We start from the raw sequence: 558,897 nt of genomic DNA on the forward strand, positions 1-558,897 counted from the left end.
TAATAATTCAAAATGTGAAAAAGTCTCTTTTTTTCACTGTGGCATCAAACGTATTATTTGAAATTGATTTTGACGTTTATTTTTTCCTTCAACAAATGCGAAGAAAAAAAAGAAATAACATTGATGGAGACAATTTGAATATTAAAATATTCTCATTGTTACAAACCAGTAATTTATTTCCTTTTTCTTTATTCGCAACTACAAAATATAAAAATACTTTGTTGCAGTATTTTTTTTTCATTTAGACTAATTTTTTTTTTGTATGAAATATCAATTATCTTATGTTTTATTCTTGGGGAAAATATTAGAAGACAAGAATTTACATAATAGTGGTAAATTAAAGGTTTTTAAATATTCAACAAGTCTTGCGCAGAATGATAAAATATTTTCTTCTAAAAATAATTCGCAGAAGATACTTAGAAATATGGTTATATGAACATAATTCACATTGTCTATGGTGTTCGTGTGTTTTGGTTTAATCTTCATTGGCAAAATTTTTTACTAGTTTTTTTTTTAAATTTTATATTTTTTTTTAACAAGGTTTTTCTTACCAATTTATTTATACCTATCAACTTTGTTTTTACAATTTTTTGCAACAACGTTTTTCACAATTTTTTTGTAACAATATTTGTTATTCTGGTTTATTGATATTTTTTTTATATAGAAATTGATATTTTTTATATTGAAAACTTTTGATTGTATAATTATTAATAAAAATATGATGCTAATAATAATAATTATGAATTGGTTCAATTTTACGAAGAGATGAATTCATACACGTAAGTTTTATTTTCTTTTTCTATCTAAATCTTCGTTTTTTTATTTTTTTTTTATTTTTTATTAACAAAATTTTTTACATTTTACTTCAATTACTTAATTTTTACTTTTTACCTAATCTCTCTCTCTCTCTCTTGTGTAATAAATTTTCCTAAAAATTACAGGTGAATTTTTTTTAAATTTACAGAATTGGTGCAAATCTAAATAAACAATTTGGAAATTCGATTTTTATGCAACTTTTCGCCTCAACGATAGATCTTTGTATCTTGTTATTTACAATTTATCAAAAATGAGTTTAACCTAATTATCACAGTTGGTTATTAATTTATCTTTATTTACTGTTATTTCGGACAACAAATCTCCAAAAAGGTATTTTAAATTATTTTTTAATTTTCCTATTTCATGTTTCAATTAACATTTAATGAATGAATGAATTATTTATTAAATTTTATTTTTATTTTCAAAATCAACAAATATTTTGTTTCTGCAAGTAAATATTTACTTACTGCAAATAAAAATTATTTGCTTCAAAGTAAATATTTATTTCATGCTCGGAGTAATTGTTATCTTTTATGTTTTATAATAATTCAAGAGAAATGAGTGTTAAAATCATTATTTTATATTTTAAGAATATTGTTTCTGCAACTTGTTAAAAATTATTTTCATATTCCATTATTATCTAAAATTTGAACTAAAATTCATTTTCAAATTAATTTTTATTAGAAAATTCTACGAGAATTCGCAATTATTTAAATACAGAAGTAAATAAATAAATAAATAAATAAATTAATAAATAAATTAATAAATAAACAAATTTATTGAATAATTGAATGTTTATTAAAATTTAATTTTTATAAAGAATTTTATTACCAAATTTTTAAATAAATTTGTCTTTTGACGAATTTTAAGAACATTTTTTTTTAAAAATTCGATTGAAATTGTGTTAATAAAAATAATTAAAATTCTACGATGAGTTTTATTATTTCTAAAAATAATTGAATTATTGAAAAGAAACTTATAAAAAATTTGTAAATATTTTAATTCCTGTGTAATTTTTATTATTTATGAAAATAATTAAATGTTTGCGTACAATTTTATTATAGAATTGTTTTTAAATAATTTAAAAATAATAATTTAAAATAAATAATTTAAAATAATAATTTTTTTGTAAATCCATTATTTTTTATAATTAATTAAATATTTATTGACAAATTTAACTGATTTTAGACGATTTTGAATAATTAACAATTTTCATAAAAAATCTAAGTTCATTAAAATATCTAATTAAATTCATTCAATATTGAAATTTTCAAAAATTTCAAATTTAAATCATTTGAAGTTCATTTATTTATGTAAATTGTAAACGCAACTTTTTTAAAATTGAATTAATTTTGAAACATTTAAGAAAAATTATTCATTAAATAATTTATTTATTTTATGATAGTTATTCAAGATTTATGTTATTTAAAAATAAATGTTTGTCAGAAATTGAAAAAATTGAATGTTTTGTATTAGAATTCGGTTGGGGTAAGTACAGTTTTTTTAAAACAAATTTTCTAATTTTTTATTTTCTAAAATTTTTTTTTCTAATAAAGGTGAATTTCTAAAAAAACTTTTTTCTAATGAAAATGATTTTCTAATTTTCTTCCTTCTCATAAAGGTCATTTTCTAAAATATTCTTTTCTAATAAAGGTAATTTTCAAAAAAATTTTTTCTAACAATATTCAATTTTTGAAATAACGAATGATTAAAAAATAAAATTTACGAAAATTTTTTAATTCTTTAAAAACAGTACTTGATATTTCTTTAAAAAATTATAATAAAAAATAGAAAATCTTAATTAATAAATAGAAATTATAGGTATTTTTTTCCTAAAGATATTTAAAATTTTCTAAAAAAAAATGTTTTACAAAATAAATTAATTTTGGAAATTTTGATAGAAAAATGATGGAATTTTTTATTTTTTTTCAAAGAAGAACGGAATTTTGTTAACAAATTGTGATAAGAAATAGTAATTTTATAAAATTTTTTCTACTTTTTGAAACAGAAACTTATAAATTTGTAAACAAAATTGTGATTGAGAAACAGAAAATATGCAAAATAGTTTCTATTTCTTAATCTTAATTTTTTTTAACAATTTTCTAACTTTTATCAAAATTATGGAATTTTACAAATTTTAAGAAAATAAATATTAGAAATCATAACTTTTTAGAAAAACTTTTTTTGAAATAAAAACTTGTTAGAAAAACCTTTTTTAGAAAACAGATTTCATTAGAAATTGCTTTTTTTAGACAAAACGGATTAGAAATTGTTTTTTAGAAAAAGTTATCACCTACCTTAGAATTCATGTCAATTTTATAGTTTATGAGTCAAACAAAAAAGACAGAAAAATTGAGAATTTTCTTATGAATTCTAAAAATTTAATTTTTTTCAGAACTTTTAATAATAATTCCTGACTTTTCACTGAATTCTCTATGAAGGAATATATGATAATTATAATACAAAAAATAAATTAAAAAAAATAAATAAATAAATAAAAAAAAATATAAAAAAAATAATTAAAAAAAAAATAAATAAATAAATAAAGTATTGTCTTTTAATAAATGCAACCTGTAAATTATAAAAGTAAAAGAAAAAAAATTATTTTGCAATTATCAAGATGACGAAACTTTGATGAGGTTCAATATCTTGGATATACCCACAAAAATTAATTTTCAAAAAAAAAAACGAATTTTAATTGTAAAAAATTATGAAATTGTGTATAAGATCTAATTAATTAAAATATAATTGACTTAATTACACATTTTAGTGCGTCAATGTCAATAAAAAAAAAAAAAATGGGAAAATCTAAAAAAATAGTGAAAAAAAGGAAATGATGGTAAAATAACGAAATTTGATTTTGAGAGTTTTCTCAAGGAGCTTTTTCACCGATCTCTGCACTCGATCCTCAATATATTTGTGTCTGTAAGCGATCAGCTATTTCACGTTTGTCTGTGTATGTATATATATGTATAGTCTCAGGTCTCAGCAATAAAAGATATAGCCATCAGGGCAGAATTAGTTTTCCTTATTTTATCGCTACGCTCTTATTCGAGAGCAACTTCGCCGCAGCCTCATTCCCGTTTCTTTTCATACCAATTTCATTTGAATAAGAAGAACATTTTAGAGAGATTAAGATAACGTCGAGAGTGGGTGTCGACAAGTCCAACTTGCCGGATTTACCTTCAACTTAACAGTTTTCTGAAACGATTTTCTATATATATATATATATATATATATATATATATATAAATATATTTCACGACCTTTAACACAATATTTTTTATACCTATATAAATTAAGAAGAATTAAAAAAAATTAAAACAAACAGAATTTTTTCGTGAAAAAATATTAAAAGAAATAATTTGACTAAATAAATAATAAAATTAAACAGGAAAAAAAAGTCTGACTCCGTTTACACCTTAAATATTAGCCTTAAAAATAGGCTGAAAGTAAGACTTTTTTTTTAAGTTTGTAAGAAATATTTTCTTAAGAAAAAAAATGAAATTTTTATATAAACAAAAGAAATTTAAAGGATGATGGGGCAAAATTGACTTCCATTATAGTTTCATCTCTGGTCACCAAGTATTAATCAGAAGAGAAATGGAATATATATACAAGAACCCTAGGCAGGGGCATCTACGCAATTTCCTTCATTAGCATCAAATTTCCGCAACTCTAACCCCTAAACCTGTAATCTTATTATTTAGTATCATATTGCTTATTTACTTCATTTTTTAACATCATAATGGTGTACCACTTGAATATAAATCAATAAGGCACTTTTCATCGATTATTTATTCATTTAGTTTTAAATTAAACTGCAACTTGCAAACTTTTGTATAATATCTATACGGTGAAAAAAATTTTTATTTGATATTCAAATAACACCGAGTTATTATCAATAATTAAAAATCTGTCTTATATTATCAAATCAGTATTTACTTGAATTTATTTTTATGTAAATAAATATTTTTGTATAAAAAAATACCATCTCATAATGTGATGAAAAAGTAATAATTATAATAAATAATAGACGTAAAATTGATCGTTACTTTGAATTAAATAAATTTTTTCGCAGCCTGACAAAAAATTGATTCTTCTACTTAAAATACAAATTTTCTGTTTATTGACACATTTTTTTTTTAATTTGACACTGAAAAAGATTTGAACATTTTTTTTTAACCTTAAAATTAGATTTGTCAAACAGTTAGCCCTTGTTCTTAAAAAAACAAAAAATGTCTGACTAATCTGGATTTTTCTACTTACAATCAAAATTTTAAATCTTTATAAAACGTCATTTTACTTAAAAATAATTGTGCGACTAACTAAAAATGTTATTTCTAATTAAAAATCAAATTGGCCTGACTATAAATAATTATTCTACTTAAAAATCAAATTTGTCTGACTAAAAATTTATTTATTCAATTTAAAATTGATTATTCTACTTGAAAGTAAAATTTGTCTGACTAAAAATTGATTATTCTACTTAAAAATGAAAACTGTCTAACTTAAAATTGATTATTCTACTTAAAAATAAAAATTTGTTGACTAACAATTCATTATTCTAATTTAAAAAAAATTGTTTGTTTATATACATTTATTCCACTTAAAAATACAATTTGTCTGACTTAAAATTGATTATTCTACTTAAAAATAAAATTTGTCTGACTTAAAATTGATTATTCTACTTAAAAATAAAATGTCTGACTTAAAATTGATTATTCTACTTAAAATACAGATTTTTGAATTTCATTAATTTAATTTTTTTTTAATTAAAAATTGAATATTCTACTTACAAATAAAATTTGCCTGACTAAAACTGGATTAATCTACTTACAAATAAAATTTTCCTGACTAAAAATGGATTAATCTACTTAAAAATATAATTTGTTTGACTTAAAATTGATTATTCTACTTAAAAATAAAAATTGTCTGACTTAAAATTTATTATTCTACTTAAAATAAATATTTTTCAATTTCATTAATTTAATTTTTTTATTAATTTAAAATTGAATATTCTACTTACAAATAAAATTTGCTTGACTAAAAATTGATTATTCTACTTAAAAATAAAAATTGTCTGACTAAAAATTGATTATTCTACTTAAAAATAAAATTTGTCTGACTTAAAATTAATTATTCTACTTAAAAATAAAAATTGTCTGACTTAAAATTGATTATTCTACTTAAAAATAAAAATTGTCTGACTTAAAATTGATTATTCTACTTAAAATAAATATTTTTTAATTTCATTAATTTAATTTTTTTTTAATTAAAAATTGAATATTCTACTTACAAATAAAATTTGCCTGACTAAAAATGGATTAATCTACTTACAAATAAAATTTTCCTGACTAAAAATGGATTAATCTACTTAAAAATAAAATTTGTCTGACTTAAAATTGATTATTCTACTTAAAAATAAAAATTGTCTGACTTAAAATTTATTATTCTACTTAAAATAAATATTTTTCAATTTCATTAATTTAATTTTTTTATTAATTTAAAATTGAATATTCTACTTACAAATAAAATTTGCTTGACTAAAAATTGATTATTCTACTTAAAAATAAAAATTGTCTGACTAAAAATTGATTATTCTACTTAAAAATAAAATTTGTCTGACTTAAAATTAATTATTCTACTTAAAAATAAAAATTGTCTGACTTAAAATTGATTATTCTACTTAAAAATAAAAATTGTCTGACTTAAAATTGATTATTCTACTTAAAATAAATATTTTTTAATTTCATTAATTTAATTTTTTTTTAATTAAAAATTGAATATTCTACTTACAAATAAAATTTGCCTGACTAAAAATGGATTAATCTACTTACAAATAAAATTTTCCTGACTAAAAATGGATTAATCTACTTAAAAATAAAATTTGTCTGACTTAAAATTGATTATTCTACTTAAAAATAAAAATTGTCTGACTTAAAATTTATTATTCTACTTAAAATAAATATTTTTCAATTTCATTAATTTAATTTTTTTATTAATTTAAAATTGAATATTTTACTTACAAATAAAATTTGCCTGACTAAAAATAGATTATTCTACTTAAAAATAAAATTTGTTGGACTAAAAATTGATTATTCTACTTAAACACAACATTTTTTGACCTCAAAAGTTTATTCTGTTTATATAATTATGATTGGAAAAAATGCTTATTTTACCTGTCAACAAATTTTTTTAACCTAAGAATCAAATTTGTGTAACAAGTACTATACTTAGAAATATATAATATGTCTGAGTAATATCAATTTTTCTACTTAAAATTCAAAATTTCAATTTTTATTAACTTTTGTTCTTTATTTTTAATTTGAATTTTTAATTTAAAAATATTTCTGCCTAACTGGAATTTTGATATTTCTACTTAAAAATATCAAATAGGTCCAACTATAAACGCATTTATTATACTTAGGAATAAAATTCGTCTGACCAAAAATTGATTTCTCTACTTAAAATTTTCAATTTAAAAAAGTTTATCTTTTATTTAGAAAATTTTTATGGGGTTAACTTAAAATTGATATTTCTAGTTAAAAATTAAAATAATTAGTCCAACAATGAACTATAATTCTACTTATTTAGGAAAATTTGTCTGACCGAAAATTTGATTGCTCCACTTCTTCCCGTGTGTAAAATTCCATTTATCTTAAAAATAGTTGTGTTACGAAAAAAAACCATTCTTTAAAACTATTTTACCTAAAAAATCAAATTTGTTTAAAAATCAACCCTTGTTATATCTAAAAATAAAATGTCTAAATTTTCTTATAAAATAAAGTTTTGTTCTACTTAAAAGTAAACTCAAAAATAATAATTGTGTCTATAATTAAAATTGAAAATTCTACTTAAAAATGAAAGATGTCCGATAATAAATCTTTATTCTACCTAAGAATAATAAAATCTGTCTGACCAAAAATTATCTCCTCCACTTAATATTTCAATTTGCGTCAATGATAACTTTTGTTTCACTTAAAAATCATATTTTAAGATATAAATTACACATATATAGTGTATGTATATATATATATATATTGAAAATCTGTCAATAACCAATATGGAAATAATAAACAAATACGCGATAGATTATAAATGAAGAGCCAAATTGGAAGTGAAGGTTTTATATATCCAAATGGGGACGTTTAGCGACTAGAGGGATGAAAATACAACATATATAGTCGTCGATAAAAATGCAAATTACTGATCTCGGCCGAGAATGAGAAATATGGAATGTTTGCAATGTGACCCCTATATAGTAATACAAGAGTGAGTGTCAAATCTGTGTTAGTGTGTTAGTGTGTGTGTGTGTGTGTGCGTAAATTCAGGACTATAACTCGATCCCCGAAATATTTGCGAGAAAGCCCGAGTTGATTGATACGCCAGAGGGGGTCTATACTGCATCAGTTCATCTGTTTTCCTCTCCTCCTCCTCTTCCCCCTCCATCCTTCACTCGTCCTTTCCTCTCATCACCCAACTAAATTGCTAATTAATATCCTGGTAACTGAAACCTTTCGCATCAACCAGCGTCAAATACGGCTGTGAACTGTTAACGAGCATTTCTCCACGTTTTTTTTTTTTTTGTTTCTCAGTTGCACGATATATGTATGGATATGTAGAAAATTCAAAACGTTAAATTCACATTCGCTCTATGTACTATAATATATAATTGATTTCTCAACTGTAATTAATTTTGTTTGACATGTTAATAATTAATAGACACTTGAGAAGAAATTTATTTCGGGCCCTCACTTTATAGAATCTTATTTTAAATGGTAAAATATAATAATAAAGTTCTTTTAGATTCAATATGATTTTTTTCAATATGATTTTCCATGGGATCTTATTTTAGTATCAGGTAGTACTAAATTTTTATAATTTTTTTTTTTTTAAATATTTAGTTTAGTACAATTAACACTTGTACTACTTAAAAAATATAGTATGTCTGACTAAAATCGATTTTTCTACTTAAAATAAAAATTGCCCTTGTACTATGTAAAAAATAAAATATGTCTGACTAAAATCGATTTTTCTACTTCTAATAAAAAATGCTCTTTTACTGCTTAAAAAATATAGTATGTCTGACTAAAATCGATTTTTCTACTTCTAATAAAAAATGCTCTTTAACTGCTTAAAAAATATAGTATGTCTGACTAAAACCGATTTTCCACTTAAAACGAAAATTTTCTATTTAAAAAAGCTTCTCTTCTATTTGATAATTTTAAGGGCTAACAAAAATCGATATTTCTAGTTCTACTTTAAAATTAAATTACTCCTACTATGAACTATCATTCTACTAATTTGTCTGACCAAAAAACGAATCTTCTACTGAAAATTAATACTTTGTAATTATATGTAAAATTTTATTTTTCTTAAAAAATGTTTTAGGAAGAAAGATTCATTTATCAAAACTTTTTACATAAGAATTAATTTTCTTTGAAAATCAACTCTTGTTACACTTAAAAATAAAATAAATAAATAAAATTCTTCTCCAATATTCAATTATTTTCAAAAATTTTAATAAAATTCTTGGCAAAATTTTAATTATTCTAAAAAATTGTCCTCAATTTAATGATTTTTAATATCTAGTACCTATTTTAGTGGAATTTCGTACAGGAATTCAATTATTTACACATTTTTTATAAATTTCTTCGCAATAATTTAATTATTTACATAAATAATAAACATTTTTTACAGGGATTCAATTTTTTTCGTAAATAATTAATTTCTTTTAGGAATTTAATTATTTTCAGAAATAATAAAACTCATCGCAGAATTTCAATTATTTTTAATGCAATTTTAATAGAATTCCTCGAAAAATGAAATTATTCTTAAAACTTTTATTAAAATTTGTCTAAAATGAAATTAATTATTTAAAAATTTGTTGAACAAATTTTTTATGAGAATTTAATTATTAATTCTAAGAAACATTTAAATTAATAAATTACTTATTTTTGTATTTAAATAATTGAATTCTCGTAGAATTTACTAATAAAAATCGATTTAAAAATAAAATAAAATTCATGGCAAAATTTAAATTATATTCAATAATTATCCTGAATTCAATGATTTTAAGTATCTTCTAATTTAATAAAACTTTCCATACAATTCAATTATTAAAAAAAAATATGAATAAAATTCTACGAAAACATTCAATTATTTTCATAATTAGTAAAAATTTTTAAAGGAATTCAATTATTTATAAATTTTTTTTTAAATTTCTTCGCAATAATTCCATTGTTTACAAAAACAATAAAAAATTGTACAAGGATTCAATTATTTGAAAAATTGAATTCTAAACAAATGAATTTGAAGATTCTCAAAGAACTTTCTTCAAAAATTATTAAAAATATTGGATTTATAGAAGAGTTTTATTTATTAGCAATAGAAAAAAAATTAATTTTTCAGAAGTTACAAATTCTTGCAGAAATTCAATTATTTTCAAGACTAATAAAATTTTCACAGAAAGTCAATTATATGTTCAAAAATTAAATTAGAAAATTTTAATTATTTTTAAAATAATTAAATTCTTCTTCGAAATTCAATTATTTTTAAAAAATTTTAATAAATTCTTCTTCGAAATTCAATTATTTTTAAAAAATTTTAATAAATTCTAGTCAAAATTTCAATTATTTTCAAAAATTTCTCACAATCAATGATTTTTAATATTTACTATTATAATAAAATTGTCCAAAAGAATTCAATGATTTAAAAAAAAATTAATTAAAATTCTACGCAAACCTTTAATTAATTTACTAAAATAATAAAAATTTTGACAGGAATTTAATTATTTACCATTTTTTTATAAATTTCTTCGCAATCATTCAATTACTTTCATAAATAATAAAAAAAGTTTTAAGGAATTTAATTATTTTCGTAAATAAAAAAATTCTTTTTAGAAATTCAATTATTTTCATAAATAATAAAAATGATTTGAGAATTTCAATTATTTTTAATACAATTTTAATCGAACTCCTCAAAAAATGTAATTATTCTTAAAAATTTTATTACAATTCATCAAAGAATTCAATTATTTAAAAATTTATCGATAAAATTCTTTATGAGAATTCAATTTTACAAATATGCAATTATTCAATAAATTTTTTTTTAATAATTGAATTCTAGTAGAATTTTCTAATAAAAATTAATTTTCATTTCATAAAAATGAATTTTAGTTATAATTTTAGATTATAATTGAATATTAAAAGCATTATAGCGTGAATTTTTAGAAATAATTAAATTTTGAAAAGGTTTCAAATTAAAATCTTTGAAAATCTTTATTTCTCATATTTTTAACTAACAATTCTGTGAAATTAATTTTTTTGAGAAATTTTAATTGCGGAATTAAAAAATAATGCATTTGTAGAAGAATTTTAGTTAAAAACACGAAAAAAAAATTTAATTTTGTAAAAGTTACAATAAATTATAGTAGAAATTCAAATTATTTTCAAGAGTAATAATATTCTTCGCAAAAATTAATTATTGTTTAAAAATAATAAAATTCTTCTTAGGGTTTCAATTATTTTCAAAAATAATAAAACATGAGTATAAATATTTTTAAAAATTTTATTAAAATTTGTCGAAAGAATTTAATTTATTAAAAAATTTGTTTGATTAAATTCTTTATCGGAATTGAATTTTAAGAAACATTCAATTATTCAACAAATTATTTATTTTTGTATTTAAATATTTGAATTCTAGTTTGGATTTTTTTAATAAAAATTGATTTAAAAATTAATTTTAGTTCAAATTTTACATCAATCCTTATTTTACTTAAAAATTAATTAATTGAATAATTAACTAATTCAAATAATAACTAATAATAATCTTAATAACTAACATGATATGAAAACCAAAAATCTGGGTTTGAATAAAAAAAAAAATACTAATTCAAAAAAAGGAAAATAAATTTTCTATTTTGGAATATATTCCTGCTGTATCAATCTTTTTCCCCCGCTTTCGAAAGAATCAGAAATCAAATACATCTTCTTTTATTAAATAATTTTGACACGACTTCTATTTTCCTAAAAGAATGACAACGCTAAAAATGCGAAATGATTGATAAGGTACAAAACTTTTAGTAAATTGAATAGAATGTGATTTTTCAAACTTTAGTTTTTGGGTTATTTACTTTAAAAAAAAAAAAGAAAAGTTTTTACATATCTACTTTTAAAAAATATTGAAAAATATTTCTCCCACATTCTTTTTTTGTAAAATTCAATATTTCTATTTTCAAATATTTCTCACTAAGGTGTCAATAATATAATATCAGAAAAAAATTCATTTTTCCAAGAAAGAAAATAATAATAGCCAGCTTGGAATTTATAAGCTCTGTGCGTATAATTTCACATTTCGCGAATATAATTTCCTAAAATGATAATTCTTGAAGTCGGAAATGAAGGTGTCCACCAAGCTGTGTATATTTAAGGAGCGTTGCAACTCAGAAAGTATAGAAAACTAGGTCGAGTCTTTAGGGTCTCTCCCTGGAAGTATTCTCCATATATATATACGATATATAGATATATATTCACCATCTCTGGATTTACTGGAGAGATGAAAGTCAAATTAAGACAAAATTTCTATAAATTGTGTCAATTAATTCTGCTTGGAAAATTTTAATTGCTTTATTTGCATACTTGATCTTTCGAGGATTCAGAAAAGAAGTTGATTTAAAATACTAATATTAGATTTTTTTTTTCATTTTTATATTTAAAAATCACGAATCGTAATTTTTTAAATTATATTCAGTTGGCGGAAATATGCAATCTTTTGTAATAAGATATTTGAAGAATATCCTGTCTGACTGAATTTGTCTTTTACTACTTTAACCCAATTTTATGTTCTTTTTAATTTCTCTAATCGAATTTCACCAATTAGTCATCTAATTTACGAAATGAATTAGTAAAACTGTTTTATCGACTTTTAATAAAAACAGGTTGTTTAAAAAAAACAGTAGAATGTTAGTAAAATTCTGCCAAGAATTAGTAAAGTTTCACTAATTAATAATTATTAGTAAAATTATTACTAAACAATTTTATTTTACATAAAGATTTTTATTTTAAGTAGAAAAATCGTTATTAGTCAGACATTTTATTTTTCGTTATAAACAATGGTTGGTTTTAAAATAAATTTGATTTTTAGGTATAGAAAAAATGAATGAAAAAATGAAAAAATGAATCTTTTTTCCTAACACAAGTATTTTTAGGAAAAATGGAATTTTACACACAGCAAGTATTGGTTTTAAGTAGAAGAGTCTCAATGTTAGGTCAGACAAATTTTTCTAATAAGATAAGTGTAACTTTTCCAAAATTAAATTTTTTTTCCTTTTTTTTAACTAAAATTCTTCTATAAATGCATTATTTTTAATAATTTTTTGAAAAAGTTCTTTGAGAATTTTCAAATTTATTTGTAAACAATACAATTTTACAAAAATTCAATTATTCGTAAATTCTTCAATTAAATATATATTAGAAAATAAAAATTTGAAATAATTTCAAAAAAAAGAAAATTCCGCAATTAAACATTCTCAAAATATTCAATTATAATCTAAAATTTCAAGTAAAATCCATTTTTAAATTAATTTTTATTAGAAAATTCTACAAGAATTCAAATATTAAAAAAAAAAATTTATTGAATAATTACATATTTCTAAAATTGAATTCTCACAAAGAATTTCATTGACAAATTTTGAAATAATTGAATTCTTTTGATGAATTGTAATAAAATTTTTAAAAATAATTACATTTTTTGAGGCGTTTGATTAAAATTGTATTAAAAATAATTGAAATTCTGAAATCATTTTTATTATTTATGAAAATAATTGAATTCCTGTAAAAATTTTATTATTTATGAAAATAATTGAATGATTGCGAAGAAAATTATAAAAAAAAAATTTAAATAATTGAATTCCTGTGAAATTTTTATTATTTTAAGAAATTAATTAAATAAGGTTTGCGTAGAATCATAAATAAATTTTTTTTAAATAATTGAATTCTGTTAAACAATTTAATGATAATAGTAAATATTGAAAATCATTGATTCAGGGAAATTTTTGAAAATAATTGAAATTTTGCCAAGAATTTTATTAAAATTTTTAAAAGTAATTGAATTTTGAAGAAGAATTTAATTATTTTGAAGATAATTAAAATTTTGACGAGAATTTAAAAAATTTTTGAACACAATTGACTTTCTGTGAAAATTTTATTACTCTTAAAAATAATTGGATTTCTGCAATAATTTGTAATTTCTCCAAAATTAAATTTTTTTCTATTGTTTTTAACTAAAATTCTTCTATAAGTCCAAGAATTTTAATAATTTTTAAAGAAAGTTCTTTAAGAATTTTCAAATTCATTTGTTTCAAATTCAATTTTTCAAAATTTCAATTATTGTGAAATTCTTCAATTAAAAATATATTTAATTTTTATAAATATATATATATATATTTAATATTAACTCAAATTCGTTAATAAAACAATGTTTATTAGTAAATTCTACGAGAATTCAATTATTTAAATACAAAAATAAGTAATTTATTTATGTTTCTTAAAATTAATAATTAAATTCTCATAAAAAGTTTGTTTAACAAATTTTTAAATCATTAATTTCTTTTTTGACGAATTTTAATAAAATTTTTAAGAATAATTTCATTTTTCAAGAAATTCTATTAAAACTGCATTAAAAATAATTGAAATTATGCAATGATTTTCATTATTTTTGAAAATTATTGAATTCCTAAAAGAAATTAATTATTTACGAAAATAATTGAATCCCTGTAAAAATTTTTATTATTTATGAAAATAATTGAATTATTGCGATGAAATTTATAAAAAATTTATAAATAATTGAATTCCTGTAAACATTTTTACTAATTATGAAAATAATTGAATGTTTGCGTAGAATTTTATTCTTATTTTTTTTTAATAATTGAATTGTATGGAAAGTTTTATTAAATTAAAAGATACTTAAATTATTGAATTCAGGATAATTATTGAATATAATTTAAATTTTGCCATGAATTTTATTAAAATATTTGAAAATAATTGAATTTCAGAGAAGAAATACAAAGATAATTGAAAATTTGACGAGCATTATTTTAAATCTTTTACATATAATTGAATATTTGCGATAAATTTTATTATTTATAAAAATAATTGAATTCCTAAATAGTATTTTATTATTAATGAAAGTAATAATTGAATTATTGCGAAAATATTTATAAAAAATGTGTAAATAATTGAATTCCTGTATGAAATTCCACTAAATTACTAGATATTAAAAATTATTAAGTTGAGGACATTTTTTGAAAATAATTAAAATTTTGCCAAAAATTTTATTAAGATTTTTGAAAATTATTGAATTTCGGAGAAGAATTTTTATTTATTTATTTTATTTTTAAGTGTAACAAGGGTTGATTTTTAAACAAAGTTAGTTCCTAGGTAAAACAGTTTTGATAAATGAATCTTTCTTTCTAACACATTTTTTAAGAAAAATAAAATTTTACATATAATTACGAAGTATTGATTTTCAGTAGAAGATTCGTTTTTTGGTCAGACAAATTAGTAGAATGATAGTTCATAGTAGGAGTAATTTAATTTTAAAGTAGAACTAGAAATACCAATTTTTGTTAGCCCTTAAAATTATCAAATAGAAGAGAAGCTTTTTTAAATAGAAAATTTTCGTTTTAAGTGGAAAATCGGTTTTAGTTAGACATACTATATTTTTTAAGTAGTAAAAGAGGATTTTTTTATTAGAAGTAGAAAAATTGATTTTAGTCAGACATATTTTATTTTTTACATAGTACAAGGGCAATTTTTATTTTAAGTAGAAAAATCGATTTTAGTCAGATGTTTTTTTTTACATAGTACAGGGGTTTTTATAGACAGAAAATTTTGATTTTAAGTATAGAAAAATCAATTTTTCGTCAGACAAATTTTATTCTTATTTTATTGTCGGACCAATTTTTATTTTTAATTAGATATTTAGTTAGTCATAATTGTTTTTTAGTCTGGCTTAAAATGTTCATTACTACTTACATAGTAAAATAGAGAACAGTAAAAAAATTATTCGTATGGTCTGACTTAAATTTACCTCTACTACTTATTTTATTGTTATTTAAAAATTAAGACTGGCTAAAAATGTCTTTTACTACTTGTTAAAAAAAAATTGTCCTCTTTTTGTGTAAAAATAGATTTTAAAATAAAAATTAAAAACAAAAAAAATGATTATTTGGACGTAATATCAGAGAATTTTTTTCTTTTTCACGAAGTAAAGAAACCCTTATCGAGAAAATTTCTTTTGAATATAGCCGCACGTGCTTGATAGTCTCTTTGGAATATATATAGTAAGAGCTCAAATGGTGAGACTCTAGTTAATTTTCCACAGTAGAAAATCCCTAGTTATTGTCAGCCAACATAAAAATGATTCTAGAAAAATATTTTCCAAGAGAAAATTCCTTTCGAAGAAAACTAGATAATTTATAATTTATAATAAAAACTGAATGCTATTTTTTCAATTTTAAATGTCTAAAAAATATTTTCTAACAACTATTATAAATTTTTATTATTAAGTTGATTATTTATTATTATTCTTTTTGGTTATTCATTAATTGCTTGATATTACTTATTTTTTATTATTTTTTATTTATTTATTGCTTTTTCTTTATTATTTACAGTTTTTAAGGAAAAACTGTGTTATTATTAATATTATTATTTGTTTATTTGTTTATTTGTTTATTTACCATTTTTTCCAAAAACTTTTGTGAAATGCAGAGAGAAAGAGAGTATATTTTAGGAGATAATTATTTGTCAAGGTAAAGTAGGTTTAATTCAAAAAAGCTCTGGCTCGAAAAGAATCCTCCCCTAAAATACGCTCCAGAGATTTTCCTGACGAGGTTCTGATTCTGACAACCCTTGTCCCTACCAAGAAGAATGTACTTTTTTGTTGGCAAGCAAAAGGAGACTAACAAAGAACTCAAGTATGGCAAAATGCTATCGATCACATCATCATTTTATCGCACGACTAATATTATCCCATAAACTCTGTTATTTACGCTCTTTTCAAAAGAAAAAAAAATCCCCCTAACAATTTTACATATATTGAATATTTCAAAAAAATATATTTTAAAATTTTTTAAATATAAAAATATTTTTCCATTTTTGAAAATATAAAAATATTTTTATACTTACATCATTTACCTAAAATCTATTTATAAATTTGTAATAAATTCTCACAATTTATCGAGAATTTTACATTTCTTACAATTTACGATTTACGATTTACAATTTACAAAATACAAATACAAAATATTTTATACAAAAATTTTTATTTTTTATACAAAATAATATTTTTATTTACGTTAATTTATTTTGATATAGTTTTTATAATTATCACATCCTCTTAAAATAGTTTTTCTATAAGGATATGAAATTGAGACAAAAAACTGTAAGTTAGTATTTAAACAGAAATAACAGTAAAATATCAATTTCAGTAATTTGTATAAATATATAATTAAAATAAGGATTTTTTTATTTTTATATTATTTTTTCCAAAAGCATTGAAAGCGATTCTCATTATGAAAAATAAATTCTCCGTTTGCTTTTACTTAAGTTTTTATATATAAGGGTATGTTGTATGTATATATAGACGTCAACAGCTGAAATCAAAGAAGAAATGAGCGTTTTTTTCCGTGAACGTATTTTCATATGCAAACAAGCAGAAAACGAGACTTACGCTTCTTAAGGTTTCAAGCTATAAGGCTTATTTTTTTCCGCTTGGATGATGAAAATTTATTTTTAAAAAATTGCTCCTTTAATTCAAAGTGGAACATATATACTTATTTCTTTTGAATATAATGAACATAAAGAAAAAAATTATTTCTCCATTTATATATATGTACGTTGATTTAGAAATTTAAATATTTCTACTTCAATTTTAACATATAAATAAAAACTGCAGAAAATAAAAACACTTTTTTTTTAAAATCGAATTCGTTATTTTGAATAAAAAAATGGAAAATAATATAAAACAACAAAAAATATTTATTAAATTATTTAACAAAATTTATTCAAATATTTTTTTTTACCACTTTTGTAATTTTTTTTTTTAATGTTGATAATAAAACTTTTGAGGCATATAAATAAAACTCTTTAAAAAATATTGTTTCGCAAATCTAAAATATGCAGGTATGTTTTCCTGATTTATAAAAAAATAATATTAGAAATTAGAAAATTAAAAAAAAATTATGATTAACAAATAAAAAATATACCCAATTTTGTTTTGTTATATTTTTTCTATAACAAATTTCGTTTGACTAATTTAAATTATTATGCAAATTATTCTCCTTTTTATTTATAAAAAATACTAGAAAATTAATTGTTAAAAAATTTTGATTATGAAGTAGGAAATATACCCATTTTATGCATAATTTTTATTTCTTAATAACAATATTGTTTACAAACTCATTTTTTTCTTTTGTGAAGAAAAACATTAGGTATTCCCGTTTCTTAATATTTTTCTAAAAAATTCTCAAACATAAGAAAATAATTTGCATCAATTCTATTTCTTAATTTCAATTGTTTTAAGAAAATTCAAAGTTTTTTTTAAAAATAAAGGAAAAAAATGTTTATAAATTATATTTGTCAATTGGAAAATTTAATTGAAAGTGAAACTGAAAATTTTTGAATTTTTAGAAAAGAAAGGAAAAAATTTTATTGAAAGAAATGTTCTGTTAAATTTATTTACGAATATCTTTAATTGTAAAATTATTCAAAAACAATAATTTCTTTTTTAAATATTTAAAATATTTAATTATTATTATTTTTCCATAGGAATTAAAATTCTTCAAAACATTCAAATTCAAATCTTTTTGAAATTAATCAACTTTAAAAATATTTTTATAAAACATAAAAATAACGATCGATTTTTTTATGTTTTATAATAATTATAAAGAGCATCGAGTTTTAAATTCATTATTTTGTATTATAAAAATATTGTTAATGTAAATTCTTAAAAATTATTTTCATATTCAATTGTCTAAAATTTTTTCTAAAATTCATTTCTAAATCAATTTTTATTAGAAAATTTTACGAGAATTCAATTATTTAAATACAAAAGTAAATTATTTATTGAATAATTGAATATTTGCGTAGAATTTTCTTAAATTTTTTTTTAAATAATTGAATGCTTTTGAAAAATTGCATTAAAGTAGTAAATTTTTTAAATTTTTCTGAAAATAATTGAAATTTTGCCAAGAATCTTATTAAAAATTTTGAAAATAATTAAATTTCGGTGAATAATTTTACTATTTATGAAGATAATTGAAATTTTGACGAGAATTTCTGCCAAGATTTTTATTGCTTTTAAAAGTAATTGAATTCTCGTAATGAATGTTATTATTTATGAAAATAATTGAATTTTGTAAAGAATTTTATTAAAATTCCTGAAAATAATTTTAATTTCTATGAAAATAATTGAATTATTTTTGGAAATTTCGTTAAAATATAGTAAATTTTTGAATTTTTATGAAAATAATTGAAATTTCTCCAATAATTGTATTGAAATTTTTTGAAAATAATTTAATTTGTTTTGGAAGAATTTGAATTAAATGTTTCTTAAGAATGAATTCTTATAAAGAATTTTACTAACAAATTTTTTAATAATTGAATTCTTTCGACGAATGTTAATAAAATTTTTAAGAATAGATACATTTTTCAAGGAATTCGATTAAAATTTTATTGTATTAAAAATAATTGAAATTCTGCAATTATTTGTATTACTTATGAAAATAATTGAATTCCTAAAAAGAATTTTATTATTTACAAAAATTATTGAATCCCTGTAAAAATTTTATTATTTTTGAAAATAATTCAATGACTGGGAAGAAATTTACAATAAAAAATTTGTAAATATTTGAATTCTTGTGAAATTTTTATTATTTATGAAAATAATGAAATGTTTGCGTACAATTTTATTAAAATTGTTTCTAAATAATTGAATTCTTTTGGGTAATTTTATTAAAATAGTAGATTTTATTAAAATTTAAAATCTTTGAAATAAGGAAAATAATTGAAATTTTGACAAGAATTACATGAAAGAATTTAATTATTTTCAAAAATTTCCATATAATGCAATTTCAACAAGAATTTTAAATTCTCTAAAAAATAATTCAATTATTCTCAAAATATTTTTAAAAAATTCTATATAAAAATTAAATTACTTTCAATGCAATTTTTAAATATATTCGTCACAAAAATTGAAAGAATTCAATTATTTTCATAAAAGTAATAAAATTCTTGTGATGAATTCAATGATTTTGAATATACATAATTTTAATAAAATTCTTTAAAGAAATTCCATTATTTTCGAAACAACTTTAACTGAATTTCTCAAAAAAATTCCATTATTTAAAAATATTTCTATAAAATTCTTCATAACAATTTAATTATTTCTTAAAATTTTTAAAAATTCTCGCGAAACATTTTAATTATTTTTTATAAATAGTAAAATCTTTTTAAACAATATTTAATTATTTTTTTCAATAGTAAAATCTTTACAAAAATCCAATACTTTTTAAAACAATTTTAATTGAATTCCTCGGATGAATTTAAATATTTTTAAATATTTCCATAAATTTCAATTATGTCCAAAAATTTTAATAAATTCTTCGAAACAAGAATTCAATTATTTTCAATTCACTTTTAATAAAATTCTTGTTCATAAAATTCAAATGCTTTTAAAATTTTCAATTAAAATTATTAAAGAAACTCCATTAGTTTAAAAAAAAATTCAAAGAAATTCTTCAAAAGAATTTAATTAGGATTTTAAAAAATTTTAATAAAATTCTTTGTGAGAATTCAGTTATTTTCCTTAAATAATAAAATTTTTTGAAGGAATTCTGAGTAACGGTTAAATTGGTCTGACGTGTTTCAACCTGCTGTCGTTATTTTCGTGATTTGTGTTAGTATATCCCTTCGGTAAAATCCCAGCTTTGGTCTGAATTGAGAAAAGGATGCTGTAATTCCTTTCGTGATACCTTCTATACGCTGTGTTAGTGTTTTTATTAATTATTTTCCTTATTTTTGTATAACACGTGGAAAGTGACTATAGCTTATTGATATATGCACTAGTGTTTTATACACGGTGAGTGGTGTTTTTGTTATATTTTATCGTGACATACTCTTCACTACGCGTGTATTTTTACAACTCGAGCATTTCATAAAGTTGTTTAAACAGTCTTTTAACAATCTGAGATCAGTGTAAGTGTCTATTGGCATCCAAATTATTACGAGTGTTTTTGTGCTGCGTTCACGCCTGAGTGCCTTCTCACTTTGTGTTCATCATGAATCAAAGTGAGACGAACAGTTTAAAGGTTCTCATACCGGATGATAAATCAGCTGATGTAAACATTGTATGCCCACTATGCAAATTTCGTGTAGTAAAGGAAAAATTTTATTGCCCTGGTTGCAAGGTCGCTTACCACCCTAAATGTGCTGAAAAGACTGTTTTAATACCGAATGTCGGTTATAAAAAATGTTGTGGTCCCCCGTCGCCTTCAATTACAAATGCATCTGCATCCTCCACTACTGATCAATCGACTCTCACCTTAGATAATATTCGTCATTTAATGCGAGATGAATTTTCATCTATGCGTAAGTGTATGTCAAATGACCTATCGAAGCTTGAGAAATCTATTGGTGCGTTGTCAAAGGACCTTAAAGAACACACAACCAGACTCGACATTTGTGAAACAAATATTCAAAATGCGTTTCAACGTATTGATGATATTGAAGTTATGGCCAGGGAAAATACCGAAGGTAAAACCTCTGAATCTAATATTATTTCTGCATGTATGTCCGAATTGAATGACCGATCTCATCGAGCCAGTAATATTATTATCTTTGGACTGCGGGAAGACATCTCCACTGAAACCAGTGTCGATCTGAAAAATATTCTTCCTATTCTTAACTTTCTCTCAAAAAAAACAATTTTGCCTGAACAAATCACGTTAACACGTATTGGTAAAAAATTGCAGGATGGAACCAAGCAAAGACCGCTGAAAGTAAAATTACCACATCCCGATATGCCAATGATCATTGTGGGAACCTTTGTCCGTCTCAAAACGTCAAAGCAACTACCCATGAACTGGCCTTCTATCAGCATTGCGCCAGACAGAACGGCGTTTCAGCAAAGACAATTCTTTCAAGTGAAAAAGGAGTTGGGCGAACGTCAGGCGAAGGGAGAGAAGGGGTTGTACATACGTCATCGGCACGGAACTCCCACCATTATAACGTCTCCCACCATCATAGTGTCTCGGGATCCGTCAGCGAGCACCAGCGAACATCAAAACAATTCTTAAATGTAATCCCTTCTGGCAGCCAAGCAGTTACCCACACAAGTAAACCTTCTCGCACTATTAGTACTGTTGACATTTCAATATATTATCAAAATGTGAGAGGTTTACGTACAAAATTATCTCTTTTGCGCGAATCTTTTATTTTTCCTTCTTATAAAATAATTATTTTCTCAGAAACTTGGCTTACACCTGCCTTCTGTTCTCCTGAATTGGGATTCTGTAACTATGAAGTTTTTAGATTCGATAGAAATGCTCTTACTAGTGAATTTTTGCGTGGCGGAGGTGTGTTAATTGCTTGTGATCTTTCACTACATGCCTTGCGATTACCAAGTACTGTTCTGACTGTTGAACATGTTTTTGTTAAATTTACTGTCAATTCACTCATATATATTGTAGGAACTTTTTATATCCCTCCAAATTCAAATTTAAATATTTACACAAGAGTGTGCTCAATACTTGAGGACTTATATATTACGTATCCTAACGCTGTTTTTTGTATTATGGGCGATTTCAATTTAACTAATGTTTCATGGAAAGCTGACCTCTCTGATGAACCATCATGTGTTCCTAATTTAAATTCTACGCGACTCTGTAAAGAAATTGCTACCTCTTTGTCCAATTGTTTAGATTATATGGGTCTTGCTCAAATAAATGATTTTGCCAATACTTGCGGAACTATTTTGGACTTGGTATTGTATGGCTTGCCGAATTACACCTTGACTACTTGCGATGACCCTATCTTACCTGTGGATAATTATCATCCACCGCTGATTCTTACTATTCACAATATTATTGATAATAAGGAAAATTTAATTATAAATCAACATTTATTTAAATATAATTTTGCGTGTATGAATGTCACCGAAATTTGTAACCTGCTTAATGATTGTGACTGGAATCTTATTCTTGATACACCAAGCTTGGATGATGCAGTTTCTATTTTTTATAACAAATTATATTTAGCTATAAACCTTTTTGTACCTTTAAAAAGAATCAAGAGTGATAATTATCCACCATGGTTTACTCACCAACTTAAACGCCTTACGCATTTGAAAAAAATAGCACATAGAAATTTTAAAGTGTCTAATAAACAAGAAGATTATCAAGAATTTTCTAGATTGCGAACGGATTGTAAAATGTTGTCAAGGTTGACTTTTAAAAACTATATATCTAAGGTTGAAAACAGCGTAATAACTGATCCGAAACAATTCTGGAACTATGTTAATTCTCTTAAACGTGAAACTCGTATTCCTGGTGAAGTTTTTTACAATAATGTACCTGCGAATACTCCTGTAGATGTAGTTAATTCTTTTGCTCGTCATTTCAGCTCTGTTCATACTTTACCATCAAGCGATGTTCCTGTTTTTTGCAACAATTCTGTCAATAACTTAGGAATTAATGCTAGTATAATAACGGGGGGAATGATAGCAGTAAAGTTAAAGAATTTAAAGGCTAATAAAGGTGCTGGTCCTGATCAGATTCCTCCTGCTCTCCTTAAGTCATGCAGTTCTGCACTTATTGGGCCGTTACTTATTTTATTTAATCGTTCATTAAGATGTGGTATTTTTCCACATGTATGGAAAAGAGGTATTATAGTACCGGTTTACAAAGATAATGATAAAAAGAATGTTAATAATTACCGACCTATAACACTTCTAAGTTCTTTAGCAAAAATTTTTGAGAGTCTAGTATTTGACATAATTTATAATCAAGTAGAACATTTTATTATCAATGAGCAGCATGGCTTTATGAGACGCAGGTCGGTGTTGACCAATTTAGTTTTGTTTACTGATTTTGTGTCATCTAATCTTGAAAAGGGCTTTCAAGTTGATACAATCTATACTGATTTTGCTAAAGCCTTCGACAAAGTTGATCATGTCATTCTGGTGGCAAAGTTGGAAGCCTTGGGTTTTTCTAGTGAATTAATTTTATGGATAAAAAGTTATCTTAATAATCGATATTCATCTGTTCGCGTACAACAAGACTTTTCTGATCCTTTTTTGATAACCTCTGGTGTGCCCCAGGGTTCGAATCTTGGACCTCTCTTTTTTTTACTATTCATAAATGACATAACTACAGTAATAAAGCACAGTTCATTTCTTTTATTTGCTGATGACCTTAAAATTTTTAAAAGAATATCATGCGTTCAGGACCTTTATAATCTACAATCTGATCTTAATCGTCTTGTTGAATGGTCTTTTAAAAATAAGCTTTTCTTTAACAACAAAAAATGTTTTATTATTTCATTTAAAAGAAGTTCTAGCACACTTAACTATGACTACACTATTGGTAACCAAATTATTACTAAAGTTTCCACGATTCGGGACCTGGGAGTTTTATTTGACGCATCTCTGGAGTTTAAATCTCATATTTTATTAACAATTAATAAAGCAACCAGAACTTTGGGCTTTGTCACCAGGAGCATGACTCATTTCAGGAATGTATTGGCAATGAAGGTTTTGTATTTTTCGTTAGTTAGACCAATTATTGAGTTCGCCTCACTTATTTGGTCACCTTATCAAGACTATCTACTAATTGAACTGGAGAGAATTCAAAATAAATTCATGCGTTTTGTTGCGTGGCGAGCGGGAATATCGTTTGACAAATATAGTCATGACTATTCTGAGTTGAGACGGATTTTGGGTATCCCACTCTTAAGTAATAGATTTCTATTTTCTGACTTACTTTTTTTGTTCAAAATAATTAATGGTATTATAAACTGCCCACCTTTATTATCATTATTAAATTTCACTGTTCCTTTTAAATCTCCCAGAAATCCGACTCTACTCAAGCAGTCAATACACAGAACTAATTTTATGTTAAATTCGGTGGTTCCTAGATTGTCCAGAGAGGCTAATGACTTTCATAATACTATTGACTTCTACGGTGTACTTTTAACTACTTTCATTAATCAATTAAGAAATAGAATTTTCAATCTTGTATGAACTATAGAACATTATTATTATAAGTACTTTTGTACGAAAGGGAAATTCCCGTGTAAGATAATAAATAAATAAATAAATAAATAAATTCTATTATCATCAAATTTTTTGATAAAATTCTTTGCAACAATTCGATGATTTTCAATATATTAATTTTAAAATTGAAAATATTTGAAAAGAAAAATTATAAAAAAGTTAATAATAATGCAATTAATTTATTTTGCATTATTTTTGTTTATGAATCACAATTTTTTTAAAAAAATTATTATTTTGTTTTAAAAACAGAAGAAAAATATTTGCAAAATTCTTTTTTTTTTTAATCTTATTTTTGGAACATGATTTTCCACAGGAATGTTAATTCATAAATTTCAAATTCAATAACCTTTTTTAAATTAAACAACTTATAAAAGTATTTGTTATAAAATATGAAGATATCGATTGCTCCGAGTCGAAGACTCGGAGTGATCGATTTCTTCATTTTTTATAATAATTAAAGATGACCAAGTAATAAAATCATTATCTTATATTATTATAAGAATATTGTTACTGTAACTTTATCAAAATTATTTTCATCATTTTAATTCAATTATTATTTTCTACAATTTTAAATTATTTTTTATGAAAATAATTGAATTCCTTAAAAAATGTATTATTTATAAAAATAATAATTTAATTCCTGTGAAATTTTTATTATTTATGAAAATAATTAAATGTTTGCATACAATTTTATTAAAATTTTTTGTAAATAATTGAATTTTTTTTGGGAATTTTTATTAAAATAGTAGATATTGAAAATCATTGAAATTAGAAAGATGCATTTTATTTTTGAAAATAATTGATATTAGGACAAGAATTCTTTTGACATTTAGGAAAATAATTAAACTTTGGAGAAGAATTTTGTTACTTATAAAGATAATTGGGATTTTTACATAATTTTCTTTCAAATTTTGTACATAGTTGAATTTTATAAGAAGAATTTTAGTTATTTATTGTTTTTAAATAGTTGAATTTCTGCAATTATTTGCAATTTCTACAAAATTGAATATTTTTTTAGTGTTTTCAACAAAAATTTGAATTAGAAAGTTTTAAAATTCTATTATTTTTAAAATTGCTAATTTTATTTAAAAAAAAGGCAGTAAGAAGTTAGCCGTGCGCTTTAGCGCGCCAATTGTTGCTAGTAGAAATATAAAGTAATAAAAAAAATAGTAATGATAATAACAACTAAGAAATAATAAAAATAACTGTTTGTTATTGCTCCTTTATGGCAACAATTAATAAAAATGATCTTTTAATTAATAAAATGACTTTTTTTATTACACCCTTTAATTTGGCTGAATCTTTTGCACATTTTAGTGCAGTTTGATTGTCTTTATTTCGAAGTAATGTTCTGTGCGACGATAGTCCCTTTCCTTTTTCTTCTTTCCACGAATATATATGTATACTTTCGTTCTCTTTTACACTATTAATGCGGCGACAGTAAAAACTTCGGACGACAGCCAGCTGCCACCAAAGAAATTGGCTGACACGTTATTCGCTCGCTTGCCTCCGAACAATCTACACCATAAATGAAAAGCAGTTAATTCTTTCTCAGAAAAGCTTTTCAAACAATATTTTAATCACCAATGTTTATAACTACTTTTATCGTCGTCGGGGAACTGAAAAAAAATTATTTATTCTTACAAATTATGAATATAAATTTTCCTTGAAAATTTTTTTATTATAATGTGTCTATAACGATTAATAAATTTTTTTTTACGTTGATAATAAAATTATCATTTTTACTATTTCAATCAAATATGATTTACTTGATTTAAATATAAATAAATAAATAAATAAATAAATATCAGTATAAAAAAATTTTAAATCCATAAGGAAATAAATATCAATGAATAAATTTTGAAAATATTTAGTACAAATAGGAATTATCAGCATTTGAATTAAAATAAAAATAGATTATTATAAAAATAAAAGATTAAATAATAAAAAACAGTTTTAGTTTTTTAGAGAGATTTTATTATGTAATATAAACTTATATTATACATCACTACACATTACTTATTTCTAAACTCCTATCCGATATCTTAAAATCTAAAATGCACAGTGCATCGTCATTTTCGAAATTATCAATAAAAAAAAATTTCCCAAAAACTTCTCTTTCTTCTAATCAACAAGAAATTCGAATTAACAATTTTAATAAATTTAAAAACATTTGTTTCTACGCTTTCAAAATTTTTTTTTTTTTTTTTGAAAAAATAAATTAGAATATTTTTCGAGTATTATATAATAATTTAAAATTAAATATAAATGGATTATCTAGTCGAAACTGTAAACCCGAAAAAACAACAATGTGTTATTTAAAAAAAATCTTTCCTTATCTAAATATTCTTTTGTTGAACATTCTCATCTTATGAACAGGACAACATTTTTTCGTGTGAATATTATCTAATTAAAATTCTATTGCAGCTCGAGAATGTTCGACGCTAATTTTTCTATAATAAAAGGAGAAAAGGAAAGGAAAAAAAAAAGAATTTTTAATATCGATTAAATTTTTAGGGCAAGTTTTTTTTTTTAAATGAATAACGAATGAACCAAATTTCTGGCCCCTTTTTTTTTGTTAGCGTCGATTATACAAGGTTTTCTTTTCTGTTTTCTTTTTTTTTTGGTTTTTTTTTCTATTCCAAGTAACGAATTACCAATATAAGCGTTAATCATTAATTTAATATTATTATTATCGTTAAAATTAATCCTAAGATATAATACCTAGTACATACCTGATGATATTTTTTTGTAAAAACCTCCAATACACTTCTTTATGAGAAAGACATGTTTTTCTCGTTTTTATATAACTTTTACAATGAGACAAGAAAACGACATTAACTTGAGAAAAGTGAATTGTTGAGAATTTTTATTGCAAAGTTTATTTCTTATTTCTTTTCTTTTTCTTTTTTTTTTAAGTAAGAGGAAAAATTGTATCAAACAGCGTACGCGCATTTTTCAAGAGAATTTTTTTTTTTTAAAGAAAAACTTTCTTAGGATATAAATATCTATGTTTATATAAATTGTAAAAGTAAATTATTTAGTTGGAAAAAGAGATTTTTTTTTATTAAAACTTTAAAAGAAAAAAATAAAAATCCTAGTTTGATTTTTGAATTTAAGCAAAAGAAATTAGTTTTAGTCGGAAAAATTTGTGTAGAAAGAAAATTTTTAAAGAAGTCAATTAATTTTTTCAAGCAGAATAAAATTTTTTTGACAAACAAATTTTTTTTTTTAATTAAAACGAAATTTCTTAAAGAAGATAATTATATTTTTAAGTAGAATAAATATTTTTAGTCAGACAAATTTAATTTATAAGTAAAGCGAAAATTTTTAAACAGCATGCATTAATTTTTAAGTAGAATAAGCATTTTTAGTCAGACAAATTTTATTTTTTAATAAAATGAAAATTTTAAAAACAGTCTGATTTAATTTTTAAGTAGAACAAACATTTTTAGTCAGAAAAATTTCAATTTTAAGTAAAATGGAAATTTTTAAACAGTATGCATTAATTTTTAAGTAGAATAAGCATTTTTAATCAGACAAATTTTATTTTTTAATAAAATAAAAATTTTAAAAACAGTCTGATTTAATTTTTAAGTAGAATAAATATTTTTTGCCAGACAAATTTAATTTTTATGTAAAACAAAAAATTTTAAACAGCGTCTATTAATTTTTAAGTAGGATAAGCATTTTAGGTCAGACAAATTTTATTTTTATATAAAATGAAAATTTTTAAACAGCCCTATTTAATTTTTAAGTAGAATAAGCATTTTTAGAAAGTCAAATTTTATTTTTCGGTGGAAAAAAAAAGTTTTAGGTTCGAGAAGATTAAAAATCTTTTTTCTACTTAAAAATAATATTTACTACATGAAAACATTTTTTTTTCTAATAAATACATTTATTCTGACTTAAAACGCGTTTTATACTTAAAATCGCTTTTTCCATTATAATTTTTTCTTTGTAATTGAAACTAAAAATTGTCTGACTAAAACTCTATTTTTCTACTTAAAAATAATTTCTTTCACAAGGATAGTTTTTTTCTGTTTAAAAATAATTTGTGTCTGACTAAAAACGCGTTTTCTACTTAAAAACTATTTTTCCCACAAATAAATTTTTTTTCTGCTTATAAATAAATTTTGGCTGACTAAAAACGCGTTTTCTACTGAAAAATTATGTTTTCAGCACAGAAAATTTTTTTCTGCTAATTAATAAATTTTTGTCTGACTAAAAAAGCGTTTTTTACTTTAAAATATTATTTTGGGACCAGAAACTTTTCTTCTGCTTAGAAATAATTTTTGTCTGACTAAAAATTCGTTTTCTACTTAAAAATAATTTTTTCCTTTAAGAAACTTTCTTTTTCTTTACAAATAATTTTTGTCTGACTAAAAATTTGTTTTCTACTTAAGAAAATTATTTTCAGCACAGAAATTTTTTTTCTGCTAATTAATAAATTTTAGTCTGACTAAAAACGCATTTTCCACTTTAAAATATTTTTTTGTGTCAAGAAACTTTTCTTATGCTTAGAAACAATTTTTGTCTGACTAAAAATTTCTTTTCTACTTAAGAATAATTTTTTCCATAAAGAAACTTTCTTTCTGCTTAGAAACAATTTTTGTCTGACTAAAAATTCTTTTTCTATTTGAAAATAATTTTTTCAGCACAGAAATATTTTCTTTACTAATTAAAAATTTTTGTCTGACTAAAAACGCATTTTCTGCTTAAAAATAATATTTTCAGCACAAAAATGATTTTTCTACTAATTAAAAATTTTTGTCTCACTAAAAATGCGTTTACTACTTAAAAATATTATTTTCTGCATATAGAGAGAAACGTCCGACCAAGAATATTCTTGCGACTTAAGAATTGAATTTGTCTAGCGGAATTTTCACGAGGACAAAAAAAACTGTTATTTTGCTTAAAAATCCAAATTCTCTTGCTAAAAATATTCTTTCTACTTAAAAATTAAATACGTCTGGCTAAAAATCAGTGTTCTATTAAAATTTAAAATACAAAAAATTTCAGATTAAAAGTTTCAAACAAAAGTTCCTTGTTAAAAATAAAATTCACTCCATTAAAATTCACAGCTCAAGCTTTAAATCAAATTTTTCCCTTCTAAAAATATTTTACACTCGACTGAAAAATTTCTTTACTATTAAATTTTCTCCTAGAATAAACAAAATATTAAATTACTCAACAATTTACTTTTCCTCACAATTCCTATTTAAATATAGGTAGAAAACACTGTTTATTGAAACATAGATTAATGTCGTTCTTAAAGATTGTCCAGTGAGTATTGAAACCTCGAGGGATTTTTTTTTTTTTTTGATAATATTTTCCTCTTCCCTCGTTATTTTTTTTCATTAGCTCAAAAAAATATCCCCTTTATGTTTATATTTATATATTTATATAAAGAATCGTCATATCTCACAAGAGGAGAATTTTTTTTTCGCAAAAACAATAATAATCATTGTTTTTTCTTTCCCCTAAAAAAAAGAAGATGTGGAAAATATTAGAAATCTTTTCTTTCTGCTCTTTCGGAGTTAGAATAAAAGAAATATTTGGTTGTATAATTAAATTAAATTTTTTGGTTTTTATTTGGTTTTTCGAACGCTATAATGATACAGTTTTTCCAAGAATATCAAAATTGAGACAAAAAATGAATCAAAATGTTGCGTTTGCAACATTTTGATTCGTTTTTTGTCTCAATTTTGTCTCAATTTGTCTCAATTTTTTGGTCTCAAATTTGACTCAATTTTTGTTTCAATTTTTTGTCTAAATTTATGTCTGAATTTTTTTGTCTCAATTTTGTCTCAATTTTTTTGTCTCAATTTTTGGCTCAATTTTTTTATCTTAATTTTTGTCTCTATTTTTTTTGTCTCAATTTTTTTGTCTCAATTTTTGTCTCAATTTTTGTCTCAATTTTTTTGTCTCAATTTTGTCTCAATTTTTTTGTCTTAATTTCTGTCTCAATTTTTATGTCTCTATTTTTGTCTCAATTTTGTCTCAATTTTTGTCTTAATTTTTGTCTCAATTTTGTCTCAATTTTTGTCTCAATTTTTGTCTTAATTTTTTTTGTCTCAATTTATGTCTGAATTTTGTCTCAATTTTTTTGTCTCAATTTTTGACTGAATTTTTTTATCTTAATTTTCGTCTCAATTTTGTCTCAATTTTTTTGTCTCAATTTTTGTCTCAATTTTTTTGTCTCAATTTTGTCTCAATTTTTTTGTCTTAATTTTTGTCTCAATTTTTTTGTCTCAATTTTGTCTCAATTTTTTTGTCTTAATTTTTGTTTCAATTTTTCTGTCTCTATTTTTGTCTCAATTTTGTCTCAATTTTTGTCTCAATTTTGTCTTAATTTTTGTCTTAATTTTTTTGTCTCAATTTTTTTGTCTCAATTTTGTCTCAATTTTTTTGTCTTAATTTTTGTCTCAATTTTTTTGTCTCAATTTTGTCTCAATTTTTTTGTCTTAATTTTTGTTTCAATTTTTCTGTCTCTATTTTTGTCTCAATTTTGTCTCAATTTTGTCTTAATTTTTGTCTTAATTTTTTTGTCTCAATTTTTTTGTCTCAATTTTGTCTCAATTTTTTTGTCTCAATTTTTGTCTCAATTTTTTTGTCTCAATTTTTGTCTCCATTTTTTATGTCTCAATTTTTGTCTCAATTTTTTTGTCACAATTTTGTCTCAATTTTCGTCTTAATTTTTTTGTCTCAATTTTGTCTTTATTTTTGTCTTAATTTTTTTGTCTCAATTTTGTCCCAATTTTGATATTTTTGGAAAAACTGTGATAAATAGATGATTTTCTATAAATCTTAATTTCTCTTTGGCATATTTTGTGATGACTATTTTTTGCTTTTTCGAAAAGATGTCGAGTGTTTTTTTATTATCTATTTTTAAGTCTTTGGCTTTAAGGAATAAATTTTGAAAAAAAATTTGTGAAAAATCTTTTTTTTCATTTTCCAATTTTGAATTTTGGGAAAAGTTTTAGTACAATTTGCAATTTAAAGAATTCTTTCGCAAATTCTTTTCTAAAGTCAAACATTGGATTCTTTTTCGAAACAAACTTCTTTTTTTGTTCCTAAAATAATTTTTTCTTGTTCCTTTTCTTTAAGGAAAGAAACATATTTGTTTTTTCGGGAATTTTTCCCTTTAAAAGGTTTGAAAAAAAAAAATTTATTTTTTTTCGAGACTTGTTTTGAATATATTTTCTTCTTTTGATTTTTTATTGAAAAAAATTAATAGTTTGAGGGGGGTGGGGGAGGGAGGGAGGGAAAATACTACCATCGATGAGTATCGGCGAAAGATTGGCTACTCTCGTGACATGGATTTATTCCACTGCACCATTTGGTTTCTTTAAGCGGCGGACAACGAATTCCACCTCGGCGCGGTTTTATGACAACTTTTCTTGTCCTTTGGGTTTCGCCAACACCACAAGTTCGACTGCAAGCGCTCCAGGGACCCCATTCGCTGACCTTGCAGTCCCTCGGCAATCCTAAAACATACACGATCTCTTTTAGTCTCTTCGTCGTCTTCAACTTTTTTTTTTCCTTCTCCTTCTCCTTCTTCTTTTTCTTTTACTTTTTTATTTTTCATTCGCCAGAATCCACTAATCTTTTTATGACCAGACGCAAGTTCATTCACTTTCTCTCCTATACACACTGGGAGAGAAAAAACCGCAAAAAAGTTTTTTGTTTGCAAGTTTCATTCATTTTTTATTGTGTCGGGGGACAGGAACAGGAAACGAAAATGAAGAGAGGTGAAAAATAAATAAGAGAGCTGCTTAAATAAATTAAATTATACCCTGGACTTTGTAAGAAAAGTTTCCATATTGTATGAGAAGCGACTTGAATTTTAATGAAAAGAGCATTTGTTTGTCTGTTTTTCCTGTGCGGAGCGCGATTTTTTATTTCTTCTCTATTATTTTTGCATTTTTTTTCTTTCCTTTACTTTTTTTTTTATTATTTATATGGTCATATATATAAAGACATGGAAATCTACTTTATACCCTTATACATTTTATAACATTAAGTTTTCTTCTCTTTATCTTTGTCTCTGGTATTTATTATAAATACGAGAAAATAAATAATTAATGAGGGATAGAAGAAACTTTTTTTTATTCGTAACTTTTTTTTATTCGAAAAAATTGATAAGGTTTTTTCGATGGAAATCAGGAAAATATTTTTTACTCTACGTTTAACTATTTATAATAAAATATTCACAAATATATTTATTATTTATTACAATTCCGAGAAAGTCAATAAAAAAAAGAGAGATAGAATACATTTTTACGTAGATATTTCAGAAAATTGATTCAGTTTTTTTTTAAATCGAATTTTTCGAAAATTCACGAACGTTATAAATAAATAACAATATTTATCACAAGAATTCAATTATTTTCAAAATTAATAAAATTATTATTCGAAGAAATTCAATTATTTTCAAAAAATTAAAAAAAAAAAATTGGCAACATTTCAATTTCAGTAGTAAAATTCTTTGACAAAATTCAATTATTTTCAGGAATTTTAAACAAAAATTGAATGCAAAATTCAATTATTTTCATAAACATTTAGTATTTATCACAAGAATTCAATTATTTTCAAAAATTTTAATAAAATTCATGACAAAATTTTTATTATTTTCAAAAATATTTCTTAATTTAATGACTTTTAATATTCTACTATTTTTATAAAATTCCCCAAAAGAATTCAATTATTAAACAAAAATTTTGATAAAATCCTTCACAAGCATTCAATTATTTTTCAAAAAAAAAAAAAGAAATTTCACAGGAATTCAATTATTTAAAAACAATTTTAGCAAAGTTCTACACAAATATTCAAATATTTACTAAAATAATGAAAATTTCAAAGAAATTCAATTATTAAAATAGAATTTGCAAAAAATTTTTCTGAAAAAAATCAATTATTTTAAGAATTAATAAAATTCTTCGAAAAAATTCAATTATTTTCAAAAAATCTAAAAAAATTGTCAACATTTCAATTTCAGTATCTACATTCTTAGAAAAAATTCAATTCATTTCAGGAATTTTAATAGAATTCATTGCAAAATTCAATTATTTTCAAAAATAATAATATTCATGACAAGAATTTAATTATTTTCCAAAATTTTAATAAAATTGCCATTATTGCGATCGAATTTCTTTTGTAATTTTTTTTACATTATAAGGTTTCTTTTGTTAAGGACATTTTTATCCGTCCAAATTTAAATAAATAAATAAAATTCATGACAAAATTTTAATTATTATCAAAAATATTTCTTAATTTAATGATTTTTAATATTTCACTATTTTAATAAAATTCCCCAAAAGAATTCAATTTTTAAACCAAAATTTTGATATAATTCTACACCAACATTCAATTATTTTTTTAAAATAATGAAAATTTCACAGAAATTAAATTATCAAAAATAGAATTTACAAAAAAAATTTTCGAAGAAAATCAATTATTTTCAAAATTAATAAAATTCTTCGAAGAAATTCAATTATTTTCAAAAAATCAAAATAAAATTGTCAACATTTCAATTTCAGTAGCAAAATTCGTCGACAAAATTCAATTCTTTTTAGAAATTTTTAATAAAATTCATTGCAAAATTCAATTATTTTCAAAAATTTTAATAAAATTCATCACAAAATTTCAATTATTTTCAAAAATATTTCTTAATTTAATGACTTTCAATATTTTACTATTTTAATGAAAGTTCCCAAAAGAATTCAATTAATAAACAACAATTTTGATAAAATTCTACACAAACATTCAATTATTTTGCAAAAAAATAAATAATTTTGCCAGGAATTCATTTATTTAAAAACAATTTTTGCAAAATTGTACACGAATATTCAATTATTTTCTAAAATAATGAAAATTCCACAGGAATCCAATTATTAATATTTTATTATAGAATTTTTCGCAATAATTCAATTATTTTTATAAACAATAAAAACTCATTGCAGAATTTTTATTATTTTTAATACATTTTTAATCGAATTCCTCGAAAAATAGAATTATTTTTTATTTATATATTTTTAAATATAATTTTAAATATTTTAATATTTGTAAAATTAATAAAAATATTTTGAATAGAAATATTCTTCCGTTCTTCAATATTTCGAAAAATTAATTGACTGAAATGAAAAATATTGTACATTTATTTAATTAAAAATTATTTTTTACTCATAAAAAACAATAGTTTGTAATTGAAATTCAAATTTTTACGTAAATATTCAGAGAAATTTTTTTTTTTTACTCTAAAAGTTGTTACTATTAATATTATCGTATTGACAATTATTGGAGATAATTATGGTAAAAAAAACATAAGAATTTGAAGAGGAAAAATTTCTTCTTGAAGAAAAATATGGGGGAATTAAATTAAAGAGAAAGTATTGGCACAAAAGGACTCTTTGATCGAGCACACGAAAAAAACATGTTCAATGAACAGTCATGACGGAAAGCTCTCATTTAAATAAACCAATTGAAATTCATTTACAATTGAATTGAAAGCAAAAGTTCAAAGAGAAAAAAAGAGGGGAAAAATATGAAATATAAGAGGCAATGTTTTGACTTTTATATAAATATTCTGTTTACGCTCTTATTAAAATACAATTTTTTTTGTAAGTTTCCGAAATAAGCAAAATAAGCAGTTTTTTACAAATTTCAAATTTTTTTTTTATTTATAAAATACGAAATTATAATATTGGAGAAACTTTTACTTCAACTGTCAGATTATTCCTTAACAAAATATAAAATTCGATTGATTCGCAAGGTGAAACAATTTAAAAAATTAAAATTTGTTTTTTTTGCAGTAAAAAGTAAGTTTTTTAAATTTTAATTTGAATTTTAGTTTAAAGCAGCTGAGTCTTTGGTAAAATATTTATTGTTTTATTCAAATGAAAAGTGAATTTATTAAAATAGGGTTTAAAAGTAACTCGAGTCGTGTTATTTTTAGTAAAAGTTTTGTGAATGGCTCTATTTTCAGTATAAATAGTATAAATAAATAATAGTATAAATGTAAATAAATAGTGTTAATAAATAGTAATAAATAATAATAAATAAATAAGTAAATAGTAATAATAAATAAATAAATAAATAGTAATAATAAATAGTAGTAAATAATAATAATAATAATAATAAATAGTCATAAATAGTAAATAAAAACGTATTTTCTGACAGTTTCTATTTTTGTACAAACAGTGAAAAAAAATCGCTTTCGTAAGCGAATATATTTTTCAGTAGTACAAGTCAATGTCAGAAAAGTAGAAATCCTTCTCTCAAATTAAAGAGAAAATTCCCCACTTTTATAAAAATATCCTCATTAAAAAAATAATGTGAAATATATAACTTTGAGAGCTGAAATATCTTTTTAAATTTTTTTGAAAAATTTCTCTTCTTTCTTCTTTGCAATGGAATGACTTTTTTTAATATTGTTTTTTTCTCGTTACGTAAATGAAAAGAAAAAAGGCAAAAAAAAAAAAAAAAAAAAAAAAACACAGAGAGAAATGAAAAGTAAGAAACTGGTACTATTTGAGCTGCTGTTCGAACTGTCTTACGTAATTGACGAATGTTGGTTGGATTTAGAGATAAAATTCACTTCCACCGACTAAACTTTCTCGTTATTTCAAGAGAGACTTACAGTTCTTAAGATATTCCGGAATAATGTATTACCGGCTAAAGAGAACTCGGGAGTACGCTTCTCTAACTACTTTCAATTAAAGTCAGATTTCATCCTTCATTAATAAATTAGTAATAATATTTTATCTATTTAAATTTTAAATCTTCAGCTCTCTCTCTCTTTTTCTCTCACAAAGAATAATGTGGGATCAAAGTTTAGTATATAGTATAGTTGGAATATACCACGTTATTATATTACTACCGTTATTCTATTATTAGTATTTTAACATTATTATTATTATTAATTAAATTAATCTTCATATTTTTTCGTTCATTCTAATGCGTTTGTTTTTTTTTTCTTTAAAAAATTATTATTATTATTATTATTATTATTTTTAACTATATTATTCTTTATATCTTCAATTTTCATATCTTCAAATCAAATTCGTTACTTTGAATAAATAAATGGAAAATAATATAAAACAATAAATAATATTTATTAAATTATTAACTATATTAATCTGCGTATTCTTTCATTTTGTTTTTTATATGCTTTTTTCTATAACAAATTTCGTTTGACTGATTTAAATTATTATGTAAATTATTCTTCTTTTTATTTATAAAAAATACAAGAAAATTGTTTATTGTCAGAAAAATTTTGATTAAGAAGTAGGAAATATACCGATTTTATGCATAATTTTTATTTCTCAATAACAATATTGTTTACAAACTCATTTTTTTCTTTTGGGAAGAAAAACATAAGATATTCCCGTTTCTTAATATTTTTCTAGAAAATTCTCAATTTTCAATAAGGAAATAATTTGCATCAATTCTATTTCTTAATTTCAATTGTTTTAATAAAATTCAATGTTTTTTTTAAAAAAAGAAAAAAAAATGTTTAGAAATTATAATTATTTGTCAATTAGAAAATTTAATTGAAAATGAAACTGAAAATTTTTGAATTTTTAGAAAATAAAGGGAAATATTTTATTGAAAAAAAATGTTCTGTTAAATTTATTTACGAATATCTTTAATTGTGAAATTATTCGAAAACAATAATTTCTTTTTTAAATATTTTAAATATTTAATTATTATTATTTTTCCGTAGGAATTAACCCTAGAAGGAGTACGTTAGTTTACTCACCCTCTAAGGAGTAACTGGGGTGTCCCGACACCCCACGCTTTAAACTTGTTTTATAAGGATTATATTTGACGTAAAAAAAATTTATTATAATGAATTGATTGGTTTTTTAGTAAGGAATTCAGTAATATTATTCATATTTTGATAAATTAAAAAAATTTTGAAGAAAAACCATAAAAACCCAAAAAAAACACCAAAAAATTGCAAAATTGACTTTTTTCACAAAAACGTTGTAGTTTCTTAAAAATTTGACTAATTTTAAAACTATTTTAGGTTTTTAAAGTTAAATAAATACACTTTTAGGGGAAAAAATTAGTTTTTGTATTACTTCCAAAAAACATAATTATTTGAACATCTGAAGTGAATGAAATTAAAGACAATTGACGAATAGTGAAAATCATAAAAATGAACTATAAAATGGACTTAAACAATTAATATTTACTAAAAATGGTATTATAAATTTAAAATTTTACAAACTTAATATATCTGAATATATTAACATTAAAATTAATAACTTATGAAATGATTTTGTAAATTAATATTTAATCAAAGTTTTAATTAACAATTCTTAATACCTCTAATATATGTTAAAATATTATTAACAATATAGAATTTATAATTTAAATTTGACTGTCATTTACTACATTTTTCTGTATTAGAATTTAATTTCTGACTGTAGAGAGAGCACAGAAATTTTTAATAATAATCTTAACTCAAATTTCATAAGTTGTTACAAATGCAGAATGTCTATTTTTCATAAAAATAGAATTTTTGTATAAAAATGTTTCTTTTTTATAAAATACAACTTTTTCATGCATAACCTATCAATTTATACTTTATCAGATGATTTTAACTGATTTAAAACGATTTTTTAAAAAAATTTGAATTTACTTATCTTGCCAATTTTTCTAACGTTAGGGAGTAACTGGGGTGTCCAGACACCCCAGACGTATTTTAACAGGAGATAGAGCTCTTCCTAGAGCAAAACTTTTGGCGGCACAAATAGGTGTCAAAAGATAGTGGTTCAAACTAAATTATCAACAAGTTTTGAGCGTAAAAAAATTATTGGTTAAGCCATGGGAATACTTTGAATTTTGCTTGGGGTGTCCAGACACCCCAGTTACTCCTTCTAGGGTTAAAATTCTTCAAAACATTCAAATTCAAACCTTTTTGAAATTAAACAATTTTAAAAATATTTTTTATAGTAATTAAAGATGTTCGAGAGATAAAATAATTATTTTATATTATAAGAATATTGTTACTGTAACTTCTTAAAAATTATTTTCTTATTCAATTATTACTTAAAATTTTAACTAAAATTCATTTTTAAATCGATTTTTATTAGAAAATTTTACGAGAATTGAACTAATATTTAAATACAAAAGTAAATTATTTATTGACTAATTAAATTTTTTGTTTTAAATTTAATTCTCATAAAGAATTTTATAAACAAATTTTTAAATAATTGAATTCTTTTGACGAATTTTAATAAATTTTTCAAGAATAGTCACATTTTTCAAGGAATTCGATTAAAATTGTATTAAAAATAATTGAAATTCTGTGATGAGTTTTTATTATTTATGGAAATAATTGAATTTCTTCGAAGAATTTTATTAATTTTGAAAATAATTTATTTTTTTCGAAAATTGTTTTTGCAAATTTTATTTTTAATAATTGAATTTCTGTGAAATTTTCATTATTTTAAAAAATAATTGAACATTCGTGTAGAACTTTGCTAAAATTGTTTTTAAATAATTGAATTCCTGTGGAATTTTTATTTCTTCTTTAAAAATAATTGAATGTTGGTGTAGAATTTTATAAAAATTTTAGTTTAATAATTGAATTCTTTTGGGAAATTTTATTAAAATAGTGGAATATTGAAAATCATTAAATTAAGAAAAATTAAAAAATATTTTTTAAAATAATTGAAATTTTGTCATGAATTTTATTATTAAAATATGTAAAAATAATTGAATTTCTTCGAAGAATTTTACTAATTCTGAAAATAATTGATTTTATATACATATAATAATTGGGATTTTGAATTAATAAAATTTTTCAAAAATTGAAGTTCTTTAAAATTTCTAATTAAATTCATTCAAAATTGAAATTTTCGTTAATTTCAAATTGAAACCGTTTGAAGTTAATTTATTTATAAAAATTGTAAACGCAACTCTTTTAAAATTAAATTATTTTTCAAATATTTGAGTAAAATTATTCATTTAATAATTTATAAGTAATTATTTTATAATAGTTCTTCAAAAATTAAGTTCTTTAAAAAGAAATAATTATTGTCGGAAATTGAAAAAATTGAAGGTTTTGTATTAAAATTTGTGGTAATTTCATAGTTTATAAAGCAAACAAAAAATGACACAAAGATTTAGAATTTTCTTATGAATTCTAAAAATTTAATTTTTTTATAGTAATTTTAATAAAAATCCCTGAATTTTCTTTGAATTCCCTGTGTCAGAATATACGATTATTATAGTTATAATAATATTAAAACTATATTCCAATTCATGTTTTATTTTTATGAAAATAAATTTGAATTAAAAATTTTTACGTTGTATTATTTTTAAAAATGCTAATTTCATTAAAAATTTTATTTAAAAATTTTTTTTAATTTTATTTAACTAATATTATTTCTAATTTCTAAACTAGTTTTTGCTAGTCTAATTGTTGCTAGTTTCATATTATTGATACTAATTTTTATTGAATTATAAAATAATAAAATAATATCAAAAAGAAAAGAAAATTATAGAAAATGTATTCCTCTTCTTTTTTTATCATTTTCGTTTTCGGCTATTTTTTTTTAATGATAACAAAAACTCAAAAAATATGAAAGTTATCCCCCCTGATAATTTATTTTTCGAGTTTTTATTTACTATATTTCATTAAAACTTCTATTTACAGTCGCACCGAGTAAATTTCTCTCTCTGTTTCTAAACTTAAATTACTTGAAAGAAATCTGTTAAATAAATAAAATAAAATAAATAAATTAAATTACTGTCAAATAAATTTTAAGGAAAAATGAAAACTCACGTGTTCGAATCCATTTTCCCTTCGTGTATTTGTGATGCTTTGGCCTAAATCTATGCTGATGGTCTTTGATATTGGTTGAATTTCGCCAGGGATGATTGGTGGCTGGAACGCTTGTGACGTTGCTGGTGATTTTCCTTTGAATATCCTCAAATATTTGCGCCTTCTGCGCGTCTGAGGAACTGTGATATGGTCGATAATATGACCAGTTTCCGATATCATCGAGCTTTTTCGTTTCTTTCGTTTTCACCGGCGATAGCGTCGATGTCGCTGTAAACCTCGGTCGTTGTAAAGCATACGATGAGGCAATACTGTTCATGATAGCCGCCTTCTTGTCGCTGGGTTCACTCGTTAAAAATTTCTCTTTTGAATTCTCCGATGGCCAGTAACTGAAATTTGCAAAGAAAAATAATGATTAATAATAATAAGAAAAAAATAATATTAATAATAATTTCTAATAATAAAATAATTTTTTTATTATTATTATTATTTTTATTTAATTTTTATTTTTATTATTATGGATAATTATAATAAAATGGTTAATTTTACTCAATAATTGAATGTATAACTATTGTTGGTTTGATTAAGAAAAAATATGTGGTTTTCCGAGAATTATCAAAATTGAGACAAAAAACGAATCAAAATGTTGCTTCGCAACATTTTTGCTTCGTTTTTTTTCTCAATTTTGATAATTCTGATTTTTAAAATAAAAAAAAAAAATATTTTCGATAAAATAAATTTGATTTGCATGTGTTTGATAAAGTTTCTTGTTCTATTTAAAAACAGTGAATGACAATTAACTAGAACAAAGTGTTTTTGTCAGTTACATTTCCGTTCTAATAAGGAGAAACATTTTGATTTTAATTTTTAATCAGAAAAAGTATTTTAGTTCAATATATTCTGCTTTTAAAAATAGAAACTCTTGTATTATTCATAAAAAATTTATTTTTGAGTAGAATAAAAATTTATAGTCAGACAAATATTTGTTATAATTTGAGAAAAATATTTTTCTTTTAAATCTTTTATTTAAACAAATCAAATATTTATGATAAAAAAAATTTCTTATTCTGATTACAAAAAATCGGCTGAATAAACCTTGTTTTTTCTACTTAAAAATTAAATTTTGACTTGCGGCTAAAAATATTTGTTCTATTCTTGAAAATATAATTTGGTTTTACTGAGAAACTTTTTCTATTTTCAAATTAAATTTTGTTAAAATACAATAAAATTAAAATTAAATTAAAATTAAATTAAAATTAAAATTAAAATTAAAATTAAATTAAAATTAAATTAAAATTAAATTAAAATTAAATTAAAATTAAATTAAAATTAAATTAAAATTTATTAAAAAAAATTAAATTTACCGAAAATTTACTGAAAATTTAATTCAGAAATGGAAAAATATATTTGACTCGAATACATTTGATTTTTAAATTAATAAAAACTTTTATTCATATTTACAAATCAGTACCTTCCGCTAATATCAATTTATCTAATTATTTTCTAATTTTTCACTAGAAACTAAAATGTACACAATCTGACATGAAATTGATTAAGTTTTTTTTTCTCTCTCTCTGTCTCTCTTTGGCTTTTTCTTGGATAACTCCCGCGTATGTCTACAAAAACTTTTTCCGTGATATATTTACTGCGCAATGCTTGAAAGTTCGATATACTGACAGCTTGGTAGATACGATTGAAATTTCCTATTCTCGACACACAACTTTGACAAAAATCGGGATTAAAATATCATTCTTTCTCTGTATGTGTCATTCAAAAAAATTTCTATTTTTCGTCTATTTTTTGTACAATAAAACTTGAAGCAGACATAATTAATTTTTTTTGCCGTTCCATATTTTTGCCGCTCACAAAAATAGAGCTGAAAAATCGACTTTTAATTAAAAATTTAATTTATTTAACTTTATTTTTTAGTTTTATTTAATTCTTTACTATTTAATTAAATATAATTGAATTTTATTAGGTACCTACATTTATTTTTATTCAACCTATATTTTAATTTATTTCTTTAATTAAAATTGAAAACATTAATTTTCTTACATAGAGGTAAATTAATTAACATGGAATCAATTAATTAAAATTAACAAATTGGTTTTCTTTCCTATAGGGGTAAATTAATTCATTTTAAAATTAGTTAAAATTAATTAACTCCTCCTAATGAATAAATAAATATTTTAAAAAATTTCTATATATTTGTTTTGCTATTGTTTGTATTATTAATTTATTAATGATGATAATTGATATTATTTGAAATAAATGAGGTACAATTTTTTTTTTTTTAATTGAAAACAATGAAGACAAGTAATATTTATACAATGATACATTGTATACATGTATGAAAGTGCTTGTAGTTTTGAAATATTAATTAAAGAACATTGGTTTGCAAGAGAAGTTCCAGCAATTTCTCGTCATTTTCTGCGTGGGAAATTCCCAGATGTATGAAACCGATTAATCCTTGTAACTACAAACTTCAGCTTGTCGTGGAATAGAGATGAGGGAAAAAAAAAATTTCAATGACAGTTATGATTTACCTGCTTCTTTGTTTCCTATCTAGAGGTGAATTAATTCATTCAAATTAATCAACTCTTTTCTGATCGAAATTTAAAATTTTTTTATCTTTGTTTCTTTATCCCGAGATAATTTTTTATTTTATCTTTATTGTACTTCAGTGAATATTAATATTTTACTATTACTTCCGTATTTTACTATATTTATCATATTTTACTATATTTACTATATTTTACTGTATTTACTATCACAGTAAATCGTGAGGTTTTAAAAAGTGTTGCAGATAAAATTAACACCAAAAAAGATTAAAATAATCAATTTTGGTGTTATTTTTTTTTTTTTTTTTTTTTTCTTCTTCAAAAATATTTTTATTATTTCAATTCAATTATTATTTTCAAAAATTTTTAACTACAATTTTACTTTATATCAATTATTTTTAATAATTTTCGAAAAAGTTCTTTGGCAATTTTCAAAACTACTTGTTTACAATATTCAATTTCACGAAATTTCAATTATTCCTAAATTCTTTAATTTACTGCATATTAGAAAATAAAAACTTGAAATAATATAAAAGAAAATTCAATTAAACTTTTTCAAAAAAATTAATTTCAAAATTCAATTGTTTCTAAAAATTCAAGCTATATTGCTTTTAATATTCAATTATAATCTAAAATTTTAACTGCAATTCATTTTTATGAAATGAAAATTAATTTTTATTAGAAAATTCTACAAGAATTTAATTATTTAAATGCAAAAGTAAATAATTTATTGAATAATTGAATGTTTCTCAAAATTCAATTCTCATAAAGAATTTTAGTAAAAAAAATTGTAAGTAATTGAATTCTTTTTGTCGAATTTTATTAAAAGTTGCATGAACATAATTACTTTTTTTCAAGGAATTCAATTATAATTGTATGAAAAATAATTGAAACGCTGCGATCAGTTTTTGTTCGAAATATGTTTTCAAATAATCACGATTTACGCGCGACTACTAAATTTGCTATCTTCCGCTTTGTCAATAAGCGCCCTCTTTAATACAACGATACTAATATATTTACTCTTCCGGTTTCATCTAGACTAACGCAGTACATTGAGAGTTCTACTTTGTAAATCACACTCGTTATTTTCTTGTATTTAATAAAAGTTTTAAAGTCATCACGTTGCCTTGTTTCCTTTATAATTGTAGCTTCTACCCGCTTGATAGTATTAAATTCAACAGGTTATGGGCCCAGGCTTTTTGTCGAGGGTTAAAGGAAATTAGAGACAATCGCGAGTGACTCGGTAGAAAGAAAGCGTGTGTGTATCAAAAAGTATAAAAATGGCGTCCTCGACCGTAAGAATCGAGACGCTAAACAAAGAAAATTTCGACACCTGGAAAATCCAGATGGAAGCTTTGTTAATAAAAAATGACGCGTGGTGCTATGTTAGTGGGGAAAAAACAAAACCTGCAAACGCAGAAGGAAATGAGGAAGAGGTTAAAAGATGGGAAATAAGTGATCGAAAAGCGCGATCGGACATAATCCTTTCTATAAACCCAAGTGAGTTGAAACAAATTAAAGGCTGCGACACATCGAAAGAGGTTTGGGAAAAACTATCGTCGATCTATGAATCGAAAGGGCCCGCGAGAAAAGCCAGTCTTTTAAAATTATTAATGTTGCATCGAATGGACGACAGTGACGACGTGCGCGAGCATATGCGAAAGTTTTTTGACACAGTGGACAAATTAAGCGATATGGACGTGGACATAAACAAAGATTTGCTGTGTGTCATGCTTTTATATAGTCTTGCTCCGCGATTCGAAAATTTCAGGTGCGCGATTGAGTCGCGTGATGAATTACCGTCGCCAGAAATGTTACGCATAAAAATCGTCGAAGAGAGCGACGCTAGGAAAAGTGATGTGCGAAACATAGGTCAGGGTGCAATGGTCGCAAGACATTTCGATAAACGCGTAAACACTAGTGAGAAAAAGAGTAACACAGTAAGTGCGAAGAAATCTTCGATAAAATGTCACCGCTGTGGCAAACCCGGGCACAAAGCAGCCGAATGCTATTCGCGTATTGGTCCGAATCGAAATTATCAAAAAAACTCTGAAAACGGGAAAATGGCAGACGCCGACGACGTTTGCGTGCTCGCCTACACACATTCGGTTCAACAAGGATTGCAAGCGCTCGAGACAACACGTAGTGAAGGATGGTGCTTAGATAGTGGGTGCACCTCACATCTATGCAATGAAACAAATAAGTTCTCGAATCTTACAGAAGTGTCATCGGAAAAATTAAATCTCGCTAGCAACACGTCCACTCCGATAACGGGAAAAGGTGCCATTCACTTAAACGCGGAAGTAAATGGACAAAATCGAAATTTAAATCTGGAAAATGTGTTACATGTGCCCGACTTGCGCACAAACTTATTATCTGTCAGTAAAATAACAAATAAAGGTTATAAAGTGATTTTCGACGAAAAGAGTGCTAAAGTGATCGACAACGACGGCAAAATACAACTCGTTGCTCCTCGCGTGAACGGATTATATTACATTCGCGAAAGTGAACAAGACTGCAATTCCGCGACTACAATTGCATCGGAAAAAGTTCCTCAAATGTCACAAACTGAAATATGGCACCGTCGGATGGGCCATTTAAATCTAAAGGACCTTTCTTCGAGCAATCGAAACGGAACAGTGCGTGGAATGGACATCAAATCTTCGGAATGTGATTTTAATTGTGACGTTTGTATTCTCGGAAAAATGGTGAAATCTCCTTTTCCGAAAAAGTCGGAAAGACAAAAAACTCTTTTAGAATTGGTTCATAGTGATGTGTGTGGACCAATGAGAATCGAATCATTGGGAAAATCGAGATTTTTCGTGACTTTCATTGACGATTATTCGCGATGGTGCGTTGTTTACATGATAAAATCGAAAAGTGAAGTGTTCAGTGCATTCAAAGAATTCAAGGCCCACGCCGAAAATCAAACTGGCCGTAAGATAAAATGTCTTCAGTCAGACAACGGCACCGAATATACAAGTCGCGAATTCGAAAATTACCTCAAGGAAAGTGGAATCGAGCGAAGACTGTCAGTGACACACACCCCGCAACAGAACGGCGTGTCGGAGAGGATGAACCGCACTCTCGTTGACATGGCGAGATGCCTCCTCATCCAATCCAATTTACCATCATGTTTTTGGGGAGAATCTGTGAAAACCTCCAATTACATACGAAACCGATGTCCAACCAGTGCCCTTGAAGGAAAAACTCCGTACGAAAAGTGGACCGGGAATGTGCCAAATGTTAAATATTTTCGCGAGTTCGGTTGCCCAGTGTATTCTTTGATCAGAGAGCCGAACAAGGGAAAATTCCAATGTCGATCGAAGAAGGGAATTTTTATCGGATACGCTGAATCTTCGAAGGCGTACAGAATATGGATCCCCGAAGAACGAAAAATTGATATAGCCAGAGACGTAGAGTTCGTAAAAGTTCGTGAATCACCAAAACAAATCCAAGATGATTTTGGCCCGATAAGTGAGGAAATAATTCGAAAAGAAATCGAGATCGATTTTCCAGTAATCGACAACGCAAATGGCGAGAAACTCACACAAAACGACGAATCAGATGCCACATCCACCGACCAGGACGACGAAGAAGAAGAAATCGAAGACGAGGAAATTGAAAATCAGGAGAGCGATGAAGGAAAAAACGAACCTGAACCTCCGAAAAGAGGGCCTGGAAGGCCTCGAAAAATACTTACCGGACGCAGAGGAAGACCTACGAAACAATACCACATGGCTAATTTCATGATCGAGCAAATCGAATTCGCCGGAACCGCAGAAATACCAATCAACAAAGCCATGAAAGGTCCGAATGCAGAAGAATGGCGAGACGCAATGGCACTTGAAATGGAAGCTATCATCATCAACAAAACGTGGATTTTAGTCGACCGTCCAAAAAATCAAGATGTCATTGGAAGCCGAATAGTGTTACGAGATAAACAAAATCAAGACGGAACGATCGAGCGAAGAAAAGCGCGCATAGTGGCGCGTGGATTTTCCCAAACTCCTGGTGTTGATTTTCGCGAAACATTCGCTCCTGTGGCTCGACTAAATTCGATTCGAGTCATAATCGCTTTAGCGGCAGAGCACAAAATGGAAATCCGGCAACTTGACGTTACGTCCGCCTATTTGAATGGCGAACTCGAGGAACAAATCTTTATGGAAGCACCGAAATTCATGGATCAAGCTTTGGAGGAACTCATCACTTCCAAAAAGAAGGGGAAGATTGTCGACCAAGCAAAGGAAATGCTCACACAACTAAAAAGTGGAGATAAAGTGTGCTTATTAAAAAAGGCTCTTTATGGTCTCCGCCAAGCAGGCCGTCAGTGGCACGTGAAATTTTCTCATGAACTTAAACGTCTTGGTTTCCAACAATCAACAGCTGATCCGTGCATATACTACAAAGGAAAAGGGGAAGATTTACTTCTCATCGCAGTGTACGTTGACGACATCCTGGCGGCCTCACGGAAACTGTCAATGATCACGGAATTAACAACACAATTGTCTAAGACTTTCAAAATTAAGGACCTCGGCAAAGTCAAGTTTTGCCTCGGTATCGAATTTAACCAGAATAAAAATGGAATCAAAATGTCTCAAGAAAAATACGTCAACGAGATTCTCGAAAAATTCGGGATGAGCGATTCAAAACCCGTGACAACCCCGATTGACTGCAGCGTCAAATTGCAGAAAGGAAAAGGCGACTCCGATCAACACCTGCCATATCGAGAACTAATTGGTTCTCTCATGTATTTGGCTGTCTGTACCAGGCCAGATATCGCATTCGCCACAAGTTATCTCAGTCAATTCTGCAGCTGCTACGACATCACACATTGGACAGCAGCGAAGCGTGTACTACGGTACCTAAAAGGGACGTCAAACATTGGAATATTCTTCAAGAGCAGCGGGGAATGCCTCACCGGATATGCTGACGCGGATTGGGCCAATTGCCTAGATGACAGGAGGTCATACACTGGATATACATTTATCCTCAACGGTGGCCCGGTATCCTGGGAAGCTCGGAAACAGAGAACTACTGCTCTCTCTTCAACTGAGGCCGAGTACATGGCCATCTCGGATGCAGCAAAGGAGGCAGTCCACCTTCGAAAGTTAATCGGCGATCTGGGATTCAATCTACCAGCGAAATTGAAAATTTTTAACGACAACAACGGAGCTCGTAAACTGGCGGAGAATCCAGTTTACCATTCTAGAACCAAACACATAGACGTCCGTCATCACTATGTGCGAGAAGTTTTGGATAGTGGAATTTTATCAATTGAATACGCACCAACGGAACTCATGCCAGCCGATGTTCTCACCAAGGGTCTTCCGAGAGTGAAACACGAAAAGTGTCTTGAACTTTTAAATTTAAAATCTAAATGAGTTTTTGATTATTTAATAAATTCGCGTGTTAATCGAGGGGAAGTGTTCGAAATATGTTTTCAAATAATCACGATTTACGCGCGACTACTAAATTTGCTATCTTCCGCTTTGTCAATAAGCGCCCTCTTTAATACAACGATACTAATATATTTACTCTTCCGGTTTCATCTAGACTAACGCAGTACATTGAGAGTTCTACTTTGTAAATCACACTCGTTATTTTCTTGTATTTAATAAAAGTTTTAAAGTCATCACGTTGCCTTGTTTCCTTTATAATTGTAGCTTCTACCCGCTTGATAGTATTAAATTCAACAGTTTTATTATTAGTAAAAATAATTGAATCCTTAAGAATGAATTTTATTACTCTTGGAAATAATTGAATTTCTGCAATAATTTGTAATTTCTCTAAAATTAAATTTTTTTCTAGTGTTTTTAACTAAAATTCTTCAATAAATCCATTATTTTTAATAATTTTTAAAAAAGTTCTTTAAGAATTTTCAAATTAATTCGTTTACAATTCAATTTTACAAAATTTCAATTAGTCGGAAATTCTACAATTAAATAAATATTGAAAAATAAAAACTTGAAATAATTTCATTAAAAATTCTATTAGATTTAAAAAAAAAATTAATTCTACAGAATTTTTTGTCAAAACTATGAAAAATTAAGAATTTCAATGATTTTAGTTTGAAACTTTTTCCAAAATTTAATTATTTCTAAAAATCCACGTTATAATGCTTTTAATATTTAATTATAATCTCAAATTTTAACTAAAATTCATTTTTAAAACCATTTTTATTAGTAAATTCTACGAGAATTCAATTATTTAAATACAAAAATAAATAATTTATTAATTTCATGTTTCTTGAAATTAAATTCTCATAAAAAAATGTTATTAACAAATTTTTTAAATCATTAAATTCTTTGGACGAATTTTAATAAAATTTTTAAGAATAATTACATTTTTCGAGGTATTCGATTAAAATTGCATTAAAAATAATTGAAATTCTGCAATGAGTTTTATTATTTCAGAAAATAATTGAATTCCTAAAAAGAATTTTATTATTTATAAAAATAATTGAATCCCTGCAAAAATTTTATTATTTATGAAAATAATTGAATTATTGCGAAGAAATTTATGAAAAAAATTTGTAAATAATTGAATTCTGGTAAAAAATTTTATTATTTATGAAAATAATTGAATGTTTGCGTAGAATTTTATTTAAATTTTTTTTAATAATGGAATTCTGTTGGAAAATTTTAGAAATAGTAGATATTGAAAATCATTGAATTTTTGGATTTTTTCTCCTTAAAATCATTCATTCTATTTAAATATCATTCAATCAGAAAAACATTCATTCTTCTGCTTAAAATACTTTCTCTCATTAAAAAATAAATTTGTCTGACTAAACTTTTTTGTTCCACTTGAAAATTAAATTTTTTCGAAAATATTATTTTTACATTGTAATAGTATTAGACAAATAAAAAAAAAAGTTGTTCTACTTAAAAAACATGTGTTTGATTACTATAATTTTTTTTTATTTAAAAAAAGAGTATGTCTGACTAAAACCAGTGTTTTCTACTTAAAAATATATTTGTTCTGATTAAATGCCTATATTCTATTTAAAAATAATCCAATAAAGAAAAAAAAACATTTATTATACAGATAACATACTTCCTCTCCTGAAAAAAACAAATTCGTCTGACTTAATTTTTTTTGTTCTACTTAAAAATTAATTTTCTTTTTACTAAAATACTTTTCCTACTTACAAATAAAATTAGTCAGACCAAGGAAAGTTGGAAAACATAGAAAAAAAGTAGTTGAAAAACATGTGTCTGATTACTATTAACTGTTTTATGTAAAAAAAAAATCTATGTCTGACTAAAACAACTGTGTTCTACTTAAAAAATTTTTTTCCGATTAAATTCCTTTATTCTATTTAAAAATAATTCAATAAAACAACACTCATTCTTCGGTTAAAATACTTTCTGACCTAAAAAAACACATTTGTCTGACTAAATATTTTTTTATTCCACTTAAAAATTAAATTCTTTTTTTTACTAAAATACTTTTTCCACTTAGTAATCAAATTAGTCAGACCAAAGGAATTTGACCTACTTGAAAATCAAATTCGACCTCATTTTTGCCAATATTTTAAAATTAATACAGGATATTAAAGTTTTCGAAAAAGTTAACTCACCTCATAATTAAATATTCATACATCGTTTAATCATATAGTTTCAGGATTTTCTCCATAGAATGTTTTAGAAATATTATATTTACACAATTTTTTCAAGTATTTTACATATATTTCTCATTTAAGTAAATGTAAAAATATACATCCAGTGAAAAGTTCTCAACTTATGTAAAAGACTCTTTTTCTATTCAAAAGTCTATTTCTTAAAGGTTTCGTCAAAAAAATTGAGAGATAGCATTCTCGTTTTTTACCGAAAGCTTTTTATATGTTATATGCTCTATTCGATTGACAGGAATATGTATATATATGTATATAAATCAAGATTTGCAAATGTTTCATAAATATGAAAGGAAACTAATATTTGACTACACTTTTATAAATAATTTAATGATCCGCTTTTTTTTCAAAAAATTATAATAAACGATTTGTTAAAAATAATTTTTATTAATTATTTGAAAGATAATAGTTTTCTATCGATTGTTTTCTTTTCGCTTGAATGTTTGGTTTATCGAACTCGATATAGTAATTTGGAAGTAAAATTCCAAAAAAGTGAAAATTGGAGAAAATAATAATCAACTTTTCAAGCAACTTTTTAATTTTTCTTTTTTTAAATTATTTCCTAAATTGAAAACTAAATTTCGTTTCAAATTTCATATTCTAGAGAATTACGTCTTTTTCGAATCATATCTTTTTCTCATTTGATTTATTTTCCATTATTTTTTTTTCCATTCTGGTTAAAAAGAAAGGGATTTAATCACGAGTCTATAATGAACATGTGTTCAATTTTCCCACTCTCTTGCTCTCTAGGCGTTTTCCTCTGGATTTTTGTTCACCCCTTTTTTTGTTCTTATTTTGTATCTAGGAAAATCTTAAGAAACACGTCTTTGCTTTACTCGGCTCTCTTCAAAAAATACCGAGTTTTAAAGTTATCGACGTGTATATAGAGTGTGTATACGGTGAATCGCGAAAACAATTTCAAGACTTGATTTACGGTTGCCATGTCTACCGTGTGTGTGTGTAGTATATAGAAAAAGCATGGACATAGGAGAAGAGAGAAAGAGAGAAAGAAAGAGAGACAAGCAATGGGTGGAGTATAAAGGCCAGGACTTATTTATCGTTCGATCCAACGGAATTTTCTATTCCATCAGAGGTCGATCTTCGCACGTTTACCTGCTATACCGCTTTTCGATCCACAAACTCTCCTTCCATTCGGAAGTGGATCTCTCAAATCGAGCCGATTTCTACGGAAATTGAGTCGGTATTTTCCAGTACGTTGCTATCGTATACGTACATCGCTTTTCCTTCAACGATATTATTTTCGAGAGAACTAAGCGAATTCTAATTTCATTATTATAGAAAACATATAATAATATATGCGAGCAAAAGAGTTTGAACGAACGAAATGAAAATAGTCTGATTCTGATGCAGCTTGTGTACGAAATGAAAATTTTATATTTTTTTTATAATTTTTTCAATTTTTTCAATTTTTTCAATTTTTACAATTTTTACAATTTTTTTTTATTAATTAATGTCAAATTTATAAAATATATCATTTATTAATAATTTTTTAACATAGTTTTTCCAAAGGTTATTAAATTGAGACAAAATATAGATCAAAATTTTTGCGAGGCAACAATTTTTTATTAATGTCAAATTTATAAATAATATAATTTACTAATAGTTTTTCTACATAGTTTTTCTAAGGATAAAACATTGAGACCAAAAATTTATCAAAATTGTTACCTTGCAACAATTTTTATACATTCTTTGTCTCAATTTGATATCCGTAGAAAAACTTCGATCTTATATTCCTGATCGTGAAAAATTATTTATTATTTTTTTTGTGACAATTTAACTGTATAATCTCCTATATTAATATAATTAAGATATTCGTCGTCGTTTTGTCGTCTGTCCTTCGTGTAACTCCGTATTTCATTGTTCGGTCGTTCGACTTTTATCATTTATTCTGACAATGCTACGCATTCATACTTCGGTATCTATGTTAATTTTTATTAAAATCTGTTTTTATGTTTTTTTCCATAAATTCAGAACAAGAAAAAACAACTTTTCCTTTAGACACTTTTCTGTAAAACAAAAATTTAAAAAGTTATCATTTTTTTTCAAAAAGTACCAAAAAAATCAGAATTTGTTAACATTGAAATTTTCAAACTTTGGTATCTTTGTTGATATTTATTAAAATCTGTTTTTCTGTTTTTTTCCTTAAATTTTGTATAAAACCAAACAACTTTTCTTTTAAACACTTTTCTGTAAAATTAAAATTTAAAAAGTTATCACCTTTTTCCAAAAAAGCTCAAAAAAATCTGAATTTATTAACATTGAAAAATTTAAACTTTGGTATCTTTGTTAATTTTTATTGAAATCTGTTTTTCTGTTTTTTTTTCTTAAATTTTGTACAAAACCAAACAACTTTTCCTTTAACATTTTTTTGTAAAACCAAAATTTAAAAAGTTATCACCTTTTTTCAAAAAAATACCAAAAAAATCAGAATTTATTAACATTGAAATTTTGAAACTTTGGTATCGTTGCTAATTTTTATTAAAATCTGTTTTTCTGTTTCTTTCCTTAAATTTTGTACAAAACCAAACAACTTTTCCTTTAAACACTTTTCTATAAAACCATAATTTAAAAAGTTATCGCCTTTTTCCAAAAAAGCTCAAAAAAATCTGAATTTATTAACATTGAAAAATTTAAACTTTGGTATCTTTGTTAATATTTATTAAAATCTGTTTTTCTGTTTTTTTCCTTAAATTTTGTATAAAACCAAACAACTTTTTCTTTAAACACTTTTCTGTAAAATTAAAATTTAAAAAGTTATCACCTTTTTCCAAAAAAGATCAAAAAAATCTGAATTTATTAACATTGAAAAATTTAAACTTTAGTATCTTTGTTAATATTTATTAAAATCTGTTTTTCTGTTTTTTTCCTTAAATTTTGTATAAAACCAAACAACTTTTCCTTTAAACACTTTTCTGTAAAATTAAAATTTAAAAAGTTATCACCTTTTTCCAAAAAGCTCAAAAAATCAGAATTTATTAACATTGAAATTTTGAAACTTTGGTATCGTTGCTAATTTTTATTAAAATCTGTTTTTCTGTTTCTTTCCTTAAATGTTGTACAAAACCAAACAACTTTTCCTTTAAACACTTTTCTATAAAACCAAAATTTAAAAAGTTATCGCCTTTTTCCAAAAAAGCTCAAAAAAATCTGAATTTATTAACATTGAAAAATTTAAACTTTGGTATCTTTGTTAATATTTATTAAAATCTGTTTTTCTGTTTTTTTCCTTAAATTTTGTATAAAACCAAACAACTTTTTCTTTAAACACTTTTCTGTAAAATTAAAATTTAAAAAGTTATCACCTTTTTCCAAAAAGCTCAAAAAATCAGAATTTTTTAAGATTTAAATTTTTAAACTTTGGTATCGTTGCTAATTTTTATTAAAATCTATTTTTCCGTTTATTGCGTTAAATTTTGTACAAAACCAAACATTTTTACCTTTAAGCACTTTTCTGTAAAACCAAAATTAAAAAAGTTATCTTCTTTTTCTAAAAAAGCTCAAAAAAAACAGAATTTATTAACATTGGAATTTTCAAACTTTGGTATCTTTGTTAATTTTTATTAAAATCTGTTTTTCCGTTCTTTGGGTTAAATTTTGTACAAAACCAAACAACTTTTTTTTAAAGACTTTTCTGTAAAACCAAAATGTAAAAAGTTATCGCCTTTTTCCAAAAAATACCAAAAAAATCAGAATTTCTAACATTGAAATTTTCAAACTTTGGTATCTTTGTTCATTTTTATTGAAATCTGTTTTTCTGTTTTTTTCTTTAAATTTTGTATAAAACCAAACAACTTTTCCTTTAAGCACTTTTCTGTAAAACAAAAATTAAAAAAGTTATCACCTTTTTCCAAAAAAGCTCAAAAAAATCTGAATTTCTTAACATTGAAATTTTCAAACTTTGGTATCTTTGTTAATTTTTATTAAAATCTGTTTTTCCGTTTTTTTCCTTAAATTTTGAACAAAATCCAAAAACCGTAATATTTGTATATTTTAATTAAAAAAATTGTAAGTAATAGTGGATGAGAATATTAATTAAGGTAAAAATGATAGTGAAAATTAATTTAGGTGAAAGTGGAAGTAAAATTATATACTCGACCCTTAGATGAATTTAAATTTTTATATAGATTAAAGATTTTTTTGTCAGAAAAAAATAATTTGTAAGTAGAATAATTAAGTAATTATTCATAAATAATTAATTACTTCTTCTAGAATTTAACTCTGTCTGACTAAAACCGATTATACTACTTAAAAATCAAATTTATCTCTTAAAGAATAAAATAAAAATTTGGTGTTCTTCTAAAAAATGTGTGCAGAGCGGAAATTTTGCAAATTTACCACCTCTAATCTAAAATGTCAATAAATTATTCCACTTCCGGTAGTTTCTGTCCGCTTTTTTTGTTCCCACTACAGAATAGCCCTCTCACAAAATTTAATTAAGCCACGGTACATACGGGTTTTCCTTGATACCCCATCGTCCTTTTTTATTAAGCCCCATTTAGTTTGACTAAGAACTTTTGCTGAGGCGGAAGTCGTCGAAAAAAAAAAAACGAATGACTTACCTGTATCTTTGGGTATCCATTTCCCCTCGTTCTTCAGCAATGACCTCATTCAGGTCTCTGTTCGGATCGATTCCTCTTGGGGTCGGGTTATTCGACAGTAGATTCTCGTTGCTCACAAATTCCATCTCGACTTCGTCCTCGTGATACGTTTCCGTCAATGTGTACTCTCTCAACTGAAACGCAAGAACGGACAATTTTTTTTTTTTTTTTATATATTTTTTTAGTAATTCCATATTATATATATGAAATAAAGAATCATGCCTCTTCTCCATCCAATCATATCGATCACAATGCTATTTTTCATTCACAAAATCCAATGATTCCAATTTTTTTCTCTCTTTCATCTCCGATATTTCATCAAAGAAATGAGAGAAATATTCTATCAAACAGAAAAAAAGGATAATTATCCTTTTTTTTAAAAAAGAACAATTTTTTCCCCAATATATAAAGAAAAAAATTAAATTAACTGCTTTTTTTCAACGACACAAAAAAAGGTTGTGAGATCATATATCAAAATATTTGTCCATAAAAATTGATAAAGGAGTAAAAGTTTTTTGAAAAATTGATACGAAAAAAAAAAAATATTTTTCAAGAAATGGAAAAAGTTTTTTCTACGCATTTTCTGTAGGTGGAAAAAAATTAATAAAAGTGATATAAATATACGTTGTTTGGGAGGGGGAAGTGAAAAAGCAAGATTTTTTCTGTAATAATTTAAAAAAATGATTATAACGTATATCAGAGCTTAATTGAGGAATTAAGAATGAAATGTATATAAGGATTTCATCTCGTGTCGGGTGAGAAAGGAAAGATTGAAACAAATTCGCAATTCTGTCGACGTTGCTAATCCAATTCTCGGTGGACACAACGAGGGTCGAGACCTTTCGTAGGTTGGTTTTTCTTGCCACCCTTAAATAGTGGATCGTGTGTCTTTGCCGAATGACTATTCCTAACAAAGCAGCGGTTCGCAATAACCAAAAAACATTGTCCCTGGGGACAAGTAATATTTATAAGTTTTGTTTTATTTTATTGCACGTATATGAATATATCTTTATCGATGTATTTTATAATAAATCGACAAATTTTAAGATTTTTGATATTTTTTTCTGGAAATTTCAGCATATAACTAAAAATGTATATTATTTTGCAATATAATATTATTTATAACTTATATAAGTGATTTTCCACATATTTTTGAATTATTATTTTTTCAATTTTTCAAAATTTTGTCACCACGGAAAATTGAGGAATATTATTCTAACAGCAAAAATGGATTTAAAAATATAATAAAAAATGTTTTAAAAATTATTTCTTTTTTTATTTAGACATATTTTTGGTTGGAGTTTTTCTAAAACGTATTTTTTAATTTTTTATTTTCTAAAAAAGTTTTTTTTCTAATGTAAGGTGAATTTTTTAAAAAAAACTTTTTTCTAATGAAGGTGATTTTCTAATTTTATTTCTTCTAATAAAGGTAATTTTCTAAAAATTTATTTTTCTAATAAAGGTGATTTTCAAAAATTTTTAATTCTTGAAAAAAAATAATTGCGATTTCGTTAAAAAATTATAATAAAAATAGAAATTACGAAAATTTTTTAACAAAATAAAAATTAAAAATTGTTATTAACGAATAGAAATTTAAAATTTTAAATAGAAATTAAAAATTAAAAATTTATATTTAAAATTTAAAATATATATTTAAAATTTTCTAAAAAAGCGTTTAATAAATAAATTAATTTTGGAAACTTTAGTGTAAAAATGATGCAAATTATTATATTTTTTTCAAAGTAGAACAGAATTTTCTCAACAAATTGTGATTAAAAAATAGTAATTTTATTAAATTTTTTCTTGTTTCCCAAAAAGAAAATTATAATTTTGTAAACAGAATTGTGATTGAGAAACAGAAAATATGCAAAATAGTTTTTAATTCCTAATTTCAGTTTTTTTCAACAATTTTTTAACTTTTATCAAAATTATGGAGTTTTAAAAATTTTACAAAACCTTTTTCTCGAAATCCTTTTTAAAAAACCTTTTTTTTAAACCTTTTTAGAAAAATTTTTTTTAGAAATCGAAAATTGTTACAAAATTTTTTTTTTGGAAAACAGATTTTATTAGAAATTGTTTTTTTTTTTAGACAAAAAGAAATAGAAAATATTTTTTCAGAAAAAGTGACCACCTACCCACATTTTTTTGCATGGAAAAAATAAATCGAAAAATGATTTTTTTTAATCACCATTAACATATTGTTAAAAAAATATTATTTTTTAATGTTATAAACAAATTAAGCTAACAGCTGAGTTATTCATAGTCGAAACAGCATCTTTTTTCTAATAGTTTACTAAATTTTTTTAAAAATTTCTCAATTTAAAAGATTACCTACAATTATTTTTAAATTAATTTTTTGAAAATCATTAAATTCTTGCAAAAAATTTTATGGAGTGGAAAAATTTGAAAATAAATGAATTTCTTCGTAGAATTTTATTATTTATGAAAATAGTTGAATTCTTGAAAAGAATTATTTTTTAATTTTTGAAAATCATAATTCATATTCTTTAGAAGAATTTCTTTGAATTTTCTTTCGAATATAATGGAGTTTCTTTAATAATTTTAATTAAAAATTTTAAAAGTAATTAAATTTCATGAATAACTTCTTTAAAGTTTTTAAAATAATCGTTTTTGTTAATATTTATAATTAAAATTTGATTTTTATTGAATTTTTTACAAATTATGTTTCAAATAATTAGATTTTCGAAAAGATTTTTATTATTTTACAATTTACTTGAATCAAATAGTTTTTATTTAAATTAATTCAATGGTATTTTAATCAAATACTAAAATTATTGACTGAATTATAATTTATTTGATTTAAATAAAAATTATTCGGTTCAAGTAAATATATATATTCAGCTAATAGACAAATAATCTTTTAGTTGATTCAAATAAATTTTTTTTCTTTGTAGAAAAGATTGAAAAATACAATTTGATTTATCAAATTACTTTCACAAATACATAATATAATTATTCAAAGGAATTCAATTATTTTCAAAATTTTTGTTGAGATTCTTCGCACGAATTCAATTATTTTTTTAAATAATAAAATTATTCGCAAAAATTCAATTATTTTTATAAATAAAATAATTTTACGCAGGAATTCAATTATTTTTAAAAAGTTTAATAAAATTCATTGAAGGAATTCAATTATTTAAAAAAAATTTAATAAAATTCTTCCCAAGAATTCAATTGTTTTCATAAATAATATAATTGTAGTAGTAAAGTATGGTTGTGAACGTTTAATTTTAAAGTAATTATTGCGCATGAGTGACAATGTATAAAGGGGGGTCATCACCAGTAATAAGACGGGGGGACAGTCTGTAACTTACCGCGAATAAATTAAGACGTTGCTCTACGACTAATAAATTATATCTGTATATTAATAACTAATCTGTTTTATTTTATCATTTCCTGACAAAAACATTACTACAGTTTTCAGAAGTGGGATAAGAAAACCTAATAAATCGGAATTCGGACTTTTTATTGAAATTCTCGGTAGTTTGGAAGCGCGTCGTAGAGCACGTGGTGACGCCATTAATGAGTTTATAGTTATTCTTAAATTAGCGGTAATAATCTTGAGTAGACCGAGACAGACTCAAAGTTTTTAAGTAGAGAAATTGACTATCAGATTCTGAGTGTAAAATTTGTCGAATTCGTATGAGTATAACGAAATTTGCGAGTGCTGACTTAACCGGAAATGGACTTGAGACGCTGAGTGTGATCGCCATGATTAGTGTTCCTCAATTGAGTGTTGTGGAAAAGAAGTTAATCGATGATTAAAATTGGAGTTCGTGAGTTGAAATTAAACTGAGTGCAATTTGGGAATATGCTGAGTGCATAAGTGGAAATTGTGTGTGTCGATCGAAATAAAGCCGAAAGTTTTACGGTGGTAAACCGGATGTGATCAGTTCTGGAATTTTCCAAAAGTGTAGAAGACGATAGAGTGGTGCCATCTGAGTGAACAGGGCATAAGTTACTCAGAATTGTGAATAAAGTGTAAATTCGAGTAATCGGCAACATGGTGAAAAACCCAGGTGATTTCTTGCTCGTTCAACTCAGGGAAATGTTGAAGAGAAGGGGGCTATCAACGAGTGGGAACAAAACGGAACTCATACATCGATTACAGGAGTATGACCCCTCCGACGCCTGGATGAATGATGATTTGGAGACTGAACCCCCTCTTGTCGACCCTTCGTTGGGAGGTACTACAGGAGGTAACCAAATTGATGATGGTGGTGGGGATCCTCAGTTAAACGACGCGGAGTACCTTAGAAGAGAGATGGAACTTATTAGGAGAGAGAGGGAATTGCTTAATAGAGAGAGGGAGTTCACACAACGAACACGACCAGCAACGACTCTTTCTGGAGACAGCCGAACAAATTCTCAAACTAATTTGAGCATCAAAGCAATAAGCGATTTGTTGGGCGAGTTTGATGGCAGTAACAGGGATTTCCAAGAGTGGCAAAAACAATTGCTGCTTTTGATTTCCACATTTAATCTCGAGGTTAACATGTCAAGAATACTTTTGACTTCTAAGTTGAGAGGAACAGCACTGCAGTGGTTTCACTCACGGGCGAATCATATAGAGATGGAAATAAATGAGTTGCTATCAGAGATGCGAAAAATGTTTGATCATCGACCTAAGAAACTGGAACGACGACGTCTTCTCGAAAATAGACAATGGCAAAAAATGAATCCTTTAGTGATTACTATCATTCTAAATTAATCCTTGCCAACCAGGTGCCAGTCGAGGAGGATGAAATAATTGAGTATGTCATCGATGGCATTCCTGATGTGCAGTTGAGGAATCAGGCCAGGATTCGAGGATTCAGTACTCCATCGAGCTTGTTGGAGGTTTTCTCAAAAATAACTCTCACGCATGAAACAGCTGGAAGACAAACGAAAAGTGATTCGAGGGTGACTGAAACAAAAACCACGACGAGAACAGAAAGCGAGTCACAGAAGAAGGTGAAATGCTATAAATGTCGGAAACCAGGACACATGGCGAATCAATGTCGACAACCAACAAAACAAACCTGTTATCACTGTGGTGAAGAGGGACACATAGCTCGAGATTGCAGTAAGAAGAAGACAACAACAACAACAATCAACTTTGTGGATCAATCAACAGGAGACGAGGGATTTTTTAAGAAGGTTGTAGTTGCAGCTAACGGTAAGAAAGTCGAATTAAATTGTACTTTGGATTCAGGAAGTCCAATCAGTTTTGTACGTATGAATAGTATAAGTGAATGGTCGATAGATAAAACAAATAATAGTAACTTTTCATATGCAGGGATTAATAATTCGGATTTAATTATTCTGGGGTCAGTAAATGTAAGCATTGTTCTTGATGGAATCGTGAAAAACAATATCAATTTAAAAGTAGTTCCAAATAATACAATGAGAAGTTCACTTGTTTTAGGAAGAGATGTTTTAAAATTGTTCGGTTTGACATTTGCGAAATCAGGTGAAGGTAATTGTAAAGATTTGAATGACGTGACGAATGAGTTAATGAATATTGATATTTGTTTTGTAGATAATAAATACGAGTCAGATTTGAATATTAATCCTGAGATTTCTTATCAAGACAAGACGAGATTGCTTAATGAATTTAAGGTTAATTATTTGGAGCCTGAGAGGCCTGAGTTCCCAGATGTAAAGGTCGAATTAAAATTGATTTTGACTGACTTGACACCGTTTTATTTTCCAGCTAGGCGTCTCTCGTACGACGAGAAAATTAAGTTACAAAAAATTTTAGACGAATTGATAAAAAGAAAAATAATAAAACCGAGTAACTCTGAATTCGCTTCCCCAATTGTATTGATAAAGAAAAAAAATGGGGACTGGAGATTATGTATAGACTATCGTTTTTTGAATAAAAAAATTTTGAGAGATAATTTTCCCCTCCCCTTAATTGAGGATTTAATAAATGGTTTAGCGGGAAAAAAATATTTTACACTTTTAGATTTAAGAGACGCTTTTCACCACATTAGTGTGTCCCCAGAATCGACTAAATATACATCATTCATTACCCCTTTGGGTCAATATGAGTATAATTTTACACCTTTCGGACTAAAGACGGCACCGTCTGCTTTTCAAAGATTTGTGAACTTAGTGTTTTCAGAGTTGCTCCGTTCTGGAGAGATAATGACGTATTTAGACGATTTTATGATTGCGACAAAGACGGTGGATGAACAAATCGAGATTTTAAGAAAAGTTTTTAAGATTTTAGTGAGAAATAAAATGGAGCTTAGATTAGACAAATGTCTTTTTATGTATACTGAGGTAGAATATTTGGGATATCGCATATCGGAGGAGGGAGTGCGACCGTCAAAACGAGGACTTGAAGCAATTGAAGGATTCCAAGTTCCGACTAGCGTGCGTCACGTTCAGCGATTTTTGGGATTGTGCCAATATTTTAGAAAATTTATTGAAGGGTTTGCTTTTCATGCAAAGCCTCTTTACGATCTCCTGAAGGCCGACGCGAAATTTCGTTTTGGGGAAAGAGAGTTCCTTGCATTTGAGAAATTAAGGAAGAAGTTAATAGAAGAGCCTTTGTTGGGAATTTACAGTCCTCTTGACCAAACCGAACTGCATTGCGATGCAAGCAGTGTAGGGTTCGGAGCGGTCCTCATGCAGAAAAAGGAGGACGGTAAATTTCACCCAATATTCTTTTTTTCGAAGAGAACAAGTCCCGCGGAAAGTAAGCTTCACAGTTTTGAACTGGAAATGCTCTCAATTGTTTATGCTTTGAGAAGGTTTCGCGTCTACCTCCAGGGGATGAAGTTTAAAATAGTCACTGATTGCAATTCACTTAAATTGGCATTGGACAAAAAAGAGATAAATTTAAGAATTTCGAAATGGGTTTTGGAAATGCAGGGTTTTGAATATGAGACTGAACACCGTCCCGGAAGTCGCATGCAACATGTTGACGCCTTGAGTAGAGCGCATGACGTACTGATAGTTGAGGATAACTCGTTGGAATGGAACCTTTCAATTTGCCAAAGTCAAGACACGAAAATCGATGAACTACGAAAGTTGTTAGAAAAAAAAGAAGATAAGCATTATGAAATGAGAAATGGTATCGTGTACAGGAGAGGGGGAGATGACCTTCTATTTTATGTTCCATCTAACATGGAATCTCATGTGCTTTTTAAATATCATAATGAAATGGGGCATCTTGGATTGGCCAAAACGAAAGAGGTCATTTCAAGGACGTATTGGTTCCCACAAATGGATAAAAAAATAGAGTCACATGTTAGAAACTGTTTGAAGTGCATCTTCTTTTCTCCTAAATCGGGTAAAGCTGAAGGTTATGTAAAAATCGTCCCGAAAGGAAATGTACCATTCGCGACCGTCCACATTGATCATTTTGGTCCGGTGGAAAAGATAGTGAGCGCAAAAAAATTTGTATTCTTAGTGATAGACGCGTTTACCAAATTCGTCAAACTGTATGCAACAAAGAGCACAGCAAGTTCGGAGGCAATCGGTTGTTTGTTACAGTATTTTAATGATTACAGTAAGCCGAATGCCATAATTTCTGATCGTGGAACTGCATTTACATCCGGGGAGTTTACTGAATTTCTAAGTGACAATCATGTCAAGCATACATTGATTGCTACAGGTTCGCCTCAAGCTAACGGGCAAGTGGAACGAATTAATCGAGTGATGGCCCCGATGTTGGCTAAGTTAAAAGATGACAAATCAGGTAAATTGTGGCATAAAGCTTTGAAAAGTGTTGAGTATTCATTGAATAATTCGGTAAATAGATCCACGAAAATGACTCCGAGTGCTCTGCTCTTTGGTATTAATCAGCGAGGTGATACCGTCGACGATGTGAGAAATTTTATAGAGAATCATGTACAAACCGACGATCGTGACCTTGAAGCTATTCGAAAAGTAGCAGCTGAGAATGTAGAAAAATCACAAAACTATAACAAAAGTTATGTAGATAAAAGGCGCAAAGATCCTCATGTATATTCTGAAGATGACCTTGTAATGATTAGAAATTTTGATAATACCGCAGGAGTTTCGAAAAAACTCATACCTCAATTTAAAGGACCTTATCGCGTGTTAAAGAAACTACGAAACGACAGATATATTGTCTCGGATGTTGAAGGCTTCCAAAATTCACAGAAACCATATCAAGGTGTTTGGGAACCTTGCAATATGCGCCCTTGGATTGAAGAATTGTAAATTTTAGTGTATTGCTTGGTTGTGTAATCGTGATTATGATGGTGTAAATCACCCCACTGACACGAGCAGTTGAAAAGTAAGCTAAACGTGACTGACGACCACTAGGGGCGCTAGTAGAAAATGAGGCCTGGTACATGAATGTGATTGGTTATATAAGTTGTCCATAATCATAGAAATTTTAAACAACCAATCACATTCATGTACCTAGGCCTCATTTTCTACTAGCGCCCCTAGTGGTCCCAGTCACCTCTCACCATACTTTTTGTATTGGAATTACATTACCGTGTCAGAGGGGTGGTGTAAATCCGAGACGGATTGATGTCAGGACTGACCGAGTTGTAGTAGTAAAGTATGGTTGTGAACGTTTAATTTTAAAGTAATTATTGCGCATGAGTGACAATGTATAAAGGGGGGTCATCACCAGTAATAAGACGGGGGGACAGTCTGTAACTTACCGCGAATAAATTAAGACGTTGCTCTACGACTAATAAATTATATCTGTATATTAATAACTAATCTGTTTTATTTTATCATTTCCTGACAAAAACATTACTACATAATTTTCCGCAGGAATTCAATTATTTTTAAAAAGTTTAATAAAATTGATCGAAGAAATTCAATTATTTAAAAAATTTCGAATAATATTCTTCCCAAGAATTTAATTTTTTTTTTTGTAAATAATAAAATTCTTCTTAAGAATTCAATTATTTTTATAAATAGTGAAATTATTTGCAGGAATTCAATTACTTTCACAAATGTGATAATTCTTCGCAGAAATTCAATTATTTCTAAAAAGTTTTATAAAGTTCATTTAAAGAATTCGATTGTTTTAAAATTTTTTAATAAAATTCTTGTCGAGAATTCAATTATATTCATAAATAATAAAATTCTTCTAAAGAATTATGTAACTCATGAGAGTAATTCAATTCTTCAGAATAATTTTATTAAAGTTTTTGAAAATAATTGTATTTTTTCAACGAATATATTATAAAATTTGTAAAAATAAAAAACAAAATTTTTTTAATAATTAAAATTTTAGTTGACTCTAATTTTTATTCAGATTCAAATATAATAATAATTTGAATTCACAATAATTTAAATCTTAGTTGACTCTGAATTTTGTTCAGATTCAAATAAAATAATAATTTTAATTTAAAATTTTAAATAGGCAAAATCTTCGTTGACTCTGAATTTTATTCAGTTTTAAATAAAATAATAATTTTAATTTAAAATTTAAAATAATTAAAATATTAGTTGACTCTGAATTTTATTCAGTTTCAAATAAAATAATTCACGCAATTCTGAAGAAAAATGTTCCTTATCATTGTAATAATTGCGCGTAACAATAGTCGACAGTTATCTTTTATATTTAAAATTCTTTTTATCGTGAGGAAGAAAAATTCGTTTTGTCAGTTTAAAATCTTTTTTTTTCCGCATGTATGCGACGAAGGCAAAAGATATCTCTTTTTAGGTACAAAAGGGAACTGGAAGGTTATCCATTTTTCCGTTGCTTCATCCGGCTTGACGTCGACATTGGAAAGTGACTCCTATAGTCGAACCGTCATGTGGAAATGGAATAAAGAACGATAATATAAAAGGAACGAGAAAATAGACAGAGAGAGAGAGAGAAAAAAAATGGTAGAAAAAAAAGTGAAATGGTCGCCGGGAGAAGAAAGTCTCTTGGCTCAAATGACCATAAACTTTCATCGCTTTTAATTCTCTTGTACCTATAACCGTCTCTGGTGGAGAGAAAAAGAAAAGGAAAGAGAGAGAAAGAAAGAGAGAAGGAGAGAAAGTGGTATATGCACCACTGTCGTTAACTAATCGCGTAAGAAAAATGTCCAGGGTTCTTGGTAATTGTCCTCGACATTTTCTCTCCTCTTGTGTCTACCTCTCATTTCGCCATTTTCACAAAGTAGAGGTAACGCAACTCTTTTTTTTTTTTTGCCCCATTGTTATTTTCACTGTAGAGCGAGCTGTGGAGAACATTTTAATGAAGAAATAAAAAAAAGAGAGTGGAAAATTTCACTTTGAAGGATTTGTCAGCGTTAAATAACAATTATCCTCATTTTGCTATGCAATAGTAAAATTTTATGGCTTTTCAATAATTCTTGTGACTATTTTTGTTTTTTAGGCGTGATTCCTGAAAAAGTAGTTTTATTACTTCAAATATATTGTTTGGATGGTAAAATTCTCCAATTACTGCGTCTAAATAAAAAAATAAAATAAAAAAATAAATTAAAAGCTTTCGAAGTAAAAGTGAAAATGAAAGTCAAAGTAGAAAGAAAAATATATAATCGATCTTCAAAAATTATTTTTCAATAAAATATAAGATTTAGTGATGTGACCAAAAAACGTATCAAAATTGTTTCGATGCAACAATTTTGATATGTTTTTTGCTCTCAATTTGATATCCTTAAAAAAAATGTGTTTGAAAGTAGAAGAAATTTTTTTAGTCAGACACATTTTTTATTTAAATACAGAAAAAACATTTTCAGTCAGACATATTCAATTTTTAAGTAAAGGTAGTCATACAAATACATTTGTTCTGAACTGAAAATTTGTCTAATCAAAATTCTTCGCTTCACTTAAAAATCAAATTCGTATCGTTAAAATATTTTCTGTTACCAAAAATCATAATTTGTCTGACTACAAATTGTTTGTTCCACTTAAAAATTAAATTCTTTCGAAAATATTATTTCTATGATGTCAGACCAAAAAAAGTTGTTCTACTTAAAAAATATGTGTCTAATTTGTATTGTTTTATTTTAAAAAAGAGTATGTCTGACTAAAACAACTGTGTTCTACTTAAAAATATATTTTTCTAATTAAATTCCTATATTCTGTTTAAAAATCATACAATCAAAAAAATATTCAATCTATTGATTAAAATATTTTCTCTCCTTAAAAGACAAATTTGTCTGACTAAACATTTTCTGTTCCACTTAAAAATTAATTTTTTTTTACTAAAATACATTTCCTACTTCGAAATAAAATTAGTCAGACCAAGAAAAGTTGGAAAACATAGAAAAAAAGTAGTTGAAAAACATGTGTATGATTACTATTAACTGTTTTATGCAAAAAAAAAAAATCTATGTCTGACTAAAACAACTGTGTTCTACTTTAAGATATTTTTTTTCTGATTAAATTCCTTTATTCTATTTAAAAATAATTCAATAAAAAAACACACACTCTTCGGTTAAAATTAAAATACTTTCTGACCTAAAAAACACATTTGTCTGACTAAATATTTTTTATTCCACTTAAAAATTAAATTCTTTCTTAACTAAAATACTTTCTTTACTTAAAAATAAAATTAGTCTGACCAAAAAAATTTGTTCTTATAAAACGTGTGTTTAATGACTATAAATGGTTTTATTTGAAAATCGAGTATGTCTGACTTAAAAAACTGTGTTCTACTTAAAAATAAATATATTTTCTGATAAAAAATCTTTATTTTATTTAAAAATTTAATTCATCTAACTTAAATACTTTCTGCCCTCAAAAAACAAATTTGTCTGGCAAAACATTTTTTGTTCCACTTAAAAATTAAATTCGTGTCTTTAATATATTTTCTGTTACCAGAAATCATAATTTGTCTCTCTATACACTTGTTTGTTTCACTTGAAAATTAAGATTTTTCGAAAATATTATTTCTACGATAAAATTGTATTTGTCTGTCTAAACATTTTTTGTTCTACTTAAAAATTAATTTTTTTTTACTAAAATACTTTTCTTACTTAGAAATGAAATTAGTTATACCGAAGAAAGTTGTTATACTCGAAAAACATGTGTCTGATTACTATTAATTTTGTAATAAAAAAGTATGTCTGACTAAAACTACTTTGTTCTACTTAAAAATACATTTTTTCTTATTTAATTCCTTGCAGCAGTAGTAAAAAGTAGCTTAGGTCAGACTTTGATTATTTACTATTTAAATGTGAGTAAATAATAAATAAATAAAATTAAAAATGTATTTTGTGCACTGAAAAAAAAATATTTGATTCAAATAGTACCATTTAATTGATTTAAATAAAAATATAGGTATTTGAACCAAGTACAATATTTTTTCTCCTCTGTATAATATAAATAATATAATTTTTTTTAAATAATTTTAATTTCTTTATTATAATTCCCGAACGTTAGGTGAAAAATAGACAAGACTGTTCCTGTTCATTATTAGGACAAGATTAATTATCTCATGGACAAAATTAAACGTCAAAACTGATCTCCTGTTTTCGGAAATACTTTGACAGTTTTGACATTTACCTCATCCATATTTAATTTACTTGTGAAAAATATCTCAGCGAAAAAGTTTACCTAGTCCTTAATTGTTGTAATAAAAAACAAAAATTAATATTTTTTTTACAATTACTTGGAAAAAGAAATAATAAAATTCTTAAAAATTAATATTTTTTTTACAATTACTTGGAAAAAAAAATAAAATTCTTAAAAATTAATATTTTTTTTACAATTACTTGGAAAAAAAATAATAAAATTCTTAGAAATTAATAAAAAAAAATTATCTCACAAGTTCAGGCTCTCGAATTCATTTTATGTTCTAAGTGACCTCAAAGTAAATAAAATTTTTTATTACTTTCAATACTTGACCTCTTGACTTTTTACCACTTTTGATTCCCTTCTTGAGGTCACTATCCTCACTCTCGATAACTGTACAGTTACATAATTTTTTTTATTTATTCAAACAAAATTCAACCACATTTTTTATTATTGAAAAAATAAAAATTGATTCTTATACTCTCTAAATTTTAATTCATAAAGAGATTCCGTGGAAATTCTGCAAGTTTTATATTTTAATATTATTCTAACATTTCTATTATGATTAGAATCTAATAATAAGCTTTGTTGCAATTCTTTTGCAAAACTTGAATGAAATACGCATTTTGCAAAAAAATTCCAACAAAGCTTATTATTAGATTCTAAAAATGATTAGACACTCAAAAAACTGTTCTATTACATTTAATAACGAATTTTTTTTAATTGTACAATTATTCCAAAACACCGAAAAATTCTGTTTTAAATAAATATTTAATTGTTATTATTCCATAGGAATTAAGGATTTCATAAAATTTCAAATTCAAACCTTTATGAAATTCAACAAATTTATAAGAATATCATTACAAAACATAAAGATATCAATCACTCCGAGTCGAAGACTCGGAGTTATTGTTGTCTTCATGTTTTGTAATAATTTCAATCTGAATAAAATTTTTCAAAAATATATTAAACTATTTACAAAAATTTTAATAAAATCCTTCCTAAAAATTCAATTATTTTTACAAGTAATACAATTTTTCCCATGAATTCAATTATTTTCATAAATAATTAAAATTTTTCATAGGATTTCAATTATTAATACAATTTTAAATAAATTCCTAAAAAAATTTAATTATTATCAAAAATTTTTTACAAGAATTCAATTACATTTCACAAATAATGAAATTCTTCGCTGAAATTCAAATATTTTCAAAATCTACTATTTTAATAAAATTTCTTAAATAAATTCAATTATTTAAAAAAAAATGTAATAAAATGCATTGCAAGAATTCAATTAATTACATAAATAACACAATTCTTGACAAGATTTCAATTATTTAAAAAAAAATTTAATAAAAATTCGTTGCAATAATTGAACTATTTTCATAAATAATAAAATTCTTCACAAGACTTTAATTATTTAATGAAAATGTAATCAAAATTCTTCACACGAATTCAATTATTTTCCTAAATTATAAAATTCTTCATAGGATTTCAATTATTTTTAAATTCTTCGAAAAATGTAATTATTTTCAAAAATATTCAAAATTCAATTATTTTTTTTAATTCATGCTATTATGCTTTTAATATTCAATTATTAGGTAAAATTTTAACTGAAATTCATTTTTAAATTAATTTTTATTAGAAAATTCGACGAGAATTTAATTATTTGAATAAAAATAAAATGCAAATAAACAATTTATTGAAGAAATGAGTGTTTTTTGAAAATTGAATCCTCATAAATAATTTTATCAACAAATTTTTAAATAATTTAATTTATCGACGAATTTTAATAAAATCTTCAAGAATAATTACATTTTTCAGTGGAATTCGATTAAAATTGTATTAAAAATAATTGAAATTCTATATGATAAGTTTTATTATTCATGAAAATAATTGAATCTCAGTAAAAAATTTTATTATTTTTAAAAATATTGTAATGTTTGCTTTAAATTTTATCAACAATTTTTTTTTTTTAAATAATTGAAATCTTTTAAAAACTTTTATTATAAAATAGTAGATATTGAAAATGATTGAATTGAGGAAAATTTTTGAAAATAATTGAAATTTTGCCAAGAATTTTATTAAAATTTTGTGAAAATTCAATTTTTTTCTTGTACTTTAATAAAAATCCCTGACTTTTTCCTGATTCTCCTAACCTATGACAAATCTGGAAATGTTAAAATATTTTTAAAATAAAAAACTTGCAGAATTTCCAGGGGGTATTTCCAAGAAATTTTTCGACGTTGGTAGTAAGATTTATTAGTTCAATAACAAAAAGTGAGTAAAAATTATGAAAAAATATTTATTAATTTGAATTAGTGACTGACTTTTTGCTTTTCAATTGGTAAATTTTACTAAAAAATTAGTAGAAATTACTATTTATTGGTAAAAATTACTAATAAATTTAAAAAAAAATGTTTATTACTTTGAATTATAGTGACTGTTCCCAAAATCTTTTTAGGATTTAATTAATTATAAACAGTGACTGGATTTTTGTTTTTGAATTAGTAAATTTTTCTTAATAAATTAGTGAATTATTATTATTATCACTAATTATTATTATAATTAGTGAATTATTATTGTCACTAATTATTATTATAATTAGTGAATTATTATTGTCACTAATTATTATTATAATTAGTGAATTATTTATTAGTAAAATTTACTAATTCAAAAGCAAAAAGTCAGTTAACAATTCAAATGAGTAAATATTTTTACTAACTCAAATTTAGAGAGTTAATAAAAATGGTAATTTTTTTTCGAGTTTGAGAAGGGGGGGGGGGAGAGAGAGAAAATGTCGTTTCACTTGTTTTTCATTATATTAGAGGGTAAAATTATATATTGGTCTGTAATTTTTCACGACGCTAATTAAAATATGGTAACTCTTTGCTCTCTCTTCATCTCAGCGTGTCGCTGAAATATCGAAATTCCATCACCATTGATCATACTTTCCGCACGGTCGAAACGCCAAATCGGGTAGAGAGCGAGAGAGTGAGAGAGAGAGAGAGAGAGCTGGTGAGAAACTTCTACCCAGAAATTGCTGAGAGACATTAGATGGAGTTTAATTAATTATGATTTACGACTATAGCACTCTTGCCGAGCTTCATTTTGATGAAAGCATTTTACTCAGCAAACAACAAGAAGAAAAAAAAAGGAATCCCCCAAGGAGAAGTAAATCAACTTTCATATAACAGTTAATAGTTAATGAAGAGTGCCCGCTTATTTCAATATTATATTGAATTTCCAGAAAATGGCACTTTTGCAAAAAACAAAAAAAAAAAATTATATGTTTCTTTTAAATTAGTGAAAATTTCTTTTCACTCGGAATTGTTCTTATTAGAATCAAGATTGTAATCGAGTTTTTCAATTTAATTTGGATTAAGATTTTGGATCTTGAGGACTTTTTCTTTAATGTCAAGTTCTTGGACTCGAGGGATTATTTTACTACTTTTTGACACTTTTTTTTTTTAATTTCTTGTATTTATTACTTTATTATTTTGACAGAACGGTGAAAAAGTTCGGAACATTTTCAATAAAAAAAAAATTAATTTTACTGTTTATTATTTAGTGAAGGAAATTTTTATTTGCAAAAAAATTTTGTTATCAAATTACTTAAATATTTTTTCATTTATTTTATTTTGTTATTTTTTTTACATTTTCTTATTAATTATTTAGTTAAGGAAATTTAAAAAATTTTTTTTATTTGCAAAATGTTTTTTTATTAAATTACTTTATTATTTTTTTATTATAATTACTTTATTATTTTCTTATTACATTTTATTATTTAGGTATTATTTAATTTTAAGGAAATTTTGTATTTGCAAAAAATTTAATTTTTGTAATAAAAATCATATTTAGCCCTCAAAGAAACTAAGTGTAAATTTAATGAAAGTAAATTATGTAAATTATTAATATTCGAATGTAAATTGGAAAAAAGATAGGAAAAAAAATATTCTGCAATTTTTAAGTAAGTAGTAAAAGTACGTTTTGTTCAGACGTCGGTTACTTTTGCAACTTTTTTAAAAATCAGTAGTACAAGTCGAGTTTAGTCGGACATTAATATATTCTTGTCTTTTACAGTCCGTATAAGAATATAATAGTAAAAAATTAGCCAAATAATTTTTTTCATCATTTTTAAAAATTTATGATTCAATTTCGAGTTTCTGCTTTTCTGAAAACATCAGAAAAATATAAAAATTAGCAAAAAAATTTGGTGTTTGACTCAGTAGTGAAACCTAAGTTCTATAAGTAATAATAATAAATAATTTAAAATTTTTAAAAATTAAATTTTTAAATAATAATTTTAAAAAATAATTTAAAAAAATGATTTTATTATTCGGTCATTTTTAATTATTATAAAACATGAAGAAGTCGATCACTCTGAGTCTTCGACTCGGAGCAATCGATATCTTCATGTTTTATAACAAATACTTTTAAAAGTTGTTTAAATTTCAAAAAGGTTTTAATTAGAAATTTTTGAATTTCTTAATTGCTGTGTAAAAATAATAATAAAATATTTATTTAAAAAAGAAATTTTTAAAGTTTTCGAATAATTTTACAATTATTATTTTCAATTTCTTAATCAATAATTTTTTAACAATTAACAATTTTATTTAAAATTTTTAGAAATAAAAAGGAGAAAATTTTTTTAAATTTAAATCAGTCTAACGAAATTTGTTATAGAAAAAAGCATAAAATAAACAAAATTTATTTCGTTAATAAAATTTTTTTTTTTAATTTATTAATTTTCTAATTTTAAATATTATTTTATTATAAATCATGAAAAAATACCTGTGTATTTTCGATTTGTCAAACAATATTTTAAAGGAAAAAAAAACAAAAACATACAAAAAACTAACTTCAAACTGTGGACAGATAGAATTATTAATGAAAGAATAAAATACGAAGATTATACTTAAAAATTATTTTCAAAATTTTTAATAAAATTCTTGGCAAAGTTCAATTTTTTAAAAATTTTTAATAAAATTCTTGGCAAAATTCAATTTTTTAAATTTTTTTAATAAAATTCTTGGCAAAATTCAATTTTTTAAAAATTTTTAATAAAATTCTCGGCAAAATTCAATTTTTTAAAAATTTGTAATAAAATTTTTTTTCAAACTTTTAATTAATTTCCAAAAATTATCCTCAATTTCGTATGAATTCTATTATTTACAAATCTTTTCATAAATTTCTTCGCAATAATTTAACTATTATCAATAAATAATAAAACTTTTTACGCAGGGATTCAATTATTTTCATAAATAATAAAATTCTTCACAGGAATTCAATTAAAAATCGTCAAAAGAAATCAAATTATTGAAAAATGTTTTGATAAAATTTTTTATGAGAATTCAATTTTAAAAAATATTTAATTATTCAGTAAATAATTTATTTTTGCATATTAAATAATTGAATTCTCCTAGAATTTTCTAATAAAACTTGATTTTTATTTCATAAAAATGAATTTCAGTTAAAATTTTAGATTTGAATTTTTATTATTCAAATTTTTCAAATATTTAAATAATATTTTAATATTAAAAGCATTATAGAATGAATTTTTAGGAAATAATTGCATTCTGAAAAGGTTTCAAATTAAATTCTTTTAAAATATTAATTTTTCATACTTATAACAAAGAATTAAAATTTTTTTCAATTTGAAAAAAAATTTTTTTTTTTTGAAAAAAAGAAATAACAAAGAATGTTTTGATAAAATTCTTTATGAGAATTTAATTTTAAGAAATATTTAATTACTCAATAAATTATTTACTTTTGCATTTAAATAATTGAATTCTCCTAGAATTTTCTAATAAAAATTGATTTTCATTTCATAAAAATGAATTTCAGTTAAAATTTTAGATTTAAATATTTATTATTCAAATTTTTTAAATATTTAAATACTATTTGAATATTAAAAGCACTAAAGCATGAATTTTAAGAAATAATTGAATTTTAAAAAAGTTTCAAATTAAATTATTCTAAAAATATTAATGGGGCGCATGATTATTCCCCAAATGTCATTTTTCCGAAATGTCATTTTACCGAACTGCACTTTTGCGAATACTCATTTTTGCGAAAAGCCAATTTTGCGAAATGTCACTTTTGCGAATTGTCATTTTTTCGAAAAGCTATTTTTGCGAATTGTCATTTTTGCGAATCGCCATTTTTACGAATTGTCAATTTTCCGAAAAGTCATTTTTGCGAATCGACATTTTTACGAATTGTCAATTTTCCGAAAAGTCATTCTTGCGAATTGTCATTTTTACGAAAAGACATTTTTGTGAAATGTCATTTTTACGAATTGTCACTTTTGCGAATCGCTATTTTTACGAATCGCCATTTTTACGAATTGTCATTTTTGCGAATAGTCATTTTTGCGAATAGTCATTTTTGCGAATAGTCATTTTTGCGAAAAGTTATTTTTACGAATTGCCATTTTTGCGAATCGCCATTTTTACGAATTGTCAATTTTCCGAAAAGTCATTTTTGCGAATCGCCATTTTTACGAATTGTCAATTTTTCGAAAAGTCATTTTAGCGAATTGTCATTTTTGCGAAAAATACAATAGTGAATTTATAGACCTACAAGTTTTCTATTGTATTTTTCGCAAAAATGACAATTCGCAAAAATGACTTTTCGGAAATTTGACAATTCGTAAAAATGGCGATTCGCAAAAATGGCAATTCGTAAAAATGACTTTTCGCAAAAATGGCTTTTCGCAAAAATGACATTTCACAAAAATGTCTTTTCGTAAAAATGACAATACGCAAAAATGAGTTTTCGAAAAATTGACAAATCGTAAAAATGGCGATTCGCAAAAATGACTTTTCGGAAAATTGACAATTCGTAAAAATGGCCATTCGAAAAAATGACAATTCGCAAAAATATCTTTTCGCAAAAATGACAATTCACAAAAGTGACATTTCGCAAAATTGGCTTTTCGCAAAAATGACTATTCGCAAAAGTGCAGTTCGGTAAAATGACATTTCGGAAAAATGACATTTGGGGAATAATCATGCGTCCCATATTAATTTTTCATATACTTACAACATAAAGAATTCTGTAGAATTAATTATGTTGAAAAAGTTTAATTGAATTGTTTTCTGAAATTATTTAAAGTATTTAATTTTTTAATGCGTATTCAATTTAAGAATTTCTGAATAATCGAAATTTCGTGTAAAATTGAAATGTAAACAAATGGATTTGAAAATTCTCAAAGAACATTTTCAAAAATTATTAATTTTATTATTAATATAATAAAGATAATTGATTTAAAGAAGAATTTTATTTCAATTTCCTAGAAAATAATAATTGAATTAAAATGATGAGAATAATTTTTGAAAAAATGACAGTAAAAATATTTCTATTATAAAAAATACTGATCTTATCACTCGGTTCTCTTTATTTTATATTACAAAAAAGAAAGAAACCGATCACTCCAAGTCGAAGATTAATGTAAACTGTCGTTTACTGCCATAAAAATTAATTTGACAAGAAATAAAATATTTCGCCTTTTTGAATCGACCTTTTTTCTACTGGAAAATCAAGTATCCGACTTTGATAAGTAGTGCGAATCCGTTTTGGTCAGACATCGATATACAAACTCTTTTTCTAGTCATTAGTAAAAAAAAAAAAACAGTAGTAGAGGATTAGTTTAGTCAGACAATATAATATTAATTTTTTCGTCTAAATATTTTTTAACAAAAAAATTTAGTTACTTCCGAAATAATGTCAAGTCAGTGAAAAATATAATAAATAGTTAATTAAAGAATAATAAAAATAAAAAAATAGAAAATAAATTTCAAAGTATAGGTATAGTAAACAATAATTAATATTACGAAACTTTTTATTATGGAATATTAAAATAAACTTTCTTGAAAGTGGCCGTTACAAACTGAAATTAATTTGGCTCTTAAAAATGTTTCCCTCCCGATAATTGAAGGTTCTTTGTGCCTCTCACTACTTTTCGGGAGCTTTGATGTTTTTGTTTTGAATAGAGAATGTTAATTTTCTCTTTATTCTATATATAGAGCGAGAGAAGGGAGGAGAAAGAGGAAGAGAGAGAGAGAGGGGGGGGGGGGCAAGTTTAATGTACAATATATTGAGGGCTGTATGCTTTTGTTTTAGAATGGTTTATAGCCTGCTCTTGGCAGTAGTTTTAATAGCAATATTTTCGCATGAGAGTTTAATTTCACTTTCAAGGAATGAATAACGGGAAAACTTGTTGGGCTGATCAAAACCCTCTTTATTACCCCATTAGAGCGAGTCGTCCGGAAACAGCGGGTAACAAATGCTTTTACATGGGGTCAGCGGTGAGTTTCAGGACTTTAGCGAAGTGAAGGTCTACAAAGTACGACACGAGTGAATGTGTGTTGGTGCGGGCCACGCTTCAGCGGCCAAACGTCGGACCCGTCTCTCTATACACTAATCCCATCTCTCACTCTTTCTTTCTTTCTCTCTCTCTCCTTTTACTTTGTGGCTGGCTGATCCAAAAACTGATCACCCAAAATTTATGTGACTTGTTATACAATGCCCTCAAGGAAAATTCATTTCTCTCTCTCTCTCTCTTTCTATATATGTGAGGAAAAAATATCCTAAAATTGCTAAAATTAAATTATAAAAAGCAAGTTCGACTTTTTTCCATACTTCTCGAATGGAAATGTCTGACATAAATTCACCTCTACTACTACTACTACTGCTGCTGAAGGATCTTTTTGATATTTTCTTTTATTCAATTACATTAAAAAGATTAAATTAAATTAAAGTGAAGTAAATTAAATTCTTTTTTAAATTTCCAGTATATATTTATTGACAAAAATTATTTTTGCTGAATGATTTTACTGAAATAGTAATTAAATTAGGAATATTGTATTGTCTGACTGAAATTATTTTACACTACTTATTTAGTAATAATTTTACTATTCACTGATATTCTATAATACTATTCATACTGATAGTCTATTGTTTAATTCTTATTATTCTATTTTTTTCATTTCGAAATTTGGTTATATTTCGAAATTTTTAATTAAAATAAGATAACCTACTGATGGTAAGAAATTAATCCGAATAAAAATTAGTTTGTACTACGCTGAATTTTGTACACTAATAAAATAAATTGATAGCTCTTCAGACATTTTTAATTTATTTTTACTATACTGAAATGTAAATTAAATTAGAATATTTTAGTGTGATAAAAATTTTTTTTTCTACTCAAATAAAAATAAAGAGGCTGTTTCTATTTCAATTCATGCAGGGTGAATAGGTTGAAAATTCTAAATCAAGTTTAATGTGATTTTTCTTGTTTTTTAGGACAAATAAAGAGATACGTATTTTTTGGTCACTTGATTTTAGTAGTGTTTTTGATACTCTTTCTTTACAAACTTGAAAATTTGAAAAATTTTGAAAATTAACAAAATGGCGGCCGTTTTTAAAAAAATATAAGATCTCAATTTTCTCCAAAACATTATTTTTTAATTTTTCTGAAAATTTTTTTGTGGTTTCTAGATAAAAAAAATAACCCTTTCAAAAAAGGTGACTTTTTCTTAGTAAAGTTGAAAAATTTCAAAAATTAACTAAATGGCGGCCGTTTTTCAAAATTTTCAAAAATAACTGTTTATTGTAATATTTATTAATATAAATAAAATATTAAAGATTAACTTTACTAAGAAAAAGTCACCTTTTTGAAAGGGTTATTTTTTTTATCTAGAAACCACAAAAAAATTTTCAGAAAAATAAAAAATAATGTTTTGGAGAAAATTGAGATCTTATATTTTTTGAAAAACGGCCGCCATTTTGTTAATTTTCAAAAATTTTTCAAATTTTCAAGTTTGTAAAGAAAGAGTATCAAAAACACTACTAAAATCAAGTAACAGAATTGAAAAATATTGATTTTTGTAAAAACTAGAAAGATTTAAAAATAATTTTTCAGCTGTTTAGCTCTAAAATCACTATGTGCCTTAAAATTTTCAAATACTCATAACTCTGCGAAAAAATTTTTTTTCGCCTAACCAAAAAATATGTATCTCTTTATTTGTCCTAAAAAACAAGAAAAATCAAATTAAACTTGATTTAGAATTTTCAACCTATTCGCCCTGCATGAATTGAAATAGAAACAGCCAAGAGCTTTTAAAAAATATTTTGAATGTAAAAATGAATCTAATTTCTCACATAGTAAAAAAAAAAAATAGTAAACCTCTGCTTAGTAGCAGAGCTCTGTTTTAGTCAGACAAAATTTTCAAAGATTCTTATTTTTTTCAGTAGAAAAAATACATAATTCAGTACAATACAGTACAGAAATATGGTAGTACAGAATTTAGTAGTAAAAGAAAAATGAGGAATTTTAAGAATTTTCTATTTTTTGTACAAAATGGTAAGAGTAGTTTTTTTTACCAAATCTTAGACCCTAATAAATAGGTAAAGTATTTTTGAAGAGCCCAAAAATCATAAAGAAATTTATCTTTAATCTTTAAATTAAAGAAAAATGTTGAATTTTGAGAATTTTCGATTTTTGGTGCATTAATTAGTGGTGAGGGTAGTTTTTTTTTTATAGTTTTTGGAGGGAGGGGGAGGGGGTTCATAAAAAATTCACGATTGTCCAGTGTTCACGATGGGGGGGAGGGGGACTAAAGAAAATGTTTTCCAAAAATTCACCTTTTTTGACTCATTTTTAAAAATTACGACTCTCTCGACTTTTCTAAAAAATATTGCCAAAAATACCACATTGGTAGTATAAAATGCTACTTATTTCAATTTTTATAGTGTTAAAAATAACTATAAACAAATCTTTAAAATTATATTTTTAAATAATTTTTTTACGATAATTAAATTTTAAAAATATATATAATTTATTAATTAAAAAATATATAATTAAAAAATTGCAAAATAATTAAAATTTTGTAAAATGTAATTGAAAATAATTTTCTTTAAAATTTTATTACTAATTTTGATAATTAACTATTGAAAAATTTTAATTGGAAATTTTAAAAATTACTGAATTCAATTTTAATTTTTTAAAATTCAATTATTTTCGCAATATTTTCAATGACACATTTCCGAAAATTTAAATTCCTACATAGAATAAATAATAACATTAAAAATTTTTCAAAATCATTTTTAACAATTTGGAGAAAACAATCATGTTTCAAATTTTTAATTAAAATTTTTCGAAAAATTTATTATTTTCTTTCATATTTTATTATTTTTCAATTTTTCAAAAATTCAATCATTTGTAACAGATTTTACCAAATTTTAATTGTTTGGAAACTTTTTAATTGTAATATAAATGAAAAACTATTATTTTTCAAAAATTATTTTAAAATAATTTAAACAAATATTTTTAAAAACTTAATTTTAAGAATTTCTTTATTATAATTTTTTAAAAATATTATACCTTTTAATAACTTAAAGAAAGGACAGTTACAGTTGCAATTAATATAAAAAATTGAATTTTTGTATTTGAATAATTAAATTTTCGAAGGACTTTCGGAAAATTATTTCAAAAAAGGAGATTTAGAGATGAAGTTTAATTAAAAATTGTAGAAAATAATTGAATTTTAGAAAAGGGTTATGTTGTAATTTTCAAAAATTATTAAATTTTTAAGAAGGTTTTAAATTGAAATTCTGTTAATGGAAAAGCAAATAAGAATTATTTAAAATTATTTAACAAAATTATTCATGTTCTAAATAATTGAATTAAAAAATCATTAAAAGATCTGGAAAATAAAAAAAAAAAATTTTTTTTGTAACAACACTGAATAAAATAAACGAAATTTTCGACTTTTTATTGTTATTCGACTAAAGATACTTTTTTTGTGCCTTAAAGTCGATTCGAGGCCTGTGAGTATAAAACTAAGATATTTTGAAAAATCGTTAACATTTTTTTTTTATTGAATATCAATTTATTTACCATCATAAAATAAAAAACCTTTTTTATAGTTATAAGTTTTTATATTCTACACAAAAATATTAATTTCTCATAAAAAAATGTCCACGTGGAAAGTTAGGGGGAGGGTGGGGGGGGGTCAAAAATTGACAAAAAATTGTCCACGTTGTATATGAATGGCTCCTTAGCTTCATTTAAAAAAATTCATTTTCTATTGTTCAAAAATTTATGTCTGAGATAAATTGATTTGTACTTCTACTGAAACAGAAATTAAATACTGTACTATAATTAAATACTAATCATTAAAAGTAAGAAAAATATTTCAGTAAAAATACTGAAAAGAAATAAAAAGAATGTCTGACAAAAAAAAGGTTTTACTACTGAAATATTAATTTAATTTTTATATTTTGTCTGACTGAAATTAAAATAAAACACAGTTCAGACATTTTTTCTACTTCTCTAATGCAAAAGTCTGATATAAATTATTTTCCTCTACTGCCAAAGAATTTTTAATAATCTTCTGTCTCCTGAATTTCAATTAAATCAAAAATTAAATAATTTGAGTATTTATTTATTTCTCAATTTATCCGACAAAAACTATTTTTTTTCTCATACTAGTTTTCAAAAATTGTTTGTGAAAAATTTCCCGAATGAATTAATTTTTCACTATACTAAAACTAAAACGGAAATTAAAAAAGTTTGTTGCATTTTGTTTGAGTGAATTTTTTTTTTATTACAATAAGGAGAATGAGAAGAATTTAAATTATTTTGTCTAGAGAGAGAACAAAGAGGTTTACTGCTTATTTTACAAACAGAATGTCTAATGTAAATTATCGTTTACCGCGTTGAAAATAAATTTGTCGAGAAATAAAATATTTGGTCTGACTATATTGGATCTTTTCTACTGAAATTGTCGTTTACTAAAAATTAATTTGACAAAATAAGTAGTAAAAAGCTCCGTCTGACTGAAATTGATCTATTCTACTGAAAAAATGTATTTAAAATCCTATGTCTGACTAAAATGACCTTCTACTACTGAAAACAATTGTTACAAGTATTTAAAAATATTCTGTATAGTTAAAAAAAAGTCTTTTACTCCTAATTAAAAAAAAAAAATTCTGAAATGAAAACGAAGATTTAAAATTAAACTTCAAAAATAAAAATCAAATTACAGAATTTTGATTAATTTTAATTAATTTTAGATTATGAAAAAAAATCAGTTGTTTTTGAAAAAAAGTTTTTGCACGTGATAAATTTTAATGCGTTTAAACTTGTATTTACAATATAGGATTACAAGCTTAGAGGAGGTAAATAGTTGGAATGAAAAATTGATTAAACTCTTTAATGGGACTAGACTCCTTTTTTCTCTCTCATTTTTTTTTTTTTTTTTGCTTTTCTATTTAATCCATATGCACTAGATGTCCTCGTGTGGAATATTAAATCAAGTTTTCATATGAATATTTAATATCGTTAAGGATTCAGATGCTATTACGCGGCCCTCAGAGTGCTTTTACTTCTGTAGATTATCCGGGACTCAGACATGGTAGTCGTGCGAGTGAAATTTTCGTGCAGAGGAATAAATTTTCAATATAGATTCTCTAGTGTTTTAAGTGATGACTAAAATAGCCTCATTTTCAGCCTCTTGTATTCAATTACGAGAAACATTTATGAAACACACACGCAAATACATTCATTTCTGTAGCGATATAGAAATGATGGGTTCTTTTGCGACTCTGCTTTTTGTTTTTTAATTATTTATAAGCAACATACAATGTAATAATAATAATAATAATAATAATAATAATAATAATAATAATAATAATAATAATAATAATAATAATAATAATAATAATAATAATAATAATAATAATAATAATAATAATAATAATAATAATAATAATAATAATAATAATAATAATAATAATAATAATAATAATAATAATAATAATAGTAATAATTTTTACTCATGTTTTATTTTCACTGTAAATTATTAGGTATTAACAGACGTTGAAGCTTAAATTTACACAGAGAAAATATTAAAATAATTTATTTTTGGATTAATTTTTTTCACGATGAAAATTTGTCACAAAATCAAATTTTATTTGTAAGGATTTTGAAAAAGTAATTTTTCGATGAATTATTTTTATCCTGTAGCGCTGCAGATTATTTTATTTGTTAAAATATTCATTCACAGTTTTTTTGTGTTTAAATTTAAATTATCGTATAAATAGTTTTGCTTAATTTTTTAACGTTCAAGTGAGCGAAATATTGTTTTGGCCTTTAATATATTTTTTAAAAATTACTAGACTAAAATATTTTTAACAGTGAAAATTTTTTTTTTTTCACTGATTTAAAACAGTTACAGATTTACACATATAGAAAAAACTTTTTGTTAATTTAAAAAAATCAGTTTCTTAGAATCAGTGCGTTTCATTTAAAATAATTTCTTTTTACAAGAAAAAAATGTTTTTTATTGAAAAAAAATTTCTTTGATTGAAATAAATTTTCCATGAGTTGAAGAAATTTTTCTTTATATCAAAGAAGTTTTATATCATCTCTTCAAATTTGAATTAGTGAATTTTACAAAAAAATAATAATTTCTACTAATTTTTGCTTTTAAATTATAGCAAATTTTACTAATAAATTAGTAAAAATTTACTATTTGTTAGTGAAGTTTACTAAATTATTCTAAATAATTTCTAAATTTTTAGAAATTATTATTTATCAGTAAAATTTGCTGAAATATTCTAAATAATTCTGAATTAGTAGAAATTACTATTTATTAGTAAAATGTAATAATTTAATTGTTAAATTATTAAATTATTAAATTATTAATTATTAATTATTAATATATTAATAAAAGTAATTTAATTATAATTAAATTATTAGATTATTAATTGAATTACTATTAGTTTAATTCCTATTTACTATATTATTGGAAATTACTATTCATTAATAAATTTTACTAATTAATAGTAATTTCTACTACTTTTTAAAATAAACAGAAATTATTATTTAATGAAAATTTACTAATAAATTGGAATTTAAATAGTAAAAGAATGTAAAATTTGCTAAATTATTGTAAATAATTCTAAACTAATAGAAATTGCTATTTATTAGTAAAATTTACCAATTCAGAAGCAAAAATTCAGTCACTAATTCAAATTAGTAAACATTTTTACAAATTCAAAATCGTTTTTATTTAAAAAGGAACGAGAAATCAATTATTTAAATACAAAAATTAATAATACTGAATGTTTCTTTAAATTTAATTTCTACGAAGAATTGTATTAACAACTTTTGAAAATATTTAATTTCTTTTAAGGAATTTAATTAAAATTTTAATGAAATTTATTATTATTAAAGAATTTTATAACAATTTTGGGAAATAGTTAAAAACTTTTTGAAGAATTTTATTAAATTTTTTAAAAATAATTGAATTCCTGAGAAGAATTTAAAAAATAATGTTTGAAAACAATTGAATTTATGAGAAGAATTTTATTAAAATTTTCGAAAATATTTGACTTTTTGAGAAGAATTTTTTAAAAAATTTTGACAATAATTCTTCAGAAGAATTTCCCTATTTATTTATAAAGATAATTTAATTCTTGACAAGAATTTTCAAAAAAATTTTGAAAATAATTTAATTTCTGCAAAGTATTTTATTATTTTTCAAAAGAATTGAATTCTTCCGATGAATTTTGATATTTATCAAAGTAATTGAATTTTGGAAAAGAATTTTATTAAAATTCCTTAGAATAATTGATTTTATGAAAAGAATTTATATGCGATTTTGTTGTTTATCAAGCTAATTGAATTCTTTTGCAGAATTACTTAAAAAATATTAAAAACAATTGATTTCCTGCGACGAAAAAAATAGGGGAAATTTAGGCGAAATTTTCAAAATAGGGTACGTTTAGGGGCCAAAATTAAAAAAGGGGACTTTTAGGGAAATAGGGGACAGACTGTGAAGCTCGCGTATATATTTATATCCGAAAGTATTTTTTTCTTTAAATACAAATTAGTTTTTTTTTTTTTTAAATTTGCTGAATCAGACATTCAGTCAAGTTTTGTATTAACACGCAGAAGAAACTTGGTGTAATTTCTGTTGCGTGTGGAATTAACCCACGCTAAACTAATAAAAATACAAGTCAACTAAAAATAGCCGAAAATTAACACCAAATTCGTTGAAATAGAATGAAAAGAAAGAAGTATGTTATTACTTTTCTTTTTCTTAACTAACTCCCAGATTAAGAAAATTGGAATTATAGAAGTATAAAAAAAAAAAAAAAAAAAAAAAAAAACTTGAAAAATTTAATTTCGCCAAAAAGAAAAAGGGAACACTTATAATTGACAATCCCAAGAAAAGAAATTGGCAGACAGGTCTAAATAATTATGAGAAAAAGTTAAATCTGTAAAAATACGAGTATTCATTAACAAAGTTAGAAAAAAAGGGAATTTCTGAATTTTCCAAATAAAGAAGGATAAAACTAACTTTCTTGAGAGAGAGAGAGAAAAAAAAGGGCGCAGGAGTAGAAGGAGGGTTAAATTTAAACTTTCATCTTTCTGCATTTGCCTCCTTTTCATATTTTCTCTTTTAATTCAAACAGAAAGCATTTGAAGATTTAAGAAAAGAAAAGAAAAGAAAGGAAAAAAACTGAGGGAAGGAAATTCATGAAGCGGGCGAAGGGGGAAAACAAACCCCGCTTGCTTCACAAATATCGCCTTCAATATTCTGGCTACGTAGAGACACAATATTGTATATAGTAATTTTGTTGGTCGTCCAATGTCACGTTGCAAGTGGCTAGGTGTGTTTTGGCTGGTAATATTATTCTCCATCCTTAGCCTTTATTCTTCCTTTTCACCCCTTTTTCATCCCTTTCTCACCTTTTTTACCCATTTCACCCTTTTCACCCTTTTCACCCTTTTCCCCTTTCTGCTCTTTCATATTCTTTCACCTTTTTTTTTACCCTTTTTTACCCCTCTCACCCCTTTCATATCCTTTTACCCCATTTACCCCTCTTTTTCCTTTCTCACTTTCTCTCTTTTTCTCCTTTTCTCTCTCTTTCTCCTCTGCATAACCTTATGCTCGACACGATATCTCTCAATGGGAGCTGACTTTTGTTTCTTTCAACGTCAAAAAATACTCGCAAACCTCCCTTTGTAACCGCACCGCCAAATCCCTTCCCGACTATGGTATGGGGTAATATGGTCTAGGGGATTTTGTTTCGAGCTCATAAAAAACCCTATTCACCCTCGTCGACGCCACTACCATCAAGGGGGAAGGGGGAGAAAAGGGGGAAGCTTGTGGCAAAACCAACTGCGACGAAAAAGCCAAACGGAAAACTGACTGTGAAGTAAACCTTAAGGAAAGAGAGAGAGAGAGAGAGTGGAAATGGTATCACTGAGGGAGTGGTTTAGTTATGCGGAGGAGAAGAGGACTTTCGTCCGATTACGCCGCTGTGCATCCCTTGCAATTTGAAAACCGTCGTTTCGATAAACTTGGAAAACTCTCTCGAATCGATTGGGCGGGAAAGGGGATGTTTCGAATATCCACCCATTTGTTTCAATATGTACTTGCAAAAGTTTCTGGCAACTTGGCAAGTGTGCGCTTGAATAAGAAAAATGGCATTCTTTTTTCATTATCGAAAAAAAAAACATTTTTCAAATACAAAAAGTCGTCTGAGAAATTGTTTTTTGATGAAATTAATTTTTATACTGAAATATTAAGTAGGTAAATTTAATTTTTTTTGTCTGACTGAAATTATTTTCTACTACTGAAAAAAAAATTGAAGAGCTTTTAAAATATTTTCTCTGACTTCCACAATCCACTACTACTTTATATAAATGTAAAAAATATTCACTGTTTTGGCTGACTATAAACTGGATTCTACTACTGAAACATTCTACTTAATACACTACATGAAGAAAAGTCACTATTTCCACTAAATTTTATCAATATAATGTCTGGTAAAAATTTAATTCTAATATTAAAACTATTTTTGGAAAAATAAAATGTTTTATCTGACTAAAATTGATTTATACTACTGAAACTAGTGTTATAAGCAATTTAAGTTACAATTTGAAATTTACCAAATACAAGATTATATAAAACTGTCCGACTAAAAACGTTTTTCATCCCTAATTATTAAAACAGAAGCTTTCAAAAGTGACGTGACATGAACCGTCATCTACTTCTGAAATCCAAGTTAATGTCATGATAATTAAATTGAAAAATTTAAATTAAATACAATGATATATTAATTTTATAAAAATTTGCATTAAGTACAATGACATATTAATTTTATAAAAATTTGAATTAATGACAATGACATATTAATATTATAAAAATTTGCATTAATTACAATGATATATTAACAGCATGTGACTGTTACTGAAATCAATGTTAATTCTTTCGACCACTTTTCTCTTAAAATATTAAATAAATTAAGCTAGTTTTTTGTGAATAACTCTAAAATATAATAAAGAAGAGCAGTGATGTGCAAAAGTTTTAATAATTCTAAAATAAATTATAAAGAAATACTTTGAAATCGGAAAAGACGAGAAATTGATTAAAAGTGATTTTGAGAACTGATAATTTTAAAGTTATTTTTTAATAAATAATTTTAAAAATATTAAAACTTTTTCACATCACTGCTCTTCTTTATGATATTTTAGAGTTATTCACAAAAAACTAGCTTAATTTATTTAATATTTTAAGAGAAAAGTGGTCGAAAAAATTAACATTGAATTCTGTAACAATCACATGCTGTTAATTTTATAAAAATTTGAATTAATTACAATGATATACTAATTAAAGAAAAATTTGAATTAAAGACAACGACGTCACAGTAAAACATGAGGTGTTAAAATAACACCAGAATGGATTAAAATAATCTGCAACAGTTTAATCCCTCTAGGATTAAATTAACACTAGAAAGGATTAAAATAATCTATTATTACTTTACTATTTCAATAAAATTTTCCAAAAGAATTCCATTATTAAAAAAAATTTGAATAAGATTCTACGCAAACACTCAATTATTTTCATAAATAATAAAATTTTTTTACAGGAATTCAATTATTTACAAATTTTTTTTATAAATTTCTTCGCAATAATATAATTATTTTTATAAATAATAACATTTTTACAGGGATTCAATTATTTTTATAAATAATGAAATTCTTTTAGGAATTCAATTATTTTCATAAATAATAAAACACATTGCAGAATTTCAATTATTTTTAATGCAATTCTAATCGAATTCCTCGAAAAATGTAATTATTCTTAAAAATTTTATTAAAATTCGTCCAAAGAATTTAATGATTTAAAAAATTTGTTGATAACATTTTTAATGAGAATTTTATTTCAAGAAACGTGAAATTAATAAATTATTTATTTTTGTATTTTAAATTATTGAATTCTCGTATAGAATTTACAAATAAAAATGGTTTTAAAAATAAATTTCAGTTTAAATTTTAGATTATAATTATAAATATTAAAAGCATTATAATGTGGATTTTTAGAAATAATTAAATTTTGAAAAAGTTTCAAATTCAAATCATTGAAATTCTTAATGTTTTATATGTTTGATAAAAGAAATCTGTAGAATTAATTCTTTTTAAAAGTTTAATAGGATTTTTATTGAAATTATTTCAAGTTTTTATTTTTCAATATATATTTAATTGCAGAATTTTCGAATAATTGAAATTTTGTAAAATTCAATTGTAAACGAATGAATTTCAAAATTCTCAAAGAACTATTTTAAAAATTATTAAAAATAATGGATTTACTGAAGAATTTTAGTTAAAAACACTAGAAAAAAAATTTAATTTTAGAGAAGTTAGAAATTATTGCAGAAATTCAATTATTTTCAAGAGTAATAAAATTCTTCTTAAGGATTCAATTATTTTTACTAATAATAAAACTTATCGCAGCGTTTCAATTATTTTTCATACAATTATAATTGAATTCCTTGAAAAAAGTAATTATGTTCATGCAACTTTTAATAAAATTTAACAAAAGAATTCAATTATTTAAAAATTTGTTACTAAAATTGTTTAGGAGAATTGAATTTTGAGAAACATTCAATTATTCAATAAATTATTTACTTTTGCATTTAAATAATTAAATTCTTGTAGAATTTTCTAATAAACATTAATTTTCATTTCATAAAAATGAATTTCAGTTAAAATTTTAGATTATAATTGAATATTAAAAGTAATAATAGCGTGAATTTTTAGAAATAATTGAATTTTGAAAAAGTTTCAAATTAAAATTTGAAGAATTTTAGTTAAAAACAGTAGAAAAAAATTTAATTTTAGAGAAGTTACAAATTATTGCAGAAATTCAATTATTTTCAAGAGTAATAAAATTCTCCTTAAGGATTCAATTATTTTTACTAATAATAAAACTCATCGTAGAGTTTCAATTAGTTTCCATACAATTATAATTAAATTCCTTGAAAAAAGTAATTATGTTCATGCAAGTTTTAATAAAATTCGACAAAAAGAATTCAATTATTTAAAAATTTTTTAAATAAAATTCCTTATGAGAATTGAATTTTGAGAAACATTCAATTATTCAATAAATTATTTACTTTTGTATTTAAATAATTAAATTCTTGTAGAATTTTCTAATAAAAATTGATTTTCATTTCATAAAAAAGAATTTCAGTTGAAATTTTAGATTAAAATTGAATATTAAAAGCAATATAGCGTGAATTTTTAGAAATAATTGAATTTTGAAATTAATTTTTTTAAAAATGTTTAATTGAATTTTCTTTTATATTATTTGAAGTTTTTATTTTCTAATATGCATTTAATTAAAGAATTTAGGAATAATTGAAATTTCCTGAAATTGAATATTGTAAACAAATGGATTTGAAAATTGCCAAAGAACTTTTTCGAAAATTATTAAAAATAATTGATATAAAGTAAAATTGTAGTTAAAAATTTTTGAAAATAATAATGGAATTGAATTAATGAAAATAATTTTGAAGAAGTATTCTTATAATATAAAATAATGATTTTATTACTTGGTCATCTTTAATTATTATAAAATATGAAGAACTCGATGACTCCGAGTCGAAGACTCGAAGTTATCGATATCTTCATGTTTTATAGTTATAAAAAATGTAATAAACTAAAATTTAATTCATTATAAAAAATAATACCAAAATTGATTATTTTAATCTTTTTTGGTATTAATTTAATCTGCAACACGTTTTTATACCTCACGATTTACTGTGTAAAAATTTGAATTAATTACAATGATACACTAATTAAAGAAAAATTAAATTAAAGACAACGACGGTCTATTAAATAATAATTTAAAGTACAGACGAAATATTTTTACGTATAAAATAAAATTGTTTCTCATCAAATAAATATTTAAAATACAATATTCGTCAACCTCATAAAATGAAAAATTTATATGAATAAATTTCTAAAATTAGTCTCAAGTGTACGTTTTAAAGAAGAGAAAGCTGGAAAAAACAAAGAGAGAGCTCTTTTTATATGAAGAATAAGTACACCAAGGAGAGAAACATCAAAAAGCTACTTGAGAATTTCGGCTAAATTTCTTCTTCATCTTCTCTACGTGCTCTCTTTCTCTTCTTCTTCTTCTTTTTTTTTATTCCTCCGCAGTGACCCAAGTTTCACAAGTTCTTGACATGAATCCAAACATAGAATTTTTGAATAATATAATAGAAATTTCACCCATTTCTACACTCGCTTGTATATTAGGAAAATGCGCAAAAAGCTTTTAGTCACTGTGCGGTACGTATATATATAAGTAAAAAGGAAAGGAACAAGCCAGCTTTTGCTCCCCGAACACAGTGTTCTAGATTTGTGATATGCATTGTTCTAAGGGGAAACTTTTACTTTTAGTGACTCAAACGACAATGAAACGAGTTTCAAGCTATTCCTGAAGGAGAGTGAGGAGAGGGAGGGGGGAGGTGGGTGGAGGTGCAATGCCACAAAACCGCTCCTATATCAACTCGCGGTTACGAATATAGCGCAGTGCTTGGCCAAAGTAAAGGGGGTGACTTCGGTTGCCGTCCAGTAAACCACTCGAGGAATATATTATCCATTTGGTATTCGGTGGTTAAAGACGAGAACGGAACCTGGGAACTTAATCTAAACACTTTGCAAATATATTTCAAACTGTATTTTCTAATGTTAAACTTGAATTTTCGGAAATTTTCATTCAATTTTATCGAAATTGGTTCAAAAAAATATGAGTTTGAAAAAAAAGTTTATTTGAAATTAATATTTTAATCAAAATTTTAGTTGCATTAGCTAAATATGTATTGCTGTACAGTAAACTACAAGTTTGTTTAGTTCTACAGAATTGAATATATTTGAATATATTTTTATTTGAATCTTGAAATTTCTTGAAAAAATCTTAAAAAATCTGAAAATTTTAAAATGTTTCAAAAATTTGAATCACAATGAATAATTGTGAATTAAAAATAAGAATAAATTATAAATAAAATTATAAATAATTATAAAGAAGAAAAATGCTTCGATTTTTCCTTATTCCAGTAAATAATTAAATTTCTTTAAAATAATTAATTTCTAGAATAATTTTCTTAAAGTTTATTAATTCAGGGTTATTACAGATCTGGAAAATGTCAAGAAAAGTGAAATTGGTCAGGAAAATTAGAGAAAAGTCATAAAGTTTTCCCAAAAGTGCGGGAAAAAGATTTAGTTTTTAGAATTTTGAAAAAATTCCGAATTTTGGTAGCAAAATAAAATATAGGTAAATATATAAAAATAGCAACCTTTGAAAATATTAAAAGGACTTAATTCTTCTGCTTGACCAATAAACTTATTGAAATCGTCACGAATTTTAATATAAAACGTTAAATTTTTTTTATATCTGAAAAATAATTGAATTTGCCAGAAAATTTAATTTAATTTATTTTAAATTATTTAATTCTTGAAAAACTGTATTACATAAAATTTTTGTTTATAAATTATTTAATTAATAATTTTACTCAAAAGGTTCAAAAATAAATAAATTTTATAAGAGTTGTCTTTAAATTTTTTATAATTTATCAAATTTCAAAACTTATCAATTTAAAATTTTAGAAAATTTAGATTTCTGAATCTATTTAATTAAAAATTTAAAAGAAACTGAGTTTTTTTGAAAAATTTTATTTCAAATTTTTTTGAAATTTGTTAAATATATTAATATATATTTAACAATTAATTATTTATTCAACTAAAAGTAATTGATTTAGACAAGAATTTTAAATAAAAGCTCTACAAATTATTTTACTAAAAAATTTCAAAAATAATTAGATTTTATAAGAGTTGTCTTTAAAATTTTCAAAAAATTATTGAATTTCCGAAGTTTTCAATTTTAAATTTTAGAAAATTAAAATTTCTGAATATATTTAATTAGAAATTTAATTTTTTTGAAAAATTTTAATTCAAATTCTTTTGAAATTTGTTAAATTTTTTAATATTTTAACTAACTATATTAAATATTTAATTACTAAAAGTAATTGATTTGGAGAAGAATTTTAGTTAAAATCTCTAAAAAATAATTTTACTTAAAAAATTCATAAAATAATTGCATTTTTACAAATTTATTTATAAGAATATTATATAATTATCAATTATAATAATAAGTATAAAATGAATTATATATTGACAATCTGTATATAAATAATTTAATTTCAAACTGAAAATTGAAATTTTTGAAAAATTGAATTTTAAATAGTTTTAATTAAGAATGATGAAAAAGTTAGTTTATGGAAAATTTTTATGTAAATTTTTTTTAAATTAGTTAAACTTTTTAATTAATATTTAACAATTAATTATTTAATGATTAAAAGTAATTGATTTAATGAAGTATATTTTCAGTATTAAAAATAATTGTCTTAGAGAAAAATGTTAGTTAAAAGCTCTAAAAAATAAAAAAAATTAAATTTTTACAAATTTATTTATAAGAATATTATATAATTATTAATTATAAATAAAATAAATAAATCACATATTGACAATCTGTATAAATAATTTTATTTCAAATTGAAAATTGAAATTTTCGAAAATTTGAATTTTAAACAGTTTTATTTAAAAATGATGAAAAAATTTAGATGAAAAATTTTTATTTAAATTTTCTTGAGATTAGTTGAAGAATTTTCAAATAATCGAAGTGAATTTCAGAATTATTTTAAAAATGAAGTTAAAATTTCATTTTTCTTTTTGAATAGTTAAATTCTAAAAGAAGTTTTTTAAAAATTCTATAAAATAATTTAATTGAAATGATGAAAACAATTTTAGAAAAGTTATAGTAGCGATTTTTCCTAACTATTGAGTTTTAAAAGGGTTTGTTGGTGTAAAAATCAGAACAAAAAGGTTTAAATTGAATTTAAAATAATTTATTTTCAAAAGAGTTTTAATTATAAATTTTTACTAATTATTTTTCAAAAAGGTTTAAATTTACAATTTTCTTAAAAGATTGAATTTTTCATAAGTTTTATTTCTTAAAACTGTAAAAAATTAGGTTTTGTAAAATTGTAAAGCTAATTCTGCTTTTTTTAATTCTAATCGAATTTTCATAAATAAATACCAAATAGAATATAAAAAAAAAATTGTAATTTCCTAAAATTCTTCCTAAAATACTATTGCATTTTGTTAGAATTTTATAATTTTTTCCATTTTTTTTTTGTTTCTGAATAAATTAAAAATTTCTATAAATAAGTAAAAAAAAATGTTTAAATATAAATTTAATTTATTCTAATTTCTAACAAGAAAAACGATTTGGAAAACGAAAAAAATTAGTTTTGAAATAATTCTCCTCTCAATTCTATTTACATAATTTGTAAACGAAGAGCTTGTCTAAAAGAGGTTTGTTTTTGAGTGACTGGCAGAGGAAGTAGATAAGGAAGTGTTAGGTCAGGCATTGAAGACATGTCCGATTCTAATCGTCGGTACGTGCAGTTGGAAATTAGTTTAACTAGAAACCTCCAAATTTAATTGAACTCTCACTGTTATCAGCTCCCTCGTTTATCAAACTCGAATATAATGTAATGAATAATATAATTGTATATTTGTATATATCTGTCAATTAGAAAATTTAATCATTATTATTTTTTCAAAAATTAGGAGTTTTAAAAATTACAAATTCAAACCTTTTTGAAATTAATCAACTTTAATAATATTTGTTATAAAACATAAAGAAATCGATAAGTTCAATTCTTCGACTCGGATTGATAAAATCATTATTTTATTTTTAAAAATAAAATAAAAATAAAATTTTTTTTAATTAAAATTTATTTATGAAAATTGTAAACGCAACTCTTTCAAAAATTGCTAATTTTACTTTAAAAAAAAAGTGAGTGAGGAGTTTAGTTTGAAATAAACGATAATTTTTTTTTGCAATATTTAAAAAAAAAATACTGAATAAAACTAAAAATGACTGAACTCATTGTCAGTAACGCTTTCGGGCCAATTCGATACTTATACATATATTGCTTCACGAATTCAATAAACTCCCTGCAACTGCTTCAAGTTACGAACTGCAAATAATTCCTTCCATAATGCACCAAGAGAATTCGCCTTGAGGGCAAGAATTTTTAATAGATCCATTCTTTGCACATCGATCGAGACTGGCAACTGAATGTGATTTTGCGAATATTTCCTTATCGTTGTTAAAAAAAAGAAAAAAAAAAGAAAAGGGATATGGCACTATGCAACATTCTTTAAGTCCTCATTCTCTCTCTATTTACAATCGAACTTTCGTGCTTGGAATTGAGGACATATTATAAAACATTCAAAAGAAACCAAAGTCTCGTTAAGAAAATGAAAAAAAAAGAGAAACAAATTTCATTTGCAACTCTCAACTATACCTCGTGACGGATTTTCTTGTACGGAGTAAGAATACTTTACACTTCCATTGTAATTCACTCAACATCAAAGACAAGTAGCGTGCCTTAATTACATTTCATTTTAACTCTTTTCTTTTTTTTTTTTCTTGCTGGGATGAAAATTTTTTACCATCGTCCACAGAATATTAAAAAGGAAACATTGATTTCAAAAAACAGAAAATATTTATATTTTTTCGTATTTTTTATTGTAATAAAAATTTTTTTATTGTAATAAAAAATAAAATTAAAAAACAGATGAAATTAAATGGTTTGTCTGACTTTTCATTGAGCGATTTTTTAATTTGAACTTGGACTTTCGATTCGATTTTGAATTTAACTTTAACTTTTTGACTCAAGTTAGGTTTTAATTTCGATTTCGACTGTTACTTTGATTTTGACTTTCATTTTGAGTGTCAAAATCGATTCAAAAGTCAAAGTCAACAAGTCATTTTCGAATTAAAAATCGAATCGAAAGCCAACGACAAAACCAAAGTCAAAATGTCAATTTTTAATCAAAATCGAATAAAAAGCTAAAATCTAAGTCAAAAAGTCGGTTTCAAAATAAAAATCGTCCCTAAAGTCCAAATCAAAGTCAAAAAATTTATTTTCAAAATAAAAATCGAAAGTCAAAGTCAAAGTCAAAGTCAAAGTCAAAGTCAAAGTCAAAGTCAAAGTCAAAGTCAAAGTCAAAGTCAAAGTCAAAGTCAAAGTCAAAGTCAAAGTCAAAGTCAAAGTCAAAATGACAATTTCAAAGTGAAAATCGAATCGAAAGTCCAAGTCAAAGTCAAAAAGTAAATTTCAAAGTCAAAATCGATTCGAAAGTGAAAGTGAAAGTCATAAAGTAAATTTCAAAGTCAAAATCGAGTCGAAAATCGAAGTCAAAGTGAAAAAAAAAATTCTACGTCAAATTCAATATTGAAACGAAGTTCAAAGTCAAATTACAAAATTTCGCACCTGAAACTAATGCTCCAAGTAATTTAAAGTATAAAAGCAGTAAAATTAAAATTTCCAACTCTAACTAACGATAATTATATGTTTTACTACACTAATTAAAATGTAAGAAGCTTTCAAAATTATATCGCCTGACACAAAATTGACTTTTACTACTGAAACGAATGTTCCAAGTTGTTTAAAACAGTTTCTCTCACTGAAATGGTCTATTAATTGATAGTAAAAGAAAATGTGTTGACTGACAAAAATTTGTCCTTCCATTATACCTAAATATACATTTTGAATAGAATTTTGAAACCCTTTGTCTGACCAACAGTGTCTTTGACTACTAATTATAAAGTTGGAAGTTTTCCGGAAATTTATTGTAGGTCACAAATAGTATATTTTGCTGGCGAAACTAACTTTATAATATACAGAAATTTAAAGCGTTTAGCCTGACTAAAAAGGCTGTCACTACTTATTTAAATTAAACGTGCGTCTGACAAAGAAGTGACCTTCTCTACTGAAAATTGCATTACAAGGATTTTCAACAAGGGTTTTTTTTCAAGAATTTTTTACTAGAATTTTTTACAAGAATTTTTCACAGGAATTTTTTTCGGAAACTTTTTAGAAGAATTTTTTACAAGCTTTCTTTACAAGATTTTTTACTAGATTTTTTACTAGATTTTTACTAGATTTTTTACAAGAACTTTTTGCAAGAATTTTTTTTCAAATTAAAATTGACTTTAAGTAAAAGTGAAGAGTCTAATTTGTAATATTATTTTATTATAAATAATGAAAAATACTTGCATGTTTTTAATTTGTCAAACAATATTTTGTAATCGAAAAAAAACAAAAGCATACACAAAAACTATTTTCAAACTACAGACAGAATGAATGAATAAATAAATACGAATATTAATATAGTTAATTAATTAATATATTAATTTATATAATAATTTATTTATATTATAAAGATTAAGTACCTATAATTTTTCCGAAAATAATTGATCAGTTTAAACTATAATTACGTTAATTATCACCAGGTTGGTTAAGTCAGTCACTATAATTGAAATTATGAAACATTTTTGCTAATTAAAATTTATAGAGAGGGAGAGGGAGTAAAAAGACATTTCGAAAATCGATGAGCTTGAAATTCCTGTTGCGTACTCGCTTTAACATTATTCGAAACAACCCTACACACTTGAGGCTAATCCAGTTAATCCGCTTGCCGTTGATTCGGCTTACCAGCTCACTCCCTTTATCTATTGGCTGATAGTGACAAACCGTTTTGACGGTAACCAGCCCTTCGAGGCTGTATTATACTATAGTGCCAGAGAATGCGGCATGCAATTCCCTCTAAGGGACATCACGTCAAATATCAAACAGCAAGGGCCGACTCTCTATAAATAGATGTAACGCAGCATATGCGGGAAAAAGTCTTTCTAGGGCAACACATTGTTGCAAAATTACAAAATTCTTCATCAAGTTAATCTCTCGTTATATAAATTCCACTATGTGTATGGCTATATAATAAAACCGATAATCAATGAGGCTTTATTGAATTTTCCATAGAAACCGGAAATAGCGATGGAGTTCTGTTTTTAGAAGTTGGGATTCTTTTCCGAAATTCGATTCATACAGTGAAATCTTTCGGAATGCAATACGAATTTTTAGAAAATTTTATTACAGTAAACAATCCTTAAAAATTTGTTTTAGAATTTAATTTTACGCACAGTAGGTAAATCGTGAGGTATTAAAAATAAGTGTTGCACAATTAATACCAAAAAAGATTAAAATAATCAATTTTGGTGTTATTTTTTACAATCAATCAAATTTTAGTTCATTAAATTTTCTTATAACTATAAAACATGAAGATATCGATAACTTCGAGTCTTCGACTCGGAGTCATCGATTTCTTCATATTTTATAATAATTAAAGATGACCAAGTAATAAAATCATTATTTTATATTATAAGAATACTTCTTCAAAATTATTTTCATTATTTCAATTCAATTATTATTTTCAAAAATTTTTAACTACAATTTTACTTTATATCTATTATTTTTAATAATTTTCGAAAAAGTTCTTTGGCAATTTTCAAATCCATTTGTTTACAATATAAAAATTAATTTTTATAAGAAAATTCTATAATAATTTAATTATTTAAATTCAAAAGTAAATAATTTATTGAATAATTGAATGTTTCTCAAAATTTAATTTTCATAAAGAATTTTTATTAACAAATTTTTAAATAATTGAATTCTTTTTGTCGAATTTTATTAAAACTTGCATGAACATAATAATTTTTTTCAAGGAATTCAATTATAATTGTATGAAAAATAATTGAAACGCTGCGATGAGTTTTATGAGAATTTTCAAATTCATTCGTTTACAATTCAATTTTACAAAATTTAAATTATTCAAAAATTCTGCAATTAAATATAATATTGAAAAATAAAAACTTGAAATAATTTCAATAAAAATCCTATTAAACTTTTATAAAGAATTAATTCTACAGATTTTTTTTTAACAAAAATATGAAGACATTAAGAATTTCAATGATTTTAGTTTGAAACTTTTTCAAAATTCAATTATTTCTAAAAATTCACGTCTTATTGCTTTTAATATTAAATTATAATGTGAAATTTTAACTGAAATTCATTTTCATGAAATTAAAATCAATTTTTATTAGAAAATTCAACAAGAATTTAATTATTTAAATGCAAAGTAAATAATTTATTGAATAATTGAATATTTCTCAAAATTCAATTCTCATAAAGAATTTTATTAACAAATTTTTAAATAAGTGAATTGTTTTGTCGAATTTTATTAAAACTTGCATGAACATAATTACTTTTTTCAAGGAATTCAATTATAATTGTATGAAAAATAATTGAAACGCTTCGATGAGTTTTATTATTAGTAAAAATAATTGAATCCTTAAGGGGATGTCAAAGTCGATAAGATTTTTGCATTGAGCTTCAATGGGAAAATCGCATCGACTTTGACATCCCCTTAAGAAGAATTTTATTACTCTTGAAAATAATTGAATTTCTGCAATAATTTGTAACTTCTCTAAGATTAAATTTTTTTCTAGTGTTTTTAACTAAAATTCTTCAATAAATCCATTATTTTTAATAATTTTTAAAAAAGTTTTTTGAGAATTTGCAAATTCATTCGTTTACAATTCAATTTTACAAAATTTCAATGACTCGGAAATTCTGCAATTAAATATATATTAAAAAATAAAAATTTGAAATAATTTCAATAAAAATCCTATTAAGCTTTTAAAAAGAATTAATTCTACAGAATTTTTTATCAAAAATATAAAAAATGAAGAATTTCAATGATTTTAGTTTGAAACTTTTTCCAAAATTTAATTATTTCTAAAAATCCACGTAATAATGCTTTTAATATTTAATTATAATCTAAAATTTTAACTAAAATTAATTTTTAAAAACCATTTTTATTAGTGAATTCTACGAGAATTCAATTATTAAACCCGTTTATGTTCAAAATAAATAAATAAATAAAATTATTTAAATACAAAAATAAATAATTTATTAATTTCATGTTTCTTGAAATTAAATTCTCATAAAAAATGTTATCAATAAATTTTTTAAATCATTAAATTCTGCAATTAAATATTATATTAAAGAATAAAAATTTGAAATAGTTTCAATAAAAATCCTCTTAAACTTTTAAAAAGAATTAATTTTACAGAATTGTTTGTCAAAAATATAAAAAATTACGAATTTCAATGTTATTAATTTGAAACTTTTTCAAAATTGAATTATTTCTAAAAATCCACGTTATAATGCTTTTAATATTTAATTATAATCTAAAATTTTAACTGAAATTCATTTTTAAAAGCATTTTTATTAGTAAATTCTACAAGAATTTAATTATTTAAAATTCAAAAATAAACAATTTATTAATTTCATGTTTCTTGAAATTAAATTCTCATAAAAAATGTTATCAACAAATTTTTTAAATAATTAATTTCTTTTTAGACGAATTTTAATAAAATTTTTAAGAATAATTACATTTTTCGAGGAATTCGATTAAAATTGCATTAAAAATAATTGAAATTCTGCAATGAGTTTTATTATTTATGAAAATAATTGAATTCCTAAAAGGATTTTATTATTTATAAAAATAATTGAATCCCTGTAAAAATGTTATTATTTATGAAAATAATTGAATTATTGCGAAGAAATTTATAAAAAAAATTTGTAATTTATTGAATTCCTGTAAAAATTTTTATTATTTATGAAAATAATTGAATGTTTGCGTAGAATTTTATTCAAATTTTTTTTTAATAATGAAATTCTTTTTAAAAGTTTGTGAACACAATTGAATTTAGTGGCTATAGTGATTTTTCATTAATATTATTTCTGTGGGGAATTTTCTTTTTTTTCTCATTAATTTTACAGTCATTTTAGTAATTAAATAATTTTTAATTTTAAAATTTTAGGATAATTTGATCTAAAATAATTGGTGTGGCTTTTAATTTCAAAGTATTTTTCAAAGTAGTTTTTGCACTAATTTTTAGATTATGACGATCATAAAATCCCGGTTTAATCTGTTCGGTATTACGAGCAAAGTTTTTTTTTTAAATTAACACAATCACAAGGGGATTATAATCCAGTTTCGAAAAATATATTCTGCTAATTATAAATTTCAGCCTTCGTACTCATCTACTAAGACATATTTACTACATTTTTACGACTTGATATTATTTGGATATTTTTTTTTTTTAGATTTGTGCTACTAAGCGCTACACTTTAATAGAATAATTTTTTTAAAATAGAATTTACACTATTTTAATTTTTAAATCCGTTAATAATAATCGAAATAGAGAAATTATTCTCAAAAATGTTAATAAAAATTGTTAGCAACATTTGCAAAAATTTTAATAAAATTCTTTGATAGGATTCAATAATTATTTTAAAAGATTAAATTAAATTTTTCAGTAATTGAAGATTTTTGTCAATTTCAATTTTTAAATATTCTTGTCTGACTCAAATAGGGTTTTACTACTGAAAATAGAATTTTTCTAATATATTAATATATAACTGATTTTGTCTGACTTATATAATAGAAATATAATAATAGATTTGTATATTTTGAAATATAACTATTGTGTCTGACTAAAAATAAGTTTTACTACTGAAAATGCAATTATTGTTTATTTATTTTTATTTTTAAGTTTTAACTATTGCTTGTCTGACTTAAATAGAGTTTTACTACTAAAAATACAACTAATTTTTATCATTATTATATATAACTGTTTTTGTCTGACTATAAATAATGTTTACTACTGAAACTACAATTATTTCCTATCAATTTGGATTTTTACTATTTTTGTCTGACTAAAAATAATGTTTACTACTGAAACGACAATTATTTTTTATCTCCTCAAATTTTTATAGTTTTTGTTTGACTTACTACTCAAAATAAGTTCCACTACTATAAAAATAATTTTATGAAAGATTTAAATCATTTCATTGTTATATATAGTTAAAAATGTAGTCAACAGTAATTATCGAGTGCGAAGCCTAAAATTTTATAAGACTTTAATTTGTAAATTACTTTTTTATTTCTATCTCTTGAATAGTAATTTATATTTTGATGTTTTCATCCCGAGGCTGTTATTTAAAGTTTGACTAATGGAAGTGAAAAGTAGTTTTGAATTTAACAAAAGTTTGTCAAGAGAAACTTCTTATTAGGAGAGGGTATATATATATATATTTGAATTTGAAACAATCTGGATCGAGCTCTTGAATAAATGCATTTGCTTAGTTTCGCAATTGGGAGTATGTTACACTTTAGTGACACGTCGATATTTATTTACCCGGGATCAAGAGAGTGAGAGAGTGAGAGAGAGAGAGAGTAAGGGAGAGAGAGTGGCTTCTTGCTCAGAGCGCCTATCAAAAGCAACTGCACCTTCCAGTGGCACAGTATAACTAGATTCGAAATCCAGCCGGCCGTGTTAACTTGCTAATTATCTCATGCCGCTTTCTCGCCCTCAGCGATTCTCATCCCTGTAAACTCCATTTTCCCCCATTCCTGCACTCTCTCTCTCTCTCTCTCTCTCTTGCTTCGCTCCCCCCGAGAGACACTATCCGTCCATTCCGACCAACCAACCGCCATGCCACCCTTCGCCAATTCACCAGGGCGCAGTGATCGGCCAACCAACCGAACATTTCACTCACCACGAGATTACCTGCAAAGTTTTCTCGCCATTCGATCTCGGTTCATTTGACGAGTCATTTCTATCCGCTCGTAATTTCATTTTACCTCTGTGCGCGCTGAGCCAGATGGCCCATTACCTAAAAGTATATAAAAAAAGAAACCCCCCTCTCCTCTCTCTCTCTCTCATTCTCTTATCGCAATATCTCAAAAAGAAGGAAGAGAGAAAAATGTTCTTAAATCTTCAATATGTCCCCTGGAGTGAGGATCTAAAAAGCCACTCAGAGGCAACGAAATTTCCATCAAGACACCCTCCCTCCCTCCCTCCTCCCCTCTGGCTGTAAAATTACACTCGAGGTTAAAATCATTTTCGATTTTTCTTTTACATTTAAACGCACATTTTTTCGTCTACTTTTATATGAATTTTTTTAGTGTCGACGTAGTTTTATATTCATGGCGACAATGAAAATTCCAGTGGCAAGAATATGATTCACAATATATTGCACGCGGAAAAAAATTTGTTTAAAATAACCAAATTTTGATTTAAGTCAAATAAATGAATTGCTATACAATTTTAACAGCAAACATTTGTTTGGTTTAACTAAAACTAACTTTAGCTGATCAAATTTTTTCTTCGAACGTTTTTAAATAAATAATAAATATTAACTATATTATTAATCTTCGTATTTTTTCATACACAGTAAAACGTAAGGTGTTAAAATAGCACCAGAATTAGATTAAAATAATCTGCATCAGTTTAATCCCTCTGGGATTGAATTAACACCAGAAGGGATTAAAATAATCTATTTTGGTGTTATTTTTAACTATGAATGAAATTTTACTTTAAATAAAACACTAAAGTCAACGATTTAATTGTGTTCAAAAATTAAAAAAAATTCTCGTCAAAATTTCTATTCTCTTTATAAATAATAAAATTCTTCTCTGATATTCAATTATTTTGCAAAATTTTAATCAAATTCTTGTCAAGATTTCAATTATTTTCAAAAGTTTTATAAAATTCAATGATTTTCAAAAATCTACTATTTCAATAAAATTTTCCAAAAGAATTTCATTATTAAAAAAAATTTGAATAAAATTCTTTGCAAACATTCTATTATTTTCATAAGTAATAACAATTTTTACAGGAATTCAATTAATTACAAAATTTTTTTTATAAATTTTTTCGCAATAATTCAATTATTTTCATAAATAATAAAATTTGTCACAGAAATTCAATTTAGTTCACAAATTTTGCAAAATTCTCGTCAAAATTTCAATTATCTTTAAAAACAATAAAATTCTTCTCCAAAATTTAATTTTTTTAAAAATATTCGAAAATTTTCGTCTAAATATCAATTATCTTTATAAATAATAAAATTTTTCTCCCCAATTCAATTATTTACAAAATTTGAAATATACTTCTTGTCAAAATTTCAATTATTTATAAAAATATCTACAATTTTGATAAAGTTTTATAAACGAATTCAATTATTAAAAAAAAAAAATTAATAGAATTCTACGCAAACATTCAATTATTTATAATTTTTTTTTTATAAATTTCTTCGCAATAATTCAATTATAAAAATTATAAAATTCTTTTAGGAATTCAATTATTTTCATAAATAATAAAACTCATTGCAGAATTTCAATTATTTTTAATGCAATTTTAATCGAATTCCTCGAAAAAATTCATAAAAATTTTATTAAAATTCGTCAAAAGAATTTAATGATTTAAACAATTTGTTGATATCATTTTTTATGAGAATTTAATTTCAAGAAACATGAAATTAATAAATTTCTTATTTTTGTATTTAAATAATTGAATTCGCGTAGAATTTACTAATAAAAATGATTTTAAAAATAAATTTCAGTTAAAATTCTAGATTATAATTAAATATTAAAAGCATTATAACGTGGATTTTTAGAAATAATTAAATTTTGGAAAAAGTTTCAAATTAAAATCATTGAAATTCTTAATTTTTCATATTTTAGATAAAAAATTCTGTAGAATTAATTCTTTTTAAAAGTTTAATAGGATTTTTATTGAAATTATTTCAAGTTTTTATTTTTCAATATATATATTTAATTGCAGAATTTTCGAATAATTGAAATTTTGTAAAATTTAATTGTAAACAAATGTATTTGAAAATTGTCAAAGAACTTTTTTAAAAATTATTAAAAATAATGGATTTATTGAAGAATTTTAGTTAAAAACAGTAGAAAAAAATTTAATTTTAGAGAAGTTACAAATTATTGCAGAAATTCAATTATTTTCAAGAGTAATAAAATTCTCCTTAAGGATTCAATTATTTTTACTAATAATAAAACTCATCGTAGAGTTTCAATTAGTTTCCATACAATTATAATTAAATTCCTTGAAAAAAGTAATTATGTTCATGCAAGTTTTAATAAAATTCGACAAAAAGAATTCAATTATTTAAAAATTTTTTAAATAAAATTCCTTATGAGAATTGAATTTTGAGAAACATTCAATTATTCAATAAATTATTTACTTTTGTATTTAAATAATTAAATTCTTGTAGAATTTTCTAATAAAAATTGATTTTCATTTCATAAAAAAGAATTTCAGTTGAAATTTTAGATTAAAATTGAATATTAAAAGCAATATAGCGTGAATTTTTAGAAATAATTGAATTTTGAAATTAATTTTTTTAAAAATGTTTAATTGAATTTTCTTTTATATTATTTGAAGTTTTTATTTTCTAATATGCATTTAATTAAAGAATTTAGGAATAATTGAAATTTCCTGAAATTGAATATTGTAAACAAATGGATTTGAAAATTGCCAAAGAACTTTTTCGAAAATTATTAAAAATAATTGATATAAAGTAAAATTGTAGTTAAAAATTTTTGAAAATAATAATGGAATTGAAATACTGAAAATAATTTTGAAGAAGTATTCTTATAATATAAGATAATGATTTTATTACTTGGTCATCTTTAATTATTATAAAATATGAAGAAATCGATGACTCCGAGTCGAAGACTCGGAGTTATCGATATCTTCATGTTTTATAGTTATAAAAAAATTTAATAAACTAAAATTTCATTCATTTCATTCATTGTAAAAAATAACACCAAAATTGATTATTTTAACCTTTTTGGTGTTAATTTAATTTTACGAGTTTTTCGTAAAAATAAGGGGAAAATGGGAGAAAATTTATGATTTTATACATTTTAGGGTATTTTATTAAAATTTAAGGAGATACAAAAGTAGAAATAGTCGAGCGAGTCGAAATAATTAGAAAGAAAACACCCTAATAGTCATTATATATACAGAATAGAACGTTAGTATCCTTAGGGAATGAGATTTTAACAACAATTTTGGATTAATTTCGAGATATATATATAATCCCAAAAAGGGAGATGGAGCAGAAATCAGAGGTGGGTAATTCGACCTAGAAACTAGATTGTCTTAAGCTCAAGACGTTTTGAAATAGACAGAAGTGTAATGCACTTTAAGGAAAATCCAGAGAAAGCTTAAGACGACACTGCGCTGCTTTACTGAATAGAGTGCAACAAGCACATAGTATTCATCTATAAAATAAATTCAAATACACTCAAAATGGATAAAATTCAAATAGGAAACATTCAACTGAATGAAGGGAAATTCAATTCTTCCGAATCATGTAGTTTAAATACAGAAATTTAGTGTGTGCGTAATTCGATTGTATTTATATAAATATAAATGTCTTTGTGTTTATATAATTGTTGGTGTTTTTCTGTTTTTATAAATGTAATTATTTTTGTGTTTTATAAATATAAATAAAATTTTATTTAAATACATGAAAAAAGGGGAAAAACTCGTTTTAAAAGAAAGGGAGTTAAGAAATAGAATCAATATTAATAAAATAATAAACTAAAAATTGTAATTTTCTACTTTATATGAATTTTTCATAAGATTTTATTTAGAGTTGCTATTAATTTTTGAGATAGGCAATGAAGGAACTGGTCCATTAAATTTGAAGGGTGAAATATTTAGTGAGAGTAGTTTTCGTGTGGATAAATAAAAATATAGACTTGATAGATGTTTTTAAGTGGCGAGCTTACCTTGGTGAATGTAAGTGTGGCAATTGGAGGCAGACGTGGTAAATTCGGATAGAAAAAGCTTCCTGCAGGATGTGCAGGATATCTCGACGTGATCCTGTAGGCGATCCCTTGGGGTTGAGTCGGCCAATTGGCAGCCGTGAAAGTAAAGCCATTATCAGTCCCGCCATCCAAGGGGTCAAGCTGTAAAAAAGCAAAATTCCAACATTTTTCCTGTAATTTTTTCCAAAAATAAAAAAAGAAAATTTCTTTTCCAAAAAATATAATTATTTTCTTGTATTATATCCAAAATTTAACACTTTTAGATTTTAAATTTAAATTTTATTTAAAATTTAATTTTCAATTTTCCCTTCACTATTTTTCTATAAGGATATAAAAAAAAACGAATAAAAACGTTGCTACGTTTTGATTCTCAATTTTTTTGTCTTAATTTGATTCTGTGATGTAATGAGAACTTTTCCGAATTTTCCTTCTAATTTACATTACAGAGAAAGTGGAGAATAAGAGACGAATGTAGGATTCATTAAATTAGATCAATTTTTTTTTAGACGCAATTAAATTTTCTCATTGATAAGCCATTTACAGATTTATTATCAAATTTCTTTTCAAAGCGAACTCCTTAAGTTTTAAATCGAGTATATAAAGTTCTGTGAAGAGATCACAAGTTTTCCTCGCGTTTATTGAAACCCGAGCGAAAGTTGAAAAGTAATTTTCTTTAGCAGTGAAACATCGCTGACTTACAAAAATAAGAGGGAAAAAAAAACATTTCAACATTTCCTCTGCAAGTGATTTTTTAATAAAAAAAAAGAAAGAGGAAGAAGAAAATAAAAAAAAATAGTTTTCAAACTCTTTTTTTGAAAAAAGTAACATTTCAGTTATTGATATTTTCTAGCCAATAAACTAGAACGAATAAAGTCAACCATAATCTCCTATATGAAACAATTTCATATTCGAAATTCAAAATTCGTAATTTACACTTTCACAGTAAAACGTAAAGGTGTTAAAATAACACCAGAATGGATTAAAATAATCTGCAACAGTTTAATTCCTCTAGGATTAAATTAACACCAGAAAGGATTAAAATAATCTATTTTGGTGTTATTTTTAACTATGAATGAAATTTTACTTTAAATAAAACACCAAAGTCAACGATTTGGAAAAATTCAACGAATTTAGCTTTTCCAGGGAGAATAGTAAGTTAGTAAGTTAGTTACTAACTTACTAACTAACTTAGTAACACAGTTACTAAATTCAATTGTGTTCAAAAATTTAAAAAAATTCTCGTCAAAATTTCAATCCTCTTTATAAATAATAAAATTCTTCTCTGATATTCAATTATTTTGCAAAATTTGAATAAAATTCTTGTCAAAATTTTAAATATTTTCAAAAGTTTTCTAAAATTCAATGATTTTCAATATCTACTATTTCAATAAAATTTTCCAAAAGAATTCCATTATTAAAAAAATTTGAATAAAATTCTACACAAACATTCAATTATTTTCATTAATAATAAAAATTTTTACAGGAATTCAATTAATTACAAATTTTTTTATAAATTTCTTCGCAATAATTCAATTATTTTCATAAATAATAACATTTTTACAAGGATTCAATTATTTTTATAAATAATAAAATTCTTTTAGGAATTCAATTATTTTATGAAATAATAAAACTCATTGCAGAATTTCAATTATTTTTAATGCAATTTTAATCGAATTCCTCGAAAAATGTAATTATTCTTAAAAAATTTATTAAAATTCGTTCAAAAAATTTAATGATTTAAAAAATTTGTTGATAACATTTTTTATGAGAAATTAATTTCAAGAAACATGAAATTAATAAATTATTTATTTTTGTATTTTAAATAATTGAATTCTCGTAGAATTCACTAATAAAAATGGTTTTAAAAATTAATTTCAGTTCAAATTTTAGATTATAATTAAATATTATAAGTATTATAACGTGGATTTTTAGAAATAACTGAATTTTGAAAAAGTTTCAAACTAAAATCATTGAAATTCTTAATTTTTCATATTTTTGACAAAAAACTTCTGTAGAATTAATTCTTTTTAAAAATTTAATAGGATTTTTATTGAAATTATTTCAAGCTTTTATTTTTCAATATAATATTTAATTGCAGAATTTCCGAATAATTGAAATTTTGTAAAATTGAATTGTAAACAAATGTATTTGAAAATTGTCAAAGAACTATTTTAAAAATTATTAAAAATAATGGATTTACTGAAGAATTTTAGTTAAAAACACTAGAAAAAAATTTAATTTTAGAGAAGTTACAAATTATTGCAGAAATTCAATTATTTTCAAGATTAATAAAATTCTTCTTAAGGATTCAATTGTTTTTACTAATAATAAAACTCATAGTAGAGTTTTTTCAATTATAATTGAATTCCTTGAAAAAAAGTAAGTAGAATTTTCTAATAAACATTTATTTTCACTTCATAAAAATGAATTTCAGTTAAAAATTTAGATTATAATTGAATATCAAAAGTAATATAGCGTGAATTTTTAAAAATAATTAAATTTTGAAAAAGTTTCAAATTAAAATTTGAAGATTTTTAGTTAAAAACACTAGAAAAAAAAATTAATTTTAGAGAAGTTACAAATTATTGCAGAAATTCAATTATTTTTACTAATAATAAAACTGATCGCAGCGTTTCAATTATTTTTCATACAATTATAATTGAATTCCTTGAAAAAAAGTAATTATGTTCATGCAAGTTTTAATAAAATTCGACAAAAGAATTCATTTATTTAAAAATTTGTTAATAAAATTCCTTATGAGAATTGAATTTTGAGAAACATTCAGTTATTCAATAAATTATTTACTTTTACATTTAAATAATTAAATTCTTCCGGAATTTTCTAATAAAAATTGATTTTCATTTCATAAAAATGAATTTCTGTTAAAATTTTAGATTATAATTGAATATTAAAAGCAATATAGCGTGAATTTTTAGAAATAATTGAATTTTGAAATTAAATTTTTTGAAAAAGTTTAATTGAATTTTCTTTTATATTATTTTGAAGTTTTTATTTTCTAACATCCATTTAATTAAAAAATTTAGGAATAATTGAAATTTCGTGAAATTGAATATTGTAAAGAAATGGATTTGAAAATTGCCAAAGAACTTTTTCGAAAATTATTAAAAATAATAGATATATGAAGTAAAATTGTAGTTAAAAATTTTTGAAAATAATAATTGAATTGAATTAATGAAAATAATTTTGAAGAAGTATTCTTATAATATAAAATAATGATTTTATTACTTGGTCATCTTTAATTATTATAAAATATGAAGAAATCGATGACTCCGAGTCGAAGACTTGGAGTTATCGATTTCTTCATGTTTTATAGTTATAAAAAAATTTAATAAACTAAAATTTCATTCATTGTAAAAAATAACACCAAAATTGATTATTTTAATCTTTTTTGGTGTTATTTTAATCTGCAACACTTTTTAATACCTCACGATTTGCTGTGTTCATAAATGCAAAATAAAATAAAATTTTATTCTTCCAGAATTGTATTTTTAAATAAATAAAATTCTTATTGAAAACTTTTTTTTTTTATTTAAAATGTTTAAATAGAAATTTTGCGTTATACATCTTTGGAATTTCGAACAAGTTGGAAGAACAGAAGGAAACTGAGAAATTTGTTAGTCTCGACTACTCTCTCGTTTCCTTATCGTAGAAATAAGGTAAAGGCGGTGGGGTAGTCTTTAATGGAACCTTTACAATGGTAGAACAATAAACTTATTTTCTAAGACTTTACCAATGAAAACCCATAAAGTAAGAAACTTACTAATTTGTAAATTTAGAAATTAAATAATTCAGAGAACGATTCAGTTATCTAATAGTTATTATGCGGAGAGAACTCGGCAGTGAAATTGGTTTAAGTTTTTAAAAGAAATTGTAAGCAATTAAGTAGATAGGAAACTGTACGTTGAACACTGAAGAACATGTCCAACTCTAATCGTCCAAACTTTGAGAATATACTTGGAAATTAGTTTACACTGAGAAATTTCAAATTCAATTCAATTTCCTGTACAATAACCGCATTATTAATTACGACCATTCAATTTTGTCTGAAGTAAATATAATGTACTATTTAAACTATATATAATAATAATAAAAATTATAATAATAATAATACATTTTGTTTTAGTCTTAAAGCCACTTTTTTCTATATTACTGTTTCTAAAAATTAATCAAGTCTGTTTTAAACGATTTAGAATTAATTAATTATTAAATATTAATTAATTAATTTAACAATTTATCAATTCATAAAAATAAAAAATTTTATTTAAAATAAAAAATTTTTTAATAATAAAAATTAAAAAATATTTTAACATGAAATGACTCGTCTGACTAAAATTGATCTTTTCTACTGAAAATTCCCAAGCGTCTAAATTCTTTTGTCTGACTAAAATGGTCTTTTGCTACTTAGAGGAGTGTTTAAAAATTTATAACATACATTATAACGATTGGAATTGATAATTTTTAATTTTTAATGAGTAAAATTTCGCATATTCAGATTTAGAGAGCAGGTGTTATAATCCGTGTGGACCGATTGAATCACAATATTCATTTATTTACCTTCAATCGTGTTGAAACAAAAAATATTTGAATAAAAGTAAAAAATATTTTATGCAAACAGACAAATATATATATATATATGTAATACACGAAAAAGCTTGGAAATGAAAATAGAAAAAAAATAAAAACGCAATTTTTCTCTCTATATTTGAATAAAACTCGGATAAACTATTATTAAATAGAAAAATAAATAAAAAGATAAATAGAAAGATAAATAAAAAGATAACCAAAAAATAAATAAGAAAATACCTACAAAAATAATAAATAAATAACAAAAATATGAAAATAATTGCAAAGAAAAATAAAATACAAAGATAAATAAAAAAAGGGAATTAAAAAAGAAATAGAAAAATAAAAAATACATTAAAAAAAAAAGTAAAAACTATAAAAATTATTAAATATTAAAAAAAAATTTTCTACACATTTATTTACGAATTTCTTCAAAAGTAAAATTATTCGAAAACATCAATAACTTGCTTTTTAAATATCTTTGAGAAATATTTAATTATTATTTTTCCTTAGGAATTAGATTTTTAAAAATTTTTACTAGAAAATTCTATGAGAATTCAAATATTTAAATACAAAAATAAATAATTTATTGAATGCTTCTAAAAATTTAATTCTCATAAAAAATTTTAACCACAAATTTTTAAATAGTTAAATTCTTTTAATGAATTCTAATAAAGTTTTTAAGAACAAATAATATTTTTCGAGAAATTCGATTAAAATTGTTTCTGAGATGAATTTTATTAATTATGAAAATAATTGCGAATTTCTAAGAAGAATTTTATTATTTATGAAAACAATTAAATTATTGCGAAAATATTTATAAAAAATTTGTAAATAATTCAGTTCCTTTTAAATTTTTTATTACTTATGAAAATAATTAATTCTTTACGTAGAATTTTATTAAATTTTTTTTTAAATTATTGAATTGTTTGGAAAGTTTTATTAAAATTGAAAATATTTAAAATCATTGAATTAAGGATAATTATTATTGAAAATAATTTAAATTTTACCAAGAATTTTATTTAAATATTTGAAAATAATTGAATTTCGGAGATAAAATGCAAAGATAATTGAAAATTTCACGAGCATTATTTTAAATTGTTTAACGTAATTGAATTTTTGCCATGAAATTTTATTATTTATGAAAATAATTGAATTTCTAAGAAGCATTTTATTATTTATAAAAATAATTGAATTATTGCGAAGATATTTATAAAAAATGTGTAAATAATTGAATTCCTGTGAAATTACACTAAAACAGTAGATATTAAAGAAAATCATTAAATTAGGGATAATTTTATGGAAATAATTAAATGTTTGCGTAGAATTTTATTAAAATTTTTGAAAATAAATGAATTTTGAAGAAGAATATTTATTTATAATGATAATTGAAAATTTGACGAGCATTTATTGAATGTTTTTGAACATAATTGAATTTCTGCGAAAAAATTTATTATTTATGAAAATAATTGAATTATTACAAAGAAATTTAGAGAAAATTTGTAAATAATTGAATTCCTGTAAAATTTTTATTATTTATAAAAATAATTTAATTTTTGCGTAGAATTTTATTAAATTTTCTTTTTAAGTAATTGAATTTTTTTGGAAAATTTTATTAAAATAGTAGATATTGAAAATCATTGAATAAAGGGAATTTTGAAATTTTGAAAAGAATTTTATTTAAATTTTTGAAAATAATTGAATTTCAGAGAAGAATTTTATTGTTTAAAAATATAATTGAAATTTTGACAAAAATTTTTTCAACATACTTGAATTTCTGCAATCATTTGTAACTTCTTCAAAATTCAATTTTTTTTAGTGTTGTTAACTAAAATTCTTCTATAAATCCATTATTTTTAATAATTATTTAAATTTTAAATATATGTTGACAAATTTAACTAATTTTAGAAGATTTTGAATTATTAAAATTTTTCAAAGATTTAAGTTCATTAAAATTTCCAATTGAATTAATTTTGAAATATTTATGTAAAATTATTTATTAAATAATTTATTTATTTTATGATAGTTGTTTAACATTTAATTTATTTAAAAAGAAATTATTGTTAGAAATGGAAAAAATTGAAGGTTTTTTTTATCAGAATTCGTGGTAATTTCATAGTTTATAAGGCAAACAAAAAAGACTCCAAAATTAAAAGTATAAAAAAACAGATTTCATAAATTTAAATTTGAAACCTTTTCAAAATTCAATTATTTCTTAAAATTCACGCTATAATGCTTTTAATATTCAATTATTATCTAAAATTTTAACTGAAATTCATTTTTAAATCAATTTTTTAAAGAAAATTTTACGAAAATTCAATTCTTTAAATACAAAAGTAAATAACTTATTGAAAAATTAAATATTTTTTTGAATTGAATTTTCATAAAAAATTTTATCAACAAATTTTTTAAATAATTGAATTTTTTCGACGAATTCAAAAAATTTTTTAAGAATAATTACATTTTTCGAGGAATTTGATTAAAATTATATTAAACCTAATTGAAATTCTGCGATGAGTATTATATTATTTCTGAAAATAATTGAATTGAAACTATTCAAAAAATTTTTTAAGAATAATTACATTTTTCGAGGAATTTGATTAAAATTATATTAAACCTAATTGAAATTCTGCGATGAGTATTATATTATTTCTGAAAATAATTGAATCCCACTAAACAATTTTATTATTTATGAAAATAATGGAATTATTGCTAAGAAATTTATAAAAAATTTGTAAATAATTGAATTCTTTTAAAATTTTTTACTATAATTGTAGATTTTTGAAAATAATTGAAATAATTAATTCGTTAAAATATTTTTGGAAAATAATTGTAATTGTAATTTGTAACTTCTCCAAAATTCAATTTTTTTTAGTGTTTTTAACTAAAATTCTTCTATAAATCCAGTATTTTCAATAATTAGTTAAATATATGTATTAAAAAAATTAACTAATTTCAGAAGAATTTGGATACTTTTAAAATTTTTTCAAAAATCTAAGTTCTTTAAAATTTCTAATTAAATTAATTCATAAATTGAAATTTTCTAAAATTTCAAATTGAAACCTTTTGAAGTTCATCTATTTATGAAAATTTGAACGCAACTCTTTTAAAATTCAATTTATTTTTAAATATTTATTCTGAGTAATTTTTTTATGATAGTTTTTTAAAGAATTATGTTATTTAAAAATAAATTCTTGTCTGAAATTGAAGGTTTTCTATTAGAATTCGTGGTAATTTCATAGTTTTTGAGGCAAACAAAAAAGACACAAAAATTCAAAATTTTTTTATGAATTCTGAAAATTAAATTTTTTTCTAGTACTTTTAAAAAAATCTGACTTTTCCCTGATCAATTTTACTTTTCCTGACTTCTCTGACCTGTGCCTTATAAATAAAAAAAAAAAATAAAAAACCAAACTGAAAAATAAATAGAGATAAAAATAAAAAACTAGGAAAATAAATAAATAAAGTAAAAATAGAGGAAAGCTAAAAAATTTGTAACGTTTGGCTAGTAAATAAGGAGGAACAAGTTTCCAATATCCTGTTAATTACTAGCGCCTGTGAGCGAAGTTCAACACCTGACTCGAGTTTTTGATATCTTTAGAGATTTCTTTTTTTTTTTTTTTTTTTTTTTCTGAAAGATACAGTGTGGAGTGAAAGAAAAACAAAAGAAAGAAAAAAAAAAAGAAGAAAAAATTCTCGACTTACCTCAACAGTAACTGTATCCACCCAGTTGCCTTCGACGCAGAGTTGGAAAGAATCCACCCCAATGAACCAATCAGGACTTGGATTAATACGAGCCACTACGCTGATGAGAGAATGATTGCCATCAAGAAATGCTCTCGCAATACTTGTCCCTTCGCCCTGTGGCACTGAAGGGCCAATGAACGATTGTAAGATGTTTGGAAATTCGCCCCCTGTATCAAGACCATCCGTTCTTCCTGTCTCAACGTATTGCCTCACTCCAGAGGAGAGCCTCTCGCCGAGACGGTAAAGGGTGTAGGTGGCGTCGTGAGTTCGACCTGAAAGTTGTAATTAATTGGATCAAATCTAATTACCTTCCATCTTAAATCCAGCAAATTTCCAACCAAAACCTTGTAATCCGATAATTTCAGATAGAGATGAGGAATAATTTTCTCTGATTTCATTTTCTTCCGAAAAGCAAATTACGTACATCTCTCTCTCTCTCTCTCTCTCTCTTTCTATATTTATACGATTCTGAATTTTCATAAATAATTTCCCAAGGAAGAGAAAAATTTAAAACTAAAAATATTCCTTTCTACTGAATTATTTATTTTCGTAAGAGGTTGAAGTATATGCACTCATTATTATTCTTTGAAATAAAATGGAAAATCTTTTACTTCAAATTCATTTTTTCACGAGTATTATTAAATACTTCCTCTATGAGGAATATTTCATAATAATAATATTTAATAATATTTATCAGTTTAGAATTTGAATTAGAATTAAAATCAATAATTATTAAATAATACTAGCAACTTCTTACTTCATATTTTAAATAAAATTACCAATTTTAATAATAATAGAATTTAAAATTTTTTGTTGAAAACACTAAAAAAGTTCAATTTTGGAGAAATTACAAAAATTGGATAAATTCAATTAGTTTAAAAAAAAAATTAATAAATAAATAAAATTCTTCTTATAAAATTCAACCATGTACAAAATTTCAAAAAGAAAATTCTCGTAAAAATCTCAATTATCTTTATAACTAACAAAATTCTTCTCTAAAGTTCAATTATTTTCCAAAATGTCAAAAAAAATTTTTTCCTAATTTCAATTATTTAAAAAAATTTTCCTCCATTCAATGATTTTCAATATCTATTATTTTAATCAAATTTTCCAAAAGAATTCAATTATTTTCAAAAATTTTAATAAAATTCTACGCAAACATTTAATTATTTTCATAAAAAATAAAATTCTTTTTAAAAATTCAATTATATTGAAAAATACCTAATCGTAGAATTTCAATTATACTTTTTAGTACCATTTTAATTAAATTAGTCAAAATAATTAAATTATTCCTTAAAATTTTCCATAAAATTCTTGAAAGAAATTCAAATATTTACAAAAATTGTATTAAAATTCCTCGCAAGAATTCAATTATTTTCCTAAATAATAAAATTCTTCGTGAGAATTCAATATTTACAAAAATTGTAAATTTTTTTTTTTACAAAAATTCAATTATTTTCATAAATAATAAAATTTTTCCCAGGAATTCAATTATTTGAAAAAAATGTGATATAAAATTCTTTACAAGAATTCAATTATTTTCAAAACTTTTTAAAAAAATTCTTGGCAAAATTTTCAATTGTTTTTAAAAATTATCCTCAATTTATAGATTTTTAATATTTACTTTTTTAATAAAATTTTTCAAAAGAATTCAATTATTTTCAAAAATTTTCAATATAATTCTACGCAAACATTTAATTATTTTCATGAATAATAAAATTCTTTTTAAGAATTCAATTACATTCAATTATCATTTATTTAGAAGTATATAAAGAACAAAAATCTGCAAAATTTCAATTTGACAAAACATAATATTTAACAAAATTTTAGTCTTTTAATGAAAAGAAGTGAAAAAAATGCTGATGATTTCTATTTGTCATTTCAATTTTGAATTAATTTTAAAATAAAAATAATTATAACAATAATAATAAAATATACAATCTATTTAAAGTTAACAAAAAACAAAAGTATAAACAAAAGTCAACTTCAGAGTGTGAGGGACAGAAAAAGTGAATAAATGAAAGAATGAAAGAAAATTCAAATTATTATGAAGTTAATTTTTTTTCAATTTATATTTATAATAAATAATTATAATAAATATAATAAATAATATAAAATAAGGCAAATAAATAAAATAAGGAGAAAACATTCGGACAATGAATAAAAATATTTATTTACTCCAACGTTTCAAAATCTAAATGATTTCCTCTTCAGTAAGTCTATCCAAAAAATATACACAAAATTAAAATAATAATAAAAAATAATTTAACAATAAATAAATAAAATAAAAATTAATGAATAATTATCTTACCAGAAATCAATAATTAAAATAAACGAAGACTTAAACTTTATGCCCTGATTTATTCGTTTATTTTAATTATTGATTTTTGGTAAGATAATTATTCATCAATTTTTATTTTAATTATTGTTAAATTATTTTTTATTATTATTTTAGTTTTGTGTATATTTTTTGGATAAACTCCCTGAAGAGGAAATCATTTAGATTTCGAAACTTTGGAGTAAATAAATTATTCGTTGTCCCAATGTTTTCGTTTTATTTGCCTTCATTTACAAAATATCTCGGACGTTAAAGATTTAAAAATTAAATTAAATATTAAAAAAATAATTAAATTTATAAATTACAATAAGTAATAAAAATATCGTCGTTCATTTAAACTTTCAAAACTTTAGGATCATCATCTTCTTCTATATTAATAATCATTGTATTCCAGTAATCTTTTCGCAGTTTGAAATTAGTTGTTGTTTGCTGTTTTGTTTCCTAACTTTTTTTTAATAATTTTTCTTTTAAAATATTTTCAACTTTAAAATGAATGTGTTGAAAATCATCGAAATTGTTGCAAAGAATTTTATCAAAAAATTTATTTTGAATTTATAAAATTTATATTTATATTTATATAAATTTATATTTGAATTTTTTTTTAAATAATAGAGTTTCTTTAATAATTTTAATTAATAATTTTGAAAATAATTCAATTTTCGGAACAATTTCTATCAAGGTTTTAAAATAATTGTGTTTTGTTAATAATTGAAATAGAACATTCAATTATTGAATTTATTGAATTTTATTAAAATTTTAGAAACAATTGAATTCTTTTTAAAAATTCTTATAAGGAATAAAAAAAATTGAATTTTTTCGTGAAATTTTTTTGAAAATAATTGAATTTTTGCAAAGAATTTTACTATTTATAAATATAATTGAATTGTTTCGAAGGACTTGTAAAAATTTTTTAAAATAATTGAATTTTTTCAAAAAATATTATTAAACATTTTTTAAAATTGAATTCTTTAGAGAAATTTTATTGATATTATATTAAAAATAATTGAATTTTGGCAAAGAATTTTACTATTTAAAAATATAATTGAATTTCTTTAAAGAATTTATTAAAATTTTAGATAATAATTGAATTCTTTTGACAAATTTTATTAAAATTGCATTAAAAATAATTGAATTTTTGCAAAGAATTTTACTATTTACAAATATAATTGAATTTCTTGGAAAAATTTATTAAATTTGAGAAAATAATTGAATTCTTTTGAAATTCTATTAAAATTGTATTAAAAATAATTGAATATTTGCAAAGAATTTTACTTATAAATTTTATTTTATAATTTTTATTTATAAATAAAAATGAATTGTTTCGAAGGATTTATTAAAATTTTGAAAAATAATTGAATTCTTTTGAAATATTTTATATCGAATTAAGAAAAAAATAGAATTCTTTTGTGAAATTTTTTTGAAAGAAATTGAATTTTTGCCAAGATTTTATAACGAATTAAGAAAAAAATTCAATTCTTTCGTGAGACATTTTTTTTTTGAAAATAATTGAATTTTTGTAAAAAATTTACTATTTAAAAAAATATTTGAATTCTTTCGAAGGAGTTATTAAAATTTTAGAAAATAATTGTATTCGTTCGTGAAATTTTATAAAAATTTTGTTTAAAAATAATTGAATTTTTGAAAAAAAATCTACTATCTGTAAAAATAATTGAATTCTCACCAAGAATGTTATTATTTATGAAAATAATTGAATTCTTGCGCGAAGAATTTTATTAAAATTTTCAAAGTTAATAAACAAGAATAATTAATTAGTAAAAATTAGTTAATAATTGAATTTTTTTAAAGTTCGAATTTGAAATTATTCAAAAATTCATATTTGAAAATAGAAAATTTTGTAATTTGCATAATAATAATAAATTGAATATCACGTTCCGCAACATTTGCTAGTTTATAATAAAAGTAAATAACATAAAATAAAATAAATTATTTATTACCAATAAAAACGGTACTTTAAATAATATAAAATTCAAGATTATATTTGCATTTGAATAAATATGTGAAAATAATTTGATTGAAAGTAAAATAAAAAATCGAAACTAATTGTTCTTATATATTAAACATTTTTTTTACTTTATTGAATTATTAAAAATATCTGAGCTCTGAAGATTAAATTTAATGATTAAATTATTAAGTTGGAATTCAGTTTCCTGTTCATGAAAAATAGAAATTTTATGAATAGTTTATAGTTTATGTTTTTTTCGTGTAGTTTCTAGGTTAATTTTTCATTTATTATTCTATAAAATATTAAAAAGATATAAAGAAAGGGGAATGCATGAAAAAGAAGTAAATAAATAATTACAAACGACTTTTAATTCGAAATCACAATTGTCTGACAAACGCTTTTAATTGAGAATATTTTAATAAAATATTTGCTCTATTTTATTAAATAGAGAAACAAGTAAAAGTGCTTACAAACTTTGTTTATAAATATCAAAATATAAAGAAAAATTAATTATTTAAATATTAAATATCAAAATATAAAGGAAAATTAATTATTTTTTTTTTTTTTTTTTTTTTTTATTGTTTATACTCCTGCCCTATTGGCCTTACGCACTTCGACAAGAGTCCCCGAGAAATACTTTTTTTGGATTAAGCATAACCATTCTACTTTAGAAATTTTCTATATATTAACCTAATTTGCGTCTACAGCCGACTTTATTAGGAGTACTCGCATTACGCCTGGACCACCCGTCAATGGGTTTTCTCGCCAGAGAAGAGGGAAACTGTAGAAAACCTCTCTGAGTACAACCGGTTTATCGACAGTCGAGTTCTAATGGTGTGTACCGGACAATAATCGACGGTGCACATCATTATACCTCGACGTCAAACCTCCCGCTCAGATTGTCTCACGTGCCGGAAAAATACCAAGCCAAGTGGGCGCGAACCAAGGGTACTTATACCCTTGGTCCTTAAACGACCACCAACGCCAGGCATCTATCCGACTGAGCCAATCTGTCGGTTAAGGAAAATTAATTATTTAAATATTAAATATCAAAATATGGAGGAGAATTATTTATTTAAATATTAAATATCAAAATATAAAGGAAAATTATTTATTTTAATATTAAATATTCAAATATATAAAATAAAACTTAGTAACAAAATATAAAAATACAAAAAATTAAATTAAATAGCAAAGTATTAAAATATGGAAAACTAAAATAAATACCACAAAATATTTTAAATAAAAAAATTCCCCCTCTAAGAGACGATAAAAAATATTTTTTTCAAAGAAAAATTGAATTCCACACTTAGAAACGCATTATCCACAAAAAGTGTCCCTTTAATTACCGTTACACAATTTTCTTCGCTTTAATTACATTCAAGAAAAGAGGTTTGAAAAAAAAATCGCAGATACAGAATAAAAGACAATGGCTCTCCTTTTGTTTTTTCCAAGTCAAAAGAGAGAATCCCTTTATTCTCGATTGTTTGTAAGAAAAAAATAAATATATTTATTTTAACTGAGACTTTCAAATACAATTGCAATTCAGATTCTCACAAACTAATATATATAGTATATAGAAAAGCGCGCGCGGGGGTATGGAAGAATAAAAAAAAAAATGAAAAGAATGGAGATAGGATCGTCCGCTTAATGGCGTGATCGTTAGTCTCATACCCCTCTTTTTTTTCTTCTCTTTTTTTAGCCCTATATACCCCCATGAAAAGGGGAAATGTGAAAAATAGCCGAGGGGAAAATAGTCGATAAAACTGAATTTATGATCAATTAATGTACTTGACAAGTATTTTTGCGAATTATGCAAAATAAATATTTGTTGGAAAAATGAAAAATTTCTCAAAAAAAAAAAAAAGATACGATATGGTCTCGTGGGTTTGGTTTCTTTCGTCACATGATTCTTCATGTTATACATAATAGTCCCACAAGAATGTTGTCATGTTCTTAATTTCCCTCGTGGTGTTTCTTCAAATTATAATTTCGGAAAAAAAATTTTAAATTAGAGAATTGTTCTCTAAATGTTAATTTTTAGATATTTTTTTTTTGCACTCTGGGAAAAATGTTTGAATCAAATTTTCTATTTTTTGAAGTAGAATTAAGTTTTAGCAGACAAAGTTTCACAGTAAAACGTGAAGTGTTAAAATAACACCCGAATGGATTAAAAATTTAAAATAATCTGCAACAGTTTAATCTCTCTAGGATTAAATTAACACGAGAAAGGATTAAAATAATCTATTTTGGTGTTATTTTTAACTATGAATGAAATTTTACTTTAAATAAAACACCGAAGTCAACGATTTAATTGTGTTCAAAAATTTAAAAAAATTCTCGTCAAAATTTCTATTCTCTTTATAAATAATAAAATTCTTCTGTGATATTAAATTATTTTACAAAATTTTAATCAAATTCTTGTCAAAGTTTTAAATATTTTCAAAAGTTTTCTAAAATTCAATGATTTTCAATATCTACTATTTCAATAAAATTTTCCAAAAGAATTCCATTATAAAAAAAAATTTGAATGAAATTCTACGCAAAAATTCAATTATTTTCATAAATAATAAAAATTTTTACAGGAATTCAATTATTTACAAATTTTTTTTATAAATTTCTTCGCAATAATTCAATTATTTTCATAAATAATAAAAATTTAACGGGAATTCAATTAATTTAAAATATCATATTCGAAAAAACAATTATTTAACATAATTTTTATACAATTCTTCACAATAATTCAATTACTTTCACTAATAATAACATTTTTCATGGAAATTCAAGTGTTTAAAAAAATATTTGATAACACTCTATACAAGAATTTAATTATTTTCATAAATAATAAAACTCCTTAAAGAAATTCAATTATTTTCAAAAGCAATAAAATTCGTCACAGAAATTCAATTTAGTTCACAAATTTTCCAAAATTCTCGTCAAAATTTCAATTATAATTTCAATTATAAAAATTATAAAATTCTTTTAGGAATTCAATTATTTTCATAAATAATAAAACTCATTGCAGAATTTTAATTATTTTTAATGCAATTTTAATCGAATTCCTCGAAAAATGTAATTATTCTTAAAAATTTTATTAACAAGTTGTTCATTTCATGACCATTAAGCTTCCTCAATATATATTATTATATATAATTTTAAAAGTTAAATAATTATAATAGCTTATTAAATATAATTAATAAATCTTCTTTTTAATAAATCAAAAAAAAAATTAATGTTTTAAAGTATTAAGATAAAATTTCAAAAAATACAAAATTTCAATTTTTTTATGAAAATCTAAAATATTTATTAATTCTATAAATATTGATAAAATATATACTTTATATACATGAATCGATTCGTTTTTATGTCAGGAATGCAATTTTGACAAGAATTAATGAAAATTTTAATATAGAAAAAAGTTATTTTAAAAAATCCAAAAATTAATTTTTTCAAAAATTAAAAAATTGTTAAAAAAAAATTTTTTTTTAGATATTTTTGAAAATCCTTCTGTCTGATTTTTAGTATTCATGACCGTAATACACCTAAAAATTTTTATCAAAATCCGTCAAGACGTGTAAGAGAAAATTTGTCCACAAGAATCGGTGACACACACACACACACACACACATACATCCGGACATTTGTTCCTCTCGACGAATTATATATACTACACTTGAAAATTTGTAAAAATAATTGATTCTAAAAAATTCGGAAATCGACATCACTATAAGGCTTCCTTTATGAGGAAGCAAAATTCGTCCAAAGAATGTAATGATTTAAAAAATTTGTTGATAACATTTTTTATGAGAATTTAATTTCAAGAAACATGAAATTAATAAATTTTTAATAAATTTTTGTATTTAAATAATTGAATTCGCGTAGAATTTACTAATAAAAATGCTTTTAAAAATGAATTTCAGTTAAAATTTTAGACTATAATTAAATATTAAAAGCATTATAACGTGGATTTTTAGAAATAATTAAATTTTGAAAAAGTTTCGAATTAAAATCATTGAAATTATTAATTTTTCATATTATTAACAAACAATTCTGTAGAATTAATTATTTTTAAAAGTGTAATAGGATTTTTATTGAAATTATTTCAAGTTTTTATTTTTCAATATATATATTTAATTGCAGAATTTTCGAATAATTGAAATTTCGTAAAATTAAATTGCAGACAAATGAATTTGAAAATTCTCAAAGAACTTTTTTAAAAATTATTAAAAATAATGGATTTATTGAAGAATTTTAGTTAAAAACACTAGAAAAAAAATTAATTTTAGAGAAGTTACAAATTATTGCAGAAATTCAATTATTTTCAAGATTAATAAAATTCTTCTTAAGGATTCAATTATTTTGACTAATAATAAAACTCATCGAAGCGTTTTAATTATTTTTCATACAATTATAATTGAATTCCTTGAAAAAAGTAATTATGTTCATGCAAGTTTTAATAAAATTTGACAAAAGAATTGAATTATTTAAAAATTTGTTAATAACATTCTTTAACAGAATTGAATTTTGAAAAACATTCAATTATTCAATAAATTATTTACTTTTCCATTTAAATAATTAAATTCTTGTAGAATTTTCTAATAAAAATTGATTTTCATTTCATGAAAATGAATTTTAGTTAAAATTTTAGACAATAATAATTGAATATTAAAAGCAATATAGCGTGAATTTTGAGAAATAATTGAATTTTGAAATTAATTTTTTTGAAAAAGTTCAATTGAATCTTCTTTTATATTATTTGAAGTTTTTCTTTTCTAATATGCATTTAATTAAAGAATTTGGGAATAATTGAAATTTCGTGAAATTGAATATTGCAAACAAATGGATTGGAAAATTGCCAAAGAACTTTTTCGAAAATTATTAAAAATAGTAGATATAAAGTAAAATTGTAGTTAAAAATTTTTGAAAATAATAATTGAATTGAAATAATGAAAATAATTTTGAAGAAGAAGAATATTCTTATAATATAAAATAATGATTTTATTACTTGGTCATCTTTAATTATTATAAAATATAAAGAAATCGATGACTCCGAGTCGAAGACTCGGAGTTGTCGATATCTTCATGTTTTATAGTTATAAAAAAATTTAATGAACTAAAATTTCATTCATTGTAAAAAATAACACCAAAAATGATTATTTTAATCTTTTTTGGTGTTAATCTAATCTGCAACACTTTTTAATACCTCACGATTTACTGTGTTAGCAATAGTTTAATGTTTATGCTAATTTAGAGTAAAATTTATTTAAATTAAAATTTAAAATAAATTTAAATTTATTTAAATTCTACTTTAGAGTAAAATTTAATTTAGTAATAAATTTTAGTTTAGTACTAAAGTTCGCTTATCATAAATAATTTCTTATTTGAATTAAATTTTTGTTTTACTTTAATAAATAAATAAAGTTCTTTTTTAAATCCTTTGATGGTTGAAACAAAATTTTTAGTTGAACCAAATAATTCTTTGGTTAACGTTTTATTGTAATCTATTTATTTCATTGAGTTATAAAATTTTATATTAAAATAAATTCGTTTGCTTTATGTTTAAATAATTTTTTACTATACATTTAAACAATTTTCTGCTTTATGTTTAAATAATTTTTTACTATATATTTAAATAATTATTTGTTTTATATTGAAAAATAAATTGTTTCGAATAAATTCTTCTGTGAGTGTAAAACGGAGAAATATCAATATATGATTTCTGGCTAATTCTGTATAAATTCAAACAGAATGGTAAATTCCATTTCGAAATATGTACATCTATAGTGAGCTTTTAGAGTTAAATATAAAATCTGTTATTGAGATATCAAACGGAATTGTCCACTAGAGTTTAATTATATCAAATTGCAGTGATTTTCTACCGTTCATTTGGAAAAAATACATAATGTTATGAAAAGTCAGTGGGAAAAAAATAAAATAAAAATACATTATATGTTGATAGATGTCAAAAACAGTATTTTTTTAATTTTCTACTTGTAATTTCTGTATTTTAAAAATAAATATAATTAAAAATTAATAAATAAAAATATACAAAAGCAAATGTAAATAAATGGAAATAAATAAAAATAAAAAATAAGAATAAACAGAAATAAATAGAAATAGATAGAAATAATTAATAAAGAAAAGTGAAAATAAATAAAACAGATAAAAATAAAAATAAGCATCGCAATAGACGGAGAGAAATATATAAATGACTCTCTATAAAGATATATGTGTTAATTGATGATAATCACAATCCACTCGACGTGCGCAGTGACGACCCTAATCTGTTTTGCCGACGTCTTTTTGCTTGTGTCTGAAGAAGAAAAAAAAAGATGAGAAGTCTAATTTGTTCCGAGTGCTATGGGACATTTCATAGCACTTATACGAGGTCTACATCCATTTTACTGGTATATGATCAAAGACGAAGGAAGCGGAGGTCAAAAGATCTTTCGAGCTCACGCCACTATAGACACAGTATTAATTAATCTAATTAACGAGGAAAAGCTCATAAGAAACTTGAAATAGAATAATTTTTCAAACTTTGAACAATCTCAATTCAATGGCACTCTTTATTTTCAATGTGTATTATAAATGTTGAACAATTTATTTTCTCATTATTAAGAATTTTTTATTCAAAAAGAAGAGAAAAATTATTTCAATAGGTACATTTAATTAAATTCATTTCATTTTTTTCGTTCATTTTTCAATTATAAATTATTATAGTAGCAAATGTTACGAAACGTGGTATTCAATTTATTATTATTATGCAAATTACAAAAATTTCTATTTTCAAAAATGTGAATTTTTGAATAATTTCAGATTCGAACTTTAAAAAAATTCAATTATCTACTAATTTACTAATTAATTATTCTTGTTTATTAATTTCAAACATTTTAATCAAATTCCTCGTGCAAGAATTCAATTATTTTCGTAAATAATAAAATTCTTCGTGAGAATTCAATTATTTTCATAAATAGTAAATTCTTTTTTAGAAATTCAATTATTTTCATAAATAATAAAATTCTTCGTGAGAATTCAATTATTTTCATAAATAGTAAATTTTTTTTTTGCAAAAATTCAATTATTTTTAAACAAAATTTTAATGAAATTTCACGAACGAATACAATTATTTTCTAAAATTTTAATAAATCCTTCGAAACAATTCAATTATTATTTTATAAAAGGGAAAATCTTTGCAAAAATTCAAATAATTTCAAAAAAAAATTTTCACGACAGAATTCAATTTCTTTCTTAATTCGTTATAAAATTATTTGCAAAAATTCAATTTTTTTTTAATACAATTTCACCAAAGACATCAATTTTTTTTCTTAATTCGGTATAAAAAATTTCAATAGAATTTAATTATTTACTAAAATTTTAATAAAATTCAATAATGAAATGTTCAATTTCAATTCTTAACAAACAGGATTATTTTAAAAACTTGAAAGAAATTGTTCATAAAATTCAATTATTTTCCAAATTTTTAATTAAAATTATCAATGAAACTCAATTATTAAAAAAAAAAATTCAAAGATATTCTTCAAAAATAATTTAATTACAATTTTAAAAAATTTTAACAAAATTTTTCGCGAGAATTCAATTATTTTTAATACAATTTGAATAAAAATTTCCAGAAAGAATTCAATTTTTTTTTTAATTTATTTATTTATTTTTTGAAAAAATTCAATTATTTTCTAAAATTTTAATAAATTCTTCAAAAAAAATTCAATTATATTTTTAAATAGTAAAATTCTTTGCAAAAATTCAATTACATTCAAAACAATTTCAAGAAAGAATTCAATTTTTTTTCTTATTTCGGCATAAAAAATTTGAATAGAATTCAATTATTTTTGATTATTTAATAAATTTTTCAAAAAAATTCAATTATATTTATAAATAGTAAAATTCGTTTTAAAAATTCAATTAGTTTCAAAAAAAATTTCATGAAGAAATTCAATTTTTCCTTAAGTCGCTATAAAAAATTTTAATAGAATTCAATTATTTTCTAAAATTTAATGAATTCTTCAAAAAAAAAATTCAATTATATTTTTAAATAGTAAAATTCTTCGCAAAAATCCAATTATTCCTAATGCAATTTTAATAAAATTTCAAGAAAGAATTCAAATTTTTTTTAAATCGTTATAAAAATTTTTCAAAAGAATTCAATTATTTTCTGAAATTTTAATAAAATTCAATAATTAAATGTTTAATTTTAATTATTTTCTTGAGAGCTCTACCTCTATCAGTTTAATTTCAATTATTAACAAACAGGATTATTTTAAAAACTTGAAAGAAATTGTTCATAATTTGTTATAATTATAATTCTATTTTTGAAAAAACATTATTTTATGAATTTACAAATATTTTTCTATTTAAATAATTTATTTTTTGTAGCTGAATTCTGATAGAAATTGATTTAAAAAAAAATTTCATTTAAAATATAAAAAAAAAATAATTGAATATTTGATGCGTTATAGCCAGAATCTTAGGTATTAATTAAATTTTCAAAGACTTTTAAATTAAATTACTTGAAAATTTAAGGGAAGCAAAAGTATAAAAATATTTAAATTTCTATTTTAAAAAATTATTACTTATATTATATTTCCTTAAAGATTCTTAAATTTTTTCAATAATTTTCTATTCAAAAATTCTAAGAAAAAAAATAATTGAATTTTGGAAAAAATATAGTTGCAATTTTAAGAAATAATTAAATTTAATGAGGTTTTTCTCTTAATTCCAGCGAAGAAATAAAGAAGAATAAGTTTTTAAATTTTTATTTAACAAAAAGTAGTCAAGTTCTGAATAATTTAGTTTATAGAAATTCCGAATAAATTGTTTCTTGAAAAAGTGTTATTAAAATTTTCTAAAAATAATGATGTATTTAATTGAAATTTTCATAAATTTTTAACAAAATTCTTCTAGAGAATTCAATTATTTTCCTAAATAATAAAATTCTTCGAAGGAATTTATTAATATTTTAATAAATTTTATTTGTTTACTTTTAAAAATTATTTCGAAATATAATCGTATTTTTGAAGAATTCTAATTAAATATCTTGCATGCAAGTTGCTGTTAGAAATATCTTGGCGATTTCTATACGAGTTGTTCAATTAATTAAATTCAAAGAATAACTATGTTAGAAAAATTATATTTTTGTAGAAAATGAAAAATTTTCATTAAATTTTAAAAAGCAAATCTTTTAAAGTAACAATGTCAAGAAAAAAATTAAGTAGTTTTGCTATTTATATAATATTTATTATTATATATTATTATTATTATTATTATTAAAAATAAATAAATGGTTAATAATTCTTATTAACCTTCGCGCTACCGGACGTCCACCCAGGGTGGCCAACTAATACATAATGTTGTATATCTGCTCGAATTTCGTATCAATCGAATCGACATTTTAACTCACTGAACAAAATTTTATCTACTTTCGAAAAAAACAAAAATAAATTTTTTTTTACATTTCTTCTTGTTTATTTATAACAATTAAAAAAGTATGTACAAGAATACTGAAAATTGACCGGGTGTTTTTTTTATATTGCAAAAAAATAAAAATAAAATCATTAAACTTATACAGTAAAATTGTTTTATATTAATAAATAAAATATATTATGATGTTATAATACATTTTTTATTTGTTTAAACAAATTATTGTTGTTATTTACCAACTTTTTACAGAATGCACCTAGAAAGTTGCAGTTTTTTCATAATTTTGCAATTCACTAAATCTTATATGATTACAGATAAAGAATAAAAGTTGAATAAAAATTGAATTATTGTTTAAACAATTTTTAAACAACTTATTGATGTTATTTAACAACTTTTCGCAGAATGCACCTAGAAAGTTGCAGTTTTTTCATAATTTTGCAATTCACTAAATCTTATATGATTACAGATAAAGAATAAAAATTGAACTATTGTTTAAAAAATTATTTAAACAAATTATTGTTATTATTTACCAACTTTTTCCAGAATACACCTAGAAAGTTGCAGTTTTTTCCTAATTTTGCAATTAACTAAATCTTATATAATTACTGATAAAGAATAAAAATTTAACTATTGTTTAAACAATTTTTAAACAAATTATTGTTGTTACTTACCATCTTTTTACAGAATGAACCTACAAGGTTGAATTTTTTTTCTAATTTACACATTTACACATTTTTATTTTTTATCTGTAATCATATAAGATTTAGTAAATTGCAAAATTAGGAAAAAAAACTGCAACTTTCTAGGTGCATTCTGGAAAAAGTTGGTAAATAACAACAATAATTTGTTTAAAAATTGTTTAAAATATAGTTCAATTTTTATTCAATTTCTATTCTTTATCAGTAATCATATATAAGATTTAGTAAATTGCAAAATTAGGAAAAAACTGCAACTTTCTAGGTGTATTCTGCGAAAAGTTGGTAAATAATAACAATAATTTGTTTAAATAATTTTTTAATAATAAAACATAAATGTTTTATGTCATAAATGTCATTAAACATTATTAAAATACAGTATTTGTATTAACACATAATTATATACAAAATGTTTGATGAATTTTAATCGTTTTGGGAACATAAAAGTAAAATAGCGTTTAGCCACCCCGGGTGGCCGTCCGGTAGTCCGCGTATACAAAAATCTTTGTTAGCGCGAAGGTTAATTGATAAAATTAGAAGGAATAAAGTTTGAGGAGAAAGAGGCAAATAGAGAACCAAGTGAATAAAAAGAGAATGAAAAGAAAACTAAAATTTCTTTTTCCTCCAATTTTCTCCAATAATACACACACAACGATTAATAGAGTTAGTAACGTTGGATACAGTTGAATGAAAGGATATAGGCATTAAGGCAAGATTCAAACACGATAGAATTGGGTTATCCACTTGTAGGAAACACGTTTCGCTTCCTCATACTTCTGAGGCACGTGACGTAATATTCCAGGACCGTTGGATTTATAGAAGTGAGGATTTGCGTGCGACACAGGCGGTTCGCGGTTGCACAAAGTTAAGACCAACTTGTTGGCAAAGTTGTATCAAGTTGGATCACTATACCATCTTCCCCGGTTGCTTCTGCTTGACTTTCTCTAATCCACTCGCTAACCCCTTCACCTCTCATCCCCCCTCTCTCCTCTCTTCAATCCCATTTTCATCCATATACTTAGTTCCACTGTCATCACACATACTTCATCTATTAGTCACATATCAGTTGAAACTTTGAAAGCTTGATGGGAAAATTTTTTCTCATTCTCTCGCACTATATTATACTCTCTTTCTCTCTACTAGCTCATTTTATCATTTTCATATATATATATATACGGAAGTAGATTCGTATGGCCTTATTATTCCATAATTTGGCACCAGTGCCAGCGGGTAATTCGAGCGTCAGGACTTGAATTTAGTCGACAAGAAGAGGGTGGAGAGAGAGAGAGAGAGAGAGAAAGAGAGCGCCAGACGCGTTAAAAAGACGAATAGAGTTAGTTTAGAGAGAGGAGAAAAATGATTGTGGATCATGTTTTAAATTGGTCTTTAAAATTACTTTTGATAAAAATGTTCCAACATTTGGAAAAAGTTAATTAAAAAAAAAAAATGATAAATATGCCCCTTTTTGTTTTTGTCAAATTGTGTCCTGCTTTTCAATTAAACACCGTTTCTTATTTAAAATCTTTTCTTTTTTTTTTTTTTTTAAAGAAATCAGAGTTTCGACTTTTCTATATTCTTTCTTTAAAAGAAAAAAAAAACTTCTTTAAAATAAAAGTCAATTTAATTTGAAATGCTTTTAACTTGATGTTTTTCTATTGATTCATTTTACAAATGTTTTCAAAACTCTATGGTTCTTTTGTTTCTTTTTCCTACAAATTAACAGACCATTGTCTTCAAATCTTCCTTTATTTTAAGTTTTTAATTATTTCTCATCTAAGGTTTCCCTCTGCTTTTTTCTATCTATTTTGATTTTTATTTAATTATAAAAGTAGAATTATTTGAAATTTGAATCGTGCAAAACATTTTAGGAGGAGAGTAATTAATCTATTTTAAAATGAAGTTTACTCATATTTATAATTTTAATTAATTAACTTTTTAAATATTAAGATTTTAAAAAATTGTAAATTTAAACCTTTTGAAATTCAATAACTGAAAAATATTATTGTAAAACATGAAGAAATTGATTACTCCGAGTCTTTGACTCGAAGTAATCAATTATTTCTTTTAATAATTTTTGATAAAGTTCCTTTGAGAATTTTCAAATTCATTTGTCTGCAATTTAATTTTACGAAATTTCAATTATTAAGAAATTCTTCAATTAGATATTTAGTTAAAAATAAAAAAATTGAAATAATATAAAAAAAATTCAATTGAACTTTTTTGAAAAAAATTAATTTCTACAGAATTGTTTAATTAAAAGTATGAAACATTCAGATTTTCAAAGATTCTAATTTAAAACCTTTTCAAAATTCAATTATTTCTAAAAATTCAAACTATAATTCTTTTAATATTCAATTATTATACCTAAAATTTTAACTGAAATTCAATTTTAAATTAATTTTTATTAGAAAATTCTACGAAAATTCAAATTTTCATAAAGTTTCTTCGAGAATTTTCAAATTTATTTGTCTACAATTTAATTTTACGAAATTTTTGATTATTAAGAAATTTTTTAATTAAATATACATAAGAAAACAGAAACATTAAATAAATGAAAAAATTTTTGATTAAGCCTTTAGAAAATAATTAGTTTAATAGAATTTTTAATAAAATGTAGAAAAAATTTTAATTTAATAAAATTTATATTTATATACAAAATACAATTATTTCTAAAAATTGCAATTATTAGTAACTTCTCTAAAATTCAATTATTATCTGAAACTTTAACTGAAATTAATTTTTAAATCAATTTTTATTAGAAAATTCTGCAAAAATTCAAATTTTGCTAAAATTCCTTCGATTCGAGAATTTTTAAATTCATTTATTAACAATTGAATTTTAGCGAAATTTCGAAAATTCTTCAATTAAATATACATTAGAAAATTAAAACTTGAAATAATTTCAGAAAATTTCAATTAAGCTTTTTGAAAAAAATTAGTTTCATAAAATTTTTCAATTAAAAGTATAAAAAATTCAAAATTTCGAAAATTTTAAGTTGAAACCTTTACAAAATTCAATTACAAAATCGATTTTTATTAGAAATTTCTACGAGAATTCAATTATTTAGGTAAAAGAAAGATAATTTATTTAATAATTGAATGTTTCTTAAAATTAAATTCTTAATTCTTATACGTAAGTTTATCAACAAATTTTCAAATAATTAAATTCTTTTGACGAATTTTAATAACATTTTTTTTTTAAGAATAATTACATTTTTTGAGGAATTCGATTAAAATTGTATTAAAAATAAACTCTAAATTCTGCAATGATTTTTATTACTTATTATTTATGAAAATAATTGAATTATTGCGATAAATTTTATAAAAAAAAAGTTGCGAACAATTGATTTTTTTTTTAAATTTATGCAAATTCTATTTTTAATAATAGAATTTCTGTGAAAATTTCATTATTATAGAGAAATAATTGAATATTCGGTAAGAATTTTGTCAAAATTGTTTTTAAATAATTGAATTCGTTTGAGAAATTTTATGAAATTAATAGATATAGGTAAACAAATTATTGAATTATGAATAATTTTTGAAAGTAATTGAAAATTTGCCCTGAATTTTATTAAAATTGTTGAAAGTAATTGATTTTTATTACTATTGAAAATAATTGAATTTGATTACTTTTGAAAATAATTGAATTTAAATACTTTTGAAAATAATTGAATTTGATTACTTTTGGAAATAATTGAATTTGATTACTTTTGAAAATAATTGAATTTGATTACTTTGGAAAATAATTGAATTTGATTACTTTTGAAAATAATTGAATTTGATTACTTTTGGAAATAATTGAATTTGATTACTTTTGGAAATAATTGGATTTGATTACTTTTGGAAATAATTGAATTTGATTACTTTTGGAAATAATTGAATTTGATTACTTTGGAAAATAATTGAATTTGATTACTTTGGAAAATAATTGAATTTGATTACTTTTGGAAATAATTGAATTTGATTACTTTTGAAAATAATTGAATTTAAATACTTTTGAAAATAATTGAATTTGATTACTTTTGGAAATAATTGAATTTGATTACTTTTGAAAATAATTGAATTTGATTACTTTGGAAAATAATTGAATTTGATTACTTTTGAAAATAATTGAATTTGATTACTTTTGGAAATAATTGAATTTGATTACTTTTGGAAATAATTGGATTTGATTACTTTTGGAAATAATTGAATTTGATTACTTTTGGAAATAATTGAATTTGATTACTTTGGAAAATAATTGAATTTGATTACTTTTGAAAATAATTGAATTTGATTACTTTTGGAAATAATTGAATTTGATTACTTTTGGAAATAATTGAATTTGATTACTTTTGGAAATAATTGAATTTTATTACTTCTGGAAATAATTGAATTCTTGCGATGAATACTACTATTTATGAAAATAATTAAATTTTGCAATGAATTTTATTGAAATTCCTAAAAATAATTGAATTTTGTCGCTGAATTTTGTTATTAATCATTTATAAATATAATTGAAATGTTGACAACATTTTTTAAAGATTTTTTGAAAATAATTGAATTTCTGTAAAGAATTTTTGATATTTATTAAAATAATTGAATTCTTTCAAAGAATTGAGTGAAAATTTTTGTTTAAATTAAAACTATAATTTCAACGAAATTGAAATAAAAATGTTTGTTGTCTCTGTGAATAAGAAAATCAAAAATACAATTCATCAGCACTAAATAATAATTGATAATAAAAATAGAAAGATTTAATAAATTTTCGGCTGACAGAATTTTGTAAGACTACATGCAAGTATATAATATAGAAGTTGTTGGAAATGCCAGTTTCGACGAAGATGAAGAGATGGAAAGTTAGAACAGACAAAAAGGGAGAGACGTGACTGTGACACTGTCTGGAAAATTGTGAAGCGAAAGTATGTTACTCCGTCTCTCGAAAACTCTCTTTCGGTGATAATCCTTTTCAAGTATATCTATATCTATATATATGTTTATGTATATATATCTAGATAACTATATATACATATATTCTCGTACATTATACAAGGAAACTTGAGAAATACGAACATTTACAATTCCCTGCAAAATCCATCATAACTCCAATCCTCTGTTTGTTAGTTTTCTTCACTTTTCATCATCTTTAACATTTTATACAATTTTCCTATTGTTTTACAAACATTTTTTTGTATTTCTAATATTTTTTTAATTGTGAAATTTTTGTATTTTTTTCTATAGTATTTTTTATGGAAAAGTAATTGTATTTTAAAGATAGTTTTGATATTTTATTTAATGTTAATATTCAAAGGATATAAAATTCAGCGAAGAGAAGCAATTATAATATTTTGTTTTCCTGTCAACTCATTTTTCATCAGAGCTAACATTTGGACGTGGGTCACTGTAAACTCCATTTGTTCTAAACTGTCTTCCTTTCTTTCATTCTCTCTAAGTATATCTTTCAAAGAAATACAATATTTTTGAGCGAAAATTCAAAGAATTAGAAAATGAAAATGTATTTTTACAATAACTATAATTATAATCAATTAGACACTTTAAAATTAAATTTGAAAAATTAAAACAAAAAAAAAGTAGTACTGAAAATTTGTGGTCAGACAAATATTTTTGAAATGCAATTTTATTTGTATTTAAGTAGTAAAGACCATTTATAGTCAGACATATATTTTTAAACAAATACCAAACTCTCATTCAGACATTTTAAAATTCAATTTGAAAAATAAAAAGCAAAGAGAACAGTAAATGAAAATTTAGAGACAGACAAATATTTTTTAAAAGCGTCTCTTTCTTCCATTTTAGTAGTAAACGCCATTTTTAATCAGACATTTTGAAATTCAATTTGAAAAAAAATTTTTAATTTAATAACGAACAAACAAATTCTATTTTAGTAGTAAAGACCATTTATAGTCAGACATATATTTTTAAACAAATACCAAACTGTCATTCAGACATTTTCAAATTCAATTTGAAAAATTGAAAAACAAATAGAACAGAAAATGAAAATTTATAGTCAGACAAATATTTTTGAAAAGTGTCTCTTATTTCTTTTTTAGTAGTAAAAATAATTTTTAGTCAGACATTTTGAAACTCAATTTGAAAAAAAAATTCAATCAAAAACAATCAAAAAAATTATATTCTAGTAGCAAAGTCTATTTATAGTCAGACAGATATTTCTAAACAAATACCAAAGTGTCAATGAAACATTTCAAATTTAATTTGAAAAATTGAAAACCAAAAAGAACAGGAAACTAAAAATTTATAGTCAGACAAATATTTTTTAAAAGCGTCTCTTTTATTTTAATAGTAAAGGACATTTTTAGACAGACATTTTGAAATTCAATTTAAAAAAAAATTTTAATTTAATAACAAACATTAAATTCTATTTTAGTAGTAAAGACCGTTTATAGTCAGACATATATTTTTAAACAAATACCAAACTCTCAATCAGACATTTTAAAATTTAATTTGAAAAATTGAAAAACAATAGGAAAAGTAAATAAAAATTTATAGTCAGACAAATATTTTTGAAAAGTGTCTCTTATTTCTTTTTTAGTAGTAAAAATAATTTTTAGTCAGACATTTTGAAACTCAATTTGAAAAAAAAATTCAATCAAAAACAATCAAAAAAATTATATTCTAGTAGCAAAGTCTATTTATAGTCAGACAGATATTTCTAAACAAATACCAAAGTGTCAATGAAACATTTCAAATTTAATTTGAAAAATTGAAAACCAAAAAGAACAGGAAACTAAAAATTTATAGTCAGACAAATATTTTTTAAAAGCGTCTCTTTTATTTTAATAGTAAAGGACATTTTTAGACAGACATTTTGAAATTCAATTTAAAAAAAAATTTTAATTTAATAACAAACATTAAATTCTATTTTAGTAGTAAAGACCGTTTATAGTCAGACATATATTTTTAAACAAATACCAAACTCTCAATCAGACATTTTAAAATTTAATTTGAAAAATTGAAAAACAATAGGAAAAGTAAATAAAAATTTATAGTCAGACGAATATTTTTGAAAAGCGTCTCTTTCTTCCATTTTTAGTAGTAAAGGTCATTTTTAGTCAGACATTTTGAAATTCAATTTGAAAAAAAATTTTAATTTAATAAAAAACAAACAATTTCTATTTTAGTAGTAAAGACCATTTAGAGTCAGACAGATATTTTTGAAAAGCGTCTCTTTTATTTTAGTAGTAAAGGACATTTTTAGTCAGACATTTCGGAATTCAATTTGAATTATAGAAAAATTTTTAATTTAATAACAAAAAAATTATATTTCAGTAGTAAAGGACATTTTTAGTCAGACATATATTTTCAAGCAAATAATTTTGATATCAGTAGTTAAAGACGCGTAATCAGTCAAAAAAAATTGGTAACAATTTCTTTAGAATTTATTTCACAATAGTAAAAGCAGAAAAATAAAAGTGGACCAATTATAATTATAATTTTTTCCAAAGAATTTTCCAAATTCGAAAATAGAACTTATTTTTGAATTGATTTTTCTAATTAGAGTTTTGAAATATACAATTAAAAAAATTGTCAAGAATTGAAATTTTGTAAAATTTGACTGAAAATAATTAATTTTTTCAAGTATTTAATTTGCAATTTTTGAAAATCAACTTTTGAGGAGTTTTAATTGCAAATTAGGAAAATAATTTAATTCTCAAAAATTTCAATGAGAAATCATCAAGTGTAAATTTATAAATATGAAAATTAACAAAAATTAACTTCTTAAAATTATATTAAAATATTTTCGAAAAAAAAATAATATATTTATAGAATTTTTTTTTTGTAATTTTTTTTTTTAAATTTAATTATATTCAATAATTTCTATTACATTATTTCCGAAAATTCAAATAAGTATTAAAAAATAGTAACATTAAAATTTTTTATAATTATTTTTAACACTTTGGAGAAAACAATCATGTTCAAATTTTTTTATTAAACTTCACCAAAAAATTAGTTTTTTTTTTTTTTAAATTGAAAACAAAAAATTCTTTAAAGAAATTAAATTATTTTCGTAAAATTACATTGCAATATTTTTTAAAAATTGAGTCTTATATTTGTTTCATTATAATTTTTTAATATTCATTTTTATTAGATTTATTTTCTTCCAAGACGCAAAATAAATTCAAATTCTTCAAAAAAAATAAATTAAAATTTACTTTTTTAAGCTTATTAAAATTTTGGAGAAATCATGTTCATTTTATAAATTGAAATTCTTCATAAAAATTTGATTTTTTCATTTTATATTTTTCAAAAATTCAATTATTTCAATTATTTTTAAATGATTTTACCAAATTTCAATTGTTTGAAAATTTTTCAATTGTATAAATTAAAAATCTATTAACTTTCAAAAATTATTTTAAAAATATGTTTAAAAAATTAATTTTAAGAATTTCTTTATTATAATTTTTTAAAAATCAGTTACTTTTAACATTTTTGATTAAATATTTTTAGTAATTTATCTCAATAACTTAATTATAAAAAAAAACCATAAACAGTTAGAGTTATAATTATTATGAAAAATTGAATTTTAGTTTTTAAATAATTGGAAAAAAAATTTTAAATAATTTAATTTTTGAAGTGTTATAATTGTAATTTTAAGAAATTATTAAATTTCAAGAAGGTTTTAATTTGAAATTTTTCTAATTTAATTTCCCATGGAAAAACAAATAATAATTATTTAAATATTTATTTAACAAAATAAAAAATAAAAATTATTCAAGTTTTTAATAATTGAATTTAGAAATCAGTGAAAGGGAAAAATCAGGTGAATAGAAAATAAAATTCTTGTGAAATTACTGCATATAAATTGAATAAATGACTTTCTTAATTTTTTTTTGTATTTTTATTTTTTAATCGACAGAAGCGACTTTTTTTTGCTCCTTAAAGTCGATTTGAGGCCTGAATAATATATTGATTTTACCAGTAGGTACATAATAATATATAATTAATTAATATCCATAAAAAAATAATTACTAAATTTCAGTTCGTTTATATTTCGAAAAGACCAGAAAACTTCAAGTAGAACCTCTTCGAGGCCCTACTTAAAATCCTCCTCTAAATTTAATGCATCTTTTTTAAGACAGGTAATTTTGAAGTTACTTCATTTACAAATATAATAAAAAGTTCATTAAAATTTTTGATTAAATGAAGAAAACTACTACACAATATAGAGCCCTATTTCGAAACTTGTAAACCCTCTTTATTTTGGATTCAAACAACAAGTGTTAATTTAAAAAAAAAATTATTAAAAAAAAATTATTAGAAAAAAATTATTAAAAAAAATTATTAAAATAAAATTCTCTTTAATTTTTGATTAACTTGGAATTTAATACTTCGCATATTTCTCAAATACTTATTTACGCCTCTAACTCACACACGCATTTATATACAAACACACGTTCAGAAATGCAAAAGCGTTAAACATTTACGAACTTATTTATGACTTTATGTTTTATACATGCATGCTCAAGCACGTGCGCATAAAAAAGAATCATAAAAAATATCAACCACAAAAATATCAGCACATTCAAATAACCAAAGCTGTAAGTATTCTGAATTATGAGATTGGATAACAAGAAATTTATTTTCATATATGCATTTATATAAAAAAATTAAAAAAAAACACGGTAAATTAAAGTGAAAATATTTACAGTGAATATAAATCACGTTTTTTTGGAGAAAAAAAAAACAATTATTAAAGAATAAAAGAATTTGAAAATATTTCATAATGTAATTTAATTTTTGTAACACTCGTAACTTCCCTCTCTCTCTCTCTCTCTCTATGAATTTTATGACTTATCTTGCCTTAGCTATTTTATGACAATTTCCTATTTCTCTTTTATGGACAATGAAAACGCAAACTCAACAAGAGTTTCAAGATTAAATTGGTAGGTTGCTCTTTTTTTTTCTTTTAGGAAAAAAATGCCCTTTAACGTTGTGTTGATTTTTCCATTAACAGAGAGAGAAAAAAAGGAGAGACAAAAATTTCCCAAACCACAAAAAATTAAAAAAAAGAGTGCAAATTTTTAATTTCCTTTTATTCACATTATTTACCACAATGATGATTGTATTTTACAAAACAGAATTACAAAATTAATCTTGATGCAGGAGATAAAATTTTGTGAAATAAAGAGTAACAAGGACGTTATACGTTTAAACTTTAAATTTTAAATGCTCATGAATAATTGCAATTAATTACAGTAATGTGCATTATATTTCAACGCACTGTATTTTCAACAAAAAATTTTCAAAAATTTAATAACAAAAGTTCTTCTATATTTTTTTTTTTAACTGATTGAAAAATTTTGATCCATTTTGAATTAATAGAAGTTTCGAGTACATTATTAAATAATTAACTTTCATCATAAGTTCATTTCTGTTATAAATTTAAAATTCCAAATGTAGTTGAAGTTTAGATTAAACTATCATAAATTGTAACGGGTTAATCGACTTAACTTATAATATTGTAAAATTAATTTATACTTTAGTGTAAAGTTCTTGTCTAACGATGCTTATCAAATATTCACGATTTGAAATGCATGGTGAATTTATCGCTTTATTTCGTATTTATAAGTGTTAAATAATTTACAATTATGTATTGTTTACTGATTAACAAAATAATACCCTTTGAGAATTCAGACATTAAAATTTCAATTCCTCTGAATTTAATGTAATTAAAAACTGTTTGACCTAATTTCAAAATTAGATTTTTAATTATTAACGTCGAATAAAGAATTATAATTGACGTAAATAATTATTTCTGGTGATTAATAAATTATTTTATTTATTTATTCACGACTATTTGATATAAAAGAGGAGTAATTAATTTCAATGAAATTGTTTTTCTTCTTATATAATTAAAAAAATTATAGTATAAATAGAAAAAAATATTTAAAAAATTGTTGATTGTTAATTTACAATTAATAAAAATAATAACTATAATTTGCCTAAAGGAATTAAAATTTTCAAACATTTCAAATTCAAACCTTTTTGAAATTCAATAACTTATCAGAATATTAATACAAAACATCAATTATTATTTTTAGTAACTTTTGAAAAAGGTCTTTAAAAATTTTTAAATCCATTTGTTTACAATTCAATTTTACGAAATTTTGATTATTCGGAAATTCTTCAATTATATATATTTTCGTAAATAAAAACTATCAATAATTTCAAAAAAAAATCCAATTAAACTTGTTTACAAAAAATAATTCCACAGAATTGTTAGTTAAAAGAATAAAAAATTCAAATTTTCAAAGATTTTAATTTGAAATCTTTTCAAAATTCAATTATTTTTAAAAATTATGAAAATAATGGAATTATTATAAAGATATTTATAAAAATTTGTAAATAATTGAATTCTTACAAAATTTTTATTATTTATGAAAATAATAATTAAATGTTTGCGTAGAATTTTATTAACATTTTTTCGGAATAATTGAATTCTTTTGGAAAATTTTATTAAAATAGACATTGAAAATCATTGAATTTAGAAAACTTTTTGCAATGACAAAATTGAAATTTTGACACGAATTTTATTTTAATTTTTGAAAATATTTGAATTTTGAAGAACAATTTTATTATTTAGAAAAATAATTGAAGTAATGACGAGTTTTTTAAAAAAATTTTGGTCATAATTGAATTTTTGCGAAGAGTTTTATTACTTTTGAAAATAATTGAATTTCCGCAGTCATTTTTAACTTCCCAAAAATTCAATTTCTTTTTATCATTTTTAACTAAAATTCTTTTATAAATCCGTTATTTTTAATAATTAATTGAATATATATACTAAAAAATTTAACTAATTCATTAAAATTTCCAATTTTTTATTATTATCCATAATTTTTTCGATTTCAAAAAAAATTTACAATTTAAAATCCTTTAAAATAGAATAATTTTTAAGAATTGTTACTGTAACTTTTTAAAAGTTATTTTCAAAATTTCAACAATTAAATTATTTACTAGACATTTTAACTAAAATATTTCTAAAATCCACTTGTTTACAAGACAATTTCATGAAATTTTGAATAATTTGAAAGTTTTTCAATTAAAATCTTTTACAATTCAACTTTTCGAAAACTTCAATTTAAAATTTTTTAAAATTCAATTAATAATATTAATTTAACATTCTAAAATATAGAAATTGTTGCTTATGAATAATTGCAAAAAACGAATTGATATGATTGCAAAATTTGTTGAAAAATTTATTTTCTAAGAAAAGAAATTTTATTTATTTTTATTTTTTATTTACTTTATTTATTATTTAAAAATTAATTTTTATAAATTTCGTATCACTTTTGTTCTAATTAGTTCAAATTTTTAATAATTCAAATTTGTTTTGTCATGATATTATTGCAAACAAAAATTTTTTTAAATTGATTTATTTTTCACTATTTTATTAAGATGTGGAATTTTTTCTCTTTTAAATTTTTTCAACGAATTTTATTACAATTATATTTTGTTTAATTATTGCTATATAGAAAGAATTTAAAATTAAATTGAATATTTTCTTGTTTTAAGTCTGTTACCTTGGATAACAAAATTCATAATTTTCTTATAAATTCTAGAAATTGAATATTTTTCCAGTACTTTTGATAAAATACCCTAAAAAAATAAAACTATTTTATTTTAGATCATTTAATCTTCTTTAATGAAATATAATTAGTAAGTCTTAAAATAAATGTTTCTATTTTTTCTCAAAAAATAATCAGTGTTTTAAAAAAAAAAAATTTCCAAAATCCCGGTTTTCCCGGTTTAGTGGCCACTGTTCAAGAAAATTTTTACTAAAAATCTTTATGTAGAATTCTTTTGTAGAATCATCAGCAATTTAAAAAATTTTGTTTTTTTCTGAAAATATTCTAAAACTATGTGAAAAGAAATTCAACACAACTTTTTGCGACTGAGCAAAAAAAAAAAAAAAAAAGCAAAAGGCAAAAGGCAACATCGGCTTTAAGAATAGTAATTCAAGGCCGTTATCAAATCTAATTCTCCAGCGGCAGTATTCGTGATCATCTCATTCCGGAAATGCAGTTTCTGGATGAGAGATTCGGCAGTATCGTTAGGAGATGGGTTGAAATGTTCGTCGTGTGGGCCAGGCCTAATGCGGGCCATTTAAACGTCATGGATTGTGCCATAATATGCGTTTGCATACAGCAGTTCGTTAGGGGGTCGTTTGTTTGCCTGCTTGCGTCACTCCGCGCCATTTCAAAACCATTTCGCCCTTTCGACCCCAAAACCATCGCATCCAAAACCCCATTGAGAGTAATTTAGGGCACGATCTCATCATTTTCGATGGCGAAATCAAGAGTTCATGTATACGATTGGGGGCTTATATTCCGAACGCGGGTCAAACTAATTTCATTCACAATATAATTTATGCGGTTGTTCTATCGCGCAAAATTAATTATTTCTACCGAAATAAATTCAATGGCAAATATCAATTATTGTCACTAATACACGAACGAGAAATACTCGTGTATTCCCTCCCGCAACCCTTATTATTATTATATTTTATACTCCCGAGTTGATCATCAATAAACTGTTCTATATCCAAAGGGCGTATTTGGAATTTCAATATAAAAAAAAATATTTTCCCTGCTCTCAATCAACCGAATTCTTTGGTTCTCTTTTCGAAAAAATAGGGGAAAAAAAAACGTTTTCTTTATCGACAATCAGCAAAAAATATCCCCACAGAAAAAAAATATAAAAAAATACCAAACTAAATATGAAATTTAGTTTTTTAAAATTAAAAATTAATTTTTTCGCTTTCCCCATTAAATAATATTTGTAAATAAATAATAAATAAACTAAATCGGATTTTTAAAGTAAAATAATATTATTTAACTCGTAGTCATAAATATAATGTAATTAAAATCGTGTTATTAAATTTATTTCATATAAACATTCAGTTATAAGTAATCAGTGAACTGAGACCAACGAACATTGTAAATTTAACTCGTAATTTACTTTTTAAAATAATACATCGGAGAACGTATTATTTAAAATAAATCCATGTTATTGCTATATTTAATTAAATAATTTCTGAATTCTCTCATTTCGAAATAATTATTTATGTAAAATTACAAAATTTGCATTTATTTAAGCAACATTATTTTAATCGTTATTATTAATTACTAGTTACAAACTAAAATTTAAATTAAGTCCACTCACGGTTGGTAAATTGTGTTCTTTTGTTAAAAAAATACGAACTGTAAAATATTTCGGATCGGACAAGAGAACTAATAAACATTAAAATAAGCAGAAACGTTGTAGGTTATAAATTTAAAAAAATATATAATCTTGCAGCTCAAACGTATTTTTTAAGTTCGATTCATTTTCGAGCTTAAAATAAAAATAAATTACTTTTTTCCGGGCGTATTCTCGAAGTTTGCAGCGGTTTTATTGATTAGTCATTGGAAACCTAGGAAAGTCAATGTACTGCTAGCAGGATTAATAAATAAGAAAAAAAAAATAACGAAAGAAAACGATAAAGAGAGAGAGAGAGAGGGGGTTTTTTTTATACGAATTAAGAGGAACTTCACTGGGAAGTGCACCAGGAATGTTTAGGATTTTAGCGATACAGGAGCATTACGATACGATTGATAGAAGGTCGTGCCGCCCTTTCCTAGCACGTACAGGATAAAGTAGTGCAATGCACTAGCTTATCAGTCGAGTCTAACCGTTGAATTCGCGATATGGACACATAAAATCACGACGTGGCTCAAAAATAACTACACCACCCTTTTTGCATATCAAAATTTTTTTTCTGAATTTTTACATGAATTCTAGTAAATATTATGTGGAAATTTAAACAATAATGGCATTTTCATTAGAAAATAATTTTAAAAACCACAGGGTTGCCACAGGTCAGAAAGTCAAGGAAAAACCAGAAAAAGTGGAATTAGTCAGAAAAATTAAATCATCAATTTTATTAATATACGTTTACTTAATTATTTAAAAAAATTATTTAAAAAAATGGATTTATAGAAGAATTTTAGTCAGAAACACTACAAAAACAATAAATTTTTTAAAAATAACAAATTATTGAAGAAATTTAATTATTTTCAAAAGTAAATAAAATTCTTACTACAAAATTCAATTATGTTCAAAATTTATCAAAAGTCTCGACAAAATCCCAATTATTATCTTTATAAATAAAAAAATTCTTATTTAAAATTCAATTATTTTTAAAAATTTTTCTCATTTCAATGAATTTTAATATTTACTACTTTAATAAAATTACCCAAAAGAATTCAATTATTTAAAAAAATGTTTAATAAAATTGTATGCAAACATTTAATTATTTTCATAAATAATAAAAATTTCAGATGAATTGAATAATTATTTACAAATTTTTATTTAAATTTCTTCGCAATACTTCAAATATTTCATAAATAATAAAATTTTCTACAGGAATTTAATTATTTTCATGAATAATAAAATTCTTTTTATAGTAATTCAATTATTTACATATAATAAAACAAATTTTAGTCGAATTCCTTGAAAAAAGTAATTATTCTTAAAAATTTTATTAAAATTTCTAAAAGGAATTCAATTATTTAAAAATTTTTTGATAAAATTGTTTATAAGAATTGAATTTTAAGAAACATTTAATTATTCAATAAATTATTTATTTTTGTAAAAAATTATTATTATTTCATTCATTGTTATTTCAATTATTATTTAAATAATTGAATTCTCGTAGAATTTTATAATAAGAATTGATTTAAAATTAATTTTAAGTTTTTATTTTTAACCTATATACTTATTTAATTGAAGAATTTCATAAAAATCGAAATTTTTGTAAAATTAAATTGTAGACAAATGGATTTGAAAATTCTTAAAGAACTTTTTTTAAAAATTTATTAAAAATAATTAATTTGAGGATATTATTTAAAAATTCTAAATTTTATTTAAAAATTATATAAAATAATAATTGAATTTAAATGATGAAAATAATTTTGAAGTTAATTATTTTCATTAATAATAAAAAAATTTCACAGGATTTCAATTATTTGCAAATTTTTTATAACTTTCTTTGCAATAATTCAATTATTTTCATAAATAATAAAATTCTTAATTTCTGTAGAAATAATTTTATAATATAATTTTAATTTTAATTCTGTTGAAAATTGAAATTAATTGAATTTTTTAATATGTATTCAATATTATTTCAAAAATTATAACGCATTTCTTTGAAAGAAATCAATTATCTTTATAAACACAAAATTTTTTCCAGAAATCCAATTATTTTCAAGAATATCAATAAAAATCTTCGCCGAAATTTAATTATTTTCAAAAATTTTAACAAACTCTTGTCAAAATTTCAAATATTTTCAAAATATTTTTGTTTTCCAACAAAATTTTTCAGAGGAATTCAATTACTTAAAATTTTTTTTTACAAAATTCTTAGCAAGAATTCAATTATTTTCACAAATAATAAATTTTTTCACTAGAATTCAATTATTTAAAAATTAATAAAATTCCTCGAAAAATGTAATTATTCTTAAAAATTTTATTAAAATTCGTCGGAAGAATTTAATTATTTGAAAATTTGTCCAATTATCTTTATGAGAATTCAATTTAAAGAAACATTCTCAATTATTCAACAAATTATTTATTTTTGTATTTAAATAATTGAATTCTCGTAGAATTTTCTAATAAAAATTGCTTTTAAAAGTGAATTGAAAAGTTAAAATTTTAGATGATAATAATTGAATGTTAAAAGCTTGTGAATTTTTAGAAATAATTGAATTTTAAAAAGGTTCCAAATTAAAATCTTTGAAAATCTAAATTTTTCATACTTTTAATTAACAATTCTGTAGAATTAATTTTTTTGTATAAAAGTTTATTTGTATAATTTTTTGAAATTATTTCGAGTTTTTGTTTTCTAATATAAAATTGAAGAATTTCCGAATAATCGATGAAATTTCGTAAAAAATTGAATTGTAAACAAATAGATTTGAAAATTCTCAAAGAACTTTTACGAAAATTATTAAAACTAATTAATTTAAACTTTATAAAGAAGAATTTTAGTTAAAAATTCGAGAAAATAATGATTGAATTTAAATGATGAAAATATTTTTGAAGAAGTTACAGTAGCAATATTCTTATAATATAAAATAATGATTTTAACACTCGATCCTCTTCAATTTCTTCATGTTTTACAATTTTTTTTTCAGTTATTGAATTTCAAACGATTTGAATTTGAAATTTTTGAAAATCATAATAATAATTAATATGTTAAATAATTAAAATTATAAATATGAGTAAACTTTATTCTAAAATAGATTAATTACTCTCCTCCTAAAATGAACGTTTCACATGATTCAAGTTTCAAAGAATTCGGATTTTTATAATTAAAAAAAAAAAAACAAATAAATAAATAAAAAGCAGCGAAACCTTAGATGCGAAATAATTATACAATTAAATAAAGGAAAATTTGAAGGAATATATATTCACTGAATAAATTTCCCAAATCAAAAGAGAATAGTCGAAATGAAGAAAAAAATGTTATTTGCTTTGAAATAATTCCCAAAACTGTTTTTTTTTCAGCCCCCGAAAATTAGTGTTGTTTGCAAATTAGTAAAGAAAAGTTTTCTTTCAATTTCTCTGGGTACAGTAAATTTTGATATATAGATATATAAATTTGGAGTAGGCAAGTAACGAAGTTTCAGAAACCTCTTGATGTTTGACTTTCGACTTTAAAGCTACTTTCTAACGAACTGGTTTGGATCAAGTTCGTTTGGCACTGCGAGAGAGTAAGAGAGTCAACGATGTATCACAAACGAGCCGAATGGTATGAGAGTTCTACTTGAAGTGAAATAGCAGTGAGAGAGAGTGAGGTGCGAGACCTAAGCGAGGCGAGGGAAGAAGGAATGGGCAGTGAATAGGAAAGCTGTGTTGTGCACCTCCTGTTAATTTTGAGGCACACGTTGCATTGTTAAATAGCTTGGCGCGAGCCGCACATTTACGTGATATAACATAGTTAGCAACATTGGGAAATTACAGCTTATACACGAAATTACATGGGGCGCACGCTCTCAACCGGAGCGTATCCATTTACGCGACTATATATTGGCCTATGTATTCCAATGTGTATACTTCCGGAAAGTATCTTGTACACATGTACACACACTCACACGATACCACCAAAATTTTGCCATATAATCATAAGGATATTGGATGAGTTCTGCAAACTCCATACGTATTTCTATTCCTCTTTAAATTTTCCTTAAATTTCCTGTAATCCCACCTTCGTGACAAGAAGAGATTTTTAATGAGAAAATAGTTTGCGTGATTAGTACAAAAATTCATACAAAATTAAAACAAAAAATAAACTAAATATTTTCAGTTATTATCAGGGATACAACAAAAATTTAATTTTATTTTTTCTTGATTTCCAGACAAAATCTTCACTTTTATCCTGTTCCTAAAGAATATTCTAATTCACTCTAAAAATGATTAGATACTCAAAAAAATATTCTTTATTTACAAATTTTTTTCAAAAGTAAAATTATTCGAAAACGAGACTACTGAAAATTGCCCGGATGTTTATTTTGTATAATTGCAAAAAAATAAAATCATTAAAATTTTACAGTAAAATTGTTTTATGCCAATAAATAAAATGTATTTTGATGTTACAAATGACAATGAATTTTTTATTTGTTTAATAAAAAAATTATTGTTGTTATTTAGCAACTTTTTTCGGAATGCACCTAAGAAAGTTGCAGTTTTTTCCTAATTTTGCAATTTACTAAATCTTATATGATTACAGATTACAATTTATAAGCAAATTATTAATTTCTTTAAAAATTGTTTAAATAATAAATTAATAATTCAATTTTTATTCTTCATCTGTAATCTTATTGAGTTTAGTAAATTGCAAAATTAGAAAAAAACTGCAACTTTCTAGGAGAATTCTATAAAAAGTTGGTAAATAACAACATTCATTTGTTTAAATAATTTTTTAATAATAGTTATGACTTGTTTCAGTAAATATTGTCTTTAATTCATTGATTTAATAGTAAGTAAAGCTAAAGAAAAAGTTGTTGAAAATTTTCTAATCTCTTTGTTTATTTGAAAATTATATGATTTTTGCAAAAAACTTTGATGAATTTTAATCGTTTTTTGAACATAAAAATAAAAAAGCGCAAAGGTTAAATTAATTATTTTTAATAATTTTTGGGAAAGTTGTTTGAAAATTTTCAAATCTATTTGTCTATAATTCAATTTTATGTTTCATCGATTATTCGGATATTCTTCAATTTTATATTAGAAAATAAAAATTCAAAATAATTTCAAAAAATAATAGAAATAAACTTTTACAAAAAAATTAATTCTACAGAACTATTAATTAAAAGTATGAAAAATTTAGATTTTTAAAGATTTTAATTTGGAACCTTTTCAAAATTCAATTATTTCTAAAAATCCACATGCTTTTAAAAAAAATTTTTAAATTTAAAATTTTTTTTTTTTTTCTAAAATTTTAATTGAAATTCATTTTCAAATCAATTTTTATTAAAAAATTCTACGAGAATTCAATTATTTAAATACAAAAGTAAATAATTTGTTGAATAATTGAATGTTTCTTAAAATTAAATTCTCACAAAAATAATTTCATCAACAAATTTTCAAATAATTAAATTCTTCTGACAAATTTTAATAAAACTTTTAAGAATAATTACATTTTACGAGGAGATTTATTAAAATTTTTTAAATAATTGAATTCTAGTGAAAAAATGTATTATTTGTGAAAATAATTAAATTTTTGCTAAGAATTTTATAAAAAAATTTGAAGTAATTAAATTCCTTTAAAAAATGTTATTAAAAAAAAATTTTTGAAAATATTAAAAATTTTGACAAGAATTTTAATAAAATTTTTGAAAATAAATGAATTTTGGCAAAGATTTTTATTGATATTCTTGAAAATAATTGAATTTTCGGAAAGAATTTGGTGTTTTTCCACAGAATTGAAATTGAAATTGTTTTATAAAATTATTTCTACAGAAATCAAGAATTTTATTATTTATGAAAATAATTGAATTATTGCGAAGAAATTTTTAAAAAATTTGTAAATAATTGAAATCCTGTGAAATTTTTTATTATTTATGAAAATAATTAAATGTTTGCGTAAAAATTTATAAAAATTTTATTTAAATAATTGAATTCTTTGGGAAAATTTTATGAAAATAGTCGATTTTTAAAATCATTGAATTGAGGAAAAGTTTTGAAAATAATTGAAATTTTGCAAAGAATTTCATTAATATTTTTGAAAATAATTAAATTTCAGAGAAGAATTTTATTAAAAGTTTTGAAAATAATTCAATTTCGGAGAAGAATTTTATCACTTATAAAGATAATTTAAATTTTACCAAGAATTTCATTAATATTTTTGAAAATAATTGAATTTCATAAATGAATTTTATTACTTATAAAGATAATTGAAATTTTGCTAAGAATTTTATTAATATTTTTTAAAATAATTGAATTTCAAAGAAGAATTTTATTACTTATAAAGCTTGAAATTTTGCCAAGAACTTTATTAACATTTTTGAAAATAATTCAATTTCGGAGAAGAATTTTATTACTTATAAAGGTAATTGAAATTTTACCAAGAATTTTATTAAAATTTTTGAAAATAATTGAATTTCAGAGAAGAATTTTATTGTTTATAAATATAATTGAAATTTTGACAAAAAATTTACAACTTAATTGAATTATTTCTGCGAAGAATTTTATTACTTTTGAAAATAATTGAATTTCAGCAATAATTTGTAACTTCTGCAAAATTCAATTCTTTTTAGTATTTTTAATTAAAATTCTTCTATAAATCCAGTATTTTCAATAATTAGTTAAATATGTATTAAAAAAAGTCAAGTATTTTCAGAAGAATTTGTATATTATTAAAATTTTTTCAAAAATCTAAGTTCTTTAAAATTTCTAATTAAATTCATTCGAAATTGAAATTTTATAAAATTTAAAATTGAAATCTTTTGAAGTTCATCTATTTATAAAAATTGTTAGCGAAACTCTTTTAAAATTCAATTAATTTTGAAATATTTAAGTAAAATTATTCATTAAATAATTTACAAGTAATAATTTTCTGATAGTTTTTAAAAGAATTAAGTTATTTAAGAAGAAATTATTGTCAGAATTAGAAAAATGTGAAGATTTTTTATCAGAATTCGTGGAAATTTCATAGTTTATTGGGCAAACAGAAAAGACACTAAAATTCAGAATTTTCTTATCAATTCTAAAAATTCAATTTTTTCCAGTACTTTTGATAAAAATCTCTGACTAATTTTAGATTATTGTTAAGAAAATAAGCTGAATTCTGTGTGTAATTATGAAGAAAATAAACTAAATGCTTTGGATGAGATGCATGCGGTAAAAAGGATTATGCACACTCGAAACTTATGTCGGTATTATTTCTATCATATCATATCGTTTCTAGATAATTAGGCTAAGTAGCTTAAAAATTTGAATCATTAGACTGAGGGTATAATAATATAAAATTAACGCTAGTTTTCCAAATGATTAGATAAGATTAAAGTACTGAAAAATTCGCATTAGAATAAATTACTTTTAGTTAGATATTATAGTTTTAGACTCTGTCGTAATATTCAGAATATTTGGCTAACCAGAAACATTCGATAGTTAAAAACATTTAATCTCTGAATACTTTACTAAATTTTAAACAACAAGAACAATGTTTTTTTTATTCGTCTAAAATTCATTCTTTCATTTTGCTTTCTACGGAAAAAAAGAGCTCTTCTCTTCTCAAAGAAACAAAGAGCAAAGAACTTTTCCTCATACACAAAACAATTGATTTTCACTCTAGAGGAAGAAAAAAAAAAAGAAGATATTTTGAGTTATGAGAAAAATCTCCAAACGGAAAGAAGTAAATTTTATTTTGTCTTTATTTTTCTATATATTTTCTGACAGTCTGATGTAACATTCGCCTGCTCCAATCGCTTGAAAACGTGGGCGTTAGAGTCGTTGGCATCTCGATGATACATCACACTCCTTTACACTTTGCTTCTCTTCAAGTATAAGTGTGTTTATATACGTACATCTATATCTTTTATCTTAATCCCCAGATTTATCCGCACTTATTTTTAAAGAAAAATTACAGTTAAATAAAAAAAAAATATTTTTCCAAAAAAAAAAATTACAATTGAAATAAAATATTTATCAAAAAATTACATTGAAATAAAAAATATTTTTCAAAGAAAAATTATATTGAAATAAATATATTTTTCGAAGAAAAAAATTACATTGAAATAAATTATTTATCAAAGAAAAAAATTACAATGAAATAAAATATTTATTAAAGAAAAATTACATTAAAATAAAATATTTTTCAAAAAAAAAGAAAAAAAGTAGAGTTTAGCAAAAATGGAAAAGAATCTAATGTCTAAGAAGCGGGGGCGACAAAAAATTGACAAAAGTACGGGGTTAGATGAGAAAAAAAATAATAGGGTTGGAAGTCTACTCTTTTTCTCTCTGAGAAAGGTTACCCACTTACATTCGGTACATTTAACTTATTCTTTAGGTAGAAGAAAAGTATCGAAACGTAAATGTGAACAGCTCATTTCAGTGCACATCAATGTGATCCTTCTTTTGACATTATCTATTCAAAAATGAAAAAAGCAGCTTTTAATTATGAATTATTTTTGAATAATTTCAAATTCAAACTTTAAAAAATTTCAATTATTAATTAATTATTTATTCTTGTTTATTAATTTAAAAAAATTTTAATAAAATTCTTTGCAAGTATTCAATTATTTTCATAAATAATAAAATTCATCGTGAGGATTCAATTATTTTTAAAAAAACATTAACATATTTTGTAAAAATTCAATTACTTTCAAAAAAAATTTCATGAAAGAATTCAATTTTTTTTAATTCGTTACAAAAATTTAATTTATTTTAAAAAAAATTTTCATGAAAAAAATTTAATTATTTTCTAAAATTTTAATAAATCCTTCGAAGCAATTCAATTATATTTATAAATAATAAACATTCTTTGTGAAAATTCAATTATTATCAAAAAAAAAATTTCTTGAAAGAATTCCATTTTTTTAAAGTTTGTTACAAAAATTCAATTACTTTGAAAAATTTCAATTTTCTTTTAATTTTCAATAATATTTTTCAAGAAAATTCAATTATTTTCTATAATTTTAATAAAATTCGTTATGTAACTAAATGTTTAATTTCAATTATTAACAAACATGATTTTTTTTGAACACTTGAAAGAAATTTTTCATAAAATTCTATTATTTTCAAAATTTTGAATTAAAATTATTAAAGAAACTTTATTATTTAAAAAAAAATTGAAAGAAATTCTTCAAAAGAATTTAATTAAGATTATCAAAAAATCGAAAGAAATTCTTCAAAAGACTTTAATTAAGATTATCAAAAATTTAAAAAAAAATTCTTTTCATGAATTCAAATATTTTTATAAATAATAAAATTCTGCGGAGAAATTCAATTATTCTCAAATTTTTTTTAATTTTTTAATTTTTTTGATTTATTTATTATTTTTAAAAAATTTTTTTTTCTGCATACAATTTTATAAAAAAAAAATTTTAAATAATTGAATTCTTTTTTGGAAAATTTTATTAAAATAGTAATTGAAAATCATTGAAATTAGAAAATTTTTTAAAATAATTGAAATTAGGTCAAGAATTTTTTTTTGACGTTTATGAAAATAATTGAACTTTGGAGAAGAATTTTGTTATTTATAAAGATAATTGGGATTTTTAGGAGAAATTTTTTCAGATTTTGAACATAGTTGAATTTTATAAGAAGAATTTTATTTTATTTTTTTTTTAATAATTGAATGTATGCAATTATTTGTAATTTCTCCAAAAGTGAATTTTTTTAGTGTTTTCAACAAAAATTTAAATTTGAAAATTTGTAAATTCTATTATTTTTAAAATTGATAATTTTATTTAAAAAAAAGGTTGTAAGAAGTTAGCCGAATGTACAGAAATTTCCGTACATTTTAATTAAAGAAAAAAGAAGATTAATTAATGTGATATAAATTTTCGAACATTTTAAGTAGAAAAAGAAGAACAGTAATTAATAGTCCACGTAATGATCCAAAAAAATTCAGAACGTTCGAATAAACGAAATAATTTTTGATTATTTTTCTGTAAAAATTACTGATTGTAATAAAAATTAAAAATTGAAATTAAATATTCAAAAACTATCTGAATAATTTATTGAATTGAATAATTAATACGAGATGAAATATTATTAAAATAACATTTTTATTCGAAGAAGCAATAATTTCGTTTCAAAACGTTCAGAACTTTAAGAAAACATCTAAATTTTAATAAAATTTTACAATTTACAACCATTAATTTACTGAATGAAACAGACAATTTTCAGCTGCGTAGGTTATGTTTCTTTTTTTTTTCAACAGTTCTCCAAACAAATTAGCGGCAGAATTTTATAATTCACAGCAAAGTCAATAAAAATCGAGAGAAAAAAAAATAGCTCTTCAATGAATGAATAATATTTTTTTAAATCTAAAAAATATTTCATTCTCTTGGGAATTTAAAAGCTTTGCATTTATATAAGAGAATTTCAAACATTTCACTGTATGTTTGACGGCGATAAAAGCCCTTAAGCGTTTTTATATATTTGAACGAGTGGAAAAAGGTTTACAACTGGCGCGCGGTTTATTTCACTTTGTGTTGAAAGAAAAAAAAAATACATATATGTAAAAACTATATGAAAAATTATTTAAGTGACTCTTCTGATAAAATAAAAGAAAATAGACAGATGTTATATTTTCGGGTTAAGTAAATTTCGAATAGACACACTTATATTGGCAAAATGCCCGTATTAAAAATTTGGCATTAAAATTTTTTTTCCCCAGAAATAATAAGGAAAAAAAAAATATTTGAAGAGAGAAAAATTTTTTGAATTGTGAAGAGTGATGATCAATGCTCGCACACTGATTCCTTTTAGTTTAACAGAGTTGGCGCCTTGTATTTATATATAGTCGCGCGACCCAATCCCGTGTCGAATACACCGGCTTTCCGTGAACACTGTCATCTCTCTGGCATTCGTTTTCGCTAAACCCAACCGACCAAAATTAACGCAACGAGGTGAGTAACCGTTCACTTTCACGTTCACGATCTTACTGCCAAAAAAAAAAAATTTACTCTTTATTTTCGCCGAAGAAATATTTTTCCGTTTTCTTCACTCGCAGTTCCTAATTTTGTCCATTAATTACTATAATTAACAAATTTCTATTAATAATTTATTTTCTTAATTTTCTAGCAGAGAGAAAATAATTTTATATCACCATCATTTTTTTTTGTATTTCGTTTGTGAGAGAATTTTTATGCCCTCTAGGCGGCAATTTTATGAACTGAATTGTCGCGAAATTCAAAAATAGAAAAATTTAATTAATAGTTCAATTAATATTTACAATGTAGAATTAATTAATATCTGCCAAAGCAACTCTGACAGAGAAGTTCTATTGGACTTTCTACTAAAATAATTAATATTAATTCTATTTCTTTAATTTTAATTCATTCTATTAATTCTATTCCACATAAATTCTGTTCATTCTACTTACTTAAATGTTATAATGAATAAATAATAATGAATAAATACATAAACAATAATAAAATTAATTAAAAAAATATATTTGTTTCATTTCGTTTGTGAGAGAATTTTCATGCCCTCTAGGCGGCAATTTTATGAACTGAATTGGCGCGAAATTCAAAAAAGAAAAATTGTAATTAATAACAATATGTAATTAATTAATTAATTAATATTATTTTTTTAAAAAAGTAGAAAAAATAGAAAAAATTATTAAATAATGAACTGCGACTTGAAAAATCAAGTTTTTATGTCTCTGATATATAAGTACATGGAAAGATGGAAATTGAGCGTCTTTCATTACACCCCTTCACTCAAGTCTTCAAAACGTTCTTTATGGGAGGCAAAAAATAAAAAAAAAAAAAGAAAAAAATATTGAGCGTGTGAACATGGCAGTACGCCGAGAGAGTGGCTCCTCTTTGAAGAGGTACTAAGTTTTATTTTTACATTATTTATTTTTAAGATGCTATTTATGTCCATGCTGAGCCAGCTATTAAATAACGAGAACGACGCAAAGCAATTTGTTATTTTCAAAAAGTAATCAAGTGTCTTTTACAACTTCTCTCAGAAGTATGTATAAAAAATAAAGCTTAGGCACATTCTTGTTTTTTTGCAAAACTTTTCCTCAAGTCAGTAAAAAAAAAATTTCCGGTTTTATGTAAAATTTATTTTTATCGAAAAATTAACTTTTTTTTAATTTTCAATAAAGTTTGAAAAAGAAAAGAATTTTGTTTGGCAGAAATAAATTTTTTCGTGGAAATACAAATTTTCATTTGGACTGGAATATAGTTTATTGGAACGAAATGAGAGTTTTTTGAATCAAATAAAGTTTATTCGAAGGGAATAAAAGAGTTTTTTGAACCAAATAAAATTTTTTGGACGAAATTGGATTTTTATTTGGAGCCGATAAAATTTTTTTGAAACAAATAAAAGTTTTTGAAGGAAAAGAAATTTTTATTTGAACCAAAAAAAAGTAATTAGAACCAAATAAGAGTTTTTTTTGAAGTGAATAAAATTTATTGACAGAAATAGAATTTTTACTTGAAACAAATAGAATTTTTCTTTGGACCAAGAGAATTTTTATTTGGACAAAATAATATTTTTCTTTGTTCCAAATAATGTTTATTAGAATAAATCAAATTTTTTTTAACCAAATAAAATTTTTTTGTGCAAACAGGAATTTTTATTTAAATCAAATAAATTTTATTAGAACTAAATAAGAATTTTTTTTAACTAAATAATAGATTTTTGCTGAAAAAAAAGTTATTCGAACCAAAAAATATTTATTGGAACCAAATAAAAATTATATTGAACCAAAAATCATTTATTAGAACTAAATAAAATTTAGTTTCAAATTATTTAACCAAATAATGTTTAGTAGAGACAAATAAAAATTGTTTTAAACCAAAAATCATTCATTTAAACTAAATTAAATTTATATTTGAACCAAATAAAATTTTTTGTCCGAAATAGAATTTTTAATTCGAGAAAATAAATTTTTTTTGTGATAATACAATTTTTATTTCAACCAAAGAAACTTTATTAGAACCAAATACAAATCTTTTTAACCAAATAATGTTTATTAGCTCATAATAAAAATTTTTTAAGTAAATAAAATTTTCTAGAGTAAATAAAATTTTTATTTGAACCATAAAAGTTTATTAGAACCAAATAAAATTTTTTTGAACCAAAAATCATTCATTTAAATTAAATTAAATTTATATTTGAACCAAATAAAATTTTTTGTCCGAAATAGAATTTTTAAATGGACCAAATAAAATTTTTTTGCATTGATCCAATTTTTATTTGAACAAAAGAAACTTTATTAGAAACAAATACATTTTTTTAACCAAATAATGTTTATTAGCACTTAATAAAATTTTTTTAAAGTAAATAAAATTTTCTGGACTGAATAAAATTTCTACTTGAACTGAATAAAATTTATTACAAACAAATAAGAGCTTTTTTGAACCAAATAAAATATTTTGGGGAAAATAAAATTTTCATTTCAACCAAATACTAATTATTAGAACCAAATAAAAATTGTTTTGAACCAAAAATCATTTATTTGAACTAAATAAAATTTTTTGTCGGTAATAAAATTTTTATTTGAACCAAAGAAAGTTTATTAGAACCAAATACAATTTTTTTAACCAAATAACATTTTTTTGAAGTAAATAAAATTTCTATTTGAACCGAATACAATTTATTAGAAATAAATAAAGAGTTCTTTGAACCAAATAAAATTTTTTGGGTCAAATAAATTTCCATTTCAACCAAATAATGTTTATTAGAACCAAATAAAAATTGTTTTGAACCAAAAATTATTTATTTGTACTAAATAAAATTTTCTCGAGTAAATAAAATTGTTATTTGAACCAAAAAATGTTTATTAGAATCAATTACAATTTTTTTGAACCAAATATAATTCTTTGGAGTAAATAAAATTTCAATTTGAACCGAATACAATTTATTAGAAATAAATAAGAGCTTTTTGAACCAAATAACATTTTTTGGGACAAATAAATTTTCATTTTAACCAAATACCGTTTATTAGAACCACATAAAAATGGTTTTGAACCAAATCATCTGTTTGAACTAAATAAAATTGTTTGTCGAAAATAAAATTTTTATTTGATAAAAAAAACATTTTTTGGCGGAAATAAAATTTTTATTTGAACCAAATACAATTTTTTTGAATTAAATAAAATTTTCTGAAGTAAAAAAAATTTCTATTTAAACCAAATACAATTTATTAGAATTAAATAAGAGTTTTTTGAACCAAATAGAATTTTTTGGGGCAAATAAATTTTCATTTCAACCAAATACTGTTTATTAGAACCAAATAAAAATTGTTTTGAACCAAAAATCATTTATTTGAACTAAATAAAATTTTTTGTCGGTAATAAAATTTTTATTTGAACCAAAGAAAGTTTATTAGAACCAAATAGGATTTTTTTCAATCAAATAAAATTTTTGTTATGCAAATATATTTTTATTAAAACCATAGAAAATTTATTAAAACCAAATGAAACATCTTAAAAGAAAATATAATTTCTTAAAAAATTTTATTCCTTTTAGATAAAACTCTGAAAATATATAAAATTCGGATAATAAAAAATTTCGACAAGTAGAAATAAAATGAAAATTCGAGAAAATAAAAATTCGAAGAATAAAAAAATTTAGACAAGTAGAAATAAATAGAAAATTTCGTCTAAGTGTAAAAGACAAATGACCGACATGTTTTGTTACTGAAAATGTGTATAAGCAATGTCAAACAAATTTCGACTCAAGTTTTCGTTAAGTGAAAACACTTTTCACTTCACTTAGCATCACATTGTTTTTTAGTGGATGAAACGTGATTTCCGAGGTTTCCCAGTTCAAAGAAGCAAAATTGTTTTTAGTCGAAAGAACATTTATCTTTGTCTGCGCTATACGCGCGCGGGGCTGGTTTGGAAAAAAAATATGAAGGTCTTTCATTGTCTCGCGCCGGTCAACCGACCCATTGAAATAGAGAGGGGAGTAGAATTTTCAACGAACGAAAAACAAGGTTCAATGTTATTTAGTGGAAACAATCCTCTTGCGAACAGTTGCATTTAACGATTTTCCCTTGTTTCCAATGGACAGCGCGCGCGGAAATGGCAACTCTTTTTATTTTATTTTCCTTCTTTTTTTCGTTTTTTTTTTTTTTTTTAATGCACTGTACTAATTTTGACTGCAGATAAACATTGAAGACAAACCGAATAGCAATTTACTTGACGAAAAATGGCGAATTTCACTGTTATTATAGTTTCCAATTGTTACGAAATTTAATTGTACTCTCGGTTTATATTCATCCATAAAAAAAATTGCCAACCAAAAATTTCAAACTTTAATGAATCTTTTTCAATGTGCAATAAATTTGATGGAATATTTTTTTGTTTTAATATTTTATACTCACGAAAATTTTGTTAATTTACCAAAGTGACGAGGAAATTAATATTCGGGACTTACCTGAAACAAAAAAGGAAACAATGTTAACTTTTTGTATTTTTTGAGCAAAAAAAAAAATTATCTTAACTATTAATTATGTTTATTAATTATTAATTAACTAGCAAAGCGGTATTCCATTTATTATTATTTTGTAAATTAAAAAATTTTATATTTTCAACAATAAACATCAATTTTTGAATTATTGCAGATTTAAAATTTGAATAATTCACTTATTAAGTACATAATATTAAATATTCTTGTTTATTATTATTCAAAAAATTTAAAAATTTTGTCGGAAGAATTTCATTATTCTCATAAAAAATAAAATTCTTTAGAGTAATTCAATTATTTTTAATACCTAAAATTTAAATAAAATTTCTCGAAAGAATACATTTATTTTTTAAAATATTAATTAAATTCAAGTATTTTCAACAATTTTAATATAAATTCAATCATTTTCAACAATTTTGATTAAAAATTCTCTTTAAAAAAATCATTATTTTCAAAATTTTTAATAAAATTCCTTAAAAAAATTCAATTATTTTCACGAAATTTAATGAAAATCTTTTTAAAAATGTACTTATTTACAAAAAGTCTAATAATTGTTTAAAAAAGTTTAATTTTCTATGAATTATTTTAATATAACTTTATATATTTATTTATTATATAATTAAAGAATTTTAATAAAAATTTTTTCAAAGGCTTAATTATTTTCAATACAATTTTAATTACATTTTCTCCAAAGAATTCAATTATTGAAAAAAATGTTAATAAAATTCTTGAAATGAATTCAATTATTTTCAAATTTTTTTTATTAATAGGGGAACATAGTCTAGGTCGGCCACCTTTTTGACTTTTGTTTATAACTTTTTTTTAAAAATGAATTTGGACAATTGAAGTATATGGTTGGAAAGTCATGTTTAATAGGAACATTTTTTCTGTACAAAGTAAATTGACAGGTTTAAAAATGAAAAAGTTATAAAGATTTAAAAAAAAAAAAATTTGTAGTCCAGGTTGGCCATTACAGTCAAGGTCGGCCATTTTTAAAATTCAAAGGGCATTAATCGTTAAAAAATAAAATAACATGTTTGGAGTTACGGAAAATTGATTCTTTATTGTTTACAGTTTGTAACTTAATGAAATAACAAAATAATAACAATAAACAATATAAAAAAATAAATATAAATAAAAAAAAGTTTTGCACTAAAATATTAATAAAATTAAATAAAAATATTAATAAGATGATCAATTATATTATGAGTTATACAGAATTGCAGTTTTTGCAAATGAAGTAGCTCGTCCTCAACTTTGCGCATTTTAAACACATAGTGGCCGACCTTGACAGTAAGTAACATTACCGAATTGTTGTAACCATAAAGAAATACGTTTCGGGATTCGATTTTTTACTTTGTTTTCCTTTCAACCATGAGTCCCACAAATTTTCTGCATACTTGCCTTGACGATTCAATTTGTTTTTTATCTTTTATTAATGGTTTTTCACATTATGCACAAAACTTTTTTTGAGCTTTTTTTGTACCGACGTCACAGAAAACACAATTTTCGATTTTCCGAAAATGTAATTGAACAAAAAGTTAGGTTTCACTAAGACAAGCTTCGACAAAAATGCGCGTAGGTGGCGCTAGTGAACTTGACAAAAAAACGCGAGTGGCCTACCTAGACAGTAGGCCAACCTTGACTACATTCCCCTACTTTACAAGAATTCGATGATTTTCTGTATATCGACAATTTAATTATTCCTGAAAATAATTGAATTCTTGAATAGAATTTTATTAAAACTTTTTTAAAAAATTGAATCCCTGCGAAAAAATTTATTATTTAATTGAAGTTTTGCAAAATTTTAAAAAATAATTGAATTTTCGAAAAGAATTTTATGAAAATTGTATTTAAAATAATTGAATTCCGAGGGGAAAATTTTACTATTTATTGATATAATTGAATTTTTTTGGAGAATTTAAAAAAAAATGTTTAAAAATAATTTAATTTTCCCTGGAATTAAATTAAAATTGTTTTTAAAATAATTGAATATCAGCGAAAACTTCATTATTTATTATGAAAATAACTGAATTCTTCAATTAAATTTTATTGAAAGTTTTTTGAATAATTAAACTCCTGTGACAAATTCAATTATTTTTTAAAATAATTGAATTTTCTCGGAGAATTTTTACAAGATTTTAAAAAATAATTGAAATTTTCGGAGAAATCGATTAAAATTATATTGAAAATAAATGAAATCCTTATAAGAATTTTATTATTTATATAAAAATAATTGAATTTTTTCGAAGGATTTGAAAAAAATGTTTAAAAATAATTTAATTTTCCCTGGAATTCAAATAAAATTGTATGTAAAATAATTGAAATCCAGCGAAAATTTTATTATTTATTATGAAAATAATTGAATTCTTGAATTAAATTTTATTAAAAGTTTTTTGAATAATTCAACTCCTGTGACAAATTAAATTATTTTTTATAAATAATTTAATTTTCTCGGAGAATATTCACAAGATTTTTAAAAATAATTGAAATTTTTGAAGAAATCCATTAAAATTATATTGAAAATAAGTGAAATCCTGATAAGAATTTTATTATTTATAGAAAAATAATTGAATTTTTTCGAAGATTTTTATTATTTATAAATTGACTTTTTGCAAAGAATTTTATTACAATTATTGAAAATAATTAAATTCTTCTTAAAATTCAATTATACTTTAAAAATTTCCAGTAAAACTTATTTTAAAAAAATGCAACTATTTTCAAGAATATTGAAATAAATTCTTAAAAACAATTCAATTATTTTAAACAATTGTATTAAAACTGATTATTTGCTTTTGAATTAGTAAAATTTGCTAATAAATTTGTAGAAATTGCTATAATAAAATTACAAATTTTACAAATTAAAATAATTTATTTACTTTATATATTTATTTATTTATTTATCAAAATATTTTAAAATTTTAATTTAATTATTAATTCAAAAGCAAAAACTGCAGTTTTCAATTATTCCAATTAGAAAACATGTTTATTAATTTAAAATGTAGTGAGTCGTAAAATTCTAAACAATTTTTTTCAACGGACAATTTCTTTTTTATCAATAAAAAAATATTTACAAATTTGTAGAATTAAAAGTTTTGTTTTAACGATGTTCCCTCTAATTAGTGAAGATTATTATATTTTTGAAAAATGAATTCAAAGAACTTTTTTGTATTCATATTTTTTTTGTTGTTGTTGGAATTTATCCGCGAAATTTTATCGCACATCCCAATAAGTCTAATAGTGAGGAGATTGCAAAATCATTTGGCAAATGGCTCTCGGCTGAATATATGTTGAGGGGTTACGGTTTTCAATAGGATCAGAAATGTTTCAACGAATCTTTTGAAACTGCAGTCTACATTTCCCGCGACCTATGGTCAGTATCCTTTTTGCTTTATGAGTTTTCAAAATAAGGGTGAATGTACCCCGTGTTATTATCATTATTTTCGCTTTATTATTTTTATTTCAACAAACATTTCATGTGATTTCAAAATTATTAATTATGATTTTTTTTAAATTATGTGGTATTTCTTATTTATTACATAATTAAAACAAATAAACAAGAATAAATAAATAATTTTAAAATTAAAATTTATTATTGCAATTGAATTATTACTATTATTGTTATTATTATTATTATTATTATAACAAAAACATTACGTATAAATTATGAATAATATTTTTTTTTTTAAATAAATTTTTTATTATTATTTTTATTATTTTTTGTTTGTATTGTTTATTATTTATTTATTTATTTATTTGTAGAAGTATATGGTATATTTTTATTATTATCATTTACTTACAAAAGTAGACGGATTATTATTGGTATTATAACAAAAACATTACATAAAAATTATGAATAATAATTTTTGTTTTTGAAAGCGACTTTATCCATTTGGCGAAATATTTTTTTATATGATAATTAATGTTATAAAATGCATGTCGTATGGAAAAGTTTATTTACATTTATAATTACCAACGTAAAACAAAGGGAATGCAAAAAAAAAAAAATAAATAGCGTATATCAAATTTGCAGTTGAAATGTTCTCCTGTCATATAAAATATCATGAAATATAAATCTCAAAATATTGTTTCACACTAATTGTAAACATATCATTGTAATCTTGCTTCGTTTAAAATATAAAATGAAATTTTACGTTCGCCTACAGTTTCAATTTCAGACACTCACTATTCATTGTTTTCGCAAATCAATTTTGGGTTTTCTCCTTCGTTTGCAACAAAAAAGGCGTGTAACGAATTAATTGACTATGAGAATTTCTAGACAAATGTTGCTTTTCATAATGGAAAAAAATACAAGTTTCCAAAGTTTACAAAATTTAGACAAATATTTTAAAAGTATTTTTCAATATTTTCATATTCTGTATTTTATATTTTATTATTTTTAATTTATTATTTCTATACATTGTATTTTTTATTTTAATATTTTTAAATTATATTTTTAATTTTTTATACATTGTATTTTTATTTTAATATTTTTAAATTATATTTTTATTTTATTTTTTTCAATATTGTGTTTTTATTTTGTGATTTTTATTTTATGATTTTTATTTTACTATTCTTATTTTATGATTTATATTTGTATTGTACTTTTAAATCTTCTTTTCTCCCTTTGTTTATTATAATTTCTTCAACTATAACTCTCACGGATGGAATATTTTCGTCTTATTGAAAACTTCTGGTATTAAAAAAAAAAAAAAAAAAAAAAATTAGGCAAAGAAAACCCTGACGAAAAGCGATGAAAGATGGAACAGGAACTTGTAAAGTCCGGAATGTTGAGTTTCTGATAATACAAACAGCCCTAAGGAGGAAAGCTTACAAAACTGAGGTTCAACTCAATATCTATATTCCTTATAAAAAAGGAAAAAAGTAAAAAGAGAAAAAAAAATCTAAAGGGAGTCTCTGCGGGGAAAAAAGTTCCCATTGGGATTAGAAACAAGAAACGTGCCACTCCATTTCCTGGGGGATTATTATTTTTTATAGATACAAGTGACCTTCGAGAGATTACCCTAAGGGACAAATTTTACGGATTTACTAATATAAATGATGTCTTTAATATAATTCACCCTCAAAATATTATTTCATAGGCACACAATGAATGTGGATAATTATTTGCTTCTGTCATGAGGTCAAAATAAATTATTTATTTTTAGTATGTATTTCTATACAATAAGATACTAATTCGAGAGGGAGATGTAAACCTATGAGACAACGAAAAATTATTAGTTTTGTGAGAAATATTGAAGTGAAATCCAAATTGAAATGTTACTACTGAAACTACAATTATTTTTTTTATCTATTTCGATTTTCAACTACTTTTGTATGACTAAAAATTTTTTGTTACTAAAACTAAAAAAATATTTTAACTACTTTTGTCTGACTCAAATAGAGTTTTTCTACTGAAAATGGAATTATTTTTTATCTATTTTAATTTTTAACAATTTTTGTCCGATCGAAATAGAGTTTTATTATTGAAACTACAATTATTTTTTAAGCCTTTTTATTGTTAACTATTTTTGTCTGACTAAAGATAAGTTTTACTACTGAAAATACAATTATTTTTAATCTACTTTAACTTTTAATAGATCTTGTCTGACTTAAGTAGAGTTCTATTACTGAAAATGCAATCATTAAATGCGATTAAATGATTATAACATTTTTTTTTATATATTTTGATATGTAACTGTTTTTGTCTGACTAAAATTTAGTTTTACTACTGAAACGACATTATTCTTTATCTACTTTGATTTTTAACTACTTTTATCTCACTAAAATATATAGTTTCACTAGTGAAAGTACAATTATATTTTTAATTTTCTTTTGAATTTGAACTATTTTTATCTGAATAAAGATAAGATTTACTACTGAAACTGCAATTATTTTTCAACTCTTTGAATTTATATACTTTTTGTCTGACTTAAATAGAGTTTTACTACTGAAAATGCAATTAAGTTTTATACATTTTGATGTATAATCGTTTTTGTCTGACTGAAAATAAGTTTTACTATTGGAACTACGAAATTTTTTTATGAATTTCGATTTTTAAGTTAATTTGTCTGACTTAAAGAGAATTTTACTACTAAAAATACAATTATTCTTTAAACCTTTTGATTTTTTACTATTTTTGTCTGAATAAACAATAAAGATCAGTTTTTACTACTGAAAATACAATTATTTTTAATCTACTTTGACTTTTAATAGTTCTTGTCTGACTTAAATAGAATTTTACTACTGAAAATGCAATTACATTTTATACATTTTGATGTATAATTGTTTTTGTCTTATTAAAAATATGTTTTTCTATTGAAACCACTATTATTTTTTATGAATTTTGATTTTTAACTTAATTTGTCTGACTAAAATTTGGTTTTACTACTGAAACTGCAATTCTTTTTTATGAATTTTGATTTTTAATTACTTTTGTCTGACTAAAATTAAGTTTTACTACTCAAACTATGATTATTTGTTATCTATTTTTTTGTCAGACTAAAAATTTTATTGCTATAACTATAAACATTTTTTAACTATTTTTATTTTTAAGTTTATTTCTCTGACTTAAATAGAAATATATTGTCTGACCTAAATACACTTTTACTACTTAAAAAAGAATTAATTTTTATAAATTTTGATTTTTAACTATTTTTGTCTGACTAAAATTAAGTTTTACTACTGAACCTACATTTATTTGGAATCTATTTTGATATCTAATTTTTTTTGTTTGCTAAGTTTCTCTAGAATATCAAAAGTCTTAATTTGAAGCAACTAAAATTTTCTCTCTAATAGTAAAATTTGTCGCTATTTCAAGTGAAAAATTTTTTCCCCTGTAATCTTTTGCTGTCGGAACAAAAAAAATAAAAAGCAGAGCGTTGAGGAAATTAAAAAAAATTCTTTTTTTATTTCGTCAACCCTAATATACATAGGTTTATATTCACCTGTGTATTTTTTTGTATGCGTAAAGGGCAAGCTTAACGATCTGCTCGAGACTATATAGAGCATCATTTTCTTTTTATTTTTGCCTCGTTACACCACCCAGATTCTCTCCCTCTCTCTCTCTTTCTCTTTCTCTCGGCTCCCGCGGAGGCAACACGACTTCCGCGTTCTTTTTAGCCCCTGGTTTCTTTTCCGACAGTTTACGCCATTCCTTTCCTGAACCCTTATTTTCACCTACCTCCCTCTTTTTCCCGACTCTGTGTGACAAATGAAACTTGGAAATTCGAGACCCAACGGATTCGATCTCTGCGGTTGAGAAAATTCACCCCCTTCTTCATTCCCCTCCACTTCTTCGTCGTCGTCGTCGTCGTCTTATTCCGAGAAGAAGGAAGTGAGTATAAAACTTTTCTGGGGAAGAAAGTAAAATGCGAGCGTGTCAACATGGTGATGAGGGTTTTGTAACGTGATAGATTACATAGAGACTTTTTTGGAATACTTGTCTTTTTCAAGATTATTTGGAAACTCCAACACTCCGACACTCCGACAGTCGAGGGTCATTTCAATTTTGAAATGTAAAAACATTTCCTTTTCATCTGAGTTTCACCTTTTTTAAAATGTTTATTTGACTAAATTCTTTTTACTCCTTACTATTTAATTCACTCCTTCACAGTAAATCGTGAGTTATTAAAAAGTGTTGCAAATTAAATTAACACCAAAAAAGATTAAAATAATCAATTTTGGTGTTATTTTTTACAATTATTAATGAAATTTTATTAATAATTAAAATTTATTAAATTTTATTATAATTTTTAATAAATTAAATTTTTATAAAATTTTATTAAATTTATTAAATTTATTAAATTTTTTTATAACTATAAAACATGAAGATATCGATAACTCCGAGTCTTCGACTCGGAGTCATCGATTTCTTCATATTTTACAATAATTAAAGATGACCAAAAGTAATAAAATCATTATTTTATATTATAAGAATATTCTTCTTCTTCAAAATTATTTTCATTATTTCAATTTAATTATTATTTTCAAAAATTTTTATTAAACTTTTTCCAAAAAATTAATTTCAAAATTCAATTATTTCTAAAAATTCACGCTATATTGCTTTTAATATTCAATTATAATCTAAAATTATAACTGAAATTCATTTTTATGAAATGAAAAACAATTTTTATTAGAAAATTCTACAAGAATTTAATTATTTAAATGCAAAAGTAAATAATTTATTGAATAATTAAATGTTTCTCAAAATTCAATTCTCATAAGCAATTTTATTAACAAATTTTTAAATAATTCAATTCTTTTTGTCGAATTTTATTAAAACTTGCATGAACATAATTACTTTTTCTAAGGAATTCAATTATAATTGTATAAAAAATAATTGAAACGCTTCGATGAGTTTTATTATCAGTAAAAATAATTGAATCCTTAAGAAGAATTTTATTACTCTTGATAAATAATTGAATTTCTGCAATAATTTGTAACTTTTCTAAAATTAACTTTTTTTTTAGTGTTTTTAACTAAAATTCTTCAATAAATCCATTATTTTTAATAATTTTTAAAAAAGTTGTTTGACAGTTTTCAAATTAATTCGTTTACAATTCAATTTTACAAAATTTCAATTATTCGGAAATTCTGCAATTAAATATTACATTGAAAAATAAAAACTTGAAATAATTTCAATAAAAATCCCATTAAATTTTTAAAAAGAATTAATTCTACAGAAGTTTTTTGTCAAAAATATGAAAAATTAAGAATTTCAATGATTTTAGTTTGAAACTTTTTCAAAATTTAATTATTTCTAAAAATCTACGTTATAATGCTTTTAATATTTAATTATAATCTAAAATTTTAACGGAAATTCATTTTTAAAACCATTTTTATTAGTAAATTCTACGAGAATTCAATTATTTAAATACAAAAATAAATAATTTATTAATTTCATGTTTCTTGAAATTAAATTCTCATAAAAAATGTTATCAACAAATTTTTTAAATCCTTAAATTCTTTGGACGAATTTTAATAAATTTTTTAAGAATAATTACATTTTTTGAGGAATTCGATTAAAATGCATTAAAAATAATTGAAATTCTGCAATGAGTTTTATTATTTATGAAAATAATTGAATTCCTAAAAGAATTTTATTTTTTATTTTACGAAAATAATTGAATTAATGCGAAGAAATTTATTAAAAAAATTTGTATATAATTGAATTCCTGTAAAAAATTTTATTATTTATGAAAATAATTGAATGTTTGCGTAGAATTTTATTCAAATTTTTTTTAATAATGGAATTCTTTTGGAAAATTTTATTGAAATAGCAGATATTGAAAATCGTTGAATTTTAGAAAACTTTTGAAAATAATTGAAATTTTGACAAGAATTTTATTAAAATTTTGTAAAATAATTGAATATCAGAGAAGAATTTTATTATTTATAAAGAGGATTGAAATTTTGACGAGAATTTTTGAAAATTTTTTAACACAATTGAATTTAGTAACTATGTTACTAAGTTAGTTACTAAGTTAGTTAGTAAGTTAGTAAGTAACTCACTAACTTACTATTCTCCCTGGAAAAGCTAAATTCGTTGAATTTTTCCAAATCGTTGACTTTGGTGTTTTATTTAAAGTAAAATTTCATTCATAGTTAAAAATAACACCAAAATAGATTATTTTAATCCTTTTTGGTGTTAATTTAATCCTAGAGGAATTAAACTGTTGCAGATTATTTTAATCCATTCTGGTGTTATTTTAACACCTCACTCTTTACTGTGATTTCCTTTTTATCAGAGTTTTACCTTTTAAATATGTTTATTTGACAAAATTCTTTTTACTCCTTACTATTTAATTGAATCCTTCACATGTAAAATGTATTTTTTTTTCACCGAAATATTTAGAAAATTTATTTATTTCATTCCTCGATAGTAATGAAAATTTCCCTTAATATTCAAGTGGAATTTTCCCTTTTTGTCTAAAGACACCATTCGGCTGAATTTTTACAACCAAAAATGTGAAAATTTAGTTTCTTTTCTTTCTATAAAAAATAAATATGAAACACCTCATTAGTATTGAAAAATGTACGGAATAAATTTTCCCCCTTCTTTTTTTGCTGCTGCTTCTTCTTCTCCTCTTCTCAAATCTAGAAAACGATTTTGTATGTTAATGACGTGAAATTGAATTTTTCGCGCCTGAAAATGCAAAGCCGGTTTTGCAATAATTCTCCACCGGTTTCGTGTATATATATATAAAGAACGATGTTCGTTAGTCGTGTGTATAGTGTACACTCTCGAGAGAGGGAAAAATGTTCACATATTATGAGAAAAGTAAAAAGCTTCCCATTATCATCCAAAGACGAAACTCATTCTGGTAGCAGCACACACAACAGTCCATAAGGTTGTGGACTCAATACACAACTGGGGTAATCATTTTTTTTCCTCTCTCTCTCTATCTCTCTCTACCAGCTCCTACTAATGAGGCGTGGAGAATACTTTTTGCTCTCGTATAACAACACTTTTCAGTATAGCATTTTATTTACACACAAAAGCACTGCATAAAAATTAAAAACTTTTTTTAAAAGAAAATATGACAGAAAAATATAATTGTTTTTTAATCTATTTTGATTTTCAACTATATTTGTCTGACTAAAGATAAGTTTTACTACTGAAAATACAATTATTTTTAATCTACATAGACTTTTAATAGTTCTTGTCTGACTTCAATATTGTTTTTACGACTAAAACTGCAATTATTTTTCGTCTTGATTAATTTTTCACTTTATTTGTCTGACTCAAATAGAGTTTTACTACTGAAACCATAATTATTTGTTATCTATTTTTATGTTTCTTCGCTAACTAAAAATTTTATTACTAAAACTATAAAAATATTTTAACTATTTTTGTCTGACTAAAAATATGTTGTACTACTGAAACTACAATTATTTTTTATGTATTTTGATATAGAACTGTGTTTGTCTGACTTAAAATATTTTCTACTACTGAAACTACAATTATATTTAATCTACTTTGACTTTTAATAGCTTTTGACCGACTTAAATATAATTTTACTACTGAAACTACAATTATTATTCGTCTACTTTAATTTTTAACTATTTTTGTCTGACAAAAATTATTTTTACCACTGAACCTAACATTTATTTGTAATCTATTTTGATTTTTAATTTTTTTTTACATAACTTAAATAGAGTTATACCACTGAAACTATAATATAACGATTTTTAACAAGATTTTTCAGTATTGTATTTTATTTACACACAAAAGCACTGGATAAAAATTAGAATTTTTCACAAAAAAAAATATACCTTCATGATTGCAACAAAAATTTAATTTTTCCCTTATCGTTCTAATAGTCAACTTTTGAAAATGATAAAAATTTTACACTTTATTCCCAAAGTCGCCAATTTACCTGGAGGAAAATAATGTGTCTCTGGAGAAAGATTGCGTTCAAGAAGCGTAAAATTTGTGTATGGCAAACCTATTCTAACAGGGAGAATTAACGTTGCGAGGCACATATTTTTCCGCCACTTTCGTTCTCAAAAAAAAAAAAAAAAAAAAAATGAAAAAAAAATGAAAAGGGGGGTGAATACAAAACGAAAAAAAATGTCCCACAAGAGCTTTGTCCCTTTTTCAGTGATGCAATCGTCAACGTTTCTCGCAGGATATGGACGGTCGTTCCGTCGACCCTTGATCCTGGTTTCGCTTAATCTTCGCCATTCAGTTCAAGCCAGTAATGTCAGGACACGCTCGAGCGAAATTCTGAATAATACATCAAAAGCTCTGTGACTGGATGAGAACGCACTCTTTACATTGGCTTCTGCGTTCCAAATATATATATTTATAAACAGTGAGAGAGAGAGAGAGAGAGAGAGAAAGAGAGGAAAAGAGGGGGAGTGAAGCTGAAAAATCGTGGATGGATCGTAAAAAAAATTGCAACCCCACTGCCGCTGCTCTTTATCTCTATCCACCTGTCAATAACCCTTGGTTTATCAGTTTCTCTCAATACCTTGCCGTCCCAGTTGCTCTCTTCCCTCAGCTATTCATCATTACGCCACAAACTCTATTGAGCCGCATTTCTATACAGAGAACGGAGGCTGAATTTGCTTCAATTCATAAAACAAGATTGTTCAACACAACTTATCGGGGAGCACGACGAGTTACGAGGAAGATTGATGTTACAGCCCATTTTTTCTAGTTCGAGTGTAATTAATTTTATAAATAGAGATAGAATTCTGAAATATTTCTCGTCGACAGTGTGAAGGGACAGATTATAGCGCCAAAAAGGGGAGTATTTCTTCTCTTTGATTCCTATCGGAGCTTTTTAGAAGAAGTTCTGTCTTCCTTTCACTCGATTTTTGTTTTTTACCACATTTCGTTAGGTATTTTTTTCGGTACTGAATACACCTTTAGTATAATAAAATATTTCAATAGAGTAAAAAATTTATTAAAATCGTACCAGTGAAAGAAAATTTAAAAATACTTGACAAAGAAACAATATATTAAAATATATCATTAATTACTTTAATTATTAAGAATTTTTAGTGAAACGAAGAAACATAAAAATAGATAACAAATAATTATAGTTTCAGTAGTAAAACACAATTTGAGTCAGACAAATAATGTGAAAAATTAATCAAGACGAAAAATAATTGCAGTTTTAGTCGTAAAAACAATATTGAAGTCAGACAAGAACTATTAAAAGTCGAAGTAGATTAAAAATTGTTTTATTTTCAGTAGTAAAACTTATCTTTAGTCAGACAAAAATAGTTACAAACAAAATATGTAAAAAATTGTTGTTTCAGAAGTAAAAGTTATCTTTAGTCAGACAAATATAGTTATATTTTAACTACTGAAAAAAGTTTCAGTAGTAAAACTTTAATCAGATCAGACAAAAAGTAGTTTAAAATCAATATACAAAATAATTTTATTTTCACTAACTTATTTTTAGTCCGACAAAAGTAGTTAAAAAAATAGATAAAAAATAATTGTATTTTCAGTATTAAATCACTATTTAAGTCAGACAAAAGCTATTGAAAGTCAAAGTAAATTCAATATAATTGTAGTTTCAGTTGTAAAACTCTATTAAATGTAAACAAAAACAGTTAAACATCAAACAAATATAAAATCATTGTTGTTTAAGTAGTAGAACATATTTTTAGTCAGACAAAATATATTAAAAAAATAATTGTATTTTCAAAAGTAAAACTATTTGCGTCAGACAAAAATAGTTAAAATATTTTTATAGTTTTAGTAATAAAATTTGTAGTCACACAAAGAAAAATGAAAATTCATAAAAAAAAATTTTAGTTTTAGTTGTAAAACTCTATTAAAATCAGACAAGAACTAATAAAAGTCAAAGTAGATTAAAAATAATTTTATTTTCAGTAGTAAAACTTATCTTTAGTCAGACAAAAATAGTTAAAAATTAAAATAGATTAAAAATAATTGTAGTTTTAGTAGTAAAACTTTATTTAAGTTGGAAAAAAATATTTAAAAATTAAAATCTCGTTGAGATATTTATAAGAAAAGATTTTATTTAATCTCACCTTGTTTAAGTCAGACAAAAATATGAAAAAAAAATTCTATAGTTTTATTAATAAAATTTTTAGTCACACATAGAAAAAAAAAGATTAACAATAATTTTTGTTTCAGTAGTAAAACACTATTAAAGTCAGACAAGAACTATTAATAGTCAAATCAAAGTAGATTAAAAATAATAATTGTATTTTCAGTAGTAAAACTTATCTTTATTAAGACAAAAATAGTTAAAAATCAAAAGGTTTAAAGAATAATTGTATTTTTAGTAGTAAAATTCTCTTTAAGTCAGACAAATTAACTTAAAAATCGAAATTCATAAAAAAATTTCGTAGTTCCAATAGTAAAACTTATTTTCAGTCAGACAAAAACGATTATACATGAAAATGTATAAAACTTAATTGCATTTTCAGTAGTAAAACTCTATTTAAGTCAGACAAAAAGTATAAAAATTCAAAGAGTTGAAAAATAATTGTAGTTTCAGTAGTAAATCTTATCTTTATTCAAACAAAAATAGTTAAAATTCAAAAGGAAATTAAAAATATAATTGTACTTTCACTAGTGAAACTATATATTTTAGTGAGAAAAAAATAGTTAAAAATCAAAGTAGATAAAGAATAATGTCGTTTCAGTAGTAAAACTAAATTTTAGTCAGACAAAAACAGTTATATATCAAAATATATAAAAAAAATGTTATAATCATTTAATCGCATTTAATGATTGCATTTTCAGTAATAGAACTCTACTTAAGTCAGACAAGATCTATTAAAAGTTAAAGTAGATTAAAAATAATTGTATTTTCAGTAGTAAAACTTATCTTTAGTCAGACAAAAATGGTTAAAAATCAAATTAGTTAAAAAATAATTATACTTTTAGTAGTAAAACAATATTGAAGTCAGACAAGAACTATTAAAAGTCAAAGTAGATTAAAAATAATTATAGTTTCCAGTAGTAAAATTTATTTTTAGTCAGACAAAAAAGTTAAAAATCAAAATAGATTAAACAACAATTGTAGTTTCAGCAGTAAAAAACTCTATTTCAGTCAGACAACTATTAAATTTAAAGCAGATTAAAAATAATTGTAGTTTCTAATAGTAAAAATTATTTTTAGTCAGACAAAAAACAGTTTAATATCAAAAAGGATAAAAAATAATTGTAGTTTCAGTAGTAAAACCCTATTTAAGTCAGACAACTATTAAATTCGAAGCAGATTAAAAAAAAAGTGTATTTTCTTGTTGTGAAACTACTTTTCAGTCAGACAAAAATAGTTAAATATATTAAAATAATAAAAATTGTTTTATTTTCAGTAGTAAAACTCTATTTTAGTCAGACAATTATTAAATTCAAAGCAGATTAAAAATAATTGTATTTTTAGTAGTAAACTGTTCTTTAGTCAGACAAATATAGTTATTTTTTAACATATTCAAGAAAAATTCTATTTTCAGTAGTAAAAGTCTATTTGAGTCTGACAAAAATATTTAAAAATTAAAATCTTTTTCAAATATTTTATTTTATCTCACCTTGTTAAACAAAAAGTTATTAATTTGTTTTTGAAACTATATATTTGTTTAATTATTAAAGATAAAATTTCATTAATATTATTAAAAAAATCAAAATAGATAAAAAAATAATTGAGGTTTCGGATCTTAAAAAAGGGCCCTTTTACCATTTAAAATCAATGCTGAAAGTGCCCTTTTAAGATCCGGCGCCTCAATTGTAGTTTCAGTAGTAAAACTTTAATCGGATCAGACCAAAAGTAATATAAAATCAATATTAAAAATAATTTTATTTTCAGTAGTTAAACTTATTTTTAGTTAGACAAAAACAGTTCTATATATATATTAAAATATGTACAAACAAAAATTCAATTTTCAGTAGTAAAAATTATTCTTAGTCAGACAGAAACAGTAATATTTCAAAATATTAAAAATTAATTGTATTTTTAGTAGTAAAACTCTAAAACTCTACTTAAGTCGGACAAAAACCATAAAAATTGAAAGAGATAAAAAAATAATTGTAGTTTAAAATTAGTAAATCTTTAATCGGATCGGACAAAGAATAGTTTAAAATCAATATAAAAAATAATTTTGTTTTCAGTAATTATTATTTTAGTCAGACAAAAACAGTATAAAAAAAATAATTCTTTTTTCTGTAGTAAAACTTTTTATGTCAAACAAAGTCGAATGAATTTTTAATGAAAATCGTATAATTATAATTTCAGTAGTAAAACTTTTTTTCGTCAGCCAGAAATAATTTTATTAATTCTCGATCAATTTCAATTATTAACCATAGGTATAGAGAAACCAGAATTATAAAAATCAATGGTGGCAATAAATTTGAATTTCATCAATAAGAGCAAAAAGTTGGGAAAAACGATTAACTATCAAAGTTCGTTCGAGGATTTGCTCCCTTGCCAAAGAAGCATAATGTGTACAATGATTGTGACTCGTTGCATTTGTTAAAATGAGACATAGATCACGTGCACACACGTGCTTTCAACATTCCATATATATACTTACTTTCTAACGGTATAAAACTAGAGCAATAAATTCTTCTCTCTTGGTCTCTTCTTTCTCATCCTCCGAAACGAAAATTGGCTCTCTAGAGGCGAGACGTTCCTTCGGGGCTAGTTGAAAAGTTTTTCGAGGTAGGTAACCCGCGCGGGTTGAATGTGGATTTTTCGGCTGAGTTTTGTGGCCGCTTTCTATATATATAGAAGGAAGGAAGGGGGGGGGGGGTTGAAATCGTCAATTCATGTGGAGGCACGCTTCTAAGCGTACATTTTAAGTCTTGAGACTTGCAGACGTGGTCTGCAAAACGCGTTTGTCAGTGTGTTGCATACACACGTATATATATAGTCCTCTGATCTCGAAAAGAAAACTTATTTCCAAAAGAAACGATGCGAGAGCAAACAAGTAAAATGAAATTGAGTTTCGAAAAATTTGCTCTCGAATTTTTTTTTCTTTATTCATGATGTAAAATTGTATGTATTTGTATATATTGAAAATTATTTTCTACAGAGATTTTATAATATCCGTGAAATAATTTCGAATAATATTTTCTAGAGAACTATTTTTTTCTTCGCATATATATTTAGAAAGAAATGAAGATATATTTATTTGCCGTTCGATGAAAATATATTCTGAATGGAGTAATGGTCCATGTGTATAAAATGAAAATAAGTGGTGGAAATAAGACAAGGGGAGAAAAGCTATTGGCTGGACTGATTCTTCTTCAACTTCATAATCGTCAACGATTTTTGACAGGGGCATTTTTTACAATTTGGATGAGAAAATTCCTTTTCAGGGTTTCGAAGACAATGATTTTGGAAATTCAACAACTTGGAAGAATATTTTTTGGAAAACATGAAGATATCGATGACTCCGAGTCTTTGACTCGGAGTGATCGATATCTACACGTTTTAGAATAATTCAAAATGACCAAGGGGAAAAATCATTATTTTATTTTATAAACTGAAAAAAAATTATTTGATTCAAATAACCGATTACTTGACAATCAATTAAATATTTCATTGAATCAAATAATATTTATTAGAGTCAAATTAAATGGTAAATATTTGCTTCAAATACGTAAAATAATTCGTTCAAATACCATTTAATTGACTCCAATTAATATTATTTGATTCGAGAAAATATTTAATTGATAATAGTTAATTAATCGGTTATTTGAATAAAATAATTTTTTGTTCAGTGTAAGAATATTTTTACTGTAATTTCATTAAAATTATTTTCATCAAAATTCAATTATTATTATTATATTATTATTATAATAATAATTAGTTCAATTATTATTATCTACGATTTTTATTATTTATGAAAATAATTGTATTTTTTTTTGAAGATGTTTATTAAAATAATAAATATCGTAAATCATTGAATGGAAGGCAATTTTTGAAAATATTTAAAATTTTGACAAAATTTTAATAAAATTTTTGAAAATAGTTGAGTTTTGGCAAAGAACTTTATTATTTATAAATTATAAATATAATTGAAATTTTTTTTTATTTTTGAAAATAATTGAATTTCTACGAAGAATTTTATTACTTTGGAAAATAATTGGATTTTTCTGGTGAATATTTTTTTTTATAAAAATAATTGCATTTTGATAAAATTTCTGAAAATAATTGAATTTCTCGAAAGAATTAAATGTTTGCGTAGGAATTTTATCAAAATTTGTTTAAAATAATTTAATTCTTTTAGAAAATTTTATTGAAATAGTAGGTATTGAAAATTATTCAATATTGAGGAAAATTTTTGAAAATAATTGAAATTTTGCCAAGGATTTTATTACATTTTTTAAAAATAATTGAATTTCAAAAAAGAATTTTTATATTTATCAAGATATAATTGAAATTTTGATGACAAATTTTTAAAAAATGTATCATAATTGAAAATAATTGAATTTTTGCAATCTAAAATTTTAACAGAAATTCATTTTCAATTTAATGTTTATTAGAAAATTCTACGAGAATTAAATTATTTAAACACAAAAATTAATAATTGATTGAATAATTGAATGTATTCTTAGAAGCGAATTCTCATAAAGAATTTTATCAAAGATTTTGTAAATAATTGAATTCTTTCGAGAAAATTAAATAAAATTTTAATGAATAAGAACATTTTCAAAGAAATTCGATTAAAATTGAATTAAAAATAATTGAAATTCTGCATTAAGTTTTATTAATTATGAAAATAATTGAATTATTAAATTTTGTAAAAAATTTGTAAATAATTGAATTGTGATATTTTTAGTATTTATGATAATAATTTAAATGTTTGCGTAGAATTGTATTAAATATTTTTTTAAATAATTGAATTCTTTTGGTGATTTTTATTAATAAAATAGTAAACATTGAATATCGTTGAATTGAGGAAAATTTTTGAAAATAATTGAAATTTTGCCAAAAGTTTTAAAAAAAATTGTTGAAAATAAGTGAGTTTTGGAGAAGAACTTTATTATTTATAAAGATAATTGCAATTTTTGGGAAATTGTTTTTTTATTTTTGAAAATAATTGAATTTTTGCGAAGAATTTCATTACTTTTGGAAAATAATTAGATTTTTCTAGTGAATATTGCTTTTTATAAAAATAATTGCATTTTGCGAAGAATTTTAATAAAATTTCTGAATATAATTGAATTTCTAAAAAGAATTTTGATATTTATCCAAATAATTCAATTATTCAAAGAATTGCACTAAAATTTTTGAGATATAATATTAAATATATTTTTGAAAATTCAACTGATTTGATTAGAATTGAAATTAAAACTGTTTAACAAAATTACTGCAACAGAATTATTAATTAGAATGAAAAATTCATATTTTCAAAGATTTTAATTTGAAACTTTTTCAAAATTTAATTATTTCTTCAAAAAATAAATTATTAGAATTTATTTTAAGAATTTTTTTTAATTCTTAAGAATAAGTAAATTTTTCGAGGAATACGACAAAAATAGTATTAGATAAATATAAGTGAAATTCTACGATGATTCTTATTATTTACGAAAATAATTTAATCCCTGTAAAGATTTTATTATTTATGAAAATAATTGAATTATTAAATTTTTAAAAAATTCGTAAATAATTGAACTGTGATATTTTTAGGATTTATGATAATAATTTAAATGTTTGCGTGGAATTGTATTAAATATTTTTTTTAAATAATTGAATTCTTTTTGAGATTTTTATTAAAATAGTAGATATTGAAAATCGTTGAATTGGGGAAAATTTTTGAAAATAATTGAAATTTTTCCAAGAAAATTATTAAAATTTTTGAAAATAATTAAACTTTGTACAATAATTTTATTATTATATTTATAAGGATAATTAAAATTTTGAAGGAGAATTTTTTTTTAATTTATTGAACATAATTGAATTTCTGCAATTAATTATTATTTCTAAATAATTGAATTCTTTCGACAAATTTTAATAAAATTTTTAAGAATAATTACATTTTCCAAAGAATTCGATTAAAATTGTATTAAAAATAATTGAAACTCTGCGATGAGTTTATTTATTTTTGAAATAATTTTTTCCATTACTTTTAATAAAAATCCCTTTAACTAAAGCAATATTAGTCAGAAACATGTTTTTACTCTCGTGACATTTTTTTCCTCTCACTCTTATTCATGAACTCCCCAGTCCGTTTGATTATATGACCTTTCTTTCTTTCTCTCTCTCTCTCTCTCTTTATTCCTCCTTTTTTTATACATAAGACACAGAAAAAAATTGTCGTCAAAAGAAAACCCTTGGCTATGACATTTAAAAGCCACAGTTCTGTGATTGCAACTTCAAAGTCGCAGCTCCGAGGGAAATTAGTTGGCAGATAGAATACTGTTGCAAAAAGAAAATTCTTAAAGAACGAATCTCTTTTCCTAGTTTCGATATCCAAAGGAGAGAAAATTTTTCCTCACAAGAAGCGAAATTGCTTTTGACGACGACTACGACTACAAACTACTACGACGACAACGACAACGACGACGACGACGGTACATGATAGAGTTAATATTCAAATTTTAATTTACGAACATTCTCTTTTCAAGTATTAGTAGTTGTATATACACATATTATATGAAATTAGAAATTGTTTGCACTTGTTAAATATACAAAATATATACAAAGAGTAACAGCGAGAGAGAGAGAGAGAGAGAGAGAGAGAGAGAGAGAGAGAGAGTTAAAGAGCTTCTTACTAAACTGGGCTTTTGCACGTTAATAAATATCATGAATACAAACGACGAACTCGCGCGATGAAGTTAAAGTAATTTTAAACACATGGAGCAAGAAGTTTTTGAACAAAAATATGGCGCTAGAGGCGTGAGAGAAATTAATGGATTTCAGCAACCTAACAAAGTATTATTAATATCACACTAAATTAACATCGTTCGAAACAAATGACTTGCGCTTTTAATGGTTTCGTGAAAGCAACAGAAAGCTTTTATAGAACTTTCTTTTACAATTAAATGCAATTTAGAATGGGGAAAAAAAAATTTCTCTCATTTGAAGAAGTGTTCTCTCTAAATATCGGAATTAGCAAAAATTTTACTGAAAGAGTTAGAAATTAAATATTTGGCTAATGAATTTTTTATTCTATTTTAATATTTTCCTAACTTCTGAATATTTCTGCTTTGTAATATTTACTATTTCAAGAATAAATTTTTAAATATTTTTGGAAGACTTCAATAGAGTTTTTACCACTAAAAATAGAATTTTTTTTTAAATATTTTAATATATAACTGTTTATGTCGGACTAAAATGGAGTTTTACTACTAGAAATAGAATTATTTAAATCTACTTTAACTTAAAATATTTTTTGACTGACTAAAAATAAGTTTTACTACTGAAAGTACAATTATTATTAATCTTTCGGAATGAAAAAAAGATTTCCCTTATATGAAGAAATTTTATAATTTTCGGAGAAAATTTTACCTATTCTGAAGTCGATTTTTGCGTTTTCTAATTCTTGTCAAACTTAAATAAAGTTTTTTTTTTTTTTTTAATAAAATTTTTAATCAATTTAACTTTTAACTATTTTTGTCTGACTCTAATTGAGTTTTACTACTGAAACTGCAATAATTTTTTATCTCTTTAAATTTTTATAGTTTTTATCTGACTTAAGTAGAGTTTTACTACTGAAATTATAATTATTTTTTATCTATTTTGACACTTATTTTTTTGTCTGACTAAAAATAGTTTTTACTACTGAAACTACAATTATTTTTTATCTTTTTGAATTTTTATAGTTTTTTTTTAATGTATAACTGTTTTTGTCTGACTAAAGATATTTTTACTACTGAAAATACAATTATTTTTAATTCATTTTGATTTTTAACTATTTTTGTCTGACAAAAGATAAGGTTTACTACTGAAACTACAATAATTTTTTATATATTCTAATATATAACTGATTTTGCCTGACTAAAAACAGTTTTTACTACTGGAATTAAAATTATTTTTTATTTATTTTGAAATATTACGGTTTCTGTCTGATTAAAAATAATTTCTATTACTTAAAATAGAATTTTTGTTAAAAATAATTTAATATTTTTATCTGACTAAAAATAAGTATTACTACTGAAAATACAATTATTTCTTATACATTGTGATTTTTAACTATTTTTGTCGGACTGAAGATAAGTTTTACTACTGAAACTACGATTATTTTCTATGAATTTTGATTTTTAGGTTAATTTGACTGACGAAAATTAAGTTTTACTACTGAAACTGCAATTCTTTTTTAATTTACTTTGATTTTTAATTATTTTTGTCTAAGCCAAATAGTGTTTTACTACTAAAACTACAATTATTTTTCATCTACTTTGATTTTAAACTATTTTGGTCTGACAGACATAGAGTTTTACTACTAAAACTATAATTATTTGTTATCTATTTTAATTTTTCTTTGTGTGACTAAAAATTTTATTACTAAAACTATAAAAATATTTTAACTACTTTTGTCTGACTAAAAATATGTTCTACTACTGAAACTACAATTATGTTTTATATATTTTGATATATATATAATTGTTTTTGTCTGACTAAAAATTTGTTCTACTACTGAAACTACAATGATTTTATATTTGTTTGATGTTTAACTGTTTTTGTTTACATGTAATAGAGTTTTATTACTGAAACTACAATTACATTGCATCTACTTTGACTTTCAATAGCTTTTGTCTGACTTAAATAGTGTTTTTACTACTGAAACTACAATTATTTTTTATCTATTTTGTTGTCTAACTTTAATGGACTTTTACTAGTGAAACTAAAATTATAAAATTATAATAGTAAAACTTATATTTTCCGACAGACAAAAATAGTTCACCTACTAAAACTACAATTTTTCTTATGTATTTTGATTTTATATAATTATTGTCTGACTTAAATTGAGTTCTACTACTGAAAATACAATAATTTTTATATATTTTGAAATATAACTATCAATGTCTGACTAAAAATAAGTTTTACTACTAAAACTACAATTATTTTTTATCTATTTTTATTTTTAAACATTTTTGTCTGACTAAACATAAGTTTTACCACTGACAGTACATTTATTTTTAATCTTCTTCGTCTTTTAGTAGTTTTTGGCTGACAAATAGAATTTTACTACTGAAACTACAATTATTTTTTATCTATTTTGTTTTCTATCTACTTTTGTCTGACTAAAATTAAGTTTTACTACTCAAACTATAATTATTTTTTATCTATTTTTTTTCTCGTACTTAATATTTCGTTACTACAACTAAAAACGTTTTTTTTTAACTATTTTTATTTTTAAATATATTTGTCTGACTTAAATAGAAACATACTACTGAAATTACAATTATTTTTATATATATTCATTTAGTTATTTAACTATTTTTCGAATAAATGATATGCCTTGAAAATAATAAGTAATTTTAAACATTTTAGTTTCAAAAAAAAATTGTTTGTCAAATATTTGAAAGTTTATAAATAATTTTACTTTTATAAATAATTAAACATTAAAAGGTAATATTTTTTAAATTCAGGGCAGAACGACAAAATTTTGTCTGGAAATCACGGGAAGATCAAATTTAAGTATAAAAATCTGTTTCTGCTTTCTGTTTTTCTGAGGATATCAAATTGAGACAAAAAGCGAATCAAAAGTTTTTTGATTTCTTTTTTGTCTCAATTTGATATTTTAAAAAAATGTGGTTTTCATATTTAAATTAAAAAAATAAAATTATATTGATTTCCACATTTTCAAATTTGTAGAGCTTTTGATTTTGAACAATCAGAGAAAATGTAATGATTTAAAATGAAGTTGGATGATTAATCTTAAGGTGAAACCACATGGACTAGTGACATTTCCGTGGTTTTGTGTACTCGAGACTTTCGACAAGAGTGGCCGGGAATTTCCTGGAAAATTGGATGGAGAACGTTGCCCAAGGGCTGAACGATGTTTCACGTTTACCGTGTATAACGCATTCGTGGTTTTGATTCTCTCTCTTATCTTCCCTTGAATCCCGCACCCATGCTATCGCGCACGTTGCAATTCGATTGAAAGTTCGTTAATCTTCGGTAGACCATCAAGTCATTTCATTTACTTGCACTTGAAGCGAACTGACGAGATTTCTTTTTATCACAAAAAAAAAATGCATTCACTTTTTTTTTTTTGCTCATTTTTCCACTCTACAAAATTAGAGAATGCTTAATAATTTTCGTATACATTCATTTGCCGATTGGAATTTGATATTTTATTTATATAAAATTCCTTATGGATTAATATATTCTATTAAACTTAAAATCATATGGCTAAGAAATATAATTCATAAGTTTTGAAAGTTCAAATAAGAGAAATATTTTTTATTACATTTTCCTAAACTATGACAGCAATAAAAATTAGAAACTTCAATTTTATATTTAGAAACTTAATAATTTTTTTTAATAGCACCGCAAATTGGAAAATAAATTCAATTTGAAGAAGAAAAAAATTAATTTCTTTCACGTTTAGAATTCTATAATGCAAAAAATTATTTAAATATTTAGCGAAGAATAAATAAAAATCCGTGAATTTAATTTCAAATTGTATATAACAGAATTAAAAAAAGAATATAAAATAAAATATAAAAAAAACCAGAGGGAGAGGAAAAAATGATTTTCGTATTGCGATGAAGATGTCACGTGTATTAAATTAGAAAAGAGGGAAAAATATATTGAGCATTTGAAAAGAAACGATTGGTATTATGTTTATCCTATAGTAGAGATTTGAAGATTTAGTTGGTGTGACAAATCTTTATTGACTGCCATTTACCTTTTATTCGAAAATAATTTATAAGGCGTATAAAATAATAAAGTGGAGAGATTTTTTCAGTGAAAGACTGTCAATATTAATTAGACCTTTTATATTTAAAAAAAAAAACAAAATATATGCATTAGAGAATCCATTTATTCTCTTATCGTATATTTTTATAGGTAAATTTAAAAAGTAAATTCATTTAAAAAAAGGGATTGTGAAAATATTTTTAAAAAATATTTTTAACAATATTTTTAACAATATTTTTAAAAATATGAGACTAAAAACACAATTTTTAAATAAACTGCGTTCTCTCTACGAACGTCTATTGCAAAAGCATTAAATGTATACAAAAATCAAGTAACAAAAAAAATTAGTGAATGCTTTTTGGATTAATAGTTATTTTTAATGGTTTTTTACTTTTTTTTAGTATTTACTAGTTTCTTTACACTGGAAAAAATTTATTTGATTTAAATGAAATATTAATTGTTTATTATCTATTGTCTATTGTATTTTGTGACAAATTTAATTTGTATGAAATAATTATATATAATTATAATTATAAATATAAATAATTATATAATAATTAGTTTCAGTAGTAAAACTGTATAAGAGTCAGACAAAAACTATTTAAAGTCAAAGTAGATTACAAATAATTGAAGTTTCAGTAGTAAAACTGTATTCGAATCAGAAAAAAATAGTTATAAATCTAAACAGATAGAAAATAATTAAATTTTCAGTAGTAAAACTCCATTTAAGTCAGACAACTATTCAATTTAAAGCAGATTAAAAATAATTTTACTTTCAATAATAAAACTTATTTTTAGTCAGGCAAAAATAGTTAAAATCTAAATTAATAGAAAATATTTGTATATTCAGTAGTAAGACTCTACTTGAGTCAGACAAAAACTAAAATAATTCAAAGAGATAAAAAATAATTGTAGTTTCAGTAGTAAAAACTATTTTTAGTCAGACAAAGATATTTAAAAATTAAATTAGTTAAAAAAATAATTTTAGTTTCAGTAGTAAAACTCTATTTAAGTCAGACAAATAATGTTAAAAAAATGTATAAGAAAAGAATTTATTTAATCTCACCTTGTTAAACAAACAATTAATAATTTGTTTTTGAAACTTTATTTTTGTTTATATATTAAAGATAAAATTTAATTAAAATTATTTAAAAAGCAAAATAGATAAAAAAAAATTGTAGTTTTAGTAGTAAAACTCTATTTAAGTCAGACAAAAACTATAAAAATTCAAAGTGATTAAAAATAATTGTAGTTTCAGTAGTAAAAACTATTTTTAGTCAGACAAGAAAAATAAATGTCAAAAAATAATTGTAATTTCAGTAGTAAAACTCTACTTAAGTCAGACAAAAACTTTAAAAATTGAAAGAGATAAAAAATAATTTTAGTTTCAGTAGTAAAAACTGTTTTTAGTCAGACAACAAATAAAAAATGTCAAAATAGGTAAAAAAAATAGTTGTAATTTCAGTAGTAAAACTCTATTTAAGTTAGACGAAAATATTTAAAAATCGAAATAGATAAAAAAAATTTTACTTTCAGTAATAAAACTGTATTTGAGTCAGAAAAAAATCTATTTAAGGTCAAAGATTAAAAATAATTATACTTTTAGTAGTGAAACTTATTTTTAGTCAGGCAAAACATATTTTAAGTTAAAGCAGATTAAAAACTGAAAAATAGTTACAATAGTAAAACTCTATTTTAGTCACACATAAATTATAAAAATTCAAAGATTTAATAATATATTCTTTAACGTGAATATATTATTCAATATTCTTTGAAATTCTTTGAATTTTATTGTTCAAAGATTTAAAAAATTATTGTACTTTTATTAGTAAAACTTGTATAATTGTGCTTTCAGTAGTGAAGCTCAATTTGAGTCAGACAAAAATAGTTATATATCAAAATATATGGAAAATTATTGTATTTTCAGTAGTGTAACTAGTTTTAAGTCAAACAATAACTATAAAAATTAAAAAACATAAGAAATTATTGTATAGCTTCGGTAATGTAACTTAATTGTAGTCAGACAAAAATAGTAAAAATTTAAATTGATATGAAATATTTGTATTTTCAGTAGTAAAACTCTACTTGAGTCAGACAAAACATATTTTAAGGCAAAGTAGGTGAAAAATAATTGTAGTTTCAGTAGTAAAAACTGTTTTAGTCAGACAAAAAAATATATGTCAAAATAGATAAAAAAATAACTGTAGTTTAAGTAGAAAAACTTATTTTTAGTCAGACATAGATAGTTATATTTCAAAATATATAAAAATTATTGTATTTTCAGTAGTAAAACGCTATTTAAGTCAGAAAAAATTTATAAATATTCAAAGAGATAAAAAATAATTGTAATTTCAGTAGTGAAATTCTACTTAAGTCAGACAAAAACTATGAAAATTGAAAGAGATAAAAAATAATTTTAGTCTTAGTAGTAAAAACTGTTTCTAGTCAGACAAAAAATACTTAATAGTTAAATTAATCAAAAATAATTACAGTTTCAGTAGTAAAACTTATTTTTCGAAAGACAAAAAACAAAAATCAAATAAATTTTGAAAATATGTTTAAGTAGTTCAGTAGTTAAATTCTACTTTAGTCAGACATAAACACTTATATATTAAAATATTTAAAAAATTCTATTTTCAGTAGTAAAACTCTATTTAAGTCAGACAAGAATATTTAAGAATCGTGATAGATAAAAAAAATTGTTATTTTCAGTAGTAAAACTCTATTTGGATCAAACAAAAATAGTTTAAAATCAAAAGAGAAAAAAATTGTATTTTCATTAATAAAATCTAATTTAAATCAGACAAAAAAAAATTATTATTCATTTGTAAAATTTATTTTAATAAAATATTTCGAAAACTTTTTTCACAAATAAAAGCAGAATTTACAAATTGAGCACTGCCCGCCAGATAATAAGTGTTTATCTTTCTTCATAAAGAATCTGTAATTTATATTTGCCTACTGTATGTAAAGCCTTTCAAATCATTTTTAATCCTAACGTGTTCTGCGTTCATAAATTTTATAAATTCTATAATTCATCTATAGACTCCAACGTGGAAATATTTTCGACAAAAATTTTATTGAATGACTCTCAAAAAATTCCCGAGAATTTTGCTCCCCCACTATAATAATATTACTCACAAATATTTCCCAGAGAATGAAAATTTACAAAATAGTAAAAAATTTCTCTGAAAACTTACGAAAAATTTCGGGCAAAATCCCCGCAAAAATATTTCCAATTTAAACATAAACGGATTTTACACTTTGCGGACTTTAGAATAATGAAATTTGCGAAATAAAATAAAAAGTTTTTATATAAAACAATTTCCTTACGGTTCAAAGAGTGTAAGAAGAATTTTATTATTAAATACTAAAAAAAAAAGAATTCTTTCAATTGACTGATTTTTTTGATTGATGATCTTTTGAAAATTGAAATACAAATTTCACAGAACCAAAAGAAACTTGAAAACGTGATCTGCATTTACTTTTATATTCCTCTTTTTAAATAACAAAAAAAAATAGATTTCGAGGTTTTATTCAATCAGCAAATTCCCAAAAAAAAAGTCTTTCGATTTTGTGATTGCTTCCGATAAACCTCAAAGTGATTTTTTTTTTATCGGTTTAATCCGGAAAAGTCAGCGTTGTGCAGGAGCCTGCGTTATCAGTAGGTAATTTATCAACAGCCTTGTGACACTTTATTTCACAATAATCTGCGATTGATCTGCGTTCGAGCAACGCGATTCCATATTGCTTTTGGATTAGTAGATTTGTTCCCAATATATGTGCGAGCAAATGTAGTCATTTTACGACTATCGCCTTTGAATTACACAAAAGTTCGAAAAAGGTTCACCCCCATGGTAAACGCCTTCAAAGCAGAGACGACTGAGTAAACTGCTCGGTTTTTTGCAATTGGAAACTCTACTATGTATTTTATAGACACGTTTTATACATATCTATAGATATAGATATATGTATATAAGTTTCGTGTATATGCAAAATTTTTCGAGACAGTTTCTCTCTTCGACAGTGATCATATATGTAAACTTTTTTCCTGATATTTCGCGAATTCAACCCACGTTTTTTTTTTCATTTTAAAATTCTGTTAAAAAATTTTATGGACTTTTTTTTTGTTAAAATTTATGTCTGCATTTCTTTCTTTTTTTGTTGATATTTCTTATTTATATTAAAAGAATTTTTAAATTAAAAATTAAATATTAAGAAAATTAAATATTAATTAACGAGAGAGACAGTCAAAAAATGTTGTAGAATTTTATTATAGATTTTATTACAGATAATTTTTTAATAGATTAAAATTTAATTATAATGAACTAGCAAACAATTTGCGCGCGGCTTACTTTTTCCTTCATTTTTTTAAAAATAAAATTAGTAATTTTAAAAATAATAGAATTTAAAAATTTTCTAATTCCAATTTTTGTTTTAAAACACTAAATAAAATTTAATTTTGGAGAAATTACATATAATTGCAGAAATTCAATTATTTTCAAGAATGACAATAAAATTCTTGCCCTAGTTTCAATTATTTTCAATATCTACAATTTTAATAAAATTTTCCCAAAAAAGACTTCAATTAGGTATTTGAAAAAAAAATTTAATAAAATTGTACACGAACATTTAATTATTTTCAAAAATAATAAAAATTCCACAGGAATTTAATTATTTTCAATTTTTTTTTATTAATTTCTTCGCAATAATTCAATTATTTTTATACAATTTCAATTATTATAAATTTATTAGAAAACATGAAGATATCGATCACTCCGAGTCTTCGACTCGGAGCAATCGATATCTTCATGTTTTCTAATAATTCAAAATGAAAATAATTGAATTATTAAATTTATAAAAAATTTGTAAATAATTGAATTGTGATATTTTTAGTATTTATGATAATAATTTAAATGTTTGCGTAGAATTGTATCAAATATTTTTTAAATAATTGAATTCTTTTGGAGCTTTTTATTAAAATAGTAGATTTTAAAAATCGTTGAATTGAAGAAAATTTTTGAAAATAATTAAATTTCGGAGAAGAATTTTATTACTTTGAAAAATAATTGGATTTTTCTAGTGAATATTTTTTTTTTTATAAAAATAATTGCATTTTGCGAAGAATTTTGATAAATTTTCTGAAAATAATTGAATTTCTAGAAAGTATTAAATGTTTGCGTAGGAATTTTATCAAAATTTGTTTAAAATAATTTAATTCTTTTAGAAAATTTTATTGAAATAGTAGGTATTGATAATTATTCAATTGAGGAAAATTTTTGAAAATAATTGAAATTTTGTCAAGGATTTTATTAAATTTTTTTTAATAATTGAATTTCAAAAAAGAATTTTTATATTTATCAAGATATAATTGAAATTTTGATGACAAATTTTTTAAAAATTTATCATAATTGAAAATAATTGAATTTTTGCAATCTAAAATTTTAACAGAAATTCATTTTCAATTTAATGTTTATGAGAAAATTCTACGAGAATTAAATTATTTAAACACAAAAATTAATAATTGATTGAATAATTGAATGTTTCCTAGAAGCGAATTCTCATAAAGAATTTTATCAAAGATTTTGTAAATAATTGAATTCTTTCGAGAAAATTAAATAAAATTTTTATGAATAAGAAAATTTTTCAAGAAATTCGATTAAAATTGAATTAAAAATAATTGAAATACTGCATTAAGTTTTATTCATTATGAAAATAATTGAATTATTAAATTTATAAAAAATTTGTAAATAATTGAATTGGGATATTTTTAGTATTTATAATAATAATTGAAATGTTTGCGTAGAATTGTATTAAATATTTTTTAAATAATTGAATTCTTTTGGAGATTTTTATTAAAGTAGTAAATATTGAATATCGTTGAATTGAGGAAAATTTTTGAAAATAATTGAAATTTTGCCAAAAGTCTGAAAAAATTGTTGAAAATAAGTGAGTTTTGGAGAAGAACTCTATTATTTTTAAAGATAATTGCAATTTTTGGAAAATTGTTTTTTAATTTTTTGAAAATAATTGAATTTCTGCGAAGAATTTCATTACTTTTGGAAAATAATTAGATTTTTCTAGTGAATATTGCATTTTATAAAAATAATTGCATTTTGCGAAGAATTTTAATAAAATTTCTGAATATAATTGAATTTCTAAAAAGAATTTTGATATTTATCTAAATAATTCAATTGAAACAAACATTTATTTTTTAGTAGTAGAAATTGTTTTTAGTCAGACAGAAACAATAATATTTATTATTGTTATTGATGTTTTCGAATAATTTCACAATTTAAAGAAATTCGTAAAAATGTAGCAGAACATATTTTTGAGTAACATTGTTTTCTGTATTTTATAAAAATTTAAAAAGTTTCAAGTTTATTTTCAATTAAAATTTGTAATTAACAAATAGTTATAAAATAATAATATTGTTATTGAAAAATAAAAATTATGCATAAAATGGGTAATTATTTCTTATTTCTTAATCATAAGCTTTTGAACAATTTTCTATTTTTTATAAATAAAAAGGAGAAAATTTTGCATTATTTAGATAAGTCAAACGGAATTTATTATAGAAAAAAGGATACAATAAACAAAATAGGTATATTTTTTATTTGTTAATCAAATTTTTTTTATATTTTTTAATTTCTAATATTGCTCTTTTGATATTTAACTGGTTTTGTCCGACTAAAAATGTGTTTTTGCTACTGAAACTACAATTACCAAGTTTTAATGGTTTGGTCTGACTTAAAAAAGGTTTTACTACTGAAACTACATTATTATCAATTTATTTTAATACTTTACTATTTTTGTACAATTTAAATAAAGTTTCACAGCTGTTTCATCCGACTTAAACAGCCCGTGCAGAAATTTTGACCGGGGCCATGGCACTTTGCCCGATCTGGCCGCCCTGTCGGGACCCGGTCGGGGCCATGGGATTTCCCCCGATCTTTTCGCTACCCAGGTAGAATTCCAATACTGACTGCATTTTATTATATTAAAGCTTGTTATTTGATTATTAAAGAATGGGGAGTATTTACTTCAATATTAATGATTATTATTAATATTTTTGTAGTAAATAAACTTTTATGAGTGTCATTAAAAATGTAAATAGTTATTAGAATTGCTTTTATTGGACTAAGTTTTTAAAAAAAATATTTTTCTTATTTTCTTTCATTAATTTAGACAGACTATCTTATTTAAATTAATAATTATTTATAATTATTATTATTGTTAATAATTATTTAAACCTATACTTTATGTAACATTATTAAGAATTATACACAAAACACTTAAAACTAAGACGGAAAAATATCGCACGCACGGGGGACCGAACCCTAGACCTCGAGGACGCAAGTCGAATACACATACCGCATAGCCACGCAAGCTTGGAAGCGACCTCGCTTAAACTTCCTTTTGAATCATGGGACCGTTATATACAGTGTTATCATAATAAATTGACTGTATCATATTTATTTATAGAAAAATTATTAAAAATGTATGTTATATATATATATATATATATATATATATATATATATAAATTAATATGTTTATCATAATAATATGGTAAAAATTGTTAATTTAATTATTTATTCTATATTATTTATAATTTAACTATTTTTTAAAATAATAAAAATTTTTTCATTATTAATAATTCACAATAATACTAAAAATTATTAATTAATAATAATTTATTTTTTTGCCTTAAACATGGAATTTCAATTTAAGTGTGAAAAACAATTAAGAGTTTTTAAGAGTTATAAATGTCAAAAATAATATGTTAATATTATAACCACAAAAAAATTTAACATTTTAGGCAATATTTTTGGTTATCACCATGATAACATCGACAAATGGTTCACCTTCGACAATTGGTGCGTTTGTCCTATTGTTTTAAATTAAAGGAGAATAAATTCTTAAGACATCCCTCGAGGACAATTTTTGAGTTTTTAATTGTTTATAATTTTTATTTTCAAATTTCAATCAAAGTTAACAAATTAACACAATTTTTTAAAAACGGACGTTTATTTTCTTATTCCGTTACTGCACATGCTCTAAATCAGTTCAAATTAATCCAATATTACCAGCAGACAATTAAAAACCCATAAAGTAATATATTTCAATTGTCATAAACAACATTAATTAACAAATAGTTAACTTATGATCCTGTCCAACAGAAAATTTTTGTTGCAAATTTTCTTTTTTACTTAGGTTCTTTTAAAGAATATATGTCTTTTTTGCTTATAATATAACTTATTTAAATATTTAATATTATATATCCGTGGTCTTTTAACATTATCTAAATAAAAAAGTAAACGTGAAAAAAAAATTTTTGGTGGAAAGGAACAAAAATTAACTATTTGTTAATTAATATTATTTGTAACCATTTAAATAAGTTATTTTTTAAACAAAAAGGACACATATTTTTAAAATGAACTTAAATTAAAAAGTAGACGTGAAAAAAAATTTTTTTGGTGGACAGGAGCATAAGTTACATAACTATTTGTTATTTAATATATTGTTTATAACAATTTAAATAAGTTATTTTTTAATCAAAAAGGACAAATATTCTTTAAATAGACTTAAATTAAAAAGAAAATGTGAAAAAAAAATTTTTAGTGGAATAGGAATCAATGTTAACTATTTGTTAATTAATATTGTTTATAACAATTTAAATAAGTTATTTTATAATCAAAAAGGGCAAATATTCTTTAAATGAACTTAAATTAAAAAGAAAAGGTAAAAAAAACATTTTTTAGTGGAAAGAAATCAAAGTTAACTATTTGTTAATTAATATTGTTTATAACAATTGATATAAATTACTTTCTGTTTTATTAATTATATGGTGGTCATATTGTATTAATTTGAACTGATTCAGATCATATGCAGCAACGGAATAAGAAAATAAGCCTCCTTTTTTGAAAAATTGTATTAATTTGTTAACTTTGATTGAAAATAAAAATTATAAACAATTAAGAACTAAAAAATTGACCTTAAGGGATGTCTTAAGAATTTATTCGCCTTTAATTTAAAATAAAGAATACTGAAACCGGTTAAGAATTGTAGGCTGTAGACAGTTTTGAACAGTAAATTGTAAAAAAAATCCCATTGTGCGCTGTTTGTAGATCCTTGGGCAAACCCGGTCTGGTCCTGGTCGGGGCCACGAAGTCGGGGCCAGATCATGAAATCCCGACCGGGGCCAGGGCGGTAATCGGGAACAAAAGTGGCGATTTCTGCACGGGAGAGTTTTACTACTGGACATATATTCCACAATTTTTATTCGTTGGTCTAACTTAATGTGAATTTTACTACTGGAACTACAACTGTTATTCTCAATTTATTTTGATACTATGTTATTGTTGTCTAACTTTAATGAACTTTTACTAGTGAAACTAAAATTATAAAATTATAATAGTAAAACTTATATTTTCCGACAGACAAAAATAGTTCACCTACTAAAACTACAATTTTTCTTATGTATTTAAATTTTTTATAATTATTGTCTGACTTAAATTGAGTACTACTACTGAAAATACAATAATTTTTATATATTTTGAAATATAACTATCTATGTCTGACTAAAAATAAGTTTTACTACTGAAACTACAATTATTTTTTATCTATTTTTATTTTTCAATATATTTGTCTGACTAAACATAAGTTTTACCACTGACAGTACATTTATTTTTAATTTTTTTTTTAAAAAGTAGACTTTATACTACTGAAACTACAATTATTTTTATCCCTTTGAATTTTCATAGTTTTTTTATGACTTAAGTAGAGTTTAACTAATGAAATTACAATTTTTTTTATCTATATTGACATTTATTTTATTGTCTGACTAAAAATAGTTTTTACTCCTGAGAATACAATTATTTCTTATCTCTTTAAATTTTTATAGTTTTTATCTGACTTAAACTGAGTTTTACAACTTAAAATACAATTTTTTTTATCAATTTTAAAATATTATTGTTTCGGTTTGACTAAAAATAATTTTTACTACTGAAAACAGAATTTTTGTTTAAATATTTAAATATATAACTGTTTTTGCCTGACTAAAGATAGTTTAAATACTAAAAATACAATTATTTTTAATCTATTTTGATTTTTAACTATTTTTGTCTGACTAAGAATAGGTTTTACTACTAAAAATACAATAATTTTTGATATTTTTTAATATATAACTGTTTTTGTCTGACTAAAAACTGTGTTTACTACTGTATAACTGCAATTATTTTTTATCCATTTTGACAAATATTTTTTTGTCTGACTAAAAATAGTTTTTACTACTGAAACTACAATTATTTTTAATATATTTTGATTTTTCAATATTTTTGTCTGACTCAAATATAGTTTTACTTCTGAAAATACAATCATTTTTTATATTTTGAAAAATAACTATTTTTGTCTGACTAAAAATAAGTTTTACTACTGAAAAACAACAATATTTTTTTATCTATTTCAATTTTTAAATATTTTTGTCTGACTCAACTAGAGTTTTACTATTGAAAATTTGAATTTTTTAATATTTTAATATTAAACTTGTTTTTTTCTGAATAAAAATAAGTCTTACTACTGAAAATACAAATATTTCCTATCAAATAAGATTTATACTATTTTTGTCTGACTAAAATTAAGTTTTACTACTGAAAATACAAATATTTTTTATCTTTTTGAGTTTTTATAGTTTTTGTTTGACTTAAAATTAGTAACTAAAAATAAGTTTTGCTACTAAAAAATACAATTATTTTTTATGTATTTTGATTTTTTAATATTTCTGTCTGACTCAAATAAAGTTTTACCACTAAAAATACAATTATTTTTAATAAATTTTGATATATAACTTTTTTTGTCTGACTAAAAACAAGTTTTACTACTGAAAGTACAATTATTTTAATCTCCTTTGACTTTTAATAGTTTTTGTCTGACTTAAAAAGAATTTCACTACTGACAGTACAATTATTTTTAAGCTACTTTGATTTTTAATAGTTTTTACCTGAGGCAAATAGAGTTTTACTACTGAAACTACAATTATTTTTTATTAATTTTGTTTTTTAAATATTTTTGTCTGACTCAAATAGTTTTATTTCTGGAAATACAATTATTTTTTATATATTTTGAAATATGACTGTTTTTGTCTGACTAAAAATATGTTTTACTACTAAACACTACAATTGTTTTCCATTAAATTTTACATTTAACTTTTTTTGTCTTACTAAAAATAAATTTTACTATAAAGCTACAATTATTCTATATTTGTTTGCTATTTAACAGTTTATGTCTGACTTAAATAAAAGTTTACTACTAAAGATACAATTGTTTTTAATCTACTTCGATTTTTTGTTATTTGTCTGACTTAAATAGAGTTTTACTACTAAAACTATATAATTATGTTTTTTATTTGTATTTTCAAGAATATAAATTAAAATTTAACTAAATTTTTTTTTCCTAATAAATGCCTAGGCATTTTGTTGAATTATTTATAAGAAAAAAATTTAAATTTTAAAAAAACTAAATAAATATCTTCAGCTACAAAATTTTTACTAGAATTCATGTAAAAATTCTCTAGACATATTTTAGTGAAATTTCAAATATAGAATACAGTATAAAAGTAGTAGATAAATAGAACTTTTTCAACTCGAGAGAATAATTTCAAAACAAAACAAATACTTACATATATAATCAGGAAAATGCAATAAATTCAGTCAACACTCACCTAGAACAGAAAATAAATTTTGTTTAAAAAATAAGTTAAAAAAAAATTTGCTACTAAATTAAAAAAGTTTAACCACACACTATAGTTGAAAGTACGAGAAGAATAATAAATTTAACACAACGTGTTGTGTATTTGATCCCCCATCAATTCTCCTATATTTCTACTCTGCAGTAAATATATGTAAATATCCTGGAAATTTTATATATACACAAAAAATGTATTTCTAAAATATATCTTAATATAAATGGTAATCTATTTTATTTCATAAAGATAAATATCCTTATTTATGATTAAAGTAAACGTATAAAAAAGAAGTTGTTTTTTCCTGGCAGGGCTATAAAATCGTTTATCTCTCCCTTCTTTTTTTTGTTTCACGCACAAATAAATTGTGTGCGCGAGACCCTACGATAAAATCGATAATCTCTCTAAATTTCATGTAGCGAAAAAAAATCATCATCAACCCTCCATCACGCAAAACGAATTTTAAGTATATTGTACCTACTTCAAGATTCATGGTTCGCTCAGAAAGAAATTTAACTCGAAAATCAAAATGCAGAGGTGCTTTTGAACTTTTAGAGACTTTTACTCGCAGCTCTTTAGATCAGAAACGCACTTTACTCGATCCTCAACTGATTTAACACTTCCCTCGAAGCTCTCTCACTCATTCAGAATTAGCATCTCTTGGCACATTAAAGCGATAGTTTCTTAAGGCTACACATTGTTAATTCTTTTTTTTTCCTTTAAATTGCATTTTTAGGTTAAATTGCAAAAAAATTATTGAACTATTAATTCCAATTGTTATTTGAATCAAACATTTTTTTTCCAAAGTGTATTCTTTACATACGAAATTTTTATTTATTTAAAAAAAATCAAATTTTAAATTAAATAAAAATTTGATTTATAATTTATGTAAAGAATAATTTTTTATACACTGAAGAGAGGAGATTTGTTTACATTAGTTATTTTAAAGTTAACTAATTTAGTAGAGAGTATCATAGTGAAATGTACTTTCGAAGAAGATGAGAATGGAGTGAGAAGTGGTCATGGGCATAATGGATAGGAGAGAAATTTTCCCCTCTGAGTAACTCTTCTTGCCTTTCATTAGTTAAATTTCAGCGAGATTACCCAATATCCCCTCAGTCTGTTTAAACACAAAAATCATTCGTTTATCCAGCATGTAAACTTTTACACCAATCATAATTCTATTCATCCCTTACAAATAGAAATTTATATCTCCATTTATCTCGTATTTTTATTTTCTAGTTCAAAATTGCTTTCTCTCTCTCTCTCTCTCTCTCAAAATAAAAATTTTTCATACTCAAAGAAAAAATTTTCTTACAAAAGAAAATATTTATCTAAACTTCATAAAAAAATTTATGAATTTTTTTATGCTTCTAAAATTTTAAATTTTTAAATATACACTCATAAAAAAAAAAAAATATTTGTCATACAAACTAATAAATTATTTATTTGTTTCAAAAAAATTTTATTTAGTTAAAAAAAATTTTATTTAGCTCAAATAGATTTTAATTTGATTTAAATAAATTGAATTTGGCTCAAATATATTTTGTTTTATTTAAAAAAAATTTCTTTGATTCAAATACATTTTATTTGATTTAAAAATATTTTATTTGGTTCAAGTAAATTATATTTAATTTAAAGAAATTATATTTTTGGTGCAAACAAATTTTTATTTAGATCAAGAAATTTTATTTTTGGTGGAAAAAAATTTTTACTTGGTTCAAGAAATTTTATTTCTTCTTTTTTAAATTTCTTATTTTTATTAAATCAAAGAAAATTTCATAAAGCAAATATATTTTATTTGGTACAAACAATTTATATTTGATTCAAGGAATTTTATTTCTTCAAGAAAATATAATTTATTTAATGCAAATAGATTTTATCTGATTTTAACAAATTATATTTGGTTCAAAAAAACTTCATATCATTTGATTCAAACAATTTATATTTGGTTCTAGAAATTTTATTTCGTTCAAGTAAAAATTTTATTCGTACTAAATAAAATATTTTTTTGAAAATTTGAACCAAATAAATTTTTTTTAACGAAATATAATTTATTTGATTCAAACAATTTATATTTGGTTCAAAGAATTTTATTTCGTTCGAATAACAATTTTATTTGTGCTAAATAAAATTTATTAAACCAAATAAAATTTTTTGAACGAAATATAATTTAAACCAAATAAAATGTCTTGAAGCAAATATAATTTATTTGGTTCAAGGAATTTTATTTCGTCCAAATAAAAATTTTATTCCGTCCAAATAAAAATTTTATTTGTACTAAATAAAATTTTTATTTCTACTAAATAAAATTTTTATTTCTACTAAATAAAATTTTTGTTTGTAAAAATAAAATTTTTGTTTAAAACAAGTAAAAAAAATTTCATCACCTTGAATGTTAACAATTTTACTGAAATTAATAATTAAACCATTTTTTCAAAAATTAAAAATAAAAAATATAGTTTATAATCGAAAATGCAATCTAAAGTGTAGTATAAACTTCATAAAAAAATTTAAGAATTTCTTTATGCTCCTAAATTTTTGAATTTTTAAATATTCACTCCCAAAAAAATTTTACTTGGTTTAAATAAATTTTATTTTATTTAAAAAAAATTGTGTTTGGCTCAAATATATTTTATTTTGAATTAAAAAAAATTTCTTCGATTCAAATACATTTTATTTTATTTAAAAAAAAATTACTTTAAATAAATTTTATTCAATTTAAAAATATTTTATTTTGTTAAAGTAAATTATATTTGATTTAAAGAAATTATATTTTCGGTGCAGAAAATTTTTTATTTGATTCAAACAATTTATATTTGGTTCAAGGAATTTTATTTCTTTTTTTCTAAATTTTTTATTTAAATTTCTTTTACTTCTTTAAATTTCTTATTTTTATTAAATCAAATAAAATTTCATAAAGCAAATATATTTTATTTGGTACAAACTATTAATATTTGATTCAAGGAATTTTATTTCTTGAAGGAAATATAATTTATTTGATTCAAGTAAATTATATTTGATTTAAAGAAATTATATTTTTGGTGCAAACAAATTTTTATTTGGTTCAAACAATTTATATTTGGTTCCTGAAATTTTATTCCGTTCAAGTAAAAGTTTTATTTGTACTAAATAATTTTTTTTTTTTTTTTTTTTGAATGTTTGAACCAAATAAAATTTGTTAAACGAAATATAATTTAAAACCTAACAAAACTTCTTGATGAAAATATAATTTATTTGATTCAAACAGTTTATAATTGGTTCAAGAAATTTTATTTTGTTAAATTAACAATTTTATTTATGCTAAATAAAACTTCTTTATAATATTTGGTTCAAGGAATTTATATTTAAATATTAAAGCAAATAAAATTTCTTAAAGTAAATATAATTTATTTGGTGCAAATAAATTTTATCTTATTTAAACAAAAATATATTTAGTTCAAAAAAAATGTTGAATTAAATTTTTTGTATTAAATAAAGTTTGTATTTGATAATTTGAACCAAATAAAATGTCTTCAAGCAAATATAATTTATTTGGTTCAAGGAATTTTCTTTTGTTCAAATAAAAATTTTATTTGTACTAAATAAAGATTTTTTTGTACTAAATAAAGATTTTTTTGGTACTAAATAAAATTTTTATTTGTACTTAATGAAATTTTTGTTTGTAAAACTAAAATTTTTGTTTAAAACAAATAAATAATTTTGTAGACTCTGTGACAAATAAACTTTTATTTGCCTCAAATAAATAAAATTTTGAATTTGAATAAAACATTTCCCTATGTGAACACCGATATTTTTATCACTACAACTTTTAATTTTCATTTTATCATAAAAAATATTATTCTGCATATTAAAAAAATTTATTTTCAAAAAAGGAGAAAATTTCCATTAATTTTCACTTCAATATAACAATTTTTGAAAAAATTAAAGCAGAAAAAATTTATCATTCCCTTGAACGTTAACAATTTTACTGAAATTAATAATTAAACAATTTTTGAAAAATAAAATCACTAAAAATTTAAATAATTAAAAAAAAGTAGAAGAGGGAAAATTCTTCTATATAAAAATATTTACACTTTCAAAAAACGAAAATCGAAAAAGTAATAAAAAATGAAGTATAAATATAATTTTAATTCCAACGTAAGTATTTAAAAATAAAGTGGTAAAGTGAATATTTACAGACAGACATTATTTATATATTCTATATACTATATATATATGTATATAATTCGTGCACTCTAAATTTTCCGAAGTCCAATCACGTATCGGTTATTGTACTGTTTGGGTGCAAATTGAAATTGGTCATTTGCAAATCGATTTTATCCAATGACCGGAAATTCGTTCAACAAGATATACACATATAATTGTGCTTGTAGATTCATCGGAAAGACCGTTTAATTGTTGATCAGCAAAACGCGATAACAACACCATTTATATATAATATATACTATTATTATACATATATATTTGTACATTCTCATTCGAATTTATATATATATGTTACCGGTAAAACCCGAAGTCCAGGCATTTTGCGAAATGCCTAGACAAATCGGGAAATACCTAAAATCTTAGGTATTACTCAAATTTCCTGGACATTTTTAGGTATTTTCCGAATTGCCTAGGCATTTTCGTAAATTTCCTAGGCATTTCGCGAAATGCCGAAGTCGATTTAGGCAAATTGAAAAATTTATTGAAACCTTAATTGTGAACATATATTTTTTGCTGGTTATTTGTTGCAGCATGTCAAACTTACGGGATTTTCGCCGTAGATTACGAATCTGTAAGTTAAATTGTCCCATCACGTCTCAATTTTGAGAAAAACGGGGTCCAAGTGTCAAAATATCCCATTTTTAGCACTTTTTGAAGCACTATAAAAAAAAGAACGCGACGTGATAGAAAGCTCAAATATGTCTTAAATGAGAGCTCGAACCCTCAACTTTAAAATCTAAAAACAAAAAACTATGTAGAAATAACTCAAAATTGTGGTGAACAACTTTTTACCGCGTGCGCGCCCATCAGCTATTATTTTAGTTAGCGATCATATAGGGTAAATTAATAAAAAGTTGTTCCCCACAATTTTAAGTTATTTCTACTTGGCTTTTTGCTTTTGGATGTTAAAGTTGAGGGTTCGAGCTCTTATTTAAGACATATTTGAGCTTTCTATCACATCCCGTGTAGAAATTTCGCTGGGGCCCTGATCAGGGCCGGATAGGGCCGACCTATTAGGGAATGAAACGCCGCGCCCGATGTGGCCCTGATCAGGAAATCCACATTTTCTTGTCGCCCCGATCTGGCCCTGATCGGGCGCGGCGTTTCATTCCTTACTATGGTCCTAGTAGGGCAATTTCTACACGGGATCGCGTTCTTTTTTATAGTGCTTCAAAAAGTGCTAAAAATGGCATATTTTGATACTTTGACCCCGTTTTTCTCAAAATTGAGACGTATTCTTGTAGCAATATTTTGTCGAACAGTGTAATAGACTAATAATTTTGTAAACAATCTGTTTACATTAGTATGCGCAGCTTACAAATGATCAACTTTTCATTTTGCCTAAATCGACTTGGGCATTTCGCGAAATTACTAGGTATTTCGCGAAATACCTAGGCAATTTGAGAAATGCCTAAAATTTCTAGGTAAAACTCGAATTTCCTGGCCACTTTTAGGTATTTCCCGATTTGCCTAGGCATTTCGCAAAATGCCTGGACTTCGGGTTTTACCGGTAACATATATATAAACATTTTCCCATTTATCCCATTTATAATTTTCGAAAAGTAAAGAGAATCACAATCTTGTTTGTCCATTTGACTCTCTGGGAGTTTATGTATATTGAGCAGGAAAACCAGAGTTTTATCTCAATTCGTGGATAATTAAGTTGTTCAACTAATTCCTCGCGTTCATGAATGTAATAACCATTTTCGACCGTATAACGTTTATACGCGATTTTATTTACTTAATTATAGTGTGTGGTGGTGCATTTTGGAAAATGAAATCTCCTCAAAATGTTCGTATATGGAGAACAAATCATTTTTAGAATGAATATACGGAGGATTGTTCTTTAGAGAGAGAATTGTTCTAAAATAACAATTTTAGAACAAAGAATATGCATTGAGATTAATTGTGGAAAGTAATTGTTATGTAATTGTAATGTGTAATTGAATGCCGTTTTAATTAAATTAGCCAAATCGGTGAACCAATATTTGTGTTAAACGTTAATTTAATTCAACAAAAGATTCATTAAATGCAACTATTGACTCGTATTGTGTCCATTATTTTTTTTAAAGTAGCAACTTCTTCCTCACTTTTTAAAAAAAAATTAGCAATTATTTAAAAATAATTAATAATGTAATTTAAAAATTTTTAATTCAAACTTTTTTTCGTAAAAATAAAATAAGTTTAAGTTTACAATTTTCATAAATAAGTGCGAACTTTAAACGGTTTCAATTTGAAATTTTAGAAAATTTCAATTTTCAATTAATTCAATTATAAATTTTAATTGAAAATTTTAATAACTCAAATTCTTCTTGAAATTATTAAAATTTGTCAATAAATATTTAATTAGTTATTAAAAATAATGGATTTATAAAAGGATTTTAGTTTTTTAGTTAAAAATATTTTTAAAATATTGAATTTTGGAGAAGTTACAAATAATTGCAGAAATTCAATTACTTTTAAAAGTAATAAAATTCTTATCACAGAATTCAATTATGTTCAACATTTTAAAAAAATTCTCGTTAAAATCACAATTGTCTTTATAAATAACAAAATTCTTCTTTAAAGATCAATTGTTTTCAAAAATTTCAATAAAATTCTTGTCCTAATTTCAATTATTTTTAAAAATTTTCATCAATTCAATGATTTTCGATATCTACTATTTTAATAAAAATTTCAAAAAAAAAATTCAATTCTTTAAAAAAATTTCAATAAAATTCTACGCAAACATTTAATTATTTTCATAAATAATAAAAATTTTACAGAAATTCAATTATTAACAAATTTTTTATAAATTTCTTCGCAATATTAAATTATTATTTTCATAAATAATAAAAATCATTACACAATTTCAATTATTTTTAATAAAATTTTTATCAAAATCCTCAAAAAATGTAATTATTCTTAAAAAATTTATTAAAATTCGTTCAAAGAATTTGATTTAAAAAATTTGTTGATAACATTTTTTATGAGAATTTAATTTCAAGAAACATGAAATTAATAAATTATTTATTTTTCTATTTAAATAATTAAATTTTTGAAGAATTTTCTAATAAAAATTAATTTAAAAATGAATTCCAAATAGAATTTTAGATAATAATTAACTATTAAAAGCATTGTAGGATGAAATTTTAGAAATAATTGAATTTTCAAAAGGTTTCAAATTAAAATCTTTGAAAATCTGAATTTTTCATACATTTCACTATCAATTCTGTAGAATTAATCTTTTTGAAAAAATTTAATTGAATTTTTTTGAAATTATTTGATAATTTTATTTTCTAATATATATTTAATTTAAGAACTTTCCAATATTCAATTTTGAATGAATTTAATTTGAAATTTTAAAGAACTTAAATTTTTGAAAAATTTAAAAAATTCAAATTCTTCTAAAATTAATTAAATTTTTCAATATATATTTCATTAATTATTAAAAATAATAGATTTATAGAAGAATTTTCGTTAAAAACATTTCAAAAATATTGAATTTTTGAGAAGTTACGAATAATTGCAGAAATGTAATTACTTTCAAAAGTAATAAAATTCTTATCACAAAATTCAATTATGTTCAAAAAAATTTAATAAAATTCTTGTCAAAATTTCAATTATTTTCAAAAATTTTCTTTAATTCAAAAAATTTTTAATATCTCTACTATTTTAATAAAAGTACCCCAAAAAAAATTATTTAAAAAAAATTTTAATAAAATTGTACGCAAACATTTAATTATTTTTATAAATAATAAAAATTTCACTGGAATTCAATTATTTACAAATTTTTTATACGTTTCTTCTCAATAATTCAATTATTTTCATAAATAATAAAATTTTTTACAGAGATATAATTATTTTTAACACAATTTTAGATTTTAATCGAATTCCTCGAAAAATGTACCTAACTATTCTTAAAAATTTTATTAAAATTCGTCAAAAGAATTCAATTGTTAAAAAATTAGATAATAAAATTCTTTATAAAAATTAAATTTTAAGAAACATTTAATTATTCGATAAATAATTTTTTTTGGTATTTAAATGATTGAATTCTCGTAGAATTTTCCAACAAAAATTGATTTAAAAATAAATTTTACTTTAAATTTTAGATAATAATTGAATATAAAAATAATTTTTAAGAAGTTACAGTAATAATATTCTTATAATATAAAATAATTATTTTATCTCTCGATCATCTTTAATTATTATAAAAAGTAAAGAAATATTTTTAAAGTTCTTTAATTTCAAAAAGCTTTTAGTTTGAAATTTTTGAAAATCTTAATTCCAATGGAAAAATAATAATAATTAAATATTTAAAATATTTAAAAAAGAAATTATTGTTATTTCGAATAATTTTACAATTAAAGATATTTGTAAATAAATTTAACAGAATATTGTTTTCCATATAATTTTTTCCTTTATTTTCTAAAAATTCAAAAATTTTCAGTTTCATTTTCAATTAAATTTACCAATTGACAAATATAATTTATAAACATTTTTTTCCTTTATTTTCAAAAAAACTTTGAATTTTATTAAAACAATTGAAATTAAGAAATAGAATTGATGCAAATTATTTTCTTATGTTTGAGAATTTTTTAGAAAAATAACGGGAATATATCTTATGTTTTTCTTCCCAAAGGAAAAAAAAAGAGTTTGTAAACAATATTGTTATTGAGAAATAAAAATTATGCATAAAATGGTTATATTTCCTACTTCTTAATAAAAATTTTTTAACAATTAACAATTTTCTAGTATTTTTTATAAATAAAATGGAGAATAATTTGCATAATAATTTAGATCAGTCAAACGAAATTTGTTTTAGAAAAAAGCATATAACAAACAAAATGGGTATAATTTTTATTTGTTAATAATAAATTTTTTTTTAATTTTCTAATTTGTAATATTATTTTATTATAGATCATGAAAAAGTACATTTTCGATTTGTCAAACATTTTTTAAAGAAAAAAAAAAAAACAAAGCATACACAAAAACTAACTTCAAATTACGGACAGAATGAATAAAAGAATACGAAGATTATTATAGTTAATAATTAATTAATAGTTTGATTTTTTAAATTTAGAGAGTGCATCTTTTGATCCAAGACATAAAATTGTTTAAAGTTTTGAAAAAGTAGAATTCCTCTCGACATTTTTCATTGTCGATTATTATATTTCGATTACATCGGCACTTTTTTCTCGCATTAATACCCGCAGACACATAAATTATTATTCCTACAAGGCATTACGTCAGATAAAATTTGAAATTTTCCTCTCTTCTCTCTCCTCTTTTTTTATATATATGTATATATGTCTCTTTATACAACTATTGGTACGAAATCCTCGTTTCGATTCCCCTATAAATGTGTCTTGAATGCCAAGCAAGTATCGCAAGAAGCCGACAAGAAGCCGGCAAGCCCGTGCGTGCTTCTGGAGATTTCCGGTTCATGAATCATGTATTAGCTGGCCATTTCCACCAGCCGGTGAACAGACTTTAAACAGAAATCGCAAAAATTCTCTCTCCTGATGATTCTTTTTCTATCTCTGGATATATGTATATCATTTGGGTTTTCATTTTTTTTTCTTGTACGACAAAATATGGTAATATTGGAAAGATTTTTAACTCCTGTAAGAGAAATTAAAATTTTCTAATCACGATTGTCACGAAAATTTTATTTTGTTTTTCCCTGAATCAATTTTACGAAATTTCGATTATTCGGAAATTCTCCAATTAAATATAAAAAATAGAAATTAATAAAAACTGCAAATAATTTTTTTTAAAAATTCAATAAAACTTTTTCGAAAAAAATTAATTCTACAGAATTGTTAGGTAAATGTATAAAAAAAATTCACATTTTCGAAGATTTCAATTTGAAACCTTTCCAAAATTCAATTATTTTTAAAAATTCACGCTACAATGCTTTCAACATTCAATTATTATCCAAAATTTTAAGTAAAATACATTTTCACTAGGAAATTCTACGAGAATTCAATTATTTAAATACAAAAATTAATAATTTTTTTATTAATTGAACGTTTCTTAAAATATTGAATTTTCATAAAGAATTTTAGGAATAAATTTTTAAATAATTGAATAATCATTCGACGAAATTTAATAAATTTTTTTAAGAATAATTAAATTTCTCGAGGAATTTTATTTAAATTCTTTAAATATTTGAATTCCAGTGAAAAAATTATTATTTGTTAAAATAATTGAATTTTTGATAAGAATATTAAATAATTTAATTCTTTTGGGAAATTTTATTTAAACAGTAGATACTGAAAATCAGTGAATTGATAAAAATGTTTTAAAATATTTGAAATTTTGCAAAGAATTTCATTAAAATATTTTAAAATAATTGAATTTTGGCTAAAAATTTTGCTAATTATAAATATAATTGGATAATTGGATACTTCTTTTTACTTGTTACACTAAAAGATACTTTTTGTCATGTTTGAGAATTTACACTACTTTAAATTTGTTCACAATTGAAATAAAAAAATTAATTTAGCAAATTTTAATAAAATTCTTTATAACAATTTAATTATTTTCACAAATTTTTTGTAATTCAATGATTTTAATATTTACTATTTTAATAAAAAAAATTTCCCAAAAGAATTGAATAATTTAAATAAATGTTTATAAAATTCTTTGCAAACATTCAATTATTTTCATAAATAAAAAAATTTTCACAGAAATTCAACTATTTAAAACAGAATTTTCCTAATATTTTTCGAAAAAAAATCAATTATTTTAATGGATTTTTATGAAATTCCTCGAAAAAATTCAATTATTTTTATAAATAATAAAATTCTTCTCAGGAATTCAATTATTTTTAAAAATTTTAATAATAATCGTTGCAAGAATTCAATTATTTTTATAAATATTCAAACTCATCGCAGGATTTCAATTCTTTTTAATACAATTATTTTAAATGAATTCCGCGACAAATTCAAAGACTATTCTTAAAAATACTAATAAAATTATTTGAAAGAATTCAATTATTAAAAATTTTATTTTTTTTAAAGAATTTAATTATTTTCATAAATAAATAATATACAATTTTCAAAGAAATTCAATTATTTAAAACAAAATTTTCATAAAATTAAAAAAAAATCATTTCTTTAAAAAGATTTTTTTTTAAATTCTTCTCAGGAATGCAATTACTTTAAAAACTTTATTAAAGTTCGGTGACAAAAATTTAATTATTTTCATAATTAATAAAATTCATCACAGGATTTCAATTATTTTTAATATAATTTAAAATTAATTCCGCTAAAAACGTATTTATTCTTAAAAATTTGTATAAAATTCTTGGAAAAAATTTAATTATTTAAAAATTTTCATATAATTTGTTTCTTAGAGTGTAATAATTATTTTCAATTGAAAATTAATTACATTTCTTGAATGAATTTAATTATTATCAAAAATTTTAATGTAAATCTTCATAAAAATTCAATTATTTTAAAAAAATCTTGATAATGTTCTTTATGAGAATTCAAATTTAAGAAATATTCACAATTATTTAATAAATTTATTTTTGAATTTAAATAATTTAATTCTCGTCGAACTTTCTAATAAGAATTGACTGAGAATTGAATAAAATAAAATGATTAAAGTTTTGAATAATTTTATTTATAAATTTCAACAAAAAAATGATTGAATTTTAAAAAAAATTACTTTTATAATTTTTAGGCGAATTCCTAAAAATTACAAAAGTAATTCTTTCAAAATTCAATCAATTTAATTAACAATAGTTAATTAAATTGATTGAATTTTGATAAAGAATTACTTATTAATATATGTTAAATTTCAAAAATGCGTTACACATTGAAATCATTTGAAATATTTTAATTCCTGTAGACAAACTAAATAGGTTAAATATTTATTTTCAAACATTATTTTATTTTTGAATGTAATTAAGAAATTATAAAAAAATTGAGTCGTCAAGTTTAATTTTTCGATAGCTACTTTTTTACTACTTTTTTCTGTCTTTAAGCTACTTTTTGCTACTTAAAAATTAATTATCGAGTACGAAGCCTGAAATTGTCACTTTTTCAAAATTCAATTTTTTTTCAGGACTTTAATAAAAATCGCTGACTTTTCCCTGATTTTCCTGACCAATCTTACTTTCCTTGACTTTTCCCTAAATTCCCTGATTTCCTTTGACCTGTGGCAACTCTGTTTTAATTTTCCAATTGTATTATTTTAAGGGAGTAACTGTTGAATTATTGTATTATTATCTATACAGTTATATATATGCAGCAGTATCATTCTCTCCCGTACGTGCTCCTTGTACCAATTAGAATTTTGCTTCGGGGAATTTGTTCAAGTATTTTAAATGATCCTCTTCTGACAAGTGTTTCTGTCGAATGTATATATAGACGCACAATATCTACTCGTGAATATAACCTCCTTGTTTTTTTTCGAGATGGGAAATGCCTTTCGTTTGTGAATTTTTCCTTTCTATTTCAAGTGCACTAATTAACATTGAAGCGGCATGGAAGTCGAGTCAGAAAAACGAGTGTAAAAAAGAAGGGAGTGCGAGATAAAGTGGATCGAGGAAAACCTTTACTCTCTTTTCATCCCTGCCGCCTTCTTTTTTGTCGATGCCATTGCCGTTAGGCATGCATAGTGCGTGCCGAGTCCTTTATAGTACACAGAGAGAGAGAGAGCAAGCTCGAGGGACTCCTTCCTCACTTTACCTTTTCGTCCTTCTTTTCCCTATATATATATATATATATATACATATACACTATACATTGGGTCGCAATGCGAGAGAAAAACTTTTTAATCACGACTCGGTTCATTTTGCCTCGTACAGTCACCCCTCTTTTCTCTATAACGAAACAAAATGAGTGTCCCAATGCTATAAATCTGCGACAGTCAAACGAAAAAAAAAATTTAATTATCCAACGAAAGATTTATTCGGTAGACAAATAATAGATAGTAGATTAGATATTAGATTATTATCCGCGTTGCCACATTTCAGGAAAATTAGAGAATTCCAAAAAAAATCAGGGAAAGTACACTAAAAAAAAAAAATTTACTTGATTCAAATAAACGATTACTTGTCTACTTTATCAAAATAAGTATTTACTTGTATCAAATAATTTTTATTTAAATTTGTACATGCTTTGAAAATAATTACATTTTTCGAAGAATTTTCCTTAAAATTGTATTTAAAATAATTTTTTTTAGAGTAAATCAGAATATTCTTTAGGATCAGGAGAAAATCAAAATTTTGTCTGGAAATCAGGGAAAAACAAATTTAATTTTTTTTCTCGCAACCCTATAAAACCCATGATGTCCAGAAACTAAAATCGTTTTTGTAAATTCGATTTTTATGAAAAGTACATATACCTAAAATTGCAACTAACCGATGATAAATCTTTGTGTGTTGATTTTTTACAAAAAAAAAAAAAAAAAAAAAACTCATAATATACTTGTTTGTTATAAAATTTGTTGATTGTGTCTAAATTTTGCAGATTTTAGTAGATATCACGAGCAATTGTCCCCTGGGCTTTGCTTGTCCCTGTCGCAATCAGCAATATTGTTGTCTACCGGGATTACATGGCAATTGTACATCTGAATAATTTGACACTTGACACTCGAGCGCACCATGTTCATGACCCTGGACCTCGTAGATTCAAGTTTAATCAAATAATAAACAACTTTTAATACAACTCGTGGCCAAATTAGGAGCATAATGGAATCTAATTCGGCTAAATATTCCAAATACGAAAATTAACTCACCTTCTGAAGTAGATTTTCCATTTAATGAACTAACGAAATAAATAACATAAAATATCGAAGTCGATTAAGATCAATTGTTATTTCAGTAGTAAAACTCTATATGAGTCAGACAAAATTATTTAAAAATCAAAATAGATAAAAAAAAATAATTGTATTTTCAGTAGTAAACCTCAATTTGAGTCAGACAACAATAGTTCAAAAACAAAATTAATGAAAAAAAATTTTAGTTTCAGTAGTAAAACTCTATTTTTTAGCCCAAAAATATTAAAAGTCGAAGAAGATTAAAAATAATTTTACTGTCAGTAGTAAAATTCTTTTTAAGTCAGACAAAAACTATTAAAAGTCAAAGAAGATTAAAATAATTGTTATTTCAGTAGTAAAACTCTATTTGAGTCAGACAACTATTAAATTCAAAGCAGATTAAAAATAATTGTAGTTTTCAGTAGTAAATCTTATTTTCAGTCAGACAACTATTAAATTCAAAGCAGATTGAAACCAATTGTAATTTCAGTAGTAAAACTCTATTTGAGTCAGACAAAAACTATTAAAAGTCAAAGAAGATTAAAAATAATTGTTTTCAGTAGTAAAACTTATGTTTAGTCAGACAAAAATTGTTAAAAATCAAAATAGATTAAAAAACAATTGTAGTTTCAGTAGTAAAACTCTATTTCACTCAGACAACTATTAAATTTAAAGCAGATTAAAAATAATTGTAGTTTCCAGTAGTAAATCTTATTTTCAGTCAGACAAAAAGAGTTAAAATCTAAATTGAAAGAAAAAATTTGTATTTTCAGTAGTAAAACTCTATTTAAGTCAGACAACTATTAAAAATCAAAGAAGATTAAAAATAATTGTATTGTTAGTAGTAAAACTTATGTTTAGTCAGACAAAATAGTTAAAAATTAAAATAGATTAAAAAACAATTGTAGTTTCAGCAGTAAAACTCTATTTCAGTCAGACAACTATTAAATTCAAAGCAGATTAATTATAATCGTAGTTTCCAGTAGTAAAATTACTTTTTAGTCAAACAAAAAGAATTATATATCAAAATAATAATAATAATTAATTGTATTTTTCGTAGAAAAACTCTATTTGAGTATAACAACAATAAGTAAAAAAACAAAGTTAATGAAAACTAATTAAAGTTTCAGAACTTCAAAACAATTTAATTATTTTGAAGAGTTTCAATAACAATTTAATTATTTTTAAACATTCTGATAAAATTCTTCTCATAAATTCACTTATTTTTTAAAATTTTACAAAAATTCAATTATTTGCAGAAATAATAAAAAATAGTTAAAAATCAAAATAGCTAGATTAAAAACAATTGTAGTTTCAGTAGTAAAATTCAATTTAAGTCAGACAAAAACTATTAAAAGTTTTAATCAAAGAAGATCAAAATAATTGTAGTACTTTCAGTAGTACACTGATAAAATTACATTCTAAATTTAAGAAAATCTACTTGAATATATTCCAAGAATATTTAATAAGTAGATTTTTCTTAAATTTAGAATGTAATTTTTTCAATGTAAAACTTACTTTTAATCCGAAAAAAACAATTTAATATCAAACAAATATAAAATTTTATATTATAAGAATATTGTTACTGTAACTTCTTCAAAATTATTTTTATCAATTCAAAAATTTTTTATTTGAAACCTTTTCAAAATTTAATTATTGCTAAAAATTCACTCTATTATGCTTTTAATATTCAATTATTATGTAAAAATTTAACTGAAATTCATTTTTAAATCAATTTTCATTACAAAAATGTATAATTTAATTATTTAAATACATAAGTAAATAATTTATTGAATAAATGAATTTCTCTCAAAATTGAATTCCTAATAAAGAATTTTATCACCAAATTTTTAAATAATTGAATTCTTTTGACGAAATTTAATAAAATTTTTTAAGAATAATTATACATCATTTTTCCAGGAATTCGACTAAAATTGTATTAAAAATCATTAAATTCCCAAGAAGAATTTTATTATTTATAAAAATAATTGAATCCATGTAAAAAGTTTTATTATTTGTGAAAATAATTGAATTTATTGCGAATAAGAAATTTATAAAAATAAGTTTGTAAATAATTAAATTCCTGCAAAAATGTTATTATGTATGAAAATAATTAAATGTTTGCCTATAGTTGCGACACTTTGATACGTTTTTTGTCTCAATTTGATATCCTTAGAAAAACTGCGACAAGTTATACACTGAAAAAAAAAATTTATTTGATTAAAATAACCGATTAATTGACTATTATCAATTAAATATTTCCTTGAATCAAATAATATTTATTCAAGTCAATTAAATGGTATTTGAACCAATAATTTCAGTATTTGAAGCAAACATGAATTGAACCATTTAATTGACTCCAATAAATATTATTTAAAGCAAATACAATTTAATTGACTCCAATAAATATTATTTGATTCAATTAAATATTTAATCGATAAAAGTCAATTAATCGGTTATTTAAATCAAATAAATTTTTTTTTTCAGTGTATAATTAAAAATATTTGATTTTTTTTTAAATAAAGTTTTCGACAAATTTTTTTACAGTGAATTTTACGTTATTTTACGTTAACTGTGAATAGTAAATAACGTTTACTACGATGACAAATAAAGCAATTCGGTAAATTATATTCTGTAACAAAAGAACTAACAAGCATCTATTTCGAAATCAATAGCAATCTTTTTTATGAGTACACTTTCGAAAGTGGAAATAATTTTCCAAGAATCATAGAATTTCTCTATCTCTCTCTGTCTTTTATTTTTTATCTCTAAAGTATTTGTAAATTTAACTGCAAAAAAAAGGAAAGAAAAAGAGAACTCTTCTTGATACTGAAGTGTTTCCGGTCAGTTGCTGGGCGAGCCAGCAAGGGATTAGTGAAATCCCAAAGAATACTGAAAGCGACGGACCGAAAAACTCGACCTCTCTCTTTCTCTCTCTCTCTCTCTCTTCTCTCTATGCTTGTTTTATTATACGGGTTTTGCAAGCCGCCAAAGCTTTTTCTTTTCTCTGCGTTTCTCACTTTTTAACCTTTTTTCCGTTGTTGTTTTTTTTTTTTTATTATACGGAGAAATAACCCCAGCCCTAACATGCGGCGGCCTCTATATGAGTGAGATGAAGACTCTTTGAAAAATATCGTATATCTATGCTTATGGCGTTAAACATGCGTTGGTATATTGTATGCTTTCGAGCGCAACGATCGTGTTTACTTGGCGTCCTATAGCTCACTCACTCTCCCTTTTTCAAGTTTTCCTTTAAACCCTTTTTTTTAAATAGCTAAGGTGTTAAGGATAAAAGTCTACCTTTCACACGCAAAGCGCTGGAGAATTTCAAAAAAACGCTGAAAAAGTTTCGTAGCCCTTAAAATCTCGCACGAGGTGAAATACACGTGAAAAAAATGGTTTTTTTTTTATAATTATTTTTAGGATTCTAAAACTGGTGGCCACTGGGTGGCCAGTTTTTCATAAAAAAAAATTCCCGGTCATAAAGAATAACTCTGAAAATAAATTATTCCATGAAAGATTGAAAGAATTCCCTGATTTTTAGACAAAACTTTGACCTCTTCCCAAACCCTAAAAATATTTTAGTTTACTCTAAAAATAATTGAAACTCCAAAATATGTTTATAATACATTTTTTTTAAATATCTTTATTTTATAAAATCATTTGGAACTTAAATAGATTTTTTACTTTTTTTTAAAGTTTAGCATCTATTTCACATGTTCATCTATTTGATAATTTTTTCAAGTATTTTTTTTTATCAAAATGTCTATTTTGAAACATTTCTAATTATAATTAAAATCACAGTTTTTCTAATGATATAAAATTGAGACTACTAATTCCCAGTGATACGAAATAATATCTAATCAAATTATAAATGGATCCAAATTTTTGTTATCAGTTTTATCCAATTTATCAATTTGATACTTTATAGAAAACTGTGTGATGCACCAATTTTGATACGATTTTTTGTCTCAATTTGATATTCTTATAGAAAAATTGTGAAGTAAAAGAAAATATATAATCTAAGATACAAGGCGCGTATAAAGGCACACAAGTTTCGCTATAATAATTTGATATCCATTCGAAATAACTGTTGAGTTAACTCAAAAAGTCTTTCTCTCTGTTTTCACAAGTAAACAAAACAAGTTTCACTAGCAATTTAACCGAAAACTTGAGCGCAAAGCCTGCCGCTGCCTCTGCCGCTGCTATTGCAACAGAGCCTGGTGGAGAAAATGCAGGTTCGTTAATGGTAAACTGAGACGCGAAATACGAGCTCTCTCACTTTGGGTGTGCGCGCTTTTCTGCAAGTGAATTGTAAATTGTGAAGTACCAAGCGAACCGACAAACGCTGACAAATAGCGTGTGTCTGGATGCTGAGAATTATTGCCAGAGAACATAAGACGAGTCAGAGGAACAATGAAGCTCTGGCACTTGAATAAATCTATTAGTATAATTAACGAGTTCAACAAAGTAGGCAACGTCGAATATATATAAGGGGGATGAACTGAACAATGTAAGTGGCTGTGATGCTGGGGGTAGGGGGGGGGAGATGACACTCAAATTGAGTGTCGTTGTTAAAAGAGAAATGCGGTTGTGTATATATAACCGAGGAGGCATCATTTTAGGGAGGATAATAAGTAAACATCGATGTCCCCTCATTCATCTTCCTTGGGATATAACGAGTTTTGTTTGTCGAGATCGTCAATTTATTATAATATGACTAACAAACAAGTTATCAAGATTTCTTCATTTCTTATTTTTATCGAAATTATAATTTAAAAATCAAACAAATTTCTTTATTCCTGTCTTCCTCTTTTCTTATTAACTTTTTTCTTCTTTTCTCTTTTCTCATTCAGGGGCCGTTCAAAAAATACGTAACGCTTTAGGGGGGAGGGGGGGTCAAGCTGTTTGTTACGATCAGCAGAAAAAATGGCGCTAATGTATACAACATTGCGTTACATGGGGGGAGGGGGGGGGGGTCTAAATTTCCGAAAAATAGCGTTACGTATTTTTTGAACGGCCCCTCATTTTGATTTTAAAATGTAAACGGTTTCAAAATTTCTTTTTTCTATGTTCGTCTAAACGTTCATTGTCACGCTAGTAGACAAGAACAGGGCTTGAATCAATAAAAGTAATTAAAAATACGGACTTTACGAACCAAAAATGAAAAATTAGTAAATTACGGACCATTTACAAACAAAAATATGTCTAATCCGATGAAAATAAGAGAGTATTTTACTTAAAATTATAAATAAAACTAGCAGCAATTAACTTCTTACTACATTTTTTCTAGGAATAAAATTAGCAATTTTAAAAAAAGAATTTCAAAATTTTCGTTGAAAACAAACAAAAAATTTCAATTTTGAAGAAATTACAAATATTGCAGAAATTCAATTATTTAAAAAAAAAATAAATAAATAAAATTCTTATAAAATTCAACTATGTACAAAATTTGAAAAAAAAATTCTCGTAAAAATCCCAATTATCTTTTTATAAATAACAAAATTCTTCTCCAAAGTTCAATTATTTTCATAAATTTCAAAAAAAAAATTCTTGTCCTAATTTCAATTACTTTCAAAAATAAAATGCATTTTTCTAATTTCAATGATTTTTAATATCTATTTTAATAAAATTTCACCAAAAGAATGCAATTAAAAAAAAAAAAATTTGATAAAATTCTATGCAAACAATTTTATTATTTTCATAAATAATAAAATTTTTTTTAAAGGAATTCAAATAATGAAAATAATTTTGATGTAGTTACAATAACAATATTCTTATAATATTAAATAATGATTTTTATTACTTGGTCATTTTTAATTTATATAAAACATAAAGATATCGATTGCTCTGAGTCGAAGACTCGGAGTGATCGATATCATTATGTTTTATAACAAATACTTGTATATTGATTGAATATTTAGTAAATTCTTCAATTTATTATCTATAAATTTTAACTTAAAAATTCAATTTTATGAAATGAAAATCAATTTTTATTAGAAAATTCCACCAGAATTCAATTTATTTAAATACAAAAAATAAATAATTTTTTTTAATAATTGAATGATTTCTTAAAATATATTTTATTCTCATAAAGAATTTTAGAAATAAATTTTTAAATAATTGAATTCATTCGACGAAATTTAATAAATTTTTTTAAGAAGAATTAAATTTTTCAAAAAATTTAATTTCAAAATTCAATTATTTCTTAAAATCCACGCTATATTGGCTTTTAATAATTCAATTATTATCTAAATTTTTACTGAAATTCATTTTTAAATGAATTTTTATTAGAAAAATCTACTAGAATTCAATTATTTAAATACAAATAAAATGCAAATAAATAATTTATTGAATAATTGCATGTTTCTTTAAAATTCAATTCCCATAAAGAATTTTATAAACAAATTTCTAAATAATTACATTTTTTGGACAAATTTTAATAAAATTTTTAAGAATAAATATACAGTTTTCGAGAAATTCAATTAAAATTGTATTAAAAATAATTGAAATTCTGCGATGAATTTTATTATTTAATTTTTTATAGTTAAATATTTGAATTCTAGTAGAATTTTCTAATAAAAATTGTTTAAAAATAAATTTCAGTTAAATTTTTACCTAATAATTGAATATTATAAGCATTGCAAGATGAATTTTTAGAAATAATTGAATTTTCAAAAGCTATCAAATTAAAATCTTTGAAAATCTGAATTTTCCATACATTTAACTAACAATTCTGTAGAATTAATTTTTTTGAAAAAATTGAATTGAATTTTTTTTTTTTTTAAATTATTTGTTAATTTTATTTTCTAATATATATTTAATTGAAGAACTTACCAATAATCAAAATTTTACATAAAATTGAATTGCAATAAAATGGATTTGAAAATTTTCAAAGAAATTTTTTTAAAAATTATTAAAACTAATGAATTTATAGAAGATTTTTAGTTGAAAAACACTAAAAAAAATTTAATTGTGGAAAATAAGTTACAAATGATTGCAGAAATTCAATTATTTTCATTAAAAATAAATATTTTATTAAATAATTGAATGTTTCTTAAAATTAAATTTTCATAAAGAATTTTATCGACAACTTTTTAAATAATTGAATTCTTTCGACGAATTTTAATAAAATTTAATTTAATTAAAAATAATTGAAATTCAGTGATGAGTTTTATTATTCATGAAAATAATTAAATTTCTGCAATCATTTGAAATTTATTTTCCAAAATTAAATTTTTTTAGTGCTTTTTAACTAAAATTGTTCTATAAATTCATTATTTTTAATAATTTTTGAATAAGTTTTTTTAAAATTTTCAAGTATTTCTAAAAATTCGCACCTATAATGCTTTTAATATTCAATTACAATCTAAAATTTTAAGTGAAATTAATTTTCCTAAAAAGAATTTTAGTATTTACGAAAATAATTGAATCTTTGTAAATGTTTCATTATTTATGGAAAATAATTGAATTATGCCGAAGAAATTTATAAAAAAATATTTTAAATAATTGAATTCCTGTAAAATTTTTATTATTTTATGAAAATAATTAAATGTTTGCGTCGAATTTTATCAATTTTTTTTGTTTGTTTGTTAAATAATTAAATTCTTTTGTAAATATTTAATATTTCTAAAGATAATTGAAATTTTGACTAGAATTTAAAAAAATTTTTGAACGTAATTGAATTTCTAGGAAGAATTTTATTAGTTTTGAAAATAATTGAATTTCTGCAATTATTTGTAATTTCTGTCAAATTCTCCAAATTATGTCGTACAATTTACGAACTTTTCGTCTTTTTTCTATAAAATTACGGAATTTACTGACCTTTCGTATTTTTTAGTCGTATTTTTTACTATTTTAAATTAGTTAGCCAATTTACTAAATGAATTAGTAATTCGAAACTAGCAATTAGTAAAAAACTACTAAAGATTGTAGTTTAAACGTATTAATTACTAATTAATTAATTAATTAATTAATTAATTATTACTAATTTTTTAGTCGTATTTTTTACTATTTTAAATTAGTTAGACAATTTACTAAATGAATTATTATTTTTCAACTAACAATTAGTAAAACAAAACTGCTAAAGATTGTAGTTTAAACTTGTTAATTACTAATTCGAATTGGTAAACGAATCCGCACTATTTTATTAGCAAAAACTTACTAATTCAAGATTCAGAGTCTGGTTCATTCTAAAAATATTAATTTTCAGCGCATACGTATATAAAACGAATAATAAAATAATTAACATCCGAATATAACCGTAAGCCATATGCAACTGTTTTTTTTTTTTTTGTTTTGTTTCATTTTTTTGTTTTTATGAAACGTGAATGACTTTTTGGATAAATAAAGAATATAGAAGCGTATGTCACACAGCCGTTACTCGAATCAAATGCGGCGATTTTTCCGGGTCTATAGTACCAGGTGTGTAAAAAAAGTTTTTGCAAAAAAATGTTGACTGCTCATCGAAACCAAACGATTGTCAGTCCTTTGCTCGTATTTCAAATGTGCATCGTCGTTTTTTTTTTTTTTTTTGTTTTTTGTTCCTCTTTCTTTTATTCATCTCCGTTCCTCTTCTCTTTATATGCTTTTTAGGAGGGATTTTTTTGGTTCGTCGCTTTTTTTGTTTTTTTCTCTCTTTGTTAAATTTTTTTTTTTTTTTTTTTTTTTTTGTTTTCTTTCGCTCGCTCTGTATTGGAATGTCTCTCGAAGCCACGTTCATTTACTCCAGTCCACTTATCCATCCACCTGCCCATCTGCCTCTGGGGTACTTTATCCTAAACGTAAATATAGTCGACGTCGAGTACACCATCCGTAACTCGGCCAACTTTACAACGATCGCAGTTCGATCCCTCCTAATTTATTTGCGATAATAGAATTAGAGGAAGCTTCACTGTCGAATGAAATGCTAACATTTCCATTTCAATGTCTGCTTTTCTGTCACTTGTATATGTCGCTCTATAAATGTGAAAGAGAGAGAGAGAGAGAGTGGGGGATAAAAAAAAGCCCTTAAATACTCTACATTTGTGGTGTTGACATTCGTTTTTTATTAGGTTTACTTTGTAAACTTCAATCAGAATTCAATGTTGATCAAATGAATATAGAGAAAAACTTGTTGAAGTTTCTCTATAAAATCTACAATGCAATCTTCCCACAGCTACAAAGAGGTATTTTTGTTAATTTTTCGATAATGAAAAACCGATTGGAAAATATTGGATATCATTTTATCACCAATTAAACTTGTCCGCAATTTAATCAAGTAGGTAAAGTCCTTATCAACTATAATTAATACCGTTTACTTTGAATAAGTTGAATAACAATTACGTTCGAAAAATTCCGAACCATCAAATCAACGAAATATTTATTCGATATAAATAACTATAAAAAAAATAATCACATATTTAGAGGAAAAATCTTCTTTTAATATTCTCTCAATTTTTCCTCTCATAACAAAAAGTATTCCTCTTGAATAATTATTTCTAACAATTGCAATTACAAATCCCACAAAATTCAATTCACACCATTTAGAATTTTTTAAATAATAAACTAATTCAATAATTTTTTAGAATTTTGAAAAGAAAATTATTCAATTATTTTTTAGAACTCTTAAATAAAATTATTCGAAAATTTTATAATTTTCAAAAAGAAGTAATAAATTAATAATATTTTTAAATCAGCATTTCCAAAGATTTAAAACTAAAAACCTTGTGAAATTCAATTATTTCTAAAAATTCCAACTTGAAATATTCAATTACTTTCTAAAATTATTAATGAAATTCACTTTTAAATCAATTTCTTACTTAGAAAGGTCTACGAAAATTAAATTTTTTTATCAAAATTATCAATATTTTTTAAAATAATTGAATTCTTTCGATGAATTTTAATAATTTTTTTTTAAATTCTACATAATATAAATTGTATTTTAATTTTTAAATAATATTATAATATTATTTTTGAAAATAATTGAATTTCGGTGAAAATAATTCAATTCTTAAGAAGAATTTAGGGAAAAACTTTTAAATAATTAATTTTTCTCTAAACATTTTTTCAATTTTTTACTTTAAATAATTGAATTTCTTTGAAAATTTTATTATTTTTGAAAATAATTGAATTCGTGTGAAAATTTTATTATTTTTGAAAATAATTGAATTCGTGTGAAAATTTTATTATTTTTGAAAATAACTGAATTCGTGTGAAAATTTTATTATTTTTAAAAATAATTGAATTCTGAAGAAAAAAATTATTAATTGTGAAAATAATTGAATTTTCGGGAAGAATTTTAGAAAAAAAAGTTTCTAATAATTGAATTTTTTGAAAATTTTATGAATATTTTATTTTAAATAATTAAATTCCTGTGAAAATTTTATTATTTTCCGAAAATAATTAAAGTTTTCCAAAAAATTCAATTATTTTCGAAAATAATTGAATTCTTCTGATGAATTTTAATAAATTTTTTCAAATAATTGATATTTTTTAAAAAGAATTCTATGGAATTGGAAAAATAGAATATTCTATTGTATTTTAATATTTAAATCATTGAAATCGTGCAAAAATGTTTTATTTATGAAAATAATTGAATGCTCGCGGAGAATTTAGGAAAAAAATATTTTAAATAATTGATTATTTGCGAAAATAATTGAATTCTTCTGAAAAATTTTATTATTTTCGAAAATAATTGAATTCCTCTGAAAAATTTTTATTATTTTTGAAAATAATTTAATTCTTTCGATGAATTTTAATACATTTTTTTTTAATAATTGATTTTTAAAAAAATGCTATGAAAATTGTATTTTAATTTTTAAATAATTAAATTCGTGTGAAAATTGTATTATTTTTTAAAATAATTAAATTCCGTTGAAAATTTTTATTATTTATGAAAATAGTTCAATTCTCGCGAAGAATTTAGGAAAAGAGTTTAAAATAATTGATTTTTAAAAAATTTTTATGAAAATTTTATTTTAAATAATTGAATTCCTGTAAAAATTTTATTATTTTTAAAAATAATTAAATTTCGGTGCAAAAATGTATTATTTGTGAAAAAATAGTAGAATTTTTCCGATGAATTGTAATAAACACCAAAATAATTGATGTTTTAAAAAAATTCCATAAAAATTGTATTTTAATTTTTAAATAATTGAATTTCTGTAAAAATTTTATTATTCTTGAAAATAATTGAATTTCGTTGCAAAAATGTATTATTTGTGAAAATAGTTGAATGTCGGTGAAAATAATTCAATTCTAAAGAAGAATTTTGGAAAAAACTTTTAAATAATTGATTTTTCTCTAAACATTTTTTTCAATTTTTTACTTTAAATAATTGAATTTCTTTAAAAATTATATTATTTTTGAAAATAATTGAATTCGTGTGAAAATTTAATTATTTTTAAAAATAATTGAATTCTAAATAAAAAATTTATTAATTGTGAAAATAACTGAATTTTCGGGAAGAATTTTAGAAAAAAAAGTTTCTAATAATTGAATTTTTTGAAAAATTATTATTTTCCGAAAATAATTAAATTCTTCCAAAAAATTTAATTATTTTCGAAAATAATTGAATTTTTTCGATGAATTGTAATAAACACCAAAATAATTGGTGTTTTAAAAAAATTCTATGAAAATTGTATTTTAATTTTTAAATATAATTGAATTTCTGTAAAAATTTTATTATTCTTAAAATTAATTGAATTTCGTTGCAAACATGTATTATTTGTGAAAATAATTGAATATTTCCGATGAATTTTAATAAATTTATTTTAAATAATTGGTGTTTTAAAAAAATTCTATGAAAATTGTATTTTAATATTTATAATTGAAATCAAGTGAAAATTGTATTATTTTTGAAAATAATTTAATTGCGGTGAAAACATTTATTATCTGTGAAAATAATTCAATTCTCGCGAAGAATTTCGGAAAAATTTTCAAAAAATTGTTTTTTTCTAAAAATTTTTAAATTGTTTATTTTAAATAATTGAATTCGTGTAAACATTTTATTATTTTTAAAAAAAGTTAAATTTTGTTGCAAAAATTTTATTATTTTCGACAATAATTGAATTCCTGTGAATATATTATTTATGTAATTAAATTTAGCGAATAATTTTATTAACAATTTTTTTTTTAAATAATTGTATTCTTTTGCGTAATTTTATTTTTAAAAAAAATAGAAATTGAAAATAATTGAATCAGTTTAGAGAATTTTATTAAAAAATTTTTAAAATAATACTTTTCAAATAATATTTTCATATTATTACATAGTCCATTACTACTACAAGAAAATGAGAATTCGAAAAAGAAATAAGAAAATTTCGTTCACTCGAACGTTTACAGAACTTCTCAGGAACATGAATAATAATAATAATTTTCCTCGGACGAATTTCTGCAAAAGAATTCAGAAATGAAGCACACAAAAAAAAATCCATAAACTTTTCTTTACATGAATAAAAGAAGAAGCTATAAATCGACATTCGAAAGTGGTAGAAGGTTCATAAATAGGTAAATCGATGCGTGTGTCGAAGAACATCTATAAATCTAGGATAAAATTTTCATACCATCGAATAAAGATAGGAACAATAAATGATTGTATGGGATTTTAAAGAAAAACAAAAACTCAAGTTTCACACTTCAATGATTTAGTAGTTTACTTCTTCTTTTTTTTTGTTTCGCAAAATAAAAGTATTTTTTAAAAACCCACATATATCATTTTATTTTTCCAAAAATCTTTAGACGCATATATATAGGAAAGGAAATTGAAAAAAAAAGCCAAATCACTTTTGATCAAAAAGCATTAAATGATACAAAATCGTAAATTTGATATATTTTATAATACAATTTCGCACTCAACGTTAATTAAACTGTGAAATGTTTTACAATTAATCTCAAACGAATTTCACGAATATATATCATAAACATGTTTTTCGCAAGTGTATTTCCAACTTATTTACGTTCCTATATGTACAATTTGAATATTCAATTCACTAGAGTGAGCATGAGAGGGAGAGAAAGAGAGAAAGAGTACGTGTGCGTAAATTAATGCAAAATACGTCTCTTCCATTAATAAATCAAAATGTCATTAGTAGCAAACAATGGGTAAAGTTTCCTGTCGAAACGTGGTATTGTTTTTAATTAAAAGCTGAATTTTGCAGAAAAAAAAAGAACAAAGAATTCTCTTTATTTCATTGTTATAATGACTTTTGGATAAAATATACGTAATTTATATTTTTTATTCTCCGGGAAAATTTCTTTTACTATTTTTTACTTTTATTGTTTACAAATGTTTAACGGGATAAATGTACCAATTACTGCGCATTTCCAAAAACTATAAATTTGAATTAGTAAAAATTTTTAAATTCAGGCTTTGTACTCGAAAATTAATTTCAGAAAAGAAGCAAAATGGAGCTTTAAGACAGAAAAAAGTAGTAAAACAGTAGCTTTTGAAAAATTAAATTTGACCTCTGCTTTAATAATTTTAAAACTTACTATACAAGAGAGAAAAATAATCGAAATAAAAAAATGATTTAGTTAATAATTAACATTTTTTATACCAGTTAGTACTTGATTTTTTCGAAAAATTTTATGAATATTTTAATTTAATAATTGAATTCCTGTGAAGATTTAATTATTTTCAAAAATAATTGAATTCTTCCGATGAATTTTAATACATTTTTATTTAAATAATTGGGTTTTTTAAAAAATACAATGGAAATTGCATTTAAATAATTGAATTCGTGTAAAAATGGTATAACTTAAAAAAAAAGAATTTCGGTGTAAATATTTATTATTTGTGAAAATAATTCAATTCTCGCGAAGAATTTTGGAAAAAACTTTCAAATAATTGATTTTTCTCTAGACATTTTTTTAATTTTTTACTTTAAATAATTGAATTCCTTTGAAAATTTTATTATTTTTGAAAATAATTGAATTTCGGTGAAAATTTTTATTATTTTCGAAAATTAATGGAATTCTTCTGATGAATTTTAATACATTTTTTTAAGTAATTGGGTTTATAAAAAAATTTAATGAAAATTACATTTTAATATTTAAATAATTGAATTCGTGGAAAAATTTTATTATTTTTAAAAATAATTGAAATCTGGTGAAAAAATTTATTGTTTGTGAATATAATTGAATTTTCGCGAGGAATTTTAGGGAAAAAGTCTCAAATAATTGATTTTTTGAAAAATTTTATGAATATTTTATTTTAAATAATTGAATTCCTGTGAAAATTTTATTATTATCGAAAATAATTGAATTTTTCTAAAAAATTTTATTATTTTTGAAAATAATTGAATTCCTCTTAAAATTTTTATTATTTTCGAAAATAATTGAATTCCTCTTAAAATTTTATTATTTTCGAAAATAATTGAATTCTTCCGATGAATTTTAATACAATTTTTTAAAAAATTCAATGAAAATTGCATTTTAATTTTTAAATAATTGAATTCGTGTAAAAATTTTATTATTTTTAAAAATAATTGAATTCTGGACAAAAAATTTATTATTTGTGAAAATAATTGAATTTTTGGGAAGAATTTTAGGAGAATAGTTTGAAATAATTGATTTTTTGACAAATTTTATGAATATTTCATTTTAAATAATTGAATTCCTGTGAAAATTTTATTATTTTCGAAAATAATTGAATTCTTCCTATGAATTTTAATAAATTTTTTTAAATAATTGATTCTTTTTAAATTCAATGAAAATTGCATTTTAATTTTTAAATAGTTGAATTCGTGTGAAAATTGTAGTATTTTTAAAAGTAATTGAATTCTGGAGAAATAATTTTTTTTTGTTAAAATAAATGAATTTTCGGGAAGAATATTAGGAAAATATTAGTAAAATTTTTTACTAAATTTAGGCTTTGTACTCGAAAATTAATTTAAAAAAAGTCGCATTAAGACAGAAAAGAGTAGTAAAAAAGTAGATATGGAAAAATTAAATTTGACTCTGTTTCAATAATTTTAAAAATTACTACACAAAAAAGAAAAATAATAATCAAAATTAAAAAAAGATTTTGTTAAAAATTAACATTTTTTGTACCAGTGTAAAAGAATTTTCTTTAATCAAATTTTCAAAAATCAAAAGAAGTGAAAAAATAATGTCAATTATTTGTACATTCGATAAATTATTAATCGAATCGGCTCTTTTGAATCGAATTTAATAAATTCAATGCATTAAAAGTAATTCTGAGCAAAAATCAAACATAAAACATACAGTAGTAGTATAGCTAGGAGAGTTCTGCCCCAGGTTCTGATCTCGGCTAAGTACCCTCGGTCGGTAATGCAGATTTCTACTTTATCAGTGGTTGGTAGGGGTGTTCTACCTTACCGACCGAGTGTAGTTCCTGCTGCCACCGCTAGATGGCGCCACTTACAAATTCCAAACCCCTTGGCGGGAAATTTAAAATTTTAATTTTAAACTTTCAAGTGGCTTAGAAGGGGTTCTCTGTTTTACCAACCGATTTTTTTAGTTCTGGCTGCCGCCGACAGATGGCGCCACCATCGAATTCAAACCTGCATGGCGGGAAATTTAAAAATTTAATTTCAAACTTCCAAGTGGCTTAGAAGGGGTTCTCTGTTTTACCTACCGATTTTTTAGTGCCGGCTGCCGCCGATGGATGGCGCCACTAGCGAATTCAAACCTGCTTGGCGGGAAATTTAAAAATTTTATTTGATAAATTCAAACTGCTTAAATAGTGAGCCGCCATTTTGTTTTACCGACAGAGTGCGGTTTGAGTGTTGTGCCGAGAGATGGCGCCACAACTGAATCGTTTGTATTTCGCGGGCAAAGATGGCGCCATATTGTTTACACTAATAAGATTATTAAAATTTTAATAGATGGCGCTTGTAAAAGCTGTTGAAATCTATTATATTAAACATAACCTTAAAATATATTGTTTTAAACATAACCTTAAAATCTATTTTATTAAACATAACCTTAAAATCTATTTTATTAAACATAACCTTAAAATGTATACCTTATTATCTAACGTAATACTAATGAAGGTATTTAATTAAATATAGTATTAATAACAGTTCATACATTTATTATATTCAATATACAATATTTACACTTGTTTAATTTTAAATTCGTATAATTATCGTTTACAAGAATTACTGTTTACAAATATATGAAAATATATGTTTATTATATGTAAAAATAAAATGTTCATTTATAATTAATATTTATATATTCTAAAACTATAACTATTTATTTAAGTAAGGTAAGTTTAATTAACTTTTTTTTGTTTAATAATAATAATAATAATAATAAAAATAATAATAATAATAATAATAATAATAATAATAATAATAATAATAATAATAATAATAATAATAATAATAATAATAGTAATAATATAATAATAATAATAGTAATAATATAATTTATAAAATTATTTATAATAATAATTTATTAATAAAGGTAAGTTAATTTTTCTATAACATATTCTTAAATCTTTAAAAGCATTTTTGAATTTAAATTGAAATTCGCGCCAAGGTCAATTTCAGATTCGATATGTATGAATCGATGTTCAACGGCTCTAAAAGAATAGAAGTTTTCTCATTGGCTAGTTTCATTAGTAAAAATTATTAAGGTTTAATGTTGAAAATAGTAATAATAATCTTGTTAATTTTATAAATCAAACAAAAAATTTGTAATAATAAGTATATACTTATTATTATTTTAAAGCAAGAAATGTTTATTCGCTTATATTTTAGAAATATTGGTTTGTAATTTCCACATTTTCCTACTTGTTTAATGTGTGGCGGGAATTTTTAAATTTTATTTTACACAATATTTTAAATTTATTATTTCATATATTTATTAAGTAATTTTATGCATAATATTATGTAAAATAAAAGTTAAATTTTTAATTATTAAAAAAACCATTATTACTCATTAAAAAATTCTAACAATTAAGAATATTGTGAAAGGATAGGAATTTAGTTTCATTAGGACACCCCTGAGATAAAGCCACCATCTTTCAAGACAACCTAACCTCAGACTAAACCAGACTGGACTAAACAGGCATTTATAAATTGTTGAAACTGGTGAGAGAAACCTCATGCGGCATAAACCGGCGTTTTATTGTGATTCTTTTGTTTCTATAATTCTAATATTTACAATGGTGAGTAGTATTATTCAAATGAGTAATGGAAGTGCTTTAAATAATTAAAAGTAATTATTTACTTTGTTTTAAAGGATCCGAATCAGCATAAGATGTACTGCTTCTGCAACGCAGTTAATTGTCCCTATCGAAGAGACTTTCAAAATCTTGTAAGTATTCTTTCTTTTCAAATTCTTTTTTCTACATGTCAAACGTCTGTAATCTTTTCTTCTCAAATTCTTTTTTCCATTACTACAACGATATAACCTCAAACGGATTATATTTTTCTTAACAAATTCTTTTTCTCAATTAATATAAAGATATAATTTTCTCAAAATTCTTTCTTCTCAAATTCTTTTTTCTACATGTCAAACGTCTGTAAACTTTTCTTCTCAAATTCTTTTTTTCCATTAATATAAAGATATAACCTCAAACGGATTACATTTTTCTTAACAAATTCTTTCTTTTCAAATTCTTTTTTCTACATGTCAAACGTCTGTAAACTTTTCTTCTCAAATTCTTTTTTCCAATAATATAAAGATATAAACTCAAACGGATTACATTTTTCTTAACAAATTCTTTCTTTTCAAATTCTTTTTTCTACATGTCAAACGTCTGTAAACTTTTCTTCTCAAATTCTTTTTTCCATTAATATAAAGATATAACCTCAAACGGATTACATTTTTCTTAACAAATTCTTTCTTCTCAAATTCTTTTTTCTACATGTCAAACGTCTGTAATCTTTTCTTCTCAAATTCTTTTTTCCATTACTACAACGATATAACCTCAAACGGATTATATTTTTCTTAACAAATTCTTTTTCTCAATGAATATAAAGATATAATTTTCTCAAAATTCTTTCTTCTCAAATTCTTTTTTCTACATGTCAAACGTCTGTAATCTTTTCTTCTCAAATTCTTTTTTCCATTACTACAACGATATAACCTCAAACGGATTATATTTTTCTTAACAAATTCTTTTTCTCAATTAATATAAAGATATAATTTTCTCAAAATTCTTTCTTCTCAAATTCTTTTTTCTACATGTCAAACGTCTTTAATCTTTTCTTCTCAAATTCTTTTTTCCATTACTACAACGATATAACCTCAAACGGATTATATTTTTCTTAACAAATTCTTTTTCTCAATTAATATAAAGATATAATTTTCTCAAAATTCTTTCTTCTCAAATTCTTTTTTCTACATGTCAAAAATCTCTCTTTTTCATTTATTTAATTAATAAATTATATAAAAGTTATTAAAAATTTTCAGAATTACCTAGTATGCATAGTAATAATACTTTTTTTTTCAATTCATTATGTTTATTATTACTTTTTTCAATTCATTATTATATTTATTATTACTATTTTTTTCAGAATGAAGTTAATAGAGCGTTAAACTTAATGCAAAATATGCAATATAATCCGGATGAACCAGCTTTATTCATAGCAAGGCCAAACCATTGGGATATTCCACCTGCCAACGTAGATCAAAGAAATGATCAAGTATTACCTATACTCCCAAATGATCTCATTAATGAAGTCTTGCAAATGGATAATAATCATTTGGGAGTATTAGTCAATGGAGCTGAGGCAATATTATTATTAGCAGAGGAGCCAGCTCCACGCCCTGTGCCAGAACCAGCTCTACACCCTATACCAGTACCAGCTCCACGCCCTGTGCCAGCACAGGTTGAAAGACTAGTACCAGCTCCACGTCCTGTGCCAGCACAGGTTGAAAGACTAGAACCAGCTCCATGGATCCGTGTCCGAACTAACCCAAGGAGGGTGGATCCGGCACAAGGTGCACGCCCTGTTCCAGCACCGAGACGAGCACATGTTGCTAGATTACAGCCAGCTCCACGCCCTGTACCAGCACAGGTTGAAAGACTAGAACCAGCTCCATGGATCCGTGTCCGAACTAACCCAAGGAGGGTGGATCCGGCACAAGGTGCACGCCCTGTTCCAGCACCGAGACGAGCACAGGTTGCTGGACCAGCACAAGGTGCACGCCCTGTCCCAGCACCGAGACGAGCACAGGTTGCTGGACCAGCACAAGGTGCACGCCCTGTCCCAGCACCGAGACGAGCACAGGTTGCTGGACCAGCACAAGGTGCACGCCCTGTCCCAGCACCGAGACGAGCACAGGTTGCTGGTCCAGCACAAGGTGCACGCCCTGTCCCAGCACCGAGACGAGCACAGGTTGCTGGACTAGAACCAGCTCCACGACGAGCAATAGAGATTGCTGCTAGACCTCTTCGAACAACCACTCGAGGACGGTTAATGAAAGCTATGAAAGCAATGGCAACAGCGTCTTCGAAAAAGAGGCGCTAGTTAATTTTTTAAATCAGTTTCAATGTCTTTTACAGTTATTTTTTTGCTTTATTTTACTAATTTTTCTACATGCTTTTTTGAATTCTTTTCACATTAACATGATATTTAATATTTTTTTATTTCAACGAATTTCTTACAAAATTGTTTTTTTTTTCCTATCATGTTAAGCTGATTCAAAAAATTTCAGTTTTCTATTTACACATGTTTTTTTTTTCTTAGTTTTCTTAAATTTTATTTCATACACCTTGCATGTGGTATACTTTTAAGGTAAAAAAACCAAAGGTGTATATTCATATTTTTTGTTTAATTTTCCATTTGTACACCATTGCTTACCTTGTATCATAGATAGGTAAAGTTATATAGTTCATATAGTTTTTTTTACCTAATAAGTATTATTTGTTTTGTAACGTAGATAGGTAAAGTTTTGTATTTCATATTATTTTTTACCTATAAGTATTATTTGTTTTGTAACGTAGATAGGTAAAGTTATATACTTCATATAATTTATTATGGTTTTTTTACATATGTGTATTTAATTATTTTTTTAATTTGTAACTTACATATGTAAAGTTTTGTATTTCACATATTTTTAAAATATGTTTTTTTTTTTACCTACAATTCATTTAATTATTATTTGTTTTGCATTATATTATTTTGCATTCTATTATTTTATATTCTATTATTTTGTAAATGTACACATTAAAAATATTCTTAGCTTGGTATATACTTATGATATATATACTTTGCACAAATGTACATTTAATAATTATTTTTAAAAATATATTTTTTTTATTTTCTAATAATTTAAAGTGTTATATTTATTTTTTTTACATGTCTAGTTTTCCTTTATTTCTTGCTTGCTTTATATTTCATATTATTTTATTTTTTATACCTTGATATCAACATAATATTCTCATTCATCTTAACTCTAACCTAATGCTAATGAGGGTATGTCAATAAATACAACATCAGTAACGTTTTATACATATATTATAACTTCAAATTTACAAAAATTTACTATATTAATTTTGCTTAATTCTAAATTTCTTTAAAATAAAGAAAACTGTCCGCATCTTCTTGGCAGTATAGAGACGAGCATAGGTTGCAAGACCAGAACCAACTTTTTTTTTTATTTCAAAGATGATTTTTCAGTTTTGCACGTTATTTTTTCTATTTTCTTTTGTTTGTGATATAAAATAATCGCAATTATGTCGACATGAGACTATATTTTTGTTTACGATATAAAATAAGTTCGACACGTGAATGTACTTTCGTTTGTGATACACAACTGTTTTTTTTTATTTGTTCATTTTTTAACATGTGGATGTTTTTTTTTTTAGTTTTACATATATTTTTTTTCAGTTCTTTGTGTATTGTAAATCATGTTTTTCATTTTTTTTTAATTTAAAAAGTTTTATGTCAATTTGCATGTTACTGCTTGTTTTCGAATGTACATATGTAAAAAAAAAAAAGTTGTTTATTTTATATATTTCATATATACCTTACACATATGTATAGAGCAGTTTTATAAAAAAAAATATATTTTTAATATTGTTCTATTTGAGATGTGTTTTGTGTTGTTTATTTTAGAAGTATTGATTAATTTTTTTATGAAGTTGGTATTTATATCGGTTAATGTTTTAAAATTTTAAATTACATTTATTACATTTATTTTATTAACAAGTTTAGATTCATGAATTTGATGTCTATTACAAATTATCTAAAATCAATTAACTTGAGTTTGCAAATAATTTGTATATTGTTATTTTAATGTTTTAAATTTGGAAATTTCATAGCATGTATTTTCATATTTCATTTAACGTAGGAAATAAAATATATGTATATGTTCAATATAAAGGATACAGTAAAAGCATCAATAAAACTGAAATTTAACTTCAGCGTTTACGGTAACATATAAATTTATTTATAACATATAAAGTCCTTAAAACGTCATTAGGGCAAATTGGGAATTATGAATCAAAATTTTCTTATTTTTGAATTCTAGAAATGTTTTAAAAATGATTATAAAAATAAATAAATAACAAATTCCTATTTATGAATTAAAATTTTGTTTCTTTAATTTTAGAAATGTCTGGAGTATGTTGTTGCTTTCCAAAATTCTATCTGGACATTAAGCAAAAACGGGTAAAATGTAAAATCCCATGTGGAAATTTTCAATAGGGATATGGAAAAATTATACATACTTGAAAAATAAAAATAGATTTTACATAGGATTTTTTCTTAAATAAATATAAGCTTTTTCGGTTTATTTAAGGTATAATTATCACTCAAAATCGTGTCGCAATTTACCATAATGTTTTACATGGGAATCGAAAACGTGTTATAGTTTCTTTCAGATAATATTAATTTAACTATAATAAAAAAATAATATAACAATGATTTAATTTTAATTTAGCTTTAATTCAAATAGAATATAACATTGATTTAATGTAAAAATTTTCTTTATTTTCAAATTAGATTAACTCACTTACTATAAAGTTAAATTAAATAATTAATATTTTTTCATTATGTTAATTCAAATTTATTGTTTTGAACCTGATTAAATATATTTAATATTCAATAACTAATAATTAATTTCATATTCTTATTTGTATAAAATATTAAATTATCATTGAATTTTAAATTTCGCGCTTTACCGACGGGTAATAAGTATCTTCTTAGCTACCATCAACGGCCGCAAAGCATAATCGTAAGAGTGTATAGTGGGGAGAGCGCGTGGTGGGGTTATCTCCATAAGTATTGTGCAACATAGCAGATGAGCACATTCAGCTTACAGCACACGATTGAGATGGAGAACCAGCGGTGTGAGTGCTACAACTGCCTGATGAGGATGGTGTCGCAATACAATGTAAGTATTAATAATTAAGTAAGTAATTAGTAATAATTAAATTGTATTAATATAATATATATTTTAGTTGCAGCACCCGGGTCAAGAGGTACCGCTCCAACCAATACCCCCAAGGTACCTATGGCACAGGCCAGAGACGCCACCACTTCAGCCGAGGTCGCCGACACCACCTACACCAGAGGCAACACCGACGCCATCACCAGAGCCCAGGTCGCCGGAAGTGAGGTCTCCAACGCCTCCCAGGTACCCGTGGCATCGGCCAGAGACGCCACCACCCTATGTGGTGCTGGGGACGCCACCTACACCAGAGGCGCAGCGAACAGCGTCACAGCAGCCCAGGTCGCCAACACCACCTCCACCAGAGGCGCAGCGAACAGCGTCACCTCGGGCGCCGACACCTCCGCATGGAGGTCGTCGAGAACGACGTCGCCGCCGTCGACGCGTCGTTATAAAAATTGTAATAAATAATTATATTAATAATTAACAAATACAGAAGGTATATTTTATAAAAATAAGCGTGTATTTATTAATATGGTACGTTAGGGTAAATTGTATAATGCATGTGTGAATGTTATAGTAGCGGTAGAATTGATGAAAATTGAGGTGGTGTGTAATCACGCATGTGTGTAAAAGTATGAGTAGGGGTAAATGGTCTGCTGTGCATGTGCAAAGATAGTGTTATTGTTATGTTCTTTTTTTTGCGTTCTCTTAAATTATAATTTAGCTTTTAAGTGCTTTAGTTTGTAAGTGAGTTTTAACTATTTTTTTTCATTATTGATTCATTATTGATTCATTGTTGATTCATTATTGTATAGCAGTAAAAACATTAAGAATTATTTTGACTTACCGAAAAATTTGAGTAATCGCGCTTTACCTTATCGAGAGTTGACTGTATTTTCTTTTGGTTCGGTTTGTTTATTTCATGTTTTTATGTTGTGAGGTTCGACAAGTTCAATTTTTCTTTTGTTTTCTCTTACCTCTGCAAACCTCAATCGTATCCTCTCAACATTTGTTAGGCCATCGTTGGACTCCATCCGTGGTGGACTTTTTTTCAATGGATTTTTCAAACCTTTTCCATCAGTCAAATTCTGAGCTGTGAGATTTCGGTATAGTTCTACATCTCTCTATAGGTTTATTAGGCTTCTACTTACCTTTGGAATTTAAGAATTCTTTTTATGTTCCAATTAAAATAAATATTTCCCTCTGTTTGGAATAATCCTGGAAGGTTTGGATCATACTCCATTTCATCAATATTTTTAAACAGTCCATATTAATTTATTATTAATTCATTATTGATTCATTGTTGATTCATTATTGATTCATTGTTGATTCATTGTTGATTCATTGTTGATTCATTATTGATTCATTATTGATTCATTGTTGATTCATTGTTGATTCATTATTGATTCATTATTAATTCATTATTGATTCATTGTTGATTCATTATTGATTCATTGTTGATTCATTGTTGATTCATTGTTGATTCATTATTGATTCATTATTGATTCATTGTTGATTCATTGTTGATTCATTGTTGATTCATTGTTGATTCATTATTGATTCATTCCCGTGTAGAAATTTACCGTGGAAGTGTATGAGAAACTGTATAGTTGTGCTAGATTCAATCTAACAACTAGATGGGAAAAAATGGACAGGCTTGAACGAGAGATGTAACGCTAGCAACGTCAAGATTTTGTACAGTTATTTTGTCTAGTCCTTGTCTACACTGAGAAAAAAAACACGCCGTTTCAGCGGTAAAGTCCTGCAGTTTCTGCATGAGTGACACTGCAAACAGAAAACTGTTGTTTCTACGTTGGAACACTGCAGTTTTTGCATTGTGACACAGTGTTTGTGACAGTGTGTCGCAGAAACACAACGCGCACGGGAATTCAAGGAACTTATATATATGACACGGTAGTAATAGCAGAAAACTCATGCAGAAACTGCAGTGTTCCCCACAGTCGTTACAGCGGTGTTAAGCAAAGCTGAATCTACATAAGTGGATGGCGCTATTTTGGCATCGTTTTTTTTCTCAGTGTAGTAAAATAAATCATTCCTAGCCAGTTCCTGGATATTAAAATAAGCAGTTTCTACATACTGGGAATAATTGTTAGGTTTATAAATAATAAAAGAATATTTTTCAACTTTACTCTTTTGTTTGTTTAACTTTTAAACAAACAAAAGAGTAATACAAAAGTATTTGTTATTATCAAAATTCCTCTTACAATTATTTTTGAAATTAATTGTAACATATTTTGCTACATTGGATTTTTTCTTTAAAACACAAACACATTCACTATAAAGATTCGTACTTGTATACCGATAATAAAATTAATTGTATATTATATTGTTGCAATCACAAAAAATTCACTTAAAATTACCGAAGTTTTATTATTTATTATGAACATTATAATATGAAAAACAATCTGAGACTATGAATGATGACATCACATGTCCTTTTTCTTACAAATCTTCTTTTCGCTGTAAAATATTTAAAATTGTACACTGTCCCTGTTCAAAAATGGAAAACTGAAAACTTTTCACTAGATTTATAAATTTGATTTTATCTTCACAACGAGATAAGTTACAATTGTCGACTCTTGGTTTCTTTTCATCAAGCACTACGTCAAGAACTGATTTCGTCTGCTAGCTTAGTAGACTCTCAGAGCCACCTTCTCCACGAACTTGTGTACTAAATACTTAAGTCAGCGTCCTAGACAGTGCCTAGCTAATTCCTGGACAACCTGCTATACCAACTTGTACTGAATTTTCAGTTCAGTATCCTAGACAAATTTTAGCCAGATTCTAGACTGTCTTTATAGCGAAGAAAATAAAGGGGAAAACTGTACATTAACATTTCTGGGCCAGGACAGTTTTTTCAGAATAATTTTCCACGACAAATGCTATCTAGCTGTAGTCTATTTCTAGGAAGGCCACGACAAATTTCTACACGGGTTGTTGATTCATTATTGATTCATTATTGATTCATTATTGATTCATTATTGATTCATTGTTGATTCATTGTTGATTCATTATTGATTCATTATTGATTCATTATTGATTCATTGTTGATTCATTGTTGATTCATTATTGATTCATTGTTGATTCATTGTTGATTCATTATTGATTCATTATTGATTCATTGTTGATTCATTATTGATTCATTATTGATTCATTATTGATTCATTATTGATTCATTGTTGATTCATTGTTGATTCATTGTTGATTCATTATTGATTCATTATTGATTCATTATTGATTCATTGTTGATTCATTATTGATTCATTATTGATTCATTATTGATTCATTATTGATTCATTGTTGATTCATTATTGATTCATTATTGATTCATTGTTGATTCATTGTTGATTCATTATTGATTCATTATTGATTCATTATTGATTCATTATTGATTCATTGTTGATTCATTGTTGATTCATTGTTGATTCATTATTGATTCATAATTGATTCATTATTGATTCATTGTTGATTCATTATTGATTCATTGTTGATTAAATTTGGCACTGGCAGTGTAAAGGTCTGTTGTTGGAAGCAGTTTTGATTTATAGAGAGGTTCTACGCTAACATTAATCTTTGATTGATTTGCTGGTTGATTGACATTTGCGTTAAGTTACTGGGGACGATTTGCACATTTAAATGAATAAATGAATAAATGTATGAATAAATGAATAAATGTATGAAATGTTGATAGTATTAATAAATACTGTATTTAATTTAATACCCTTATAATTTTAAATTTGAAGTAAGTGAGATTGAAATAGTTAAAACAAATGAATTAATATTGTCATAGTAAAGTCATAAATAAATTAAAATTGAGTCAATGTTGAGTTAAAGTTAATTCAATGTTAAATATTTATTTATATTAAACTAATATTACGTCTTAGTTATAAAAGATTTATTAAACTCAAAATAGTATTGATAAAATAAAGGGAAATTAGAATTAAGCCAATGTTAAACTATAGTTAAATGATGGTGAAATAAAGCTCATGCAACAAAAATGTTTAAAAATAATTATATTAAACATACATATGTACATTCACATGAAAACAAACAAATTTTTAGCACATGTACATTTAAGAATAGAAAAAAAAAACAAAATTATAAGTGTGAACTTTACTTATAATATTCTAGAGAGATATCACATCTACATCGAATCAACATGTATAAAAAAAATAAACAAGAAATATAAATATGTAAAAAAAAAACAAAAGAATATAATATATTTTTACATATTTATATTGACATAAATAGCTTTTTATCTATTAATGAATGAAATGATAATTATTACTTTAAAGTTATTATAAGTGTAAACTTTACTTATAATATTCTAGAGAGAGATATCACATCTACATCGAATCAACATGTATAAAAAAATAAACAAGAAATATAAATATGGAAATAAAAACAAAAGAATATAATATATTTTTACATATTTATATTGACATAAATAGCTTTTTAACTATTAATGAATGAAATGATAATAAAAGAAGCATGCATCAAACACATCACAACACTAAACTTTTTTTCTGATTAAAAAAAAAAAGGACTTGCAGAAATAAAAGAAGCTAGAAAAAAAAATACAAACATAATGTGAAATTATAAATAAATAAAATAAAAGAATAAGTAAAAAAAAAAAAAAATGAAACTGAAAGATGAGAATAAATAATGTGAAAAAAAAAAGATGAACATGAAATCTAACGTCTCTTTTTGGATGAGGCTGTTACCCAGGCCTTCATCGCTTTTGTAAGGCGTTGACGAGCTGTAGTCCTCAAACGACGAGCTGGAATGAGTATGGAGCGCCTTGATGCCGGCACAGGGCGTGGAGCTAGTGGTGGAGTTATCCTCTGTGGGTGAGTTCCGGTACGAATCCATGGAGCAGGCGCAGGTTGCCGCGCAACTCTCGGTGGTAGTGCGGGTGCTGGTTGCCGCGCAACTCTCGGTGGTAGTGCGGGTGCTGGTTGCCGCGCAACTCTCGGTGGTAGTGCGGGTGCTGGTTGCCGCGCAACTCTCGGTGGTAGTGCGGGTGCTGGTTGCCGCGCAACTCTCGGTGGTAGTGCGGGTGCTGGTTGCCGCGCAACTCTCGGTGGTAGTGCGGGTGCTGGTTGCCGCGCAACTCTCGGTGGTAGTGCGGGTGCTGGTTGCCGCGCAACTCTCGGTGGTAGTGCGGGTGCTGGTTGCCGCGCAACTCTCGGTGGTAGTGCGGGTGCTGGTTGCCGCGCAACTCTCGGTGGTAGTGCGGGTGCTGGTTGCCGCGCAACTCTCGGTGGTAGTGCAGGCGCAGGAACAGGGCGTGCACCTTGTGCCGGATCCACCCTCCTTGGGTTAGTTCGGACACGGATCCATGGAGCTGGTTCTAGTCTTTCAACCTGTGCTGGCACAGGACGTGGAGCTGGTACTAGTCTTTCAACCTGTGCTGGCACAGGGCGTGGAGCTGGTACTGGTATAGGGTGTAGAGCTGGTTCTGGCACAGGGCGTGGAGCTGGCTCCTCTGCTAATAATAATATTGCCTCAGCTCCATTGACTAATACTCCCAAATGATTATTATCCATTTGCAAGACTTCATTAATGAGATCATTTGGGAGTATAGGTAATACTTGATCATTTCTTTGATCTACGTTGGCAGGTGGAATATCCCAATGGTTTGGCCTTGCTATGAATAAAGCTGGTTCATCCGGATTATATTGCATATTTTGCATTAAGTTTAACGCTCTATTAACTTCATTCTGAAAAAAATAGTAATAATAAATATAATAATGAATTGAAAAAAGTAATAATAAACATAATGAATTGAAAAAAAAGTATTATTACTATGCATACTAGGTAATTCTGAAAATTTTTAATAACTTTTATATAATTTATTAATTAAATAAATGAAAAAGAGAGATTTTTGACATGTAGAAAAAAGAATTTGAGAAGAAAGAATTTTGAGAAAATTATATCTTTATATTAATTGAGAAAAAGAATTTGTTAAGAAAAATATAATCCGTTTGAGGTTATATCGTTGTAGTAATGGAAAAAAGAATTTGAGAAGAAAAGATTAAAGACGTTTGACATGTAGAAAAAAGAATTTGAGAAGAAAGAATTTTGAGAAAATTATATCTTTATATTAATTGAGAAAAAGAATTTGTTAAGAAAAATATAATCCGTTTGAGGTTATATCGTTGTAGTAATGGAAAAAAGAATTTGAGAAGAAAAGATTACAGACGTTTGACATGTAGAAAAAAGAATTTGAGAAGAAAGAATTTTGAGAAAATTATATCTTTATATTAATTGAGAAAAAGAATTTGTTAAGAAAAATATAATCCGTTTGAGGTTATATCGTTGTAGTAATGGAAAAAAGAATTTGAGAAGAAAAGATTACAGACGTTTGACATGTAGAAAAAAGAATTTGAGAAGAAAGAATTTTGAGAAAATTATATCTTTATATTCATTGAGAAAAAGAATTTGTTAAGAAAAATATAATCCGTTTGAGGTTATATCGTTGTAGTAATGGAAAAAAGAATTTGAGAAGAAAAGATTACAGACGTTTGACATGTAGAAAAAAGAATTTGAGAAGAAAGAATTTGTTAAGAAAAATGTAATCCGTTTGAGGTTATATCTTTATATTAATGGAAAAAAGAATTTGAGAAGAAAAGTTTACAGACGTTTGACATGTAGAAAAAAGAATTTGAAAAGAAAGAATTTGTTAAGAAAAATGTAATCCGTTTGAGTTTATATCTTTATATTATTGGAAAAAAGAATTTGAGAAGAAAAGTTTACAGACGTTTGACATGTAGAAAAAAGAATTTGAAAAGAAAGAATTTGTTAAGAAAAATGTAATCCGTTTGAGGTTATATCTTTATATTAATGGAAAAAAAGAATTTGAGAAGAAAAGTTTACAGACGTTTGACATGTAGAAAAAAGAATTTGAGAAGAAAGAATTTTGAGAAAATTATATCTTTATATTAATTGAGAAAAAGAATTTGTTAAGAAAAATATAATCCGTTTGAGGTTATATCGTTGTAGTAATGGAAAAAAGAATTTGAGAAGAAAAGATTACAGACGTTTGACATGTAGAAAAAAGAATTTGAAAAGAAAGAATACTTACAAGATTTTGAAAGTCTCTTCGATAGGGACAATTAACTGCGTTGCAGAAGCAGTACATCTTATGCTGATTCGGATCCTTTAAAACAAAGTAAATAATTACTTTTAATTATTTAAAGCACTTCCATTACTCATTTGAATAATACTACTCACCATTGTAAATATTAGAATTATAGAAACAAAAGAATCACAATAAAACGCCGGTTTATGCCGCATGAGGTTTCTCTCACCAGTTTCAACAATTTATAAATGCCTGTTTAGTCCAGTCTGGTTTAGTCTGAGGTTAGGTTGTCTTGAAAGATGGTGGCTTTATCTCAGGGGTGTCCTAATGAAACTAAATTCCTATCCTTTCACAATATTCTTAATTGTTAGAATTTTTTAATGAGTAATAATGGTTTTTTTAATAATTAAAAATTTAACTTTTATTTTACATAATATTATGCATAAAATTACTTAATAAATATATGAAATAATAAATTTAAAATATTGTGTAAAATAAAATTTAAAAATTCCCGCCACACATTAAACAAGTAGGAAAATGTGGAAATTACAAACCAATATTTCTAAAATATAAGCGAATAAACATTTCTTGCTTTAAAATAATAATAAGTATATACTTATTATTACAAATTTTTTGTTTGATTTATAAAATTAACAAGATTATTATTACTATTTTCAACATTAAACCTTAATAATTTTTACTAATGAAACTAGCCAATGAGAAAACTTCTATTCTTTTAGAGCCGTTGAACATCGATTCATACATATCGAATCTGAAATTGACCTTGGCGCGAATTTCAATTTAAATTCAAAAATGCTTTTAAAGATTTAAGAATATGTTATAGAAAAATTAACTTACCTTTATTAATAAATTATTATTATAAATAATTTTATAAATTATATTATTACTATTATTATTATTATATTATTACTATTATTATTATTATTATTATTATTATTATTATTATTATTATTATTATTATTATTATTATTATTATTATTATTATTATTATTTTTATTATTATTATTATTATTATTAAACAAAAAAAAGTTAATTAAACTTACCTTACTTAAATAAATAGTTATAGTTTTAGAATATATAAATATTAATTATAAATGAACATTTTATTTTTACATATAATAAACATATATTTTCATATATTTGTAAACAGTAATTCTTGTAAACGATAATTATACGAATTTAAAATTAAACAAGTGTAAATATTGTATATTGAATATAATAAATGTATGAACTGTTATTAATACTATATTTAATTAAATACCTTCATTAGTATTACGTTAGATAATAAGGTATACATTTTAAGGTTATGTTTAATAAAATAGATTTTAAGGTTATGTTTAATAAAATAGATTTTAAGGTTATGTTTAAAACAATATATTTTAAGGTTATGTTTAATATAATAGATTTCAACAGCTTTTACAAGCGCCATCTATTAAAATTTTAATAATCTTATTAGTGTAAACAATATGGCGCCATCTTTGCCCGCGAAATACAAACGATTCAGTTGTGGCGCCATCTCTCGGCACAACACTCAAACCGCACTCTGTCGGTAAAACAAAATGGCGGCTCACTATTTAAGCAGTTTGAATTTATCAAATAAAATTTTTAAATTTCCCGCCAAGCAGGTTTGAATTCGCTAGTGGCGCCATCCATCGGCGGCAGCCGGCACTAAAAAATCGGTAGGTAAAACAGAGAACCCCTTCTAAGCCACTTGGAAGTTTGAAATTAAATTTTTAAATTTCCCGCCATGCAGGTTTGAATTCGATGGTGGCGCCATCTGTCGGCGGCAGCCAGAACTAAAAAAATCGGTTGGTAAAACAGAGAACCCCTTCTAAGCCACTTGAAAGTTTAAAATTAAAATTTTAAATTTCCCGCCAAGGGGTTTGGAATTTGTAAGTGGCGCCATCTAGCGGTGGCAGCAGGAACTACACTCGGTCGGTAAGGTAGAACACCCCTACCAACCACTGATAAAGTAGAAATCTGCATTACCGACCGAGGGTACTTAGCCGAGATCAGAACCTGGGGCAGAACTCTCCTAGCTATACTACTATAGAAGAATAATTTTTCTCTACTTTCAAATTTTTAAAAATAAAAGTTTTTTTTAACAAGAGAAGAAACAATTTTACGGATAGAAGTATTTTACAAAAAAAAAAGAGGAAAATTCTCTTTAGCTTTTTTTGAAAATAAATGAAACAAATTGTTGAAAAGAATATTTGCCGTGTATTCCTAAATAAAATTCTTTAATAAAGAAAAAAATAGTTCAACATTTTCTAACTTTAACTTTTACAGTCTTAACTTTGAAAGCATTTCTTTGATTTTCTCTATAATTCTAGCAAAAGTTTTCAAAAGGAAATTTAAAATTCTCTTTCTTCTCAAATTATTTTTCTTATCATAATCTTCAATTTTCAAAAAGAAATATTTTCTTTCGAATTATTTCGTATAATTTTTATGAAAATCATAGCAAAAAATAAAATACCTAATATAAATATCTCTCAATATTAAAATTAATAAAAATGTTTACTAACTTGAATTAGTGACTAACTTTTTGCATTTGAATTATTAAATTTTACTAATAAACAGTAATTTCTACTAATTCATTAGTAAAATTTACTAAATTAAAAGCAAAAAATAAGTCACTTATTCAAATTTGTAAACATTTTTACTAATTCAAATTTAGGAAGATAATCAAAACAAAAATGAAAACCGCAAAAAAATTGAAAAAAAACAAAATATTTCAATATTCATCTCTATATAAAAATAAAAACAGTTTTATCCATATCGATATGAATTTGACATCGTGAATTTTTTTTTAAATATTAATAATACCAGAACCGAATCGAGTGAGATGGTGAGAGGGATTTATGGATTCGATATTAGAGATGATAAAAAAAATACAGACATATAGGAAAGAATATTGGAAAGAGAAGGTGGTAAAAGGAGGCCTCAATTTTATCATGGAAAAAGTTTCATCCAAAAGAGGCCTTTCGTCCTTTTCCTTATATATAAGAGGGAGAGTGGCGCACTTTTTTTTTTTTTTTTTTTTCTCAAAAGCAGAACACCTCTTTCCCTGAATCGAAAGCCATTTCTTATCTTACAAGAGTATTCCAAAGATACGAAAAGAGTGATTTAAACTCATGTTTCGCCCGCGAGAAACTTTGATTTTATGTTCCTTGAAAAGTACATTTCTAAACTATTAAATAGAAAGAAGAAATTTGTACAATTTAACGGCCAATTCGTTTCTTAGAGTTTTTGAGGGAAATTCCTTCTTGAAATTCCTGAGGAAATCGTTCCAGTTTCTATGTATGTGGGGTAATAATAATTCAGAGTTGCCAGAATAAATTTTATTTTATTCATTTTGAACGTGAAAATTTAGGAATTAATTTTCCAAAATTAATTCCTAAATTTTAACTTTTATTTTATTCATTTGAACGTCAAAAATTTAGGAATTGATTTTTCAAAATTAATTCCTAAATTTTAACGTTTAAATGAATTAAGTAAAATGTTTCTTGCAACTTATAATTACAATTAAGGGCAAATTTATTTATTATAATTTATTTATTTATTTATTTATTTGATTGATATTATAAAATTGTAGTCTATTATTAAATAAATATTTACTGGAATTAAATAATTCTTATTTAAATCAAATAAATTGGATTTGGAATATTTAATTGACTTAAATAAAAATTATTTGCTATAAATAAAAATTAATTGATGCAAATAAAAATTATTTGATACAAATAAATATTTATTTGATACAATTAAACAATATTTGATAAAAAAATAAAAATTATTTTTTATATTTGTTATTTTTATATTTGTTACAAATAAAAATATTTGCTATAAATAAAAATTATTTGATGCAAATAAAAATCATTTGATACAAATAAATATTTATTTGATACCTACATTAAACAATATTTAATAAGAATAATAATTATTTTCTATAGATAAATAAAAAAATATTTGTTAGAAATTAAAATATTTGCTATAAATAAAAATTATTTGATGCATTTAAAAATCATTTTCTGTAATTAAAAAATATTAAAATATTTGCTATAAAGAGAAATTATTTGATGCAAATAAAAATCATTTGATACAAAGAAAAATTATTTGATGCGAATAAAAATCATTTGATACAAAGAATTATTTGTTTGATGCAACTATAAAGTATTTGATACAAAGAAAAATTATTTTCTATAAATAAAAAATATTTGCTTTAAATAAAAAACTATTTGTTACAAATAAAAATATTTGCTATAAATAAAAACTATTTGTCACAAATAAAAATAATTAGTTACAAATAAATATTTATAAATTATTTTTTCCTCAGTGTATAAAAAAACTTTGTGTATGCTTCGACGAAATTCATTTGAAATACCATTAAAGATACTTCTATTAGAACGTGATTTACCTTTTTTTTTATAAATATGTAAAGTAGATCGATTTTAGAATTATAATGAAAATTGAAGTAATTAGGAAAGTTGGAAAGTAAGGGTGGAAAGTTTATAGAAGCAATCTGACTGGCTGATGGCTGTAGACTTAAGTTTCAGTGTTGTAATCCAAGCTTTAAAGATGAGCTTGGCAGGAGGTCTTGATGTACCCAATCAACTGCCAAGGATAGAAATTTGGCTTAGTGAAGTACTTAAGGTTGAATTGAAGTACTGCCGGATGATAAGATAAGCCACAGGAGAAATGTGTATACAATATTCCATATTATCGTGTCTATATACACCAAACAGCAATGACAATAATAATGCAACAAACCTAATCCAGAAACTAAGGAGTTTCATTTAATTATTTCGAGGCTAATGAGTGCGCGGGGAAATTTTTGCTTTTTTAATCAATTGTTTACGAAAATTGAAACTTTAACTCATTTAAAAATCTTTTATCTTCAGACTCACTAACTGCAACTTCTACAATTTAATTTTTTTTTAATTTGCAACTAATTGCAAGATTATGTTATTTCACTCCATTTTCACTCCAATTTCACTTTCACTCTAATTTCACTTTTACTCAAATTCCATTTTCACTCCACTTTCACTTTACTTTCACACAAATTTCATTTTTACTTAACTTTTATTTTCACTCCACATTCACTTTTACTCAAATTTCATTTTCACTCCACTTTCACTCCACTTTTACTTTTACTGAACTTTTATTTTCACTCCACTTTCACTCCAAGTTCCCATTTACTCAAATTTCATTTTCACTTTTAATCAATTTTTATTTTCACTCTACATTTACTTTTACTCAAATTTTATTTTCACTACACTTTCACTCTACATTTACTTTCATTTAAATTTTATTTTCACTCCACTTACACTTTATTTTAAATTTTATTTCACTCCACATCTACTCTACTATCATTTTCCCTCAAACTTTATTATCACTCCACTTTCACTTTCCCTCAAATTTTATTTTCACTCCACATTCATTTTTACTTAAATGTTATTTTTCTTCCACTTTTACTCCACTTTCACTGTTACTCAAATTTTATTTTCACTCCACTTTCACTTTATTTTAATTTCTATTTCACTCAACATTTACTCTACTTTTATTTTCCCCTTAAATATTATTATCACTCTACTTTCACTTTCCCTCAAATTTTATTTTCACTCCACTTTTATTTTTACTTAAATTTTATTTTTCTTCCACTATTACTCTACTTTGACTGAAAATTTATTTTCACTCAACTTCCACTTCACTTTCACTTTTACTCAAATTTTATTTTTACTACACTTTCACTTCACTTTCACTCAAAATTTATTTTCACTCCTCTTTTATTTCCACTCAAATTTTTATTTCAGAACACTTTCATTTTTTACTTACATTTCATTTTTCTTACACTTTCATTCAAAATTTATTCTCACTCCACTCAAAATTTATTTTTACTCCACTTTCACTTCACTGTCATTCAAATTTTATTTTCACTATACTTTCACATTAATTTTGACTCCACTTCGCTTGTGCTACGACTTTTTCTTCAATATTAAGCTCAATACATAAACTCTGACTTACCTCCCTTGTTACATAATGAACTAAAGTTGTACAACAATATTGGAGAGATAATTTAAATAGGAAGTAAAGTAACAGTTGGTATTTAGGGTGAAAATGAAGTGAAAGTGGAGTAAAAATAAATTTTGAGTGAATGTGGAGTGTAAATGAATGTGAAAATAAAATTTGAATGAAAGTGAAAGTAAAGAGAAAGTGGAGTACAAATAAATTTTGAGTACAATGAAAATAAAATTTTAGTAAAAGTGAAAGTGCAGCGAAAATGAAATTTGAAAAAAAAGTGAAAATGGAGTGAAAATTAAATTTAAGTAAAAGTGAAAATATAATTTAAGTAAAAGTGAAAGTGGAGTGAAAATAAAATTTGAGTAAAAGTGAATTTGGAGTGAAACTAAAATTTGAGCAAAAGTGAAAGCAAACTGAAAGTGGAGTGACAATGATATTTAAGTTAAAGTGAAAGTAGAGTGAAAATAAAATTTAAGTAAAAGTGAAATTGGAGTGAAACTAAAATTTGAGCAAAAGTGAAAGCAAACTGAAAGTGGAGTGACAATGATATTTGAGTAAAAGTGAAAGTGGAGTGAAAATAAAATTTGGATAAAAGTGAAAGTGGAGTGAAAATAAAATTTGAGTAAAAGTGATAGTGGAGTGAAAGTAAAGTGAAAATAAAATTTAAGTAAAAGTGAAAGTAGAGTGAAAATAAAATTTGAGTAAAAGTGAAAATGGAGTGAAAGTTAAGTGAAAATAAAATTTGAGTAAATGTGAAATTGGAGTGAAAGTGAAGTGAAAGTGGAGTGAAAATTAAATTTGAGTAAGAGTGAAAGTGGAGTGAAAATAAAATTCGAGTAAAAATGAAAGTAGAGTGAAAATAAAATTTGAGTAAATGTGATTGGAGTGAAAATTAAATTTGAGTAAAAGTAAAAGTAGAGTGAAAATAAAACTCGAGTAAAAATGAAAGTAGAGTGAAAATAAAATTTGAGTAAATGTGATTGGAGTGAAAATGAAATTTGAGTAAAAGTGAAAGTGGAGTGAAAATAAAACTCGAGTAAAAATGAAAGTAGAGTGAAAATAGAAATTGAGTAAAAGTGAAATTTGATTGAAATTGAATTGAAAGTGGTGTGAAAATGAAATTTGAGTAAAAGTGAAAATAAAATTTGAGTTAAATTGAAGTTGGAGTGAAAGTGGAGTGAAAATAAAATTCGAGTAAAAATGAAAGTAGAGTGAAAATGAAATTTGAGTAAAAGTGAAAGTGGAGTGAAAATAAAACTCGAGTAAAAATGAAAGTAGAGTGAAAATAGAAATTGAGTAAAAGTGAAATTGGATTGAAATTGAATTGAAAGTGGTGTGAAAATGAAATTTGAGTAAAAGTGAAAATAAAATTTGAGTTAAAGTGAAGTTGCAGTAAAAGTGGAGTGAAAGTGGAGTGAAAATGAAATTTGAGTAAGAGTGAAAGTGGAGTGAAATTAAAATTTGAGTTAAAGTGAAATTGGAGTGAAAGTGAAGTGAAAATGAAATTTGGGTAAAACTGAAAGCGGAGTGAAAATAAAATTTGAGTAAAAGTGAAATTGGAGTCATTTCTTCCGGCTTTTGCATATTCCATAGATTCACCTTTTAGATCCTCTAAACACTATATGCCTTAGAAAGAAAAAAAAATCCTTTGTCATAGGAAAATCTCGATCTCTTAGATGATTTTTAAAAGAAGAGATTTTTCTCGCGAAAATTTGCTAGCAGATTTTTCAAGAATAGTGAAGAGAAACAATTTTCTCTATTCCTCGCTCACTTTCTCCATAGAAGCTCGAGAGTGTTGCCCTTCGCGTCTCTTTCTAAAGCTATGAGTATATTTCCACGCGGTCGAAGAGGGTTGAGAGCGCAGCGATTGAGTTATCTACTAGTTCGCCATATTGGAGACACCGAAATTTAATAAAGCTGATTGGTGAATTGCCACCTAGACCCAGGGGAGTTGCGCTTGAGAAGGTTACTCTCGGATTCAGAGAGTTCAGCTTCAGCCGATATTGCTCAGTTCGCACGTGTTGCATTTTCACTTTGTTCGCAATATACCGAAAGTGCCATAAGGTATATAGTATTTTTTTTTAAAAGGAGGAGGGAAATCTTTTTCAATTGACATATAAAATATAATATCACCAAGTGATTTCTGTATATACTGTATATGTACCAATTACTGCGCTTTTTTGAAAAATGTTACTATTTTATTATTTTCGTTTGGAAATTTTTGAAAACAGTATTTTTAAATTTTCTTAATACACGTTGTTATTGACATATCAATAGCAATACGTATTAGAATTATTATTTTTATTATACTTATTGTAAAAAGTTGTAAAATTGCAAATGTCAAAAAAAAATTGAGTTTTAAAAGTGTTGCAGTTGGGAATTCTTTAGATAATTGAATTTTAAACGAGTTGCAGAGGCAATTCTAATTAAAAATTGAATTTTAAGTATTTTAGTTACGAATTCACTAGATAATTAAATTTTCAGAAAGTTGCACTTGCAATTTTCAGAAATATGCAACTGAATTTAAAAAAATTACAATTGCAATTTTCAAGAAAAATTGAATTATAAAAAAAATGTCTTTACAATTTCTATAAATAATTGAATTTTAAAAAATCGCAGTTGCAATTTAAAAAAAGAAAAACTTACAAATTTTTAAAAAATGTTAAAATTTTCAGAAATGATTGAACTTAATTTTGATTTTCCCTGACTTTTCCCTGATTTCCAGACAAAATTTTGACTTTTTCCCTGACCACAAAAAAAATTCTGATTCACTCTAAAAATTATTAAATACTCAAAAAGTATTCTATTACATTTATTTACGAAATTCTTTAATTGTAAAATTATTCGAAAACATCAATCATCAATGACTTCTTTTTGAAATAAATTCTTGACTTAAATATATTTTAGAAAATAAAAACTTCAAATAATTTTCAGAAAACTCAATTAAACTTTAAAAACAAATAATAATTCTACAGAAAGGTTATTATTAAAAGTAAAAAAAATTCAGATTTTCAAAGATTTTAATTTGAAACCATTTCAAAATTCAATTATTTCTAATAATTTACAATTATTATCTAAAATTTTAAGTGAAATTCATTTTTAAATCAATTTTTATTAGAAAATTCTCCGAGAATTCAATTATTCAAGTACAAAACCAAAAGTAAATAATTTATTAAATACTTGAATTGTTTTGAAGGATTTTAATAAGATTTTTAGAATAATTACATTTTTAGAGGAATTCGATTAAAATTGTATTAAAAATAATTGAATTCCTAAAATTTTATTATTATTTATGTAAATAATTAAATTTAAGTGTGGAATTTAAAATTTTTTTTGAAATAATTGAATTTCGGAGAAGAATTTTATTATTTAAAAAGATAATTGAAATTTTTACGCGAATTTTTTTTAATTTCTTAAAATAAATGAATTTCGAAGAATTTTGTTATTTTTTAAAATAATTAAATTTCCGCGTGATTTGTAACTTTTCCAAAATTCAATTTTTTTAGTACTTTTTACTAAAATTCTTGTATAAATTCATTATTTTTAATAATTAATTGAATACGTATTAAAAAATTTAACTAATTTCAAAAGAATTTGAGTTCTTAAAATTTTTCAAAAATCTAATTTAATTATTGCAAAGTACTTTATTAAATAGTAAATATTATTATTATTATTATATTAAATAATTTATTGAATAACTGAATCATTCTTGAAAATTGAATTCTTAAAAAGAGATTTTATCTACAAATTTTCAAATAATTGAATTCTTTTGACGAATTTTTATAAAATTTTTAAGAATAATTACAATTTTTTTGAGGAATTTGATAAAAATTGTATTAAAAATAATTGAAATTCAATGATGAGTTTATATTATTCATGAAAATAATTAAATCTCGATAAAAAATTTTATTATTCATGAAAATAATTGAATTTCGGTAAAAAAAAAAAATTTATTATTTATGAAAATAATTTAATGTTTGCCAAGAATTTTATAAACACTTTTTTTTCTAAGAATTGAAATATTTAGAAAAATTTTATTATAAATTAGAAGATATTGAAAATGATTGAATTGAGAAAAATTTTGGAAAATAATTGAATTTTTCGAGGAATTTCTTTTAAATTGTATTAATTGAAAATCTGCGATGAGTTTTACTATTTATGAAAATAATTGTATTCCTAGAAAGAATTTTATTATTTATGAAAATAATTGAATTCCCAGGAAGAATTTTATTATTTATGATAATAATTGAATTCCTAGAAAGAATTTTATTATTTATGCTAATAATTGAATTCCTAAGAAGAATTTTATTATTTATGAAAATAATTGAATTAATGCAAAATATTTATGAAAAATTTGTAAATAATTAAATTCTTGTGAAATTTTTATTATTTATGAAAATAATTAATAATTGATTAAATAATTGAAATTTTATCAGAAAATAATAAATTATTTTGAGAATAATTGGAATTTTGTCAAAAATTGTTGAAAAAATTTTTAGAAATAATTAAATTTTGGGGAAGAATTTTATTACTTACAAAGGTACTTGAAATTTCGGACAAGAATTTAAAAAAAATTTTGAACGTAATTGGAAATAAATAAATTTTTACAATCATTTGTAACTTTTCCAAAATTCAATGTTTTTAGTACTTTTTACAAAAATTCTTGTATAAATTCATTATTTTTAATAATTAATTGAACACAGTAAAAAGTAAATCTTAATTTAAGAGCTGGCTTAAATTCAACACTGTCTGCTATAATGTTAAAAGATACGAAAAACGTGCGTAAATTCAACATTGACTGTCTTAAAAATGTTGCATCTTAATTTAAGGCAGCTTTCGTGCCTTAAAATAAGATTTTCTTTTTACTGTGAATACGTATTAAAAAATTTGACTAATTTCAAAAGAATTTGAGTTATTAAAATTTTTCAAAAATCTAATTTAACTATTGTAAAGTACTTTATTAAATAGTAAATATTATTATTATTATTATTATTATTATTATTATTATTATTATTATTATTATTATTATTATTATTATATTAAATAATTTATTGAATAACTGAATCATTCTTGAAAATTGAATTCTTAAAAAGAGATTTTATCTACAAATTTTCAAATAATTGAATTTTTTTGACGAATTTTTATAAAATTTTTAAGAATAATTACAATTTTTTAAGGAATTGATAATATTTGAATTCCTAGGAAGAATTTTATTATTTATGAAAATAATTGAATTAATGCAAAATATTTATGAAAAATTTGTAAATAATTAAATTCTTGTTAAATTTTTATTATATTTATGAAAATAATTGAATGTTTGCGTAGAATTTTATTAAAATAGTAAATATTAAAAATCACTGATTTGAGGAAAAATTTTGAAAATAATTGATATTTTGCCAAAAAATAATAAATTATTTTGAGAATAATTGAAATTTTATCGAGAAATAATAAATTATTTTGAGAATAATTTAAATTTTGTCAAGAATTTTTAAAAAAATTTTTGAAAATAATTGAATTTTGGAGAATAATTTTATTACCTACAAAGGTACTTGAAATTTCGGATGAGAATTTAAAAAAATTTTTGAACGTAATTGGAAATAAATAAATTTCTACAATCCTTTGTAACTTCTCCAAAATTCAATTTTTTTAGTGTTTTTAAATAAAATTCTACTATAAATCTATTATTTTTAATAAAAAAATTTAATATGTCAAAAATTAAATTAATTTCGAAATATTTAAGTAAAGTTATTCTTTAAATAAATTCTGAGCAATAATTTAAGGACAATTTTTCAAGTATTAAGTTATTTAAAAAGAAATTTTTGGCAGAAATAGAAAAATGTGTGAAGGTTTTATATTCGAATTCGTGGTAATTTCATAAAGTTTTTGAGGCAAACAAAGAAGACACCAAAATTGGGAATTTTTTTATGAATCTTAAAAATTTAATTTTTTCCAGTACTTTTAATAAACTTTCCTGACTTTTCCCCAAATTCCTTGACCTATGTCAACCCTGGTATAATTATGTTTAATACATTAACGAGAGATTTTCTCCCCAGAGCTTTTGCACCAACGCAAAGATCCAAAGCAGCATTGCCAGCAATAAAAGTACATAAAACTCAAAGAACGTGAGTGAAATTTGAAAGAGACTGCAGTATTGTACGTCCCAAAAGAAGCAGGGGGAAATGACTAAGAGGCAGATACGCGTGAAATGAAGTGCACTTGACTTCTGGAAGCCATACAGCTTCAGTGGCTGTTACAGGTATATGCTAAGGTGCTTATTCAGAGGTCAAGTGATACAATAAACTAACCAAACAGGATCTTCAGTAGTGTTGCGGTTGGATCGATATATACGTGCACAGGTAATACGTGTACACGTCTCTATATATATATATATATATTAACAGGTACACGTGAAACTAACCATCCTTTGGGAAATCATTCCCAAGGTTTCCAAGTTTGTTGACATTCTCCAGAGAATCCTACCTTTATCCTTTAGGCGATTGATATATGGGCTTAAATTATACATCAATCGAATCCACCACCGTTTAGCCTCATTCAATGCGCCTCCATTTCTATATAAGCCAGCCCATATACCTAACCTCTGATTTGTGGGATAATTTAGCCCGAGAGAAGGATGATTAAGTGACCCAAATGGTTCCAAAACTCAATATCTTAGTTGGTAGCAGGCACAGCTCGGTTTATAGCAGCAAATCAATTTATTTACCAATCTCCATCTCTCTCTCGCTCAGTTTGTATTCATAATTGAATCAAATTCACGTTCTAAAGGGGGATTCGAAATTAAATCGAATTATAAACAGACGATTTAAAACTTCCAAACTGAAGAATAAGGGAAATTATCGACAGTCCATTATTTCATTATTGCATACATTAAGGATGAAATAAAAGTCAATTATTCTGTTTGCTTATTTAAAAATAAACTTATTTTCTTTATACTCTCACCATAGGTCAGAAAAAATGCTAATAAAAACATAATTCTGATTCGCTCCAAAAATAATTAGAGATACTGAGAAAAATCTTCTGATACATTTATTTAAAAATTTCTTCAAAAGTAAAATTATTCGAAAACTTCAATAACTTACTCTGTAAATAAAAGGTTCTAAACTAGAGCTGTTTTTCGGTAATAAAATAGAACCAAATGACGATTTATTACCTAAAATTGGTACTAAATTAATACCTTTCTTTTTACAGTGTAATTTTTAAATAAATATTTAATCATTATTATTTTTCCCTAGGAATTAAAAATTTTTAAAACATGCAAATTCAAACCTTTTTGAAATTCAACAACTAATTAGAATATTATTATAAAACATAAAGATAACCCAGTGATAAAATTATTATTTTATATATAAGAATATTGTTACTCTAACTTATTTGAAACTATTTTCATCATTTTAATTCAATCATTATTTTCTCGAATTTTTAACTAAAATTCTTCTTTAAATCAATTATTATACTTTTAACAATTTTTGAAAAAGTTCATTGAAAATTTTCAAATCTATTTGTTTACCTACAATTCAATTTTATACGAAATTTCATCGATTATTCGGAAATTCTTCAAAATATTAAAAAATAAAAACTCGAAATAATTTTAAAAAAGTAATTTAAATGAACTTTTACAAAAAAAATTAATTCTACACAGAATTTTTAATTAAACTATGAAAAATTCAAAAAAATTTTCAAAAATTTTAATTTGAAACCTTTTCAAAATTCAATTATTTCTAAAAATTCAAATGCTTGTAATATTCAATTATCATCTAAAATTTGAATTTTTAAATTCACGTTTAAATCAATTTTTATTTATTTACTTATTAATTCATAATTCTCAATTCATAATTCGATTATTTAAATACAAAACTAAATAATTTGTTGAATAATTGAATTTTTGGGATTAATTTTAATATTTATCAAAATAATTGAATTTTGGAAAAGAATTTTCAAATCTATTTGTTTATAATTAAATTTTACGAAATTTCATCGATTATTTGAAAATTCTTCAATTTTATATTAGAAAATAAAAAGTCGAAATAATTTCAAAAAATAATTCAAATAAACTTTTAGAAAAAAATTAATTCTACACAGAATTAATAATTAAAAGTATGAAAAATTCAGATTTTCAAAAATTTTTATTTGGAACCTTTTCGAAATTCAATTATTTCTAAAAATTCACATGCTTTTAATATTTAAATTATCATCTAAAATTTCAACTTTTAAATTCACATTTAAATCAATTTTTATTTATTCACTTATTAATTCATAATTCTTAATTTATAATTCTTAATTTATAATTCAATTATTTAAATACAAAAATAAATAATTTGTTGAATAATTGAGAATGTTTCTTTAAATTGAATTCTCATAAAGATAATTTTATAGACAAATTTTTAAATAATTAAATTCTTCAGACGAATTTTAATAAAATTTTTCAGAAGAATAATTATCTACATTTTTCGAGGAATTTTATTCAAATTTTCTAAATAATTAAATTCTAGTGAAAAAATTTATTATTTGTGAAAATAAGTGAATTCTCGCTATAAGAGTTTTATAAAAAAAATACAAAAATTAATGATTTATTTAATAGTTGAATATTTCTTAAAACTGAATTTTTACGAAGAATTTTATTAACAACTTTTGAAAATAATTAATTTCTCTTAAGGAATTTAATTCAAATTTTGCTGAAATTTATTATAGTAAAGAATTTTATAACAATTTTAAAAAATAATTAAACATTTTTTAAAAAATTTTTTTAAAATTCATAAAAATAATTGAATTTCTTCGAAGAATTTTATTAATTTTGAAAATATTTGAATTCTTTCGAAGAATTTTATTAAATTTTTCGAAAATAAATAATTGAATTTCTGCGAAGAATCTTATTATTCTGAAGATAATTAAACTCTTGATAAAAATTTTGTTACAACTTTTGGAAATAATTAATTTCTTAAGATAGTTTTATTTATTATTTTAAGAAGAATTGATTTGTTTTGTTGAACTTTATGAAGAGCTTTTAAAAATAATTAAATTATTTCACAAAATTTAATTAAAAATTGTATTGAAAATAATTGAATTCTTGAGAAGACTTTTATTAACGAATTTTAAAATAATTGAATTCTTTTGACGAATTTTAATAAAATTTTTAAGAATAATTAAATTTTTGAGGAACTCGATGAAATTGTATTAAAAGAAATTGAAATTCTTATAGATGAATTCAATTTGTTTTATGTAAATAATTTATTTCCTAAAAAAATTGTTATTATTTATGAAAATAATTGAATCTCTGTAAAAAATTTTATTATTTATTCAAATAATTGAATTATTGGGAAGAAATGTATGAAAAAAATTTGTAAATAATTGAATTTCTATGAAATTTTAATTAGTTATGAAAATAATTAAATTTTTACGTAGAACTTTATTGAAATTTTTTCTAAATAATTGAATTCTTTTGGAAAATTTTATTAAAATTTAGTAGATATTGAAAAACACTGTATTAAGTAAAATTTTTGAAAATAATTAAAATTTTGCCAAGAATTTTATTAAAATTTTTGAAAATAATTGAACTTTGAAGAAGAATTTTATTATTTATAAAGATAATTGATATTTTAACGATAATTTAAAAAAAATTTTGAACATAATTAAATTTCTTCGAAGAATTTCGTTACTTTTGAAAATAATTGAATTTTACAAAGACTTTTTCTTTGAATCCCTAAAAATAATTGAATTTCTTGTGAAGAATTTTGTTATTTATCGAGAAAATTGCGTTAAAACTTTTAGAATAATTAAATAATATTTTTAAAAAATCATTTTGGCAGAAATAGAAAAAACTTTTCTTATGAATTCTAAAAATTAAATTTTTTCCAGTACTTTTAATAAAAATTCCTGACTTTTCCCTGAATATCCTGGTTTGCCTGAAATGTAGCAACTCTGATTCGTAACCAAACGAAAAAAAGTAAATATGGAAAATAATTATCAATAGCACAAAGTTAGTATTAAACTGTGTAATTAATATATTTGCCTTTACAAATGTATTCTACCAATAAAGGGCAATTTGCATACGTTCAGTTGAAATCGTACTAATCTTTCCCCCATATTATGTTTACAATAGAACATTTCAAAAGTCGAAACTGTTAACAAAGTTCCGTGTATGTATATATCAAAATATTCAATTATCCATGTGTATGTTTCACTCTGTGTTTAACTGTTTAATTTCAATAAAGCAGTTCGATACTGATTCGACGTTATTGTATTACCACTTTTATTGACCTTATTTTACAAAATTTTCCAAAACCGTACTCTATATTATAAACTTTAATTGAAAATTATCCAAAAAGTAAAATATATACAAATATCATTTACTGACTTTATTAACAAAATTAAAAAAAATTTTTTTTTAAAAATCCTTTTAAATTTTTTTTTAAACTTCAATTAAAAATTATCCAAAAAGAAAAATATATACAAATATCATTTACTGTTCTATTTACAAAATATTTTTATTTTTCTTCAATAAAAGAATCTCGACGGATTTATTAAATTACATAATATATTTTAATTAACAAACAAACAGTTATAAAAAATATTGCTACAAAATTAAATTAAAAATTGAACATAAACTCATATTTTATATTTACCGACGCAACGTTAAAGTAAACAATATCAAAATATTATATAATATTTTTATATATACATATATCCATCACAGAATCGTTAATTAATAAACTGTTTGTTTATCACAGAATTTCTTTACTCACTTTTATATAATGACCTAATTAAGTTCATGGGTCAAAAGTTCAGTGCAAACAAAATGCTTCAAGTTAAGCGCCAGTAAATATTCACGTTAAGAAAATATTCCCGGATTTTCAAGAAGGCGAAAATAAAAATAAAGATGGACTATTTTTAAATCAAGAATTTATGAAAAGAAAAAAAAAATTCGTAAAGAAAAAGAAATTTTGTAAACACTTTTGATGACCTATTGTCGACATAATCTAGTGTCAACAATCAATTTTTAAATCAAAATTTCCCTCATAGAAAATAATAATGGAAAGAAAGGAATATTAACAATGTCCATTGAAGTGGGAAAGGAAATTCCTGAATGTTTATAGGTCCTTTGCATCAGGGGGAAGGGGAAATAATATAAATTGACTAGGAGGATGTTAGTCTATGAATATTTGATTTATGATGGAATAAGGCGTCTAACCCTAAGAAAACAATGGGGAGTGCCAATATTAATCTCAACTAGAAATTCCAAGTGGGTAAATAAAATTTTAGCCAATAGTAGGTGAGTAGGTCATTCCACTCTGTGTATTTTCCGTGTCTCGAAATCGAAATTTGGATTATGTGCTCAGATAGAGGAAGGCCTTCGTCTCTCTCTCTCTCTCTCTCTCTCTCTCTCTCTCTCTCTCTCTCTTTCTCTCTCTTTCTCTCTTTCTCACGCTTGGCTGATCAGACATTGAGTATTACCACTGATTCGTGTATATATCAGAATTCCCTCTATATACAAAAGAAACAGGTTTATTTCTTATTTTAAAAACCTTCCTACCAATCTACTTTAATCAATCAAATGCAAAGCATACATTGTGAGACAGTTTTTCTCTGTATAAAAGAAAAAGAGAGAAAAATTTATCTTTTTAACGTCGATGCAAAAAAAAAAAAAATCAGGGCGAAAAAAGACACCAAGTGAATTTCGAAGCAGAGAATATATTTCTCTTTCAGGACAAAATTCAAATGTCAAACCTATTTTATGATTTTTTCGATTATTTTCAAAAAAAGACGACTTTTTTTTGGACCTATTTTAGGAAAATTCTATTATTTTTTCGATTTTCTTTCAACCTAATCAGGCTTTACAAAAATTTTATTTTCCCCTGATTTTTCAGACAGATTTTTGACTTTTTCCCTGACCCTAAAGAATATTCTGATTCACGCTCAAAATTATTAAATACCCAAAAAAATGTTTTATTAAATTTATTTACAAATTTCTTCAAAAGTCAAATTATTCGAAAACATCAATAAATTTATTTAAAATAACTATATATAATCATTTTTTCTCATTGGTATTAAGATGTTCAAAAATTTCAAATTAGTTTATTATTATAAGAATATTGTTACCATGTAATTTCTTCAAAATTATTTGCATCATTTTAATTCAATTAACATTTTCTAGAATTTTTAACTAAAATTATTCTACTTTAAATCAATTACACCAATTATTATTCAATTAAACTTTTTCAAAAAAATTAATTCTACAGAATTGTTAGTGAACAGTACAAAAAACAATAATTTAATTCTACGAGAAATGAATTATTTAAATACAAAAATAGATAATATTGAATGTTTCTTAAATTTAATTTTTACGAATTTTTACGATTTATTAACAACTTTTGAAAATATTTTATTTCTTTTAAGGAATTTAATAAAAATTCTAATGAAATTTATTATATTAAAGAATTTTATAACAATTTTTGAAAACTTTTTGAAGAATTTTATTCAACTTTTTAAAAATAATTAAATTCCTGAGAAGAATTTAAATAATAATTTTTGAAAACAATTAAATTCATGAGAAGAATTTTATTAAAATTTTTGAAAATAATTTACTTCTTGAGAAGAATTTTAAAAAAAATTTTTGAAAATAATTTAATTCTTGAGAAGAATTTCCCTATCTATTTATAAAGATAACTGAATTCTTGACGAGAATTTTTAAAAAATTCTGAAAATAATTTAATTTCTGCAAAGTATTTTATTACTTTTCAAAAGAATTGAATTCTTGTGATGAATATTGCTATTTATCAAAATAATTGAATTTTGGAAAAGAATTTTATTAAAATTCCATAGAATAGGATTGATTTTATAGGAAGAATTTATGCGATTTTGTTGTTTATCAAGATAATTGAATTCTTTTGAAAAATTACTTACAAAATTGATTACAATTGATTACAATTGATTTTCTACGACGAATTAAATGTCATTTATGAAAATATTTGAATTATTGCAACGAATTTTCTTGTTTCATTTGAATAATTGAATGTTTCTTAAAATTGAATTGTTTCCTCAAGTTTTAATAAAATTTTTAATAATAATTGCATTTTTTCAAGGAATTTATTTAAAATTGTATTAAAAATATTAATTTGAAATTCTGCGATGAAAATAATTGAATTTGTAAATGAAATTTTATTATTTATAAAAATAATTGAATCTTTTCGTAGAATTGTATCAACAAAAGTTTTTTCTATAATTAAATCTGTTGATAAATTTTATGAAAATAGTAAATATTTAAAAACATTGAATTGCGAAAAACTTTTGAAAATAATTGAAATGTTGCAAAGAATTTTATTATTTTAAAAATAAATAATTATTTAGAAGTAACAATTTGATTTAAAACTTTCAAGATGCCTATATATGAAATTTAAAAACAAAATTAAAATTACAGGACAAAAAATCCAAAAAAATTCAGACCTAAAAATTCGAGAAAAAAAGTCCAAAGTACAAAAAATCGTAAATAAAAATGTCCAAAGTTAAAAAATCCAAAATAAATAAAAACGTCCAAAATAAATAATGAAACATGTGAAAAGGCCACGTTTTTACTTTTTACGCTATAAAATCGGAATTTAAAATGTTAATGTTAAACTCGCAGGATTTTAATTATTTACCTAATTATAATTATAATTATATTTACACTAATAAAATTCTGCACAAAAATTCAATTATTTTCATAAATGAAAAAATTTCAATTATTTCATAAAATTTTTAAAACAATTATTCCAAGAAATACAATTTTTTTTTCAACAGTTTTGATAAAATTCTTTACAAAAATTCAATTATTTTTTTCAATACAACTCCAATTGAATTACTCGATTAATTTAATTATTTTCAGAGTCATTGAAATGAGCAACTCAAAAAAGAGGAAAATTTCATTCAAGGCAGCCGTTTAAATTTTTATACATATCTGAATTTTTTTTGTTATTGGATTTTTACATTCTTTGAACTTTTTGACGAGGACAAAAAATCCAAAAAATAAATCCAAAGTAAAACTATATTTTTTTACTTTCTTGAATTTAATTTACTTAGGATTTTTTGGTATTTGCATATATTTCAAATGATTAAATTATTTTAACAATTTTTAATTTTAATTCATGGAAAATTCAATTATTTGCAAAAATTTTAGTATAATTTCAAAAAAAAAAAAAAAAAATTAATTAGATTTCGTACTTTTAACTAAAATTTGTGGATAATTAAATTATTTTCTATAATTTTAGTATAATTATTTAAAACGAGAATTTTAAGGAATTAAAAACAAAAACTATTTAAAACATCATTTATTTTTGAAAACTTAAAAATTATTTTTTAAAATATTCGAATGCTTTTACAATTTTTTTACTGTAATTTTTAAAGTTTAATTTTAGAAAAAATTTAATTGAAATCTTTTAATTTTTATTATCCCAATTATTTTCAAAAAATAATAAAAATTTCACAGGAATTTCATTATTTACAAATTTTTATTATAAATTTCTTCGCAATCATTCAATTATTTTCATAAATAATAAAATTTTAACGGGGATTCAATTATTTTCGTAAATAATAAAACTCATTGCAGAATTTCAATTATTTTTAATACAATTTTAATCGAATTCCTCGAAAAAATACTTAACAATTTTATTAAAATTCGTCAAAAGAATTCAGTTATTAAAAAATTTATAGATAAAATAAATTGTTATTTTTTATTTAGGTAATTGAATTCTACTAAAATTTTCTCATAAACATTGATTTATAAATGGACATAATTAAATTTTAAAAGCATTAGAGCGTAAATTTTTAGAAATAATTGAATTTTGAAAAAGTTTCAGATTAAAATCTTTGAAAATTAAAATTTTTTATATTTTTAACTAACAATTCTATGGAATTAATTTTTTTTGAGAAACTTTGATTGCAAATTTTAATTTTTTTCGAAATTATTTAAATTTTTTATTTTCTAATCTATATTTAATTAAAGAATTTAAGAATAATTGAAATTTTGTAAAATTGAATTGAAAACAATAATAAATTTGAATATTTTTTAAAGAACTTTTTCAAAAATTATTAAAAATAATAGATGGTTTAGTTAAAAACACGAAAAAAAATTCAATTTTGTAAAACTTACAAAGTATTGCAGAAATTCAATTATTTTCAACAGTAATAATATTCTTTGCAAAAATTAAATATTGTTCAAAAGTAATAATCCAAATTCTTCTTAGGGATTCAATTATTTTCCCAAATATACAAATAATAAAACTCATCGCAGTATTTTAATTATTTTTAATACAGATTTAATCGAATTTCTCGAATAATGTATGTACATTCTTAAAAATTTTATTAAAATTTGTTGATAGAATTTCAATTATTTGAAAATTTGTTGATAACGATTCTTTATGGGAATTGAATTTTAAGAAACATGCAATTATTCAGTAAATTATTCATTTTTCTATTTAAATAATTGAATTCTAGTAGAATTTTCTAATAAAAATTGATTTAAAAATTAATTTCAGTTAAATTTTTTTATTAAAACGTAATTAAAATTAAGCAAAAAAGCAAATTAAAATTTAAAGCAATATACCGTGAATTTTTAAAAGAAATTGAATTTTAAAATTACTTTTCTGAAAAAGTTTAAATGAATTTTTTAAATATTATTTTAAGTTTTTATTTTCCAATATTTATTTAATTGAAAATCTTACGAATAATTGAAGTTTCGAAAAAATTGAATATTGTAAGCAAATGGATTTGAAAATTTTTAAAGAACTTTTTCGAAAATTATTAAAAATAATCGATTTAAAGAAGAATTAGAGTTAAAAAAATTTTTTTCTCTTTTTTGACTCAGACTGGTTATATTTTTGTCAGTTCCCGTGTAGAAATCACCATGCTATGCCTAAAATGATTATTGGCCCTAGCTTGGACCTAACTTGGCAACCCCTTTTTATATATCCTAGGCTGGTCCTAACTTGGTACTAGCTAGGAGATCCAGTTATGACTTAGAAAAATTTTTAGGAAAATAAAGTGTCAAAATTGATACATGAAAAACATGTAAAAATTGATAAATATTCTCAATTAATATTTATAAAATTAATTGATAATCATATTTGTTTAAACAATTTATTGTTTGACATAAATCAGAAAATTATACAAATACTATAAAATAAAGTTAATTTATTAATTTATTAATTCAGCAATTGTTTAAACAAATAATTGTTATTTACTAACTTTTTACACAATCAACCTAGAAACTAGCAGTTTTTTCTAATTTTGCAATAAGTAAATACTCAGATTAGTTAATTGCAAAATTTTAAAAGACTACAAGTGTCTAGACGCTTTATTGTCTTAAGAATTAATAAATAACAACAATTTTTTGTTTAAACAAATGCTGAATTGTTAAAATTATAAATTATCTTCATATTTCACTACTCAAGTGTAATAATCGCGAAGTTAGATAAAAAACTGCAAATTTTTAAGTAATTTGTTACAAAAGTTAATAAAACAGCAAAATTTATTTATTTATTTAAACAGATACAGACTGCAATATAATTATCATTAGTAAAATATATTTCTAATTTCGTTCGCTGATTTTAAGTTTCGTTTAAGTTGGTGCTAAACACTAAGAGATATTGCAATTCGAATGTGGGCTGACCCACCCAGGTCCAACCCAGGACCTACCTGGGCTTCCTAGTTTCATTAGCAAAAATTTCTAAGTCCAAGTCTAAAAAAATTTTTGCAACAAAAAATTAATGCTTAAAATGATTTAGAATAATGAAAAACGTGTTTTTAACATAAATTTTTTTGACATTTTTTTAAAAAGTGGATCACCCGCTTAATTAATTAGGAAAAATTTCCAAGTCCAAAAGACGAATATTTTTTTTAGACCAAGAAATTAATGTTAAAAATGATTGAGAACAATGAAAAACCTGTTTTTAACGAAAATGTACAGATATTTTTTTTCTTGATATAATATAAAAATATTAATTTTTGAATTTTTATATTTGGATATTATTTTATTATTATTGTTGTTGTTAAACTATTTTTTTTATTTATTATCGTGTATTAGTGTCAATAATTACTATATTGAATCATCAAAAGCAAGTCCACAAGTCACTGACAATAAAAATTTTGATCTCAACTAGTTTCATTAGCATAGTGGTTAGGGCGTTAGTCTCGTAGTCCGTAGGTCGTAGGTTCGATTCCCGCGTGCGTTAGATTTTATTTACTTCTTAGGTTTGCGTTTATTCCGATTTTTCTGCATTGTATTCGTATAAGTAAGCAATTTAATGATTATATATACTGTAAAATAATTTAATTAACAAATTTCTAATTTTTTTTATAATTTTTAATGTATATATTAGAGGAATATATATTAATCTCTACATATACTAACATTATTTATGAATTCGCTTTTGGTCATCACTTAATTGAAAAAAATAATAATTAATTAAAACTAATACTTATTATTAATAATTTAGGTTATTTCTTTAACAAATATTATTAACTAATTAAAATTATAATGAAATAGAAAATACTGTCTGAGATGGTCCTTTCTAGGTCCTAAAATGGACCCATAAACTGGTCCTAACTAGGCTCCCAAGTTAGGACCAGGCTAGAATCGCATCACCACCCATTGTTGGTCCAACCTACACTGCCAACCTAGGACCAAGCTATTAACAGGGCAAAATAGGTAGGACCTGGCTAGGACCAATTTTCATTTTCCACACGGGTTGGTCAGTAAATGGTCCTTAATTTTTCATTTTTGGTCCGTACAGTCCGTATATTTTTAAATACTTTTACTGGTTCGAGACCTGCAATTGCTATTCATCTATTTCACTAAATGAATTTGTAAAACTGTTTTATCGACTTTTAATAAAACAATTCTGCTAATTTTTAGTGGAATTCTACTAAGCAATTAGTAAAATTCTACCAACAATTAGTAAAATTTCACTAATTTCATTAGTAACTTTCCACTAATTCAGATTTAGAGAGGAGAAAATTAAAATTTAGAAATAGAAAAAATCTCCAGTTGGGGAGAATCGAACCCGAGTTCTAGCTGTTGGGAAGTCGGTAAAGAAACCACGAGGCTATCTCACACATTGACAAAATTTTAATATTTCTCGTATTTTCGAACCGCGAGGTCTCAATTTTGAAGTCTATTGCAATTTTCCTGTATAATTTGTCGAGAATCTCCTGGTTTAAAGTACATAAAAAAACAAAAACCACGCGCTCTTGTAATATATTTCAATAGCCTCTCTGTATCTCTCTCTCTCTCAATCTCTCGGTGTGTGAAGTATTTAGCCATTAAAATCCTTCTTCCATGAAGTTTATGTTGTACACGCACATAAACGACAGATTGTATCAAGTATAGACAAAAATGTGTTGTATATGCATATTTGTGATGATAAAATACTGGCAACACTGTGTCGTTACAACACAGCCAGTAGTGAGCTTCCACGCGTCTGTCGGGACAATGGATCCTTACATTTTTGATGACCATCCTGTAACTAATGCTGCTTTACGAGTACCATGGGTGTACCTATACGCGTCCATAAATGTCTCACGTTGTTTGTCAGGTAATATTTCATGACCGCCGCAGGAAAGTGCAAGGTCCAGAAATTCTCTCTCTCTCTCTCTCTTAGTCTTGCTCTCTATAGATTTTGCTTAATAAGGTGAATATAGCGACGACGGAATCATTTATTACAAAATCTCGAGAGTTTCTCGATTTGAATATATCGCAGAATACTAAATACTCAGGGCCAGATGCAGATTGCGAAATTGTTCCACTGGAAAGGAATCGATTGCGTAATTATTATTGACGCTCGTTAGCAACATTGTTCTCTAAAAGGGAACTAAATCAACTCTCTGCTTTGTCGGCCGAATATAATAGTCGCCAATCTGATAATGTCAATTGTCGCCAGGAACCTAATAATTTAGTTTAAAAGACGAAAGTCATTTTTAATGCTAATAAACTGTTGTTTTTTTTCTCTACAGCTCGCTCTTCTTCTCTTTTTTCCTTTTTTCTTTTTTCTCTTTTCCTCTATACAGAATTATTCGAAAATATTCCAACAGAATAAAAGCATTATTTCTTAATTTTGAATAGTGATTTTTAAAAATACGGATCAAAATCATTTTAATTCAATTATTGTTTTCCAAAAGTTTTAACTAAAATTCTTCTTTAAATTAATTATTATTCATTATTGGTAATAAATTTTTTTAAAACATTTCTTTGAACACTTTCAAATCCTTTTGTTAACAATATTCAATTTTACGAAATTTCATCGATTATTCGAAAATTCTTCAATCAAATATTAGAAAATAAAAACTTCAAATAATTTAAAAAAAAAATTCAATTGAACTTTTAAAAAAAAAAATTAATCTACACAACTTTCAGTTAAAAGTACGAAAAATTCAAACATTCAAATATCAAAATTCAATTATCTACAATTTTAACTGAAATTCATATTTAAATCAATTATAATTAGAAAATTCTACGACAATTCAATTATTTAAATATACAAAATAAGTAATTTATTGAATAATTGCATGTTTTTCAAAATTCAATTCTCATAAAGTATCAATAAATTTATAAATGATTGAATAATATTGATGAATTTTAATAAAATTTTTAAGAATAATTACATTTTTCAAGTAATTCGATTAAAAGTGTATTAAAAATAATTGAAATTCAGCAATGAGTTTTATTATTTGTGAAAATAATTGAATCCCTAAGAAGAATTTTATTACTTTTGAACAATATTTAATTTTTTGCGAAGAATATTATTACTCTTGAAAATAATTAAATTTTTGCAATAATTTGTAACTTTTACAAAATTGAATTTTCTTTTCGTATTTTTAACTAAACATCTTCCATAAATTTATTATTTTTAATAATTTTTGAAAAAGTTCATTAATATTTATAACAATAATTGAATCTCTGTGGAAAAAAAATTGAATATTTTTGAAAATAATGGATAATTATTGGAAAGAAATTTATAAAAAATTTGTAAATAATTGAATTTCTGTGAAATATTTGTTATTTATAAAAAATAATAAAAGGTTTGCTTAGAATTTTATTAAAAAATTTTTAAAATAATTCATTTCTTGTGGAACATTTTATTAAAATAATAGATATTGAAAATCATTGATAATGGAGGAAAATTTTTGAAAAAAAAATTGAATTCCTTAAAAAGAATTTCTTTAAAATTTTCGAAAATAATTGAATTTTGGAGAAAGATTTTAATATTTATAAAGATAATTGAAATTTTTACGATAATTTTTTCAAACTTTTGCCAATAATTAAATTTTTGTGAAGAATTTTATTACTTTTAAAAATAATTGAATTCTTGGGACGAATTTTATTAAAATTTCTTTTTTAAACAATTGAATTCTTTTGTGAAATTTTATTGAAATAATAAATATTGAAAATAATTGAATTTTTATAAATTATAGAAATTAATGAAATTTTTACGAAGAATTTTATTAAAATTATTTTGAAAATAAATTGAATTGTTAAAAAGAATTTCATTAAAATTTTTGAAAATAATTTAATTCTTTCAAGACATTTAATTCAAATTGTATTAACAATAATACTTAAATTCTAATAAATAAATTATAAAAAGACTTTTTAATATAATTGAATTTCTTTGATGAATTTTAATAAAATTTTTACGAATAATTACATTTTTCGAGAAATTCCATTAAAATTGTATTAAAAATTTAAAAATAATTTAAATTCTGCAATGAGTTATATTATTTATGAAAATAATTGAATCTCTGTAAAAAAACATTTGATTATTTATGAAAATAATTGAATTATTGCGAAGAAAAATTATGAAGACAACTTTAAAATTGAATTAAGAAATTTGAATTTAGAAAATTGAATTAAAGAAAAATTAGATTTCAAGAATAAACACAATAACTTTAGAAAACAATAATTTTCCAGGATTCCAATCAAAATTCCCTGTATTTTCCAGGTTTTTTCAAGGTTCATAAAAAATTATAAAATTTAAACCCGATAAAATACACTTTCAGAATAGAGAAGGTACTAAAAAAAATTTATCATGTAGCAAATATTTTTTTATAACAACCATTTAAATCAGAAATTACTTGGGAGTTTTTGCATCAACAAATTTCGTGGCATATGTCTCGTCTCGATATCCACTCTTTTTAACCTTCTGCCCGCAGTTTCTGAAAGTTCAAACCAAACTGCAAGCATAACCATGATTTTGCAATATCGTAAAGAAACAAAACTTTGGTTAATGGTAGCGGTAAGTATAACACCAGTAAGATGATTTTGATATTATAGTATCAAGGAGAACAAGCAGATCTACCTCCTTTTCTCTATTCCTCTGTTTTTCAAACCTTTCAACTTTTTTTCCAAACTCAACAAAGATAAATAAAAAAAAAAACCCCCCACAGTCCACTCAGATTCTCTCAAAAGAAAAATATATCACACCGAAAAAAAAGCACAAAAGAAGATAGGAACATAAAGAAAAGATAAGATTTTATCCAATCTTCAAAAATTGTCTTATTATTAAGTTTTTTCTCCCAGTTTTTTTCCCACTTTTCTTCACTATCTTCTGAATAGTTTTCAAACTTTTGGAATATATATCCGAAAAAAAATTTCCCTAACGAGTAGTAGAGAGACAAAAATAGTTTTTTTTTTCGTTGCACACCTGAAGAAAAATAGTGGCTCAAACCTATAATGAAAATATTCACTAAAATAACAGTTTTTAGCTTAACGAAAATTTGTATCCCAATATATATATATGTATATCCTCCTCATGTATAACATGCAAACTTTTCCAAACGAATTCTAAAAGGTAAAACTTTTTTAATTTTGAGAATACACTGTTACTGCAATTGCGAAATTTGTTCAATTTTAACAAGATGAAACGATTCGGATGCTGGGAAAAAGTTTTCTGTGTATAAACATTTCTAAACAATTGTTGAATATAAAAAGAAGATACGACGGGGAAAAAAATAATATTTTTCAAGAACGGAACTAATTAAATAAAATAATATAATACCTAATAATAGTTTAAAACATGTTGCGGAAAAATATTACGATTATACATGATCCTTAAAAATATTCATTATATTAACTCTAATTTCTATAAGTTTATAATCAATTCTTGCGATAAATTTTATAAAAATTTTTAAAAATAATTGAAATCTTAGATAAATTTTAGTTTTTATAAGAATACATTAATTCTTGCAACGAATATTATCAAACTTTTCTACAAATAATTGAATTTCTAAAAAGAATTTAAATGTTTTTAAAAATAATTGAATTGTTACAACGAATTTAAAAAAAAAATTTTAAATAATTGAATTCGTGTGAAAAGTTTAATTTTTATAAAAATAATTTAATGTTTATGAAGAATTTAATCAAAATTTTTTGAAAATAATTGAATTTGTAAAAAAAATTTTATATATTTTTGAAAAAAATTGAATTCTTACAATGAATTTTATAAAAAAAACTTTCAAATAATTGAATTCGCGTAAGAACTTCAAATAATTGAATTCGTGTGAAAAGTTTTTATGAAAATAATTTAATATTTATGAAGAATTTTATCAAATTTTTTTAAAAATAATTGAATTTCTCAGAAGAATTTTAGTATTTTTGAAAATAATTAAATTTTTTAAAAGAATTTAATTATTTTTCAAAATAATTGAATTTCTAAAAAGAATTTTATTATTTTTGAAATTAATTGAATTTATAAAAAGGATTTTATTATTTTTGAAAATAATTGAATTCTGACAACCAATTTTATAAAAAAAAATTTTAAATAATTGAATTTCTCAGAAGAATTTTAGTATTTTTGAAAATAATTAAATTTTTTAAAAGAATTTTATTATTTTTGAAATTAATTGAATTTATAAAAAGGATTTTATTATTTTTGAAAATAATTGAATTCTGATAACCAATTTTATAAAAAAAAAATTTTAAATAATTGAATTTTTACGAAGAATTTTATTATTTTAGAAAATAATTGAATTTCTTAGAAGATTTTTATTATTTTTAAAAATAATTGAATTTCTACGAAGAATTTTATCATTTTTCAAAATAATTGAATTTTTACGAAGAATTTTATTATTTTTCAAAATAATTGAATTTCTTAGAAGAATTTTATTATTTTTCTACATAATTAAATTCTTACAACGAATTTTATAAAAAAAATTTCAAATAATTGAATTCCCGTAAGAACTTCAAATAATTGAATTCGTGTAAAAAGTTTTTATGAAAATAATTTAATATTTATGAAAAATTTTATCAAAATTTTTAAAAAATAATTGATTTTATAAAAAGAATTTTATTATTTTTGAAAATAATTGAATTCTTACTACGAATTTGATAAAAAAAAATTTAAATAATTGAATTCCCGCATGAACTTTAAATAATTGAATTCCCGTGAAAAGTTTAGTTTTTATGAAAATAATTTAATATTTATGAAGAATTTTATCAAAATTTTTTGAAAAAAATTGAATTTTTAAAAAGAATTTTATTATTTTTGAAAATAATTGAATTTTTAAAAAGAATTTTATTATTTTTGAAAGTGATTGAATTTGTAAGAAGAATTTTATTATTTTTAAAAAAAAATTGAATTTCTAAAAAGAATTTTACTATTTTTCAAAATAATTGAATAACTTGAATTGAGTAACTTTATAAAAATACTATAGATATTGAAACTAATTGAATTCCTTGTTTCGAGTTTCAAAAAAAAATTTATTCTTTCCATGAATTTCATTTTAATTATATTGAAAATAATTTAATAATAAAATAATAAAAATAATTGCATTATTATTAAGAATTGTATCAAAATTTATAAAAGAATTAGAATTTTTTAGAAGAATTTTATTAAAATTTTTAAAAATAATAGAATTTTTTCGAGTAATTGAATTGAATTCAAATTTGATTAAAAATTAAAACATAACTGAATTCTTATAATTGTATGAAAATTTTTGAAAAATATTTGAATTCTTTCAAAGAATTTTAATATTTATTTATAAAAATAACTGAATTCTTGCGAAGAATTTTATTTTAATTTTTGAAAATAAACAAATCGTTTCAATGAATTTTATTAATATTTGAGGAAATAATAAATAATAACAAATTAATTAACAAATGATTTTTTTTAATTTTGAATATGAAACTCTTCATAAATTGAAATTGATATTTAAACATTTTTTTAAATTCACTTTTAGATGAAACCATTTTTTTCGTAATTATTTCAAGCTTTTCAGTAAAAAAATAATAAATAAAAAAATTATGAATAAAAAAAAAATGAAAAAAATGTGAAAATAATAAAGAATGAAACGAATAAATAATAAATGTATAGAGTAATAAATGAGAAAATAATAAATAATAAACGAAAAATTATGAAACAATGAGCAAAAATAAATATGAATTGCAAACCAAATACAAAACGAAATGTAATATCTGGGGAATATATCATTGTCCTGAATTGCTATTGTATAATAATGGAATGTAACGCCTAAATAATCTAATAGCTGGACCTCGACCTCCAGTCTCAACTGGTGAGGACTCAATTAATTCAAAGGATTTTGGCATGAAATGGGCTGGTGATAATTGAAGAGAGTAGTGCACCATTACATTCTACACCTCAAAACGCGTTCGTGCGGAAAAGTGAGGTTAACTTTCTTTAGTTCAGAAGCATCGTCCAATAATTACACGATAATTGGATACGTGCCTGAGTGGAAAGCTTTTCTCCCAAGCACTGAAATTCTGTCGACAAATCGTAACTTCTGAATGCGAACAATTCACAGTGAAAATTTATCATTTATCGGAATATTGGATTTACAAATTTAAATATATATATATATGTATATAACACACCATACAGTTTCGTGAAAATGATACCAAAAATTTAACATTATTATTGAAATAAATTTCATTACCACTAATTGTTTCCTATCAAGTTTTCGACGTTCAAATTTCTTTTGTTCGATTTTCGAAAATCTTGTCTTAGATTTATATTTTCTTTTTACTTTTAATTTTTTCCCTAATTTATTACCTTTATTTTAATTCACAAAAATAATTGTAATCGTAGCAACCAAGCGTTTTTTATTTCATCTGATTTTAATTTTTATTTATTTAGTTTTGAATTTATTTTATTATATTTTATTATATTTTATTATATTTTATTATATTTTATTATATTTTATTATTTAAATTCATTTTATTATATTTTGTTATTTAAATTTATTTTATTTATTTGTTACTTAAAAAAAAATTTGAGAAATAAAATGGCGGTTTAATTATTAATTTTTCCACTTGAGAACGTCAAGGTCACCACCAGGTGGCTAGAGAAATTCCAAGAAGGAACTAAAGTGCCATCTCGCGGTGACCTTGGCGTTCGCAGGTGAAGATTGAATCTCAAAATCTTCGAAATTTTATACAATTATTTATAATCAGACATTGAAAAATGAAAAATTAAAATGTTTACTTGAAAACTTAAATGTTTACTTCGTTGGAAAATAATTATAATAATAATTATATAGAAATATAATAAGAATAATTACAATTAAAAATAACAAAATGTATTTTTTGATGAAAGAAACTGAACATAAAATGAATCAGAAAAATAACTCATGATAAGTTGCAAAAAAAAAATAAACCCACATTTTTTTCATGAGTTGAAAAAACTAAAAATTTTATTAAAAATTGCCTTTTTTTAAATTAAAAATATATTTTCTAATTCAAATTCAAACATTTTATACTCAAACTCCAACGAGAAAAAAAAATAATCCCCAATTTAAAAGATATTGAAAACGAAAATATTAAAATATCGCAGTAAAAAAAAATAATTGAACGAAAATATTGTTACTCACACGAGAAAGATGAAATCGAAATAAACTCACCTGCAACAAAAAAGAGAAACAAAATTTTATTAATACTAATGGTATTGAATTTTATACATAGCTATACAATTAAAATATTGAAGGCAGAAAAAATAGTATAGGTACATGCAGCAGAAAACACTTTTGGCTAATCAAATACTCACGAAGTGTTAAAAAAAAATCTGCCATGTTCAATTACAGAAGAACTATTCTAGGTTGAGGCAATTTTTAAAATGGAACACACATTTCCCAAACGCAAACAATTTAATTTGCAAGTTTTTTTTTTTTTTTTTTTGCTTTTGTTTACAATTCTCATTGGGGAATTTAATGGAACCCTTTTCAATTAAGAGAACAAGAATTCAATCCTCTTTCTCAAAAAATAAATATTAGTTAATTATAATTTATATTACTTTTATTTTTAATTTATAATTTTAACCTATTTTCCTGTTTCAACATTTTTATTTCCAAGAAGAAATTAAATATTGAATTTTTAAAAAAGGATTTTACAATTAAGAGAAAATGCGACAAAGTGAACTTTCGAAGTTGAAAATACTAAAATTAAAGGGGAATTTTTTATGAAATTTCAGTAAAGTTTGATGAAATTATATTAAATTAAATTTTTATTAATAAAATCAGGGTTGCCACAAAACTTTAATTTTGTTTTTCCCTGACTTTTACAGACAAAATTTTCACTTTTTCCATGACCCTGAAGAACATCAATAACTTCTTTTTTAAATAAATATTTAACCATTATTATTTTTCTATTTTAATTTAAACCCTTTTTGAAATTCAATTATTTCTAAAAATTCTCGCTATAATACTTTTAATATTCAATTATTATCTAAAATTTTACCTGAAATTAATTTTTTAATAAATTTTCATTGGGAAATTTTTCGAGAATTCAATTATTTACATACAAAAATAAATAATTTATTTAATAATTAAATATTTCTTAAAATTGAATTTTTATGAAAAATTTTATCAAAATTTTTTAAAACAATTGAATTTTTACGGTGAATTTAAAAAAAAATTAAGAATAAATGCAATTTTCTATCAGTTTATTAAAAATTGTATAAAAAATAATTGGAATTCTGCGATAAATTTTGTTATTTATGAAAATATTTGAATTCTTGCAACGAAACTCATTAAATTTTTTTTTAAAGATTTGAATTCCTGTAAAGAATTTTATTTGTAAAAAATAAAAATAATTGAATTCCGGAGAAAAATATTATTTTATTCATGAAAATAATTAATTTCTTGTAAAGAATTTTATTCCAATTTTTTTAAATAATTGAATTCCTGTGAAAAATTCTAATATTTTTGTAAATAAATGAATTTTTCCAAATAATTTTAAAGAAAACGTTTTTTTAAAAAATTGATTTTTTCGAGGAATTGAGAAATTAAATTTCTGAGAATAAAAATTACATTTTTTTTAGCAATTCCTGTAAAATTGTATTAAAAAGAATTGGAATCTTGCGATGAATTTTATTATTTATGAAAATAATTGACTAGTTTCAAAGAATTTTATTAAAATTTTAAAAAGTAAATAAATTCCTGGGAACAATTTTATTATTCATGAAAATAATTGAATTATTGCGACAAATTTTATTTAAATGTTTAAAAAAATTGAATTTCTATGAAAATTTTTTATTATTTTTCAAAATAATTGAATTCTTGTGATAGCTATTGTTATTTACGAAACTATATAATTTTTTGTGAATAATTTTATTCAATTTTTTTTTTTTAAATTGAATTTCTCAGAATTTTTTAAAACTTTTTGAAATTTTATTTAAAAATTGAAAATAATTGAAATCTGACAAAGAATTTAAAAAAATTCTTTTTTAAATAATTAAATTCCTGTGAAAATTTTTTTTTTGAATTGAATTCTTGGGAAGAATTTTATTGAAATTTCTTAAATAAATTGAATTGCTTCGAAGAGTTTTATTTTTTACGAAAATAATTGAATTCTTTCGAAGATTCTTACAAACATTTTTGACAATAATTGTATTCCTGGGAAGAATGTTATATTTTACGAAAATAATTTTATTCTAATTAAAATTTAATTATAAATTTTATTATAATTTTTCAAATTTATAAAGCATTTTATTAAAATTTTTTTAAATAATTGAATTCCCATAAAAAGTGTATTATTTGTGAAAATAATTGAATTCCCATAAAAAGTGTATTATTTGTGAAAATAATTGAATTCTCAAGAAGAATTGTATTGAAAATAATTGAATTGTATAGGAAACTTTTATTAAAATTGCAAGTTCTTTAACTAAATCTTGTAAAGAATTTTGTCAAAATTTCTTTAAATAATAGAATTTTTAAAAGAATTTTATTATTAATTAATAACAATTAAAAAATATAATTTCATAATTAAAAAAAGTAAAATTTTATTAATAATTAATTCAATTATTTAATACAACTAAACTTTTCCGCATTTTTTTTTTAATTTAGTATTTTTATATCAAAAAATTTAGCTTATTGTCGCATTTTCTTTAAAAATTGTAAAATACTTTTTTTTATAATAAATAGCAAAAAAGACAAAAGTACCAGACGAAATAAAAAGCTAAAGTCAATAAATATAAGAATTGGATTCCACATTGGTCCATTCTGAGCAAGTTCAAGGAAGTTCAAGGAAGTTCAAGCACTGTAAAAAGAGGAATGACAAAAAGAAAAAGACCCCTTTTTTTAAAAAGAAAAGGAGAGAGATAAAAGTGGAAGCTTCAATTTCAAGTGTTCTACTAAACAAATGGATTTTGAGTTTAACGCTTCAAAATGATGAATTATTCATTTCATTCGCCAGAAATCGGTAGAGATGAAAAAGAGGTAAGCAAATTATCGTTCTCTTTAGAGGGGGATAGGAGGGGGGAGAAAAAAAGGAACCATATCGTCTATAAACGCAAAGCTTATAAGCGAAAAAACGCCCTTTAACCTCTTATCTCAAGGATCTCAAACTCCTATTCACCCAGTCGAACTTTTTTCATCAGTTCAAAATGCATTAAACTTCTCCTATTCAGCAAGATTCACTCTTAAATGACTTTCAATGGACAGACGAGGACTTGATAAGTATTTATTTACCCCGTAAAAAGATAAACTCTCACGAAATTATTATTGTTCTTACTTTTAAATTCTTTGCGCAATGAAAATTATTAATAAATATATTTTTTCACTTTTATCATTATTTAATAACTCTTTTCAAAAAATAACCCCATTCTTATTCACCCCATATCATACCCCCCCCCCTTTTTTTCTAAATTATATCTTTCAAAAATTATTTTTGAATAATTTTTCTCATTATACTTTCGAAATATACAATTAAAAAAATTTTAAATAAATGAAATTTTGTATCACATTTAATTGAAAATGATTTTTTTTTCAAGTATTTTGTTATAATTTTTTTAAAATCAACTTTTAAAGAATTTGAATTGCAAAATTTGAAAATAATTGAATTCTCAAAAATTTTAATGAAAAAATCTTCAAGTGTAAATTTTAAAAAATAAAAATTAATGAAAATTAGCTTCTAAAAGTAATATTCAAATATTTATTCAAATATTTATTAAAATATTTATTTATTATATTTTTGTAAATATAGTAAGTCTTAGAATTTTTGTATTCTAATTTTTTAAAATTCAATTATTTTCAATGTTTTCAATTAGGTAAATATTTCCGAAAATTCAAATACATAAGTCCAAATAAGAATACAAACACTACAATTTTTTAGAATTATTTTTTGCAATTTGGAGAAAAATATCCTTGTTAACAATTATTATTTAAAATTCTTCAAAAAATTAATTAGTTTTTTTTTAAATTATGCAAAAATTCTCTCAAGAAATTCAATTATTTTCGAAAAATTATATTACAATATTTAAAAAAAATTAATTTTTAGAATTCTTTCATCATAATTTTTTAAGATTCAATTATCTTCGAACAAAGTAAATTAAAATTTTTAAAAATTAATTTACTTATTAAAATTTTAAAGTTATCATTATAATTAAAATTCTTTAAAAATTTTGATTATTTTATTTAGGTATATTTTTCAAAAATTCTATTATTTTTAAAAGATTTTAACAAATTTCAATTTTTTGGAAATTTTTCAATTTTATATAATTGAAAAACTAAGTTTTTCTAATTAAATTTTCAAAATATATCATTTAAAAGATTTTAAATAATTGAAATTTTGTAAAATTGAATTGAAAATAATTGTTTTTTTTTAAAGTAATTTATTGTAATCTTTGAATATCAAATTTTGAAGAATTTTAATTGAGAATTTTAAAAATAATTGAATTTTGGAGAGATAATAATAATTGGAATTTGTAAAATTGAATTAAAAACCATTGATTTTTTTCAAGTATTTTTTTGCAATTTTTCAAAAAATAACTTTTGAAGAATTGTAATTAAAAATTTTGAAAATAATTGAATTTTGGAGGGATTATAATTGAAATTTGTAAAATTGAATTGAAAGCAATTGATTTTTATCAAGTATTTTATTGCAATTTTTAAAAAATTAATTTTAGTAGAATTATAATTGAAATTTTTTGAAAATAATTGAATTTTGGAGGGATAATAATTGAAATTTGTAAAATTAAATTAAAAGCAATTGATTTTTTGATGTATTTTATTGCAATTTTTCAAAAATTAATTTTAGTAAAATTTTAATTGAAATTTTTTTTAAATAATTGAATTTTGGAGGGATAATAATTGAAATTTGTAAAATTGAATTGAAAACAATTGATTTTTTTAAGTATTTTATTGCAATTTTTCAAAAATTAATTTTAGTAGAATTTTAATTAAAATTTTTTTAAAATAATTGAATTTTGGAGGGATAATAATTGAAATTTGTAAAATTGAATTGAAAGCAATTGATTTTTTGAAGTATTTTATTGCAATTTTTCAAAAATTAATTTTAGTAGAATTTTAATTGAAATTTTTTTAAAATAATTGAATTTTGGAGGGATAATAATTGAAATTTGTAAAATTGAATTGAAAGCAATTGATTTTTATCAAGTATTTTGTTGCAATTTTTCAAAAATTAATTTTAGTAGAATTTTAATTGAAATTTTTTTTAAATAATTGAATTTTGGAGGGATAATAATTGAAATTTGTAAAATTGAATTGAAAACAATTGATTTTTTTAAGTGTTTTATTGCAATTTTTCAAGAAATTAATTTTAGTTAAATTTTAATTGAAATTTTTGAAAATAATTGCATTTTTTAGAAATTATTAAGTTTCAGATGGTTTTTAAATGAAATTTTTTTAACTTTATTTCCGTGGATAAACAAATAATAAATATTTAAGTATTTATTTAACAAAATTATTCAAATCCTTAATAATTGAATTTAGAAATCAGTGAAAGGGGAAAATCATGAAAATAAAAAATAAAATTTTTGTGTCGACACTGAATTAAATAAACGACTTTTTCGATTTTTTTTTGTATTTTTAATCGACTAAAGTGATCTAAGGCTTGTTTTTTTTATGTAAATTTGATATCCTTATAGAAAAACTGTGATATTAATTCTACACTCGATAATTATTTTCTCTATTTCCACTAGTTAATAACTCCTCTATTTTTTTTATCCCATATTCAATTCGAAAATAGGAAATAATTAAAGATAAAGGGCTTGCGCCCTTTATCTTTAATTATTTTCTATCTTTGAATTGAATATTCATTTTCTACTCGATTTTCTATATAGGTACTGATGACGATAGACATATTTTTTTAAAAAAAAAAAAAAAAAAAGCTAAAAGAGTTTTAAAATAGGAAATAATAAAATGAAAAAAAAGTACTAGATTGAAAATTAGACACACAGGAAGCGGCCAACTCGCAGCATCGCGGTTCTGAATATATCATTGAAAAGCAATAACGATTGGCAGTACCGGATCCGGAACCGGACGACTCGTCAACGAGTGCACAATTTGTCCGACGATTGGTTCGACTCTCTGGCTTCATTCGGTCCGTCTGTTTTCCCAAACCCCCTTTTTCCATTTCATTCATCTCAGTCAAATAATCTCTTTCAAATAATTCCATCTTGTTCGCCAGAAAACTTTTAAGCAAATCACTCTCATTTTTATTTTTCTCTTCTTTTTTTAATTTTCAATCATTTTTTTTCCCCCAATAGATATAGTCAATTTTTCATACAATTTTTTGCTAAAAATTGTTTAAATATTAGAATAGAAATAAATTTTATTCGTTACTTTCAATTTTTTGTGGCATTTTTTTATCATTTTGATTAAAATGATGAGATTTTTTTCCAATAAAATGTGTAAACTTTGAAAATAGAACAACAATAGAAAACAATAGGTTTTCAAGAAAAATAAAAAAAGTACTTTTTTGTCTCTTTTTCTTTTGTTGTTCGTATTTTTTCATTTTCTCGAAAGTCTACTGTTATATCCCACTTTTATTTTCACATATTTTATTGGAAAAAAAGAATCTCAACTTTCCAATGAAAATGGTGAAAGAAATGAAAAAAAAAAGAATTAAATTTTTCTGAAAATTGAAAAATAAGACTTGGTTTAGAAAAAAAAAAAAATTTTAAATTTGATTTGAACGAAGATTTTTGAAATTGAAGAGTAAACGAAAAATAATTTAATATTTACTATAATATTGAAACTTAACCAGAAATAATCACGATGTATAAAAATATAAACAAAAAATAATTTAATATTCACTACATTAAAATTAAAATCGGTCAAGTTGTGTCTCTTTATGTTACAAAATTTTTTAAAAATATAAAATTTATAAATAAAATATATTTTTGTTCGAAACTATACAGGAAAAATTCGCTTAAAACGTAAAAACTGTAAAACTTACAATCTCCACAATTTTTAAATTAAGAAATTAATATTTTAGAATTTTATTACCAGAGTTTCGAGCCAATATAAAAAAAATAAAAATTTTCGATTGTTTCTTCTCCGAAATTAAATTATTTTCAAAAAATTTAATAAAATTCTTGACGAAATTTCAATTATTATCAAAAATTTTCCTCATTTCAAATATTTTTAATATCTACTATTTTAATAAAATTTTCCAAAAATTCAATTTTTCAAACCAAATTATAATAAAAATTTCACAGGAATTCAATTACTTACCATTTTTTTCATACATTTCTTCGCATCAATTCAATTATTTCGAATTTAAATAACATTTTTTCAAAATTCCATTATTTAAAAAAATTTGGACAAAACTTTTTACAAGATTTAGTTAATAAAATTGCAATTTTAATAAAATTTTCCTATACAATTCAATTATTTTCAATTCAATTCTACTTAAGAAATCAATTATTTTCATAAATAATAAAATTTTTCTCTATTTTAATTTTTTAATTTAATTATTTTAAAAAATGTTGTTAAAAGGCTTTATAAATTTGAAAAACTATAATAAAATTGATCATAGAATAGAATTATTTTCTCGTAAAATATATAACACTCGTCCTAGGAAAACAATTATTATTGTCACAAATATTTGTAAAAATCTTTGAAACAATTCAATTATTTTCGTAAAAAATAAAATTCTTCGAAGCAATTCAATTATTTAAGAAAATTTTAATAAAATTCTTCCCAAGAATTCAATTCTTTTCAAAAATAAACAATTTCACAGGAATTCAATTATTTAAAAAAGAATTTTTTTTAATTCTTTGTCAGATTTCAATTATTTTCAATTTTTTAATGAAATTTCTGGATGGAATTTAATTGTTTTCAAAATGTTATCAAAAATTCTGAGAAATTTAATTATTTGAAAAAATTTGAATAAAATACTTCACAAAAAATTACTTATTTTCATAAATTATAATATTTTTCTCCGAAATTCAATTCTTTAAATACATTTTGTAATAAAATTCGTTGCAAGAATTTAATTATTTTCATAAGAAACAAAACTTATCGCAGAGTTAAAATTATTTTTTATACAATTTTAAATAAACTGATAGAAAATTGCATTTGTTATTAAAATTACTTTTTAAATTCGCCGAAATAAGTCAATTATTTTCTAAAATTTTGATAAAATTCTTGAAAAAAAATTCAATTTTAAGAAATATTCAATTATTTAATAAATTATTTATTTTTCTATTTAAATAATTTAATTCTTGATGATTTTTCTATCACGGAGAAAAATATAAAGTAACTTTTACCACATTTATAGTAAAAAATTTCCGGTAAAGCATTTCTGGTAATTTTGACTAATTTGGAGTAAATTTTGCTATTTTCGAAGTAAATTTTACTAATTTTTACAAATATTTACTTTTAACGTAGTAAAATTTACTCCAAGAGTAGTAAAATGTACTAGAAATGCTTTACCGGAAATTTTTTACTATAAATTTTTTACTTTATTTAAAAATAAAGTTTTATTCTATGTAATAAAAATTGATTAAAAATTAATTTCAGTTCAAATTTCAGATAATTGAATATTAAAAACATTATAGCGTGAACTTTTAGAAATAATTGAATTTTAAAAAGGGTTTAAATTAAAATCTTTGAAAATTTGAATTTATAGTTACTATATTCTTGTGATATAAAATAATGATTTTATCACTCTATCATCTTCATGTTTTATAATATTCTCATACGGTATTGAATTTCAGAAGGTTTGAATATTCTTTAGGGTCAGGGAAAAAGTTAAAATTTTAACTGAAAATCAGGGAAAAGTCAGGAAAAAACAAAATTAAATTTTTGTTGCAACTCTGTAAATATTCGTAAATTCACATTCTCGAGTTAAAAAAAAAACAAGAAGAAAAATCTTAAAGAAGAAAACAAAAGATAAAAAGATCGAAGAAGAAAACTGCTGGTGTGTCTACTATGGTATTTGCCCATTTCTAAAAAAAAATAGAAGGTGGAAAATAGAAAGAAACGTGAGGATGTGGCAGAATGATCTAAGAAGTGAGAGAGAGAGAGAGAGAGAGAGAGAGTTTTGATATATAAAAAGTTTTAAACCCCTCTCTCTGCTTGTTGAAAATATTTCGTTGAAAATTTTCTGACCCTATACGTGTCTCAAAGAGAAGAGCAAAAGAAATGAAAGTTGAGGGAAATGGGGGGTGAAAAGAGAAGAGGGTAAGAAGTTACGTCCAAGCCAATCAGTGTCCTCTCGAAGCTTTCGCCTCTGCATCGAGGGTAGAAATAACGCAATAAGGAATGATTTCGTTTTACTCACTGTATATATACCTCTATACATTCACATGGCTAAATATATATATAAAATCGAAAAGGGTACTTGTAATAAATAAGTCTGCCTCTAACTTCAAATAAGTCATATCTCATTTTGGTAGTGGTACTCTTTTTTCCCCTTCGTTCTTTAACTCTTTTCTTTTTCCCCTTTTTACCAGAGGATCTCTTTGATTTTATTACAGGCAAATAAAATCTTATCAATAAAGATAATATTAAAGAGGAATTTATTTATAATAGGAAAATATTTATGACCCACAAGTTTTGAATATTTGAAAACCGTACAAATTTTAACTGGGTACAGTAAGATTTACAAATTTTAATAAAAAAAAAAAAGAAATTAGAACTGCACACTATCTTATTTTTAATAATAAATACACTGAAAAAAAAATATTCTTGTTTTAAGAGGATTCCTCTTATTTCAATGCATACTTTCCCCTTGTGTATATGGCTCAAAAAACGTCCTCTTATTTTAAAAGGATTATTCTCCACTTAAGAGTAATTCCTCTTAAAAGTAGAGGAATAGTCTCCAATGAAGAGTAATATTCTTAATTCAAGAATAAAATGTAGGAGGATTTTAGAAGAGGAATTGTCCTCTCAAAACAAGAATATTTTTTTTTTCGGTGTAAAATAATAATTTTGTCAAATAAATACTTAAATACTTCTTATTTGTTTTTCCATATGGGAAATAAAGTTGAAAAATTTTCAATTTAAAACCCAAAACATAATAATTTTTCAAAATTACAATTATTACCCTTCCAAAATTCAATTATTCTCCAAATTTCCAATTAGAATTCTTCAAGAGTTAATTTTTGAAAAATTACAATAAAACAATCGCAAGAAATCAATATTGTTTTCAATTCAATTTTACAAAATTTCAAGTATTAAAAAACTTTTTAATTAATCTTTTTAATTTAACAATAAATTAATATCTAATGATAGAAACAAACGATAATAATGTTAATAGTCTCCATCCATTGGTAAAAAATCAAAAATTATAAAAAATTCAAAAAACCAAACTTCTTAAAATTTAACATTTTTTCTTCTGTTTTATGGCACTTAGCTTCAATTTTTTTAAGCTCTTTAAAAACACTTTAATTTATTAATAGTCTCCACTCTTTGGTAAAAAATTTTTAAAAATTAAAAATTATCGAAAATTCAAAAAACCGAATTTCTTAAAAATCAACATTTCTCCTTCTGTTTTATGGCATTTAGCTTCATTATTTTTGTGCTCTTGGAAAATACTTTACTTATTCAATAGTCTCGAATCTTTGGTAAAAAATCTAAAATTATAAAAAATTCGAAAAAATTCAAAAATCCGATTTTCTTAAAATTCAACATTTTTTCTTTTCTTTTATGGGATTTAGCTTCATTATTTTTGTGCTTTTGGAAAATACTTTACTTATTTAATAGTCTCGACTCTTTGGTATAAAATCTAAAATTATCAAAAATTCGAAAAAATTCAAAAATCCGATTTTCTTAAAATTCAACATTTTTCCTTCTGTTTTATGGCATTTAGCTTCATTATTTTTGTGCTTTTGGAAAATACTTTACTTATTAAATTGTCTCGACTCTTTGGTAAAAAATCTAAAATTTTTAAAAATTATCGAAAATTCAAAAAACCAAATTTCTTAAAATTCAACATTTTTTCCTATCTTTTATGGGATCTAGCTTTATTATTTTTGTGCTCTTGGAAAATACTTTACTTATTTAATAGTCTCGACTCTTTAGTAAAAAATCAAAAAATTATTAAAAATTATCGAAAATTCAAAAAACCGAATTTCTTAAAATTCAACATTTTTTCCTATCTTTTATGGGATTTAGCTTCATTATTTTTGTGCCTTTGGAAAATACTTTACTTATTAAATTGTCTTGACTCTTTGGTAAAAAATCAAAAATTATTATAAATTATCAAAAATTCAAAAAACCGAATTTCTTGAAATTCAACTTTTCTTCTGTTTTATGGCATTTAGCTTTATTATTTTTGGGCTCTTCAAAAACACTTTTTAATAGTCTCCACCCTTTGGTAAAAAATTAAAAATTATTAAAAATTCGAAAAAATTCAAAAATCAGATTTTCTTAAAATTCAACATTTTTTCCTCTCTTTTATGGGATTTAGCTTCATTAATTTTGTGCTCTTGGAAAATACTTTACTTATTTAATAATCTCGACTCTTTGGTAAAAAATCAAAAATTATTAAAAATTATCGAAAATTCAAAAAACCAAATTTCTTAAAATTTAACATTTTTTCCTATCTTTTATGGGATCTAGCTTTATTATTTTTGTGCTCTTGGAAAATACTTTACTTATTTAATAGTCTCGACTCTTTGGTAAAAAATCAAAAATTATTAAAAATTATCGAAAATTCAAAAAACCGAATTTCTTAAAATTCAACATTTTTTCCTATCTTTTATGGGATTTAGCTTCATTATTTTTGTGCTTTTAAAAAAAACTTTACTTATTTAATAGTCTCGACTCTTTGGTAAAAAATTAAAAATTATAAAAAATTCGAAAAAATTCAAAAATCCGATTTTCTTAAAATTCAACATTTTTTCTTTTCTTTTATGGGATTTAGCTTCATTATTTTTGTGCTTTTGGAAAATACTTTACTTATTCAATAGTCTCCACTCTTTGGTAAAAAATCTAAAATTATAAAAAATTCGAAAAAATTCAAAAATCCGTTTTTCTTAAAATTCAACATTTTTTCCTCTCTTTTATGGGATTTAGCTTCATTATTTTTGTGCTTTTGCAAAATACTTTACTTATTAAATTGTCTTGACTCTTTGGTAAAAAATCAAAAATTATTATAAATTATCAAAAATTCAAAAAACCGAATTTCTTGAAATTCAACTTTTCTTCTGTTTTATGGCATTTAGCTTTATTATTTTTGGGCTCTTCAAAAACACTTTTTAATAGTCTCTACCCTTTGGTAAAAAATTTTTAAAAATTAAAAATTATCAAAAATTCAAAAAATCGAATTTCCTGACCAAAAAAATTCTTTGACTTTTCCCTGACTTCCCTAACTGCCCTGACCGTTAGGCACCCTGATTACCCTTCCAAAATTTATTTCTTTTAAAAAATTTTCAATTACAATTCTTTAAAAGTGGATTTTTAAAAAATTGCAATAATATTCTTGAAAAATAATCAATTATTTTCACTTAAATCTTGTACAAAATTTCATTAATTCAATATATTTTTAATTGTATATTTCGAAAATTTAATTTTAAAAAATTATCCAAAAATAATTTTTGAAATATTTGTCTACAGTTATTTCTTGACAAATTTTCTACCTTTTATATAAAAATCGAAATAAGTTGTATGCTGTGCTAAAAATTTGGTATTTTGTTGCAATAACTGGAAAAAAATATTGAGAAAAATGCAAATATCAAAAATAAGTTAAAAAAAATCACATTTTTGAAAATAGTCGAAAAAAGTCCAAAAAGTAATTATATCCGAAGGCTCAACTCTGAAAATTCATCATCAGATGGGAAATTTATTTATTTCTTCTTCAAATAAATTTTTACGTGACTCATTTCTTTCACTATTTTTAAAACCAAAAATTTCCCCCTATATATCTACTGTTTTTTTTTTAAGAAAGGAAAAGAAAAAATCTTATTTAGAAAATATTATTGTACACAAATGCAAGTGCATTTATGTAAATTAGAAAATTTTTCTCAAAAATTCTTTGCTCTTCTTTCTAACATGCATGCTTGAAAGCATTTATATCAGACAAAATTATTCCATAAATTCGCACCATCCGTCTGCATAATTTTTTGATTAGCATACCACAACTAGGTCATATTGTTCGTATTTATAAAGCAATCCAAATTCCATTTTCCAATTTCAAATATGCATTAAAAAATCGTTAATCTTTTTCTCCATTTTCCCAATGTATATATATATATGTATATATATGGGGCATTCTCCACAATATTTGCATTAAAATATTTAATTTCGTTGAAATAATTTTTTTTGGATTCTGTATCGAAAAAAAATAAATACGTATTTTTTTATTTTCTGACTTGATGAAAATTACGAAAGTTATTAATTTTTGAAATATTTAATGTTTTTGAAAACAGTGAATTTTCAAAACCGTTTTTCTCCCTCAATATTTCAAGTTAGAAAATAATATGACCCATGAAATTTGTCGGAAATTTCATGAACTTTTCAAATATGCAATTATTAATAACGAATCTGCAAAGGGAATACCTAAAAACTTGAAATTAAACTTAAAAAGTGTTATTTCTCAAAGATGGACACTTTCGATTTTCAATTTTTTTCTCTCCACTTAATCTTTAAAAAATGAGAAATTTTTTCCTACTTATGAGAATGTGGTGTTATTTCATTTAATTATTATTTACAATATTCTTAAATCTAAATGCATGCATTTTGCAGTTGCATTATATAAATTAATCTTAATAGTTTCGTTCAATTTTTATTGAATGTCATTTGTTTTTTTTTTTTTGTTGATCAATATTATTTATTTTCATTAAAGTGCAAAATAATTTGCAAATTGTATAAAATATAATTATTTATTATAAATAAAGTGTTTTATTAAACGCTCTTGCTAACCTTTTAAATTATTAAAAAAAAATAATCATAAATAATATAATTTGCAAATAATTTTGACACTTCACTACAAAAAGTAAACAAATGACATTCAAGAGAAATCGAATAAAACTAGTTATATAATCATAGAATGTACCTCAAAAATTCGTGCACTGAGATTAAAAATATGGTAAATAATAATTAAATGAAATAACACCACATTCTCATAAGTAGGAAAAAATTTCTCATTTTTTAAAGATTAAGTGGAGAGAAAAAAATTGAAAATCGAAAGTGTCCATCTTTGAGATCTTTTTTTTTAAATTTTATGTGTCATATTATTTTCTAACTTGAAATATTGAGGGAGAAAATCGGTTTTGAAAAGTCACTATGTTTTCAAAACCATTAAATTTAGAAAATTAATAAGAGATAGAATGAGAGAGAGGTGAGGGGGTTGGGGGGAAGGAGAAAAGAGTTAAAAAGAGGAATTAACGATGAGGGATTTTTTTTTTTTTTAAGTAACTGAATTCATATTCTGGTTGGGTTAGAGGCGGACAGTTAGGGCGCTTATAACCACTTTGAAAGTCAAATGAAGTTTTAAATTCTTCAACGCTTTATTGCGCTGAGAATTTAAATTTGAATATCATTCGATTATGTCGCAAATCCGAGTCGAGAGGGTCTTTCTTGACGTACCGCAATTTGTAGTTATGTTTTACAGGAAAATGTGACCTTTATACACTTTTTCCATCTTCATCTGCATTTTCAAGTTTCATTCTCTCTCAATGCAAAGTTTATTCATGCACGTTAAAAAAAAAAGGAACTAATAAAGAATATATATAAAATTTGGTTTGAAAAAAAAATTTTCCCCACTTTTTGTACAAATATGAGAATTTTTGGAGTCGGCAAAAAAAAGGAATAGATACAATACACGTGCGACATTTTTTTTTCTACAATCTGATTATTCTTATTACGAAAAATTTGCATCTAAAGTTAATTTACTTTTGTAAGTAGTTTCTGTAATTGTTGAAGTACATCGAATTTAATCTAGAAGGAAAGTAATTATAAAAGTTGAATTAAAAGTTTTCTCTCTTTCTCTTTCTCTCTCGATACTGTCTCATTAGTTAAAAGTTTGCAAAAAAAAAAGAAAAAAAATATTCTCGAAATTTTTTAATTTAAAAATGTTTTAAGATTTTTGCCTAGTAATTTTCTTTTTTTGCTGTAGTAATTTTATTTTTACTATCTCTTTGCTATATTTGAGTGGAAAACAACGAGAATGTAGAAATTTCATAGAATATGATCTTATTGACATCCCGCATTTTGAGCTTGGAACACGTTCATTATATAATACACATTGTAATCTCCTTTCTATATGACGAGGGTACTTTGCTTTGTTTTCAAAATAATTATTCTACATTATATTATAAATTTACATGCTTTGCTTATGAATGAAAAACTTTTTCTCCAAAGCATATCATTAATTACTGAGATATTATAAAGCTTTCAAAGACCGAGTGGACGTGTTTAATATTTTATTCAATATAATTTTAGAGAGAATCTTTATAAATTGTAAAAGCTTCAGTTTAGAATTTATTTTGTCTACATAAAATAGATAATCGAACAAAGAAAAGTAGAAATTAATTGGAATTTATTCATTTAATTATTTTTCAAAATTTTGAGTGAAATTGATTTTGGAATCAATTCTCTCCTTAGAATTCAACGATAATTGAATTATTCAAATACAAAAAATTTTGTAAACATTAATTATTTTTCAAATTTTTAGATACAATTCTTCAAAAACTACAATAATTTTAAAAAGAAAATTTGTAAGTGAAAAAATAAAATTCTTTAAAATCTAAAATCGACAAAACTTTTAATTGCTTCAATTTTTGAATATTTTCGGGAATTCAATTATTTTCAAACAAATTTTAATTACAATTTTACAAAAAAAAATTTAGAATTTTATTACATTATTCAAATATTTAATAATTTTTCCCTAATCAAATATTCAAAAACTTATTGTTATTTATTTTAACCCAAATTTCTAATATTTTCAATGTAAGAACTTTTGATATTTAATTATTTCCAAAAATTACAACTGCAATTTTTCCAAAAGTATACAATTTTTTTTAAATAAATAATTAAATATTATTATACTTTTACAGTGATAAAAATGTCAAAAATTTAGTAAAATTTAATTATTTTCCAAATTTTTAGTTACAATTCTTCAAAAAAATAAAATAATTTAAAAAAAAAAATTTTAAGTGAGAAAATAAAATTGTTTAAAATATAAAATTTATTTTAATGAAATCTGACAAACCTTTTAATTTTGTTTCAATTTTTAAATATTTTCGGGAATTCAATTATCTTTAAACAAATTTTAATCACAATTTTTCAAAACAATTTTTAGAATTTCATTACATTATTCAAATATTCATTAATTTTTCCCTAATTCAAAAATTTATTGTTATTTATTTTAACTGAAATTTCTCAACTATCAATGTAAAAACTTTTGAGATTTAATTATTTCTAAAAATTACAACTGCGATTTTTCTATAAGTATATAATTATTTTTAATAAATAATTAAATATTATTATACTTTTACAGCGATTAAAATATCAAAAAGTTTTCAATTCAAAAACCTTTTAAAATTTAATTATTTCTTAAAAATCCTATCATAACGCTTTAAATTTTCAATTATTTTTAAAACTTTCAACTGATATTATTTTTTGAATCAATTATTAGAATCGATTATTAGAATTCAACGATAATTGAATTACTAAAATACAAAAAATTTTGTTTGAACTTTAATTATTTTCCAAATTTTTAGTTCCAATTCGTCAAAAAAATACAATAATTAAAAAAAAAATTTTTATAGTAAAAAATAAAATTTATTTTAATGAAATTTAGAGAAAATTTCCTATTCTTTCAATTTTTTAAAAATTTTTTTCTGGAAAACAAATTTCTTCAACAAAATTTTAATAACATTTTTTTAAAAACCTCATTTCTTTAGAATTTTTAAGTAAAATTTTACAAATTTAATTTTTTTTTGTTTAATAAATATATTTATGTAAAACCTTTTTGAAATTTATTTATTTCTAAAAATTACAACAGCAATTTTTCCAAACTTTTCTATATAATTTTTTTAAATAAATAATTAAATATTATTATACTTTTACAGCGATTAAAATGTCAAAAAGATTACAATTCAAAAAACTTTCAAATTTTAATTATTTCTTTAAAAAAAACTGTTATAACCCTTTTAATGTTCAATTATATAATTATATTTTTTAAAATTTTAACTGAAACTTTTTTTCGAATCAATTGTTATTAAAATTTAACGATAATTGAATTATTGAAATACAAAAATTTTTGTAAAATTCAATTATTTTTCAAATTTTTAGTTAAAATTCTTCAAAAAATACAATAATTAAAAAAAAAAAATTTTATGGTAAAAAAATAAAATTCTTTGAAATATAAAATTTATTTTAATGAAATTTAGAGAAAATTTCCTATTCTTTCAATTTTTTAAAAATTATTTTCTGTAAATCAAATTTCTTAAACAAAATTTTAATAACATTTTTTTAAAAAACTCATTTCTTTAGAATTTTTAAGTAAAATTTTACAAATTTAATTTTTTTTGTTTAATAAATATTTGAATACTTATTGTTCTTTATTTATCCACCAGGAATTAAAATTTCAAAATACTTTCAATGTAAAACCTTTTTGAAATTGTTTATTTTTAAAACTTAGAACTGTAATTTTTCCAAATTTTGAAATATTTTCTATAATTTGAACTGAATTTTAAGTGGATAAATTAAAAGGTTATTAGAAGAAACTTAATACCTATAAAATTTCTTTTTTCGGGTGTAATTAAACAAAATGATCTAAAACTATTTTTTGCATTTGAATTAACTATAATTATTTTCTCGCAATGCATGAAGAAAAAAAAATTCCCAAGGAACTAAAAATAAAAAACAGGAAATTAGAAATAAAAGAAAAAGTTTGGAATTGGGCCAACGGAAGAAATTTAAAGAGAATGACAATATCCATAATAATATATCAATAGAAATCTAATTAACCTGCATTTATAAAAAAAACTACATTAAAAAAGTGCATTTGCCTTTTTTATTCACTCATTTATTCGGTTTGAAAAAAAAGAGTTACACACAGCAATTGTTTAATAATAATGCCGTATTTTTTTCCCTATATATACTTATTTTACTTTTATTTTTACGAAAGTATTTACTTTTCATTGCGCCCTTTTAAAACATCAAGAGTGCGCGCAGGATTTTGCCTCGCAGAAAATAGAAATAAAATTCCTTCATCCACTTCTATTTCTTTACACTCATTCACTCAAATTCCCCCTTTTAATACCTGTGTATGTATATATATATATATATCAGAGTTGATGACTCTTTTTATAATCCACAAAAAGTCAAGTGTGCCAAGAAAAAGTATAGAATAAAGAATTTCATAGCTATTGACTGGACCCAAGAGGATTTTATAGAGGACAACGATCGAAGAAAACGATAAGACGGAAATTACTTTGTAATTTCGATCTGTGCGCGCGTCAAAACCGCTTTTCTACAACGATTCAATGCTTATTTTGTGTTTGAAGGAAAAAAAATGGAATTATTTTTCTTTCAAGAAAATCAGAGAGAAGAGAAAATGAATTTTTCTTTTTTTTTTTTTGCGAAAAAAGAAAAAGGAAAATCTTCTACAAGAGTGAAAGTTTGTCAATTTTTGCAAAAATCCCAATATTTTTTGGCGAGTATATAGAAACTTGAGTCATATATTTCATATGCAGCGCCAGTAAAGCTTGGATGATTCTACAATATTATATGAGCAAGAAAGAGAAAAAGAGACTAGACGAGAGACATTTTCAGATTTTCCTTATTTTTCACTTTTCAACTATAGAAACTTGACTTTTTTTTCACCTTAAACTCCACAATTTTTATTAAAAATGAAAAAAAAGTTGAGGAAAAACAAGTTTCTAAGAGATATTCGTCTACAGGAAATGCAGAGGAAATTAACAGCGAATAAATTTTTCTCGCACATGTTTTGCTTTTTTTTTGCCAACGGAAAATGTTTTTAGACAAAACTTAATTATAATAATGCAAATAAAGAACAAAAAAAATAATAAAAATGATAATTTTAATAGAAATAATAATAATAATTATTATTATTTTTATGTAAATAATTTAATTCTTGGGAAGAATTTTATTAAAATCTAAAAGAATAATTGAATTATTTCAAAAATATTTAATTAAAATTGCATTTAAAATAATTGATTTCTTTTGGAACAATTTTATTAAAATATTTGAAAATAATTAAATTCCTCTGAAAAATTCTAATATTTTTAGAAATAATTGAATTCTTCCAAAGAATTTAAAAAAAAAACATTTTTTTAAATAATTGATTTTTTCAAGGAATTAAAATTAAATTTTTAAGAATAATGATATTTTTTGAGCAATTGCTGTAAAATTATATTAAAAATAATTGAAAATCCTAAGAAGAATTTTATTATTTATGAAAATAATTGAATCATTACGAAAATTTTATTAAAATATTTAAATAGAATTGAATTCCTGTAAAATTTTTGTTATTTTTGCAAGTAATTGAACTCCTCCAAAGAATTTAAAAAAAAACATTTTTTTTAAATAATTGATTTTTTCGACAAATTGAAATAAAACATTTAAGAATAATTATATTTTTTGGGCAATTCCTATAAAATTTTATTAAAAATAATTTAAATCCTGAGAAAAACTTTATTATTTGTCTAAATAATTGAATTATTCGATTAATTAATTAAAAGTGGTATTAACAACAATTGAAATTCTTCGATGAGTTTTATTATTTATGGAAATAATTGAATTTTTGCTAAGAATTTTATAAAAAAAATTTTTTTTAAATTAAATTTCCATGAAAAATTGTTGTAAATTGAATTATTGTGAAGAATTGTAAAAAAAAATTTGTTAAATAATTGATTATTTCGAAATTTTTTTGAAAATGCTATTCTAAATTAATTGAATTCCTGTGGAAATTTTATTATTTTTTGAAAATAATGGAAGGATTTTATTAATTTCTTCTTAAAATAATTGAATTCTTTTGCAAAATTTTTTAAAATTACTAGATATTGAGAATAATTATAAATAATTTAATTTCTGTGAAAAATTCTAATATTTTTGTAAATAATTAAATTCTTCCAAAGTATTTTAAAAAACATTTTTTTAAATAATTGATTTTTTCGAGGAACTGAAATTGTATTAAAAATAATTGAAATCCTGAGAAGAATTTTATTATTTATTAAAATAATTGAATAATTGCTAAGAATTTTATTAAAATTTTAAAAAATTATTGAATTCCTGAGAAGAATTTTATTATTTATAAAAATAATTTAATTTTTGATGAATTTTATGAATTCTTTTTTAATAATTAATGTACTCTTTTGCAAAACTTTATAAAAATACTAGATATTGAAAATAATTGAATTTCGAATATTTTTTTGTAAATAGTAGGTTTTAATAGATGAGTGCGAAACCTGAATACAGTATAGTTTTCTAATTCTAATTAATTCTGAATCTGAAATTATTCAGAAATTGAAGTTGATATTTAAAACTACAAAATTTAGTAATATTAACAAAAATAATAAAATTAAAAGTAGTAGTAGTAGTATATATAATGATAATAATAATAAAAAATAACAATAATAATAAAGTGAATACAACGTTTTGCTCAGATTTGCTAGTAATAATAAAATCAACAATATAGAAATAAAAATATATAGAAAAAAATACATAAATTACCTACAAAAGAAAAATATATTTTAAACAAGAAAGGAAAACAGCGAAAAAATTCAACTTTTATATAATCGTTTGTAGATTAATTGTTTCGATTTAAATATATATATATGTAACAGTAATATCAGATTTCTGCTGTTAAAAGAGAAAACTTGATTAAACGGAAAATGCTACCTCACAAATTCACCAGCAGTTTCTCTGCAAGGCGAAAGCTCAAAGCTAGGACTAAAAATATACAGTTTCACACACTACACTGCAACTTTATAAAATACATATATACAGAACAAGAGAGGTATTTTTTTCCTCCAACAAAAACTTTATATAGAAAAATAACGAATTTTTTCCAACCGAAACTTATATAAAAAAAATGTTGTTTATTACAAAATTTGCATAATTATATACTTTGCCTACACTTTAGAGGGAGAAGAATTAATTTTTCCAAAATGGATATAACATTTATGGATATGGAATTTTTTTATAGAAGAAAAATTATTTTTTATGATTCTTAAAATTATATCATATAGCGACAAAGAATATATAAATCTTATATATTATAATAAAAAATAATATAAACATATAAAAATATTATATTATTTTTTTATACTATTTTTATTTTATTTTTTTTATTTATTCAGATATTTATTTTATTTATTTATTATTTATTTATATTATCACCGAAAAAAAGTGGTATAATTTTTGTCGCGGTCAATTTTAACCAAAATGTTAACTAATTTTAATTAGTGACTAGCTTTTTGATTTTGAATTAGTAAATTTTACTATAATAAATAGTATTTTCTACTAATTTACTTTTCCTTTTGACCTTTTTGCTTTTGAATTAGTAAATTTTACTAAATTAAATAGTAATTTATAAAAATTTAGCAGTATTTTTATTTATTAGTAATTTTTAGTAAATTTATTAGTAAAATTTACTAATTCAGAAGCAAAAAGTCAATTTCTGACTAAAAAATTCAAATTCAATCTGTAAATAAATTTAGTTAGTAAATTTGAAAAAAAATAGTCATTTTTACTAACTGATTAATAAAATTTGCTAATTAAGAAGCAAAAAGTCACTCATTTATTAATAATTTATTAATTAATTTTAAATTATTCGGTAAATAAATTTATTCCGTCACTAATAAATTTGATTTTATTCAGTAAATTTTACTAATAAATAGTAATTAATTTTTATTTCTCAATAAAAGTATTTTTTTTAAATATACTTTTGAAATTTTTAGAAAATAAAGGAAAAAAATTTTACTCAAAAAAATGTTCTGCTACATTTATTTTCGAATTTCTTTCATTGTATAATTATTCGTAAACATTAAATAACATTTATTTGAAGTTAAGAAGTTTTTAAAGCAGTTACTTCTTTTTTAAGAAAATATTTAATTATTATTATGTTTTCACAGGAATTAAGATTTTCCAAAATTTCAAATTCAAACCTTTCTGAAGGTCTCGTTCTCTTTATGCTTTCATTAAAAGATTCCATTTTTTCATTATTTTATATTATAAGAATATTGTTACAGTAACTTCAAAATTATTATCATAATTTCAATTCAATTATTATTTTCTAGAATTTTTAATTATCTTTTATGAAAATAATTGAATTCTTAAAAAAAATTATTATTTATAAAAAGAATTATTTGAATTATTCCGAAGAAATTTATGAAAAATTTGTAAATAATTGAATTCCAGTGAAATTTTAATTATTTCTGAAAATAATTAAATGCTTGAGTAGAATTTTGTCAAATTTTTGAAAAAAAATAAAATTCTTTTTGGAAAATTTCAGTAAAATAATTATAGATATTAAAAATCACTGAATTGAGGGAAATTTTTGAAAATAATTGAAATTTTGTCAAGAATTTTATTAAAATTTTTGAAATAATTTAATTTCGCAGAAGAATTTTATTATTTATAAAAATAGTTGAAATTTTGAAGAGAATTTAAAAAAAATTTTGAACATATTTGAATTTTTGCGAAGAATTTTATTACTTTTGAAAATAATTAAATCTCTGCGATTATTTGTAATTTCTCCAAAACTGAATTATTTTAGTTTTCAACAAAAATTTGAACTAAAAATTTTTAAATTTTTAAAATTCAATTATTTCTAAAAGTTCACGCCATAATGCTTGTAATATTCAATTATTATCTACAATTTTAACTAAAATTCATTTTTGAATCAATTTTTGTAAAAAAAATTCTACGAATATTCAATTATTTAAATACAAAAATAAATTATTTTTTTGAATCTTTAAATGTTTCTTAAAACTGAATTTTCATAAAGAATTTTATCAACAAGTTTTTAAATATTTCAATTCTTTTGACAAATTAAATAAAAAATTTTAAGAATAATTACATTTTTTGAGGAATTTGATTAAAATTGTATTCAATATAATTGAATTTCTAAAAAGAATTTTCTTATTTAAGAAAATAATGTAATTCATGTAAAAAATTTTACTATTTATGAAAATAATTTCATTCTTTTGACGAATTTTGATAAAAAGAATAATGACATTTTTTGAGAAATTCGATTAAAATTGTATTAAAAATAATTGAAATCTTGCTATGGTTTTTATTATTTATGAAAATAATTGAATTATTGACAAGAAATTTGTTTAAAAAAATTGTAAATAATTGAGTTTCTTCGAAATTTTTATTATTATTGAAAATAATTGAATTTCGGTGAAAATTTTGATTATTTTCGAAAATAATTGAATTCTTCCGATGAATTTTAATAAATTTTTTAAAAAAATTGAATGAAAATTGTATTTTAATTTGTAAATAATTGAATTCCTGTGAAATTTTCAATATTTATGAAAATAATTAAATGTTTGCGTAAAATTCTATAAAAATTGTTTTTAAATAATCGAATTTTTCTGGAAAATTTTATCAAAATAGTAAATATTGAAAATTATTGAATTAAGAAAAATTTGTGAAAATAATTGAAATTAGGACAAGAATTTTATTGACATTTTTGAAAATAATTGAATTTCGGTGAAGAAGTTTATTATTTATATAAAGGTAATTGAAATTTTGACGAAATTTAAAAAAATTTTTAAATATAATTGAATTTCTGCAAAATAGTTTATTACTTTTGAAAATAATTGAATTTCTTGCAAATATTTGTAATTTCTCCAAAATTGAATTTTTTTAGTATCTTCAACAAAAATTTGAATTAAAAATTTTTAAATTCTATTATTTTTAAAATTGCTAATTTTATTTAAATAAGTAAGTAAGATGAAGAATTGTTGCTAATGATTCAAATATTTTTATATTATACTCACAATTTATATTTATAAATTATATTTTTCATATTATACAATAAAAATATGATATTCAAACAATAAATCGAGATAATTCGAGAGATTAGTTCCGACATAATCTTCACGTACTACAGTCGCCTATCATTCTGTCACTTACAAATTCTATGTTGCACATATCTTCTTAAGAATGACACATGTGTGAATAGTTTCATATCACTAGTATATCTATGTCAAATCACTCGAGTTATTTCAAGAATTTACTCCAATATATATCCGCATATAAGAGGAATTTTCTCTTAAAAATTTTCTACAAAACATTACATTCTTTTGCCTCTGAAAAACAAAGGGAGAGCGAGAAAAAAATAATAATGATAACCAACTCCGCTCATATCGATCTCTCTCTCTCTCTTTTCTCTTATCTTAAATTCAATATTTTTTCTCCACTCATAATTTTTTTTATATGACTTTTACTTCTCGTTGGAAAATGCAATAAAGACCACTTACTTTTATAGATAAAATAACGTGAACATAAGAAATATACATCACAAAAAGCTCGACCTCGGAAAAATGTTTAAGAAGAATATTACATTTTTTTTTTTTTGAAAAACAAAAGAAGACATTCCCAGGAAGATATAGATAAAAAAAATAAACAATCTTTTTTTTTTTGGAAATTCGTTTCGGGGAGAAAAAAGAGAAAAACTTTCTTTTTTTTGAAAAATTGAAAGCTACCTATCATGTGAAAACAAGTTTGTTGGTAAATTTATTTTTTTTCATAAAAAAAATCATAAACATAAAAAAAAGGAAAAATTTTTTGCTGGAAAAATAAAAATTTTAATTTTAAAAACTGAATTAAGGCAGATGATGCATTTTGTAAATATGTCTAGTTACAACTTTCCAAGTAGGTTATATGGCGAAGAGAAAATAGCACGTCGTTTCTAGAATCGAGCAGCAAGTGGAAACCATTTGTTTATAAATCCTTAGGGAGCCAGGATGTGATTTGCCAGAATGTTAGAAAACGAAATTGACACTGTGATGAGCTGAATTTAAATTTCCCAGCATTCTCTTTACTCTTATTTGATCATTCTCAATTTTACTTCATGTGAAAAAAAAACAAAAATTTTTTCTCCTATTTTTGAAAAAAAAAGTGTTCCAAAAATTTGGAAGGTTCAAATGAACGAAATATTTTATTTGATTCAAACTTTTTTCAAACTTCGACTTTTTTTTTTAATTCTCCAATTTCCCTGATTTAAATGAAAATTGTATTATTTTAAATAAACTGTATTTGAAGCAAATACCATTCAAAGGATTTAAATAAAAATTATTCGATTCAAGTAAATATCTATTTGATAATAGAAAAAATTTAATTTCAATCGAATGAATTATTTTTGCACTATGTGTGAAAAATAAAAATATTTTTCATTTCACTCTGGTAACTATTAAAAATATTAGAGAGAAATAAATATTCCATTCATTTAAACGTTGAAAAATTTAGAAAAATTAAAAAATTTTTATTACTAATATTTTTTTTTTTTTTTTTGAAGTTAAAGTTTATAAAAATTTTCATTCACAATTTTTCCTTTTATCAATGAATGAAATTTAAATGATTCACGATCATGAATTTTAATTTCTACCGGAAATTTTTCATAAAAATTTCATAATCGAATTTAAAATGTAGAATTATTTTGGATTTTTTAATAAAATATTAAGTTATTTAAATATTGTAACATCCCAATGTTATTATTTACTTTTTAATTTTCTTTTATATTTTATTTTCATCTATTTTTTATTTCATTTATTTTTATTAATTTTATTATTTATCATTATCTCAATTTGATATTCTTAGAAAAACTATGATTTAAAGTTTTGGACGTTTTGAACGAAATATTTTCTATTAGAAGTATTTTCATAAATTTATTGATAGCAAAAAAAATTAAAAACTGAAATTTTACATTTAAAAAACTTTGTAGTAAATTTTTCTTATTGTGATACAAAACTATTGTAGTAAAAATTTAATTTGAAGAAGAAATAAATAAATTTCGTTCATTTGAACGTTCAAAACACTTTTTTTGAGTTATAGAAAAACTGTGATATTAGACTAAATTAAATTTTTTATTTTTTATTTTATTTATATAGAGTAAACATGCATCGTGGTTTCTGGTGCCATTTGGTACCAAGCATGAGTTCCTTCAAAAGGATAGAATGTACTTGAATACTGCAAAACAAATTTAGATACATGAGTATATAAATTTATGTTTATATCAATGTATTTACATACCTACACACACATTTTTTTAGAAATATATTTGAAAACCAAGTATGGATTTTTCAAACTCTAGTTTACGTCAGTCAATATTTCGCAAGTCACATCCATTCCTGTTTTCATAAATCGCGAGTTACATTTATGATATAAAATTCTGGGAAACTCTCAATGAATTGACATTTTAAATTGAACCAATACCGACCGTCTTAGTTCCTATTTGCATTTCTATTTTTTACCCACATTTGTATTTATATGCTATTTAATAAATGAAAGTAAAAAATTTAATAAATAAATGTCTCCAAAGTTAGCGTCGTTGCTAAATGTCAAGAGGAAAATTTCTTTCTTCAAAATCAAAAAAATTAAACGATTTTATCGAAGATTTTCAGTTCAGACAGCAAATTCTTTGCAAAATTCAATAATTTTCATAAATAGCAATATTCATCACAAGAATTCAATTATTTTCAAAAGTAATAAGATTCTTCGTAGAAATTCAATTATTTTCAAAAATGTTAACGAATATCTCGTTAAGAATTCAATTTTCTTCGCAAATAGCAAAATTTTACGCCAAAAATTCAATTAATTTCACAAATTTAAATAAAATGCTTTGCAAATTAAATTGTTTTCATAAATAACAATATTCATCAAAAGAATTTAATTATTTTCGAAAATTTAAATAAAAATTCAATTATTTTCATAAATAACAATATTCGTCACAAGAATTCATAATTATTTTTTAATTAATAAAATTCTTCGTAGAAATTCAATTATTTTCAAAGATTTACACGAATATCTCGTCATGAATTCAATTTTCTTCATAAATAGCAAAATTTTTCACAAAAAATTCAATTATTTTCAAAAATTTAAATAAAATTCTTTGCGAAATTTCAATTATTTTCAATATTTATACTATTATCATAAAATTTATCACAAAATTTAATTATTGAAAAAAATTTTTTCATACAATTCTACGAAAAAAATCAATTATTTTAAAAAATTTGTAAGTAATTCTATGCGCAGAAGAATTAAATTATATCTTGGTAAACAATAAAATTCTACTCATCAAATTAATTATTGTAAGGAATTTCAATAAAATTCTTTTCCAAAATTCAATTATTTTCAAAAAATGGAATAATATTCTTCGAAAGAATTAAAAATTTTATTCATAAATAATAAAAAAATTCCACAGAAATTCAATTATTTAAAAGTTTTTTTAATAAATTTTTTCGCAAAAATTCAATTATTTTTATAAATAATCAAATTCTTTTTACGCATTCAATTATTTTCATAAATAGGATAAAATTCATTGCAGAATTTCAATTATTTTTAATACAATTTTAATCGTATTTCTCAAAAAATGTAATTATTTTTAAAAATTTTATTACAATTTGTTAACGAATTGAATTATTTAAAAATTTGTTGATAAAATTCTTTATGAGAATTCAATTTAAAGAAACATTCAATTATTCAATATATTATTTATTTTTGTATTTAAATATTTGAATTCTCGTAGAATTTTCTAATAAAAATTGATTTAAAAATGATTTACAGTTAAAATTTTAATAGATAATAAATTTTTGTCCGTTTCAAACTTAAATAAGTAAATAGCATGAATTTTTGGAAATAGTTGAATTTTGAAAAGGTTTTAAATTAAAGTCTTCTAAAATTTGAATTTTTCATTCGTTTAACTAACAATTCTGTGGAAATAATTTTTTTTTTTTTTGAAAAAGTTTAATTGAATTTTTTTTTAAGTGATGAAAATAATTTCGAATTTCGTGATCGATTTCTTCATGTTTTATGGCAATATTTTTATCAGTTGTTGAATTTCAAAAAGGTTTAAATTTAAATGTTTTGAAAAATTCTAATTCCTATGGAAAAATAATAATTAAATACTTATTTAAAAATTAAGTTTTATTGAAGTTTTCGAATAATTTTACTTTTGAAGAAATTCATAAATAAATGAATAGAACATTTTTCTCAGTATCTAATCATTTTTTGAGTGAATCAGAATATTCTTTAGAGTCAGGAAAAAAAGTCAAAATTCTGTCTGGAAAAAAAATTCGTTAATAAATGAAATAGAACATTTTTGGAGTGAATCAGAATATTTTTTAGGGTCTGGAAAAAAGTCAAAATTCTTTCTGGAAAAAAAATTCGTTAATAAATGAAATAGAACAATTTTTTTGTGTTACTACAATCTTAATGTTAAAAATGCCTAAAGCTTATGTTATGCTTGCAATAAGATTGTAGTAAACTTGCTGCAAGCAGTAATAACAATAACTGTAATAATAGTAAAAATAATAATAATAATAATAATAATAATAATAAAAGCTTTAGTCAAGAAAAACATCCTCTCCAGAAAGGCAAATAAATTAAAAAACAGCAATTTTCCCAGATAAATGGAATATTACCCTCGATTTTCTATTTATGCACTAAATTTTCCAAAAATGGTTTTATAATATGGTGCAAGCACAAAGAACACACAGTGAATCGTCAAACGGAAGGAAAGCACAAAACCAACCGCTTCGAGGTCCACATCGTTTGCAAGCGCGTCCCTTCTCTCTGAATCATGAGAACGGAATTTATGCTGGGATGGTTTCGGTTACCGGAAGCACCAAGATTGCGAGATTTGAAAACGAACGATGTTTCACCCCCCCGCCCTACACCCTTTCTCATTCCCTAACCCCTTGCTTTCGAATTCCTATCCAAACAATAACCTCTCCCCGTACACTTCTCTTCTGCACCAAATTATGATCCTAAAAACTTCATGCTTTCTATATATTTATACACAACATCGAATCTGAATTTATGAATTTTTTCTCTTTTCCTTTTCGAAATGAGAAAATTTTCATTTATTTTTTCCGCTGAAGCTGAACGACAATTGTATATGCAACCATTGTGATATTTTACATGGTTTGTATAAGAAATGTGAAAAATAGAGACATAAATCATAGCTTTTCTTGGAGTTAAAAGAAGTTTACGTTTAAACTAACATTGAAGTTACATTAGCGCTAACTTTTTTCCTTTATATAAGTAAGTTCATCTATCCACTGTTTGCTTCTTCACTTCTTACGGCAAACGAGCTAGCAACACACAACCTCCGCGTTTCTCAGTAAAATTAGGATCAAGTACGTCTTTTGGAATGGAATATCGCTCAAAAAAGAAGAAGCAGAAGAAGAAGAAAAAAAAGGGTCAAAGAGGAAAGGAGAAGCTTTAATTGGCATCAAAGTTAACGTATCAAAGAAAAACCAGAAGCGAGATACTTTCTACCTTGAAAATAATTGAGCCCTTTCCTGGCTATGTTGTAATAAGAAAACAGTTGTTGTATATACATCAATGGAAGTTTTTTTTCCATCCACAATAAACAAACTTTCGATTACGTACACTATATATTCGCAGTGTTGCCACAAGTCGGAAAATTCAGGGAAAAGTCAGGGATTTTTTATTAAAAGTACTGAAAAAAGTTAAATTTTTAAAAATCGTTTAAAAAAAACTCAGAATTTTGTGTTTTTCTTGTTTCAAACTTTGAATTTTTCACGAATTCTAATACAAAACATTCAATTTTTTCTATTTCTCACAATAATTTCTTATTAAGTAACTTAATTCTTAAAGAACTATCATAAAATGATTACTTATTAATTATTTCATGAATAATATTCCTTAATTCAAAATTAATTGAATTTTAAAAGAGTTGTGTTATTACAATTTTCATAAACATGAACTTCAAAATATTTTAATTAGAAATTTTTTAAAATTTCAATTTTGAAAAAATTTAATTAGATATTTTAAAGAACTTAGATTTTTGAAAAATATTCAAAAATCAATACTTTATTACTGAATTATTTTAAAATTAATAAATCAAAATCCTCAGAAATTAGTTAAATTTTTTAATATTATTTAGTTTGTTATTAAAAATAATGGATTTAAAAGAACTTTAGTTCAAAACACTATAACAGAATTAAATTTTGGAGAAGTTACATAAATAATTTTATTACAGAACTCTGCAATAATTTTTCGCATAAATTTAATTAGGTTCAAATAAAAAATTTACAAAAATTCTAAGCGAAATTCCAATTATCTTTATAAACAATAAAATCCTTCGCAAAAAATTAATTATGTTTAAAAATTTACAAAGATTCTATGCAAAATTTCAATTATCTTTAAAATTAATAAGATTCTTCTCCGAAATTCAATAATTTCCAACAAATTTAATAAAATTCTTGGCAAAAATTCAATTATTATCAAAAATTTTCCTCAAGTCAATTATTTTTAATATCTACTATTTTAATAAAATTTTCCAAAAAAATTCAATTATTTAAAAAAAATGTCATAAAATTATTTTCATAAATAATAAAAATTCCACAGGAATTCAATGATTTACATATTTCTTAAAAACTTTCTTTGCAATATTGCAGTTATTTTCACAATATTAAAATTTTTTTGGGAATTCAATTATTTTTATAAATAATAAAACTCATCGCAGAATTTCAATTATCTTTACATAATACAATTTTAATTGAATTTTTCGAAAAATGTAATTATTCTTAAATATTTTATTCAAATACCACAAAAAATTCAATTATTTGAAAATTTATTAATAAGATTCTTTATGAGAAATTAATTTTTATTACATTGAATTATTCAACAAATTATTTATTATATAGTTGATTTCTCGTAGAATTTTCTAATAAGAATTGATTCTAAAATGAATTTCAATTAAAATTTTAAATTATAACACTTAAAAAATTGAATTTTCCAAAAGTTATAAATTATTGGAGAAATTCAATTATTTTTAAAATTAAAAAGTTTTTTCAGAAATTCAATTACATATATTCAAAAATTAAAAAAGAAACTCGTGAAATTTCAATTATATTTTTAAATAATAAAATTCTTCCCCGAAATTCAATTATTTTCATAAATAATAAAAATTCCACAGGAATACAATTATTTACAAGTTTTTTTATACTCCGCAAAAATTTAATTATTATCATAAATAATAAAATTCTTTTTTAGGAATTCAATTATTTTCATAAATAATAAAACTCGTCGCTGAATTTCAATTATTTCTAATACAATTTTAATCGAATTTTTCGAAAAATGAAATTATTCTTAAAAATATTATTCAAATTCCATAAAAAATTCTATTATTTAAAAAATTTATTGATAACTTTCTTTATGAGAATTCAATTTTAAGAAACATTGAATTAGTTAATAAATTAGTTATTCCTGTATTTATTAAATAAATTGAATTCTCGTAGAATTTTCTAATAAGAATTGATTTAAAAATGAATTTCAATTAAAATTTAAAATTATAACACTTAAAAAAATTGAATTTTGCAAAAGTTATAAATTATTGCAGAAATTCAATTATTTTCAAAAATAAAAATTTTTTGTCCAAAATTCAATTATGTTCAAAAATTAAAAAAAAAAAGCTCGTGAAATTTCAATTATCTTTGTAAATAATAAAATTCTTCCCTGAAATTCAATTATTTTCAACAAATTTAATAATATTCTTGGAAAAATTTCAATTATTTTCATGTTTTATAATGATGTAAATATAAGTTTTGGAATTTCAAAAAGATTTGAATTTTAAATTTTGAAAATCTTAATTCCTATGAAAAAATAATATTCAATAAAATATTTATTTAAAAAAGAAGTTTTCGATTCGAATAATTTTTGAATTTAAGAAATTCGTAAATAAATCTAATACAACTTTTTTTTGAGTATCTAATAATTTTTTAAAGAGAATCAAAATATTCTTTCAGGTCAGGGAAAAATTAAAAATTTTGTCTGAAAATCAGTGAAAAAAATTAAATTTTTGTTGCAACTCTGATATTCATAAAAAAAACCAATATTTTAACTATATCATAAAACTCCATTTCTTCAGATCCATTTGTCTTTTAGTCTATATGTCTCATGCAATAAGTCTTTAGAAGAAGAGAGAATGGAAAAATCCCCTTTTCGTAATGTACTAGTTGGGAAGATTTTTGTTCGAGAAAGAAGTGAATTCGAGAGAAAGGTTGAAAATTCTTTCGTTCACAGCTATTGAAGACGATTTTTCAAAAAAAAAGAAGAAAAAGAAAAAAACATTTGTGACATTTGCCGTGACTTAATATCATCGCATTATTAAAAAATTCTCTATTTTAAAAAATTAGAATTCAATTTTTATCATATCTTAATTTAAACGACAATATATATTATTTATCGTATTTTGAATTTTCAAAGGGAAAAATAAAATATTACGATCACACGAATATATTTGTCTCTATTGTTAGCTTATCTTCCCTTTTCCGGTGAATGCACTTTATTCTCAAATAAAAATTCTTCTCGATATTTCTTACAATAGGTGAAAATTATCGATATTCTTGTATATATTTGAAACTAGAGGAACAAAAAAAGAAATATTTTTTTTTTAAATAGCAAAAGGTAAGATTCGACTATTAAAACTTTCAATTAGAAAATAGAAAACAAGAACAATGCCCTCTTCCTCTCTTTCTTATAGCTGTGGAAAATCTAATAAGGTTTCACGTTACGATACTGCGGTTAAGCAAAATTTACAACACACTTCCCATCAGTGTGTAAGCTTTTAATAGCATTTCTTCCTTTTTCCTTCAAGAAGAGTAATAAATCCCAACCCCCCCCCCCCCCAACTTTCTATCACACGAAAGAATTTCAAGCTTCGGTATTTTTCTTTTCTTTTTTCCTGCGCACAACACACAAGCAATCTATATAGTTCGTTAATAAAACAGGAAAGTTTATTATTGCACCCATGTCGAGACGTGATTCGAAACATTTTTTCGAAAAATGTCCGATTTTCGACACGAGAATTATGTGCTTTGTGCGCGCGGTTAGTCGTGTCCAAGAAATGTGTGGTCAAAATGCCTTAAGAATTTATCGCTCCTCGAACTAATAACTAAACTGTACGAGCTTTTTCCGCGTCATGTATTTACGAAGAGAAAAAACCATAAGGAAGTTTACACGCTTTTTCCTAATATAGGTACATATATATATATAATATACAATAGCATAAACCGCGTGTCAAGTTGGTCACGGGGTTGGAAAAAAAATGACAAAAAGAAAAAAGTATATATATGTATAAAGAAAAAGGGGATGAAAAGAAACGAAGAAAAAAATAAAAGACACGAAAGATAAACCTCATCCTATTGAAGAAAAAGAAGGCAAGTATTTCAGAATTGATATATACTATATATATATATAATAATAATATCAAGGAGGTCTGGCAAGTAATCGATTACTCCTCTTTGTCCACTTCAGAATCCTGATTTCGACAGAGAGCAGTGATGATACTTTGTCCACTGGCAAAAGAGAAATTGAAAAACAGCAAAAACATCAACATGTGTCACTTCCAGATAATAGCATACAAATTGAATAAAATAAGAAAAAAATTAAGATACATAACTTATTATTATTGTTATTATTACTATTTTTTAATAATAATAATTATTATTATTAATTTTATTATTTTTTAATAATAATAATAATATTAATACTTTTATTATTATTATCACATGCTTTGTACTCATCTACTAAAATACTAGTTACAACTTTTTTTTAACAATTTGCTACTATTTTGAACACTTTTTTTTAGATTTGCTACACTAAAAGCAACTTTTTTTCTATGTTTGAACATTTGCACTACATTAAATTCCCTAAAAGTTGAAATAAAAAAAATTATTCCTCAGAATTTTAATAAAATTCTTCGAAACAAAACAATATAAATATTTTACTACATAAAATTCTTTCAAACGATTCAATTATTTTCAAAAAAAAAAATATTCCAAATTCAATTATTTTCAATATCTAGTATTTTTATAGATTTTTGCAAAAAAATTCAATTATTAAAAAAGAAATTGATAAAATTCATCAAAAATTCAATTATTTTCATAAATAATAAAATTTCCACACGAATTCAATTAATTTAGAATAGTATTTTCAAAAAAATTTCGAAAAACCAAATTATTTAACAGAATTTTTATACAATTCTTCACAATAATTCAATTACTTTATTACTTTCGCTAATAATAACATTTTTCATGGATATTCAATTTTTGAAAAAATTTTCTGATAAAATTCATCGAAGAATTTCAATTGTTGTTAATATCACTTTTAATTAATTAAACGAAAAATTCAATTGCTTTCACAAAAAAAGTTTTTCAGGTCTGTGAAGCTGGCCGAACCACTTTCATAAAAATGAATTTAAATTATACCATTAATTAGTGCTCAATTAGTGCTATTTTTGTACCATATTGCCGAATTTAGTGCTCAATGTTTATTTAAAAAAAACAATGGTTCTGCTGAGTGAACGTTCCGCTGGCCGGACCATAACGAAAAACGCTTTAAAAACGCCAACAGAATATTTATAAATAGCCTATTATTTAGTGCTCAATTAGTGCTCAAAGATTAACAAAATAAAAAATTTTTTTATTAATTATTTATTTAAAAAAAAAATTTTTTTTGAATGAGTGAGTAATCCGTTAGCCAGACCATAACGAAAAACGCAATAAAAACACCAACAAAATATTTATCGATAGCCTATTATTTAGTGCTCAATTAGTGCTCAAAGATTAACAAAATAAAAAATTTTTTAATTAATTATTTATTTAAAAAAAAATTTTTTTCGATTGAGTGAGTAATCCGCCAACCGCACCATTACGACAGACACGTCAAAAACAACAACAAAATATTTATCAATAGTCTAAAATTTAGTGCTCAATTAGTGCTTAAATATTAACACAATAAAAAATTGTTTATTAATTATTTATTTATAAAAAACATTTCTTCGAAAGAGTGAACACGTTAAAAATGTTTTAAATTCGTTTTATAATTCGTTTTCTTAGCCTATAATTTAGTGCTCAAATAGTGTTCGCAGATTAAGAAAATAAAAAATTTTTTTTATTAATTATTTATTTAAAAGAAAAACTTATTCAAATGAGTGAGCGAACCGCTATCCGCACCATTACGAAAAACACATTAAAAACGCCAAAAAATAGTTATCAATAGCATATTATTTAGTGCTCAATTAGTGCTGAAAGATTAACACAATTCAAAATTTGTTTATTAATTATTTATTTAAAAAACTAACTTATTAGCTTATTACTAACTCAGCGATCCGCTGGCCGGACCATAACGAAAAACACGTTAAAAACGCCAACAGAATATTTACAATTAGCCTATTATTTAGTGCTCAATTAGTGCTCAAAGATTAACACAATTCAAAATTTGTTTATTAATTATTTATTTATAAAAAACATTTCTTCAATAGTTCTAGAGTTCCTGATAGTTTTTAGAAATAGTTCCGGCAATTAAATAGTAAAAAATAAATTTTTTCATAATAGGGGGCCAACTTCACGCAGTCCCTCACTATTGAAAAAGTGGATTTATAATTAGAGTTTTGAGTTGTTTTAATAGAGTTCTAGAGTTCCCTACATTTTATTCGAATAGTTCTGATAATCCGAAGTCATAAAAAAATAATTGAAAACACGAGAATTTTTCAAAAAATCTAAAATGTTGCGTTACAAGAGTTCTAATTAGAGTTCCGTTAGCCCCCCATCTAGATCAATAAAAAACTCTTATAACAATTTTTTCAAAACCTAAAAACTACAAAACTACAAGACTTTTATGTTTTAAAAGAAATTTTTTTTTTTCAATTGAAAGTTCTATGAGTTCTAATCAGATTTCTGTGAGCCCCCAATACTGTTCGATAAAATAACTATAATAGGTAACAATTTTCTTAAGACCCAAAAACTACTGAATTACAAGACTTTAAAGTTTCAAAAAAATTCATTTTTTTGTTAAATTTAGAGTTCTAAGAGTTCTGATGAGAGTTCTGCGAGCCCCCAATAGTGTTCGATAAAAAACCCTGAAACCAATTTTTTCAAAACCTATAAAAACTATTAAACTACAAGACTTTTATGATCAAAAGAAATTTGGTTTTTTTAAATTGAAAGTTCTATGAGTTCTAATCAGAGTTTTGTGAACCCCAAATCTTCAGACAACTACCAATTGCTTGGTCAATAAGCTTTGTTTTACATATATAATTACGCACCATTATGTATATCAACCTAAAAAGAACAATTAAACACTTTTTTAAAATTTGCAATGGCATTAACAGGATTTTACCGTGCCGTATTATCTCTATAACTATCCTTGCCCCTTGAGCGCATATTTCAGTTTTTTTTAAATTTTAAGGAACGACGTAAATTAATTTGAAAATAAATACAATATTCGTGTTCAGCAGGAAATTCCACTCCGAAAAACACTTACGTAAATAAATATTCTGAAACTCTAATATAGAAAACAATATGATAAACATAACGTTGACATTTTAGCAAAATAGACTATTTTCAAAAATAAACTCCTAACTTCGCAAATGGTGACAGATTGACTTCCAATTTTTACTATCATCTTTTGGTGTTAAAATGCGAATATACCATGAATTACTCGATTTTTGAGCAAGCAAAAACTTACTATCCTTGCCCCATCCTCCCCTGTATAAAAATATAAAATTAAAAAAATATATAAAAATTTTAATAAACTATAAAAATTAAATTCATCAGCTAATGTCAGGGTATTTAACGACATTTGATTTTACCAAAAATTATCATACTGATGTCAGATTAACCCTTTAAGTTGTAGTTAAATAAAAGTCAAATTACACATAGATTATGACGCAACTAAATGAGAGAGTAAAAAATGAAACGTCAAAATTAGGTCAAAATGATAGGTGTAAGAGCAAACACAATTATAAAATTACCTTACATTGTTAGGTCAGATGGCAAACTTCACCTCATCATTAAGTCTGCGCGCGGAAATTGTTTGACAAATTTTGACGTCTAGGTCAAAACTGCCCTCAAACTTGACCTAAATTTTGAGGGTAGCGGGAATTCTTTGTCAAATTTTGATGCGTAGGTCAAAACTGCCCTCAAAATTGACCTACATTTTGAGGGTAGCGAAAATTGTTTGTCAAATGTTGACGTCTAGGTCAAAACAGTCCTCAAAATTGACCTAAATTTTGAGGGGAAAACTACAGGTCAACTCTCGACCTGTAGGTCAAAAAATCTTGAAACAGCGGCGGCGATATCTTTTTGTAATATAGAGAGATAATATTATATAATATATTATTATATATTATAATTAGCGACCCTAGAAACCTTAAGGTACCAAGTTTCATAAAAATCCATTAAAAATTTTTTCAACAAACTTTTGGCCCGAACAGTGGAAATCTCGTTGATAGCCAAGGGGTTAATTTGTTAATAACTTTCGAAATTTTGCAGAACTCTTGTTCTTTTGGTAGAGAACTGTAGAACTCTTTATTCTCTTTCAGAATATGAGAACAAAACTTTTTTGCATAAATAATAGTTCTATGCAAAGTTAACACCAAGTTTTTTCATTGTCGCTTTTTTTGTCAATCATCAGAACTATTTAAATAATAATCGTTATAGAACTCGAGAACTATTGCTAAAGTGCCCAGAACTCTTGTTAAAATTTTGATTTTTTTAAAAAGTAGTGCCAACTTTACATGACTAAGTGTTTGAACTTATTCAATTATTCAAAAACAAATTAATTTCAAACCTTAAAGTCTTGTAATTCAGTAGTTTTTGGGTTTTGAGAAAATTGTTATTAGGGTTTTTTCTCGAACTCCATGGGTGGCTCACAGAACTCTGATCAGAACTACAAGAACTCTTAATTTAAAAAAAACAAATTTTTTTGAATCTTCAATGTCTTGTAGTTCAGTAGTTTTTAGGTTTTGAAAAAATTCTTATTAGGGTTTTTTATCAAACACTATTGGGGGTTCACAAAACTCTGATTAGAACTCATAGAACTTTCAATTTAAAAAAACCAAATTTCTTTTGATCATAAAAGTCTTGTAGTTTAATAGTTTTTATAGGTTTTGAAAAAATTGGTTTCAGGGTTTTTTATCGAACACTATTGGGGGCTCGCAGAACTCTCATCAGAACTCTTAGAACTCTAAATTTAACAAAAAAATGAATTTTTTTGAAACTTTAAAGTCTTGTAATTCAGTAGTTTTTGGGTCTTAAGAAAATTGTTACCTATTATAGTTATTTTATCGAACAGTATTGGGGGCTCACAGAAATCTGATTAGAACTCATAGAACTTTCAATTGAAAAAAAAAAATTTCTTTTAAAACATAAAAGTCTTGTAGTTTTGTAGTTTTTAGGTTTTGAAAAAATTGTTATAAGAGTTTTTTATTGATCTAGATGGGGGGCTAACGGAACTCTAATTAGAACTCTTGTAACGCAACATTTTAGATTTTTTGAAAAATTCTCGTGTTTTCAATTATTTTTTTATGACTTCGGATTATCAGAACTATTCGAATAAAATGTAGGGAACTCTAGAACTCTATTAAAACAACTCAAAACTCTAATTATAAATCCACTTTTTCAATAGTGAGGGACTGCGTGAAGTTGGCCCCCTATTATGAAAAAATTTATTTTTTACTATTTAATTGCCGGAACTATTTCTAAAAACTATCAGGAACTCTAGAACTATTGAAGAAATGTTTTTTATAAATAAATAATTAATAAACAAATTTTGAATTGTGTTAATCTTTGAGCACTAATTGAGCACTAAATAATAGGCTAATTGTAAATATTCTGTTGGCGTTTTTAACGTGTTTTTCGTTATGGTCCGGCCAGCGGATCGCTGAGTTAGTAATAAGCTAATAAGTTAGTTTTTTAAATAAATAATTAATAAACAAATTTTGAATTGTGTTAATCTTTCAGCACTAATTGAGCACTAAATAATATGCTATTGATAACTATTTTTTGGCGTTTTTAATGTGTTTTTCGTAATGGTGCGGATAGCGGTTCGCTCACTCATTTGAATAAGTTTTTCTTTTAAATAAATAATTAATAAAAAAAATTTTTTATTTTCTTAATCTGCGAACACTATTTGAGCACTAAATTATAGGCTAAGAAAACGAATTATAAAACGAATTTAAAACATTTTTAACGTGTTCACTCTTTCGAAGAAATGTTTTTTATAAATAAATAATTAATAAACAATTTTTTATTGTGTTAATATTTAAGCACTAATTGAGCACTAAATTTTAGACTATTGATAAATATTTTGTTGTTGTTTTTGACGTGTCTGTCGTAATGGTGCGGTTGGCGGATTACTCACTCAATCGAAAAAAATTTTTTTTTAAATAAATAATTAATTAAAAAATTTTTTATTTTGTTAATCTTTGAGCACTAATTGAGCACTAAATAATAGGCTATCGATAAATATTTTGTTGGTGTTTTTATTGCGTTTTTCGTTATGGTCTGGCTAACGGATTACTCACTCATTCAAAAAAAATTTTTTTTTTAAATAAATAATTAATAAAAAAATTTTTTATTTTGTTAATCTTTGAGCACTAATTGAGCACTAAATAATAGGCTATTTATAAATATTCTGTTGGCGTTTTTAAAGCGTTTTTCGTTATGGTCCGGCCAGCGGAACGTTCACTCAGCAGAACCATTGTTTTTTTTAAATAAACATTGAGCACTAAATTCGGCAATATGGTACAAAAATAGCACTAATTGAGCACTAATTAATGGTATAATTTAAATTCATTTTTATGAAAGTGGTTCGGCCAGCTTCACAGACCTAAGTTTTTCACAAGATGAAGAATTCAATTATTTAAAATAAAATTTTCATAATACTTATTCTATTTCGAAAAAATTAAATATTTAAAAAAATGTTTATAAAATTATGAATAATTCAATTATTTTCAATAATAAAATTTTTCACAGAAATTCAATTCGTTTTAAACATTTTAATAACATTTTTCGCAATAATTCAATTATTTTCATAAACAATAAAATTCTTCTCAGGACTTCAATTATTTTTAATACAATTTTACAGGAATTGCTCAAAAAATCTAATTACTCTTGAAAGTTTAATTTCAATTCCTCAGAAAAAAATCAATTACCTATTTAAAAAAATGTTTTTAAAATTCTTTGGAAGAATTCAATTATTTACAAAAATATTAGAATTTTTCACAGGAATTGAATTATTTTCAAATATTTTAATAAAATTGTTAGAAAGAAATCAATTATTTTAAATATAATTTTAATAAAATTTTTCCCAAGAATTTAATTATTTCAATAATTTTAATACAATTTTGAATGAATTCCGAGAAAGAATTTAATTATTTTAATTAATTTTGATATAATTTGTTTATTCCAAATTTAATAACTATTTTCAATACATTTTTTTTTAAATTTCTTGAAAAAATTGAATTCTTTTCAAAAATTTCAATAAAATTCTTTGTAGAAATTTAATTATGTTCAAAATTTTTTGGAAATTTAATTATTTTGATTAATATCTACTATATTTTCAAGAAAATTTCCAAAAAGAAATTATTTTAATAAATAATAAATTTCTTTTCAGGAATTCAATTTTTTTTGAAATTTAAATAAAATTCATTGCAATAATTCAATTACTTTCATAAATAATAAAACTCATCGCAGGATTATAATTCTTTCTAATACAATTAAAAATAAATTCCTGGAAGAATGCAAATAATTCTTAAAAATTTTATTAAATTCTTTGAAAGAATTCAATTATTTAAAATAATTTTGTTATAATTATCGTTTATTAAGATTTAATAATTATTTTCAATATATTTTTCACTTTTCTTAGAAGAATTTCATTCTTGTCAAAAATCTTAATAAAATTAATTAAATTAATTAATTTCAAAAATTTTTCGAAATTCAATTATTTTCAATAAAATTTCCTAGAATTAAATTTAAAAAAAAAATTTTTTTTAATAAAATTCGTCGCAAGAATTTAATATTTTCATAAGTTATAAATTTTTTCCGAAAAATTCTATTATTTTTAAAACTTTTACAAAATTTTTTAGAGAAATTTAATTATTTTCATCTGAATGTGAATAAAATTTCTTGATAAAATTATTATTTTTAAAAAGTTTAACAAAATTTGTTGATAGACTTCAATTATTTTTTTAAACATTGGTATATATACTCTTCAGAAGAATTCAATTATTTACAGTACTTTTTTCAATTTATTAAACTCTTTGTACAAATTTGAAATGTTCTTCGAAAAAATTCAATTTGTATTTTTACAAATTTTAGTTTTTTAAAATTTTTATCTATTACGTCCATAAATAATAAAATTTTCACATGAATTCAATTATTTAATTAATTTACTTTAATTTCAATTATTTTTAATACAATTTTAAATAAAATCTTCGAAAAATGTAATTATTCTTGAAAATTTTATTAAAATTCTTCGAAAGAATTCAATTAGTTTAAAAATTTAACTTTCTTTAAGTACCTAATGTTTAATTATTCAATAAATTAGTTATTTTTGTATTTAAAAAATTGAATTCTTGTTAGAACTTTTTAATAAGAATTGGTTTAAAATTAAATTCTAGTTAATATTTTAGATAATAATTGAATATTGAAAGCATTATAGCGTGAATTTTTAGAAATAATTGAATTTTGAAAAGCTTTCAAAATAAAAAATCTTTGAAAATCTGAATTTTTCATACTTTTAAGTTTTAACTAAAAAATCTGTAGAATTAATTTTTTTGAAAACGTTTAATTGAATTTTTTTCTAAATAAAAATGTTTAAAGTTTTGAATAATTTTATTTAAAAATTTCAACAGAAAAATAATTAAATTTTTATGTTTTTTTATGTTATAAAACGATATGCAGTAAAATAAAATTCTGAAGAGGGAACTAGATCCAATTCCGAAACGTCAAATTGAGTAATTTTTAATTGACATGTCCTTTTAAATAAATATTTAAATATACCTATTTATTTTTTCACAAGAATTCAAATATTTACAATGATTTCAAAATAAAGCCTTTAGGAAATTTAACTATTTCTAAAAGTTATAAATGTAATTCTTCAAAAATTAATTCAAAATTAATTTTTTATGTTATAAAACGATATTGTAGTAAAATAAAATTCTGAAGTGGGAACTGGATCCAGTCCGAAACGTCAAAATGAGTAATTTTTTATTGACACGTCCTTTTGGAGATCGTCTTTAATATTCTAAACTGAAAAATTACTTAAACTTGACTAACTGAATTAGTTAAAAAAAATCTACTAAAAAATAAATTATTTTTAACCGACAATCACTCATTTTTAACTAAATAATCAATAAAAATATTACTATTCAAATTAGTGTCTGACTGTTTGCTTCTCAATCAGTTATTTTCAACTGATTCAAAATTCAGAGATCAAATTTAAATTCTATTAAAATAATACATGAATCAGAATAAAATATACGATAAAATATTTAACTAGAGAAAAAGGAAAAGTTAATAAAAGTTGCATATTTAATAATATGTAAAGTCTAGTGACAATGGAAAGCAATCGACTAAAACGGAACACTATTGGAATGATTTTAAAGGGCGCGGACAACAGTAATAGTGGTAGTGGTAGTGGTAGATGTGGTGATGTGACGATGGGGCAAATTCTCCACTATCGACGAACTGAGATTTTATTAGCAATATCGTGCGCAGGGATCGATGAACGCGAAATTCATAACGGCATTCCTTTGAAAATGCTCCTCTTCAGATCGTGAAACATATCTATATTGTGTACTGCATGTATTGCTCCGATCAATTGCCTCGCTCTATTGAACAAACAAAGGACAAATACCATATATTTTTAATTGAGATTTTTTTTACCCCATTCAAAAATAAAAGAGAGAGAAAACTAATGTTTCAACACCTAAAATTGAAAGTTATGTATTGAAATCTAGAAATTAAAAAAATACAGTTTCCATCATTTTTTTTTTAAATATTCGTAACACCATAGGAAAAATCTGACAGATTTTTTTAGAGATGAATTTAAAAAAAAATGTTTGTAATCCAATTAATTGATACGGCTTTGAGTGGATATGTATATTTTCTATACGCGCGTATAATAAACAATATGTTCGTTATGGTTGAATATATGTAATAATACGCATAATAACAATAATATAATACCTTCATTGCCAACCTGTATAGTGTGCCATTTTAGCGCAAGCTACGACTTGATTTCATGGAATAAAACTCCTTTATGAGCAAAGCCATATCCATTAAACAACGTAATATACGACAATAAAGCAATAATATAGCCCTTATTTATATACACAGATTCGCATAATATAATAGAGAAAATAGCAAATTCCGAAATATTAAGAGCAAAAAGCGAGGCGAAATATGTAAGAAAAGGCGAAGGAGATAATAAAAGGAAGAATTTTAATAAATAATAGTAAAAATAATATTAATAAATAAATAAATATTAATAATATATAATACTAGTTAAAGCAAGTTTTTAGTTAAATTCGAATTCCCGGGTTTTCCTAGTCAATTTTATAAAATTCTCCGGTCAAATTTTCATCCACAAACCCTATTATTGTATAACTTTTAAAATGATCAATTTGAATTCTTTTTCATTTTAATAATTTTTATGGCCCGAAAACAATCTAGATTGTTGCTGGGATGTTGCTGAACAACACCCAGAAGAATAAAAAATTTTATTAAAACTTTTAAACGCTTTTAAATAAAAGTAACCACAGCCGAAAACTAGCAGAAGATCAAAATTGTCATAAAAAGGAGTTTAATTTGAATTCTTCTTCATTTTAATAATTTTTATGGCCCGGAAACAATCTAGATTGTTGCTGGGATGTTGCTGAACAACACCCTGAAGAGTAAAAAATTTTATTGAAACTTTTCAATGGTTTAAAATAAAAGTAACCACAGCCGGAAACTAGCAGAAGATTAAAATTATTATAAAAAGAAGTTAAAATTATATTTTTTGCAATTTTAATAATTTTTTGGACCGGAAAAAATCTAGATTGTTGCTGAGATATTACTGAACAACACCCTAAAGAATAAAAAATTTTATTGAAAGTCTTAAATGCTTTTAAATAAAAGTAACCACACCCGAAACTAGCAGAAGATCAAAATTGTCATAAAGAGAATGCAAAATTAAAATCTTTCGAATTTTAATAATTTTTATGGACTGTTAACAATCTGGATTGTTGCTGGGATGTTGCTGAACAACACTTTGAAGGCTAAACAATTTTATTAAAACTTTAAAACACTTTTAAATATTTGTAACCACAGCCGGAAACTAGCAGAAGATCAGAATGGTCATAAAACGAAGTTAAATTTAAATTCTTTTAAATTTTAGTCATTTTTATAGACTGTAAACAATCTAGATTGTTGCTAGTATGTTGCTGAAAAACACCCTGAAAAATAAAAAATTTTATTGAAACTTTTAAACGCTTTTAAATAAAAATAACCACAGCCGGAAACTAGCAGAAAATCAAAATTGGCAGAAAAAGAAGTTTAAATTAAATTCTTCTCAATTTCAATAATTTCTATTGACTAGAAACATTCTAGATTGTTGCTCGTAAGTTTGCTAAACAACATCCTGAAAGATAAAAAATTGTATTGTGACTTTAAAGCACTTTTAAATAAAAGTAACCACAACCGCAAACTAGCAGAAGATCAAAATTGTCAAAAAACAAAGTTAAATTTAAATTCTTTTAAATTTTAATAATTTTTATGGACTGTAAACCATCTAGATTGTTGCTGGTGTGTTGCTGAACAACATCCTTAAAGATAAAAAATTTTATTGAAACTTTTAAGCACTCTTAAATATTAGTAACCACAGCCGGAAACTAGCAGAAGATCAAAATTGTCATAAAACGAAGTTAAATTTAAATTCTTTTAAATTTTAGTAATTTTTATGGATTGTAAACAATCTAGATTGTTGCTTGGATGTTGCTGAACATCACCCTGAAAAATAAAAAATTTTATTGAAACTTTCAAACGCTTTTAAATAAAAATAACCACAGCCGGAAACTAGCAGAAGATCAAAATTGTCATAAAACGAAGTTAAATTTAAATTCTTTTAAATTTTAGTAATTTTTATGGATTGTAAACAATCTAGATTGTTGCTTGGATGTTGCTGAACAACACCCTGAAAAATAAAAAATTTTATTGAAACTTTTAAACGCTTTTAAATAAAAATAACCACAGCCGAAAACTAGCAGAAGATCAAAATTGTCAAAAAACGAAGTTAAATTTAAATTCTTTTAAATTTTAGTAATTTTTATGGACTGTAAACCATCTAGATTGTTGCTAGTATGTTGCTAAACAACATCCTGAAAAATAAAAAAATTGTATTGTGACTTTAAAGCACTTTTAAATAAAAGTAACCACATCCGAAACTAGCAGAAGATCAAAATTGTCAAAAGAATAAGTTTAAATTGAATTCTTTTCAATTTTTACCATTTTTATAGACTGTAAACCATCTAGATTGTTGCTGGTATGTTGCTGAACAACATCCTAAAAGATAAAAAATTTTATTGAAACTTTTAAACACTTTTAAATATTAGTAACCACAGCCGGAAACTAGCAGAAGATCAAAATTGTCATAAAACGAAGTTAAATTTAAATTCTTTTAAATTTTAGTAATTTTTATGGATTGTAAACAATCTAGATTGTTGCTCGGATGTTGCTGAACAACATCCTAAAAGATAAAAAATTGTATTGTGACTTTAAAGCACTTTTAAATAAAAGTAACCACACCCGAAACTAGCTGAAGATGAAAATTGTCATAAAACGAAGTTAAATTTAAATTCTTTTAAATTTTAGTAATTTTTATGGACTGTAAACAATCTAGATTGTTGCTAGTATGTTGCTAAACAACATCGTGAAAAATAAAAAAATGTTATTGTGACTTTAAAGCACTTTTAAATAAAAGTAACCACAGCCGGAAAGTATCAGAAGATCATAATTGTCATAAAAAGAAGTTTAAATTTAATTCCTCTCAATTTCAATAATTTATATTGACTGGAAACAATCTAGATTTTTGCTGGTATGTTGCCGAACAAGAATTTATAAAACAAATAGAAAGTAATTGAATTCCTGTGAAATTTTTAATAAAATTTAGTTTAAATAATTGAATTTTTGGAAAATTTCATTAAATTAATAAATAAAATTTTATTTGAAATGAGGGAAGTTTTTGATACTAATTGAAATTTTGCCATTTCCCGGTTTTTCCTGGATTCCCGGTCAGCTCACCACCCTGTTATTATATGTAAGCAGCTAATAATATTTTCGTAAAATAATTTAGCAGCTGCCTGAAAAAAATGAAGTAAAAGTGCCTCTTCACTATTTACTTTGTACTGAATTTGAAATGGAAATAAGTTTTAAGAATTCATTTCTACTATGATCAGTATAGATATCTATGGATGGAAATGACGAGCTGTTTTTTTTTTCTATACCAAAATGCGTTGCCATGAATTCAGCTTGAAAATTCTCTTTACCCTGATTCGTGAATGAATGAAGTATATATGTATATAATCTGCAGATCTATCTCTCTGCAACGGAATATGCATGCGATAGGACTGTGATTCATGTACTGCCATTGGAAAATTTAATTTTCTAACAAACATTTACTTTCATAAAAGTTGATTAACGATAGAATTCAAAACTCTCACAAGTGTGACGATTTTTTTTCCAAAACGAACAATTTTCTAATATTTTAAAATTTAATAATTTTAATATTAATAAAAAATTAATTTTAATTATTAATTTCATAGTTATTCTAATAAAGCTGAAATTCTCCGTGTTTTTAAATGTTAAAAAAATAATTACCCTTTTTTATTAATTTCGCTTCATCAAGTTCATTTTCTTCCTTGAAGACGAATTTCTTAAAAAATCGTTAACGTCAAAATTGGAGATGAATTTAGCAAACAATAATTTTTTGATGAAAAAAATGATAAAATACCTATTTGAAAGTAAAAAGTATAAAATTTCTTTCACTTTGAAAAGTATTTTAACAAAATTTCAAGAAAAGAAGTTTTTAATTCTCCCGTAAATTATTATCATTGTTTTCTACTTTGGACTTAAAAATAACCTTTATAAAGTTTCAAAAAAACAGTTTTAAAAAAACTGAAAAATATTCCATGCTTTTGTTCTTTATTCTGGAATTTTTCTCTCTGAATTATTCAACAAGTTTTTTAAAACTTTGCAGAATGTTTGCCAAGATTTTTCGGTGAAAAATTTTGATTGTAAAAGTTTTTGTTTTCCTCGAAATCAGTTTCTTATAGTGTATCAGTAACAGATTTTCTTACAAATTTTACAGTTCTATTATTGTGGAATTTAAAAATACGCGAATATAAGGCGAATAATCTAATAAATTCAGAAGAAGAATTCATCGAAGAAGAATTTTCGATGTTTATAATTTTTTTTTTCTATTCCTAAATGGAAGATGAATGAGTGTATTTAATTTTGATAATGTTTATTTTTCAAATTTATTTTGCTCGAAAAAATGTAAAATTATTGTTGATTCGGAGAAATAGACGCAGTTGCAGTATCAATTTTCGCAAATATCAATAATTCATATATACACTGCCTAATGGTCAGAAGAGCTGTTTCTCAAATCAGCCGTCGCATTGTTCCAACTCTATATCTCTCAATTCTCTGGCCATCGTTTGAAACACACGTATAAATTCGGTTTAGCACAAAACACGAACGTCAATATGTTTCGAAGAGGCCAAAGAGCGATCAATTGAATCCAGGCATTCGAGGACTATGGTTTTCATCGTAGATGAAGTTAAATATGATGCTCGGCAAAATTTTCAGACTGAAGGCAATATTTCTAAAAATATTATCTCTATGGTGATACCAAAAACTGTTCACAAAATTTCCAAACATTCAAATGAACGAAATCGTTTTTTTCATTTAGTTTTCTAAGACAAATATTTATTTGTTTAATTAATTAATTAACTAGCAACAATTATTTAATTATTAAATTATTTAAATAATTAACAAATAACAATAAACGTTCAAATGAACGAAATAGTTTTTTCATTTAGTTTTCTAACACAAATATTTATTTGTTAATTAATTGATTTTTAGAATTCATAAGAAAATTCTGAATTTTTCTGTCTTTTTTGTTTGACTCATAAACTATAAAATTGCCATGAATTCTAAAAACATTCAATTTTTTCAATTTCTGACAAAAATTTATTTTTAAATAACTTAATTCTTGAACAACTATCAAAAAAATAAATAAATTATTTAATGAATAATTTTACTTACATATTTCGAAATGAATTGAATTTTAAAAAAGTTGCGTTTACAATTTTCCTAAATAAATGAACTTTAATATTGAAATTTTATAAAAATTTCAATATGGAATGAATTAAATTAGAAATTTTAATGAACTTAGATTTTTGAGAAATTTTAATCATTCAAAATCTTCTAAAATTAGTTAAATTTGTCAACACGTATTTAATTAATTATTAAAAGTAATGGATTCACAAAAGAATTTTAGTTGAAATCACTAAAAAAAAATTGAATTTTTAAAAAAGTTACAAATCATTACAGAAATTCAATTATTTTCAAAAATTATTTTAATAAAATTCTGGTCAAAATTTCAAATATTTTCAAAAATTTTCCTCATTTCATTGATTTTCAATATCTACTATTTTAATTAAATTTTCCAAAAGAATTCAATTATTTAAAAACAATTTTAATAAAATTGTACTGAAACATTTAATTATTTTCATAAATAATAAAAATTTCACAGAAATTCCAATATTTATAAATTTTTTTTAAGTTTCTTCTCAATAATTCAATTATTTTCAGAAATAATAAAATTCATCGCAGAATTTCAAATATTTTTAATACCATTTCAAATAATTTCCTCGAAAAATTCAATTATTCTTTAAAAAATTTATTAAAACTCTAAGAAAAAATTCAATTCTAAGAAAAATTTAATTATTTGATAAAATAATAAAATTCTTTGCAATAATTCAATTATTTTCATAAATAACTTTTCATTCGTCGCAGAAAATCAATTATTTAAAAAAAAAATGTTTAGTAATTTTATGCAGAAGAATTAAATTATCTTGGTAAACAATAAAATTCTACTCATAAAATCAATTATTTTAAGGAATTTTAATAAAATTCTTTTCCAAAATTCAATTATTTTAATTAATATCAAAATTTATAACAAGAATTCAATTTTTTTGAAAAGTAATAATATACTTTGGAGAAATTAAATTATTTTCAAAGTTTTTGAAAAATTCTCGTCAACAATTAAGTTATTTTTATAAATAGGTAGTGAAATTCTTCTCAAGAAGTCAATTATTTTCAAAAATTTCAATAAAATTCCTGTCAAAATTTCAATTATTTAAATTTTAAACAAAAATTTATAAAATTCTTCCCTTGAATGCAATTATTTTCATAAATTATTGTTTAAATTGTTTCTTCTTATGAATTCAATTATTTTTAAAAATTTTAATAAAATTCTTCAAAATTTTTCAATTATTTTCAAAAATTGTGATAAAATTCTTTAATTCAATAAATTTATGTAAAATTTGAACTAAATTCCTTAAAAGAAATTAATTATTTTCAAAAGTTGTTAATAAAATTCTTCAAAAAAAATTAAATTTTAAGAAACATTCAATTATTCAATAAATAATTTTTTTTTTGGTATTTAAATGATTGAATTCTCGTAGAATTTTCTAATAAAAATTGATTTGAAAATGAATTTTAGTTTAAATTTTAGATAATATAAAAAAATCATCACATATTACCGCTTCTTAATATTTTTGAAGAAAATTCTCAATTTTCATAAGGAAATAATTTGTAACATTTCTATTTCTTAATTTCAATTGTTTTAATAAAATTCAAAGTTTTTTAAAAAATAAAGAAAAAATTTTTTTATAAATTCAATTCAATTATTATTTCCTAGTATTTTTAATAATTTTTTATGAAAATAATTGAATTGCTTAAAATATTTTATTATTTATGAAAATAATTTAATTATTGCGAGGAAATTTATAAAAAAAATTGTAAATAATTGAGTTTCTGTAAAATTTTTATTATTTTTGAAAATAATTAAATATTTGCGTACAATTTTATTAAAATTTTCTTTAAATAATTGGATTCTTTTTGAGAAATTTGATTAAAATAGTAGATATTGAAAATCATAAAAATGAGAACGATTTTTGAAAATAATTGAAATTAGGACAAGAATTTTATTATTTATAAAGAAAATTGGAATTTTGACAAGAATTTTTTTTTTAATTTTGAACATAATTGAATTTTATAAGAAGAATTTTATTGTCATTCTTGAAAATAATTGAATTTCTGCAATTATTTGTAATTTCTCCAAAATTGAATTTTTTTTAGTGTTTTCAACAAAAATTTGAATTAAAAATTTTTTAATTTTATTATTTTTAAAATTGCTAATTTTATTTTTAAAAAATTGAGTATAATGTTAGAAATAAATTATTTTCATTGAAAATAATTCCATTGAAATAAATTTTTGTTCCACTCTCTGCAATTTTGCAATATTTTACACGCTGTATTCGCGACTTATAAAAATATAATTTTCACTTTATCGATAAATGAAAATGTATAAAAATACTTTTATGTGAATTTTTAAACGCTACATATGTACAACCGCACAATGATGTATATTATAAAAAAAAATTTTACATAAAATTAATTTAACAAAAAAAAATAAAATTCGTTTCATTTGAAATTTACCAAACTATGGAAATATATTACATTTTCGTACTTTCAATATAAGCGGAGTAATGGAAAATTTTATATATATATTATATAATATGTGAAAATTCTGAATGTGAAATCCATTTGAAAATTTCTTATATGAAAAACACACGTGTGTAAGGATTTGAAATTTTTTAAAATCAATTCATACTCAACGTAGAGTACGTTAGGGGAGATAAAAAAATATTCAGAATACATAATTGTGTGCTATACATGAGAAATTGAAAAGAAAAATTAATTTTACACTATATTATTTAAATTCAATTGTTTTTAAAAGTTATAATAAAAATTCAATTATTTTCGACAATTTTGAAATAATTCTTTTCAAAAAATCATTATTTTCAAAATTAAAAAAAAATTCAACTATTTTCAAAAATTCAGAAATTATTTTTATGAATTGTAAAATCTTCCGCAAAAATTCAATTATTTTCATAAATAAAAAAATTTTTCAAAGGAATTCAATTATTCTCATAAATAATAAAATAATAAAATAATAAAATGTTTGAGAGGAATTTAATTAATTTCAATACAATTTTAACAAAATTTCTCAAAAAAAGAATGCAATTATTTTTAAATATATTACGTAAATTCGATTATTTTCAAGAATTTTAATATAAATTCAATTATTTTCGACAATTTTGAGAGAATTCTTTTAAAATTTTTTAAAAAATTCAATTATTTTTAAAAATTCAGAAATTATTTTTATGAATTGTAAAATCCTCCGCAAGAATTCAATTATTTTCATAAATAAAAAAATGTTTCAAAGGAATTCAATTATTTTCATAAATAATAAAATATTTGAGAGGAATTTAATTAATTTCAATACAATTTTAATAAAATTTCTCAAAAGAATGCATATATTTTTAAAATATATTCTTTAAATTCAATTGTTTTTAAAAGTTTTAATAAAAATTCAATTATTTTCAACAATTCTTCGAAATTTTCTTATAAAATTCTTTGAAAGAATTCAATTATTTTTGTAAATAAATTTTTTCTACGCAATTTAATTAAATTCTTCAAAAAAAAATGTAATTATTTACAAAAACTCTAATAAAATTGTTCTAAAAGAATTTAATTTTCTATGAATAATTTTCATATAATTTAATAGAAAAATTGTTAATTACAATTAATAGAAAAACCCGATTATTTTAAAAACTTAAAAAAAATCTTTATAAAATTCAATTACTTAAAAAATTTTCAGTAAAAATTATTTTTAAAAAACTCCATTATTTTCAAGAAAATTGAAATAAATTCTTCAAAACAATTAAATTATTTTAAATAATTTTAATAAAAATCTTGCTAAAAATTTCTCGAAAGAATTCAATTATTTTCAAATTTTTTGATAAATACTTTGTAAGAATGGGTTTCCGTTTCCGGTACCGGTTAAAGTTACACGTGTGGGAACGCGATCTTGAATTTTTGGAAATTTTTAGTGAATTTTTAGCAGAGGGAGGGTTTTGAGTGAAGTTTTGAGTTGTGTGAGGTGTTTCTGTTGGAATAATTGAAAATTTGGGGAAATTAGGGGAAAGGATTGTGTGATATAAGTGTGAAAAGTGAAGCAGGGAAGTGAAGGTTAGGTGTTGCGAGTGGGGAGAGTGAGTTAGGTAGTAAAGGGTTAAGTAAGTAGTGAGGGGTGAAAAAGATAAGGGGGGTGGAATTTAATGGTGAGGGGGTTGAGGGGTTGTTCAAAGAACGGTATAAGGGGTGTAAAGTTGTTAAAGGAGGAGTGTGTGGAGAAAAGAATTGTCGCTTTTGACTGGCGTGGTGTGTAGGTAAGGCAGGTATGGCGTTCTTAGAAAGGTCTCCGATAAGGGACCGTAGAGGGCAGGAGGTTACGGCTGAAACGAGCGAGCCAAGCGAGTCAAGAATTGATGAAAAGTCTGGGAATGGGAAAGGAAAGAAAGCGGAAATGGCTGTAGCGGTAATTGATAGCGTGGAGAAGTTTAATAAGAAACTAGCGGTGCGAAGGGGTAGGAAGTCAAAAGCAGAGTTGTTAGGCTTGGAAGACCCGGGTGAGTCGCCGGCTAGGATGCATGCGTGGCTACGGTCAGGGGATTTAAACAGCAAAGCGGTTAGTGAGGGGTCGAAAAGTGATGAGGAAAAAGAGGAAGAGGGGGAAGAAGGGGGATGGATGGAGAAAATGCTGAAGATGGGGGAGCAAACAAACCGGAATATTGCGGAATTAAGTAAAAAAGTGGATTGTGGATTGGATAGGGTGGGGGGAGAGCTAGTGGGATTGAAAAGGGTATGGAGAGAATGGGAGGAAAAATGGGAGGAGGAAAAGGAAATAATTTGGGGGAGGCTAGAAGAATTGGATAAGGGACAAAAGGACGAAAATGAAGAAGTTAAAAAAGAGATGAACGACTTAAAGATAAGGGTAGAAGGGTTGGAAAATGAATTGGGTAGAATTAAGGGGGAGAGTGATAAAAGGGAGGGACAAAAAGGTAGGGGGGTAGGGGAGGGTTTAGAAAAAAAGGTAGACAATTTAGCATGGAAGTTGGGGCAAATGGAGAGGGAGAAGAGAAGGAACAATATTTTGGTAAGGGGATTGAAAGTGGTGAAGGAGGGGGGAAAAGAAAAAATAGAGGAGTTATTGCGAGAGCTGGGAGGGACGGTAGGGGTAAAAGGGGTAAGAGGGGTGGGCAGGGAGGAGGGAGGCTTGATGAGTTTGTGGGTGGTCGAGTTGGAGAATGAGATACAGAAAAAGGAGATTTTGAGGATTAAGGGGAGATTGAAGGGCAAGGAGGTATGGATAGAAGAGGACAGAACTTGGGAGGAGAGAAAGATGAATTGGAAGATTAATGAAAAAGTCTGGGAGGAAAGGAATAAAGGTAACACTGTAAGAAGGGGGAAGGATTGCGTGTGGATTAATGGGGAGAGGTGGGGAGTTAATTGGGAGACTGGGGAGTTAAATAAGAATGAAAGGGAAAAGGGTTTTGGGGGTATGGGGGGGAGAGGTGGGGAATTAACGGAGAAGGGGGGGGGAATAAAAGTTGTGTTTTGGAACATCTCGGGATTGAAAAATAAGGATGACGGTTTTTGGAAGGATATTGGTAAATGGGATGTGATAATGCTAAGTGAGACTTGGGTTGAAGATAAGGATTGGGAAAGGGTCAAAAGCAGATTGCCGAAGGAATTTATTTGGGAATGTCAAGGAGCAATAAAGGAAAAGGTAAAGGGTAGGAGTGCGGGTGGTATGGTATCGGGGGTGAGAAGGGATTTAAATATAAAAGAATTTATGGGTGGGGGTAACAAGGAGGATGGTTGTATGGTGAGGGGGGTTAAGTTTGGAATGGAAAAATTAACGGTAGTAGGGATTTATAGAAGAAGAGGGGAAAGAAGGGGTTGGAGACAGCTGGAAGAATGGATTGAAAAAGGGAAGGGGGAGAAGATTCTGATAGGGGGGGACTTTAATGCTTGGACTGGAGAACTGGGAGGAGGGGAGTGGAGTGAAGAGGAGGAAAAGTATAAAAGGGTGTCCAAACATAAGGAGATAGACAAGGAGGGAAGGAAGTTGATTAGCATTATGGAGGAAACGGGGTGGGAAATATGTAATGGGGGCATTGAAGGGGATAAAGAGGGAGAGTTCACATTTATAGGGAGGGGGGAAACGGTTATAGATTATGTAATGACGGATGGGAGGACGAAGAGTAATATTAAGCGGATGAGGGTGGGGGTTGAGGGTGGTTCGGGACACTTTCCATTGATAGTGGAAATGAAAGGAAGAAAGGAGAAGTTAAAGAAAAAGATAGGAAGTAAAAGGGTTAAAGTCAGAATGGGAAACTGGGGAAAGGAAAGCGTAGTGGATTTTGAAAACAGGATGCAAGAGATGGAGGAAAGATTTAAAGCAGAAGCAGGGGTAAATGAAAGAATTGAGAGATTAAGATGCGTGATGGAGGAGGTGAAGGGGGGCATAGAGGAAGAAGAGAACAGAACGAGGAGGAGCAGAAAGGGTTGGTGGGATGAAGATTGTGTCAAAAGTAGGGAAAATTTGAGGAAAACTGTAAAGGACTGGAGGGGGGGTAGAATTAGAAAGGAAGAATATAATAGGATTCATAGGGAACATGGGAAGTTAATAAGAGGAAAAAGGGAGGAGGGTAGGATAAGATTTATGAAGGAAGTGGAAGCGGCAATTAAAGAGGGCAAGGAGTGGGATATAATAAACAGGGAAAGGAAAAGAAGACGAGGTTTGAACAGAGAGATAGAAATGGGCACATGGACGAATTATTTTAAGGGTCTAAGTGGAGGGGTAGGGAGTAGAATAAGGGGGGAGGGAAGGAGAAAGGACATAGGGAGGGATGAGAAACAAATTACCAAGGAGGAGATAAGCGAAGCCATAGACAGACTTAAAAGAAATAAAGCGGCTGGGGGGGATGGGATGGAAGGGGAATGTTTAAAATATGGGGGGGAGGTGGTGAGGGATGAAATGTGGAAAATTGCGAATTTGGTGTGGGAGGGGGAAGGGTGGCCAGAAGAGTGGAAAACGGGCTTAATAGTTCCAATTGTAAAAAAGGGGGAGGGAGGGAAGGTGGAAGATTATAGGGGGGTAACTCTGATGCCTGTCGGGTATAAGGTGTATGCGGAGGTGGTTAGGAAAAGGTTGGAAGAAGTGGTGGAAAGAATGGGGTTAATTCCGCATAATCAGACAGGATTTAGGGAAGGGATGGGGACGGTAGATAATATATACGCATTAAATTTTTTGGTAAACAGAAGCATTAAAAAGGAGAAAGGTAAATTAGTGGCGGTGTTTGTTGATTTTAAGGCGGCCTTCCCATCGGTTAACAGGGGGATTTTGTGGAAGACTTTGAGAGATTTGGGTATAGGGCAGGGGTTTATAGAGAGAATTAAGGAATTTTATGAGGACACCAGGGAAAAGGTTAAAATTGGGGAAGAGTTGGGGGAGGAGTTTTGGTTGGGTAGGGGGTTAAGGCAGGGCTGCCCCCTTAGTCCAATCTTGTTTAATTTGTTAATGGCTGACTTAGAGGAGAAAATGGAAAGAAAAGGTAAAGGGGGAGTGATTCTGGGAAAAAGACGTGTGTATGTACTAGCGTATGCGGATGATGTAGTGTTGATGGCTGAGAATGAAAGAGGGATGAAACTGTTGATGAAAGAATTTGAAGGATACGTCAGAAAGAAAGATTTATGTGTGAATGTGGAGAAGACAAAAGTGGTGAGATTTAGAAGGATAGGGGAGGTGGAGGAGGTGGAATGGAAGCTAAATGGAAGAAGAGTGGAAGAAGTGAATGAGTTTTGTTATCTGGGTTATTGGTTTAATTGGAACGGGGAGCAAGAGTTAAATATTGAAAGAAGAATAGAAAAAGGGGGAAGGGTGATGGGACAGGTATGGGGAATTGGGGAGAGGAGATTTAAGAATGATTGGAAGAAGCGTGTATGGTTGTTTGATGCTTTGGTATGGGCGGTGATTAGTTATGGAGTGGAAGTATGGGGGTGGGGTGAGATTGGAAAGGTTGAAAGTTTGCATGAAAGGTTTTTAAGATGGACTATGGGGGTAGATAGGAATTGTCCGGGATACATGTTAAGGGAGGAATTGGGAAGGGAAAAGGTTGTATTGAGGCAAAGGAAGAGGGCAATGGGATTGGAGGAGAAGTTGGAGCTGGGAAGAGGGAGTGACATCGCGAGAGAGTGTTTGAGGATGGTTAAGAAAGGGAAAGCAATGAGAAGGAAAGATATTCCAAGATGGGAGAGAGAAAGAGGAGATGCGTTGGAGGAGGGAAGGAGATGGGGCGGAAATGAGAGGGAGGTGATGGAGGGTTGGAAGAAAAAGGATGAGAATGAGAGGTGGAGCAGGATAGTGGAGTCAAAATATAATAGATGGTATAGGATGGTGAGGGGAGAGAAGGAGCCGGGGTATTTAGGAAAAATGAAAAAGTATGAAAGTTGGAATAGATTGTGTAGGTTTAGAATGGGTGAAGGAGTGAAAGAGTGTAGGTATTGGATGGATGATGAAGAGAAAATGTGTAGGATGTGTGGGTTTCAGGTAGAAGATTGGAAGCATGTTTTGGAGGAATGTATGGGGGAAACTGAAGTGGGAGGGGTGGAGGGAGGGATGGGGGATAAAATTAAGTGGATTTTGGATGAGAATGGGAAAGGGGAAAAATGGATAGAAAGATTAGAAAGAATGAGAGAAGAGAGAATGTATTAGGGCCGATAAAGGGAGGGGTTTTTTGTATTGGGGTAAGGCAGTAATGCTTAAATATAAAAGGTAGTTTGTAAAGTTTTTAAATTTTGACGAAGCCAAAAAGGGCAAATTGGAACGGGAAACGGAAACCCGGTGCACTGGCGGATTGCGATTAGTAGATATAAGTAGAGCGTATTAAGTTTAGTTGTAAGTGAAAATGTATTTTAGTTTTAAGTAGAGGATGTGTATTAGGGAGTCTCGAACCCTGCGTGAGCAGGGAGAGTAAATAAAGATAATTACTTTGTAAGAATTCAATGATTTTCAGTAAATTAATTTTAAAATTGAAAACTTTTTCAAAGAAAAAATTATTAATTTATACAAATTATCTATACAAAATTAGGAATAAAAATATATAAAAGATGGATTAATTAATTTTTTGAATAATTTATTTAATAATTTATTTAATAATTTATTTAGTAATAATTTATTTATAATGTTTTTTAAAAATATTTGGTAATTAAAATTCAAATTAAAAGAATTTATTAATTGACTTAGTAACAATTTATTCCTAATATTTTTTAAAAATATTTCAAGTTAAAATTCGAATTAAAAGAATTTATTAATTCACTTAGTAATAATTTATTTATAATATTTTTTAATAATATTTTGTAAATAAAATTCAAATTAAAATCGTCGTTCATATGAACGTTCAAAACTTTAGGGACATTCTTAAAATTAAATACATGTCCCTTTTACTTTCAACAGCGAAAATTTTTATTCTAAATTTAAAAAAAAATGTATTCTAATCTAAAAATAACTTTCAAAATGAAAATATATTCCAAAACGAAAATCTTGTTCTAAAAGGAAAATTTCATCGGGAATCTTATTCTAAAATGAAAATCTCATTCCAAAATAGAAGAAATTTTCGATTATATTCTAAAATAAGAATATCTTCTAAAAAAAAAAGTAAAAAAAATTCTATGAATAAATATTGCACAGGAAAATATTAAAATTCGTCTGGAAAATTTAAATTTCTAATTTTAAATTATCATTTTTCATATGCGCTGCCAAATAAGGAAAATATTTGAAAAATTTTTGACAAAAATAAGATATTATTTTTCCCAGCGACAATTTTCTAAGTATTTTATGCTCTCTAGCATGCATATAAACACATAAATACATGTCCCGCATAAGTTTCACGTCCTCATTTAGTTGTTTTTCACAGTAGAATCGGGATGTACGCGAAAGGTTGAAAGCAAGTGGCGGAGAGAGAGAGAGAGAGAGAGAGAGAGACGAAGAAACTAGGATTATTATTAGATCCATGCGCTAGTCGCAAGCGTTTCTGGAGTCGCCTCTTCACCGCTGCTCTATTTTTTCTTTTTCTTCTTTTAATTCTTTTCATCTTCCTTTCTCTCTTTCCTGTTTTTTGGTGTCTCCTCTCACTCGAGCTTATATACGAAAAACAGGAAGAGAACTCGAAGCAATTTTTAGTTCAGTAGGAACCTCGCCACTTTTGTCGAGTGAGTTTCGTGTTTTTTACTTCAAGAGTAACACTCTAGACAATTTTTTTTTTCTTCCAGAAGAAAATTTTACAAACTTTTGAAAAGACAGTCGGTTTTAGGGAGAGGAGAGGAGAGGAGAGAGAGAGAGAGAGAGAGAGAGAGAGAGAGAGAGAGAGAGAGAGAGAGAGCAAGTCAAGTATATTCTCTTCTTTTTATTTTTAGCATATATGGGAAAAGAGAAGTTGCTTTTTAATAGAATTTGCGGGATATAATGAAATTCACATGTAATTATGTGTGTAACAAAAGTCTTTATATAGAAAAATTCTTTGCGTACTTTTCCTAAAGTTTTCAACGTTCAAATGGAGAAATATTTTTTCTATTTAAATCTTTTCAAAAAATTACTAGAATAAAAATAAAATTTTAAAATAAATCCAACATTCGTATGAAAGAAATTAATTCTCTTAACAAATTAATTATTTTCCAAACAAAAAATTCAAGCATAAAAAAATAGTTTTTTATTTGAACTTTCGAATCTTTCGCGACATTTTACACTGAGAAAAAAATAATTTGAATCAAAATTATTATTTTTAATTCAAAAATAATAATTTGAATTTTATTTTAAATTAGTTTTGAATTAAAAATAATAATTTTGATTCACTCTAAAAATTATTAGATACTCAAAAAAACATTCTATTACATTTACTTACGAATTTCTTAAATTGTAAAATTATTCGCAATCATCAATAACTAAATTTTTAAATAAGTATTTAATTATTATTTTCCCATATAGGAATTAAAATTCTTCAAAACATTCAAATTCAAACATTTTTAAAATTCAACAACTTACAAGAATATTATTATAAAAGATGAAGATATCAATCACTCCGAGTCGAAGACTCAGAGTAATTGATATCTTCATGTTTTATAAAAATTTAAATTTCCATAAAATTTTGCAAAAAAAAAATTAAATTATAATTACAAAAATTATAATAAAATTCGTTGCAAGAATCCAATTATTTTCATAAACAATAAAATTCTTCACAGGGTTTCAATTATTTTTAATTCAATTTTAAATAAATTTCTCGAAAAATGAAATTATATTCAACAATTTCTTGCAAGAATTAAATTATGTACATTTCACAAATAATGAAATTCTTTGCTGAAATGCAAAAATTTTCAAAATTTGCTATTTTAATAAAAGTTCTCAAAAGAATTTAATTATTTAAATAAAATGTAATAAAATTCGTTGCGGAAAATCAATTATTTTTACAAGTAATAAAATTTTTCACAAAAATTCAAGTATTTTCGTAAAATATAAAAAATTCTTATAGCAAGAATTCAATTATTTTCGTAAATAATAAAATTCTTCTGAAGAATTCAATTATTTTCAAAAATAATTGAAATACTTCATTAGAATTCAATTATTTTCAAAAATAATTAAAATTCTTAGCAAAAATTTAATTATTTACAGAAATTTTGAAAAAATTCTTCAAAAAAATTCAATAATCTTCATCAAAAATAAAATTTTTCACATAAATTCAATTATTTTGTTAAATAATTGAATTTTTAGAAAACGTTCAATTATTTTGTTAAATAATTGAATTCTTAGAAAATGTTCAATTATTTTCTTAAATAATTCAATTCTTGAAAAGAGTTCAATTATTTCCAAGTATTTTAATAAAATTCGTCATAAAAAATTTGCTTTTTCATAAAAAATAAAATTCTTCACAGATATTCAATTAATTAAAAAAAAATGTAATAAAATTCGTTGCAGGAATATTTAATTATTTTCATAAACAATAAGATTCTCTATATTATTTCAATTATTTAAAAAATAAATTTGAAAAAATTCTTTGCAAGAATTCAATTGCTTTCATAAATTAATAAAATTCTTCAAAGGATTTCAATTATTTTTAATAAAATTTTAAGTAAATTTTTCGAAAAATGTAATTATTTACAAAAATTTTATTAATATTCTTTGAATGAATTCATGCTATTCTTTTAATATTCAATTATTATCTTAAAATTTTAACAGATATTCATTTTTAAATCAATTTTTATTGGAAAATTCTATGAGAATTAAATTATTTAAATACAAAAATAAATATTTTATTGAATAAATGAATTTTTCTCAAAATTGAATTATCATAAAGAATTTTATCAACAAAATTGAATTTTTTCGAGGAATTTTAATAGAATTTTCAAGAATAATTAGATTTTTCGAGGAATTCAATTACAATTGTATTAAAAATAATTGAAATTCTATGATGAGTTTTATTATTCATGAAAATAATTGAATTTTTGTAAGAAAAAAATTTTTATTAGTTTTGAAAATAACTGAATTATTGCGAAGAAATTTATAAAAAAAAATTTTAATAGTTAAATTCCTGTGAAATTTGTATTACTTATTAAAATAATTTCATGTTTGTTTAGAAATTTTCAACATTTTTTTTTTAAATAATTGAATTCTTTTGAAAAATTTTTTGAATATAATTGAAATTTTGCAAAGAATTTTATTAACATTTTTGAAAATAATTGAAATTCGGAGAAGCATTTTATTATTTTTATAAATAATTGAATTTTGACAAGATATTTTTTTTAATTTTTGGAACATAATTGAATTTCTGCAATTATTTGTAACTTCTCCAAAATTAAAATTTTTCCAGTTACTTTAATAAAAATCCCTGACTTTTCCCTGAATTTCCTGACCTGTGTCAAACCTGTTCTTTTTTAAGAAAGAATTCTTTATTTTTTATGAAGATTTTCTTGGAGCATGAAAATAATTTTTATGAAATAATTTCATTTTCTCTAAATTCGTATAAAATTATTAAAATACCACGAATATAACTGTCCGTCACTTTGTATTAACTGTCTTATATATAGATAACTATTCGAAATTACCCTTTTTGCAAAATTAATCAACCCTTGATTCTAGATAATCGACCGATTATAATTAGATAATTAACCTGAAATGAAATTAGTTATCCGACTTACATAAAACAAGAGCAGAGAGAGAGAATTAAATTCTGAATTGAAAAAACCCATCTTTCAAATTTACTGTCCTTAAATTAATAAATTATTACCATTTTAGTTTATTTTAATTCCTTACTTTAATTATAAACCATTTTAATCCATCTAATAAAATATTTATTTAGTTTTTTATTTAATATTTTAATTTTATTCATTTTTTAATTTATTTTATTTTTTCTAATTTTACTTTATTTCTATTGTCAATAAAGTCCTGAACGTTCACAAGAACAATTTTTTTTTTGCCTTTTTTCTTAAACTTTGAATTTGTGGTACAAAATATTAATTTTCACATTCAAAAAGAAATTATTTACTTCATAAATTGAAAATTTATTTTTTATTTCTCATTAAAATGCAATAATACAAAACAAAATATCGAAAGGGAAAAAATTTTGATTTTATTTGAATGGTGAAAACTTCAGAGACATTTATTTTTATTTTTTTATTATGCAACTTTTAATTCCTTTAAATTAAAATTCCTTTTATAATATTCTTCAAAAGTATTCAACACTTATTTCATATTTTATTAAATAAACTCTAGTTTAAAGAACCTATAATTTAAATTTTTCAAAAATACTAAATAACATTTAGGTTAAAAAAAAAGAAAAAAATAATTCGTTAAAATTTAAAAGAGTTGAAATTTATTGCGCATATTTCATACTCTTTTCGACAAAAAATCAGTAAAAAACTGAATATAAAATTTCGAAATAAATTAAAACGTTTATATATTTGCTTAGAGCAAACAAATATTCATCGTTATTTCAACGCTAAATATTAAAAATAAAATTGAAATAGAGTTTTAAAAAAATCAAAAATATTTTTTTTTTGAAGAGCGAAAAAAGAAAAATAATAAATATATAATGAAAAAATATTATTATAATTACTATTTTTAATTTATTTTTAAGTAAAATACACGATAAAAAATCAATCTTACTTTCAGTCCATTTTTGACAATAGTTTACATTAAAATTAATTTTGACTGAATCTTAGCCTTGAAAATATTTTTTTTTAAGTCATTTTCATAAACTTTTGAACATTTAAAAGAACGAAATATTTTTCTGTGCTTTAATATTTTTAAGATTAACCAGACTAAAATAAAAATTTTCTAATTGAACATTTATTTAGTCAAAAATTAATTTTTTAATTATGAAAAACAATATTTTTGCGAATATAATTTAAATTGAAAGAAGTAATGAAAATATTTTCCTTCATTTAAACATTCGAAAGTTTAGGAAAATTTTAAGACCTAAAATTTTCTTGATCTAGTTTTAAGCTTAAAAATAGGCTACTTTTCAATCATTTTAGTCTTAAGATGTACAATTATTTTCTCTTTGAAAAGCAGCGCAAATTTCACTCTCTTAGCAAAATTTTTAGTCACTTCAGTCAAAACTTTCTTTAATCTAACCAAACTTATATCACTATTCCAAAGTGGAAATTTCGTTTTCGCGCGCAATTAAAAAATAAATACAATCAACAATGAAAATGATGAAAAACAAACAAATTTATGATAATCAGGTAAAAAAACAATACAATCTATGATCTCGTGTCAAGTGTGTATAATTTTGCAGAATAATTTTGGAATTTCATTGCAATAATAATGAATGACCCAGAACGGCAATTGAACCCACAACGTTTAGTTAGGTACGAATGCATTCATCTACATGACGAGTAGAATTTAGGTTTGATAGCAAATGGAATTCGTTAGTGAAATTTGTTTCGTAATTCCAGCATATACTCGAGTTAATTTATTTTCTGATATTTGATCGCGCACTTTATATATATACGAATATACTGTATATACACAATACTTGCAATTATTTTCATTTCTGATAATGCAAATAAATTTTGCATTTCAGATATTATTTGAAAAATAATACAATAACAATAAAATATACAAAATAATGATCATTATTTTATATGGAACAAAACTAATTTCTTATTCATCTCTCGGATTGGTTTTTTTTTCATTCGTTACATTTATTTTTAGAATTTTCTTCGAAGATGATTGAAGAGAAAGTAGGGTGGAGGACTAATTAGTTCTTTAACTTAAAGACCAAAGGTTTAATAAATTATTTTCGTTTCTAACATTTAGAAAATACTTTTTTTTTCTACGAATTTTTTTTGGTGGCTTTTATATAGAAATTCTTTTTAAATTACTTTATAATTACTTTTTAAGTTGTTTTGTTTTTTATTAGTATACGTATGGTACTTTTTCCACTTGTGTGAATTCTTTTCTCCTACTTAAATTTTCCACTTTTTTTCAAACACTTTTTTTTCAATTCTCCCTGAGAATTTATATGTTTCGGGTAAAAACGAAAATTTGGCTAAAATTTTAGTAAAATTATTCGGCTCGACAAATATTTTTTTATGCATAATTTTCTGTTAAGCAGAAGAAATACTAAATTTAATGACCGGAAAAATATAGGGAATACGTCTTCTATTCATAGTGCAGCCGAATTCCATTTATTCGAAGAGAAATTCTCTTAAAAAGAGGAATATATTTTTTTTCGAGTATAATATTTTTTTTCTGACTTACCAACAAGTTTGCCGAACTGAGCAGGAGGTTTCCAATCTGGATAGTGCCTGGGGAATCGTGCTCTCGACCAGTATGTCTTCAGGGTGACTTTATAGAGGGCCAGCTTATTTTGTCTGTCTTGCTTTTCTTGCGCTGAGGGTCCGCATTGAGCCACAACGAACGGAAGATGAATTCCCAAAAGCAAGAGAAGAGACAGTAAAGTCAACGGCATCAAGGCAGAATGACATCGAAGCCATGTGTCACTGGACATCTGTTAACATAATTATTAATATAATTAATATAATAATTACAGGGTTGCCAGAAAAATTTAATTTTGTTTTTCCCTAAATTTTCCCTGATTTCCAGTCAAAATTTTCACTTTTAAGTCAAATTCATTTTTTAATCAATTTTTATTAGAAAATTTTTCGAGAATTCAATTATTTAAATAGAAAAATAAATAATTTATTAAATAATTGAATATTTCTTAAAATTGAATTTTTATGAAGAATTTTATCAAAATTTTTAAAAATAATTAAATTCTTTCAGCGAATTTAAAAAGTAATTTTAAGAATAAATGCCATTTTCTACAAGTTTATTTAAAATTGTATAAAAAATAATTTCAATTCTGCGATAAGTTTTGTTATTTATGAAAATAATTGAATTTTTGCAAACGAATTTTATTACAAATTTTTTTTTTAAGAATTGAATTCCGGAGAAAAATATTATAATTTATGAAAACAAGTAATTTTTTGTGAAGAATTTTATTCAAATTTTTTTAAATAATTGAATTTCTCAGAATTTTTTTAAAAACTTGTTGAAAATAATTAAATTACATCGAGAAATTTCATTAAAAAATTGAAAATAATTGCAGAAATCTAACGAAAAATTTTATTAAATTTTTTTTAAATAATTGAATTTCTCAGAATTTTTTAAAAACTATTTGAAAATAATTAAATTACATCGAGAAATTTCATTAAAAAATTGAAAATAATTGAAATCTAACGAAGAATTTATTATTCAAATTTTTTTAAAAAACTTTTTGAAAATAATTAAATTACATCGAGAAATTTCATTAAAAAATTGAAAATAATTGAGGGGCCGTTCAAAAAATACGTAACGCTTTAGGGGGGAGGGGGAAGTTAAGCTGTTTGTTACGGTCAGCAGAAAAAATGGCGTTAATGTATACAACATTGCGTTACATGGGGGAGGGGGGGGTCCAAATTTCCGAAAAATAGCGTTACGTATTTTTTGAACGGCCCCTGAAATCTAACGAAGAATTTTATTAATTTTTTTTTAAATAATTGAATTTCTCAGAATTTTTTAAAAACTATTTGAAAATACATAAATTACATCGAGAAATTTCATTAAAAAATTGAAAATAATTGAAATCTAACGAAGAATTTATTATTTAAATTTTTTTAAAAAACTTTTTGATAATAATTAAATTACATCCAGAAATTCCATTAAAAAATTGAAAATAATTGAAATCTAATGAAGAATTTTATTAAATTTTTTTTCAAATAATTGAATTTCTCAGAATTTTTTTAAAAACTATTTGAAAATAATTATATTACATCGAGAAATTTTATTGAAAAATTGAAAATAATTGAAATCTAACGAGGAATTTTATTAAAATTTTTTTTTAAATAATTGAATTTCTTTGAAAAATTTTATTTTCAAAAAGAATTGAATTCTTGGGAAGAATTTTATTAAAATTTCTTAAATAATTAAATTGTTTCGAAGAATTTTATTTTTTACAAAAATAATTGAATTGTTTCAATGATTTTTACAAACATTTTTGACAATAATTGTAATCCTAGGAAGAGTGTTGTATATTTTACGAAAATAATTGTATTCTACGACCAATTTTATAATAATTTTTCAAAAATTTGTAAAGTATTTTATCAAAATTTTTTTAAATAATTGAATTTCCATAAAAAAATGTATTATTTGTGAAAATAATTGAATTCTCAAGAAGAATTGCATTGAAAATAATTGAATTGTATAAAAAATTTTTATTAAAATTGCAATTTTATTAACTAAATCTTGTAAGGAATTTTGTCAAAATTTTTTTAAATAATAGAATTTTTATTTAAATTTTTCAAAATAATTGAATGGGTGCGAAGAAATTTATAAAAAAAATTGTAAGTATTTGAATTCCTGTGAAATTTTTATTAAAATTTTGTTTAAATAATTCAATTTTTGGAAAAATTTATTAAAATAAGAGGTATTAAAAATATTAGGAAAGAAGGAAAATTTTTGATAATAATTGAAGTTTTGACAAGAATTTTATTAAATTTTTTGAAAATAATTAAATTTGAGAGAAGAATTTTATTATTTATAAAGATAATTGAAATTTTGACGAGAATTTAAAAAATTTTTTGAACGTAATTGAATTTAAGCGAAGAAGTTTATCAATTTTGAAAATAATTGACTTTCTGTAATCAGTTGTTCTTGAAATTCCTATTTAAAATTTAAAATTCATTAAAAATTGATATTAATTTTTCTTACAGTGTCTAATCTCTCACTAATCTATATAATTTAAACAATTAGATTATTTAGAAGGAAGAAACATTTTGAAAAATCAATACACAAAAGCATATATCGCGAAAGGCAATCGTGAAACTAGCCAAGCACTCTTCAAAATTCAAATAGAATTCAAATCGACTTCCATCGATCATGTAAACGCGAAATTTCATGGTGATGCAAGCTGTGTTCCCCACGAAACTCAAACGGATACCAAGAGCGGTCGTCAGCGAATTTAAAGTTATGAATTCTCGTTTTGCAGCTTTTAAATTCTTATGGATCGTAAAACAACTGCTATTTATTATATTTATTTTCACTAACAAAAATCCCCACTATTCTTCTTTTATTTCTATTTGCGCCAAAACACATTTATATACATATTTGTATCCCAAATGCAAAAAAAAAGAATATTTTCAACAAAAAAGAGAAACAATCTTTGGCGTAGTAATTAATAGAAATAATCTTTCGCGTAGATTTTCAATTTAAATACCTACGCAAATATTGTTTATCTTCTGCATAGGTATTTAAATTAAAAGCCTAAAATTTTTAAAATTTATTCTTTTAATTTATTTTTTTAATTTATTAATTTTAATTTATTATTTTTTTATAATTAATAACAGCGGCGGAATTATAGCAAAATTAGCAAAATTCATTAACGTATAAAAACTTTTTTTCCTTAAATTAGGATAAAAACTTGTAGAACCGCGGAATTCTTAACTTCCCTTCCCCTCTCCCGCATAACTGCACGAAATAGATTTAACGGAAATTCGTAACAATAGGTGCAACCATTCATTCTAAAAGCCCTGATTTGAAATTTTTCGCTTCACTCCACCTAGTCCTCTTTTCCTTTCGATTATTTTTTTCCATTTTATTTTTTCTTTTTTTTTTCTTCTTTTTTTTATTTCATGGAAAGACACTTTAGTGATAATGGAATTCTTCGAGCACGCAAAGAATATAATTCTACAATTCGACCCCGCTTTGAGATCGTTCAATTGAGTTTCAAGAGCACCCCTCAGCTACAAAATTATTTTAAAGGCACATTGAAAACAATTTTTAGTGTTACGCATTTTATTTTTCTTTAATATTACTATATGTTCTGTGCACCTACTTAGGCAAAATTATTACAATTATTATTGCGATCTTTTTTATTATTTTATTATTATTATCACTATTTTTATTGTTAATTACTATTTATATCACTATCGCTATCACTATCACTATCACTATTTTTATTGTTAATTACTATTATTTTTATTATTTTTTTGGGGGGGAGGGTTCTTATTACTGTTTTATATTGTTATTATGAACGTTAATATTATATTTATTCAATTTTGTTCACAAATATGCTTCGAAACTGTGCTTTTTTATCAAATGTTACAGAATCGTTACATAATTGTCAGAATAGAATTATAGAATTTTTATAATAGTATATAACAAAAATTAGTTAAAAATAAAAATTGAAAAAATTTTGAACTTTCAAATATGAAGGAAATTTTTTTCCAATATTTATAAAAATCGTTAAAAACATAAACGGTTAAAGAAAAAAAAAAGAAAGCATAAAGAAGAAAAATGAAGAGAAAGAAAGAAAAAAAAGAAGAAAAATAATAGTAGCAAACTAATTTTGAATTTCTGTTAAAATTAATAAAGCATTCAAGACAAACAATTAAACAAAATATATTTGTCATGTCGTAGCTTTAAAACAATTGTCAACATTGAATAACAGTGTACTAACAAAACAAGTGTAAATTTTCACCCCCCCCCCTCCATTCCTCTATTTAGCAATGAAAATAACAAATAGAAATTAATTATTGTTAATAAAATAAATACACAGCAAATACAATTTCCTCTAAAATCAGAGGAGATATATGTTACCTAGAAATTATAGCTTCCGCAGTGGTATGTTATATGGAATTACACTGTCGTTATCGCGATTGTAATATAGGGAAAGCGACATAGAACATTTTCAATAAACAATACATTCACTATATACATATATATATATGAAGTTTAATCAAAATTTCCCCAACGACGATTTTAGATGAAGGATGCTGTGTAAATAATTTTGCAAACATCATTTACCCCCATTAATTTTTTCTCTAAATCTTTCCTATTTACTTTTTTTAATTTTGTTAACAAAAATTATCATCATGAAAATTTTTTGCTCTTGAAACGTTTATGATTAACGATTTAGAAAAAAAATATTTTTCTAAGCAAATTTTTAAGTATTTATTTATTATTTACTTATTATTTTTTTCATCAATTTTAAATTTATTTGATTTCGAACATAATATTAAATCTACAAATGGCTTTAATTTTTATTACAGTTTTTATGAATAATTAAATTTTTTTTTGAATACTTTCTTTAAATTTCTTGAAAATAATGTTTTTTTTAATAATTTTAATTAAAAATTTGGAAAATAATTGAATTAAACTAAGAATTCTTTCAATTTTTAAAAATAATTTTGTCTTTTCATAATTATAATTGAAAATTTGATTAATTCAATTTTATTAAAATGTATTATGATACTAATTGAATTTGTGCAAAGAATTTTACTATTTTTTAAAGTAATTGAATCCTTCTAAAGAATGTTATTACATATTTATGAAAATAATTGAATGTTTGTGTAGCATTTTATTAAAAATTTTGAAAATAATTGAATTCCGGAGAATTTTATTATTTATAAAGACAATTGAAATTTAAACGAGAATTTTTATAAATTTTTGAAAATAATTGAATTTCTGCGAATAATTTTATGGAAATAATTAAATGTTTGCGTAGAATTTTATTAAAATATTTGAAAATAATTGAATTGTGGAAAAACAATTTAATTATTTATAAAGATAATTGAAATTTTTAGGAGAATTTGAAAAAAAATTTTAAACATAATTGAATTTCTGCGAAGAATTTTATTACTTTTGAAAATAATTGAATTCTTTTTTAGAATTTTATGGAAATTTATGAAAATAATTGAATTCTTGTGGAAAATTTTTTTCTTTAATATTCAAAGGAATGCAGTAAATTTAAAGAATGTTGCTATATTTATAAAAATAATTGAATTCTTGAGAAGAATTTTTTTACAGTTCCTAGAAATAATTGAATTCTGTTGACAATTTTTATTAAAATTTTTAAGAATAATTACATTTTTTGGCGAATTCGATTAAAATGTTATTAAAAATAATTGAAATTCTGCAATGAGTTTTACTATTTACGAAAATAATTGAATATATTGCGAATAAATTGCTCCAAAAATTGTTTTAAAAAACTGTCAAAACCAGTGTCGTTTCTCAAGACACAAATTTTCTCTGAATCGGAAAAAGTTCTAAAAAAAGTTCTGAGCACACCCGTGTTTCGGAAAAAGCTCTTCTTTAATAAAAAAATCTTCAATTTGATAAAAAAAAGCCCAAATTTGATATTCGACTCCAAAAATTGTAGAAATAAATTTACAAATAAAAAAACTTGCAGAATTTTTCGACGTGGGTAATTATAATTATATTATAAAAAAATAAATAAAATTGCGACCTACGGCAAATGGGCAATAAAGAAATATTCCCATTTCATCTCTCTCTCTCTTTATATATATGTAAATAAAGTGAGTTGCGTAAAATTTTTAATTGTCAATTTTATTAAAGAAATTAAAGTACGCCTGGAGAGAATGTGAGGGCGCAAGGGAGAGGGTAAGAGAACTGTATAAAAGGCGTACATTTATTTTCGTTGTTCGCCAAAAAGTAGTTTGGTTTTCATAGTTCTTAAACTTTACATGTGCAGAGCTCAAGCAATTTTTCCTGCGAAGGTAATTTGCCTCACTTTAGTGTCTTGCTATAAACAAGAACCAACGGAGAGAAAGCTCCCATCAAACTATTGTTACTACTATACACTGGGCTGCCTCTTTCTCTCCCTTTCTCTCTCTCTCTCAAGTGAACTGAGCCCAAATGTTAAAGGCTTGCAACAATATGTATATATGCCATAGTTATATAAGTAAAGAAAGCTTCTCTTATGGTTAAATTCTCTGGGAAATTACACTTTATATACACTCAATTTCTATATACATATATAGACCTAAATATATATTACACCTATTATACAAAGGGGCTTTAATTTAAATTCATTATATTAATTTCAGGCAAAATTCCCATATAGCGAAAGATTATATTCGTATATAATAATGTTGTTGTAATTAATATTACCGAATTTTGCGATCTAAACACTAAATAATCGCGTTCTTTTTTTTTTGAACGATTTTGAGAATGCGTCTCTAACCCTACTATATATAAATTCTGGTAAATAGTTGGAAATTTACACTAATAACTTCAAGTCTTATTAATTAATTAATTCTTATTCGATTCAATTATTTTCTAAGTTTTTTAGTAAGAATTCTTCACAAATACAATTTAAATTAAAAAATAATTTTTGAAAGTACAAATTACTTATTTTACTTAGAATTACTTATTTTTCCACAGAAATTAAAATTTTTAATAATTCCAATTTAAAACCGCTTCTTTATTTAACTATTTTTAAAAAAAACATACCTCTATAATTCTTCCACAATTCAATCGTCCCGTTTTTTAGAATTTTTTAAATAAAATTGTTCAAAACTTTAATAATTTTATTTTTAAAATAATTTTTTATGAAAAATAATTAATTAATCACTATTTTTAATAAATATTTCAATATTATTACAGTTATAAAGAAATTAAAATTTCTAAAGCTTTCACTTTAGAAAATTTTCGAAACTTAATTATATACAATAAAAATGTATGCTTCTAATATATTGAATTATTATCTAAAATTTTAATTGAACTTCACTTTTAAACCAATTTATCTTAGAGATTTTTAATTAAGTAATTTATTATTTCTGAAAGTTGAATTCCTGCTCTAAAGAATTTTATCAAAATTTTAAAAAATAATTACATTTTTAAAAAAAATTTATTACAAATAATTTTTAAAAATAATAGAATTTGTTCGAAACATCTTTTTTTTAAATTGTACTGAAAGTAATTGAATTCTTGAGAAAAATGGAATAATTTATAGAAATAATTGAATTCTTGCGATTAATTTTATTAAAATTTTTAAAAAAAATTGAATATCTGTGAAGAATTTTATTATTTAAGAAAAAAATAACATTTTTATGAAGAATTTTGTTAAAATACTTGGAAATAATTGAACTTTTTCCAAGAATTCAATTATTTAAGAAAATAATTAAACGTTTTCTAAGAATTCAATTATTTAACAAAATAATTGAATTTATGTGAAAAATTTTATTTTTTATGAATATTATTGAATTTTTAAAAAAATTTTGTAGATAATTAAATTTTTGCTAAAAATTTCAATTATTTTTGAAAATAATTAAATTTTTGCTAAGAATGTCAATTATTTTTGAAAATAATTGAATTCTTCAGACGAATTTTATTATTTACGAAAATAATTGAATTCTTGCTATAAGAATTTTTTTTTTTACGAAAATAGTTGAATTCTTTCTATAGGAATTTTATTTTTTACGAAAATAATTGAATTCTTGCTTAAGAATTTTATTGTTTATAAAAAAAAATTGAATATCTGTGAAAAATTTTATTTTTTTTAAAAATAATAAAATTTTTGTGAAGAATTTTGTTAAAATACTTGGAAATAATTGAACTTTTTCTAAGAATTTAATTATTTAACAAAATAATTGAATTTATGTGAAAAATTTTATTTTTTTATGAAGATTCTTGAATTTTTATGAAGAATTTTTCAAAATTTTTGAAAATAATTAAACTCGTGCTAAGAATTTTAATTATTTTTGTAAATAATTGAATTCTTCAGAAGAATTTTTTTATTTACGATAATAACTGAATTCTTGCTATGAAAATTTTATTGTTTATAAAAATAATTGAATATCTTTGAAAAATTTTATTATTTTTGAGAATAATAAAATTTTTGTGAAGAATTTTGTTAAAATACTTGGAAATAATTGAAGTTTTTTTTAAGAATTCAATTATTTAACAAAATAATTGAATTTATGTGAAAAATTTTATTTTTTTATGAAGATTATTGAATTTTTTTAAAGAATTTTTTCAACATTTTTGTAAATAATTAAATTTTTGCTCAAAATTTCAATTATTTTTGTAAATAATTGAATTCTTTAGAAGAATTTTATTATTTACGAAAATAATTGAATTCTTGGTATAAGAATTTTATTGTTTATAAAAATAATTGAAATTCATAGCAAGAATTTTATTAAAAATGCTTTTAATTAATTCAACTCTTTCCAGAAATTAAATTTCAATTGTATTAGAAAATATATAAATTCTTATAAACAAATTTTATCAAAACTATCAAAAATGTGTTCTTTTGGAAAATTTTATAAAAAAAAATTTTAAATAATTAATTTATTGAAAAAGTTTTATGAAAATTGTATTTCAAATACTTCAATTTCTAAAAAAAATTTATTATTTATGAAAATAATTGCATTTTTTGAGAAAAATTTTATTTTTTTTTAAATTATTGAACTCTTAGGTAAAATTTTATTAAAATATTAGTTACTAAAAATAATTAAATTTTATCGAAGAATTTCATTATTTATAAAAATAATTGAATTCTTGTGAAATATGTTCTTAAAATTTTTGAAAATGACTGACAATGAGTAGTTTCAAAGAATTTTATTTAAAAATTTTAAAAATTACTTTTATTAATCTCATCTAGAAAAAATTCACTAGAATTATGAAAATTCTATAAAATCTTTTTGATGAATGTTCAAGTAAACAAAAATTTTTTTTATTTAAGCATTTTCAAAATTTCCTCTACGAAATTGAAAAATATAGTAAATTCAATATTTACTAACTTCAGAAATAATTTCTTTTCATAGAAAAAATAAAATTCTGTAATAAAAAATAGATTAAAAATTCACAGTTAAAAAAGTGCGTATACTTTATTTGCTGTAAATAAAAATATATTTTACAAAATTCCTAATATTTTCCTTACTATATTACTATATTTTTCTTTTCAAGACATTTTTTTACACTTTTCGCAAATATTATGAAAACTAAATTTCAAATTCGAACGAAACGAATAAAATAAATATTTAAAAAAAAAAATAAATTCCGTTAATTTGAACGCGTGTAGAACTTTAGGGACATTTACAAAGTTTATATATGTATTTTTAAACCACTCGCTATTTTGCGAACATCATCAAATGTAAATTTGTTTTTAATTATATATTTCAAGCTATATTTACTTTTCAGAATTTTTTTTTTTTTTTATTTCTAAAATCAAAGTGCAAATTTTCCGCGGATGAGGCGGACTTTTTGCATTTGTTTCATTCCCAGTGAATCCCGAGAGTTAATCCAAAAATAAAGTAAGCCGGTTTTTGATCACACAGTTGCGGCTGCGAAAATCCAAAGAGTATAATATACGCGCGGCGAACGTTTTAAGTGTCTGTATAAATAAACGAAAAAATAATTCTATCCTCTCTTTTATTTTCCCCTCCCTAATATTCCGTTCCATTAATTTAATGAAAAAGTACACAGTAAAATAATTTTTTTTTTTATAATAAACTAATATAAAAAATATCTCTCGAAATATTGCATAAAAAAAATTAAATACAATCGTTTCTTTCATGAATAAAATATAATAAAAAAATTATTTTATTTCATAACAGAAAATACCTTATATTTAATTCATTTTCCGCTGTATTATTCCGAACGAAACCATTAATTTTTTCTCAAGCGTTTTCGGTTTTCGACTCACTGAATTTTAAATAATTTTTTATCATTTATTTTTAAAATATACAAATTATATAATTAAAAGTACAAAAAAAAAGAAAATAAAAAAAAAATTGGTTAAAATACATTACATTATTATGCAAATATAAGAGAAATGTAGGAACAGAAATTTTATCATGAAAAGAAAAAATAAATTCTAATTAAATCTTCAACTGTATTAAAATAAAGGTAATAGGAGAATGCTAATTATCTATTTTTCAACTGAATACATTTTACTAAATGAATTTTTTTTTCGTTCTCAAGTGAAAAAAATGGAAATCAGATTTCAAAAAAATATTATTTGAACATTTTTCTGAACCCGGAGGCAATGCTTTTATTTGAATAAAAGATCGGGAAAGAGACCCATTGGTGTTTGAACTTGTTATTTGATGCAATTTTTCCCTATGTATATATATATACAGAAAACTATTGTATATAAATATTTTTCTCTTTTATGCAGTCAAGTTACGGGGAATAGAACTTTTTAAGCTTTTCCGTGAGAGAAAGAAAGAACAAGAGCAAATCGTCGTTTCAGTATGCTGGCCGATTTCAGTGAAACTCAATAATACTCTATTTTTTTTTTTTTTTTTTTTTTTTGGTTTATAGAGAGTTTTGTACAGAACCTCTAACCTCTTTCAACTTATTGTTAGTGTAGTCACTTTTTTCTCTCTTTCTCTCTCTGTCTTTCTCTTCTCGCGCCTGAGCTTTAAACAACTCTTGAATAAAAAGATGAAAAACTTTTTCAGTTAAGTCGCCAACTTAAGTAAAACTTTTCTATATATATACAGTTAAGGTACACTGGGAATGAAACTGTGACTGAAATATATGAACAAATTTTATTCGCTGCGACCAATTTTAAGAGAAAATAATCACTTTTCTTAAAACTAGCTCGAGTTTCTTTTTACTTTTTAATTGTAAAAGGGAAAGAAAAAATTTATTTCTTTTATGAATTAAGATAAATTATATTATTTGTTCGGTTCAATTGAAAATTTGCATTGAATCGCTAAATTCTTTCTAAGAATGCAAAATGGTATCCGGACAAGAAGTCCAAAACAAAAAGTCCAAAGTGAACGAAATCCAAAAAATTAAAATAAAAAATAGTTTCACTTTGGATTTATTTTTTTTGTCCTGGTCAAAAAGTACCTTTCCTTTTTTTAAAACACTTTATAGAATAATCGAAATTCTTTTAAAAATTTTTTTATTTATGAAAATAATTGAAATTTTGAGAAGAATTTTTTTATTTTTGAAAATAATTGAATTTTTGTAAAGAATTTCATTAAAATTGTTGAAAATAATTGTATTTCTTGGAGTAATTGTATTAAAAATTTTTAAAAATAATTGAAATTCTTCTAGAAATTTTTTTATTTATGAAAATAATTGAAATTTTGAGAAAAATTTTTTTATTTTTGAAAATAATTGAATTTTTGTAAAGAATTTCATTAAAATTGTTCAAAATAATTGTATTTCTTGGAGTAATTGTATTAAAAATTTTATAGAATAATTGAAATTCTTCTAGAAATTTTTTTATTTATGAAAATAATTGAAATTTTGTGAAGAATTTTTTTGTTTTTAAAAATAATTGAATTTTTGTAAAGAATTTAATTAAAATTGTTGAAAATAATTGTAATGGAGTAATTGGAGTAATTAATTCAAAATTTTTAAAAATAATTGAAATTCTTCTAGAAATTTTTTTATTTATGAAAATAATTGAAATTTCGAGAAGAATTTTTTTATTTTTTAAAATAATTGAATTCTTGTAAAGAATGTTATCAAAATTGTTGAAAATAATTGTATTTCTTGGAATAATTGTTTTAAAAATTTTCTTAGAATAATTGAAATTCTTCTAGAAATTTTTTTATTTATGAAAATAATTGAAATTTGGAGAAGAATTTTTTTATTTTTGAAAATAATTGAATTCTTGTAAAGAATGTTATCAAAATTGTTGAAAATAATTGTATTTCTTGGAATAATTGTTTTAAAAATTTTCTTAGAATAATTGAAATTCTTCTAGAAATTTTTTTATTTATGGAAATAATTGAATTTTTGTGGAGAATTTTTAATGTTTCAAAATAATTGAATTTTTGTAAAGAATTTTATCAAAAATGTTGAAAATAATTCCGATTTTATAACGTAAAAGTAAAAATGTGGCTTTTTCACAAGTTCCATTATTTATTTTGGACGATTTTATTTATTTTTAATTTTTTGACTTTGGACATTTTTATGTTAGATTTTTTGTACTTTGGACTTTGGACAAAATTTTATTAAACAAAACCAAATGTTTATTCAAATCAAATAAATATTTATTTAAGATAAACAAACTTTTTTATGATCCTATAAAGTTTTGAACGTTCAAATAAACAAAATATATTATTTTCTTCTTTAAATTAAATTTTTATTACAATAATTTTGTGTCCCTATGAAAAAAAATTAATCATAAAGTTTCTAAATGTAAAAGTATAGTTTTTAATTTTTATAGCAATCAGTAATTTATGGAAATATTTTTAATAAAAAATATTTCCTTCATTTGAACATTCAGAAATTCAGGATTCAAATTTTATGGCAAAATATGATCCTAAAGTTTTGAACGTTCAAATGAACGAAATTTATTTTTTTCTTCTTCAAATTAAATTTTTATTATAATATTTTGTGTCACTACGAATAAAATTAATTATAAAGTTTCTCAATATAAAATTAAAGTTTCTAATTTTTATTGCAATCAGCAATTTATGAAAATATTTTTAATAAAAAGTATTTCGTTCATTTGAACGTTCAAAACTTGTGGATCGTGGCAAAATATTTTTTTCTATATTTCAGAAATTAAATTTTTAACTAAATTTTTGTTTTCAACTAATGTTTTTTGTTCCAAATAAATATTTGTTGTAAGCTAAAGGTTCTTTTTAACTAAATATTTTTTCTCTCTTCAAAATACTTTTTTTCAACTAAATGTTTTTGGTTTTAACCAATTTTCTAAATTTTTGAACGTTCAAATGAATAAAATTTGTTTCACTTTGAATATTTTCTTAACAATTACTATAAAAAAAAGAAGAAAAATACTTGAAATTAAATATTTACTTAGTTAAGAATTAATTTCTTAATTATACAAAATAATTTTTTTTATACAAAAACAATTAAAATATTTACTTAGTTAAGAATTAATTTTTTAATAAGAAATAATTTTTTTATACAAAAAAACAAATTAAAATGAGTAAAAAAAATTATAATTCATTTGAACGTTTAAACCTTTAGAAACATTTTTAACCAAATATATTTTTAAAACTAAATGTTTTTTGTTTTAACTAAATATTTTTAAACTGATCCATAATGTTTATTTAAATCAAACATTTATTTGTTAAAATCAAACAAATTTTATCTATAAAATATCCTAAAAATAATGTTTGCAGAAAAAAATATTTGCACCTTCTTTAATAAATAACAGGAAAAAATATTTGTAAACAAAATTTTTTTATTTTTACAGCAAGGAAAATATTATTTTTCTCTCAATTGCTGATCGTAAAGACATAGATAAAAGTTTGTCAACTTTTCACAGACGTAATATTTTTTGAGTGATTGATAAACATCTCGTTAAATGCGAAAGAAAAATTATTGTTTCCTTTTTTAAATGTGACAAAAAAAAAATTCATTCTTTTTATGAATTTACAGAAACAATTCTTTGAAAAATATTATATTCCGTGAAATACTTTAAAATGGAACAAGACGAGAGAGATGTTTTTCTTTGACAAATTGCGTAACGCGGTACAAAAAAAAAGTGTGCAATTTCTAGGGAAAAGCTTTATCTTTGATCGGCGTTGTTCGTTGATGACACGCTAAGAGGGCTTTTATATAACGAGAAAATCCACAAAATACAAGAACGATTTCTTATCTTGAAACTCGATTTAGAGAATTTTCTAAAGAAAGCTCTATATATATATATATATATATATATATATATATATATATATATATGTATATTCATCACCCCCTTTTTTTGTATAGAAAAAAAATTTTCGGTTAAAAATAAAAGTAAATTTTCTTGTTTAAAATATATTTCTAACTGTACTTAAAATGTATTTCTAACTATTTTTAAAATATATTAAAATATATTCCAACTATATTTAAATTAATATTTAAAATATTTATTCTTGTTAAAAATTTCGTATTATTCGATAAAATGTTATTTCTTGCAAAAAAAAAAATATTTCAAAATATTTTTTACGTTTTTAATAAAGTAAATATTTATTTAAAAAAACTCTCTCATTCAATCAATTTGTTTCTCCTCACTAAATGTTATATAGATGAAATTTATTAATTTCAACTGCACATACTTTAATATGAAATATGAGTTTTAATCGCTATTTCGATATATAAAAAATGAAAAGAAACAATTTTTTTTAATATATTTGTAAAAAAAATATTTTTATAAATTTGCAAAAATACGAAAAAAAAAATAAAAAAGTTTTAAAAATTCTTTCTTTGGAACATTTTTTAACAAGCATTACGAATGGGATATTTCAATACGAGTAAATAAATAAATAAACATTCATTAAATTTCAATATTTGCGAATAAAATAATTAACATTTCAGTGCTTAATACATTTACAAATATCAAAAATATTTCTCTCTTAATAAAGTAAAATAAAATTTTCTGCCTTTGATAATTTTTAAAATTTTTCCATAAATTAAATATAATTCAAGTACGAAATTTGAAATAATTTCAACAGAAATTAAAATTTGAATTATATAAAATTGAAAACTGGAATTTACAATACACTTTCTAATTAACATAAATAAAGAAAATTATTTTTTTAATATAAATATAAAAAGAAAATTTGTAAATAGAAGAGAAATTAAATAGAAAAAAAAAATTAAAATAAAAAAAAAACAAAAACAGAATTCTAAAAGAACGTTTAAAAAAGGAAAAATTAAAAAATTTATAGAATAAAAATATCTAAAGAATCGCTAAATTCTATGCTTATTTCTTTTAAATTTTTTATTTATTTAATTTTACCTTTGCTCAATGTACACTGGCAGTGCTTTTTTTTCTATTCTCAACTGGTGAATAATACTATCCAAAAATAAAAATCACATTGTCACTAAATATTTCACGAAGGAAAAAATCAAAAAGAAATCTAATTTGTCTCCATGATAATTTGTGTGAAATTTTGTTTTTTCATTAAAAAAAAAAATAAAGCAAAAAGGAAAAAAAAAATTCCCCAGAAAAGGGGGAAATTTAAATTTGGTCACGTTTCAGGCTTTCGGCCAATGCAAAAGCGAATAAACTCGTACTATATCACGTTTCGTGTTGTTTTCGTAAAAGCCGGCTTATTTCTACTATCACCGTCACAAAATAACACACCCACTATGAGAGTCACCGCGACACTGAATAGCGTGCGCAATTCTCTAACTCTAAAAGCTCCTCGTAGTCGAGCATTTCCCGAATCGAACCGAACTACACCGAAAGGGAAAGGATTATTTTCAAATAAAAAAAGCTTTATATCTTCATTCACTTTTTTGTGTGTGTGTGTGTGTGTGTGTGCGCAGTTTTCTATAGTCTACTCTCAATCAAAGATAATTAACGTTACTTTTATTGTTTCAATTTTATTATTAAAATTATTGTAAATTATTATAAATTATTTTTGCTAATCAATTTTATAATTACAATTAATTATTAAATTAACTATCTAAAAATAGCTTAAATTAAATAATAAATATATAATTATAATTTATAACTTTAATATAATTTATTTTAAATTACAAAAAATATATATTTAACAAAATAAAATAAATAAGAAGATTAATTAATTAATAAATTAATATAAATCAGTTATTAAAAGAAAACTTTAATTAAAAAATTCGTTTACAATAAGAATTTTTATTTAAACGAATTTATATTTTTATTTTGAATTTTATTTAACAATTTTAGTTAAACGAAACTTTTTTTAAAAAAATGTTAAGCAGGATTGCAACAAAAATTTAATTTTGTTTTTCCCTGATTTCCAGAGAGAATTTTGACAATTTCCTTGACCCTGAAGAATATTCTGATTATAATTTTTTCTTAGAAAATAAAATTTTCAAAAATATTAAACTTTAAATCTTTTTAAAATTCAATAACTTATAAGAATATTATTATAAAACACGAAGATATCAATTACTCGGAGTCTTCGACTCGAAGTGATTGACTTCTTCATGTTTTTATAATATTAATAATTAAATATTAAAGATACTCCAGTGATAAAATTATTATTTTATATAAAAATGTTGTTACTCTAACTTCTTCGAAATTATTTTCATGATTTAAATTCAATTAATATTTTCTAGAATTTTTAACTACAATTCTTCTTTAAATTAATTTTTATTAGTTAATAGAACAAAAAATTTATAATTCCAAATATTTAAATTTTAAACCTTTTAAAAAATCAATTATTTCTAAAAATTCATACTTTAATGCTTTTAATATTAAATTATAATCAAAAAATTTTAACTGAAATTCATTTTGAAATAAATTTTTATTAGAAAATTTTACAAGAAATTAATTATTTAAATACAAAAGGAAATAATTTTATTATTGAATTTTATTATTAAATAGTTGTTTGTTTCCTAAAATTGAATTTTTATGAAGAATTTTATTAATAACTTTTCAAAATATTTAATTTCTTTTAAGAAATTTAATAAAAATGTTACAGAAATTTATTGAATTAAAGAATTTTATCACAATTTTTGAAAATAATTGAAAACTTTTGAAGAATTTTATTAAAATTTTTAAAAATAATCGAATTCCTGAGAAGAATTTAATTAATAATTAATGAAAATAATTGAATTCATGAGAAGAATTTGATTAAATTTTGCTTAAACAATTGAAATTTTGCCAAGAATTTTTCAAAAATTTTGAAAATAATTTAATTTCTACAAAGTATTTTATTACTTTTCAAAAGAATTGAATTCTCATGATGAATTTTGTTATTTATCAAAATAATTGAATTTTGGAAAAGAATTTTATTAAAATTCCTTAAAATAATTGATTTTCTGCGACGAATTAAAAGTTTTTTTTATGAAAATATTTGAATTATTGCATCGAATTTTTATTATTTTATTGAATAATTGAATGTTTCTTAAAATTGAATTCTTTTGTCAAGTTTTAATAAAATTTTTAAGAATAATTGCATTTTTCGAGGAATTTATTTAAAATTGTATTAAAAACATTTTAAATTCTGCGATGAAAATAATTGAATTGTATCAAAAATTATTTTCAATAATTACATTTTTAAATAAATTTTATGAAAATAGTAAATATAAAGATAATTGAATTAGGGGAGAGTGGGGCAAAATGGGGTACCTTTTTGAAATTGGCTGTTTACAGAGAACCAAACGAATAAATCGATTCAGCTAAACTTCAGAATTCTTCTTTGTACACTTGGCTTTGAGGAAATTATGACAATAGCGGAGAAAAAAATTTTTGAAAGAACTTATATCGTATTTTCTAAGAAAGTGCTAAAATCCCATTTTGCCTAACCCGTGGGGCAAAATGGGGTGGCATCAAATAACTGTACAAAACATTGAATATTTTTTCAAAATTCATTAAATTCTTGTTGTATGAGATTATAAATATGAACAAAAAGTAGGATATTTTATTACTATGAAAAAACAAGTAATATTTATTAGAATTTAACAAAAAAACATGGATTTTTGCAAAATATCGATATATCGATAATGAAACATCGATAGTATAAATGCCTCGAAGCAAAAATATCGATTCTTTTGCAGGAAACCTTTAAATATGCATAATATAATGTTTTTAAATAGTTTTAATGGAACGGCGTAGCTTCCGCTCTCTAAATCTGAATATGTGAAATTTCACTTATTGTACGTTATAAGTCGTCCTCTCGATCAATAAGTGCATATACACTTATAAATAAGTGAATTTTTCACTTATTCTGAGTGAAATTTCACTTATTATAAGTGTATATGCACTTATTGATCGAGAAGACGACTTATAACGTACAAATATGTGAATTTTCACATATTCAGATTTAGAGAGCGGCATGCCCCACACTTAGGTACCCCATTCTGCCCCACACTGCATATTAAAACAAAATGCAATGTTTACAAGTTATTGTAAACAATGAAACAATCTATTCTACTGGAAATTACTCTAGAATAAGTACTGAAAAAGATCCCACACTTGCCAAATTAAATGCATTAACCCAAAAAGTTTGGTAAGCACTTTAATTTTGAAAAAAATTCATATTTTTTTTGCTTAAAACTTAAAAGTTGTATAACTTTCAAAAAAAAATTTTCTTTCGGGTGTCTTCATAATTAATAACAGTTTCTTATCAACATGAATGATATATGTCGAGGTTAAAAAAATTAAAAGTACCTATCATGGAAAAACAGAGGTACCCCATTTGACCCGCCTACCCCATTTTGCCCCACTCTCCCCTATTGGCGAGATATTCGTTACAATTTTTAAAAATAATTCAATTTCTTCGAAGAATTTTATTACTTTTGAAAATAATTGAATTCTCATGATGAATTTTGTTATTTTTCAAAATAATTGAATTTTGCAAAGAATTTTAATAAAATTCCTAAAAATAATTTAATTTATGTAAAGTTATTTTTTATATTTTTATTTTCATAACTAAAATTTGTGCGGATTTTTATAATTCACACAAATTAAATAGAAATTTCGCCTCAGATAAAATAAAATAGAAAAATTCTCCTAAATTAAATTTATAATGTACTATAAAAATATTTTAAATATAAATAATAAAAATTTAATCAATACATTTTTCATGTAAATTATAAAATTTCCTTAATAGAAATTTCGTCCAAAAATCTAATAAAAAAATTTCTCCAAAATTAAATTTATAAAAAATGTTTTCCCACTTAAAAAAAAATAAAAGTTCACTTTTAAAATTTAATTAACTTAAATTTTTTTTTCTGCGATGAATACATTCTTTAAATTTTTCCGCCTCTAAAATTATATAATCTTCAGACAAATTAGCTCCCCTTTTAATCGCTAATTTCACGTCTAAATTAAAGGTTGTATTTCAAAATAATGAAATTATAGTAATTTCTCTCTCTCTATCTTACTAAGAAACAAGACAAAGAATAAAGAAAGCAAATAATATTCATGATTAATTGGAAAATTCAAAACGTAACCTTTATCACAGTGTATAGAAAGTGTATAAGGTAAATAGTTTATTTTCATTTTTTTATATCTTTTAATTATAATATTGTTGACACAATTTCCTTCAGTCGCCTCAAGGGCACTGATTGAAGAACATTTAACAGACTTTAATCTCGTGTTTCAATATTTGTAAAATAATCTCATAAAACTTTGCAAAAATTTTTCTCAAAACTTTTATCCATCTAAAAATTAGGTTATGTTTGATTAAAATTACCAAAATTATATTTTTGCAAATTGGCATAAAAATTTATTATTAATAAATCAGGTGTAAAAAATTAAAAATTTACGTAAAGATAAATTATTTATTATTATTTTTTTATTATTAATAATTAATAACTAATAATTAATAAAAAAAATTATTAGATTTTAGATTTATTTCTCCACGTAAATCTTCTTGAATTTAGGTACTTATTTATTTCTGTAAACTGATAGATAATTAATGTTATTGTTATAATTATTATTAATTATTATTATCAAAATTATTTATTTATTTAATTTACTTATTAATTTATTTACTTATTATTTACTTCTATAAACGGGTAGATAATTATTGCAATTATTATTAATTATTATTATAATTATTATTAATTATTATTATAATTATTATTAATTATTATTATAATTATTATTAATTATTATTATAATTATTATTAATTATTATTATCATAATTAACATTATTTATTTATATGTTTACTTGTTTATTTATATATTTATAATTTTTACTTGCTTATTTATTTATTTATTCATTAATTTACTTATTCATTTATTCATTCATTTATCTATTCATTTAATTGTTTATTTATTTAGGCACTCATTTATTTATTTACTGATTTATTTCTATAAATAAATAGACAATTATTTTTATTGATATTATCATAATTACAATCATTATCATTTAATGTTGATATTTATATATGAAAATAAAAGAGAATTTTTAAAAAAAAGGTATAATTATAATAAAAGTTTCCGCGCTCAGAAAAAATGTGTAAAATATTTTACAGTGGAAAATAAAATATAACTAATTTACGGAAATAAAGATAAAAACGGGTATTTTTCAGAACAAGCTTAATACTGTCACTGTAGACACGTTGGTATGTTCAACCCTTTTGCTTCAAGGGGAAAACGCAGTTATTCTGTTTGCACTTTCAACGGTAGTCATATAATTAACAATTAGCTCCCCCGTCGCGCTCCATAGTCGTGACTCGTAAATTGTAATTTTTTTTTCTTTTCTTTTCCTTCTCTTTTTTATTTTGCCACATATGTATGTATATATATGTATACGTGCAACCAGTTGTCATGGTCCCTTATACAATATAATTCCATAACTATATTCTCTCTATGTACATCTGAGGAATGTCGTGGTTATAATTCTCATCTTCAAATACCTCATGATTATCATCTTTCTCCCAAGCATATGACAAAAAAAACTAAAGTGCCGACAATTTCTCAATATATGCCACGACAAAACGAAATTGTATACTTTCATTTTTACTGTTTAAGCAATTAATTTTTTTTTTTTTGCGATTATGAAAAGAAATTTTATGAGTCAGGAGTTTTATTAATTGTTTAATTGTTTATGTTAATATTTTTTTTATTTATTTACTCACTCATTCCATTTATTAGAGAAAAATTTTTTATTATAACAACAAGATTAAAATTTCTGGTCTTAAATTTTAAATTAGAAATGGCTAATTTTTATGGCAATAACCCAGGTGCGAATTTTGGTCGGCCGCCAGAGTTGGAAGGTCGGGCGCAGGTCGGCCCATCTATGGCTGCCAATAGGTCGGCAGCCAAAGTCGGGCCGACTTTGGTTACTGTTTCCACCCAAGTTTGGGCCGACTATGGGTGCCAAAGTTTATAGAACCTAATTTTAGTTGGTCGGGCCGACTCTGGCCTCAGTCGGGCCGATGGTCGGTAAAACTATGGCAGCCAGAGTTTAAAAAGGTTAATTTCTGTTGGTCGGGCCGACTTTGGCCTGAGTCGGGCCGATGGTGGGTTAAACTATGGCAGCCAGAGTTTAAAAAACCTAATTTCAATTGGTCGGGCCGACTCTGGCCTGAGTCGGGCCGACGGTCGGTGAAACTATGGCAGCCAGAGTTTAGAGAACCTAATTTTAGTTGGTCGGGCCGACTTTGGCCTGAGTCGGGCCGATGGTCGGTAAAACTATGGCAGCCAGAGTTTAAAAAGGTTAATTTCTGTTGGTCGGGCCGACTTTGGCCTGAGTCGGGCCGACGGTCGGTAAAACTATGGCAGCCAGAGTGCAAAAAACCTAATTTCACTTGGTCGGGCCGACTTTGGCCAGAGTCGGGCCGATGGTCAGTTTGAAGTTGCAGCTTATAAAATCATTTTTGTTCTTAGGCTTTCATGTAAGCGTAGCGTAATGGTTAGCGTGTTAGACTTCGGTGCGTTAGGTTGCGAGTTCGATTCCTGCGAGCGTTAGAAATTTTAATTTGTATTTATGTGTAAGATTGCGTTTAGTGTTAAGATGTATACAATAAACAAATAAATAATGAATAATAATAATTAATAATAATAATAAATAATTAATAATTTTTTGCAATCGGTCGGCCGACTTTTGGCTGCCAAGGTCGGCACGACCAAGGTTGCCAAAGTGAATCCGACCTTCTTTCTCATGGTCGGCAAAGCTTTGGCACCCCTGGTCGGCCCGACTTTGGCAACCATAGTCGGCACGACCATGTCAGCCACTGGACGGCGGGTGTTACAATTCGCTAGTTCGGCCGACCTTTGGCTGCCAAGGTCGGCACGACCATGGTTGCCAAAGTCAAGCCGACATTCTTTCACATGGTTGGCAAAACTTTGGCACCCCTGGTCGGTCCGACTTTGGCAGCCATAGTCGGCCCGACCATGTCAGCCACTGGACGGCGGGTGTTACAATTCGCTAGTTCGGCCGACCTTTGGTTGCCAAGGTCGGCACGACTATCCACTTGGTCGGCGCGACCATGGCCCGACCAACTTTTCGCACCTGGGAATATATTGGGTAATAATCATAATAACAAAGTTATGACAACAATAACAATGTGTCTACTATGTTCAACAAAATTCCCGGCTTTGCCCTAATTTTTCCCGATTTTTTTCTCATAAAATTTAAATTTATTTCATTTCGAACATATAAATAAATCTACAAATGACTTTAAAAATTTTTATTAGAGTTTTTATGAATAATTAAATTCTTTTGACGAGTTTCTTTAAATTTTTTGAAAATGTTTTTTTTAATAATTTTAATTAAAAATTTGGAAAATAATTGAATTAAACAAAGAATTATTTCAATTTTTTAAAATAATCTATTCATAATTAATGTCTGTTCATAATTATAATTGAAAATTTGATTATGTCAATTTAATTAAAATTTATTGATACTAATTGAATTTCTGCAAAGAATTTTACACTATTTATAAAAGTTATTCGTTCAAAAGTGTAGTAAACATAATGCAATAAATATAAAAATGACATTTTCCCATAGTTAAATAAAAAGAAAATTTTCTTTTGTCAAACAATTTTCATTCTGCTAAAAGAGATTTTCGTCACTGTTTTCCTTTCGAGTCTCCATCATCCAAATTTTAATTCAACTTTCAGCGAAAGAATAAATTGATAAAGTGTCTTCTCTTCTCTTTTCACTTCTCGTCTTGTTATTTTCTTTTCTTTTTTCTACATTTCACGGGGAAATTGTTCTCGCTCATTTTGCCCTTCCCACACGCACCTAATTTCACTTTCATTTTCGCGCCATCATACTATGTATACTATGAAAAGGAAATTTGGATTATAAAGTTACTTTTTAGACACGAGGTTGTCATCCCTCTTCAGAAAATGAACTTGAACAAAAGAAATAAAGGAGAACGGATAGAGAAATAAGAGAAGTGAAGTCGTTGTGTCCTCTAAAACTGTTTCTCCAGACTCTCTCTCTCTCTCTCTCTCTCTCTCTCTCTCTCTCTCTCTCTCTCTCTCTCTCTTCACGATAAAGACCCAAGGGATTCTGAATTTTCAACTCACCTCTCAACAACGAAACTTTTGTATTTGGATATATGTCACATGTCCTAAAACTGTGAGGAAATGTTTCCCTTCGAAACACCCTTGAGAATAATTTAGACTTTTAGAGAGGGTAGATCAGTTCTAAAGTTTTCCCTTGTTATCTCATATATTATTATTTCTAACCAAGATAAAAGATAAGAAAACTTTGATTTAAACTCTTTTTCGAAAAGAAAATTCGAAATATTATATTCCAAAAAAAAATGTTACTTCAAATAGGAAAAAGTGTGAGGCAAAATGGGTACATACTAAAAAAAGTAATTTACTATTTCCAAAATTGATTCAATTCAATTCATTTTGAGAATAAATTCTTTCTTCTTCAGTTCCATAAAAGTGACAAATAAAATTAAGTTTGTCAATGATTACATCATTTTTTTCATAAGACCACTTTTGTTGATAAAATAAAAAATAACATCTTCAGGGCATTTTTACATTTGTTTAAACAATAGAGAGATTTTTTGTTGAGCATAAAATTCATTTGGCATAAGTATCATTTGACAATTGCCAAAAATTCATTTAACATAAATTTCATTTGACATAAAACTCATTTAGCATTGTTCCCATTGAATAATCATTTGATATTTTCATTTAACATATAAATTTCATTTTGACTGAATAATAGTTATTTATTGACATAAAATTTCATTTGGCATAAATTTCATTTGACATAACATTAATTTGATATAAATGTTATTTGACACAAACATTTATTTGAAATAAAAATTATTTGACATAAAAGTCATTTATCAGAATTCTTAACTAATACATAAAAATAATTTGAGATAAATTTCATTTGACATAAAATTCATTTAACATAAATTTTATTTTAAATAAAAATTTATGCGCCAAATGAATTTTATGTCAAGTGATTTTTATGTAAAATGAAGTTTATGTTAAACGTGGTTTATGTCAAATGATTTTTATCTCAAGTGAATTTTATGTCCATTGAAAAATATGTCAAACATGAAATTTATGTAAAGAGATTTTGATCATAAATGAGTTCTTTGTTAAATGTGATTTATGTTAAATGATTTTCATGTCAAATGAAGTTTATGTTAAATGCATTTCATGTCAAGTGAAATTAATGTTAAATGAAAGTTATGTTAAATGTTTTAAATTTTTATATCAAATAGTAAACAATGTTTTTAAAAAATATGTTTCAAAAATTGTAAAAATCAAATTTTTGTAGATAAAAAAATATATTTTCTGCAAAATTGCGAATGGATTTTAAAATCTATCAATTTTTAAGAAAAATAAGAATAAAACTTTCTAATTTGAATTAGTAAAAATGTTTACTAATTTGAATTAGTGACTGACTTTTTGCTTTTGAATGAGTAAATTTTACTAATAAATAATCATTGCTACTAATATTTTAGTAAAATTTAAAAATTCAAAAGCAAAAAGTCAGTCACTAATTCAATTTAGTAAACTTATTTACTAATTCAAATTTAGAGAGAAAAATGTTCAGAATATTTTTTGACCGAATTGCCCCATTTTCCGCACAACATACATTTAATACATTTTTAAAAGTTTTCCTTTCCATTTTCGATTTTTCAGACAAGTAGAATTTTCTGCAGAAAAGAAAACACAACGAGAAACAGTTATTAGTCAAAATGGTAAGATCAGCAAGAAAACATGACAAAGCATCGGTAAACAAGTCAAATAAGCTACTGGATAATATATGGGCTCAACTTAAAGACGGAGCAGAGAGCATTTACAAAGGAGAATCTATGTCAAGTCAAAAATACATGATTTTGTATTCATGCATCTACAATTATTGTACAAATGTACAAATGAAAATACCAACAAAACCGATAAATAGTAAAAAAGGAACAGTCATTGGTGCACAAGTTTTGGGTTTTGAACTTTATACTCGTATAAGTCATTTCATTGAAAATTATCTCAATGAATTGTGCAAGGTTCTAATCAATTTTTTTTTCTTTTTTTCCCCTCATTTTTTTCGGCGAAAAATTCAATAATTACTGTTTTTTTTTCTTTTTTGTTTTTGGTGAAAAAAAGAGTGCAGACAATTTAGTGGACGAGGACATATTGGTTTTTTACACAAAACAATGGGAGGATTATCGTTTTAGTTCAAAAGTATTAAACGGAGTGTGTGCGTATTTAAATCGACATTGGGTTAGACGTGAAACCGAGGAGGGAACCAGTGGACAGATTTTTCAAATTTATCAACTTACATTGTATTTATGGAAGAAACATGTTTTTAAACAACTTGAAAAAAAGGTACGCTTTTATAAAAATAGAAAAATTCTCCTACAGGGTTGCAACAAAAAAATAATTTTTTTTTTCCTGTTCATGATTTCCAGACAAAATTTAGACTTTTTCCCTGACCCTAAAGAATGTTTTAATTGAATTATTTTTTTAAAAATTTAATAAAATTCGTTGCAAGAATTCAATTATTTTCATAAATAATAAAATTCTTCATAGGACTTCAATTATTTTTAATACAATTTTAATTAAACTATTAGAAATAATTGAATTATTTTCAAAAATTTTTTGCAACAATTAAATTACATTTCACAAATAATAAAATTCTTCGCTGAAATTCAAATATTTTCAAAATCTACTATTTATATAAAAGTCCTCAAAAGAATTCAATTATTTTTAAAAGATATAATAAAATACGTTACAGGAATTCAATTATTTTTATAAATAATAAAATTCTTTACAGGATTTAAATTATTAAAAAAAATTAATTAAATTCGTTGCACGAATTCAATTATTTTCATAAATAATAAAATTCTTCATAGAACTTCAATTATTTTTAATTTAATTTTAAGTAAATTTCTCGAAAAATGTAATTATTTTTAGAAATTTTTTGCAACAATTAAATCACATTTCACAAATAATGAAATTCTACGCTTCATTTAAAATATTTTTAAAACCTACTATATTAATAAAAGTCCTCAAAAGAATTCAATTATTTTCAAATACTTTAATAAAATTGTTCGAAAGAAAACAATTATTTTAAATACAATTATTTTAATTAAATTTTTGTGAAATAATTCAATTATTCTTTTAGATTTTAATAAAATTCTTTTCAAGAATTCAATTATTTTTACATAAATAATTCTTCGAACAAATTCAATTATGTCGATAAATAACAAAATTATTCCCGAAAATTCAATTATTTTAAGGCATTTTTATAAAATTCTTTACAAAATTCAATTATTTTCTCAAAAATAACCAAATTTTTTACAGAAATTCAATTCTATTTAAACATTTTAATAAAATTTTTCTGAATAATTCAATTATTTTTATAATTAATAAAATTCTTCACAGGATTTCAATTATTTTTAATACAATTTTAAATAAATTCCTCGAAAAATGTAATTATTTTTTTTATTAAAATTCTTCGAAAGAAATCAATTATTTTAAATTGAATTTTAATAAAATTTTTTTTAAATAATCCAATTATTCTTTTAGATTTTAATAAAATTCTTCCCAAGAATTCAATTATTTACATAAATAATTTTTATGAGAAAATTCTACTAGAATTCAATTATTTAAATACAAAAATAAATAATTTATTAAATAAATGAATTTTATCAACATAATAAAATTTTTTCGACGAATTTTAATAAAATTTTCAAGAATAATTAGCACATTTTTCGAGGAATTCGATTAAAATTGTATAAAAAATAATTGAAATTCTATGAGAAGTTTTATTATTTATGAAAATAATTGAATCTCCGTAAAAAAATTTTATTATTTATAAAAATAATTGAATTATTGCGAAGAAATGTACAAAAAAATTTTAAATAGTTCAATTCCTGTGAAATTTTTATAAAAATCTCAGTTTTCCTGAAAGATGTTCCTAAAGTTCTTAACGTTCAAAGGAACGAAATATTTTTTCATTATAAATATATTATTTTGAAAAATTACTGATTACAATAAAAATCCAGAGTATAAATTAAATATTATTAGAACAAAATTTTAATTCGAAGAAGAAAAAAATAATTTTCATTTGTTTGAACGTTCAAAACTTTAGGAGCATCTTGAAAGTTTTAAATTGAACAAAAATCGAGATCAATTTAATAATTAGATCTATATTTTTGCCATCAATTCGTTGCATTTTGATACTTTCACAATTAATTAGGGATAAGATTTAAAAAAATAAAATAAAAAAAAAATTGTTGAAAAACAAAATTGTCACTGCAAAAAATTTTCAGGTAACAGCAGCTGTGCTGCAATTAATCGAACGCGAACGTCATGGAGAATTGATAAACACTAGTTTAGTGAGTGGTGTGATTAATTGTTACATTGAATTAGGTTTAAATTCAAAATCACCGAACAGTTCAATTTATCAAAATTCATTTGAAAATCAATTCATCAATGAAACGGAATATTTTTATTTACAAGAGAGCATCAATTTATTATCAACAAATACAATAACTGACTATATGAAAAAAATTGAGGATCGTTTACAAGAGGAGGCGAAACGCGTACAAATTTATCTCAATCCATTGACTCACGAACGTCTGCAAAGAGCTTGTGAAAAAATTCTCATTGGAAAACATTTAATTGTATTTCATGCGGAATTTGAAAATCTCCTCGATACTTGGCGAATAAATGACTTGACAAGAATGTATCAATTGGTTTCGAAAATAACCGACGGCTTGGTGGAACTGAAAAGAATTTTCGAAAAATTCGTCACTGAAGATGGTCTTTCTGCTTTGGATAAATGTGCCGATGCTGCAGCTAGCGTAAGATATTGGAAGTAGTAAAAAAATAAATATTTGGGACTTTATTTTTTGTACTCTAAAAATTTCAATTAGTAAAAATATTTACTAATTCGAATTATTGCTAATTCGACATTTTGCTTTTAAATTCGTAAATTTCACTAAAAAATTAGTAGAAATTACTATTCATTAGTAAAACTATTTGCTATTTACTAATTCAAAAGCAAAAAATCAGTTACTAATTAAAATTAGTAAACATTCTTACTAGTTCAAGTTTAGAGAGTATTATGAATGTGAATTATGTTTTTTGTTAAAAATCCGAATTAGAATAAGAAATAAAATTAAAAAATCTGATAAGAATCATTCAAATGCATGTTTATAATGAATTTTTCAGGATCCGCAATTGTTCACGAAGAAAGTATTGGAAATTTATGAAAAGCATAATTCTCTAATTACCGAATCGTTTAGTAATGATAACGGATTTCAATCAATGTTGGATAGAGCTTGCACTCGTTTTATCAACAACAATGCCATCACTAAATCATCAAAAACATCCAGCAAGTCCTCGGAATTATTAGCTAAATACTGTGATTTACTTTTGAAAAAGAGTAGCAAAAATCCGGAGGAAAATGAATTAGAAGATGCTCTCAATCAAGGGGTAAGAATATCAAAAATCTATTTTAAAAAAAAAATCGATTCTCTGTAAGTATTTATTATTTAACAAAAAAAACAGGCTTCGCACTCATCTACTAAAACCTATACTATTTACTACTTTTTTTACGTTAAAATACTATTTCGGTTCTTTTTTAGATTTTAGATACAAAAAACTATACTATTTCTGTTTTTTTCGAATTTCCACAATTTTAAATTCGCTAATACTAGAAATTAAAAAACTATTCTCAAAAATTATAATCCAATTCTTTAAAACGATTCAATAATTTTCAAAAAATATTCAAAATTCAATTCTTTTCATTACCTAGTATTTTCATAAAATTTCGCAAAAGAATTCAATTATTTAAAAAAAAAAAAATTAATAAAATTCATCAAAAATTCAATTAATTTAGATTTAGAATAACATTTTCACAAAAATTTCAAAAAAAATCAATTATTTAAGAAAATTTTTATACAATTCTTCACAATAATTTAATTACTTTCACTAATAATAACATTTTTCATGGAAATTCAATTTTAAAAAAAAAATTTGATAAAATTCTAATTAAAAATTCAATTATTTTCATAAATAATAAAACTCCTCGAAGAATTTCAATTATCTTTAATATTATTTTTAATTAATTAAGAAATTCAATTCTTTTCATAAATAATAAAATTCTTCTCAGGAATTCAATTACTTTTGAAAAGATTAATAAAGTTTTTAGCAACTATTCAATTATTTTTATTAATAATAAAATTCATCGCAGGATTTCAATTATTTTTAATACAATTTTACAGGAATTACTCAAAAAATGCAATTATTCTAAAAATTTAATTTCAATTCCTCGAAAAAATCAATTATTAAAATTTTTTTTAATTCATTGGAAGAATTAAATTATTAAGAAAATATTAGAATTTAACACAGGAATTCAATTATTTTCAAATATTTTAATAAAATTGTTCGAAAGTAATCAATTATTTTAAATATAATTTTAATTAACATTTTTGAAATAATTTAATTATTCTTTTAGATTTTAATAAAATTCTTTCCAAAAATTTAATTATTTACGTAAATAATTATTCGAAAGAATTGAATTATGTCAATAAATAAAAAAAATTATTCCCAAAAATTCAATTATTTTGAGGCATTTTTATAAAATTCTTTGCAAAATTCAATTATCTTCAAAAATAACAAAAATTTTTCGCAGAAATTGAATTTTTTTTAAACATTGTAATAAAATTCCTTACAATAATTAAATAATTTTCATAAATAATACAATTCTTCTCAGGAATTCAATTATTTTTGAAAATTTTAATAAAATGTTTAGCAACTATTCAAATATTTTTATTAATAATAGAATTCATCACAGGATTTCAATTATTTTTAAAACAATTTTACAGAAATTGCTCAAAAAATGCAATTATTCTAAAAATTTAATTTCAATTCCTCAAAAAAATGAATTATTTTAAATACAATTTTAATAAAATTCTTCTCAAGAATTCAATTATTTAAATAAATATTTCTTCGAAAGAATTCAATTATGTCGATAAATAAAAAAAATTATTCCCGAAAATTCAATTATTTTAAGGCATTTTTTAAAATTCTTTGCAAAATTCAATTATTTTTAAAAAGAACAAAATTTTTCACAGAAATTTAATACTTTTTGAAAATTTTAATAACATTTTTTGCAATAATTCAATTATTTTCATAAATAATAAAATTCTTCTCAGGAATTTAATTATTTATAATACAACTTTACAGGAATTGCTCAAAAAATGTAATTTTTCTAATAATTTAATTTCAATTTTTCGAAAAAATCAATTATTTAAAAAAAATATGTTTTTATAATTTTTTGTAAGAATTCAATTATTTAAAAAAATATTTGAATTTTTCACAGGAATTCAATTATTTTAAAATATTTTAATAAAATTGTTCGAATGAAATGAATTATTTCAAATACTATATTATATTAAATTTTTTTGAAATAATTCAATTATTCTTTTATAGATTTTAATAAAATTGTTCCCAAGAATTCAATTATTTACTTAAATAATTTTTGGGAAGAATTCAATTGTGTCGATTAATAAAAAAATTATTCCCGAAAATTCAATTGTTTTGAGGCATTTTAATAAAATTCTTTGCAAATTTCAATTATTTTCATAAATAACAATATTCATCACAAGAATTCAATTATTTTTAAAAGTAGGTAATAAATTTCTTCTTAGAAATTTAATTATTTTAAAAAATTCTAATAAAATCATTCGCAAGAATTCAATTATTTTCATAAAAATAATTTTTTTACAAAAAAAATGTAATAAAATACCACACAGACATTCAATCAATATCAGAAATTTTAATAGAATTTTTAAAATCTTTTTAAAATTAAATGATTTTTAATATCTACTATTTTCATAAAATTTCCAAACAGAATTTAATTATTTAAAAAAATTTTTGTAAAAATTTTTTAAGAATTCAATTCTTTCATAAATAATAAAATTTGTTGCAGGAATTCAATTTATTAGCAGGATGCGAAAGAAGTAAATATTTTTTATGAAAATTAGGAAAAGTCAGGAAAATAAAATATAGAATGTAATTTTTGTCAATTTTGTGAAGTGTCTAAAACGAGTTTTTTTTGTCGTCAAGTTTAATTTTTCGATAGCTACTTTTTTACTACTTTTTTAGTTTGAAAGCTACTTTTTCCTACTTTTTTAAAATTAAAAAACATTTTAAATTAAATTTTTTTAAATTATCGTGTGCGAAGTCTGAAAAAGAATTTCCAAAAATTGATTCTTTTTATAGAAAGAATCAAGTTTTGCACAGAGAAAAGCGAGTGTTGTTTTTGATGCGGGTAAATTTTGGTAGGGTAATTTTAGTGAGGATAAATTTTCTATAATAGAAAATTTACCTTATTTTCAGTGTTAAAATAACACTTCCGAGCTAAAGTTTGATGCAGACACTTTTAACACCGAATTCAGTGTTAAAATAACACTCACTTTTTTCTGTGTGTAGAAATTCTTTTCTACAGAAATAATATATTTTAAATAAAATAATTATTTTCCAAATTATTCGTTCTGTGTACAGATGATAATCTTCAAGTACTTGGAAGATAAGGACGTATTTGAAAAGTACTATTGCAAATTTTTGGCAAAACGTCTAATAAATCAAATGTCAGCGAGCGATGACGCTGAGGCTTCGATGATTTCAAAGTTCAAACAAATATGTGGATTTGAATACACATCAAAACTACAACGAATGTTTCACGATATGGGTATATCGAGAGATTTAAATGAGAAATTCCGAAAACACTCGTCCTCCTATGTTAAATCTTTAGATATGGACTTTAATATTCAAGTTCTCTCATCGGGCTCGTGGCCATTGAAAAATTCCTACACTTTTGCTCTACCAAATCAAGTACATTTTTTTTCTAGCATAATTTTTATTTCTCAAAACATAAATTATTTTTCAGTACATGATCCACTATTATTCTTAGAAATAAAATTTGAAAAAGAAATAAACGTTCAGAACTTTAGGGACATGGAATTTAAAGTCTCTTTCTCTCTTCCATTTTTCAGTTGGAGAAATGTTTACAAAAGTTCACATGTTTTTATAATTCACAATTTTGCGGGAGAAAACTGACTTGGATGTATAGTTTGTGCAAAGGTGAATTGCATACAAATTGCTTTAAGAACAAGTACATTATGCAAGTTTCAACAATGCAAATGACAATTTTTCTCTTGTACAATTCATCATTGTCCTATACGATGCAACAATTGCAAGAAGAGACACAAATTGAGTTCAATTTATTAATTCAGGTACATGACTTTTGCTTTACATGTTTTTTCTAAACCAAAAATGATTTATTTAAACCAAAACTGTTTTATTTACACCAAAAATAATTTATTTGATCTACATATAGGTGGTGCAGATTCTATTAAAATCGAAAGCATTCACTACCACGGATGAGAAGAAATTAACAGCTTCTTCTGTTATTGAACTTTTCAAAGATTATAACAAGTAAGTTTTGATATTTTTATTTTTATAATATAATTTTAATTTGACTTTCAATTTTGATATTCCTTCTTTTATTTCTAACTCAAAAAGTAAAGTCTCGCTCTAAATTTTATATTTACATAAATTAATATTTATTTATTATGTAGAATAAAATCACAGTCTTCTTGAAAGAATCAAATTTTTATGATCCAAAAGTTTTAAAATTTCAAAAGCCAGGGTTGCCACGCTTTTGCTCATTTAAAATTCCCTGACTTTTCCAGGTTTTCCAGGTTAAAAAACAGAATTTTTCCAGGTTTTTAAAACTACATTTGTTGACAACAAAAATTTAATTTTGTTTTTCCCTGACTTTCCCTTGAACTCCAGACAAAATTCTTACTTCTTCTTGACTTAAAAAATATTCACATTCAGTTTTTGAAAATTATTACTCAGAAAAATGTTCTATTGTTTCCTTTTTAAATAAATATTTAATCATTATTATTTTTCCATAAGAATTAAGATTTTCAAAAATTTCAAATTCAAACCATTTTGTAATTAAACAATTTTAAAAAATTTTTATAAGAATTATTGGGAAATTCTTCATTAAAATATTTTAGAAAATAAAAACTTGAAATAATTTCAAAAAAGTTCGATTAAACTTTTTAAAAAAAATTAAATCTACACAATTTTCAGTTAAAATTATGAAAAATTCAAACTTTCAAAGATTAAAATTTGAAACCTTTTTTCATTTATCAAAAATTCAATTATTTTCATAAATAATAAAATTTCCACAGGAATTAAATTAATGTAGAATAATATTTTCAAACAAATCTCGAAACAATCAATTATTTAATAAGATTTTTATACAATTCTTCACAATAATTCAATTAATTTCACTAATAATAACAATTTTCATAGAAATTCAATTTTTAAAAAAAATTTTGATGAAATTCTAAGTAAAAATTCAATTATTTTCATAAATAATAAAAGTCATTGAAAAATTTCTATTATGTTTATTATTATTTTAAATTAATTAAAAAATTCAATTCTTTTTTTAACATTTTTATGAAATTTTTTGCAATAATTCAATTATTTGCATAAATAATAAAATTCTTCTCCGGAATTCAATTATTTTTGAAAATTTTATTAAAATTTTTAGCAACTATTCAATTATTTTTATAAATAATAAAATTCATCGCAAGATTTCAATTTTTTTTAATACAATTTTACAGGAATTGCTCAAAAAATGAAATTATTCAAAAAATTTAATTTCAATTCCTTGAAAAAATCAATTATTTAAAAATGTTGTTTTAATTCATTGGAAGAATTAAATTATTTATAAAGATTTAAATTTTGACAAGAATTTTATTAAATTTTTTTGAAAATAATTGAGCTTCTGCGAAAATTATTTTATTTATGAAAATAATTGAACTCTTGACAAGAATTTCATTACAACTTTTGAAAATAATTGAATTCTTGGAATAATTTTTTTAAAATTTTTGAGAAGAATTGATTTATTTTGAAGAATTTTATTACGAACTTTTAAAAAAAATTAAAATATTTCAACAAGTTTAATGAAAATTGTGATGACAATAATTTAAATCGTATAAAGAATATTATCAATGTTTTTGAAAAATAATTAAACTCTCTCGAAGAATTTTATTAAAATTTTATTTAAATATTTGAATCTTGTTGAGAAAGTTTATTAAAATTTTATTGAAAATAATTGAATTCTTGAAAAGAATTTTATCAACAAATTTTTAAATAATTCAAAATTCTTTTGAAGAATTTTAAGAAAATTTTTAAGAATAATTTTATTTTTGGAGAAATTAGATTAAAATTGTATTAAAAATAATTGAATCTCTGTAAAAAAAATTTGATTGAATTGAGAAAAGTTTTTGAAAATAATTGAAATTTTGACAAAAATTTTACTAAAATTTTTGAAAATAATTGAATTTTAAAGAAGAATTTTATTATTTATAAAGATAATTGAAATTTTGACGAGAATTTATTTAAACTTTTGACCATAATTGAATTCCTGCCAAGAATTTTATAACTTTTGAAAATAATTCAATTCTTGAGACGAATTTTAATAATTTATTTCTCTTTAAAGTAATTGAATTCTTTTGTGAATTTTATTGAAATAGTAGATTTGAAAAATAATTAAATTTTGATAAATTATTGAAATTAATTAAATTTCGGCGAAGAATTTTATTAAAATAATTTTGAAAAAAAAATTGAATTGTTAAAAAGAATTTCATTATAATTTTTAAAAATAATTTAATTCTTTTAAGAAATTTTGATTAATAATTTATTGAAAATAATACTTAAGTTCTAATAAATAAATTATAGAAAGGCTTTTTAAAATAATTGAATTTCTTTCATGAATTTTAATAAAAAATTTTAAGAATAATTAGGGGAATGTAGTCAAGGTTGGCCTACTGTCTAGGTAGGCCACTCGCGTTTTTATGTCAAGTTCACTAGCGCCACCTACGCGCATTTTTGTCGAAGCTTGTCTTAGTGAAACCTAACTTTCTGTTCAATTACATTTTCGGAAAATCGAAAATTGTGTTTTCTGTGACGTCGGTACAAAAAAAGCTCAAAAAAAGTTTTGTGCATAATGTGAAAAACCATTAATAAAAGATAAAAAACAAATTGAATCGTCAAGGCAAGTATGCAGAAAATTTGTGGGACTCATGGTTGAAAGGAAAACAAAGTAAAAAATCGAATCCCGAAACGTATTTCTTTATGGTTACAACAATTCGGTAATGTTACTTACTGTCAAGGTCGGCCACTATGTGTTTAAAATGCGCAAAGTTGAGGACGAGCTACTTCATTTGCAAAAACTGCAATTCTGTTTAACTCATAATATAATTGATCATCTTATTAATATTTTTATTTAATTTTATTAATATTTTAGTGCAAAACTTTTTTTTATTTATATTTATTTTTTTATATTGTTTATTGTTATTATTTTGTTATTTCATTAAGTTACAAACTGTAAACAATAAAGAATCAATTTTCCGTAACTCCAAACATGTTATTTTATTTTTTAACGATTAATGCCCTTTGAATTTTAAACATGGCCGACCTTGACTGTAATGGCCAACCTGGACTACAAATTTTTTTTTTTTTAAATCTTTATAACTTTTTCATTTTTAAACCTGTCAATTTACTTTGTACAGAAAAAATGTTCCTATTAAACAGGACTTTCCAACCATATACTTCAATTGTCCAAATTCATTTTTTAAAAAAAGTTATAAACAAAAGTCAAAAAGGTGGCCGACCTAGACTATGTTCCCCTACATTTTTCGTGGAATTTCATTAAAATTGTATTAAAAATAATTGAATTTCTGCGATGAGTTTTTATTATTTATGAAAGTAATTGAAAATTTATATAGAATTTTATTATTTATGGAAATAATTGAATTCCTGGTAAGAAATGTTATTCTTCATCATCAAAATAATTGAATTACGAAGAAATTTTTAAAAAATTTGTAAATTATAGAATTCTTGTAAAATTTTTATTATTTAATTCATTCATTCATTCAAAATTAAAATTTTCTAGAATTCTAAATTAAAATCGTTTGAAGTTTATCTACTTATAAAAATTGTAAACGCAACTCTTTTAAAATTGAATTAATTTTGAAATATTTAAGTAAAATTAGATTTCAAGAATAAGGACAATAACTTTAGAAAACAATAATTTTCTAGGGATTCTGATCAAATTGATAATAAAACTTGAGATCAATTTGTTAATAAAAATTTAGTTCAATTTATAATTAGATCCAAATTTTTGGTATCAATTCGTTTCAGTTTGACTCTATCAAGTTAACAGTGATTGTAATATTGTATTAATAAATAAATAAAATTGTATTGTAAATAAAATTATACAGAATTAATTTTTTCATCCACTTTAGCAAGAAACTTAAGGTCAATTTAAACGTGCCATTGAAAACGGAGCAGAAAGTCGAAGAAGAAAATACGGAAAAACATATTGAGGAGGATAGAAAAATGCTAATACAAGCGGCAATTGTAAGAGTAATGAAGACGAGAAAAATTTTAAAACACCAACAACTTTTACTCGAGGTTTTAAATCAACTGAACACAAAATTCAACCCAAAAGTATCAACTATAAAGGTAAATAAAAAACTGATTTTCTCCCTAAAAAAATTTACACCCTAGAAAAATTTAATAATATTAAAAAAAAGAAAAAAATTAATCGACTTCGAAATATACTTTTCAGAAATGTATCGACATTTTAATTGAAAAAGAGTATCTAGAACGTGAGGAAGAATCAAAGGATACCTACAAATATCTAGCCTAATTATATGTAAATAGCAAAAAAAAGAATTTGACAATTTTTATCTAAAAATATTTATTAATAGACCTAATTTTAATAGAAACAAATTTTTAATACCAAAACTATTCGAAATTCTTCTATTTTATTTTCCCCTGCACGTAAAAGTTTATAATTCATATATAACAAAAGAACAAAATTATTCACAATATAATAGAAAATATATGAACGTTTAAAAAAAAATTTTTTTTCTTAAGCAAAGATAAAATAGTTGAAGTGTTAAATTTAATTTAACCAAAGTGCAATTAGATTTTCCGAGCCTACATAATTAGCTACGTGAGAACGAGCAAAAGGCTGGGGTTTATAATGAAGGCTCAAAATCAGTCACCCGAGACCCTCTCTCTCTCTCTCTCTCTCTCACTCTCTCTCTTTTTAACCATCTCACTCTCTTCGATCTTGGTGCGCGTTCAATTTCAAATTGAATCACTTTTAATCAACAAAATTAAACATAATAATAAAAGGCATTAATTCTTAATTAAAACACGATACTTTTGATATGGTATATCTGCGAATTTGTATAAAATAATGTAGATCGAAATTAAAATAGAATAATTTGCAGAGACTTTCGATTATACTTAATTTATTGTTTAGTTATATAATTAACTCGTCTTGATTTTATACACTGTCGTTCTTTAGCTTCTTGCAGAGAAAGTGAGGAGAGAGAGAGAGAGAGAGAGAGAGAGAGAGAGAGAGAGAGAGAGAGAGAGAGACTAAATTAGTTAAGTTCAAGAGAAGAGAAGAGAAACTTAATTATCATCTTTGAAACAAATAATTAGACCCTTTCCAACGACACGCTCCTACTTAATAAACGGATAAATTTTTGACAGGTAATTATATTGTAAGATATCATACTTTATAATAAAAAGAGGAAATTAATATTTATTATTATCGCTTTAAATCGAGATTAGTATAAGGGCAATGATTTTATTTCTATCTTTTTAATAAATAAGTCTTTGGATTTTATATTTATACTATACTGTATATTATCAGGGTTGCCACAAAAAAATAATTCTATACAGAATAAATGTCTTAATTATAAAAAACAATATTTTCTAAATAAAATCCAAATTAAAGACAAAGTAGTAAGAAAAATATTTCATAAGAAATGAAATTCAACGCAGGATTTCAATTATTTTTAAAACAACCAATAATAAATTCCTCGAAAAAAATTATTCTTAAAAATTTTATTAAAATTCTTTGAAAGAATTCAATTATTTAAAAAAAATGTTTGATATAATTTGTTTATTGGAATTCAATACATTACAGTTCAATACATTTTTAAACAAATTTCTTTGAAAGAATTTAATTATTTTCCAAAATTTTAATAAAATTCTTCGTAACGATTCAATTATTTTCAAAAAAAAATTTAATAATATTCTTCTTAGAAATTTAATTAGTTTAAAAAATTTGTCAAAATTCAATTAGTTTTATTATCTACTATTTCAATAAAATTTCCCAAAAGAATTCCCTGTTATTTATAAAAAATTTTAATTAAAATTCGTCACAAGAATTCAATTATTTTCAACATGAGTTATAAAATTTTTCGGAGAAATTCAATTATTTTGAAAGCAATTTGAATAAAATTTTTGGAAAAAATTTGTCAAAAGAATTTAATTTTAAAGAAACATTTAATTATTTAATAAATTCTTTATTTTTCTATTTAAATAATATAATTCTCATAGAATTTTCTAATAAAAATTGATTTAAAATTGAATTAAGGTTAATATTTTAAATAATAATTAGAATATTAAAAGTATGATTGTATGAAACCATGAAATTTTATATTAGAAATATAATAATTTAATTTTGAAAAGGTATTAGTTAAAAAAAATTTTTATAAAATTCTACACAGGAATTCAATTATTCTCATAAATAATAAAACTTATCGAAGATTTTCAATTATTTTTAATACTATTTTAAATTAATTAATTGAAAAATTCAATTATTTTCACAAATAAAATTTCCCACAAGAATTTAATATTATTTAAAATAAAATGTTCATAATTTATTTATTTATTTATTTATTCATTTACGGGCAATGAGTCCCATTCGTACATAAAGTACTAAAAATAATTAACAGTTATAAAAATGTAAATATATAATATTTATTATATTTAAAAAAAATTAAATACCTATTTAAAACAATGTTTTAAAAAATTCTTATAAAGAATTCAATTATTCTCAAAAATAACAAAATTTTTCACAGAAATTCAATTCTTTTTTTAAACATTTTAATAAAATTTCGCACAATAATTTAATTATTTTCATAAAAAATTATTCCGGAAAATTCAATTATTTTGAGGTATTTTAATAAAACTCTTTAAACATTTTAATAAAATTTTGCACAATAATTAAATTATTTTTATAAAAAATTATTCCGAAAAATTCAATTATTTTGAGGTGTTTTAATAAAATTCTTTACAAAATTCAATTATTTTCATAAATAACAATATATTCATCACAAGAATTCAATTATTTTTAAAAGTAATAAATTTCTTCTTGGAAATTCAATTATTTTCAAACATAGCAAAATTTATCACAGAAATTCAACTCTTTTTAAACATTTTAATACAATTTTTCGCAATAATTCAAGTATTTTCGTAAATAATAAAATAAAATATAATAAAATATAATAAATAAATTTTTTTGAAATAATGCAATTATTCTTTTAGATTTTAATAAAATTCTTCCCAAGAATTTAATTATTTACATGAATAATTCTTCTTGGAAATTCAATATTTTTCATAAATAATAAAATGCTTTTTAGAAATTTAATATATTGTCAGAAATTTTAATAGAATTCTTTGCAAAATTTAATTATTTTTAAAAACTTTTCGCAATTCAATGATTTTTAATATCTACTATATTCATAAAATTTTCGTAAGAATTCAATTCTTTTCATGAATAATAAAAAATTTCTTAGGAATTCAATTATTTAAATTAGAATTTCCGTAAAATTAGTCGAAAGAAATTAATTATTTATTTTTTATAAAATTCTTGGCAAGAATGAAATTTTTTTTATAAATATTTAAATTCCTTCATGAATAAATAAAATTCGTTGCAGGAATTCAATTTATTATCAAGATAAGAAAAAAGTAGATATTTTTGATGAAAATTAGAAAAAAGTCAGAAATATAAAATATAATTTTTTCAGTTTTGTGAAGTATATAAAATGAGTAAAAAAAACTAAAGAAACTAAAAACCCCCAAAAAAAAACTCTAAAAAAAAATTTTTAAAAAAATTAGGAAAATAAATAAAAAAAAAGCAAAAAAAATTTTAAAAAAACTCTAAAACGAATTTTTTTAGTCTTCAAGTTTAATTTTCCGATAGCTACATTTTTACTACTTTTTTAGTTTAAAAGCTATTTTTTTAAAATTAATTATTGAATGCGAAGTCTTCTTTTATATCAAATGTTAATAATATGAAATATTATTAATAAAATAATAATTAATACAAGGTTATTTAGATTTAGAGCGTATGCGAGAGAAAAAACTCGATAAAGGATAAGCGACAAGTGTGAAAAATATACAAAAAACTAATTTAGTCTTTAATGGAATTTTGAAATTTTTCATAAAGGACAAAATATTACAGAGAGAGTGTATGTAGTCTCACGAAGAAAAAAGAAATTGGGGTTATCGATGTTTAATGCAACTTTTGCTTCTGGATGAAGTCTAGAGTATCCGTAAACAGGAATTTCAAAAAAGACAAGACTGAGTCTCGATCGATGAGTCTGCCTGAAGGCTTCCCCCTTATCTATATGTCTCATTCATTTCTCCCACTTTATACGAAGTAAAGTTTTCCAAAACTCTACAATGGATCTCACAAGTCAATATTTAATCCTAAAGTATAGTCTCTCTCTCTCTCTCTCTATCCGGTTTTAGAATCATCTATATATAAAAATGCCAAAAAAAATTTTTCATTATCCTACACACTAAAAAAAAAGTTTTACTTTTAGCCTGTTTTCGAGGCTGAATTTAAGGTGTAAACGGAGTCAGCCCCATTAAACAAGGATAGACTTATGTGAAATACATGGGCTGAATTTAAGGTGTAAACGGAGTCAGACTTTTTTTTTCCTGTGTATTTTTCTTCTCGGTTTTTAATATTTTCGACAATATTTTAATCTAGTCTAAAAATAAAAATTTTAAACTACAGTCTCTATATCCGATTTTGGAATTAATGTTTTAAAAAAACGTGTTATTTCCTACGTGACGTTCGTGACCTATTTTCGAGAAGTAATTTTTGTTTTTGTCATAGCAAAATTTTTTTTCTGCAAATATTATAAAAATAATAATAATTTTTGAACAGAAAAATTATTTTTTTAGCTAACTTTTTTATAATAGAAAATTTTTGCGAGAATAATGTCATCGTTTATTATAATAGTTAATTCTGAAAATAGTCTTTTGAAAATAGCTGGTAAATCGAGAACAACGTTTGTTTCGTTTCTCCCCTATTTCTTGGCGGTTTTTCTTTTGTGCCTTTTTCTTCCTTCTTCAGGTCTCCTGTTCTCTGGGAGAAAGTCTGATGACATTGTAAAATATGCAAACCCTCGCGGTTAGTTACTCGACGAAGCACGCGCATTGCAACCCTTATATATATACTTTCTCTCTCTCTCTCTCTCACTCTCTTTCCATTTTCAAATTTTCAAGTAAGATGTGTTTATTTTTTGAATAAGACATTTGACACACACACACGCGGGGAAAATTTTTTCATAAATTAAATTTATCCTAAACTTGACGATTTCTTTTTAATCACAATTTTTCTAAGGATATCAAATTGAGACAAAAAATTTATCAAAATGTTGAAACGTTTCAACATTTTGATAAATTTTTTGTCTCAATTTGATATCCTTAGAAAAACTGTGAAATAATTGAATTTTTACAAAACGAATTTTATTAATATTTTTAAAATAATTTCTGAGAATTCCTAAGAAAAATTTTATGTTTTATAAAAATAATTGAATACTTGCGAAAAATTTTATAAAAAATTTTAAGAATAATTAAATTTTTTTGAAAAATTTTATAGAAAATTTATAAAAAATGTATTAATAATTAAATTCCTGTGAAATTTTCATTATTTATGAAAATATTTAAATGTTTGTGTAGAATCATAGTAACATACTTTTTAAATAATTGAATTCTTTTGGAAAATTTTATTAAAATAGAAAATATTAAAAATCATTGAAATTGAGGAAAAATTTTTTTAAAGAATTGAAATTTTGAAAATCAATTATTACATACTAAAAAAAATGTGTTTAATATTCAATTATTAATTGAAACTTTAATTAAAATTAATTTCTAAATCAATTCATGCTTTTAATAAATATTCAACTATAAACAAATTTCTAAATAATTGAATTCTTTTGACGAATTTAAATAAAACTTTTAAGAAGAATAAATACATTATCAAAAAATTTAATTAAAATTGTGTTAGAAGTATTTGAAACTGTGAAAATTATTGAATTGAAGAAAATGTTTGAAAATAATTGAAATTTTGACAAGAATGTTATTAAAATTTTTGAAAATAATCAAATTGTGGAGAAACTTTAAAAAAAAATTGGAAAATAATTGAATTTCTGCGAAGAATTTTATTACTTTTAAAAATAATTGAATTTTGGAGAAAAATTTTATTATTTATAAAGATAAAATTGAATTTTTGATGAAAATGTTATTAAAGTTTTTTAAAAAAAATTGAATTTTGGAGCAATATAATAAAACTTTTTTAAAATAATTGAATTTTTGCAAAAAATTTTATTACTTTTGAAAATAATGGAATTTTGGAGACGAATTTTAATACTTTTGAAAATAATTAAAATTGTGACAATAATGTTATTAAAGTTTTTAAAAATAATTGAATTTTAGAGAAGAAGTTTAATACTTTTGAAATTAATTAAAATTTTGACAATAATGTTATTAAACTTTTTAAAAATAATTGAATTTTGGAGCAATTTAATAAAAAAATTTTTAAAATAATTGAATTTTTGCGAAAAATTTCATTACTTTTGAAAATAATGGAATTTTGGAGAAGAATTTTAATACTTTTGAAAATAATTAAAATTGTGACAATAATGTTATTAAAGTTTTTAAAAATAATTGAATTTTAGAGAAGAAGTTTAATACTTTTGAAATTTATTGAAATTTTGACAATAATGTTATTAAACTTTTTAAAAATAATTGAATTTTGGAGCAATTTAATAAAAAAATTTTTAAAATAATTGAATTTTTGCAAAAAATTTTATTACTTTTGAAAATAATTGAATTTTGGAGAAGAATTTTAATACTTTTAAAAATAATTAAAATTTTGACAATAATGTTGTTAAAGTTTTTAAAAATAATTGAAATTTAGAGAAGAAGTTTAATACTTTTGAAATTAATTGAAATTTGACAATAATGTTATTAAAATTTAGGTAAATAATTAAATTTTGAAGAAGAATTTTATTATTTATAAAAACAATTGAAATTTTTAATGTGAATGTTATTGAAATTTTTGAAAATAATTGAATTTTGAAGAATTTTATTATTTATAAAGATATAATTGAAATTTTTACGACATTTTTAAAAAATATTTAAACCTAATTGAATTTCTGCAAAGAATTTTGTTATTTTTAAAGATAATTGAATATCTTCAAAGAATTTTGTTACTTTTGAAAATAATTTAATTTTTGCGAAGATTTATTAGTTTTGAAATTTTGACGATAATGTTATTAAAATTTTTTAAAATAATTGAATTGTGCAGAAACTTTAAAAAAAAATTTGAAAATAATTGAATTTCTGCAAAGAATTTTATTAAAATTTTTGAAAATAATTGAATTTAGGAGAAGAATTTTATTACTTTTAAAAATAATTGAAATTTTGATAAGAATGTTATTAAAATTTTTAAAAATAATTGAATTTTGGAGAAATTTAAAGAAAACTTTGAAAATAATTGAATTTCTGCAAAAAATTATGTTACTTTTGAAAATAATTTAATTTTTGCGAAGATTTATTACTTTTGAAATTTTGACGAGAATTCTATTAAAATTTTTAAAAATAATTGAATTCTTGGATTAATTTTATTAAAATTTTTGAAAAAGATTTAATTTATTTTGAAGAATTTTATTATGAATTTTTAAAAATAAGTAAATTATTGCAACAAATATAATTAAAATTCTGTTGAAAAAATTTAAATCTTATAAAGAATTTTATCAAAAAAATATTTAAATAGGTAAATAAATTCTTTTGGCTAATTTAAATAAAATCTTTAAAAATAATTACATTTTTCGTGAAACTCGATTAAAATTCTATTAAAACTAATTGAAGAAATTTATAAAAAATTTGTAAAAAAAAATTGAATTACTGTTAAATTCTTTATTATTTATGAAAATATTTAAATGTCTGTGTAGAATATTATTAATATTATTAAATAATTGAATAATTTTGGAAGATTTTATTAAAATAGTAAATATTGGAAATCATTGAAATTGAGGAAATTTTTTTTCAAATAATTGAAATTTTGACAAGAATTTTAATAAAATTTTTGAAAATAATTGAATTTTGAAGAAGAATTTTATTATTTATAAAGATAATTAAAATTTGTAAAAGAATTTTTTTTTAATCGTTGAAAATAATTGAAATTTGGCCAAGAATTTTTAAAAAATTTTTGAAAATAATTGAATTTCTGCAATAATTTGTAACTTCTCCAAAATTCAATTGTTTTTAGTGTTTTTAACTGAAATTCTTCTATAAATCCATTATTTTAAATAATTAATTAAAATATAAAAAAATTTAACTATAATTTTAGAAGAATTTTAATGATTTCCCTGAATATTGTGGAAGAGTAACGAATTATTAAAGAATAATTAATCATTAAAAATGGAAAACAATTACTATAAATATCTATATTTAGTAACTAATTCCATTATCAAAATTTAAAACTTGTTAAAAATTAAATGAAATTGATTTTTTTTATTAATAAATTAAATTAAATTAAAAATTTATAACAAAAAGTATAAATATCAATGTCTCAATATTATATAATCCATTTTCGTGATAAATTCAAATTTTCTCTCATAATATTCAGAAAAAATTTGTATACTTTATTATTCGCTAAAATGTGTGGGCTTTATAATATATTATGTGATCCTGTAATGAAGAGATTTATGAAGTTTGTCCAAATGTCTATTCATCATTCTTTTATTCTGACAATTCTATTTCTTTTTTTTTTTTTTTTTTTTTTTGTTCATTTTACATATATAGAAACAGGTATGTCATGTCGTCGTTTATATATTCGGGAAAATTTATTATACGCGCCGTTGTCTGACCACACTCGTAGTTATTCTCCTGATGAAGAATGAATAGTAATATAAGTCAGACATTAATAAACAAAAATTGAATTATAACAGAAAATGTAACTAAAATTCAATTCTTTTTTTCAATTATCTTTTGAATGGAAATTTCTAGAGGAAAATAACGTCAATAATTTCGATTGTATGGAGAATGCAATTACACAATAATTTAAGACAATAAAAGTTTACGAATTTTAAAAATTAAATTAAAAATTAAAAAAAACGATCGAAGAGAAATGGAAAATAATTTTGATAAAAACTGTTAAATGTTTAGCAATATCTGCTCTCTCATTTATAAGATTGCATATAAGGTAACAAAAACCAAAAAAAAAAATTAAGATTATACGTTGGCGATATTACAGGAGAATTGCGCTACGTGACCGTTTGTAGAACTGAAAATCGTTGATTTGATTTATCACCGGGAGACGGCAAGAAACAATAACTAGTGTTTCGTTGCGAAATTGCATCTCGAATCCAGAAATTCGAAAGATTATTATATTGTCACAACCACACTTGTAGTTATAAAAAAAAAATGGTCTATACAAAAATAAATTATTTTATATTTGTTTCTAAAAATGAAAACAGAAATATTTAATTTTTTTGTAAATACAATTTTGTCTGTAATTATAAAAGTAGTTGTAACTACTCTTTTAGTATACTACTACTACTACAACTACTTTAATTGTATGAAATTACATAAAAAATAAAATAATGTCCAAACACATAATTTAATGTCTAAAATATTATTTAGAGAGAGATTATTATTTAGGAGAGAGAGAGAGAGAGAGAGAGAGAGAGAGAGAGAGAGAGAGAGTAATTTTCTCTTGACCGTAAATTTTGATTGAAGTTTAAAATAACAGGATTTAAATAATTTATGTTTAAACTTGCAGAATCATAAAGGATTATAAAGTCCTTGATAATTCTGTGAATTATCAGAGCAAAGCATTTTGGCGAGCAATACAGGCGTTATTGTTGTAAATGGCGTTGGCCATCGTAAACAAGACACGCGGATTGGATAAAGGGGAGGGTTTTGCGGTTGCTGTAGCTGTATAACAAGCACCGTGTCGAGAACGAGCCATCGTAACTAAATTATTTCGAGTCAGCCATGAGACAATATTTTACGTTATGTCACTTTTCTTCTTCCCTTTCATATTCTATTACATGTATACGTGTGTGTAAATTGATTTTTTATATATAGAAAATAACAATTTTATAAATAAATATGTCAATTTAATTTCTCGTTTTTAAATTTTGTATATTTCTCAATTTTTATATGATTTTATGATTTTTTTAAATCAATTATTTTTAATAATTTTTAAAAAAATTCTTTGAAAATTTTCAACACCTTTTAGTTTACAATTCAGTTTTACGACATTTCAATTATTCAGAAATACTTTAATTCTATTAGAAAATAAAAACTTCAAATTATTTAAAAAAAACATTCAATTAAACTTTTTAAAAAAAATTAATTCTACAGAATTGTTAGTTAAAAGTATAAAAAATTCAAATTTTCAAAGATTTTAATTTGAAACATTTTCAAAATTCAAGCTAAAATGCTTTTACTATTCAATTAATTATTATCTCAAATTTTAATTGAAATATATTTTTTAATTTATTTTGATTAGAAAATTCTACGACATTTCAATTATTTAAATATAAAAATAAACAAATATTTATTCAATAATTGAATGTTTCTTAAAATCGAATTCCTATTTCTTATATAAATAATTTTCTCAACAAATTTTAAAATACTTGAATTCTTTAGACGAATTTTAATAAAATTATTTTTAAAAATTACATTTTTCGAGAAATTTGATTAAAATTGTACTAAAAATAATTGAAATTCTGCGATGATTTTTATTAATTATATGAAAATAATTGAATTCCTAAAAAGAATTTTATTATTTATGAAAATAATTGTAGCCCCGCAAACAATTTTATTGTCTATGTAAATAATTGAATTATTGAGAAGAAATTTAATAAAAATTTATAAATAATAAAATTCATGTAAAATTTTTCTTATTTTAAAAAATAATTAAGTGTTAGCGTAGAATATTATTAAAAAAAAATTTTTAAATAATGAAATTTTTTCGAAAATTTTATTAACCCCTTCACTGTCAGTGGGCTCTATAGAGCCATAAAAATGTCGTGCCCTGTATGTCCATGGGCTCTATAGGGCCATCGGAAAAAAAGACATTTAAATGTTAACGAATCTGGCTAAAAATCCTTACTCGGGGGTTTTCGGGGTCGCTGAATCCAAATCCGTTGTCGAAAATTCAAAATTCAAAATGGCGGCTTCAAAATGGCGCCCAAAAAAATTTTTAAGTTTACGAATTTTTTTTAAAATGCCTTAAAATGCCTACTCGGGGGTTTTCGAGGTCGCTGATTTCAAATCCGTGGTCAAAAATTCAAAATTTAAAATTGCAACTTTAAAAAGGCGACAAAAAAAATTTTTTAAATTAACGAATTCGTTAACTTTTCAATATTTTTGCTCGATATTTTGAAGCCGCCATTTTGAATTTTGACTTTTCGACCACGGATTTTGAATCAGTGACCTCAAAAACATAAAATATGACAATATCATGATTTTAAAAAAAAAATTTTTTTTTGAACACTTATGGCACAAAAACTTTATTTTCACTCGACTGTGAAGGGGTTAAAATAGCAGATTTTTAAAATCATTGAATTGAGGAAAATGTTTAAAAATAATCAAAATTTTGACAAGAATGTGAGTAAAATTTTTGAAAATAATTGTATTTTGGAGAAGAATTTTATTATTTATAAAAATAATTGAAATTTTGATGAAAATGTTATTAAAGTTTTTTAAAAAAAATTTAATTTTGGAGCAATTTAATAAAAATTTTTTTAAATAATTGAATTTTTGCAAAAAATTTTATTACTTTTGAAAATAATTGAATTTTGGAGAAGAATTTTAATACTTTTGAAAATAATTAAAATTGTGACAATAATGTTATTAAAGTTTTTAAAAATAATTGAAATTTAGAGAAGAAGTTTAATACTTTTGAAATTAATTGAAATTTTGACAATAATGTTATTAAACTTTTTAAAAATAATTGAATTTTGGAGCAAATAAATAAATAAATAAATAAAAAAATTTTGAAAATAATTGAATTTTTGCGAAAAATTTCATTACTTTTGAAAATAATTGAATTTTGAAGAAGAATTTTAATACTTTTGAAAATAATTAAAATTATGACAATAATGTTGTTAAAGTTTTTAAAAATAATTGAATTTTAGAGAAGAAGTTTAATACTTTTGAAATTAATTGAAATTTTGACAATAATGTTATTAAAATTTAGGTAAATAATTAAATTTTGAAGAAGAATTTTATTATTTATAACAACAATTGAAATTGTTAATGTGAATGTTATTGAAATTTTTGAAAATAATTGAATTTTGAAGAATTTTATTATTTATAAACATACAATTGAAATTTTGACGAAATTTTAAAAAAAATTTTGAACATAATTGAATTTCTGCAAAGAATTTTGATATTTTGAAAGGTAATTGAATTTCTGCGAAGAATTTTAATATTTTTAAAAATAATTGAATTTCTGCAAAGATTTATTACTTTTGAAAACAATTGAATTTCTGCAATCATTTGTAACTTATTTTCCAAAATTGAATTTTTTAAATGTTTTAACTATTATCTTATTGCTCTTTCTTTAGAGAATTTTGTCATGAAATTAAAAATTCTTATGGAATAACGAAGAAATAATTAATTTATGACAAAAAGCAACCATTTTTTTAAATAAATAAATATTTTTTTAGTCTACTTTTCATTTTTATTCATCAGTCTCAAAAAATACGAAATAAGAAAATTAAAGTTTAATTTTAGAGCGAATTTCATGTATATATAGCATCAAGAAGAAGAGCTTAATTTCATTTTAAAATGAGGACAAAGTTTGTAAAGTCGAAAATTGAATCATAAATTGAAATTTGCTTGTTTCACTTCTAGAAATAAGCCAATTTGTATGTATATTTTTGTTTTATTATAAAATGAATTTCTCGAAAAAAATATGTCAAAAGAAAACTTTCAACATTCTATTTATATATAGTTACTTAATGTTTGCTTGTATCAAATATTAAAAAAATTTTTTTATTTAGATTTAGAGCGTAATTTTTTTTTATTTTTAACTACGCGAATAAAATATGATTAAAAAAACTAATATTATGTATGTAATATCCTACATTACTTTCTCATTTGCTATATGTACATTATATATACATATAATACATATTCGTGCATAAATTTTATAGTTATACGGTACTATTAACCCTCAACGGCCCTCTAAACGTGAAACTTAGGACATGATCGCAACGAGACCATTTACAAAACCAAGCACGCACCGCCTGTTTATTCGAAATTCAGCACATCCAAGCTACCACGTTCCAATTTCTAAAAAGCTGTATAGTTTAGGATATGGATCTTCTCTTTTTTTTCCAACTCAACTTTCATACTGATTTTTAAATGCAAAAATAGTATGTTTTCCCTGCTGTCAATTATTGACAGACAAGAATGCAAAATTTTATTTCTATTTTTTACTAATTTTCCTATTTTTATAAAATAAATATTGAGTTTTGTGTGAAAAAATTGTTTTAAATACACTCCACGAATCAAATATTACAAGCAATATTGCCGATTTTAATCCGAGGAATCAGTAAATATAATGTTTTTAAACACTGTACGAATTACGAATAAATGCAAAATTTGAGGTTATAAAACATGTCAAGAATAATATTTAATTTTATACCCGAAATAATTGTAATTAAAGAAAAAAGTTATGCAAACATAACATGGACGCATTAACCTATAAATAACTCTTTTACCCCACTTATTATCTCTTGTAAAAGATTCTCATAATTTTTCAAAATAAACTAAAAATTTCGCGACGATATTTTTTTAACCAAACCATGTTTTGTTGGTGGAAAAAGCGAACCTTATATCCAGTAACAACTCCCAACCAATGATAATATATTAGGATATTTATATATCCTATATTAATATATTATCATATCTCCATAAAAATTAATAATTTTTCATTGACTCACCGATTAGAAATGTTGAAATACGCAAATTTTGTTGACGAAATATTTTCCTCTGATTTTCCCTTCGAAAAAATTCAATGGATCGACGCCATCTTGAAAATATTTTGCCTCCCCGTTGATTAAAAAACACATATTTGCACTTTCACTCACTTGAAAAATTTTCATTCACAAACCTATTGAAAATATTCAAATACACAAATTTGATAAACAAAACACTTTTGCACCGGTTTTCCCTCCAAAAGATTTAAAGCACCGACGCCATCTTGAAAATATTTTGCGTCATCTTTTGTAGGTTAGAAAACACCTTTTTGCACTTTTACTCACTTGTCGACCACTAATTACCGAATTTCCACTTTTTGCATTTGTATTAACAACTACGGCCACTTTTTATTGCTGAATTGACATTTTTATCTGAAAATAACAAAAGAAAAACGTTAGTTTTTAAGAGAAATTGAGGAGCGCGATGCGACACTTTTCAACTCAGGATGCAAACTGAAGTTGGCGTCGCAGTAACTACCAACATTCGCATCACGCATTATTACAAACTTTATTGTTATTTTCGATTGACTTTCAAATTATCATTGTTATTAACAAATTAATCGAAATTGTTAATTGTAAATTTCAATTTTGTTTATTATTTGCTTAGAAAATGGTTATAAGGAATGAAATAGAAGAAGTGAGAATCGACTGTTTTTGTAAGGTTGGTACTTGAGAATAGCGCGCGAAAATTCAAATGTACTTTAAAAAAATTTGAATAATTCCTCTTTAGAATTGAAATTCATCACTTAAATTAATAGCAAATAATAATAAAAATAATATAAATAAGTATATAATAAATAATAATAATATAAATAAAAAAATATAAATAATAATAATATAAATAAAAAGATATAAATAATAATAATAAACAAATAAAAAGATATAAATAATAATAATAAACAAATAAAAAAGTAAATAAAAATAATAAATAAAATAAAAAAATAAATATAAATAAATAAAAAATAATAAATAATATTAGTAATAAAATCGAAGGATTTAATCATAACTACAATGTAATAAATATAATTTTTTTTCAAAAGTTTCATTAAAATTGAACTGTTAAAAAATTAATAATTAAAATAATTATTTAATAATAAATACTCTTATTTTTTATTACCTGAAATTTTTAAAAAATTACATCTAATTGTAATTTACTACAAATCATGCTTAATTGAAACAAACGTTTTATATAAAAGTTATTCTACCTTTCTTTATTTATTATTATTCGATATTTGAAACCATCTTTCGAAAATAACAAAAAGCTGCACTATTTCTATTTTTCTCACAAATATAAATTAGCTTGTTTTATAAATAATGTTTCATAAATATTTACATTATATAAGAAAATGTCAGGTATCACATTGACATTGATCACAGTCATTACAACCTTGAATATTTAAAAAAGTAATCGTTGAATAATTAAAAGGTAAAAAGAAAAAAAGGAAAACAAAAATAGTCACATAAAAAGAACAGCAAATTCTAGTCCCAAACGTTAATGTCAATAATTCTTGAAATAATTTTCCATTTTGTAAATCTTTTCTATGTTGCAATAAATCTATTCCGAAAGATTTTTTCCACACGAAGTTAAGGAATTGAAAATAAAATTAGTATTTTGAAAAAATTGAAAATGCAAATTGTTACTTGGCAAGTTATTACAGTAATTGTTTTTTTAACTTTCTTCAAAGTTCTCTTTCTGTTTTTATCTTTTCTGCATAAAAAATCTTTTTTGCATTAATAATAAAATCATTTTTACGAATAACTTGTCCTTTGCTTGAAATGAAAAAAAAATGTAATTAAAATTAGTACTTGAAAAAAATAATAAGTTATACCAAAATATTTTTAAAATTCTTCGATTGTTTGCAGAATATTGAACTCTACGTTGCCACATATTATCCTCTTTTCTCAATTGAAACCCGAACTTATGTCTTCAATTTTTTGTAAAGTTTCCGACATATTTTTTAGTAAGTCATTCCCGGAAAATTGTTCTTGTCTCAAAGCCAAGTTGTAGCATTGCTTGTATAACTCCAGGTTGTCGGATCTGGAAAATTATAATTATTGCAAATAAATTACAATTATTACAAATAAATTATAATTATTATTACCTACAAATTATTCTTTTTCAATTTTTCTTTCAATTTTTTTTAAATTTTAATTAATATTTAATTGTAATTATTCTATAATTTGAAAATAAAAAATATAAATAAAATAAAATTTTCCCTTTTCGTGAATCAATTTCTACTTACTCTTTTTTAAGGCTCGAAACGTTTTTATTATTCATACAGAGTTTAACCAATGACCACAGTATGAACTTTAATCTCTGTTGAAGTAAATTTATCAGATTCTCTTGATCTTCAATTTCCTTCATTTCCTCCTTAGTTTGCTCACATTCCACTAGCTTATCATCAGTATCATTTTCTATACTGTCGACTTTTGTTTCCTCATTCTCCTTAAATTGTAAATCACTTTTATTCTTGTTATACAAAATATATATAGCTGCTCGACATTGTAAAATCAATTTAAGTCCATTTTTGAACGCTTTAAGCTTGCTATTAACCAAAGTGGACGCTGAAAATAAGAAAAAAGAATTATTCAGATTTACTCAAATTAAAATTTCAGTGAAGTTAATTATATTACTTTTGTTAAATTTATTTTGCAACAAAAGAAAAAAAAATTGCTTACTTTCCGCCTGATTTTCAGCTAATGCCACTCTTTCCATTTGTACAGTCAGGAATTGTTTCGTTTCCTCTAAAATGAGAAACAATTTAGCTGCCTTTTCGTAATTCAATTCACACAATTGCAAACATTTTTTTCTCTTAGCATTGTCAATTTCCATGTCTGTTTTTCTGTATATTCTGTGATAAAGTGAAGACAATCTGTGGTGAATTGATGCCGTACGAAATTGATAAATTGGTAGTCGGGAACCTGATAGTTTTGTATCACAAAGTTTTAATGCTTTATTCAAAATTTCCACAACTTCTCGTTCTAATTCTTCTTCGCTCTGCAAAAACAATTGTATTTTAATTTTCTAAATAAAAATAATAATTTTAATAAAAAAGAAAATAATAATAATAATAAATATAATAATAGTAGTAATAGTAATTATACTAATGATAATAATTTATTAAAATAGAAAAATACCTTATTCTCGATAGCTGGATAATCCTGCAAAAGCGTTGCCATTGTAAATAATGTCGTGGATAATTCCCAATTCACATTGTCCCAAATTTCTCGATTACATTTTCTATTTCCCAGAACTTGAAGTGCTTTTTGATAGCAGACAATTGCTTTTTCATAATAATGACGTTCATCCGATCTTTCTTTCCCTTGCATATGAGCTTTCGATCGCATTAAACGACCAATGTTTGCAAGCAAAAGTGCTTGATTTGCATCATCGTGAACAACTTCGAATGTTTTTATTCCAGCCTCTAAATGATTTTGCGAGAGTTCTAGAAACTTTCCCACCTCCGTGGCATGAGATTTAGAATCTTCAGTTTCTTGCTGATAGCATCCTGTTAATTACAAGTAAAATTGTATTCTATTTTTAAAGAATTTTTTTCTAAATAAATAAAAATATTTAATTTTTTTAATTTAGAAAAATATGAATATTTTCAATATAATTCTTATAGTGTTTAATTTTTTACACTAAACACTCACCGGTTGCTTTATTTAAGTACAAAACGCCAAGTTCGTTATGAGTGTTTCCCACTCTCTTCAGAAGATTATTTCGATCCACATTTGGTTGCTGTAATGCCAATGCTTTTTCGTAACACTTGTAAGAATCAACCAATGTACTTTCTTTACTCTCAAACTTTTTCGGCAGTAATTCAGTTTCATCTGAAAAGAAAAGCATATCATTTTTCATTTAAAAAATTTAAAATATTATCGCATCTACAGATTTTACACTCGATGATCAATTTTAAAAAAGTAGCAAAATCAATTTCTGTAAAATTGTATTAAAAATAATATTGAAATCCTGCAATGAATTTCATTATTTATGAAAATAATTGAATAGTTGTTAAGAATTTTATTAAAATTTTCAAAAATAATTGAATTCCTGAGAAGAATTTTATTATTTACGAAAATAATTGAATTATTGCCAACGATTTTATTAAAATGTTTAAACTTTAAAGAGAATTAAATTTCTGTGATAAATTTTGTTATTTTTAAAAATAATTGAATTTTGCAAAGAATTTTATAAAAATGCCTCAAGATAATTGAATTTTTGGGAATAATTTTGTTATTTATCGACATAATTGAATTCTTTTGAAGAATTATTTACGTAAATAATTGAATTCTTGGGAAGAATTTTATTAAAATCTAAATGAATAATTGAATTATTTAAAAAAAATTCATTTAACATTGTTTTTAAAATAATTGATTTCTTTCGAACAATTTTATCAAAATATTTGAAAATAATTGATTTCCTGTGAAAAATTCGAATATTTTTGTAAAATAATTGAATTTTTCGAAAAAATTTTAAAAAAACATTTTTTTTAAATAATTGATTTTTTCGAGAAATTGAATTTTTTAAAATAATTACATTTTTTGATCATTTCCTGTAAAATTGTATTAAAAATAATATTGAAAGCCTGCGATGAATTTTAATATTTATGAAAATAATTGAATAGCTGTTAAGAATTTTATTAAAATTTTCAAAAATAATTGAATTTCTAAGAAGAATTTTATTATTTACCAAAATAATTGAATTATTGCAAAAAATTGTATTAAAATGTTTAGAAAGAATTGAATTTTTTAAATAAATTTTGTTAAGTTTGAAAATAATTGAATTCTTCATTAAAATTTTATAAACATTGTTTTAAATAATTAATTTTTTCGAAATATAATAAACATTATGAAAATTCTATTTTAAATAATTGAATTCTTGTGGAAAACTTTATTTGTGAAAATAATTGAATTTTTCTATCAATTAATTTAAAATCGTATTAAAAATCATTGAAATTCTTCGATGAGTTTTATTATTTACGAAAATAATTGAATTCTTGCTTAGAATTTTATCAAAAAGTTTTTTAAAAAATTCAATTTCCATGAAAAATGTTATTATTCGTGAATGTAATTTAATTATTGTAAAAAATTGTATAAAAATTTTGATAATTGATTTTTTAAAAATTTTTTTTTGTAAATTCTGTTCTAAATTAATTGAATTTCTATGTAAATTTTATTATTTATGAAAATAATTGAATTTTGAATGAATTTTATTCATTTTTTTTTAAATAATTGAATTCTTTTGCGAAATTTTATGAAAATACTATAGATTATATTGATAATTAAATTTCGAATATTTTTTGAAAATAATTGAATTGTTTTAAAGAATTTGATAATAATTTTTGAGAATAGTTTTTTGATTTCTAGTATCAGCGAATTTAAAGTAGTGGACATTTTAAAAAAACAGAAAGTAGATGAGTGCAAAGCCTGCAATGCATCTATTATTAATAGAGAAAATTAAAATATTCGAAAGAGGTTTGAAATAGAATGTCCGAAACAATATTTAAAAAATAGTACTCACAATTTTCCAACTCCTCTAGAGCGAAGATATCGTCAATAATTCGTGTTGTTTCATTTTTCATTTCATAGTCATTTCTATGTTTCTCGACATTCTTCCAATCCTGAACGGTCATAGAACCACAATCACCAGCTCTGCCCAGAAAATAACTCATTGTATGCTCATTATTAATCAAACAAAATGACAATATTTTCTGACAACGTAAAACAGCCGCAATATAGTAGAGAGCAGAGCCATAATTTTTATTTGAATATTCATATTCTGCAAGTACGCCCATTGTCAATGCGGCCTTTTCATAAAGTAAAATTTTCAAATGCGCATTCCAACTTAAATTATCACTTTTCTTTGGTGCCTGCCATGTTGGCAATGTTTCTGGTTTACAGAGAAGAGTTTTCGTTGCTTCCATCTCTTCTTTTTTTGGTGCAGCATTTTTTTCCACTTTCTTCTTCTTCTGCTTAGCCTTCTTCTTATGACTTGGACTATTATTATTTTGCAAATTGTCACTTTCATTTGATGTGATGTAAGGCAGCGGAATTGCTTGAAAGGGATTAGCCATTTGTTGAACTTCGTCCGTTTCTTTTTGATTTTCCTTCTCCTCCTGTTGATCCTCGTCAAATGGACCTTGAAGGGGGAAATATTTGAGACACTCAAGACCGCTGACAATGTGTTCCAATGCCACTTTACATCTTTCCTCAACTGTTCCGATAATTGGCGGTGGTTTGTATTTGAACTCTTCATATTCTGCTTGTTCTTTGACTGCAAAAGAAAAGAAAATATTGTAGAAATATTAAATTATGAATTATTATTTACTTATTTATTTATTTTTATTTTTTAGTTTATTATTAATTATATTGATAGATTACTTCTTGTTAGTGTTAGGGATTTAATGGCAGCGCTGACGTCTTCTTCCATTTTGTCAGATTCTTTATCACTTTCATGAGACGAATAAGTGTCGCTATGTGTGTCTTCGTCATCGTTTTGTTCCATTAAATCCGGACTGCTGGGATTTGTTCCAGCTGGGACGTACAAGTCCGACAACATATAATGCGCTGAAGTGACAATTTGTGGATATTTTTTCTTATCGAGTAGCTGAATGCAATTTTTCAAAAGCATACGAATCGTTCCTCGATTTTTAATGTAGTCCAAAGAATACTTCATATTTCGGGCAACTCGATACAGGAGCATTGCAACTGGTATAGTGAAGGGACTTTGACCCTTGTCATCATTCACTTCACTGCAGAGAGACGTCAAATCGTACAGTTTCACAACATCGTCATCTCTACCTGAAAGAACAAAAAATATTTCTTTGTAAACATATTTATCTTAAAAAATATTTCTTTGTAAAAATATTTATCTTAAATAATATTTCTTTGTAAAAATATTTATCTTAAAAAGTATTTCTTTGTAAAAATAATTCACTTAAAAAATATTTCCAGGGGTCGAACCAGTGAAAGTATTTAAAAATACGGACTTTATGGACCAAAAATGAAAAATTACGGACCAACTGACAAAAATACAGCCAGTCGAGTCAAATAAGAGAACATTTTACTTCAAACTATAAATTAAATTTTATCATAACTATAAAAACAAGAAGAAATCGATTTCTTCATGTTTTATAATAATTAAAAATGTCAAATTGATAAAATTATTATTTATTATTATAAGAATATTGTACTTCTTCAAAATTATTCTCATTATTTCAATTTAATTATTATTTTTAAGAATTTTTAACTAAAATTCCCCTTTAAAGCAATTAATTTTCGAAAAAGTTCTTTGACAATTTTCAAATCCATTTGTTTACAATATTCAATTTTACGAATTTCAATTATTCGTAAATTCTTCAATTAAATATACATTAGAAAATAAAAACTTCAAATAATAAAAAAAAAATTCAATTAAACTTTTTCAATTATTTTAATTTCGATTATTTCTAAAAAATTAACGCTATATTGCATTTAATATTCAATTATATTAGGTAAAATTTTAACTGAAATTCATTTTTAAACCAATTTTTAAATTGAATTCAATTATTTAATTACAAAAATAAATAATTTATTAAATACTTGCATTTTCCATAGAATTGAATTTTTATGAAGTATTTTATCAAATTTTTTTTTAGAAATAATTGAATTTTTTCAGCAAATTTAAAAAAAAAATTTAAGAATAAATTCAATTTTCTATCATTTTATTTAAAATTATATTAAAAAATAATTGAAATTCTGCTGTAAGTTTTTTTATTTATGAAAATAATTGAATTCTTGGAAAGAATTTTATTAAAAAATTTTATAAGGAATTGAATTCCTGTGAAAAATTTTATTTGTAAAAATAATTGAAATCTGACGAAGAATTTTATTAAATTTTTTTATTAAATAATTGAATTCCTGAGAAAAATTTTATTTTTTTAAAAGAATTGAATTCTTGGGAAGAATTTTGTTAAAATTTCTTAAATAATTGAATTGCTTCGAAGAATTTTATTCGAATTTTTTTAAATAATTGAATTATCATAAAAAAAAATGTATTATTTGTGAAAATAATTGAATTCTTAAGAAGAATTGTATTGAAAATAATTGAATTATATAGAAAAATTTTATTAAAATTGCAAATTTTATTAACTAAATTTTGTAAAGAATTTTGTCAAAATTTTTATATAATTTTAGAATTTTTAAAAGAATTGTATTTAAATTTTCAAAAATTCTATTAAAATTGTATTAAAAATAATTTAAATTCTGCGATGAGTTTCATTATTTGTGAAAATAATTGAATCCCTGTAAAAATGTTATTATTCATGAAAATAATTGAATTATTGAGAATAAATTTATATAAAAAAATTTGTAAATAATTGAATTTCTGTGAAATTTTTATTATTTATGAAAATAATTAAATTTATTTTAAATAATTGAATTCTTCGAGAAAATTTTATTAAAATAGTAAATATTGAAAATCATTGAATTGTACAAAATTTTTTAAAATAGTTAAAATTTTTCCAATTATTAAATTTAACCTTTTTTTAATTCAATTATTTCAACAAATTTATCTTAAAATGATCTTAATATTCAATTATTATGTAAAATTTTAACTAAAATTCATTTTTAAATCAATTTTTATTAGAAAATTCTACTAGAATTCAATTATTTAAATTACTTAATTTATTAATTAAATGTTTCTTAAAATTGAATGCTCGTAAAGAATTTTATCAAATAAATTTTTATTATTTATGAAAATCTATTATTTATTATTATTAATTATTTTTGAAAATAATTGATTCCCTAAGAAAAATTTTATTATTTTTAAACATAATTAAATTTCTGTAATAATTCGAAATGCAACATAATAATTTATTGAATAATTGAATGAATGTTTCTTAAAATTCAAATCTCATAAATAATTTTATCAACAAATTTTAAATAATTGAATTCTTTCGGCGAATTTTGATAAAATTTTTAAGAATAATGACTTTTTTCGAGAAATTTGATTAAAATTGTATATTAAAAATAATTGAAATTCTGCAAAGAGTTTTATTATTTATAAAAATAATTGAATTCTTGAATAGAATTTTATTAAAACTTTTTTAAATAATTGAATCTCTGCGAAAAAATTTATTATTTCTACAAATAATTGAATTTTTACGAAATTTAAAAAAATAAGTGGATTTTTGAAAAGAATTTAATTAATATTGTATTTAAACTTAAAGTAAATGAATTCCTGTGAAAAATTAACTATTTATTGATATTATTAAATTCTTTCGAATTTAAAAAATTTTTTTAAAATAACTTAATTTTCCCTGGAAATAAATTAAAATTGTATTTAAAATAATTGAATTCTTGAATTGAATTTTATTACAATTTTTTTTAAATAATTAAACTCCAGTGAAAAATTTAATTATTTTTTAAAATAAATGAATATAAAAATATATTACCCTTAAATAACCAGTAAGTATGACCGGCCTTTGTAACATTATTCTTCAGGAAACTCAAAATATTCTGTGCCACATCTCTAATAAGTTTGGGACTGAATTTAGCGTCTTCCAAATTCGGGAAATCCTCGGTTTTAATAAATTCATACTTCTGTACAATCCCATCGAGATGACAGCACATAATAACTTCTGGAACGTTACTCATGAGATTATCGAGCCAATAATCAATTCCAGTGAGAACGCTAATTGGTTTCGTCATATCTCTAAGTCTTAGACTAATACAAGGATGAGTTGGTCCTCCAAATATTGGCATGTCAGTGCCAATTAACATTTGAATATTTTCAAATGTCCAAAGAACATTACGTGCAAAATTATGATTACAATTTGGATCAGGTAATTCCTGTTCACGAGGCGGTTCAGGTAGCGATGGTTCTACATTCTTAACGGGCAATTCTGGTTTTTGAGCGTCTTTCTCCTTATCGGCCAATACAAGCGAATGATAGAGAAATTTAGAAACTAAATTCTTCTGTTGCAATGTATTTCTACTGGATTTATGAAAAAGTCGTTTCTCCTTGTTACCGAGATTTTGAAATACTTGCTCGCAAACAAATTTCTTCAACCATTCCCACTCGGTTTCGGCTTGTCTCAAAAGATATCGATGAACATCGAAATCATCTAAAAGCAATGTATTTTCTATACGATGTACAACCATTGAAATAACACCGTGACTGTAAGGCATTTTTAAAAGTTTTTTTATATTCTCCGCTTCTGAGACAACATCCACTTCGCCAACACAATCGGGGAACATGTGCGCCATACGAAAACTAGAAAAACTTCTGCTTTGTGATGACCAGTCGCTTTGAAGGCCATAACTCTCGGCCGAACTGCTCAGCCAATTGCTCGGTGGTAAATTCAAGTCTGTGTTGCATTGTAATTCAGCAAAAGTCGCTGGATTTTGAACAGCTGAATATTTAACAACTGCCGTCGATTTCACTGGTTTCTTCGGTGAATCTGGAGCATTCTCGGCCACTTTTGACTGAAAACATAGCAAAAATTTTGCATTCTTTCTATTCGAATTTTTAATAATTTCTAAATTTGCATTTTGTTATGCAATACATTGAAATAGAAAATAGAATAGAAAATAAATAATATTAACACAAAAATTAATTTAACACCTTCAACTTGATGTAAATCAAAAAATTGACAATGAAACAAAGTAGAAAACATTTTATAAAGAACAATAATTTCATCAACTTACAGCGTCAACGTGGAAATCTGATTCTTCCGACATTTCTAAAAACTACATAATTCGTTGTAACAATAATAATAAACAATAAAAATCGTTATTTTAATACATAGAAAATAAACAAATTGGCTAAACGTCTGTCTAAACCAGTCTAAACGAATATCAGAAAGCTAAACGTCCGTCTAGACAAACATAACCTCAAAATAGGTTTCGTCTTTAATTATAAAATTATAATACTATAAAACTACTAACCGACTGATAATACTGTCCAAATAGAGACAGTATTTAATAAAAGTAAATTAAAATAAAATTCTGAATTTTTTACTGTGTTCTTCTTAATTCTTAAAAACAAATAAAAACCGAAAAACAGTTTTGTGTAGATATCTCTCTCTCACTCGCACGAACCACATGAGTTTTGGAAAATACTTTTTCTTAAATATAAATTGAATAATAGTAAAAGTTAATTATTAGGACTTACTAAATTTAAAAAATAAATGAAATACAATAATTTGTTATTGATATTGTTGTTTTTAATTTAGAATTAAATATTTACTATATGATATTTAATTATTTACTGAATATATAAAAAGAGAATAGAGAGAAGTTGGCTTCATAGGGATACCAACATACCGAAAGAGAAAATTTAAACTGAGAGCGCGAAATTTAAAGTAAGTAAAGCTACGTCCACAGTGATTTTTTAAAGAGTTTTTGCGCTTTTTTTATGTACAAACACAACCCATCTCTGATTTGTATTTTTTGGAAACCGGGTTTAGGTTATGTACCTTATTTAATGAAGGTTCTTTTAAATAACGTTCTTAAAAGTTCATTAGTATTAAAACAATTACATTTAAGTAGATTACTTTATACCTCAGGACAGAGAAAAATGTCCTCGGAAGTGGAGAAAGCTCAGGCAGCATCTCCTGAGGAAGATACTATTTTCAGCAAAATTTTGCGAAAGGAAATACCTTGTAATTTCATTTACGAAGATGATCAGGTAAAAAGAAAAGAATTATAAAGAAAATATTTAATATATATAAAAGAAAATTTTGATAAATTTTCCTATCAATTTTGATAATCGTAAAAATTAAGTGGTATACTTTTAAATTCAATTTTCAGTGTGTGGCATTTCACGATGTCAATAAACAAGCACCGACTCACTTTTTGGTAATTCCGCGAAAGCCAATTTCGCAATTATCGAAAGCCGAAGACAATGATGAAGCTTTATTAGGTCATTTAATGAACGTTGCACGTAAAGTTGCCGCAAAAGAAGGCCTTGACGATGGATTTCGTCTAGTCATTAATGATGGAAAAAATGGCGCACAGTCAGTTTATCATTTACATTTACACGTTCTCGGAGGACGCCAAATGCAATGGCCTCCTGGCTAAAAAAGAAATATTTTGTATTCAAGGATAAAGAATTAATTTTCCGCAATAAAATACACTCTTTCAAACTGTACATAAGTTTTTATTTATAAAATATTGTTTGAGTAATTAACGAAATTTGCGAAAATTCTGATTCTCACACTATTGAATGATTTATTTCAAGTGAATCATATTTTACAAAAAGAATTCCATCTATTTTCGAGTATTTCATTATTAGTAATTAACTATTCTAAAATTAATCATTAATTACAATCTTATACTTTGTACTATTTAAAAATGTTTTAAGACTTACAAAACATGCGAGATAATGCAGTCGATAAAAGTATTTATACAAAAAAGTAGATTACTATAATACACAAAAATACAAATACAGTAAAAAAAATTCGTACTAGACGATTTCATCTTATATATTATGGCAGTGTTTTGTCTGGTTTTATATGGATTGTTATTTATAAAACATTCCATTTACAATTGTCAGACATCAGTCTTAGAATCGTTATTAATCTACAAACGTTAAAATTTATTTTCTTAATAATATTTTCCTTTTAAAATTTAAACTATTTTCTAATTCGAATTAAAACAATATATAAAATAACAGACCTTAATCTGCTACGAATATTTGAATAACCTACTTAATTATTATATCAGTAAAACAATTATTAATTTGTATCAAAAAATTTATGTTTGTCGTGCAAATCCGATGTTTAAATTGATTATACAAAGAATAGTAAAAATTTAAGCATCAGTCTCTTTTTATGAATAAAAATTACTTGAATATAAAAATATGAAAAACTTATTTAAAACGTAATAATCTTGAAATCGGCGCAAATCTCAATTTTTACAGACTTATGTTTAATACACACTTTTAAAAAAATTCTATTTTAACTATGATGCAATAATTTCACATCAAATATTTCTAATTAAACTTTTCTAACAAATAGCTAATTATCAATAATATAATTATTATTCGTCAATAAATTCACGTTATTAGTCATTACCTTATAATCATAACGTAACAATACACAATGACGTGAAAATTTGTAACCATTCGTTAATAATTACAAATGTAATTCTATTTTCTTATTCCTATGACATTATACAAAAAAAAACGTACTTTTTAACACTAACCTTAATTTAACACTAGAAAAAAGAAATTAAAAAAAAGAAAAAACACAAAAACGAAAATTAAGTGAATTTTTCTTCGATAAGAAAAATTCGCAAACGAGTTTTTTTTCAAAACTCAAATTGAAATTTTAAGGAATCATAGACTAAATCAGCAAGCTTCTTCGGAAAAATAAGAATGCTTTAGCGCTTGAGCTGCTGTTATTCGATCTTGTGGTTTAAAAGTGAGCATATTTTTTATGAGATCAAGACCATTGGCGTTGATATTTGGTATTATTCTATCAAGTGGTTTAACATTTCTCTCAGGAAATGCTGTTTGACTGAGAGATACGTTATCAGGCCATTCATGACGTGGAGGAGTACCAATTACTCTGTAAACATTGCAGAATTTTTATTTTCTAAAATTCTCTTCAGATTGAAACACTTTCAACAATTATTAATTGTATTCCATGCAAAAAAAACCTTTTTCTCATTATTATTATATTATTATTAAAATTTTTTATTTTTAAACATCAAATTCAATTATTTTTGACTAATTTCAGATTCAAACTTAAAAAAATTAAATTATTTTACGAAAACTGTTAATAAAATTATTGAAAAGAATTTAATTCACTGTCAGTAATTTTAATAAAATTTAATAACATAATTATTAATTGATTTTAAGTTCTCAAAACGAAAAAATTGTTGAATAGAAAATTTCTCAATCACTAAAGTAATGTGAATAGACTTACTGGAAAATCCTATCGAGTTGATCTCCTTCGCTAGTTCCTGGAAATAGAGGACTTAGTCTATTTATTTCCGCTAAAATACAACCAATTGACCAAATGTCAACTGGAGTTGCGTAAGGACATCCCAATAGGACTTCCGGTGCTCGATACCAAAGTGTCACTACCTACAAATCATAACAATTCATTAAAAAAAAAAAAGAATGGCAATAAAATAATGAAAAAACAACCATGAAAAATAACGAAAAATAATATAGAAACAATAATTAAATATAACGAAAAATAATAGAAACAGTAATAAAATATAACGAAAAATAATAGAAACATTAATGAAATATAACGAAAAATAATAGAAAAAAAATTTGTTTAATTGTTCTTTTGCTTCCTAACTTTTTAAATAATTTTTCTTATCAAATTTTTTTTAAATACTATTTTCAAAAATTTTTTAATAATTTTTCCTTTCAAATAATTTTAATTTTAAAATTAATGTATTAAAAATCATTCAATTCTTGCAAAGAATTTTATCAAAAAAATTGAAAATAATTGAATTCCTTCGCAGAATTTTATTATTATTTATGAAAATAATCTGATACTCGCGAAAAATTTTATTAAAATTTTAAAAAATCCTTATTAAATTCTTTTGAAGAATTTCTTTGAATTTTTTTTAAAATAATGGAGTTTTTTTTAATAATTATAATTGAAAATTTTGAAAGTAATTGAATTTTATAAACAATTTCTTTTAAGTTTTTAAAATAATAGTGTTTCTTAATAATTGAAATTAAACATTTAATAAATTGTAATTGATTTAAACAAAGAATTTATTTAACTTTTTAAAATAATCGTGTCTGTTAATAATTATAATGAAATATTTAATTTTTGAAGTTTATTAAAATTGTTTTGAAAATAATTGAAATCCACCGAAGAATTATAATATTATTAATGAAAATAATTTAAATTTTCCAAAGAATTTTTTTTTTAAGATAATTGAATTCTTGCAAAAAATTGTGTTAAAATTTTTGAAAATAATTGAAATCCTCCGAAGAATTTTAATTATTAATAAAAATAATTGAAATCCTCCAAAGAATTTTATTTTTTATAACTAGATAATTGAATTCTTGCGAAGAATTTTATTAAAATTTTTGAAAATAATTGAAATTTTCCGACGAATTTTATTATTTAAGAAAATAATTGAAATCTTCAAAAGAATTTTATTTTTAATGAAGATAATTGAATTTTTAGGAAGAATTTTATTAACAATTTTGAAAATAATTGAAATTCTTTGACAAATTTTATTATTTATGAATATAATTGAAATCTTGCAAAGATTTTTATAATAATTTTTGAAAAATAATATAATTATTTCGATGAAAATTTAAATTCTTTGGAGAAATTTAATTAAGATTGTATTGAAAATAATTGAAAAATAATTTTATTTTCAAAATAGAAAGAAAAGACTCACCACAGATGTTAGTCTCATTTCAAAATCGTACGTCTTTGCTAGGCCAAAATCGGCAATTTTAATTCTACCCTCGCTTGTCACGAGAAGATTTTGAGGTTTTAAATCTCTGTGTGTAATTCTATGACTGTGCAAAAAATCGACACCTTGTAGAATTTCTTTAGACATTCGCTGTCTTGTGCAAGAATTTATGCCCGTTGTAGCGCACGATGATAAATAAGAGGCAAGATCCCGTTCAACGTGTTCAAAAACTAACCACAATGTCAGACCGCGATCGACTCTTTCCGATCTATTATCCTCCAGTGGTAATTGCAAATAATTCCCTTGGCATACGTCTAAAAGTCTTACCTAAAAGTACAGAAATTTTAAATTATTATCAAAACGAAAACAATTTGGTATTATTTTCGAAAATATTGCTTTTTATTTTTATTCGTTTTTCGATTCGCATTTGAAAAAAGTTAGAAATTGCTAAAAATATTTACAATGTGCGGATGTTCAAATCGTTCCAACTGTTTAAGAGTGGCAATCTCACGAAGCGTCGAAGTCGGTAGACCATCTTCAGTGAGTGGGACTCGTACTTTTTTCAATGCCACAACTTGACCACTTGTTAAATCTTTGGCTTTATAAACAGTGCCGTAGGCTCCATTTCCAATTAACGATAATTCCTGATAAAAAGCATGCTCGCCCATTAATGATGTCTGCTCCTGTTCTCCAATTGGTCTTCCCATTTCACTATTATTACTCCTCGATGAAGATCCAATGCCACTGTCTCCAGACTCAATAATCTCCCTCGACGAGCCTTCTTCTAATGAACTTGTTTTCCTACAAAGAATATCATTTCTCGACACATGTTTCTTTTTACTCTCAATGGATTTTTCCTCGATGTAAAAATTCCCCTCCTTCGATGGTTTTAATGTAGTATTTTCCTTTTTTTGCTCCGATTTTCGTGTGTGAAATAAAATAAATGAACCTTCGGCAGATGAATTTCCAGATTCGTCAGATGGCGATAATTTTTCCGATGTCTCTAGACTTACGTCAAGAGACTTTTCTCCACACTCGATATTATCCGATTCATCAGATTTCCTTGTTCTTTTACGTGGCGTTGGCGATGAGAGTTCTGTATTCAGCTCACAGCTCGATCGTCGTAATCTTCCGGCCATTACAACATTTCGCCCTCGCCTGCAATGGGAAAAAAATACTCTTTTATTTACTCTTTTAAGATCAAATTTGTTTTTTTTTTTGTGATTGAAAATATGGTTTTTTTAGCATTGAAAACAAATTCGTTCAATAAATATTTTTAAAATTGACACTAGAAATAATATTCTTGCCTGATGAATTTTTCCTCACAAGTATAAGAATAAAATGAAATAAAATGAATAAAATAAAACCGTTAGTCACAGACAAGGTGTAGCCCCTGCGAAATGAACACCTGTCCTTATTATTTGTTGAATTTCACTTTCTCTAAGAGTATTCAATTCAATAAATTCCGAACTTTTTAATCTCAATTCTTGCCTGTTGCATTAAATGTATTAAATTAATAATTAAATAAAGTAAATTTACAAATTGGAGCAAGAGAGAAGCTACTTTGTCAGCAATTTTACGAAGCTATTTTCCTGACAGTGTTTTTTTTGGCTTCTTTTTTCACTACTGCACTGTACACCATGTACACTTTTATTCCCCTTGATGCCCATATTGGTAAATTAGTATTGGTAAGTTAAGGTATAGTATTACACATGTATAGTTCAGGTTCTCGACTAGGTGCTGACCTACGGAGCACAAAACTTGTCAAGAATCTAATCTCTTTAATTTTTTCAATGATGAAAAATTCCAAACACCTATTTACACACTGATAAGAATAATACTCAACAATAAAGAGAATTTATCCAAGTTATAAGAATAATACTCAACAATAAAGAGAATTTATCCAAGTTATTATTATTATTAATAACAATAGTAGAACAGGACCATAGCCGGCCGGCCGGTTTTTCCAATACAATCACGAGGTCAATTTATAAACGAAACACGTGTAGAAAATAGAAAAATAAAAGATGGACAGGAAATCAGTGTTAAATAATAAGAAAAATTAAAAACTTGCTGTCTGACGCGCACACACCTTTCCACTGACTAAAACCATGAATGGAATGTTAACTCCCTCCAGAATACGCAATTCTAGTCACTAATGTATCTGTGTATGGATGCCACTCCCTCCGGGGACCCTTCTTTGCCCTTTATTTTATTTTCCTTCTCCGAAATCGAAAGAACTGGTTTAGTTATTCTTTCTTTTCCAGAAACGATACTTTGGAACCTTTGGAATTTCTTCCTTCTAACCTCGACATTTTTTACGAAAACTAAACTAATTTTTGTCAGTAAAGGAAAACTTTGTTCATAATAAATAAATCTTAATCTCAGTAATCAGTTTTCTCCTTGCTTCTTATAAAAAAGAAGTAATAATAATAACAATAATACAGAAAGGAGAAGTGTCGTTAAAGTTTATAAAAAATGGTCGTGTTCAAAACAAGGCAAGGAATGTGTATTAGGCTTTAAGATATTGCCTTAAGCCTATTCACACGCCCATCAGTCGCTTTTAAAAGCCCTGTGACGGCAGGCCTAAATTCACGTAATTCTCCAATAGGGAAAAACACTACGTAACTCTTCGTACGGAAGAAACTAGGTAATAGCGCTAGGATTCAAAATTAATATCAATATAATAATTGAATTTTAATGTAAAATAAAAACGCATGCATTTATTTGCTTATTTCCGTAAAGAATTTTATCACATGCAAAAAATCTAAAGAACGAAATAGAATGGCAACCAAACATGTGCTGCTTTTTGAAAAGGAATAATAGTTAAAATTACAGATGTTGAAATAGTCTGCGAAAATGAGGCAAATGTCACGTAGGACACAAAAATTAGAATTGAAAAGAAACAGAGTTTATTTCTATAAAAAAATAGCCTTTTGAGAAATACATATTTCCGAACTTCGAAGCCGTTTGGAAAACCCAAACATGTGGTAGCAATAAAAAAAGGGACCGTGGGACTCGGGCCTTACTCGAGTCCCCGGTATAAAAAAAAGGGTATTGTATCGTCAAGAAAAACCTATGACTCATCCTTCGTTCATAAGAAAAAGAAATGAGCTTTCTATTTAATTACAATATTCAAATTTGATATGAATTTCACATTCTTAATTCTATGTATGTCACTAATAATTTTATAAAACAACGATTATAAATTGATTACTGTTTACCATTTCATTACTAGTTAAATAATTTGATACTCTTAATTAATGATAAAAGTTTTAATCACATGTATAGAATTTGTTAATTAATCTATTGATTAATTAAATAATAATAATAATAATAATAATAATAATAATAATAATCGGTCGTATGAAATCTCCCAAAAATCAAATCGATCGAATATCCATTACATCGAATTTCAAAACATCGAATGCTCAATACATCGAATTTTCAAAACATCGAATGCTCAATATATCGAATTTTCAAAACGTCGATTGCTCAACACATCGAATTTTCAAAACTTCGAATGTTCATTAGATCGAATTTTTAAAACATCGAATGTTAAATTGATCGAATTTTTAAAACATCGAATGTTAAATTGATCGAATTTTCAAAACTTCGAATGCACATTACATCGAATTTTTAAAACGTCGAATGCTCATTTCATCGAATTTTCAAATCTTCGAATGTTCATTTGATCGAATTTTCAAATCTTCGAATGTTCATTTGATCGAATTTTCAAAACGTCGAATGCTCATTTCATCGAATTTTCAAAACTTCGAATGTTCATTAGATCGAATTTTTAAAACTTCGAATGTTAAATTGATCGAATTTTCAAAACTTCGAATGCTCATTTCATCGAATTTTCAAAACATCGAATGCTCATTTTATCGAATTTTCAAAACTCTGAATGCTTATTACATCGAATTTTCAAAACGTCGAATGTTAATTTTATCGAATTTTCAAAACTTCGAATGCTCATTTCATCGAATTTTCAAAACTTCGAATGCTCATTACATCGAATTTTTAAATCATCGAATGTTAATTTGATCGAATTTTCAAAACGTCGAATGCTCAGTTCATCGAATTTTTAAAACATCGAATGCTCATTTCATCGAATTTTCAAAACTTCGAATGTTGATTTGATCGAATTTTCAAAACTTCGAATGCTTATTACATCGAATTTTCAAAACTCCGAATGCTTATTACATCGAATTTTCAAAACGTCGAATGCTCATTAGATCGAATTTTCAAAACTTCGAATGCTTATTTCATCGAATTTTCAAAACGTCGAATGCTCATTTCATCGAATTTTTAAATCATCGATTGTTAATTTGATCGAATTTTTAAAACGTCGAATGTTAATTTGATCGAATTTTCAAAACGTCGAATGCTCAGTTCATCGAATTTTTAAAACATCGAATGCTCATTAGATCGAATTTTCAAAACTTCGAATGCTTATTTTATCGAATTTTCAAAACGTCGAATGCTCATTTCGTCGAATTTCCAAAACTTCGAATGCTCATTTCATCGAATTTCCAAAACTTCGAATGCTCATTTCATCGAATTTTTAAAACATCGAATGCTTATTACATCGAATTTTAAAAACTTCAAATGCTCAATACATCGAATTTTTAAAACATCGAATGATAATTTGATCGAAATTTCAAAACGTCGAATGCTCATTACATCGAATTTTCAAAACATCGAATGCTCATTTCATCGAATTTTCAAAACGTCGAATGCTCATTAGATCGAATTTTCAAAACTTCGAATGTTCATTTGATCGAATTTTCAAATCTTCGAATGTTCATTTGATCGAATTTTCAAAACGTCGAATGCTCATTTCATCGAATTTTCAAAACTTCGAATGTTCATTAGATCGAATTTTTAAAACTTCGAATGTTAAATTGATCGAATTTTCAAAACTTCGAATGCTTATTTCATCGAATTTTCAAAACGTCGAATGCTCATTTCATCGAATTTCCAGAACTTCGAATGCTCATTTCATCGAATTTCCAAAACTTCGAATGCTTATTTCATCGAATTTTTAAAACATCGAATGTTAATTAGATCGAATTTTTAAAAAGTCGAATGTTCATGTCATCGAATTTTCAAAACTTCGAATGCTCATTTCATCGAATTTCCAAAACTTCGAATGCTCATTACATCGAATTTTCAAAACTTCGAATTCTCATTAGATCGAATTTTCAAAACTTCGAATGCTCATTAGATCGAATTTTCAAATCTTCGAATGTTCATTTGATCGAATTTTTAAAACGTCGAATGTTAATTTGATCGAATTTTTAAAACTTCGAATGTTCATTTTATCGAAGAGAATTTAACATCTGAGTTTACTATCTATGTAATATGTTCTTCCTAGGGAATTTTGAAAGTGCGCGAGATTTGAAATCGTTTTGGTAAGTGACAATTTTTTTTATTGAGTAAAATTTTTTTGTTTGTTTACTAATTACTTGTCAGTAAATGTTTATTTTTTTGTTATATAAGTATCACTATTATTATGATTATTTTAATTTATATTATAGTTTTTATTATAAGGTAATTAAATTAAATTGTGGTTATCTATTACAATCATAGATGGCTCTAGTAATATGAATATGTGTTTTACAAATTTTTATAAATATTAATCTGTTTATAGTATAATTATTAATATTGTTATTCTTATTATTGTGTAATTGTGAATTTATTATGTATATTTAATGTAATATTGATTTATTTAGAAGTCAGTAAGATGATCGTTAAAAAAAAGTAGTGAATATTTCTTATTTGTCTATATATTTCGCTTCTAAATGAAGAGTTCAAGTTTCTTTTATCTATTTATAATGAATGATTGAATGAATGAATGAATGAATTAATTAATTAATTAATTAATGTGCATAAATTAAAATTATTTTCAAATTAAATAAAATATTGTGTATTGTTATTATTTTGTTATTTCTTTATATAGTGAATATTAAATTGCATTACTCTCTACTTTAAATAAGAAATAGATTCTATATGTAAGTAATACTTAAATTTTTATTGTAAATAAATAACAAGATTCCTACAGAAATCCGAAATTAAAATTCCATACCTTTTCCATGATTTATAGGTCAAACTTTTACGACATTCCAGTGCAATTTTAAATATAATTTCATTACTTTTGGGCTCTTCGAAAATAGTTTACTTATTGAATAGCCTCGACTCTTTGATAAAAAATTTAAAATTATCTAATATTATCAAAAATTCAAATATCCGAATTGCTTAAAATGCAACATTTTTTCCTCTTTTTTTATGGGATTTAGCTTCATTATTTTTGGGCTCTTCGAAAACAGTTTACTTATTAAATAGTCTTGACTATTATTATTATTATTATTATTATTATTATTATTATTATTATTATTATTATTATTATTATTATTATTATTATTATTATTATTATTATTATTATTATTATTATTATTATTATTATTATTATTATTATTATTATTATTATTATTATTATTATTATTATTGTTATTGTTATTATAAATTCGAAATAAAATCACATTTTATATTAAACAAAATTATATTTTTATTTATAATTGTAGAACTACATACATTTTATTTTATAATCGTGAATAAATCTTTGAAACATTAAAAGTTGTTATACTTTTTTTATAAAATTTACATTACTATAAAAGTTTAGTGTGAGTGACTGAAGAAAACGGTGATTTTTAGGAATTTTTTTCAGGGAAATTATTGCATCTAATTTTTAATACAGTTTTGTACATGTATACATATTTGTATAAATAGTCAACATTTTGTAATTTTTTCAAAGAAAAATATTCTTTTTTAATTAAGAGTTATTCGCTATATAAAAAAAAATCCAATTTTCCCACTGCGCTGCAGTGATTGCGGCCTTCTGAGGGACTGAAATAAAAAAAACAAAAAGTTTATTTAAGTCGAAGATATTTGCCGTACAATGACTCTCGGATGTCAAAAAATATTGAATTGCAACAAAATGGTGGAGTTTTGAAAAAGCTTTTCATTTTCGCCAAAAAAAAATCCGATGGTTCGGATTTTATTTTACTTTTATTTTAAAATTTTATTTTTCATGCATTAAAAAAACTGAAACCTCATTGTACGGCAAATATCTTCGACTTAAATAAACTTTTTGTTTTTTTTATTTCAGTCCCTCAGAAGGCCGCAATCACTGCAGCGCAGTGGGAAAATTGGATTTTTTTTTATATAGCGAATAACTCTTAATTAAAAAAGAATATTTTTCTTTGAAAAAATTACAAAATGTTGACTATTTATACAAATATGTATACATGTACAAAACTGTATTAAAAATTAGATGCAATAATTTCCCTGAAAAAAATTCCTAAAAATCACCGTTTTCTTCAGTCACTCACACTAAACTTTTATAGTAATGTAAATTTTATAAAAAAAGTATAACAACTTTTAATGTTTCAAAGATTTATTCACGATTATAAAATAAAATGTATGTAGTTCTACAATTATAAATAAAAATATAATTTTGTTTAATATAAAATGTGATTTTATTTCGAATTTATAATAACAATAACAATAATAATAATAATAATAATAATAATAATAATAATAATAATAATAATAATAATAATAATAATAATAATAATAATAATAATAATAATAATAATAATAATAATAATAATAATAATAATAATAATAATAATAATAATAATAATAATAATAATAATAATAATAATAATAATAAGTCAAGACTATTTAATAAGTAAACTGTTTTCGAAGAGCCCAAAAATAATGAAGCTAAATCCCATAAAAAAAGAGGAAAAAATGTTGCATTTTAAGCAATTCGGATATTTGAATTTTTGATAATATTAGATAATTTTAAATTTTTTATCAAAGAGTCGAGGCTATTCAATAAGTAAACTATTTTCGAAGAGCCCAAAAGTAATGAAATTATATTTAAAATTGCACTGGAATGTCGTAAAAGTTTGACCTATAAATCATGGAAAAGGTATGGAATTTTAATTTCGGATTTCTGTAGGAATCTTGTTATTTATTTACAATAAAAATTTAAGTATTACTTACATATAGAATCTATTTCTTATTTAAAGTAGAGAGTAATGCAATTTAATATTCACTATATAAAGAAATAACAAAATAATAACAATACACAATATTTTATTTAATTTGAAAATAATTTTAATTTATGCACATTAATTAATTAATTAATTAATTCATTCATTCATTCATTCAATCATTCATTATAAATAGATAAAAGAAACTTGAACTCTTCATTTAGAAGCGAAATATATAGACAAATAAGAAATATTCACTACTTTTTTTTAACGATCATCTTACTGACTTCTAAATAAATCAATATTACATTAAATATACATAATAAATTCACAATTACACAATAATAAGAATAACAATATTAATAATTATACTATAAACAGATTAATATTTATAAAAATTTGTAAAACACATATTCATATTACTAGAGCCATCTATGATTGTAATAGATAACCACAATTTAATTTAATTACCTTATAATAAAAACTATAATATAAATTAAAATAATCATAATAATAGTGATACTTATATAACAAAAAAATAAACATTTACTGACAAGTAATTAGTAAACAAACAAAAAAATTTTACTCAATAAAAAAAATTGTCACTTACCAAAACGATTTCAAATCTCGCGCACTTTCAAAATTCCCTAGGAAGAACATATTACATAGATAGTAAACTCAGATGTTAAATTCTCTTCGATAAAATGAACATTCGAAGTTTTAAAAATTCGATCAAATTAACATTCGACGTTTTAAAAATTCGATCAAATGAACATTCGAAGATTTGAAAATTCGATCTAATGAGCATTCGAAGTTTTGAAAATTCGATCTAATGAGAATTCGAAGTTTTGAAAATTCGATGTAATGAGCATTCGAAGTTTTGGAAATTCGATGAAATGAGCATTCGAAGTTTTGAAAATTCGATGACATGAACATTCGACTTTTTAAAAATTCGATCTAATTAACATTCGATGTTTTAAAAATTCGATGAAATAAGCATTCGAAGTTTTGGAAATTCGATGAAATGAGCATTCGAAGTTCTGGAAATTCGATGAAATGAGCATTCGACGTTTTGAAAATTCGATGAAATAAGCATTCGAAGTTTTGAAAATTCGATCAATTTAACATTCGAAGTTTTAAAAATTCGATCTAATGAACATTCGAAGTTTTGAAAATTCGATGAAATGAGCATTCGACGTTTTGAAAATTCGATCAAATGAACATTCGAAGATTTGAAAATTCGATCAAATGAACATTCGAAGTTTTGAAAATTCGATCTAATGAGCATTCGACGTTTTGAAAATTCGATGAAATGAGCATTCGATGTTTTGAAAATTCGATGTAATGAGCATTCGACGTTTTGAAATTTCGATCAAATTATCATTCGATGTTTTAAAAATTCGATGTATTGAGCATTCGAAGTTTTTAAAATTCGATGTAATAAGCATTCGATGTTTTAAAAATTCGATGAAATGAGCATTCGAAGTTTTGGAAATTCGATGAAATGAGCATTCGAAGTTTTGGAAATTCGACGAAATGAGCATTCGACGTTTTGAAAATTCGATAAAATAAGCATTCGAAGTTTTGAAAATTCGATCTAATGAGCATTCGATGTTTTAAAAATTCGATGAACTGAGCATTCGACGTTTTGAAAATTCGATCAAATTAACATTCGACGTTTTAAAAATTCGATCAAATTAACAATCGATGATTTAAAAATTCGATGAAATGAGCATTCGACGTTTTGAAAATTCGATGAAATAAGCATTCGAAGTTTTGAAAATTCGATCTAATGAGCATTCGACGTTTTGAAAATTCGATGTAATAAGCATTCGGAGTTTTGAAAATTCGATGTAATAAGCATTCGAAGTTTTGAAAATTCGATCAAATCAACATTCGAAGTTTTGAAAATTCGATGAAATGAGCATTCGATGTTTTAAAAATTCGATGAACTGAGCATTCGACGTTTTGAAAATTCGATCAAATTAACATTCGATGATTTAAAAATTCGATGTAATGAGCATTCGAAGTTTTGAAAATTCGATGAAATGAGCATTCGAAGTTTTGAAAATTCGATAAAATTAACATTCGACGTTTTGAAAATTCGATGTAATAAGCATTCAGAGTTTTGAAAATTCGATAAAATGAGCATTCGATGTTTTGAAAATTCGATGAAATGAGCATTCGAAGTTTTGAAAATTCGATCAATTTAACATTCGAAGTTTTAAAAATTCGATCTAATGAACATTCGAAGTTTTGAAAATTCGATGAAATGAGCATTCGACGTTTTGAAAATTCGATCAAATGAACATTCGAAGATTTGAAAATTCGATCAAATGAACATTCGAAGATTTGAAAATTCGATGAAATGAGCATTCGACGTTTTAAAAATTCGATGTAATGTGCATTCGAAGTTTTGAAAATTCGATCAATTTAACATTCGATGTTTTAAAAATTCGATCAATTTAACATTCGATGTTTTAAAAATTCGATCTAATGAACATTCGAAGTTTTGAAAATTCGATGTGTTGAGCAATCGACGTTTTGAAAATTCGATATATTGAGCATTCGATGTTTTGAAAATTCGATGTATTGAGCATTCGATGTTTTGAAATTCGATGTAATGGATATTCGATCGATTTGATTTTTGGGAGATTTCATACGACCGAATAATAATAATAAAATAAATAATAATAAGTTGTATTATAATACAAATTATCTACGTTATTGTAATATCTTATTAGTAATTCAAAGTTACCATGATTCTATGGTAATTAAATATACAGATGCAAAATGTAATTATCATACTCCGAATGAATTTAACTGCGAAACCGATTATTATATATTTGGTAATTGACGAAACAAATATTAATTAACTTTATATATTGTTAATGTTAAATTTAAATAATGAAAAAATAGTATGAATGTGTAAATAACTTGTAAAATAACACTCCGTCAGGGTTGTATTGGTCACAGGGAAGTTCAAAGGAAGGGGTAGTCATCCCCTCTACTCAACGCGCGCAGGGTCCTATGGGGACCCATGGACCACAGGATCTCATCTCGTCAGATATCTCCGAGCTCTCTTACCGATTACTTGTAATCTCTCGGCTCGAACTTGTAACTTTTACTCATTACTGTTGATTAAAGTAACCAATTTAAAGTATTTCTTGTTGTAATCATTATTAAGTAGAATTTGAATCTCCCACCTATTTACAGGGTACACTTTAGTGTTTTAGCAGTTGAATACCCCAACATTTTAATATTCAAAAATCCCTATTATCGAACTTGGGACGTGACAAGCCCTTTAAATTAAAGCCTTTATCATAATTAATTTTTTCTAATCTACCCAACACTGTCGCACAAACCTGATATTTAATAACCATGTCCGTCTATATAATCAAGATGTCGCTTTGACATTCCGTGAAACAATATTAGTTAATTTAATAATTAATACTTTTTACAAGCTGTGCTGAAAAAAATAAGTTACTGAGTTTAAGTAAATATAAACAAATTTTAATAGATTTCAATCATATACTTTTGCATCTGATAAAGTGAATTTGTGTTTTTTTTGCAAACTGCAATATTCCCAGCAGAGAGACTAGAAGTTAAATTCCCTTTCGGTGAATTGACAGTCTACTTGTCAAAATAATTGTCGGTGAAATTTATCATTTGTGACGATTCTTTTTCTTACAATTGTACGTCCAAAGAAATCCACAATGTGAAATATTGTGATTATTCAGATTTAGTTTAAAATCAAAATTACTTGGATTAATTACACAAGAATAATTGTTTATAAAAAAAAGTCTGCTTCAATTCAAGGAGTTTAATTTTGTAAGAGTGTTATGTTTTGAGTTCAGGACTCATAAATGATACCAGGTTAGCGGTTTTATTATTAAAGGTCAGCATGGAGAAATTCGCTATTGATTTAGACAAAGTACTCGATGAGTTTGAATTTAATGAAGGTAAGGCACGTTTTTATACTATTATATAGTCACGTGTTCTCTAGCTTTGTCTAGTGATTGATATTGTAATATATGTATAGTCATTAACGAGAGAATCATACAAAGAATGTCACGTCATTTCAGTTTTTTCAGAAATATCCAGTTTCCAGGGCTCGAAACAGTGAAAGTATTTAAAAATACGGACTTTACGGACCAAAAATTAAAAATTAGGTACCATTTCCGGACCAAAAAAAATATATATATAACCAGTCCGAGTCAAATAAGAGAACATTTTACTTAAAAACTATAAAACATGAAGATAGCGACAACTCCGAGTTCGGAGTGATTCGACTCGGAGTCATCGATTTCTTCATGTTTTATAATAATTAAAGATGACCGAGTGATAAAATCATTTACAATTCAATTATTTACAGGAATTTTTAACTAAAATTCTTCTTTAAATCGATTATTTTTTATAATTTTCGAAAAAGTTCTTTGACAATTATTTTCAAATCCATTTATTTGTTTACAATAATATTCAATTTTACGAAATTTCAATTATTCGTAAATTCTTCAATTAAATATACATTAGAAAATAAAAACTTCAAATAATATAAACAAAATTTAATTAAACTTTTTCAATTATTTTAATTTCGATTATTTCTAAAAATTAACGCTATATTGCATTTAATATTCAATTATTAGGTAAAAATTTAACTGAAATTCATTTTTAAATCAATTTTTATTAGATAATTCTACTGGAATTCAATTATTTAATTACAAAAATAGATAAAATTTATTGAATACTTGAATCTTCCTTAAAATTGAATTTTTATGAAGAATTTTATCAAAATTTTTAAAAATAATTGAATTTTTTCAGCTAATTTTAAAAACAAAATTTAAGAACAAATTTAATTTTCTATCATTTTATTTAAAATTGTATAAAAAATAATTGAAATTCTGCTATAAGTTTCTTTATTTATGAAAATAATTGAATTCTTGAAACGAATTTTATTAAAAAATTTTATAAAAAATTGAATTCCTGTGAAGAATTTTATTTGTGAAAATAATTGAAATCTGACGAAGAATTTTATTTAATTTTTTTATTAAATAGTTGAATTCCTGTGAAAAATTTTATTTTTTTACAAGAATTGAATTCTTAGGAAGAATTTTACTAAAATTTCTTAAATAATTGAATTGCTTCAAAGAATTTTATTCAAATTTGTTTAAATAATTGCATTATATAGAAAATTTTTTATTAAAATTGCAAATTCTATTAACTAGATTTTGTAAAGAATTTTGTCAAAATTTTTATATAATAGAATTTTTAAAAGAATTGTATTTAAATTTCGAAAAATTCTATTAAAATTGTATTAATTTAAAAATAATTTAAATTCTGCTTTTAAAATTCAATTATAATCTAAAATTTTAACTGAAATTCCTGTTAAATTTTTTTATTTTTTGAAAATAATTAAAAGTTTGTGTGGAATTTTATTAAATTTTCTTTTAAATAATTGAATTCTTTTGGAAAATTTTATGAAAATAGTAGATATTGAAAATCATTGAATTGAGGAAAATTTTTGAAAATAATTGAATTTCGAAGAAGAATTTAATTATTTCTAAAGATAATTGAAATTTTGATAAGAATTTAAAAAAAAAATTTTTGAACATAATTGAATTTCTGAGAAGAATTTTATTATTACTTTTGAAAATAATTGATTTTTTGCAATCATTTGTAATTTCTCTAAAATTATTTAAATTATATCGTAAAATTTACGAACTTTTCATCCTTTTTGAATCAAATTACGAACTTTACGGACCTTTTTTCAAAAAGACGGACTTTTACGGACTTCAAGCAAAGTTATGGTTTTTTACGGGATTTATTTATTTATAGTTCGAGCCCTGAGTTTCTAAATTCTCTATCGACTTTTTTTTAATTTTGAAAATAGTTTTTATATTTATTTTCATATTTTTACTACAGTTTTTTACTTATTTTTGTCTTGAAAACTTTGCTTATTTTGTGATTCAACTTTTATAGATCGAGCTGAACAAGTTGCGTCAGTAGCTCCGAGGCACGTTGTTGGACCTTCGACAATTGTTTCCCAGGGTTTAATTCCAAAAACACAGAATCGTCCAAGCTCAACGAATGTTTCCAACGAAGATCTAAATGTCATTCCTCCACCTCCGGAGAGACACAAAGATGAACGTCCCCATCACAGTCACGCCGAGGAATCGCCTTTAAGAATCGAAAGAGAAAGAATGAATGACAATCTCGCAAGTTTTCGGAAAGCCGAACTCAAACAGGACAATGTCGACTCTGTCAATCATTTTTATACCCACGGTCGTTTGAACGACAGTAAAATCCAGCCAAAACAATGCGTCGAATCACAGTCTCTAGATCCAGAACCAGTTTCAATAATTCACAATGACATATCGCAAAAACTCCTGCAAAAAAAATTGAACGACAATAGTAATTCAAAAGTAAACAGCTACGATAACAAACTAAATCAATCCAATATGAAACCAAGTGTCAGTAATGTTTTCAGCAGTCTCAACGATTATATAAACGCTCCCAGTGGAAGTTTAGTAACCGATGAAAATCCCAATGATTCCATTGATAATAAAAGAAAAGAGGAATCCGTCTTGAAAATTGAATCCACAATGGACTGCACCGTCATCAAGAATATAACCACAGACACCGGAAGTATAAGTGTAATAAAAAACGATATCGGTGGTGCGCCAAAATTATCAAATGCCGTCTCCCTACCACCGAAATATCAAAATATCCTCCTACCAATTAAATTGGATGTGTGCGTCGAAAAACCGAGTAACGTCGCAATTGCCGAGCACAAAATCCCCGAGAATCCACCAGAAACCAGCAAATCCGTGAATCTAGAACGAAATTTCATTTCCCAATTACCGGAAGCCAAGAGTATCATCGACGAACCGGAGAATGTCTACGAAAACGTCTACATTGGCACTGACATTCCAAAAACCCAAGTGGCACTTAAATTAAAAAATTCCGATTCAAAAGACACCCAGATTCCAAAACAAACAATTCCAGAACAAACAAGAATCGAGGAAGAAAAACACACTTACGAAAATGTCGATTTTCCCACAAAAACCGTCCCTCGTCCAAATAAGGATTCCGTCTACGAATGCATCTACATCGGAAACAGAGAACTACCACCCGAAACAACAACAGAACTAGAAGTTGCGGCAAAAAAATTAGATCAATTCTACAATAAAAAAACTCAAGAACCCGAAACAACAACAATAACCGAAGTCACCAAAAATCAATTTTTTAAAAAATCATCACAAGAACCAGAGACAAAAGGTAGCAATACAACAAGATTAGTATTCCAAGCGGTACAATTAAATCCACCGCCACAGGAACACAAACCAATTGGTTTTGGAAACATCGACGATCTATCGGAGGAGGAATTAAATCGTTTCCTCGCTGAATTAGAGGAAGAGGAGAGGGCAAATGAAGCGTCCGGTAGTTCAGACAGTCAGTTGCAAAAATTCCCTAATAAACAAGACGATGAAGATGCGAATGAAGCGCCAATATTCGAGAGTGTTGTCATTGGTGAATTGCCAAGTGTTTCCGAGGAGGATCTTCAGCAGAAGGCAAAAAAATTCCCCGTCATTGATTATGGGAAATCACGTGTCGCTGCTGCTGCTGCTACTACTGCTACTACTGCTGCTGCTGGTGAAAGTTCAAGTGATTTTTTAGCCAAGAAGAGTGTGGAAAAATTTCACGAACCTGTAAAACCTATTTCGAAAGTAAAAGAGGACAAAGGAAAAGCAAGAAAAAGTAAAAAAACAAATGAAAAAATTAGAAAGTGTTCGGACAATTTTGATGTTCCGTGTAATGAAGTAAATACAATAGACGAAATTGTAACGGCGGCGCAAGATAAAGAAAATGGTAATTGCATTTCGGAAATTGATGCCACAATTAAGGAGGGCGACAATGAGGATTTGCAAATATCCACAAATCCTGATAATAAGGATTTAAGTGAAAATGGAGAAAGCGATGATAAATTAATAAATTCTGAATTAAATTCTCATAACGAAGAGACTGGTAATAATTTAAATTTAAATGAAAATATGAGTAGAGTAGGAAAGGATGATAATAGTTGTAGGAGAATTAGCGATGTAGATAACAATTTGGATCATAATGAAAATAGCGAGGAAGATCTTAATCGACCAATTAGGCCGCAGACTTTGGATATTGCTGCGACTGTAAACATGACTGAATTTACGACAGGTATTTTTTTTTCCATTTAAAAATTTATCTGCAATTTTAAAAATATTATTTTATTTATTTACAAATTTATCCACAATTTTAAAAATATTAGTAATTTATTTAAAAATTTATCTGCAATTTTAAAAATATTATTTTATTTATTTACAAATTTATCCACAATTTTAAAAATATTAGTAATTTATTTAAAAATTTATCTAAAATTTTAAAAATATCAGTATTTTATTTATTTAAAAATTTTTCCACAATTTAAAAAATATTAGTAATTTATTTATTTAAAAATTTATCTACAAAGTTAAAAATATTAGTATTTTATTAATATTAAAATTATTTATAATACAAAAAAGTTTAATAGTATTTTCAGGCCTCGGATTTTAGGACTTTTTGGACTTTTTTCGACTGTTTTCAAAAACAGCAATTTTTTTTTTTACTTTTCTTTCAAATATTACAACAAAATATTCACTTTTCTGATATAAAATGCTATTTATTTCGCATTTAATAATGTAAAAAATAACTACAATCATATTTTTGAAAATAATTATGTAAAAAATTTGTAAATCATTAAAATTTTGTAAAATATAATTAAAAATAATTATTGACTTTCTTTAAGTATTTTATTAGAATTTTTTGAAAATCAAATTTTGAAGAATTTTAATTGCAAATTTTGTAAATAATTGAATTTTTCGAATTTTTTAATAAAACATCTTTAAATGAAAATTTTTGAAAATTAGAATCCAAAAATTGTAATAAAATATTTTTTTAGAAAAGTAATTCTTACAATTTTTTTATTGTAATTTTTTAAAAATCTATTATTTTCAATTATATATTTCCGAAATTTAAAACATTAATTTTAGAAGTTTTTTATCTTAATTTTTTTTGAAATTCAATTATCTTCAAAAAATATAATTTAATATTTTCAAAAAATTTAATTTCTTCAGAAACTTGATGATTTTCTTATATTTTCCCAAAATTCAATTATTTTCAAAAAATTTTACTAAATTTCAATTATTTGAGTATAATTGAATTAATATATATAATAATTGAAAAATTCATTATCTTTCAAAAATTATTTCAAAATATTTTCAAACGAATAATTCTAAAAATTCTTTTTATTAAAATTCTTTAAAAACCAATTATTTTTAATATTTTCGTCTACATATTTTTAATTTTAATAATTATTTAATTAACTTAATAATTCATCTTGTAATAATTTTTAAATTAAACCCCAAAGAATTACAGTTAAGATTATTACAAAAATTGAATTTTCGTACTTAAATAACTGAATTTTTGAAGAATTTTCGAAAATCTATTCACAATAATTGATTTAGAGAAGAAGTTGAAAATTGGGGAAAAGAATTCAATTTTCAAAGGGTTAAAATTTGTAATTTTTGGGAAATAATTGGATTTTAGAAGATTGGAAATTATAACTTAAAAATTTTACTTCCGTGGAAAAATAAACAAGTATTTAAAATTTTAAATACTTATATTTAAGGAGATTATTAAATAATCGAATTTAGAAATCAGAGAAGTACAAACATTTTTTTACGTCTTAAAGTCGGTCCGAAGCCTTTATTTTATTTAATTATTAAATATTAAACTATTTAAATAAACTGAAATAAAGAAAATAAAATACTAATACGTATTTAATTATTTTTAAACATATTAATTGTAAAATACCATAATTGACAGACTAGTGTTTTTATGATTAACAATTAAAAAAAGTTAATTTTAATTTTTTTCTAACTTGAAAAATATTTTTATTTCAGGGAGACAAGAAGCAATTCCTGTTGTTTCGGATATTCCTGAACATGAGGGTAATGGAGATGAAATTCGAGTACCTTCTCCAGATATTTCGGAGAATTCTTCTATGGATTCGGGAATGGTGCTTGGAAAACAACCGCCCTTCTGGATTCCGGATGCCGAAGCACCTAATTGTATGCTTTGCGATGTTAAATTTAATGTAATTAAGAGACGTCATCATTGTCGAGCCTGTGGAAAGGTAAAAAGAAACAATCGATATCCAATTCAACTACTTTTCTTATTTACTGTTAAAAATTATTTTCTTTTCTAACAGTAAATAATTTTAACATTTTTTTTCTAATTTTCATCAGAAATGTTCAAAATTGAGATTTTACTTTTTACAGTAATTCAAATCTTTTTGGATCTATAAATTTTTTGTCACAACATTTTCTTTCTATTTAAATTCCAATTGTGTTTTGAAGAATTTCTTTGAATTTTTTTTTAAATTGGATTTTTTAAAAAATAATTTTAATTGAAAATTTTTAAATTAATTGAATTTTATGAACAATTTTTTTAAAGTTTTTTAAATAATCGTATTTCTTAATAACTGAAATTAAATATTTAATTAATGAATTTTAATAAAATTTTTAGAAAATAATTAAATTCTTCTCAGAATTTAATTACAATTTTATTAAAATATAGTAAATAATTAAATTCTTTCGATAAAAATTTTATTATAATTATTGACAGACAATTAAACTCTTTTAAACAATTTTATTAGAGTTTTTGTAAATAATTAAATTCTTTTGAAGAATTTCTTTGTGTGTGTGTGTGTTTTTTTAAATAATGTAGTTTTTTAAATAATTTTAATTCAAACTTTTTAAAATAATTTCTCCATTAATTTTACTTCGAAAGCCTTTGCCAAGAATATGTTTCAAATTTTTGAAAATAATTGAAATCCTCTGAAGAATTTTTCTATCAATGAAAATAATTGAAATCTTCCAAAGAATTTTATTTTTTATGAAGATAATTGAATTAATAAAAAGAATTTTATTTAAATTTTTGAAAATTATTGAAATCCTCGGAAGAATTTTATTATTATTTAAGAATATAATTGAAATCTTCAAAATAATTTTTCTTTTTATGAAGATAATTGAATTCTTGCGAAGAATTGTATTAAAATTTTTGAAAATAATTGAAATCTTTTGAAAAATGTTGTTAGTTATGAAAATAATTGAAATCTTGCTAAGATTTTCATTAAAATGTTTGAAAAATAAAATAATTGTTTCGATGAAAATTTAAATTCTTTGGAGGAATTTAATTGAAATTGTATTGAATATAATTGAATTTTTAGAAAGAATTTTATTATAATTTTTGAAATAAATTGAATTTTTTTGGAAAATTTTATAACAGATTAAGAATAAAATTTAATTCTTTTGTGAAATTTTATTAATTGAATTGTTTCGAAAGATTTATTAAAATTTTGTTGAAAATAAAAACATTTGCTAGTTTTAATTAATCATTATTGTTGAATCACAATGATTTTCTGAAAAGTTTTTCATATTTCTTTCTCTTTTATTGTTATTCAATTTTTATTGATTTGATTGAATGAACACACCTTTTATTATTATTGTCCTTTTGTGGTCGTCTTATTTTCAATTATTAAATATCGAAGGACGTTAAAGATTATTAATAATTTTTATTAAATTAATTAATTTTATTTATTATTCATTTTTTATTTTAAATTCTTTAGTATTTTATAATTATTACGTAAAAAAATAGTGTCTCTAAAGTTCTGAAGTTCGAATGAATGGAATTTATTGATTGCCTCTTTAAAATTAAATTATTGCAATAATATTGCCGCACTCATTAAAAAATAATTTAGAAAAATTCAAATTATTCAATTACTTTTTCTTTTTCTATACACTCGGTAATTTTTGTAAATATTTATAATGAGAAACTATTTCCTTAATTAGTTCAGAAATTTTTGAACATAAAAAATAAGGGAAAGAAGGAAAATAAGAAAAAAAGAAAGAAAATGAATTACATTGCTTTTAATAATTTTAGAGAATATGAAAATTATCTTTTTCTCTTCTTGCAGGTATTGTGCAGTAAATGTTGCAGTATGAAATACAGACTAGAGTACCAGGGCAACATAGATTCTCGTGTTTGTTTGCCATGCTATCAACTACTCATCAAAGGTAATAAAATAATGTACACTTTATTTAAGATGATAAGAAATTTTAATTTTATTTGTTCTTCCAATAATTGTAAATTAAAATTATCGCAGAGCACTTTGATTCGCAATTCTCTAAAAATAAAATTTGTATTCTTTTCTTTCTTTTTTTTTTCTTTTTTTCTAAATAATAATAATTTCTTCTTTTTGAAGCCGAGAATGAGCAGGAATCTGGCGACTGGTCGGGATATTCAAACAGTGCAAGTGGCCCAGGAATAAATTCACCTCAAGTAGGTTTCCTTATTTAAATTTCATATAAGTTTTCTATATATTTTTTTTTTTTTTCATGAATAATTTTAGAGAAATAGTGTGTAAATTTTGCTTTTGCTTAGCATATAACTAATTTACGCATAAGCACCTACCTGTAACAACTTGTTGAATACCTCATACCTCACATAATGTTGATTATTTTAGCATGATGATTGGATTGTTTCTCTACTACTACTTATAGACGAAATCAATTATTGTAGAAACGTATATAAACCTTTCCAGTGTAGAAGAATAGAATCAAAGAGATAACTTTTTAATTTCAAAAGAACAAAACACTTTTTTTTTATGCAAAATTAAAAAAAAAAATTAATTGGAAAAAACATTTTTTTATCGCGTTCCTTTTTAATAAACTTCAGAGAAGTTTTCATTTTAAAGTAAATTTTAACTTTTCCATTTTGGATTTGGTCAAAGAAAATATTTTTTTTGGATAAATATTATGAGAGTATAAATTATATAAATTTGTTTAAATTCCATTAAAAAAAAGAGTCCTGTCAAAATTTCTAGTCTCCAGGCTTCACAGTTTATGTATATTTCACATTTTTTCTATTTAAATTCCATTATTCAAATCTCAATTTTATTATTTTAGCTGAAATTCTAAACCTTTATCAAATAATTCAATTTTTTAACCAAAATTCAGATTCAAAAAACAATGGAAAATAATTTAATGTAATATTCACTATTAGTGTAAAAATTAAATTTAATATTTTTTTGTTTTTTACGGAAATTAATTTTCTTATTTTTTAATAAAAATTAAAAATTTTGAAAATATTTTCTTAATATACATGAAAACGATTTCTAGTTCAAAGAATTGATGTTCTAATTATTCCAGACATTTAAAAACATTTTTTTTATTACTTAACTATTTGGAAGTATTTATTTTGTTTGTATTTAAAGGAATTTTAATACTGTGAAGCCGGAGTATTGTCGATTGCATGATAATTTTATTTTATATTTTTTTTTTGGTCGGAAAATAAGTAGACTCTATTGCACAACGTCGACAATAATATTGCAATGGAAAGTTTTGCCACGAGTTAAAGTTTTAGTCCAAAGAATTTGATCTTCTCTGAATTGTGGTGTATTTGCAATAGTCAAATGCCAAAGTTTGGAGTATTCGACAAATGGTTATAGGGGAGACAGCCTAATCCAAATAATCCGATGGAGTACTGTTCAACCATACCACCTTTGCAACAGTTAGTTGGTGGTTTGCCTCCACCTCCCACGGTCATGGTTCCAGTTGGAGTTCTCAAGAGGGAAGGAAGCACGAAGCAACGATCAGAGGGACAAAAATCCGTAATGTTCAGTGACGGTAATTTTTTTTCCACCTTTCAATAATATTACTAATATCAATATTGATAATTTATCAATTAAATTAATATTTACTAATTAATAATTGCTCTTTAGAGTGAATTAACATTTGTAAAGAAAATAATTTTTTTTTTTCAAGAGAAAGCAACTGAAATTTAACTTGTTTGTACTCATTTGAAATTGAAATTGAAACTGTAATTTATTTTGGATTTAGATTATCCGATTTATCAACGTTAAAACTATTGTTAATTTTCAATTTTTTATTGATTTAAATCTAGAGTGTCAAAAAATAATTTCTAATGGTATTTCTTTTGAGTCTTGTAAGGAAATAATTTTGAATTTCTCTAAAATAATTCTTAGATATTCTAAGACGAACTCGAAAATACACAACACTACATATTTTTTTAATTATCATTTTGTTTTTGGAAGTATTTTTCTCGAAATACTTCCTTAGTCTCTTTGGTTGCTTATCTTTTTTGATTTTTGTTTGATTAATTTGATTTAAACCACATATTGTCATCAGATACAGTTCTCTTTTTATTTTCTCCATGGAACACATGAATGCGTGTTTCAAATTTGCCCTTCCCGTTTGTTTTGTTTTCACACACCTCTCACTAAAACACAGGAATAAGGCCTGGCTGTGACCTAACAGAACTCGACACGTCCTGGGATCTGAAGCCGCCCTCGAGGAAAGTTGGAAGTAAACGAATAGCAGCCTCTGGTTTTCCCTCTTCGTCAAATATTGCCAAGAAGCAAAATCTTCCGCCACTGGATCCAAATACAAATAGCTACATTCCCCAGGATGCGAATGCATTACCGCCAACTGTTAATATTCACAAAGGACGTAAGAAAAATATTGATAACGAATTTCTTATTTTTTAATTCTTAAAATTTAATTATTCAACTTTTTTTATTTTCAAAAAATATTCGAAATTCAATTATTTTCAATACCTAGTATTTTTATAAAATTTTCCAAAAGAATTCAATGATTAAAAAAAACGTAAAATTCATTAAAAATTCAATTATTTTCATAAATAATAAAACCCATCGAATAATTTCAATTGATGTTAATACCACTTTTAATTAATTAATCGAAAAATTCAATTATTTTCACAAATAAAGTTTTCCACAAGAATTCAATTATTTAAAATAAAATTTTGAAATTTATTATATTCCGAAGAAATTAATTATTTAAAACAATGTTTATAAAATCCTTATGAAGGATTCAATTATTTTCAAAAATAACAAAATTTTTCACAGAAATTCAATTCGTTTTAAACGTTTTAATAACATTTTTCGCAATAATTCAATTATTTCCATAAATATTAAAATTCTTCTCAAGATTTTAATTATTTTTAATACAATTTCACAGGAATTGCTCAAAAAATATAATTATTCTTAAAAGTTTAATTTCAATTCCAAGAAAAAATCAATTATTTAAAAAAATATTTTTTTAAAAGTCTTTGGAAGATTTCAATTATTTACAAAAATATTAGAATATTAGAATTTTTCACAGGAATTCAATTATTTTTAAATATTTTAATAAAATTGTTCGAAAGAAATTTTAATTAAACTTTTTTGAAATAATTCAATTATTCTTTCAGATTTTAATAAAATTATTCCCAAGAATTAAATTATTTACATAAATAATTCTTCAAAAGAATTCAATTATGTCGATAAATAACAATATTTTTCCCAGAAAATTCAATTATTTTGAGGCATGATAATAAAATTCTTTGCAAAATTCAATTATTTTCATAAATAACAACATTCATCAAAGGAATTCAATTCTTTTAAAAAATTCTAATAAAATCATTCACAAGAATTCAATTATTTTTATAAATAATAAAATGCTTCTTTAGAATTGAATTATTTTCAAAAAAAATTTAATAAAATGGCCACGCAGACATTGAATTATTCTGAAAAATTTTAATAGAATTCTTTGTAAAATTTAATTATTTCCAATAACTTTTCGCAATTCAATGATTTTTAATGTCTACCATTTTTATAAGATTTTCAAACAGAATTCGATTAATTAAAAATTTTTTTGTAAAATCTTCGTAAAGAATTCAATTATTTAAAAAATTTTTTTGTAAAATCTTTGTAAGAATTCAATTCTTTTCATGAATGATAAAAAATTTCTGAGGAATTCAATTATTTAAATTATAATTTACATAAAATTAGTCGAAAGAAATCAATTATTTAAAATTTTTTTTACAAAATTCTTCGCCAAAATTAAATTATTTTTATAAATATTTAAATTCTTTCATGAATAATAAAATTTCGTTGCAGGAATTCAATTTATTGGCAGGATAAGAAAGAAGTAAATATTTTTGATGAAAATTAGGAAGTAGTCAGGAAAATAAAATATAAAATGGAATTTTTGTCAGTTTTGTGAAGTTTGTAAAACGAGTTTTTTTGGTCGTCAAGTTTAATTTTTCGATAGCTACTTTTTTACTATTTTTTTTTATTTTGAAAGCTCCTTTTTGCTGCTTTTTTAAATTAACTATCTAGTTCGAAGTCTGTTAGTATATTTTTTGCTTTGCGAATATTTTATTGCATATTATACATTATTTTTTTTAATTGAATATAATATTTAATATTTATATTTACGAATAATTTGAATGTCTGAGTTTAAATTTAGATAATTTTAATGTTAAAACGAATTATTTTCAGAAATCACGTACACCGATGTTTTGGATCAAAACAGTTTATTCGCCACCTTACGAAATGAATGCGAACCCGCTGTGATGTTTGCTATTAATCGAAATCTCTATGCGTACATAAAAATAATTAATTGTGAGTAGAAAAATTTTCATGAAAACGAAATTTAATAATAACTATTTTTAATAATATTTTTAATAATATTTTTTTTAATAACTATTTTTAATAATATTTTTTTTAATAACTATTTTAATTTTCACACAGTGAGTTGCTGTGTGAACAAAATATGTTGGAACATCACCTCAAAAGGTCTTTCCTGCGTGGGCCAGGACGAAGTTATATTTTTAATAGAGACCCTACCTGATGAAACGCAAATTCCAAAAGACGTTCTGATACATATTAATCAGATTTACATGGAATCAATGAAAGGTAAATTTTTAAAAAGAAATTAATGTATTATTTAATTCTTAAACTGGAATTATTATTAATTATTTTTGTTTTTTCTTAATTACCACTCTGAAAGTATTTATCAAAAATTGATTATTTAAAGTAATAATTATTTATTACTCTAGGAAATACAATAACGGAGAACGGTGTTTCGATACATCAGAACGGAAATTTATTGGGATCTCGAGAACATGCGGGATTTCTTTTCATTCGTCAAACTCTTCAGTGTCTGCAAAAAATTGTTCTTCCCCCATCTCCTTTTCTTGTCGGTTTGTTAGTTCACAGGTGAGGAAATTTTTAATTTATCATGAAACTCAATTTCAACTTTGATTAATTTTTTATTTATTAATTTATGTTAATAAATAAAAAATTAATCAAAGTATAAACAAAATATAAACATAAATTAATAAATAAAAAATTAATCAATGTTATTTATTTATTAACATAAATTAATAAATAAAATATGAATTGATTTATGTATTTTTTTAATTGGAATTTCTTTTTAATTTGAATGTGTTGGTTTTACTATTTCAGGTGGGAAACTCCTTGGGCGAAAGTGTTTCCACTGCGGCTCGTTTTGCGACTAGGCGCCGAGTACAGATACTATCCATGTCCATTGGTCTCGGTTCGATTCAGAGAGGCAGTTTATTTTGAAATTGGCCAAACGGTAATGAAGGTACTCGCTGATTTTCGAAATTTCGCCTATACATTGCCAGCGGTGCGTGGTTTGACGATACACATGGAAGGGACAACAACATTTGTCAGATTTCCAAAAAATCGTTACGATCAAGTTATCAAAGGCTTGAATAATTCGAATGATCATGTATTGGCATTCGCAGCGAATTTCAGTGTTCAAGCTGATTCACATTTAGTTTGCATACAAACGAATTCTGAAGAGGAAAGCAGTTATCAAACTCAGGCCATTAATATTGAAATTAAACCGAGAAAAGGTAGAGTTTCTTTGTAATTTTTCTCTAACGTGATCAAAGTTTTATTATATTATCATTTTATTATTATATATTATATATTATTATATTATATTATCAACATTATTCATGATTTTTTTCAGACCTGAGAAACAGGGAGAAAGGGTTTAAATACTAAAAACAAATTTTATTGTTTAAACAAATTAACCTAAAATTCATAATTTTTATTTTTAGTGATTTTTTTCTGAAAGTTAAGTATTTTGAGCACAAAAAATGTTCAGAACAATTTTTTGTAACTCAAAGCAAGAAAAAGTTATTTTCAAAATAAAAAAATTTTACAAAAATTTATTAATGCAAATATCTAGAAAAATAAAAATAATTTTTTATTGTTACTTAGTATACTTCATTAGGACCCTAATCACTCTCAATTCTCATAATATGAGAAAAATCTGAGACATCATATGTCGTTTTCGTATGAAACGCCCCATATATATTTAACTAGTTTTATTAAAAATAATAGATTTATAGAAGAATTTTAGTTAAAAACACTAAAACAAATTCAATTTTGAAGCAATGACAAATGAGTGCAGAAATTCAATTTTTTTGCAAAAGTAGTAAAATTCTTCTCAGAAATTCAATTATTTCCAAATTTTTTTATAAAATTCTTGGCATTTTTATTATTTTCAAAAACTTTCCTCAATTCAATGATTTTTAATATCTACTACTTTAATAAAAATTCCTAAAAGAATTTAATTATTTACAAAAATTATGTATTATTCAATTATTTTCACGAATAATAACATTTTTTACAGAGATTCAATTATTTTTGTAATTACTTAAAATTTTTTTTAGGAATTCAATTATTTTTAATACAAATTTAATCAAATTCCCGGAAAAAAGTTATTATTCTTAAAAATTTTATTAAAATTTATCAAAGAAATTTAATTATTTTAATAACCTTTGCTACAATTTATTTCTTAGAATTTAAATATTATTTTTAATACATTTTTAATTAAATTTCTTTAAAGAATAAAATTATTATCCAAAATTTTAATGAAATTCTTTGCGTAAGAATTTAATTTTTTTCAAAATAATTTTAATAAAATTCTTCACAGAAATCAAATTATTTTTAAAAATTTACAACAATTCTCGTCAAATAAATAATAACATTTTTATCCGAAATTCAATTATTTTCAAAACTTTTAATATAATTCTTTGCAAGATTTGAATTATTTTCATTATTTTCAAAAATAATAGAATTCTTCGAAGAAATTCAATTATTCTCAAATTTTTTGATAAAATTCGTTGCAAGAATTCAATTATTTTCAAAAATAATAGAATTCTTCGAAGAAATTCAATTATTCTCAAATTTTTTGATAAAATTCTTGGCAGAATTTCAATTATTTTTAATACAATTTTCATCAAATTTCTCAAAAAATGCAATTATTCTTAAAAATTTTATTGAAATTTGTCAAGAGAATTCAATTATTTAAAAAATTGATTCTTTATGAAAATTCAATTTTAAGAAACATTCAATTGTTTAATAAAATATTTATTTTTATAGTTAAAAATTGAATTCTCGTAGAATTTTCTAATAAATATCATGATTTAAAAATGAATTTCAGATTAAAATCTTTGAAAATTTGAATTTTTCATACTTTTAATTAAGAATTCTATAGAATTTCAAATTTTTGAATATCTTAATGTCTATAAAAAATAATGATTAAATATTTATTTAAAAATGAAGTTATTGATGTTTTCGAATAATTTTCGTTTTCAGTTACTGGAGCAAGTTTCATTGTTATTAATGGAGCACTAAAATCATCAATGGGCCTTTCTGCGAAGACAAGCATTGTTGAGGATGGATTAATGGTGCAAATAATGCCCGAGAAATTAGAAGCCTTGAAAGCTGCTTTGAAAAATATGCAGGAATTCACGATAGGTTGCGGTAGACAAGGAGCTCCTGAACCCGATGAAGTTGTTAATATAACATGGGTGGAAAATGATGTTTTATTTAACTTAGGGTAAGTAAATTTTCCATTTTGAACTTTAAAGTAGGAAAATTAAATTAAAAATTATAGCAGGGCTGCCACAGGTCAGGGAATTCAGGGAAATTACAAATAATTACAGAAATTCAATTATTTTCAAAAGTAATAAAAATCTTCGCAGAAATTCAATTATGCTTAACATTTTTTTTTAAATTCTCGTCAAAATTTCAATTATTTTTTATAAATAATAAAATTCTTCTCGAAAATTTAATTATTTTCAAAAATTTTAATAAAATTATTATCTAAATTGCAATTATCTTTTTAAAAAATAAAACATATATAATATAATCTTTTTATAAAATTCTCCGAAATTCAATTATAATTTCAAAAATTGTAATAAAATTCTTGGCAAATTTTCAATTATTTTCCAAAATTTTCCTCAAAATTGATTAAAAATTAATAAATTAAATTTAAATTTGATGAAAAATTAATGAATTAAATTCGAATTTGATTTGTTTACAGAGTAAAAAGTCCGATTGATAGTAAACCAATGGATGGAGTTCCATCGATTCGAGTTCACAATGGTGTTGATTATGTAGGAACAAGCAGGTTTATCCGATGGACCGAAGTATTTATAATTAAGGTTTCTGTTTAAAGTTGATTATATTTTTTTTTTTACACTCATTTTTTAATTTAATAAATTTTAATATAATTATTTCTACTCAATAGTCTGATGATCATCCAACTGGTGTTCATGATCCTGTGGATATAAATAAACTTTCGGAGAACATAGCCAGAGCTACATGCACAGCTCTCGTCAAATTATTAGATCTTTTAGCAGCAGCCGGACTCACAAAACTGGCTGTAAGGACCACTATTCATCCAGACAATGTAAGTTGTCTCTTTTTAATAATCTCTTGGTTAAAACACAACCAAAAAGTTTATTAATCCTGAAAATAATACTAATTTCCATTAAAGTTGTTAATTTTAATTAAATTAATCAATTTTGATTTAATTAGTTAATTTCAATTAAATTAGTCCATTTGAATTTAATTATTAAATAAAAAATTTCAGGTTGGATATGAAGCCGGAAGCGAAGGCACGCGATTGCCTCCAATTTACATGAATAGTCTGGATAATGAGCTAATTCAAGTTTTGCAAAAAGCCGTACAAAGTAGTCAGGATACGTATACAGTCCTCGAATTAGTCTTCTACATATTGGAGTCTGAGAATTATTGTGTTTAAAATTTTCAAAGACTTTCAAATAAAAACAAAAAAGAGTTTTCCTCACGAATGGGTAATGTGCAATGTACATTTGAAAGTCTTGTAACTTAACTTGAATTACATATGAATCTTTCTTTTTTTATAATTTCTTTTCTACAAATATAGTAAAAAGTGTATTTCAAGTTTAGTGACACAATAGTGACTATTAAAAAAAAGTAAAATAATTCTCAAAAAAAAATAAATATCTAGCAAAAAAATAATGCGAAAATTATGAAACATCTTCCAGCTAAAAATCTCAAGCCTGAAATTTTCAAAATAAAATTCTTAACAGGCATTGTAGAACAACTTACATAGCTTTAGCTTTTTTCAAGCGTAACATTTATATGAAATATATCTATATATCTTTTAATATTTTTGTATAAGCTTTGAAATCTTCTTTTACATCTGCATTTTATTATTTTCTATATTTAAAACTATTTAATTTGTTATGAAAAAATTTATTTTTATCTCAAAATCCAAAAAAAAAATGTAATTGTAACTCTACGAAATTTTTGAGAATCAAGAGAATTTGAAAAAATTATGTCAGGGATTTTTTTTTTAAACTAAATTTTGAAATAAATGTACAATATTAAAAATTAAAACATGATTTTAAAGAATAAAAAAATATGTACATTTTTTCTACTTGAAATTTTTATGAAATTCTTCTAAAATGTACAGTTTATCTTTTCGAAGGGTAGGAATTTATTATACAATTCTTTATCGTCATGTTACTAACCATCGTTCTAATAAAATGTTGAAGCTAATGTAATTTATATTCTTAACTTATGTTTGAAGCGAAAAAAAATTAACATCATGAATAAACATAAGTCCTTTATTTTTATCTTTATTATGTATCTCTCAGAATATTTTCTGAGTTTCTGAATTGCAACACAAAAAAAAAACAAAAAAAAAAAGGATATCTTCTCAGGATAGAACAATTTAAGCAATTATTTTGTGTTTTATAGATTTGAAAGATGAGATGAATTTATGCAGTGTAAATGTGATAATAGAGCAAATAAAATTGTACATACATTACACTACTATACTTTTTTCACTCCGATTTTATTTTATCCATTTTATCCTCATCTTTTTATTTTTTAGCAAATATTTCTTTTTTTGCAACTAATTTTGAAATTTAACGAACCGTAATTTTTATTTATTTATAATTAGAGAAATTTTATTATCAAAATTATTATAATCTTAAATTTACTTCTTTCTATTTTTAAATTATTGTTTAAATTAAAATATTTTAATTCTATTTATTGATTTATTCTTTTATTTACTGTTTTATTTTTATTTATTTTCCTTATTTTATTATTATTTTTTTATTTTATTTATTATTTTATTATTTAAAAATTTTGACAACAAACAGCAAGATTGTTAATTATTAATTAATTAATTACAATAATAATGAAAATTATTTTTTCATTTTGAGTTCTTGTTATATAAACATTTTGAAATTGGCGCCACTTTGACGATTGTTGCGCTAACTTCAAGTCACATGCTGAACTAAAATATTGAGTCGTTTCGCACTTCGTTTCGGCTCTGAAAAGCATATAATATCAGTTGCGCATTGTAAAAATATAATTCCGGTGATAAAAAAAATGTTCGAACAGTGAAATTCAAATAGCTAGTGAATTAATCTAATTTCTGACACATCTTCGGATTGATTTTGCGGTGAAACATTTTCAAGAATTTAATCAGACAAAATGGACAAGAGAAAATTGTCGTAAGTATCTTTCCTTGTGCGCAAGGAGTTTTCATTTCTATATTGCAATTTTCACACCTTATTCCCATAATTTCAATTTTGAATAATAATTCTATTTCAATTGTGAATTACAATTATTCATGACAGTTAATGAATTGTTTATAAGGAAAAATAAATTTTCTTCACGCATATAGGTTAGAAGACGGTTTGCTGCGACGAAAAAGTCCCCTCCTCTTTTTTCTTTTAACGAATTTCTGTCGCATTTGTCCTTGACACCACCCGTGTATGAACTTTTATTCGATTTATTCTTTAATCCTCTTTCAGTGTACTTTCAACCCTTATATGATCTGAAATCAGACTTGTATGAATTTTCTCCTTTCTTTTCATATAATGCTAATTACCTGTCTCAATTTTTTTTTCATCCATTTTGTCTATAAAGGGCGATGTACATACGAAATACAAATTTTTAGTTTTCTATCCAAAAAATATAGACAGCATATTTTTCTCAAAGTATATTTTCTCTAATTATCTCTAATTATAAATACATTCTTTTGGATTGAATTATTAATGATAAAAATACATTTAGTTTTGAACAGTATGTTTCTTCTAGAATTTGCAATTCAGCACATTATGTTTTTTTTTTTTATTGAAAGAGATACGTTTTAGAGAATGTTATGTTAGCTGAGTTGAAAAAGAGAAAATAGGATTCGTTTTGCCCGGTGAAAAGAAATTGTTGATTTTAATTCGTTTTAAAAACTGACAATACTTTTTAGTAACTTATATTTTTTTTGCTGTAAACTTTCTATTGAAGTGGAGAATTTTATTAAAAGTTATATTATAATAATTTAGTTAATAAAATTTTCCTGCCTTTGTTGGCTATATTTTTCTCTGCACATGAATAATTTTAAGCGTGACTCTCTTTACTTTAACGTATAGGAACTGGCATTTTGTTATCACTTTAACTTTGTTGAATATTATAATCACTATGTACTTAATTTTATTTTTTTTTCTATTCGCAGAACTTCTGGAGATTCGCTTTATGCAATTTTGGAAATTCCTAAAACTGCCACTGCAGATGAAATTAAAAAAACGTACAGAAAATTAGCACTCAAATATCATCCAGATAAAAATCCAAATAATCCAGAAGCGGCAGAAAAGGTAAATAAAAATTTGCATTTTAATTATTTAGTTTATAATTTATAATTGTCATCAAATATAATATGTATAGTAAAATTGTTTTTTTTTAATTACTAAATTTATTTTGTATTTCAGTTCAAAGAAATAAACAGGGCGCGAGCAATTTTGTGCGATTTAACGAAACGCAACATTTATGACAACTATGGGTCCCTTGGTTTGTATGCTGCTGAGCAATTCGGCGAAGAGAATGTTAACTCCTACTTTATTATCACATCCAAGTGGACCAAGGTGGGTATTTTTTCTTTTTACGATTTTTACCCCAAATTCATCGTCGCAATGTTTCTTTTTCTTTTATTAGTTCAAATTGACCACACCTTTTTTTTATTTACTTTTTCTTTCTCACAGAGAACAAATTTTATGTTTAATTCTAAAAATTAAATTTTTACCCAAAAATGATACAAAATAATTATACAAGAATTAATTTTTATTTCGATTTGCAGGCAATCTTTGCGTTCTGTGGAATCATTACTGGCTGTTATTGTTGTTGCTGCCTCTGTTGCTGTTGCAATTTCTGTTGCGGAAAATGTAAACCAACACCGCCGGAAGACAGTGGAGACTATCACAATTTGCAGGTAATAAACTATTACATATTATAATATTATTATTTATTACGGAATTTTTCTTCCGCGTAAATTCTCTTTTTCTCTCTCACAAAAAATTCCGAACAAAAAATAAATTAGAAATTTTATTTTTAATGCAATTAAGATGCATAAATTTTCCTCGTTAGTTTTTCCACACTGAAGTAAATTTCAATTAGGAATAGAAGAAGAAAAAAAAATATTTCGCAATATGAATTTCATTAGAAATTTGTATGTAAATTGTAAAATTATTTATTTTCATTGAAACATTCGCTTTTGCTTTTCTATTCAATGTACAATTGTGATTGGGAAACTTAGTTTTCTTGTCATTTTGTCATTTACGATGAAATAATCTGTATATGTTTATTTAATGTTTAGAATTTGTTTTTTATTTTCAACTTTATTTTCTAATTTTAAATTTATTTTTAATATTTTAAACTTTGAACTATATTCTAAAATTAATTTTGAACTTTATTTTAAATTCAATTTTGAATTCCGAACCTGATTTTGAACTATATTCTAAACCTAAGTTTGAACAACATTTTTTATTTTGAAACTACGAAACAACTTTTTTTTTGTCGAATGAAAATAATGTGTATGCAATGAGATCGACTTTATTACAGAACGACTACTCTTAAGATTGCATGACACGATAAACAAAAAAAAATATTTTTAAACACCTCTTTAAAAATATTTTTTTGAAAATTTCGTTTAATTAAACAATTTTTTTTTATTTTTTTTCAACTATTTGCAATAGTCGAAGATTAAAAACTCTGATACCACCTTTACCTAAACTTCAAGTCGAAACGAAATTATTGACGTAAAAAAAATAATTTTGATTAAAAAAAATCTAACACTGCTTAGTAATTAAAATAGAACCGTTTCTCGTGCATGCTGAGACCTTGTGAGCTTTTTTTTCTATAAAGAAAACATGCTTCTCTGTGATTTAAAAAGCTGCTTTTTAAAATATCCTTGTGAATTGAAAATTGTAATTTCACGTTGAATGTTGAAAGTTTTGGCTTTTATTTTTTTTTCTAAACAAAATTTATGCTTAGAAAGCTCGTTAAAATGCAATAGAAAAAAAAAGAAAAATAATTATTGCCCAGTGCATGTTTCTCATGATGGAGGCGAAGGTAGGTTTCCTCAAAAAAATCTAGACGTTGAAGTGAATAAAATTTTTCTTACGTTTATATGCGTGCAGTTTTCCATTTGTTAAATTAGTTTTGTAAAATTTCTTCCACTATAGATAATATTAAATATTGTGAATATGACATTCAATGACGATTGTATTGTGCACGAGGGCTTTAGGAATCACTATCAATGTGACGTACATTCAAGCATATCAGTTTTTTTTATAGATGAATCTATTTTTATAAAGACACGTTTGTAATTATTTTCATTGATATGATTTAATTGAATTGAATTCGGTTATATTTAATTAATATTACTATAATATTATTTTAGGTATACCTTATTTTATTATAATTTAATAAAATTTATAAAACTATATTTAATGAAATTTATTAAACTATATTTAATGAAATTTATTAAACTATATTTAATGAATTTTATTAAATAGTTTATAGAAATATCAATCAATTTAATCACGAAGTAGAAATTATTGTCAATTCTAAGATAATTTTTTGATTTTATTTCTTTATTTTATTTTATTTATTTATTTTTTTTTTTGATAAGAGAAAATCTAACGATCTTTTTTTTTGCTTCATTATGCGTCACATTGAAGTAAATTCGGAGAAATTAATTAATTTATTTAGATTTCACTGAAAAATATCAAGTTTAAATTTTTATAAAGAATAATTTCTTGCAAATCGCAACGTTATTAATTAGAAAAAATTTTTTAAAAATATTTTTTATTGTTACGAACGGGATCTTAAATTCTTTCTAGAATTATTGATTGATTTTAAATCTTACTTTCATGTAGCGAACGTGCTTAACAATAGATTAGAATTTTACACTGATGTAGCATGGTGATTAAAACATTTTTTTTTCTTTTGGTTCACTTTAATAATTAAAAATTAAATAGTATTTTGTAATATTAATTTTTAATAGGATTTTTCAATAGTATTTTCAATAGTTTTATTTAACACAATTTTTCAATAGTATTTTTTAATAGTATTTATTATTTAAAAATACTGTTAAAAAATTAAAATAAAATCACTATTAAAAAAATTATTTAATAGTATTTTTAATAGTATTTTTTAATAGCATTTTCAATAGTATTTTTTAATAGTATTTATTATTCAAAAATACTGTTAAAGAATTAAAATAAAATGAATATTAAAAAAATAATTTAATAGTATTTTTTAATAGTAAAAATTCCATAGTATTTTTTAAATTATTTCTGAATTTTCGTTTATTAATTAGTTAATTAATAATTAATTAGTTACTTAATTAATTAATTAGTTACTTAATTAATTAATTAGTTACTTAGTTAATTAATTATTCAATTAATTCATTAATTAATTACTCAATTAATTCATTAAATTATTAATTTTCGTATATCAGCTTTACTTGAAGGTAGTGAAAAATTTGATTGCTTTAAAATTAGAGTGCTTATTCGTAAATTTTTGTTCGCCTCTCTTCAATCATGAAAAAATGAATTGCTGCAGCTTTTTTTCTTTAAAATTGTTTTAGAAAAAAATTATTCGATTTCTGTATAATTTTTTTAACAATGAAGATATCTTTTATCAATTGTTCAGCCTCATCAATGAGTCACTGGCTGGAGGTAAGTTAACATCAGTCCCGGTATAGAGCATTATTCTTTCTGTATTTTTAGACGTTTTTTTATTATTCTTTCGTTATCTATCTTCTCACCTGTAGAATATCAATCTTTCATTTAGTACATAATAATTATCGTCACGCATTCTATTTACTTTTCAAATTCCCTGAGTTCACTTTAAAACAAAATGAGAGACTCGTGAAGTAATTATGTTAATATTAATTTATTAATTTTTATTAATTAGTTAATTATTTAATTAATAAATTACTTATTACAAATTAAATAATAAATATTGTCATATATAGATTAATATTTAATTATCATCCTATTCATTAAGATTTAATTATCATATTAATTTCTACGTAATTATCATATTAATTACTATGTAATTATCATATTAATTACTATGAAATTATCATATTAATATTTAATTTTCATGATAATTAGTATTTAATGATCATAAAATTAATATGTAATTAATATCTACCAGAAAATTTCAATTGTCATCAAAATTCGAAAAATTTTGTTTTAATTAGTTTTGACAATTTTTTCTATGAAAGAAATTAAAATTTTCAAATTAAATGAAAATATTTCTAAATGAGTTTCTCATTTTTTTTTTGTGCTCCTTGAAAAATGTTCACTTCCTATCATGCACGTTTTAAAGCTCACGCGTTCATTAATTGGTATTATAGAAAATTGTCATTTGTACATACATTACATACACATCTTTTCATTCGAGTATTCAACATTTTTTATATTATTCTATTAAATTGAAAATAAAAGGGAAGCAAATTATTAATTTATTCAATTTTTAACGATTTTAAAAATTTATTATTATATGAAAAATAGTTAAAAATAATAATAAAAATATATTAATAAATAAATATTATTATTAGTTTCTGAATAACACTTTTGTCGAAAAAAAAAAATTTGCTTCCTTTTTCTTTTCGAATTTTGTTTTTTTAAATAATTCATTTTTAGTTATTAAATGTTTCATATCATCATGAATCAGCATTTATTATTTTGTTCATTACTTGAAAAATTGAAAGTCAAATATCTTTCCTCCGTTATTTGTATATTTAATATTTATGTATAATTTATTAAAGACTATTTGAATATTAGTATAAATATTAAAGAAAATAATTTTAGAAAATAATAGAGAAGTTTTTTTTTAATAATTATGCAAAACGAAAATTTTTAATATATTCTAATAGAGTAAATTAATTATCAAGAATTAAATTAAATTAAGTTTTAGTTTTCTGTATAATATTTCTTTTTAATCTTAACGTATATCAGGGAATTTTTCTAGAGGAGACGAATTCATTATGTGAAGTTAAAAAAAATGTGTTAAATGAACACTTTAGATAAATTTCTCCCTTAATAATTCGTTCAGTCTGGCAATGTATCCTTGGCACTGAAACACCTTTATAAGCTTTTATTGATCTCTATCGCGTAAGCAGTAACGTCGGAATGGAATAATTTAAAAAAAAGAATTTTATATTATTAGCTCTCTCTCTCTCTCTCTAAATTCATTTTTCATTCTCATTCGCCTTCAAACGCTATAAAAATAGTATAAATTATTGTTTCTGACATTTTTTGATTATTTATTTAGTAAAAAAGGAAAATTTACATAAATTATAGTTAATTTTTAATATAATTTTTTAATTATTAAATTAATAGTATCTATTGATTATTCATGGAACTAATTATTATTAATTAATATTATTATTAATATTTTTATTAAATATTAATTATTAATTATTAATTATTAATAATTTAGTTAGTGAATTAAAAAAAAAGTTCGGTTAATTTATTATTTTTATAGTTTAAAAGTATTGCATTATTTTAATAGTTAAAATTCATTAGACGTTATTTTGTTTCGTAAATGAAAATTTAATTTGTTTTGTTTATGAAAAAGAAAATTTATTTTTGTTCACTTTTATTATAAATGAAATGAAATAACATTCGTTGAGCACTGCGAATGCATTTCATTGCCAAGCATGCCTTGTCTAGTTTATTTATTTATTTTTTTATTACAGGATTTTTTCATAGTTAGCAATTTTTCTTTACGTTGTTGTTGTTGTATTATAGCAGGACCAACAACCTGGGGCCAGTGTTTTGACGAGTCAACCGCAAAGTGTTCGTAAGTTTTTACTAAGTATCACCAAGCTTGATTTTGCACTGTCTTGCATATTATTTTTTTCTGAACAAAAATTTTTTTTTTCATCATAACGAGTGAGTTTTTCATTTTTTTTCTTTCATATTTAGTAATTCTTATTGTTACTCTATTATTTATAATGATTTTACTATATATCACAAAGTATTTAAAACAAACGAGTATATGATTTCGATTTGTACTTTTATGTCTTTGGAAATATTCTTTTTTCACTCTTTCTTTCTTTTTGTTCTTTTAAAGAATTAAAAATAATAAATTTAACTTTCGTTAATTCAATTAAATTTAATTATTTTTTTAATTATTCAAAAGAATTGTAAAAGAATTTTGGTGATGGGTTTTTAAGAAAAAATTTTTAATTAAATACAAAACTTAGGAGATATTTATTTGATTCAAGTAATCGATTAATTTCGTTTTATTATTTATCAAATAAGAATTATTTGATTCAAAATAAAAATTATTGGAACCAAATGAGAATTTTTTGGACCAAATAAGGATTTTTTGTAGCAATTAGCAACTCTTTGAACCAAATAAGATTTATTGCAATGAAATAAGAATTATTTGAGCTCAATAAAAATTATTTGGACCAAAATAAACATTATTTGAACCAAATAATGTTTTTTTGTACCAAATAAGAATTATTTTAATAAAATAAGAATTATCTGAGCTAAATAAAAATTATTTGGACCAAAATAAAAATAATTTTGAACCATAAAAGAATTCTTTGAACCAAATGAATTTTTACATTTTGAGAAAATTTTTTGGAGCTAAATATAAATATTTGTTTCAAATAAAATTTTTATTTTCAGTAAAAAACATTGTAAATCTGAAAAAAATGCTTTTCAATTAAATATAAATAGTTTTAAGACCGTGACAGTTTTTTTTTTATTTATTTATTTCAAATATTTTGCACTTGAATTCAAAATTAAATCGTCTGAATAAAATATTTCTCTGAGGCTAATTAATAATTACCCTCACGATATTAAATGAATTAGGATATTAAGAAAAAATTATTTTACTAACTCAAAAAAATGCAAATAACTTAAAAATAGAAAAAAAATAATAATAAAAAATAATTAAATTTTTCCAAAAAATTATATTATTGAATTTATTAGATATTTTTTTATTTATTTATTTTTACAGTTTTTTATTTTATCATCTTCTTTTGATCTCAAATGATAATTATCTTCTAAGAAAAAAAAGTTTCTCGCATTATAATCTTAGGAATTTGTATGAAAATTGTATAAGTATGACTGTAAGTTTAATGAAACATGATAATATTTCTAAAAGAACTGATATTTTTTAAAAATATTTACAAACAATTGCGTTTATTTTGAAACCATTTTTTTCTAAATGAATGTACAAATTTTTGATATTGTAATTGAATGAATTGAATTTTAATTAAATGAATGAATTTAATTAATTTAATTCATTGAATTATTAATTAAATTAATACAATTGATTAAATTTTGTTAATTAATTTATTAATTAAATAATTAATTAAAATATTTTACTATAATTAAAAGATATATATATATTTTTTTTAAATCTGAAATATTCGACACTTTAAAAATAATTCCAAACGGAATATTTTAATATATTTTAAAAATTGTAATTTTCTAAATTTTAATTAATTATATTTCTTATTTTGTTATTTAATTTTTGAATTTTAAATATTTTTATAAAATTAGACACAAATGTAACATTAACTTTCTTGGGACTGATTTTTTTGGTTTTAGTTATTTTTTTACAGCAGGAAATTTTTGGTTTATGGACAAAAATCTTTTAAGCTCGAATGTACTCTTGCTTTGAATTAATTTTAAGCTACTAACTAACAATATTATTTTACTGTACTAATAATTATTCGAAAAGTTACTTTTCAGGTGTTTGGACATTTTAACTACTATCACAAACGGTCGTTTCACATTATTTGAAAAATAATTACTTACAATTTTTTATTCTACTGCAAAAAAAATGATTTTCTCTAGTAATTTCTCAATTTATTTCTAATTTAATTTTTTATGTGTGTGTAAATTATTTTATTTTATGCGTCACTAATTTCTTTCAGTTTTTATTATTTTTCTACTTAAATTTTTAATATTATTTGTCTTTAATTTTTATCGCATTTATATTATTTTTCGTTAATTTTTTATCGAATTTGTATTATTTGTTGTTAATTTTTATATCGAATTTATATTATTTGTTGTTAATTTTTATCGTAAATTTATATTATTTGTCTCTCTAGCTTTTTTTATCGCATGCATAAGTATGAAAATTACCATGAATTATTCTTTTCAGAAACTTTTGAATTAATATTTTTATATTTAGATATTCTCCAATAACGCCCTTCTTGTTCGAGAGAGATGGCAACTAACAAATAATGTATCGTTTGATTATGGAAGACATCGCATGTTATCTGAGTGGTGGTACATATATAACAAAATTTTATTGTGACAAATAGAAATTTGCACTAAAATAACCAAAAAATTGGATGCAATTAACGAGCACTACATATTTGCATGTTTGGAATGGTTTTTCTTTTCTCTAATAATAATAATAATAATTCTTCACATAATCATAAAAAATTCATACATATCATCATCAATCGCTGATGGGTCTATTAATGAGAAGCATTCAAAATGTAAATTTTATTTTTCCATAAAAATTATTTTATACAAATTAATTTGTATACATTAGTGGAAATTTGTATTTACATTCAAAAAAAAATTTATTAGTGAATTTTTTTTACAGTTAATTGTTTGACTGAAAAGGAATTTATTGATCATTTGTACATAATTGTAGTGTTAGAATTTTTTAAGAAAGAAAATTTTAACACTGTAGTTACAAATCAATAATTTGTTAGTATAAAATTTTATGCTCTATTTTTTGTAACGAAATTTAGTTTCATTTGAAGTACTATGGTAAAAGTGGTACGAAAATTTTTTTCTCTTCTACGTGATTTTGCAATTTTATTGCTAATAAATTTAATTATATTTAATTTTTTTTTTCATTCAGAGAAAGTGTCAAAAATGCAAAATTTATCGTTTTATCAATTTTTTATTGACTCGAATTTTTATTCAGGGGAATTTTCAATTATTATTCGAGTATATTTAGTCATTTGTGAGACTGTAAAAGTTACAAGAACTGAGAATATTTTGTCTGACTGTAACTTTTTTTATTTTTGTTTTTAATTTTAGTATTTTCATTATAATTAATTTTAATTTTTTTGTACTTTTATTATTGAATTATTTTTTTTACTTTTATTGTTAAATTATTTTTTTTACTTTTATTGTTTAATTTTTATTTTTTACTCTTATTTTATATTTTTCGCTTACATTACTTATTTTTTTCCTTTTATTACCTTGTTTTCATTTTTTTATTTCCACTTATTTATTGTCAATAATTAATTATTTGTCGATTATCAAATGACTATTTGTATCAAATAATCATTGAACCAATTATTATTTACTTTAAATGAAATAATTCTTTTTCTATACAATTTATTTGCCTTGAATGAATATTATTTGATTTGATTCAAAATTTTTAAAAGAAAATAATTTTTTTGAATAAAAATGATTTGTTTCGATAAAAAAATTTTGTATTGTATGAAAATTATTTGTTTTGATTAAAAATATTTGGATCGAATAAAAATGATTTGTTTCGATTAAAAATATTTTTTATCGAATGAAAATTGTTTGTTTCGAAAGAAAATTGTTGGTTTCGAATAAAAGTGATTTTTTCGATTAAAAATTTTTTTATTGAATGAAAATTATTTGTTTCAAAAGAAAATATTTTTTTTATGAAATCAAAATTATTTGTTTCGGTAAAAAATATTTTCTATTGAATGAAAATTATATGTTTCGAAAGAAAATTGTTCCTTTCGAATAAAGATGATTTGTTTCAATTCAAAATTTTTGTATCGAATGAAAATTATTTGCTTCGAAAGAAAATATTTTTTTTATTAAATCAAAATTATTTGTTTCGATAAAAAATATTTTCTATTGAATGAAAATTATATGTTTCGAAAGAAAATTGTTTCTTTCGAATAAAAATGATTCGTTTCGATGAAAAATATTTTTTGTTGAATGAAAATTATAAGTTTCGATAGAAAATTGTTTGTTTCGAATAAAAATTATTTGTTTCAATAAGTTAATAATTGTTTCGACAATAATTACAGATTTATTAATTTATTTTGTCTCAAGTATAATTTTTTTCAGTTCATGTTCAAAAAAAGAAAATCAAAATACTATCATGTCCGGTTCAATTATTCAACGCACTCGGACTCACGTTAAATTACCATTTCATAATTCAAAATTGATTTTTTGAAAATTGAATTTCTATACCTAATGAAATTCGTTTAAATCATTTAATTTGAATAAGAATTATTTAAATAATTATTGAATAATTTTTAAGCAATTATTAAATAATTATTGAATAATTTTTAAGCAATTATTAAATGATTATTCAATAATTATTTAAATAATTTCTATAAATGAAATAGTTTCCTTATTTTAATGAGGAAATAATAAATAATAAAAGCGAAAAAAAGTGGTGATTTCTGCACGTGTATGAATAATATTGAAATTGTGATCCTTGACGAAGGAATAAAAAGGAGTATTTGTTGAATATTATTTTCTTTTGTAATAATTAAAAAAAAAAAAAATGTTTTGTCAATCAGGAGGACGAGAGTGACGAGGATGCGGTGACTGCGCAACCTCTGGCTGGAGCAGCTCAGGGTGCACCAAGTAGTCAACCAGCTTTTGCAATGCCACCCCCACCATCAATGGCAAATGAAAGTACCACTTTGAATAGTGGCGGAGATCGTGTCAGCTATACCACCGGTATCTAGTTTTTCAAAAAAAAAAAAACAATCAAAGCACTGACACACTTGTTTTCCATCGCATAATAATTTTTATCGCAAAATAATTTCGCCAATCATACAATATGTAATACTAGTCTTTCTTTTCCATCAGTAGCTCTTTATTATTATTGCAATGGGAAAGTGAAAGTTTACACCAAAAAAAAAAAGAAAGAAAAAAGAAAAATATGATTTTTTCACTTGTTACAAAAAACATAATCACCTTATTTATTTGCTAAAAAAGAATTTTACAAGTTATTTATTTTTGTCAGAGGGGAATTTTTTTCCTTTTTTATTTTTTTATTTTTATTTATATTTTTTTAATCACAACTGAGAAAATCATGTTTTACTATCAAAAAGAAACAAAAATTAAACTTACTGCTAGATTATTCGTTTTATAATCTAGAATAATTTATATTATTTCTTTCACGAACCTCTTGCAAACTCGACTGGCACTTTTCGTGAAAATTTTAGTTTTGTTCTACTTTTTTACTGAAAGGGAAATTTATCGATTCAAATAATCATTTATAATCGATTTTTTATTTTTTTCAACTGCCAATAAAAATAGGAACTGGAAATTTATATTCTACAGGAAAGTAGAGAATTAATTTCAAAACAGTTTTGAATTTGAAATTTTGAAATTCACATTGTTTACGATCAACAATAATTGAGGGGAAAAAAATACTTTTTGTACAGAAAACAATATTTTTTCTATACACATTTTTCTTTCCGAAGTTTTTAATTTTTAATTTTACTATTATTTTTACTTTCATTATTATTATTATTATTATTATTATTATTATTATTATTATTATTATTATTATTTATTTTTATTATCAAAAAATCTTTTTTCTAGATTTAGAAGAAATAATATATTTCGATTCAAATTTTTGTCAACAAAAAAGTTCAAATTTAAACTTTAAATTAAAAATAAAAACTTTGTTGCCAAGAAATAATATGAAAAATATTTTTAGACAATAGTTTGAGTGAAAAAATATTTTTTCTTCTAAATCTTTTTATATTTAGATTTTAATTAAAAAAATTCTAAATAAAAATTTTAAGTTCTTTTTTTGATAATAAAAAAAATTTTAATAATAATAAATTTAATAACGATAAATTTAATAAAGAAATTAAATTATAAACGTTGTGAACTTTAGCAATTTTTTTAAAAATTTAGTTTTTTTTAAATAAATTAAATTAACTAGCAGAAAATTCCAGTTTCTACAGCAGATTTTTTTGCTTTGAAAAATTGTTAAATAGTTGTTAAAAAACAAAATAAAAATTATAAACTTGGATTTTTTTTGTTGAAAATATAAAAAAAAAGTTTTTTTTTAATTATTTGAATTAAATTTCTCTTTCAGTTTCTAATTTTTAATTGTAGATATATATATTTATGCATGATTCTGTTTACATACTGCTCGTGCTGTTTTCAGTCGACGTTGAATTTAAATTTTTATTTTTTCCGCACATACAGGAATGCAAGAGAAAATGTAACAAATTTAAAGGAAAAATTTGGAAAATGATATAATTTTTTACATTATTTTATTTTTTAAATTTATTTACTATTATTATTATACGATCTAAATTTATTGTTCCTATGTCGTATATTCTTGTTTTGAAGGAATTTTTCCATTTTTGTTTTTTGATATTATGTTGAAAAAAAAGAAACAATTTATTGTTTTCGAAGGGAAAATTTCTTTTTCCTTTCGATTTCTTTTTACACATGTTTTTAATTCCTTCAATATAGGAAATTACACAAAACTGCATAGTTTTTAATTTAAAATTTTTTTTTTTTGCCATTTAGTGAATAATTTCCATTTTTTAGGTATAAATATTGTGTACCTACTTTTTAAAATAATATTTGTAGTCGTTGTATTATTTGCTTCGATGAAATATATTTTATTTTACTTTTTTATTATTTATTTGTGATAAAACTTTATGAATAAATAATTTCATTATTTCGCGAATATTGAATTTAATTCAATGAATGAATTAAATTAAATACTGTTTTTTTATCTCATTATATTTATCTCTAATTTTCATCTTAAAAAAGAATAATTTTTCACGTAAAATAAATTATGATAAAAGTAAAATAATATCGTAGATGTTGTCAGAAATGAAAAAAGAATTTCAAATTGTACACAGAATGAAAGTCTAGATTTTAATATTTGCCTTTGTAAAATAATCAACTTATAATTTTTGAAGAATATATTTTCTTTTTTAAATTATTAATTATTATGCAACTTGTGTTATATTTATTTTTTTTAAGCAAATTAATTTAAGTTTTTTTTTTGCAGATTTTTAAGATGATTGTTATGCCTTACAATCACTATTGAAATTGTAAATTTTTTTCCAGCATTTTTTAAATTGATTAATTTTTGGTTTTCAGCTTTTTCATGAAAGTATTTTATTTTTTTGCGAAAGAATTTTTTTTAGATGTATGCTCGACTGTGTTGTGAATTTTCGCATGTTATTAAATTGCAAATAAATAGTTGTTTTTTGTATAAATTGATTATTCAGTCACTGCTATTATTTGCTGTTCTTTTTTTTTCGATAATAATTGATACTATTAATTAAATTATAATTATAATTATTAATATTATTTTAATTATATTTATTAAAATTATTTTAATTATAATTTAAGTAATATTAATTAAATATGATAATTAATAATATAAATTAATTAATAAACAATGTGAATATGCACATTTTTGAAAAACATTACCTACAATAAAGTGGAATCTCCAAAAGAAATTCATTTTCACAGAAAAAAAAAAATTAATTTCACAATGTTTGAAAATTATTTTTTTCCAAAAATAAAAAATATTTTTTATACTCATTTTAAATTAAGTTATCTTTGTAAATTGTGAAATTTCCTTTTGACGATTCGCACTTTAATTACGAAATGTTTTTCAAAAATAATTAAAAGTAGTAAATATTTTTTTTTTTTAGGAAAATTTTAATAACTCAATAAAAATTTTATTATTACTAATTTAATAATTTAGTGTCAGGAGCATCGACAAATCCATTTAGAGCAGCGCCATACCCTGGAACTGACCCAACAGCACCTTCCTGGTAGTTAAAAAAATTTTGAAATTAAAATGAAAATATGAAAAACGAAGAAGAACCGTCGCACTCGACTCATTATAGAAGATTTCGACAGTTGTCTGCATACTTATCCTCATGTACAAAACCTCCGAGTCGTATTTATTATTATTATAAAAATTCACTTAAAAAAAGTGAAAATTCACTAACAAAAAAACAAAAAAAAATCCGTTTGATCTAAACGAAAATATGTTTTTTTTCAGGAAAATTTCGTTTAATTTTTGGAACGAAAAATATTTATTCATGACGAATTTTTCAAAAGACTTTAGTTTATAATTTATTGTACTCTATATTTAAATAACTAGTCACAATTTTTTAATTATTAATTAATAAATAAATTTATTTATTTATTTTAATATTTATTAATTACATTAATTAACTATTTTTATTTTTCAGTACATTATATTTATTTCAGTATATTTTCATTTTTTTCTTTTATTAAAAGAAAATATTATATAATTATTTATTGTATTCTTCATTTAAATAACTAGTCACTATTTTTTAATTCTCCAATTATTAATTTATTTATTTACCTATTAATTTTAATATTTAATTATGTTTATTAATTATTTATTTTTCAGTACAATATATTTATTTCGGGTACATTTTAATTTTTACTTTTATTTCTAATTTACAATTTACGAATAATAGAAACTTTTCGAAATAAAAACCAACTCAGGTCTTAATTCTTATAAGTCCTGAAATTGTTTTTTTTTATTATAAAACAATAATAGTTTCTTAGAAACGATTAGATATATAATTATATCCAAAAAAAGTGTCTACGGTGTGAAAATTATAGATTGTAATTATAATTATTTGATTAATTAATTATATTATTATATAATATATATATATAATTAATTATGTTAATAAACATAAATATGTTCATGTTTTTCTTAGAATTTTTTCTAAGTATAAAATTTTACGCATACAAATTTTAATTCATTTACATATCTATTTACCAAATATTGTTCGTTTAAAAGTACTGAAATAAAATTCAGAATACAAAAAAAAAAAAAACGAAAGAATTTACTATCGAATACGAAAATTCTTAAATAGGATGAAAATAATTGCCAACTATAAAAAAAATCTTTGTTTTTATTTTTAATTTCTAATTTTACTTTGAAAAAGAAATTTAATATTTGAAAAAGACATTTTTTATTTAAAAAAAAACGTGAGAGATTGAAAAAGGCGTTTTATAATAAAAAATTTCTTTTTATTGAAAATTTTTATTTAAGTAAAAATTTTTTCAATATCAAAATTAAATAATGTTTTTTCTAATATTTAGTGTAAAATTAAATAATTGTGTTGAAATTTATGACCATACGAACGAAAAGTGGCATTTAAAAAAAAATTTCTCTTATTTTTCAATTTCGAAAGGAAAAGAAAAAATACAACAAATACGATAATTCATAATTGTGAAAGGGGGAATAAAAATAATGCCTAAGGTGCCATAAAAAAAATGTAGGTGCAGATACGGTAGGAGAGTTGAAACGACCCAATATATAAATATAGTAATTATATTTAACTTTGCTATACAGTTTTTAATGGTCGTTAATTAGAGGAAAGAAATAACAACAACAACAAGAAAACAAAAAAAAAAAAACAATTATTGCAAATAAGTCTTTGATTAGTGTGTCTCTGTTATTTAATTAATGTCGATACAAGAAAAAAAAATATATATATAAAAAATAATTATAGTAAAATATAAATATATATAATTATTATGATGTACAATATTGATAATAATTATTCCGTTCATTCTTTATTAAAATGATATTCTTAAGAAAAATTTCTGATATTCAGGAAAATGAAATTTTGATTATCATTTTAATATCTATTGCAGATTCTTTCCAATATTATCAAATTCACTGCTTTTAATATATATAATATAAGGTATAAATATATAAAAGACATTTTTTTCTTTAAATACGTCCTACGTCTTCACTGCTTATAAATAATATATAAAATAATTATATATCGAAATATATTTTTTCTAATATTTCGATGTATTTTATTTTTATTAATTTTCGTTTAATTTTACTATACATTATAGTATTATTATCTTTAGTATTATTATTACCTTTACTTATTATTTTTATTATTATCATTATTATGTCAATTTATTTAAATTTAATTATTTTTATTCATTAATTAAATATTAAAAAGTTTTAATTAAATAAAAAAGTAAAGATAGATTTTGATAAAATATCATTTTCATGTTTAATATATCGAAAAAGATGAAATTCAAAAATTAATTTTCGATCTTTTTTAAAATTCATGCCAAAAATTCATATTCTTTCATTTAATTATGTAATACACTGAAAAAAAATTTATTTGATTCAAATAACCGATTACTTGATTATTATCAATTAAATATTTCCTTGAATCAAATAATATTTATTGGAGTCAATTAAATCGTAAATATTTGCTTCAAATAATGAAATTATTGGTTCAAATACCATTTTTAATTGACTCCAATAAATATTATTTGATTCAAGTAAATATTTAATTGATAATAGTCAATTAACCGGTTATTTGAATCAAATAAATTTTTTTTTTCAGTGTAGAGATTCTTCTATAATTAGAATATAATTTTTTCAAGTAGAATGAAAAATAATTTCTATTTTTAGAAATATTTACGAAATTTAATAAATTTAGCAGAATTTTAAAGAGGACTGTATTCATTTTAGAAATTTTTTTCGGTGTGAACTCAAATTTTTTGTTGTTTTCAATTTTCATATTAATTCTTTTATTCATTATATCTGATACAAATATGATTTCATGACTTCTTAATTTCTTTATTTTCAACTGAAAAAAAAAATTTTTTTGATTGAAATAAACTATTACTTGTCCATTATCAAATAAATATTTACTTGAATCAAATAATTTTTATTTAAATCAAAGAAATTGTATATTTGTAGAAGAAATTTCAGTATTTGAAGCAAATACTACACTTTATTGACTTAAATAAAAATTATTAGATAAAATTAAATATTTATTATAATCAAAAATTTATTTAATGAGAAATTTAATGATTTTATGCCATAATAATTATTTGATGATAAAAATTTATTTATATATAATATTTATTTGATGATAAAAATTTATTTGATAATATTTATTTAATGATAAAAAATTTATTCGTTAATATTTATGTAACGATAAAAATTCATTTAATAATATTAATTTAACGATAAAATATTTATTTGTTAATAATTATTAGATGATAAAAATTTATTTGATGGTAAAGTAAGCGTTTATTTAAATCAAAAAGTTTTTTGTTTCAATCTATTGAAAATAACTATTTTATTTCTCCATCATTTTGTGGGTCAAAAAAAAATACAAAACATTATTTATTTATAAGCGTTCATTATAAAATAAATTGTTTAATAAAACAAATATTGTTAAATTAACAGTCATATTTATCAAAAAAAAAAAAAAAATTGAAAAATTTATCATATTAGGTATATAATATCATAATTATAAAAAATCATGTAATTAAAATTCCTGAATTGTAAATACAAAGTCTATGATCCAATTAATAAGCTTGTGATGCTTTATTGACCTTTTTATTTACTTACTACTACATATTATTATTATTATTATTATTATTATTATTATTATTATTTTTATTATTATTAATAATACTGTTATTATTTATTTATTTATTTAAAAAAATACTATAATCGTCTGAAAAAGATTTTTTTACGTTTATTTAAAAGAAAAAATTTTGTCTGGCCGAATATGCTTTTTACTACTTAATAAAAAAGTTACGACAATAAAAAATTATGTCTGACTAAAAATTGATTTTACTACTGCTGTAAGGTGTAGTGTTTCTTTTTTTGTTTTTTACTACAGAATTTTTTATTTGTCTGTCTGACTAAAACTATCTTTTACTACTAAGTTTCAGTTAAAATGATAAAAAATATTTTGTCTGACAAAAACCGTCTATTATTACTAAAGCTCGTTTTTAATTAAATAGGTGTTTCTTTAGTTTAAAGAGTTTTAGACATAAAAAATATTTTGTCTGACTGAAACCGCCGTTTACTACTCATTCAGATTTTTTTTCTTTAGTTTATAGAGATTTTTACAATTAAAAAATTTTATGTCTGACTAAAACCGCCGTTTACTACTAATTCAGATTTTTTCTATAGTTTATACAGAATTTTACAAATAAAAATTTTATGTCTGACTAAAACCGCCATTTACTACTAGTTTAGATTTTCTTCTTTAGTTTAGAGACTTGGAAAGGTAGGAAATATTTTTTCTGACTAAAACTGTCCATAGCTACTATATTTAGGATTTTTTGCTGCAGTTCAGAGAAATTAAAAAATATTTTGTCTGATCACAGCTGTCTGTTACTACTAAATAGGGTTTTTCTTTAATTTAGAGAATTTAACAATGAAAACATTTTGTTTGACTAAAGTCATTCTATTACTACTAGTTAAGATTTTTTTCTTTAATTTAGAGAGTTTATTAGAGTTTTAATTTAAATATTTTGTCTGACTAAAGCCGTCTCTAACTACTAATGAAGATTTTCTTTATTTATTAGTTTCTTTATTTATTATTTTCTTTATTTATTATTAGTTTAGAGAGATCAAATAATTAAAAATCGTTGGTCTGACTAAAGTCGCTTTTAACTACTAATTAAATTTTTCTTTAGTTTAAAAAGTTTGAAAAATAAAAAATATTATGTCTGAATAAAACTGTCGTTAACTACTATTTAGGATTTTTTTCTACACAGTTCAGAAGTAAAAAATTTCTTGTCTGACTAATGTCGTCTATAACTACTAATTAAAATTTCATTCTTTCATTTCTTCGAAAAAAGTTATTATTCCTAAAAATTTTATTAAAATTTATCAGAGAAATTTAATTATTTTAATAAACTTTGCTAGAATTTAAGTATTATTTTCAATAAATTTTTAATTAAATTTTCTTTAAAGAATAAAATTATTTTCAAAAATCCTAATGCAATTCTTTACGTAACTTTTCAATTTTTTCAAAATAATTTTATTAAAATTCTTCACAGAAATTCAATTATGTATAAAAATTTACAGAAATTCTCGTCAAAATTTCAATTATTTTTATAAATAATAAAAATTTTCTCCGAAATTCAATTATTTTCAAAACTTTTAATAAAATTCTTGTCAGAATTTCAATTATTTTTAATACAATTTTTTTCAAATTTCTCGAAAAATACAATTATTCTTAAAAATTTTATTAAAATTTGTCAAGAGAATTCAATTATATTTAAAAATTTGTTGATAAAATTCTTTATGAAAATTCAATTTTAAGAAACATTCAATTATTTAATAAAATATTTATTTTTCAAGTTAAATAATTGAATTCTCGTAGAATTTTCTGATAAATATTGATTTAAAAATTAATTTCAAATTAAAATCTTTGAAAATTTGAACTTTTCACACTTTTAATTAAGAATTCTCTAGAATTAATTTTTCTCAATAAGTTTAATGGAATTTTTTTTTAATTATTTCAAGTTTTTAATTTCTAATATATTTAATTGAATAGAATGTCAGAATAATCGAAATTTCGTAAAATTAAATTAAAAAATACCGTTTTTTAACCTGGAAAACTTGGAAATCAAAAAAATTCGTAACTAAATAAATAAAAACTAAATAAAAAATACAAATAGAATAAAATAAATTATCAACATTTTTTAATAGGGTGAAAATAAATAATTATAAAGCTCCTCAATAATTTCACAATCGTAACTTATTATATTTTTGTCGTATAATATAAATTATATTAAAAACATAATTATACACATCGAAAATGCGAATATAATTACAGATACAGACACACAAAAATAGTCTTCATATAGTATTAGCGAGGAATATTTTCTTATATTAAAATATTAAAATCACTTTTAATTAAATAATTCCTTATTTAGATCTTTCAGTGACCTTTTCCCCGCATAAAGTGCGACATTAAAAATAATTTTTTTTTATTTAAATTATTTAATTTTTCTTTTTTTTTATTACAGACACTTATATATCAGTTCATTCCTTATTCACAATTCATTATTATTGTTTTCTTTTAGTGTATATTACTTAAAAGTATAATTTTTATATAGTTTTTGCTGTTCGTAAGAAAAAAATCACAGTTGCTGCGGAAAATTATTTATAATGTACAGGTGCGAAAGAAAATTTATTTTGATTCCTATAGTTAATTGACAAATATGAAATTAATTATATTGCTAAATTATTAATTATATCACTAAATTAAATGAACTGTATTTCGTTTATATTTTATCATATTTATTTTATTATTATTTTATTATTTATTAAAAAAAATTTTATTTAAAAAAATGAAAAAAAATTATTTGCGATTTTAGTAAACGATTCCTTGTCTACTATGAAATAAATATTTACTTGAATCAAATAATTTTTATTCAAATCAATTAAATCTTATTTGCTTCAAATATAGAATTTATTGGTTAAAACACAACTTCTTTGATTAAAATAAAAATTATTCTATTTAAGTAAATATTTATTTATTTGACAATATAGATTTCGAGTTATGATAATTATGATTATTTGAATAAAAAAAATTTCCAGTGTTTGGTAAAAATTAAAATATTTTCTTTTCAAGTTAAATTGTCTTTAATTGTTACAGAATTTTAAAAAAATTAAATTTTTTTAACTGAAATTTATTTTTTCTTTTGTTTTATTTTTGATTATTATGTCGAACTTTTTAATTCTATTTTTTTTTTTGTAATCATGTCTTTTATATTTTGTTTTTCTTAAAAGGATTCGCACAGCGATTCCATTCTCTAAATATATTGCAAATATTTACATATATAATTATTTAATGTTTAATTTATAGAATAAAAAAAAAAATTTTTTTCCCCAAAAATTCTTTTTTTTAAATTCTTTTCTAAATTCTTCTCTAAATTCTTTTTTATATTCTTTTCGACATTCTTTCTAACATTCTTTTTAACATTTTTTTCAACACCCATACTTTATATTCGCACCGAAACACTTTTTTCCCCTTCACATTCCACGCACTAAAAATTACACAATGGGAAAAAAAGTCTTTTTACGAAAGTGTAGGCGATGAAGACATTTATTTCTATAATTAAACTATATATAGTATATCTCTGCTTCTTAAATATTTTCATTTTTCACTCATTAATTATTTTTTTTTTGCTTCTTTTTTTTATTAATGAATAAATTTGCTTTGATTGATTCTCACGATCATAACGGCTGAATAATGATTGTATCGAATCGATATATTTTTATAAAATTATTTAATATACAATATATTACATATATATGTAAACGAGATTATAATATATAATATTATATTTTTTTTATACCCGCATCATTATTATTCGCATTCAGTTTGGTTTTTTTGTTATTTAAAAAAAAAACCTTTTATTGTAACCTTTTTTTTTTGTTAAAAATTGCGCACTCAAGAATTAAAGAAAAAGTATAGAAAAAAATAGAAAAAAATAGAAAAATAATTACAATTTATAAATTAATAATTTGTAAAAATTTGTTTTCGAAAATTATTAAATTTCTTTAGGCAATAAATTATAGAGATAATAATACTGAATAAAATTTATTTTTAGGCAATTTTAATCGATTTTAGATGAGTTTTAAGGTGCGATTAGTTATGTAGAACTACTTTATTTTTGGTCAAGATTTCTATTTAATAGCTTTAATAATTTATTTAAACGCTTTAATGAAAATTAAAGCGTTTTGGAACAAGTTAAAACTATCGTTGTCAATATATTTGATAGAAGAATTTTATCATTTACATCTCTATTAATACTTTCATGAAATTACCCTGCAGGAATAATTTATTTTGTTTTATCTTTCCCATAAAAACGATAATTTTCATCTTCTAATCTCTCCAAATATGAATTTAGTGAAAAAGTTGAGTCATTAAATTTACGCTATGTAAGAATATTTACTAATTTTTACATTTTTCTAATTTTATTTTATTTTTTTATTAAAACAATAACTAAAAATAATTAAAATATTATTATTTCAGTAGTTTAATTTTTAAGTATAGTCTTTTAAGTTTGTTTAAATTTTTTTTAGTGAAAAATAAAAAGAAGTAAAAATTAGTATGAAAATTCTTACTATTTAAAATATTTGATTCAATTTTTATTAATTCAAATTTGAGAGAGGAATTGCATTATATTTTAGCATGAATAAGAAATTTTTTTTCAGGGTTGCCACATTTTAGAAAATTCTGGGAGAATTCAGGAAAATTTTGTTCTATTTCTGAAAATAATTAAACTTTATTCTCAAAATTGGATACAGTAAAAATGTTTACTGATTTCGTGACTGACTTTTCGCTTTTAAAAAGTAGTAAATTTTATGAATAAATGCTAATTTTTACTGATTTATTAGTAAAATTTACTAATTCATAAGCAAAAATTTAATTACTAATTCAAACTAATAAACATTTTTTCTAATTCAAATTTAAAGAGTACTAAATATGAAATTGAATTTATTTTAAATAATTTAATTCTTGTACAACTTTCATAAAATTATTATTTATAAGTTTTTAAGCAAATAATTTTCTTTTTTTTAGTCATTCTCGATATTTCGACTACAATTTTCTATTAACAATTTAAGAAATAATAATTAAATAAATTATCCAATTAATTGTTAAATAAGTTATTAATTGAATTAATAATTAATGAATTTATACTTTTATTAAATTAGCATAAATTTCTTAGTAAAACCTCCATTGAGAGATTTTTGCACTCATGCACTGAAAAAAAATTTGATTCAAATAATCGATTATTTTTTTAATATCAAATAATTATTTACTTGAATCAAATAATTTTGATTTAAATCAAGTAAATTTTAATATTTTCACTATCTGAAGCAAATTCAAATTAATTGACTCGAATAAAAATTATCTGATTCTAGTAAATATTTATTTGCCATAACAAAAATTTATTTGATTATAAAGTTAATAATAAATTATATACAAAAGGTTGATTTTAATCAAATCAATTTTTTTAGTGTGTTTTATTTGTTTTTACTCATTATTTATTAGAATAGATTTGTAAATGTATTTAAATATAATCAGTTAGAGAAAATTTTACTCAAAAATTAAAAAAATAATTAAATTTTGGAAGAGTTTTCAATTTTAAAAAAAATATTAATTTTCAAACGCGGTTTTAAATTTAAAATTTATGAAAATTAAGATTTGTTTGCACTTCTTGTGGAAAAATATTAAATGTTTTTAATAAAAATAATTGTAATAAATAAAATTATAAAATAAATAAAAATTATTTAAATATTCTGTATAAATTTACAATAATCTGCCAAATAAATGAATTGAAAACATTTTTTTGTGCATCTTAATCGTTTTTAGAGTGAATCAGAAAATTATTTAGGCTCAGGAAAAGAGTCAAAAGAAGTCAGGGGGAAAATCACAATTAAATTTACCTGGCAACCCTTTTTTTTCTCTAGAAATTATTCAGAATCGAGAAATAATTTTTCAAAAATTATCATTCGTATAATAAGTTATAATATCTCTTTCAATTATTAAAAAAGATTCTCCATTATATTTCGTAAGAAAATATAGATCACTCATTCACTGTTACTACTATTATTTTTTTTATGCAGAAATATATAACTATTTTTTTTTCAGAAAAATTCGTTTTATAGATCGCAATTAATGAAATAATTCATTTATTTTTTGTACAAGTCACAATGTGTGAGTTTACCTCACGAAAAAATTCCCCTTTATTTGGTGCTCTATATAGTTATTATTTTTTGTAATTTTTCTCTCTTAGACTTTTGTTGATAAAGTTCAGAATATTTCTTTTAGACTTTCATTTTTTTAAAACTTTTGTTACAGAGTTTTTCTAAGGATATCAAATTTTAAAACAAAAGAAAAACGTATCAAAATTGTTGCGAAGCAACATTCTGATACGCTTTTTGACTTCATTTGTGTCAAATTTAAATTTTTTGATACAATTTGAAACAAATTCAAATTTATTGACTCAATCTGTGTCAAATTCAAATTTTTTCACTTAATTTAAGTCTACTTTAAATTTTTTGACTCATTTTGAATCAAATTCATATTAATTGACACAATTTGAGTAAAATTCATATTTTTTGAGACAAAAAAGAATCAAAATTGTTGCGAACCAACGTTTTGACGTTTTTTGACTCAATTTGAATTAAATTCAAATTTTTTGACTCAATTTGTGTCAAATTCTAATTTTTTTAGACAAAAAAACGTATCAAAATTGTTTCGAAGAAACGTTTTGATGCGTTTTTTTGACTCAATTTGAGTAAAATTCAAATTTTTTGAGACAAAAAAAGAATCAAAATTGTTGCGAACCAACGTTTTGATGTTTTTTCACTCAATTTAAATCAAATTCAAATTTTTTTACTCAATTTGAATAAAATTCAAAATAAAAAAAAAAAAAAAAAAAAAAAAAAAATTCGAAGAAACGTTTTGATGCGTTTTTTTGACTAAATTTAAATCAAATTCAAATTTTTTTTACTCAATTTGAGTAAAATTAAAATTTTTTGAGCCAAAAAAAAAATCAAAATTGTTGCGAACCAACGTTTTGATGTTTCTTGACTCAATTTGAATCTAATTCAAAATTTTTGACTAAATTTAAATCAAATTCAAATTTTTTTTACTCAATTTGAGTAAAATTACAATTTTTTGAGACAAAAAAAGAATCAAAATTGTTGCGAACCATCGTTTTGATGTTTTTTTTACTCAATTTGAATAAAATTCAAATTTTTTGACTCATTTTGAATCAAATTCATATTAATTGACACAATTTGAGTAAAATTCATATTTTTTGAGACAAAAAAAGAATCAAAATTTTTGCGAACCATCGTTTTGATGTTTTTTTTACTCAATTTGAATAAAATTCAAATTTATTGACTTAATTTGAGTAAAATTCATATTTTTTGAGACAAAAAAAGAATCAAAATTTTTGCGAACCAACGTTTTGATGTTTTTTTTACTCAATTTGAATACAATTCAAATTTATTGACTCAATTTGAGTAAAATTCAAATTTATTGACTCAATTTGAGTAAAATTCAAATTTTTTGAGACAAAAAAAGAATCAAAATTTTTGCGAACCAACGTTTTGATGTTTTTTTTACTCAATTTGAATACAATTCAAATTTATTGACTCAATTTGAGTAAAATTCAAATTTATTGACTCAATTTGAGTAAAATTCAAATTTTTTGAGACAAAAAAAGAATCAAAATTTTTACGAACTAACGTTTTGATGCTTTTTTACTCAATTTGAATAAAATTCAAATTTATTGACTTAATTTGAGTAAAATTAAAATTTTTTGAGACAAAAAAAAGAATCAAAATTGTTGCGAACCAACGTTTTGATGTTTCTTGACTCAATTTGAATCTACTTCAAAATTTTTGACTAAAATTAAATCAAATTCAAATTTTTTTTACTCAATTTGAGTAAAATTACAATTTTTTGAGACAAAAAAAGAATCAAAATTGTTGCGAACCAACGTTTTGATGTTTTTTTTACTCAATTTGAATAAAATTCAAATTTTTTGACTCATTTTGAATCAAATTCATATTAATTGACACAATTTGAGTAAAATTCATATTTTTTTAGACAAAAAAGAATCAAAATTGTTGCGAACCAACGTTTTGACGTTTTTTGACTCAATTTGAATTAAATTCAAATTTTTGACTCACTTTGCGTCAAATTCTAATTTTTTTAGACAAAAAACGTATCAAAATTGTTTCGAAGAAACGTTTTGATGCGTTTTTTGACTAAATTTAAATCAAATTCAAATTTTTTTTACTCAATTTGAGTAAAATTCAAATTTTTTGAGACAAAAAAAGAATCAATTTTTTTACGAACTAACGTTTTGATGCTTTTTTTACTCAATTTGAATAAAATTCAAATTTATTGACTTAATTTGAGTAAAATTAAAATTTTTTGAGACAAAAAAAAGAATCAAAATTGTTGCGAAGCAAAGATGTGATGCGTTTTTTGACTCAATTTGAATCTATTTCAAAATTTTTGACTAAATTTAAATCAAATTCAAATTTTTTTTATTCAATTTGAGTAAAATTCAAATTTTTTGAGACAAAAAAATAATCAAAATTGTTGCGAACCAACGTTTTGATGTTTTTTTACTCAATTTGAATAAAATTCAAATTTTTTGACTCATTTTGAATCAAATTCATATTAATTGACACAATTTGAGTAAAATTCATATTTTTTTAGACAAAAAAGAATCAAAATTGTTGCGAACCAACGTTTTGACGTTTTTTGACTCAATTTGAATTAAATTCAAATTTTTTGACTCAATTTGAGTAAAATTAAAATTTTTTGCGACAAAAAAAAGAATCAAAATTGTTACGAAGCAAAGATTTGATGCGTTTTTTGACTCAATTTGATATCTGAAGAAAAACTGTGACCAAAAGTTCATTTTTTCTTTTAAAACTTAATTTTGGTGATAGAGTTAATTTTTTCTTTGAAACTTTTGATGATAAAGTTTAATTTTTTTCCTCCATTAGACTTTTGGTGAGAAAGTGAATTTTTTTCCCTTAGACTATTGGTGGTAAAATTGTTGATGTTGTTGTTGTTGTTGTCGTCGTGAAATTAGACATAATCGGCGAAATTGTTGTCTGATTAGTGAGAATACTGATTGCGGTTGTACTAATAGTGTTATTGAGTGTTGAATTATTGATACAATAAGGCATTACTTTACCGTGTACACAAGAACTGGTGCCGGAATGTTCGTTAATAATAATTAGTATTAGACCGGAAATTGCGGCAAAAATGCCGGCAATCAGAAGACCGAGGGCGGGTAATTTTTTTGCTGATAGAAGTGAGCCCTCCTCGAGTTTTAGATAGCAGAGTGCAGGAAGAACGTAGGCCAATGGTACAGCAGCTAAAATACCATTCAATTCGAGGACAATACTCAAGCAGTCCGTTGTCATTGATATAATATAGGCAACACCAATTATACTCAATGTTATTATTAGATACTGTCTATCAGATCCCGATATATAGATGTCGTGATTCTCCACGTCGTCCCTCCCTCGAATTGCGTTTATCAACACCTGTGAGGGAAAATTTTTTGTTTTTTATTTAATAATAGATCATTATTATACAGTAAATAATTTAAATAAATTCATATTTTAAATTTAAATAAAATTTTATTTTTAAATATGAATTTTTGAATAATTTCATATTCAAACTTTAAAAAAATTTAATTATTTATTAATTTACTAATTAATTATTCTTGTTTATTAATTTCAAAAATTTTAATAAAAATCTTCGCATAAATTCAATTATTTTTTATAAATAGTAAAATTTTTTGCAAAAAAATGCAATTATTTTTAAATAAAATTTTAATAACATTTCACGAACGAATAAATTTATTTTTAAAAATTTTAATAAACTCCTTCGAAACAATTCAATTATTATTTTAAATGGTAAAAATCTTTGCAAAAATTCAATTATTTTCTAAAAAATTTCATGAAGGAAGAAAATTTTTTTCTTAATTCGATATAAAATATATTTTAAAACAATTAAATTATTTTCTAAAATTTTTATTAATTCTACGAAAAAATTCAATTATATTTATAAATAGTTAAATTCTCTGCAAAAATTCAATTATTTTTAAGACAATTTTAATAACATTTCATGAAAGAATTCAATTTGTAAAAAAATTTTAATAATATTTTTCGAAAAAATTCAATTATTTTCTAAAATTTAAAAAATTTTTCGAAACAATTCAATTATATTTATAAATAGTTAAATTCTTTTCAAAAATTCAATTATATTCCAAACAATTTCATGAAAGAATTCAATTTTTTTCTAAAATTTTAATAAATTCTTCGGAAAAATTCAATTTCATTGATAAATAGTAAAATTCTTTGCAAAAATTCAATTATATTTACAAATTTAGTAAAATTGTTTGCAAAAATTCAATTATTTTCAAAAAAATTTCACAGAAGAATTTAATTTTTTCTTAATTTGTTTTAAAATATTTCAAGAACTTCAATTTTTTTCTAAAATTTTAATAAATTCTTCGAAACAATTCAATTATATTTATAAATAGTAAAATTCTTTGCAAAAACTCAATTATTTTCAAAAAATTTTCACGAAAAAATTTAATTTGTTTCTTAATTCGTTATGAAATTTTTCAAAAGAATTCAATTTTTATCAAAAATTTTAATAAACTTCAATAATTAAATGTTCAATTTAGATTATTTTATGAACACGATTAATTAAAAAGCTTGAAAGAAATTGTTCATAAAATTCAATTATTTTCAAGATTTCTAATTAAAATTATTAAAGAAACTCCATTATTTAAAAAAAATTCAAAGAAATTCTTTAAAAAAAAAATTGAATTTGAATTTTTAAAAATTTTAACAAAATTCTTCGAGAGAATTCAATATTATTTTCCTAAATAATAAAATTCTTCAAAGGAATTTTATTATCAAATTTTTTGTTAAAATTCTTTGCAACAATTCGATGATTTTCAATGCATTAATTTTAAAATTAAAATATTTAAAAAGAAAAATTATTAAAAAAGTTACGAATCAAAAAGGCAAAAAACAACTAACTTCAAACTGCGAACAGATTACCGAAATACAACGATTATTAATGTAGAAGATTTAAAGAAATTAATAATTCAATATTTAATTTTTGAAAAAGTAATATTGATTATTGTTTACTGTATTTTTTGAAAAAAATTTTTTGGAATTGAATATTTTCTTTTTCTTCATCTTTTTCTTCTTCAAGAAGAATTTTTATTTATTCAAATTGTTCTTTAAAGAAGAAAAATTCACTTCAGGAAAATTTATTCAAGGAGAAGATTTCCAAATAAATCATCGATTAAAAAAAAATAATTTGAGAAGAAATGTATAAAAAAGATTTTTATTTTCAAGAACTTTCTTTTTTACAGATTAAAAAATTCGAATAAAGAAATGGATTTTTGGAAATTACTAAGAATTGGATTTTTTTATCTATAATTCAAATTTTCTTTTTTTTTTATTTCCGAAGAATTTTTATTTAATTAAATTCTTCTTTAAGAAAGTAAAATTCCAGTGGATAAAAATTCAAAATTCAAAAAGAAATAATTTTTGGAAAATTTTAAAAATTGAATAATTATTACGATTCTTCTTCTTTTTTTTAACAGAATTTTTATGTACAAACGAACTTTTCTTTTAAAAAGAACAATTAAAATAAATGAAAATTGAAAATGTGGAAAACTAAATAATATGTACCTATTTATTGAAAATTTTAAGAATTGAATATTTTTTTCTCGAATTCTTTATTATCTTTTTGTTTTTCTTTCTCCAGAAGAATTTTTATTTAAAAAATTTCTCGTCAATGAAAAAAAATTCAAATTAATGGAAAAAGAAAATTAATAAAAATAAAAAATATTTTTTGTAAAATTTTAAAAATTGAATATTTTTTTTAAGAATTCTTCCTTTTCTTTTTCTTCTACTTCTTCGAGAATAATTTTTATAAAATTACAATCTTCTTGAAAGAAGAAAAATTCAAATGAAGTAATTTTTGTGTCAATAAATTCAGTATATTCGAAGCAATTAAAATTTAATTACTACTTAAATAAAAATTTTTTGATGCACATAAATATTTACTAGACAATAAAAGTTTATTTGATGATAAAAATTTATTTGTTTATAAAGTAAGCGTTTATTTGAATTAAATAAAATTTTTGAAGTTTATCAAATGAAAGAAACTGAAAAAATATTGAGAGAAAAAATTATTTCTCATAAATTCTTCTTTTAGAAAATTTAAAATTTGAATAAATAAAATTAGCAATAATAGGAAAAAAGATAGAATAGAATAGAATAGAATAGAATAGAATAGAATAGAATAGAATAGAATAGAATAGAATAGAATAGAATAGAATAGAAATAAAAAATAATAAAATAAAAGAATTAAAAAATAGAACAGAATTAAATTAAAAAAAAATAAATTTACAAAACAACAAATAAAAGCGGATTTAGAAACATTTTTACGCTCCACATAAAAACTTCAATATAAAATTTATCTCCTGCATATATAAACCTTGAAAATTGTTATATTTTGATTTACTGTTACGACTTTCAGAAATATATATACAGAGGACACCTTTTTCATTTTTTTTTTTTTTTGCTCCTACATTTTTTATTAATCAGCGAGAAATATGAAAAAACTTTTTTTTTTTTTTAATCTCGGTATATATACTTGCACTTACCTCTCGAGTCACGAAGCACTCAATGGGAAATGTCAATAAAATTGTGCCACTAAACATGATTCTGGAGAAATTCATGAGATCATCATTCCAGCAATAATTTTCCATAAGATCACCTTGAGAATAAGTGGTGAATGTCGTATATCCTGCAATGCCAAATGCTGCAGCGATAAGAAATGATGTAAAAAGAGACCAATGAGTGACAACGTCCCATTTTTGTTGTGTTGCCCGCTCAATTGAGCCGTATATTAAAAATGTATTGTGATGACACATAAATGCAAATGCCATTATACCAACCGCTGGTATGATTCCAGGGAAATTGGCGAATCTCCAACTGTTCTCGGCAGTTGGTCTGAAAAATAAATCAAAAGAAATGAAAATCTTATATAATATTTAGAAATCATAATCAGAAATCATAGACCAGAAATTATAATCAAAAATCATAATCAGAAATTATAATCAAAAATCGTAATTAGAAATTATAATCAAAAATCATAATTAGAAATTATAATCAAAAATCATAATCAGAAATTATAATAAAAAATCATAATCAGAAATTATAATCAAAAATCATAATTAGAAATTATAATCAAAAATCGTAATCAGAAATTATAATCCAAAAATCATAATTAGAAATTAAAATATAAAAATCAGAAATAGAAAAATATTTCGTGAAATAAAAAAAAATTGTGTGTACTTGAATGAGAATTATTTAATTAGGAAACGTTATATTAATTACGGATAATTAACAGACGGAATTTTGGTCAGACAAACAAATTTTTTATTTGTCCCACTGTATTTTCAGTGATAAAGGAATTTTCTAAATTAGTGGTATTTAGTATTTTAATTAGGTAATAGCAGTAATTTTCCTAATTAGTATAGTGGCATTTTTTTAATGAGTAGCTATAGACGCTTTTAGTCAGACATAAAGTTCAGAGACTTTTTTTCAACTGAAAAATCTTCATTTTTCTCGCCGATTATTCAGTGGAAAGAAATTTTTTTAATTACTAATCATCATTTTTTTTTAATTATTACTAGTAATTTTTTAATTAGTAGCATTAATTTTTTGAAGAATCGTAATTTTTCTAATGAGTAGTTAATAGACGATTATTTAGTGGAAAAAAAATTTTTTAATTATTAATTGTAATTCTTTTAATTTTAAGTGGAAATTTTTTAATTATCGATAGAAATTTTTTTTTAATCAGTGGCAGTAATTTTTTTACTATTAATTTTCATTTTTCTTGACATTTATTCAGTGGAAAGAAATTTTTTTAATTATTAATTGCAATTTTTTAAATTATTAGTGCAGGGTTGCCACAGGTCAGAGAATTCAGGGAAAAGTCAGGGATTTTCAGTAAAAGTACTGGAAAAAATTGTATTTTTAAAATTCATGAGAAAACTCTGAATTTTGATGTTTTTTTTTTTTTTTTTTTTGGTTTGCCTCGTAATCTAAAAAATTACCACGAATTTTAATACAAAACCTTTAATTTTTTTCTATTTCTGACAATAATTTCTTTTTCAAGAACTATCATAAAATTATTACTTTTAAATTATTTAATAAATAATTTTTACAATTTTCATAAATACTAGATTAATAGAAGAATTTTATTTAAAAATACTAAAAATTAAATTTTTTTAATAAAATTCTTGGCAAAATTTCACAGGAATTCAATTATTTACAAAATTTTTAATAAAATTTCTTCGAAATAATTCAATTATTTTTATGAGTAATTAAAATTTTTTACAGAAATTCAATTATTATTTAAAGTACTTACAAAATTTCATAAAATTTTTCGAAAAATATCAATTATTTGAAAAGATTTTTATAAAATTCGTCGCAAGAATTCAATTATGTTCAAAAATAACAAAAAAAAAAATCCTGTCAAAATTTCAATTATTTCTCTGAAAATTAAATTATTCTTATAAATTTTATTAAAATTCGTCCAAGGAATTTAATTATTTAAAAATTTGTTGATAAAATTCTTTATGAGAATTTAATTTTAACAAACATTCAATTATTCAATATTTCAATAAATTATTTATTTTTAAATTTAAATAATTGAATTCCTCTATAATTTATGAATTTGTTATTTATAAAAATAATTGAATTCTAGCAACGAATTTTATTACATTTTTTTTAAATAATTGAATTTTTTTGAGAAATTTTTATAACATTTTTTAAAATAATTTAATTTTTTTTTGAGAAATTTTATTTCATTTTATTAAATAATTGAATTTTTTTGAGAAATTTTATTACATTTTTTTAAATAATTGAATTCTTGCGAAGGATTTTATTAGGATTTTTGTAAATAATTAACTTTTTTTGAAATATTTTATGGTAATTTAAATCATTACAAAACATGAAGAAGGCGATTTTTAATTTTAAGTAGCAATTTTTTCAATTACTAGTTATAATAATTTTTTAATTCCAAGAATTTTTTTAATCAGTGGTAGTTTTTTTAATATGTAGTAATTTTTCTAAGCATTGGTAATTTTTTTAATGAGTAGTGCTAGACACTTTTGGTGAGACACAAAGTTCAGTTATTTTTCGTGATTGTAAAAAAAAGTGTTTGTCAGTCAGAAGAAATTTTTATTTCTCCCTTCTGTCCAAATTTATGTAATGAGTTTTTTAAATTTATTTAATGAGAAGATGGTTTTAGTCAGACTCAGAGTTCAGGGATTATTTCTTAAATCCCATTTCCTTTGTATCGTAAAAGTTTTCTTTTTGTTAGAAAAAAAAAATTGAATTTTGCTGCTTCGCATATATATAAATTTTTAATTGAAAAATTATAATTTAATTGCGATTATAATAAATTGTACGAAAAACTTACACCAGAGACGACATTGTGTCCATTCGAATGAAAATTGCTAAAAGAATAAATCCTACGCAGACTAGAGAGAGAAATGAGATCTTTGCGAGACGGGCGACATTTTTGTAAAGGCATAATGGAACCGTAATGAGAATAGTCGACAAAAATATCACCATTTCTCGTTTCACTAGAAACCAAAGGAAACTGGAATCATCAATGCCAGTCACTCTGATTAAAACCTTTGTCACCGTGTCGCCAACGACTACATTGTAGGAAACCATCGCTGCAACATAGAAATAATAATAAATAATTAGTATTTAATTTAAATAAATACTATTTAAGGAACTATAATTAATTAACACTGAGAAAATGAATTTTTTTTATTCAAACAAATTTTGTTTAAATCAAACTTAAAATATCTTTGCTATACAGTAAAACAAAATTTAAGTTTAATTCAAACCAATTTTTTTTGGTTCATTTACAGAAATATTATATTTAATTCAAACATAATTTATGGTTGATTTTAAATTGTTTATAAACTTTTAAGTTTGAATCAAGCATAAAGTTTTTAAAACTAAAAATTTTTAAAATAAAAATTTTTAATTTTTTTTAAAATCAAAACTCAAAATATGTTTTGAATTAAATATAAATATTCGAACAAATTATATTTTTCAATCGAAGCAGTAAATATTTTCTATATATTGGGATTAAGTTTGCAAACTAATTTCAATGAAACAAAATCACTTAAAATTATTTTTTACTTGAAACGAGTATAATTTTTTCTCAGTAAATATTTTAGGAAATAAATAAAGAAACTGTAATATTATAATATAATTATAGTATAACGTATTTTTAATACGAAAAAAAGAGTATACAAAAGAAGTTTTAAAATAAATAAATAAAATAGTAAAAATAGTAAAAATAGTGAAAATAGTGAAAATAGTGAAAAAGGTACCTATAAAAGGATAAATGAACTGAAGTACTGTGAGAATGTAGAAACCAGGGCGGCCAAAGCTCGCCCTCATTAAACCCTGATAACTCATTTCCCCACAAAGATGTCCACTCCTGACCATCAAAATTAATGAGTAATCTGTGAGTGCAGCAACTACTATCAATAATATCATTCCTAAACCAAATCCAGCTTGATGTAGCGCATAGGGTATTCCTGAAATTAATCAGAGGCGTATTAATTTTTAATTTAACAAATTTTCGAGTCCAGTTTGCAAATTTATCTTCAATTTTATAATTAATATAATTTTTGAATAAAATCATAGTCATTTAAAAATTATTTTTGGAAGAATAACTATAAGAATATCTGAAATGCAATATAGTTATGAAATAAGTAGTAAAGAGACATTCTGGTCAGACGGAGGTTTTTTAAAATCATTTTTTAGGAATTAAGTAGTAAACAGTCGTTTTGGTCAGCCAGAGGATAAATTAATTTTTAAAAGTATCTAATAAGTAGTAAAGGGTCGTTTTAGTCAGACAGAGGATTTCTTAATACAGGGCTCGGATTATGAGACTTTCGACTTTTTTCGACTTTTTTGTGAAAAAATGCGACTAATCGACTTTTTTCACATTTTTCAATTACTTTTTTACTTAAATTTTAAATAGCAGAAATATTTTTTTGTAAATTATCTATTACTTATTATCTATTATTTATTATCTATTTTTTATTATCTATTATTTATTATCTATTATCTATTTTTTATTATCTATTATCTATTATCTATTATCTATTATCTATTATCTATTATTTATTATGTATTATCTATTATTTATTATCTATTGTTTATTATCTATTATCTACTAAATAATAATTTTCGTATTACATTCTTTCATTAATTCTGTCTGTCCACACTTTGAAGTTAGTTTTTGTCTATGCTTTTGTATTTTTTCATGATTTTTAATAAAATAATATTTGAAATTAGAAAATTGGAAAATTTAAAAATATTATGATTAACAAATACATTTTCTTTATTATACACTTGTAAGATCATTTTTTTTTCTATAACAATTTTCTTTTGACTGAGTTAAATTATGTAAATTTTTCTCCTTTTTATTTATAAAAATATTAAATCAAATTGTTAACTGTTTACAAAAATTATGATTAAAAAAATAGAAAATATACAAATTCCATTCATAATTTTTATTTCTCAAGAACAATATTGTTTACAAACTCATTTTTTTCTTTTGGGAAGAAAAACATTGGATATTCCCGTTTCTTAATATTTTTGTAGAAAATTCTCAATTTTTATTTTAAGAAATAATTTGCATCATTTCTATTTCTTAATTACAATTTATTGCTTTAATAAAATTCATAGTGTTTTAAAAATAAAGGAAAAAAATGTTTTTAAATTCTTTTTGTCAATTACTATAATTACAATTGAAAATTAAATTGAAACTTTTAAAATTCTTAGAAGATAAAGGAAAAAAATGTACTCAAAAAAAATGTTCTGTTACATTTTATTAACGAATTTCTTTTAAATTATTCGAAAACATGAATATAACTTCTTTTTTAAATAAATATATTAAATTATTATTATTTTTCCATAGGAATTAAAATTCTTCAAAAGATTCAAATTCAAACTTTTTGAAATTATAAAAATTATAAAAAAAATTGTTATAAAACATGAAGAAATCGCTCAGCAATCGATATCTTCATGTTTTATAATAATTAAAGATAATTTCTTTTCAATTCAATTATTATTTTCTAGAATTTTTAATAATTTTTTATAAAAATAATTGAATTCCTGTGAAATTTTTATTATTTATGAAAATAATAATGAAATTATTGCGAAGAAATTTTTTAAAAAATTTGTAAATAATTGAATTCCTGTGAAATTTTTATTATTCATGGAAATAATTAAATGTTTATGTACAATTTTATTAACATTTTTTTTTAAATAATAAAAAAATAATAATATTAAAAAATGAATTTTCAAATAAATAATAATCACAACGGCGATTATTTGATTCTTTTAAGTATTTTTTTTGCGTTAAAAAATAATTATTACGATTAAAAATTATTTTTGTGTCTCTCATCGTATATAAAAAAAACTAGTATTTTTACTTATATTGACAAAGATGTTAAAAAAAAACGAAAGAAATAATTATTTTTGTGTCTCTTTGCAAATAAAAAACAAAAAATAAAATAATTTTTATAAAAAAATTTTGTTAAATTCTACACTCAATTCTAATAATACCCCATTAATATTTTGCCATAAAAAAATTTTTTTTAGGTCTTAAAGTCGATCCGAGCCTTGTAATCATTATCATTATATGTAATTAAGTAGTAAAGGAACTTTTAGTCAGCCAAAGGGTTTCATAGTTTTTGGAAGCATTTAATAAGTAGTAAAAGTTCGTTCTAGTCAGACAAGTGTCTTTTAAAGTCATTATTATTACTGAGTAAGTAGTAAAGGCTCGTTCTAGTCAGACAAACAATTTATTTTGAATCGTTAAAACTATGTTCAGCCAGACAAAGATTTTCCAGTTTCTACAAAAATTTACTAAGTAGAAAAAGGTTGTTTTAGTCAGACGAATGTTTTATTAAACTCATTAATATAGTGATTACGTAGTAGAGGGTCGTTTTGGTGAGCCAAAGCTTTCTTTAATTTCTATTAGTAATTACAAAGTAGTAAAAGTCTGTTTTATTCGGACAAATTTTTTTTTGAAATCATTACTATTGAAATTAAGTAGAGTAGGATCGTTTTAGTCAGCGAAAGGGTTTCCTAATTTCTGTAAGTATTTAATAATAGCCAAAAATTATCTTTCTTTCTGTAAATAGTTAATAAGTAGTAAAAGTCTGTTTTAGCCGGACAAATGTTTTTTAAACTCTATCAATAAGATTCACTTACGAAAGTATTTTCAAGAAAACTGTGAAGTTAGTAGCAAAAGGGCCGTTTTAGTTGGACAAAGGATATTTTAAAAATCTTTATTACAGTGTAAATAAGTAGTAAAGGATAGTTTAGTTAGCCAAAGGGTTTATCAGTTTCCATAAATATTTAATAAGTAGTAAACTTCCGTTATAGTCAGACAATCGTTTTTTAAAAAATTCCTATATTAGTAATTAAGTAGTATAGAGTCGTTTTAGTCAGCCGAAGGGTTTCTCAATTTTTTAAATCATTTAATAAGTAGTAAAATGTCATTATAGTCAGATAAATGTTTTTTTGAAATCATTACTATAGAAACTAAGTAGAAAAGGATCGCTTTAGTCAGCCAAAGGGTTCATCAGTTTCCATACATATTTATTAAGTAGTAAAATTTCGTTTTAGCCAGACAATCATTTTTTAAATCGCACTTTCAGTTATTAAGTAGTAAAGAGTCGTTTTAGTCAGACAAAGTATTTCTTAATTTCAGCAGAATTGTTGATTATTATTATAGTAAATGATCGTTTCAATCCGAAAAATATTTAAAATCCTAGAAAAAAAGAAAAATTACTTTCTTAATTAAGTAGTAAAAACTGATTTTAGTCAGACAAAAGTCTTTCGATTCGTGTGACCTAACGATTAATAGACAAAGTTGAGGTCAGCCAAGATTATGTCACGTGTATTAGTCATACCAGCAATAGTAAGAGCCAGTTTTAATAAGACAAAATTTTTCTTTTAAATCAGTAGTATAAGAAAATTATAGTCAGACAAAAAGTTTCAATTTAATTTTTCATTAAAAAATAGTTTAATATAATAATATAATGTATCATTTTAAAATTAGTTTTAATAAGACAAAAATTTTCTTCCAATTCAGTAGTATAAGAAAATTATAGTCAGACACAAAGTTTCAAATTCAATTTTTCATTAAAAAATAGTTAAATATAATAATATAATATATAATTTTAAAATTAGTTTTAATAAGACAAAATTTTTCTTCAAATTCAGTAGTATAAGAAAATTACAGTCAGACAAAAAGTTTCAAATTTAATTTTTCATTAAATTCGCTGCAAAAAGTGGTGAAATTCTATTTCGTAGCGAAAGTCTATTTCACCCAAAGAAGACTTATTTTGAATTCCACACTTATTTATTTATAAGAAGAAAAACAGAAATTTCTAGTAGCAGACGCAAATTATTAAATTCTTGCGTTAGTTTTCCGTTTGTAAATGAGAAATTATCAAAAAGGGAATTTTTAATCACCAATTTACTCACCAATGACACCACTTCCAATAATGGAATTAATGAAGTTAAAGCTGGCCAGTGGTAAACTGGTAAATTTGTCTTTATCTTCTTCTTCATTTTCCTGAAAAGAGAAAATAAATTCATATCCAATCAATAATGATATAATATGAAACAGTAAATTGAATTTTGGAATTTTTATAAAAAATTAATTTTTGCGTATTAAATATAATAAATATTAAATTATATTAAATATAATTAAAGCTTATTATATAATTTTATTTTTCTTTCAAAATTAGAACAAAATTTATATAAGAAAAAATTAATAATTTCTTTTATATTTAAGTTTCAAACTGTAAGAATATAAAATTGTTATAAAAAATCTTCCTCTATAACTTAATAGAAATTTTTTAAAAAAGTTCTTCTTTAGAGAATTGCATAATTTAATTCATTGGTAAATTGATTATTAATAACATTCCACTGCAGTTAGGTAATGAAAATTTTAATTATAAGAATTCGTCGGAAGCACATTCAAGGCCAGAAGATAAAAATAAACTATTAATAAATGAACAAAATATTAAAGTTAAATATATTAAAATGAAATATTAGAATTAAAATATTAAAATGAAATATTAAAATTAAAATATTAAAATTATAGTATTTATAATTTTAAAAAATTATTTATACAAATTTCACTGTATTAGCGAAATATTTTTGGTTGTTTCCATTTAAATTTTCGCTAACTTACACTGAAAAAAAAATTTATTTGATTCAAATAACCGAATAATTGACTATTATCAATTAAATATTTCCTTGAATCAAATAATATTTATTGGAGTCAATTAAATGGTATTTGAACCAATAATTTCAGTATTTGAAGCAAATATGAACTAAACCATTCAATTGACTCCAATAAATTAATATTTGATTCAATTAAATATTTAATTGATAATAGTCAACTAATCGGTTATTTTAATCAAATAAATTTTTTTTAGAGAAACTTATGGCTTTTTCAGTTATTATTATAATATTATACAATATTATATAAATATAAATATACTGCTACTATTATAATATTTTAATTTTGTTCAAGTAATTTTAATTAATTATTATATTTATAATTTTTTTAATTTTAATTATCAACATGATAAATTTTCAGCGACTAATTATCAAATTTCACATTTCTGACGACAAAAAAAAAAAAACTTATTCCACGTGATCAATTTTGAGCTCAAAGAGACTTAATCAAGATATTAGCTAAGCACTAGAAGTTGTAAGCTATATAATATCCCCAGAGCATATCCTTGGGGGAATAATTAAAGAAGACTTTTTTTTAAAAACTTCCTTTTTTTGCCAATCGCTACAAGCGAAATAAACAAATAAAATTTAAAATACAAGGAAAATACCAATTTTTCTTTTTTTTTTTTTTTTTTATTTAAATGTCGATTCGAAGTGCGACTGAAAATAAGTCCATGAAAGTATAGAAGGATAAAGTACATCGTAAGCGCTTTAAATCCTATATATCTTCATTTTCCGATATAGAATTATTTAGTTTATTGATGTTTGTTACACAAATACAAAAATAAGAAACTCTCTCTCTAAAGTAATTTTTTTTTGTTTTTGCAACGACAAAAAAAACACTTAAACCATTTGCGCAGAGACTAAAAATCTATTTTTAGATTATGTAGTTTTCTATATATTTTTATTGATTTTTTTATATATGCTTATAAGTATTTTTCTTTTTTGATTTTTCGATAAAAAACAATTTTCGAAATAAAGTTATGAATTTTCAGGAATTAAATTCACTTTTTGATGCTCTGTATATTGATAATAATTTTCCTTGAAACGCATTATTTAGTTCATTATAATAAAATTTCAAAACTTTTTTGATGACAGCAAAACATTTTGTTTTTCCCAAGGACAAGGGAAAACAATTCAATCGCGCTATTAAGTTATTTGAATATTTAATTTTCATGCCCTGATTATAGTTTTTAATGTAATGTTTTCAAAAGTTATATTTACGGGTGGATTATGAATTTTCATTTATTTATAAAACAAGATGCAAATTATAATGGTTTGTTAGCGAACAACTTTTATAAAGTAATTAAATTAATTTCGTTTCATTCATTTCTATTTATTTAATTTCATTAATTTCAATTGATTTTAATTAATTAGTTTCAATTAAATAAATTTTATTAATTAATTGAAATTACTCATTTTGAATTTGTTTAAATAAATTCAATTTAATTAATTAATTTTAATTAGCTTATTTCAATTTCTTTCTAAATTTTAATTAGTAAAAATATTTACTAATTGCAGAACTAGATCCGTAAATTACGTAAAAGTCCCTAAAAGTCCGTTTTTTTTAAAAAAAGGTCCGTAATTTGATTCAAAAAGGATTGCAGAAATTCAATTATTTTTAAAAGTAATAATAATAATTCTTCGCAGAAATTCAATTATAATTGAATTTTGAACATAGTTCAAAAACTTTTTTAAATTCTTATCAAAATTTCAATTATTTTTAGAAATAATTAAATTCTTCCTTCGAAATTCAATTATTTTCAAAAATTTTCCTCAATTCAATGATTTTCAATATCTACTATTATCATAAAATTTTTCTAAAGAATTCAATTATTTAAAAAAAAATTTAATAAAATTCTACACAAACTTTTAATTATTTTCAAAAAATAGTAAAAATTTCACAGGAATTTCATTATTTACAATTTTTTTTTTTATAAATTTCTTCGCAATCATTCAATTATTTTCATAAATAATAAAACTCATTGCAGAATTTCAATTGTTTTTAATTAAATTTCTCGAAAAATGTAATTATTTTTAAAAATTTTAATAAAATTCGTTGATAGAATTCAATTATTTGAAAATTTGTTGATAAAGATTCTTTATGGGAATTGAATTTTAAGAAACATTCAATTATTCAATAAATTATTTATTTTTGTATTTAAATAATTGAAAATATTAATTAATTATTAATTTAAATAATTCTAGTCGAATTTTCTAATAAAAATTGATTTAAAAATTAATTTCCAGTTAAAATTTTAGATAATAATTGAATATTATAAAAGCAATATAGCGTAAATTTTTAACAATAATAATTGAATTTTGAAATTAATTTTTTTTGAAAAAGATTCACTGAATTTTTTAAATATTATTTGAAGTTTTTATTTTCTAATATTTATTTAATTGAAGAATTTACAAATAATTGAAATTTCGTGAAATTGAATATTGTAAACAAATGGATTTGAAAATTGAAATTAGTATTTATTAGTAAAATTTACTAATTCAAAAGCAAAAAGCCAATTAGTAAATATTTTTACTAATTCAAATTTAAGAAGTTTTTTAATTTAATTAATTTCAATTTATTTTGTAAATATTTTATAAATATTATTTACTGTTTGATATAGATTTTTTTAATTTGGTTTCAAATTAATCTTTTTTTTTATAATGTCTATAAATTCACTAAATTATTACGTTTTATAACTATATAGATAAAGTAGAATAAATGAGAAAAAAATTTATTACATAAAGCAGTAACAGATACGAATTGTTTTTTTTTTTAAATAGAAAAATAAAATGTTCCATGCAACAACTATATATCGCTTCAAACAATAAATATTTACGAACTAAAAGCCACACTGTCTGCGATATGCTAAACAATTAATCTTACCCTAACTAGACGTCTCATGTCGTCATAGGAATCTTCCGAGTTGAGGCTTCCTCCCTGTCGAATATCAAAACTAAATACACACTAGATTCACTAATTTTATGCAAATTTTCTATTTTATTTTAAACTTTAAAAAGTCAAGGAAAAATATAAAAATTATAATTTTTATAAAGTAAAAATAAAATTTAATTTTTATAAAAAAAATAAAATTTTATTTTTATAAAATAAAAATAAAATTTAATTTTTATAAATTTTTATAATACAATTTATGTATAAAAATTATAATAATTATCCAGTAATAATGTTTTTAATATTATAATTATACAATTATAATTTTTTGTCAAAAAAGTTATATATTTGCCAAAAAATTATAAAATTGAAATTATAAAAAATAATTACGAAATTTATAAATTAATAGAAGTTAATAACTTTACAAATTTATAAATTAAAAAATATAGCAACAAAATAGAATTTTAAAAAATTGTCAAGCTACGTTACAATATGTTCTACTGTTTGGAGTCGATTTTTTTTTTTTTTAAATGAATACGAAAAATATTTAAATATTGTCTAAAGTTGAAGGTGAAGTTAGGAATTACACTAAGTTCTAAAAACAATTACGATAACGTAAATCGAACACTAAGTTTGCTAATAAATAGTAAACAAATATATTTTAATTTGAAAAATACTGTTTTAAATGAATAATTTTATTTATTTTATTTATAAATTTTTTTAAACTAAAATTTAAAAAAAAACTAAAAAAAAAACTAAAATAAAAATTTTTATAAACAAAAAAGAAAAAGAAAATTAAATTAATTATTGAGTACCTAATTTTAAAATAATTTTGAAAATTTTAAATAATTAGAAAAAATGAAGTATAAATAAAAAAATGAATAAGAAATAAAAAAGAAAATTTACTTTCTTATCATAAATGTGAAACTAATTAAACCAGTCGAAGAATTAAAAAATCAACATAATGTTGGAAATGTACAACAACTCTGATAATTATTATCTATTTTATACGTATAATTATGTACAATTTCGGTTCATTAATTCCATTCATTAATCAATCTTTTCCGTCTTCTTTCTTGTTTTTCATTAATTAATCATTTAATAAATAAATTCGTCTCTACACTTTTAATTTTTTTTTTTTATTCTGCTTTTTATATTCCGCGCAATTATTGAATGTATTATAATTAGGTGTCTTATCGTTCGCAGGAAAGTTTCCGCATTTCTTGATAAAACCAAAGTTAATAGAATTATTCCGTTATGTGTTGATTATGTTCTGGAATTACACCGTGCGCTCAGTTTATTCAATCACTTCTAATTTATAATCATATTTTTGTTTAATGATGCGCTGAATTTTGCGCAAAACTATATAGAGGCAGAGAATTATTAAAGGAAAAAAAATAATTGTTATACAATTCTAATTGTACGATTTTAATTATAGAATTTTAATTTCAGAATCTTAATTGAACAATTATAATTATACAATCTCAATTATCTAATTAAAATTACACAATTTTAATTATAGAATTTTTTATATAATTATAAAATTGTAATTATACAATCTCAATTATTTAATCTCAATTATTCAATTTCAATTATTTAATTTCAATTATTCAACTTCCATCATAGAAATTTAATTGTACGATTTTAATTATAGAATTTTAATTATTAAAGAATTTTAATTCTTATAGAATTCTAATTATTATAGATTTTTACTATAGAATTTTAATTATTATACAATTTTTATTGCTATCGAATTTTAATTGTTATAAAATTTTAATTGTTATCGAATTTCAATTGTCATTGAATTTCAATCGTTTTCGAATTTTAATTATTATACCATTTTAATTCTTATAGAATTCTAATTGTTATAGAATTTTAATTATTTTACAATTTTAATTGTTATAGAATTTTAATTATTATCGAATTTCAATCGTTATCGATTTTTAATTATTATACAATTTTAATTCTTATAGAGTTCTAATTCTTATAGAATTTTAATTATTATACAATTTTTATTGCTGTCGAATTTTTATTGTTATACAATTTTAATTGTTACAGAATTTTAATTATTTTGCAATTTTAATTCTTATAGAATTTTAATTATTATCGAATTTCAATCGTTATCGAATTTTAATTCCTATTATACAATTTTAATTATTGTAGAATTTTTATTGTTATCGAATTTTAATTGTTATAGAATTGTAATTATTATCGAATTTCAATCGTTATCGAATTTTAATTATTATACAATTTTAATTGTTATAGAATTGTAATTATTATCGAATTTTAATTATTATACAATTTTACTTGTTGTATAAAATTTTAATTGTAATACAATTTTAATTATTATTTAATAAATCTCATAAAAATAGTTAAAAATACTTTTATGACCGGAATATTGCGTAATTTTTTAATAACGCTCGACAATATTTGAAATATTTTTTTTATTGTACAATTTTGATCCTTTGAAATTTATTATCTCAATATTACACCCTACTATTATTGCGAAACTTGCTCCGTCAATATTAAGACAATTTTTCCCGAAAAAAAATATTATACAAAACATTTTTGGAATTTCGTGTCATTTTTTTAATTCAAAAAAATTTGAAAATATTTATTTTTATTTATTTGCTTACGAAAAAAAAATAATAAATATGACGTATAAGAGAAAATTTAGACACGCAATTCTAGTATTTATAAAAATTAAAAAAAAATACCACAATTTAATAAAATTACTGATTTGATGGACCTCTGCATTTAATATAATATGAAAGGAAAGTAAATTTACAAAAGCAATAAAATAACTCGTGAAAGTTTACGTTACGAGTAGTAAAATGAAAGCAAACTTGTGACCTCGCACCGTATTTCTAAAAAAAATTCAAACGCGGAAACTAATCTAATTAAAGTCGAGGCACACCGGAGGAGAAAAATTATTTTAAAAACGTGTATTTTTTTTTATTGCAAACAATTAGGGAAAAAGATATTCCAAGTTCAAAAATGTATTCTTGCGGCTTCTCTCACAAAAAAAAGTAATCTAATTTTGTTCAAGTCAAAATACAATAGATAATAATTATTTATAATTATATTATGTTATTTGAATATTTAAAAAAAATATAAATAAATAAATAAAATATTTAAAACTATTAATTATCAAATAAATATTTTAAAATCAAATTATTTTTTGTATAAAAATTATTAAATCAAATTGTATGTGAAATAAATTGTATTCGAACCAATAAAAAAATAAAATCAATATAAATGATTTTCAGTAATATGAATTGAACCATTTAATTGACTCAAATAAAAATTATTTGATTCAAGTAAATATTTAATGGAAAGTAAAATAATCGGTTATTTGAATCGAATAAATTTTTTTCAACGTTTTAAGATTGAATTAATTAAAAATAAATAATAATTAAAATAAATTAAATAAATTTGTTTGTGTATAATTAAATAAAAAGAAAAATAATTAAAATACCTACTCGTTAAAAAAATAAAATGAAAAACAAAAAAGTAACACTGACAAATAAACGCACGTATACTCTTTCCTTCACTGAAGATAATTAGATAATAAATTATGTTTTCATTATCTTTTTAAAGTTTGAACACAAAAAAAAAAAAATTTGCATACTTAATGAAATGAAAATAATCGCGTGCACTTAAATAATACAATGTTTCATAATATACACACTGCAAAGTTTGTTAATTTAAACTTGTTTACAAATGTGACGAGTTAAAGGGAACACGTCTGAAAATACTTTTGTATAATTTTCACAGTGAAATATATATATAAAAAAAAATAACAATAGAAAGAGAGAGAGAGAGAGAGAGAGAGAGAAAATAAACTTTTTTTTTAACACACAGCCAACTCTTGGCTTCTTTTTAAACAAACTGCGAACGGTATGAACACCTACTTGCCTTCTAGTCTTGAACGTAAAAGGCAAAGAGAATGCTTTCTCAAATGGCGTGGGAGTTCAAGTACCGTTGGTCCAAATTAACTTTTAAATATAAACGCAAATAATGTCCCTCAGCTCTAATTATGACAAAGAAGAATTTTCTTTATCAAAACAATTTCAATTTGATTATATAAAAGAAAAGTGTTTTACTTCCCTTTGCGCGAGTTGTTTGATGATAATTTAAAATTTAATTTATTTCTTCCGGCTTTTATTAGTTTAAAAAAAAATTAATTTTAATAATTGTTTATTTATTATAACAATTATTTACTATATTATTCAAAAAAAATTAATATAATTATTTTATTTATAAGGGCGCATGTATAAAAAAATTTATTTCATTCAAATAAACAATTACTTGTCTATTATCAACTAAATATTTATTTGTAAGAAATAATATTCAAGTGAAATATTTACTGCATTATAAGTATTGTTTGATTGAAGTAAAAAATTATTTGAGTTAAGTAAGAATTATTTGAGTCATGTAAAAATTCTTTGATTCAAGTAAATATTATTTTAAGTCAAGTAAATATTATTTTGGTTTAAGTAAATATTATTTTGAATCACGTAAAAATTTTTGATTCAAGTAAATAATATTTTGAGTCAAGTAAAAATTCTTTGATTCAAGTAAATATTATTTTAAATTAAGTAAAAATTCTTTGATTCAGGAAAATGTTATTTTGAGCCAAGTAAAAATTCTTTGATTGAAGTAAATATTATTTTAAATCAAGTAAAAATTTTTTGATTCAAGTAAATATCATTTTGAGTGAAATAAATATTATTTTGAGTCAAGTAAAGATTCTCAGATTCAAGTAAAAATTCTTTGATTGAAGTAAATATCATTTTGAGTCAAGTAAATATTTGAAATAGTTTTTCCTTCCATTATAATATTTATAAAGAAATTTTTAAAGTATCTTAAAGTAAATTTTTCAAGTAAATATTATTTTGAGTTAAGTAGAAATTCTTTGATTCATGTAAATATTAATTTGAGTCAAGTAAATATTATTTTAAATCAAGAAAAAATTTTTTGATGCAAGTAAATATTATTTTGAGTCAAGTAAAAATTCTTTGATTCAAGTAAATATTATTTTGAGTCAAGTAAAAATTATTTTGAGTCAAGTAAAGATTCTCAGATTCATAAGTAAAAATTCTTTGATTGAAGTAAATAATATTTTAAGTCAAGTAAAAATTCTTTAATTCAAGAAAATATTATTTTGAGCCAAGTAAAAATTCTTTGATTCAATTAAATATCATTTTGAGTCAAATAAATATTTGAAATAGTTTTTCCTTTCATTATAATATTTATAAACAAATTTTTAAAGTATCTTAAAGTAAATTTTTCAAGTAAATATTATTTTGAGTTAAGTAGAAATTCTTTGATGCAAAAGTAAATATTATTTTGAGTCAAGTAAAAATTTTTTGATTCAAGTAAAAATTCTTTAATTCAAGTAAATATTATTTTAAATCAAGTAAAAATTCATTGATTCAAGTAAATATTATTTTAAATCAAATAATAATTCTTTGATTCATGAAAATATTATTTTGAGCCAAGTAAAAAGTCTTTGATTCAAATAAATATTATTTTGAGTCAAGTAAATATTTTTTTGGTTTAAGTACCTAAATATTATTTTGATTCACGTAAAAATTTTTTGATGCAAGTAAATATTATTTTGAGTGAAGTAAAAATTCTTTGGTTCAAGTAAATATCATTTTGAGTCAAGTAAAGATTTCCAGATTCAAGTAAAAATTCTTTAATTCAAGTAAATATTATTTTGAGTCAAGTAAAAATTCTTTGCTTCAAGTAAACATTATTTTTATTCAAGTAAAAATTTTTTGATTCAAGTAAATATTATTTTGAGGCAAATGAAAATTCTTTGATTCAAGTAAATATTATTCTGAGTCAAGTAAAAATTATTTGACTCAAGTATATAATAGACAAGTAATCAATTATTTAAATCAAAGAAAATATTTTTTTCAGATGAAAAAAAATAATTTAGTGCAGAATTAATAAATAAAAAACTATTTTTTCAAATATTATATAATACTATAGAATGAAATTAACAAGTTTCAAATTTCTATGGAAGCTTGAGTTTTAGAACAAAAATTGAAAATTATATATTATTTTTGAAATTAAAAAATTTTTAATCACGTGTGAATCTCTTTTGTGCTTGGAAAATACCCATTGCGGGATGTAATTTGATTCTACTGGATGACAGCTGTTGTGCAGGAGTATCATTATGACATCAACAATATACATGTTATAAAAATACAAGTTTCCCTTTATTCAACGAAAAAAATAACATTATTATATTTAAATCAGGTATTTTATTCTTTAAAAAAATGCGCATTATTTTAGTTGCAATAATTTTTAGACAATATCAAATTTTTAATCCTTTGGGATTTTTTTATATTTAAAATTCAATTTAGTATAAACATTTTAATTTAAATTTCAAAAAACATAAATTAATTAATATAAAATAAATAAAATAAATAATAATATAATAAAAAATTAATACAACAAATTAATATAAATATAATAGAATAAAAAATAAATTCTATTCTAAGTAGATTTAATATAAATAAATATTAATTTTCATATTTATTACTAATGTAAATATAGGATTAATTTTTTATAATAATTATTAATTAATATAGTATATGATTTTTTTGTAATTATTATACATTAACTATAAATATTAAGATAAATATTATATTAATGCAAACTGTAAAATTTTCCAACGAAAATTTTTCAAGTAATTTAAATCGCCAAGAAGATATATTAAATTTCTTGCGGAAAGTTGCAAAGAAGTGGTGTTTAAATTAAAATTATGCATAAGAAATAGTGAAACAATTCCTTCGAAATGTTTAATTCATATGTTCTTTATCCCCATTTTTCATTTACAACGACATTATTATAATAAATTAAATATTTAATTTTCTCCTTATTTTATTTACTTTTTGAAAAAAATATATTATTTAAAAAATAAAATATTTCTTATTATTTAAAAATATTTCTTTGCACATATTATTATGAAAAATATAAAAGGGAATAAAAATAAAATATGCATATTTCAATTTTTCAAAAAGTGGGTCAGAAGAAAAATGTCGCATACGATTCTAATATTTTTTTTTTCCTTTTTTTTTTGAAAAAAACAATCATTCAATTAAAATGAATATCTCTTTGTAATCAACGAATGTCGGTTCGAATTATTAAAACTGAATATAACGAGATTGTATATTAATCATACGAGACGAAGTGAAAAAAATATATTCTTTATGAATTATTCAAATCTGAAATCTATATGGGATTAAAACAGAATTTCATTTGCACATTTTGATGATTTATTTGAGATATTAAATTAGTAAACATTTATTGTTCAGTTAAAAATAATATTTTATTTCTTATTTTTTCCAGTGGAAATATTTTATTTCTTCTTTTTTTCAATATTAGTAAATATTTTATTTCTTCTATTTTTTTCAATTAGTAAACATTTTATTTCTTATTTTTAGTAAATATTTTATTTCTTATTTTTTTCTATTAGTAAATAATTTATTTTCTCTATTTTATTCAATTGTGTATTTTATCTCTTTTATGTTTTTAATTTTAGTACATTTTTTATTTTTCAGTTAATAAATATTTTATTTCTTTTTTTTTTAGTAAATATTTTATATTTCTCCCAATTTTTGCAATTAGTAATTTTCTTTCGACGTTCTGACATTTAAACACAATTTATTATTCAATGGAAATAAATTAATCCTGCCAAGTAATTTCCTATCGATAAGAATTTAATTAAATTTTGTGCATAAAATAGTATTACATATTTCGAAGATATGATATTTTACTCAATATATCATCACTTTTAATTTATTTCACTGTCAAAATTTAATTGCTTTAATTTAAACCATTTAAACTAAATTCTCGACAAAATTGAATTTTATAAATAATTTTTCTTACACTTTTTTCGCAAAAATAACCAAAATTAAAAAATAATTATTTTTCTTTGTTTATCAAAGTAAAACTAATTATAGTGTTAATTTAATAATATTAATTATTAGCCTAATAATATTGCTATTAATTCTATAATTAATATTATGTATTAATATTAATTTATTATATTAATTTATTTTCACTTTATTAAATTAATATTTATTAATATTCTCACGTTATTTATAAATAACTAAATATTAATAGTTTCTTTATTAATATTTATTATTTTTTTAAATTAATAATAAAAAACTAATTATTAAATTTTATATTAAATTAAAATTATTAAAATTAATATTTATGTAAAGATGTCAAATTATCGTTGCATTAAATTAAAACCTATGAAAATTAAATTTTTAAATTCAATTGAATTTTAATTCCAAACAAGAAATTAATTATTTTCATGTTTCTCAATTTTTTCTTCTTTCACAATTTTTTATTTTGTGAAAAAATATTTTTTCATTATATTTCATTAAATAAACAAAACTATTTTCAATAATATTTTTCTTGAAAAAATATAATTTTTCTTGTAAAAATATAATTTTTCTTGTAAAAAAATGTTTTTTTTTCTCTATTAAAGAATTTTCATGCAAAACATTTGCTATTTGCGTCAAATAAAAAAATATCGCGGGACGTTTGAATTTATTGTTTTCTGCAAATTTTCCAGTTTTGTTGCAATAATAAACAGAATACAATAGAATAATTTAAATTAATTTTTCCACTAGAATATAATAAATAATTTCAATTGACTTACATCCTCGAAATTTTTCTTGGCTTCTAAAATATAACTTTTTTCATCGAGATTATTTGATTCACCAGGATTTGTCATGGTCCGCATGTTTCCTCGTCTTGCACTCGCAGTGAGAGGGAGAGGGTGAGACTCAAAAAAAAAAATAGGGAAAAAAACAATTTTTCTCTAAAGAAACAAAGATTAAAACTGGTTTTAATATGTGAGATAAATTGAAATTACGGATAAGTTTCTGAGATTTTTTTTTTTTAAATAAACAATTAATCAAAAAGGGATTAAAAAAGCGCCTCCGGTATCCGGATTCCGGACTCCGGACCGCGCGGGAAGCACCACAAGGATAGTGAGAAGAAAATAGGGCTGGTGTTGATGGTATTGATTCGAATATACTAATGCAGTGAATTCCATTTACCGCTGATGTTTGCTGTCGACACACCGACACAAACATATACAAAAGGAATTTATTCAAGTATTTGTCTGGTTCGTTTGTGTGCACATTACTGTGCGCAATGATGTTTTGAAGTGTGCGCAATTTCATCAGTGCTGACAACTGTTTCACTAAGAAAAGTACTATACTTTTGAAAAAAAGTACGTCTCTAATAAAAATACTCTAAACATACTCTAATTCTAATCTAGTAGAGAAAATTTTTAATCCGATTCGATAATTACCTGTTCTTATTGCTAGGAATGAACAGAAAACTCTTTTTTTAATTATAATTCTGAAGTTTAATTTTTTTTAATCGAAATTCAAATTTGAATCTGGCGGTAGTTTGTCGTCCAATCAGAGTTCAGTTTACATTTGGCGGCCATTTTGGTTTTTATCAGCCAATCCAGAGCGGGTATTCTCTTAACTTGTCATTTCTTGTCAAAGTGACAAACTGCTGCTCCGAATTTAATTATTTTTGATATTTTACATTAATTTTTGTATGTTTCTTGCGGTAAATTGTGTGATTTTACATATAACTATTTGTTATTTACACCGAAGAACGTATTTTATTGAAAAAACATTAATGAATAATCATTGACTGATTGACAATTGTCAAAATCTTCACTTCTGCTTCGGTTTGTTGATATTAGTTGTTTATTATTTTAAAATAACTAAATTAATAAGAAAATTAATTAATAAAATTGTATTGTTAATATATAAAACAAATCTTACTGTAAATTGTAATTTCTCTTTGTAATTTATTTATATTGAACTGAAAAATTTAAATATTATTTAGAACAATATTTTTGCAAGACAGTGACAATTTTATTTATAACAAAATTTTGGAAAATAAAAGAACAACCTGTTGAATAATAATAAATTTGTCTGTTTAGGTTACTTTTTCCCAGTATACTGAAAGAACTGTCTGAAAACTTCTTTTGAAATGTTGTTTTGAAAAAATAACTTCGTTATGTCAAAAAATGAGAAAAAAACATAACCTCAAAATGTCTTGTGCTGCTATTCCGTTTTGGTAAGTAATTTCAAAATCAATTATTTTTTAGTTTTTTTCCTCAGAATTTATTAATTATAATTATAATTATTAATTATAATTATAAATGTAATTATTAATTTAAATTACCATAAAATTTTTCCAAAAAAAGTTAATTATTATTTACAAAAATCCTTCGCAAGAATTCAATTATTTTTACAAGTAGTACAATTTCTCAAAAAATTCAATTATTTCAAAACAAATGTAATAAAATTCGTTGCAATAATTTAATTATTTTCATAAATAATAAATCGATTATTCGGTAATTCAATTTTAAATCAATTTTTATTAGAAAATTCAAGAAGAATTCAATTATTTATAAATTAAAAAATAAATAATTTATTGAATAATTGAATGTTTGTTAAAATTGAATTCTCATTAAGAATTTTATCAACAAATTTTTAAATAATTGAATTCTTTTAAAAAATTTTAATAAAATTTTTAAGAATAAATAAATTTTTCGAGGAATTTTTGAAAAAACTTTTTAAATAATTGATATTTTTCGAAAATTTTATGAAATTTTGTATTTTAAATAATTGAATTCCTGTGATAATTTTATTACTTATGAAAATAATTGAATTATTTCGAAGAAATTTATTTAAAATTTTGTAAATAATTGAATTCCTGTGAAATTTGACTAAAAATGTTATTAAAATTTTTTTAAAAAATTGAATTTCGATGAAGAATTTTATTATTTATAAAGATAATTGAAATGTTGACAAGAATTTTAAAAAAAATTTTTAACATAATTGAAACTCTGCGAAGAATTTTTATAACTTTTGAAAATAATTGAATTTCTAGAATCATTTGTAACTTTTCCATAATTCAATTTTTTTTAGTATTTTTAACTAAAATTCTTCTATCAATCTGTATAGTATTTATGAAAATTGTGACTTTTCCCTGATTAATTTAACTTTCTCTGACCTGTGGCAATCCTGAATTATTAATTATAATTATTATTATAATTATAATAAATTGTAATAATTCATATTATTAAATAAATTATAATAATTAATATTATCAAATAAATAATAATTTCGAAATTTGGATAAAATTTGACATTTAGAGTATAATTAAGAAAAATTAATAGAAAATTTGACATTTGAAGGATAATTATAAAAAAGTAATATAAAAAAATTTGACATTTCGACTATAATTCAGAAAAATTGATAAGAAAATATGACATTTGAAGGATAATTATGAAAAACTAACAAAAACAGTATCGTTTGAACGTTTTTAATACCATCATAAATTTTTACATAAAAACAGCTTTTTTTTCTTGGTACGTGCGGTGCTAAACAATTGAAACAAATATCGGAAAACAGTTTTTAAACTCTAGTTTTTCTTTCTCATTAATTCGTGTGCGTATCGTATTTCTTAACGAGTGATTGGTTGTTAGCAACCAGGAAGAAGGTACAACTATTTTAAAAATGACTTTTTTTAGTGCTATTTGATATTATCCCCTAAATTTTTATTATTTCTTAATCTAAAAATGATCTAAATTCAAAATTCATGCCAGTGAGGACTTTGTGAGAATTAACGGTAAAATACAAAATTATAAACAAATAAAATACTTAAAAAGCAAAAAATTTCAGGTGAATAAAATAATTTGCTTCTTAGGCTCCTTTTTTCCGGAGCCTTCGGAGAAATAATATTCAAAAATACTGAAAATACAGTCGCAATTCAATTTAATAACAAATTTCAAATTTATCGAAAAACAAATGATTTTTCAATATGAACTAAATTTTTCTAACATAAACAGATTTAAAGGGAAAAAAATCGAATTTAGATAATTTATATATTATAAGGAAGAGTACAAATTCGGAGATAATTATTCACTACCTTTTTTTATGAAATTTTTCTTCTCTCAAAATGGATGTGCTTGGTCGTGAGTTAAATCCATTTGATTTAAATCCAGTAGATTCTATGCATTTTTCTAGAGATATTTTACCTTTTATATACACCAAAAGCTTGCATTTGTAAATTTTAAATCTGTTTTTCTGTTTTCTTTTTTGTTCAATAAAAAAAATCAGTTTTAATATTTGCGTAGAGACAATAAATTAGACTATTTATAAATTATAAAAAATCGTCTTTTTCAAAAATTTCTTACAGTGTAACAAATTTTAAGTTTACATGCAATATCAGTGCTTTCAGCAAATCTTTCTAATTTTTTTGTTTTCGATAGAATTATTTACATATTTACAATAAATCGTGTGATAAAATATACGTAGTGGCCATCTAAAGCTAAATATCTGTGAGATTATCGCAAAGAGTTTACACAGTCTAGATTTTTTTTTATATATTTTTTTCTTCTTTTGTTTTTAAGGCTCCATTGGATCTTTGGACATTGTCTAAACAACGTTCCCTTTTTAAGTATATAAGAAATATTTTTCAGGCAAATTTAGAAGTTTTTTTTTCAAGAGAAAAATTACTTCATCATTTGCAAATTATACAATAGAGAAACTACTTTTTGCTAGAATAACGAAAAACGAGATCAAAGATTAAGTGTTTGGAAGAACTCTAAAATTAGAGTAAACTTAGATAATGCGAGTCTTATATCGAGGGCTTCGCAAAAAATTTAAAAAAAGTATCGATAATTTAATACTGAATATATTGAGATCTAATCTATATCTTAGAATTTAATTATAAATGAGTCTTCAGAGAAACCCTTGATATGTAAAGTGATAAAAAAAATCAATACAATCACAATTTTTTAATTGTGTTTGTGATTCGAACATGCGTCTTTGAAATTTGTCGCATTAAATGGAACGAAATAATCATCGTGTAAAAGTCGAATAATCGCTTCGATTGGACATAATTTCGATTCTTTTTTCCCCCTCACATTATCGTCGATAAATGTTGCACTGTAAAAATTCACATTCTTACAGAAGGGAATTTTTTGCGTTAAATCCTTTCCATTGACAATAATACGAAAATAAAAATCACTAGCAACGTGATTTTCATTTTTTGGATTAATTTTATAAATTTCGATGATAAATCTGGACGCGTAATGTGGTAGAATTGCGTGATCGGCAAATATTCCCAAGGCAGTCGATAAATATTCCAATGTCCTATCGTGACCTGAATATAAAACAATTTTCGGTCTTCCTTCTGATATTATTCTCAACATATGATTGACAATATTGCGAAGAAGTCCATAGGCTCGCAATAAACCGTGTCTTCGACGAGCTTGACTTTTTCCATGTTGTCGTGCTTCCCATTCGGTGTAGGCAAAAATTCCCGTCACATGTTCCGTTTTCACGCACAATCTTTGTGAATCAAAGTCCATACACGGTAGTGGTGCATTGTGACAAACGTATGTTAATAGAGAATCAACGAGAGTATTTGGATTTGTCGTTTGTTCTGGCATTTCGAGAATAATACTTGATGCTTGCTTAATTAAATCCGAAACAGCCGGGTGGGATTTCAAATGATTCGTTATTTCCTACAAGATACAAAATTATTAATTTCAAAGTGGATTAGAAATTAACAAGGTTGCCACAAAAATTTAATTTTGTTTTTCCCTGATTTCCAGACGAAATTTGGACTTTTTCCCTAATCCTAAAGAATATTCTGATTCACTCTAAAAATTTGTTAGATACTCAAAAAAATATTACATTTATTTACGAATTTCTTTAATTGGAAAATTATTCGAAAACATCAATAATTTCTTTTTTAAATAAATATTTAATCATTATTATTTTTCGATAGGAATTAAGATTCTCAGAAATATTAAATTCGAACCTTTCTGAAATTAAACAATTTATAATAACAATATTTTTAAAATATAAAATAATTATTATATATTAAAAAAATATTGTTACTGTAACTTCTTCAAAATTATTTTTCATCATTTCAATTCAATTATTATTTTCTAGAATTTTTTACTAAAATTCTTCTTTAAATCAATTATTTTTATTAATTTTCGAAAAAGTTCTTTGAGAATTTTCAAATTAATTTGTTTACAATTCAATTTTACAAAACTTCATCGATTATTCAATTGTAAAGACACAAGATTCAGAATTTTCTTATGAATTCTAAAAATTCAATTTTTTCCAATACTTTTAATAAAAATCCCTTACTTTTTCCTGACCAATTTTACTTCCCCTGACTTTTCCCTGAATTCCCTGACTTGTGGCAATCCTGATTTAATTGCAATAATTACAAAGAGTTTGTCAATTTACCTTGGAATTGATTTTCGAGTATTTGTCAGCGGCAGCACAAGCACAATCCGAATAACAAAATGCATAACTTTGACTTTCCTTAAGTGAGATTTTGGCTAGATTTTGAAAATTCTCATTTCCGATGAATGCGTAGAGAAGTGCAACGGCACTTTGGACAGTTCGTCGATAGCGTGTACTAAAGACAATGACGTCTTTTGACGTTAAAGTGCTATTTGCTAAATTTAATCGATGATAGTAAGCGTTTCGTAAGACGAGGCCAATTTTCAAAAGTTGACCAACGCCGAGAGTCGTTAATTGGCCAAGTTTGCAGTCCCGTGAATTGGACGGCAGCATTGGAAATCCATGGAAAGGTCCCAAAAATTGAGCCCACGCTGAACGCGAATAAAGTGTGACATTTTGTATAAAATTCTGATAATTCTGATAAATTGCATCTAATTCGGGATTATTGGAAAAATCACCAGCACAATTTACTGTACTTATATTTCGAACGTGTGCCAAAGGTCCCCGATCACCGTGTCGAGTTAGAATTATCACACCACCTAAGGTGACATTCCCATCTACTTTACCTGAAAATAAAATTGTAGTTATTCAAAAAAATTCTATTTTTAGAATTTATTCCAATTAAATATGTTCCAGGGTGATCGCAAGTTTCAGTTTATCAAATTTCCCTGACAATTTACTGATATTAAAATTATTATTAAACGCGATATTTCATTACTTATTATTTTGTAAATTAAAATATTTTATATTTTCAAGAATAAACATCAATTTTTGAATGATTACAGATTTAAAATTTAAAGAATTCACTTATTAAGTACATAATATTAAATATTCTTTTTTATTATTATTCAAAAATTTTTAAAAAATTTGTCTCAAGAATTTCATTATTCTCATGGATAATAAAATTCTTTGGAGCAATTCAATTTTAATAAAATTTCTCGAAAGAATTTTAAAAATATTAATTAAATTCGATTATTTTCAAGAATTGTAATATAAATTCAATTATTTTCGATAATAAATTTTGATGAAATTCTTTTTAAAAAATAATTACGTTCAAAATTTTTAATAAAATTCCTACAAAAAATTCAATTATTTTCAAAAATTCAGATAAATTCTTCCAAACAATTCAATTATTTTGATGAATAGTAAAATCCTCTGCATTAATTCAATTATTTTTAAATATAATAAAATTCTTCGCAAGAATTAAAATATTTTCGTAAGTAATAAAATTCGTCAAAGGAATTCGATTATTTTCATAAATAATAAAATGTTTCGGAGAAATTCAATTATTTTTAGTACAATTTAAATAAAATTTCTCGACAGAATACAATTATTTTTAAAAATATTATTTAAATTCAATTATTTTCAAGAGTTTTAATAAAAATTCAATTATTTCCAACAATTCTGATAAAATTCTTCGAAACGATTCAATTATTTTTATGAACTTGTAAAATTATTAGCAAAAATTCAATTATTCTTGTAAATAATAAAATTCTTATGAGAAATTAAATTTTTTTCAATACAATTGTAATATAATTTCTCGACAGAATACAATTATTTTTAAAAATATTATTTAAATTCAATTATTTTCAAGAGTTGTAATAAAAATTCAATTATTTCCAACAATTCTGATAAAATTCTTTGAAACAATTTAATTATTTTTATAAACTTGTAAAATTCTTAGCAAAAATTCAATTATTCTTGTAAATAATAAATTCTTCTGAGAACTTAAATTATTTTAAATACAATTTTAATATTTCTTGGAAAAAATTCAATTATATTCAAGATAATTTTAATAAAATTTCTCGAACAGGTTCAATTATTTTTAAAATTTGTAATAAAATTTTTCTAAACATTTCAATTGTTCTCAAAAGTTTTTAATAAAATTCTTTGCAAATTTCTATTATTTTCAAAATTTTCAATTAAAATTACTTGAAAAAATTATATTATTTTTACGAAATTTAATGAAATTCTTCAAAAAATGTTATTATTTACAAAAATTCTAATACGATTGTTTAAAAGAATTAAATTTTCTATGAATAATTTTAATATAATTTAATAGAAAAATCGTTAATTACAACTAATAATAAACACGATTATATTTTAATAACTTAAAAGAAAATCTTCATAAAATTCAATTACTTGCAAAATTTTCAGTAAAAATTATTTTTAAAAAACTCGATTATTTTCAAGAAAATTGAAATAAATTCTTCAAAACAATTCAATTATTTTAAAGAATTTTAATAAAAATCTTGACAAGAATTCAATTATTTTGAACACTATTTTAATTAAATTTTTTGAAATAATTTAACTATTTTTAAAAGTTCTAAAAAAATTTTTGACAAAAATTTTGTTTTTCCGACATTTCCCTGACCTTACTGTCATGTGGCCACCCTGTGTTCAAAAATCGATTTACCTTCATTTCCCTGAATAATATCATTCGGAGTGTTACAAAATCGAAAAATCTTTTTCGTCTTCAGATCAACTTTGAAATTTCTCGGAAATTCTTTTATCGATAATTCACTACTTGATGGTCTGTTTTGTATCGAGCTGTTCTCATCAACCCCAATGTATTTATACATTCCTGTTGAAAAAATTATTCATTAATTAATAATTCAAATTCAAATATGAATATAAATTTTGTCTATTATTTAAATACAATAGTAATCAAAGATATGATTAAATCTTTCGCTACAATTTTCAAATAATCCCGCAAATATAATTTTTCTATAAGAAAAAAAATTGTCGTCTGCTACAATATACAACCACAAACTGTGTTTTGGATATTTTCTTTTGGCGTCCTGTCAAAAACTTTCGACATAACATTTTTCACTACCTATCAATTTAGATCAATTTATTTTTAGTACACATGACAAATTAAAAAACAGAAGTAAATTACCTGCCACAAGTAGAAAAATCCAAACCGTAAGAATGACATAGCAATAGAATGCTCTGTGTTGATAAGAGAGTCGAACCATTTCGATGAACATTTTTTCGTTTATAACATTTGTTTCCTCGATTAACTCTTTGCCGTCGATAGAGATGAAAATAATAATAATTGCCAAGTGATTGGATTGAAATCCAGTGGCTCTTTGATACTAATCGAAGCATTCTTTGCTCAATCTATTTTTTTCATGTACCTGTCGTCCACAGTAGCGGCATATTTCACTCAATGATTCGAGTTCAATTAGCATTTGAAATTCCTTGTGCCCCATGATAAATTTCTTGATTTATTTCCAAGCTGCACACAAGCTCTTATCCGAATGAGAACGAATTATTTACAATTAAATAAAACAACGCGTCGCGAATGACAGATAAAATTCTCAATAGGTTAACCAAGCGCAGGCGCCTGGCAACTGCTTCCCGTTCTACATCTGTAATCCCTCTCTGCACGCAATCGCAATTCGTGTAAGATAATTAACCAAGTTTTATCAATCAACTCAGATTTTATAGTAAAAAACAAAAGGAAATTCATTTTTATTAATTTTACCAAAAGACGCTATCAATGAAATTATTTTAAGTCTTAGAAAGATAAATCTCAATTTTGTTGTTGTATGTTTGAAATTTCCCGCTGTAATTGAACCGGAAATAGGGAAACATCAAATTCCCTAGATCGAATTCTCACAAAGTCACAATTAAAAAAGCGATAAATAATATGAATATTTGTTAAATGAAATTAATGAAATTTAACTTAAATAGTATTGGACAATTTGGTAAATGTTTGTAAACAATTTAATTTTTAATTGATTTTCAATCTGAAATTGATAAACGTAGTGCCTTCCAATCAAAATCGGTGTTACAACTCCGACCAATCAGAACCAAGAGTTTTGAAACTAGCAGTCTCGTAAAATTTTTCCGAAGTGAAATATCGCTCTTGATAATTTGTGTATTTTTTCTTTAAAAAAATGTTAATTTCGTATATTTTTGGTGAAATTATTTTAATTTGTGTGTTACTAAGATCCTAAAGCACGATATTTTATAAAAACTTTGAGTAAAATTGATCAGTTAGTGACAAAATGGGAAATTAGGTTTTGCCGTCTATCTTATGGTTTGTTGAATTTTCTTTTGTAGAAATTTGTCACAATTTTTGAAATCATGATTCTCAGTTATACATTATTACTATTAGAATATTATTTTTTATTGGAAATTTAAGTATGATTAGTAAATATTACTTTATCTGACATTAACAATCGTTTGATTTTTAGGTTATGTTGGCGCATTACATGTTTGGAGCATCGACAAAAAGTATGGAAACAAATTTTTAAAAACAAAAATGCAAAATCTACATAAAGGATTGTTTTTCATCCAAAATTGGGTTTAATTTGTACAAAACGGCAAATCTATGATGCAAATTAAAAAAGTGTTTATATGGCCAAAATTTGATCGACGAAATAAAAATGGTTCCCTACAGACGGATGATTTTCACTGTCAATGATAAAACTATATCAACGAATTATATAAAATTTATTTGTAAGTAAATTTTTTTATAATTTTATTATTATTTAAATTATTTTCTGTACGATTGTTAACAGAGTTGCCACACAACCTGAAAATGTCAGGGAATTTTATAAACCATAAACAAATCTGGAAAAGTAAGGGAATTTTGATCGAAATCCTGGAAATTATTGTTTTCTAAAGTTATTGTGCTTATTCTTGAAATCTAATTTTTCTTAAATATTTCAAAATTAATTCGATTTTAATATAATCCAATTATTTTCATAAATAATCAAATTTTTGAAAGAGATTCAATTATTTTTATAATTAATAATACTCATCGCAGAATTTCAATTATTTTTTACTCCAATTTTAATCGAGTTCCTCGAAAAATGCAATTATTCTTAAAACTTTTATTTAAATTCGTCAAAGGAATTCAATTAATTAAAAATTTGTTGTTAAAAATCTTCTCAAGAATGTAATTATTTTCAATACAATTTTAATTAAATTTTTTGGAAGAATTTAATTATTTTTAAAAGTTCTTAATAAAAGTCTTCAAAACAAATCAATTCTTCTTAAAAATTTTAATAAAATTATTCCAAGAATTCAATTATTTGCAAAAGTTGTAACAAAATTCTTATCAAGAATTAAATTATCTTAGAAATTACAAAATTCTTCCCAGAAATTCAATTATTTTCAAAACATTTAATAAAATTCTTCTCAAGAATCCAATCATTCTGTTATACAATTTTAATTAAATTATTTGAAATAATTTAATTAGTTTTAAAAGTTTTAAAAAAAATTATTACTCCGAGAATTCAATTATTGCAAAAGTTATAACAAAATTCTTATCAAGAATTCAATTATCTTCAAAATAACAAATTTTTTTGCAAAAATTAAATTATTTTCAAAAAATTTCATAAAATTCTTGGCAAGAATTTAATTATCTTCGTAATTCATAAATAACAAAATTCATTGAAATGAGTAAAAGCGTGGCAACCCTATAATATTAAATTTTTCGAATCTAAAAATATAAATTGCCTTGTTTAACAAATGATAATAAATTTTCGTTTTTTTCAGGGGTCTATCTGAGAATGAGTAAATTTGGATTGAAAGTTGATTGCTCGAGAGAAGGACAAAAGTTAACAAAAATATGCAATTGGAAGTTAAATAATTAACAAGTTGGTTAACAAATTGTAGAGTCAGTGAGGGTTTAGTTAAATTAACTGTAAAGTCTGTGCGCGAGTGTAAATATCAAATTATCTATCAAGAAAAAAAATAAAGTGAAATAAAGTCTAGAGTCAATGTGGATTTAGTAAAAAAAATTGTAGAGTCAGTGCGAGTTTAGTTAAATTAATTCTAGAGTCTCTGCGCGAGTTTGAAATATTTTTTGTTTACAAATATCTATCAAATTATCTATATAAAAAAAATAAAGTAAAAGTCTAGAGTCAGTGTGGATTTTGTAAAAATAATTGTAGAGTCAGTGCGAGTTTAGTTAAATTAATTCTAGAGTCTGTGCGCGAATGTGAAGCATTTATTATTTACAAATCGTGTGGTTTCGACACTTCAAGAAAATGAAAGGTTTCCAATCGTGCATCTCTACACTTTTGCCTGAGGTAAAAATTAGTAAAAATTCTAAACAAAATTATAAATTTCATTAAAAAAAAAAATTTTTTCGAACTTCATTCAAAAAAAAATTTTTTTTTGAAGTAGAATAAAAATAAAATTGGATATTTTTAATTTAAAAGAGTTATTTTTACAGGAATGAATGCAGAGGGATTTAACAACATCTGGTGAGTCCCTCCTGTCTCTAAAAGTGATGTGGCGGAGGCAGGTTGTAATAATTTTGAAAAATTCCATAATGACAGCTACTTAAATCGATTAATAATTAATTTATGTCAAATTACGATTAATCTATTTAAGTAGCAGGTGGATTTTTATTTTGTATATTTCTTAGATTAGGGAAAAACTTCTTGGTACACGGGCACAATTTTATAATTGAGAAGTTTAACTATCATTTTATATATTTAACAAAATTTGTTAAGTTTAATCGATTCTTTTCAATGTTAAAAATTGTTAAATATTATAAAAACGTGTTTATATTTTCTGTATTTTTAAATTATGGACTGAGCAAATTTACATAAATTTCACTACGAGACCAAGAAGATTTTGTGTTAATTTTTCCATTTCAATAATCTGTATTCAAAATGTTTTTTACATGATTACTTCTTTCATTCTAAAATTAAAGATTTTTTGTTAATTTTTCTATTTCATTAATAGTTATATTCGAAATGTTTTTTTTACATAATTACTACTTTAATTCTAAAATCCATTCTTTATAAAATTGAAATGATTCAAATTAAAAATTTCATAAAAATTTTAATTCTTTGATTTATTTTTATTTATTTTCAATTTTATTTTATTCATTTTTAGTTTATTTAAAATACAATTTTATAAAATAAAAATAACTTGAAAATAAAAGAATTCCATTTTCACAAAATTCAAATTTCAGTTTTAATCAAAGTTAATTATCAATTTAATTGATTCAATTTTTCTAAAGCCTAAAAAATTTAAATTAGGATGTCTTCTTATTTTCAGATTTTAATGACCTTTTATCTCTAACAAAAGCCAATTATTATTTTCGTAATTGGTTTTTAAATGATCCACTATTGTCATTATGTGAAATTTTCCCCATTTTCCACATCTAATTTTGTTACAATTTTTACACTTCTAGGATTTGATTTTTACAATTTAGGATTTAAAAATTTTCGTTGGATCACTTTCTTTCTAGAAAGTCTGAAATTGTATCTCTGTTGTCTTCCATTTTCTTTGATTTCTTCTTTTGCTTGATTTTCGATTTTCTTCAATAGTTCTTTAGAGGGGATTTTTTAGAAAAATTCCATTTCGTATAAGTTTTGTTGAATTTTTCCTCTTTCTATAGTTGAATTGGTAAATTCTTCTTTAGGTTATTAAAATAAATATTTTTGATACCTACAAATAATTTGATTTAAATAATTATAAATCAATAAAATAATTAATTAATTATATGAAAAAATTATTGAAAATTTGATTTAAATGATTATTTATTATTTTTTTTCGGAATAATTATTTATTCTTATCATTATTTTATTTATATAATTTGAAATATTTATTTTTATCAAAGAAGAAATAATTTCGAGGGTAGGTGGTCACTTTTTCTAAAATATATTTTCTAATCCTTCTTGTCTAGAAAAAAGCATTTTTTAATGAAATCTGTTTTCTGAAAAAGGTTTATCTAACAAGTTTTAATTTCTAAAAAAGTTTTTCTAAAAAGTTATCATTTCGAATATTTATTTTCCTAAAATTTGTAAAATTCCATAATTTTGATAAAAGTTAGAAAATTGTTAAAAAAATTAAGATTAAGAAATAGAAACTATTTTGCATATTTTCTATTTCTCAATCACAATTTTTTTTTTACAAAATTATAAGTTTCTTTTCGAAAAAGTAGAAAAAATTTTTTGAAATTATTATTTCTCATCACAATTTGTTAACAAAATTCTGTTCTTCGTTGAAAAAAAATAATAATTTGCATTATTCTTAAAAAATTTCCAACATTAATTTATTTATAAAACATTTTTGTTGGAAAATTTAAAATATCTTTAGGAAAAGATCCCTATAATTTCTATTTGTTAATTACGATTTTTAACTAGATTATTTAAAAATTTTGTTGAAAAATTTGCATAATTTCTATTTTTTAAAGAAATCTCATGTACTTTTTTTAAAGAATTAAAAAATTTTCGTAAATTTTATTTTTTAATCATTCGTTATATCAAAAATTGAATATTGTTATAGAAAACAATTTTTTGAAAATTATCTTTGTTAGAAAAAGAAATTTTTAGAAAATGATATTTATTAGAAGAAAGAAAATTTAGAGAATGACTTTCATTAGAAAAAAGTTTTTTAGAAATTCACCTTTATTAGAAAAAAAATTAGAAAATTCGTTTTAGAATAACTTTGCGTCACTGTCAAAAAAATTAATTCTGAATTAATTCTGAATTAATTCTGTTTCTGAATTAAATTTAAATTTAAGATTTTAATTTTAAATTTAATTATTAAAATCAGTAATTTTTAAAAATATTGTCATTAAAAAATATTTGAGAGTTCAAGTCGTTGATTAAATTTATTTGAAACAATTTTGAATTGTCACGAAAGCATTAATTTGATTAAAATATTATTTTCGAAACTTTATATACACGCGCACTTGAATTAAAAAATATATTTTTATAAATATTTTTTAAAAGTGAATAAATAAATGAAGTATAAATAGAATGCATAAATAAAACACAAGTATCATCGATCCTCTTCTTTGAATATTTTTATTCATATTTTTTAAGCAAAAACACAACGAGATTTGAAGTAAGTTAAACCTTACACTTTATTTCGATACAACTAAAATTTTAAGTGTACAGTAACATGACTTTTGTGTTCGTCGCAAGTATATGTATGTGACAAATGTATCATTTATGTTTTTTTTTTTTTTTTTTTTCAATGAATACGTACTGATGTAGCCATGTGTGAGTTTTAATTAGGTATGTATTATGTACATACGTACGCAATGTTAGTTACATGAAAAGGAACCGGTGACTTTTCATTTTTCTTTCTTTCAGTTTGAATATTCACGCCCAATCAATTATAATTATAACTCGTGTAATTAATTCTGTCTTTTATTTATTATTAAATTAACAATTAGTTCATTGAGGTCTAATTGAGACCACTCACTTTTCGTTATTTTCTCATCTTCTTTTATTTTATAATCAAATTTTCTTTTGCATTTTTAAATAAATGGTTCGCACCTCGGTAAGGATCAATTAGCTCTGATTTTTTTTTTTGAAATTGTTACAAAAATGGCCGCCACAGAATAAGGCACACAATTGATGCAACGCACACTTTAGTTTAGCGATAAGTAGACCTTGTTATCAAACTCATGTTTTTTTAATATTATACGTGAGTGTGTCCTTTGCCTATTTAAATATATATATATTTATATATGACGCGATTTTATCCTCGTCTATTGCAACAAAAAGAATTCGCTCTCTCCCCCATTTCTAATCACTTCAAGGCTTCAATATTGAACCTTTAACAAGCTTTACCCTATTTACAAAATGTCTCATATTAATAACTACCGTACAATCTATTTAGTTTGCGTCTTTTTTTTTTGTTATTTTGTATTTTAATCACGAAAAAAAAAATTTCGGCCAACTATGAGTTTGTTATTATTCCTCTATATTTCAATTCGATATTTGGGAGCCATTATCAATCATGCATCTCGTCATCTAAATTGTATTTCTAATTCTTTTAACACCTTTTACATAATAATGATTTAACGTAATTCATGTATTTTATCTTTCTTGACTCGTAAAAAAATATTAAGAACCAATATACCCTTTTTTATTTTCTTTTCTTTCAATTTTTCTTTGCATATCTCGAAACTAGTAGTAAATTGGAAAAATTTTTAGAAACAAGGGAAAATTTCCACAAAAGCAAGAAAAAATATCATTGAAACGAATTTCAACAATTTATTAAAAAATTAGTTTCAACATTAAAAAATAATTTCACTGATATTTTTCCTTCCTTCACAAGTTTTGTCTTCTTGTTTCGAAACATTTTTACAAATCTCTGTCGACGAGTAATTTTCTTCTCTTTTTTCTTTTAAGTTTTTTTTAATTAATATATTTATCGAAAAATATAATAAAAAATATATGTCAATTATAAAATTGGAAAATATAAATTAATTTTATTTTAATATTAACAGTAAAGAATTTTTATACTTGCAGAAAAATTTACGGTTAAGAAAGATAAAATTCTACGTATTTGACTAGCTTTCTAGAATTCACTTTGATAATACAATTACGCTAATTAGCAATCCTTGGTAAAACTTGTCCTAGCCTTTTTGTTTTCAATAATCAAAATTTATTTCTATATTTCTCTGTGCGACCACAAAGTCAAAGCTTCATTTTTTCTCTATGTAATATAATTATAGACTGAAAATTTGTCTAAAACGCGATGTTTATTTGATATTTTTATATTTGAAAAATTTGTTTTTTGTTTTCTGTTAATTAAGTTGTAAAACATATTCTCTAACATTGAGACATTATGACTCTGTCCTTGTTCAAGATTAACATCTATAGAATAATAAGAACAATAACAATAACAACGCGTCGTTAACCTGTTTTTCTCTCTTCCCCATGCCCCCCCCCCCCTCATTATAACAAATTATCGTTTCTCAAAACTATTTTTATTTTTTCTTTATTTTCAATAATAATAATAAGCCTCATATCTCACGACCAATAATAATAATATGCTAAACTTAAATTTAATAAATTAATGATTCAAATAAACCCAAAATGATAATTTGAATGCGTCAATTGTTATAATTGAATAAATTGATAAAATTTAATAAATTTAATAAATTTAATAAATTTATCAAATTCATGATTAAATTTAGCAAATTTAATAATAAATTTATCAAATTCATGATTAAATTTATCAAATTTAATATCATAGTTGAATAGAGTTTGAATCATTGAATAACGAATAATATTTTAAAAGAAAATAACTAAATAGAAATTTTTTTTTTAACATTTGGCGTGAAACTATTTTACATAATTTTCTTTTTTAAGTAGATAGGCGAAATGTTTTTCATTATAAAATTAAATTTCTTTTTTTTTTTGTAAAACTTGCTGCATCTCGAAAAATTGTTATCGTTGAATAATAAAGCTTACATGCAAGCAAGATAACAAATGACAACACGAGTCCATTCTCAACATAAAAAAAGAAAAGATCAGAGTACACGCACTCATAATTTGAATGAACATTTTCTTCTTCTTCTTTTTTTTTAACATTTTTAGTGAAAGACTATTTTTTTTCTTTTTTATGAACAATGCTCTGCGTAAATACAGTCTAGTGAACTGCAAGTGCAAGGCTAATTTACACCTAATTTTATAGGACACATGAGCTTTCCTTAAAATTCACAACGTTATTACGATTGCGATTAAAAAGCTATTTACAAAACACAAAATTGCAAGGCGAAGATCCTTCCATTGCGATTCCAAGATTCCACGATTCAATTCTCTTAAAAATCGTATTTTTTTGGTTTTAATTGAATTCTCCCAAAAAATAAAAAAAAAAAAAATGACAAAATTGAAAATAAAATGAAAAAAGAAATATTAAAATTTAATTTTTAAATTTTTCTGGTTTGTAAAAAATCATTTTTGGTTGTTTTTTTTTGAGAAAAATTGATTTTTTTGAAGAAATAGAGATAAAGAAGAAGACCAGTGTCATTTTGATTGTATTGATATTAATTGTTAATGTATATAAAAGACGAGAAGACACGAGTAAAACATTCTTATTAAAATTTTTGTACTAACATTATTATTATATTTTATATAATATACAACCTGATGTATTAATTAAATTAATTAATTAAATTAGTGAAATTAAAATTACGTAAAATTCACAGTAAAAATTTTTTCTGCCATAAAATATTTATTTTTACTTGTGCCAAATAAAAAGTAATAAGAAAATATAAAAAAAAGGAAATAAATAAAGTAAAATTTATGATCCATACAAGTTTTTTAACTTTTGAATGAACGAAATATTTTTATTACAAACATTTTTTTTATTTTTATTTTTATCATGTTTTCAACAATTTCTGATTACGATAAAAATTCAAAGTGAAATATTTTTAAAATGTGATTCATATTATACAATATTATGAATTATAATATTACAAACATTATAAATGTTATAATGAAATTTTAATTTGAAGAAGAAATAAATTTCCTTCATTTCAACTTTTAGAACTTTAGGAACATTAAAAACTTTTAAAGTAGAAAATTATTTTGTCTAAATTACTATTTTTTATGCTCTTAAAATTCTGAACGTTTAAAAGAACGAAATTTATTTATTTCTTCTTCAAATTAAAATTTTGTTATAAAATCTTTTGTTTTTTTTATCACTTTTTCAAAATTATTGAGTTTCAAGTTTGAATTTTTATTGTAATCAGTAATATTGCCGAAAATGTTTAGTATGAAAAAATTCGTTCATTTGAACGTTCAGAACTTTAGGAACATTAAAAACTTTAAAATTAGAAAATTTTTTGCCTAAATTACTATTTTTTATGCTCCTAAAGTTCTGAAGGTTCAAATGAACGAAATTTATTTATTTCTTCCTCGAGTAAAAATTTTATTATAATATTAATTTATCAAAATTTAATTAATTTAATTAATTTGATTAATTTAATTAATTTATAAATTTATTAATTTATAAATTTATAAATTTATAAATTTATTAGTTTATAAATTTAGTTAATGAAAATATTAATTTTAAAGTTTGAGAATATTTAACATGTTAATTTTTGTTGTAATTAGTAATTTTTGAAAATAAATAAAATATTTCGTTCAAAAATTGCGGATCATTTTATTTTTAAATCTGGTAAATAGAGATGATCTATTAAAAATGAAGAAAAACTGAAGATGAATTCTTTCGCATTGAATTTAAAAGCGTAGGTATAAATTAAGAAACTTTGTTTTTTGAGAAAAATGTTATTAATTGACTTTCATTATATTTAACGTTGTACTTTCTTGTCGTTAATTGATGAGTGAATTCGTTTTAAAGTGTTTCTTTTTTGTTTGTTTCAAAATGACACTGATCTGAACTAATCCTAAAGAATATCGTCCCTGCCGATAACGAGTTTACAAATAGAATTTACTGTATATTGCAACAGACCGCTTTACAAGGTATAGGGCCGTCCTCGTGACCAATTTTTGACTGCCTCCTGAATCTCGGATCCAGAGTGATATATTGATTTCCATTATAGCAACTTTCATAAACCTCGAAAGCCTCATCAATTGGTATTTTTTGTTTTGTCGACATGAAAATTGGAATCTCCTCACTTTGAAGACTCGCGGGACTGTTTGGCACGTTACCTGAGTTCGTTTTCTCATTATTTATGACGCTGATGTCACTTGTCACACTTTCCTTTATGAGTTTGTCATTTTTCACGTGCTCCACTTCTGGATCGAGATCATCCTCTTCTTTTTCGATTTTTTCTTGATTAAGAGAATTACTATGCTTTAAAATTGGCTCAACAATCTCAGCCTCCCAACAGTCAAGCACATCTGGCTCCTCAATCTCCATTTCTTCATCATCGTCGTCGTTGTCGTTGCATTTTTTCCCATCATCATTTTTTTCATTCGTCATCTTGTCTTTTTCAAACCGCTCTGACTGCTCGTTCTGAAAGCATTTACTCGGCTCGTAGTGAAATTTCTTATCCTGCAGGAGTTTACCCTCAATTGATACAACAATTTCGCCTTTTTCGAATGTTTTCACAATTGTTGGATCCTCCGTTGGGATTCTCTTGTCACATTGGATCTTCTTCACCTCATCATCATTTGTCCGAGAGTTTAAGGCAACCCTCATACCCGCATCGCTATCCTCCTTGGTAAAATCGCAATCACCAACAAACATTAAGTTGTTAACCTTCACGGAGTTGCATAATTTAATGTTACCATTGTGGTCAGAAGTTTTATTAAATTTACCTCTTGAATTTTTCATTCTCCGCGAAATTAATGACGAACTTTTTGTCAAACTCTTTAATTGCTCTCGAATTTTTTTGTTTGTTGTTGCGAAATCGCCGCAATTGGCGAGACGTATCAACAATTCATTGTTGACATAGCCTTTAGAAGATAGTGCAGGTATGGGGTTGCCCTGCAAGTTTTTTGGCGGCTTTCTCGTTAAATTCTCATCATTCACCTCATCACTCTCATCGTGCTCTTCATTATCGTCGATATCATCACTGTCAGTCTCCGATTCAAGACCCGTTGTGGTGACAAATAAATCCTGTGAGTCTGCCTTACGAAGCCATTCCGTCACTGCTTCGGTTATTGGACGATTTACTTTATTTTCGAGTGGTTGAATTTTTTCTTCTTCTTTTTCTTCAAATTTCACTCGTTCATTGATGTTATCATCGTTTGTTTGTACTATTTGAGAATCATCAAGACGCTCGCAGTTCAATGAACCATTGTGCATTTGATTATCGTCAATTTTTTTCTCTTTTTCCAAATCGAATTCATCGGTTAAATCGGGACCCGGTGTTGGTTCGCGAACGAATTTTGAATTCTTTGCACTGTATTTTCTTCTTGGTGGAACAATGGGTCTTGTGACTAGGGATTCGTAAATTTCAGGAAGACGTTGCGTCTCGGCATTTATTGGAGTTATTGTACAATTTATTTCCGGACTAGCAGCTCGTGAACATGGTTTTTCATCTTGTGGTGTTGTGGCTTCAACGATTGCTTTTGTTGGTCTAATGCCGTTAATTCGTATTTTTAGGTTGATGATCTCTCGCGATAGTTGTTCGTCATCGTCTGTTTTTGTATTTGACGAATTGCAAATATTGAGAGAATTCTGATGATCGATGGGTAAAATTTCATCAATTTGATCATTCAAAGAATTTTGTATATTCGAATTTTGAATATTTGTCGAATTTTCAATTTTTGAATTTTCGATACTCGATGGGGAAGATTTTTGAATGTTTGACGATTTATTTGATTTTTTGCCACTTGACGATTTTTTCGGTGATTTTTGACTATTGGATAATTTTGATGATTTTTGATGATGAATATTTGTTGATTTTTGACTAATTGGGGAATTTTGAATGTTTGCTAATTGTTGAACCTTCGTGGAATTTTGATGATTGTGGAGATGATGATTAAGATGATTTGTTAAATTTTCAGTTGATGGTGAATTTGGAACGTTGATGGTGTGATCGTGTGAATTGTTGTGCTGATTGGATGATTTGGAGGAATCGTGGAAATTGGGCTCGTCTTTAATTGAAGCACCTCGTGGTTCTATTGTGCCTCCGTCAGTCTCTTTTGCGGAAGGTTCTTGCGGGAATCCGGAGGAGGATTCGGTCAGTCTTTTTGAATTGTCCCCATTAATGGGACAGTCGTTGAGCATGTTTGTCATGGAAACAGTTGCTGCTTTGTCTTCGTGTGAATTTTGACTCGTTTGAAGAGTGGAAATTTCCAAGGAAGGCAGATTCAAATTTGTTTCCATGAGTGAATTCTCGTGAGGTGTGGATGATTCAACATTTGGCGATTGACTGTCAACATTGGATCGAAGTTGGAATTCTTGACATTCAGGATTTAGGGGCCTTGTTGTTGTTGTTGATGAACTCTCCGTCCAAGGCTGTCGTGTTGAACCATTCTCCCATTCCGAACTGTATTCCTCTTCCTCTTCGTCCTCCGTATTTCCCTGAAGCCAGAATTTTACTTTATTGAATTGATTAGATTAGTGGAGAAAAATAGTAATGATGAGAAAAATAATATAATTTAATTGAATGTTTACAGGGAATAGGCGGAAATGTAGGATTTGATCGACTTACAGGAACAGGAGGTCGCTTCTGCTTTCTCTTCCTTTTCTTTCTTCTCCACTTGGCGCACGTCATTGGTGTTGTTGGTGCCATGACATCGTTGTACCTGACCATTGGCCCGCTTTGGATGGTGACACCTTGAGACAGAAAAAGTGTTCTCTATTTACTTTCGAAAGTTGAAGAAGAAAATAGAAAGAGTGCTGGGGAGACAGACAGAGAGAGAGAGAGAGGACACTGATTTTTGCCCGCTCGGTTTAATTCCAATTGGACACGAATGAATGGCGAGAGACGGCTATTTTCTTTTTTTTCTTTTTTTTCTTTTTCTAAAAAGTTCCCCACACTAGAATTGTCTTTGAAAATCTTTGCGACGCGCTTTAACGCTATAGTTTATTTTTAAACATATCTATTTAGAGTGCAGCAATGTGCCATGACTGCCAAAGCCCTCGCACTTACAGAATTGCACCTCTGACTACATATTTCTTATGCTAAATACCGAGTCCCTTCGTGGTAATTCGTGCAAGTCAATAGGTCCCGTAAAGTGCCTTTTTTATTGTCATCATTGTGTCTCGAATTTATTACTCGAATCGGACTCTCTCACCGAGGCATTAAATTTTCAAAGTGAAACTTGACATTCCAAGTGATAATTACGATGACAGACAAACAATAAACATCGAGTGACATATTTTCCTTCTTTTTTTTTGGTTACGATCGTGAAACCGAGTTCCTTCAATTCTTTCAATTTTTATCAAACTATAATTCACTTTTAATCGAAATAATTATTACATTAATTGACAATTTTTCTCGTATTGAAACGTATGCTTAACAAACTTAATTTAATAATCAAACAAAATTTGCAACGTTACATTATTGAGTCTATTTTAAACCTTGTAGATTTTTTGCAACTTTTTTTAGTTTTCTTTTTCTATTCCTCGTGCGTAAAACAAAGAAAAGGGTTTGCCTTTTCCTTTTTTCCACCTTTTTCTCGAGAATTTCTCGACTTTCTATAATTAAACGTCGGCACTTAATTGAGAAAATAAGACGTGAGCTTTTTGAATAAAACAGATAAGAATTTCACAGAAAGGTAAAATGAGTTCAAGGAACTTTGCCAAGACAAACGCTACAAACAGCACTTTATCCTCTCTAAATGACTAGATGCAAAAGCAATTAAGCTACTAAAAGACGAATAGTCGAGAAACCATAAATTTAGACCTCTAAATAAATATTATCCTCTAATTTATTGAATAAGACAATATAGTGCGCGGAATACACTTTCGAAATCTCTGGAATTTGTTTTGTTGAATTAGAGTCTTGAATTAAATTCACGCGCTTCAGTGAACAAGTTAATTGAAATAAATTTAGGAACAAATGATGACACGATCGTATACAAAAAAAAAAGGGAAGAAAATGAAAACAAAAAGACGATTCGCGAAATTTTAACCTATTACCTTAAATGTGGTAGAGGTACGACGGAAAAAATACAGCAACGATGTTGATGAACAGGACAGCAATCATGAATATGTGTTAATCTCTTTCCCTTGACCATGCATCCAATTGATACTGTTCCCGATTAATATTAGAATCATTTACAAAACGAGCGCTATGTTTACTTACAATTATGTAAATTTGTTTCTTTTTTTTGCATAATTGCAATTAAATCGTGGAATACAATTACAAATTAATTTCAAGGAGTGAAAAATTTTTTTATTCTTAATTACTTCTTCTTTTTTTATTTAATTTGGTATGAAAATTATCTTTTAGAAAATATTTTTGTTTCTTCAGGATTGCTACGCTTTTACTCTTTTCAAAGTTCCTAACTTTTTCAGATTTTCCAGGTTAAAAAACGGAATTTTTCCAGGTTTCTAAAACGAAAATTATTCGAAAACAATAACTTCATTTTTAAATGAATATTTAATCGTTATTTTTTTATAGAAATTACGATATTCAAAAATTTGAAATTCAATAGCAAGAATATTATTATAAAACTTGCTAATTTATTACTGTAACTTCTTCAAAAATTATTTTCTTTATTACGATTATTCATTTCTAGAATTTACAACTAAAATTCTTCAATTTTTTTTTAATAATTTTTGAAAAAGTTCTTTGTGAATTTTCAAATTCTTTTGTTTATTTACAATTTAATTTTACAAAATTTCGATTATAGTGACATCCTTCAATTAAATATGTTAGAAATTAAAAACTTGAAATAATTAGAAAAAAATTCCATTAAACTTATTGAGAAAAATTAATTCTATAGAATTCTTCATTAAAATTTAAAAGTATAAAAAGTTTCAATTTTCAAAGATTTTAATTTGAAATTCATTTTTAAATCAATATTTATTAGAAAATTCTACGAAAATTTAATTATTTAACTATAAAAATGAATATTTTATTAAACAATTGAATGTTTCTTAAAATTGAATTTTCATAAAGAATTTTGCCAACAAATTTTTAAATAATTGAATTCTTTTGACAAATTTTAATAAAATTTTTAAGAATAATTGCATTTTCCGAGAAATTTTATGAAAATTATTGTATTAAAAATAATTGAAATTCTGCGAAAAATTTTATTAAAAGTTTTGAAAATAATTGAATTTCGGAAGAAACTTTTATTATTTATTAAGATAATTGAAATTTTGACAAGAATTTAAAAAAATTTTAAACATAACTGGATTTTTGCTAAGAATTTTATTACATTTATTTTGAAAAACCTTGAATTGTAACGCAAAGAATTGCATTAAAATTTTTAAAAATAGTTCTATTCTTTAAAGAAATTGAATTAAAAATTTATTGAAAATAATACTTAAATTCAAATAAATAAATTGTAGAAAAGGTTATTAAAATAATTAAATTTTAATAAAATTTTTAAGAATAATAAGAAAATAATTGAATAATATATGAAAATAATTTGTAAATAATTGAATTCCAGTGAAATTTTTATTATTTATAAAAATAATGAAATGTTTGCGTAGAATTTTATTAAAATTTTTCTTAACTAATTGAATTTTTTTTTAGGAATTTTTATTAAAGTAGTAGATATTAAAAATCATTGAATTGAGGAAAGTTTTTTAAAATAATTAAAATTTTGCCAAGAATTTTATTAAAATTTTTGAAAATAATTGAATTTCTGAGAAGAATTTAACTACTTTTGAAAATAATTGAATTTCTGCAATCATTTCTAATTGCTTTAAAATTCAATTTGTTTTAGTGTATTTAACTAAAATTCTTCTATAAATCTATTATTTTTAATAAAACTAGTTAATTTTATATTAAAAAATTTAACTAATTTCAGAAAAATTTTAGTTTTTCAAATTTTTTTTTAAATCTAAGTTTTTTCATATTTCTAATTAAATTTATTTAAAATTGAAATTTTACAAAATTTTAAATCAAAATCTTTTGAAAAAGTTCATCTACTTATAAAAATTGTAAACGAAATTCTTTTAAAATTGAATTAATTTTGAAATATTTAAGTGAAATTAGATTTCAAGAATAAACTTTAGAAAACAATAATTTTCCAGGATTTCGATCAAAATTCCCTGATTTTTCCAGGTTTTTTCAAGGTTTATAAAATTCCCTGACATTTCCAGGTTTTCAGGTTGCGTAGCAACCCTAGTTTCTCAATTTTTCCAACTATTAAAAATTTGTCATGCCCAAAATTTAGTTTCAATGATTGAAAGTGAATGAATTCGTTTCCGGTCCTTATGATAATATAGAAGTGGCAGTCTGAGTATTTTTTGTTTTTCTTTGAAAAATTGAGAGAAAAATGACTATTAATCAGGGGGACTAACCATTAACGTTAACGAGCGATGGTCCAAACATGTAGTGTCCAGGATACATGTAGGGCTGCGGTAATGGTTGCACGACGGGTGTTATGTGCATTGGCGGCACAAGTGTCGGAGGCTCAATGTACGCTCCTCCGTTATAATTATCCTGAACTTCATTAACTGGAAGCTCTTCAGTGTTTTCCTCAGTTTGTTCCAATGTATCTTCGCCAGCGATGCTTCCACTGCAACTCGCACTTTCCGCATAACTCTCATTACCATTTAAATTCGTATTTTCGGCAGTCACCATCATTCCTTGTGCGTCTACCATTGCTGCGCAATCAACACCCTGCGCTGACTGGAAACGGAAACAAAAAATTCTATTAAAATTATTTTCTTTATTTAAAATTATTTTAATTTTTGCTCCATTAATTAATTATTTATTAACGAAATTAGATTCTAGAAAAAATACTTTTATCACTCGATTTTTATTCCTTGTTTCGAATATTCTGACTTTAAATTTAATTACATAGATAATTATAGCTATTTTTTTCGTAACATAACTTTTGTAATTTAATTAATTGTATCGTTATTTAATTTAATATTTTTAGTTATTTTTTTTCTACATTTTCATAGTGTAATTAATTGTATAATGTAATTATTTTTAATATTTTTGATAATTTGAGAGTTTTTAATGTGAGGGAAAATTACCTGATAGTCAGTGTAACAAAATTGTTGACCATCAATTTTTGGAACGAAAGCGGGATTCACCCACTCGATAGGTCTGAGTGGTACCGGACCACAAGACATTGCTGCTAGACAATTTGGCTCCATTTGCTCGGGCATTGGTGGACCCACCAGCATCACTGGATACTCGTAATAATAACCACTGGCATGATCGTAAAATGTGCCATATCCTAATTGTGCCGCAGGTTCAATCACTGACGAATACTCTCCTGCTCCGCTGTCCAGCAGCTGTTGATCCTCAGTCGTCTCACTTCCATCTGGAAAACAATTATTCAATAAAATCCAATTTGCCCATTAATCTCGCAGTGGTGAATTTCGAAATTTATCCTTTTCTAAATTCAAAATTCATTCCTTAATTACAATCAATCTTATTAATTTTCTCTAATTCGTAACAATTAGGTAAATTAATTTTCATTCATTTTTTTGAAAATTCAAATTATAGGAATTTATTTTGTAGATTAACAAAAAAAATTTCTCCAACAAAATTCAAATTTTATCGAAATATTAAAAAAAAAATTGTCGTTGATTTTGAATGTTTGAATTTTTAGAGATTAAATACTTTCCAAAAATTACTAGAATAAAATTGAAAAGAAAATAAATTCAACATTATTTATAGAAAGGAATTAATTTTGTAAGTTAAAAAAAAAAAAAAAATCTTCCACCAAAATTCAAATCTTAACGAAATATTAAAAAAAATTGTTCATTCTCAACGTTAGAATTTTTAGAGATTAAATATTTTCCAAAAATTACTAGAATAAAATAAAAAATAAATTCAACATTTATAGAAAGGAATTAATTTTGTAAATTACCAAAAAAAAATCTTCCACCAAAATTCAAATTTTAACGAAATATTAAAAAAAAAAATTGTTCATTTAGAACATTCGAATTTTTAGAGATTAAATATTTTCCAAAAATTACTAGAACAAAATTAAAAAGAAAGTGAATTCAACATTTATCATTTATAAAAAGGAATTAATTTTCTAAATTAACAAAAAAAATGTTTCCAACAAAATACAAATTTGAACGAAATATAAAAAAAATTGTCCATTTTGAACATTCGAATTTTAGAGATTAAATATTCTTGACAAAAATTTCAAGAATAAAATTAAAAATAAAGTAGGTAAATTCAACATTTACAAAAAGGAGTTAATTTTCTAAATTAACCAAAAAATTTTTTTTCGACAAAATTCAAATTTTAACGAAATATAAAAAAAATGGCTTTTATTTGAACGTAGGTAATTAGAGACTTTTTTCTGTTTTATTTATTGACAAGTGAATTTGAAGTGATGAATAAAAATGAATAAAATAACTGCGAATTTAAATATTATTCAAATTAATTTAGAATTCGGAGTCATTAATATTGGACTTTTGGGAAAAAATAGACTTTTTGGAAATTATCTTCATGGATAAGGAATTAATTTTTAAAATATTTTTCATTGCGGTCGTTGTAGAAAATATGAAAGTTAGTACAGTTAGTATACAGAATTTATGTATATTTTTTCTGAAAGAATTGAGAAAAAACAGTTATCGAAAATTGTCGTCTTTAGAGATATATAAAAATGCCCTAATTTTCCAAATAATAAAAATAAAGACAATTGCACAGTTGAAGAAGACCGTGACGATTTTTTTTATGTACCGAAACGAGAAAGTAAATAAAAACTTGAGAGAAAAATATTCTCCTCTCAAGAAATTGAAATAATAAATTAAAATTCATTGCATATCGATTTAAATAATTTTTTTTAAAGAAATAAACAAAAATGGTCATAAAATATTGAACTTTTATACAAACGAAGATATTTTTATTATTACTTCTTTTAATTAGAATTTTATTTACAAATAAAATTTTTTTTTTTAGTTTTTTTTCAATTTTTTTAAATAGATAATTAATTTTTAACTAAATAAATAATTATTTTTTGTAAATTACTGATTGTAATTGAAATTAGAAACTTAAATTTATTTAGAAATTTTATAATTAGTTTTTGTACAATTGTGGCGCAAAATTATTGTAAGAAAAATTTAATTTCAAGAAGAAATAAATAAATTTTCTTCCTTTTTGTTTATTTAACAATTTTTCGCTTTTTTTTGCTTTTGGTAATTTTCGAAAATATTTATATCGAAAAAAATTTCGTTCATTTGAATATTTGGAACTGAAGTTTATAAAGAATTTAGTTTATCGTATTTCGCTAATTATTATTTTGTTTGTCATCTGGAGATAATACTTTTTTTTTTACTAATAAGTGTTTGGTGAGTGAAATCTGTATTCACAGTTTCATTTAACCCGCGGTGACCGAGTATTATAATAGTAGAAAAGACTGAATTAAATGTATATATTTATGTTGATTCAAACATCTAATAGAAATTTATTGCTTTGTTAGCTATGCTCGTTTAAATTTCATCACGTTACGTAGTGCCAAGTTTTACTCGTTTCATTCATCTAATTGTAAGAAACAGGTTCGGCCATTGATATGCATCCTCAAATAGAATCAACGTTCGCAAATTAATTTTTCCCCGCCTTGAAGTTACAAAATTGAAACAGTAAAATAAAATTTTCCTAATAAAAGTTCAGAACGTTCAAATGAACGAAATTTTTTTTCTCACGAAATATGATTAAAAATTTACTAGGTATAGAGAAAATGGAAAGTAATGTAAATTACACATTTTTAATTAGCTAAGAGTCAGTTTTTTTAATATAGACAAGAGAAAAATTTTTGTTGATTTAAGAAATCATTTGCTTTGATTTTTTTCTTCGATTGAAAATTATTTTCTTTTCGATTCAAAGAAAATTTATTTGATTTAGAGAAAATTTATTTGGTTCAAAGAAAATTTATTTGAGTCAATAAAAGTTTATTTCGTTCAAAGAAAATTTATTTAGTCCAAAAAAAACTTTATTTGGCCCAAAGAAAATTTATTTGATTAAAAAAAATTTGGTTCAAGAACGCTTTATTTGGTTCGAAAAAAATTTCTTTGGGTCAAAAATAATTTCTTTGATTCAAAAACAATTTATTTGAGTCAATAAAAGTTTATTTCGTCCAAAGAAAATTTATTTGGTCCAAAAAAAACTTTATTTGGCCCAAAGGAATTTTATTTAATTGTAAAGAAAATTTATTTGGTTCAAGATTAACTTCTTTGGTTCAAAAATAATTTCTTTGAATAAAAAACAATCTTTTTGGTTCAAAGAAAATTTATTTTAGTCAATAAAAGTTTATTTCGTCCAAAGAAAATTTATTTGTCTGAAAGGAAATTTATTTGATTATAAAGAAAATTTATTTGGTTCATGATCAGTTTCTTTGGTTCAAAAAAAAACTTCTTTGGATCAAAAATAATTTCTTTGTTTTCTTTGACAATTTATTTGGTTAAAAAAAAATTTATTTGGTTCAAAAATACTTTCTTTGATTCATAAACAATTTATTTGGTTCAAAGAAAATTTATTTGAGTCAATAAAAGTTTATTTCGTTCAAAGAAAATTTATTTGATCCAAAACAATCTTTACTTGGCCTCAAGGAAATTTATTTTATTCGAGAACAATTTCTTTGGTTCAAAAAAAACTTTTTTGGATCAAAAATAATTTCTTTGATTCAAAAACAATTTATTTGATTCAAAGAAAATTTCTTTGGTTCAAAAAAAACTTTTTTGGATCAAAAATAATTTCTTTGATTCAAAAACAATTTATTTGGTTCAAAGAAAATTTATTTGGATCAAAAATAATTTATTTGATTCAAGAATAATTGCATTGATTAAAAAAAAAATTATTTGGTTCAAAAATAATTTCGTTTACTAACCATTTTTTGGTTCAAAGAATAATTATTTGGACTCAAAAAAAGTTTAATTAGGTCAAAGAAAATGTATTTGGTTTAAATAAAGTTTATTTGGTTCAAGAATAATTTCTTTGGTTCGAAAAAAATTATTTGCGGTTTAAAAATAATTTCTTTAACCTAAAAAGCAATTCTTTGGTTCAAAGAAAACTTATTTAGACTCAAAAAAAGTTTATTTGGTTCAAAGAAAATGTATTTTGTCAAAAAAAAAATTCTTTTTTACGAGAGGATTGAAAATAAAAACGATGACGATGGCGATGACGATGAGGACGAAAGAAATGAGGTTTAAAAATAAAAATTTGAATTAAAAGAAGAAAAAAAATGGATGAAATTTTTACGTCTCTACCTATACCTCTACCTGCGGTGGAATGAGAGGCTGATTGACTCTCAGTGGTCGATGGTGTTGCACTCGTGCTCGCTGTGCTTGTCCATGGTTTTTTCTGTGAAAGATAACCTTTTTTAAATAGAACATCCTGTCGCGGTGTTGTGATTCGCGTGTATTCCTCCTCATTAAAAATGATCTTTGGCTGTGACGGCGAACCAGTGGAGTCATCTCTTCTTGATTTTGAACTTGCACTCGTGTATCCACTCGTGGTGGTGGTCCCGCTTCCTGTTTTTCGTGGCCTGTAACTCGTCTGTCCATTCCTATCAAACGGTCGTGAATTCGTACCATTTTCTTGTCCCTTTAAATACCCATTCTTTAATCCATCCTCCTCGTCCTCCTCACCCGGTGGAGCTGCAAATATAAAATTCAATTTGTTAATTATTTTTTTTCAATTTAATTACTTCCATTGGTATTATAATTAATGTTAAAATTTTATTACAATTTTATAATATAATACTTTTTTGTTTCCTGTAACTTTTAAAATAAATTTTCTTTTTAAATGTTTAAAATTTTTAAATTAATGAACTGAATATCATTGAATTCTTGTAATGTATTTATAAAAAAATTTTGAAAATAATTGAATTCATTTCAAGAATTTTGGCAACATTTTTTTCAATAATTGAATTCTTTTGAAAAAAGAGAAAAAAAAGAAAATTAATTGTATTAAAAATAATTTAATTCTTGGTAAGATTTTCATTAAAATTTTTTTTAATAATTGAATTGTTTTAAAGAATGTACTTCAATATTCTTGAAAATAGTGGAAATTTGGTTTTTAATTTTTAATGAAATTTTTAAAAAAGTAATTGAATTTTATGAAAAATTCAATTATTTTCAATAATTGTAATAAAATTCTTTGCAAAAAGAAAAATGTATAAATAATAAAAATCTTCGTAAAAAATTCAATCATTTTTATTATAAATAATAAAATTCTTATCAGGATTTCACTTATTTTCAATATTTTAAAATTTCAATTATTTTTAAAAATCTTTAAAAAAATTCTCCGAGAAAATTCAATTATTTAAAAAAGTAATGGAATTTTTCACAGGAGTTCAATTATTTAAAAAACTTTTAATAAAATTCAATTTAAGAATTTAATAATTTTCATAAATAATGGAATTTTCGAAAAAATAATTGAATTCTTAACAAGAATTTTACAACTTATAAAAATAATTGAATTATTTCGAAGAATTTTTTATCAGAATTGTTGAAAATAATTGAATTTAAATAAAATTTTATTTATTTATTTTTATTTGCATTCTTTAAAGAAATTTTATTAAAATTGAAGTCATTTCAAGAATTTGATCAACATTTTTTTCAATAATTGAATTCTTTCGAGAAAATATAATTAAAATTGTATTGAAAATAATTTAATTCTTGGAAAGATTTTCATTAAAATTCTTTAAAATAATTTAATTGTTTTAAAGAATTTATTTCAATATTCTTAAAAATAGTGTAGTTTTTCTTAATAATTTTTACTGAAAATTTTGAAAGTAATTGAATTTTATGAAGAATTTAATTATTTTAAATAATTGTAATAAAATTCTTTGCAAAAAGTCAATTTATAAATAATAAAATTCTTCGTAAATATTCAATTATTTTTATGTAAATAACAAAATTCTTATCAGGATTTCACTTATTTTCAATACACTTTAAATTAATTTCTTCGAAAATTTCAATTATTTTTAAAAATCGTGTAAAAATTCAATTATTTTTTTAAATAATTGAATTTTTCACAAGAGTTTAATTATTTAAAAAAACTTTTAATAAAATTCAATCCAAGAATTCAATTATTTTCATAAATAATGAAATTTTTGCAAAAATAATTGAATCGTTTCGAAGAATTTTTTATCAGAATTGTTGAAAATAATTGAATTTGAATAATTATTTTTATTTATTGATTTTTATTTGTATTCTTTGGAGGAATTTCATTTAAATTGTATTAAAAATAATTGAATTCCTCCGAAACATTTTATTATTTATGAGAATAATTGAATTTCTTTGTAGAATTTTATTATTTGTGAAAATATTTTAATTCTTGCGAAGAATTTTCTTATTTATGAAAATAATTGAATTCTTCCGGAAGAATTTACAATTCATAAAAAGAATTTAATTATTTCGATGAATGTTATCTAAATCTTTTGAAAATAATTGAATTTTTTGGAGGAATTTTATTAAAATTTGTGAAAATAATAATTTTTTAAAAAGAATTTTATCAAAATTGTTGAAAATAATTCAATTTATATTAAAATTCTTGTAAATAATCGTAATTAATTGTAAATTCTTGTAAATTTAATTAATATTTTTGAAAAAATAATTATGTATTCTTTCGAGAAAGTTTATTAAAATTTTGAATAATAACAGACAAGAATATTTAATATTATATGTACTTAATAAGTTAATTCTTTCAATTTTAAATCTGTAATCATTCAAAAATTGATGTTTATTCTTGAAAATCCTTTTTTTTTAACTTAAAAAAAATATTTGTTTGAAACAAGAAAATCGTTTTTTTTAAATCAGTTTTTATATTAAAGATTGAATTTATTTGAATTGAAGAAAATTTTATTTGCTTTAAAGGAAAAAGTAATTTTCAAATGGTTTGAATTAAAGAAATTATTTGATTTTTTAATTTTGAATCAAAAAAACATTAGATTTTTCGAATTAAAGAAATTGTTTCTTTGATTTTTTATTTTGTATCAAAAAAATTTTGATTGATTGATCAAATTTTTTTGATTCGAAATGAAAAATCAAACAAATAATTTAAATATTAAAATTAATATTATTTTGTTTGTTTATTAGGAAATTATTTGTTTGATATTTTATTTTGCATCAAAAAAATTTGTTTGATTCAAAATAAAAAATCAAACAAATAATTTCTTTAATTCAAATCATTTGAAAATTATATTTTCCTAAAAGCAGTTGAAATTTTTTCCAATTCAAATTCAATTTAAACAAAAAATGAATAATTTCTTTAATTCGAATAAAAGATTAATTTAAAAAAATTTTAAATTAATAATACGTTTAATATTCAAAAAAATGTTTGTTTTAAATTTAAAAACAAGAATTAGATGATAGGAAACAATTCCGAGCGTATAGAGAAAAAAGACTTCAAAACGAAAGAAAAATTCAATTTGATATTGAAAAATAAAGATAAATTTTTCTAAAAATAAAATTCTGTTTGTTCACCTATGGAATCGATTACAAATGAAAATTTCAAAACTGTTTTAAGAGTATAGTGTCTCCTCTTTTCCTTGGCACGGTTCGTTAAATATTTTAAGTACACCTGCGGACTTACTGTCAATTATTATTACAAGTTAAAGAAACAAAAGGAAGAGAGAAAAAAAAAGAAAAAATAAAATTCTCATTCACAAGAATAATTAAATAACGGTGTAAACATAGTTGAAAGCAAGTCAAAACTATTTGCAAAGCGTTTGTATAACGAGTCTTTTTTTTCTCTTTGCACGACGAATATTTACTATATAATTGTCACGTGGTCACTGCATCGACACGTCCGCTAATTAGACTATAATTATACAGTTACCGATACAGCTTTGTTTTCGCGTGAAAAAGATTTTTTTTGAAAAAAAAAGAAAAGAAAAGATATATATACAATTGCGGCTGCGAGTGTGTAAATATTAAAATTTTAGTTTTACTACTTTTTTTTTTAATTTTATTGGATTGTGTAATAGTTTGCGACTAATTAGTAAAAGAGCATAGTGGTAATTAGTAAATATAGAAGGATTCATTAAAAAGCAATTTGCGAATAATTGTGTATGAATGGAACTTTTATTTCAGTTTGTGAACAATTTTTTTTTTTTGAATTTTATAATACTAGAATTATAATTTTTGTTTTTAATTTCGTTATCTTAATCTATAATTTTTTTTTTTCTTTACTATCCTAATTTTGCAATTAAAATGAAAATTTTTAAATTACTTTTTTTCTAGTAGAAAAATTTAATTATTTCCTATTAAAGTTGATTAAAATATAATAATTATATACTTCATACCACATTCTGTTTTTCTCTCCAATTTTAAGTTAAATTTTGAACTTCTTTGAATCAGTGACTGTTTCTTTTGTTTCAAAGTTGTTAAAATTAACTGTTTTGACAGTAGAAAATTTTTTTCTTGTAAATCAGTAAATTTTAAACTGATTTCAGTCCTAAAAGTCAGCCACTAATTCAAAACAGTAACATTTTAACTGTTTTGAAATCAAAAAGTAATTTACTGATTCTTAGTAAAAATTTCTGCGATTTGAATGCAAAAATTTATTTACTAATTCAAAATTAGTCAAAATTTTTTATTGAATATTTAAAAAACTATTATAAATTTACTAATTCAAATCAGTTAGAATTTTAACTTTACTAGTTGAGAAGAGTTAAAATTTAAACTGATTTGAAAGCCAAAATTAATTTACTAATTTTTAGTAAAAATTTTTGCGATTTGAATGCAAAAATGTATTTACTAATTCAAAATTAGTCAAAAATTTTTAATGAATATTTGATTAACTATAATAAATTAAAAAATAAAAATAAATTTAAAAATTAAATAACTATTTCAAAACAGATAAAATTTAAACTGATTTGAATGCAAAAATTTATTTACTAATTCAAAATTAGTTAAAATTTGTTAATAAATATTTAAATAACTATAATAAAGTTTCTAATTTAAATCAGTTAAAATTTTAACTGATTTAAAAGTAAAAATTAATTTACTAGTTGAGAAGAGTAAAAATTTAAACTGATTTGGAAGCCAAAATTAATTTACTAATTTTTAGTAACAATTTTGGCGATTTGAATGCAAAAATTTATTTACTAATTCAAAATTAGTCAAAAATTTTTAATGAATATTTAATTAACTGTAATAAATTAAAAAATAAAAATATAATAAATTTAAAAATTAATTCACTATTTCAAAACAGTTAAAATTTAAACTGATTTGAAAGCAAAAAATTAATTTACTAATTCAAATTAGTCAAAATTTGCAATTGATTTAAGAAGCAAAAATTTATTTACTAATTTAAATCAATTAAAATTTTTTAACAGATTTGAAGGCAAAAATTTAGTCTCTGAATGAAATCAATTAAATTTTGAACTGATTCAAATTGAGAGAGTATACAATCTAATATTGTTTAGAAGAAACATATTGTTTCGATGAGTGTACATATATGAAACGTTATACAAGTACAAAAATAATAATTCAAAGTGTCAGGGTCTCTGAAAACGAAATCAATTTAAAATAGATGTAGTGTTAATTTTATTTGTATATTTAATATTTATAAGTTTTTTTTAAATATTTTTTTTTCTATTAATCTGCGATGTGGTTCAACAATAATTTTTGCTTCTAATTGTTTAAAAATTTTTAAAAATTGAATTTTATAGGGAATCACAATAGTACCTTAGAAATTTATCGAATGTCAGTTGCAAAACTATTAGGAAATAGAAATGAATAAATAATTGAGAAATTGAAGGAGAAAAATCAATGAGAGTATAGGCAGAATGTTGTAAGAAGAAAAATTTAATCAAACAAGACAAATTGGATTCTTTGTTTTTCTAAAAGTTTATATAAATAATTTATAAAAAAAACACTGTAAAAACAAAGTCTTAAAGTAATTACAGCTCAAACCCTTAAGTTTTTGACGTAAAAATGAACGAAATTTATTTATTTATATTTTCTATTCAAATTTTATTACAATAATATTACGTCAAGTGTTAAAAATAATTTGTAAAGTCAAAAAATGTTTCATTTAATTTTTATTAATTGTCAGATCATCACTTAAATATTTTTATTTAAATTAAAAACTATTCACTTATATTTATTGAAAATAAAAAATATTCACTTAAAATTTATTTGAATTAAAAAAATATTTATTTAAATTTAAAAAATATTTGCAAATAACTGTTTATTTAAATAAAAAAAAGATGTTCACTTAAAATGTCTCTAAATTTTTAAAACGTGAAAATGAACGAAATTTATCTGTTTATATTTTTTATTCAAATTTTATTACAATAATATTACGTCAAGTGTGAAAAATAATTTGTATAAAGTTAAAAAATGTTTCATTTACTTCTTATTTTTTTAATAATTAAAAAAGTATTGTCAGTATTTTTTTAAGAATATTTACATTGAAAAATTTATTTATTTAAACGTTTAGAATTTTTTGACCATCACTTAAATATTTTTATTTAAATTAAAAACTTTTCACTTAATTATTTATTGAAATTAAAAAATATTCACTTAATTATTTATTGAAATTAAAAAATATTCACTTAATTATTTATTGAAATTAAAAAATATTCACTTAAATATTTATTGAAACTAAAAAATATTCACTTAAATATTTATTGAAATTAAAAAAACATTTACGAATAAATGTCTATTTAAATAAAAAAGAAATATTTACTAAAGTATTTGTAACGCGCTTCGAAGAAATGTACCAAAGAAACAAATTATTTTGAGGTTAAGTTTGTGTTATTTTTCGCTTTTTTTGAAAGTTTCTGTGTTTAATTTAAAACCAAAATTCCTTTTTATTAATTATTTCAGATGTAACGAAGACTTTAACATCGGTGGTTTATATTAAAAGTTGATCTACTTTGTATATTTTCATTGCAAAAATTGCAAACATAACCTGAAATTTTTGCTTCTTTGGTACCTTTTTTCGAAATGCGGCACATTTATTGCAATTAAGAAAATATTTACAAATAAAAATATGTTTATTTAAATCAAAAAAATATTTACTTAAATATTTATTGAAATTAAAAAAATATTTTCTTAAATATTTATTGAAATTAAAAAAAATATTTATTTGAATATTTATTGAAGTTAAAAAAAATTAATAAAATGCTTACTCAAATATTTATTTAATTTAATTTTGTTGCTCATTTTAGTGAGTATTTGTTTCGAACAAAGAATTTGTTTATTAATTAATTATTATGAAAAATTTGCCTATTTTAATTAAATTTTTTGTCAACACATTTTTTGTGAACACATAGTTTTTCTGCAGATATCAAATTGAGACAAAAAACGAATCAAAATGTTGCTTCGCAACACTTTTGCTTCGTTTTTCGTCTCAATTTGATATCTGCAAAAAAACTGAGAAAAATATACAATTTTTTCGAAAATAATTCTCAATTAAAAATAAATTTTAACTAAAATTCTATTTTCATTAGAACATTTAATTTTAATAAAAAATTTTATTTAATTTTGACTTTTTCTTTGCTTTTTTTCTCAATTTGATATTCTTAGAAAAGCTGTGAAATATAGCATTTTTTCGAAAATAATTCTTAATTAAAAATAAATTTTATCTGAAATTCTGCCTTAATTAAAACATTTAATTTTAATAAAAAAAAAAAAAAAGAAAAAGGAAAAGAATAGAAAAAATGATGAGATTTACTATTGAAAAAGTGTCAAAGATTCTGAAAAGAAGAAATAAGGAGAAAAAAAAACTTTTATAATAATTTCCTTATTTAGTAAATTTCGTACCGTCTTGGTACCTCGCAAAAAGTAGAACATGATTGGAGGAGCCAATCACGTGGGTGACTCTTTTTTGTCGGCGCCACTGCATTTTTCTCTATTTCTTCACCGGTAATAATAAGTCTTGTATTCTCTGCTGCTGCTGCTGCTTCTTTTTGTTATCAATTTTTTAATATCCTTTTTCGATTATCGAAAAGGACTAAATTTCATATCACCACACACAATTTGCTTGGTGATTCAGAATATAAAAGTCCAGATGTCGCTAGTTGTAAAAATTCTCTCACACCGAAGAATAGAGATAATTTAAAAATGGATGTTCTAATATTGACCTCTCTCTCTCTCTCTTTGATTTCTTTTTTATTTCTCTCTTATTTCTTCGTTAATATTCGAAGGTAAAATAAAGTTTCAGTGTATTATTATTATTATTATTATGAGAAAAGAGAGGTGGGGGAAAAAAAGATAGAGACACTGAAAACACACGGCTGATATGTATCGCACGCGAAATTCAACTGCAAGTTGTGTGAGAGGGGAAAAGCGGCGCTTCTGAATTGGTGAACGCCGACTTCTTCTTCTTCTTCTCCTTTTCTTCTTCTCTCTCTCGGCCTTTTAGCCGATGATGATGATGATGCTGCTGCTACTGCTGCTTTTGCTTTTGCTTGGACTAGAATAGTGCTAGAATTAGAATAGCACCGCTACTAGTAGTCTGCAAAATCGTGACAGTGTACGAATGGAGCGAATGGTGAACGAGACTATGTCTCAAGTGCCCAGGGTTAACGTAGGATGAAACAATCTTAAAATGTTTCACCGTTAAAGATACTGTCTAAAGAGAAGAAAATAAGTCAGTCAAATAGTGTGCGTCTGGATCCAAAACCGAAAGCTCTGAGCTATATGACAATTCAGAAATGATTAGCAGCTGGTTTTTAGGAATTCGAATATATGTGTTATTTTAGGATTTCTTCTTTTTCTCATTTATTAACACGAGGATTCATTTTGACAGTTTCATAGGAATTATTATCAACTACTTGCTTATTTTTATTATTCAAATAAATATTTGCTTGAACCAAATAAATATATTTAGTTGAGTCTAATAATTTTTACTTAAATCAAAGAAGTATTTTCTGAGTCAATAACTTCAGTATTATTTGCAGCAAATATCATTTAATTACACTGGAAAAATTTATTTGATATTCGAATAACGGATTAATTGACTATATTATCAATTCAATATTTTTACTTGAATCAAATAATATTAATTGGAGTCAATAAATTAATTGGCTACAATAAATATTATTTTTAAATACCATTTATTTAAATCAAATAATATTTATTAAATGATATTTATTTCAAACAAATAAAATTTATTGGAGCCAATTACATGGTATTTATTTGAATCAAATAATATTTATTGGGGCCAATTAAATGGTATTTATTTGAATCAAATAAATATTTACTTGTATCAAATAATTTTTACCCAAATTAAAGAAGTATTTTCTGAGTTAATAACTCCAGTATTTGAAGTAAATATCATTGAAATACAGTGAAAAAAAAATTATTTGTTTCAAGTAACCGGATTAATTGACTCATCAATTAAATATTTACTCGAATCAAAAAATATTTATTGGAATCAATTAACTGGCATTTGAACCAATAATTTCAGTATTTGAAGCAAATATGAACTGAACCATTTAATTGACTCAAAAATTATTTGATTCAAGAAAATATTTAATTGATAATAGTCAAGTAATCGGTTATTTGAATCAAATACATTTTTTTTCATTAAAAATAAAATTTGTTACTCGACTATTTTCAAAAATGAAATTAAGTTATTACAATAATTTCAAAAATTAATTAAATTAAATAAACTCAATAATTAGCATTAAATTTTCATTTAGAATTTTAGAAAATTTAAATTATTTCAAAAATTTTCAATTGTTATTTATAAAAATTCAATTTTCTTACAAAAAATAGAACAGGATTTTAAAAAACTAATTTTTTCAGAATTTTAAACAAAATTTTCCGAAAATTCAATTTTTAGAAAATTTTTTTATTTAATAGCTTTTAAATTAACTGATTAATATCTAAAAATTTTAATTGTCAATCTTTTGAAGTTGAATTTATTTGAGATGCTGCTTTTTGCATTAATAAACATAAAATAACAAATACATTCGATTTTTTTAAAATCAATAAATTTTTAATGAAATTCTTTAACAATTTTGATTATTTGCAATTAAATTCCAATTAGTTTGATAATTTTTGTAATACATAAATTTTGTTTTTTAAATTAAAATGTTTTTAATTTAAAATTCTTTAATTTAAAAATAATATGTTAAACTCCAATCTTAAAAACGGGGTAAATTATTAATTAATATTTACTTCTTTCTTTTATAAATAATTTTAATAAATTTCGTTTTTTTAAATTTAAGTACTTTTAAACATTTGAATTAAAATTTATCAAAAAGATCATTTTTGGAGAATTTTAAGTAATAATTCAGTAAAATAATAAATAATAATTTTACTCCAAATTAAAAAAAAAATTTCAAAAAAATTTTAAACTCAAATCTTAAAAATTACCTTATTAATTAATATTTACTTGTTTCTTTTATAAATAATTTTATAATTATTTATGATTGAATTATCAATTAAATTATCTTTAATTCTAAAAAAAATGTATTTTGAAAAAAAAATTTTTGGAAAATTAAATTTTTTCCGAATTATTAAATTAAAGTAGAAATTTTGTTTTTATTTATATTTTTTTAAATTTAATTCAAAATATAACAAAATTTGAATTTATTTTTGTTTGTTTAAAAATTGATTTTTAAACAAACAAGTAAATGAAGCTTTTTCTGTGTTTCAAACAAGAGTAAAAATCGTAACATGCTTCTAATTTTGTTTCTTAGAAGAGCTCATAAATATTTTACTATATAATGTACCTCTATGCTCAAAAAGATTATGAGGTTTTCTAGTAACTGTAAATTTTCTTCTCTCAACTTTTATTAACAAAAGCAATTTTATCTTTAATTTTTCCATTTGCATATACGTTAAAAAAATTCTGAACGTTCAAATCAACGAAATATTTTTTAAATATATAAATATTTTCAAAAATTGTTTATTGAAACAAAAGACAAAAACATTTTTTAAATATTAGTTAAGTAATTTTTGTAATGCTCCTTAGAAATTTAATTTAAAAAATTTTGAAAATTTAATCATTAAAACTGAAAAATTATTATTTAATTAATTAATAGTTCAAAATTGTGCCGCGTCGCGAAGAAAGAGACCTAAGAGGCAAAAATTCATAGGTTATGTTTTCTTATCTTTTTACTTTGAATAAAGAATTTTTTTTTAATTTTGTAAAATAAAAAAGTTTTTATTGAATATTTTGAATGTTAATAAAAATTTAAACATAAATAGTTTGAATTCAGGGTTAATCCACTTTATGCAGTTTCACTTAAAACACAAGAAACATAACCTAAAATCTTTTGCTTTTTATGTCCCTTTTTTCATGACGCGTCACAAATTAAATTAAAAATTACAAATTATAATTATAAATTAATCCACACCGAATAACAAATTTATTAAAGTATTATTACATTAAATTAATAATTCGTTACTTAAAAGAAAGAATAAAATTTGAAAAATACAATAATAAAAAAAAAATTCCCAGGAACTGTAACATTTAAAAACTATGCACTTCTTATTGATCCCTTACTATTACAAATCAATAAAATTAAAAATAGAACCCGCGTGTATACATCCCGGAAGTAAAACTATAATAATTCATAAATTATCCTCATGAATAAATTAATTAACGCGTCTCTACCTATACACATACTTGAAAGATTAAAATTCAACACTCAGAGCCCATATAGGAATTGGATCTTTCATTATATTTTCATTTCGAAAAAAAATTTGAATTTGTCGAAAGACTTTTTCATTTTCTCTAAATCTATATAATTATGTAAATCGAATATGGAAATTTATTTAAACATTTGTTAATATATTAAAATTATATATAATTTAATCAAACTCTTTTTTTTCTCATACTTTAAAAAGAAAAAAAAGAAAATAGTTGGCAAGTTAATGTCATTAATTTTCAGACTTATTATTTGTGCCCGAAGCCTTGACGCAGGGGTCAAAGGTCACTAACCCTCAACAGGGAATATCCAATGACATTATTGCATAATACAGATAAAAAAAAGAAGCATTTCTCAATATTCTTTCGCATATATTTCGCTAGTTTTCTTTCTTTTTTTAAATTCAAATTTTTTTTTTTTTTGGTATAGAAATTTAGAACATCACTTACATTGTTTGTTAATTTATTGTTCTGGAAAAATAGATAAAAACAAAACACAAAAATGTTCGGGGAGAATTAATTAGCCCATTTTTGTTAATTTAAAAGAATTTTGAGGAGAAAACGAATTTTGAGAATCGTGTTGTTGAATTTCGCCATTTTGAAAATGGCAAGAGAGGATATTTTTGAATAATTGAGTAATCGTCGATAAATTAAGGCCATATATTCTAAGGGCTAGAAAGGTTTCCTGATCGATTAAATTTAATAACAGGCTTCACACTTTTCTCGTCTTATTTCCTTTTCTTCATTCCACTTGAATAAGATATTTCGTTTCAATGTTTCGTTTTTCAAAAGTGGAATTTTTTTTCCAGAGTTTCTTTGAATACAACACTAAATTTTTGAAACTTATTAATGGGACACCAATTTTTTTTTGGGTGAAAAAAATTAAGACAAAAATTAGTTTCGATTTTTTTTCGTCAGTTCGCAATTAACTGAGAATAGATCTCAGAAATTCGCAAGTGTTCTTGTTTCATGACACTTGAACGCTAAACAACGCTAATTGTCCACGACCACATATATGAAAAGAGATCCTCTCCTTTTCTCAGCTTCCTCGTTTCGACCGCAACATCTGAACAAAACCGGCGTGAACCGGCTTTTAAAAGATTAAATGACGCGTGCAATAATTTGCCGGTGTACAATATTGTTCCAATCATTAGTGTGAAATTCTCCCCTTTCAACTTTGTAACATAAAATTCTGTTGATGTCTCATCTTTTTATTTTGTCAGTCATCCGTTGAAAATCGAACTTTTAACTCGATATTTTTGTCCACATAACTCCACGATATTACGATAGTGAGAAAAGCTTTCGATATTCATTTTTTTTTCTCTTCTTGAAACTTTGAAACTTGGGAAAAATTATTGACACGTGTTTAGAGTGGTACTGGGATACGTCAGGGTTAACTTAATACTGAACTTATAATGTTTGAAACATAACATAAATGTCGTATCTTTTGTCCGAAAATGCATATTTTTGATTCATAAAATTCTGAATTGTCAATTTTGAACAGTAGAAAACAATAAGTCACAAATCAGAGCAGTATTCTTTAAATCCTTTAGAAAAAAAAGTTATGATTGTAAAATTTGAAAAATCCTAAAAATAGAGAAAGGAGAAATTCGAAGAACTTGAAAATAGATAGAGAGGGAGAGAGAGAGAGAAAGAGAGAGAAGAGAAAAGATAGAGGGAACTTGGTTGGTGGAATGCACCGGACTAACCCGAAGTGCAAGTCTTCGATTTTTAGAACCGGTGGATGGAGACTGTGACGGAGTAGTATTGGGGAGGCAAATGTGTCTGTCGACCTACCCCAACATCCGTGTTCACATTCACCCCTTTAAATTTAACTGTCTGTGTGAGTGTAATTTCTGTGTGGCATGCGCGAATACAGAGGGGTTATTCTAGCAGACTTGCCAACTATCGAGCAAAACTAGATAGAAACGCGACTGCGCGTCCGATTATTGGCTTGTCAGTGCAAAAAAAAAAGGGGAGTAAAAATCTTTTTGGGTTTCTGTCTTACACAATATGTATACATAAAGCTTTCATCAGGTCTATAGATTAGCAAATGATTGAGAGTCAATAAACTCTTGACGATGTGATTTTTGTTATACAATAGCAGCCCAGATTGATTTTTTTCTTCTTCTGCATTTATTAACTTGAATCCTTAGGAAATATGCTCAGCTGTCTTAATACTCTCGCTGGAAATTCTATATCAGTGGTAATTTTCTGAATTTTTTATTTCAATCGGGGGAGTTGTAACATGATGATATGAATGTATAATCAGTTTTTAAAGGATGTCAAATTGAGACAAAAAACATCAAAAGTGTTGCGAAAAGCAACACTTTTGATGTTTTTTGTCTCAATTTGACATCCTTAGAAAAATGGTGATACTTTATGAAGAAGCAAGAAAGAATTGTTTTTGAAATTTGTAGAAGAAAAGAAACTATTCCCTTTGCTAGAAAAGTGCGACTTTTACCAAATTCCGTTAGGAAATGTTTCAAACATCTTTTGTTTCGTAACATAATTAAGGTTTAATTATGCTTCGAAACAAAATATAACTGAGGCTCGAAACAATATATAACTGATGCTCGAAACAATAGAAGTTGGATTAAATGGTAAATGAATTTAAATCCAAAATTTCAATGATCGATACAGAATACTATTGGGTGACATCTTCAGTAATGATTCCAATATTGTTTAAAATAGAAACTTTAGTTTAGGATAGCGATTACTTTTCGGAGGGATGAGAAAGATTTGAGAAAGACGATTATTCAGATACATGTATATTTTTAAAAAAGTGAGAAAAATGATAATAGAAGTTTGCCAAAAACGCCTACGCCTGAACTAGACCGACACAAATGACAAGACACATTCATGTAAGAAGAGTGGAGTTTAAGACACAACTGGTTGGGGTTAACGACCATGAAGTAACTTAGGGATATTATATATTTCTGTCCTCTGGACTTTGGAGATAATTGCCATCTCTTTACTACTTCCTAGTTTCTATTTTTCTCCCGACATATTTCAGGAATCGATTTATTGAATGGCGAGAATGAACCCTTATAGTGTATTTTAGGGACAAAGTCGAGAGTCTTTTATTTTGTTGTAAGAATTTTTGTTAACTTTTGATTGGCTTAGTTGTTACAGTGGAACCTCGATTAGTCGAAGTTATCCGAGAGCAGGATTCGGTTTGACAAACCTTTCGATTATTTCGGATAAAACCGAAAGTTTATTCAAACCAGATCCTTGCTTGAATTAGTTCGGACAACAGAAATTGCAAATATTTTCGATAGTCTATGAAATTTTTTTTATTTTTATGAGATTTTTGTACCGTTTCCATCGTGAAAACAGCAGACAGAAGTAGAATTTTAGGACAATCGTGAAAAATAACAGACAGAAGAAGAATTGTAGGACAATCATCAAATGTATCAAATATAGAAGAATAGAAGAATTCTAGAACAATTGAGAAATACAACAGACATAGAGGAAGAATTGCAGCACAATTCTGAAATACAGCAGACATAGAGACAAAATTCATATAGGACAAGAAGTGAATGACAAATTTTTCAGAAGAAAAAATTAAATCTGGGGTGGAATTTATGCTGAAAAAAGTGAGTATAAATGCTGACGAAACATATAGTGATGGTAGGCGGAAATTTAAGAGTGACGAAATGAAGAATAGTCTTTATGGGCGTCATCGTCGTTGTTGGACGAAACTAGATGCGATGGCCGAGGCAAGAGTGATTTGGAACGTTGGACCATTATAGAACAGCATAGGTACATTGTTGAAAACATTCGTCTGAGGTTCTCCGGTTATCTACGCACATCTTTATGCCGTTTGACATATTTGAAATGCGAATTATCCTTCATAAATTAGCGTTCATAAATTGTGCTTCGTTCATAAATTACCCAACACACTATTTTATATTCTATTTTATATACACCCACCCTAATCTGTCACACAAACTTTTGCATATTTTCGCGCCTTTTTTTCCTCTGGTTTGTCGTCATCTTGGACCATCTTAAACAATCGCTTTCGAATCTATGCTTTTTAAGGCTATGTTCATAATTCGCTCTTTTTATGTCCTTATGTTGAAGATAATATAAAAATACAATGGATTTGTTTTTTAATGTTATTTTTGGGCTGTGTCCACAATAGGCTCTTTTTATGTCCTTATGCTGACCATAGCTGAAACTACAATAGTTTTTTTGTATTTTAATATTTTCTTTCGGGCTATATCCACAATAGGCTCCTTTTATGTCCTTCTGTTGAACACAGCATGAAACTACAATAGATTTCTTTGTTTCTTAATGTTATTTTCAGGCTATGTCCACAATAGGCTCTTTTTATGTCCTTATGTTGAACATAGCATAAAACTACAACAGATTTCTTTGAGATCTTATGTCTCTTGCATAGCCTCAACATACGGACATAAAAAGAGTGAACAATTGATTGAGAATCAGTGATTTTTTTGTTATAACTCCCTGAAGTTGGTATAGTTACAAAAACGATCTTTTTGTTTGCAAAAACGAACGAATTTTCAGATTTTAGGTTAAAAATGTGCTGTGAAGAAAAACTTAGCTCTGATATTACAGAAAAGAAGTGAAATTAGTGACATTTTTATCTCTAAATATACAGCGAATAATAATTTTCAACGCTAACTTCAGGGACTTGAGAAAATATTCGAATGAAAGATTATAAAATAAAATAGAGTAGTTATAAAATAAATGTTGGAATGTTCATGTTGAAAAATAATGTTTTCGTAAATAATGGCTCTATCTTTTGTTTTCCTCGTGTATTGGTTCTTTTTTCTTCTTCTATATGAACAATAATTGCCTCTCTATATATATTTTTTCAAGGTAGATATTTCAGTAAATTACAATAATTTTTTTTTATTTTATGATCACTTCTTCTGGATATTACCAAAGGGGAAAAAATCTCACAAATTAGTTTTTCTACTGTTATAATATTTTAGTTTTTTTCAAAAAAAAAAATCGTGCAGTTTATTTTTAATATTTTATTATAGACTATTATGTTATTGATAATCTGGACACAGATAAATTTTCCAGAGTTATTTTCTTAATGGCATATATAAGCAGTATAAAAGCAAAACTATAAAGCATTAAAGCATTGTTATCAAAAGATGTTTGTGACGCATCGTAACCAAAAAATTATGTCACATTTCTATTTGTAAAAAATTTCATTTATTCAACAATTATTTAATTTTTTTCGACGATATGAACTTCAGGGTTACCAAAAGAGAATAGAAATAGAATTTTTTTTTTTTGGTGGATACTTTATAGAATTATGACTTAGTAATGTTTTCATACTCCTCAAATAAACTGAATACATTCCTGACAAATAGAATTGTAAATTCAAAATTAGAAGCACTGACATACTCTTTATATGCTACGCAAAATAAAACGAATAAACATGCCAAAATTTCGATGAAATAAAATAGACAAGGGATTGTACGATAAATAACAAAAATTAGTGGATTAACGACTTGATGTTAAAAAATTGAAACTTTTTGTAGCACTTTAACCCACTGTTATATTGAATAAAATACCCTCTCTCATGTGTTCAGAATGTAAAATAATATTTGACAAAAATGCAAGTGAGCCGTTTTGCAAAGGAAAAGGCAATATTTTATGGTCGAATATCGATCTGAAGAGTGCTTGTATGATATATGGCGCTACTCCAGAGGAGTCTAAAGGAAGTTTCGAAAAAAGTTTATTGCAGACAAATATTCTCTTATTATATTTCTAAACTTTAAACTATGTAGTATATAGTTTTCTATTTCTAAAAGTTTAAAATACTTCAGAATTAAGTGATTATTAAGTGTTTTAAACTGTTGAAGAAATGAGTTTTAAATTCTGTTTTTCCACATAATTTGATATATTAAAGGAATGAGACAATTTGCTTTTGCATAAATGATAATTGTTTAATAGTAGAATTTATCTACAGGGTGTCTACTATTTTCGTTTAACAAAATTCCCGGTTTTTTATACCGGCTTTTTTCTCTCATCAAATTTAAATTTAATTGATTTCGAACATAAATAAATCTACAAATGGCTTCCAAAATTTTTATTCGAGTTTTTATGAATAATTAAATTCTTTTGACAAGTTTCTTTAAATTTTTTGAAAATAATGTCTTTTTAATAATTTTAATTAAAAATTTGAAAAATAATTGAATTAAACAAAGAATATTTTCAATTTTTTAAAATAATCTTGTCTCTTTATAATTAAAATTGAAAATTTTATTAATTCAATTTTATTAAAATGTATTGATACTAATTGAATTTCTGCAAAGAATTTTACTATTTATAAAAGTAATTGAATCCTTTAAATAAATGTTATTAATTATGAAAATAATTAAATGTTTGTGTAGAATTTTATTAAAATTTTTAAAAATAATTGAATTGTGAAGAACAATTTAATTATTTATAAAAGTAATTGAAATTTGAAGGAGAATTAAAGAAAATTTTTAAACATAATTGAATTTCAGCGAAGAATTTTATATTACTTTTGAAAATAATTGAATTGTTTTTTAGAATTTTATGGAAATTTATGAAAATAATTGAATTCTTGTGAAGAATTTTTTTTAAAAATAATATTCAAAAGAATTCAGTAAATCTGAGATGAATTTTGCTATTTATGAAAATAATTAAATTCTTATGAAGATTTTTACAAAAAGATTTTCAAATACTTGGATTCTATTTGGAAATTTTATGAAATTTTTGAGAATGATTGAATGTCTGTGTGCCATTTTATTACATTTTTTTTAAAAATAATTGAATTCCTAAAAAGAACTTTATTATTTACGAAAATAATTGAACTCGTACGAACGATTTTATTCGAATTTTTTAAAATAATTAAATTCTTGTGATGAATATTTTTATTTATTTATGAAAATAATTGAATTTTGCAAAGAATTTTATTAAAATGCCTCAAAATAATTGAATTTTCGGGAAAAATTTAATCATTTATCGAAATAATTGAATTCATTCGAAAACAGAATTTAGTTGAATTCTTGGAAAGAGAATTTTATTAAAATCTAAAAGAGTAATTTAATTATTTCAAAAAAATTTTATTAAAATTTTATTTAAATATAATTGATTTCTTTTGAACAATTTTATTACAATTTTGAAAATAATTGAATTCCTGGGAAAATTTCTAATATATTTATAAATAATTTAATTCTCTCAAAGAATTTTAAAAAAGCATTTTTTTAAATAATTGATTATTTCGGGGAATTTAAATTAAATTTTTAAAATAATTACATTTTTCGATGAATTCGATTAAAATTGTATTAAAAATAATTGAAATTCTGCAATGAGTTTTACTATTTATGAAAACAATTGAAATTATTGAGAAGAAATTTTTAAAAATAAAATTATAATTACTGTGACTAACTTCCATGGTTTATTTTCGAAAAATTTAAATAAAATTCTTTAAAAGAATTCAATTATTTTTAATAGAATGTACAGAAATTTCAATTATTTGTTTATAAAAATTCAATTATTAATGTAGGAAATTATTTGCTGATTGAGAATTTTTAATTAAGGAAGATTTCGACTATATCAGCAATTAGTGACATCTATTAGACGTCAATTGAACTCTTTGGTTTAGAGTCAGGTGTTATTCTTAAGATAATTATTCCGATATGGTTGTCGGTAAATAATTATATTTTTGAATTTAATTTTTGATCTGAAAAAATAAGCTGCGTGAACGACTGCACTGTGCATCTGTGAGGACTCGAACCCCAGTTAATAGTCCCGCGAAAGGCAGCTATTAACTGGGGTTCGAGTCCTCACAGATGCACAGTGCAGTCGTTCACGCAGCTTATTTTTTCAGATCAAAAATTAAATTCAAAAATATAATTATTTACCGACAACCATATCGGAATAATTATCTTAAGAATAACACCTGACTCTAAACCAAAGAGTTCAATTGACGTCTAATAGATGTCACTAATTGCTGATATAGTCGAAATCTTCCTTAATTAAAAATTCAATTATCTTGAAACAATAAAATTTTTAAATTTCATAAATCTTATTTTTCAGAATTTTTAAAAAAACTTTGCGAAAATTTAATTTTATTATAAAATTTCAAGTGTGTATCTTTTTTTAAATTAACTAATAACAATTTTAATTATTAATCCTCGCACTAAGAAACATGAATACATTAGAATGTGACTTTATAAAATTCAATTATTTATCAATTATTAAATTAAAATACTTTGAAAATTCGAGATTTGTTAAAAAGTCTTTAATGAAATTCTTTAACAAATTTAATTATATTTTCAGTTGAATTTCACAAAATTTCTATTAATTCGATAATTTTTTTAATTTATTTACATACTACACATTTGAATCAGTGACTGATTTTTTACTATCAAATTAATTATTTTTAACTAATTCAAATTTAGAGAATAGTATAAATATCTATAAAAATTGAAAGAAAAAGCGATTTTTTAAAAACAAATTAAATTAATAAAACTTTTTTTAATTTGGTGAAAAAATTCCCAGTTTGGCATAAAATTCCTGGCTTATTCCCGATTTTCCTGCGGATTTTCCGGTTAGTGGACAATCTGAATTTGTTTTGTTATAATATTTTTGCAAAAAAAAAATTTTAAATTGATTTATATTTCACTATTTTATAGAATGTGAAATTTGTTCTCTTTCAAATTTTTTCGACGAATTTAATTAAAATTATATTTTGTTTAATTATTGTTAAACAAAAGAGTTTAAAATTAAAGTTAATATTTTCTTTTTTTAAGTCTGTTACATTAAACAACAAAATTCTTTATTTTCTTATAAATTCTATAGAAATTGAATATTTTTCCAGTACTTTTTATAAAATTCCCTGACAAAATAAAACGATTCTATAGAAGATCATTCAATCTTTTTTTAATGAAATATAATTAATAAGTCTTAAAATAATTTCTATTTTCTCTCATAAAATAATATCAGTGTTTTTAAAAACAAATTTTCCAAATCGATCAGAAGTCAGTGTCATTTTCCGGTTTTTCCCGGTCAAAAAAAATTCCCTGTCATTTTCCGGTCCAGCGGCCCGGTTTAATATTAGAATTTATCATATCGATCACTTTGAGCGAGTAATTTTTTTAAAGTATTCGATTAGGTTCCAAAAATTCAGAAAAGTCTCTCTCTCTCTCTCTCTCTCTCTCTCTCTCTCTCTCTCTCTCTCTCTCTCTCTCTCTCTCTCTCTCTCTACATTTTTTTCCACCATTTCTGTTAAAAAAAACCTTTGGCTTTGACACTAATTCTAAAGAAATTCACCTATAAATATAGATACACAGTAAAAAGTAAATCTTAATTTAAGAGCTGCCTTAAATTCAACACTGTCTGCTATAATGTTAAAGGATACGAAAAACGTGCGTAAATTCAACATTGACTGTCTTAAAAATGTTGCATCTTAATTTAAGGCAGCTTTCGTGCCTTAAAATAAGATTTTCTTTTTACTGTGTACCAGTAGAATTTCAGTCTTAAAATATCAAAGATATTTTCTCCGAATCCAATTAATAATTTAATTTTGAGTTCTCCGCATAATAAGAAAATTTTCCGTGAAATGAAATCGAAAAACTCGTTTATATAATTAAATTGAAAACGTAATTTTTCTCGTGACACTATATAATATAGCGAATATAGTTTTGAATATATACGCAAAAGTTGTAGAGCGTGTGACTATCCTCGTGGTTTTTCACGTGTGTACTATTCATATATATAACTCCACCCAACTCGAATTACGATCAGCCGCAGTTTCCAAGCGTCAAATTGAAGATGTATCAACAGTTACTTGCATACATATAAGTTTGATTATTCAGTAAAGTATATAGCGTAAAATTACGACAGTGCGCACGTATATATATATACGAAACGCAATATAGAGATGCATAATTTTAATGTTATATCAGGCCAATGATTACGTAACCTTGCGTATAAGAAGCGAGGTCTTCGACTTGCACTTATGTGGAAGAAAAAAGTTTTTTACTATTATACTTTGTACTTGTAATTTCTTTCGAAAAAGAAATTTGATTCGATATTTTTTTCTACTTTTTCGTATCGATTTCGATCACGATTTCGTAATCGCGATTCAAATCAACGATTTTTGTTATCAAATAAAAGCATTTTTCAAAAATGCTTTGTTCTACAAAAACATTTTTATTTGAAAATAAAAATAATATCAAATAATTTTTTTTGAATAGTTAATCGTAAACAATGGGAATTTTAATTTTGATTTTGAATAGTTGAATCTCAAAGGAAATTTATCTTTCTGTCTGAGAGTTAAATAAACATGTATTTTGGAATACATTTCGATAAGATTGGACTATAGAGTTATTTTGATGTTAAAAATAGATATTTTGCTTTTTGGTGTTGAATATTTGTAATTCGAAGGAAGAATCTTATAAAAGAAAATTGTCCCCGCGATACATATGAATTACATAAGAGCCCGGTGTGCGCAAATGACGACACGCGAGGCACGTGTTTGTATAATACGTATGCTTATTCACCTTCCTTGATCCCATCTTGTTTTTGTCAATGTTATACTTGGATCGTTTCTCTATTATTGTCCGAAATCCATCAGCGCTAGAGAGAAAAAGAAAAAAAAATATCCCACCATTGCTGATGTTGTGTCCATCATGTTTTGTATCTTGTGACTGGAATAATTTAGGACCAGAAGATATCTACGTGTTTTTATATATGCATACCTTGTGAGACACAAGTTTTGTTGTATATGTAAAACGTTCACATGTGAATGCAAAACATTCACATATAGAAAATATTCACATGTGAAAGATTCACATATAAGACAATCACGTATAAAACATTCACATATGAATTCACATATGAAACAGTCACATATAAAACATTCACATATAAAACATTCACATATGAAACATTCACATATAACTTCACATATGAAACATTGACATTTAAAACATTCACATGTGAAGCATTCACATATAAAACAAGTACGTATCATCTGGTCAACATTCAGACATTAAATGTATGGAGTATAAGAGAATCGATCAGTTGTTACGCACAACTATATATCTATAGAGAAGCTTTAACATTCTTCGATTTTAGTTGATGGTTCTGTGTGTCACTGGAAGGTATTCTGAGGTGCATCAGTAAAGTCAAGACAAAACGGGTGTAAGAAACGCTCTACTTATGCGTCTTAAAGAAAAGTTTTCTTTCTTCATTGCTTTTTCATACCCTTCTTCCGCATACTTCCTCTTTTTCAGTCTATATAAAGACACTTTACCTCAACTTATAGTTAGAATCCATATACACATTTAAGTATATCTTCCGATGAAAACATTATATACATTTCTCTTCTTCGATCATTATAATGCAAACTCCATTTATCATTTCTGGAATTGAATAAATCATTTAACACTTTCATTCATATGTGACGATTCGAAAATCGCTAGGAAAAAATCGAAAAAAAAACCGTAAAAGTAGATTTCTTCCGATTCTGTATTAGTATAGAAAAACAATTCATTAATATCAGGATTTAAACAAAAATTATTCGATTCAAGTAAATATCTATTTGATAATAGTCGGCTGAATCAAATGAATTTTTTTCAGTGTAGCAGACTTCGCACTCGATAATTAATTTTAAAAAAGTAGCAAAAAGTAGCTTTCAAACCAAAAAAAAAGTAGTAAAAAAAGTAGCTATCGAAAAATTAAACTTGACGACCAAAAAAAAAAACTCGTTTAGACACTTCATAAAACTAATAATAATATTCCATTTTATATTTTATTTTCCTGACTTTTTCCTAATTTTCATCAAAAAATATTTACTTCTTTCTTATCCTGCATAAAATTCAATTACTGCAATGAATTTTATTACCTATTCATAAAAGAATTTAAATATTTATAAAAGTAATTTAATTCTTGCCAAGAATTTTATAGAAAATTTTAAATAATTCATTTCTTTCGACTTATTTTATATAAATTCTAATTTAAATAATTTAATTACTGAGAAATTTTTATTATTCATGAAAAGAATTGAATTCTTACGAAGATTTTTACAAAATTTTTTTTTAAATAATTGAAATCTATTTGAAAATTTTATGAATGTAGAAGATATTGAAAATCATTGAAATGTGAAAAGTTTTTAAAAATAATTAAATTTTACAAAGAATTCTTTAAAAATTTTTGTGAATAATTGAATGTCTGTGTGGCATTTTATTAAATTTTTTTTTTAAATAATTGGATTCCTAAAAAACATTTTATTATTTATGAAAATACAGTAGAACCTCGGTTATCCGAGCCTCGATTATCCGAGATTCCGGATTATCCGAGGCACTAAACATGCTCGGATAATGCGGAATAACTCGGATAAAACGGATCGAGCGACTAAATTTGGAAAATAAATTTTACAAAACCACTATTTGTGATCATTGCATTTAAAATTTCGTCCATTTTTGTCATTTAATATTATTTTAACACTTTAAACACATGAAAAATAATTTAAAATTTTGAAATTTTCATTGGTTCCGTGTTATCCGAGTTTTCGATTATCCGAGGTACCTCTTCCCCACATTACCTCGGATAATCGAGGTTCTACTGTAATTGAATTTTGCAAAGTATTTTATTAAAATACCTCAAATTAATTGAATTTTTGGGAATAATTTTGTTATTTATCTTTAATAATTGAATTCTTTCGAAGAATTATTTACGTAAATAATTGAATTTTTGGAAAGAATTTTATTAAAATCTAAAAGAATAATTGAATTATTTCAAAAAAATGTAATTAAATTTGTATTTCAAATATAATTGATTTCTTTCAAACAATTTTATTTAAATTTTGAAAATAATTGAATTCCTGGGAAAATTTCTAATATATTTATAAATAATTGAATTCTCCCAAAGAATTTTAAAAAATAATTAATTTTTTCAAGGAATTGAAATTAAATTTTTAAGAATAATTACATTTTTTAAGCAATTCCTGTAAAATTGTATTAAAAATAATTGAAATCCTGCGATGTATTTTATTATTTATGAAAATAATTAAATTCTTGCAAACGATTTTATTAGAATTTTCAAAAATAATTGAATTTCTATGAAAAATTTTGTTATTTTTGAAAATAATTGAATTTTGCAAATAATTTTTAAAAAGCCTCAAAATAATAGAATTTTCTTGAATAATTTTGTTATTTATCGACATAATTGAATTCTTTCGAAGAATTATTTACGTTAATAATTGAATTCTTGGGAAGAATTTTATTAAAATCTAAAAGAATAATTGAACTATTTCAAAAAAAAAATGTAATTTAAATTGTATTGAAAATAATTGATTTCTTTCGAACAATTTTATTAAAATTTTGAAAATCATTGAATTCTTGTGAAAATTTCTATAATATATTTGTAAATAATTCAATTCTTCTAAAGAATTTTAAAAAAACATTTTTTTAAATAATTAAATTTTTCGAGGAATTGAAATTAAATTTTTAAGATATAATTACATTTTTCGAGAATTCCTGTAAAATTTTATTAAATTTGTATGTTCCACTCTCAAATCTCGAAATCTGAGATAGCGATTAAATATAAAAGTAATCTTTTTCTGTGAATAACACAACCTCTTTGTATGAACCTATATGGTTCATGACAAATAAACAATAATAAAAATAATAAAGTATTTGAATTATTGTGAAGAATTGTATGAAAATTTGGTTAAATATTTGATTTTTTTGAAAATGAATATTAATTAATTAATGAATATTAATTGAATTTCTGTGGAAATTTCATTATTTATATGAAAATAGTTAAATTTTGGATGAATTTTATTAATTTTTTTTATGTAAATAATTGAATTCTTTTGCGAAATTTTATAAAAATATTAGAAATTGAAAATAATTGAATTTTGAATTTTTTTTTGAAAATAATTGAATCGTTTTAAAGAATTGTATTATCATTTTCGAGAATAGTTTTTTATTTCTAGTATTTGTGAATTTAAAGTAGTGGAAAATTAAAAAAAGAAAAAGAAAAAACAGAAATAGTAGGTTTTAGTGGCTGAAATATAAAAAAATACCCAAATAGTATCACTCAGAGAAAAAGTTTATTTCACTTAACCAAACTGTTTAATTAACCTATTTTATTTGTCACGATAAAACAATTTTGTTGATTTAAATAAAAATTTGGTTCATTTTAATAAATACTTAAAATTTGTTTGGTTATTGGAAAGAAATTTTTTATTTGAAGTTGTTTGTTTCATTTAACCAAATTTGTGTTTTGAATAGAGAATATTGTTTAGTTAAATATACAGTTTGTTCGACACAACACACAAATTTGTTTGATTCAACCAAATCATTTTATTTGAGTCAAACAAAAATATTTGCTTGTCTCAAAAAGTACATGTGTGAATTTAAAAATGGCGATCTCACTTGTCTACAGTCCGCGTTCGCGTCAAATTTATTAGTTAAATCGGTAAATCAAAGAAAAAAAATTATAAGTGTCGGTTAAATAAAATATTAAATACATTGTGTTCATTTTAGACTTACTGCATATTTAATTTTGTACCAGTGAGAAGAATATTTACAAAAAGGTTTTGTGAAGTTCTGTTGGTTGTTTCGAATAAACTTTTTCCTGAGTGCACGTATAAAAATCATATAATATGTTTAATGTAATATTTTTAATGTTTTTTTATAATTAAGTAATTTTGTTTATGTGAAGAAATATATAATATTTTACTTAATTGTTATTTATTTTCCTCTAATAATGTTTGAGTTTCCTAATTTAATATTTTCTAGTATACATATTATTGGTTAATTTATGATTTATTATATGTATAATTTTAAAATATCAATAATTATATAATAAATTATAAATTAACCAATAATATGTACTAGAAAATATTAAATTAGGAAATTCAAATATTATTAGAGGAAAATAAATAACAAAATTAAGTAAACAAAAATATTTATTTAAATGAACCAAATACGTTTACTAAAACTATTTATTTGAATCAAACAAATCTTTTCTCTTGAAATAAACAAATTTTTTAGTTATATTAAATAAAATATTTTGGTTAAGTGTAATAACCATTTGGTTAATACAAAGAAACGTATTGGAAGAAATTTTTTGGTTTAATCAAACAAACGTTTGGTTGACTGTATAGCAATGCATTTATTTGGTTGATTCAACCAAAATTTGGTTGTTTCGAACAAATTTTTTTCTGAGTGAGTATAACGTGAAAAAGTAGTAAATAGTAGGTTATAGTAGATGTGTGCAAAGCCTGATGCATTAATAGTAATAGTCAGTTAATACTTATAGTATACAGTAATAGTAAAACCGAGTAATATTCCTCACTTATCTGGAGATTACACAAGTTCAAACACAAGATGTAAGTTCTTGATTATGTCCATCAAATACAATAATGATAAAAATTAAGGAAAAAGAAACAAGAAAAGTATATATATATATAACACCCAAGCGGTTAAAATTGGTATATATAATAAAACTACAAGAGCCTAAAGATGAGTTTTGGAAACTATATGGTTAGCAAAATGTGTCTTAGACACGACATTGTTGTACACGAAAGTGACATCATCCTCTCTGCAGTTTGTCTCGTTTCATTTTCTAAACTCTCCTCCTCCTCTCGAGTCTCGACTCATGTTGAGAACAGAAAGCAGATTGAGACGCGCCTTTCGTGTATTGATTTGTTCCCGTACATATTATTCATTTCTTTTCTATATATAAGTTGTGCATACATACATACATATGAATTTATACTACTTATTAAGTAGTTCCAGTCAGTCAGACGTGCAGAGTCCGCAAGTGGTGGTGGCATGGCGGATCGACCCTTGATCTCAAACAATCAACTTTCCGATTCATATCATTTCATTATACATATACTAATTGATAAAGGTCGAATTCAAAAATTCCTACTTGATATTCTCTTTCGTTTAAACTATAGGGGACAAGAAAATTATCTCAATATTTTCAATTGGAGAACTTTGATGATGACTTTGTTTTATTTCTATTATTACTCTGTTAAAAATAGATATTACTTTTTAGTTCAGTTTTCACTAAAAACTTTTACGTTAGAAACATTTTTGACTTAATTTTAGCCTTGAGAGTGTATTATTTTAAGTCAGTGTGTCTAACAAGGATTGAGAAAAAAATTCCCTGACTTTTCCCTGACTTTTTACTAATTTTATTTTTTGCTTTCTTGCGACAAAAATATGGTAACTGACATATTTAGCAATAAATTAATATCTAATGATAGAAACAAAACGATAATAAAAATTTTCTAAGTTTTGTTAAATTAAAAAAATTTTTTATTCACAAAAAATTTTAATTTTTGTATAAATTTTTAGAAATTTCCCTGACTTTTCCATGACTTTTCCCTGACCAAAAAAATTATCTGACTTTTCCCTGACTTCCCTGACCGTTAGACACCCTGTTTATGTCCTTAAATTATCAGGATGTCCCGGCTTTGTCCTAATTTTTCCCGGTTTTTTTTCTCATCAAATTTAAATTTATTTGATTTCAAACATAATGAATAAATCTACATATGGCTTCCAAAATATTTATTAGAGTTTTTATGAATAATTAAATTTTTTTGATGAGTTTCTTTAAATTTTTTGAAAACAACGTTTTTTCTAATAATTTTATAATTAAAAACTTAGAAAATAATTGAATTAAATAAAGAATATTTTCAATTTTTTAAAATAATTTTCTCTGTTCATAATTAAAATTGAAAATTTGATTAATTCAATTTTATTGAAATGTATTGATACTAATTGAATTTCTGCAAAGAATTTTACTATTTATAAAAGTAATTGAATCCTTGAAAAGAATGTTATTATAAATGAAAATAATTAAATGTTTGCGTAGAATTTTATTAGAGTTTTTTGAAAATAATTGAATTGTGGAGAACAATTTAATTATTTATAAAGATATAATTGAAATTTTGAGGAAAATTTAAAATAAATTTTAAACATAATTGAATTTCTGCGAAGAATTTTACTACTTTTGAAAATAATTGAATTGTTTTTTAGAATTTTATAGAAATTTATGAAAATAATTAAATTCTTGTGAAGAATATTTTTTAAAAATAATATTCAAAAGAATTCAGTAAATCTGAAGAATTTTGCTATTTATGGAAATAATTGTATTCTTGAGAAGAATTTTTTGTAAACTTTCTAGAAATAATTGAATTTTTTCGACGAATTGTAATAAAATTTTTAAGAATAATTACATTTTTCGAGGAATTTGATTAAAATTATATTAAAAATAATTGAAATTCTGCAATGAGTTTTACTATTTATGGAAATAATTAAATAGTTGCCAAGAATTTTATTAAAATTTTAAAAAATAATTGAATTATTTCAAAAAAAAATTAATTTAAATTGTATTTAAAATATAATTGATTTCTTTCGAACAATTTTATTAAAATATTTGAAAATAATTGAATGCCTGTGAAAATTTCTAATATAATTGTAAATAATTGAATTCTCCTAAAGAATTTTTAAAAAAACATTTTTTTAAATAATTGAATTCTTCAAAGAATTGAAATTAAATTTTTAAAATAATTACATTTTTCGAGCAATTCCTGTAAAATTGTATTAAAAGTAATTGAATGCCTGCGAAGAATTTTATTATTTATGAAAATATTAAAAAGTTTGCAAAGAATTTTTTTTTTAAATAATATTCAAAAGAATTTAGTAAATCTGAAGAATTTTGATATTTATGGAAATAATTGAATTCTTGAGAAGAATTTTTTTACAGTTTCTAGAAATAATTGAATTCTTTCGACGAATTTTAATAAAATTTTTAAGAATAATTACATTTTTCAAGGAATTCGATTAAACTTGTATTAAAAATAATTGAAATTCTGCAATGAATTTTACTATTTATGGAAATAATTAAATAGTTGCCAAGAATTTTATTAAAATTTTAAAAAATAATTGAATTACTTTTAAAAAAAAATTAATTTAAATTGTATTTAAAATATAATTGATTTCTTTCGAACAATTTTATTAAAATATTTAAAAAAAATTGAATCCCTGTGAAAATTTCTAATATAATTGTAAATAATTAAATTCTCCAAAAGAATTTTAAAAAAACATTTTTTAAATAATTTAATTTTTCGATGGATTAAAATTAAATTTTTAAGATAATTACATTTTTCGAGCAATTCCTGTAAAATTGTGTTGAAAATAATTGAATTTCTACGATGAATTTTAATATTTATGAAAATAATTGAATATCTGCGAAGAGTTTTATGGAAATTTATGAAAATAATTGAATTCTTGTAAAGAATATTTTTTAAAAATAATATTCAAAAGAATTTAGCAAATCTGAAGAATTTTGCTATTAATGGAAATAATTGAACTTTTGAGAAGAATTTTTTGTACAGTTTCTAGAACTAATTGAATTCTTTCGACGAATTTTCATAGAATTTTTAAGAATAATTATATTTCTCGAGGAATTCGATTAAAATTGTATTAAAAATAATTGAAATTCTGCAATGAGTTTTACTATTTATGAAAACAATTGAAATTATTGCGAAGAAATGTTTAAAAATAAAATTATAATTACGATGACTAACTTCCCTTGATTATTTTCGAAAAATTTAAATAAAATTCTTTAAAAGAAGTTAATTACCCAGGCGCGAAAGACCAATGCTGACGATGGATTGAAGATTTATTGAGCCTTGAACGCCCAGCCTGGGTAACCCAGTGTTGAAACAGTCTTTATACCACTGTCACTCAATGTTGATTCAGCATTGGACACCAATGTTCGTTCCATGCTCGATTCAAGACTCGGTCAATCTTCGTGAGTGAAGCTCAAACATCTGATCTTAATTCAAGCCTGAATCAATCTTGACAGTTTATTTATTGACGTGTGCACTTAAAAATATTAAATATAAATATTTATAAATTAATTAATATTAAAATATTTTTTATGATAATTTTGTATACTATTTAAAAATTATTATTAATTATTATTATTATTAAGATATCAATTGGTAAATAAATATTAATATTTATTTAGTGTATATTATTTATATTAATTATTAATTTATTATTAATAATAATAATAATAATAATAATTATTATTATAAAAAAATATTAAATTAAAAATAAATATTAAATATTATTTTTTTTATAATAATAATAATAATAATAATAATAATAATAATAATAATAATTATTATTATTATTATTATTATTATTATTAATTATTATAAGATTTATATAAATAAAGTTAAATTACCTATACATTATTATTTTTTTCTTGCACAGTGTCAAATAATTGTTTTCAAAGTTCAAGAGTTTCGTTTGTCTGAAAAATTTTTAGTGAAAAAAATGTTCATTTAGGGTGTAATAAATATTTATGCCTAGTAGTTTTACACTAGGATTAACTGTTTAGTAAATATGTATTATCAAAAAACTATTTTTTGTCAAACGCGTGCGATTAAACACAAATGACCTTGAGACTTTAGCATTGCCAACTTAAGAGTTTAACGTATGTGTTGAGTTGGTAATGCTGGAGTTTCAAGGTTATTTGTGTTTAGTCGCGCGCGTTTGACAGAAAATAGTTTTTTGATAATATTTACTAAACAGTTAATCCTAGTGTAAAACTACTAAGCATAAATATTTATTACTACCTAATGAACATTTTTTTCACTAATAATTTTTCAGATAAACGAAACTCTTAAACTTTGAAAATAATAATTTGACACTGAACAAGATAAAAAATAATATATATAATTTAACTTATAAAATTGTCATAAAAAATATTTTAATAATAAATAATTTATAAATATTAATATTTAATATTGTTCAGTGCACACGGTAATAAAAAGAAAGTGAATATTGTATCAAGATTGACCGAGTCTTTAATCGAGCATGGGACGAACATTGGTGTCCCATGCTGAACAAATATTGAGTGACGCGCCGTATATACAGAATATACGGCGCTGGCATTGAAATAGTAGATTAGGCGAGGTGCCTTCCAGCCTTCTGTGGCCGAGCGGTTAAATGCGTGCGTTGAATACTTCCGGTATGCGTTAGGGGGATGGGAGTCGTGAGTTCGATCCCACATGCGAGCGAATATTTTTCATTCTTTGTTTTAAGCGTTATATAAAATAATAAAATTGTGTGTTGTGTTGTGTGAATAAAAACTTGTGAACATGTTTGTAAATAGTGTTAAGAAGTCTGCTAAAAAATAGAGAAAAAAATGTATCGATTAACAGAAAAATTGTCTTTTTTTACTAAAATTATTTTTTTAATATTACTATTTCAAATGACATTTATTGTTAGTAATATATTATTTATATGAAAATAATATAATTATTATAATAGTAACTTATTTCCAAACAAACGCATATAACATGAATAAAAATAATATCAATAATATTCATTACTATTATAATAATAATAATTATTATTATTATTATTAAAATATTATTATTATATACAATTCATATATTCATATTATATTGAATGAGCGCGAGAGAGGCGTAAATTTGGGAACAGTGGAAGCAGCCTTGTTTCAGTCCTGCATTATAGGGTTCCGCAGCATTGATTGAACATTGAACGCCAATCTACAACAAAGACTGGAGCGTCAGTCTTAAATAAGTGTTACATTATAGCTAGAAGCAACCTTCGTTCCGCCGTCCCACCAAGGCTTGATCAATGTTGACCAAGCCTCAACGAAGGTTCCGTAAAGCCTGAATCCAGCGTCAGTTCTCGCCTGGGTATTTTTAACAGATTGTAAAGAAATTTCAATTATTTCAAAGTTTTCAATTATTTATTTATAAAAATTCAATTATCTTGAAACAACAGAATTGAAATATTTCAAAAATCTTATTTTTCAGAATTTTCAAAAAAATTTTGGGAAAATTCAATTTTATTAACAAAATTTTAAGTGTGTATCTTTCTTTAAATTAACTAATAAAAATTTTAATTATTAATCTTCATAATAAGAAACATCAAATTTAGAGAACAGTATAAATATCTATAAAAATTGAAATAAAAAGTGATTTTTTAAAACAAATTAAAATAATAACACTTTTTTTAATTTGATGAAAAAATTTCCGGTTTGGCATAAAATTAAGATGTAAAAACTTTTAAACATTATTTTTTTGAGTCAGTAGACGAAAGTAGGGGTAAGAAAAAAATGTATTATTCGAAGCAAAGAAATTTTGATTTAACAAATATTTGTATTTCGAACGTTTTAAATTTTGGTGATGGATGAAGAACAAAAAAACCGGTCTTTCAACGAAATATGGAAAAAAAATTCAGGTCTTTAAGTAGTTCATGAAATTGAAATTCTGTCAAGTTTAGAATTCTATTAAACGTATCTATCCCGATAAATAGAAATTCGGTTTACTTTAAATTTTTCTTCACTATACTTTCCTTCGAAACTAAATCGCATTTCCGAAATATTACAGATCCAATCAATAGGAACCAATAAATTGATTTGGTTTTAATTTGTTTCATTTCCTGACATATCAAATTATGAATTTTTAGAAGAAAAAGTTCATTAAGCAAAACATTAAAATTTATATGGAAGAAATAAATAAATTTCCTTCATTCGAACATTCAGAAATTTAGGAATAATATTTTGAACATATATTAATCAATTGACAAAAATAAATCCTAAACAAATGAAAAATGCAATAATCGATAAAATTATTAAAAATAAGCAGTATATGGTTGTTTTTATGGTAATAAAATTTTACTGTAATTTTCGATAACGGAAAATAGAAATAACTATAGTTTTTTATAGTCACCAATATACAGATGACAATTTTATTAACGACAATAAAAAAATCTCTATCTGATTATAAATTTACATAATAATAAATACTCGATACTGCGAATGAAAATTATTATTTGCGAATAAAACATTATTGATGTGTATATATATCTGTAAAAACTTTGTAAGTAAACCTTGAGCCAATTATCAAATTGTCAGTCATTTGAGGCAATGAACTTTAAGAAAAAAAAAGAACACAATTCCTGGATGCTCATCCATTTGCGTATAGATACTAATTATTGTCTGCTTTAAGAAGGGAAAATAATTATTTAAATTCTTCGATTTAGTAATAAAACTAATACAAATAATAATGATAATAATAACAACAACATCATAATAACAATAATAATCATAATAACAATAGTAATAATAATAATATTCTCTAAATTTGAATTAGTAAAAATTGTTTACTAATTTTAATTATAGTGACTGAATTTTTGCTTTTGAATTAGTAAATTTTACTAATAAATAGTAATTTCAACTAATTTATTATTAACATTTAATTCAAAAGCAAAAATTTGGCCAGTAATTCAAATTAGTGAACATTTTTACTATAATTTAAATTTAGAGAGTATATAAAAATAATAATTGAATAATAATTAATAATAATTGAATAATAATTTAATGATAATTTAATAATAACTTATTAATAAAAAAATATATAGAAATAGTAACAAATTTTCAATTATATAATAAAATTTGTATTGTTATAAAAAAAAATGATGATATAAGATCTTATTCTTATCGCTATTTATAGAAAGAAAACAATTTTTTCTTTCAAAAATAAAAGTATATGTGTTATAAAATACATACATAATATGATGATAACACTTTTTAAAAAGAATCTAATCACTTTCTTCAGTTATAAAATATCGACTCAGATGAATAGATCTTTTACATGCTAATCAAGTTATAAAATTACGTCACATACATCATTAATAGAGAGCAGTATATATTTTAATTTATTGTTCTTGATAAAGTTGTGAATTACTGATAACAAATATACATTTATTTTCCGCGATGTTTTGACTTTCAAGAAATTTTTTATTTTCTGCAAAAAATTTTATTTTTATTAATTAATTTTCATTTTTGTACTGACATTTTAGCTTTAGGATTTTAGTAAATTTTTGCTAATAAATTATAGTAGAAATTGCTATTTATTGGGAAAAATTTACTAATAAATATCAATTTTTTGCTATTTTTTATTTTTAAAGAATCAATGAGTAGAAATTGCTATTTATTTGTAAATTTTAATTAAATTAGTAGAAATTGCTATTTGCATATTAGCTTTTTAATTATTAAATTTTACTGATAGATTAGTAGTTTGTTAGCTAATATTACTAATAAATTAGTAGAAATTGGAATTTATTGACAAAAATTAACAAAACATTTATTTTTAATTGATAAATTAGTAGAAATTGCTATTTATTAGTAAATATAAATTTAATTAGTAAAAATTGTTATTTATTAACTTTTTAATTAGTAAATTTGACTAATAAATTAGTAGAAATTGCTATTTATTAGGAAAATTTACTAATAAATAACAATTTCTACTATTTTTTTTATTTTTAATTAATAAATTAGTAGAAATTGATATTTATTAGGAAAATTTACTAATAAATAACAATTTCTACTATTTTTTTTATTTTTAATTAATAAATTAGTAGAAATTGCTATTTATATGTAAAATTTTATTTAAATAGTAGAAATTGTTTTTTATTAACTTTTTAATTAGTAAATTTTACTAATAAATAACAATTTTTACTATTTTTTATTTTTAATTACTAAATTAGTGGAAATTGCTATTTATTAGTAAATTTTAATTTAATTTGAATAAATTTGTATTTAGGTTGGAGCTTTTGAATTAGTAAATTTTTTCTAATAAATTAGTAAAAATTGCTATTTATTGACGAAAATAGACAGGACATTTATTTTTAATTAATAAATTAGTAGAAATTGCTATTTATTAGTAAATATAAATTTAATTAATAAAAATTGTTATTTATTAACATTTTAATTAGTAAATTTGTCTAATAAATAACAATTTCTACTTTTTTTTTATTTTTAATTAATAAATTAGTAGAAATTGCTGTTTATTTGTAAATTTTATTTAAATAGTAGAAATTGCTATTTATTAACTTTTTAATTAGTAAATTTTTCTAATAAATAACAATTTCTACTATTTTTTTTTATTTTTAATAAATAAATTAGAAGAAATTGATATTTATTTGTAAATTTTAATTTAATTAGATTAAATTGATATTTTGGTATTAGCTTTTGAATTAGTAAATTTTTCTAATAAATTAGTAGTCTGTTAGCAAATTTGACTAATAAGTTAGTAAAAATTTGCTATTCATTGACAAAAATAAACGGGACATTTATTTTTAATTAATAAATTAGTAGAAATTGATATTTATTAGCAAATTTTATTAATAAATTAGCAGAAATTGCTATTTGTCAGTAAAATCAGTAATTATTAGTAGATTACTAATAAATAGCAATTTCTACCAATGTATTAGTAAAATTCGCAAATAAATAGCAAGTTCTACTAGTCTATTAATAAAATTTACTAATTCAAAAGCAAAAAGTCAGTTACTAATTCAATTTAGTAAATATTTTGACTAATTCAAATTTAGAAAGTAATTAGTAAAATGTTACTAATTTTTTTCCTACTTTTACTATTTTATTAAATTGCTAACAATTAATGAATATTTTACTATTTGTTAGTAAAAAATTCTTCTAAATTCTTCTTCTAATTTTTCTAAATTATAAATTCAGATTTAGAGAGAACAATAATTATTATGTTAATATTTTAATCTCAATGAACAAAATAATTGGAGAATATTAAAATAATGAAGTGAACTGAATAATAAGAGAAAATTAATTTTAAAAAACTGTTCCAGACACAAGAGTATTTAGGTGATAAATTTTGCAGTAAAGAAATATACATAATAGAATTGCAAGTGCATCATCGCGCAGTGATTCCCCCCCCCCCCCACTTTTGTGATACACTGAAAAATTCTACGCAATGGCATTTGGCAATTGTCCTATATATCGGACAACAAGCTCATTATCCACATAAATGCGTCCTCGAAAGTACAATAAGTCAAACAAAATGCGTACATATCCTATTTTTTTTCTCAATGAATTCACTCTATATTTTCAATAATAAAAATAAATATAAAAGGCGAAACAAGGCCGGAAGAGAAATCGTGAAAAATTATATTATAGAAAATTGCAAATATTCCATAGCAAATTTTCTCATTAAATGCAAAGGAAAAGTGTTTTAAATATGATGAATTAAAGAAAAAAATAATGTCAAAGGAATAAACAAACTGAATGTATATTACAAGATTCCGAGAATTTTATTAGAAAAAAAAAAAAACGAAGCAATCGTCTTTTTATACAATGTCAAAGATTACATAAAAAAGCGAGTTACATTCTTGCAAATATTAGAGAGAATTTTTCAATGTTAGTTTTATAATTGGCTGCCAGTATGTAACGAATTATACACTGAGAAAACAATATATATTTGAATCAAACATAATTATCTTTGTTATATGCAGTCAACCAAAAATTATTCGATTATAATAATTAATATTAATAATGTTAATAATTAATAATAATAATTTATAAAAGATAAAAAAATAAATGAAAATGTAAATTAATTTTATTAATTTTCGTGTTATTTTAAATTATTTATTTATTTATGTACTTATTTATTTATTTAATTAATTACATATTTATTTAAATATTAACGGGGCAAGCTATTTTCGTATAATTATTACTCCTAAATTTAAATATTTATTTATTTATTTAACTATTTTTAAAACTCTGGAATAAAAAAAATAAAAAAAACGACAATTTTCGAAAAATATTTCTTTCTTAATTTTGTAAATTATTTTTACTAATTCTAATTAAATGCTATTTTTATTTATTTATTTATCTATTGACAAAAATAAACGGGACATTTATTTGATATTTAACTCTTGTTTTTCCGTCCAAACAAAAAGTAAGAAAAAAGAGAATGTATTAACAAGAAAAATCAGAAAAAGCTATTAAGAAATAAAAGGCAAACATTTAGGCTAAAAATTTCAAAGCACCTGACTTGTAATAAAAAAGTATATAAAATGCTCTCTCCAGGAGTCAAAAAAAAAAAAAAAAAATGGAAACACGATAAAAGAAGTATTTTTCTTTTTTCTCCTTTAGTCCAAAGTAATGCTTAATGCAATTTTTATGTCGGTAATTAAAACAGTTTTCTAGTTATTCTCCATGGAGACGATAATTCAAATAATCAGATCATTGATTTTTTTTTCTTTTTTTTCGAAATAAAATTTTTTTTTCAATTTTATTTTGTTAGTAAAATTTCTTGTTACTGTGGAAGTTATAATGTGCAGTGTAAAGATTAGTATTTATTATATATAGTAATATTTTGCTAACAACATATAATGTAAAAAATCGAAATCAAATCACAGAAGATAGAACTGCGAAAGTACATTCAGAGCGTAGTTATTGGGTTATTTAAGTAAAGGTCATTATCGACCTAAATTGACCTTCGAATTTCATCATTTTTTTTTATTAAATCGCGGATGAGAACGAAAATCTAGGATTTTTTCCGAAAAAGTGTTTTTGTAAAAAAAAATTCATTCTACAAAATTACCTATCATTTTAAAAAATTATTTGTGTCTTCGGTAAAAATACCATTGTTTTCGAAAGTCATTGATTAAAATTATAATTGATTAAAAATAGAATTGAACTATAATTAAAAATACAGGAAAATAAATTGAAAAAAATACAAAACAATACAATTAAAAACACAAAAGTAGAATTATTAAAAACACAAAAAGATAAATTAAAAATATAAAAATACAATTAATTATTTAATTGAAATTTCCATTATTTTAAAGAATTATTAAATAAAGTTTTTTTGCAACTAACTAGTTTTTTAATCAAGTAAACAATATTCGAATCAATGATTTCTGTAGTATTTTCCAAAAAAATAATATTCCTAAAGTTTGGAACGTTCAAATGAAAGAAATTTATTTATTTCTTCTACAAACTGAATTTTTATTACAATAATTTTGCGTCACTATCAAAAAAATTAACTATAAAGTTTCTAAATGTAAAATTTTTAATTTCTTTTTGCAATCAGAAATTTACGGAAATATTTTTAATAGAAAATATTTCGTTCATTTTAATTCTCAAAATTTTTGATCAATAAAAAATATCATCATTAAATTGTCTCTAAAAAATAATTACTCATTATTAAAAATAAACATTTAATAATATAATCAAGAAACAAATTATAATGATAAATATATTTTTTATCATATATAATATTTTCTACCATACGCATTAAATTTTGTTTCTTGTAGCATTGCATAATTATATGATTGTATCAAAATTCAAAGAGATTAAGAAAATATTTGCAAAAAAAACATCCGCATTAAATTGTGTCTAAAAAATAATTACTTGTTCTTAAAAATAATTATTAAAAATAATTTAATAATAAAATTATTCGCTTAATAATAATGTAATAAATAATAAAGGGCCTGTGTCCAGTTAATTTTCAAATAAATAAATAAAGTAAGAAATTATAATTATGATACATTTTTTTTATCAAATAATTATTTTTACCAGACGTAAAATTATGTTTCTTATGAGTAAAAAATGAAAAAATTTTGATTGTATATTCATTAACATTATTGCACTGAAAAAATATTTATTTGATTCAAATAACCGGTTACTCGTCTATTATCCAATATTTACTTAAATCAAATAAATTTTTTTTAAATCAAATAAATATTTACTTTTATATAATTTATAATTACTTTTATATAATTGTACATTTTTTTAAAGCAAATATATATTTACTTGAATCAAATAAATTTTTTTAAAGGAAATAAATATTTACTTGAATCAAATAAATTTTATTTAAATCAAATAAATATTTACTTGAATCAAATACATTTTTTTAAATCAAATAAATATTTACTTGAATCAAATAAATTTTCATTAAATTAAATAAATTGTATTTAAATCAAATAAATTCCATTGGACCACAATTTCACTATTTGAAGAAAATATAATTTAATTGACTAAAATAAAAAATTATCTTAGTCAAGTATAAATATTTATTTGATAGTAGACAATTAATCGTTTATTTTAAATTAAATAAATTTTTCACAGTCTCTCAATTGAAGGAAATGAGGAAAATTTAAATAATTATTGTAAATTCCCAAGAGGAATATTTGTTATCTAAGAAATTCTAAACAGGTAAAAGCACCTCACAGAGACTAGACAGTATCTGAGAGGGTGTTTGGATCGATTGCCTCGACTCTGGCAAAAGAATTATAGCGATCGCATGCATTTTTTTTTTACCGGATTTACAATCTGACAAGGTCCAATAAAAGTTTGCCATCTCCAGCAAAAGAATGGGCGAGAAAAAGAAATCGAAAATCAATAAATTTATCTCCTAATTATTTAATTTGATAATAATTGCAATATTTTTCCAATATTCTCTAATTTTCTATTTTCTATTATGACTATTATAATTATTGATAAAGCATTTTTTATTATTTATTTCTGCTAATATTATTATGATTTTTATTATTTTTATTATATTTTATTTAGAAAAATTTTCTGCTGCAAGAAACATAATTTTACGTGTAGTAAAAATAATTATTTGATAAAAAAAAATTATCATAATTTTTTATTTATTATTATTATTATTGTTATTACTATTATTACGATTGTTATTATTATTATTATTATTATTATTATTATTATTATTGTTATTATTACTATTATTACGATTGTTATTGTTATTAATTTAGTTATGTGCTTCATTTTTTTGCTATCAACAATAATTGCAATTTTATTGAAATGAATATATTTTTTATATGAATTCTAAATACTTGGAAAAATATTAGTTATCCACTATTTTTCTTTGTGCCAATTAAAAGCGAATTTCTGTTTATTATGAAATATTTAGAATAAAGATTTTAATCGCGATATTGTTATTTACATCATATGCGTTTGTATTAATACTGACTCATACAGAGAAACTAATTTTCTTCTTCAATAATATTAATAAGAATGAAAAAAAGAGCAATAACTCTTGATATATATAGACAACTTGAAACAAATAATAAAGAAAATCAAAGTGAATTATTTGTCTCTCGAACCGAGAGCATATATACACACACATATAAAATAGCTCGTTAGTGAACGATTATCATTTTACGTGGATAAAATTCTCTATTAAAGAAAGAAAAAAAAAATGAAAAAAAACTAGGATAAGTGAAATCAAGTGCACGCACTTAATAGATCTCTGCTCCCCTTTGTTTATATTTACAAATAACGAAGACAATTTTCAATTCACTATGAAAGAGAAAAGCAAAAAAAAGGAAAAAAAAATCCTGTCTTCATCAGTGTTTATGAAATTGCGGTCAAGCAAAACTGTACGGTTTTTATAATACAAAAACAATGATGAATCATCAGAAAATCAATTTACTTTTTTTTGGAAATTATTTTTGAGAGAATTTTTTTTATCAATTAGAAATATTACTTTTCAATTTACTTGTTATTGAATAAACATTTAATTTCGGAAATATGTTTTCCTATTTTCTTTCAATTCTTATTTCCAAATCGTATTTAATTTTAAATTTTCACAATAATTTTTTTCGAAAAAAAATATTTGATTCTAAGTATTTGTCTTCATGTGTAAACAACTTAATCTTTCAAATTAATTATCTTTCGTTGAAATGAAATTAAAAACTTTAATTTTCTAATTTTTCTCTCGTTTCAAAAGAACTTTTCCGAAAATGAAATTTTGCAAAAAATATTTCGATTTTCCGTCAGTCGTATATATACAGGGATGACAATCACTTGGATTTTGGATTTCTTTTTCAAAACATTCTTCCTTATAATTTCCACACAATTTTTTATCGAATTCATCTCAAAATGTGCAAATATTTTTATAAATGTTATAAATCCTTGGCAGAGAATGAAAAACCAAATCAAACGCGCAACCCTTGTTCCGTATGGCGTAATCTTTAATTTTGCAGCTTCCCTAAAATGACGAATTTTACCGAGTAAAAATTTACTAAACAGCAAAAAAAAAAAAAATTAGTGAGGTTTATCAAAAAAAAAACAATCGAAAACAGTAAGAAAATTGTACTTGCGTGCTCATCGAATATATGACGTAATAGAAGATTTTTTCAAAAAAAGAACGTTTTTCGAGGTTATTTGAGAATAAAAAAGTGTTTTAAAATAAAACTTACTGCCAATACTGAGTGTTCTCCAACGTGTTTTTCGTTTTGCACCCTTTTTCCCCATTTCTCGTTGAGGCCGGCTCTATTATTATTATTATTTCTTCTATTTGGTCTAGGTACCTCGTTGTTCGCCTTCTTTCGATCTCCAATTGTTTTCCAAGGAAAAGCCATTCACGGGACACGACATTTCTTTGCCGGTTTGGCACTTATATTCGCGTTGGCATGTCACTCATTATCTAACGATTATTTAACAATATCAATAATTAGATAATTGAAGGAGGAAAAATTTTTTAACGAAAAGTTAGGATTTTTAACTGAAAAAAAAGGTAACTCTATCCACAGCAAAATTCAACCGCACTATTCAATGCCTTGCTCGACTCGCGACTTCACACTGGTTCCACCCCACCCCACTCACCCCGCCCCACCCGGACTATCATTTCCCTCCCCCTGGTCTTGTTCTGTGTCCCCACCTATTGCCCGCGGGAAATTGCTATTTCTCTTTTTTCAATTTTTGCAAGTGGCAAAGATTTATGTCTTCTTTATTTATGTCCGCTTGGTGTTATTTTTTATTTGTGTTGTGATATTGTGATTTTAGAAAACTGTTATTTCTGACATTTTCCATTTATCTCATTGGGAATTTCAAGGTTTGTTTGTAGAATTTTTAAATTTAGTGGGCTCATGTGCTTTTTTTGTTAGAGATTCCGATTGGCTGTTGCTATTGGCAACGATCGTAGACATACGCTGGTAGTGACACCTTTGCCGGGAAGAGAGGTTTTTCGAACTAAAAGAGGAGAAAATTTGAGGTTATGTTTGCAAATTTAATATTGATATGTTTTGAAAAGGAAAACTGATTGTTTTCTTTGTTTTTCCCTTGGTTTTTTGTCAAAAATTTGGTGATTCTAGATTGTGTTGTGATTGTGAATAGAATTTTATAACTATTAATTGGTTTATATAAGTAAATTCGTTTTTAACAGTGTTTATCTTTTGATCTTTGATTTTGAACATTTCGATTTCTAACCTCTTGTTTACATAATTTTTGTGTAATTTGTAAATTTTTATACTGACAATTGAATGAAATGTTGAACAAGTAGTGCGGTGAAAGAAAAACGATTGTTTTTTTGTTTATTAGGGATTTTAAAACAAGTAGAGGAGATAAGAAACAAGTGGTCAAGATGATGAAAATATCATCTCTGGAGGATTTCGAGAATCCTCTCTTTGATAACAGGACAACGGCAAGTTTGATTGAGAATAAATTGATTTATTGTAATAGAGAAAATCTTCATGAAGAAACACAACCGTTCGCAGTATATCTGCGTGATTTTCCTGTTATTTCCATAACACACGATATGCTCGCAACTCGTGAGTCTGTTCGCACTATTGGAGCTGGCGATTTATTTCTTCCGGTTCAGGACAGTGTTTTTAAAAAAATTGTTAGTGTTTGGCGAGAAAAGGGAATTATTGAAGCAATTCGTGCTACGAGTGCTGAAAATCCAGAGAGAATAACGCCGGGGATTTTTTGGATTGCCTCGCAGTAAGTAAATTTTATGGTAATTATTATTGTTTACTCTCGTGAGTAAATTGTAAATTCAAGTAAATTGAATAATAATTATTATAATCGTTTGCTATAATTTATTACAATTATTATACTATATCCTTCTGTCTTGCTTTTGATAATAATTCATAATTAAATTCGTCCAGTAATTAAAAATCTTGATTTTTGTAGATTAACCCGAGTTTTAGATTTAGTGGAAAAGGGAAGTTTTCGAAGTGAAGGACTTCCGATTTCTGGATCAGGTTCAATTGCTGATATTGCTAATACTCGAGATTGGATAACAGCTCTGGTAAGTAAATTCAACATGTAAATTAATTTTATAAAAATGAAAATTTAATTCAATTTAATTTAATTTATATTTATATATATATTTTTTTAATATCACAGGCCTACTTTTTTGAATTTCTGAAAATTTGATAAATTTACGTGTTTCTAAAGTTCCGAACATTTAAATAAACGAAATTTTTTTCTTTCTTCTACAAATAAAATATTTATTTCAATATTATAGTATCAAGTACAAAAAAAAATTATAAAAACTCCAAATGTTTTGATTTTGTTTTCGCAAATTTTTTTGAGAAATATCAATTATTTAAAAAGATTTTTATAAAATTCGACGCAAGAATTCAATTATTTAAAAAAAAATTTTACAAAGTTCTTTTCAAGAATTCAATTATTTTTATCAAGAATAAAATTCTTCACCGAAATTCAATTATTTTTATAAACACGAATAAAATTCGTTGCAAGAATTCAATTATTTTCAAAAGTAATACAATTCTTCGAAAAAATTCAATTATGTTCAAAAATTAAAAAAAAATTGTTTTAAAAATTTCAAGTATTTTTAAAAATAATAAAATTTTTTTCCGAAATTAAATTTTTTTGAAAAATTTTAATTATTTTCATAAATAATAAAACTCATCCTAGGATTTTAATTATTTTTTATACAATATTTTAATAAAATTCCTCGAAAACTGTAATTATTCTTAAAAATTTTATTAAAAATTTGTCAAAAGAATTCAATTATTTAAAAATTTGTTGATAAAATTCTTTATGAGAATTTAATTTTAACAAACATTCAATTATTCAATAAATTATTTATTTTTTAATTTAAATAATTGAATTCTTCTTGAATTTTCTAATAAAAATTGATTGAAAAATGAATTACCGAATAATCGATTTATTATTTATGAAAATAATTGAATTATTGCAACGAATTTTATTACATATTTTTTAAATAATTAAATTTTATTGAGAAATTTTACTAGTAAAAATAATTGTATTCTTGCGAAGAATTTTATTAGGATTTTTGTAAATAATTAACTTTTTTTGAAAAATTTTATGGTAATTTAAATTATTATAAATTCTTGAATTTCAAAAAGGTTTGAATTTGAATGTTTTGAAGAATTTTAATTTCTACGAAAAAATAATAATTAAATATTTATTGAAAAAGGAAGTTATTGATGTTTTTGAATAATTTTGCAATTAAAGAAATTCGCAAATAAATGTATTGAGAATATTTTTTTGAGTATCTAACAATTTTTAGAGTGAATCAGAATATTCTTTAGGGTCAGGGAAAAAGTCAAAACTAGGCAGAAAAAAAGCTGCAGATCAGGGAAAAGTCAGAGAAAAATAAAATTAAATATTCGTGGCAAACCTGTTTTAAATCGCTAATCAAAAAACTATATGCAAAAAGTGGAAAAATTAAAATAGAAAATTACTTTTCTTCTAAATCGTCAATTGTGAACGTTGTGAACTTTAGAAAAATTTATTATAAAAAATTTCGTTCGGAACTTGAGGATTATAAATTTTTTGCCGAATTCAAATTTATTTGTGTTAATAATTTTTCAAGATTCGTTGCATTTCGTGGCATCCACATTGGACACGTTTGGCGGTGGCAACCAGGGACGATAGAATTCGCATTTTCTCAAAGGACATTTCGGGTGTTGCTATTTTGAAGCACAATGCACAAAAGTCTGTTTGCTGTATGAATTGGAGGACAAATTGTGGTCGTCAATTGGCAGTTGCTTGTCAATCGGGAATTTTAATATGGACCATTGAATTGGGTGCAGCCAGTAATTCACTGAGTCACGCAACTCTGTTAAAGTATAAAAATCATGCACCAGTTACAAGTGTCACGTGGAATCCAGAGGTATTTTTACTTTCGTTTCTAATTTTATTATTTATCTATTATTATATAATTATATTATTTATATTTTATAATATGATTTTTTGATTGTAAATTAATTTTGTTTTATTTTCTTTGTGAATTGCCAGGGTGATTTGTTAGTGTCCTCATCATTGACAGACTCGAATATGATAATCTGGGATGTTTCGAGGGAAAGTGGAATCCCCTTGAAGAGAGTTGGCAGTGGGGGTTTGTGTTTTACTCGATGGTCATCTTGTGGATCGAGATTATTCTCTGCATCTTGCAGCAAAGTTTTTAGGTTCGTTGTAGATAGTTTGATTAATTCTCTTTTAATTAGTGAGTAATTTCTATTGTCGTTAATTTCCACATATTAATTTCTTTCTTGTTTTAATTTTCCTTTCGACTGGATTTTGACTTTAATTGAAACTTATTTTGATAGAACTTGATTCGATAGAATTTTTATTTGATTCGTTTGAATTTCGACTTAATTTGATTGAATTTTGATTTGATTTGATTTTTTTTTAAATAAAAAAAGGATCTGGAATATCGGCACTGGTGCGCCTTGGATACCGGAAAAATGGACAGTCTCAAGTGGGCGGGTTGCTGCCGCGTGCTTTGGACCAAATTTGACACTTCTGTTCGCATCGACGGAAGACCCAGCGACTGTATTTTCAATGCCATTGGAAGATCATATTTTTGACGTTAAAACTGTGGGCAATTTTAATGACTCAAAAGTCGCGGTTCCTCTCATTGATCTCAGCAAATTTACCTTCACGAATCCGGATAATGACGAGGAGGAGGTGACAATTGGTGGACGAGTAATTTCCATGGATTGGGATCCTTCGGGGAGATATTTGGCGATTATATTCCAAGTATGCCTTAAATGGAAATATTTAGATAAAATAATAGGACGAGATTTATTTCTCTTTTTTTTCTAGGAAAGTCCATTGGTCGCGGTGTTTACGACAAAAATAGGAGCAACTTCTCGTGTAACGAACGTAAAAGCCGGATGTTTGATTAAAGGTTTTGCACTGGAAGTGCCGAATTGTATTCAATTTTATCAGAATCATAAGAAAGATTCCGAAGAGGTTTGCTTGACGATTGCCTGGAGTAGCGGGCGAATACAGCATTTTCCTATTGTCTCACACGTCGAAAGTCAAGCAGATGTTTGCCGAGAAACAACTTTTTCTAGTTCTGTTATAGGCAGTCCACTTTATAGTTCATTTTCTTCGTACGAATAGAATTAATCATCAATTTCGAAATTAAATATAATCGTTATTTCCACTTTTTTTACGTCGATTTGTATATAAAAATAAAACTCTAAAATTAGATCTAAAATCTTTTTCTATGTAGTCATCTTCTTCTAACAATTTCTATTTTTAATTTAATTTATTTCACAATTCATTTTGTTGCATTTCGAATTTTTTCTCTTAATCTTCGTTTAATATATATTTTTTATTTTCATTTTGTTTTATTTGATTTTATTTTCGTGTTGACTAATTGTGGCTCATGTGTTGCAAACAGAAAAAAAAATTAGGGTAAGGAATTTTTAGAAATTTTTTTTTCTTGTGGGAAAAAAAACTAATGATTTAGTGTTTTAGAAGGAATCATTGACGTGTTGTGTGTGGTTTTTCGAAGATTGAGAGAAGGAGTGGGGGACAAAAAAAGTGAAGGAAAAAAACTTGGTACCTCCGATTCTTTAAATTCGATGGCTCGAAGGGTTCGTGAAGTATGAGAGATGCATCACACACTTATACACACGTCTTCTTCTGGGGTTCGGTAACTAATTATACAAAGTCACATGCAGAGCGCACGCCTTTCTATTTTTACGCCCGCTTGACCGAACTCAAAAAGACAAGTGCGTTCTATACTATTTCTAATACACACTTTTTATTGCTTTCAGCTTGGATGAACGCGGATGAACTCGCACTGAACATTCTTCAAGCAGCGAAAAATCTGTCATCGATTCGCAATTTCATCATACATCTGGAATAATGCTAATAATAGATAAGTTTTTATATTTGACGTTCATTTTTTGTCTAAATATCTTTTTTAATATCATTAAAACAAAATTTTGTTTTTTGTGCGAAATTTTGTTTTTTTTTTCGATATTTATCGATAGTCTTTGTTAGATAAAATAATTTAAACAAAATAAGCGGAATGTGTAATAACTTGAAAATTGCTTTTAGAAATTTTTTTATTTTTGCTTTTTAATCTTCTGCAATTTCTGTTTTTTCAATTTTTCTTCAATCTATTTTATTTTCCTTTTTTGAATTTTTACTAATTTATTATTATTGCTATTATTTTTTCATTTATACCAAAATTATTAATTATTTTGTCGCATTTGAATTATTATTTTTCGAATTATTTTTCTTCTCAAAAAAGAAAAAGAAATTTATTTATAACTTTAAATTGTCAATGGATTGAATATGAAAATTTTTATTTCAAAATTTGTTTTATTTGCATTTGATCAAAAGTGCGAAAGAAATTTCTTTTTCTTTCTTGAGAAGAAAAATAATTGTAAATTCGAAAAGTAATTTTTATCTACAAAAGAACTTTTATTCTAGATTTTATCAAGTCGCTGAAAGATTTTTGTCTCTTTGGAATTTACAGACTTTGAAAAAAATCTATTTAAAATATTTCTATATATACTGAACGGCAACAAAATTAATTGTTCGTATTTAAGTCCTTGGCATAATTTCAAGTTGTGTAATGATTAAAAAACAAATAAAAATACAATCTATCTTTGAAGATTAATTTGTTGTAGAATTCACTCACAATATAAACAACTAAAAAT

At 23.2% G+C, this 558,897-nt stretch overlaps 12 protein-coding genes across 27 annotated transcripts; 6 read left to right on the forward strand and 6 right to left on the reverse strand.

The window, feature by feature from the left end:
* Window positions 1-31,808: 31,808 nt before the first annotated feature.
* On the reverse strand, window positions 31,809-383,868 carry LOC122510311. 2 transcript variants are annotated; one of them, XM_043624853.1, is made up of 7 exons: window positions 383,398-383,868; window positions 332,835-333,084; window positions 113,540-113,853; window positions 105,212-105,391; window positions 55,729-55,901; window positions 40,952-41,337; window positions 31,809-32,639 (listed from the first exon to the last, which is right to left on the reverse strand). In XM_043624853.1, the coding sequence occupies exons 2-7, from the start codon at window positions 333,082-333,084 to the stop codon at window positions 32,425-32,427; spliced, it is 1,518 nt and encodes a 505-aa protein (XP_043480788.1). In that variant the 5' UTR covers window positions 383,398-383,868; the 3' UTR covers window positions 31,809-32,424. The 2 variants fall into 2 exon arrangements, with proteins under 2 accessions (XP_043480788.1, XP_043480787.1); XM_043624852.1 differs by lacking the exon at window positions 383,398-383,868 and adding an exon at window positions 348,082-348,442.
* Window positions 229,718-231,323, forward strand: LOC122510313 (extensin-like). Its single transcript, XM_043624854.1, has 2 exons — window positions 229,718-230,002; window positions 230,070-231,323. Exons 1-2 carry the CDS (start codon window positions 229,910-229,912, stop codon window positions 230,484-230,486), a joined length of 510 nt encoding a protein of 169 aa, XP_043480789.1. The 5' UTR covers window positions 229,718-229,909; the 3' UTR covers window positions 230,487-231,323.
* Window positions 352,129-370,069, forward strand: LOC122510310 (cullin-1-like). The gene is made up of 10 exons (XM_043624851.1): window positions 352,129-352,262; window positions 357,863-358,224; window positions 358,325-358,546; window positions 360,496-361,029; window positions 361,400-361,663; window positions 364,739-365,068; window positions 365,230-365,469; window positions 365,574-365,671; window positions 369,565-369,784; window positions 369,891-370,069. The coding sequence occupies exons 2-10, from the start codon at window positions 357,919-357,921 to the stop codon at window positions 369,969-369,971; spliced, it is 2,295 nt and encodes a 764-aa protein (XP_043480786.1). The 5' UTR covers window positions 352,129-352,262; window positions 357,863-357,918; the 3' UTR covers window positions 369,972-370,069.
* Window positions 383,869-384,604: 736 nt separating the features above from the next.
* LOC122510314 (erythroid differentiation-related factor 1) lies at window positions 384,605-394,662 on the reverse strand. Of its 2 annotated transcripts, none has more exons than XM_043624855.1 (10): window positions 394,592-394,662; window positions 394,126-394,167; window positions 392,871-393,903; window positions 389,818-390,237; window positions 388,958-389,710; window positions 387,088-387,267; window positions 386,572-386,942; window positions 386,113-386,431; window positions 385,677-385,998; window positions 384,605-385,471 (listed from the first exon to the last, which is right to left on the reverse strand). In XM_043624855.1, exons 2-10 carry the CDS (start codon window positions 394,156-394,158, stop codon window positions 385,336-385,338), a joined length of 3,567 nt encoding a protein of 1,188 aa, XP_043480790.1. In that variant the 5' UTR covers window positions 394,159-394,167; window positions 394,592-394,662; the 3' UTR covers window positions 384,605-385,335. The 2 variants fall into 2 exon arrangements, with proteins under 2 accessions (XP_043480790.1, XP_043480791.1); XM_043624856.1 differs by lacking the exon at window positions 394,592-394,662 and adding an exon at window positions 394,366-394,582.
* Window positions 394,663-394,851: 189 nt separating this feature from the next.
* On the forward strand, window positions 394,852-395,569 carry LOC122510316 (histidine triad nucleotide-binding protein 1). Its single transcript, XM_043624864.1, has 2 exons — window positions 394,852-395,107; window positions 395,230-395,569. The coding sequence occupies exons 1-2, from the start codon at window positions 394,904-394,906 to the stop codon at window positions 395,497-395,499; spliced, it is 474 nt and encodes a 157-aa protein (XP_043480799.1). The 5' UTR covers window positions 394,852-394,903; the 3' UTR covers window positions 395,500-395,569.
* Window positions 395,570-395,789: 220 nt separating this feature from the next.
* Window positions 395,790-401,278, reverse strand: LOC122510315 (cyclin-dependent kinase 4-like). 6 transcript variants are annotated; one of them, XM_043624862.1, is made up of 5 exons: window positions 400,895-401,278; window positions 399,282-399,978; window positions 398,803-399,147; window positions 397,350-397,510; window positions 395,790-396,989 (listed from the first exon to the last, which is right to left on the reverse strand). In XM_043624862.1, the coding sequence occupies exons 2-5, from the start codon at window positions 399,957-399,959 to the stop codon at window positions 396,770-396,772; spliced, it is 1,404 nt and encodes a 467-aa protein (XP_043480797.1). In that variant the 5' UTR covers window positions 399,960-399,978; window positions 400,895-401,278; the 3' UTR covers window positions 395,790-396,769. The 6 variants fall into 6 exon arrangements, with proteins under 6 accessions (XP_043480797.1, XP_043480793.1, XP_043480794.1 ...); XM_043624858.1 differs by having other exon boundaries at window positions 400,913-401,276; XM_043624859.1 differs by lacking the exon at window positions 400,895-401,278 and adding an exon at window positions 400,708-400,888.
* An 8,980-nt stretch (window positions 401,279-410,258) lies between these two features.
* Window positions 410,259-428,968, forward strand: LOC122510317 (zinc finger FYVE domain-containing protein 9). 4 transcript variants are annotated; one of them, XM_043624866.1, is made up of 15 exons: window positions 410,259-410,848; window positions 412,866-415,097; window positions 416,861-417,093; window positions 418,936-419,035; window positions 419,224-419,300; window positions 420,469-420,646; window positions 421,298-421,489; window positions 423,322-423,444; window positions 423,574-423,738; window positions 423,882-424,041; window positions 424,291-424,706; window positions 426,463-426,706; window positions 427,193-427,313; window positions 427,400-427,561; window positions 427,745-428,968. In XM_043624866.1, the coding sequence occupies exons 1-15, from the start codon at window positions 410,791-410,793 to the stop codon at window positions 427,913-427,915; spliced, it is 4,632 nt and encodes a 1,543-aa protein (XP_043480801.1). In that variant the 5' UTR covers window positions 410,259-410,790; the 3' UTR covers window positions 427,916-428,968. The 4 variants fall into 4 exon arrangements, with proteins under 4 accessions (XP_043480801.1, XP_043480800.1, XP_043480803.1 ...); XM_043624865.1 differs by having other exon boundaries at window positions 410,260-410,848; window positions 421,271-421,489; XM_043624868.1 differs by having other exon boundaries at window positions 410,260-410,848; window positions 420,532-420,646; window positions 421,271-421,489.
* A 478-nt stretch (window positions 428,969-429,446) lies between these two features.
* LOC122510318 (dnaJ homolog subfamily C member 5-like) lies at window positions 429,447-444,478 on the forward strand. Of its 2 annotated transcripts, XM_043624871.1 has the most exons (7): window positions 429,634-429,662; window positions 430,661-430,799; window positions 430,914-431,066; window positions 431,279-431,410; window positions 436,248-436,295; window positions 441,008-441,170; window positions 444,193-444,478. In XM_043624871.1, exons 1-7 carry the CDS (start codon window positions 429,643-429,645, stop codon window positions 444,264-444,266), a joined length of 729 nt encoding a protein of 242 aa, XP_043480806.1. In that variant the 5' UTR covers window positions 429,634-429,642; the 3' UTR covers window positions 444,267-444,478. The 2 variants fall into 2 exon arrangements, with proteins under 2 accessions (XP_043480805.1, XP_043480806.1); XM_043624870.1 differs by lacking the exon at window positions 436,248-436,295 and having other exon boundaries at window positions 429,447-429,662; window positions 444,193-444,476.
* Window positions 444,479-456,555: 12,077 nt separating this feature from the next.
* On the reverse strand, window positions 456,556-481,219 carry LOC122510321 (putative sodium-coupled neutral amino acid transporter 11). 2 transcript variants are annotated; one of them, XM_043624874.1, is made up of 7 exons: window positions 480,822-481,219; window positions 472,124-472,177; window positions 468,472-468,562; window positions 464,289-464,498; window positions 463,355-463,616; window positions 460,527-460,875; window positions 456,556-457,371 (listed from the first exon to the last, which is right to left on the reverse strand). In XM_043624874.1, the coding sequence occupies exons 1-7, from the start codon at window positions 480,903-480,905 to the stop codon at window positions 456,853-456,855; spliced, it is 1,569 nt and encodes a 522-aa protein (XP_043480809.1). In that variant the 5' UTR covers window positions 480,906-481,219; the 3' UTR covers window positions 456,556-456,852. The 2 variants fall into 2 exon arrangements, with proteins under 2 accessions (XP_043480809.1, XP_043480810.1); XM_043624875.1 differs by lacking the exon at window positions 472,124-472,177 and having other exon boundaries at window positions 456,557-457,371.
* A 2,288-nt stretch (window positions 481,220-483,507) lies between these two features.
* On the reverse strand, window positions 483,508-489,846 carry LOC122510154 (2-phosphoxylose phosphatase 1). Its single transcript, XM_043624598.1, has 4 exons — window positions 489,371-489,846; window positions 488,888-489,055; window positions 486,472-487,037; window positions 483,508-485,732 (listed from the first exon to the last, which is right to left on the reverse strand). The coding sequence occupies exons 1-4, from the start codon at window positions 489,459-489,461 to the stop codon at window positions 485,001-485,003; spliced, it is 1,557 nt and encodes a 518-aa protein (XP_043480533.1). The 5' UTR covers window positions 489,462-489,846; the 3' UTR covers window positions 483,508-485,000.
* Window positions 489,847-499,286: 9,440 nt separating this feature from the next.
* Window positions 499,287-552,798, reverse strand: LOC122510155 (homeobox protein 2-like). 4 transcript variants are annotated; one of them, XM_043624603.1, is made up of 6 exons: window positions 552,415-552,798; window positions 510,979-511,368; window positions 506,785-507,077; window positions 506,101-506,431; window positions 502,328-502,452; window positions 499,287-502,197 (listed from the first exon to the last, which is right to left on the reverse strand). In XM_043624603.1, the coding sequence occupies exons 1-6, from the start codon at window positions 552,467-552,469 to the stop codon at window positions 499,651-499,653; spliced, it is 3,741 nt and encodes a 1,246-aa protein (XP_043480538.1). In that variant the 5' UTR covers window positions 552,470-552,798; the 3' UTR covers window positions 499,287-499,650. The 4 variants fall into 4 exon arrangements, with proteins under 4 accessions (XP_043480538.1, XP_043480534.1, XP_043480535.1 ...); XM_043624599.1 differs by lacking the exon at window positions 552,415-552,798 and adding an exon at window positions 518,494-518,725; XM_043624600.1 differs by lacking the exon at window positions 552,415-552,798 and adding an exon at window positions 518,494-518,724 and having other exon boundaries at window positions 510,985-511,368.
* A 397-nt stretch (window positions 552,799-553,195) lies between these two features.
* On the forward strand, window positions 553,196-557,438 carry LOC122510279 (aladin-like). Its single transcript, XM_043624797.1, has 6 exons — window positions 553,196-553,936; window positions 554,129-554,246; window positions 555,804-556,103; window positions 556,229-556,398; window positions 556,636-556,972; window positions 557,039-557,438. Exons 1-6 carry the CDS (start codon window positions 553,578-553,580, stop codon window positions 557,339-557,341), a joined length of 1,587 nt encoding a protein of 528 aa, XP_043480732.1. The 5' UTR covers window positions 553,196-553,577; the 3' UTR covers window positions 557,342-557,438.
* The last annotated feature ends 1,459 nt before the right edge of the window (window positions 557,439-558,897 follow it).

This window comes from Leptopilina heterotoma, unplaced genomic scaffold (assembly GCF_015476425.1).
Source record: "Leptopilina heterotoma isolate Lh14 unplaced genomic scaffold, ASM1547642v1 Lhet_68, whole genome shotgun sequence".
Classification (NCBI taxonomy): Eukaryota; Metazoa; Arthropoda; class Insecta; order Hymenoptera; family Figitidae; genus Leptopilina; species Leptopilina heterotoma.

What these genes read in the sequence shown, in the direction of transcription:
- LOC122510154 (XM_043624598.1), bottom strand. Translation starts at nt 489,461, where the DNA reads ATGTTCATCGAAATGGTTCGACTCTCTTATCAACACAGAGCATTCTAT. An exon ending in TATTATTCAGGGAAATGAAG is followed by an intron (nt 487,038 to 488,887) that starts GTAAATCGATTT and finishes TTTTATTTTCAG; the next exon opens with GTAAAGTAGATGGGAATGTC. An exon ending in ACTCGAAAATCAATTCCAAG is followed by an intron (nt 485,733 to 486,471) that starts GTAAATTGACAA and finishes TGTATCTTGTAG; the next exon opens with GAAATAACGAATCATTTGAA.
- LOC122510315 (XM_043624862.1), bottom strand. Translation starts at nt 399,959, where the DNA reads ATGGCCGGAAGATTACGACGATCGAGCTGTGAGCTGAATACAGAACTC. An exon ending in GATTTGAACATCCGCACATT is followed by an intron (nt 399,148 to 399,281) that starts GTAAATATTTTT and finishes CTGTACTTTTAG; the next exon opens with GTAAGACTTTTAGACGTATG. An exon ending in CAACTCGATAGGATTTTCCA is followed by an intron (nt 396,990 to 397,349) that starts GTAAGTCTATTC and finishes CAATGTTTACAG; the next exon opens with AGTAATTGGTACTCCTCCAC.
- LOC122510311 (XM_043624853.1), bottom strand. Translation starts at nt 333,084, where the DNA reads ATGTCCAGTGACACATGGCTTCGATGTCATTCTGCCTTGATGCCGTTG. An exon ending in TGGATACAGTTACTGTTGAG is followed by an intron (nt 105,392 to 113,539) that starts GTAAGTCGAGAA and finishes GCTTTTTTACAG; the next exon opens with CTTGACCCCTTGGATGGCGG. An exon ending in GGGAAAATGGATTCGAACAC is followed by an intron (nt 32,640 to 40,951) that starts GTGAGTTTTCAT and finishes TGTATGTTTTAG; the next exon opens with GATTGCCGAGGGACTGCAAG.
- LOC122510317 (XM_043624865.1), top strand. Translation starts at nt 410,791, where the DNA reads ATGGAGAAATTCGCTATTGATTTAGACAAAGTACTCGATGAGTTTGAA. An exon ending in GATGTTTTATTTAACTTAGG is followed by an intron (nt 426,707 to 427,192) that starts GTAAGTAAATTT and finishes ATTTGTTTACAG; the next exon opens with AGTAAAAAGTCCGATTGATA. An exon ending in CCACTATTCATCCAGACAAT is followed by an intron (nt 427,562 to 427,744) that starts GTAAGTTGTCTC and finishes AAAAAATTTCAG; the next exon opens with GTTGGATATGAAGCCGGAAG.
- LOC122510310 (XM_043624851.1), top strand. Translation starts at nt 357,919, where the DNA reads ATGGTAAGATCAGCAAGAAAACATGACAAAGCATCGGTAAACAAGTCA. An exon ending in ATCTCAATGAATTGTGCAAG is followed by an intron (nt 358,225 to 358,324) that starts GTTCTAATCAAT and finishes GGTGAAAAAAAG; the next exon opens with AGTGCAGACAATTTAGTGGA. An exon ending in AAGATGCTCTCAATCAAGGG is followed by an intron (nt 361,664 to 364,738) that starts GTAAGAATATCA and finishes TTCTGTGTACAG; the next exon opens with ATGATAATCTTCAAGTACTT.
- LOC122510318 (XM_043624871.1), top strand. Translation starts at nt 429,643, where the DNA reads ATGGACAAGAGAAAATTGTC. An exon ending in TCACATCCAAGTGGACCAAG is followed by an intron (nt 431,067 to 431,278) that starts GTGGGTATTTTT and finishes TTCGATTTGCAG; the next exon opens with GCAATCTTTGCGTTCTGTGG. An exon ending in TCGTGTCAGCTATACCACCG is followed by an intron (nt 441,171 to 444,192) that starts GTATCTAGTTTT and finishes TTAATAATTTAG; the next exon opens with TGTCAGGAGCATCGACAAAT.
- LOC122510155 (XM_043624599.1), bottom strand. Translation starts at nt 518,575, where the DNA reads ATGCAGTGGCGCCGACAAAAAAGAGTCACCCACGTGATTGGCTCCTCC. An exon ending in TTTTGCGAGGTACCAAGACG is followed by an intron (nt 511,369 to 518,493) that starts GTACGAAATTTA and finishes TTATATTTGCAG; the next exon opens with CTCCACCGGGTGAGGAGGAC. An exon ending in CACCGCAGGTAGAGGTATAG is followed by an intron (nt 507,078 to 510,978) that starts GTAGAGACGTAA and finishes ATTGTTTTCCAG; the next exon opens with ATGGAAGTGAGACGACTGAG.
- LOC122510314 (XM_043624855.1), bottom strand. Translation starts at nt 394,158, where the DNA reads ATGTCGGAAGAATCAGATTTCCACGTTGACGCT. An exon ending in TACTTACTGGTTATTTAAGG is followed by an intron (nt 390,238 to 392,870) that starts GTAATATATTTT and finishes TTGTTCTTTCAG; the next exon opens with GTAGAGATGACGATGTTGTG. An exon ending in AGCTGAAAATCAGGCGGAAA is followed by an intron (nt 385,999 to 386,112) that starts GTAAGCAATTTT and finishes TCTTATTTTCAG; the next exon opens with CGTCCACTTTGGTTAATAGC.
- LOC122510316 (XM_043624864.1), top strand. Translation starts at nt 394,904, where the DNA reads ATGAAGGTTCTTTTAAATAACGTTCTTAAAAGTTCATTAGTATTAAAA. An exon ending in TCATTTACGAAGATGATCAG is followed by an intron (nt 395,108 to 395,229) that starts GTAAAAAGAAAA and finishes TTCAATTTTCAG; the next exon opens with TGTGTGGCATTTCACGATGT.
- LOC122510313 (XM_043624854.1), top strand. Translation starts at nt 229,910, where the DNA reads ATGAGCACATTCAGCTTACAGCACACGATTGAGATGGAGAACCAGCGG. An exon ending in GGATGGTGTCGCAATACAAT is followed by an intron (nt 230,003 to 230,069) that starts GTAAGTATTAAT and finishes TATATATTTTAG; the next exon opens with TTGCAGCACCCGGGTCAAGA.
- LOC122510279 (XM_043624797.1), top strand. Translation starts at nt 553,578, where the DNA reads ATGATGAAAATATCATCTCTGGAGGATTTCGAGAATCCTCTCTTTGAT. An exon ending in GAGATTGGATAACAGCTCTG is followed by an intron (nt 554,247 to 555,803) that starts GTAAGTAAATTC and finishes TAATTTTTCAAG; the next exon opens with ATTCGTTGCATTTCGTGGCA. An exon ending in GTGTCACGTGGAATCCAGAG is followed by an intron (nt 556,104 to 556,228) that starts GTATTTTTACTT and finishes GTGAATTGCCAG; the next exon opens with GGTGATTTGTTAGTGTCCTC.
- LOC122510321 (XM_043624874.1), bottom strand. Translation starts at nt 480,905, where the DNA reads ATGCGGACCATGACAAATCCTGGTGAATCAAATAATCTCGATGAAAAA. An exon ending in CCAAGAAAAATTTCGAGGAT is followed by an intron (nt 472,178 to 480,821) that starts GTAAGTCAATTG and finishes GATATTCGACAG; the next exon opens with GGAGGAAGCCTCAACTCGGA. An exon ending in AGTGCTTCGTGACTCGAGAG is followed by an intron (nt 457,372 to 460,526) that starts GTAAGTGCAAGT and finishes TTTCCCTCACAG; the next exon opens with GTGTTGATAAACGCAATTCG.